A 545,182-nucleotide genomic window follows, 5' to 3' on the forward strand; every position below is an offset into this window, starting at 1 on the left:
TAGGTGGAGATGTGTGCCTCTCTTCCTCCTGACCAGGTTTTTCTAGGCTGCACAGTTCTCTGCCTATACTGTGTTATTCCCAGGTCCCAGCAATCCAGACTGACTCAACAGGCCAGCACCTGTGTTTTGAATTCTCTTCAGAGGCTATAAATAGCATAATTGCCCCCCGTTGTAAGTTACCACATGGCTCTTTCTAAGCAAGTACATTTATTTTTAAGGCGAAAGCATTATAGCAAAAACTATATGCATGCTAATAAACTTATCCTGATCACCACCCCTATCTCCAGCAAGAGCTCTGACAGGTGTCACTCCTTCCAGCCCTTCCACAAGATTGACCACCCATACCTCTTGGACAGAAGGTTCTGTTCATTTACTGGATCAGGAAGAAGGCCCTGAGTCAGTTTAAACTCAAGCTATTTATCCAGAAGTCCTTTCTTTGTCTGTTGATCTCTGGCAAATCCAGTATGAATCACTAAGCGAGCCTCCCCAGGAGGGGGTACCTAATCACTCCCAACCCTGGGGGGCTGTGGTCACCCTCTCCCATGAAATTGGATGCAGCTCCTGGCCCACAATGATACATACTGTATTAAGTTTAAGATCTGCCAAAGATACTGAACATCTGTTACATCACTGAGTTCAGTTAAAGTTCTTTATCCATATTCTCAATGCATGCTAACCACGGGATAAACAATCATGGGTTAATCAGCATGTGATAGCCTAACCCACTACAGCACGACCACATTGTTGATATAAGCTATGGTAGTGTGCTATACATGCCAAAGGTATGGCTCCTTATTTCCTAATAACAGCTGCTACTTTTCATTAAAGCAGCAGCTTACAAGCAGAAGCACAATAGCATGGGACCACATGGAGATGGAGGCATGGACTAGGCAATGCTGTTTTCCATGGCACATTGATAGGATGACCATATGTCCAATTTTGGCTGGGACAGTCCCCTTTTTAAGTCCTGTCCCGCACATCCCAACTTTTTTGGCAGAACTGGGTATTTGTCCCATTGGCAAGAGCAAATGGGACAAATGCCCAGTTTTACCAAAAAAATGGGGTGTGCCTCCCTAACAAGGTGCAGAGGAATGTTTGGGGGACGGGCAATAATGCCAGCCCCTCTTTGCAAGGCTTGGGCAAGCAGCTCGGACCAGCCTCACATGGGAGTAGGGGGGTTCGGGTGAACAGCTGGGGTCAGCCCCACACAGTGTCCCATTTTCACTTTGGGAAATATGGTCACCTTACACACTGGGCTATTGATGTGAAATTAAATGGAGTTTTTAATGCATGTATTAAATGGAAAAAAGATTCCTTTTTCTTTACCTTTATTGAAGTTTATTGACACTAAAAATGTGAGCAGGCCAGCTGCCCTAACATGGTTCAAATGTGTGCAAACATAAGACAAAATATAAACCCTTGTCACAAATAAGGAAAATTTATATCATCACTGTATCCATGGACAGTGGGTGAGCCACTGGCTCAGGGTGGCTAGCCCCCTCAAGTCCTGCTCCTTCCATGCCCCCCCCGGAGCCCAGTCCCTCCCCCCCACTGTGGCCATTGGCCCCTGCCCCAAGCTAGTGCCCACGGACCCTCCCCCTGCCTGTGGCCGCTGGTCTCTGCCCCAGGCTATCACCCCCAGCTCCCCCCTGGCCCCAGAGCACCAGGAGGCCCAGCAGCACAGCCCCAGCCCCGGGAGGCTGCGCAGCGTGGCCTCGGTGCCAGCCCCTGCTGGGGCCATGATGACTTAGGGGAAGAGCTGCCGCAGAGTGCCGGAAGCAGAAGGAGGTCTGAGGGTGCAGTGTGGGCGGGGCCCCTAGCTGTTTGGGGAGACTCATCCTCCCCCAGCCTATGATACCCACAGCCCACGACTGTATTGGTTCTCTTCCCTTGTACTAGAGCAGGTGTAGAGTGCATCAGACACTACTATGGGGGTTCCATGGCTCACTGACTAACTTATCCAGACATTTATGTCCATAGGTTGTAGGACATCGTAAATCGAGGCAAAACCACACAGCTCATCTGCCCCATGGATCACTCCCCAGTTCATCAGCCTGAATAATAATACCTAACTCGTATATTGCACTCTTCACCTGTAGATCTCAAAGCATTTTACAAAGGAGGCCAGTATCATTATCTGTATGTTACAGATGGAGAAATTGAGTCACAGAGGATGACTTGCCCAATGTCACCAGCAGGCCAGTGACACAGCTGGGAATAGAAGCCACATCTTCTGAATCTCAATCCAGTGCTCTGTCTACTAGGCCATAGTGTTCTGAAGAGAATCCAAAATACAGTCTTTCAAACACATAGCTGTTGAACTCCATGTTTCACTCCCTTATCTCATGATCTTGGCAGAGATACTGTCAGCAGCTTCTCCTTGGATCCTTGTCCTCCTTCCTTTGCTTCTCTTTACTCTCCTTATCTTCCTTTCTTCACTTTTTGGGAGTTCCCAGTACTCCCTACAATGTCCTATTCAGCTTACACAGCTGCATCAAAAAGTAGCAACTTTTATCTTAAAAGAACAACAATTCTCTTTGCTGATTCACTTGGCCAGCAAACTTCTGCCTTTTGTGATAGTTTTAGTTTTACTGCAAGGCAAACTAGGTGAGGTCAACCACAGGTGGGGGAAGGGGGAGGATTATAGCGCTAGAGCTATTGCATGTTAGTTATCTTGATGCAAAAAACCAACTCCCTTTGTGAGACAAGATGGGTGAGGTAATATCTTTTATTGGACCAACTTCTGTTGGTGAGAGAGACAAGCTTCCGAGCCCCGCAGAGCTCTTCTTCAGGTCTGGGAAAGGTACTCCCAGTGTCACAGAAAAACGCAAGGTGGAACAGATTGTTTAGCATAAGTAGTTAGCACATATTGTAAGGGACCATTCAAAGTAGACTGACCCATTAACACCTCTGCAGTCATAAGATAAAAAGAGGTTTCAGAGTAACAGCCGTGTTAGTCTGTATTTGCAAAAAGAAAAGGAGTACTTGTGGCACCTTAGAGACTAACCAATTTATTTGAGCATGAGCTTTCGTGAGCTACAGCTCATGCTCAAATAAATTGGTTAGTCTCTAAGGTGCCACAAGATAAAAAGAGTAGGTTAGTGGGTTACAGGTTGTTGTAATAAGCCATAAATCCAGTGTCTGTGTTATGCTAAACAATCTGTTCCACCCCGCATTTTGCTGTTGTGTTGGTAGTACCTTTCCCAGACCTGAAGAAGAGTTCTGTGTATCTCAAAAGCTTCCTTCTCTCACCAACAGAAGTTGGTCCAATAAAAGATATGGCCTCACCCACCTTTTCTATCTAATATTGTGGGACCAACACGGCTATAACTACACTGCATACAGCTCCCTTTGTTTCAGTAAGGACAAAGATACAGGGTCTATCCTATGCAACGGGGGGATGGCTGCTTTGCTGTGTGGTACAGTGTGGATGTGTGAATGTGGAGCGCAGTAAGAGAAAACCTTCAGTGGAACCTGAGTTAAGCGCCAGCAGTTAAGTCAAGGCCTTTATTTCTTCTGTAATTTTGGTAAAATAAGAGAGTTTAGTTGATTTAATATTGTTTCCGGTTCTTCTTGTTGATATGTTTTTATCCCTTTGTTACCATGTTTAAAATACTCCCACTAATTAATCACCTAATTTTATATATTTACTTAAGAAGTTTATAATGTGTTTTTTTCCATGGCATGTCAGTGGCTCACATTTAGTTTAAAACCAAACATTACACTACCTATTTGAAAGGTTACTGCTACACAAAAGATAGAATAATTAGCCTAATTTGGTCCACTCTCTTAACAAGTTTAATTAAAAACAAAGGCACTGACAAGTACTGGCAAACTTCACTCTGCCCTTAAAAATTGTAACAAAAATTAAATCCATCTGTGGATTTGGGGCCTTCTTCCTGGTTTTGATGTATCCTCCTGTATTTGAGTTTCGTATAAAAATGGTGATATTTCTGCTAGCCTATCTGTGGCAAAAATCTTTCACAATATATATGCCTACATTATTAACAATTAACTACTTAATTGGTGGGTAATATATTAGATCAGTGATCCTCAGTGTTGTAGAATCAAGAAAGCCACATTGTCACTGAATGTGTCACTGTTGTAGAAAGTATCAGGGTAGCCATGTTAGTCTGTATCCACAAAAACAACAAGGAGTCCGGTGGCACCTTAAAGACTAACAGATTTACATGGGGATAAGCTTTTGTGGGTAAAAAAGCCATCTGAAGAAGTGGATTTTTACCCATGAAAGCTTATGCCCAAATAAATCTGTTAGTCTTTAAGGTGCCACCAGACCCCTTGCTGTTGTAGAAAGGCACTGGAGTCATCACAGACCTCACAACTTTCCAGTCCAGTTGCAAGGCACATTTCTTTGACCTTGCCCTGCAAATTGAGTGGAAAGTTGTGAGTTTTGTGATGATTCCTATGCCTTTCCTTCTCTAATGTAAATACATAGTAACCAGGGCTGGCCCTAGGCCAAATGGTGTCCCGAGCAAGGAGCATCTTAGGCTCCTCCTCTATTTGTTAAACTTTTGAATACCTCATTTTTTATTGCATTTGTAGCCCATTTCATGACTTTCATGCACGATTTGCATGCATGGTTTATCCCTGTCACATAAGATGATAAATTTGCATGCTAGGATCTGTAAATCTGTATTTATTTATGCCATATATAAGCAAATAAAAATTTTTATTTCCTCTAAGCTTATAGAAACTTTAATTTTAAGAATAACTGAAATGTACTAACATCAAGTAATTGAACTGTGCTCCAACACTGAGTGGACCAGTATTAAATAGTGTAACAGTAGGTAACAGCCTTAGAATGTTAACTCTCGTCTTTTAGTTCAAAAAGTCACTTTTCTTGCCTTTACCCTTGTGAATTGAACCACAGCGTCCGAGAGATCCAAAGACTAGCCAATGACATTTTCAAGCAATAAAATAGCAAGCGATTTCAGTCTTTTATATTGTTGCATAGATAGGGTTCGATAGATATCTCTGGCATCTCACTAAATATGTCCTTTATTAGTCACTACTTACACTCTTCAAGTCTTAAAACATAAGCACGCTTTCAAATTACGCAATAAAACAAGGTTCACAATATTGAAACTGTGAACTCACTTCACTTCAGTTCATTCTTATGTCTCACTGACTGACTGGTGAGTCCCCGCCCCTTGTATACCTGCAAGGGCATGGCTGACAACATTCTAGGAGGTTCGAGGAAAATGTAGTTCTCAGAAAGTCTGGCAGGTTCCACAAGATTCTACAAAGATCTAAAACATTCTAGGAGGTTAGTGAAAAATGAATCCACATATGGAATACCTGAAACATGTTACTTCAAACATTCTATTTTCCCTTTTGTCGCAATAACAAAAACAGCACCCCAAGCCCGGCACCCCTGGTGGTCGCTTGGGCTACCTACTCTAAAACTGGCCCTGTTAGCAACATGTATATTTATTTATTAATAATAAAAAAGCCCTACAAAAACAAGACATTCCACTACAAATGCTGCTCCACCTGGGGAGAGGATGAGAGAACAAACAACATGTGACAGATGCGTATTCATGTTACTTAATGAACTACTGGAAAGTGCTCAGATACTATGTGATGAGTGTGGTATAAAAAACTGTATAGAATATAACAAAATCATCACATATTCTCCCACCAACTTGTATAACGACTTCAAATTGTTTATTGACTTGAGGAGATAACAACTTACTATGAACAAAGTAAGCAATTCTATAATGCAAGATGTAATTCTCATCTGGTAAAGGAAAGTCAGTATGATTGAAGAAGGAGCTGGAGACTTTATTACCCCATCTGTCTGTATGTACCAAACAAGACATGGAAAAGATTTGTTATTAATGTTCGTTTTGTGCAAAATCCAGCTTGTGTGTATGTGTCTTTATGGTTATAAAGTCTTTAGGATCAATTGTTTACTAATCAAAGGAAAACTCCTACCATACTAATGACTAACAGCTCATTTTACCATTAGGTATTCTGGCCAACTGCTCAGTAATTAGCAATGATGAGAAAAAAGATAATGTATGTAAATATCCATTGTTCCCTTCTCTACAGTTTTAAAGCTGGATTAAAGCCACAGATTATGTAGATAGGGAGGATTCTATTTAAAGCTGTGTAAATATTTCCCATGAAAGCCTGAAACCATATGAAACTCAACTAGTTTCAGTTTGAACACAGAAATTAAAGCACCTGAGCTTTGTGCAAAAAATTGTTGGTCCTAAGAACACCTGATTTAAACTCAAAGCAAAACATGTTACGAACTAGGATTAGACTGGAATTTCTCAAGGTTGAGTGTTGTGATTTCCTTTTAGTGTTTTACAGAAACTTGTGACAGCTGCTCATATGATAAATCTTCTGGATCAATAGAAACCTCAAGAACCCACCTGCAGCATAGAATTTAACATTAGATGTTTTTTATAAAGTTTTGCCTTCAGCACTGTGACCTTGAATTAACCTGAATCTTAAGAAAATTGCAAGGTTGGGAAACCACTTGAATCAAAATTTATGTAAAAGTTTCTCTCTGATAATAATGGGTAAAGCCACAAAATTAAAATCCGGAGACAGATTAAACATTGCAGGATTTCAGATCTAGAGGTTTGTTTATATTCATTATATAAAGGACAAAAAGAAAAGGAGGACTTGTGGCACCTTAGAGACTAACAAATATGTTTGAGCATAAGCTTCCGTGAGCTACAGCTCACTTCATCAGATGCATTCAGTGGACAGTTTGCAAAAACTGGATCCAGAAACAGCCCAACATCTGGATGTATTTGGGTCCAAGGTTTTGGGGCAGGCCCAGCATTAGTTTCAACCCATACAAACCAAAAATGGCAGGTTTGCACAGTTCTAGTTGAGCTCTCAAACAACATACAGCAGTGCTTTTGCTGACCACTTACATTCCAATAATTGATCACACAACTGTTACTAGGTGTGATTAAGGTAAAGGTAAATACTGTACATAATCAAACCCTGCTTGTTGTCCTTGACTACAGCAAAGGAACAGGTTGGGTGGATGTCACTATTTTAGATTCCTACATGGTACGTAATGAGTCACACCCAGTGCTGGTCCAAAGGGCAAGTAAGACCTATCAACACACCTTATGTATAGACTGTACATGAAAGGTAAACAAAAAGGTGACTGAGTTGACATGAGCTTTTTCTTTTAATAAAATATATTTTCTCCCTTGTACAATTATTAATGCAGAAATAAACTTACGGAGAGAAAAAGAGAGAAAGCCTGTATATATATGTAAATGTGCTCAAAATTGCCTAGGGTATATATTATAAAAGTGGAGCTTATTTGCAGCAGCTAACAGACATGACTTTCCAGTTCACAACTGTTTCTAACACCATCTTAATAACTGCCTTGGCCCTGGTCTACACTAGGACTTTAGGTCGAATTTAGCAGCGTTAAATCGATGTAAACCTGCACCCGTCCACACGATGAAGCTCTTTTTTTCGACTTAAAGGGCTCTTAAAATCGATTTCCTTACTCCACCCCTGACAAGTGGATTAGCGCTTAAATCGGCCTTCCTGGGTCAAATTTGGGGTACTGTGGACACAATTCAACGGTATTGGCCTCCAGGAGCTATCCCAGAGTGTTCCATTGTGACCGCTCTGGACAGCACTCTCAACTCAGATGCACTGGCCAGGTAGACAGGAAAAGAACCGCGAACTTTTGAATCTCATTTCCTGTTTGGCCAGCGTGGCAAGCTGCAGGTGACCATGCAGAGCTCATCAGCAGAGGTGACCATGCAGAGCTCATCAGCAGAGGTGAGCATGATGGAGTCCCAGAATCGCAAAAGAGCTCCAGCATGGACTGAACGGGAAGTACGGGATCTGATCGCTGTATGGGAAGAGGAATCCGTGCTATCAGAACTCCGTTCCAGTTATGCCAAAACCTTTGTCAAAATCTCCCAGGGCATGAAGGACAGAGGCCATAACAGGGACCCGAAGCAGTGCCACGTGAAACGTAAGGAGCTGAGGCAAGCCTACCAGAAAACCAGAGAGGCGAACAGCCGCTCCGGGTCAGAGCCTCAAACATGCCGCTTCTATGATGAGCTGCATGCCATTTTAGGGGGTTCAGCCACCACTACCCCAGCCATGTTGTTTGACTCCTTCAATGGAGATGGAGGCAACACAGAAGCAGGTTTTGGAGACGAAGAAGAAGATGATGATGATGAGGTTGTAGATAGCTCACAGCAAGCAAGTGGAGAAACCGGTTTTCCCGACAGTCAGGAACTGTTTCTCACTCTGGACCTGGAGCCAGTACCCCTCGAACCCACCCAAGGCTGCCTCCTGGACCCGGCAGGCAGAGAAGGGACCTCCGGTGAGTGTACCTTTTAAAATACTATACATGGTTTAAAAGCAAGCATGTGAAAGGATTAATTTGCCCTGGCATTCGCGGCTCTCCTGGATGTACTCCCAAAGCCTTTGCAAAAGGTTTCTGGGGAGGGCAGCCTTATTGCGTCCTCCATGGTAGGACACTTTACCACTCCAGGCCAGTAGCATGTACTCGGGAATCATTGTACAACAAAGCATTGCAGTGTATGTTTGCTGGCGTTCAAACAACATCCGTTCTTTATCTCTCTGTGTTATCCTCAGGAGAGTGAGATATCATTCATGGTCACCAGGTTGAAATAGGGTGCTTTTCTTCAGGGGACACTCAGAGGTGCCCGTTCCTGCTGGGCTGTTTGCCTGTGACTGAACAGAAATGTTCCCCGCTGTTAGCCACAGGGAGGGGGGAGGGTTGAGGGGGTAGCCACCTGGTGGGGAGAGGCAAAATGCGACCTTGTAACGAAAGCACATGTATTATGTATGTAATGTTAACAGCAAGGTTTACCCTGAAAGAGTGTAGCCATTGTTTTATAAAATGTGTCTTTTTAAATATCGCTATCCCTTTTTTTTTCTCCACCAGCTGCATGTGTTTCAATGATCACAGGATCTTCTCTTTCCCAGAGGCTAGTGAAGATTAGAAAGAAAAAAAAAAGCACTTGTGATGAAATGTTCTCTGAGCTCATGCTGTCCTCCCACACTGACAGAGCACAGACGAATGCGTGGAGGCAAATAATATCAGAGTGCAGGAAAGCACAAAATGACCGGGAGGAGAGGTGGCGGGCTGAAGAGAGTAAGTGGCGGGCTGAAGAGAGTAAGTGGCAGGCTGAAGACAGGGCTGAAGCTCAAATGTGGCGGCAGCGTGATGAGAGGAGGCAGGATTCAATGCTGAGGCTGCTGGAGGATCAAACCAATATGCTCCAGTGTATGGTTGAGGTGCAGCAAAGGCAGCTGGAGCACAGACTGCCACTACAGCCCCTGTGTAACCAACCGCCCTCCTCCCCAAGTTCCATAGCCTCCTCACCCAGACGCCCAAGAACGCGGTGGGGGGGGCCTCCGGCCAACCAGCCACTCCACCACAGAGGATTGCCCAAAAAACAGAAGGCTAGCATTCAATAAATTTTAAAGTTGTAAAATTTTCCTTCCCTCCTCCACCACCCCTCTTGGGCTACCTTGGTAGTCATCCCCCTATTTGTGTGATGAATGAATAAAGAATGCATGAATGTGAAGCAACAATGACTTTATTGCCTCTGCAAGTGGTGATCGAAGGGAGGGGGGGAGGGTGGTTAGCTTACAGGGAAGTAGAGTGAACCAAGGGGCAGGGAGTTTCATCAAGGAGAAACAAACAGAACTTTCACACCGTAGCCTGGCCAGTCATGAAACTGGTTTTCAAAGCTTCTCTGATGCGTACCGCGCCCTCCTGTGCTCTTCTAACCGCCCTGGTGTCTGGCTGCGCGTAACCAGCAGCCAGGCAATTTGCCTCAACCTCCCACCCCACCATAAACGTCTCCCCCTTACTCTCACAGATATTGTGGAGCACACAGCAAGCAGTAATAACAGTGGGAATATTGGTTTCGCTGAGGTCTGAGCGAGTCAGTAAACTGTGCCAGCGCGCCTTTAAATGTCCAAATGCACATTCTACCACCATTCTGCACTTGCTCAGCCTGTAGTTGAACAGCTCCTGACTACTGTCCAGGCTGCCTGTGAATGGCTTCATGAGCCATGGCATTAAGGGGTAGGCTGGGTCCCCAAGGATACATATAGACATTTCAATGTCCCCAACAGTTATTTTCTGGTCTGAGAATAAAGTCCCTTCCTGCAGCTTTTGAAACAGACCAGAGTTCCTGAAGATGCGAGCGTCATGTACCTTTCCCGGCCATCCCACGTTGATGTTGGTGAATTGTCCCTTGTGATCCACCAGAGCTTGCAGCACTATTGAAAAGTACCCCTTGCGGTTTATGTACTCGCTGGCTTGGTGCTCCAATGCCAAGATAGGGATAATGGTTCCGTCTATGGCCCCACCACAGTTAGGGAATCCCATTGCAGCAAAGTCATCCACTATGACCTGCACATTTCCCAGGGTCACTACCCTTGATATCAGCAAATCTTTGATTGCGTTGGCTACTTGCATCCTAGCAGCCCCCGCAGTAGATTTGCCCACTCCAAACTGATTCCCAACTGACCGGTAGCTGTCTGGCGTTGCAAGCTTCCACAGGTCTATCACCACTCGCTTCTCAACTGTGAGGGCTGCTCTCATCTTGGTATTCATGCACTTCAGGGCAGGGGAAAGCAAGTCACAAAGTTCCATGAAAGTGCCCTTATGCATGCGAAAGTTTCGCAGCCACTGGGAACCGTCCCAGACCCGCAACACTATGCGGTCCCACCAGCCTGTGCTTGTTTCCCAAGCCCAGAATCGGCATTCCACTGCATGAACCTGCCCCATTAGTACCATGATGCATGCATTGGCAGGGCCCATGCTTTCAGAGAAATCTGTGTCCATGTCCTGATCACTCACGTGACCGCGCTGACGTCGCCTCCTCGCCCGGTATCGCTCTGCCAGGTTCTGGTGCTGCATATACTGCTGGATAATTTGTGTGGTGTTTAATGTGCTCCTAATTGCCAAAGTGAGCTGAGCGGCCTCCATGCTTGCCTTGGTTTGGTGTCTGCACAGAAAAAAGGCGCGGAACGATTGTCTGCTGCTGCTTTCACGGAGGGAGGGAGGGAACGGGGGCCTGACGATATGTACCCAGAACCACCTGCGACAGTGTTTTAGCCCCATCAGGCACTGGGCTCTCAACCCAGAATTCCAAAGGGCAGCGGAGACTGCGGGAACTGTGGGATAGCTACCCACAGTGCAACACTCCGGAAGTCGATGCTTGCCTCGGTACTGTGGAAGCACTCCGCCGAGTTAATGCACTTAGAGCATTTTCTGTGGGGACACACACACTCGAATATATAAAAATGATTTCTAAAAAACCGACTTCTATAAATTCGACCTAATTTCGTAGTGTAGACATACCGTTACAGAGTAAACCTTCTTCACATGTGAACTAGTCTCTAAGGTGCCACAAGTCCTCCTTTTCTTTTTGCGAATACAGACTAACACGGCTGCTACTCTGAAACCTGAAAAAAGCTGACACCACAACTAATTATTTCCCCCTTCATCTTTTAGTAAAAAAAAGTTTTGGACATTCCTTTTAACCATGTACACTAATTCCTTTAAAACTGTCTGTACAAGTGATTGGATACCTCAGGAGACCAGTAATAGCATCTAGAGCCTTTAACTTATAGCTTGCTGGTTTCAGTTAAACCCAAGCCAAATGAGCCTTTGGAAGGCAATTTGGTGTCTTGTGAAATTAAATTTGGTGGTCTCAGTCCAGTTCTCAGTGGACAGACATCCACATCACAAATTCATACTGATTTCCTTTTGGGGAGTCTCCCCCCAAGTCAAGAACTAAATGGACACTGAAGCTGAACTGGCCCCTTACTCCTAGAAGTTGTCCCTCCAGGTCACGGTTGAGGAATACTGGCAAGCCACAATAGAGACGTTTGTACTGACACTTTCTGTACTGGAGAAGCTCTGTGGATAGAAAGAGGACTTCAGTCTCTAGGGTTGTGAAACTGACACCTTTCACAAACCCTAAATGTATATCTATACAAAATACATTAAAGAGAACTAGCTCTATGATTCAGTACTCTTCAGAAAAACATGAAAGTTTCTGAAAGTGGCTTCTTCTTTGAGCCGATGCGTAGAGGCACCTTTCTTTCACCATGTGAACTCCTTCATTAAAGAACACTGGAATAGACCTAGTCTACAAAAAATACTTTTGGGGCTGACAAAAATTGGTTGCTTAGCTGAAAAGGTCTTCTAATAAAGATGGGGCAGAATTGTTGTCAGTACATTTTAGTGATATCCTGGAGCAGTTTCTTAAGAAAAAGGTTATCTAATAATGGTGGTTTCTTGTACAGGTTACATTTAATATTATAGATGGTTGTGAAGTGAAACTTCTGCCCCAAACTTTGCTGCTCAGGACCATCTGTAGTGTATGCTGGTAAGCCTTCATGGAATAAGGGGTGGGACCAAGTCAATTCACCCATTGCTGTCTTCTATCCTTTGGATAAAAGAGGCAAATGTGAGTGATCACTAATGGTAAAATATCTAGGAATGTTAAGAAAACGTGTGTGCCACTGCTTAAATGTAACTTGTAACAAACCAGAGAGAATCCAGAGGAAACCAACAAAAATGATAAAAGGTTTAGAAAACGTGACCTATGAAGAAAAGATTGAAAGAATTGGGCATGTTTAGTCTAGAGAGGAGAGAGCTGAGGGTACACATAACAGTCTTCAAATATGTAAAAGGTTGTTAGTGGATGGTGATCAGTTGTTCTGCATCTCCATCGATTGCAGTTTGCAGCCAGCAGATTTAGGTTGGATATTAAGAAAATCTCTCTAAGTCAGAGGTGGGCAAACTATGGCCCGCGGGCCACATCTGGCCCGCAGGACCATCCTGCCCAGCCCCTGAGCTCCCGGCCGGGAAGGCTCGCCCCCGGCCCTTCCCCCACTGTCCCTCTTTTCCCGCAGCCATGTGGGCAGCGCAGCTTGTGCCTGCCCACCTCCCAGGCTTTCCTATAAGCCTGTTCTGCTGCTCTGAGCCGCATGGTAAGGGGGTGGGAGGAGGGGGGTTGGATAAGAAGCAGGAGGTCCTCGGGGGCAGTCAGGGGACAGGGGGTGGTTGGATGGGGCGGAGGATCAGGGTGGTGGTGGTCAGGAGACAGGGAGCAGGGTGGTTGGATGTGGGGGGTCAGAGGGTCCAGGGAGCAGGGGGGGTTGAATAGGGGTGGGGTCCTGGGAGGGGGCGGTCAGGGGTCAAGGAGTGGGGGGGGTTGGATGAGTCAGGTGTCCCAGGGAGCCTGTCAGGGGGTGGGGGTTTGGATAGGGGTCACAGCAGTTAGGGGACAGGGAGTGGGGGGTTGAATAGGGGGTGCAGTCCCAGGGGGCCGGTTAGGGGCAGGGGGTCCTGGGAGGGGGTGGTCAAGGGACAAGGAGCTGGGGGGGTTGGATGGGTCGGGAGTTCTGAGGGGGGCAGTCAGGGGGTGAGAAGTGGGAGGGGGCAGATAGGGGGCCGGGGCCAGGCTGTTTGTGGAAGCACAGCCTTCCCTACCTGGCCCTCCATACCGTTTCGCAACCCTGATGTGGCCCTCAGGCCAAAAAGTTTTCCCACCCCTGCTCTAAGTGTAGCTAAGCACTGAAAAAGGTCCTAGGGAGGCTGTGGAATTCCTATCCTTGGAGGTTTTTAAGAACAGTCTAGACCTATCATGAGTGGCTAGACTTTGACTCTTCAGGGTTAAGAGGAAAAAAAAAAGTAGTAAAAGCTTATTTTTGACACTAGTCAGCAGATATGACTCAAGGAAAATAGAGAACAGCTCTGTTAAGTACCATAATGCAGTTTCTGCACAAACATTTTTTGAGTTGAGCAGCACTTTAAATAAACTGGCCCAAATTTGGCTCTGTGAGTTTTATCAGCTGTAAGTCAGTAACATTCATGTTTTCCCCTTTCCACATTGAATACATATCGAGTATGTTTTACACTTTGATTCTGGAAGTGGATTGATTTCATGAAATTGCAGGTGCTATTATCTTTTACTCTTCAATCCTGACAGCAGTAGTCATAGGCGCCGACTCTGGATGCTCCAGGGCTGGAGCACCCATGGGGAAAAATTGGTGGGTGCAGAGCACCCACTGGCAGCTCCCCAACCCGCCCCCCGTGCTCCAGCTCACCTCCGCCTCCTCCCCTGAGTGGGCCGACACGACCTTCTTCTCCCCCCATCCCAGCGCTTGTGCTGCGAAACAGCTGTTTTATGTGGCAAGCCGGGGAGGGAAGGGGGAGGAGGGGGAATGCCACGTGCTTGGGGAAGAGGCGGGGCCAGGGCAGGGATTTGGGGAGGGATCCAATAGGGGCAGGCAGGGGGTGGAGTCGGGGCAGGGGGCGAGGCCGAGGCCGGGGGGGGGCAGCACGAGCACGAGCACCCACCAGCACCTGTGGCTGTAGTGATATGGTACTGTGAACTAGATTCTTTCTATGTCTGTTGTGGGATCATATCTGGGATTTGTTGGCCTTCTTAAATGATTACCATCTTTCTTGTAAGAATCATGCTTAAACATGGTTAACTACAGTGTTTCAGACCAATAATTTGGAACAATGCACTGTGGTGTTTTTTATATGGGTTTCAGAGTGGTAGTCATGTTAGTCTGTATCAGCAAAAACAACGAGGAATCCTTGTGGCACCTTGGAGACTAACAAAGTTATTTGGGCGTAAGCTTTCATGGGCTAGAACCCACTTCATCGGATGTGGGTATGTCTCACACTCCCCTGGTTAAAAGGTCTGTAAAGGCAAAGGTGCTAGCTCCTGGGATCAATAATTTTGCACTTGAGTGACCTCTTTTGGCCAGTAAATGTGGCTGTGAAGAAAGTTGTATCCTGCTTATTCATCCTTATAGAGGAAGTGTTAGTGTTGCTGTGTGATGAAGCTACAGGAAATTAAAGATGAAATCCCAGAGGAACCTGGCTCCACTCCCACACCATTCCAGGACAGGCACAGGATTAGGAAAGGGATCTCAAACACCTGTCCTGTTATTTCCAAGTTCATTGTTATTTTGCTGTCACAGTCCAGCATCCTGCAAACATTCATGAGGTCATAGATGTTAGAAACAGAAAAGGCCTGTTAGGTAATGCAGTCCTACTCCCTCCACAAATACAGGGTTTCTTTCTGCAGTATGTTTTCTACTGAATTGCCACATCTAAATTTAATCTTGTCAGGGACAAGTGTGTACTGGTGGTGGTGGCTTCTGCTTGCTTCTTAACTTGGAAATATCAAGATGTAAAATATGAGCCAATGAATGATACATTTAAAATTATTAGGGTTAGAATTATTATTAGGGTGCCCATCCCTCCCTTATTTCAAGGGACTGTCCCTTATTTAATTGATTTGTCCCATAGGGTGCCCATCCATCCCTTATTTTAAGATGTACTGAAATGTATTGAAACTGATCACAAGTTACATTTTAAACATCACATTGAAAGTTGATGACAATTGCATTGTATGCCTGAGAGTAGCAGAACTATAAACTCGGGAGAATATACGTGGTACTTCACACCGTCCCTCAGCACCCCACAGGCTTGATGGGGGCAGGGGGTCTGAGCTACAGCAGCCCCCTGGGGTTGCGGGCTCTGGGCACCTGAGCGCAGCCCGGGCAGGCGAGAACAGGCCAAGTCCGAGCAGGCCGCAGGTTGTTCTGCTCCGTCCCCACACAGCGATGGCGGCGCCAGCCCAGCGCCCCGCCTCTCTCACGTGACAGCGGCGTGGCCCGGGCGTCGTGGTCAGAAGATGGCGGCGCCGGAGGCCAGCGACAGCGAGGAGGAGGAGCTGGCGGGCTATGGCACCGCGCTGGAGCCCCTGCCGGAGGGTAAGGGAGCTCGGGGGGCACAGCCGCTCCGCTCCCCCGGTTTGTTCGGGGGCATCCCCCTATCTAGCCCGGCTAACGCTGTGGCCGGGCGGCGAGCGAGGGGCCGTGTCTCCCCGGAGCGCTCTGCCCACATGAGGCGGGGGGGAGCCGCCTGGAAGCCAGACCCAGCGGGGCTGCCCCCGTCTCGGCCGCCGCACATCCTGGCTGCTTCGGGCAGCGAGACGAGCCCACTCCTCTCCATGGCCGCCGCCTGGTCTGCGACTTCCCTCTCGTGCTGCGTGCCGCAAGTGCCTGTCCCTGCGAGAGGCGCGCCCCGGTCAGGGCCCAGTAGACACGGGGCCGCCTCCGCCTCGCCCGCGAGGTTCCCTCTCGCCGGGGGGCAGAAGGGGCTGGGTGGGCGAACGCCAATGAACCGACGCCGTTGTGCTGCGGGGCGTTCGTGGGGAGGGCAGGGCTGACGACACCTCTGGGCTCGGCCTGGTGGTTGCGGAGGCTCGATGTCGTAGTGCACGCTGCACAGCCAACACAGTCGTAGCAGAGCAGGTCTACACTACAGCCTGGAGCCAGGCTCCGAGATCGATCCACCGGAGGTCGATTTAGCGGGTCTAGTGAAGACCCACCAAATTGACAGTAGATCGCTCTCCAGTCGCCCCTGTCCTCTACCCCAGACGAAAAGAGTAAGGAAAGTGGACGGGAGGGTTTTTCCCTTTGACTCTGCAGTAACTCAACCTAAGGTACGTCAACTCCAGCTGTGTTATTCACTGTTGCATACCGTAGGTTGACTTACCGTGGTAGTGTAGATGTAGCCTGAGAGGGGAGTAGGTGGTACAGATGATAGTCTAAAAGCTGGTAAATGTACAAAACAAATAAACTGGAGGGGGTATAGGGGAGTCCCCTCGAATCTTTGAGGGCTTGTCTACACTACCAACCGGATTGGCGTGCAGCAATTGATCCAGCAGGGTCGATTTATTGCATCAAGTATAGACTTGTTTAATCGACCACTGAGCGCTCTCCTGTCGACTCCGGTACTCCACCAGAATGAGAAGTGGAATCGACGGGAGAGCGTCAGCTGTCGACTCACCGCAATGAAGACACTGCAAGTAGATCTAAGTACGTTGACTTCACCTGCTGCTATGCTGTTCACGTAGCTGAAGTTGCGTATCTTAGATCGACCCTGTGTGGTAGTGTAGACAAGCCTTCAGTTACTGAAATCTCAGGTGTTACTTGTAGCAGTAGGAGGTCCTCAGTTTTCAGACACAAGTGTGATTAAGGCCTGGGTCTGCACAAGGATTTTGTACAAATTTGATTACGGTTGTGATTTTATTTACCAAAATAGTTGTACTAGTGCAACTCAAAGTGTGAACACAGTTATGCTGGTATAAAGATACTTTATGTGAGTATAGTTTATTTCCCTTTCTGTACAAGAATAAGCTAGACCACTTGTACTGCTTTAATAATACCAGGGTTGTTAAAGCTGTACAAAATTTGTGTGTAAATAAGGTCTCTTTTAACAAGGTCACTGCTAGGCCAGGTTCTCAAATGAGTGTGCTTAAATGGAACATCAAAAATCCTGGCACCATTGAAGCACTGAGGCTTCAGTTCTCAGTACGTTCAGACTGTTTCAACAACCTGGAAGTTCCATGCATTTCTGTAAGGCCTTGTTGTTGGTGTTCAGATTTTTAAAAATAAAGCTATATTATGTTTATTAAAGTTGACCTTTTTTTCATTTCTATACTCAGATAACCAAAACTACTGTGCATGGCTGATGGAAGACTTTTTCTATAACAGAATTATATTTCTCATAAATGTTGGAATAGAACTGATGGAAGTAAACAACGAAAGCCCTCATTGTTATTTATTTAGAAAGATAAAAGTGGAAAGCAATTAATTGTTGTAGAAGTTAGACTCTATACAATAAAATCCCTCTGTGGTTTGTAGTGCTTCTTACCCAAGGATTAGATACAGTGTTGCTCATTTTAATACTGTTTCCTATTGCCTTATAAGGGTTCAGGGTCAATACTTTTCCTGTTATATCCAGTTTCATAAATAGGCATCCTACCATCAAAAGCACAGAGTGCATGTAACCAGCTGTGGGTGGGTGTGCATGGATGTACGTGCAAAGGTGCACTGGCCACATGAATGTTTAACCTTTATTCTATGTATTATATATGTACAGTATTATATTTCAATGGTAAATATTTGCATAATGTAGGAATCCTGCCCTTTAAAGGCCATGACAAGAGTTTTTGGGGCCTTAGAGGCCTGATCCTGCAAACACTTAATCCTGGGGCTTAGTTCTTACTGCCATGAGTAGTGTTGAAGTCAGTGGGCAGTAAGCACTGGATACAACAATGTTTCAATTGTCTGTCCCTGAGACTATAAATCTCTTGGAGAAATGACAATATTTTACATGTTTTGCCAAGCCAAGCACACTTTTGGTTTTCAGTAAATAATAATGAGTTTACACACAACAATGAGTTTACACAAAAAGGAGATTATATATACACTTTAAAAGTGCTTATTATGCAAATCTCTCTGTTCCCTTGAAGTTGTCTTGTTAAAATGTGATTTCAGCACAGTCAGTTTACCAAATATTTCAAGGTCCATGATCCTGCAATAGATTGCATGTCGGCAAACGTCTGCACCTGCACAGAGCCTCATTGACTTCTCTTAGGGGGATGGTGCTATTGCAAGTGTTATTTTTTTGGCAGTGTCATGCAATTGAGGTTCTGACCACTTAAAGATAGTTTTAAAGGTCCTGTTGCAATGATAATGTTGTTAGTTAACCTCTGTCTCGATTAATTTCAAAGTTGGATAGTTATATTCTGCCTTCCAAATTCCTAAAGCTTCAGTTGGGTATGATATTAATAACACTTAGTACTTTCCATTTTCATTATGCTTTACAAACAGTGCTTAGAACACTCTCTAAAATAGGTAAATAAATATTATTCTGCCAGTTTTACAGATTGGGACATTAAGGAGACAGATGGTTTGTGGTTTGCCCACAGCCATGGAAAAAGTCAGTGTCAGAATTGGGATTAGGATTTAGGAATTCTTCATCACTATTTTTATTTTCTTATTCTCTCAGTTTCTGTTTTAAATAGCAGCATGTAGTGCTGACATGCCTCTTCAGAGGTGGCTGCTGTTCCTGTGGGGAACAAATAGTGACTGAGAAGAGTGGGGATTTGATTCTCTGTTCAGGTTAACTCACTTTCCTGTTTTTTGTATTTTGATAATTGTAGGTGAACGAATTAAGAAGCCAGTTCCTCTTCAAGAGCAGACTGTTAAAGATGAAAAGGGACGATACAAACGTTTTCATGGAGCATTTAGTGGTGGTTTCTCTGCTGGCTACTTCAACACTGTTGGTTCAAAGGAAGGTCAGAGATTGTGTCTGAAACTAGTTCCTCTCATGGAGAAGAACTGAAGTAATACTTTATCAAAATATAACACTACTCAAATTATTTTTGGGAAAACAAATGTAAATTGGCATTATGTATTTTTTTCTACTGATGTTCACTGTAAATAGTTATACTTTTCTATTAAAATGAATATAATTGAAGATGCTACCTTTGGAATGCTCTGCTTATGGATGCATCCGTTGTGTTAGCATGTCCTTAATGTGTTTCTGATTAATAGAATGACAAAATGGCTACGTATAACCTTTCCTTACTGCGTTCATACATTATATTAGAGTTTCTTTTTATACATTTCTTAAAGATTTGCTTTCTTTTAAGGATGGGCCCCTTCAACTTTTGTATCATCACGTCAGAAGAGAGCAGACAAAACAGCCCTTGGACCAGAAGACTTTATGGATGAAGAGGTAAGTTTACAAAAATGATACAAAAAGTAGTGGCATGACAATACTTCACATATTTGGGTATTTTATCACTGTGTATTTTGTTGCATGAATTTATGTAGATACGGATAATAGAATCACTTTTATTATAGATAGTACTAATAAAAAATTTGTAAGAATGATCCATTATTTTAAATTTTCATCAAAGAACTGATTTAATCTTGTCAGGGACAAGTGTGTATTTGGTGGTGGTGGGTTCTGCTTACTTCTTAACTTGGAAATATCAGGATGTAAAATATGAGCATCCCTTCTTTTGCTGGCAGACTAGTTTTGAGGGCTGCTGGGTGGTGTTGGGAGCTGTTTCAGGCCTTAAATGTTTGTAGGCAATTTAGTTAAACAAAATAGGGTTTTAAAGTGTCTAAATAAAAATCATTTCATGTTCTTCTTACTGTGTGTGTGTGTGTGTGTGTGTGCACACACACACACACTCATTCTAACCAGTTTTCTTATGGACCTTAGAGTCTTCTAGGTCGGACCTGTTTAAAACAAACAAAAAGAAAAGCCTTACAGAACAGAAAGCAAACAAAACTTTCTAGGTCTCCATTATAAAGAAGCATATGTAAATAAAGACTGTGATTTTTGAAGGTGCTTAAGGGGAGGTAGGTGCCCAATTCCATTGAAATTTAATTAGAGTTGGACACCTAACTCCCTTAGGTGCCTTTGAAAACCCAGCTAAAATAAAGAGCATAAACTCCAGGTTTCCTTCAACTGTCATCTTTAATATTAGTCTATATTTGAAGAAAAGTTATTTCTAATTAGAATTTTTCCATTGTGTGTGTGTGTGTGTGTGTGTGTGTGTGTGTGTGTTTTTCAGGATCTTAGTGAATATGGGATAGCGCCTAAAGAAATTACGACGACAGATGACTTTGCTTCCAAACCCAAAGATAGAATAAAAGAAAAAGCTAGGCATATTGCAGGGATAACTTCATCCATTCCAGGAACCACTGCACTGGATGATTTAATAGCACCAGCGAAGTAAGTAGATATAGCACCTCACTCCCAAAACCAAAACACCTATGCTGTATTGGCAAGTAAAAGAATATCTGACTACTGCATTCAGTGCAAATTACTGCAAAATATATAAAATTGCATTTTCAAAGGGACCTCCATCTGCCTTCTTGTTTTGCACATGCAAATTTGCGTGCAGTCATTTGCAGTTCTGCATACAAGGTACATATACAAATGATAATACATGAAGAATTGTGCTTACAGAAAACTGCTATGAAAATTTGGCCCGTACTATTACGAATTTATTTATAGCTTTCAGGAGATTCACAATAAATACTTTTAAATTAGGCTGTCAGCATAAATGCTTTGCTCTTAATTTTCTCCTAGAATAACTATTGGTGTTGAATTGTTGCGAAAAATGGGCTGGAAAGAAGGACAAGGAGTTGGACCTCGAGTAAAGAGAAAGCCGCGCAAACAAAAACCTGGTATGTTCAATTAAGTTTTGAGTAATGGAAAATAAAAAGTTTCTAGTCTTCTCTGTGCTATTGAGAAGATCTTTTAAAAACCTTTTATTTACTCTGGTTTTTTTTAAAATGTAACTAAGGCCTGGTCTACACTGGGGGGGAAGGGGGGAAAGCTACGTAGCTGAAGTTGATGTACTTAGATCTACTTACTGCGGTGTCTTCACTATGGTAAGTCGACGGCTGACACTCCCCCGTCGACTCCGCCTGCGCCTCTTGCTCCAGTGGAGTGCTGGAGTCGATGGGAGAGATTTCAGCGATCGATTTATCACGTATAGTCTAGATGCGATAAATCGACTCTCCTCTGGATCGATCGCTGCCTGTCAATCCAGCGAGTAATGTAGACAAGCCGTAAGAGAAACTTACTGAAGAATTGTAACTTTATAGTATGGTGCTGTTATGTCTTTGCAGATCCTGAAGTAAAAGTATATGGCTGTGCGCTACCACCTGAAGGATCTGAGGTATTATGCAGGCAAAAGTTACTGTTATTTATATAAAAATTACTTGTAAATTATATTTAAAGTATAACTTTCTATATATAGATAGATTTTTATATATATATATATATATAATATATCTCTATTATATGACTAAATATTAATATTTGTAGTGTTGGTCCCAGGACATTAGAGAGACAAAGTGGATGATGTAATATCTTTTATTGGACCAAGTTCTGTTGGTGAAAATGACAAGCTTTCAAGCTACGCAGAGCTCTTCTTCCGAATATTAATGGTTGGGTTAAGGTAAACCTAGAAGAGCTCCTTTCCTAATCAGGCATGTGCAGTGATATCCATATGTATTTAGAGAACTCTGAAGCTTTTTCAGAATTGGACTTCATCTTAACTAAATGTTGCTGTGGAACTTACATTTTTATACTGCTGTACAGAGTTTAATGTTTGTTTATTGTAATGTATTTTAACTTTGTAAAAGGATGAAGAGGATGAATATCAGCCAGAGAATGTGACGTTTGCACCTAAAGATGTGATGCCTGTAGACTTGACTCCTAAAGAGAATGTCCGTGGACTTGGTTATCAGGGTCTAGACCCCACCAAAGCATTGTTTGGGGTTTCAGGAGGAGAACACCCCAGTCTTTTTACTGATGGTTCTGAAAAGACAAGTAATCTACTTGGTGATCTGAGACATAGTAAAGGAAGAAAATTGGGTATCTCAGGCCAGGTAAAACATTACTGTTTATACTGTGTTGCAGTGCCAGTTATAGGAAATAGATATGTTTGTCTTAAAATCTCTCTAAAATGGAATTAAAACAAAGTTTTAAAGCAAATTGAAAATACCATTTCTGTTGTTAAAAATAATACTTTGTACTGCTCTGTTCCGTTCTGTCTGAGAATCTGAGAGAGAACATGAATTAAATCTTGTGATGTAGGATTGTAGTAGTATACCAAATTTGAGATGGGAAAACTAAGGCACAGATAGGTAAAATGACCAAACACCAATAAACAGGGTCAGCCTGAATCTTGAATTTAATATATTTTTATTGGTTGAAAGAGGTAAGAATTATTGGTTCCTATTACATTATGCGTGACATTCCAGTATTAATATTGTGATTTAAATAAACTGTGGGAGAGTGGAATAAAACAGACGTATACTCTTCTTTTTTTTTTTTTTTTTTTTTCCCACATTGAAAGTACTCTTAAAATTGTACAGTAGAATCTGTAAGGGCCAAATGCTATGCTTCCTAGTCAGTAATCAGGCAACACTTCTGGTTAAGTCAATGGCAATTTTTGCTGTAAATATAGATATTTCTGTTATTACAGTGTTTCATATTCTCAGAGAGCCAGGAACAGTAGAAAAAAACACTACCTTATCAATGGGAAGCAATGCTTCATTAAATGATCCCTTTCACAAGGTAGTCTCATTTTTTTTTCCTACTGTTCTGGCTTTCTGAGAAATAAAATGTAGATAATTGATTTTTATTTCTCCATGAGGCCTGATAAAGATGGAAAATACTCAGAAATTGTAGAATGATCGCAAGAAACTTTAAGTGTGGTTTGAGAACAGGACTGGGAGGCAGGCTACCTTACTTCTGTTGCTAACACGGACTTGCTATGAAGCCATGGGTGAATCCATGAAGCTTCTATATGGCTTAGTAGTAAGTTAATGGGTGTAATGGAACAATATCATGATGAGTGTGGTGTAAGTAAAAATGAAAGTGAACATTACATTTCTCCAGTTGGCCAAAAATTAAACATCTTTGTTTCACAAAAAGCTCATTTTACTCCATTTCCTTCCAACGCTAGGTTCTGTCAGCCGCATTTAATTTCCCTTTAGCACTATGCCCTGTGATTCATGTTTTCACACAGGAGAAACATTGTCAAAAAAAATATGTGATTTTTGGGAAAAATGAAATATGGTCAAATATGGTTGTATTTATTCCCATTACATTGTTCTTCTCCTCTTCAAAGGCCTCCTGCCAGCGTAACTATTTTCTTCCTTTAGTGCTCAACTAGTGCTGTTCTTATTTAGATGGCAGGATATATTGTTCAGTGTTATATAGCTAATCCTGCTGCTTATAAACCAAACATGCTTCTGATATAGTGGTCCCAGTCCCTCTCTGCTTGAGGAGCTGGAGGACACGTTTGCTGTTTTGATCATTGGTCTCCCATTTGGCAGGGTATAGTACTTGCTACATGAAAGTTATCAAACTAGTCCCAAACATGTAATTTTAATTTCAGAGACAAAATATACATATTCTGACGTGTTACTTTTTCAAGACAGAACTGTTATATTTTGACACTGTAGAAGTCTAACCATTTTTAATTTAAAAAATTTGTCTAGGCTTTTGGTGTAGGAGCTTTGGAAGAAGAAGACGATGATATATATGCTACTGAAACATTGTCAAAATATGATACAGTTCTGAAAGATGAGGAACCTGGAGATATGCTGTATGGTTGGACTGCACCTAAGCAGTATAAAAACAAGAAAGGTAAGAATTATAGATAGATCTGAAGTTTCAGTGTAATTGTACTTAAAATGTATGTAAGAATGCTAACCTCTATTTCCCAAATATGTTCATTAATAAAGGATTGATATTTTCTAGCCCTGAGATCTCAACATTTCACCTAGGCTCCTCCATTACACGCTTCTAGTAGTTCAAAAGCAGATTAAATGAAAACTTCTGTTTTCTTCAGTTTAGTCATGTATTTATCTGAAAACATTTTTTTTCTGCTGCAGGAAAAAATAGTAAGTGAAAAGCAGTACCACTATAAAAATACAGATGATATTAAGAGAGCTTATTCCAAAGTTGTCCATGGCCAAGGTATAAAATATTATATGGAAAATATGTTAAATATCATGGTTACAAAGAAAAGCACTCAAAAGTTAGGAAATGCCAGGATGAAAGTTGCCTATGCAATAGATCTGAAACTACATTAGCATTATACAGCTCAAAATTACTACGAAAGAGGGCAGTTGAAAGAGGAAAATAATTACCAATAATAGTGGTAATAGTTCACCACTAACATTAGTGGTTATGGTAGAAAATCTCAGAAATACTGTGTGCACTAGGTTAGAACTAATACTAGGCTGTGATAACTTACGCAGTAATTTTAATGTCAGAAAAGATGCATGAATATTTAAGAATTCTTCAGTAATTTACTTGCAAATTTAGGGCCTGATTTTGTAGCCCTTAATAATATTGGTAGTCCTTGGAGATTTGAGTGGAGCTGCTCACATGAGTAAGTGCTGTAGGATCATGTGTATAGCCATTTGCTATGTATCGTGCAAAGAAGCACTTGGTAAAGTACTGTCTTTGGATTTAATTTAATGTACATGCATAAACTTCTGAATTTATTTCAAAATGAGTGATTGAATTTGGTTCCATCAACATACATAGTGTATAGCTAGTCACAGCCGTGGAGGCTTCGACGGATTCTGAATGGGATAGGCATGCCTCAGGGATTGTTGTTTAGCAAAAATTATGCAGGATATGAAAGTCAGTGGTAACTTTTGCATATTCTATTTGTATTCTACAATGCATAGTAGTATTAGTTATTGCTGATCATTCACAAGTTGAGGAAAACAGTAAAGGTTTTTAATAAGGAATTAAAAAATATCAGGACATACTAATTAAAGGATGCTGTATCAGAAAATAGAATCTTTTGAAATTATTTCGTTAAAAAATTAAAGTTGAATAGCTTTGTCTATGAAGTTAATTCTATAGTTGTTGGCTTTGAAAGTCCTAATACTGTAATCATTTTATAGGAATGGAGAAAGAAGTTAGATATATTGGCAAAATTCTGGACGGCTTTTCCTTGGCTTCTAAATCATCCGCTCCAAAGAAGGTAAATAAAACATAATGTTTTCTCTTAGCAAAAACAACTATTATAATTTTGCCATCTTTACGTGTTTAAATATAGACAATAAGTAATCACTCATATGTCAATAATAATCAAAAGAGTGATACGCAATTTGACTGAGCTCCTTGGTTATTAGTGTATTCTATTGCATTCATATTGTGTCTTGTAATAGGAATAAAAGTGTTGGTAAGCAACAAAGGTATCCTAAATAGTCAAAACTATAAGTTTTCAGGTTGATAATACAAACCTGAAGTTTGTCCATCCACTAGACATACTAAATGCATTCAGAGCTGCTCACTGCTGTTTGGCAGCAGTTTGGAGAATTGGTTTTAGCAAGAATAACGTATATATTCTACTTGTCGTTCAAACATAACATCGTATTTTCTTAGTGACCAAGACCTCTCAAATTCACTCGTAGTGACAAATTTGTTTTAACCCTATTTTTAGGACTTAATTTTAAGTACAAGATGTATTGGTATAAGTGTAGAGTGGGGTAAAATCCAGGCATATATAAAATTTTGTGACAGTATGCTTTTCCTAAAGAGGAAATAGAAAGAAAAATCCACTTAGTATACTTTACCATAAGGAGGCATTGGGATATCTGTTGTTCGTTGAGAATTATTCCTTTAAGAGATATGAAAACAGAATTTTGGTGGAGGATATTAAGGTATTTTCGAAGCTTAGGGAAACTATTCAACTTTTAAAATTTAACGTTTAAAAGTGCATGTAATTCCCATTGTAAGGAAGGTGAATTCTTAAGCAATATCCAAAGCATTTTCTGAATTTTTTTTTTTTTTTAAAAGTAGTTCTTGATTTGCTATTTGATCTATAGTATAATTTTTATAAACTGACAATTTGGTAATTTATTTTTTTCAAGTTTCAAATGTTCCTGTTTATTACAATGCCATTTATGTATTGACTCAGACTAATTGAGCCTGTCCAGTTTGTTATATAGCTTACTTTTCTATTGTTAATGTTCACAAATTAAATTGACAATAGTTAAAGGAGTATATAGGTTGGGGATGTCCTTTTCTGTAAGTCTGAGCAGTATATACTAGTAGTCTATAGTAAGACTAACTTTTGTGTGCTGCCCAATGATTTTAGTGAAGGACATCTCATCTGTAAATAACAAATATGAAACTACATCTCTCACTGTGTTTTCTGTTTTGTTTTGGAAGACTTATCTACCACCTGACCTGCCAAGGGATTACAGACCTGTCCATTACTTTCGACCAGTGATAACAGCTAGAAATGAAAATCCCCTTTTACTTCAGGCATTAGTTGAGTCAACTGGGAAACTTGAGACTGATGCTCTGCAGCAAAACAGACACACACTGAATGCGTCTCAAAGGAGGGAATTGCTAGGAGAGACTGCTCTAAAAGGTATGTGACATAGTGTGTGACCATACTTCTCCTCCTTATTTCATTATAATTTAGATTCACTTAACACTGACTAAACTACTAGGTTATCCCCATAATATTTTTAGAACAGGGAATGCTTGTTTACAAACTTGAATATTTACAATCTTGAATATATATATATATAATTTTATAATTTAATAAAAATAAAACTAAACTCACCCCTTATGTTAGCCAAAATATTGGCCAATATGATCTCTAAATGTCAGTTACTGGGAATACCTACAGGTGTTTTCAGTTCCTCACACTAATTAAAGGAGAAAAGTGTGTAAAGGTATTTCATTTTTTTGCTTCCATGAAGCCTGAATTTATTTTTTTTTTAATTTTTGCTTGTGGGTTTTTGGTTTGTTTTTTTTAACCTTAGAAATTCAGGTCTTGTGTAGCCTGGAAGATTTTATAGCTCTCTAGTCACTTATGACATTATGAGTCTAGAGAAAATAGCAAATAAGAGGGAAAGGGGATGTTAGACTTCTTAAAACTTTTTTTTTTTGGTTAACACCTGTTTAATGTCAACCAGTAAAGGATACTGGAGAAAGGAACAAATTAATTGCCTTTCCATTCAATTAATTTGTGAGGCTACAATATCATGCTGCGAGACAAGGTGGATTGATTTAAATCACAGATTTTAATCTGCAAGCAGGTAACCTTTAGTAAAATAATCTATTTTAATCTTGCTTTGCATTTGTATATTTGAGTTGTTATTGCTAAAGAAAGGTTGATTCTCATTGGTTGGTAACCATTAAAATATGTTGATTTGCAACTAAATATAGCCGTTGTACTAATTTTGGTCCTTCTTTTTGCTAACCAAGATACTCTATATTTGTACACATTTATTTAAGCAAGGATATCATTTAACTTACATTTATTCAGATTTTTAATTTTTACATTTACATTGTTTAGAAAATAGTGAATGATGCATTTTTTTACTTAATTTGTGTCAAGCTCTGTTTGAATAGAAATGTAATTAAAAATGCACAAAACAGGCATTTTTAGTTTTATTAGACAAAACTATCGAATGTATGAGATACATAAAAAACAAGTCTTAGTTTATCAAAATGTTTTTCATTTAAAACTGACTTATTAAATGAAGTATTATATGTAGTTACTGAACTCATTGTTTCTCATCACCATGTCTTTCAAGATTTTAGAACTAATAGGCCTCATTTGCTCACATAGTTTTATTTGTAGATTAAAATTAACAATTTTTCTTTTCTTTTTTTTTTTTAACTCCCATTGGGTTTTTTAACTTTGAGTGAACTAGTCATTGAACTGAATTAGTTGAATAAACTGAGATGAAGAAAACATTATTTCTTTGAATGTAGAAGCTGATTTTGCACTTGAACAATCTCAGGTTCCAGATGCTTAGCCAGTGACTTCCCATCAGTGCAGTGGTTTGACTTTCTTTAAAACTTGGCAGCAAACGTATTGCTTAATATTTGTTATTTAATTTAAATTATTTTAATAGACTATAATAAGTTTAGGTCTTAACATAGGTTGTCATCATTTCAAATTTAACTTGCAATAGGTATATTTCTTAAAAAACAAACAAACACCCTGCATTTTATTTAAATAAAAAAATCTGATTTTAATAAAAGCCATCTGATTGTTTTGATTTTTTTCTTTAAATAATAGATTTTTATCCACCCTGCTCTGAGACCCCCCCAGAAGAAGGGGCCCCCGCAAAACCTGGAAAGGTCAGACTTCACATTTCTCAGTAAAAACTAAGGAGGACGGTTCCTTTTTGTCTTTAGCCTTTCAAGCCTTTTCCATACATCATAAATAAGCAAAATATGGCACAAACGTAACTTAAAAAAATATCCATTGCAGGTCACCCTTAAATATCTGAGACAGAAATTAAGATTGTATAATAGCTATAATAATGCTATTTTGTCAGCTTTTAAAGCATTCCACCTGGCAAAGCTCCATGGCATGGCCTTTAACTTTCTGGCTCGTGAGAACTGGAGATACTCTCCGAATTAACAGTACTACTCTTTAATCACCAGGAATAGTTTTTGTTGGGTAATATGAATAATTCCCTCACCCTTGCCCCCAACGGCTGAGCATGACACTTCTGAAGCATCCCCAGCCCTTCTTCACTTAGGAAGCAAGTGACTGGGACCAGGAGTTGAACTGCACATGGCAGAGTTTGACACTGAGACCACTGAGCTAACCATTATATTTATAACTGAAAACAGCATAATAGACTAATAGCTAAATTATATGTAATAATATATATGCACATGTTTATATAATAATAATAATAATAAAAGCGTTGTCCAAAACTTTCAAACCACTAATGTAACTACAGTACAAGCTGTGTTATCCAGCACTTGACCAACTGGAAAGCTCTCTAAACCGGCATTTCTGTTCTTCATTGAAAGTCCAGTTTATAGTCCGGTTGGTGCGGGGCCAGCAGGCTCCCCACCTGGCTCCACATGGCTCTCTGGAAGCGGCGACATGTCCCTGTTGCACCTAGGTGGAGGAACAGCCAAGAGGGGTTTGGAGTGCGGGAGGGAGTGTGTGCGGGATGTTGCTTGGGGTAGGGGGTCGGGGTGCAGGGGGGGTTTCGGTGTGCTGGATCCAGGTGGTGCTCACCTCGGGCAGCTCCCCGCAAGTGGTGATATGTCCCTGCTGCTCCTAGGCAGAGATGTGGCTAGGCAGCTCTGCGCGCTGATTCCACCCTGCCCCAAGTGCTGGCCCCACAGCTCCCATTGGCCGGGAACCATGGCCAATGGGAGTTGCAGGGGCGGTGCCTGCCGGCAGGGGCCCCTCTACTTAGGATCCAGCACCCCCTCCTGTGTCCCAACTCCCTGCTCTGAGCCCCCTCCCACACCCAAACTCCCTCACAGAATTCGCGCCCTGCACCCATTCCCATGGCCCAGCCCTGAGCTCCCTCTTAGTTAACCAGAATTTTTGACTTTTTTTGACCTCCCATTTCCCCAACATGCCGGATAACAAAGCTTTTACTGTATTAAATTGTGAGGTTTAAAAATAAAAAAATAAAAAAAAAAATGGAGCATATACATATGCTGCACAAAATTTTACATTCCAGATTTCTGTGAAAGTCTAGATCTTCACACTATCAAATGTAGACATTCCCTGGTTTATACTACGCCAGCTGATTTGTTTTTCATCATATGTATCTATACATATCTATCAGTACAAAGATCTGGTGGGGCACAATATATATGAATGAGTGTGAGGCACTATCCTGCTCCTTTCATAAAAGATGCATCCACTCAAACAGCAGAGGGCCACTTCTGGTAAAAGAAATCTCATCTCTGTAAATGACCATTTAAAAATATTTCCTCAGGATTTCTAGCAAAATTGTGACATTTAAAATTAACCATTACTAGAGTGTTGATTTTTTTGATGATTGCTTGGCTATCTGAATGTATGTACATCCTATATTTAGACACATTTTTGTTTAGATAGGGAAATAATATACATGTAATATGTTTTATTCATGACAGTAGAGATAGTTACAAAGATGTTTTCTTTTCCATTTATCTCCTTATTGCTTTTTTCCATCCTCAGGTCCATCTCCTTCTGTACTGGAGTATCTGTCAGGGAAAGACAAAGAGAGAATCAAAGAAGTAAAACAGGCAGCTGAACAACAAATGAAAACACAAACTTTACCTCAGCAATCCTTGAATATCTCATCCTTCTCATATGGGGTTCATCAGAAGTGGCAAATGGCGTTGGGGGGGCGGTTAGCCACCCCTGGTTCTAGTGACTTCAAACCATTTGCAAAAAATCCAGAAAAACAAAAAAGATATGAAGATTATGTAGAGAGTCTTAAACAAGGACAGAAAGGTAACTAGCCAATGGTCATGGAAACTCTTCTGCATTTTTTTATTTGGAAAAAGTTTTATTTCTGCAGTTTTGATTAAGTGTTTCATTTTAAGCTTCTCATAGGCTTGATTCCAGAATTCCATACATAGCGCTTTTCTTTCTGTTTCCTGAGGGCCTAATCTTGCAAAATTTAGGCATATAAGTAATCCCATTGACTTCAGTAATTTAATTAATTAATTAATTACTTAATTAATTACTGAATTTAATTAATTACTTAATTAATTAATTACATTAATTTAAGTGTTTGTGAGATTCGGAGCTTTGATCATACTCATCTTAGTTTCTCTGATCCCTCATAATGTAGCTCACAACCTCACAGACGAGGGGTTCTCAACCTTTCTTTCTGAGGCCCCCCCCCCAACATGTTATAAGAACTCCACGGCCCACCTGTGCCACAACAACTGGTTTTCTGCATGTAAAAGCTGGGGCTGGTGCTAGGGGGTAGGAAGCAGGGCAACTGCCCACCAAGCTACATTGCTCAGGCTTCAGCTTCCGCCTCAGGTGGCGGGGCTCAGAGCTCCGGCCTTCAGCCCCATGTGGTGTGAGGCTTCAGCTCTCTGCCCTGGGTCACAGCAAGTTTAACACTGGCCTTGCTGGGCGGACCCCCTGAAACCTGCTTGTGGCCCCCTAGTGGGCCCTGGATTTCTGGTTGAGAACTGCTGTCATGGACCATACTGTGATCTTGCAGTCTTTGTTTTTTTGTTTGTTTTTTGTTTCCTTCTTGTTTATCTTCCAGCTCCATACCTTCAACCTGCTTTTAATACTCATCTCTCTTTTTTTTGTAATGAAGACCGTATGTACTCTGGGTACAGTGGGACCATAGTAATGTTAATTTAGTCTGTCACCAGGAAGTATCCTTCATTCCCTACCCCCACACAACAGTTTAATGTTCCAGAATACCCACTGATGTAAAATACGATGATTTTCAATAGTTGTTATTTTCAGGGATGGGTATTTTTGCTATGCTCTCCAGGCTGCCTCGCTCCACTCTTCAGGTCCAGCTTTTAAAACCTTCCTCCCTGCTCCCCAACTATGCCAGGGAAATGGGGAGCTCATAGTTGGCTTTAGCAGTTAATATCCAGGGCTCCCTGTTCTTCAGTGGCTGTGCTGTTCTCCAGGAAAATCAGCTAACCAGCCTGTGCTTCTGGGTTCTCCCCACTTTCCGTCTGCAGACTGGGCTTCAGTTCTGCTGGGCTTCATGGATCAGTGCGGGGAGCAGGTACTCTAATCCAATTGACTTGCATTTGGTAGGAAAATCTGGATGATGAGAGACAGATCTCAGCAAGACAGGGAAACAGAAAACAAATGTCAGATGCCCTGTTGCACCAAAAGGGCAAATTCTATGGCAAAAATGCTGATTTTTGAGGTATTTTCAAAAAAAGCCATATCCCGTATCTACGGAGTCCACTGGGTCTCTTACTAAGATGAAGGAAAGCTCAGAATCAGATGTTGGTCCAATAAAAGATGTTACTTAACCCACCTTGTGTCTCTGAGACAGAGGCATGTTATTACTTCATTTTTTGTTGTTGTTATTGCAGCTGCATTTGGCTGTTCTTTGATGTTGAGCTCTGTCTTTGGGCTTGTAGTTTATCTGCTCAGGACATAGATTGTTGCTTTGTATAAAATGGAACAACTTAAATGTATTTAGTAGTAGATCAGGATGAAAACGCAGGAAATCTTGAAATAATGTGGGAGGTCAAAAAACTCTTATCAGAAGCTCGGCTTGGTGTTGATTTTGTTCCTGTCTCCTCTAGAAGCAAATATGAACCAAAATTTGTTCCTTGTAAACAGGAAAGGATGAGTGTTTTTTTAAAAAAGCTACTTGGCACATCTGAATTTGCACTTATGAGCATGCACATTTTATGCATCCAAAAAGCCAATTTGAATACTCAAATGAAAATCTAAACTTTACTAGCAGGTTCGCATATTGAGCTTTTTACCTTTACATTTCAAGCATTTTGTTGGAGTTGTGTGTGATGTTTTGTTTTCTATGGAGCATTTAATATTTTGTATATTCCAGTGTGCATTACAGAGCGTTGAGTTAGGTGTCAATAGTACAGTAATGGGTTAGGTAAATGAAGTAGCCATTATTCATTTGGCAAAGGTTGTCATTCTGACACTATTTGGGCAATCATCCCTGGCTTCTGAAGAATAGTATATCCAGCAAGACTCATGGGGTTACCCCTATTCTTTATTTCTGAAGTCTTCCGCACCTTTATATTCAACTACATATTCATCAGACCCTTGTGGAGATGAGCTTGGCTTCTGGAATTGTTTAAAAGAATCACAAAATGAGTTAAACCCACATACAAGTTAGTGTATTTTATACTTAAAAGTAACTTTTAATGGCTTCTAAGCATTTCTGTCCTTTAACTTACAATAGATACATCAGAGAGTCATTCAGATCCGGGTATGACAGAATGGGAGCGAGGAAGGGAACGAGAGGAGTTCTTCCATGCAGCAATGCTCTACAAATCCTCCAACTCAGTCCTGTCATCAAGGTTTACTCGGGCCAAGCATGAAGATGACACCGACAAAGTGGAAGTTCCTCGAGACCAAGAGGTTCATGCTGTTAATAATCCTGTATTGTGATTACCTGTGTTAACACTAAGTAGCACAATCCAATGTATTTAAAACATCATGGTAGAAGATAAATGTAATAAAGTTTGTTGCCTTAAGAAACCAAAAGGAAATATACAATACTGCTCGCACAGCAGTAAAGTATTTATCCTTTAAGTTCACTGAATGTTGACACTATTACAATAATAGCAGGCATTTTAAGAAGGTGATTATATTCTGTAGAGTATATAATCAACATCTGAATTTTACAGATGGATATTGATGACAAAGAATCTGCAGTGAAGATGAAGATGTTTGGCAAGCTCACAAGAGATAAGTTTGAGTGGCACCCTGAGAAGCTATTGTGTAAAAGATTTAATGTTCCTGATCCCTACTCTGAGTAAGATGATTAATCAGATATCTTAACATTTTCAAAATAATGTTTTTAATTGTTCTGAAATGTGTGTTTGTGTAATGTTTGGGGAACATGCTAGCTTGATATCTCTGGAGGCTGAAACCCTCTCTTTGTCTTCAGAATAGATGCAACCCAGATAGACCAGCAGGCAAGCTTCCTTCTGATAACTTGCCAATTTGCTTTTTACTTAAACTGGGAGGATCACCTCTACGCATTGTCTCATTAGAGATACTTTGAATGGAAATAGGTGATCCTCCCGCTTCCCCCCCCCCCCCCTCCCCGAACATGCTCCTTTGTTAGGGTTTGTATGTGTTAATAGCTGCTTCATGGACTCTGCTTGCTTTGTGGATAATCTGAGACTTCATTTTCCAGTGTTGTCCATCCATCCCATCATTAAAAACAATGATTGACAAATAATTTCATTTTCCTCTAGTTCATCGATTGTTGGGTTACCCAAAGTGAAACGTGACAAATATTCTGTATTCAACTTCTTAACGCTACCGGAGTCTACCACAGCAACTATAACTCAAACAATAAATGAAAAAATGCAACAGAATATCAGTCCTAACAGTAAGTGAGTCAGCATTTTATTAATGTAATCCCAGTAGTTAATGATTTAAAAAACGTTGATGTACTTGTCATGGAATGTGAAAATACCAAGATGCAATTTCCTTAAAAATAAAAGGAAACTGTGTGAAAACTCAGAGCTACACAGATAAGCTCAGAGCAATTGAAATCAGTGGAGTTATACTGATTTATAGCACTGAGAATCTGGCCAATAGAGATCTTCTAGTTTAGAGAGTTTTTTTTTAAAATATAGGCAGTAATGATAAAGCAAGTATTAGTAAATAATTGACCTGACCATGAAATGCTGTAGTATTTAATATAAAGCTAATTAACCATGATGCTTGGGATCTTGTACCAATTTTTAGAGCCAAAGAAACCATCAAGATGGGATGTATCTGACAAAGAGAAGAAGAAAAAGGATTCTATTAGTGAGTTCATAAGTCTTGCTAGGTCAAAAGTTAATATTCAGCAGCAACAACCAGAATCAGTAATAGAAGAAGACAGAAGCAGAACAAATGAACCCCTTCCCAATAAGGTATAAGATCTCCAGAGGTTTGACGTTTTCAGTAACATTCATGATATTGCACATTGCTCTTCTCCTTGTTGATGGTTTTTTGAAATGCCTTTTCTTGTGCATGGAGAGAGGCAGTAATAGCAACTCATGCTAAGTTAGAAAAGACATGTCTGCACTTGAGGCCAAATTATGCCCTCCACCTGTGGGAAAGAGAGCTGCTTCTTCACAATATGTCTCCTATGGAAGCTCTTCTTCTGGGGCTCTGCAAGCACTGGGTTCCTCAAATGGAGAGGCTGCAGGCCTAGGGCAGATCTAGCTGCTCTGCAGCATCATACATTCACAAATGTACACTAGGGGGAACTTCCTGACTTTGGCTCTAACTTACTTAGATTCCCATTCTGTGAGCTTAAGCTCTCACCCCCATGAAAGATGGGCAGTGGCAGGAGGGGTTCTGGTCACCACAGTTCCTCCGGCAGCATGTTGTCAAGAAGATGTGGAAGCCAGGAGGCAGTGTGAAGGCACCAGTTGACTAAGTGGCACTGCATGGATCTTGGAGTTCCATGGGTTCTTTGGCCTGAATCTCCCTATTGTGTGTGATGGGAGGACAAACACCAATTTTGCCCCCTGCTCAAACAGAAAATGGGGAAAAAACTCTGCAACAGTAAACTATTAAATTTCTAGTCTTCTACATGGGGAAACATATTTATACATTGATGGGGAATTTGGGATATTGCCATGACAGTATTTAGCATTGAAATGCTTTGTACTTTTATTCACATCATTTTGCCCTAGAATTTCCTACCTAAAGCACATAATTTTAATATCCATGGTTCTCAGCCTGTGGTCGTGTGCTGTTGGTGGTACATGAAGAGCTGGCTGATCTCAAGGTGTTGGCAGTCTTTGTTGTTTCAATGAGACAGCTAAAAACAGATCTCATAAGCAAGTTGGTGTAGTTGCCACAGCAATATGTGATAATGAGTGTGAGGAAAGATGGTGTCCATTTCTAGAAGTTGGAGGGGCGGGGGTCCAAATAATGTTGGGGGAGGGAACCCCGAATCCTTGCTTTCTACGGAGAAATGTATAGTTCAGATGAAGGAAAACACTTGTACTTCTAGTTCTTGCTGTTTTACTCAAGAAGCAAAACAGTAATCTGACATACATGAAACTCTGTAGGCATGTAGATCTTTATATTTTGTTTGAGTACTATCTGCTATAGAGAGCAATGTGATTCTACTGCATGTGGGGACGAATTGTGGAGGCCTTCTGTAGCTCCAACCATGAGAAATTACAGGGTTAACAAAAGAGAGCACAAACTGGGTAGTTATCATAAATAACAATTGCCCCTTTTGCATATGCAGTTTTAGCAGATGTGCTGGTGGAGGCCATTTGAAAATTTGACCCTAACAGTGAAATTTGTTAAGGGCTATCGGTTATTTTAGGTTAGCAGGATAGTTCTTTTGTTTGCATTAACTAACATAGGTTGACTCACACATTTGACATTGATTTTATTGTGTATGGACTTGGGGGTTTGAACGAGAAACATTTAATAAAGGGGTGGGGGGAATTTACTCTTTGGAAAGGGTATGCAAGCCTCTCTCTGGTCCATGTAAGGACTGTGGGGGGAGCTAGGTTGCAGACAGAATGACCCTACGGTCTTTGTAATCCCTAATTGTTCTGCATTGTCTAGAAGTTGGTGCAACTCAGGGTGAGCAAAGGGAAACATGGGCTTACAGGAATTGTATGGTTATAGCTCATACATAGGGGACACAAGGATAGCAAGTATAGTCTGGGATTGTGGCTGTAGAGGGGGTGTGATGACTTCCAGCAGATGGGAGGTTTAATTCCATCTACTACACCCACTGATTTTCCTGCACAAAGTCCACTTTTCTCTGCTTTGTACAGGGACGGATGCATATTATTCTGAGGAAGATGATAGATTTGTTTGTTGTGAACTTAAGCTAAAGAAAAAGTATCTAGAATCTATTGACTTAAAAATAAAAAGTGTTAATATTTTATATTCTTTCAAGTGTGCTGTTCTGACCTGCATGAAAAAGGGGCACGATGCAGCGTTCTGTATTGGAAAGTGACTTAATTTAGCAGTGTCTGAGCTCTTCTACTGTGCATCAACAGTTGTCAAGTTTATAGACTTCAGATTTACTGTAAAATTTGCTAATTTTAAAATCCTCAATGAAAATACCATTAAAGGTGTCACAATATTTTATCTTAATGGAGAGACACTTCTTTCCTCCGTTAGTGCTTACATTTTTTTCCTTATGGGCACTGTTATGCAGGCAGTTAGTGAAAGCACTGATCAGAAAGAAGAAGAAGAAAGCAGACCATCTATGGATTTATTTAAAGCCATCTTTGCCAGTTCCTCAGATGAAAAATCATCCTCATCTGAAGAAGATAGTGATGAAGAGGCGCATCAGCCACCTTCTGCTGTGCCAAACTCGGAAAGTACAAATCATGCTAATCTGCCAGATACCTCCTCAGCTGATGTACAAGGTAATAGTTAACAGTTTGTTCAGTTTCATGAAGTTCTATTAATTTTATAAGAAAACATTATTAGCCTAGTAGAAAAATGCTTTATACCAGTCTCACACTGGTGTAACTACACTGTTCTCAGGGGAATAACACCAGTGTAAAACTGGAGTAATGGAATGCTGAATTAAGTGTTCTCTATTTAAATATTATCTACATAGCCATAGGCCATGACAGTTTTTACAGATACACTGTCAAATGCATTTGTTTGCTAAACAGAGTGAGGGATGAGGACAAATCCCATATTACTCTGTAAAGAAAGCCCCAAGATTGGGTGATTTTATACACCTATAATAAGGTGTATGATATATGATAAAGTATATCTATTAATGAAATTTTGACCAGACTGGAAATAAGTAGAATTTGCACTTATTTGAAAAAGGAATTTCCTTTCTATATTTTGATATTCTCATTTAAAATAATATTGAAATGGATTTTTAAATAGTACAGCAATGTAGTTGTATCTCACCAGTTCTCACTATCGGTCTACAAAGCAAATAAATTCACGGGACTGGGGGGAAAAGCAGTCTTGTTCTATTTACCAAGATTTAAAGCAGAGTATTATAGGGAGTTCTCATGCTAGAAAATAAAGTAACACTGTACTAGAATACATTTAATAGTTTACTAGGAAATATTAGTAAGCAAAATAACATTTATTTTGACAGTTAGGGATGATGTATCTTTAATTTTTAAATTGGCTTTTGTTGGCTTACTTACCAACTAGAAAAAAAGGCAATATGCAGTGGATCTCCCAGTAAGTAGTGCCAGTTAATCTAATTCGTGCAGATGGAGTAATAAATTACTAAATAAAAATAAACTAATACCCCCCCATTCAAACTTAAAGTAGCCTTATTTCATAGTACAAATACCGATTTATATATACTTTTTAATGTGGAAACTTTTCAAACTGCTTGGTCTTAAATCACCTTTTAGGCTATTCCCATATCTTCAACACTGGAATTTTGCCTAATTCTTGAAAAATTTGCAGGGGTGAATCTGTTTTTTGCCCTTAAGTTATAGATTGTTTTGTTAATATTTATACTTGTGTTGCCTGCAATTTTTAATTTAAAAATCAGTAGCACTGTGATCAAATATTTGGTGATCCCAGCCAGTACAACCAATCTTTGAAATGCACAGGAAGGTGCAAAGGGAAAAGGCATCAACTTCTCTTTGTTGATAACCTTCTAAACTTTTAAAAATCTTTATGTACAAAAAAAGAAAAGCTTAAGAAATCATACATTTATGTAACTGAGGTCCTTTTTAAAGAAATTGTGTAATTATTGGAAACTTCCGAGGAGCCTTTTAATAAGAAATAAGGGTTAGAATCACCTTCTGCTTCTTTGAAAAACTAGTAAGTGCAAAATCTAAACGAGTGCAAAATTCATTAACTTGTCTTTATTTGATATTTCATTTTTAATGGAATATTTTCTGAGCTGTCTTGGGTATGGGACGTCCTTTTTCCTTTTAAGTTAACCTATATGTTTGTTTTTCTAGAATGTATGGCTGTTCCAAGTGAACCTGACCTTGTGCCACCTCTTTTGAAGGAGGAGCTGGATAAGGTAGAAGAATTTGGACCGAGGTTGCCTCCAGTTTTATTTTCTAGTAAGTATTGAAGACTTTAAATTTTGTACACTGAAAATGTATATATAATGCAGTTATTTTATTTATGCTCCCCATAAACATCTTCAGTAACCTCATTATCTACCTTCAAATCCCCTTCTCAAAACTCTCCTTTGTCATGATGCCTACGAAAATCTGGGGTGTTGGGACCACTGCCTATCGTGCTAACCAATATTGTCTTATTATTTCCTGGTAGTTCCTGGTCTCTCTGCCTTCATCTGTTGTCTCTTGTCTTTTATATTTAGAGCCCTGCAAATCCGTGGATATCTGCTTTATATCTGTGGATATCGGATGCAGATATCTACGGACCATTTTTGCGGATCGCGGATCAGATGCAGACATAGGTGCTGGTACTAGGGGTGCTGTTGCACCCCCTGGCTTGAAGTGGTTTCCATTATATACAGGGTTTACAGTTCGGTTCAATGGCTCTCAGTACCCGCCCCATTAAAAATTGTTCCAGCATGCCTTGATGCGGATACAAATTTTGTATCCATGCAGGGTTCTAAATATAGGATCTTAAAGGTGGGGAAGCAGCTGTCTGCAGCTCATACCCTATGAAGCTGCTTCTCCACCTTCCAGATCCTATATCCCGCCCCACACCCAGTTATTTGCTTTGCAGAAGCAGCTGCCTTCCTCTCCAACTGACTTGACGCAGCAATATGAAGTTGGGAGAGGTTTCCTAAATATCTTGGTTGCTTAAACCATAGCAATAGGAGCATGGGGAATTTTGCTGCCTGTTTTGATCTAACACGTCCCCTTTCTCTGTATACAGGGGAGAAAGGAATATAGGCTGCTTCCCCACCTTCCAGATCCTATATTCCCTCTCCTTAGTATACAGAGAAAGGGGAGGTGATAGATCAGAAGCAGCTGTCTGCAGCTCACTGCCAATGAGGATCTGGAAGGCGGGGAAGCAGCCTCAGAGGCTATGAGCTGCAGACAGATGCTTCCCCACCTTTGAGAGCCTATATACCAGGGGTTGGCAACCTTCGGCACATGGCCCATCAGGGTAATCCGCTGGCAGGCTGCGAGACATTTAGTTTACGTTGACAGTCCGCAGGCACAGCAACCTGCGGCCCGTCGCTTCCCGCAGCTCCCATTGGCTGGGAAGAGCGAACCCCAGCCACTGGGAGCTGCGGAGGGCCGTGCCTGCAGACAGTCAATGTAAACAAAATGTCTCGCAGCCAGCGATTACCCTGATGGGCCACATGCCGAATGTTGCCAACCCCTGCTATATACTGTACACATGCACTCACACAGACGCTCCTCCTGAGAGGCACTGTGAGATAACTTGCTGCTGTAGGTGCGATGCGGGTCGGATACAAGTTGATTCTTGTGGATGCGGATCCAAAATTTTTGTATCCGGGCAGGGCTCTACTTATATTTAGATTGTAAGCCTCTCAGGGCAGGGACCATTTTTCTGTTCCGTGTTTGTACAGTGGCTAGAACAATGAGGTCCTGGTCTTATGACTAGGGTTCCTAGGTGCTACAGTAATGTAGATGAGGATAATTTCATTTTTTTTAAACTGTTTGTATTTCAGAGGGCAATTTATTGACTGGTATTTGATCTACAATTAGGTACTATACAGAGATAGATATACAAGTGAATGTTACACCGGCTTAAAGCCTAGAGTTGTTAAGCAGCTGTCCCCAAGCAAGTAGACGGTATTTTTGGTACAGAGATATTATGCGTCAATAAGTGTGTGTGTGTGTTAATGTAGATATACACATACATAGATTTAATCTGGCTGTAAGTTTGTGTTCAAGTCACTAAAATTCAGAACTCATGTGTAGTTATTGTCTTTTCTCTACCCAGAATCAGACCTTACAGATCTTTGAGTAGGAGAACGTATGCTGCTGCTATTACCTGTTGAATGTTGAACAGACAGGGTTTTTGTTGTTTTAATCCTGTTTAATTAACCACATTCAACAGATTTAGAGTGAATAACAAGTCATTGTTACTTCATCTGTGGAAACTTTGCGCACAGGTTAAAGATATTCTATGTTGTCTTATGTCATATAATTTCAATTCACATCCAGGTCCCTTTCTTGGAAACTATAAGAGCACTGGGCTCCTTCGTTCTTCCCTCCAGCCCTACCTACACCTGTGTACGTTAAAGTGATATTGTCAAGAGCTTTGATCCTACATTGGGATCCACTAGCACAGACTTTTGTGCCTGTGAAGATTCCCACTGATTTAACTGGGGCTCTGCACAGACTCAAGAGTCAATGCTAATAGATCCTGATGCAAAATCGGGGCCAAGGTTGGCATGTTTGGTTTTTTTATATCTGATTGCAAAGGTATGTCTATAGAGTAGAGAAATTAAAATGAATTGGAATTGGGAGTCCGAAATCCCTTATGCAGCTTTGGAAATCTCAGCCCAAATATTAGGGAATTTACATTTTTGTGTAGTTTAATATTGTGTTTGTCTTTTACTTGGTAATGCGTTTATTTCTCTATATTTGATTTTTGCTTTAGAGACTACTCAGGAGCATGAGCCAGTATCACTAGCAAGTTCTGTTGAAGCCAATCAGAAAGAGAAACCTAAAAAGAACAAAGAAAAACACAAAGTTAAGAGAGAGCACAAACACAAAAAGGAAAAGGTGACCAAGTTAAATAAATTGGTTCTTTCTATCTTTCTCTCTATTGATTTCCTCAGTCAAATGAACACTACCATGATATATATGCTGGATTATGGAAAAGAGAAATAGAGTTGGGCTGCATGGACACCTTCCCTTAGACTCTGTTAGCACTTCTAGCTTAGAACAGAAGATGCATTGGCTGAACAGGGTGCTGCTTGTTCTTTATGTGCTTAGGGACCATACACATAGTTTGCTTAGATACTGCATAATGCTGTAGAAAACCTGATAGATTATAATAATAAAATTTCTAAATATATGTTTAGTTTAATTTATTTGGTCCTTGCCTCCTAGAGACCTTGGCTTGTATTATTTAAAGTTTACACAACTGAAGATGTGCGAGTACTGTTGTTACTGCTCTGCTCCAGTAAACTTTGGAATTTATACTGAAATATGTTTCCTGTGATCCCAGTTGCTCTTTTTTAGTGAACTTCTGTTTTAATTTGACCAACTTTTTAAAATAAAAAAAAAAAACAAACATGAATAGCAAACTCACCTATTTCTTTTTTTAACAGAAAAAGAAACATAAGAAACACAGGCACAAAGGCAAACACAAGAATAAAAAATCAGAGAAAAACAGTAACTCAGACACTGTTGATAGCAGTGACAGCCTTAGTGACATAGAGGAGATCACAGATTTGTCATCCCAGGAACTTCTAAGAAGGTAAACAGATAATTTACCGAAATCCTTGTAAATCTGGCAGCAGTAATGGGCCAGATCCTCGCCAGTGTAACTTGATGTAGTTCCGCTGAAGTCAGTGGAACTATGTCAATTTAAACCAGCTATGGATCTGGCACAATATGTTTGTGCCTAGAATATAGCTCATTTTGATAACTTATCCTAGGCTTTTGGATCTAGATGTGCCAGATAAGAACTAGTTTTAAGATAAAGTGCTCCAGGGAAAAGAGCGTTGAGCAGCTAACTCTGCAAGCATTAGATAAATGAAAATTAATTTGGGGGAGATCTTTGTGTCATCGTAAATTACTATAAATGGGAATAAATACTGAATAGGTAAGAGAAATGCAAATGGTGAGAAATGTTGCTACTACATTTTTTTTCAGAAGACGTAGTTAAGGTTAAAAAAAATTTATCCCTCTCCTGGTAACTATGGAGTATTGTCTGATAGATTTTTAGTATCCAAAATAAATGCTGTAATCTGGCTAAAATCCTTCATAGTTGAATGACCCGGCTCCAGCAGACCCAGGGTGTTGGACTTATTTTGGTTCGTAGTCAGGGCTTGTCAATATCACACCCGTCTCTGCTTGCTGGTTCTGTTCTTGTGAGCTGGCAAGTTACTGAAGTTTAAGAGCGTTCTCTGCTTGAATACAAGGTTACTCTAAGTTAGTACCCTACTGGCTCACAAATATGGAGCAGGCAGGCAGAACTGAGTAGAAAATGAGAAACTGCTTGAATCAAGTGTGCATTTGTTCAGGAAGCTGAAGTGAAGTTGGTAGGTCTAATTTTAGATAACGTGCTCTTAAATATTTTATAAACCATCGACTTGAATGAACCAGTATTAAGACCATGGACAGTAGAGAGAACACCGTGACTTCATTCTGCTTTCAAAGTATGTTCCATGCACTTCTAAAAAAACCAACCAAATTAAACATAAGTAACTTCAGCTCCATAATGCTCTGGGTGGAGAAATCACTGCATCACACTCCAGTTAACCCCTTTGGCTGACTGAAGGAGTGGCCTTGCGACATGTTCTGCAGAGTAACCACATTGTCTTCCTTGGTGTAGGAAACTCATTGTGGTATAGGACCTTAGTGGGACAAGGGAATGCAAATAGGAAAACTTGGCATTCCAAAGGACTATTCCCATCCCTCCTTTGTTCATTAAAAAACAAGCAAACAAAAACCCGATGAGTGCAATTTAAAAACCACTTCTAAAAATTAAGCTCTGTTTCTGTAAAAAAACAAAAAAAACAAAAACTTTTTTTTTTTTTAAAGGGTATTTTTTAAAGGGCTTCCAAACAGGTAGCTCAAAATTTGTAGTCAGACCTGTCTTGTTTGTGCAAACTGACATGTTGGAGGCTCTTAAAAGATTTGCCAATCTTTTTTTATTAAAAGGGCAAAACCACATTATGGTTAAATTCAGATTGAGGGTTTGAGAAACCTTTTAATTCTTGTTAAAGTGATTAAATGTTCCTGGTGTTGTTGTGTATAACTATTAAATATGGCCTTTTTTCCCAGACTGAAACATCTTCCTGCAATGAAGCAGTAACTTGCTTTCTTCAATACTATATGACTTTTGATCTGAAACTTTGATCTCCTCCATGATGGAAGATCAGTAATGTATAGATTGCACTGTAAATGTTGTATTTATGCTGAATATACGTTTGAAATCATAAATGTATACATTTGTTTTGTGATATTTTACCATTTTAAACCGTATGAATTGTGGAATGTTGGAAAGTTTTTTTTTTTTTACTGCTGGCATGCATTATCAAAAGTAATAGTTCAGGCTCTACATTTAATTAATGTGAGGGCTATCGGTAGCAAGTGCATGTGTGTATGAGAGTAGGACTTCTCCTTTACACCCCAATGTTTTACTTAAAACATAGGCTCAAAATGGTGAATTCTTGGCTGTTTTGAGGAACCCATTATAGTTTGGTTTGGGCTACCTTTAATTTTAACAAGACTAGATATTTTAATAAACTGTATATTACAAATGGTATTTCTGGTGTGTTAAATCATTGTGTGAAAGTTCTTAAAATATTATAAACAAGAACATAAGTCAATGCTGAAGGAAGTGAAGTTAGGAAGTTAAAAAGGCATAATTTACATGCAAACAAGTCATTCTGTGTCTCTCTTATGTAGATATTCAGAATGCAGAATTTCTCTGTATTTCTAAAGTGTTAATCTGCTTTTCAGACTTTTTCTGTCTTAGAATTTTGTATATTACCCATCACCATAGTATGGCTTTTCAATAAATTAACAAATGGTATGATGCATGTTAAAATAGCATTACAGTACCGGATTATCTTGAACACTACCTACATAAAAAATTTCATCATCAGTATCGGCATTATTCTACATTCATGTTTATATTTAACACAAACTTTATGTTGAAAAACCCCAAAGATTCTTCAAAATTTTCTTGCTTGCTCTGAGTACAAACCTGTGCTGTATTGTATGCTTAAAAGGAGGTTGAAATTTCATTAAAAAGTCGAAATAAGTCTGTAAAGTCCTATTACAATTACAGGGTTGTTTATGATGTGAACTATAAAATAATACTGAACCACATGACTGTCTGACCTCCTTGAATGGAACAAATTGTTAAAACCAGCTCATCATGATTTATTATGAGACTAAGAGAATGTTTTCCATTTGCAATTGCTAACAAAAAAATCAAACAAGCTCAAGGTTGTAGATGATATTGTTGTATTGGGCTAGTTAAAAATAAAGTAAATTTTCAGCATTCACAGTCTTTTTAATAGGCCATTGGATTTAGAGCAAGGTAGCATGGTGTTGATTTTAGGTTTTGTAATTTAAATTTAGCAATTAAGAGGGAACTCTATAGAGAGAGGGGAAAAGTTAGTAACAAATGTGGATTTGGAATGCTGTCTGGATTACAAGAATGGGTAAATGAAACAGCAGAATAAAAAAAAGATTAAAAAGCAACAGGAAACTCTTAATTATAGTAAACAGATATTTTTGGTAGACTACTAGTAGTACAATATTGTTATAAAAATCAGTGTCTCCAAATCTGCTTCTCTCAGGGGGAAATATGGCTCCTATAAAATCAGACACCAATTCTCAATCCTTTTCATTTAGAGTAAAGATTTACCTCTCACTTATTATTTAAAAAAATTAAACATGTATGAAGATAAAAAGTCATTGCTTCTGTCTTTTTAATCCACTAGTGTGAAACACAACTTCTTGGATTAGTATAATTTGACAGGATTAGAGAAAAATATTTTTTAAATTTGTTTACCTATGCACTTGACAGCACTTTGTATAGTCATTTTCTCTGTATAGTCTGTTCCTAGTTTTGTTCATGTGGGTCTCTTCATATAGCAATAAAGGATAAAAATATTTTAAAAGATAGGAATATCTGATTGCCATCCTAGAAAATTGGCAGGAAGATTTAGGAGCAGTTGTGGTATTTGAAACTTTTTAAATGTCTTTAAAAGTAATGAGTTTTCAAATTAACAGTGCCGCTTTAATTTCTTAAATCATTATATAGCCAACCCATTTCTGTAGAAGTACCTTTGTAAATTAAATAAGCTATTTTCAACAGTGCATTAATTGAAAATCCCTGCTCTATCTTTGTTCCCTTGACCCCCAAACCAGCTTGTTTCTTGTCCTGACTCCAATCCTGTAACCTTTTGTGGGCACACATTTCTAATTAGTATATTGTAAAAATTTAACAGGAAATAAATGGTTCTAAATAAGGAGTAATGAGTATGCCCAATGATGAAAGGAGTTGCAAGATATGAAGTGAAGGGAGTCTTGATGCATTTCCTTGTACCTCTTTCCTTATGTTTGCAGAAACTCCCATTTAAAGAAGGCAAAGTAGCTGGTAGGGAGCTGTGAGCAGTGGGTCCAGGCAGACAGCTCCACTCTAAACAGCACTTTTCCAAAGTTGAGAGCACAGTGCAGGTGAGAATGTAAAAGGTGCAGTGGAGGCAGGGCAGAACAGCAATAAGAAGGGATGGAGTGAGCTTCCCTAGTCCTAGAGGAACCCAATTACCAACTAGGCTGAACCCCTTTTAAGTGGGGGGAGAGAGATCCTGGGCAACATCCAGGTGCAGCTTGCATTGAGGTTGTGACCCGTTATTGAGAAATTTGACTAGATGATGGTGTGATGAAATGACGTTATAGGACTGAATGCGGGATGTTACATGCCATACCCAAGAGGTGAAGACAAGTGAACTATGCAGCTGTCCTAGACTTATGCCAACAGAGCCTCTAGGCCCCACTCTCCATGTAATCACGTTTTTGTGTCTCTTCATCTAAATACTCCCCTCTTTAAAATAGATATATTTATTTAGAAATTATTTACAAGGATAGCACCTTTTAGTGCTTGCAGCTGTAAAGCCTGATGCTCTTGACTATGTGAGCGGCTCAAGCCCAGGGCTCCAGGCAGCAAGCACCCGGGAGCCTATGTGGGTCTAAGGGCCCTAAAAGCTAGAGCCGGGCTGGTGAGCTCCTGGCCGTGGGGAGGGCCCCTTTCGAGCTTGGGTTGCCCCGTTCTCCTCCGCTGCCTCTCCTGGGCCCCCAGCCCGTGTCCCGCTGCCCTGACGCCGTCAGGCGCAGGTCACAGCTGGACGGGGGACGCCCGGGCAGCCTGCGGCGCTGCTGTTGGCTGCGTGGGAGAGTCGAAGCCGGTGCCCTGCGGGCTGTGGCCCGCGGCCGCCGGGCGGGGCGGGGAGCGGCCGCTGTGTCCTGGCAGCGGGTGAATTGCTCCCGTGTTGGGGCGGGGGGAAGCGCCGGGATCCCCGCGAGGCGTGGGCGCGCGGTACCCGCTGCCGGCTCTCGGCGGGGCAGCGCGACCGCTAGGGGCTCCTGTGAGCGGCGGTTACCTCAGAGCCGGGGAGATGGCTAGGGCGAGCGGCCGGGGGGACCCGCTGGCGTTGGAGGAGCCTCCGCTGACCAGGCCTTCCCAGCCGGAGAGCCGCTTGGGCGACCAGGACAGGCTCGCGCAGGTGGGGGCGGGGAGCGGACGGCTTCCTGCCCGGGGAAGGCGGTGTCCTGGCTGAGAGACCGGGAGGGACGGGGGCCGGCCGCCTGCCCGGGGTGGGAGGGGGTGAGAGCCGGGGGGAGGGTGTCAGTGTCTGGGGGCGGGGTGGGTGGCAGCTGGGTGTATGTGTGTCAGTGTCTGGGGGCGGGGGGGTTAAAGCTGCGTGTGTGTCAGTGCTCAGGGATGGGGTGGGTGACAGCCAGGGTGTGTGTGTCAGTGCCTGGGGGTAGGGTGGGTGAGAGCCTAGGGTGTGTGTCAGTGCCCCAGGGTGGATGACAGCCAGGGTGTACGTGTCAGTGTCTGGGGGCGGGGTGGGTGACATCCAGGGGTGGGGTGTCTCAGTGTCTGAGGGCAGGGTAGGTGGGTGGGGAAGTCTCAGTACCTGGGAGTGGGGTAAGAGCTGGGTGTGTGTGTCTCAGTGCCTGGGCGCAGGGTGGGTGAGAGCTGGGATGTGTGTCTCAGTGCCTAGAGGGTGGGGTGGGTGAGAGTGTGGGAGGGGGGTCTCAGTGCCTGAGGCAGGGATATGTGAGAGCCAGGAGGAGAGGCGGGTCTCAGTGGGGGTATGTGGGAATTCTTCTGTGTGTGGGTGGAGAGGGTGTCTCAGTGCGGAGTTGGGGGCAATCAATAGGAGCACTACTGGGATGAGCTGCAGACTGCCCTGTTCCTGTAGGGCCAATACATGCCAGAGGCTGCTAGTTGGGGACAGCTGGGACTAGATGTTTTCTTCCACCACCTTCCCCCCATCTGTGGAAAGTGTCGCCAACCTAACTCTTCTATGCAACCAGCAGGCTGACCTCTCCCCAGTGCCCATGTGCTCCTTTAATTCGCACCACAGTGATGTATTTGTGTATTGCAAAACTTGGTTCATCCTCCTACCCATAACACCAGTGCCCTTTGCAAAAAAAATCTCTGCCCTTTGCTAGATTGTGGTAATAGTTCAACTGCATATTTCATTATGGTTTCATTATAATTAATATGCTATGCTGAAAGTGGTGTTAGTAACATGCATACAATTGTCTGTGAAGCCTGGAGGGGAACTTGTCAACCTATCCAGGAAAAGAAAGAAAAGCAAGAACAAGGCAGGTGTAATGTACTAAATTCTTAAAATACACAATTTATATTTTTAAATGGTTAATGTATTCATTGCCCCTAAAAGCAGAGGACTGGAAGCATCCTTTGTTACTTTATATGTATAATGAACCACAATATAATAATCATGACAAATCAGACAAATTTATTTAGCCTTTCTGATTGTCAGTTCTAAAGAGCATACTGACATGTTGATACTGAACAGCAGTCAATGCACTACCGTACATCTGTGGAAGAAGCCGCACAAAAAATGAACACCTGCTCAAGGAGGTTTGCAGTGGCACAGGATGAAGGCATAGTCTAGGACATTAAAGAGTTTGTGGATAATAAGCTAAGGAGTAAACAGATACAGTGGAGTATTTCAAGCAACATGTCACCATTCCTCCATGGATCAAGCTGAGGATGCTAGGTTCAGGAAAAACTGTTGAGAAATAGAGTAGACTCACCCCAAATTGATTATTCTTCCATAAAATATACCAACCGAGTAACAAAAGTTAACTTCTATCTCACCACACTGGTTAACAAGGAGTCCAAACAGTAGTCTCCTTAGGGATCCCAGACCTTGTTTCACCACCCTAGACCTAGACCAGAGGTGGGCAAACTACAGTTCGCAGGCCACATCCAGCCTGCCAGCTGATTTAATCTGACCCTCAAGCTTCCTCTGAGGAGCAGGGTCTGGGGCTTGTCCTGCTCCTGCACTCCAGCTGGGGAGCGGGGTTGGGGGCCACTCCCCAAGTGTGTGCCGTGGCTCCCGGAAGCAGCAGCATGTTCTCTGTCCAGCTTCTACGCATAGGGGCAGCAAGTGGGCTCTGCCCACTGCCCCCACCCCAAGCACCGCCCATGCACCTCCCATTGGCCAGGAACTGTGGCCTGGCCGCGCTTCCCTGTAGGAGCTGAAGGGAAGACCTGCCGCTGCTTCCGGGAGCTGCTTGAGGTAAGCGGCGCCCGGAGCCTGTACCCCTGAGCCCCTCTAATGCCCCAACCCCCTGCCCAAGCTCTGATTCCCCTCCTGCCTTCCAAACCCCTTGATCCCAGCCCAGAGCACCTTCCTGCACCCCAAACCCCTCATCCCCAGCCCCACCCCAGAGCCTGCACTGCCAGCTAGAGCCCTCACTCCCTTCCCGTGCCCCAACTCCTTGCCCTAGCCCTGATCCCCCTCCCACCCTCCGAATCCCTAGGTCCCAGCCTGGAGCACCCTCCTACACCCCAAACCCCTCATCCTCAGCCCCACACCAGCGCCCTCACCTCAACCCCAATTTTGTGAGCATTCATGGCCCACCATACAATTTCCATACCGAGATGTGGCCCTCGGGCCAAAAAGTTTGCGCACCCCTGCACTAGACTATATGATGAGTGGTTATTTAAGACCAATTTAATCAAACAAAGGGTTCTTTTAATCCCAAGAGATCAGCCCACACAACCAGGTCAATATATAATTCAGATTTTACCCATTAATCACACTATTGCCAATCCTATAGTATCTAATATCTAAAGGTTTATTTATAAGAGAGAAGAAAGAGGGGAGAGTTAAAATGGTTAAGGAAAACAAATATATACACTCATTTCAAAGTTTTTATATCAGGTTTGAAGCAGTGATGTTACAGACTGCTGGCTTGTAAAGACTCTGGTAACTTCCAAAAGATTGGAAGGTCCTTAGTCCATTGGTTGGAATGCTCCTTCTAGTGTAAGTCCATAGTCCAAAGATCAGAGCAGGAAAGAGACAAAATTGAGATGCTTCCAGGGGTTTTTATACTTTCTCCCATGTGGAGGAACTTCTCTGTCTTAGTTTATGGAAAATTACAGGCACAAGATGGAGTTCAGAGTCACATGCAGAGGCAGATTAAGGTTTCCTGGGGCCCTGGGCCAGAGCAAATGGGAGACCCCTCCCCACCTCTTCCACTCGTGGGCCTGTCCCTGTTCCACCCCCTCCACATGTGACTCCACCCATGGCTCCACTCCACTTCCACTCCCATTCTGCTCTTCCACCACTGTGGCCCCCAAACCAGAGAAGCTCTCTGAGAGCTCCAATTCCGGGGCTGCAGCAGGAGTCCTGGTGCTGGGACTTTCCCCACCCCCTGTCCCAGCTGCTGATGGGGTCAGGGGGCACTGGGGGGTTCCTTCACTGCCACCCCGGTGCTACTGCCTGGGAGCGGGATCAGGGCAATGGGGCTTTTCCCACCTGCTCGGGGCTCTGGGGCCCTTGAGCATGAGCTCTGTAGGCCCAGTGGCTAATCCGCCACTGGTCACATGCTCTTTCATGCTTTGATGACTCATAGGAGTGGCTGTTACCCATGTTCTGGCTAAAGTGTCCACAGGAAGGCTCACAGGATGTGGACAAGCTTCTTCTGTGGGTCATTCAGAGTTAACTGTTCCTTAATATGCCATCAACTTGAATAGTTCATTCACAATGTGTTGGCCAGACTGGATATAAATTACCTTGTGGGTGTTACCACAGGAGCAAACACATTTGAAATACAGTCAATATTCATACTTTTAGATGCAAAGATGATACATGCATACAAACAGGATAATCATATTTGATAGATTGTAAGTTTTCCATTGATACCTTATATGACATACATGACATGACATACTTTGTATAAGATTTGTTGCAATTAATTAAATAATTAATACATTATATAAATGGTCATATTACAATCATACAGCGCACACAACAGTCTTCAAGAATCAAAATAGATTTTTTGAAACTTAAAGAAGAACAAGATCATTGTCATGTACAAACAGGTGCTTAAAAAAAAAAGTCTTGCTGTGATCTGCCAAATCAACTGCAATCTAATAACAGAGAAAGATGAGTGTGAATGCTTTCAAACAGCAGGAACTAAAATATTCTAAGCAGGTTATTACTTTCAGACTATCTCTTGAGTACTAACTTGTCAACAAGAAAGATTTATTATACAAGATAAAATGTACTCAATCTTTGTTCTGTTCATTTACAGATCCACTTAAAAATTTTGAGAGGGCACTGTGATACTGTGAGCTCCTGTCATTTCTGCTTTGAAGATACAAAAATTCTTTCGTGCTCTTATGACAGAACAGTGAAACTCTGGGTATGTAATGAATCTAAACAATTCAACAGTCACACCATAATAATGTCTAAATGAAGCAAGCAATGGCATATAAGTATGGAGGTTGAGTGAGTCATAAATTAACCTTCTAAACAGCTTTTTATTCTGTTTGTAAAATAACTAAACTGTTTCACAGGTACAATTACAGTGGTAACACTCCTATTCCATACTTTTAACATATTCTTTGACATTTAGCAGTGTTCCATGTAAGCACCTGGAGATGAATGTTCTTACACACTAGTGAGGGAGAGCTCTACTACAATATTACATAATATGTCAACTCTTTCTGGAAAAAATCCCATTCCATTTTGACTTTTTTCAGTGGGAATGTCATCTTGTGCTGCTTTTATAGTGTTAATGAAGTTTTTTTTTCTCTAATTCTCATGTTTTTTCCTCATTAATTACCTGAACCAAGTCTCTGACTCAGCAAAGAACTTAAGTATGTATGTAGACCCTATTGACTTCAGTAGGACTTAGACATGCATTTAAAATGCTTTGCTGAATAGCTGTGGACTTAAGCACATGCTTAAGAGTTTTGATGGATCAGCGCTCTAGCTCTTTGAATTAAATACTTCACAACAATAACTTGGTACACAATTTTTGGTTTCTTTTGATCCGGAGGTTCATTTTGCTCACCATCACAGTGTTTGATGTATACAGTCTTTCTTTGAGAATAGTGTAAGTCAAGGGTTATGCACTATAGGCACCAGATTTAGCTGTCAGCAAGAGCATAATGTTTTTTACACTTTTCATGTGCTGCCTTTTGTTTGCAATGAAGTCAAATCTGTCTGTTCTTTACTTTCTATCTGCTCCGATGCCCTTGGCCAGTTTTATGAAGTTACCTAGGGTTCCCACAAAATTACAACCAGGTTGGTTACAGCAACCAGGGTTACCCGCACTGAGACACACAAGAACCCTGGCTGATGTGATGTGAAGGTTATTTATTTCAGTCTGTTCTAAAAGATGGCCCAGATCCGTATTCTTAAATAAGTACTATACCTGACGTTCATAGGAGCAGTTGACAATTCAGTGGTACTGAATAGGTTGAAGGTACTTATGCCTGGCATATATGAATTGGTTTGTAACTTGATTCAAATATTCCCTGCTGAGGCTGGTATTAAGGAATGGTAATGCCTTAATATTGTGAATACAGGTGTAGAGGCTATGGTGCCATAAAGAGATCTTTAGTGCTGCACTTTTATCCAGATACCATGCTTAGCTTCCATTATGACTTGTTAAGAAATTTTCTAGTGAAAGTTTGGGAATAGATGAAGAACAAAGGTTTACTTGGGGTCAGCTCAAGCATCCACAGCGTTCAACACTTCCAGGGTATCCAAGAGACAGGACTCATTCCATCGTTAGCTCCTCCCGTGAAACAGCTGAAGAGCCGCTCCCTTTTTGATAGGTTTCAAGGCAGATAATCATTATTACAATGGTGATGTTTAAGGAAATATTTGTAGGAGGCAAGACAGTAGATAAATGCGTCCAGCCAAGTGGATCATTAAGATGTCCACAATTTAATGTTGATAATTCCATCACATTGTCAGAACTACATACTCACTCCTCATCCCATCACAGAATTGGAATTTGTAAAGTATAGATTCTTCTATTTTTAGTGAAAACCTATGGCATCGTGGAATCTTCCTTAAGTAAACTAGATGGAGGGGACACATGAAAGCCACTTCATTGAAAAGAGAATATAATGTATTGAATATTTTTTTCTTCAAGTGTGGAAGATTAGTACTGTCTGATGTGACTTGCTTATCTTGGGCATAGTTGTGTAAGAAAAATTTTATCCCGCACTTCCTGAGAAATTATTTTTTGTCAGGAGCTATCTAAGAGAATCTACCTGAATGTTGAGGGCTTCCTTATAAGCAACACATAAGAGAAACAATGGTTCATTTATCCTGATAACTTCCGCTTCGTCAGGACAACTCTGATTTCCTCTTCTGTAGGAGTAGCTGGGCCAGTTAGGATTCATAAAAGACCAGGATAACAAAGAGCTAGGGAAACTGTCAATTCCACTTTGAAGTTTCTTTGTTTCTTTTGAAAGAGTAGGTATCAAATGTATATCTAAGAAAGTATTTGGAATTCCTCTTGTGAATAGAAAGTATTTCACTGGCAATGCACACATCTTTTGGAAAACACAAATTAATAAGGCACAGTACACATGGTCTAGATCAGTGGTTCTCAACCAGAGGCACATGTACCCCTGAAGGTATGCAGAGGACTTCCAGTGGGTACATCAATTCATCTAGATATTTGCCTAGTGTTACAACAGGCTACATAAAAAGCACTAGTGAAGTCACTTGAAGTGAGCTGTAGCTCACGAAAGCTTATGCTCAAATAAATTGGTTAGTCTCTAAGGTGCCACAAGTACTCCTTTTCTTTTTGCGAATACAGACTAACACGGCTGTTACTCTGAAACCTGTCACTACAAACTAACATTTCATACAGACAATGACTTGTTTATATGGCTCTAAATACTATACACTGAAATGTAAGTACAATATTTATATTCCAATTCATTTATTTTATTAATAGATAGTAAAAATGAGAAAGTAAGCAATTTCTCAGTAACAGTGTGCTGTGACACTTTTGTATTTTTATGTCTGATTTTGTAAGCAAGTAATTTTAAAGTGAGATGAAACTCGAGGTATGCAAGCCAAATCAGACCCTTGAAAGGGGTACAGTGGTCTGGAAAGGTTGAGAGTCATTGGTCTAAATAAGACTAGGACGGTTTTGACTGCAAGGCTTTTCTTGACTCACAGAAAAATAAAACAAGATTGTAAGTTTGAGTTTGTTTGTTTCAGCCTCAGAAAAAGACATGATGGCTCTAATGTCTGCTATTGGAGCACTGAAAAATAAGAAAGAAAAATCAGACTTAAAATAAATTTACTTTCATACAAATTCTCTGTATCATTCACAGCTGTTAATTGAACAGAATAACTTCCAGTTGAAGTATCCTGTCAGGGGCAGCTGCTGCCAAGATCCAGACTGTGCACATTTCAAAAAGTGGGAATGAGGGAGAGGTTCAAATGTAGCAAAGCTTAACTGAACAGCACAGCAGCCTTTGAAGGGGCATGTGCAAGTAAGGCAACTTACAGTGCCACACGCAGATCCTGATCCTGAAAACTCTTATTCAGATTCAAAAAATCCCCTTGAAATTAGTGGCACTACTTATATAAAATAAAAGCTTGATCATATGAATAAAGGAATAAAAATATGTTGACCTAGAGTTACCACTGAATGTCAAACTTTCTTTATTGTATTTGAAATGTGTTTAGGTAGCACTTCCCATTGTGTAAAGCTCAATTATTATTATTTTTATTACCCTAGCACCTAGGAGCTCTGATTGTGGACTAGGACCCCATTGTGCTGACTGTACAAACACAGAACCAAAAGATAGACCCTGCCCCAAAAAGCTTACAATCTGAATATAACACAAGACACAAGGGGCAGGGGCAAGGAGGGGAGTAAAAGGAAAGGAGACAGTTTTGGTCAGCATGATAGGCTGTGGTCGCAGTACACTAGTAGCCTAACCTTTGTCGTGTTTGAGGGTTTTAACAGAGGGGGTGATGAGGTAAGCTTTACAGATATTTACAGGGAATGCCTTCAGGCATGAAAGGCAGAAATGTGAGAAAGCACAAAGGTATTTGAAAATGTATCAAGTGGGCAATGGAGGTTGATGTCATGGGGTGACTGAAGGCAGGAGTTTACATCTCGCTTGTGAGAGATATGTAAGGTGGGGATAGGACATGAAGGGCCTTGAAAGTGAAACAAGTAGCTATGTTTGATGCAACACAGCTAGAAAGATGATTGCAGCAGAATTCTGAATGGATATGAGTAGGGCCAGATTGCATTTGTCAAGGACAGAGAAATAAATGTTGCAATAAGAGAGAATGAGATGGTCTGAGAGCCTGGATAAATGTTTTAGCTGTGTGGATGGATAGGAAAAGCTGTATTTCAGAGAAGTTATGCAAAAAGAATATGTAGCTTGGATGTGAGGGCTAGAGAGGACCTGGTGAAATTGGAGGAGAGGAGCTCCAGACTGTGACTGTAACAGTGTGTTTAATGAGGTTAGAGATTAAATGGAGATAGCGTGGTAATTGGAGAGGCAAGTGGGATCAAAGATGGTTTTTTAAGATAGGAGAGAGTAAAGCATGCTTGCATAGTAAGGAGAAAGAGTCAGAGGAGAGTGAGAGGTTATGGAGAAGAGAAGGGAGGGGTTAGTGTGTGCACAAGGGAGAGCAGGGGATGGGATGGCATCACAGGGGCAATGGAGGGATTAGAGGAGGAGAGCAGATGAGAAATGTCTGTGAGGGAGAGAAGGAGGAGAAAATTGTATGAGGGGATAAGAAGGTGAGCCAAGCGGAGAAGGAAAGTCAAGTTGTGTTTTGTCAATTTCCTCTGGGAAGAAATTTGTGATTCATGGCTCTCATTGTGCTAGGCCCTGAACAAAAGTGTTCCCTGACTCAGAGAGCTTACAGTCAAAATATAAGACAAGAGACAACAGGTGGATACAAACAGACAGTGGAGTAAAAGGACATACTGAGACAATATTGGTCAGCATGACAGGCGGTGGTCTCAGGACACTAGTATTGATGACTGATTTGTGGAACAGGTGAAAGGTCATTTTTTTCATGGATAAAGGTAATAATCATTCTATTTCTCAGATCAGATATTACAACTGAGACCAAGTTCACTGATTTCAGATCTTTTATATGTTGCATTTTATCTTTTCAAAATCATTAATCAAGCTCCTTTGGATTTATTTAAGGATGTTGAAAAAGGTGTTCCTGTTCAAGTCTTTGAAGAAGAACACACGGCTCCCATTTCTGAATGCAGCTTGACTCCTGATAACAAAAGGTGACCTTTCATTTGTAGTTCATATGTAAGTATAAATAGAGAGGAGAAAGTGGTCTATTTGACTGCTAGATGTTACATTTTTACAGCAAATGAAAAAAACCAGAATGAAACTCAGAACAAATAAACTGAGTATTGTTCTGATGCTTCCATATATATAGATTTGTTAGAGAGGAAATTGAATTAATCTTTTCTAAATACACAGAGATAGCTGTGTTGAAGGTGATTAAAAATGTGCAGATAGAAAAACTGTTATGCCAGTTAGCTTATCTTTGACCATTTAATATTACTTTTATAATGCAGTAAAATGAATGATTGTTTTGGTGTAAACAGATGTGTTTGAAATTAGACACTAAATTATTGGAACAGTATTCTGTTGTTATATTTAGAGCAGAGGTTCCCAAACTTGGTTCATGGCTTGTTCAGGGTAAGCCCCTTGCAGGCCACGAGATGCTTTGTTTACCTGAGCATCCACAAGTACGGCCGCTCACAGCTCCCAGTGGCCACTGTTCACCGTTCCCAGCCAATGGCAGTTGCGGGAAGCGGACACCACTTTTTACTCTCCCAGAATAAGAATAATGAGCTGATGGTGTCTTCAGAGAATGGAACATTACTTACTTTGTGATTCTGCTTTTCTGAAGAAGGATTCTTCACCCATCCACACGAGGCAGAGAAGGTTATTGTATTTACTATGTAGTGCAAGATTTTGTGGAGCACTTGCTTCCCACTCTTGAAAGTAACTATCTGAAATGTTTTGGGGCCTGTGAAGTGGGAGCAGGCTCAATTGGGGGGAATCCTAGAGCCAGCCTACAGTCATAAATGTTAAGAGCTTGGAGAATTTCCTGAATGACTTGTGCTGGTTGCACAAGACCCGAGAGCGAGGACCCTGCAAGGTGTTATCTTCAGAGAAGCATAATAATAAAGGTAAGTAATTTTTGTTTGCAGTAATATTAACCAAGTGCAGCTTTCCTCACTATTCCCACTGCTAAACCCTTTGTCTTTGTAATTTATTATCTTAAATGCCTTAAACAACTCTTCTCAGGACTTTGTTGCCTCTCCCTATTCAAGTCTACACAAAGTGGATGAACTCATTTTGCTCTCCTACTGTTCCAGTTGTATCATCCCCTCCTTGAGTCTCTTCATTGACTTCCTATCTTTTAGTATAGTGAATTCAAACGTCTTTTCCTTACCTTAAAGGTCCAACATAAACTAGGCCCTGCTATTATGTCTTCTCATTCTCTCTTGTTCTTTATCTTCTTTATCCTCTGCATCTTTCTTTTCCTTCCTCTTCTTTGCACCTTCATTCATGCTAGTCCTACACTTGGAACAGTCTCATCTCTGCAAAGCTCCTTCTCTACTTTCAGATCCTTAAAACTCACTTCTTCCAGGAATTCTTCTGATCTTATTCTCACCAGCAGCTTGTCCAACACTCCTTAAAACTTTCTATTTTAGAACCCAATGCAATGCACATTAAGGAATGGGAATCTTTCATTTGGCTTCAGTGAGTGTTAGAACAAGCTCTTCAGGACACAGAACTTGTCTAGATTAGATTGAAAGCTCTATGTACTTAGAGATATGTAAATGTATACCACTGTATAAATGAATAATAATTTGTGAACTAGCCTAGGATCATGGGTTTCTTCTGATATTGGAATTAATATATTCAAAAAAGTTCTGTCTTGTCTGTATTGTTTATCAGCATTCTACATCTCTGCAGTCAACTGTCATAATTTTGTCAGGCGATGCATCTTATCTAATGTCCTGCCATGGACATTAATCACTACAGCAGCTGTGGCATATACAAACAGTTGAATGTGTAGGTCAAGCAATGTCTCGAAGGGTATTATTCCTGGTATTGCTATCAGTGGAGCATAGTCTAGATCAGGGGTAGGCAACCTATGGCACGTGTGCCGAAGGCAGCACACAAGCTGATTTTCAGTGGCACTCACATTGCCCGGGTCCTGGCCACCAGTCCCGGGGGCTCTGCTTCTGGCCTGGGGTACCGGCCACTGGCCCACTGCCAGCTGGGGTTCTGTCTGCTGGCCCCGCTCAGCCCACTGCCGGCCACAGGTCCTGGCCACCGATCCGGGGGGCTCTGCTGCCCGCCTGGGGTCCTGGCCGTCGGCCCGAGGCTCTGCAGCCGCCCCCAGCTCTGGCCCACTGGCCCCAGCCTGGGGCAGTGAGGGGTGCAGACAGGGGCAAGAGGAGGCACAGCTCAGCACCCCCACCTTAAAAATTGTTCCAGTGCCACTGTACTGGGATATTTTTAAGTCCTGATTTGCTGCTTACATCACTATGACGCCACATGGAACAGCGCACTGTGTTTGATGTTGAGATTAGAAGGTACATGCAAGAACTGGAATCAGAATTTTCTCACAGATTTCAAGATTTCCAGCGATTTGGCCCAATGCTTTCTTTTCTAATTAAACCTGAAAAGTTCAACGAAAGCGACTTGGATTTGTCTGTATTTCAGTGGATGGGTGTTGAAGATTTCAAAATGCAGCTCATTCAGTTAAAAAGCTCAGAATTGTGGGTGTCAAAGTTTGGAGATCTGCGGAGTGCACTTGAAGCTACCGAGAGAGATCATAGGGCTTCTATTCTGACCTGCTGGGTGTCCCTGCCAGTGAAATTTAAATGTTTGAAGAAAATTGCATTTGCAATGCTTTCAGCATTTGGATCCACATACGTGTGTGAACAGGTGTTTTCACACATGAAATCTGTCCTCTGTCCCTCTCGGAGCCGGTTAACACCTGATCACTGAGAAGCCTGTGTGCAGCTTAAAGTATCCAAATACGTGCCAGACATTGGAAAACTCATCAAGGAAAAGCAAGGGCAAGGACCACACTAAACTGATAAGATCTGTATTTTAATTTAATTTTAAATGAAGCTTCTTAAACATTTTAAAAACCTTATTTACTTTACATACATCAATAGTTTAGTTATATATTATAGACTGATAGAAAGATACCTTTTAAAAATATTAAAATGTATTATTGGCACATGAAACCTTAAATTAAAGTGAATAAATGAAGACTCGGCACACCACTTCTGAAAGGTTGCCGACCCCTGGTCTAGATCAATTCCAATCAAGTTGGAGGATTGGCAAAAAAAACTTTAAGTAGTGACAAAACTTTGGTCACCACACTTTAAATATGCTAACAGTGCCTTTTGCTGTTGCCTGAGTTTTTGAAGATTGCTAAACAAACAAGCAGAGTTTCATAGTTTGTTGACCTTTATATCTGTTTCCAGTCAAAAATAGCATTGATATATAAACTAGATATGGACTTTATGTGTTAGATTATGTCTATTGAAGAGCAGAAAATAAATTGTAGATTGTCAGAAGACTAATGTATGAAATTCCTTGCCATCTAGGTTCCTTTTATTCTTTTATTATATTTAAAATCCACGTTCATGTTGAACTTATATAAAATGATATTCAGTGACATTGTAATAAATTGGTCAAAAACTGAACAAGTGAAAAGCCATTATGGTAATAAAGAATAACTATCATGTTTTTTAACATTCAGAATAAATGTATTTAAAATATGTGGGAATGTTTTAAGAAAAGCATAGAAGAAAAAAATTAATGTGAGCTCCCATTTACCAGAAACCTGTCAGTTTCTAGTAAACTTTATTAAATGGCTTTGTTGTGTAATGTGGCTTTGTATTTGTGCATAGCAAGGTCAGTGGTGTTACGCAGCAATATCAACTCCTGAAAATGCAAATAACTACGAAGACATTTCACATTCATAACAGCAAGCCCACCATAATTGCTTTATATTCATTCTAAAGTTAGTGATAATTAAATAACTTGTAATGGGACGAAATGAAAATGAGTAGGGTGTCTGTACTCCAAATTACATAGAAGGCATTCTTTTGTTAATTTCTAGTGCGAAAAATTCCAACTTTCATTTCAAAATTTCCAACTAACTCCTTTTTTTGGCAATAGTTTTTGCAAAAATATAAAAACAAAATATATTTGTCTTAAATTATTGGGAAGTAGAGAGAACAAATAATTTAACAGAATACTAAACGTGTTGTTTGTTTTTCTCCCCACAAAGACAACTTTTTATTGTTTTTACACTAACAGCATTTCAAGTCAGTTCTTTTAATGGAAACGTTGATTGTTGTTTTTGTTAATGTGCTTAATTTTTAGAGTGATAACATCATCATATGATAAAACAGTAAAGGCTTGGGATATGGAAACAGGAAAAATGCTTGTATGTATTGATTTTTTAAATGAGTTTAGCTTTTAGCAGAAATTGGTAATATTATCACATTCATAAAGATTTTTAAGTTGGAGGTACAGTAAAAAATGCAATCCTCACATTACTGACTAGTGTGGTCTAGTTGGAGTCTGTAGGCTCAGCTGTGAGAGCGATTAACTGTGTGACCTAGGGCAAGTGAATTTCTTGATGTGCCTCAGTTACCTCATCTGTAAAATAATATAAAAATGATTACCTCCCCAGAAGGCTACCTTGAGGTTTAATTCATTTAATATTTGTAGCCAATTTTATGACCGCAGCTGGCCGGTGCTATCAAATTTTAAATTTCCTGCTAATGCAAAATATTATGTGGGTTTAAAAATTGAAATACTGTAAACACACATGTATCAGAGTTCATTAAAATATCAAACAGTAGCAAAAACTATTCCTTCTGAGCCTATTTACTGATTACAGAAGAACTGATAAGAAACTGTGTCATAACTAATCCCCAAAAGCATGACTTTCCGTTTATTTTCTTCTTCAGTGGACTGTCGACCAAGAAGGTCTTGTAACTTCATGTAATATTTCGTGTGATGGTAAATATGTGGTATCTGGCTTAGACATGGAAAATGCTATATGTGTTACTGATGCACTAAATGCCACAACGGTGGCATACGTTCAAGGTAAGACTTTAAAACTTCACATTGTTTTGTTCCATTCTTGAATCTTGCATCTGATGAGATAATTTTTGATTGTATAAAGAAAGTCATAAAAACTAGATTAATATTAAATTCAAGATCTGTTGGATTCAAACAATCTTTTGTGAGGTTGGGAAACAAACCAATGGGTAAGGAAGGGGAAACAGAATTTAAGAAGACATATCACAAACATGCTCTCCACATGGCAGTGAATATGGAACATCAGGATTTTATTTCTATAGGATGTTTTTGTCCAGTTACACTTTGTTCAGCTTTGTCAATGTGTATTAAAATGAGCGTGTGCAAGAATCTTAGCCATATGTGTTGGTTAGCATTCTGCAACTCACCCTTCCTTTTCTCCCATCTCTTTCCTCTCCTTCTGAAGTGTTTGTTTTCTGTAATAGACTCCTCACAGGATTTTTAATTCTAGATTTTTCAGGATCAGTAGATTGGTGTTGTCTGGTGTGAGTTCTGCATTTGAGATGCACTGATGATGGAATGTATCCCAGTTCACTAGGTCTGGTTAAGCTTCCTGAATTACTTAAGGCCCACGTAATCCCATGGGTCTGCACAAGCCCTATGCACTCTTTAAGTGGTGTAGAAGGGCTTGGTGGGCTCTGTGCATTCTGGTAAGTTGTATCCCAGGTCCGGTGACATGAGTTAATATTTCCTTCTGTTTTCTTCCCAAAACCTCTGTGATAGTTACTATGCTATCATAAAAGCACCAGGAACTGGAGGAAGATGGGATAAGAGATAGATCAATGATAACATGGTGCATGAGTCCACTTGTGGATTCATAGATAAACATATAAGACTGAATTCTAGTGGTTGCTTTGCAGTAACCAAGAAGGCTTGTGTGTTTTCTCTCCGTATGTACATAAACGTATTGTCTTGTCAAGTTAAACTAACTACAGTTATTTTGTTACAAATATCACTTTAGATTGTTAAAAACTGTATCAATCTAATTTACTTTTCACAATTTATTCAATTTTTCTTTTTTAAACTTTCGTCTCTTTGGCCTGTAAAAAATCGACTATTTAATATCACTTTGGTTTATAGTCATTTTCTGGTTTTCATAAATTGGCACAACAACACATATTTAGGATGCAAACATTGCAAGGGCATGTTTCTTTGATTTAAAAGAATATTTCCGTGACTTTGTTTTTGTTTCTAAAAAGTTTATAGAAAAACTTCTATTTCTATTAGACTTCATAAGAACTTATTTTTATAAAAATGATGTGGTGGAGCAAAATTAGCCTGACAGTGGTTTTGATTTTTAAGCACAATTCCCCTTTGAAAGCAATTTCAGCGCTGAGACTGCGGTCCAGCAAAGCACATCAGCACATGTTTAAGGACTTGATTCTGGGTTATGCTGAGTACCTTCAACTCCCATTGAAGCCTGTGGGAGTTGAAGATGTTACAGAATCAAGCCCTAAACACATGAGCAATCTCATAAATTAAAGGATAAACAAACATGTATTTAAGTGCTTTGCTGAAATTTCTAGTTCTTAAAAGTCAGAAGTACACTACAGCTGAATGTAGTTTCAAGATGGACAACAGCCCCATTATTCTTTAAAGGGACACTTTTTGTGAATACAGACTAACACGGCTGCTACTCTGAAACCTGTCAGAACAGAGTTGGTTTACAATGACTTTCATGGAACTACTTACATCAGGGTGGGCAAACTTTTTGGCCCGAGGGCCACATTGGGGTGCGAAACTGTATGGAGAGCCGGGTAGGGAAGGCTGTGCCTCCCCAAACAGCCTGGCCCCCCGCCCCCTATCCGCCCCCTCCCACTTCCCGCCCCCGACTGCCCCCCTCAAAACCCCTGACCCATCCAACCCCCCCACTCCTTGTCCCCTGACCGCCCTCCCTGGGACCCCACCCCCTATCCAACCCCCACTGCTCCCTGTCTCCTGACTGCCCCCCAGACCCCTATCCACACCGCCACCCCCTATCCAACCCCCCCGCTCCCTGTTCCTGACCCCTATCCACACCCCCACCCCCTGACAGGCCCCCCGGGACTCCCACGCCCTATCCACCCCCCCGTTCCCCATCCCCTGACTGCCCCCCCCGAACCTCCCCCCCATCCAACCGCCCCCTGCTCCCTGACTGCCCCCCACAGCCCCCTGCCCCTTATCCAACTCCCCCCCCCCCTTACTATGCCTCTGAGAGCAGCAGGAGCTCGCAGCCCCACCCCCCGGCTGGAGCCAGGTGCAGTGTCCACGCGGTTGCAGAGGAGGGGGGACAGCAGGGGAGGGGCCGGGGACTAGCCTCCCAGGCCAGGAGCTCAAGAGCTGGGCAGGATAGTCTCGTGGACTGGATGTGGCCCGCGGGCCATAGTTTGCCCACCTCTGACTTACATGCTTAAAGTTTAACCATGTACTTTGCTGAATTAGGGCCTGAAAGCTTAAAAAAATCAATGGAATAGTGAGCTAGTGACTTATTTTTAGATTCATTAGCAAAAAAAGAAAAATCTACAAAACTACTACTCCTTTGAATTTTAAATTTTAATTTAAAGCACAGTATAAGGATATGTTTTAATAAAGTTATTCATCAAAAGACAACATAGCTGAGATTTAGCCATAACTGAGGAAAACTTAACATATCCCATAACTTTTCCAATGCACTGTATTGCTTTTGCTGGTGTTTATTGTATCTTTTTAACTGAACTGTGTGTTGGGGACTTTCATGCTGTTTTAAAAAAAGACCCTTCTATGAGCTTGTTTTGTATACAAACTGGATGATACCATGGCTAAAAAAAAATCCCACATATGATATACTGGATTTTGAGTTGTACCATGTACTTCAAATGTCCTTTAACTTTTTCCAGTTTATTACTTCACATGCAAATTCTAATCCCATTGTTGAGACTACTGCAAATTAATGTTTAGATCAATAGGACTTTAACATCTATTCAATCATATTCAATCTATATATTAATTTGTTGATAGGAAATATTTCCTAAGATAATTGTTTTACTGTGTGCCTTGAAGTTTTATTGTGTGCCATGTTTACATGTTCTCATGGCAGAGTAGCTGACAACTAATATAACAAAGCCAATGAGGAGTCAGTATTTTCATAATAGAATTTCACTTTGGTAATATGTTGATAGTAAATATAATATTTATATTTGCTCATCTACAGTTTCATAGGACTGCTTAATTAATCGATCTATTGTATGATATTTCAATCTAGTGTAATTATCCCTCCAGATCTGTGAGGAATGCAGGTTGTCAAATTTAATCAGATAATGTCTGCAAGATTATTGCTTACCTTTTTACTTCAAAATTTCCTTTTGTCTTAAATATAGGCTCTTAATGTAGTGTAGTGTAGCTTGTAGTGACAGCACCACTACACCCTTTTCCCTGCCTGGAGAATAGGATAAGTGATCTATCCTGTAGCAGCTGCCTACACTATTCCTCAGACTGGCCAAAAATCAGTGTTTAAGGAGCAAAGTGCTGTGCCCTCCTCTAAAGAGCTAGCATATTAACGTCTTGACCTGCCAGGTCAAGATTACTACTTTCACAGGCAGTTAGCGAGAATGGCTTAGCAGAGAGAATTATCTCAAGTCATAAGTGTCTACTTTGACATGCCATTCTTTCTAGGATATTTAAAAGAATTGTTATAAATTACAATTAAAATCAGTTTGGAGTACATTTCATGAAATAATGTATTTTTAAAATATGATGTTTGTGCAGGATTCTCACTCTTGGACTCTAGCTCCCTAGTATAAAATAGGAGGAACTATCTCCCCAAGCTTTTTAAGACTAAAGGTTAGTGGTAACAGGTAGGGAATCCAAGCCACCACCACCACTTTTGTTTTATGCCCAAGGTTTAATTGCTTGTTCACATTACTGTTATTGGACTTGTTCTTGTTGCCTGCTGAAGTTGTTCTTCTGGGGTATTCCTAGAGCTGCTTAATCTCCACGAATTAGAATTTTGGCTAGAAGATATCATTAGAGAAGGGGGAATACTGACCTGCTTCTCTGAAGATATCATTTTATGTGATATTCTTATTCACTCAACCTACTTACCTCCTCTCAGATTTCAGAAGGGAATTTCTGGGGTGAATTTTTTTCAGATGCTTTGATATGTTATTGGCCTACCTTTTGCCAGATTACATTTTCAATTATTTTTTTTTGTTATTGGCTAATTTTTGTTTGTTTTTTCCTTCATTTCCTACTTAATCGGGACTGGATGGTTTGAAGGGCAGTAAGTTAGTTCAGGTGTTTTGTATGACAACAGTTGGGGAGGAAAGGGGGATTGTGCTCCTACTCACTGCCGTTGGTGGGAAAAAAAACCATCAAGAGTTCAGGGAGTTCTGCCTTTTTTGAACTACAGAGCTGAGACCCAGATGTGAGAATCCAGAAAATAGCATCTTCAAGGAAGCAGAATTACAAGATAGGTAATATTTTTGTTTTGGTTTTTATTATAGATCATCACAGAAGCACAATCACAAGATGTTGTTTTGACCCTGACAACGAGAGAGTCTCTTCAGTATCATCTGATAAGACCATAAAGCTTTGGGACATTATAGCACAATCCACCACTATCACAGTTAATGAGTAAGAAAAATAGTATATCTATATTAGGCAAGGTTTATATGTACTTTTAAAAAGTATCAGTGAAATTTGTGTTACAACTTATACTGGGAAAATGAACAGTAATTATGTAACTGAATAGCATAATACATGGAAAGGCTGAACAACATACCATCTAAATACATGTGTAAGCAGGGAATGGTCCCGCTATTATGGGGAACTGTCCTGGCTTATACACTTATACACAGTGAAATGCGTGAGCGAAAGGATCTGAGTCCTCACTCTCACTTCCTTTACCCAGAGGCTTGCCTGACCTCAAGGGCTCCCCTTCCACTCTCCTGTGTGGCAGAGTCCTCATAACCCCAACAAGGCTGGGCCCAGGATTCCTGGGGGGCTCAACCCCCAACCTTGTTGTGGTCACTTAGGGCAGGTGCTAGGGAGTTCCCACTCTGGGGTGCTCTCTCTGCACTGGATGCTTCCCTGATCCACTGATCATTACATGCAGTTCAAAGCAAATACAATTTCTTAAACAGCAATCAATTAAAAAAAATAAGGAAAAAATGGGAAAGGCTAAAGGAAAACACAAACAAAGGGACACCACAACCAGCAGTGTCTGGAATGTAAGGGAAGTTCAGTCTGTTCCTCGCAAGTCCCAGGCCCCTTCTCAAGCCCTGGTTGTGCTGCAGGGATGCTGCGGGTTGGACACTTGCTCTGGCAATGGCCACACACTCTCAGGCTCTAGGTGGCAGGACCCTTCTTCCCAGCGTTGTCTCCGCCCTGTCAGGGTTAGGATCCCCTTCCAAGTCTGACCTGAAAGGCCTCTTAGCTGGGGGTGTCTCCCTACACTGGGCCTCCTGCCCAGGGTCCCTCTCGCTCTCGCCAGCCGCTCACTGCACCTGACTCCGGACTGCTCCAGCACCAGCTCCACTCTGCCTCAGCGCTGCTGCTCTGCCTCCAGCTCCCTGGGCTACTTCTCTGGCCCCTTTGCCTCTGGTTGCTGCAGCTCTCCTCCCAGATCAGGTCTGCTCTGTGAGCTGCTTCTGTGACTCTGCTCCCAGCACTGACCTGCTTCCTGGACTGGTTTTCTGGCCCCTGTGGATCTGGCACAGCTCTGCTCCCCAGCTCAGCTTGGGCTCCTGCTTTCTCCTGAGCTCAGCCCCACTCTGTCTGACCCAGGCAATACCAGCTCACTGGGAAGGCGGGACCCCCCTGGCATCCTGACTTCTTGATTAGCCTGCCTGCCCTGTCAATCAGGTGGACTTGGAGCATTGGCCTCTCCCCATTGTTCCTGGGGACTATCAGTCTCAAGGACCTGATTTCCCATCGACCTTTCCCCTTTCTTTTGGTACTGGGAGCTAGCCAACCAGAACACCCCCAGTGAATTTTAGTAAGGGGACAACAGTCCCTTTACACATGGAAAGGTTAAATAATATGCTATATACAAGCTTATTGATGTGAATGATAGATGAGGTGCATCTGTCCATCTGTAAGCATTAACTAAAGCTAATCATAGTTTCTAGGTACTGAGACGTAGAATTTGATAGTGGAGAAAGCAAACAATAGCATGGGGAATGTGCTGTTGAACTGGAAGCTAGTCGCTGATGTTTCTCAGGACTAGCAACACTGGATAATAACATTAACAAATGTGAAGAAGATGAAACACTATTTAGCATGATACAGGTCTCTTAAAGGACTGCAAAATGGAACATATACATATGCACAGGATATATTTTTGGAGAAGGATAGGTCTTGATCTGAGTGTGGAATCAGACTGAAATTATCTGGAGAGAAAACTCACAGCTGTTAATTCACTATCTAGAGTTGATGGCTTCTGAATCTGAAACTGATGTGTGAAATTTGAACACTCCCTGGAACCAAAAGGTCAAATCTTGAGAGGTTCAAACTGTCCCTTCATCATTCTGAGGTAAATAGATTGACTTCTGTGCATTAACTGGAGGCATTTCAGATGAGAACATAACACCTGAAATCCATTCTGATCATAGGTTTCAGAGTAGCAGCCATGTTAGTCTGTATTCGCAAAAAGAAAAGGATTACTTGTGGCACCTTAGAGACTAACCAATTGGTTAGTCTCTAAGGTGCCACAAGTAATCCTTTTCATTCTGATCATAGTGACTGTAAAGTTCCTATAGCACTATTCTTAATATTAGGGATTTTCCCGATATCCAGGCCACCTTGCTGTTATTGAGTGTGTTGCTGCATTTGATTGGTGTATGTGCATATAGCCTGATCCTGAGAGAAGCCCCCACAACTCCCACTGAAGTCAATACTACATGAAAATACTTATATAAAGATAGAATGCTATAGTCTGTGTAAGAAGGGAGTATGCAACAAATGAAGATATCAGATGAGCTATTGAAAAACATTAACAATGGCAAACAAATTCAGTGGTTCTGGTTTTAAATCATAAAAGCATTAATCATAAATTGTCTGGATAAAAAGGTACTATTAAAGTTGCCCTTAAAAGGATTAGGAATTTACTTAGAATGGGAGACTCAGATCTGGAGCATTTTACTAATCCTTCTTTTAAATTGCAATGGATATAGCACTGTTTCCTGCAGAGATGCTTGTAATCCCTTCCCCATTGTGGACTGCATGAATTACTAAAGTCCTGTCAGGTTCTGGAACTTTGAGATTCTTTCTTGAGGTGCACCCCCTGTTCTCAAAATTGGAGTTCATTGTAGAATTGATTAAACTTTTCCATTGATTATGTTTAGTTAGTTTCAAATCACCATATAGTTTCATTACATGTAGAGAGAGACATACAGTGCTGTTTATTTGAAGGCATCCATAGCTCACCCTTCAATGTTGCCTTTTAATTAAACTGGTGTATAGTGTTACCCTGTGGGTGACAAGAAACAGGTGATAAGCTCTACTTAAAACTCAGTTAGTACTGGATCCTGTGAGATGTTAAACACTATGACTGCATCCAGAAAAGCACTTAATCACATGCTTAATCTTTTGCAAATGAGCAGTTCCAGTGACTTTTACAGAACTACTCAGATGATAAAAGCTAAGAATATGCTTCACTAGATGGGTCAGAGTACTGAGACCTTGCAAGATCAAGCCCTTACAGCATTCTAATGGCTTTAAAAATCACAGTATCCTGTTGCAGTCATTTTCATGTGTATTTCAGGGCACATACCAATGTCATCTCAGACTGCTGCTTTACCATAGATGGTCATTACTTGTGCACGGCATCTTGGGACAAAACCTTAAAAATATGGGATATAAAAACAGGGGAGTTTCGTTATCATGGACCTATTTGCTTGAACCAAGGTCATGAAGGTTCTGTTAGTTCCTGTGTTTTTAGCAAAGATGGTGAGTTATGTTAAATACCATTATACACATCTTCAAGTATATACATGTACTACATTTCAGATAAGTCACAGGGGTCACATGCCAATCACATGACTAATTTATTTCTCAATTTCAAAATTAAATGTTTTTCATTTGGATTAAATGGCTACCCACATAATGTAAGTAAATTGAAATTGATGGTCTGTATTCTGCTTTACTCAGACATCTCAAATGCTGCTTAATTGATATAATCGTCAAAGATTTTCTGTAAAAAGATCATGATTGAGAGAGTAGATTGAGTAGAAACAAACTACTGAGCCACCTCATGGATTGAATGCTTGCTATTATCCACCTGGTATTAGTTAATGGTTGTAAGGCACTCTGAAAATGTAAAACACTATATACAGTATATTGGTATATATTATTATTGTTAAGCATATTGAATGAGAGAGAGAGGTTGTCACTGTGTATCTTTAGTCAGTACCTCCAGGAGTAAAGTTTCTACATGGTTCAATCCACATTTTCCAATAATGTGATATTTCAGAAAAAAATCTTTATGGTATTTTGTGAGATATAGTAGTAGAGCACTATGACTCCTCTCTATAAAATGGCTGATATTTTAATACTTTTGTATCCCAGGTAATAACTGTGTCCTGGACTAAATAATCTCTGAAGCTGAAGCTTAGGTGTTAATTTGCCTGTGATATTGCTATTGCAGAGTTAAAGAAAACACCATCAACTTGTTATATTGAAATGTTGTCTCTCCTCTTTGCTGTGCTTGGCTACTACAAATCTTTATGCCTTGATTGGCTGTTTCTCTCAGAACTTCCCGTCTTTATACCCATAACAAACATGGCCTTTTAAAGTACTGACCCCTCTTCACCTTGTGATCCCATCTAAACCCAGTCTTCTCAGTTCGGTGATTTCAATCCTAAACTACACACTTGGGGGGAAAAAATGCTGGGAATGAAATTATCGAAGGTGGTAGCACCAACTAGTTTGGCAGTAGCATTCATAGGGATAGTAGCTGACTTGCAGATAGGCCTCTGAACAGTGGTATTTGGAAGTATCACCTCTGCTTCAAAAATCTTTATTGTGGTTCATTCTGTTCAAAGCTAATCTGATAGAGAGATCATTACAAGAAAGTTTTCTTGACACTTTCTTGACATTTTCCCACTATTTCTGTCTCATGTTAGAAGAATATGCTCTATTTGGAGTCAAGGAAATAAATTTACCTCAGGAAAGGTTTTGGAGAAGCTTCTAGGGAATGAAGTGTATTTTAGCCACTGGTTCTTAACTGCTGCAAGTACTAAATTTACCAGTAAAAGAAAATCTATAGTAATTAGTAAATGGGATTGTTTCGCTAGCCAAAACTTAGTAATTTTACAAATAACTTTTTGCTATTTTAACTTTTTTTAAATAAAATGTCTCATCAAATTTCATGTCATCAGCATTTTCTTTTACTTTGTATGCTTGGTTGTATTTTTGATAACTTTGAACTTTATGCCTATATATATACTCATTAAAAAAATTCTTGGACTTCCATTACCTTGTTAGAGCATACCTAATACTAGTGCATTATTTAAATTCTGTTAACAGTCTGACCCAAGTCTGGATGGAGCTTGTTCTGTTAGTCTGTATAAAAAAAAACCCAGAGAAATAATATGGCATCTAATTTGTGTTTTAGCATCTCTTGTAGTGTCTGGAGCATATGACAAAACTATAGCTCTGTGGGATGCAGGAGCAGGATATAAAAAGCTAGCGTTAAAGGTACTAAATTCCTATTTGCTCACTAGTTTAGTGAGAAGCTATACAAATCTACAGCTAGTATGAGTATTGTATATCTCTTTACATTAACTGATGTGTATGTCTTTTTCTCTCTCTTTCCCCCACCCTAACCCTCATAAACATAGACAAGAATCTGTTATGTACTGTATGTGACTTTAATTTCTTGGGGACAACATATTCTTTTATAATTACCGGCAAGGCTATGTTCTTTGTCAGATATGTTATTAACATGCTACTAGATTTCTATCTTACTGCATCAGCTGTGATAGTAAATGCATTGTGTAGAACAGCATATTTACCATGGAAGATCATGACTTCCCCCAGTAAGAGACTGGTCAATGTGTGTATGAATTTAAAAATGCTACACACCTTTGTAAGTATGTATGTATCCATATAATATAATGGTCTACATTAAAAAAAAGGTTAAGGTCACAAAGGAGATGCACTCAAAAGTTAGGAAAGGCCATAGTTAAGGTTGTCCATTCAACTTTTACTCTGCTCCCACGTTCATATGTATTATAATACATCTTTCGTTACAGGTTCATGATCAACCACTCTCTTATTCAGTGTTTGGGGTAGATGATGCTTAGTAAATGAGGCAGCTCCCAGCTGTGTGATATTTACTTTATCCTTATCGCTCAGTGCTTATAGCCCTTGTTCCTCATTCACTACATACAGTATGACTGCCTCATACCTGAGGCAACAAGGTGGTACATCTGTGGAGGAAGCACATTATGGTACATAGGAGCTAGTAAGTTTAGGACTTTATGGTACAAATTTTCAAAGGCCCTCCAAAATGTACCATTAAAATTTTATTATTGACTTGAAATGATCAGATATTAACTGTGGACAAGATGGATTTTACCTTTTAAGGGTACAGCTCTTAATTTCATGCTCTGACATGGTGTCCTTAATTCAGTTTTGGTGACCTTAAGATTGGTCTGCTGCCATGTGCTGTACATTGACTACCAAAGAAACACACTCATTGCCTGTAGCAAGTACAGAATACAGTAGCTGCACAGTTACTGTGAGAGGGCAGAGAGATTCAGGGTATCTGTTGCTCTGGTCCCTGCAGTTTGCTGGCTGGCTGGTGCAAGAACTGAGTTTAAGGTTTTATTTTGAATGGTTAGCTGTATCATTTTCAAAAGGACTCAGAGATAGTGACTGAAACTTACAGGTGCCCTCCTTGTACTTGGGTTCCCACTTTGGAACTGTAAATGAGAAAAGATCAATATTATAAATCTGAATAAAATTCTGAAGCCAAAAACATCAGTGAAATACCTTCATTGCTGAAAAAGACATTTAGCTAAAATATTTACCTTCAGAATTTTGTTTCTTCAGTCCCACTCTTTGTTACTCTCACTTAGAACTGACTCTTTGGTTTTAAAGAACTCACTTTGAACCCAGAATCTAAAATAAGAATTATGCTTGTTGCAAGTGACTGGGTGTGGAAGAGATCTTGAGAGCACCGATTATCATCGCCACAAGGACAGACTGCTTTTGATATGGAAGATACTGTTATGCTCTAGAAGAGTATGATTCAATAAGTCAGTCACTTCCAATGTGATTTAGGTATCTGATATTAGTGTCCAATGCATGTAGGTTTTAAAACTTTTCAGTAGATCCTAGCAGTGAATTTAGAATATTAGTGGTGTTGACAATAAGGCTATTTTTTTGTACCTCTGGCATACTTTTAATCCCATCTTTTCAAATTTGTGTGTGTAACGTGCTTGTATTATTTACACATGCAGTTACTTTGACTGTATGCACAATAATAGTAATTTTACATATAATTTTGTAAAGTTCGGCCACAATATGCATAAAGTTGGGCCATAATATTGGTTTGATGGATGTTGGGTAAAAATTCATTGAAGCTGGTGAGTGCGATAGCTGCCATTCATTCAGGATAAATGTAAGGAGCAGTTAAGCTCCTTTTTGGAGTAAGATAGTTGAAACGATAGGAGAACCACCCCAAAACACAGGTCACATGCAAGGCTAGTCAGGAACCGAACTACGTGGGAGGAGGGTATATGGGAGAAGTGTGGGTCTCTGGGTATTGTTTGATGGAGATGTGCACATCTGTGGGCAGAAGCAAGCAGAGAGAAGCAGCCAAAAAGCCAAGCGAACAGCAAGAGAAGCCCTGGAAATGTGGCTGGGAAAGAAAGCAAGAAGAAGAAGTTTATTGGGCAGAGTGCAAGCTGAAAAGAAGCTTTGAACTCTGAGCAAAGAAACTGCCTCCTGTTGTCTGATACCACTGTGTTCAGGGAAACTAGGACTTTGTGGACATGCTTTGTAAATGAAAAGGATTGCATCAAAGAAATACATGACTCTAAAATGGCAAATTTGCCAGATATCCTATTAAATACGTCTTTGCCTTTCTCCCTGTATTTTAGAAAATATTAATGCGTTTCTTTTTGATAAACGTTAATGCATACTTTTCATATGTGAAGTTTGTCTATCAAAATGAAAAACATCATTTTTTGAACTCTAGGAGTTTTCTCATTAATTCTATTAATTTTTTAATAAATTCACTGTGTGGGTTACTTCTTCATTTTTGGTTTTAGCTTGATTCTCTTCTTGTGGTAGGAGACCTAATGGTGCTCTCACAAATCTCCATGCATGCTCAGTGATCAGTTGTGCAGCAGCAAGAAGGCCCAGCCCACCCAATGCAACGACCTGCCTTCTGAATCATCTCCCTTCCCTTGAAGTGGGGAAGGGCTGGTGGCTGCCCTCAAAGCTCTCCCCCTGCTTGTCACCTGACCCACATCTTCAAACTGCTCTACACTGTGTGCACTAGAAAACAACTCTTTCCCTGTCTTCTTCCCTCCCTCTTTCTCTATATATATTTCGCTAAATTATTTAAAAATTTAGACAGGAAAACACACAAACAATCACACACACACAAGGAGGACTGGAACTAAAAATATCTACCACACTGGCTGCCAGCACTGCACCCTCCAGAACTACAATTCTAACTGAGATGCTGCTGTTACACAAACCACAGATAGCAGATCAGGCAGTGTCAAGTATATGCAGAAAAAGATTAACCTGACAGCAGCTGTTCTTCTGACCAGGGATGAGTGAGCATGCACAGAGATTTTGCTTAATGTAAGAAGGGCTGCCCGAATGGATTTGTGGTGAAGACAGCTATTTATTTTATTATAAAAGTAATAAAGTTACAATTTGCTTTGCTCCAGGGCCATGGAGACTGGGTGATGGATGTTGCAATTAGCAACAACAAGAAATGGATCCTTTCTTCCTCAAAGGTAACAACTAATTTACAGATGTGGTATAGGAAGCTAATTTGGAAACAGATTTCACTGTGTGTTTCAATATTTGTTTTAGAAAAATTATAATTTAATGTAACAGTTGACCCAGACAGTCTTTCATTTGTAGTTTTGCGATCAGTTGAAAAGCAATTACAGAAAATATTAAAAGGAACTTTATATGTAGGTGTACATGTTTGGTGTGACCCATAAACTCAGTTTCTAAGATTACTAAATATTTGTGGTGAGTAAAACAATTATTTGTTTTCAAAGTAATGACAGTTTTAAAAATAATGCCCATCTCTTATCCAAGAAATTTTCCTGGTTTATAAGTAGAGTTATTTGTGCTTTGTGCAACTGATGAGGCCTTTATCCATTGGACAAATACTGTAGCTTGCTATGGTGCTTGACCAGTGATAACATATAAATACATGTCCTAATTGTTGTTTCTGACTTTTAGGATGCTACTTTGAGATTATGGAACATTGAAAAGGCTGATCATGTTCCTGCGGCAATAGAAAGCAGAAATACAAGAGGCTCAAAAATAGTTCAAGTAAGCATTATGTGGAGTTACAGCTGATGGGTCTGCCCTTATAGTCTCCAAGTTACACCTCACTCCGTTCAAAACCAAAATATGAATGGCTGAAAGGACATTGTCAACAAGATTGCTGGGTTCAAACATTGATTTACCTTATTTTTGTCTTCTGCTCACAAAATTCATGTAATTATTTATATGTGAGTGCAGGAGGGAGAAGAGTAAGGAATTTTAAAACAGATGCATCAATGCTTTTCTTTGTTTTTTTTAAAAAAGTATTTGGTAAGGATGCAGAAGTCCATGTACAGATGCCATTGTATTTTTAGAAACAATAGTAAACCAAATTAATTTTTTTTTAAATAAAAAAATCCTTTGGCTTCCAAACCTGATGCTTAGTAGTGTGATTGGCTGCATATTTAGCAATACTGCTGGCCTCAGGCAGTGGTATTCATGTACTCATGGACATTTATGACTCCCCAATAAACAAAACAAACACTAAGTTTACAAAAGAAGGAAGAGAAAAGATATGAAATCACTACCAGAGGTTAAGAGGAGGGGGAAAAAGAGAAATTTTGATGACAATTCAGTTTTAATTCCAATTGAACAATTTGTTCTAAGCCGTGTGAGATTGGGAAAGGAACCCCATCTTTATTTGTTTTGTAAAACCCATCACACCTCCAGTGCTGTATAAACTAATAATAATAAATTTGCTAAGGCAATATCACAAACTACAAAAAGATACTAGTAAGTTTAGGAAAGCTTCCTGCACAATGACTGAATGGGCCTGATTTTTCAAGAGTATTGAGCACACACTGCATCATTTGAAGCTAATAAGAGCTACAAGTGCTCAGCACCTCTGAAAATCAGGGCTGCATATTTATAGTTGAGTATCAGTTGTAAGATAATTCATGTCTGGCACATATGATTAACTAACATCCTTTTTGTTGTTTTTTAATGTTACATTTATATCAGTGTGAAGAATGTGAAAAACCTTTCTCACTCCTACAGTGTGATGACTCTGAAGCGGTAACCAAGTGTGTATTCTGTCGACTGGCTTCTCCTTCGAGAAATATTTTGCCATTACCACCCATTGTAGCGCCTGATCTCTAAATTCTTCCCAACAGACTATTTGTGCAAATACATTTGAGTTTTTAAGCATATCCCTATACCTAATTGTGATTATCAGTATATTATATTGCATGTACATACAGAGCCAAGGACTTCCTCCATACTTCTGTGCCATACAGTAACATCTATGTTAAAAAAAAATTTGCTTATTCATTGTACACATGTGCAATATACATACTGAGTTTCACCGTGTAACAGATGACCGGATCAAGTCCTAAGATTTTAAATCTATTCATATTGTACAAGAAAATAAAATTACATCCATCCCCTTTAAGTGAGCACACTTAATAAAGGTGGTTGTAACAAAGAGAATATGTGACTAAGTAATTTGCTGACAGTTGTCCTTAAATTGTGTAGAATAAAACCATCTTTTTTTACTATGCAGTGGAGTATACTGGAAATATGAAAAACATTTGCATCAACTGAAAATGCTAAAGGGTTTTGAAATTTGAATGTGGAGAGGGCATTTGGACCATGAGGTTTGTATTATCTTGCTTCCAACATCCCTTATAAAATGTTTCTAGGAACTTTCAATCACAAGAATATGTTATTATTTGTGTTTGACATGACATATGCCAAACTAGTCCCATATATTCAGGACCCAATCCTGCCAGCACCCTCAACTCCAGCACTGCTCAGGATTTGTCCCTAAAAGTCTATACCTCTTCACCAGCTATGTGAGGATGTCAATTAATATGAGATTAGTGTTTCAAGGTGTGGGGGCCTCATTCATCAAAAACATGTTTCAGCAGATTATATTATTTTAAAAGGGATTTATAAGGAGAAAAAATATATTGTACCTGGATATGTAGTAGTCTGGAATGTAGTTAAGCTATGAAATAAATGGAACTCTATTATGGGTCTTTCTTTCTTTTTTAAGCCATGTGAATTGTGTAGCCTCGGTAGCTACAGTTGCACTTGACTCCAAGGTGAAAAGAAAATGATTTTTTAAGAAATAATATGTTTTATCCAGATTTACTGCTTTGAATAAAACATGAGGTGACAAGTTGTAACATATCCCAAGACACTGTCCTCTTTTTCCTCTTAATTAAATATCATTGGTTTGCAGTAAAAAGTTGAAAAAATGCAGTTTGTATGGTGCTGGAATTATTTTTGCAGAATACATAAAATGTGCCTTTCTTATTGTTGGAATAATTACCCTTAAATATGAATAATAATACTGAACTAATTTCTGCATGTTTGAAAATAATCTCAGTTTAATTAAATAATATTCTTATAATATTTGAATTAGGAATGTCCTTTATTTGCTCTTCCTGTCCCATTTAGCTGAAAAAATCAAAGCGCTAAGATTTTCCATTGAGGGAGCAAAACTAATTACTCTATAGAGGGTTATTTTGTGTATAAATAGTGTGACATTCAGAGATGAATAGGTTGGAAATTTTCTTTTGAAAGGGTCTTTTATTTCCCAAATTAATAAAGACAAGTCAAACTGATACTTTGCTGTCGGAAACATAAGTCTTATTAAATCAGTTTGTATTTTACTGCTTATTTGACAGAATCAATTTGATAGACCAAGACAAAGAAAAGAGAGAACAGGAAATTCTACAACTATATCATAGACCAGTGGTTCTCAACCAGGGTTCCGGGGTCCCCTGGGGGGCCGTGAGCAGGTTTCAGGGGAGTCTGCCAAGCAGGGCCAGCATTAGACTTGTGGGGGCCCAGGGCAGAAAGCCGAAGCCTGAGCAATGTAGCTTCGCAGGGGCCCCAGTGCATGGGACCCCGGGGAATTACTCTGCTTGCTACCCCCTAATGCTGGCCCTGGCTTTTATATGTAGAAAAACAGTTGTTGTAACACAGGTGGGCAGTGAACATAAGACCATAAGAACGGCCACACTGGATCAGACCAAAGGTCCATCTAGCCCAGTATCCTGTCTTCTGATAGTGGCCAATGCCAGGTGCCTCAGTGGAGTTTTTATAGCATGGTCGGTGGGGGGGGGGGGACTTCAGAAAGAAAAAGGTTGAGAACCCCTGTCATAGACCATTTAAACCAGTTAAGTGCTTGGGAATATATAGCTTATTTTGGGCCTGATTTATAAGGTAGGGCATTCAAGAGTTACATAACAAACTTGTTTGATGAATAAAGGCTCAAGAACTCCCCAAAACTATGTGCTGTGTCCCTTTTAAGCTAGTAGCACCATCTGCGCTGCTGCCGGACTTCCTATGTTTTTGCACTTCTCTGCAGGTAATTATGGCTGCTCTTGTGGGTCTGCTATAGAAGAAGGAAAGGCATACTGACATAGCCATGAGTTGGTTCTAAGTATGACCCTTGAATTCCTGGGAAATTGGCAAAGTGATCCCTGGCTTTACTGGTGAGGAAACTGTAATTATACCCAATTCTGTAATCAGATCCATAACAGGAGGATCCCTGTAACCCCTACAGATCTGATTGCAGGACTGGAGCCACAGATTCAATAGCTGTTGTCATAAATATAAAGGGAAGGGTAAACACCTTTAAATCCCTCCTGACCAGAGGAAAAACCCTTTCACCTGTAAAGGGTTAAGAAGCTAAGATAACCTTGCTGGCACCTGACCAAAATGACCAATGAGGAGACAAGATACTTTCAAAGCCGGGGGGAGGAGGGGGGAAACAAAGGGTCCTCTCAGTCTGCGTGTGATGCTTTTGCCGGGACCAAAGCAGGAATGCAGGTCAGAACTCCTGTAAAGAGTTAGTAAGCAATCTAGTTAGATATGCATTAGATTCTGTTTTGTTTCAATGGCTGATAAAATAAGCTGAGCTGAATGGAATGTATATTCCTGTTTTTGTGTCTTTTTACAACTTAAGGTTTTGCCTAGAGGGATTCTCTATGTTTTGAATCTGATTACCCTCCTGATTTTACAGAGGTGATTCTTTTACTTTTTCTTTAATTAAAATTCTTCTTTTAAGAACCTGATTGCTTTTTTCATTGTTCTTAAGATCCAAGCGTTTGGGTCTGTGTTCACCTATGCAAAGTAATGACGATTTTTATCAAGCCTTCCCCAGGAAAGGGGGTGTAGTGCTTGGGGGGATATTTTGGGGGGGAGATGTTTCCAAGTGGGCACTTCCCCTGTTCTTTGTGTAACACTTTGGTGGTGGCAGCTTTTAACCTAAGCTGGTAAGAATAAGCTTAGGGGGTCTTTCATGCAGGTCCCCACATCTGTACCCTAGAGTTCAGAGTGGGGAAGGAACCTTGACAGCTGTTATTTCTATTTTTAAAGTCATCAGTTTGCTTGGCATAGCATGAAACAGAGCATTTGCCCCAAGAAGCTAACAGTGTAAAGGCTCCCTGAGAGAGGAATTCCCACTGATGTCTGTGGACATTCTGCATGTGGAGGGCTTACCAGACCTGGATCTAAATTAGAAAAAAATAATAAAATTGTATGCGTCTTGTCTATCTCAGGGCTTGTCTACACAACCTGGGCAGCTATCGATCCAGCAGGGGTCGATTTATCGTAACTAGTATAGACGCGATAAATCGACCACTGAGCACTCTCCCGTCGACTCTGGTACTCCACCAGAACGAGAAGCGCAAGCAGAGTCGACAGGAGAGCGTCAGCTGTCGATTTACCACAGTGAAGACACCGCGGTAAGTAGATCTAAGTACGTCGACTTCAGCTACGCTATTCATGTAGCTGAAATTGCGTATCTTAGATTGACCCTGCGCGGTAGTGTAGACAAGCCCTCTGTGAGGTGCATGTATGGACAGGTCTACACTACAGCGGGGATTGACGCTCTAAGATTGATCCACGGTGGTCGATTGAGTGGGTCTAGTCGACCCCTGTACTCTACCCCAGATGAGAAAAGTAAAGTAAATCTCCCGTCGACCTCCCGTGTTGTAGACCCTGCGGTAACTCAACCTAAGGTACGTTGACTCCAGCTACGTTATTCACGTAGTTGGAGTTGCATAGTGTAGGTTGATTTATCACGGTAGTGTAGACATAGCCTATGTCTGCAACCTGCCAACCTGCTATTGTGAGACTGGCTCCATAGCTATGCTGTTATATCCGTGTAGCATAGATAGGGTTGCCAACTTTCTAATTGCTGAAAACTGAACACCTTTGCCCCACCCCTTCTCCGAGGCCCTACCTCTGCCCTGCCCCTTTCCGAGGCCCTGTCCCTGCTCACTCCATCCCCCCTCCCTCCGTCACTTGCTCTCCTCCACCCTCACTCACTCACTTTCACTGGTCTGGGGCCAAGGGGTTTGGTGTGCGGGAGGGTTGGGGTTGGGGTGCGGGTTCTGGGAGGGAGTTTGGGTGTGTGAGGGGGCTCGGGGCTGGAGCAGGGAGTTGGGGTGCAGGAGGGGGTGAGGGGTGCGAGCTCTGGGTGGCGCTTACCTCAGGTGGCTGCTAGGAAGTGGCTGGCATGTCCCTCCAGCTCCTAGGCATAGGGTGGGGGCCATGGGGGCTCTGCACACTGCCCCCGTCTCGAGTGCCACCCCTACATGTAGGAGCCAGAGGGACGTGCCAGTACTACACCGGCTGCTTCCTGGGAGTCGTGCAGAACCGGGTAGGGACCCTGCAAGCCCTGCATCAACCGGACTTTTATCGGTGCTGACCGGAGCTGTCAGGGTCCCCTAGCCGACCGGATGTTCCAGTCAAAAACCGGACACCTGGCAACCCTAAGTGTAGATGCAGTCTCCAGTGACAGAAGGGCTTTTCTGTCACTGTTGGAACACCAGTTCTCCAAGCGACAGTCTCGGTCAAGGGAAGCATTCTTCCAGCAACCGTGCTGCATCGATGCCGGGGTTTGGGCTGGCATAGCTATGGGCTCGGCATACCTCCCACCCTCTCCAGTGGCTAAAGTGGTACGCCATGCCCCGCAGGTTTGGCCAGTCTGCCCCGAGAGAGAGAGATGGGGTGCTGCTGGCCAGCCCAGATTTGACTGGCAGGGAGACTTAGCACATGGGGTCGCAACACCGCTCAAATTTGGTCCGGCTGCTGCTCTGGAGATGGGGGGCAGCCAGACCAAGCCGGACTGGCACCGTGACACTGTGCGCCAGGTCCCAGCACCAGTCGGTTTTGTGTGGCGTTGCCACCTGGCACGTGGGGAGGCCCAGGACAACTGCCCCTTTTGTCTCCTCTCCTCAACCGCCTGGCCCCGAAGGTGGGAAATGTTCTGGTTCAGCCAGGCCACGGGCTGGAGGGTGCAGGTCAAAGCCGGACAGCCCCACGGAACCCAGGCCGGCCCGAGGTCTGCGACGCTGCTGGGCGGTGGATTTTTCACCCCCGAATGCCCTAGCTAGGGTGACCTACATGTTAGGTGTACGGCAGCGCTGGGCGGCAAGGGCAAGGTGCACCCCCCCCCCCCGGCTCTTTGAGGGTTGGGGTGGGTGCCTCTGCCAGGCTAGGAGAGGGGTGAGAGCAGCGGGAGGCCCCCACCCCCCGCGCTGTTCGGGGTGCCGCTGAGGCGCGGGGGATGGGAGCGAGCGCAGTATTGTGCAGCGGGTTCGCCGCACCGCTGGGAGTATTGGGGGTGTCGCTTGCACCCCGGCCCCACGCGGTCCCAGCACCCACCTTCCTTTGTGTGCGGAGAGTGGCTGCCGCGCCATGGATAGGGCCGCCTCGGCGCCCAGAAGAATAGCCGGCGCCGTGGCTTAGTTGGTTAAAGCGCCTGTCTAGTAAACAGGAGATCCTGGGTTCGAATCCCAGCGGTGCCTGCGCGGGCCAGGCTCCCGTTTTGCCCCGGGTTATTTTTATCTCCGCTCCCTGCTTGTCCCCCAGGGCAGGAACTCGTAGCGGAGCCGCCGCTGCCAGCAGTTCAGCTTCAGCAGGAGCCGCCGCCGCCAATGGAGCCGGATCTCCCCCTTCCCCTTCCGGAGCCAGCAGCCGCCCTGCCCGCAGCCATGATCCTCTGCACCCCGGCCCCGCCCCGAGAGCCCTCCGCGGCCCCTGCGCCGCTTCCCAGAGCCCTACAGTGCTTGGCCCCTGCCTGCTGCGCTGCGCCCCGCGTAGTGCCCTGCCCCTGCCCCGCCCCCCTGCTGCGCTGCGCCCCCCGTAGTGCCCTGCCCCCCCTGCTGCGCTGCGCCCCCCGTAGTGCCCTGCCCCCCCCCGCTGCGCTGCGCCGCGCCGCGCCCCCCGTAGTGCCCTGCTCCTGCCCCAGCCACCCGCCTGCTGCGCTGCGCCCCGCGTAGTGCCCTGCCCCCCCCCCCCCGCTGCGCTGCGCCCCCCGTAATTCCCTGCTCCTGCCCCGGCCACCCGCCTGCTGCGCTGCGCCCCCCGTAGTGCCCTGCCCCCCCCCCCCCCCGCTGCGCTGCGCCGCGCCCCCCGTAGTTCCCTGCTCCTGCCCCGGCCACCCGCCTGCTGCGCTGCGGCACCCGGTGTCTAGTTCCCTACTTTGTGCCTGCTGCACCCAGACGGCCGGACACACTGCCCTGCCTCCACGCCCAGTGACCTCCGTGTTTCATACCTTCAACTGTACCTGGTGTCGTGTCCTGCAACCCCCCATCCTTCCCTGCGCTCTTTGCCCTGTGCTCTCTTCACTGCTCTGCACCCACAGTGCTGGGCACCCTGACCGATCTGTTGCTTGCCTTACACCCGTAAAGCTTGGCACCCTGTCCTGCAAGCTGCATGGTCAGTTCTTACAGTGCCCTGCCCTGACCGCTGCCTGCCCTGCCCTCCCTTCACACCAGGCAGAAGCAGGTAGCCCAATACACGAGATGAAGTCTTTCCCCACGCTGCTGGGGTTACTGCTTTTCCAGCTTCTCTCCTTGGCGTGGGCTCTACAGAGTCCTCACAAGACTGATTACACTAGAGAGGAGATCCAGCTACTGCTGAACATACACAACTGTAGTCAGAAGATGGATGCTCCAGCTGCCAACGTGCTCAGGCTGGTAGGTAGCTGCTTTCTGGGAAGCTCTTGTCCCACCAATAGCTCCATCCTTTACAGGAGAACGAGCTAATGCATTCACTAGCAGAAAGTCAGTAGTGGAGGTTCTTCAGTATTTACTGGTTTGTACCAGTGGGCTTATTTTAACCATCCTAAGTATCTATAACCAAACTGTACCTTAAGAAGTTGACAAGTTTAGAGAGTATGATATGATCCCTTTTTTTGTCAAATAAAAAAGACATTTTAGCATATTAAATTTAGCTGATGTGTTTTATATGTCCTGAACTCAATACTTCTCTAATTGTTTGAACAAGAGATACTAAGCTTCTCTTTTGATCGGAAGAGCAAGGTTCAGAAAAAAAGGACAGAAAGAAAAGTTACCTCTCTACACTGCTTTCCAGATTGCCTTTAATGAGGCCAGAGGTTGTCTAAATGAGTTAACAGGGTTTTCTTTGTTTATTGCCATTTCAGTAATTTCAAAGCAGCATGTATTATTAAATGCATCAATTTTACATCAAACGGGTAATGGATAGAAAGTGGTTACTTATTATTTATGGTGCATGTTATACATTACTCTGGGTCATTGCCAACCTGAGGATGATTAATAGTCGGGATTTAATAATATTTCAATATGGTGTTTTCTACTAGGCAGTTTAACAACAGACTTACAATGCCTATCACCAATATTCTTGTCCTATAGAATATTGAGTTGACCCATGTTGCTGTAATTGAAGTTATACCAAGTAATTGGTTATTTTTATATTTTGAAAAGTATCTTCTCATAGTAGGTTTAATCAATATTTTAGAATGTTTAAACAAGTGCTTTAGAGATAGCTAAAGTACGTGTTAGTTTGAATCAAATTGAAGGACAATCATACGTATTTACTGTAAAGGCTTAGAGTGTCTAGTCCATGTTTAATGTCAAATAAGTTGTGGTGTTGTATGTTTGCGTTGTTGTTGGCAATTTCAGTTTTCTATAAGAGAATTTTGAGGTGCCTATTCCTTGATGAGCTGAAGACAGGCTGAGGCCCTTGATACTTTCAACAGGTTTTTTAGATTTTCATTCACAAAAAGACAGGGAGATTCCCACCTCAGAACTCTCTGTTCCCTGGCTCTAAATCTTCAATATCTTCTTAGGGAATGAACTTACTCTTTTCTCCTCTCTTTTTTCTATACTTGGCATTTATATTTGCGAAATGTATTACAGAAAGGTATTGACATCACTGAACAGCTTTGGGACTTTTTATTTGGCTTCCCCTACTGAAGGATTTCACAAATAGATCAGTCTATTCCCTGTGTAAAGTGGTAACAAATTCTCTGTGCCGTAGTAATGCTGGGTGCATAGGGGGAAAAACGTAACATTTCAAATCTGAACCTATATATAACATTTACGAGCCATATTCTGCCTTCCATTATGCCATTGCATTGACTTCAGTACTGTTATTCCAGACTTACACCAGGGTAAATGAGAGAAAAAATTGTCCCTAAATCTAATGGCAAAAGGCTGGATCCTGCAAACATTACCAGGTGTAGTGAGTAACCCCAATGAAGTGAAGTTAGAATGACCAGATGTCCCGATTTTATAGGGACAGTCCCAATAGTCAGGGCTTTGTTTTATATAGGTGCCTATTACGCTCTGCCCCCGTCTCGATTTTTCACACTTGCTATCTGGTCACCCTAAGTAAAGTATTAGAGCCTGAAGGGCCGAATCCTGCAGATGCGTACACATGTGAGTAACCTTAGTCATGCGTGAAATGCTATAACCTTTAAGGCTCTTCATGTGAATAAAGTTACAAGAGACTGAAATTGGTTCCTTTCTCCCAGTTCCTTATTCATACTGTCAGCTTCTGATTTGCGGTTGTTTAAGTTATTCATTTGCATGTGTGCAGAACCAGAGCCTATGGCTATCAGATCTGCATGGGCAGAATCCTGTTGTTGGATCATATTAAAGAAGTTCTGTATTAAAATCACAAATGAGTTTGATTCCCCATAGTTTAAATTCCAGGGTATTACTAATTAAGAGGTCTCTTGGTTTTTGGTACTGTTTCTCTCCCTCTATGTGTGAAACTTGCAAGCTGCTAATTGTGTTAGTACATTCTAAGACAGAGTCTGCTCTCAGAGCAATTCTTTGTAACAACAACTACTCACACAGAGAGAGACTCAAAGCAATACTCTGTAACAATAGAAACAGCACCCAGAGACTCCCCACCCTTTTGTTGTATTCATCTCGCTTTGTTAACAATTGTGATTAAAATAGAGATAGAGGATGTATGTGGAAGGATGCTTGGTGTGGATAATAACTGAATGATCAGGGAGGTGCCAGCCTAAGAATCCAGTGTCCATCGGCTGAAGAAGGCATCAAGTGGAAATAACCAGAGGACCCTGGAGCGCAGACTGGAATCCACCCAACAGCCTCAAGAATGGGAGAACCAAAGAACAAGATAACATCTGGCAGCACGGAGCCGTCAGGAATGTGCCATCTGCTGATTGATTCAACAACAGCATGATGAAGCAATTCCCATAGACTGGCATAGGAAGAAATTCCTATAAAAATGGACTCTAGAAAGTGAGAACTTTGGGGCCTGATTCTGCAAACCAACTTCCAGGAACATCAGATGTGCATCTGACAAGGCCCTGCTCCCTCCTCATGTCCAAGCCACCTGGCCAGTGGCTTGGCATGAGCAACTCTAAGGCTGGTAACTATGATAACAACCTTGCAGAACCTGTGTGTGTGTGTGTATGAATGAATGTGTGAATAAATATGAGATTGAATGGAATGTTATAGCTATAACTAGCTGCTTACTATGATTCTTTCTGTATTCACAATAAATGTGGTATTTTGCCTTTTCCCCTTTAATAAGATCCTGCTGGTTTTTATTTTATTGGTATAACACTGTCTACACAGATAGATCCCTTTGGGGCTATGAATGGGCACAGGCAGAATGCATGCGTCTAATTTACAGGATCAGAGCTTCAGATTGTAAAATGCTCAAACAGGGATCTTTCAGTTGTATTTATTTATAAGGTACTATATAAATAATATTTAATAATAGGCAATATAAATAGTAAGCATAATCCAAAAAGAAACTTCAGACATTAAACAAATTTTACATTGAAAACTGAAAAAATGTATTTTGGAGTATCTGGATATCTTGGGAATAAACTCCCTTGTACAGACTTTATATATAAACGTTGTATGGAGGAAAACAAAAGAACTATAATGTGAAAAAATTAAAATGAAAGAATAAATTAAGGCCATATTTATCATATCACACTATGATACTTTTCAGTAGTTCACTGATTAGTATTGTAAAGAAAACTCCAAGAAAAAGAAACCACTAAGGAGCCTGCCCATAATGCTTCCAGCTGACATTAACTACTGGAGTATAGATCCATAGCTGCATAGAAAACGATGATTTACAAAAAGTAAAATCTTGTATAAAGCATTTTTCTACTTCTTTGATCTTATTGTATGATAAGAACAAAATTACACAACTTCTTAGAATCAGTTCTGAGCTAAAACCCTGGTCACAAATCCACATCAGAGGAAATTTTATTACAGATAAGGATATGATTTAGTCACAGAGGTCATGGAAGTCACGGATTCCCTGACTTTACTCCATGACTTTTTCAGCTTCAGCTCTCAGCAGTTGTGGCCAGGGACGGAGCTGGGGCTGTGCGCCCCTCACCCTCTGTGGCTGTGGCCAAAGCTAGGGCTGTGTGGCTGCATCTGGAGCCGGGACTGCATGCCCCTGCCCTGTGGCTTTGGACATGGCTGGAGCTGGGGCTGTGTGGGTGCGGCCAGAACCAGAGCTGTGTGCACCTCTTACCTATGGCTGCGGCCAGGGCTGTGTCCCCCCCGCAGAGGAGGTCGGGCTGTCAGTGCCTCCCCCCTAAGACTCCAGCTGTCATCCCCCCCCGTCCCGTTCCCTCCTGGCTACTTTTTGTAAAAATCACAGACAGGTCATGGGCTCCAGTGAATTTTTGTTTATTGCCCACAACCTGTGCACGATTTTTACTAAAAACAATTGTGACAAAATCTTAACCTTAATTATGGATTATATTAGTGGTGTTACTCCAGATTTTCCAGTAGTCCTTTCATGCACTAGCAAAATGAGCATGAACATCCTGTATCTTGGCAATTCTCTCATACTGTACGAAACTAAACCAACTTGCTCCTAGCTCTTACACACTAGTGGAGGCTAGGGTTGCCAACCCTCCAGGGTTGGTCAGGAGTCTCCCAGAATTGGCACTGATCTCCCGGTGACTGTTGAAAGTAATCCAGGAGATTTTAGTAGGATATTTTAAGAAAATGACATTATGTCATGTTGGGGAAAACAGCCTTCCGCAATAGCTTCAGTGAGAGTTGGCAACCCTAGTGGAGGTTGGTTTTGTGTTGATCTGTTTTGGATAAAGTATTATGTCAGTCTCTGCACTGTTGCTCTTATGGGGACATGTTTATTCAGTATCTTTTTTGCTAAATGTGGTGCAGACAATACACATGTCCTGCAGCTTGAAGAAATGCTGCACACAGGAAGAAATGCTTATGTGAAGTCAGACATTTATGAACACTTTCTACATGAGAGTGAATCTGTTAGATGAGGTACGAGTAATGTACACTTACAACATGTTGTATTTGAACTGTTATATCAAAACCAATAACGAATATTCTTTAATAGTTTATCAACAGGAATGGCATGGTGAGTTAGCCAGCATAGCTCAGGAGTGGGCTGATAAACTCACTTTTGAACATGGGCAGTCTGAAAGACACTTTTACACATTTGAGGAAATGGGGCAAAATCTGAATAGATTCAGCAGCATAGATCCAATTTGTCTTGACTCCATAAGAATGAGTCTGTTGGTTTTTTTTTAATTTGGTTACCCGGAGTAATGAAGCCCAGCCTGCTGTAACAGATATATAGCTATGTATAGATATATAGATATCTGTTTACTTATGTGAGAAATAAATAATATTTTAAAATTATATTTATAAAATGCTGATGCTCCTGGAATGAATCATGGTACTGATTTCTTTCCATAAATAAATTAACATAAAATAAATACATCACATACGTTTCTTTCCGTGTTTTAAATCTAGCCAATCAGGCAAACTGCTCTCTCTGTACATAAACTCCCAGTGACTTCAGGTGGGAGAGGAGTCAAGAGTCTTGTATGGATGAGCCTATTTGTTAAATGTTATAAAGAAATTCCTGAAATAATATGAAAGCTGATCGGATGTATTCAGTCTCCATTCTGCTGTGGTATCAGTCTTTCCATATTCAGTATATTTTCCAAGGTTTGCAACCACTCTGTTTTGAAAGGAAGAGTTAAGCATTTCCAATTTGCAATATTTTAAGAAGACAACCAAGTCAGTCACCATTTCTTATTCACTTGTTTCAAAGTTTTGTGCAACTTTTTGAGAGACAAAGGTGACCTGAAATCCAAAATATCATTCAGGACTCACCCTCTGTCTCTGAGGGATCAAATACGTGGGCACACCCATGTGATGGTATATCCAGACCCTGACTCTGCAGATAGTTCCACATGAATTGTGAGCAGGCCCACTGAAATCCAAGTTAAGCATGTACATAAGTGTTTGCAGGATCAGGGCCAAGGAACAGTGACTCATTGACTTGCATGAGTAGTTCCATTGACTTCAGTGGGGTCACTCACATGCTCAGAATTACTCACATGCATAAGTGTTTGCCGGATTGGTATCCCAGTTCTCTCCTCGTGTTTGTCTCCTATATCTAGGTAATATTTAGCCAGTATCTTGGGACTTAAAGCAAACACTCAAGAAATGAATTAATCACCATGACTCTGAAGAGTTTTAATGCAAACATAAAATTGATATTATCTTTTAAAAAATTTGGAAAATTATACGTGCTAAAATGATTCTTTAAAAATATTATGCCATGTAAAATACCGTGGAAGAATGTTTTGTAAAGCAATTAGAAAATGTGAAACAAATGCTAACATTTAATCGTAATGATTTTTGTGTGCACATGTGTATGAGCATGTTCTCTTTATATTTTTATAGGGTTATTTGACTCCCAAGTCTCTGGGGCTTTTGTTTGTTTTTGGACCCTTCATCCCTAAACCCCTTTCTCTTTGGTTCTTCCTCCCTGCTGCACAGTCTAGAGAGTCTGGAGCAGCAAAAGGGACAGGGAACAAAGAACAGAAAAGGATGAGAAAAGAAAGGTTAATTTAAAAAAGATCTGAATTCTGTGGCAGTGCTAATTAACAGTCTGGGACTGCTGTAGCCTGTTGAAAGCCACTTATATTTAACATAAGAGTGTAGTTACCAGTTTTTAAACAGCCTTAAAGTTTATACATCATCTGCCAAGTAGCAGGTTGGAGCAGCTGTCTCCCTATAAATATTTCCATTTTTGTTTTACAGGGACTTCAGCAAGTGTGTTTTACTTTACTTTGTTTTACAGGGACTTTCCCACCCTCAGCACTTGCAACATCATGTCACTTAAAAAAAATGGTACAATTTATAAAATTATATTGCTCTAGGTTACAGCTAGTAGTGCTCATAGGTAGGGCCCAACCAGATTCATGGCCATGGAAAACGCGTCACAGACTGTGAAATCTGGTCTCCCTCTGTGAAATCTGGTCTTTAGTGTGCTTTTACCCTATACCATACAGATTTCACGGGGGGAGACCAGTGTTTCTGAAATTGAGGGTTCTGACCCAAAAGGGAGTTGCAGGGGGGTCAGAAGGTTATTTTAATAACTATACCATAGCATGCCACCCTTACTTCTGTGCTGCTGCCTTCAGAGCTGGGTGCTGGAGAGTGGCGGCTGCTGACTGAGGGCCCAGCTTTGCAGGCAGCAGTGCAGAAGTAAGGGTGGCAATACTGTACCATGCCATCCTTACTTCTGCACTGCTGCTGGAAGTGGCTCTGCCTTCAGAGCTGGGCTCCCGGCCAGCAGCCGCCACTCTCCAGCTGCCCAGCTCTGAAGACAGCGCAGCCACCAGCAGCAGCGCAGAAGTAAGGGTAGCTGTACTGCAACCCCCCCCAATAACCTTGTGACCCTCCTCCCCACACACAATTCCTTTTTGGGTCAGGACCCTTACAATTACAACACTGCGAAATTTCAGATTTAAATAGCTGAAATAATGAAAATCACAATTTAAAAAATCCTATGACTGTGAAATGGACCAAAATGGACTGTGAATTTGGTAAGGCCCTACCCAGGCATTTAACTTACACTGCCAAGCAGTGTATTTAAAAATGATATAGGCAAGCAAGACCTACTTAATTTTTCAACATACTGCTAGAAAGGTGGTCTTGTATAGTCAGCCCTGGAAGTCAGGAGAGCTGGGTTCTAGTCCCAGGTTTGGTATTCACATGCTGTTTGATCCTGGGCATGTCACTGAACTCTCTGTAGTCCATTTCGTTGCCTGTAAAATGGCGATAATACTACTTACCTACTTCACAGTGATGCTGTGAGAGTTAGTTAATATTCTATGAAGCACTCTGAGCTTCTGGATAAAAGCTCTTTTTTAGTGCAAAGTATTATTCTTATTGATAAACCCAGTACTTGTGTAACAAAGGCCACATTTACAGCAGGTCTCGTCAATGGCATCAGCAAAATCCACCAGTTTATTTGGGCTCTGCATGGGTTCAGGGGTCTGCCCACCTTGATCTGATTGAGGATTGGAGCCTCTGTTTGCCTTGAAAATTTTGCCCTAAAGATTTTTATTCTGTGTAGTTTTCCATACATCACTAGGAGCTGTTCTTTAAGCATTGGGCTCGACTTATATATCACAATGTACATACCACATATTTTACACTTAAATATTTTGCAGGCTGAAATTTTTTCATTTTTGTGTCTCAAAATATTTCAAAGGTTTACATGAAAGTGCTAGTGAAATATATTGGACATTGACAGGGGAGAGAAAAATATAATGGATGTAGCATGTGATGGCATAGTTAGAAGCTGCTTTTAAAATGTCTCAAGTCTTTTGAAAGCCAGCACACTGAAAGATGGCTGTGGACACAGTGGAGGAAAGACAAATGCCCAATTTCTTATGACAGTTTCCTAGATTGGTTGCAATCTTATTTAAATGGAACAAATTAATGCTTGGTTGAGGACAGGTAATTCTTGAAAGTTAACTTAGGGATGGTGAACTGACTAACCTTTCTCCATGATCATCTGTGAGGGCATCATATTGACTACTTGATCCATCTGTTCATGCATACCAAAGTGTAATTGGCCCCTATAATGAGAGCTTTGACCCTCTTACAGCCTATATAGGACACTGTAGAAGCAGAATGGTAAGGACCAGTAAATTCTACAGTGATACTTTTAACTGCACACAATGGTGAATAAAGGCCTATTGAGTAATAGTGAGAAATATTGTTTCTGGCCAAGATGGCTACCTCAGAAAATACAGCATTCACATAAACATTTCTAGAAGGATGCTGAAGCATTAAAGTTATGTACAGATAGAATATCCAAGAAATGTACAGAAATGAAGAAATACACTCTTTTATTGTGTAAACTGGAGGCTTGGATCTATTTATCTTCGAAGGCTTGGTGGGATGAAGCAAGCTGGTATAATTTTGAAAGCAGTGACTGCTGAGGTCCTCTCTGTGGACATTGCACAGAGGTAATGTGACTATGTCCTTCTCTAACATTTGATAAAGTACATAGTATTCTCCTGGTCCTCATCTGTGGATTTTTACTTTAAAAAAAAAATTGTATCTTTCTTGTCTGGGCAAGGATGAAGTATATGGGATGTGGATATGTGAATGGTATGCAAAGCCCTGGATTGTTCAGCTCTGTTGTTTGTAACTATAGCCCTCTGTAAGTAGTACACAGTACATTGTAATAATTAGCCAAGACGCTTTCAGATTAGAAACTTGGATTTTACATAGCTACATGTATTAATTACTATATAATGATTATTATCCTGCCACCTGCATATAATTAGTTTTTGCTCGTTTAGTAGTGAAAGCCTTGCTTAAAGTTACAGCAACTTGGTCAAGCGTCCCTCTGGCAGGCACCTATTTAATCTTTATTCATGAACTCATGGAACCAGAGTTTAAAAGAAAATGTTACAATGTACAACGTAGAGATAAAATGCTTGCCATCTGGAACAGATAGGGGCATACGTTATTGGTTTTATAGCAGTTTTCAAAATGTATGTGGGATGAATAAGTAAAATAGCCTTTTAAAATAATCATGAATAAAATTTGTGTCTGGGCCATTAAATATTCCTGACAGTTTTACAAGACTGCGCAGAGGAATTATTTTTTGCCCCAGCAGTGTCTAGCTCCTGTAGGTGAGACAAGGAGAAGTAAACTGTTTTCATATATAACTTATAATATAGACACTAGGTCAAATTCACCTTTGGTGTAATGGCATTGATTTCAGTAGCATTATGCCAGGGATGATTCTGTCCTAATGATTATATAAAATCACGTATGAGAACTGAGGATCTGGCCCTGCCATAGGTCAGCTGCACCCAGAGTGCTCTCCTGCAGCAGGCCTGCCTCAGTTTCTCTCTGATACCCACAGAGTGTTCCCAAGTATAAATATAACCCTTGTGGGGTTACTGAAGTCCCATGCAGATGAATCATAAGAATCCCACAACCATAATTTAAAATTCCTTAGTACAGTCCCAAAAGTACATGCAACATGCAGCCCTGATGTCTTCACCACACCCCAGCTCTCCAGTGCAGCCCTCTCCTGTCCTTTATCAGCACAGACACCCCAGCCCTTCCAACTCCACTCTTTACAGTAGGAGCCCCCACAGCCTCTCTGCTTGGAGCATCCTTCATTCTCCCTGGTCATCTCACAGTTTCCCCAGGGTCCAAGTCCATCCACAGTACCTTCAGCCCTCTCCAGCCCTAGCGCTCTGGCTTGGGGAGAGCAGCCAGAAAACCCCTCTTGCTGGTCTCATGCTCTCAGCATTCTCCCAGGTCCCAAATATAGTCTCATAGCCAATTCCTCCCTCTTCCCAAATATGGCCTGCCGAGAGCGTTCTGCTCTCAGCAGCTTTCTCCAAAGATGTTGACAACGATGACTGTTACTGCTGCTACGGCTGCACTTGATATGGCACGGGGGGAGCTGGACCTGCATCATTTACAGGGACCAGCCCTCCCTGTGACAGACCTTGTAGCTTTATAAAGTGTAAGGGCCAAATTTTTGGAAGCCTCAACCTGCATTCTAATTTTGCTCCAACGATTAATTGCTGGCACAATCAGTTGTCTACATTTGATCATTTATGCCCATATTTAGCAGGCTGATTTGTGCCTGCAAAAGATATAGTGATCACCATTAAAAAAGCATCATTTACAGTGGCATGGTATTTGACTTTACTACAGCATTTACTACAATTACAAGAAGAAATGATGTAGTACATATAACTTAGCTATTTAAAAATATATTTATAGTGTATCTCTTTACTGAGTGAAATTCAATCATTTTCATCCACCATTGATTTCTGTCAAAATTGTGGGTACAAAATTTATACTTTTTGAGAATTTGGATCCAGGGGTTTCATAAAAGATGCTTTTGAAAGACCAGCAGTGAGGTGAGATCCCATGTTGGATAGCCTTTGCAAAAAAAAAAAAAAAAAAAAAAAAAAATGTGGCCAGAGCTTTTGAAAATGCTCAACCACAGGGATTTGCTCCAAAAGATCTTCAGATCCTAGATTATAATATCTAATACATTTTCTCAGAATATTTTTCAGTACTGAAGCCCATCTTGTACTGCCAAACTTTATCCAAAGCTTATCCCAGTTTCATGGCGACTTCATGCTCCTTGCTCAGTGAAGATGCCTGCAAGTGCATCATCACTTGAACTCCCAAACATGGACCAGATCAAACTTGATTTTTCAGTTCTCTGCTTCTAGGAGTAGCAAAAAAGAGACACAGTTCCTGCCAACAGATCTGTACATTGGGGCCATCTTTGTCATACAGATGGCTGCCTAAAGAAGAAAAGTCTTAGGGGCAGTCTAATGTTTAGTGGCTGTTTATTGTAGGAGTGATTGTAGGCTGTCAGAGTGGATATTTTGTTGCCTAAGAGAGCAAACGTTGCTGCACACTTACTGTTCACAGAGGTTTGGGAAAGAACATTTGATGCAAACGTTGAGTGAAGTCTCTTCCCCTATTAACCCCAGTTTGTAAGACTTCTCTTTCATATTCCCTGGCATGCCATTTTGTGAAGTGTCAGACTGTGACAGGCATGTCCAGTTACACATTGTCATTTTATATAATTTGATGTGATGTACATGTCATGAAAAGATTTGCTGGAATGTAATATGTCAGCTCTGAACTTCGGGTGGGGGCGTGTTTTTTTGTAGCCCACAGTCTGCAGTTGAGAAAACAAGGTCTTTTTGCATTGACTGCTTTGGTGTCAACATACAAAATAAGGTTCTACTGTTTGTGAAAAGATTTTAAATGGTTGTTTGCTACTTGAATGTTGTTAATGGGAATTTTAAAAATTACTTGTGGATGTGTTACAAGGTTTTCAGAGTATTGCCTTACAAAGTAAAACAATAGTATTAAAGTGTGGTTGTGGACAGGAAAGTGACTGTAAAACATGGTTCCTTATCAGTACCGAGTTAACAATGGCACAAATGGTGCCGTGGCACTGGGCCTACACTCAGAAGGGGCCCTGGTACCCAGACAGTGGCCCCACAACCCTGCTCTGTCTGTGCTCCGCCCCAAGGCCCCACCCTTGCTTGGTCTCTTCCCGCAGGCCCTGGCTGCCACTCACTCCACTCCTCTCCTGCCCTTGCCCCCGATTGCTCTTCTCCCTCCTTTGCCCCCTGTGTGAGTGGTAGGCGGGGCCTCAGGGGATGAGGCCAAGTGGAGGTGGAACCTTGGGGTGGAGTGTGGATGGTGCCTCGTGGGGGGAAGAGGCCAAGTGGGGCGGAGTGGGGTGTGGGGCCACTGTTGGGGTGCTGGGTCCCACAAAAACTTAATCCAGCCCTGTTCCTTATTATTCAGAAGATCTGCTTCCTCTGTGCATTCAGTCATTATTGTTATTAATGTTTCATAGACAAAGAGGGTGAGGTAATATCTTTTATTGGACCAACTTCTGTTGATAAAAGAGGCAAGCGTTCAAGTTACACTCAGCTCTTCTTCAAGTCTGGGAAAGGTACTTAGGGCAGGTCTGCACTTAAAATGCTGCATCGGCACAGCTGTACCACTGTAGCCCTTAAGTGAAGATGCTCCTATGCCGATGGGAGCCCTTCTTCTGTCAATGTAGTTAATCCACCTCCCCAAGAGGCGGTAGCTGTGCTGACAGGAGAAGCTCTCCTGTTGACATAGCCCTGTCTACATGGGGGAGGGGGGACTAGGTTGGTATAACTGTGTTGCTCAGGGATGTGGATTTTTCACAGCCCTGAATGACGTGGTTATACTCATATAGGTCTGTAGTGTAGACCTGGCCTTTGAGTGTCAGAGCTAAATACAAGGTGGAACAGCGGAACAGATTGTTTAGCATAAATTCCAGGTGAACAGCTCTGGAGTCATAGGACAAAAAAACGGGGCTAGGGCATTACAGATTGTTGTAATAAGCCATAAATCCAGTGTCTTTATTAAGACCAAGATTTGTAGTGTTTAGCAAAGTTATGAATTTAAGGTCCCAGGAATATCAGGACTCATAGAAACCATCCTCAAACCACTCACCACACAAAGGGCCAGCTTCGTCCAGGACACAACGGACTTTCTCCAGAAACTCCAGAATATTAACAACTTCCCTCAGAACACCATTCTTGCTGCCATGGATGTCATCTCCCTATACATCAACATTTCTCACAAGGATGGCATCACTGCCTGCCTCAGATATCTACATGACAATGGACAACATTCTGATCTCCATCCCAAACACATCACCAAACTCATCCATTTCATCCTCACTCATAACAATTCTACATTCAACAACAAACACTTGGTCCAAACCATGGGAACCACCATGGGTGCTAGGATGATTCCCCAATATGCCAACTTTTTCATGGGCTACCTTGATGAAGAATTTCTGGACAAATGCACCATGAAACCAATGATCAACTTCAACAATGGAACCCTACAGACAACCATATACAAGTTGCCCCCGGATCACCACATTTTCCTTCACAGATCCAGTAACTACCTCAAATGCACTAAGATATCTGTTATCTACAGCCAGGCACTCAGCTATCATAGAATATGCTCCGAGGAGAAAGTCAGGGATACTCACCTTAACGTACTTAAAACCACCTTCTCCAAACAAGGACACTCCACCAGAGAAGTATATCACATCATGGAACAGGTCACCCAAATACCCTGTAGTGAGGCCGAGTGGCCTCCCTCCGGACTTGAGAGTGAGGGACCACTACACTTTCCCTGATGGGTGGAGCCAAACCCACCCCACACCTCTCATCAGAAGTACTGGGGTAGGGCAGGAAGTATAAAGGGAGAGCCCTGCAGCTCAATTGAGCAGGAGCCAGGGAAAAAGACAGATGTCGCCAGCCCGCTGCAGAACTCCGGAGCTGAACCTGTGCTGTGCAGTGCCCTACCCTGGGGGAGACCGACTCCGGAGAGGAGTTGCCAGGACTGCTGTCCACAGTGTACCCTGAGGAGACAGAGGACCCTTGGACTAGGGACTCCCCCCAGATTGTGGTAGAAAGTAGCCCAGGAAAACCAGACTTTAGTCTGGTTTTGTTGCTGGAGCACGAGTCAGCATGTTTCAGCAGGATCCCTGTTGACCCAGTGGTGGAACCATTTGCCACTGTTAGGGCCCTGGGCTGGGACCCAGGGGAGTAGGGTAGGCCTGGGTCCCTCTACCCCCTGCCGCCATCTCCATCCCTGCGTGGTGGGCTATTCACCCCAGGCCAGAGGGCCTGTGTGTTGCTTGTGGCTTGCCCCAGCCAGGAGACTGCAGGCTCCAGACTGTTTGTTTGTGGGCTGCCTTAGCCAGGAGACTTAGACTAACACCTGCTCCCTGCTCTGCCCTGCCCAGAGGGCCAGAGCTTCCCTACTGTGTTTGCTGTCTGCCTTCACCCAGAGGCTTAGGCTAAAGACTGTGCCCTGCTCTGCCCCTCCCCAAGGGCCAGAGCTTCCCTTATGGATTATTAATTACTGTCTGCCCCATTAATTACTGCTTGTGCTCTGCCTCGCCTAGAGGGCCAGAGCCCTAGACTCTTGATTGGTGGTAGCCCTAGCTGGGAGAGTCTGGGCTAAAGACTGCTTACTACTCTGCCCTGCCCAAGGGGGCTAGAGCTCCAGACTGTTAACCATTGTTTGTCCTGCTAGGAAGCTATGAACTATAAACTGCTTACTGCTTGGCCCCGCCAGCAGGACCTGAGTCTGAGTGCTGCTGACTGACGCAGCAAGGCAAAGTGGCCTCCCTCCCCACTTGAAAGCAAGGGACCACTATATACCCCAAGAGAACCTGCTTCAATACAGGAAATAAAAACCCTCAGACCGCACAGCCCTACTGGTCACCTACCACCCCACACTGAAACCCATCAAACAGTATCATTAAACAGTTACAACGGATACTTGTTGGGGACCACAACCACATCCTGACCACCTTTCCTGAATCCCTTCCTCTGGCCTTCAAACAATCCCCCAACCTTGCCACGCTTATCATCAAAAGCAAACTACCCGCAGACCAGGACCCACCAACTCAAAGTGGCACCAGACCCTGCCATAACAACAGACATAAAACCTGCAGACATATCTACACTGCTATGATGATCAATGCTCCATCCCCACTATGCACCTCTCAAGATCTCTGAGTCCTATGCATGCCTCTCCCAGCTTGTGGTGTACCTCATCCAGTGCACCACAAATGCACCAGTAACTGTGTCGTGAAACCAGACAATCACTACACTCTTGAATAAATTTGCACAGAAAAATGATAAAAGACAAAACTGCCATAGCACCCAGGGGAGAACAATTTTCACAAAACAATCACTCCATATCTGACCTCTCAGTCCTTGTCCTCAAAGGAAACCTGCACAATACATTCAAAAGATGAGGCTGGGAACCCTACAAGGGGCAATGTGCAGACTACAATTTATTCGGCAACAACAGAAAAACAAACAGTCCATCTCTGCCTTTACAGAATTCAGAAGATAATGGTTAAAGAATTAGGAAAAAGGAATCCTCTTCCATTTCTTTTTGCAATGGGTACTTCCACTCCTTCAAACTGTACAATGGTAGTTACGTCGTGGTCAAGGTATACATGTATGGGGATGTCTGCAACATTAATTGGGAAGATAAAACAGAATTGACTCCCATTGACGACAATGGCAAAACTCCCATTGACTGTACTGGGGCCAGGATTTTACACAACAAAAATAAGATAATAAAGGATTTGTATAATAATGGAGGGAGTGAAAGCTGAGTCAACAGAAGCTGTGTGCATATATCACAGGGTAGACTTTTGTCCATGTGAGCTGTGTAGTGGTCTCAGGATAGCAACAATTATCCTATCTACTGTAGTGTTCATAATTACCTTTTAGTTATATGGTACCAAGAACAATTAGCTACTGCACAGTGCATAAGAAAATGTTAAGGGACAAATTTTCCCTATTTTCAGATAAAGCTGTTGAGTGCTGAGCTTTTTTGAAAATCTGGCCCTAACATTTTTAATAGAACTAATAGTTCAAACTTTTCTCTTAAATAAATTATAGCTCTTTCTGACACTTCTTGCTTTTTCTTAAACAGAATGTACTTTTTCATATTTAATTTTTCCTCTCTTTTTTTCCCTCATGAAAGTAACGTGTAATAATCAAACCTCTGGTAAGAGCAAATCATTTATGAGCATTTAAATTTTTTAAATTCATTGTAATATTTCCCTCTGAATTTATGTACAGGAAATTCCTAGCACAGAGAATATATTATAAATGAGTGCTGTTAACTAAATATTATTGATTTGGCTGAATATCAGAAAAATACTCATTATATAAATTATTCAATTAACTTTGCTTTTTTATTTGTTGACTAAATCATTTGACAAAGGGTATTCAATTGATATAGAGCTGTTCAAATCCCACAAAAAATTATTTTCAAAAAATTATTTGACTGATAATAATAGCAAAGGTTGTCAAATAATGTATTAAACAAATAATATTCTGCTCATTCTAGTTATTGAGGAGGGTCTTTTGCTATTTCCAGTACTACGTTGTTTTTCATGACTGTTTTAACGTGTATGTCAATCTCAGTCAAAAACTAATTACTCAGTCCAAATGCAAATATTTTCTTTTGCTGGCATGGGTTGTGCTGTTGTACTGAATCCTTCATGGCTGTTTGAATTGCTAAATTTCATGTAATAAAAGATGTACATTAATGGATTACTGTAACTAGGCAAATATTCCCTATCCAATGTACTGGAGTTCCATTATTTCCATAACTTTAAAGCAATAAAATTTCAGTTTAAACAGCAACTTTCATTGCACTAGCTGAGTTCTAACATTTTGTTTTTCTCCCTTCTTTTTAATAGCATGTTCTTTAAAATGTAAGAATTGTGGGATCCTTTTTCCTGATAATTGCACATGTGCCTGTGATGAAGGATATCCCAGACTGTTCAGATACAGCTTTATGGTTTAAGTAAAATAAAGATATAGTCACAACAAATCTTGATTACATAAGATTCTCATTCTACTACCCGGGAAATAAAGGTTATTTAAGCTGTTTCTTACAAACTCTTGCATTAAAGCAGGGGTTCTCAAACTGGAGGTCGTGACCCCTCAGGGGATCGAGAGGTTACTACACGGGGGGTCGCAAGCTGTCAGCCTCCATCCCAAACCCTGCTTCACCTCCAGCATTTATAATAGTGTTAAATATAAAAAGAAGTGTTTTTAATGTACAAGGGGGGTCGCACTCAGAGGCTTGCTTTGCGAAAGGGGTCACCTGTACAAAAGTTTGAGAACCGCTGCATTAAAGCCATAATAAGGTTTGTACCTCTTAGAAGGAAAGTGATGTTCCTTTTCAAAAAGTGAGAATCAGGCTATACTAGCTGATGCAGAATCTCAAGATGTGAAGGTCTCTAGTCATCCAAAATGATCTGTGGCCTTTTGGGGCCATGAAGTGCTATGTATATTGACTACACAAAAGAATAATCTGTCCAGGGGAATAGTTAGCTCAGTGCAGTAGGTCAAAATGAATATTTTTTCCTGGCCGCCATGGGAGAAATCTCCCTCCTGTTTTTGTACATTGAGGACACAGTGAACTCAGCGTGCTCCTCAGTATTATTTCCAGGAGGTCAACTGCCATATATGCTGGCACTCAGGTGGGTCAGAGTTTGTGAAAGCAGCATAGTCTTGGAGGAGGGTAGAGCCTCCGTAGGCCAGAGTTGAAGATATGAATTTGGACTGAATAGTGCCCTAAGCTGTTATATCTTAGCTTGTCTCTTAGTAAGATGCTAGTAAAACTTCTTATGCTTTAGTTAGATGTTGTGGGCCAAATTCTTATTTACACCAGTGGAAATGAGAGCAAATTAGCCATCTCTTTTAGTACCATCTTGTAGACCTTCTGATCTAATAATTTCAGGGTGATTTTTTCATCAGAGACTCAAGCTGATGACATAGTTGCTGTCAGTTTCCATATCTCAGCAACCGTGAACAAGTAGGTCCTGAGAGCATCAAATCTATTTTTCTGCTCTGTCTTGGCACTATTGACCCCATGCCTGATACTGATAATGCCTAATTTGGCTGGAGAGCTATTGGTAGGTACTGTGAGGCTGAAGTTGATATAAATCTGTCCACTCTGTATGTATCTTCTCCACGGCTAGACACGTCAGTGAAAATATTGGTGAGTGACTAATATGGTAAAAATTGTCTGAAAAGGGCAGAGCTTAAGAAAATTATTCTTTGGCTTTGTTAAGAAAACACTAATAAATAGTTAATGTAAAGTTATGTTGTATATTGAAAGCACTGTGAGCTTTTGTGTACCAAGATTTATGTATCACAAATGTTTTATTGCATACCTATTTCGTTTCCAGTGTACTATGGACAAGTTACAGAGGCTTATGGAAACTCTAAGGAGACCTCCTGTATATGCATCAAGTAAACTGTCCACAAATAAAGCCAGAAGGGTGCAGAGCTAAATGTAGGCATGGCAGTAAGTAACTGTGATTGTTTCCAACTGGAATTACCATACTTTACGTAAATCTATATACGTGAAATAAAATATTTAAAATTGTTTGGCAGTTAAATATTTGCCAGAGTCTCATCTTTAAGGAGTAGGAAATCTCTGTGATTTATGTCCCTGATCCTGCACCATTAAAATCAGCAGGAGCTTGGTCACTGACTTCAATGAGTGCAGGCTCAAGCCCTAAATGAACTACTCATGGAATTCAAAAGTTGATGCTGATAAAGGAAATGAGAAGAATTAGCTGTAATAGAGCTACAGAAATGGATCAATATCATGTTGCTTATTGAAACAACAGGACAGTACTAAATGAAATCTCTTTAGACCTGTTTTTTCAAGTTAATATAATGTCCCTGTTATGGAGCTGAAAATTCATTCTGGATTTCTGCCTTTTGAAAAGAGGGTGGAAGACAGTTATTTGATTTAGCTAATAAAGACACCTGTAATTGTCATAATAGTCTCTCTACTTTCTAAAATTAACAAGTATGTCTTAATAGAATAATCTATTAGAATGTGCATACTGTCCTAAATCCATGTATATTACACACAGGCTGCGGCTTCCCCTTTGCATTTCACAATATAAACAGGCATATATGCATACATTTTGGTTCTTACTTTTTTTTGGCTACTGTTTTAAGGGGTCTTTGAGTAATGACAGAAGTTATGAAAGCTAATTATAAAAATTTCCCAAAGCAGATTCTTGGTTGATTTAGCAACTGAAACAGCAAAGTATAGTGAGTATCTAAATATTTTTGACAAAGTAAATACAAACATAAATATTTAATTTTTACTTGACCTATAAATGCTTTAATTTTTACTTGACCTATAAATTTAAATATACTTAATCTTCACAGCACCTGTTAAAAATGTGACAAGTGCAAGAACGTGTTGTTAAGGAAAATATGCTACAACAAAGGATATTTGAGTACTGATCACTGTGAATGCATTAGCCAAGATGGGTACGTGGGGATATCTGTGGTATGTATGTAGTATAAGAAAGAACTACATTACACTAAAACTGTGCCACTCTCAAACCTCCATAAAGAGCAGAGTTCCTTTCAGTTAGTTACTTTTACATGGAATTTTGTCTCTGACGGCTGTTTCCTTCTACAGTCTTATGATGACTTTATAAGAGAATTCTAAAAATATATACTTTTCACTGTACTCACTGTTGTTGGTGTTTGATTTTGTTATTGTTGCTGATTGTTGCAGCTTTTCTCTTGTTTTTCTTTTGGAACATCTGTTGAGTTTTTTAGTTTCCAGGAAGTGAGAATCCTTCATGGATGATGTCTTTTGAGAAGGGAAAATTACCTACCTCTAATTCTGCTTCTCTGCAGGTTTTTGTCTTACAGGACTCTCTCTCTCATATGCCAACCTCCCCACACATTTTCTGAGATATTCCCCACCCCCCCATTATTTTCTCCTTTCCTTCAAGGGGTATTTTTTGATCATTTTAGATTGTCTTTTCTTTCTTGGAGCTTTGCTTCCCACTCAATCTGGGAAATCACTGGAATGTTCTTATACATGGGGAAAGGGTGGCATATAATGACCAATAGTGCATTGTACGACACTACAATTGTACTGAAAGATAAATAAATACATGTAAACCTCAAGGAGTACTGCTAGTCCTGTGCTAAGGAGCTAGTGTACCGGAATGAGGATCCTGCAAGATGTTACCTTCAGAAAAGCGGATGTGCAAGGTCAGTAATCTTCCCATATTGCTTATCATCAATGGCATGCATGGGCGAAGACCCGCCATCCAGTGGCAAAGGCATCTTCCATTTTTGGCAAAATGTTTATTTTATCACCTGTGCTTAGGCTTCCATTCCTCCCATCTGATATCATGTTTACTTGATGATAAGCTTGCTTTGCAGCATTGTAGTATATTTTACAGGCCTCAGAAAGTGATCATAGACACCCCCTAGCTCTCTGCAAACACTTAGGATTGCTCTATTAATATGATGTTGATCCTATAAATCTCTGGACACATGACAACCTTATATCCTCTGTTTGCAGAGAGGGAATATAGTCATTCACCTGACATGAGCTATGTGTGTATTGTACCTGCTAGATACATATTTTGCTCATTCAGAAGCTCTCTCAGATGTTTGTTTCTATGATTTTTTTTCCCACGTTTGTCATATCATTCAATTCACACCATTCTTTATTACTTGGATGTTTTTCTCTGTGTGTATGGCTGGCATCCATTGCTCTGTTCATAGTTAGAAGAGTATATTGGATTGATATGGTTCTCTTTAAGCAGAAAAAAAGCCATCTTTTCATGTTTTTAAGCTTCACTGAAAGATTTCAACCAGTTTGATTGTTTTGTAAATCTCTTTATTAGTTTTGTTCCATGGTTTGTGCTTATCCAATGTTCCCATTTTCTCCAGTTCTTTCAGTGATTTATTTTCATTTATTATACTGGTTTGTTATAACTAGCCTACCGTATATTAATCATTAAACTACTCATTCATCTTTCTCTTTATTATAGTCAGTCTCTCTCTTTCTTCCCCCTCATTTTGATATTAAGACAGTGTCATCTACAAACCTCAAATGGTCCACTCTTACGCTGTTAAGGTCTTTCTCCCTTGCACAACATGCAAAAATAGAGCTCCGCAATGAAGAACTGAAGCAAAATGATAAAGCCTTTCAGGGCAGCTCTCCCTTCTCTATATTTACACAGCACTTAGCATGATGTGGTCCCAATACTCGACTGGGGCCTTTTACTGCTTATTTAATATAAATATTTACTATATTATGTCACAAAAATATTTACATAATAAATGGTACAATTGCTGAAAATGTCTGTTAGTGTGCATCTTTTGTGATGCTTTTATCTATTCAAATAGGAAACATCAGAGGTGGTAGGGTTTTTATATCGCTGCACTCCACCTCATCATGGACATTTTAATGGTGGTTGCTCATAGTGTGCCCTATGTCCCAGTCATTCTTAGTATTGGTATGATGCCTGCAGTGTGATGTGACATTTGGCTTTGACCTATGAAGATACAGAAGATATGTTCTAATACTCTCATGAGAGCCCCTAACTCTTTACCATCATATGCCTTTTTATGGATTACTTTTGATCAATATATAAATTAACAGATTGATTTTCAGGCTGATGGGACACCACGCTAAGTCCTGCTTATGTGCTGGGTGTTATACTGTCTATGCCATGACCCTTTGTGTATTATACGTGTGTGAAAAAAATATCCCAGTAATTTGTGAAGAATTTGTAGGTGCTTGGTAAAAGGCAGGTGGGTCTGTGTATTCCTTGAAGTCCTTTTTTTCTCCCCCGGTGGAGCAGTGACACTGAAGCATTGTTCCAGATTTTTGGGCACTTCTCTATGCATATTAATAGTTTTGCATGAGTTTAGGAAATGAGTTACAATTTTCTCTGTTAAGAATCCAAGAATTAATTTGCTATGAATATGGATTGAAAATGATACAAAAACATGGAGAAACTGCAAAAGGCATGTTAATAGCATATACTTAATGGACTCCTTTCTAGCCACAGAGGGTACTCCTAAGAGTAAAGCACAAGATTCTTTATACAAGAAGAAAAATGGCACAAAGGAGCCTCCCAGCCCAGAACTCATCAATGGAACTTCTAAAAATATAGTATTTTAGTGGAATGTGAAAAAACAAAGGAAACTAAATCATAAAATCTGTGTTATACTATAGCCATTCCAGTGAGTCTAGGCTAAGCTGTATCCTGTCATTAGGACCAAATGCAGCCACAGTGTAAGTAAGTCTCTGGGCCAAATTCAATGAAGAAGTAAATGGCTGTGTAAGTGGTAATGTTAGTTTTACTGATCTGGCATTGAAGGAGTATGCAAAATAACTTTATGTACTTACCAGTGATAGCCTGAGGTAGGTGTGGGTGGGAAGGAAGAACAGATTTAAAATTTTTATTAAGATGATGTTTAAAAAAAGTGAACGATACAGAGTTTAAATGTAGAAGTTTCTGGTTATCAGGGAATAACGTACAGATTATCAAGGGTTGCAAAGTTTGGTTTAAGATCGGTAGGGGTAAGGAATACATAATCTGCAATATCCCCGATTGGGGGTAAAAGGTTAACAGGTCAAAGTACAGACATTGATATATGAGGGTATGTTGTTCATATGATGGCTATGTTCAGGTGTGGAGTATAGTGAGTGGATACGATGATGAAGATGGATTAACCCTCATTTGGTGAGATTTAACATTCAGTGAGTTTATGATTCCAGTTCATATAGTCCAATGGAAAAAGTCTCTTGGTCCCTTTCTCGTAGTTGATACATGATGTCGCTCCGGCTCACGCCTCCTGGTGTTGTCGGTGGCCGGTGATGTGTTCGGTGTAGATGTCCCTGGACCATCGCATGGTGTCTGAGACCGTGAGGTGCCGCATGAGCCATGCGTAGCATCGACCTATCGCGCAGGTCCGCAGCACACGCTCGTTGCAGGGGTCCCAGGCGCCCAGGGCTCCGACGATCAGGGCGTCCACCTGCACCTCATAGCCCTTCGCTCTCAGGGTGTCGGCCACGGGAGCGAACTTTTCCAGCTTACAAGGTCGGGCTTTGCAAAAGGCTGGGGTCCTGTTCTCAAAGGAGACCGGGACGTCGACGAGCATGATCTTTTTCTGGGCCTTGTCGGTGACAACGATATTATTCATCCAGTGTCCTCATTTTCTTTCTGAACTAATGATAGGATGCAAGATAAAGCAACCTCTTCTTCAACTTACATTTGGGAACATAGGACTATAGACTTATTTCAAAATGTAAGTGAGAGACTAAACAGCTCAGGATTTGGAAACAGGACCAAGCTTTTCATCTTCAGGTCACAGGATGAACCCAGCGAATGCACATTAAAATGGTTCCCCTTGGGTCACGGAGTCCAGTTCCCTGCTATTGTAGTCAACTTCATATAATCTAATTAGTAAATTTACCAAGCTCCATCTTAAAACTAGTTAGGTTGTTTGCCCCCACTACTCCTAGGGCAAGGCTGTTCCAGAACCTCACTCCTTTGATGGTTAGAAACCTTCCAATTTCCAGCCTAAACTTATTCTTGGCAGGTTTACTTGAACCATCCTCAGCACTCACAGAGTCAAATTCAGTAGAAGTTGTGCCTACTTGTGCCAGATTAAATTTGGCCCCCACATAGCACCAAATCATTTTTAATTATTGAATTCCAGGTTGGTAAGAGTTACACTGTTGTGCCTCATTTACTGACCAATATGCATCACAGATTTCAACCTTTGCACAGGACTACCAGTGATACATAATGACACAGGGTGGGTGAGGTAATATCTTGTATTGAACCAACTTCTGTTGGTGAGAGAGACAAGTTTTGGAGCTTACTGAGAGCTCTGTGTAAGCTCAAAAACATCTCTCTCTCACCAACAGAAATTGGTTCAACTAAAGATATTGCCTCACCCACCCCATCGCTCTAATATCATTGACCAGCACAGCTACAACAACACTGCATACAGTGATGATAATGGTAGAATATGACTTTAAATATTATTAAAGTCCTTAATGAATGGGTAAAGTTACATATATACTTCAATCCCTTGACTCAATAGGGTTGTTTAAAGATGGCTGTAAGTCTTAATTATATATTTCTTTGCTTTTTTGGGTATATTCAGTTTTATTTATTTCTGTTTGCAAGTAACCTTTTTATTTCTCACTTTTTTTCTTATAAAATTGGAAACTAGAAAGAAACGGCTGAGCAACCTGATGCTGATACTTTCATGTGCTCTGATAGTGATTTACATATTGAGCAAATAAAATATATCCCTCTTTCTTAAGGGACCATTTTAATGTGCATTCACTAGGTTCTTCCTGTGACCTGTGATGAAAAGTTTGGTCTTGTTTCCAAACCCTGAGCTGTTTAGTCTCTGATTTACATTTTAAAATAAGTCTATACAGTAGCAATTCACACAATTAGCGAGTGTTTGGCTATGCTTGTTGATGTGGGTGGTAGTGTCTATGACATCCTCTTCTTAACTTCTTTTCTGAATTAAAAGCAGGAAAACAATAATGTATTCAGTGAGACCTAGGATCTATGAAATAAGTTATCCTTATCTGCTTGAATTTGTATTATGTGTAGGATAATTCTCTTATACACATGCCTCAGACCCATGTTTAAACCATGTTCTTAGGTTGTTTTTTTTCTGATTTACAAGCAGATGAGAATTGCTACTGTGTCATTTCTAACTCTCATTTATTACAGTTTTTATATGTCAAGGACCATAGAAAATCCTTCAATGATTCTAGCTAGTAGAAAGAGTAAACATTTACATAGCTGAAGAATAAAAGGATTTATCATAAACTAAATTAAATTGTCCAAAGTCTGTTCACCATTAGATGTGGGGGAAGAGAGAATTAAAAATCAATATAGCATCTTGATAGATCAGGGTCACTTAATACTGTCATATTATGCTTTTCCAATATGTTGATAATAAAAATTAACACTTAACCATGGTATAAATCAATCCAAATATACAGTTATTAAATGTTAAAGGTTGACAAGGGATCTAGGAGGTTCAGTGGGTAGAACTAGCTTTTCACCACTAGGTCACAAGTAAAATTAATGATGAAGAGCTCATCCTATTTGTACTGCATAATGCAGGACTACTGCATAATTTGGCATGATTGGCACACTGATGAAATGATACCAAGAACTGGAATTGCAGAGTTTATTGCAGGACAGGATTTATATATGTTGGCAGCGCAGTATTTATGGAAGCTTGCAAAGCAATATGCATTATTCCTGGCATAAACCAGTGCTATTAGTCCCTACCTTTTAAATGAATTTAGTGCTTGTAAAATTTAAAGATGGGTAAAGAGAGGAGAGACGAAAGACGTGGCTCCACTTTGCCTGCTATCAGGTGGATTTAAAAAAATTTTACCCAAAATAGCTCCAATATAGCATCTGTTCTTCAGTTGATTTTTTCCCTGTGTAATCTTTTGTAAATCCCTTGATCTGTTTTTGTCAGGATTAGAATCTGAGACCGTCTTGGTTCCTCACCAAACCACGCTGTTGTACACGTTTCAAAACGAGACAATGAGGAAATGGAAAAGATTCTGATCTTCATTCACTGGTATCAATCTGAAGTAACTCCACTGACTTCAGTTGAGTTACTCTGTACTAAAATCAGAATCTAGCATGGTGTACATAAATAGTCGAGCAAGCTAGACAGGCCTTCACATGTATAAAGATTAGGTAAATCATAAGCACTAAAAATTATATTGATTTATGCTCCCTGGGTAACAATTAATAAAGACAATTGAAACCTTTCAAGGGAGAAATTAAACTTTTTCAAGCAGTTGCCCTAAAGTAATTGCTAATTTAAATGTGGCCTGCTTAATGTAAATTCTAGCCTAGATTGAATATCCAGGATATCACACTAGCCTTTTAGTCTAGTTTCTTCACAAAAATACAGATAAATTGCTGACCTTTGTGATAATATTTCTCCATCAATTATGTGTCATCTTGACCGAGTTGTTTGGCATACCTACTTGATCACGTTTACTCTCCACCTGTTTCATACAGTGAGCATGAATTATTAGAGTTTCAATTCATTCTATCATACATGGATAATTCAGTTCTTAAGCTAGGACAAGAGAATAATCTATAGTTTGGTAATGACCTATGCGTGATAGGTGGTGATAGGAATAGTGTGAAACTATTGGTTGCAGAGAGTCATAGACAATTTGCTTTCTTTTTAGGGATGGGTTGGCTGTTACTAAACGTAAATGTTATAAATTACAATAAGATACTGTGGTAAGTGGGGGGCATATAAATGTCTGTAGTAATAAAACAGACAATAACATACTGTGTGAGGTTGAGACAAATAGTGTTTGTTATTTTATAAACTGTATTCTAACCAACTTGTCTTTAATACTTACCAAGTATTTAAAAGAGAGCAATCATGACTAAAACACATTTGGGTTTTCAGACTGTGTCTTATGTTCAGAACATGTGTTATTCCCTTGGATTGATTTAGCAAGAGAGAGAGAGCAGTGTGTTGAAGAAATTTGGGGCAGCCAAAACTATGTACTTAGATTAGAAAAACCTCACGTGAATGAATCCCAAGAAAAAGAATTAAATAACAGAAGTTTAAGCTGCAGTGAACAATAAAAACTAAATATAGAAGGATCTGAAGTGGAAAATCTAATAAAAATATAAAGTAGTCAGACTAAGTGTGATTATTCACATGAACAGGATCAGGCCTGAATTTATTGCTATAACTTTCATAATATATTACTGGTAACCCATAATCTGTTGCTTCAGTTGTGCATTATTTTCTCTGGCACCCTCACTTAAACTAATTTGGTAAGCAAATAACTTGCGCTGTCAACTGTTCACACTCAATAAAGAAGATGTAGTAACTAAAAATATTTTTGCCTTATTATAAATACATGAGTTATTTTTGTGATCATGGTCAGTGAGGGAGTCATAAGCATGAAAGCAAGTGCATGTATGTATCCATAACTCCAGCATTTTCAGTAGATTTATCTTTTCTCAGTAATGGTCGCCAAGACCCTTGTCCATACTACACATTTTAACTGTATTAAAGAGAGTATGATGGTTTAAAAGTAGTTAACATTTTGCAGCCACAATTCAACCTTAGACTACTGTTTTACTGTCATGTTAAAGAATGGTGTTCAAATCATGCTGAAGAGATGACTGAACATGGTTCTGCTGAGCACAGTCCATGCAGTGCAGAGGCAATCTACGTCTGTTTCCAGAGCGTTTGGATGGGTGCTATAACAAGATCACAAAAATGGTTTAAATTCCAATTTTGTCCCTCCACCCCCAAGGTGTTGTTCTTTGAGTAGATGCAAGTAGGTGTGTGCACCCCCTGCACCCCCCCACATTTGGTGCAAACGAATGGAGGGGGGTCAGGGCAGTGCCACCTCATATAGCCAGTGGAGGGGCTACAGGCATTAGGTGCACACACCGCCCATCTAAGGGTACTGCAAAGCAAAATTCTGCAGCTCCAGAGTGCAGGGTGCATGCACACCTATTTGGAATACATGTCAGCATCACATTTTGAAGAACCACAGTTGCAGTAAGTAACTGTTTCTTAATCAGAGCCCTTCTTAAATCTCCCTTCTCTTTTGCTTTACACTTCTCCCTTCTCAAGGTCTTGCATTACAATAACTATCTGGCAACTGTGACTTCAGTAGCTGTTTTTGGCGCATACAGAGCACCTAGATTCTCACTGTAAGCCAGAGACATATGCACTCTAACATCTATCTGCAAAACACGCATCCGTCATTGACTCATTCATGCAAGCCTGCATATATGCATGCAGAAAGGAGATTGCAATATTGTCATGGATACAGAACGTACAAGTACCAATTTGCTTATGTAATTATCTGATTTGTACACAAAAAATTATTTTGTATGCACAAAAAATATGGCTGCAATTTAGGAGACAGGCTTTCAAAACTTAGTCTATTTAAACTCCAAAGTTTGAAAGCAGTTTACAGGATGAGTGTGGTTTTTGTCTCAATAATTTAGTGACATGGATGAATTCTGCTAAAATTAATAAGCAAATGAATATTTTTATTTCTGTTGTGTATGTTTTACTATAACTTCAGAAAAAAGCAAGGAAATTTTTTCTTAAAATGTGAGATGCACTTTACTCACAATTATCATAAAAAGAATTAATGCAGAATGTAGAGGTGACTAGATACATCTTTTTATTAAAATAATAGACTCACTGAGGAACAACTTTTTTATGACACATTCCATTATTGCAGCTACAGACCCATAATTTAAAAATTACTGCCCAAAAACCCTGGCAGAAATGATTTTGCAATCATTGTCCTTTTAAAGTTTAAGAATTGTCTGGTTAGGTTAGGAAGAATGTAGTTGTATAAAATGTGTTGTGATTTGTAGGATAAGTATAGAATTAAAGAATTTAAGTTTGGTTAAGAAAATAACATTTTCACCTTATAGTTTGTGGCCAGTAGGGAAAAGGCTCCAATCAGCAAGTAAATGAAGGCTCTGAGAATAGTAAGTAGTGTTACTTGTAGTATGGGAAGGATGTATGGTTCCAAAAATAACTAATAAAGTAAAAGCTGCAGTAACAAGACAAAGAAAAACAGTCTTAAAGGAAACAAGCCCAAACCTTCCTATTGTCCTGCTGGCAAACAAGGAGGTGGTGGTGGTGGGGAGAGGATAAAGAAAGGAAAGAAGTTGGGAAGAAAGGAGGCTGTGATTCTTATCTGGATTAAGATTGCAAATAAGAGAAAATTGTCTCAAATTGGTTTTTAGGTGAAGTCAGTAACTGGCAATGACATTACTTGTTTGTTAAAGGGTATAAAAAGTAAACTGTTAAAGGGATTCATTGCTAATACCTGCCTGACTACACTGGAGCCGACCAGTATGGGTATAAGCACCCCGGGATTTAGCCTATTTGTAAGTACTGTATACTGATCACATGCTTATAAATATTGTTACTGTATTGGATGTAGTAACTGCTTATTGTTAGGCTGTTAGACATGTTTAGAGCAACTGCATAAAATACTATTTGGCCTTTGGATTTAATAAAGGAATTTATGGATAAATTAGCATTTGGTGGTTTTTCATATCAATATTAATCCAACACGATTTATCATTATTACTATTTTTAAATGCACAGAAATATGTACTTTAAATTTATTATAAATGATTATGAATTGGCAGAGCATCCCAATGCCCTCTGTGCTATGTGTGTGAGGCCTTCTCACTTGTTCATAGGCTTTGTTTTGCATTTTGTTTGGGCCAGGAGTATTATATATTGCAAGTGTGAAGTGCACCCAGGATATGGAGTCACCCAAAACCCAAAGATATCATTATAGCCTCATTTTACAGTGTTGATTAAAAAAAAAAAAGCAGGAATCTTGCTCTAACATGTTTTTCATCTCTCTTACTATTCTCTCATTCAATGCTTCTATTCCCTGTTGTTACCAGATCCCTTCCTCTCCATTAATTCATTTTACCTTTCCCTGCTGTTCCCGGGACTCATCTCTTCTGAAAACTTTGTGCCAAGTGTCCTCATTTTAAACAAAGCTACAGTAGTAGGTTTTATTTCAGTTTATTTCACCAAAATAGTTTTAAGTCAAAAATGCCCATGGAATGATTTTAGTGTAGGCATATGTGAACGTTGTTTGTTTTTTTTCTATAGATGGAATAATGTGTTTAAATTACACTCATGAATTATGGGTAGCTGAAGATCATACTTTTGAGTAATTAATGTTTTTGTACAGCATTTATGTTTTATACATAAAGAAGCATGTCAGCACAGAAAAATTAAATATTCTCCTCTCACAAATTACACTGACTCCTTTTTGACAGTATGGGCCAAACTTCCAGAATTGAGTGTGCATTTTTGCATAACATGTATGATTACCATGTATGTGAAAATCAGGTATCAACATGTGGCCAGCTATCCATCAAACAGGTCATCTGTGAGTAAATGGATAATTTGTGTATGCAGTCATGGTAACTATGCATGCAATTCTGAAAAATTGGCTGGTTCTCCACTTGTCCAATCAGATCCCTCCTTTTCAACATTCCTAAATCTTCCAATTATAGAAGTTTTAGCCTCATCTCTGAACAATTATTTACTTTTGAACCTGCCCTTGAACAGTGCTTCTCCTCAGCTTGGCCTGCAAGGAGATGGCAATTAAAAGTTTGCAGCAGCAGAAAAGTTTCAAAACATCACAAGACAAGAAGGTTGTTGTTTATATTTTCTTTTGCCATTCATAATAATCATACTGCAGTCCTATTGTCTGCATATGCTGCCAATAGATAGTGTTTACAGTTAGCAAACACCTCAGTTTGACTTCAATATCTCATTCCCTGCTTAAACAGTGTATTATCTTGTATATTCCTCCTCATGAACATTATCCTTTATATATATTTACTCTGCCAAATCTAATAGGTCAGTGAGAAGCGCTTACCCTGGTTCCAAGGATAACGATAGAATAATAGAGGCTGAAGCTTTTATATAACAGCTAATGCAACTTAGATTGTAAACTCTTTGGGGGCAGGGATAGAGATCACATGTGTTTGTACAGCACTAGCATGGTTTGTCCTTGATGCTTATTGAGTAACAAATCTTAAATAGCAATAACTGTTCACCCAGAAATTATATCTTCAGTCGGAAACCTAGTACAATTGCGGTCACTTTTCAGTATTACTGGTTGTTCCATGATGTTGATAGTGTAAGTAAACAAGCAGAAAAACAATATGTTATATGGATCAGACTCTAACATAGTGTGGGCCCAGTTTCAGCAGTGTTTTAAATAGGGGTACTACATGCTTTACCAATCTGATAACACTAATGTGAAATAAACAGAGAATGTAAAATGCACCCATTTTTTTTAGCAATTTAAGAAATTTACAAGTTGGGGCTTTCAATGCATAGCTATGATTTATGAGGGATGTCTTCAAGGGAATATGTAGGATCAAATTCTGCCTTGACTTGCATCCTAACAACTTCAGTGTACATCAGAAGTTGCAACAGCATTTTGAGTATTCTGCTGGTGAATAATAGCGCACCTCCCCAAACCTACTGGCTCCAAATCCTAAATTTGTTCAGTTTCCAAATCATAATTAACTTAATCCTAATGGCCATCTTAAATCTTAACTGCTAAGCAGCTCTCAAGAGCAGGCCCAAAATGCCTGCAACCAAGAAACCCTTGAAATAAAGTGGCAAATTGGGTCAGGTGGCCTGGAAGTTTCTTTTAGGTTCTCCTCCATGAAATCAACTAGATGCTAGGAGATGCCATTGCTCGCAGCCTTAGCTGTCCTATACAGTTCTCCTCCAAGCGTGAATCTGCCCTTGGTCACATCTGTCTCTATGGTGCATGTATGTGCAAAAGCCACCCACATGCTGTGGCTAAAGTAGGTGGGGAGCAGCAGGGGAAAAAATCACAGGGGAATGTGACAGACATGGCAATTTCCTGCCATAACCTTACGAGACCTTATTCATTTAAGTTTAAGTATCTTTGGGGTCCATTGTATTAAACGGATAAAACATAAACTATTTTGAGCTGAGATTGTATGTAACCTCTCAAGGGGGAAGATGTGACAGATGTGAGACTGAGGGATTCAAAAGACTATATTGAACGTGTGCCAGACAAGTATGGACTTTTTGGGACAATTGAGTGTGAAGTGGATTTCCTGGGAATTCCCTAGGGAGAGATTAATGCAAATTACTCAATTCCAGTTATTCAAAAACACAGCCTTTTGAAGCTATACTCTGAGGTAAAGTCTTTTTCTGCTGATGACCTGTTACTCAAAGCCAAGATCAGAGGCATGAGCTGTATAAAGAAATGACTGCTCTGCTCTGCGAAGCCTGGGTTCTGGTTCTGAATCTGACACTTATGAACATGAAACCATGGGAAAACCCGTATGTGGGTTTTGAAGGACACCTACCAGAGTCCGAGGTTGGAACAGCGGTGCCTCTGTTAAGCTTTTTAGCATGGGTGTAGTCTCTTCTATTGTCTTTATTGTTTTCTCTATAATGTTTTCACTTTAAGAGTAAATCTGATTGCTTAGAAAGCACTATGTGGTACAGTAATTTAAAACAGTGGGCATAGCCTCTGGAGACAAATCAAAGTGCAGATGCTGGCCTTTTAGCAAGTCTGGCTTACTGGACAATGTAGGTGCAGCCTTTAAAGATCCCCTAGTCAGGAGTGGGAGAAATGTGGGGCTCTGCCCAAGAAAGATGGCAGCCTAGAGTGGAGGCTCTCAAGGGATCACGAAAGGGGAATACAGGTGCAGTTGCTCTTTATTGTGACAGGTAGTTTCCACTCCTCTCTCTAGCCTGGAAGAGAAGCCTTCTGCCTGTAGCTGCTTCTCTTCCTTGGCTGGGTTGGTAAGAGTAGTTTCCATCTACTTTAACTGAAACCTAGAGGGGTCTCTCAAGGGTGTGGGCTCTGGAGTAGAGACCATCTCTTACTCTGCATTTGTACAGGGCCAAACACACTGGGGGCTTGTCTGAGTAAAGTCCCTGGTTGCTACTGCAATACACACACTAAGGCCATATGGATAGGCAGGTTTCCTGGGGGCATCCTGCCTGCAAGTTGACCCCCGTGGTCACTGAAGGGTGGATGGAATAACAAGTACCCTCCTGCCTGGGCAGTAAATCAGTGCAGGAGCCCAGACCCTGTGGGCTCAGCCCCCCATGTCTATGGGGGAAGAGGGATTGGCCCCAGATCCTCTGGGCTCAGCCCCCTATGCCTCTAGGGGTTCCCCAATCTCTGCAGCCTCAGTCCCCTATGCCTCTGGGGGATCCCCCAATCTCTGCAGGCTCAACCCCATGTCTATGGAGGTCCCACAGTCCCTGCACACTCAGTCCCATGTGTCTGGGAGGGGGGCCCAGTCACTGCAGGCTCAGCCCCCTGTGCCTCGGGTGGGGGGGGTGCCCCAGTCCCTGCAGGTTCAGCCCCCAGTCCCTGCAGGCTCAGCCCCCTGTGCCTCAGGGGGGTTCCCCAGTCCCTGCAGGCTCAGCCCCCTGTGCCTCGGGGCGGGGGGCTAGTCCCTGTAGGCTCAGAGTCAGCCCCCCATGTCTGTGGGGGTCCCGCAGCCCCCCCGTGTCTATGGAGGGGTCCCCCAGTCCCTGGAGGCTCAGGCTCGGGGGGAGGTGGGTGTGCCCGCAGCCACCGGGTTTCCTCGCTTGTCGCCCCAGCCGGTCCCTGCTCCGGCTACAGCCCCGGGTGCCCTGAGGTGACTGCGCGGCCGCCGCCACAGAGAGCGAAGGGCGGCCGCGCGCCTCCAGCCCGGCCGCCGCAGCGGCACAGCGAGCGCGTCACGTGGGCGGCGGCGGCGCTGCGCCGTGTCCCTTCCACCTGCCCGGAGCGGCGGCGCGCCGGCCGGCCATGGGGCTGCGCCAGGGGCAGGCAGGGCGGGATGCTCCAGCGCCTCCACCGGCCCCGCGGGCTGCAGGGGCGCCCTGGGGCTGCCGCGCTGCCGGCGCCGCGGGCTCGGCGTAGAGGGGAGGCGGGCGCGGAGAGCCCCGCCGGAGCCGCAGCGAATTTCCCGCCGGCGAAGGGCAGGCGGCGGCGGGGACCCGCCATGGAGAAGGCTGCAGCGGCGGCCGCGGAGCTCCGGCAGGGCGCCCTGGTGCCGCTCACCGCCATCTGCCTGGGTAAGTGCAGCACCCTCCGAGCCGCCGCCGCCGCCGCCGGGAGCCGGACGCTCGTGCGGGCCCGGAGCGGCTGCGGGACAGACAAACGCCGGGTGGATGCGCAGCGGGAGCGTGACGGGCACCCTGGCCACAGACGGGACCGTGGGCACATAGGCACCCTGGCCACAGACGGGCACCTTGGGCAAATGGGCACCCTGACCTCAGATAGGCACCTTGGGCACATGGGCACCCTGGCCATGGAAGGGCACTTTGGTCACTGGCAGGTAGCCCTGTGGAAACCCTGGGCACAGATGGGCACCATGGGCACTGGCAGGGAGCCCTATGGGTGTTCTGGGCATTGATGGTCACGGAGGCACCTGGGGCACTGGCAGAAAGCTATGCCCACAGCTTGGGCATGGGAGCACACTGGCCACCTCTGGGCTCACAGAGCACAGAGGGACATGCAGACGCAGGTGGACACATGGCCATGCATGCTCCCTGGGCATGGGCAGACATGGATGAATACCTTGGGCAGGGACAGACAGACAAGCTGGTCACGAAATATACAGCTGCTGGACACACTGAGCACAGTGCAAGCATATGTACTTTACTTGTGCAAGGAGACTGCAGGCTGAAATGGGATCAGTTCTGTCTGGTGTGGGGAATGACAAAGTCTCCTAAAGCTTGGGCCAGGTATGCCTAGGAGAGTGACTTGTGTGGCTGCATTTGTTCTCAGTTGTGTTCTCTGTTTCTGCATAGATTTCTGTGAACTGTTTTCAGTCTTGCAGTAGCTAGAGGTTGTTTATTGGAAGTTAGCAGCATAGTAACTATATAAGCACGGTGGGCGTTTGGGGCTTGCTTATGGTTTACAAATAAGTCAGCATGGTTTCCCTTAATAGCGTTTCTTATTGTGTGTGTTCTATGCTTCACAAAAATGCCACCCCCAAGAAAAATAGAATATTCTTACAAATGTTACCAGTGCTGCTGCCACCACATAAATATACAACACTTTTTATAACCAGTGTTATGTGTTATTTATTTCAACATACGTGTACGTGTGCAAACTTCTTAACAAAATGCATATTATTTGATGGCTTAAAGGAAAAAGCTCATAAATTATAGTTTAGGATACACAGTGCAAATATCTGTGGATCTATTACAGTTTCTGTTTTAACTCGTTCTTCCCAGTGGTTTGTAACATCTCTGTAAAATAGCTTACTGTGCACTCAAACTTGGTGTATAAGGGCACAGATGTTGGAGCTTGTCAAGATAGATAAATATAAACTGTATATAAAATTTGAGTAGGGTTTTAACTGCGATTCTCCTTGACTTTGAAACCATGACTGTAACCTTACATAATGCTTAGAAAGTTTACCCATATTTGGATAATAGCCCCCTTTTTCATAGTCCATACCCTGGTCTAACTCTTGAGACACATTGAGGGTAGCACTTATTGTGCAGCAGTTATTTGTAGGCCTGTCAGAGGTTCCTGCCCAACCACCACTTGGCCAGAGTTCTCATCTGGTTGATAGTTTAATAGTGGTAGGATGAAAAATCCAGTTTCACTATTCCCCAATCATCTTCTGTTCCCCCTCCCTTCCTCCTGCCTGGAGCAACTGCTCTAATCTCTACTTCACAGTGAGTTTTAATGTATGGGAATTCAAATGCAAAATACATATTGTTACTTGTTTCAGATGCTTTTTTGCATAGTTGGCTGCCAGTTCCCAAGGTGCCTCTGTGTCCATCAATGCCCAGAACGCCAATAGGGCTGCCTGCCCATGCCCCGGCTGCCTGCCTGTGCCCAGGGTGCCCACAGGGCTGCCTTCCCATGCCCAGGTAACTGACCCCACATTCTGAACTGTTATGATACCTAGATATCTTGGCAGATATTTGAACTATGATGGCCTATCAAAATAAAAAGCACTTTGAAAAGGACCTTCTTTGCTTATATAATAAACTAATATTGACTTCCAAGAATCCTTAATAATAAACAATACTAATTGTAAAAATGCATTGTACGATCCCGCCGAACCCCATGCTATGTACTCAGGCAGCTAACTTTTGAGGTATGCTGCCCTGGCTACACTGCTATTTTTAGTGCAGTAGCTGGAGCACAGCTGCCAAATGAATGTCCACCCCAGCTGGGAATCGCACCTCCCAGCTGCTATGGAGACATATAACCATCATGGTTACCACTTATGGATTAACTTTAAGTTAAATGATGATCGACTTCTGTCGAGAATATTTTTGGTTTAATAGAGGTGGAAGAGAGGTGGAAGAGAGGCACAAGAGGTGCAAAGTTTATTGGTGTCAAAGCAGAAGTCGATGAGAGCTGTTTTCCAACCCAAAGGCCTCATCGTGAAAGGCAGAGCTCAGTGGAAGTTGCAGATGTTCAAAACCTCCCAAGACTAAGCTCTAAAGCACCAAAATGGACTATACAATAAACTTATTGCATACAGTACAAGCCACTTACTGTGGACTAGGAAAACTGTGACTCCTTGTTTTTCCCAGCTCTTCTGTTTCATCTCATGATTCCACTGAGCTTTCAATGTGCTATTTTCATTGCAGTTTATCTTCTATACCCATACCTTTAAGGATTCCAGGGTTGTGGGGAGACCAAAGGACCAGTACAGATGTCTGTTTTCTTCTGGGCCTCTAACATTTGTGAGAGCATGGAAGCTTGCACAGCTAGGACCTAACAGAAGGCAGTTTGACTTGCTATAGTCCTGTCAATGAGAAGGGAAAGGACATGGGAAGCCATGGACTGATTCTCCATCTGGGGAAGGTAAAATAAAACTCTGACTACAGTTCAGTCCAAGGCCTTATTTACAATGCTGACTTAATTTGAAATGAAAGGAAAGCAACTCCGAACTCTTGGTCTCAGCCACCAAAGTCCTTTCTAGCATTCAGCAAGCTGGGAAAGTTGAGGGCACACCTTTGCTAGAGACTTGGGCCTTCTGCGAGGTCCTATCCAAGGGACTTCCTTCAAAAATTTATCTTAATCCCCATCTTTGAAGACCAACTAGGTTCATTTTTTTATAGTGTCTCCAGCAGGCAGTCACATGATGCTGAACCATCTCCATCGTGTGCACTGTCTGCAGGTTACAACTCCCAGAAACACCTAGTCTTAAAAGGGTATGGTCTCAAAGGGCATAGGCCCAGACCTCAAACGTACTTAGGTTCCTACCTTCCATTGATTTCAGTGGAAATTAGAAGCCTTAATACCTTTGAGAATCTAAGTCTGCAGCCCAGTAACAGACATGCTTATGTGCCAGTGCTCTGTTATCAGCATCTGGAACATTAGGGAGGGTCAGGATTTCTGTACGGTGACTTACTGTTCTGTCACTAAGTAATTGGAACTAAGTCTCTAAGTCTGTCAGCTTTTTCCTGAAATTGGCAGTCAGTCACTGCCCACTCAGTTGCAGTGTATCTTCAACTTGCCACTAAGTCTGCACCTTTCCCAACCCAGCCTATTAGTTTCTCTGTGCTTTGTAGACTAGGTCCCTTATGAAAACATGTCTAGGAGAGAGACCTGTGAAGACCAGGAAAATCTGAACAAGGTTGTGTGATGTGGGGAGAAGAACTGATCAGTGGATGGCGCTGGCAGATCTGAGTGGATAGGAGTATGACTGAGTGAGAGCTAGCTGGGAAGAGCCAGACCGAGTGGCATATTGGAGCTGAGCATCAGTGAGCTTTAATACAGTATTAGAGTATTGCCCTAAGATATACTTACCAACATATCAAGAGTAAGCTAACACTGTGAAACTAATGAAATAATTACACAGCATTACATACGTTACTGTGTGTCAATTACATAATAAAATTAATGCTATTAAAGTAGTTTGAAGATAGTGTTAATAATGGTTATTAATACAAATCTGCAGCTCTGTTTCTAACACAGAATACACAAACATCATTACTCAATTGCCCTCCTGCTCACATTTTTTACTACAATATGCAATCCTTTTTAGCCATTTAGAAATTACAGAAGATTATTTTACTACTTCAGTTCTTCACTCCCTCTGCCACCAACCTTTTCCTGGTTGTGTTCATCATAATATCACCAATTCAATAATTGCAGTTTTGTGTGATTAGTAGTCTGTCAGGGCCACTTGCTATCTTCAGTTGTTAGGGATCTCTCCATTGAGGTGGTGAGTGGTCAGCTGAGGTCAGTGAGGGTCTATTTAGTTTTTGGACTTTAGATTGCAAGGAAGAAAAGTTTTCCAATTAGTGCCAACTGCAGTGGTCTTTTTGTGTGGATTCCGTTCACAAAAATCTCCACTATTTGACACAGGACACTGAACTGCTATCATACTGGGATAAGTTTCAGTCAGTGGTGACCAGAACTGGATTTGAACTGGCAACTAAGGGTATGTCTAGAGTGCAATTAGACACTTGCAGCTGGCCCAAACCAATTGACTTGGGCTTATGGGGGTTGGGCTGCGGGGCTGTTTTATTGGAGTGTAGACTTCTGGGCTTGGGCTGCAGCCCGAGCCTGGAAGTCTACACTCCAGTGAAACAGTCCCACAGCCCAACCTCTGGTAGCCCGAGTCAGCTGGCACTGGCCAACCGCGGGTTTTTATATGTAGTGTAGACTTACCCTTAGCAGCATATCCCATTCTCTGGACTTTCCACTCCCCTATGATAGGTACTTAATATTTCTGTTATGCTAGTTTTAATTCTGTTGTAAGCTCTTCTGAGCAAGGACCATCTTTTTATTCTGTATTTGTATAGCACCTAGCACCGTGTGGCCCTGCTCCAGGGCTAGGGTCCCTAGGTACTGCTGCAGTACAAATAATAATAATTAGATACAGCATCCCAAGTGACTGTCAGAGGAGAAGGGAGTCAGTCCTGCTCTTCCTGGTGTTGTTTTTACACTTTAGTTTCTGATCATATCTAAGTTATTTTTCAGTGTTTCTAATGCACTTGTCACCATAGTATCTAGGCATTTTACATGGATTATAGAAGACTGTCCAAATGGTTCGTCAGGACTAGTGAAACTCCCCTTATTCATGAGGCAGGTGTCTCATTTACTTCCATGTCAGTCTGTTGCTGTATCCCTTACTACATTGTGGGAGACCTTCTGGTAATGACTGTTCCAGTGAATCACTTTTTCTGATGCTGTATTCTGAAACATTTCCTCATGAAGTGAGACTTTAGACTATGAAGATTGCTTGGGGAGTAATTTGCAATGAGATGGTGGCAGGTATCTCCATATCCCTCCTGATTAGCACTCTTTAAAGAAAAAAACACAAAACCCTCCTTTTAATGGCATTGAATAAGTCGAACTGGGTGCTTTGGCTTTTGAAGCTTCTTCTGCAGAGTGATATTTGTTGATAAGGAATAAACTTTGCTTTACATAGTGGGGCCAAACTTAAAAATAATAATCATAATAATTAATTTCCAACATTGAAACCAGTGAAGTGACCAACTGTTATCGTACATGTTTTAGTGTAATTGCACTTCCTCCTCCCCCAATAAATAACCAGTAGAAGATAACTTAAAGTAGATTGGCAACTGATTCTCTTCATAGCATAGTTGACAGACATTCAACTAACATTCTGTTTTCTGGATAGCAGAAGAATAGCAGATTATGTGAACTCTCACCATAGATAAGCAAAGTTCTTGTTTGTAGAATGCAGAACATATGAATGCAGTATCACTGCAAATGCTTTGAAAGAGTAAATTATTAACTGCCAGCTCAGCCAATGGACTCTGTAATGAATACTATTTTTTGTATCTTACACAGTGAATCTCTTCTTAACTGGGAAAATAGAAAGTGCTGTTACCTCATTAGGTAAGACACATTTATCTTATTTCCTCCAAGCATTTGAGTTTCTTATTATTTTGCTGATGATGCCATTTTCCCCCATGCAGATAAAGCTGTTGCTGAAACTGGATGACTTTATCAGAGACGTTTAACAATGGATTTTTAGAAAGTTCCTCTGTTTTTAAATCTCTACATGAGTGTAATATTTCACCAAAATCAATATCGCTGTCCTAGACAAAACATTTAGCCTGAGGTTATGTTTGCAAATACACATCAATATTTTCGGGGAAAAAAATTCTTAAACAGTGTGTGAGAAAGACAAAAGAGTGAGATACTATATTTTATTGGACCAACTTCTGTTGGTGGAAGGGACAAGCTTTTGAGTTTCACAGCGCTCTTCTTCAGGTATGGGGAAGTTAACCAGAGTGTTCAAGCTAAATATAAGGTTGAACGCTCCAGTATCCCATCTTATATGTAGCCTGAACACTGATCCACCAAGAGAAGTTGGTCCAGTGAAAGACATTACCTCACCCACCTTGTCTCTCTCCTATCCTGGGACAAAAACAGCTACAACAACGCTCCATTGAACAGTGTCATGTTTTTGTAAAAAATGGGAAGCCATGAAATTCAGGTGTGTGTGTATTAGGGCTGTCGATTAATCGCAGTTAACTCATGCGATTAACTAAAAAATATTAATCGTGATTGAAAAAATTAATTGCAATTAATTGCAGTTTTAATTGTACTGTTAAACAATAGAATACAAATTGAAATTTATTAAATATTTTGGATGTTTTTCTACATTTTCCAGTATGTTGATTTCAATTACAACACAGAATACAAAGTGTACAGTGCTCAATTTATATTATATTATTTTATTACAAATATTTGCATTGTAAAAATGATAAAAGAAATAGTATTTTTCAGTTCACCTCATACAAGTATCGTAGTGCACTCTCTTTATCGTGAAAGCGCAACTTACACATGTAGATTTTTTTTTTTTAACATAACTCCACTTAAAAACAAAACAATGTAAAGCTTTAGAGCCTACAAGTCTAGTCAGGCCTACTTCTTGTGCAGCCAATCACTAAAAGAAATAAGTTTGCTTACATTTACAGGAGATAATTGGACTTGTAAAATTTTACATTGTTTTATTTTTGAATGCAGTTATTTTTTGTATATAACTCTACATTTGTAAGTTCAACTTTCATGATAAAGAGATTGCACTACAGCACTTAAGTGAACTGAAAAATACTATGTTTTGTTTTTACAGTGCAAATATTTATAATAAAAATAAATATAAAATGAGCACTGTGTACTTTGTATTCTGTGTTGTAATTGAAATCAATATATTTGAAAATGTGGAAAACATCCAAAAATATTTATATAAATGGTATTCTATTATTGTTTAACAGCACGATTAATCATGTGATTAAGCGTGATTAATTTTTTTTTTAATCGCTTGACAGCCCTAATGTATATATACACTCTCTGTCCTTACTCCAGTACAGGAAGATATAGAAATGCTAAATGGGGGACCCCTAAGCAATCTTAATTCTGCCCCTTTATTCCTGTCATTTTGTGCAAGATGGATATGGGTCTGACCAGCATCACAGCTAGTTGATAAGTTAAGTCCTGTATACCTTGCCTGTTTGCTCAGGGATCTGGGCAGCTGTATACTTGAGTGTTTCACTTGTGCCTTCAGACTTCTTGAAGTAGATCCACGTCTCTTAATTTCCATGGAAGACTCCAGATTTATGACACTTTCTCCTGTCTTCCTGAGCAGCTACCTGAATCTCTTGGGGAACAGGGAGGCTTAATGGAAAGTGAATATGACTGGAACAATCTAACTGAGACCAAAGAGAATAGGAGTTTATGTAGGTGAAACATTTTGCCCGCATTCTGATCATGAGGTGCTTTGAGGGTAGAGAGCCTTCTGGTCACTGTGTGGAACCAAAATGGAAACTGCAACTGTGAAGATGCAACTCCTGTGATCCCATCTGTTAAGCAGATGGGCAGGTCATAACCGCACCCCATAGAAAGCAGGGGCGGCTCTACCAATTTTGCCTCCTCAAGCAGTCGCCACCGAATTGCCGCCGCTGCAACAGCCGTGGAGCTGCCGCCGAATTGCCGCCGCGCCCGGAAGAGTGGCGGAGCTGCCGCCCAAAAGCTGCGACGGCGGGAAGAGCAGTGGAGCTGCCGCCGAATTGCCGCCGCAGGACACGGGCTGTCGCCCCATTCTGAATGCCGCCCCTGGCACCTGCTTGGAAAGCTGGTGCCTGGAGCCAACCCTGATAGAAAGACAGTTTCACCCTGAAGGAGCCAGCAGCCTCAGAGCTCCAGCTGCCCAGGCTTCTATGTGAACCCGGGGCCCGTTCTCCTGAAGGATAGGGACTAGCTAGTCACAGTTACAAACTCCCTCTCCCCCATGACTTTCAGACTTATACAGCTCATTGGAGATTTAACAGGTGATGTAAGTGCTACGTATTTAGTTATTATTGGGGCTGAGAAAAATTATGAGGCCACTTGTGTTCAGAAGCTTAGTCATGAACCACAGGCTCCATTTAGGTATTTTCAGCTTTGTTGTTTTATGCTTGAGATGCAAATAATAATTTCTCATTATTAGTATAATTTTCTAGTCAATAGCAATATTATTATATGTATTATTATGAGCAACACTGAGTCCTCATAAGGGTCAGGGTCCCATTGTTGGAGTCACTTTTAAAATACATAGATACGCATAATCCCAGCTCAAAGACTGTATAATCAAAATTTAAATAAGACATAATAAGTGAGTGTGACAAACAATAGGATGAAAAGAGCAGGAGGGAGGCTGAAGTAACCATAAGATAACATGGTCAGCTAGTTATTGCACAACTTGTTGCTTTCAAAACAGAACTAGGGCTTGGGAGTACAGTTGCAATGGGAGAAGGTAGTTGGTCTTGTGGATTAGTTTACACACCAGTGGAAATGTGGGTGGTTTGTAAAACTATTTTTAAATATTTTTGGAACAAAACTGAGCTCTAGTCAGTATTCTGTCTGAATGATTCTTTAGCTTTTGCCCTGTATCCATTACTCTGTATTGAATGTGAGGTCAGATTACTCCATTCAGAATTGTACTGCTTCTTGTTGATTTAGTTTAATTGAAGAGGTCTTTGCATTACCATTTTAAAAATGGTGTTTCTGGTTAGAAGTTGGCAGAGGTAGATGCGTTTTGTTTCACGAAGAATGTTGAGATACTGTAACTCTTAAAGTTTCTGGGCTTGGTTCTGCCATGGGTTACTCTGTCTTCTGGCAGTGCAACAGGAATGGTGGAAAGTGAATCTAGGGGGGCATTGTAGTGGAGTAAGTCACATGCAACTTCTTCTGTGCCTGGGTTTTGTGGGGAGGGGAGAGTAGGCCAGCGCAGCTGTAAAATTTATGTTCATGGTGAGGGAGGGTCATAACAAGAGAGGGGCATGGGGCATGGCCAGGTTCCCAGAGCATTTGAGGATTCGTTCTCTGCCAGTTTTATGTTAAAACTGCCCTTCCAGGGCTGAACCCCCAATGTAAGTCAGTTTTGCAAACACTCCTGCCTTCCCATTTTGTTGAATCTCTCTTCTGGTTCAGTTGCTTTTGCTGTTCTAGGGGTTGCAGTTTGTGTCTTACCTCTGAGAATATGGGTGGATTGATTCCTCTATCTATAATGGCTATCACAAACACAAGGGAGAAATTGATAGGAACGTGGTACTATGCATTGGAATCTTCCTCATGAACATTTGGTAGCAAGGAAAGCACTCTGTGACGCAGTTTATCTGGCCAGCAGACCTTGTGTCTGTTTACATTCCATTTGATCAGTAATAAGAATCCACTAGGGATTTGATTCAATATTCCATACAGAGGGCATTATTAAGATGCGTTTCTGTTTGAGAGAAGCTCTCCGAGCCCAGATCGCTCATGGCCGGGCTTGTGTAAAGAATTTGTATACAGTTTTTAAAAAAGATATAAAAATATAGAAGATTAAATATTGTTGTCCTAACTATTGATTTTGTTTTTAAATACAGCATTTCTGAAAATAATGTACTGTTATCTAGGGCTTACCATTCTCTGTGATGTACTGTTCTGATCTTAATCAGAACTGGCTAATCTTAAAGGCAGGAAATGTAGGCTGCACTTAGCTTTTTATAAACTCTGTTCTCACTCTTGTTCAGAATTTGCTTAAAACATTGAGGAGAAACAGCTATTGAACAGTCGTTTGAAACAGCTACCAGTAATGTTACTGATAATACCTGCAGAATTGTCCAGGATTTCTTTCTCCTTAGAGCTTTCCCTTTTCACTTAGATGTTTTCATAATTTGAAGATGCTTTAACTTATTTTCTCTTAAGAAATAGTAACACTGTCACGCTAAAGTAAACTTTAAAAACCATAATACTGTATCCAGACTTCAGATGTTATGTTTTGACTTCAGTTATCTTTGTAACAAGCCCTCTAAATATACTCCAGTAATCACCGTGTCTCCATCAATCTGTTCCTGAATTAGAGTCCATTCGTGTAGTACTTAAACATCTGTTATCATCAGTGGATGTTTTGTCTTTGTATGGACTGCATGATTGGGTCTTAATTTATTGACGTCAGAATCCCTTCCAAATCATGGTGTTATAATTATGTAACTGAAGAAGTGGCATATGAGGTGGCTTATTCTACTACTATTCTGTGGCACTCCTTTTCTCTTTACATTGTTATCACTCTCCCTCTCACTCTGTCTGCTTCCACTCTCTGCCCTTGACTCCCCAGTGGCGCCCTTTTAGGTTATCACTCTAACAGAGAAAGCACCGTGACCTTGTTTCGAACTGAACGCAAACTTAAAAACATTTGATGTGACTGTTTTGTTACCAACATTTAAGGCTTTCAGTAAAAAGGTATTGAGATTTTAAAAATATATATGTATTCATTTATTTTAGTTAAAAGATTCTTTATAAAAGGTAAAAGAACAGCAGATTGGAAAGCAGACCTTGAACAGCTCACCATGTATAAATAGTTCCCTACTATTTCACAGCAGAGCCAGTGCATAGTGGATAAGGAAGAAAGAGGAGGCGGCAACTGACTCGGAAGGAGGCAGGGTAATGAGCACTGATGGGAAATGAGATACATCAAAAACACATGCCAGTTAAATGAGATTTGGGTAAACATAATAGTACTTTTTCAGTTTGCCTTAATGTGTCAGTGGTTCTCTGTCTTTGACACACACATATTTTTTATTTTAATAGGAAACAACAAAAGGATAACTTTGATATTTAAGGTTTCAGAGTAGCAGCTATGTTAGTCTGTATCCGCAAAAAGAAAAGGAGGACTTGTGGCACCTTGGAGACTAACAAATTTATTTGAGCATAAGCTTTCGTGAGCTACAGCTCACTTCATCGGATGCTCATGAAAGCTTATGCTCAAATAAATTTGTTAGTCTCTAAGGTGCCACAAGTACTCCTTTTCTTTTTGATATTTAACTGTTGTCCATTCAGATTAGGAATTTCAATAAGAGCAGCAAAGCCCAGACAGAGCGTTTTTGCTCTGTTCGAGGAAGGAAGCCATTATAAGGTAACTAGCACCAGTGGATGTTATCAGATAAATTGCCTAAATTGGCAAAGCTTTGTTTCTCTTACATCCATTTCTGCCCACATACATTTTCAAATGAGTTATTTAGTTAGCTTTGTATATAGTTCTTTTAGGGTGTTGCTGATAGCAGTGATGCAGAATTAACTAGGAGAACACACCTGAAAAACTAAAATCTCATGCCGCATCAAATCTACTGCATGTACTTTCTAATATCGAAAAAGTTTAACTGTTTGAAGCATCTGTTACTCAGGGTCACTCTAGTATGATCACTCTAGATACTGCTCCATCTTAAAATTATGAAAACGGAATATGCTTGAAAATGCAGTTTTTTTTCTTGATCTTAAAAATACTGATTAATGGGTGAGCATTGTGACATCAGCCACTCAGTCACCAGTGTGTCTGTGTGACTTTTTCAAAATCAGGATTGAAATAAGTTTGCATGGCCAACATCTCTGTATCCTATTGTTCCGTAGTCGTAATGTATCCAGTATCAACAACAGGTGCTAATACAAAACCCAATAATTAGTGTAAGGATGATAGTACTGCTGTTGGTGGAAGCCTTAGGACAAGAACGTATAACCAGTGGTTTTGGTTCCCTGCTCAGTGTGCTGAAGAGCCTTTTTCAAAAGGACCTAATGTTATAAAGTTTTAGTTGCAGCAGTTAGGAGAAATGATCTTTGCAGGCTCACCTCATATGGTTTTAGTTCTGCCCATGATGCATTTATACAGTGATGATTGTGGAGGAGGAACACATTTAAAATTCTAAGTACAGTCTGTAGCAATACGTGTAATGAGAGAACTTGAGAGCTTTGGTGGGAAGATCATGTGGATCTTATTTTCAGTACAGTTGCATCCACTTCTCAATTTCTGTCTATCAGCAGCCTCACTGGGAGGGCACTTTGGGATCGCTTTATTTTTAGAAATGTGAGCAGCCAAAGTTTTTTTGTTATAAAATTCATTGTGGAATTTTTATGTTGCAAAAATGTGTAATTGAAAACTATTAATGTAAGCTAGATGTCTTGGTGTGTTTGCTGTTTACAAGTTGACAGTAAAGTTTTTATATCTTATGCGTTAGGTAAGCTATCTGCCTAATGGTTTTTATATTCATGGGGCCTACACTTAAAGTACAATACGTAGCGCTTACTGCATATTAAACTGTAGTGTATGAATTTAAAAGTAACTTTTCTGTGGTGGTAGATTTCAGCAATAACTTGTTAGCCCATGATTTACAGCATGTTGATGGTTTGGTTTGTTTTGAATGTACATATGCACAAGGAAATCCAAGATTTGGGGCATCCTTTTTCTCCTTGTAAACTTCTAGGCTATGAGAAATTAGGCTCCCATCAAAAGGTAAAATATTCTGCTGTTAAGAGCAAATCATAAAATGCTTATTCTTGATTTTAAAATAGCTCTGAAAATATTTCTAAATCTAACGGAGAATGTTCAGACTAAGTATTACATTTCACATAGTTTCCCTCTCATACTATACTGAGTATATTTTCCCATCAGAAAAACTTTGGCTATTTGTTCTTGGACCATTTCACTTTCCTCTGCTATTGAATTGGATATTTGCAAATTAGATGTATTTGTGGTCCCTAATTTAATAATTGGCACTCCCATAATGTCCTCTATATGAGTATCTGAAAGTGCTTTGAAAACATTGGGCTGTATTTAGCATTCCTACTCCTGCACCTCTCTCCAGATACCTCTCCTTGAATCAGTAGTCCTTGCTCAGGATTCCCCAGGAGTTTTGTGGGTGTAAAGATTGCTGAATAGAGCCCTGTAGCCATTTAAATCTCCTAGCACCCTGTTGGAGTAGGTAAGTGTTATCACAGATTTTTACAGAAGAGAAAATTGAAGATGAGTGATTCAGAACCTGATTTTCTAAAAGTTAAGGATACAAAATCTTGTTGTAACTGCATGTCTGATTTGCATGCACACTAACTGTGACTGCATGCAAATAGGTATTTGTATGTGAAAATGGCCATTTAAATGTATGGTTGACCATATTGCAAATGCATTTGTGTTTTCAACTTAGCACACCTTTTCTGTGCCTCATTAGAAAATCCGGTATGAAAGGGTGTTCTTTGAGCTGTCAATCACTCTTACTTCCTCTTGAAGTCGTGAGAACTAAGGGTGCTACACACCTGATAGGATTGAGTCTGGAGTGATTTGCCCAAGGTCATACAGGAACTCTGAGGCAGACTCAGGACTCTTGATTCCTGCTGTAGTGGGTTAACCACCAAATAGCCTTCCCCTCCCCCACTTTACAAAACAACCAAACCTAACCCCAAGTTAGATATCCTCACCCATTTTCTCATTTATGTATGTCTTTCCTTCTGTTTCTTTTTAAATATAGGGATAAAATATTCAAGTAATTTACAAAAACATCTATGCCTTGTTAAATTAACAATCCATGTCAGAGTTCTGAACCCAAACATTGTGCTATTGAATGAAAATTAGAATATGCAATAGGCCAGTGTAGCTCAGTTGTGCAAATGGAGTGAAACAGAACCATATACTTGAAGCATGACTAAAACATTTTCATAAGACCTTGGCTTCCATTTGGGCACCTAACTAAAACTGCCACATTTTCAAAGGTGTTCAGCCCCTGGCAGTTTCCGTTACTCAGGATAAATTAGGAGAATCGTCAGTGGAATCACACTTCTATAAAATTAGAATACTGTAAGTGACTTTAAAATCAGGCCTGGACTGTATAAAAGCGTAGGTTTGTATTACAGACCTGCACTATCGGTATCTGTACTGACTAAGTGGAAAGAAAGAAAGAAAGGCAGGCAGCCAGCTGGAGTATGTTATCCTGCATAACCATTCAAGGAACAGAAAAAATTCCACTGATATTATTCCCAGAAAATGAATAGTCTGAGCAGATGGTTTAACGCAGAGATGTGCTTGAACCAATGCATCGGTTCTGAACACCCCAAACTTTGGGAGTATTTGAAATCAGGATCTAATTTTGTCTCTTTCACTTCTTTTCTGTATCTGAGAACTCTCTTTTAAAAAATTAAAACTCTCGAGGCTTGTGATTTGGTTAGGAGAATAAACAGTTTTCCAGGAACTTACTATTGAAAAGTAAGGCTCTAGATTTTTCATGTTGAATATGGATCACCTCCAGTTGCTGAGTGGCATACCCAGTCTCTGGGAAGCTGGTGAGTAAGTAAGACAGTTTTCTTCATCATTATATTCTCTTGGCAGATCCATGCAGGATTATTGATCGTATCTTTTTGGCAGATTCATGCGGGGTTGTTGATCCTATTTTGTGAGGTGTCTGCTCGCCTACATTTAAAGCCAGGTGATAAAGATCAGGGTAGGAGAGAGAAAAGCAATAAAAGGATATAATTGTTGACTCTTAAGTTATCTGTAATCATTAGAAATTGAGGAAGGTTATTGTAGCTAATGTGTATTTTTGATTAGCTTAAACCTTTAACAAAAGAGCTTTTTTTCTTGGTTGACAGCTGCTTGCAGTGGAAAACTGGAACAGCACACAGAGAGACGTGGAGTCATCTATAGTCCTTCCTGGCCACTAAACTATCCTCCAGCCATAAACTGCAGCTGGTACATCCAAGGAGATCACGGAGATATGATAACAATTAGGTATGATTTGTAGTGTTCTGTTGAGATGACAGATTGCTTTGCTGAAATGAATTATAAGAGCTTGTGTAATATGCTAAAATGAAGTTGTCTAAAAGAACTGTAAAAATTATAGAGCTTTTGTGCTAAGAAATTTGTGATTGATGCTTGGTGAAATATAATTGCAAGTCAGGAGGATCCTCTCATTTAAAAGATATCACGTAGTCTATTTAGGTATCTTAGGTAGTGAGAGAGCCCCATTACTGTAGTATTGAGTCCCTCACAATTTTTTTTAATGCACTTATCCTTACGGTACTGCTGTGAGGTAGGGAAGTACTATGATTCCCATTTGGTAGGTGGGGAGCTAAGGCACAGGGAAACTAGTTTGGTCACATCAGCTGAACAATCATTTTGCCCCTTTCTCTACATTTTAATGGGAATGGGGACATGAGACTTGGATTAGGATAGAGTTTGAGTTTAAGGTTGAATGAATGTTAGGACTCATGTCTGAAGACGACAAAATCTCGAGTTTTTCCTCTGAGATATCTGCTTTAGTTGGTAGAAATCTTATGATGTCAGCGAGATATGATCCATTTTAGGGAAACTGGACAGCTCCCAATTTTGGATTACTGTAGAGGGGTGGTTTAGATTTGGGGACTAGGCTACAAAACTACTTCCCATCTTACATTCATAGTTGGGAGAGTTTGAATTTCAGGTTGTTATTCAGACTCATGTCTGATCTAAGGCCATTCTCAGTAGTCACATAAGGAGAAAAATCCACAGATGGCGGAACTGAACATGGTATACATGATTTTCCTGTTTACTCAGAGGTCTGGTTAATAACCCCTTGCAGATGTCCAGGCTAGCATCCACATTGTTAGCAATAATGTAAATTATATTGGTATATGGCAGTGGGAAACTGACTCCTTTACCAAGCAGTAACTAAAGCATAAACAGTGCTTAACATGGTCTGAAACAAGTTTGAGGGGTCTATTATAATCTGGGAGCAGCAGCTTTGGTAAGTTGGTGCTTAAAGTGAGTTGCTTGGCTCAATTTTATTTTTATTTATATATTTATTTGGTCTGCAACCCCTTGCAAGCGCTCCATTCCCCCCCCCCCCCACGTTATAAATACAGACACACACTTTAAGCACTGGGTATAAATATAGAAGGCCAGTTTTTCAAACAAGTCTTTTTAAATAGTCCGAAAGAATTTGCCAGTAACCTATTTGCATGCTTTCCCACCTACCATTTGCATAGGGAAATACACATTAGTGCAAAAACTATTATGCAATAAGTGATGATAATGCAGGCACGATCACCAATTTTATAGGTTCATTTTCTAAAGCCCATTTGAAAATTAGGCTCACAGAGATGTTTAAGATTCTCACAACAAAACAAAGAAAGGGGGCCTTTTCTGTAATTATGTCACAAAGTCATTTTGTATGTAACTGATGGTTCAACATGTCATCACTGCTCCATTAAATTAACATTCAGCAAAGCAAGTATTTCCTGTTATTTAGCACTTCCGAAAATAAGCAATTACCATTAAAGAGTTAGCATTGATGACATAATTTCAGCCCTTTCTGGGAAAGCACTCTTAATAAAAGAAGCACACACACACACACACACACACACACACACACACGAAAAGGATACTTTGAACTCTAATGTTCACATACTGTGAAAATACTTTAGTTTTCTGTGTTAATCACAGTATCCACTTCAGACGAAGAACTGTTGGTTTTTTTTTTTTAAAGCCATTTTTTTGTTTTTAATACTCCTGTGTTTGACACCATCTGCTGAGTTGTAAGCTCAGCTGCCTAAAAGGACTGCAAACCTCTTCAACTGCAGATGCTCTACAATTAAAAAGAAATCTGCTGTAGACGGAATAATAGGAGGGTTCCTTCTTCCATTGTTTGAAATAGGAACTAATTATAATAAACAAGCAAATGCATACCTGCCAGCATTTGAGATCCACAAGTAGGTATATACTTTCAAACTCCATTAAAATATACTGGACTAGGAGAGTGAGCTTGTAAACAGAGACTGTTGGAAAGTAGGAGGAAATGCACTAATGAAATTAGAACTTTGCTTTAGGTGTACAGATGGCAGAAGAATCTAAGGTAGGTTTACATGGAAGTGTTCATTAAAAAAATACTTGGCCAAATTCAACCCTGATGTAACTATTCACAACTTTGTTGCAGTCCACCTAGGCATTATTTAATGAAAATACTGTTGTTTGTATTTTGATAGCCCTCCCCTAGCAGCTTCCAGGCAGATTTGGGGCCCCCAAATAGTCAGTAACAAAGAATTTGAAGTAACGGGGGAAGGATGACTATGGAAATGGTAGTAATATGTTTCCATAAGTCAGACATGTGCAGAGCTACATGGTTTTGAGTTGTTGTTTTTATGTAAAGAGCTAGCAGTGTTTGGTTTTTGTCACTAGAGTAATCAGATGGGATTTAAACACACAGGGCCAATGTCTGCCCTAAGATTCACATGTACAAGTTTCATTGAGGACAATGGGAGCCTTGTGTGTATGTCCAAGGGAACAGTTTGGTTCACTGGTGACAGATGGGTTAAGATGTTTTGTTTAAATAGCTGCTCTTCTGACTTAAAGTGACTCATATGAATATTACTTTGCATCTTATGCACAACATTTCATTTTAAGATCTCTAAGCACTTTACAACTATTACAGTAAGCTAGAAGGCTTGCAGTATTATCCCCATTGTACATATGAGGAGATTGAGAAATAGGCAGGGTAAGTGACTTGCTCAGAGTCACATAGCATGGCCATAGCAAAGTGGAGAATAGAATCCAGGTGTTCAGATTTCGTTGCTTTAACCACCAGACATGCTCCTTCCCTAACATTCTCATAAAAAGGTGTGGAAGGGGCAAACTGACGTTGTCACTTTTCTTGATTCAATAAGTTTTTTTGGATTTTAGAAAAAAAAATCCTGTGTGCTGTATTAAACTAGCTGTATTTCCTTTTATCTTCAGTTCTGACTGCCAGCAAGAGCAGCATTACAACATAGGATAGTTGGGGTACACCAAGAATCACTAAGGGATGAAATTACAATTGCAAGTAGTTATGGTAAACAAAATCATTGCAATCTGGGCCAGTTTATTCTAAACCTGTTATTCAGCAGCTTCCAATAAAACAGTGCCCTGTTCTACCTATGGATGAAGGAGATTGTCTCCCAAGGGCATTCCCCTTGAACACTTTGTTTTAATATTTTCCTCTCATATGTTTGTATTGATTTTCCTCAGCTGCTTACCTTTTCATGATTTCCCTTTTCCCTTCCATAGTTTATTTTTCAGACTCAGCAGAGACAGGTTCAACAGTCAGAAAATATGTTTGCTTTTTAAGCTGCAGGCAAGAGCAGCTGGCCTTCAAGAATCTCTACAATCTGCATTTAGGATAACAAATTACTACTTGTAACCAGTTTCTTTAGTATTTTAAGCTTAGATTGCATTTTTATTTTATTTGCTGGGTAATCTGCTTTGATCTGTTTGCTATCCCTTAAAATTCATCTTTTGTAGTTCATAAATTTGTTTTTGTCTAAAACCCAGTGTGTGGAATTCATAACTGGGGAGCATAAAGCTATTGCATATCTCTCGCCACATTGAGGGAGGGGATGAATGTCATGAGTTTATGCTGTATAGTTCTCTGTGCAGCGCAAGATGGTATAATTTTGGGTTTATCCTCTAGAGGGGGTGTGCGCTTGAGTACTGGGCAATTCCTTAGCTGAGCCTTCTCATGCAGAGCTGATTTCAGTGTCTCTGTGTTTCTGCAGCCAGGTGTGTCCCTACCTGTGTGCTGGTGAGAGTGTGAGACCGGGAGTGTGTCTGCAGCTTGTCACAGCATTACAGGGTGAAAGGGAGCCCAGGCTGGTGGGTCAGGCAGGCTCAGTGGTACTCCAGTTGCCGGTGGCACCCCGGAAGGAGCGGGGGGGAACCTGTCACACCCTCCTTAACCATTTTGGAGTGCATATCTTTTATCTGGTTTTGCTTTAGTAGTACAAGTCATCTGCCTTGTGAAAATTCAGCAAAGGTTCTCTTGAAATTCCTATTCAGGCCATCACAGTACAGGAAGCAGCTTTTAAAACTAGGGCCTGTTCCTGCAAACCCTTACTAATCTGAGGTTTCAGAGTAGCAGCCGTGTTAGTCTGTATCCACAAAAAGAAAAGGAGGACTTGTGGCACCTTAGAGAATAACAAATTTATTTGAGCATAAGCTTTCGTGAGCTACAGCTCACTTCATCAGATGCATTCAGTGGGAAAATACAGTGGGGAGATTTATATACATAAAGAACATGAAACAATGGGTGTTACCATACACACTGTAACGAGAGTGAACAGGTAAGGTGAGCTATTACCAGCAGGAGAGCGGGGGGGAAAAAACCTTTTATAGTGATAATCAAGGTGGGCCATTTCCAGCAGTTGACAAGAACATCTGAGGAACATTTGGGGGTGGGGGGGAATAAATATGGGGAAATAGTTTTACTTTGTGTAATGACCCATCCACTCCCAATCTTTATTTGAACTCTAGGGTACAGATGTGGGGACCTGCATGAAAAACCCTCTCAGCTTATTTTTACCAGCTTAGGTTAAAACTTCCCCAAGGTACAAACTATTTTACCTTTTGTCCCTGGACTTTATTGCTGCCACCACCAAGCATCTAATAAATATAACAGGGAAAGAGCCCACTTGGAAACGTCATTCCCCCAAAAATCCCCCCAAGCCCTACACCCCCTTTCCTGGGGAAGGCTTGATAAAAATCCTCACCAATTTGCATAGGTGAACACCTTGGATCTTAAGAACAATGAAAAAGCAATCAGGTTCTTAAAAGAAGAATTTTAATTAAAGAAAAAGTAAAAGAATCACCTCTGTAAAATCAGGATGGTAAATACCTTACAGGGTAATCGGATTCAAAACATAGAGAATCCCTCTAGGCAAAACCTTAAGTTACAAAAAGACACAAAAACAGGAATATACATTACGTTACAGTGTATATGGTAACACCCATTGTTTCATGCTCTCTATGTATATAAATCTTCCCACTGTATTTTCCACTGAATGCATCCGATGAAGTGAGCTGTAGCTCACGAAAGCTTATGCTCAAATAAATTTGTTAGTCCATAAGGTGCCACGAGTACTCCTTTTCTTTTTACTAATCTGAGTAATCCATGAAAAGCAATGGGAGTGCTTCCTGTCATCCACGTGAGGCAGGTAAATGTTATCCTCATTTTGTAAGAGGGGAGCAAATTCTAGGAGAGGTTTAAGGCATGATTTTCCAAAGGTGCTGAACACCCACCATTCCCATTGCCTTCAGTTGGAATTGCAGATGTTATCCTCAGCCTTGACAGGCAGGCTGTTTGTGTCTTACTTGAGGTTACACAGCAAGTCGATTGTTGAACTGGGAAGAGACAAGACTTCCTGAGTCCCAGGTCCTTGCTCTAAACAGTTAAACAGAATTTTTTTTAATGAGCCAATTAAGCCATCAGCTGTGTTCACAATCTGCCCTTGCTGAGAGAGTTTGGCAAATAGGAGTGACTTCTCTTGCTTAATTGGCTGTTCTGTTTTATATTGAGCCAGTGCTTTGCTGATCTATCCATAATATTTATTCTGGATTTTTAATGGATTTTCAGGGCCAAGTTAGGTACTTAACTTTTTCTCTCTTCTTTTATCACAATGGTTGGACCTTTTGTGGGTTACCGTCCCATGTTCATTTTTGTGCTGGACCCAGTCTTTGTTTTTCTTTCCAAGTTTTAAGAGTTTGGGTTTTTAATATTTTTATTGTGTAGTTGTTCACACCTAAATCACTTCCAAAGGGGTGTAGAGGATTCTTTATACATAATATTGTATAACTAAATTTTGGCTGTACACTGCTGCTTTAAGTCCAAGCAGTAGAAGAGCTCAGCAGAGCCTTGGCTTCTTAGACAGCATGTCTTTTTTAACTTACAGCAGTTGCAATTAATGTTGATGTTAAGCTGGTTTAATGCAGTTATTCGCAGTGACGTGTGGATATTAGAAAGTCATTGGGAAAATGTCATTATTTGCCATTTCTTCTTTTTTCGAGCAATTTTGCAGACAGTATACATTATACAGTCAATTCTGTAATTTACAGTAAGCTCACTGGATCCTTGCTGTGTATCAGAAGTAGTATTTAGTGATGTGATACATTGGTGAAAAGAAACATGTGCTTTACCTATTTCTTGCAGAATTCTAGGAAAGCAGAGTTACAGCTGTCTTTCCATCAAGTCACATTAGAATTTTTTTGGTCCTCAAAAATTGAATGTCCCCAGTATCTAGTGGGATATTTTTAATAGGTAGAACCTTGTAGTTTATTTAGAATTGATTATAAAAGTTCAGCAATAAAAACAGACATTTCAGAAGGAAAGGCCAAATTTCACACTGTCATGCCCATCCCTCCATGCCTCTCTTGATTTCATTGGGGATGTATCACTGTTAATGAGGAGAGTTGGAGGCCTAAGTCATTTAAAAAAGATAACTTGCTTTGAAATAGAGAGTAACTTTTAACCTTTTTATTAATTAACCAGAAAAAATAAGAAGTGATTTATTGGCTCAGTTGAAGGCTGCAAACCCTCTCAGGGGCTGTAAATTCATCAGCTTCCTTCATGTCCATTTCCTAGGAATGTATGAAATGAATCTGTGTTATGTGTACGCATTGGCGGTGTGAGCCTCTCCTCCCCTCTTCTATTTGTTATCATTAGCCATTCAACTGCCAGGCTGACCCTGCTGATAAAAGGATTGCACTGTAGGTTGAGAGAGTTCAGTTGAATCAAGTCTCTAGAATAGTAAATCTTATGGTTCATAGGTGGCAGGATTTTAAAAAAAAATGGACTGTGGTAGCAGCACAAGATCACATTACCGGTGGTGAAAGATTGGAAATCGTGGAGGTCTGGCAAATTAATGTGGCAGAAACTTCCCATGCAAAGATTCTTGCCTTTGTGATCGGCTTTCTAAGTAGTAAACCGATTATGATCTGTACACAAAATCTAATATTTAGTTGCAAAGTACAACTCAGTACCTACTTCACACACATCAGCTTTGTTGGTCTCAACCCAATCCACAATTAAATTAGGTAGCGCAAAACTTATTTCTATCCCAGCATGCAGACAGTTTAACTTGTCAGGAAGCTTAAGGGGAAACTATTTTTGGAGTGCAAACCCCCCATTCTCAGCAATATTCCTTTAAGGAATGACACATTTTACAGTTTGCAGGAGACTGTTCAAGGCTGAAAATTACTTTCCTTTTACCTCTTTTTATTGCCAGCACAGGTACGAGTTAGACCCTTGTTACTATATCTCTTGTTTATATGATTTAGTAATAAACTAAACCCAAAATTTACATGTCCTGTGGCAGTTTTTTAAACTGTTTATTCCACAATATTTTTTCCAAACTGTAATTTGCTAGATGCTGATATTTGGGATATGAAGGTTTAGAAAGAAATTGCTGAAGGGAAGACTTAATACGTTCTGCATCTGACCTTTCCATATGCTGGAATGGCTGTTTCCAAGAGACATGCTTCTTCATGGCCCCTTTGAAAGGATAGTTGCTCACAAATACAATTCTGCCTCTGCACCAGTATGCTTATCCTATGATTTAAGGGGAGGGATGGTCTTGTGGCTAAGTATGGGGCACGGAGTTGAAAGCCTAGGTTCTATCCTGCGGCTGCCTCTGACTGACTGTGTGGCATTGAGGAAGATCACTTAACCTCTCTGCATCTCATGTTCTGTGTTGAAAAATGGGGATAAAGATACTTCCCTAGCTCACAGAATTGTGATAATTAACTGAAAGACTTGTTGTTAGTAATGCATCTTGAGATCCTCACATGGAAACCATCTTACAAGTATAAGGTGCTGTTAATTACAGGCCCTTGGTATATTGCAGAACTCTATCATCTGCAGAACATAGACTTATGGCAAGAGTAGGATAAGTTGACAGTGTAGGGTAACTCTAGTTCTGACTCTTCTGGGGGTTTTTTTCTTTGTGCATACCTTAAACATAGTGTTGTTGAAATTTCTTCATTTTAAATTACTAGAATTAAATGTAAGGCAGGACTCAAGAACGACAAATTTTGGGGATCATCAAGATTAATCAATCACATTACTGGAGAATTATAATTAATCATAGAAATTAGAAATAGAAAGGACCTAATAAGTGATCTGGTCCATCTCTCTCAGGTTATGCAGGATTGTTCCCTTCAATATATTTTTCTAGTGAGTTTTTATCCATTTATGACTGAGCATCTGCTATTTCACTTGATGGATTGCTTCACAGGCTAACAGATATTCTTGTTGTTCATTCATAATTTTCTCTTTGCTAGTTTCATCCCAGTACTTCTACTTATAGGCAATTTGTATCATTCTAAACAATTTCTTTCTTGCTTTTTCTTGTTTGCATATCCATCTTTCATCATCACTAAGAAAGCTCTGGAAGAACATACAGGACAGAAATCATTTTAATTTACCTTTGGTGAATATTCAGCCTTCCCATCCTGGCATTGAAAATCTCTGGCACTATCTGCTTTACTAAATCCATTGGTTACAAGGATTTAATAGTATCACTGGTATTGGAGAATGATGAGTTTTTGGGATGTATCTTGCAAACTAGAGGGTGACAGAAAACATCCCAGAAGGAAAGGATTTGAAAAAGGTGAATTAAGGCATTTCAGTGCTGATTTGTCCTCTGTCGCCTAAGATAGTTCTGGGACACTGCACATATATTACTAGTTTTCTCTCTGTTTTCACTTCAGTTTCGTGCTTTTAACTCCCCCCTCTCTTTCCATTCTCTTGATGCCATGTCCTCTTTCTTGCTAATCATACATCTTTGTCATAGACCTTTTTTGGATATTGTGTATGCATAAAAAAAGGATGATGATTGCAGTTTGAGATTCCTGGCTGAAGTGAATTCTTTAGTCTTCATGGCAGCTGCAGTTCTCCTTGCCCCAAAGAAAATGATTTGGCTTACTTATAGTTTTCTGATATTGGGGAGTTAGGTTTCTGATATTAATTCCAGAAGGTCATAGTCTACCATTTATCTTTTCATGGAGCTTCCTCTGATATCCATGAAAGTTTCTGTGTAGAATGTGACCCATCTTTTTGGTAAGACTTTCTCCATTTCTAAGAATTCTCAGTCCACAATGTTATGTGGTTGGGGTATTATGCTAACTTTTAACATGCTAGCCTTGGGTAATCCCATTTCAGTATGCAACAGGGAAACAAACCATGGTTTTGGTATCTTGGGTGTGTTTTTTGTGACAGCGACACACACATTTTCTCTCAAGGGGATAGCCCCAGGGTCCTGGCCAACACTTCCTCTCTCAAGGAGGCAAAGTTGTATTGTCTAGGGCTGTTATGATTTTTGTGGAGTACTTACGTGATTCTGGAAAGAATGGATTAGAGGAACTGTTCTGCATTCCCTTTGCCTTTGCACAGGCCAAAGAGTTGGTTGTTTCCCCCTTCCCAATACCTTTGGGGTTCTTTGCACAGCTCCCTATTGTTCTTTGTCCAAGAAGGGTTTTATTTATTCAGAGTTTTTAAGGCCAGAAGGAATCATTATGATCACCTAATCTGTCCTGAATAGCACAGGCTGTAACTTGTGGTTGAATAGAGTATTTCTTTTAGAAAGGCATCCAGTCTTGATTTAAAAACTTCAAGCGACTAAAAATCCATCATTTTACCCTGTCAGGGGGGTTCTTTTAGCCTGGTGTTCATGTAAATTGATTTGACAATAAGCTTTGTATATTATTGTGGGGTTTTTTGTATATGGGCCTTGAGCCTCTGGTGTGGGTGCATTTTCTAAATGGAAAAATGACGACAACCATGGTTGCCTGCACAGTCACTTCACTATGAGTGTGTAACTTATTCCTATGAGATATTTGGGATGTGAAAGGCTGTGTCCTTAAATCCAGATTTTATCCTCTTTCATTTGTGTTTTCTTTGCTCCTGGCAGTTTTAAGAACTTTGACTTGGAGGACTCTCAGAAATGTGCAATAGACTGGCTGATGATTGGCCCCTCTTCCAAGAGGGAAGAGTACAGAGTGTGTGGATCCTCCATACCACCCTCCTTTATCTCTGCACGGGATCATGTCTGGATATTTTTCCACTCAGACACATTGAGTTCGGGACAGGCTCAGGGATTTCGCCTTTCCTACATCAGAGGTAAAATCTCTGTATGGTTTTAATGAATTTTGTTGGACTATTCAGAAATACTTTACCACCCTGACCCCAAATCCTGTGACAAAAGTGGCTTCTGTTGACCAAAGTCTTTTGTAAATGCTGATGAGTCATTGGAAGCTTGTATATTTTCACCATTTGGCTTTATTAGAGAATTCTTCTGGTGAAGAGCTGGACCAAGAGTCAATGGCTGCGCACTGGGATAAAATATTAGAACTAACACATGGCATCAGATGTTTCTAAAAGTTTTAATATTTTTTTTCTCCCCACAGGAAAAATAGGCCAGACTATTTGCCAGTCTGATGAATTCCATTGTGTAAACGGCAAGTGCATTCCCAACACTTGGAAGTGTAATTCCATGGATGAGTGTGGGGATAACTCGGATGAGAGAAACTGCACCATCCCTCCAACAGAGCCTCAGTCTAGCATTTGTCCCTCAGGAACATTCCAATGTAGCATAGCCCATTCCACCAAGTGCTTGATAAATGAGTTGAGATGTAATTCAGTTAAAGACTGTAGTGATGGTTCAGATGAAGCTAACTGCCCTGATCTTTCATGTGGCAAAAGACTGGGTAATTTTTATGGGTCTTTTGCTTCCCCAGACTTATTCCGTGCAGATCACAGCCGGACAGACCTGCGCTGCACTTGGTATGTGGACACACAAGATAATCGGCATGTCCTCTTGCAGCTTGATTTACAGTTAGGGTACAATGACTATGTAAAGGTGTATGATGGCATTGGAGAGAGAGGTGATAAATTAATGCAAACTCTTTCATATCACAACAACAGGCACTTGGTGAGCGTGGAGTCCTCAAAGGGTCAGCTCACCATTTCATATCATGCCAGATCAAAGAGTACTGGCCATGGATTCAATGCAACTTATCAGGTGAAAGGTTACTGCCTTCCGTGGGAACACCCTTGTGGAAGTGATGAGGAGTGTTTCACCGATAAGCAGCATTGTGATGGTTGGTGGCACTGCCCAAATGGCAAAGATGAAGAGAATTGTCCAGCTTGCCAGAAAAATGAATACCCATGCGAAGGAAACAGTGGACTGTGTTATTCAATACTTGACCGATGTAATAACCAAAAGAACTGTCCAGATGGCTCAGATGAAAAGAACTGCTTTACATGCCAGCCGGGAAACTTTCACTGTGGCACAAATCTGTGTATCTTTGAGACTTGGCGCTGTGACGGCCAAGAAGACTGCCAGGATGGAAGCGATGAACATAATTGTCTGGTTATAGTGCCCAGAAAAGTCATCACAGCTGCTCTGATTGGGAGTCTTGTGTGTGGCTTGCTGTTGGTGATAGCACTGGGTTGTGCATTTAAACTCTACTCACTAAGGACCAGGGAATACAGGTGAAAATCTTGTATGTTCATAATGTCCTAACTTTACTAGGTGAGCCTTTCTTTCAGTCACTTTAGGGGAAAGAATAAAATATCCATTCAAGTGAATTTTGAAACACATAGTAAAACTAAGCCAGGGTCCAATGAAACTGATGGGTTTTAAAAAATGGTCACTGTGCTGTTTTTTCGCAGTGAGAGCTAATGGCCTACATTTTGGCAAGTAGCTATTTGACTGTCTCTTCCTCTATATTTACTGAGTAATATGCCGGTATCCTATACAGTTGGTTCTTTTGCATCTCTCAGCATCCTAGTGAAGAGAAGGGTTACAGTGGAGTTACCCTTACTTCTGTTGTTATGAAAACATCTATTTTAATGTAGTACTGCCCTGCTGGCTGATGACACTAGCCCTGGGGGAACTGGGAGAGAAGACTCTGTTTTTAGAAAGGTCTGTCTGTGTAATTTTTGTGGGTTCCTTCCCCATTTTACTCTGGTTCTGTTGGTTTCAGAGCATTTGAAACCCAGATGACTCGTCTTGAGGCAGAGTTTGTACGACGTGAGGCTCCACCTTCCTATGGGCAGCTCATTGCACAAGGACTTATCCCGCCAGTTGAAGATTTCCCTGTTTACAATGCATCGCAAGTAAATGGTTTCATTCTACATTCAAACTATCAAAAATTGGATAGACTGAATGAATCTGAAGCAACAGTAACAATGAAATCACTTTAATTTATGGAAATGCTCTTGTAACAACATGTATTTGACTTCCTCTGTACTGAAGAATTGCAGTTATACATTTTTGTGATCGAGCTAAGTTTTCTAGTTAGATGGGGACTCATCAGTATGTTGAAAGCTAAATGGATAAAAAAAGTTTTACATCAAAATAGCAATAAATAGACAAATATCAAACTAAAACAGAAAGGAGACCAGCATTTCAATCTGAAAGTACAAAGGACTTTCTTTTGTATAGAAAATACAATGAGTGTGGGCATTTGTCTTCTGAAAAATTCTGGAGTTATTTTTAGTAACAAATGCAAAGTTTATTAACAAAAAGTTCTGTTGTATTTTTGTACTCTCCCATATCTGCCTTTCTCTCTCTCTCTCTCTCTCTCTCTCTCTCTCTCTCTGTCAAATGCATTTCACTCCCTATTGTGATAACTTCATGACCTGACACAGCACTTGTAATTATGTAAGCAGAGGGGAGGTTTGAGGCATCAACTGTTATCAAGTTCTCCTGTCATTGCCTGAGAGACAGGATTCAGTGGACCAATAGTGTGGTCCAGTATGGCAAATCCTGCATCTAACCATGCTGAGTTGATTGCTGGTGTCAGAGAGGGGGTTGTTAAATGCAAATGGTGAGAAAAATTTCTGGAGGAAAGAAGTTTGATGCAGACTGAGCAGTCTTTGGCTTGATTTTTAAGCAGGAGTTTAAGCTTAAACTGTAACCTTTCAATCTGAATAGCATTCTTAGGAGTCAGATGGAGAATTTAGTGGGCAGGACAGTCTTAGATATTTGATAGTGTTCTCCAGTGGAAACCTCAAGAAATTACAGTTTCTTGGTTCTGTTTTATAGGCATCTGTGCTGCAGAACATCCGAACAGCAATGAGGAGACAGATGAGACGTCACTCATCGAGACGGAATTCATCTCGGAGGCGCTTGGGCAGACTCTGGAACAGACTGTTCCACAGGCCACGAGTGAGAGGGCAGATCCCACTCTTAACACCTGCGCACACTTCCCAAACAACGTTGGGTGATGGAATTATCAATCACACAGAAGGGAATATCCAGAATCCCTCACCTTCCCCTGAGGGACCTAATTCAGAGGCAGAGACTTATGGCCAGGCTAGAGGGCTCCAAGAAGCTGGAAGTAGCATTTTGCAGCCAGAGACTGAAGCCACAGAGCCATCACCCTCTAGTGTTTTATCTAATACTTGCATGGCTGCACAGGCAGAGCCCGAGACTGGACACAGTGACAAATCTTCAGGGGCTGAGGAGACCTCCAGCACTGAGCTTAAACAAACCAAGAGGGTGGATTCAGGAAAAGCTTTCAGAGACCCTTTGTCTGAAAGTGTTACAGAAACACTCCGTGGAGGATCGGTGTCCAGAAGGACTGTCGCAGAGAACAGTAATTTAAACAGGAGTCATCCGCTGAGTGAAGAGCCATGTAGATTACCCTTAAAAAAGTGGGAGTCCAATTACTCAGACAGCCCTATGAATGTTTGTATTCAGGTGGATGGACAGCAGCGATGTTGCCCTCATTCCTGTCGGGAAGAACCTTTGGGTATTCATGCGGCTTGTTGCCATTCTGTGGAAGTGCCAATGCTAGAGTCCTCTACTCCCCTCTCAGAAATCAATAACAGTGATGATGAATCATTACTAGTTTGCTAATGACATTTTGTTTTGGCCCTGTAGATTTTGTAACTTTAAAATGTACATTGCAGTGCGCACTGATTATAACCGACACATCCGTGCTCTCAGCGTAGTCTGTTAGAACCAATGTGCATTTATCCCAGAGGCAGTAGAATACCTATGACAAGACTGTGGGACAAATTTTGTCTTTGTTGATATGCCTGAAACTCAAGTGGGGTAAAAATGGGCCAATGTATGTATTCAGGGGCCAAGAGTGAGTGAGAATCTATTGTCACAATTTGTGAGTATTTCCATCCTCCTTTGTTTCTTCTGTGCATTTATTCACTTTCACTTTGCAGTCAGGGAATTTGAGTTTGTTTAGTTTAAAGTCACTTACTATTGAATTAATGTGCTAGAGAGAAATCAGTTGGCAGTCTGTGTAGGCGTCAGTCACAGGGAATTACAACTGTCGGTGTTCAGCTAGAAAAATCAAATTGTTGTCTTTTTAGATTATTGGTTTTAATTAAAAAATGTTTACAGAGCCCCAAAATACATTTAGCAGAAAGTCAAATCCCTATGGCTCCTCTTTTTCTTTTGTAAAAATTACCACCTTTTTCTCCATTCCCTTCAGAAGTGTATTGTTGGCCACAGATATCCAAAAGCATCCATTGCAACCAAAGTTTTTGTATTCTGCATACAGAGAAGAATCAGGTTTTTAATCTGCCATAACTTTGTAATAACAAATTAGCCATGTAAACAATAAACTGGAGTGCATTGAGCCCCATTTGCAGCAACACATTTATATTATCATATATTTTATCATATTCACAATGGCTTTTTTAAGTTTGAATTTTTTTTTCTTCTCTTTTTTTTAAGCTCTTAGTATCATGCCATTTTAGGGCATGGTCTAGCGCAGTGGTGGGCAGCCTGCGGGCTGCATGCAACTCTTCAGGGTAATCCACTGGCAGGCCGTGAGACAGTTTGTTTACATTGACTGTCCGCAGGCACTGCCAGCCATAGCTCCCAGTGGCTGCGGTTCGCTGTTCCTGGACAATGAGAGCTGCAGGAAGCAGCACGGGCTGCAGGGACATGCTGGCCGCTGCTTCCCGCAGCTCCCATTGGCCAGGAACGGCGAACTGCGGTCACTGGGAGCTGCAGCCGGCCGTGCCTGCAGATGGTCAATGTAAACAAACTGTCTCGCGGCCTGCCAGTGGATTACCCTGACGGGCCGCAGGTTGCCCACCACTGGTCTAGAGAATTAATCAGTGCTTCCACTCTCTCATTAGCTACAGTGGGAGTTGCAGTTAGTGGATTTTTTTAATGGTATGCTCATTCTTTTGTTGTTCTTTTAGATATATGCTAGTTGAAAAGATCTGTACCATTTTCGAAACTGAAAATGTGCAGACATCTAAGTAGTTTGGGTAGACCCCTGTGCCTTTTGCTTTTTAAAATTTAATTAAAAACAGCAAAGCTATTTAACTAGGAGACGTGGTGATGTTGCCTAGATAGGAGTGACTCACTACAGAACAACAAAAATTATCTGGTGAAATCTTGGCTCTGTTGAAGTGAATGGGAGCTCTGCTATTGACTCCAAAAGAGCCAGGATTTCACCCATGTTTTAATGTACCATTTCTACTTTAGTTTTCCTCTTCTGAAGAAGCACATAATTTTAAAAAATACAGTCAGCAATTTTTTTTAGACTGGAGAAAGTAAGTTCGTTGCCACTCCTTTATAGGGAAGCAGGTGCAGGATGGTGTGTCTCAGTACTCTGAGACCTGTCTACTACTGTAGGACAGCTTCCTGTTAGGAAGTGAATAGGAGCCTTAACTCCAGATTGTGCTGACACAGTTATTAATTGATCTTCTATTAAAACTACGCAAGATTTAACCTGAGCTGCACAATCCAAATTGTCTTTAACTCCTGCAGGTCACTTGAATGTGATGGGAGTTGAGACTGTGCAGTGAAGGGTGAATGAACACCTGAGTGTCAAGATGTTTGTCCTTTTAATGGGCTATATTCTGCCCTGGATCTTTTTACAGAACTCCCAGTGGGAGTTCCAGCCAAGAAATGAGGTCAGGGCTAGGCCCACTGTGCTTTTGGTTGGCTTTGCCAAATCATAATGTGAAAGAACAGCATTGATGTGCTTTATTTTTTCTCTGACACAAATTACTTTTATATTGTGTTTTCCAGAACCAGGAAAGAAACTGAAGATTCAAAATTGTAAGAAGATTAGGAGTAGGCAAGGGTTTTGGTCAAAGTGCATTCCAGTAAAGAATCATAGTTACATGAAGTAAAAAATAAAAATACTGTTTTGGTCAGATATTTCCTTCCACATACTTCTGTGGTCAGAGGTCATTTAGCCAAACAAAAAGGTAGTTTTGAGACTATTTTACTTTCCTAGCCTTTGTAAGCATTTAAGGTTCCACCCCTAAAAGGTCATATACTGTAGTCATGAACCTGCCAGGGAGGTTTGTGTCCAAGGCTCCAGTTTTTAGTGTCTCTTTTTGTCTAAAAGTAATTTTAAGTACATAGAATTGTATTTATAAAATAGTAAACTTAGTTATAATTGGGTGGAAGATTACATTTCAGGGTAAATACTTTACAAACAAAAAGAACCTTATAAATAAATGTATTTAATTCTGTTACAGAAACATATTTCTTTCTATAATAAAATCATTTTGATCCTACTAAGCCTTAAATTATATTATCACTATTGTAATGTTCTTCTGACAATTTAAGTTGAAATATGTACTTCAGAACATAATGATCTTTTGGTACAGCAGTGCACAGCTAGTAACGCCATCCTTTAGCTTAAAATAGATGTAACTTCAAATCATTTTTAGTATCACTTTCATACATATTTTGCTTACGGTTGAAGATGCATTTTGATAACTAAATGGTAATTTAAATGAATCCATTTTTATTTCTAGTATATTTAAGCATCACAACTCCATTTACAAAGATCTAGGAAACTGAAAAATTGAAGCAGTAATGAGGTTTACAGATACCATCATCCAGGACATATTCAGCTTCCTCTTTGTGGAAACATATAGCCCTGCATAACTAAAATATACAGCCCTGTTGCTTTTTGAAAAGCACATAACTTTTTTGTAGTCTGCAATAAACTGTGATTTTTTTTAATCTAGTATATTGCTTAAAGTGAAGAATCCCTAACTTAAACATTTTGCAGGAGAAATGTGTTGTGTTCTGTAAGTACAAACGAGTTGTGCATTACAGTGTCACGGACTGGAGGGACTGGATAGAAGATATGAGATTTGCCTTACTATAGACCTAGTATTTTCCCAGCTTTTAAAGATTTATTTAATTTTATTTAATTTTCCATGAAGAAACCTTTATTTTATTTGTTTTAATATAAATTGCATGTTCATAAAGGCTTAAAAATAGTTGGAAAAACTGTAACTGAGACAAAAATGTAAAGGAAAAATAAATAACCTTTTCTTTGTTCCTTTTGAGATGAGGGAAAATATCACGCTTCAGTGGCTACTTAAGCTCAAGTTACTAAGCCAATAAAATTGTTCAAATTCTTATTTTTATGTTAATCTCCTAGTGCACTTCTTGGGATCTTTGAAGTTTTTGAATGAAAGAGGGAAATATTTTAACATTTTAAAAAAAATCATGTCTGATGTATTTAACTCTCTTTAACCACCTTAACCACCGTTCTTTAGCAAGAATGGTGCAAGCATTAAAGAGAAAACTGAATTCCAAATGCTGTTCGTCTCTCTTGTTTCTGTTAAAACAGTGAGAGTCACAGAGTGTCTGAACTTTCTGACATCTGTCAGTTTATACTACCGTCCTCTAAATGTAATTTTGTTGTGTAACTACCTTCTTGGGTGATTTTTGTTGACATCTCACCCTGCTGCAACATTTCACTTATGTTTGTATTTATTCTATGAAAATTCTAAAACTTTACCATACTTTATCATGCATATGCCTTAATTTGAACATCTAGTGCCAAATTGTCAAAGGTTCTTAAAAATGCACACCCACAATTCCATGTGCTACACACCATTTGCAAATCAAATATGCCTACATTTGCAGTTACCGTCTTTGCTCATCTATGCGCTTATTTTAGTGTACAAATACTACATGCGTTTGCATGTGTGTAGGTATGTAGAAGCCCTCAAATTTTTTATATCCACTCCTTTAGAGGCATATCTGAAAATTTGTCCTTAATTCTTTACCGCAGTGGTGTCAGTCACTCCTTTCAACTGGGTGAAAATGCATCGGTAGTACTATGTACGAACGGTTTTAAAAGGCATACGTTTACCAAAAATAACCAACATTACCTCTGGCATAACTTGTTCTCGATCTTGTTCCATCTGAAAACAGCTTCTTTGGGCTCCTGAGCCTCTTCATTCTTCACAGCTACAGGGGACACTCACAATTGTTTTGGTTCCCTCACTCCAGCTTTTGTTCAGTTTTTCACAGTGGAGTCCTTGGCTCTTCCCTGCCTGATTTTCAGTGGGACTCTCTCAAGCATTCTCGATGCTGGTCGGGACCAACTGCCCAGATTCAAATGCTGTCACTGTTGTGAGGGCAATTGGATGGATTCTGTTGGCATCAAGACTTTTCTACAGTCAGAAAGAGCGGGGTGAGCCGTGAGCATGACTTGTCCCCGAGTAAATCTTACGACTGTACAAATCGTTAAAGTACACGACATGGTTTACGATAAAGTGCTGACACAGCTATAACTATAGTGGCACCGGCAGTGAGATTGCAACTCTAATACTGATGTGAGGCTGAAATTGAATATAGCCCTTACAATGGAAATAGAGTAATAAAAAAACTCCTAAACACCACACACTCATAGTAAAACTCATGGACAGCCTCTGCAGCAGAATGGATGTGTAAAATGGCAAATTAAGGAACCATTGTTGATCCAAGAGTTTTGGTCTCCATGTGAATCAGGATTTTAATCTCTCAAGCAGCAGTTGGTATTTTTAACCTGTGCAAATGCCTGAAATAAAATATTGACTTTGTCCTCATGACCTCAGTTTCACAGGCAGCAAAAGTAATCATATTTGTTTTGTTAGTCTATTGTTAACCTACCAAATTCTATTAAACTGTCCTTCTCCCTCTCCCAGCCCTGGCTTTGGTGGTGTTGGCTGCAAGGATTAATGTCCAAAAGAAATTTGAAGGATGACGTGAATGAGTGGGACAGGCTTATTTTTAACTGCTATGTATTGTTATGCCTTTCATACCTTATTAGCCCTTCTCCTCTAAGTTTCCTTTCCTATTAGAGCTGTTTCCTTTCTTATGAGATTAGAATAAATGGAACTGTGGTAATTTAGCCTTTATTCCCTGTTCCTTCCATTGGCCCTTGAAAGGAGACACCTTCACCTTCCCTTGTCCATGTTACTGGCCAAAGTGCAGAAGGAACAATGCATGAACATTTGCTCTGTTAGCACCAGGAGCTGGTGGAGCTGTGAGATTGGTCACACTGCTGTAGTTGTTGCCTCCTGGTGAGCGTTGGCCTTTTATAAGCCATTCTGAAGAGTTGCGTGGTAGCTGCTCACTCTGTTGCTAGTGAGGAGTCAGCTGGAGCTGGTGGCTTGTTGCTGCTCCAGTGCTGTACCTCCGTGCCCGTGCATGTACTGGGAGCATGGAGTGGAGGATTAACGGGCCTGTCCTTTCCTCTGCTCCATCTCTGCCTCCTTGGGTCACTGGTGCATGTATTCCAGCCTTTGACTTCAAGGGGAGCTAAGCATGCACACTGAAATACCTACATCTACTGCAGTAGCTGCAAAGTATTCGGAGGCTTGTCCTGCCTTATGTACACAACATATTGATAATTGTCATGGCAAGTGACACTATAGGGAGAAACTTCAATCAGGAATTTTTCCTGCAGCTGGAATACAGGGTGGTATGTGGGATTATTAAAGAATGAGGAGAGAACGCAAGGGGCAAACTTGGCCTAATTAGGCCACTGGTTGCCGAGTCCATCAGATCAGTATAATATATATTTCTAACATAACAGCAGTTGAACATCTTTGAACTCACCAGCCAAAACCCTACATTTCTATAAAAGGGCAAAGTCAAAACGGGCAAGCCCAAAATTTGACATGCTGGTTTCTTGTATATCTGTTGAGAAAAGATTCCTAATTACTGTGTTTTTTCTTTTTAAATACTTCAATATTTCATGTTTTAAAAAGAAAAAGTCCTAACAGCTCAACCGTTACAAACAGCCCTACAATAACACACAGGTCTGTGTAGCTAGCAGATGGCACAAAGGAGCTTGAATGCAAACACATTTCATTTTCAAGGTCACAAAGAGCTATAAACAACACTGAGTGAAAAAATATATGAAAAATACCTTGACTGCGTCCTCTGAAAAAATATTTCTGAGTGCAGTCCTTGTTTTTGCTGAGGATAATTTATGGATCATGCTGCTTTGTGAGTTTCAAGGCAGACTTAAAAGAAGCTCCCTCTCCTCCCCCCATTCCAAAAAGGTTTGAGCGGATGGTAGTGCTGTGTAGCTGGTAAACTCTCCCAACATTATCCTCCAGGCAATGGAAAATCTGCTTCCTTTTTAAAATATAATTTTTTGGAAATACCAGAGTGGTAAATATTATTTATAAAGAAAATATCAGTTTCTGTATTCAGCAACATCTAAGAGCTGACATCTTTCCTACAAACTAGTAGCATTTTAGAGTGAGAAGTATTCTGGAGAGCAGCTGGATGGCATGTTATATAGCGTGAATCGTTTGTGCTAAATAATTTTCTCTGGTTAGAACCTCTGCACAGAATGTACGATGGGCCAGTGTTGATCATTCGGGGGCAACTTGTGACACAGCTTTTAAAAAGGGATGGCAAGAGCACCTCAGGGAATGAATTCTCTCCCTTCTCTTCCCACATTCCCCTATTCCAGGGAGGTAGTAATTTTCTGCTGGCCTCTATTTAAACCTTGTCCCCCCTCACCCACTGCCACACATACCTGCTCACAATAGCTGGGTGGGGGAGGAGGGAGGCAAGGCTCAGTCTATTCATTGCCCATTCCCCCCACCCCAACCCATTTCCTGCCCATAACCTGGTAGAGTGGGGAGAAGCACAAAGCATCCCCTAACACTGCAGCTGAACTCAAGGTCCACCTAGCCTGGGCGGTTGCATGGGAGGTGAGGGGGAGTCTCATTGCCCTTTAAGCTGCTTAGCCCTGAATCTATCCCTAAACTATTTGCCAGCTGAAATGTCTATCTGTCCTTGGTGTTGATGAGAATTTTTACTGGCACATCAGGTGTGAAAGAAAAACACAGGGGAAAAGTGCTGGAGAGGCATAGCAGTATGTGGCACACGTTGCCAAGTGATGCTTAGCAACCTAACATGGATAATAGCGCTTTGCAATGCTGAGCATGCAGAGTGAATGACGTTTGCATGTATTACCAGAAAGAGATTAGATAACAAGACTAAAGAGCTGGAGAAAGAGAAGGTAGTTCCAGAGCCAAATGCAGCCCTGAAGTCACTGGGCACAATTCCATTGCCTTCAACAGAGCTATGCTCACAACAGGGCTGGATTTGACCTTGAGTCTTAGCATTGTAAACTACGTCAATCTTCAATGTGGAGGACGAAGTGGGGCACGGGAAGTTTCGTCACCCGCAGTATTGGGATCAGACGTTGGGGTAACAGGCATGGTTTAGTGATATCACCATACTTTGGGACCCTTGTTTCTATTGGAAACAAAAGCCACGTTTACAAAGTGTCCTCAAGTGAGGTGGTAATTTTGTCAGATTTTTACCCTCATAGCAAAATGAGGGCACAGGCACAATCTGTTGCAAACAAAAATGCTAGACTGTATGTATATGCCCTTGATTTATGGGGGCAAATGCTGATTTTCACCTGCAAATTCTGCATTGCGATGTCTATTCAGGAGGAGAGATTGCAGCTTGTGTAGGCACATCCAAATTAACGTTATTTGAGCAAGCTCTTTAAAAATAGCAGTGTGGCTGCAGTGGCACAGGGCTAACCGCCCGAGCACAATCCTCCCCAGGCCCTGGCTATGTGCTGGGATGGCTACTCCAGTTGGGATCACACCTACTGGGATGGTGCCGGGGTAGATACAAATGGATTTTAAAAAATCAATTTTTTCAAAATTTAAATTGGATTGTTTTATTTAAATAAACCTACTTAAAATTAAATTTGAAATTGATAATTATGTTGCGAGCCACATTTATTAAAATCTATAAAAAATTATTTACACTAAATACAAAAAATAGTATTAAGCAGTACATGTTGGCTGCCAAGTTTCAAAGAAAATCAGACCACGGCAGTGGTGGAAGTTACTGGCTATACATCTGGAACAAGAGTTTGCTGAAGTGCTAAACCAGCTTTTGATAGCAGTAGCCTCTACTGCAGGTTCAGAGAAAATATTTTCTTTGTTTCAGTTTAGTAATTTAATTAATTTAGAAACCAATTTGGACCAGAAAAAGCAGGAACGTTTGCTTTCTTCTTCCAGGCTCTGAATAATAAAAATCAAGTATGACAGAATGAGATCTATTGGTTCTAAAATTTGGAAGGGTATGATGACTGGAAACAATCAATTCATTAACTACAGATAATTTCTTTGTTTAATAAATCAGTTTTAAATTTAAAACATATTTTGATACATGTTTTTTCTCATGCATTCAGCACTTTTAAGGTAGTTTTATTTAATGAAAATAAATGCTGTTTTTGCATATTTTAATTGAATTTCCATCCCCATAGTGCTCAACACAAATCACAAATAAAAAAATCAATAAAACATTTAAAAATTAAGGGTCTGGATAAATGTAAGTTAAACTTTGTAATTGCTTAAAGATATGTGTATAGATATAGTGTATCCTCCTAGTGAGCAATAAGAAGTACAAAATTTAGCATAAAGACTATGTATCTAATTACAAAGCAACATGTTTTAAAGGTTACCAACTAATGAGACTCAACCTTTCCTTAGGAAAGTAACTAAAAAGTATAAATGCAAAACATGATTAAAATCAATTTATTTAAATCTAGGTTTCCTGTGTGTTGATTTAAATCATGATTAAAATTGGTGATTTAAATTGCTTTGAGTTAAATCAGTGAATGCTTGGGTGGTACACTGACTTCCAGCCTTGACCTGTTTAGTGCAACTTGACCTGACGTGGTTCAACAGAGACTCTCTCTGGGTTTACCAGGTAAAACTGCTGTCTAGATACCACAAAGGTCTTGCTTTGAGTCTCAGTTTCAGTAAAATGTGGGACGTACACATGGCAAGCCCAATGCACTTGATGAGGGGCCTATGAAGTGATGAATGTCTGCTTACAGACCACCAACTGAGAGACAAAACTTCACAGATTTTATAGCTAGACCCTAAACCCAATACAAGAGAACAAATTAGAGGTACGTCATCTTTGCTGTGTATTGACAGCAGCTCACAAACCTGCAGGATTTTGATTAATCAAAACTCTTCATTAGCTCTGCTTAGCTTTAGTTTCTTGGTACAGGAAGTCAGATTTATTTTTATACCATGAAATTCCTTTGTCACATCCATCTTTTCACTGGCTTCCAAGCTGCTGTAAAGCTAACTTCAAGGTTTCTCTTCTGGTTTATAAAACTTTAAATACTCTTGTAACGTCGTACTTAATTGCCCTTCTCCTCCAGTTGGATTTTTGGGATGCTGGATTGTTGGAAGTGCTAAAAACAGCAACAGAGCATTTTTCAATAGTCATCATGGCCCTATAACGACCAGTCTTAAAGCACAAGAGACTGTAAATCCATTTAAAAACTTCATTTGAAGCCCAATTCTTGACCCAACTTTTTCTACCAGTAATATGCTCAGTTGTTTTTACTGGAGTTTAAGGCATCTGGGTTTTGTTTTGTATGCAGGTGACTGTAATACCACCTGGGCTTTTTTATTAAGTAAATAGAAATGGGTCTATTTCTGAGCTCTAAACAACACCATAACTTTGAGGTAGTTTATCCATCCTTAAAAAATGTTTCTATTGAGGTATAAAGGGTGCATAATTCTCTCTGTGGTCATGGCTTTTCTTTTTGAGAAATGAAAAATTAATATCCAGCTTATATGGATTTATATGTCAAGTAAGGGAAAATTAACACATTGTCAATAAAGAGAATAATAATATGGTAGAGGAGGAGGAATCTAGTAATGTTTCAATTAGGATAGCAAATATCTTGGGATTGCAGTGGTCCTGAACACCACCGGTTTCATATTTCAACCTCTGTTTTGGATGCTATTCATTCACTCTGTTCTATCAAATATCAAGAGATTCCTGACATGACTTTTTGTATCAAATTGGCTCCATTTCCCCACCTTTCCCCTTCTATTTAAAATACTATGGTGGTAAAAACTGGCTGACTGGGCTGGTAGTTTGCTTTAAAATGATAACAAGAACATTACATTTGGACTAATAGGCCATTTTCTACCATCCTTAGGGATACTAGGACAATGATGAACATTCTAAAAATACCTAAGACAGAAAGAGACAGAAGTCTGAGTAATAGAAGTTTTGATGTCATTTCCTTCACTTATTTAAAAAGACATGCAGTCCATCTTAAATCATTAGATCTTTTTCTTTGGTGGAGCATGAAATTATCTTGCTGGTTGGGCCTGTTGATTCTGACAGATATTTTATAAATTAGAAACTAACTTTAATGTAAATTTTTTTAAAATATAATTTTGTTGAGATTATAAATGAAACTGTTTGTGATCACTAAATAGAACATGCTGAAATAGGTTTCAGGTGAGGTGATTTATGGATTAAAGATGGGCCCAAACTAAAACCCTGAATCCAAAACATCTCTAAATTAAGCCTCCTGATTTTAAGCCCAGAGGGTTCTTATTTTTAAAGTATGAAAATGTAGCGGAATCAGGAAAGATTTCAGACAAAAACAATTAACAACTGTGAGGCAATTGGTCCTTTAATTCTGATTTTCATTTCCTTAAACAAATAAACAATCTAAGTGAAACCATGTCAGCAGTTGCAGTATATTCTTATCATTTGTGCCTTTCTCATAACAGCACAGGCTTGTTGCTGAAGAATTCTGCAAAGCCTATACTCCAGCCAACTTTAATATCTTCATTGTTGGGGGAAATAAACTATTGTTGATGCTAAACACTATATAATTTGCTATCTTGTGATATTGGCAGGGGAAGGAATCTTTTCTGAAACTGTCACTGAGCAGGAATTTTAATCTGAAGAACATCAGAATCTTGGTCATGAAAGCCTTGACAGACAAAGGTAAATCATGATAAACCAATATAAATTTGTTTTCTTCAACACAATGATGGGTGTTCATCCTCTGTCAAAAATGTAGCTTTATGTATGTAACTTTCATTTGCAACGCTACATATTCATAAGGTTATTTAAATGTGGAGTCTCTCTAGCATTTATATATGTATATACACAACACACACTTTCTCTCTAACTACATATACACTTTAATAATCTCTTGATTAACCACTTCATACAAAGAGAGGAGGGTATATTTTGCTTCCTTTTAAAATACCTACTGTCTGAAAGATCTGGATATATACCATCTGGAGGTATATATTTAAAATAAAAACATATTCTAAATGCTAAATTCTGTTGGAAGATGCTTTCCTTGAACTTGCCTCATAGTCTGAGTCTCAGGTTCAATGTATTTGTAGAGAGTAGTCCTATGGTACTTGACAAACTAAGAGACCAATTGAATCCTTAATTGTTGTACCAAGGCCTTTAAAATACAGTAAATCATGATACTTGCAAATTAAAATTGATATGGCTATTTTAAAAGTAGTAAATATGATCATCTATATTTCTAAAAGTTACAACAAAGTAGTAGCTATTGGACTATTGCTTAGAGCTATTCTGTGATTTTGCATTTTTCAAAAGATTCTTTGGTATGAAAATGGTCACATTTTTACATTTGCAACCACCATAAATTTACCAAATAAGCCATTACTAGAACTCTAAACATATCAATTTGTTACAGCTACAAACATGCCAAGGCACCTTCTAATGAGCAGCTGGTGGTAAAAAAATTAAGGACAGTTTCTTCATTGAACGTGGATGAAATGTGGAGTTTGTCTTCAAAGGCAAGGTGAATTTTTGTGTGAGCACATTAGAAAAAATAGAAATATACCAGAATTTGTTCCTTTTTTCCCATTGCAATGTATACTAGAAATACAGTAGAGTTCTTTTTCTTCCCATTTGACAGTAGAACTGTACTAAGTTTAGCATAACTGTCCGGTTATTGTAATGTTGTTTGCCATGTTGTTGTAGCCGTGTTGGTCGCAGGATATTAGAGACAAGGTAGATGAGGTAATATCTTTTATTGGACCAACTTCTGTTGGTGAAAGAGAGAAGCTTTTGAACCACACTGAACTCTTAACACCTTGAATAGTCTCTTAGAATATATGTGAACTACTTATGCTAAACACTCTGTTCCACCTTGTATTTAGTTGTGACATTCAGGCTATGTCTACAATGCACTTAAGTCATTCAAACTTTTTCGGTCAGGGGTGTGAAAAAAAATCCCCCTGAACAACAAATGTTTTAATGACGAAAAGCGCCGGTGTGGACAACGCTTTGTTGGCAGGAGATGCTTTTCTGGCGTCGAAGCTATTGTCCCTCGTTGGGAGTGGTTTTATGTGGTCATCTGGAGAGCTCTCTCCTGGCGACAAAGAGGTGCTACACTGCTTAGCTTACAACAGGGCAGCTGCAGTGGCACATGCATGTCATTGTAAGGTGCACAGTAGTGTAGACATCGTCTGAGTACCTTTTCCAGTGCCTTTCTGTGCTGTCTATCCTTCTACTAAGGTCTTGCTTACATGACAGTTTTACCAGTTATATCACTCTGAACTCCCCTGTGTGGCTACTATATGAGTGACTTTGGTTTAGCTTAAATCCTTTTCCAAGTAACAAGCGAAACCAACCCCTCACCCCCAGCTTTCAATACTATAAGTAGGGCCCTACCAAATTCACGGCCATGAAAAACACATCATGGACTGTGAAATCTGGTCTTGTGTGCTTTTACCCTATACTATACAGATTTAATGTGGGAGGCCAGTGTTTCTCAAATTGGGGGTCCTGATCCAAAAGGGAGTTGCAGAGGGGTGGCAAGGTTATTTTAGGGGGAGTCACGGTATTGCCACCCTTACTTCTGCGCTGCCTTCAGAGCTGGGCGGCCACAGACCGGCAGCTGTGGGCCAGGCACCCAGCTGTGAAGGCAGCGTCTTGCCAGCAGCAGCACAGAAGTAAGGGTGGCAATACCGTACCATGCCACCCTCACTTCCGCTCTGCTGCTGGCGGTGGCTCTGCCTTCAGAGCCGGGTTCCCGGCCAGCAGCCGCCGCTCTCCAGCTGCCCAGCTCTGAAGGCAGCACCGCCACCAGCAGCAGCACAGAAGTAAAGGTAGAGGTACCACAATGCCCCCTACAATAACCTTGCGAACCCCCCACAACTCCTTTTTGGGTTAGGATGCCTACAATTACAACACCATGAAATTTCAGATCTAAATAGCTGAAATCTTGAAATTTATGATTTTTGAAATCGTATGACAGTGAATTTGACCAGAATGGACCCTGAATTTGGTAGGGCCCTAACTATAAGTGTCCATAGGGTGCGGAGGAGGTTCTTGTATAACAGTCACTTTTAAATTCACCCCTTAGGTTATACTGAAACTTTCCCATGTAGAGGAGGCCTTAGATAAATAGCCTGTCCTAGAAGCACCAATGATTAGCCAATACTTGCTCTATTGACATTTGTTTCTTAAAGTAGCACATCAGATGTATAGACGTAAATATTGTGGTATTTGAGGCTGGTGTTTTTGGTTTACACAAATATTGCTTGCAATTCCTGTTTGAAGAAAAAGTATATGCTGTAAGAAGTGACTAACCAAGTTTAAAATCAGTGTAAATACATTTTTTTAAATTTGAAAGCTTGTCTCTTCCACAAAAAGAAGTTGGTCAGATAAAAGATATTACCTCACCCACCTTTTTTTCTGGTTATTGTAATAACAGAGCTGTTCAGATTTCATAATACAAACCGCAGCTCCTGGTTTGCAAAACTGCTTGAACACTGAAGTTACTTTAGATCATATCACAATTTCCATGGTTTCTTTACATAATTGAATTATGACAAAAATGATCAAACACAATGTAGAAGTTATACATTCAGCTCTAATGTATTGTATGTAAATACCCTGGATAAGCTCTTTGGGTCTGTCTACAGAGCAAAGAAATACCCGCCAGCTGACTTGGTCCTGCAGGGCTCAGGCTGCGGTATTTCATTGCTGTTTAGACGTCTGGGCTTGGGCTGGAGCCTGAGCTCTGGGACCTTCCCACATGTACGGTGTCAGAGTCCAGACTGCAGCCTGAGCCCGGATGTCTACACAGCAATGAAACAGCCCTACAAGCCAGTGCCTGAGCCGAGCCCCACGAACTGCAGCAGTGGGTTTTTCTTTGCTGTGTAGACATAACCTTACTGTTCACTCTAACAATGGTCACAGTTTTAATACCCAAACTTGCAAATACAGAGGCTTGGGTGTAACTTTGCTCTCAGGGGTAAAGTTATGCACGTGCAGAAGTGTTCACACAATTGATTTTTTTAGATTGTAATTTGAAAACTACCTGGGTTATGTGGGGTCTGATCCTGTGCCAGTTAAATCAATTAGAGTTGTGTCACTGGCTCCAGTGGGAGCATGAGTAGGACCACTGGCTTTCCCTATTCCATTGACTTTCCCCATTTTATTTTCATTATTGGAAGAGGTCCCAATCTTGAAATTTCCAGATTAATCTGCTTTACAGTACAACCCCAAGGCTGCTGGCATTGGTGATGAAGAACTTAGATTACTGTATCCTTGCTGACTGAAATACACTGTCAGAAATAAATAACCAGCTCCTTATTTTATTTTTTTAGGAAAAGCTAAGAGCTAAGGTCTGTTGTAAAGGTGTAGCTCATTTCATGGGCTTCTGTATCTGACTTCTAAAAACTTTTTTTTTTTCCCAAGAAAAACTTTTTGCAAAAATCAACATGTAAACAAAAAGCTACTTCTGTCTCATCGATTGCTTCATTATTTCTCAAGGACTTTTCGCTGTTTCTTCAAGGACTTTTCACTTCGTGGTAGCTGAGAATGAGTGAAAGGCAGATCATCCTCTTCTGGAGCTCCCTCTTGAGGGTGGACGACGAAACACAACTTCTGTCCCCAGTATGTCATGGATTCTATGAAAAACACAAGCTCGCTTTGTTAATGTGATGATTATTTGAATCCTCTCAAAAAATCTTCTACATGAGCACGTATACATCCAAAGCTCTGCTGTTTATGCATGTCCACGTATGGTGAGGTTTACCCCATCATACCATATTATTGCTTTTTTCCAGTGAAAATGATGAATTCATTTTTTTCCTAAAGCATTGAGTCCTGAGAGTCAAAGGACCCTAAGGGAGTTAGGCACACAATTCCCACTGACTTTCATAGGGTGGAAAGTTTCTAGACTCCTTTGGACATCCTAGCCTTAAAGCAAATAGTTTTTTTAAAAAAAACCTTAAAGACCTTGTTCTAGCTAAGATGTACGACTGGTGTGTAATTTATTTTCATGAGAGTGGTAGATCCTGGCTTTCCTATCTTATGCATGTGGGAATTTTGGACATACATTGGGATGGATATCAGTACTGTGCTGGGGGAATGAACATATTCAAAATCGTCAAAAAAGTAGGGTGGGGGTGGGATAGCGCTAAAGTCTGATTTGCCAAAGCACTTAAGTGTTGGTTTATTATTTATTTAACACTTGAGCTCAATGAGACTTACTTGCATGCTTAAAGGTACACGCCTGAACAAGTGCTTCGCTGAACAGGCCAAATAAGCAAGCTGGATGAATGGAGGAATGTGCCATGTCAAAGAGGGGCAGAAAACATGCAAAGGGAGAACTACAGTAACCTAAATGAACAAGTTGCAGCATCATAAAAATAAAACTTGAAATTTCCTGCCTCTTCCCACAGCTGAATACTCATAGTCCAGCTGAATGGAGTATGTCAGACTGGCTCAGCTTACATCTCTGGGACCTGGCAGTAAACCCAGGCTATCCCTATCTGGATACCATTATGAAATAATCATTTCAATAAGGTTACTTTTTGAATATTTCCCCATTGTACAAGCCACTGAAACCTTTGCTAAATTCTAGAAAGTGGTGTATTAATGAGAGCACTTCTGTACATGGGATGTCAGCTTCTTTGCAGAAAAGAACGGGTAAGCTAGTAGTGCTCTTCTGAATTTTACTGTCAGTCACATGCTAGCTACACCTCTTCACCATTCTCTCTCTCGCTCTCTTTTTTTTGTTCTCTCTCTAGTCTGTTTCTGTTTCTCCATTTGCATTTCACAGCCTGACCTTAGCATCCTTATGTCTTATTGAAAAATTAAGCACTGAAATGTCTGCACTTTGAGAGAAACCTAGTTCCTTCTGTGTACAGGTTTAGGGTCTAAAAATTGGCAGGGGTATCTTTATCAATAGGCAGTTTTCCCATGCTCTGTTATAAATCTGATGATTTCTTGTGCCATATGCATCATGTTTTCCTGCTTCTAGCTTTATATTGTATATTGGCATTAAGGCAGTTCTCTTTCATGTGGTCAAGAAGTAAATAATTGGGGTAAAATCTAAACACTTTGATCAGCAAAATCCTGTCCAAAGAGCTCTGCAGAGCTGCATAATTTAATGGTAGTTTTGGTGAATGCCACACAGTCACTGGGACCCTTTGTGGATTGGTGGAAATGTAGACCTGAGAGGTTGAAACAAATTCCTACATGTTCATGAACAAACAGTGAGGCTGCATTAATGAACTATAATGTGTTCTTACCAGCTAGACTATTTACACACTTTGGTTTATTTCTCCAGTACACTCCAAGAAAAAACACGGGCACTCCAGTTAATATGATGATTAGTCCAATTCCACAGACGACTGGCTCAGAATAGAAACTGAAGATCAGTAGAAATGCCCAAAATAGCAGGTAAGTGACTGGAACAAGGAGATTCACCTAAGAGGGGAGGGAAGAGAAGAGACATGTACAGAAATGTAACAGCATTCTGTAAGGTATACAGGGGAGAGGCAGTGAGGGCTAGTGGATCAAGCAATGGACTGGGAGTCACAAGACCTGGCTTCTATTTCTATCTCTGGCAAAACGCAGCTGTGTGAGCTTAGGCTTCACCTCGCTGTGTCTCTGTTTCCTCTCCCATCCTTTGTCTGCCTTGTCTCTTTAGACCAAGGGTGGCCAACCTGGGCCTGAGAAGGAGCCAGAACTTATCAATGTACATTGCCAAAGAGCCACAGTAATACGTCAGCAGCCCCCCACATCAACTTCCCACCCCCGGCTCCCAGTGCCTCCCACCCACCGGCACCACCTCCTCCCTCCCAGTCAGCTGTTTTGTGGCATGCAGGAGACTCTGGAGGGAACAGGGGGGAGGAGTGACGGCATGGCAGGCTCAGGGGAGTGGGCGGGCAGGGGTGGAGTGGGGACAGGGCCTGTGGCAGAGCCAGGGGTTGAGCAGTGAGCACCCCCCGGCCCATTGGAAAGTTGGCGCCTGTCGCTCCAGCCCCGGAGTTGATGCCTATACAAGAAGCCGCATATTAACTTCTGAAGAGCTGCATGCGGCTCCAGAGTCACAGGTTTGCCACCCCTGCTTTAGACTATAACTACTACTAGGCAGAGACATGTCTCTTGCTATGTGTTTGTATGGTACATCCCACCAGAGGGCCTCTAGGCACTACCATAATAAACAACAGAAATAATAATAAACAGTACTTCAAGTTCTGATGAGGGATTTGCTGTGGTTGACACATTCTTTAGATTGTTAATAGGAAGACCATAGAACTAAGAAATTTGGCTTAAATATTTTCACCTTGATAGGTCTGAAGATTTTGGGTTTCTTCCAACGCAACACAATCAGGCCTATGATTGTCACTCCATAGCAGAGGTAGTTAATAAACGACACATAATTAATTAATGTGTACGTGTCTCCAACAAGCATGATGATAACTGTGGTCAAACACTAAACAAGAGAGAAGCACATTCTTGTTTGAGTCATCATCAGAAAGGCTTACTTAAAAACAACAACGAGCAATTACGTTCCTTTTCTTTACATCCCACGCTGGGTGTTGCTACTGATTCCTGTGAGTCTGTTTACTAGATAAAACGTGTGCCACAAAACCCCAGACTTGAATGGAGATTCTGCATTTATTTTGTTTATGTTGAAGTCAGGTGCCTATAGATCTATTTATAAAAATGCATGGAGAATGTTCCCTGAAATGATGCTGCTAATTGTGGTCCTTCAATAACACCTGTGCATACTTGCAGAGCTCTCCTCACTAATGAGATGAATGACTCTGACAAGCACTTGAAGCCCAATTTCAAAGGGGCCTCAAACCAGCCTTTGCATGTGCAGAACTGCGAGTGCCAATTAAGAGGCTGTCTTTGAAAATGATACTGTTGATATTGGCATTGGGTAAATTTGATGACCCTGGTCAAACAATGACTAGAGGACACACCAGAAGTGGAAGGAAGTGGCCTGGATACCCAAAGAGGTAATGTGGAGTAAGAGATAGCCAGGGTGTGTGTAATTCACCCCATTTTCCCTACAAAATGACTATGCACATTTTTAAGACCAAATGCTGGGCTTAATCCCACCATCTTGGTGTGCAGGGTCCTGAATTGAAACTCCAGTGATAGTCTGCTGCATAGGGGTGGGGGACATGGGGCAAGATGAGTCTGCAACCTGTGCATTGTGAACCTCATCCACGGGGACTTCCAGACTAGCACACAAGAAGTTTCAGTGTAGCGATACAGGGAGTATCAGAGGGGTAGCTGTGTTAGTCGGCATCTTTTGCCGCTTTTACAGATCCAATTTGTAAAAGTTGCATGTGATAAAGTGGGTATTCACCCATGAAAGCTTATTCTCCAATACATCCGTTAGTCTATAAGGTGCCACAGGACTCTTTGCTGCTGATACAGGGAGTGTAGCTCATCAACCATGAAGGCACCTGTAGCATACCTGGTGCTGCTATGTGGTTGAGGGGTTTTCCATTCCTTTTCCTCTCTTGATCACAGTGTTGGCTGAACTCCCAGCACAACCCAGATATTAAGGCTGTTCACAACAACCTTGGCTTAAGGCAGAATTTGTGATACTCTGTTCAGAAAGCAGTAGAACATCTGCAATGCACCATAGCTGAAGAATATTCAGCACGAATATTAACTATGTACTATGTCAAAAATGAACACACTTTGAGAAAAGGCCTGATCACCTGACACCCCCCACCCCCCCACCCGCAGTCAGCATATTTCCAGTGTTTGCGCTTCATAATGTATATGATCAGGTTGCACACAAGGGGATGAGGGTGCTAATGAACAGTAAGACCAATGAAGGCGACTGACTTTTAACTGGAGAATGCTATAGGATCTAAACTGCTGTAAGCTTTATTCCCAGGAAGAAGCTTTCTGTAACTCAGTAACTTTAATCACCAAAAATTTCCCCCTAAATTGAAGCTTTTTCTTGCTTCCTAATGAAATCAATGGAATTTTTAATCATGGACATCAAAGGGCACAGGATTGATCCTAAGTGCTGCAGGTGTAACTATATTGGAGAACAGAGTACTTACTGTACTTGCTTTTAATGGCTTCACTCCACCAATTTCTGTTATGTGTGTTTTTAAAAGCTGCTGAACTCTAGGACAGGACTTCTGGCAAAATTAAAGTTGTCTCTTATGGGAAAGGATAGATTTCTTGTAGACAAACATTCTGTGGTTAGTACATTACTTTGTTCTAGGTGACCTGAATATATTATAAAGAATAAAAGCTTTAGCTTTCTTTTTTCCCAGCTAGTGGGACATGCTGAAAATGACCTATATCATTAATCTTTTTTGCATTACTACTGTTTAGATACTGGCAGATGGCTGGTAGAAATTTCCATGCATCCGCTTGCTTATTTGTACTTGCTTTGTTAGTGAATAACACTGTGTAATATTAACAGAGCTGACTTACTGTTTATGGGCCAGATCCTGAGAGGTCTTGAGTGCCTCACTCCCCACTGACATTAGCCAGGAGTTAAGGATGCTCAGAAGATTGCAGAATGGGACCCAATTGAGATAATTATGCCTCACTAAACTTAGGTTTTTCAAACATCTTTTGATCACATTTTTACCTGCATTAATCAAAACCCATATGTATTCTGCAACAGTGCTGTGTTCTAAAACTATAATAGTCATTCATCCATATGCAGTGTTACTGTCATACAAATGACCCAGAACTATAAAGTATCATCCATTAAATTCCAGAATCTGAGCGCCTGTAGATCCCAAGGTGGGATCCCAGAACCAATCAGGATTTGTCTTTCCATTATTGTGAGACTTCTCCCCGCTCAGATTCCTGTTACCTATCCTATGACTATCTGGTTTGTGGCAATACCCCTGAAGGTGGGTGGCTCTCATGTGTCACTGGCACCAGCAAATAATGCTAGAGGTCCAGTGCATCCGATGAAGTGAGCTGTAGCTCACGAAAGCTTATGCTCAAATAAATTTGTTAGTCTCTAAGGTGCCACAAGTACTCCTTTTCTTCTAGAGATCCACGTGTCTCACCACTCCGCAGCTGCTAATGTGAATCCCTAAGGGGATCTCGAGACCTTGAAGACTTTCATCATGAAGCTGGTGACTTGAAAAGGTTTAAAATAGGAGAGCATAATATTTTATATCAATGTCATATAATACCTCCATCTGATTTGCTCTAAGTGCTCTCTTTGCCATGATTAGCTGGTTTTGTGGCAAAGCCCCTTAGGCAGATGAGATCTCAGGTGTAAGTGACACTAAGGTGATCAGCTCTGGTGTTCACTCATATCGGGATATCTATCCAGCATATTCCTGATCAAATGACCCTGTTGCCAAATTGGTTGGCTCCCATTTCCCCTTCAAATACTTTCTTGAGTTTTTAGAGTGGAAAGTGTTGCTTGCGTGCCACACTGTTTCCTCTGATGATTATCCTGGTGGACAACAGTGCCACGGATAATGCTTGGGAAAAGTTTCAAAACATGTGACATAGGATGTCTGTACATCCTGTTTTGGCTGGGACAGTCCCTTTTTTAAGCCCTGTCCCGGCCGTCCCGACTTTGGGCATTTGTCCCATTTGCTCTTGCCAACTTGATCAGCTGGCAAGAGCAAACAGGACAAATGCCCACTTTTGTCAAGACAGTGGGGCACAAAGGAAAATGGGTGGGCGATAGTGGTGGTGAGCAGCAATGCTAGTCCCACACAGCGGGGGAGGCAGGGCTCCGGTGTGGGGCACGCAGGGCTTGAGTGAGCAGCAATGCCCGCTCCAGCCTTTGGGAAATATGGTCACCCTAAAGTGATAGCATCTAGAATCACAGAACTATAGGGTTAGCAGTGACCCCAAGGATCATCTAGTCTAATCTCCTGCCAAGGTGCAGGATTTGTTGTATCTGAACCATCCAGGACAGATGGCTATCCAGCCTCCTTTTGAAAACCTCAGGTGAAGGAGCTTCCACGATCTGAATCTATTGAGCTGTGCACCCCAATAAAACAGACTTTTAAATGATTTGAACCCCATTCACTTTGCATTAATGACCACCTTGTTTAAACACCCAATTTTGGAAAGGAACAGCAAAAACATGGTAATCTTCTGAGACCTTAAGTAGGTCTACCTTAATGCACAGGCTACGATTAATTTAAAAAATCCTGATGCATTAATTAGGTTTGCCTAAAGTCTGATGTAATTTGCTATTGTAACTGCAGACTATAATATTTTTATATTACTATTTATATAGAAATTAATATTTCAGAGCAACACTTAGTACATCCCAAGATGTAAAATAAACCCCTACCGCTGAATGATTCATTAATATCCAGTGTTGGTTCTGTAATTTGCACAGTAATTTAAAGGGAATGTTCTCTACAAACTGGGTAGCTGGCATTTGTTTGATTTGCCAGTTCTGCTCTGTACAGGGAGCTTGCTCACGCTCTGGCTATTTCACAAAGTGATAGTCACTGACACTCAGCACATTTATTTGAGCTGATGTATTTTTATGGACAAAGGGACTTTGCTTCATCTGCATCACCACAGCTCGGCTGCCCAATGAGTCCATATAGGAGCTGGATCTTGGTTTTTTTTATACACCGCACAGATTGCGTAGTGCAGCTCAACCAGAAAAGATTCCAGACACTGAGTTATGTGGGTGTGTATGGGCATTAAAGCCTGTGCAGGAAAGATGCCAGGGCACTGCCACCTTTTGGCTAAATCATGATTTTATATTAACATAGATTATGCAGAACGGTTACTGAGAAAAAGATAGTGCTGGGCTGTGATAGCACGACTGCTATAGCTAGCCACACACTGGGAGAATAACACACTGGGAGAATAATAATATGGGTGTAAATCCTGGATGCACTGAAGTCAGTTGACTACCACTGCAATGCAAAAGCCTCTCATTAACTGCAGTGGGGCCAAGATTTCAGCCAATGTGCCTGTGAGGGAATTTTCATGCTAACAGTTATTGAAGCATGAGGAATGTAAAATAAAATATAACTGAACATTTTAGGCTTACTACAACCCTTTAGAACCCTACTAAACTCTGGAAGGAAGTGGCCTTCATCCCCATGATGTGTTGTGGAGTAAGAGAGAGTTGGGAGTGTGTAATAATTCTCCCTCTTTTTCCTACAAGATGACTATGCACATTTTTAAGACCAAATGCTGGGCTCAACCCCACCATCTTGCTAACAACTCAATCTGAGTAATAACTTGTGGAACTCACTGCTATAAGGTAAGTTTACATTGTGTAAAAAAACAAACCAAGAAACAAATCAAAATCTTTCCTTTCTACATTTTAAAATGTGTCGCCTTTTAATGTAATTGGGTGTCCCCCTTGTTTTACCCAATGTGTTCAGCTGGTATATGCTTCTTTTGAATCTGTTACGCTGATCTTCTCTACTCACTTTCTTTATAGGGCCAAAGTAAAGGGGACACATCCTGATTCTCCAGAAGCTCAAGTTATCACTGCAGAGCATCAATCTATCACTGCACAAAGCATCTAGTTTTTACAGAACAACGAGTAGCATTTAGCCCTGTACCTGGGGCCCACTATGGCTATTAGCTTGGCAGCAAGCTCTGAACTAGCCCTGTGGAGTGGAATTAGCATTGACTGCAGGGAGATTTTTTCCACATTAAATGTTTGCAGTGAGCTGACAGAATCAGTAAAAGAGCTCACAATTTCTTAAATGAAGCATTTCAGTTTTCAAACAAAGATTTTTCTAAATTGCACTTCCGTTTAAGCAGATGAGACGTGACAGAAAAAAGAAAACTTACACACACTAGAAGGGCAGGGATTGGGGTGCAGTGTTTAACGTGAATCATAGCAAGCAAGCTGGGCAAGTGACCTTCACGAGCTCCAGAAAAACATAACCTGGGAAGCAGAATAGGAACATTCAGTATACAAGTTACTCCAACATTTAGCTGCACTGTTTCATCAGCCTCAATCGGCCTGATTCAAAGCCTGGGGGAGTCTTGGAGTGGAAGGAAGTTCTAGTGGTTAGGGGGCTAGTCTGATACTTTGGAGACGGGGGTTCAATTTCCTGTTCCACCACAGACTTCCTGTGTGCCTTGGGCAAGTCACTTAGGCTCAGATCCTCAAAGGTATTTGGAAGTTAGGAGCTCACGTACCTTTGGGCCTTAGTCTCAATCTGGCTCAGCACCCCAGCTGTAAATATAGGGCTTATAGAACTGCCCTCCTTCACAGGGATATTTTGAGGATAAATACATTAAAACTGTGGGCTCCCAGATACTACGGTGATGGGAACCATATAAATATCTACGATAGAGCCTAAATCAACAGTCTGCCCAGTGACTAATGGGCTTTGGATCAGGCCTAGTATCTCTCAAGGTTTTATTTTTTTAAATACATGAATTGTTATGTTTTTAAATGTCCTCAGGTTTGTCAGGTCTCACCACATTTTGAGAGCACTAAGGTATGTGACTTGGCTAAAGCACTAAGGAGCTGTATTGTTACCTCTTTCCTGACAGATGTTTGTACTTTATTTTCTTACGGAACTCATATTTCTATTAAATTTAAAATTTAAATAGACTATGGGCAAGATTCTGGTTCCAGTTCCACTAGTGCAAACTTCCCATCAAATGAATGGGTTTACTTTGGATTTATGTCCATGTCACTGAGAATCGAATTTGGCCCTACAACTCTCATTTCGTCAATCTACTTTTTGAGCTAAGCATAGCTTAGCTTGTAGCTACTGAAATTGTATTGTAAAATTACATTGTCTAAGTATGTAGCCAATGTTTTATTCTTAGTACAAATCATTCCATCAGACATTTCCAGTAGATCATAAGGGCTCTTTTGCAGGAGATCCTGCTATTCAGTATGATATCTGCTGACTGAAATGGCACAATTCATAATTTAATGTGTCCAACGTGCCCAACACTGAGATCAAGGTCTATAACACACAAAATGTCTAGCAAGCTTTGTAGAAAATTAGATAATGTTCATAAAATTGCACTCCAACTAACCTTGATGAGGTAAAAAGGTATCCATTTATTCCTCCAAATGTAGATAAGGCCACTGAGACTGGCATAACCCAGGAAAAATAGCCCAGTAACTTTTCACCAAATGTCTAAGGCAACAGAAGGCAGAGAAACTGAAATATACTGCACAGCACAGAACTGAAATTAAAGTGTATTTTAGACATCCATGGAATGGTTTACTTACTACTGCCACAGCATTGGAGGACAAGAGCTCTTGAGGTGACATGGCAGTGAAATATGCAATATTGGTGAATGTATACACAAATGTCACCAATGGGATGGATATGAATATGGCACGAGGTAGGTTCCTAATTGAAGAATTAGGAGGTTTGATAAGAAATTACATTCACATATAACTGGACCATACCACCCCACCCGTTGTCCCTCCCCCTCATGGCAACTTTGGAGAAGTTTTTATCCAGTTTTGTGCTTTACTGCCCTATTGCTACATAGAACAAAATACAGAACAAAAAACCCCCTCCTTCCTCCTGCCACCCTATATCTGTACTTCTCTCAGTAGCTTGACATATTGCAGTTCTGAGAATACTAAAACCATTACAGGGCTTCAGGATATCACCACGAGCTGAAGACCATCAAACAGAATTTACAACATGGCTGCAATGGAGATACCAGAAAGCTATTTCTTCATAAAGAATTCCTATACGTTTTCTATGTTGTGTAAGCTATTACGGTAATAACTAACAAGACTAATAATGATAGGTTTCAGAGTAACAGCCGTGTTAGTCTGTATTTGCAAAAACAAAAGGAGTACTTGTGGCACCTTAGAGACTAACCAATTTATTTGAGCATAAGCTACAGCTCACGAAAGCTTATGCTCAAATAAATTGGTTAGTCTCTAAGGTGTCACAAATACTCCTTTTCTTTTTAAGACTAATAATGTTCCTGTAAGTTTAATTTAGTTTACATGAGGCTCTGTTTGATAAAAATGATGCCATGGAAAATAACGGACTTGCCTTTTTCTCTCATTTATTCATTGAGAAACTTAGCCAAGTGACAAAAGCATTCTACAGACTGTGAGAGCTGTTTAGTGTGTACACTCCACTCAGGCTAATGTGTTCACTATAGCTCTGATTTTTGACTTTGTCAGATGAGCAAAAAAGATTAATAAACAGTTTTCACCAGTGTAGTTTTGCAAGGTTTTGGTATAGACATGAAGTTGGGTTTTATTTCTTTTCCCTAATGAAAATAGCTTTTTATTTTGTATTTCTCCCTCAAAAACTGTAGAATTGATAAAATTCCGTTGTAAAACTTTCAGAGAGCTGGAATTGGCATCTCTGACACTCAGTTTAACCTGACGGGTTATCAATAATGTGCCAAACTGTTTTTTTTCCTGTAGCTACAGATGCTAGAAAACACAAACTGAATTATTTTTCTTCTTAAACTTGTGCATATGACAGTAGTATCCAATTCCTGCTGGCAAACACTACATTAATTCTTTCCCTTGTTTCTTTTTTGCTCAGTTGAAACCACACTAGGAAATTCTGGATGTTTGTGAAAATGTTTACAGTTGCTTGAGAGAGCACCATACCTGCCTCCTTTCCCCTTAAATTCTTTAAAGATTTATAAATATGCATAACTTTATGTACATGAACATCTCACTACTTACATAGGTAAAGTTAAAGTATGCAGATAAGTTTTTGCAGGATTGAGGCTGTAATTTGTTTCCATCCAGAATGTGTAATACCTGAAATTATACTTTGCTTAACTGGGGATGTTGGGGTACGTGTGCTGAACATTCAGAAGCAACTGAAGACCCAAAAACTGACGTGTGAATTTATTATTCTATTTTTTCATCTCAGAAATTCTGAAACCTTTGCGCTTTTGCTGCTTCTTGGTGGAAATCACTCTCCCCCTGGCTTTTCAAACATGATGGAGGATAACTCATTTCAAAGCCTGCACTATCAGCACCAAACCTGATGCCAATCACCCTGAGAGAACTTTCTTTCTACAGCCAGCAGCCAGTATCCACACTGCACATATCACTGAAGAAGGCAGGTTTCAGAAGTGTTTCATAAATGGAGTGGGGTAGGGGAGGGGGGAGGGAGAATTCTGCCTCTTCTGTAAAAAGACATTTTAATCTCTTCTTTATGTGTTCCCTTTGGGGGAAATGTTGTCTGAAGAACCAAGACCACAGACAATATGTTTTGGTATTATATAGATATAAAATACACACACACATAAAATATAATGCAATTTTGTGAGGCATCCCATCAATGATATAGATTAATATATAAATAATAGCTAGTTATGTTTAGTGCCATTAACATATAAGCAATAGGTAGTTATATTTATGTTTAGTCCCATTAATATAGATTAATATGTAAGCAATAGACAGTTCAATAATGCCATAATGTCAGTGTTACACCTATATGATATCTTCATTCAGTGAAAGCTATGTCTAACTTGATGGGCCAAATACATTCTTAATTTCAGCACCTTCATTTAACTTGCCTCATTTGGGATCTAAAAAGGAAGGTAATAACCTTAATTACCTTTACTTTGGATACGTATAGACATTTAGTGATGTCAGTCCTCCTGCAGAACACACTGTGCATAGTACCAACAGACTGACCCCACTGTCTTTACCTCAAAAGTATCTGGGTCATATGGAAATAAATACTTGCCTGCGGGGATCAACTAATTCTTCTGTGACATAATTCAAGAAGTTCCACCCACTGAATGCAAACGACCCTTGAAGAAAAGCTAATGCTAACTGTCCCACAGATGGAGACATCCAAAAATCAAATGCATTGCTTGGTGTCAGTTCTTCATAGTTTCCTATAGACAGAACAAAAGCAAGAAGTTAAGTCAGAAGTGTAAACTATTTTGATGGTGACTGGTGGAAGTGCCACCTACCCGGGGAACCAAGACATAAGAAAAGTATTATTTTCAGAGAATTGTAAACTTCCTAGAATTGTGTTCATTCAATTTTATATTACGTTTACTAATCTTAGACTGTGCTTCACTGGTTTGCACCCTGAGAACTGGGAAACATTAACATTAAACTACCAGTGCTTCTTTTAGATTCTCAGACAAAACTGTCCTGGGGCACAGCCTTGATGGTGTAAATTGTCATAGCTGTATAGACAGAGCTGCCACAAAACCTGTGTGATCCCCACTGACTTCAATGGAACTATGACAATTTATACCAGCTCAGCATTGGTATCTGATGCCCTAAACTCTCATCTCATCTGAATGGAGTGAGTGTCTCCTCTACAGGAATCCAGGGTTCTTCGATTACATTCACTCTACTTCGAAAAAAAACCCTGCAGGGCAGGTGGAATTTTTCAGGCTGTGGGGCTTTTTTATTTTTAACCTGGAAAGTGGTGCCCTTGCCTCTTCCTGTTGTAAATACTGTATTTCTGTCCTCTCTACATGACCCACTTCACACATGCTGAAAACATCATCATCCCTTGGGTCCTGTGCTTTTCATTAAGGGGCTGAATCAGTAAGATACACAAGCACTTGTCTAATTTTAAGTACGTGAGTAGTCCCATTGCTTCCAGGGGAACTGGAACTACTCACATACTTAAAGTTAGGCAACTGCTTACATTGCTTGTTGATTTAGGGCCTATATTTCTTAGGATTATTTTATACAGAGTTCATCAAAAGCAATTAAAATTTGAGGAACATGTCATTGATAAAATTACATTATAAATCTACCCAGTGAGATATTTCTCAATATTTCAGTTCCACGCTTTACTTTATTGAAAACAACAGTTTTCTTTGAGAGAGAAACTTGTGCAAGGATGCTACATCTTATTTCTGTAGTATGTTGCCTGTTTGATAATTACTTATCATGCTATGTTCTGAAGAATACTTCCTTTGTGATTGCACCCGTACTTGGAAGGAATCCTGTAGCTTTAGTTAACAGCAATTAATATTAATTATTTTCAGTTTAGTCACATATTTATGTGCACCTTACACAGTGGTGTCTTTGCTAGGCCCTGCTTAAAAATTGCCCTCCCACAGATCAAGTAACTTCACCGGCTACCTCCTTCTCCAGTTTCTTTCAAATCCAAATGCTTGCTAATTGTAGCAGAGAACTCTGTCAGCAGGGGAAATAAAATAAGCCCTCAGAATTCTTCCCCTGCCTGCTAAGAACTAGAAAACAAGGGGATGGGTACAACAGGCTTTCTAAAGAGAATTTAATTTTACCAATAGTACAGTACTGATGTTTAGGCTTTCTCAGTGAGTACCTTTAAAGATCTGTATGAAGCCCATAGTAATGATAAGGGCCAAGGCTAACAGTTTTCCTGCTGTAAATATATCCTGGATGCGAGTTGCCCATCGAACGCTGGAGCTGTTCACCCAAGTCAGGAGTACTAGAGAGCAGAAAACCGAATTCAGTGGAACAAAATTTTGTATATTTCAGAATATTCATTAACAAATGCTGAGAAACATAGACTGCTAGTTTCCTATCGGCAGACCAGATGGAAATCTAGCTTGGGTTTGGATTGGTCTGATGAGCAGGATTAACTCCACCCTAGAAAACTGCCTGTTTCAGAAGGACATTTGCCAGAGCTCTATCCCTGATGCCCCCATCAATACTTAGGAAGTCCTAATTGTGGGGAGGGACTTCTGTGAACTGAGGGCATGTGTACACTACAAAATTAAGTCAACCTAACTTACGTCGGCAGACAGCTGCTGCAGTAATTACATTACTTGTGTGTGTCTACACTTTGCTTCCTGTGTTAGCAGTGTGCATCCTCATCAGGAGCACTGATTAAACTGTCAGTGTGGGGCATTGTGGGATGGCTTCTGAAAGCCAGCAACAGTCGATGTTAGTAATGTAATATCTACACTGACACTGCGTTGACCTAACTGCATTGACATTGACTCTATGCTTCTTGTGGAGGTGGATTTATTAAGTCAGTGTAGTGGGCAAGTTATGGCAGCAGGAGTGAACTTTTAGCGTAGACACATACATAGTTAGGTCGATGTAAGCTGCTTTGCATTGACCTAATTCTGTAACGTAGACCAGGCCTGAGCGGAAGTGGTGAGTCTCTCCATCCCTTTTCATTCTGATTTTCTCCCCTCTGGGACCTTAGTAATTAATTAAGAACTGGTGGCATTTGTTTTTTTACACACACATATAAAGGACTTGTGAATTGCTAATCCATTTGTTGAGTTAGCAACAGTGGTTTAAATACAGTGAAAGGTTCTTAGCTACACATACTGAGCCCCAACCCTTACTCATCTTTCAACCTGAACCTCAGACCTCAGTTTATACCTAATCCAGATGTGCACACCTCCTCTTTGGTCCATTTCTTTGTGGAATATATCACCCTATAGTACACAATGAAACTGAAAATAAGACTCAGCTGAGCCAGCATGATATATAGCACCTCCCCTCCTCACATCCAGCCTCCGACCACCATAGTGGAATTGCCTTGGTTGCTGCAAAGGGGACTTCAGTGACCATTAGGGTGGGGTGGGGGATGGATTTGCCCCTTAGAGAATATTAAACCTCTTCGACGTAAAGATGACCTAAACTTCGTAGGAGCATAAAGAACATTAGGAAATACTCACATAAACACACTGTGGAGAGGACCCTGGAGGCATTATAGGGTGGGATGCAATTAGGGAACACCGGTTGTAGAACGTAGTTTGAAAATGTCAATGCGATAACAGCCAGGCTGGTAGGGTACATGATAAGCACTGCACTCCATAGCAGCAAAAACCTGTATTCACAAGAAAACCATTGGTGCTGCTGTTATGCCAGTAAGAATCATTTGACTGTACAACAGTTTCATAATCTGATGACTATCTTTATAGGAGGCTCAGAATTAGGTAGCTATTTTTCTAAACCCCACCAAAACAATCACTTCTCTGATTTCCCCCAACCTTTCTTTACTCCTATTTTCCCAGCTCAATATGTTTTTCATTTAAATTTGATGTGATACAGCGCACAGTTTAAACATGCACACAACAAGGAATAGAGACATACTGTCAGCATATTGAGTTAGCTTTGCATGTCACAGTGAGAGTATCACCAATGGATTAAATGATGCCCCTGGAAAGGAAAAAGATGTGTTCTACCACAACGTGTTGTTAGACCACAACACACTCTTTGTTCTTTAATCTTAAAGTTGTCTTGAGCATTGTCTAATGGCTAGAGCAGAAGTTCTGAGCTATATTCCTGACTGGGCCACGGACGCTGTGACTTGTGTCAAGTTTCTGCCTGCCCTTTATTTATAGGTGCTTCTGTTTTTGTTAGCCCAACCTGAGACACATAGGACCTGAATAAGAGCAACTGAGCACCCGCAACTTCTACTGACTTCAATGGAATCTGAAACGGGTTGCCCAAAATGAGTGAATCTTTTGAAAATGTAGGCCTTTACATTCCTCAGTTGCTCACTCTGTGGAAGGGGATAAAAATACCTGCCTCACAAAGATGTAGGAAACCTAGCTGATGTTTATAAAATGAGATCACTGGATGAAAGGGGTATATAAAGAAAAAGTATTATTTATGGGTTGCTTGTCTCTGACTAAGATACTTTGGTGCCCAGTGAGCTTCCTTCTTGCAGGAACAGAACCCTCAGGCCTCACTTCTGAACACTTCAGAGGCATCTCCTTTGGTCAGACTGAGCCTCACAAACTTTCAACATGTTCAGCGGTTTTTACTTTAAGAGGGAAGCATTCATCTTAACTTAAAATAAAAAAATTCTCTTACGCACTGGATGGGAACTATGTGGTAAGATGTAATCAATACAAGAAGATGATTATTGATTTTATATATATAGTAGTGGCATGCATAACACAGACACAGTTGTTTCCCGGGCACCTAGTCCGGGGTTGTTCTCTTATAAGCTCTTCTTTCCCAGCATGCCTTTCTGTAGCTGGCCCTTTAAATTTGGCAGAGCAAAGCAGCTCCAGCCCTAAAGGAGTCATTTTAAAACTCATTGTTCTTTGCTGCACCCTCCTTTCTTGTCGCTGGTAAGTGCTCTTTGTTCCTGTTATGTTAGTTTTCCCCTTTTTGTTCCAGAGGATTATGGCATGTTCTTGCACTTTCTTTTTCTTATAAACCACTGTATCATTAACTTTGCCAATCAGCTGGCACATGGAAAGAACTGGTTACATTTCAAAATGACAAAATGTACTTTAAAACCCCCACACCATTTCTCTCTTTCTTTACCTTTTTTGAGTAGTTTTCCTACAGTTTTCATCGCTTTAAAGAGGCTAGCTCAGCCAAGTTCTTTCACACTGTTTATTATTATTTGTATTACTGTAGCGCCTAGGAGCGCCAGTCATGGAGCAGGATACCATTGTGTGAGGTACTGTACAGACACTGAATTTTACATAATAATTGCTATCCTGTGGCTGTGTGAAAAAGCATAACACCAGGTGTTTATCTGTGCTGTTAGTAGTTGTTTTTGGGATGTGAATGTTACTTAGTTATAACACATTTTAAAGTTTTTTTGGATTCTCTCTAAAGGAATTTATTTGGATTATAATGTTAGAGCCTGAGGGTTAAATAATCAAAGATTAATAAAACTTAAAGATTGAAATAATCAGTTGTTGACAATGCTGATCTCTGACAATGCTGACTCACCTGATTGCTTTCCTGGTTAAATGAAAGTGCTCCTTTCCCCTCAAACCAGCCTCTGCCTGTGTGTATGCAATTTTGATGGGTGTGGACTGGTGTGAGTGCACTGTAGCACTGACACCTGTGTGTGCAAGGACTGGAGTGTTTGTGGGTAAAACTCATGAGTTTTTCCCATTAATGTTCTACCATCTTCATGTACAGTGATGAATGCAGCAAAGTCCACATAGTGGTGTATACAGGTGAAAATGCATATGCCCACTGGAAGCAAGAATTTGAAAATCAGGTCCTAAAAGCAATATCTCATTCAACATCGGCAGTCACTTGTACAGTGCAATATTAAGCACATTAAAATTGGTATTTGGTACTATGAAATTTACTGGGAATGTGAATAATTCAGTAGAGAGATCTGATAGTCAATTTGTTTCACGTGGAACGAAGTATATGTAGGTTTGATAAAACCAATTAAGTTAAATGCAGATTGTTGCCAGAGGTTTATGAAGCCAAACTGTCAAACAGGGAAATCAAAATAGCGATCAAATGATGATGAAAGGATGATACAATTAACATTTAGGCATATTTTAATCTTAATTTTGCTATTATTCTCAGGTGTTTTAATTAAATCCTGGTCTTGAGTAAAAGATATTAACACTTGAGCCCAAACTGGTATTTGTTAAAAGGGGTTCAATTTGTTCCTATTAAGCTTGGGGGAATTAATGCACAGATGGTTATCCAACATGATGAGTTGCCAAGGTAACGTTTGTGTCTAAACTATGACATGGGTGGGAGAGTATGATTTACAGAACAGAAAAAGAACTGTTTTGAGTAAACTAAGGCCTGGCCTATATTTAAAAGTTAGGTCTACATAGCTACCGTGCTCGGGGCGTGAAACATTCACCCTCCTGAAGTCTTTATTAAGCCGATCTAACCTCCCCACTATAGACATGGCTAGGTTGATGGAAAAATTCTTCTGTAGACAGCTACCTCCACTTGGGGAGGTGGATCACCTACAGCAATGGGAAAACCCCTTCAGCCGCTGTAGGAAGCAGCTACGCGATGGCACTACAGTGGCATAGCTGCAGTTGTAGCTGTGCCACTGCAGCACCCATAGTGGAGACATGGCCTGTGGTTAACTTGGGTTGAAGTGAGACAGGACTTTTTTTAGACACAATTGTGTTTAAATTTCTGTATTGTCAGTGGAATATATAACTGCCAAACTAAACAGCAAGGCAAATGGTTAAAGCTGCGGTGATTTATTTTCTTAGCAGTTCCAGTCATGAAGATCGCATACTAGGGGACTTTAACCAAAGTTGATAATACAAAAAGTTCAGTTTTGAAAAAAGAAAGGGCAGTTATGCCATGTACTCAGTTAACTGCCCCAGGTGTTTGGATGGAAAGTCACTCTCCTGAGACTTGATTTGTGTGTCTGAGAACGTCAGGGCAGCAGAAGCTGAAGACTTATGTGATAAACTTTTGGGATTATCGCTGTAATTCACTACTCCGGTGGAATCTGAGATGTTAAAACCATTCTTGTCTTACCAAAGCTGAGAAGGAGTCAGACATTTTAGAAAAAGAGATTTAGACAGTTTAAAATAAGAACTAGGGGACTTAGGCGCTGACTTTTGTTTTTCTCAGGGGGTGCGCCACCCCGGCTCTGCCCCAAGGCCTCACCCCTATTTCATCCCTTCCCTCAAGGCCTCGCCCTCGCTCCACCTCTTCCTGCCCCCGCTCTGCTCCCTCCCCCGAGCCTCCGCACCTGTCATTCAGTTCTCTCAGCCCCTCCCCCAAAGCCCCCCCACCTTCCTGTTGCTGCTCCTCTCCACCCTCCCCTGGACCCCTCCTACCAGCTGCCTAAGAGCTGATTGGCAGCCAGCCCCGGAGCCCCACGGAAGAGCTGATCGGCGGCTAGCCCTGGGGCCCACCCAACAGCTGTGGCTGGTGTGTGCTGAGCACCCCCTGTTTTTTTCCATGGGTTCCAGGGTCAGCGTCTATGCTAGGGCCCAAATCTTCAAAGATATTTAGGTGCCTAACTCCCACTGAAATCAATAGGTGTAATGTGCCTAAGTACCTTTGAGGATCTGGGCCTAGAGAAAATGTAGTTGTTCTTGTCAGTGATTTAGAGGGATCAGATTAAACGGAGCCGTAGCCCTGTGACACACTGCCTTTTGTTTACTGTGAGAAGATCGGAATGTACGAACTTTCAGTTGGAAATGTCAGTGGTGTGAGTGGCTAGCAGGAGCTGAGGAGCCCGACTAGCTCCTGGATGTTTCTAGGAGCAGCCTACTGTAAAAGTGCCAGTCAGAATGCTTCCTTTATGTAGGCATCATGGGCTGGTGAACAGAGCATGGGTCTGGGTATCAGCAATTCTCAAATCCTAATCCCATCTCTGTTCCTGAGTGTGAGGCCTAGAACAAATTGCAGCCTTGGCGAGCCTCATTTCCCCTGTCTGTGGGATAATACAGGCCTCCCCTTGGTACTCTGAGAAACAACTTGTTAATGTTTGTGAAATGCTTTGGAAGTGGAAAGTGCTGAGTATTATATTTATTGCTCTTAATTCCTCAGCATCCACGATAGTTCTTGCTTGGTTACTCTCTAGAGAGTCCTGGAGGAAGGAGACAAAACTGCAGAGGAACGTCTCATTTCCTCGTGGACTCTTCCTGCATGCCATGCCTCTCCTTCCTTGAGTGAGATGAATGATCTTGTGTTTGAGGAGTGTTCAGACACTCTTACTGCATGTGGTGATGGACAAGACAAGGGTTTTTTTCACCTTACCAAGGACCTAACCCTGCAGGGTGCTGAGTATCTCCTTGAAGGGCTGTGAGCTCTCAACTGGTGTGGCAATCAGTGGGGCTTAAGGGCACTTGGCACTACTCAGGATTGGCCCCTAACTGGCTTGTAGGACCCAGTGTCCTTGAAAAAACAAAACACTGGAGCCATTGTTTGAAACAGGAAGGAGGTCAGACATGGAGAGGAGTTCGGTAACAGCAGAGCTGGAGTCAAGAAGTTCATTTGCATGGTTTATCCACATCCCAAGCAATTTTTCAGTTTGCTAACATGACCCTGAAGGCTCTTTTGAGGCTTCCTCAACATGATCTTAATAGGTAGCTGTCTGTCGCCACTAGGAGCTTTACACAGGCCAGAAGGCCAGGACCACTTTCTTCAGGATAGAGCCCTTAGCTACAAAGCCTGTTGGAGTTGGTGGTAAGACTCCAACTGACTTTAATGGGCACTGGATCAGGCCCTTTCCTGTTTGAGAGACACTCTGGTGTAAATGTAAATCTACTAAGGCTTTTACTGATTTATTATTTTTGGACGGATCTGTAACCTAAGTAAACATATTGTTCATTCTAGGCCAACGCTGTGTATTATGCAAGCATCCCTGGAGAGTAATTCTCCTCATCTACATTTTGGAAACAAATTAAAAAAGTATTGAGATCAAACATTCTCTCTCTTTGCATTTGGGTAATGAGAGCCTCCTGGATTGAATAAAATAGTTATTGAATATATAGATGTACTCCAGGTCAAAAAAGCATCCCAAGCTGAATTAACAGGTCAAATCGATAAAAATGAAAACAGTTCATACAAATATCTATTTTACCTACTGATATTTAAAAATATGCATTAGACATAAATAGAATGATGGAATCAAAGTACATTTCTCTTTAAGATTTGAAACCCATGGAAACTAGTAAATAAATCTCTCTCTCTCTCTCTCTCTCTCCACATCTATAGATATGAATGATATGATACTATGAAACTGGTGCATCTTTAAAACGTGAGGAAAACATCCTTGCTCTGGAAACTATAACAAAGATAGTCCCATAAGGTCAAAAAATCTCTGCAAAATTATCAACCATTCTAATTATTCCTAGCATTGTCTCAAATGCAGGTTGAATTTTTGCTTTCAGAATCTTGAGGCTTTGTAATAAATGAAAACATTTAACTTCTTATAAGTTCATTTAAGGCAAGTTTTGTTTAAAGTTGGAGGTAACATTTATTAAAGCCTTGGCTTAGGTCTCTATGCTGGATGTAATATTTATTGATTTATATTAAGTACTTGATATGGTCAATAATGATCTGATAAAAAAAGCTTACCTTTAGTTACATTGTTCTTACTGAGCATAGAGAAGAAAGATTATATTTATCAGAAATGCATTAGTAAGTTTTATGAACCTGAACTTGTTGGTTAAATGCCACAAGCATACATATGAAGCCTATTATTTACTATTTTGGGTAATGTTCTTTTTATGACCTGTATACACATGAAAATCCGTATGTATGCAAATGCACTGCACCCAGTTATACTGCTTTGGCAATACAGGATGTGACAAAAATACTGCAGTTAGTGTGATCGTATTCAAATGCTATTTAAAAATTATATCATAAAAATAATAGGAAAAAAAGGAAAAATTAGGCTCATTGGCATAAGATTCAAGCTAGTGCTATACCATCCAACTCTTTTTCTTTTTACTTAAAAAATGAGAGAGAGAGAGAGTGAGTGAGCGTAACTCCTCCTTGGAAATGTACATCATGCAAAAATATGACAAAGGGAAAAGCTAATCCAAACTGCATGTGCAAAGGGACACTGCTACACTGTAGGTTTTGTGTGATTACTGAGGAAAAGGACAGCAGGGTTATAGGCAAGATTTTTAAAGATGCCTAAGGGATTTGGAAGCCCAGTTCTCATTAAAATTAATGGGAATTGAGTGCTCCACTCCCTTAGGACATAATTCCCAAAAACATATTTGTAAAGTTCCCCAAAGAGCTGGATCTCAATCAGCTTGGCTTTAGAAATTCATCATTTTGGTTAGTTTGTCCTTGATAATTTGCTGTAGCTAAGAATCACACCTTGGATGCACAGTCCTGCACACCTTTCTCATCTTCCTACCGTACTCCCAGGTTGTGCAGGCACAGGGTCATACCATAAAGGGTAGCACATAGGAGGCTGCTCCCATTTTCTTGTCTATATCCTTTCCTGCAGCTGCTTCTTCCCTTGTCCCATGCAGATGCTCATTCCCTTCACAAAACCAATCTCTCTCTCTTTCTGCCCCCCAGTATCACCCACCATATTCCCAGTACTATCCTACCACTGTTTCTCCATCCCTATCCACCTTCAATGTTCCTTACTCCTATTTGGCCCTTCCCATGCCAGCTTCCTTCTGCTTTTCTATTCCTCCCTGGCTTTTAAGTAGCTCCCACTGCCCTCCACCACTGGCCTGACCAGGATTCCCTGTTGGCACCCCACTTTTCTACTGACTAGGTTGCCCTCTCAGATTAACCACCATCTCAGTGAGCAGATTTCTGTAGTGATAATTGAGGCCTAGTGAGCCTAACATTGGGAAAGTGGATACAAGTTTATAAAGTGTTAAATAACTTATCACAACAAATGTTGATGGGAAAGGTGTAAAAGGGAGACAAAGACCAAATTAGTCTAAACAAAAAGTCCTAGTAAAATAACTCAATGATTGTTAAAATCATGCCTAGTAAAAGAAAGAAAAGTGGGACTAGAAATCAATGGACTAAAATTGGTGTGTAGGAAATTAGGCCTAACTGGTGGACAAAATAATCAGGGGATGGACTATTCCACCCACCACTCCCTCCTGGGGTCCTCAAAAAGAGACTTTTGTGGGAAATTAGCAACCACAATGCTGGATGCCTGAAAGATGGGAGACCACAAAGGGCTTCACCATTATGGCTGCCACCCCGGCAGCTCCTGGGATCCACAGTGACACTACTGGGTCTGATCCTGAGAGATATCCTGACCAGAGTTGGCCAAAGAAAAGGACCCACATGACATCATCACCTCCACCGGCTTCCACTAAATCCCAAACACCATCTGGGGTGTGAGATTTAGTTAGTCCCCTCGTGTGTTCTTTTCCTTCCCCACTTCCTCAACTATCACTTAGCCAGAAAAGGTGCCTGAAGACTCCTCAACCCTATGTCATACTCTTATGACATCCTTTGGTTTTCTCAGGAGCACAAATAAAGTCATTTTGGAGATAGAGAATTGGAGCATTATTTTTCATCAGTAGATAAGATTATACTTCTCTTGATATTGCCAGGCTAGTGCAGACCTAAAGAAGAAAGCTGCTGCCACTTTGATTAGGAACTAAAACAGGTTTTATTCTCCAGTTTTTGATTAGGGTTTTTCTCTTACTCTCTTTTTTCGCTTACTAAAATTCATTGATATTGTGGTGGTGAATACTGACTTTCTGGGTTCCCTTATATGAAACATTCATATCATAGCAAGTGGCATTGTCTGTAATGTTTTACGCTTTCCCCCTCATTTCAAGGAGCAGCCATGATTACAAAAACTGCTGGCAACTTGTCCCTGGCAGCAATATGTCCCCGGCAGCAACATTGCTATCCATGGGAAGCAGGTGGCAATGTGGAAGCAAGTGGTCCTTGTGTGGACATTGCGTTCCTGTAACAGAATCCCTGAGCTCAGCCGGTTTGGCTCTGTGTTCGCTAGAAAAAAGATATGATAGTAACTTGAGCTGGCTAACTCGAGGTGAAATTCTAGTTGAAGACAAAACAGTTTGTAGTTTTCTTTCAGGTAAACCAGAGTCTTTAAATTGCTTGACCTAGTATTTCATGTGAAAACAACAAACTGCTTTGCCTTCACTAGGATTTTGCCATGAGGTAGCGAACGCAAGTGAAGAATACCTTTCCCCCGCTATGGAAAAACAATGCCGCATACATGGAGCCATCTTACTTTCTATTCTCGAATGGAAGAATTCAAAGTAAACTCTGCTGGTTAAAATTTACATTCTCCGTTCCTTATTTTGAATTATTCCCACAAGGGTACAATGAGCCACTTAGTTCTTAAGAGATTAGGTAGCCTGGTTGTTTAATATCTTCAGTTCTGAATTCTTTGGTGCTATATGCAAAGTGTGTCACATAAGTGGCTAATACGTACTGAGGGATGTTAATAAAGTGATGGTTCATCTCAGGAACCTAGGTTCTCACAGAAATTTATTTAGTGGCCTGAACCCTGTGGTCAGTATCTGAAAGTTACCTTTACATTTGCAGTAGCTGTCTGTACAGAGAAAGTATCAGGGGGTAGCAGTGTTAGTCTGTATCCACAAAAACAATGAGGAGTCCGGTGGCACCTTAAAGACTACCAGATTTATTTGGGCAAGAAGTGGGTTTTTTACCCACGAAATCTTATGCCCAAATAAATCTGTCTTTACAGTGCCACCGGACTCCTCGTTGTTTTTGTACACAGAAACAAATTGGTGGAAGTGTGGCAAAACAAGACTGTAATCTGACAAGCATGAGCAAAGCTATAGTCCACAGGGAATGTTTTGCAGTGCCTGCTTGTATTATGGGCATAGGCCTCACTGTCCTGAGCACAACAGTGAGCTAAAATGAGAGAATATTTTTGTTTAATACTAAAAAAAGTCAATACCCACCCCCATTCATTTTGTCATTTAAGTTTGCACAGAGTGTGTTTACTCTTCATATATAAAACAGTAACACATAAAACACCCATTTTGATTATAAAATCGCCAAGGAATCCAGAAGATGTAGAAGCATCTAAAATATAGATGTGAATACAGACCAAGAACAGCTTTTTTTAAACTTACATTTAATATGCAGTATAAACTTATTGTTTCTTCCTCCTCCTCCCTCCCTTTATCACTATATTCCTCTCGCAGTTGTTTAGGGACACACATGGTATGAATTCTCATATCTTCCCTTCTACAAATTTTTCACAATATCATGGTGAAGTGATCTGTACACTTCTATAATATGAACCACAGTGGTGCAAGCTAAGGACCAAAATCCTGAAGTGCTTCTCTAGAAAAATTTTAATTTGGCCTGTAAGTGATTTACCATATCCTATTGTGGGAAGGTGAAATCACATCACAGAAGTAGGAGTATGTTGTCTCTTACTCTGCTAATTAGGGATGGGCTTGAACTATGAAGTCTAGCTCCAGTTCAAATTTCCCCATGTCTGAGGCTGCTCAGATTCAGGGTATTCATTCAGACTTATCTTCAGTGGTTATATCTATATGTATATCTATGAGAGAGAGAGAGAGAGAGAGTGAGTAAATACCAGATGGTATAGTTTGCAACACTGTACTTTCACAACATCAGTTTTATTCAGTTGGCTGAGGTTAGTCAGAGAGTTTCGTTCACCAAGCTGAACTAAAATAACCAAAAGGTAGACATAGGTACAGGATAGTATTCTTTGAAAATGGTCAGAATCACTTAATAAAGTTTCTTATAGACAAACAGACACTTCAATTGCAACTTCAGCACAAGGAAAAATTGACTTTTTCCACTAAATATTTAATATAGATGTTTTCAAAGCACCTCATAAACATAATAAAAGATGAAGGATTAAATGGATGCAATACTTACCCAGCTAACCCACCAAAAATCTCGGTGACATAGGAATAATCCCCTCCTGATTTCGGGATAGCAACTCCTAGCTCAGCATAACATAGAGATCCAAGGACAGCAATCCCTCCTCCAATCACCCAAACAACAAGAGCTAGTCCCACTGACCCAGAGTGTTCCAGAACTCCTTTTGGTGAAATAAAGATTCCAGAACCAATAATGTTACCTGGAATAAACAAAAGATCGGTGGGGTGTTAGAGGAAGGAGATAGATGCAAGGTCTCTCATTGCTCCTCCAAGGTTTGATTGCATTTATGTTTGCGTAAACCTTAAGGAAAATGTTGCAACTTAGCAAAAATCAAGTAAAATGGAGAGCATTAGGTCTGCTGAAGTAGTTTGTGGGAAGCTGGTGAACGTGTTTTTACTAAAGCACTGCAATTATACACATTTAAACAGTTTGTAAAATTGTTCCCCCTCACCTGCACTGTCCCCAACTATTATAATTAAAGGGTTCAGGATTTTATTCACAAAGAAGAGTATTTCATCTCCTTCTAAGAGGAGTCTAAGTAATATAAGGTCCACCTACAATATGGATCAGAGTCTAAATCAGGGGTGGGCAAACTACGGTCTGCGGGCGGGATCCTGCCCGTGAGCCATTTTAAGCTGGCCCTTGAGCTCCACCCAGCTCAGCCCCACTCCGGCTGGGGCATTGGGTCGGGGGGGGCGCACCACCTGGCTTGGCCCCGCTCTGGCTGGGGCGCTGGGTCAGGGACCACACCACCTGGCTCGGCCCAGCTCCGGCTGGGGCGCTGGGTTGGGGGCTGCACCTCTGGCTCGGACCTGCTCTGGTGCTGGGTCGAGGGCTGCATCAGCGGCTTGGCCCTGCTCTGGCTGGGGCACTGGGTCGAGGGCTGCAGCATGTGGCTCGGCCCCACTCCAGTGTCCCGGCTGGGGCGTTGGGTCAGGCCGCACCATACGGCTCACACAGAAGCTAGGCATGGCCCCACTTTGGCTCCCAGGTGCTCCAATGGCCCCCTCCGGCACTCGAATGGGAGCTGCAGGGGTTGTGCCTGTGGACGGGGTAGTGTGCAGAGCTGCCTGGCCACGCCTCTGCGTAGGAGCTGGAGAAGGGACATGCCACTGCTTCCGGGAGCCGCTTGAGGTAAGCGCCACTCAGAGCCTGCACCCTGAGCCTGTGCCCACATCCCGAGCCTCTGCCCCAGCCCTGATCCCCCTCCTGCCCTCCAAACCCCTTGATCCCAGCCCAGAGCACCCTCCTACACCCCAAACTCTTCATCTCCAGCCCCACCCCAGAGCCCGCACCCACAACAAGAGCCCGCACCCCAACCCCAATTTTGTGAGTATTCATGGCCCGCCATACAATTTCTATTCCCCGATGTGGCAAGTTTGCCCACCCCTGGTCTAAATAATACATGGTTTAGCTACAGTGTGGTGACCAATCAGAGGCTGTCATTTGGGGCTCTGGCCAAAGGAACAAATGAAGTTAAACCCATGTTATAGCTTGTACTTGAACAAAAGCCTTAAAAAGGCTGAAGTCCTTGAAGTCCATTAAAGTCTTGATATTTCTAACATGTGCTCAGTGTCCATGGATTCTTAAGGGATAAATAATATTGTGTGAACAATATATAGGACAACGTGAACTTTGTAGTACTAATGATTGATACATGAGCTGAAGTAACGCTAAAATTACAAAGTGAACACTCGATTGTTGCAGCATTTTTCTTTCCCATGGAGCCTGTCTACTCTCACTGAACTCAATGGAAATTCTGCCATTGTCTTCCTCGGGTGCAGGAGCAAGCCCACAGAGATCAGTCTCAGGGGTGAGCCCTAACAGGAGACCCCTATCAGGACACCCCTGTTAGACTTGGGGTTTTCAGTGCAATATCCTTATCCTGGCAGGCTCAAGTACATATTTTTTTCCAATATCAAAACTTCTATGAAGAGAATAGGGAAACTCCTGCAATAATATTCTATAAAGAGACTTTTCTCCTCTGTGTACATGCATACACACACAAAGTTGGCTAACTTTGAGCTACAGTTGTTGAAGTGCATTTCCTATCAATGCAATCACTAAAAATCCTGGATATCAGCAGTTAATCAGCATTGACATCTAGACCAACCACACTTCATATGCCTGTCCACCCACATGTCATCGCATCAGATTCATTCTTTCTCACCTTCTGCACAACAAACATCCTTTCACTTCTAACATATAACCACACCCAATGCATACTTCCCATTCTTCAAATCATGCTAGCATGCATTGCCTTAACTCTTATCTCAAATTTTTTTAGGTAGAATTAACACAGACTTTCTTTGCATCGATCTTCACTGCAGAGGATGTGGGGGAGATATCCACATCAGAGCTAGTCTTTTTGGGTGACAAATTTGAAGTATTATCCTACACTGATGTGTCAATAGAGGAGGTTTTAGAACAAATTGCTTACATTAATACAGTACATTATTGCTTACATTAACAGTAATAAGTCACGAGGACCAGAGGGTATTCAGCCAAGAGTTCTGAAGGAACTCAAATATGAAATTGCAGAACTACTAACTGTAGTATGTACCCTATCGCTGAAACATGCCTCTGTACCAGATGACTGAAAGGTAGCTAATGCAATGCTGATTTTGAAAAAGGGTTCCAGAGTTGATACTGGCAATTACAGGACGGTGAGTCGAACTTCAGTACTGGGCAAATTGGTAGAAACTGTAGTAAGGAACAGAATGATCAGACACATAGATACATATGCTCTGTTGGGTAAGAGTCAACATGACTTTCGTAAAGGGAAGTTATGCCTTACCAATCTATAAAATTCTTTCAGTGCGTCACTGTGGATAGTTCTCTGAAAACTTCAGGTCAATGCGCATCAGCAGTAAAAAAGGCTAACAGAATGTTAGGAACTATTAGGAATAGGATAGAAAGTAAAAGAGAAAATATCATAACACTGCTATATTAATCCACGGTATGCCCATGCCTTGAATACTGTGTCTAGTTCTCAGCACCCCATTTCAAAAAGGATACAGTGGAACTGGACATGGTTCAGAGAAGGGCAACAAAGAAGATTAAGGGTATGGAAAGATGTCCACATGAGGAGAGACTACAAAACTGTTCAGCTTAGGAAAAAAACAGCTAAACAGGGATATAATAGAGGTCTATAAAATCATAAATGGCAAGGAAAAAGTGAAGAGAAAAGTGTTATTTGCTCTTTCCCACAATACAAAAACCAGGGGTCACCCAATGAAATTAATACACAGCAGGCTTAATACAAACAAGAGGAAATACTTTTTCACACAATGCAGAATTAACCTGTGGAACTCATTGCCATGGGATGTTGTGATAACCAAAAGTATAACTGGATCCAAAAAAGAACTGTGTAAGTTCATGGAGGATAGGTCCACCAATGGCTATTAGCCAAGATGTCAGGGATGCAATCCCATGGTAAGGGTGACCCTAGACCTCTGACTGCCAGAAGCCATGGGTGGATCACTCCAACTGCCCTGTTCTGAACATTCCCCCTGAAGCTCTGGTACTGGCAACTGTTAGAAACAGGTTTCAGAGTAGCAGCCGTGTTAGTCTGTATTTGCAAAAAGAAAAGGAGTACTTGTGGCACCTTAGAGACTAACCGATTTATTTGAGCATAAGCTTTCATGAGCTACAGCTCACTTCATCGGATGCATAAAAGTAGAAAAATGCAGTGAGGATGTTTTTATACACATAGATCACGAAAAAATGGGTGTTTATCACTTCAAAAGGTTTTCTCTCCCCCCACCCCACTCTCCTGCTGGTAATAGCTTATCTAAAGTGATCACTCTCCTTACAATGTGTATGATAATCAAGGTGGGCCATTTCCAGCACAAATCCAGGGTTTAACAAGAACGTCTGAGGAGCGGGGGGGTGGGGGGGTGGGGGAAACAAGGGGAAATAGGTTACCTTGCATAATGACTTAGCCACTCCCAGTCTCTATTCAAGCCTAAGTTAATTGTATCCAATTTGCAAATGAATTCCAATTCAGCAGTCTCTCGCTGGAGTCTGGTTTTGAAGTTTTTCTGTTGTAATATCGCAACTTTCATGTCTGTAATCGCGTGATCAGAGAGATTGAAGTGTTCTCTGACTGGTTTATGTTTCTTTGTTTTTTCCTCCCTTCCACCCCTCCCCCCACCCAGTTCCACAGATGTTCTTTTTAAACCCTGGATTTGTGCTGGAAATGGCCCACCTTGATTATCATACACATTGTAAGGAGAGTGATCACTTTAGATAAGCTATTACCAGCAGGAGAGTGGGGTGGGGGGAGATAAAATCTTTTGAAGTGATAAACACCCATTTTTTCATGGTCTCTGTGTATAAAAACATCCTCACTGCATTTTTCCACTTTTATGCATCCGATGAAGTGAGCTGTAGCTTACGAAAGCTTATGCTCAAATAAATTGGTTAGTCTCTAAGGTGCCACAAGTACTCCTTTTCTTTTTGTTAGAAACAGGATACTGGTCTCACCCAGTATAGCAGTTCTTATGCATGGAAGGAAGCAGCTCTCTAATAGGAGGTATGAGAAGGCTGCAAGGTACAGAATGGTCCACTTGGTGGGGAGTGGGGGGGACTGATGACTAGCTTGGTATTTCACAGCAAGACAAAGAGTCACTATTTCTCCAGTGGATGGTCCTGGTGTTCAGAGGCGATGCGTGGGGGCAGCGCTCGGGGTCACATGTCCCCTCCAGAGGTGCTGCTTGGCTTGTATTGAGCACGTTCAGTAACATCTGCTGAAGCCACTGCCCTCACTCTGCGCCCTCCCCTCCCCACTATCGGCCGGTACAGGTCATCTCTGCTAGTATTTGTTGCTGGAGGGGTGTCCCACAGTTGTGGACACAGTTGTGCTGAAGTAGGGCTTTCTGCTGCAGAGTCTAGAAGGTTCCTCGCTCCTCATACATCAAACAGCCTACTCCCCCCCCAGATGTCAGACCACAGATAGAGCTGTTAGCACACAGAGTTGCTATAGTGCGTTGTCATGGTAAATCCGTGAAACAAAACAAAAAACAGTTCCACATCAACATAACAGACAACTCATCAAGATGCATCCTCAGAACAACATACTTTACATAAGGACAATGGAATGAAGGTGGTTTTTATTATTGTTCGGAGCTGAGTGGCTTGGGCATCATAACAATGAATTTAGAAAGTGGGAGTATTTTACCAGCCCTGCTAATGTGTTCACTCACATAGGACAGAGCTTCTGTATTGTTACTTTGTTTAAAGAAGTAAAGCATTTCCAAGCCTGTAGCTCAACCAAGTCAAAAGGCTAAGCCTCAAAACCTTCATTTTGGTGTCATGTTGGTTCAGCTGAGATGACATTTTATATATCCCTGCAATTCACACTGGTGTGTAAAATGCGGGTTGATGTAATATGGACTTTATTATTAGCTGTGTGATACTGGATGGGGAAGGGTCTCTCTCTCTCTCACACCCACACACAAATAAAATAAAAAATGGGCCAACAGGCAGTTCAGAAACTTACTTTTTTCTTTAAAAGAAAGCTGAGATTCCCGAGTAATAACTTTATCTCCAGGAACCATGGCTTTTAGAAAAACGCTAAATATCATGAGATTTTTGATAAAATCATGGGAGTTGGCAACCCAGTTAAAGTAGGGTTAAATCTGCTGTGGAACCAGAATCACACACAAAAGAGCAGATTTTGCTAGTGTATTGGTATAGGAACTCAGTGAGTAACTTCTGCAGTTGCCTGACTTTTATCTTGTAACAACATTGAATCTCTTCTTAAATATTTTCCCATGGGTGACACCATTTTCTGTAGTAAAAACTACTAGGTTGCTTTACATTGGTGATTAATTGCACCTACACATAAGTGACACTATCCCCTGAGGATGCATTAGAATGTACAATATCAGGATGAGGTAATCTCATGGTATCTCATTAAAAAGTGGCAAAATCCAAGGCAGGAGCAGACTCAATTTGATCCTATTTGTATTCAGGAAGGAACTCTGTGTGTATGTGCGTGTGTGCAAAGAAACAGATTAAAGATTGATTACAGAGTGCTGTTTAAGATTTCCCTTTGGATTTACAGCCTAGTACTAATTTCAGTGGATTATAAAACTGAATTACATCTTTTAAAATCAAATGATCCCTCCCCCACCCCCAAAAAGCAAACAAAGTGCTGCTGTATCTTAAAATGATTAATTTAAACTGTTTATAGAGTTAAATAAATATTGATCACACAAAAATATAGAAACATTCAAAATAGAATTTTCATCACCATTTTGAAATGACTGAGTGCTGGATAGAATCACACACAAAAGGAATTCCTATTGGACATAGGCTAGAATGATTGAAAAATATGGTAGAAATCTGGTTAATATTAAGTTTGTGGCAGAGCAGCTTTCTGGCTGACACTTGAGATCAGGACAGTGAAAATCTAATTAACATTCAAAATAACCTTCTCAAGGGAAGACAGTCACCCTGGGTGGAATGCTAAACTAGTCTGAGGGAACCTGATGACTGGACAAGAACTTGTTCAAACTGGAACAAGAACAGCTATGCAAATAAACTGCCTTCTAAACAAGTGATGTGCTGACAGGTCCAGTGCATTCCTTTTGAGTGCTGCAGATTACATAAGAAAAAATTGGAACAATAAGACTGAAAGCATAGAAATGGCTAATTTCAGGAAAATGCCAAAAATACAATGGGTATTGTGCCAGAGAGAAGTGTATGATCAGGTGCAGAAATGGAGTAAACTCCATTATCGCCTGTTTTGACAGGGGAAAAAAGGGTTGTGTGGCTGGTATGGCAAGGCAGGCTATTCACACCTATGTATCAAAGTAACCTGAGAGTATAACAGACATCCAAAGAAAGGAGGGGAAGCTTCACTGACACAGGGGTAGGTGACTGAGGCCAGGTCTACGCTACAAACTTTGGTCAACACAAGTTATGTTGGCATAAAGCCGTCACAGTTAGTGTATTGCTTATGCATGTGCATATCTGGCTCCTTGCACCAGCACTGTGTGTGCTTACTGGGAGTGCTTGTGTTAATGCACGGTGCGGTGCACCATGGGTAGGTATCCCAGTGTACAACTTGTACTGTTCAGTGCACTGTCTTTTGGGAAGTCTTGGCAATGTACCACTGGGCAGAAATGTGTTGTGCAGGGGTGACTGGGAACAAGCGGTCAACTTTCAAGTGTGCAACTCTCTCCATTCCATAATGTCATCTATATCCCATAATTTTTGTACCTTTTTTCAAAATCCCATGAACCTGGGCGACCCTCCTTGCTGTCTGCCATTTCTGACAGAAGCATGTAGCCTGCACAGATCTGCACTATTGCCATAAGTGTTGCATGCACAAGATGCATGATCCTCCAGTATTTGCAGTGGCGTAAGAAAAACCGAATCAGTGGGGAACATGACAATTTCTTGGAGGACAGATAGCTGTGGGACATAATGAGAACCAATTCATGTGGTTTTTAGTCTTTTTCGACTTTATGATCCCTTCTATTCCTCTGCCAATGTGGATGAGAATTTCAGTCTTTGAAAAGTCACAGAAATGCATGCCTCTCCTGGCTGCTCAGATGAAGATGTCACTTTACCCCCTCCTCATTCCTAGATAGGGGAACTCCCTCCATTTCCTATTTCTGTCTTGACCCAGCAGCAAGAATTCTCTACCTCTCACTGCCCTGATGCTTCTCCTCTGACTGGGTCCGAGCAGCACCACTTCTCTGGTTTCCCCCTCTCCTATCTCCTGCTGCCCCAGGACTGTCTCCCTGATATAGGGCCATACATAAAAGCAGGGCAGGTCTATGTTCTTAGTCCCGAGGCTCTTCCATGAAGCTTCACTCACATACTGAGCCATGAAAACTGGGGAATTGGTAATGCTTCTCTCATCGTGACAGCTCATCCTGCAGGCACCAAAATCACATGACTTGCAATTAATTTGTGTAAGTTTGGCAACACTGTCTTCCGCAGGTTGCCTGGAGGGGACTACCCCTACCCACCACTACCCGCAGGCTATGGTGCTGCCATCCAATCTCCTCCATCTCCCGTTCAATCACTATCCTGTGTACCCCCCTCAGCCTCCTTCCTGCCCCGACATTCCCTGCAACCCTAAATCTGCCTCCTGCTCCCCCTCACTCTTCCCCTTCACCTTTCACAGTGTCTCCGCACAGTCCCTGTGTCCGGTCTACCCCACTGAACTAGGACAGCAGCCATTCTGCCTGGGGGCTTGGCTTCAATGTAATTGAAAAGAGTGGGAGACAGCAGCTGACTTTATTAAAGGCAGCCTCACTTCCACATTCAGATAGACTAATGGCAGCCATCTTGCCGACTTTAGCCCCAGTGACAGTAATAGCAGATGGTGGCCACTTTGAATAAAGGAGAATTCATGAGTTGGTACCTTTCATCATGTTTTAATGAGACAGGTTAAAAAAACACACAAATTGCTAAAGTCATGATACAGTCATGAGAGTTGACAATACTGAGATTTGGTAATTGAGCAGAGCCTTTATCTACACATCACTGTTCAAAACCAGCCTTAAGTCAGCAGGGAGTGTAAATAGCTTAAAATCTGCCTGTTCTGTGAACTCCTCTACAGATGTGGCCCTTCCATAGCAAGAGGTACATTGGCAGGGCAGTATGGGGAGATCTGTATTGCCATTCTCATTAATGTACCTATATTATGGATACTTTGCTTCAGTTCTACCAGCTCATGTGCACTAAATTCACTTTTTGCTTTCATGTTCTCTATGGTATTCTCTCCTGTGAACATATGAGTTCCATCTTTCTTCTTGCAATGTCTTGCTGCAGATCAGAGGCCTGCTGCGAGAGCTTTCTGTTCTTTCATTGCCATGGCTGGAGTTCTGTTCTAAGGAGCTGCCACTCTGATCCTGGCAGAAGACATCACTTGACTCTGAAGTGTGTTGAGGCATTGATCATAGTTTATAAAGAAACTGCAGAAGCAAGGGTGCAGAATGATGTGTGGTACTGTAGTGGGGCGGTGCTGCTCCCTGCTGTCCCAGAGAGGGTCGAGCACCAGCTAGCCGCATTACACGTGGTGGAGAAAGTGGGCACAATCCCTCAGCCCCTGTGAGAAGGGGTCTGACGGGGAGAGCCACCCCGAGAGAGCCATGGAGATGGATCAACTAATTAAGCTCCTGACGGAGACCCAGGAGTGACAGCAGGCCGCCACACAGCTCCAGCAGCAGCAGCATACGGCTCAGCTCCAGCAGCAGCAGGACATTCAGCAGCTAGGAGCCCAGCTGCAGCAGTTAGTGACAGCATTACCGCGCCCCACGGAGCTGCAGCCGGGAGACGCGGCCGGGTCATCGCGCACCACTGCGCCGGTCCAGCTAACCAAGATGGGACCTGACGATGACCCCGAGGCTTTCTTGGTGACTTTTGAACTGGTGACAGCTGGTTGCTGGGTGGGCCCCTGACCAATGGGCCACTCTTTTGGCCCCATACTTGACTGGGACGGCCCACATGGCATACCAGGGGCTGGCTACGGATGAGGCAAGAGATTATAACCAGGTAAAAGCAGCGATCCTGGATGCCTTGGATGTCAGCCCAGACACCTTTTGGCAGCGGTTCCGAAGTCAGACATACCCCACAGGCACCCGACCCCGGCTGGTGGCCCAGGCCCTGAAGGAAACGTGTAAACGGTGGCTACAGCTAGAGAGCAGGACGGCAGAGGAGGTCACGGAACAAGTCATTCTAGAACAGTTCGTGCACATCCTCCCAGCCTGAGGACGGGCCTGGGTGCTCCGCCATCGGCCAGCGTCGCTAGCAGCCGCCGTCACACTGATGGAAGACTTCCTCACGGCCGAAGTGCCGGTGGGGCCTGCCATCTGAGCCCACCCCCCTGGGCCAGAGTGTCCTAATGCTGAAAGGAAAGGGGGCACCCCGACCGAGTGGCAGAACCACCGCCGGGGGCAAGAGGCTCGCTCAGGGCCTCAGGCCAGACGCCCCGAACTCCCCACTCGACAAGGGTCTGCAACCACCATGCTGAATGTTCCGGGGGCCAGTCGGAGTGCACCCAGGAGCCCACCGGGAGCCCCCATCAGGGGCGGTCGCCCTGAACTCGGGCCCTGCTTTCTATGTGGGAAATATGGACATTTGCAGTGGGCCTGCACAGAAATGGACTGCAGCTTCGGTCATGTCTGTGCGGGGGAAACCAGGGCCCGGCTACCACAGGCTTCCAAGATCACGGTTCCGGTAGTTGTCGGGGACCATCCCACCCAGGCCCTGATAGACTCTGGCTGCAGGCAGACACTGATTCTCCAGGCTTTGGGACCCCGGGCTGACCCCAACTTGGGAACAATTCGGCTGCAATGCATCCATGGTGATGTGCAGTCCTACTCCAGTGCCTGGATCCCGTTGACAGTGGCTGGGGTCACCCAACAAATTGTTGTCGGCCTGGCCCCTCGACTTGCATACCTGGTGATCCTGGGGCGGGATTGGCCCGCATTTGAGGAGATCCTCCACTCTGCCCTGGCGGTGGAAGGAGAGTGTCCCGAGGCCCTACCGGAGGAGGAGGATGGAACCCCAGAACCCGAGGGAGGGACCAAGGAAACAGACGGCCTCCTGCTGGGGCCCTTTGTTGAACCCCAACTTCATACTGATTTTTGCCGGCACCAAAAAGCCGACCCCTCCCTGAGCCGGGCCTTTGAACAGCTAGCGGTGGTCGATGGGACCATGGTTGACCCCCAGCATGCAATCCAGTGGCCCCACTTCGAGCTATGCTGGGACCATCTTTACTGGATTGACAGCAACCCCCGCATGAAGGAACCATGAACGCAGCTGCTAGTACCGCGGTGTCACCGATGGGCCGTGATGAAGCTCACGTATGACATCCCCGCTGCCGAGCACTCAGGCCATGAAAAGACGCTCGCCCGGATTTTGACATGGTTCTTCTGGCCCGGTGTTCACCAGGAGGTGAGGAACTATTGTAGCTCCTGCCCGGAATGCCAGTTAGCCGCTCCCCCACGAGTACCCAGGGCCCCTCTAGTTCCCATGCCCATAGTGGAGATGCCATTCAAGCGAGTGGCCATGGACCTGGTGGGCCCGCTCCGAAAAGTGCTTCAGGGTTCCAGTATGTCTTAGTCATCGTTGACTATGCCACCTGGTTCCCGGAGGCTGTGCCGTTGCGGAGCACCACCACCCGTCCCATCGCCGGTGAACCATCCACGGGGTCCCCACGACGTTCCAGCAACTGATGGATCGCCTGTTGCGACCACATCAAGCCTATGTGGCGGCCTATTTGGATGATGTCGTGATATACAGCTGCCACTGGGAGGACCACCTGGAATGCGTAGCAGCGGTCCTGAGATCCCTGCGACAGGCGGGACTGACAGCCAACCCAAAAAAGTGTTGCATCAGGTACCAGGAGGCCACGTACCTCAGCTACACCATAGGGGGAGGATGAATGAAACCTCTCATGGGGAAAGTTCAAGCCCTGGCAGCCTGCCCACCACCCACTACAAAATGCCAAGTATGACAGTTCCTGGGGCTCGCCGGCTACTATCAGCGGTTCATTCCAGGGTTTGCTTCCATTGCAGCCCCCTTAACAGGACTTTTGAGAAGGACAGTCCCCAGCGGGTGCAATGGTCCCAAGACTGTGAAAACGCCTTCTGGACACTCCAGACGTGTCTCTGCCAGGAGCCAGTCCTATACAGTCTGGACTTTGACCGGGGGTTTATCCTCCACACGGATGCCACGGAGGTGGGGCTCGGGGCCGTCCTGTCCCAGGACATTGATGGAAACGACCACCCGGTCCTTTACCTTAGCCGAAAATTATTCCCCTGCAAGAACTACACCGTACTCGAGAAGGAAGCACTCGCCGTGAAGTGGGCCTGTGATGCCTTACGGTTCTACCTCCTGGGGGCGCTGTTTACGCTAGTCACGGATCATGCTCCCCTCCAGTGGTTAACGAGGATGAAAAATAACAACGATAGATTAGTGCGGTGGTATCTGGCCTTACAGCCCTATGCTTTCACTATCCGGCATCGAGCTGGCAAAGACCATGCAAATGCAGACTTCCTGTCGCCTAGGAGGGATGGAAGTGCCTGGCCCCAACGAGCAGGAGCCAGACTTGGGGGGTGTGTGTGTGTGTGTAGTGAGGCGGTGTGGCTCCCCGCCACCCCGGAGAGGGATGAGCCCATCCGGGTGCCGGAATGGGCGGAGACAGGGAGCTCTGAGCCCACTCCTCAGAGGGTCAGGCGGCGACCCGGAAGTATAAAAGCTCGCCCTCAGAGCTCACTGAGGGCCCAGCCGCTGCGGAGACCAGACGCCTCCAGCCTGGCCCGCGACTGGGAAACCCCCACGGTGCATGCCAGGAGTTGCCGGACCTGCCCTGCGTCTGCTACCTGGAGGAACCCATGGTGCTGGATGCCCCGGAGGACATTGCCTGGACCCAGGTACCCCAAGAGGGGGGATTAGGAAGTAGCCCGGGGACAGCCGACCCTAGTCTGGCTGTAACGCTGCCAGAGCCCATGTCAGTGTGTTGCGGCCAGGATCCCCACTGACCCCGCAGCGGGTCTTCTGCCGCTGCTAGGGCCCTGGGCTGGGACGCAGTGGAGTGGGAGGGCCTGCGTCCCCCCTGCCACCCGACTCATGGGTGGCAATCTCCCCCTCTCCCAGGTCCTTTAGAGGCCTGGGCTTGCTAACATAGAACTATTTGCTTAGCCCCTGCCTGAGGGCCTGAGCTATTGACTTGGTTGCCCCGCCCTGATCCAGGGCCTGGGCCTGCTACTATTGAACTGTTTGCTCAGCCCCTGCCTGAGGGCCGGAGCTACTGACTTACTTGCCCTGCCCTGACCCAGGGCCTGGGCCTATTTCTATATACTGTTTGCTCCTGCTCAGCCCCTGCCGGAGGGCCTGAGCACCTGATTTATTGTTGCCCCGCCCTGACCTAGGGCCCGGGCTTATGGTGCTTGTTTCAGTTGCCGCAAGGGCTGCTGAGGGAGACTCCCGCAGCCGGACTAATTTCCCCAAGCATTATCTGTGTGTAGTGAGCCGGTGTGGCTCTCCGCCGCCCCGGAGAGGGTCGAGCCCTGGCTAGCCGCATTACAGGTACATACACAAATGCTTGAAAACCTTTTCATGACTATCCAGGCTCAATTTGCTGGGAAAGATGGTGAGAATGGTTTCTGAGTAGGCTAGTGAAGGAGGCTGTATGATCAATTCCAACAAATCAGTGATTGGTGGCCACAGAAAACTGGACCTGAAGTAAAAGGATCCAATCTTACACTTCCTGTGCAGCCAAAATTCCCATGGATAGAGCCCAGTACATAGTGATGTATTTCCACAAGATGGGTATTTGGGCAGGATTGGTGTTACGCATTTTCATTGTAATAAGGTATATCCTACACAAACTTGTGATTTCAGATACTCTGTGAACACAATCATCCATCTACAAAGAGCCGAGGACAGATAAAGGCCAATCTAAATTGTTCCAGTAGCAGCAATGGAAAAAACCGGGCAGGTGAAGTGTGTCAAGAAGAGAGTGTGAGCCAGTCAAATAAATTAGATTTAGTCTCCACCTACTGGCACAAGAGTGTAACCCAACAGTCCAGATCTAGTACAGTAGAATCTCAGACTCATGAGCTGACCGGTTAACCTAGTGTGACCAGATACCCCGATTTTATAGGGACAGTCCCGATATCTGGGGCTTTGTCTTATATAGAATCATAGAAGATTAGGATTGGAAGAGACCTCAGGAGGTCATCTAGTCCAACTGCCTGCTCAAAGCAGGACCAACCCCAACTAAATCATCCCAACCAGGGCTTTGTCAAGCTGGGCCTTAAAAACCTCTAAGGATGGAGATTCCACCACCTCCTTAGGTAACCCATTTGCGTGCTTCATCACCCTCCCAGTGAAATAGTCTTTCCTAATATCCAGCCTAGACCTCCCCCACTACAACTTAAGACCCACTGCTTTTTGTTCTGTTTCAGAGTAGCAGCCGTGTTAGTCTGTATCCGCAAAAAGAAAAGGAGTACTTGTGGCACCTTAGAGACTAACAAATTTATTTAAGCATAAGCTTTCGTGAGCTACAGCTCACTTCATCGTGTCACCTGCCACCACTGAGAACAGCCTACTCCATCCTCTTTGGAACCCCCTTTCAGGTAGTTGAAGGCCGCCATCAAATCCCCCCTCACTCTTCTCTTCTGCAGACTAAATAAGCCCATTTTCCTCAGCCTCTCTTCGTAAGTCATGTATCCCAGCCCCTTAATCATTTTTGTTGCCCTCCGCTGGACTGTCTCCAATTTGTCCACATCCTTTCTGTAGTGGGAGGCCCAAAACTGGACACAATACTCCAGATATGGCCTCACCAGTGCCGAACAGAGGGGAATAATCACTTCCCTCAATCTGCTGGCAATGTTCCTACTAATGCAGCCCGATATGCTGTTAGCCTTCTTGGCAACAAGGACACACTGTTGACTCATACCCAGCTTCTCTTCTACTGTTATCCCCAGGTCCTTTTCTGCAGAACTGCCGCTTAGCTAGTCGGTCCCCAGCCAGTAGCAGTGCATGGGATACTTCCATCCTAAGTGCAGGACTCTGTACTTGTCCTTGTTGAACCTCATCAGATTTCTTTTGGCCCAATCCTCTAATTTGTCTAGGTCTATATTTGTCTTTTTCCAATCATCCGGGACCTCTCCCGATCGCAACAAGTTTTCAAAGAGAATAGGCGCCTATTACCCCCCACCCTATGTCCCGATTTTTCACACTTGCTGCCTGGTCACCCTAGGTCAACCACACATCTCCTTTGGAACCATAAGTATGCAGTCAGGCAGCAGCAGAGACAAAAAAAAGTAAATACAGTACAGTACTGTGTTAAATGCAAATTACTAAAAAATAAAGGGAAAGTTTAAAAAAAAAGATTTGACAAGGTATGGAAACTGTTTCTGAGCTTATTTCATTTAAAGAAAGATGTTTAAAAGCAGCATTTTTCTTCTGCACAGTAAAGTTTCAAAGCTGTATTAAGTCAATGTTTAGTTGTAAACAAGCATAATGTCTTGTTCAGAGTTATGAACATTTCAGAGTTATGAACAACCTCCATTCCTGAGGTGTTTGTAACTCTGAGATTCTACTGTACAGCAAAGAAAAATAAATATTTTTATAATAATGTTTATCTGGCCTAAGGCCAAATTCTGCTGTTACATTGCAGCAAATCTGGAGCAACATATGTAAGATATTGGAATGACCTTGGATATACACCAGTGTTCCTGAGAGCAAAATGTTACCCATTGTTTTGTTTGCATATGTGAAATACATGAATGAAAATGTGTACATTCAAAGAAGTGAAATTTGTAAGTGAAGCATGCAATGGCAAAGGGACTTTTTGTGTTATCTGGCTGATATTATGGGAAGACATATGTACACTCTGTAAGGAACAGACTAGCATCCCAGAGAGAAAATTATGATAGTAGAACTACAATACATTATTTTTGTATAATTATTCTGTATAGGCTAATACACACACTCTAGTACTGTAGCATCCATGGCAAAGAAAGTATGTCTAACCACTTGTAATATTTAGTATTATGCATAATGTGAGAACACAAATGACAATTTCAATGAGTGCAGTGTGCGAGTCTGATCCTGCTACCATTGACATTTGCCAGAGACTGCAGTGGAAGCAGGATTAGGCCCTGTGCTTTTAATTTAGTTTTTCTAAAATGAATATTGCTTTTATAGTTTGCGTGAAAATTTATATGCTCTTTAATAAATGTATAAAAACAAGATGTTCTCCTAATTAACTTAGAAGTATCTGACATATATCTGTCTTGGCCCCAATTATAGCAGAATCTAAGCATCTCATGCATTTATCCTCACAATACCCCTTGTGAGGTAAGGAAGTGCTATTATTCCCATCTTGCACATGTTAGGGCCTTGTCTTCACTATAAAAAAGTGTACTCTTGAGTTACCTAACTTGAGTTAAGAACACACCTTTTTTGTAGTGATGACTGACTTGCACAAAGTCACACACAATGTCTGTGATGGAAGATGGAATTGAACCCAGGTCTCCTGAGTCCCTAGTACCCTAATCACTAGATTCCTTTTATCTTAGACAAAATATTTAGGACCCAATTCTGCATTCCTTATACTTTCATTAGCTTCAGTAAGAAGTCTTTCTGAACCTCCTCCAAATGATTAAAGCCCTTCTGCATAATGTAAAGAGAGGGAAATATAGGTATTTGTTTCTAGAGGCTTCGGATCCTGCAGTTTGGCTCCCCACTGAAATCATAATCATCACTTTGTGACATGATCAGCATTTCAGCTGCAATCAATGATGAGGTCAAAAACAGGATTATAACTTCACGTGGGAAATAAGCAACAGGAGCAGATGGACTTTTTAAGAAAGAATGATGCTCTTTTTTTGCAACTAGTAAAAATATTATGGAAGAGGAACACAAAGTAAAATGTAGCAATTCTGCAAGTTAAATGTTTATCCAAGTTTTCTACAAGACAGAAGCATCTCTCGAAAAACCACTTATGTGGCACACATGAAACTTGAAAAGGGATCCTGTAACAGTACAGATCTGTTTCTGGTCTACTAATTTGGGAAATTAAGTTCAGAGCTGTCCAAAGTCTCTTTTACAAAGTCTATACTTTTTTTTGCCTTATCCACAATAACTATATTATTTGAAAAGGGGTGGGAGAAAGAAACCTAGTAGCCATATGTGCTTGATGTTAATGAAAAGGCTTGTTGTTCCGAGTAACTTAGAGAAATTGACCCATAAATTGTTCAAGAGCCGTTCAGTCGTGCGAAAATATGACCCCTGTAGCACTGCCAAAGTCCGTGAGACCTTGGGTGATCTACTCAGAATTTCTAGTCACCCAAATTAATTAAACCTCTGGTGTCTTCAAGCTCCTGCACACAATGATTCCAAGATGTGTAACTGTACTGGAAAGGAGAAAAGATGTAACTGTTTTTTTTAGCTATTTCCTCCTTTTTTCACTGTTCTTGGATATGGGAACCACTCCCTTTCATATTCATTACTGCTAAGTTCAATCACTCAAAAATCATGAGTCAGCCCTCCCCCTCCCCCCCATGAGATTTTTAAAATAATACATTTCAGGTTCTTTTTACTTGTCTTTTGGTTTTTGAGCCTTTAGGGTTCATATTTTCAAGATTTTCTCTGAAACCATGAAACATACTTTTATTTTTTAAAATAAAAGCTGAGATTCTTATCTGTAATATTGACTCCAGGAACAGAGACTTTAAGAAAAATATCATATTGCAAGACTCAAGATAAAATTGTGAGAGTTGGCGGCATTGCTACTGTTGCCAGTGATTGACAGAGATGAGCATCAAATGATATGAGAGCGAGAAAATAGCCCATAATGCAGGAAATTGTGTCAGATTTTATTAAGTTTTTTAATAAATGCTTTAACAAATACAGACCTGGAGTAAATGGTGGAGCCTAAGTGAGATGACACTAGGGCTGTTATTATTTAAAATAGTCATTATGAAAGTAGAGAGAGAGAATGGACAGGAAGCATTGAGAGGAACACAACACTTTCAGAACGGGCAGTACTTTGGAATACTTCTGTTATGAATATAGACACTCCAAATACATTAAGAAAACCATTTAAGAACCTGTTGCTCAGAATAAGGGAGGATCTACAGAAGTGTTCTGGAAAGAAAACACAGGAGGACAGCATGTATGCTGCTATTTATGTTGCAGAAGCCTTTAGGATTGGGATCAGCACTGGTCCTGCCACAAAGAGAACACAAAATTGAAATCAGTTGGTACAGAATATAGGACAAAAGTAAGTTTGCTTTTTGCCTGCTGTTTTTCCTGGAGGCCAGGTTGAAGTCAATGGAGCTGTGCTTCCTCACAGCAACGCTGAATTGGGACCAACATCCTGAAAGGTAGTGCATACAGCAATCTTTCCTTACTCTTAAAGAAATAGTCTATGACTGATTTTCCCTTAAACTGCAAAGTATATATACAGATATGTAGGGAGACATAGTGCTGGACTAAGAATAGGTTCTATGATAGAAAATGGATAGTACAGGTAAGAGGAGCTGTAATCAATGGTCAGAGAGTTTTCTATAGAGATCGGAGTTCAGACCTGTCATTAGTAAACCATATAAACAACTTTAAATGGACAGACCAACTGTAAACCACGTAAATTTGCTGATGACACAGAACTCTGAGTGGGCTGATGAAAACAAAGCAACTATTACATACACTGTGGATCTGCCTTGCAACAGGCAGTGAACTGTGTGTTCCACAGTTCAGTGCTCGAGGGACTAATTGAGACGGGACAATTACCTGTTCCTTACAAAAGATCAAATATATTCTTGCTTGATGGATATCATTGATGGACCAAGTAGGGAATGCCCCGAAACTAAGGATAAATTCGTGTTCACATTATGAATGTTCTACTGTAAGTTATGCAGTATTTGTCTAAATAGGTTGAATTTGTTAATTTACACATTTGTTACTGACTAGTTCATTTGTGGACTGTGAAACCTTATTTTTATTATTATTTATTTGTATTACAGTAGCATATAGAGACCCCAACCAAGATCAGGGCCCCAACATGCTAGGCACACACCTGAAGCCCTAGCACACACGTAGGTCTTCCCCTGAAGAGTTTGCCTACCTTTTCTATTGAGAATGTAATGTGGGAGGGGAAACAGGAAAAGAGAGGTGGACTAACTTGCCCAAAAGCACACAGCAAGTTGGTGGCAGCCAGAAACAGAATGCAGATCTCCTGAATCCCAGTGAAGTGCCCAATCCACTGGACTACCAGCCTCTCTAGTTTGATCTTAGATTTCATTAGTAGAAGGAAAATTCTCTTTTTTAACAGGAGTTCTGTTACTACAGAACAAAATAGGGAATAACCTCAAGCAGCTGATCAAAACCATTTTGCATCTGCTGTCTACTTTATATTTCAAATTATGTAAAATACATTTTATTTTAAGTCAGTTGCTGAGCTGAGAAGTTTCAGCCCAATTAAACTGTTTACAGACATGTTGTTTGGATTTCTATAAAAATAAAATAAAAAATGCCTAGGATGAAATAGACTGGGTCAGTGGCAGTATTGACACAACTCAACACAGATGTATAAAAGAAAAGGTCTGCCATTCTCAGCATCCCCCAGTTTGGTTAATTATATCAATTGCTTATTGGTCTTTGGGAGCTCATAAGTGGGAAAATTTGTGACCACATTGCCATCATCTGTTTGTGAATCCAAGACATGATGCACCCACAAAACCAGCCAAGAAGCAACCAAGCCTAGCTTATAATGTTGGTTCTATTCACAATTTCATCCGAGGATAGGATAGTTGAATATGTTGGTAGCACCAAAACCTGTTGTCTTGTTTAAACTTTTATGTGATTTAATCAGTGTTAAGTTTTAAATGTACTAAGATTGTCTCCATGCCTTCTTTTTGAGGAGAACACACAGATGCAGCATCAGAATGTATACTTACAAATATATATGTACTTGACTCAGAGTGAGTGCTGAGCTGTGTTCATTTAAGATCTGATCCTGCATTTAGTTCTCACAGAGTTCACTGGGAATTGAGGGTGCTCATAAACATGAACACTTGCAGGTCAGGGGCTTTACTTGTTGGCTGGTTCATGTATGGGTCATGTCCTGGACTCAGTGCTTCAAGAACATAGACTGGTCTCTTCTTTAACTGTGAACAGCAAAGCTAAAAGGCCATGATTTAGCAAAAAAACGTAATTAGAGGACTTAAGTTCTTCGCTAATAGGGATAGCCTTAACAAACATTTAAAGATAAGGATGAGCTTGAGTGCTTTGTTCAGTGGGGGCCACAGTGAACTATCCTAGATATCTCATGTAATAGTTTAGAACAGAGATATTCAGACTGAGACTCGTGAGCCGCAAGTGGCTCTTTAATGTGTCTCCTGCTGCTCTTTGCAGCACATAGTATTAAAACACTGTGTGATTTAATTATTAACCCGTCTAAGTTAATAACCAATCAGGATGCTTGAGAATATATATATAAATAGTAAATGAAACAATGAATCACAGTGCTGTGGCTCTTTTCGGTAATGTTAATTGCTAATTTTTCTCCTGAACCACTGAGGTCTGAGTATCACTGGTTTAGAATTTCCCTTCAGATTTAAGAAAAGGAGTACTTGTGGCACCTTAGAGACTAACACATTTATTTGAGCATAAGCTTTTGTGAGCTACAGCTCACTTCATCGGATGCATGCAGTGGAAAATACAGTAGGGGAATTTTATATACACAGAGAACATGAAACAATGGTTGTTACCATACACACTGTAATGAGAGAGATCAGGTAAGGTGAGCTATTACCAGCAGGAGAGACACTTTGCGGATACAGACTAACACGGCTGCTACTCTGAAACCTTCAAATTTAAGTTCCTTTGCCTTCAAATAGGGTACCTAAAACACAGCATGAAGAATTGACTGACAGAAATAAATCTATACAAAATAAAGGTAGAAAAAATTAAATAATCAACCAGTTATTTTCATGTGACTCAAAAGTATAAGTATTGCATGGGTGGAAAATGAAGTATGGCTCTCCTATTAATGAGATTATAAAAAAATTATGATACAAAATGATTTACAAGTAATAGAATGATACTTTAATGTCCACTGGAGATTGGCATTTAAAGAATGAAATGATCTTAGAATCTGACTTCAGTTCAAATATTTATGTTAAAATTCTTAACAAGTAACAACATGACCAGTCATTATGAATTGTAATTCCAGCATTCCAACTGGATTTTACTAGGTTAAGCATTTATAATCTGATTAGGCTATGCCCAACTTTAAAGATTTTTAAAATTAGGCTACTTGAAATACTGACATGTTCATTCTTTAAGGCTTTACAGGTTTATGAAGAAGATATTTGGCTTTTGAGTACAAAAATAAAGGATTTCAGAAACCTGATTTTTTGCTAATGGTGGATGGTGATCAAAACAAATAATTAAATCAAAAGTTTGGAAAAGCAGATAAAGATTTCAGCCATACTTATAATAATATTGCATGATGCAGCAATACAAGACAATTTTAAATTATTTGTTTAGATATTTTAATCAGATTATTACCTTGTTTATGCCAAGTATTGTATTTTAGTTTTTAGAAATCTTTCATAATTGTGGACCTTTGAAGAAGCTCAGGATTTATAGTACAGTATTTATCACACCATCCCTTTGTCAATGCAACAAACAGATTATTTTTAAAAGAATATAAATTAAGCCTCAGTTTTCCTGGTAAATAATTTTGCTTAGTAAAAAGAACTTTTTGAAAATGTAAAAATAACTAATAGCACAAAGTTAAAATGATCAAAGTTAAAGACAAATCCTGTTTGAGAGTTTTTCAGCAAGAAGAGATGCTTAGGTTCAAAGTTGCACAAATTTAAAATAGCTGGCGCAATGCTGCTGTCATTGAAATTAATGGCAAAACTCCCATTGACCTCAGTGGGGAGGATAAAAGACTATGCCCATTTCCTTCAACAATGTCCATTATTCTTTCTAACATACTGGTAGGTCACGCCCGAAGACTATTTCCTCTGAAACATGTACAGGTTAATTTAGAAAATAATAAATTTCAGAAACAGGAAAATGCCATCCAAGCCCAAGTCCTTTCCTTCTGAAAGTATCTTAAAATTTGGGAAGGTGGAATGAGATGATTTTTTGACCTATAACAATAAAAAGGTGATAAAATAAGATTGGTGGGTGTTAAATATAAAACAATTTAATACAAACCTTGTGTACGAGCCAAATTATGTCTGCCTTCACTTCAGTCCTAAAAACGACCACCAGATACTGCCGCTATCCTCTCCCCACACCCACAACCTCCTCACCCACCACTTCCCTTCCCTCTGTGCTGTCTTCCTCCTACTCTAACCAGCTGAAAACCTGGATGAGTCTGCAAAAATTACATTCCTCTTCCCAGCTTCTCTTCCTGGCCCCATTCCTCCACTTCTCCTATTCTCTGCCCCAGTCTAGCTATGGGACAGTCATGCAGCATACTGCTGCCAGCACAGGCAGTAAGGGAGGAAGAAGCTCTCATCTGCAGGGGGGAGCTATGAAGACAGGCCAAAGGTCTTGCTTTCAGCAGGGTCCTCTCATCCCCGCCACACTGCAGCCACGCTGGGAGCAGGAGAAAGAGAGTGTGAGTGAAAAGACGAATGAGGGACAGAGTTATTGAGTGAAGGTGAAGGCCAGTGAGTGGAAAGGGGGAAAACGCAACAAGTGTGAAGGAAGGCAGAGCTGGGGGGGAGGGGCAGGGGAAACAGTGACTGTGAGGGAAAGTGGGTCTGGGGAAATGTGCCATACTTAGTGTGAAGGAAGGTGGGGCCAGGAAAATGCAGTGAGTGTGAGGGAAGTTGGGGCTGGGGGTGGATCTAAATTACTTAGATTGTAAACTCTGGGACAGGTATTGTCTCTCTCTTATATGTTTGTATGGTGCCTGGCACTATTGCAATATTACTTTTACATCTAATAGCCAATGAGTGTGAGACAAGGAGGAAGGGAACGAGTAAAGTGGTGGAACCAGTCAATGTGAGTTGTGAAAAAATGTAGAGAGAAAGAGAGAGAGAGAGAGAGGTTTTAGAGGGAAAAGTAATGGAAAAGTTTGCAACAATTTGAAATGTATACAGAATTTAATGTGAGGGAAAACACGGACAATAAAAAGGCTGAAGAACAGACACACCAAACCTTGGAAGAAAAAATGGAGGATGGGAGGAGGAAAGGATTAGGGTTAGGGAAGAAAACAGCACAGAAAGTTGATAAAATATTGTTTACTTTCTATAAGGTCTGCTTCATTCTCTAGGATTTAATGTCTTACACTGTTTACAGTAAAACTGTTATGGGCTGGGTAAACCTTATTGTTACTGGTCAAGCATAAGTGCTGACTTGCATTCAGGATAAATATAAAGAATTCATTGAAACAAGTGGCTGAAATAGCAACCAAAACACAGACATGAAAAATCTTGGTTTCTCTTCAGATCATATAAATCTTTGAGTAGAAGCTAAACCATGTGACCTAAGGGGTTTCAAATACAGGGGAGCTGTGTTTCCTTCAGTTTGGACTGGTGGAACTGTTTTTGTGTCTGAGGAATACAGCACAAGGAGAGAGAGACAGAAGCAGCCAGAAAGCCAAGCAGACAGTAATAAAAATGATGGTAATGTGGCCCTGAGAGAAAGCTAAGAGAGAGCTTTTTGGGCACAGAGTGCTGGCTGGAAAGGCAGCTGGGAACAGTGAGCAAAGGAATTGTCTTCTGCTGTTTGATTCCTATTGTGTTCAGGAAACAGGACGTCACATATCTTTGTTAAAGAAACAAGATTGAATAAAAGAAACAGAATCATAGACAACGTCAGAAGGAACTATCATGATCATCTAGTCTGACATCCTACACATTGCAGGCCACAGAACCTTGCCCACCCACTCCTGTAATAGATCCCCAACCTCTAGCTGAGTTACTGAAGTCCTCAAATCATTATTTAAAGACTTCAAGTTACAAAGCATCTGCCATTTACACTAGCTTAAGTCTAAATAACTGACTCTCATCAGTTTCTACTCCGAAGTGGAACAACCCACAATACCCCAAACTTTTATCTAGTAACTTGGGTCAAAAGGGGTAACGCAACCGACGACCCTTGTTGAAATATAACTTTGGGTTATGCACTAGAAGGATTTGACCGTTCAGACCTGAACCTTTGGAAGTGATCTACCACTCTCATTTTCATTCTGAAATGTTGACTGGTTTGGCGATCTGGCTAGTAGTTACATGGTATATAGGGGGACTACTCTCCTCTAGCACCCTTCAGAGGTGCCTGCCACCCAAAGGGGGCAGGGAGGAGGTGAGGCCATGGCTAGCAGACCCGGTTGGGCACAGAGAAAAGGGAATGTTCTGAAACACACTCTGTGCACCTTGGAACACTGAGAGAGATTATCCAGTTCTGCACCATCCCAAATGTAAGTTTGTAAGTGTCAGGCATACTTGAGACCGCTATATTTTTTTTCTTTGCTCCTGCAAATAATTGTCTAGAAAGCTGGTACAAAATCAGAGGTTGGGTTGAAAACCCTTTGAAGACCCCTCAAGTCTTTTGACATCCTCTTCTTGCTAAATGTCTCACAACCACCTCTATTAAAGTTAAATGAGAAGACTAACAATCTTCCATCACCCAGCACGTCATCTTTTCCTCATTCAAAGCTGCCCTCTTCAGGCTCTAGAATGAATAACCTTAATTTTTACACAAATGTATAGATGGGAATCTGCTAAGTTAGTTACTTGGCATCAAATATAAGAAACTATAAACTAATAACATTTTCACGTTTTTACAAATCTATGGAAAATACATTAAAATAATGTTAATTATGACACCAATAGACAGAAGTTGTGGCATTAAAAGTTAAGGCAACAGCCTACCTTAAGGGGTCACAGAAGTGTGAGCAGAAGGTCAGCGTTAACTTTGCATTTTTATGGGTCTTACTCGGTTGGTGTCCATTGTCAAATTTTTGTTTCTAATATTCTTAAGTGTGTTAAAATTAACCTTTCATGGAAGATACCTTTATGTATCCTTTCCCAGAGAAACTAGTAGCTTTCTGTTTCCTCTTTATCTTTATTTGATATTTTAAATGCATACAAGAAAATACAGTAAACAGATTAACTGTGAGGCAACAATTTGATAGAAATAATAACAAACTAATGCTTCTCACAGGTGAAGACCCTTATTTATGGCAATTTTGGTATTGGTGTGTCTCAGACAATTCTCAGTTGATTAAACACAGGGAATGGTGACCAGTTGAAATTGTGAAAATTCATGGCCAGAATTTCTGGAACAGCTTGGCTCCTATTTAAGCAACAAAGAGTCCAACTGCAAAAGAATTCAGCACATTGGGTCCTGAGCTCCTTTGAAAATGTGGTCCAAAAGTGTTACAATGAAACTGCTGGGGGCTGAGCATGCCTGAAAGTCTGGCTCTTAATTTAGGTGCCTAAACTGGAGCTGAGCTCTTTGCCTAAATTTGACCCCAAATGTGGTTGCTGAGCACTTGAATACTTGACTCTGAGCTATTTTGAAAATCTAGTTCTATGTCGTTGTTTAATACGACTGGGCCATTTGGAGAATTGTGCTTGTTTAAATTTGAGTTCAGAAATGGATAAATGTATGTTTAGACACAATTTCTTGACTAAAGCTGGCGTTTGGTAGGTGTGTTTTCACATACTATGGGCTTCATGTTTATACAATACAGAGTAGTAGTTTGGAATTATATTCTACTAACAGTGGAAATATGCTTCTTAAAGAAGTATAGCATCTGCAAAAATGGAGGGCTATTCGTTGCCACATTGCAAGCCCAAGCAGTGGCCAGATTCAGTCTGGCCCAAAATGCTCCTTCCCCTGATAAAATGCTTGGTAACAGAAATAATATGATTGGTGAAAATGTCTGGTCCTCTGAAAGTAGTTGTCCTAGAGCCTTTCCTTTGACTAAGTAATTAGTGATAATTGCTGATAACCTTTCTTTTACAGAAGAAGGCTAGATTTAAGCTTCCCTGGTAAAGTCTGTCTTATGTTGTTACTTGCAGATTTATTTCATGTGGATCATGCTACCATGGATCAGTTTATATAATTATAGAAGGGAGGAGCATATATGTAGAGTGAAACTGACCTTGTTAAAGAAGCACACAAGTCTAGCATCAACACTGTAACAACTCCATCTGCAAAGCTGAGACCTTTGAGTGTAATTAGTATAGTATTTGGAGCCAAATGATAAAGGCCCTATTTTTGAAAAACATAATTTAAAGTTGTTTCTAACTACCTGCTTTGCACCTGCAAGTGTCATTTCAGGGCGCACCCATCGGAATATTTGGGTGAGCAAAACATGGATGTGAAAAATGAATGTACAAAAATGTGCATGTTCAACATTGCAGGCACAATTTTAGAATCTGGAATCAGGCACTTTCAAGAATTGTCTTTAATGAATTGGTGCACATCAGCACCCTTGAACATTTACTGCACAGGAGACCAAACATTTAGATGACTAGTGTAGAGGACAGTCCTGCACTAGTGAGATGAATGACTTGGATGACCCAGGAAGTCCTATCTTCTATGATTCTGTGCAATAGTAAGGGAGAAAAGCACATTGCTAGGGCATAGTTCTGTTCAGTTCAGTTTTACTAAGTTAATAGCACTACAAAGGGTTTGTTAAGGCTTTATGTTGTGTTTTATTTTAAATTCAGAGCTCCTTTTATTTAGCAAATCTCTTTGTCAGCTGCACTCACAATCTGCTCCTTTCAAGTTTTACAGTCCACTGCTGTATTTCCTGCACCTGTGTTCTGACTCATGTACTTGGTCTAACTTCTCTGTTTCCTGTACTTCTGACTTCGTCTTCTTCTCCCCTTGCCAATGTTTGGTTACGCAGGTTGCATTTCATTATAACAGCGTTTATGGACATTTTCTGTATGCTACAGTGAGTGGTGCCATATGAATACCTAAGATAGACATATCGGGATGATCTTTTTGTTATGTTTCATAGTATGCTTTCCTTTATATTTTTTCAAAGGGATACAGCTAAATAACCCTATATCTACAGCATGCCATTAAACTGAGCGTTGTGTGTGCAGTGCTAAAGCTGTGTACCCATGTGGTGCCCTCTGCCATCTTTCTTTACTGGGGGAAATCATGCCACCTTCTCTTCCCCATCCTCTGGGTTGTGCAGGGAGGACTAGGATTTGGAGGTAGGAATCCTGATAGGATACTGCTGCACAGGTGAAGAGTAGAATTGTGAGAACCTGTTTGAAGGGCCCACAACTCATGGATAGTATGGAGCTGTGCTCTGTGGTATCATCTCCTACGCTGCCACAGATGGAGGTTTTGGGGGCTCACTGGGTGGATCAGGGTTTCTGTGATTTCTCTGACTGTTCCCTCATATACTTTGGAAGTATCGCACATAGAGGGGATACTGCAATACTGAAGCCACAGTAGCTCTGTGGTTGAGGGGAAGGATTCCTTCCCTCTCCCCAACCTTCATGGAGAAGCAGAATGCCAAGCCCATCAGGCTTTGGATGGGGAACAAGAAGTTCCCTCTTGTGTTTATACAATATTTTAATTATATTGAGAAGATATATTATATCTTTTATCTGAGCTCCTCCATGCAAGGCAATCTCAGAGTGGAAATTTAATGTGCCCTCTTCTCCTGTATATAGTAGAGATTTGGAAATGCTCTTCATACAGGACACCTAGGCTGGCTGAATCTAAGAAGTCTAGGAGGAAAGCATGCCTGTGCCTGTGTGCTGCTTCGTGAGGTACTACAGTAAAATGGACTTAATCCTCTATTAACCCCAGCTCTCTGTCCTACATCAGCTTTCTAAATCATTCTGTACCTCAGTACCTTGATTTGAAATTTTCCCTGTGAATAGCATAATCACATTGTTTAAAATCACTGGGAGATAAAAGTTTAGAATGCCAAAAGCTGTCAGTGGAAGAGGTGCTGCAGTTGGTTGGTGTCTTGTATAGAACATTGCTTCACTGATGATTAGGCTAAGAAAAGTAAATAAAAAGCAGAGATGTATCCCCTCAGGAGGGGGCAGAAGCCAGCCCATACAGTAGATGTGGTCTGCCCCCTTAGCTGAGATAACACATAACAGTGATAGCTTGCCCTCCAGGGATGGCAACAGCAGAACCTGCTACACCTGCTTTTAATTTGTTGAGCTACAGGATTTTCAATATTTGTAGAAAAGAAAAGAAAAAATAAAATGCTGCTCTAAAATGCACCACATTCAAGTTTTTAATGTAGTAAAAAATTAATTTAGTGGCAATGGGCAATGGACAAAACAAAGACAACACCTGAGACAAATTATGTGCCCCCATGTTTCAGTCCTACAAACCCAACTAGTAGGGCCTACTGCAACATTACTGACATATAATTTTATGTCTTGCCATGTAAAATACTGATTTTGTATCCATAGTCTTCTGTCACTCAATGAAAATTAGCATGTTAAACAGACTAACTGGATATTAGTAATGACTGATTGTTCTGTATGAAAGCCTGTTCCTGCACATTGTTTATGTGCTCATCCCCCATGGAAGTACCATGATTTGTCCTAGTTAAAAAAAATACAGTCAATGAAATGAAATTATATAGCTTCATGAGTTAAAAGCCATACACTGATAAGAATACATTGAATGAACTGTTCGCAGGCACCCATGTGAATCCATGATCCATCAAAGGAACCTGGGCTGGAAGCCTCCCAGGCCTTGTTCCTGCCCCCATCTTTCCTAAAAGTGCAATTACTGCTGCCTTAGTATACTATGAACAGCAGGCCCCACAACAGCTGAACCTATAAGAATGATTCATCCAGAAGAGCCAGTCCATTGAATGAACTGAATTTGAATGTATTTACTCCGATTTCATTTTCTCAGAAATATCAGTATGTATTATTCTCCGCCCTAGCTACACACAGATTTTTCCTGCTAATGGATATTGTGCATTCCAGATTTGGGAGTCAGTAAGTGAATTCTGAAATTTGGTACACATGTTATAACACTGAAAACTCTGGTACGACATACTAACCTGGGTCCTATTCAGAAAAGCACTTAAACACGTGCTTAAAGTCCCACTGAAATCAATGGAATTTAAGCATAAGCATGGGTTTGAGTGCTGTCTAGAATAGTGATGGATTTAAGCAGGTGCTTAAGAGCTTTCCTGAATCAGGGTTCTGAACACTAAATATTTAAGACAGCAATCTGAAAAGAAAACAACAACAAAGACACGTAAGCTGATTTTGTTGCTGCATGTGAGTGGGGAATTATTGCAACAGGTCTGAAATTAGACTGTCAGGGATTTGGGGGCAGAAATTATCCTGTAAAGCTCCTAGCACTCTTTCAGGTGCAGTAAAAATAGTAGTAATAATCTTAACTTTTGAGTACTTGATTTCACATTTTAACATTGGGAACAAACTAGTTTTATTCCATTTAATATCTCTAAGTTATTTTAAAAGGAAAAATAAAGGAAAAATCTGAAACTATTTGGCTCGCACATCTTACAGGCTCTGCAGAGATTGCATATTCCTTAACTGTAGCTTACTTGGGTTGTGCATTTTACAAGCACTACATACCTGTGTATGTTATGAATACCTCGCTCTGTAGGTACATGCTATGCACCTGCCTCAACAAGTGGGAGAACTTGATGAGGCCAGCAGTGAAAGGGGGACAGCCCGAGCAGGGAGGGAAGGAGACAATGACTGAGGGACATCAGATAGGTCCTCCCCCTCGGAATCTCTGGCACCTATTGGCCAGCTGAGGGGGAGGAGTGTGGATTGGCTAGCATTACCTAGCTTCTAGGCTTTAACCAGAGCAGGGGCCATTTGCAGCCTCTTTCAGCTCTGTTCCAGCAGTCCCACCCTACCCACCTGAACTAGTAAGAGGAACTGGCCTGACAGATGCTGAGAGTCTAGCTGATCACCCATTTAGGGGTCAGGAAGGAGTTTTGTCTCCTATGGGCCAACTGGCAGAGGACCGGGGAGTTTTTTGCTTTGCTTGCAGCAAGTACCTTCAAGCCACAGTAAACTGCATAGGAACGTTATTAATACCTAAACAAGGTACTTGGTTGAATTATTAATCTGTTGCAATTTGTGGCCAGTTTCTAGTGAGGTTAAAAAGATAAAATGAATGGTTCCCAGGGATAAAAGACCTGGGATTTTGCTGAGGAGCCTTGGGCTCTTGAGATCGGTTGAGACCATGTGGCCTTCGTGGGCCAAGCCCAGCCTTGTCGCTGAGGTCACCAGCCTTCTGGAGCCTATCCTGAGTTAGGGGTTATGTGGTAGGGGCCTTGTAACCCCCCGCACTGGAACCAGTTAAATGCCTGGAAGAGAAGAGTATGGGTGATGGGGGTAGTGCTCCTCCTTTGAATTCAAATTTAACAAAAATTGCAGCCTGCTGTTTAAAATCCATCCATGTGTCTGTCCTCATTTTGCTGCTGTGTCCCCATCAGTGGCCTTGTGGAGCTGCAAAGGGGATGTAAATTCAGAGCTAAGTGTTTTGCTGCACTTGCAAGATCCACCACTTCTTGATATGAAACTATTAAGACCCTCAGGTCTGTAATTTCATCCTGCTTTAGTGGCTAAGTGTAAATTTCTGTTAATAAACAGTGCTCCAGTTAACTATCTGTACCAGCATGTGTGCCACTATACTTTTAAAGGTGCTGGCCCTGATTGAGCAAAGAATTTAAATATGCTTAAGTGCCATTGTCTTAAAGGAGCCTTAATCTCATTCTTAAAGTAAACTATGTGCTTAAGTGCTTTTGTAAACGAAATATGCTTTCAGGAATCAGGGTCTTGATCCTAACTTTGTGCCTGATTCAGCAAGTTACTTAAGCATATACTTGACTTTAAGCGTGTGTTTTAGTAACTTGCTGAACTGGGACTTTAAATGGGATATGTGAGTGCTCATGACTTCACAGGATCAACCCCCTGAATGCCTTATTTAGAACTGCGGTATTGCTACACCCAAATGTTCAAAAATTGAATCAGGCTTCCAAAAGTCATGAGTTTGGCTTAAAAAGTGCAATACATTAACATTAAATAGTGGGTTAATTTGCCTTTTTGTTCTTGAGCTATTAGGGTTCATATTTGTAAGCTTTCTCAACAAGTACGAGGACTAGAATTTTTTTTTTAAAAGCTGAGATTCTTATGTAATCACATGACTCAAGAAGTTGGGGCTTTGAGAAAAATTTCAAATATTGTAAGACTTGCTATAAAATCATGAGTTGGCTTTCTCTGGGCAACTACTAAATGTAAATAGACGACTACGTAATTTTTCATTTTGCCTGCTCAGTTCTGTATTTTCAAATATTCTCTTAAAATCAGTGTTTGCAAACTTAGCACAGTACATGCTGCTCACTGAGGTCCACTTGCACAGCAGGTTTGCAGTTCCCCAGTTCAGCTTTTCTTAAGTCATTTTTTGCCACAAACTGGCAATGCTTGATTTAATTTATTTTACTCTCTACTAGTCCTCTGTTACAATAAAACTATCACTTGAAAATGATTCTTCAGAAATATGACACTTTAAAATTAGGGGTTATTTTTCTTAGATGCTTTTGAGCAGTGAAATCTTTTAACAGTGAAGTGCTCTTTTTTTAAGTGAAAACTTGTTACAAGTACGCTGACCCATAAAGAGAAACATCCACATACTAGTATAGCATGTCTTTTCAGAGTCCTAGATCTCTCAAGGTGGGTACTCAAAGTTGGTGACTGTTTTTGGAAATGCTTGATTTTTGCCCTTGTACTTCATTTTCCTCGTCTATAAAATAGAGAGAATTATCTTTACGGACCTTAAAAGAAACCTATGCAGATTAAAAAGTTAATGTTTGCTAAATACCCTGAAAATGGAAGTGCTAGATCAAAGCTAAGTATTATTATGTTTGTTTAAATGTCCACATGTGACAAGGGGAGACTGGACCCCTATAATTGTTACAATCTGTTCTAGTTATTATTTATCCCTCTGGTTCTCAACTATACTGTGCAACCTAAATACAGTACAGCTCATTCACAAGTAACTTCAGTGAAATGTGACGGCTAAACTGATTTCCGTTATGTGGGTAATAAAGGATTAACTCTCTTCATACGCAGTTGTTTTAATTTAATTTAGGGCCTGATCCTGTGAGGCGCTGACAACCCCAATTCTCATTGACTTCAATGGGATTTGAGAGAGCTCAGAACCTTTTAAGACCTGGCCCCTAATCTTTTGTTGGGAACGTAAGAACTATAGCAGGCGACATTCCATCTGTATGTTCTTACAGTATGTACAGGATTTTGATACCTTTGTATTATTCAGTTTAAATCTTAATGTGTTGCTAAGTAACTAGCCATGTCCACAATGAAAAAACATCTAGACATTTTGTCCTCCTGGTCTTTGGCAGAGTTGTACCTATCAGTAACAAATTGTTTTATTATAACAGCATTTGCCAGCACTTTTGTTATAAGAGATTGGTCAGATTTTTCTCCGCTATTTTAATTATACCATCAAAATAAAAAATTAATTCCAAGCTGAAATCTTGGCATTTGAGGACACAGCTCAGAACCAGATATTTCTTTAATCTATTTTCAAAAATATCAGTCTGGTTATTTTAATTTACTTTAATCCAAACAAAATATTTATAAATTATGCAAATTTGACTGCTTTCTGCTCTTTTGTAGAGGATAACTTCTGTTTTAGAAAGGTTTTTTTGGGTAAATAATTAGTTTTCTTTTTGAGCTAACTGCTTTTTAATTTTCAACAGAAATATTAAGGTGACTGAGATTTTGAAGTTTAAAAACACATACTAGAGTTCAGGTTCAGCGACTATGTTCTAAAAGGATCTTACTACACTCAGTATTGTGCGTCTGTTATTGGTGGTGATAGTATTTTTTATTTTCATTCTTTCATTTTGCTGTTTACTGTTTATACCTAATAGGTATTTATGGCACTTAATACATGTGCATTGTCATTTCTCTCTCAAAGTTCATATCAAGTCAAGGCAGCAGTTAAGAAATAGACATTCTTTGCATTATTCTTTACGTACTTTCAGAGCACAAATCCTGAAATGTCTTTGATTTCTTTTTCATAGACATCTGAGATGCCTATACAATTTAAAAAGAGCAGTAAAACAAGACTGGGCCCCAGATGCCCAGGAAATAAGCCACTCTGTCAAAACAAACAATATGGGCTGGAAAAACAAAACAACCTGAGAGGAAGAGCTGCTGAATTGGGAGGAAAAACTAGTCCAAGATAAGATGGCCTATACTGAAAGGTTTTCCAACCAAGCTCTCAAGAGAGCTATAAAGGAATTCTAGAGTCATATTCAGAAAGTTAGTTCCACTCCCGCAATTTCATTCTTCCTGTTCCATTCCTTGCTTATCCCTAACAAAATGTGATTATTTGAGCTTTGTGCGGAAAGGGAAGAATTTTACAGTATAAATGTATATAATTAAAAACAGTAAAGCCTTTGTTCACTCCTTGCAAACTCTGCAAGACTTATCCAGACAAAAGATACTTTGGGTAAAATCCTAGCTCCATTTAAGTCAATGGTAAAAATCTCATTGATTTCAGTAGGGCCAAGATTTCACCCATGATCTTTTGGGCCACACAAGCTCTGTGGAACGCAGGATGCCCACAGAGCCACTGCACAATAGCACCAACTAGACAGCCGTTAAATGCTTACAGTAGAAAGATGGGATACCTGTAAGATTTCGGATTAAAAGAAAAAGGGTTGTTACACAGATCAGAAGGTGATATCCTACTGAATCACACAGATACAGGAACAATTCCTTTCTGGACCTCACAGGGGAAAAAACTGACATAACCTTAGAACAAACAGCCCAATATGGAACTTGATAATATATCACTGTTTTAAAAACCCACTGCACGTGGCAGATTACAAATAATTAGAAATAAAATAACTGTTGTTCTCAAAATTGTTGGACAAAATAACAGCAAAAAGAGGTAAGGCATTTTAGGAGCAGAAAAAGGCCCTTCAGCCCAGTGTAAAACAAATTGCCTGTTGAGACAACAAAAGTTCTGCCCATGTATCCAAGGGAGAAAAGTAAATTTACAAAAATTCCTAACCTACAAACACAAGAAATTGAGTTTTCTGTCCTCCTATCAGGTCAGTATGTCTAAATATTGACTGAAGATGTCTAGAAAGAGGGCCAACTCTTTCTTAACTTACTCACACAAGGATGAGTGGTTTTGGGCCCAGAGAAAATGTGGCATTATTAACATATCTTTGTTAGACTTAACTTTTTCAGTAACCCAGAACAATTAGTGGTCTCATTTAATGTGCATTTTCATGATATTTTGTATTTCAACACTATGAACCAATGTGGTGCATTAAAGAGGGAGTTCCAGCCTTAACTCAGTTTCCTGGAATTTGTGCGTTTCAATAAGATCCTTACGTTATTTAAACATAGTTTTTTGTAGTTTATTATATTAAGATGTTTGGCCTGATCTAGATTATGTTACTTCACATAAGTGATGAAAGGGCCATTGTACTTTGCAGCAGAACGACTGTTACTCATCCAGATCATTGACCTATTTCTTTGAATCATAAGTGCACTTTCTGAAGTTCTGTTGCCTTCAATAATACTTTACAATGCTGTGTTTTACACCACTATTTTTAAACAGCTTTGTTTGACATATAATTTTTAAAAGATTATACGGACCGATTGAAAAATAAGTGAAAGTTTTTTTTAAAAAAGTGTCTATGAACTCAGTTTTCAGATGTCTAGGAGCTTCTTTTTCAGTAATACTTTCCTTAGGATTGTACACAAGCTTAAATTAATAAGGACTAATTCAGCCCTAGTGTAACTCCATTCTGACACAAAAGTAGCAGGGGACTGCCAACACTTGGGAGGCTGGAACTAAAATTCAAAGAGAGCTTGATAAATTGGAGAACTGGACTACAGATGACAAAATGAAATTCAACAAAGGCAAACATAAGGTGATGGAAAGAAAAACCAAATGCACAAATTCAGAATGGGGGATAACTGGCATACCAGCAGCATTGCTGAGAAGGATCTGGGAGTTGTGGTGGATTGCAGCCTTAACATGAGTCAACAATGCAATGCTGTTGCCAAAAAAAAAAAAAAAAAAAAAAGCAGCAAATGCAATTTTGGGTTCCATTAACAAGTCATGGGAGATGACAGTACCATTCTACTCTGCACTCTACTCTGGCCTTAGCTGGAGTACTGTGTCCAATTTTGGTCATCGCTGTATAGAAAGGATGTAGAGAAACTGGAAAGGATCCAGAGGTGAGTGACAAAAATTATCAAAGGGCTGGAATGCAAGCCATAGGAGCAAAGGCTGAAGGAACTGGGTATGTTTAGTTTGGAAAAGAGGAGATTTTGGGGCCTATGTACAGATCCTGCAACTCTCAGTACTACTAGGCTATACTTGCTGCAGAACTGTGCAGAACTGTGCAGAACTAGGCTGTGATGGCATTGATATTTATGATGGACTCATGGGGCTCCTTTGACATGGCTGTGTAGCAGCTCAACGGATATTCTGGAGATTCTATTCTGCTAAAGAGGAAAACATTTTTTGAAGGTCACCAGCGGCCCAATGAAACCATATGTGAATCTGCATGTCATTTGCAAGGCCAGGACTGTGAATTTGGGAACGTTAACATGATCATGCTCAGGGATATTATTGTGATTGGTGTAGCCAATGACCACCTGGGCGAACAGTTACTGGATGAAGATGCTAGAACTCTAATTTTGATGCCATTGTTGGTGAGTGAGTGAGGCATTTGAGAGGGCTCAGGCTGGAAGGGGTTCTATGTCTCAGACTGCTGTTACTTATGTGTCTACATTTAAACTGTCAGCTGCTCTTCCTGCTTCCATCGCCCAGAGTTTTATCATGCAACTGACTCCCACTCTACAGCTTTGGCTGCAAAAGTTGCCAGCTCCTCATTGTTTCCGCTGTGGTGTATAGGTTACTTGGCCGATTTGCCTGCCTAGCTGGCTAGAACTGCTACGTGCTGGGGTTGCTGGAAGGAAGGACATTTTAAGTCAGTGTGCTGCTGGTTCACAGTGATGGGAGGCCTGAAATGCACACTGTAAATGTGAAGCTGCATGAGTCCACCTTTACAGGGGATGCTGATGTTTCCTTTAGCAGGCATGTGGCAAGGTACTGAAGCTGGTATCCCATATCACAGAAATTAATGGTACACCACTGAAGTGCATGGTAGATATGGGTGCTGAAGTTAACATTCTTCCCTCTGGGTTAGTTCATAATCTGGACATTTGCCCAACTATAGTGGTTATAAAGTTATATAGTGGGATTTGTTTGCTTTGCAGACAGTGCGTGGAGATGTATACTCTGCTCTACAAAGGCATAGCCTTGACTGCAAAGTTTTACATTAAGGGCATGTCCTATGAGCTGTGCTTACAGCTTGGTATTATGCATGAACTCACACAGTACTCCTCTGGTGTAGTTATGCTGGCTAGAATAGAAGGGGATACCCAACATATTGTTTAGTGACATCGTGATTTATTTAACGGTGATGGTGTTCTGTCCACAGGATATGTTTACTCTCTGCAGTTGGATTCAGACATCGAGCCTTTGCATCACCTGCACGTTGCGTACCTCTTTGCCCTTGTGGACAAGATTCGTTTAGAACTGCATCACATGAAAGATAATGGTATCATTTGGGAGGTGGAAGGATCTATGGATTGGCGCTCACCCAGGGTGACTGTAAACAAGAAGAATGGTGGTATTCAACTGTACACAGATTTTAAGGCACTTAATGAACATGTGAAACATGAGCAGTTTCAATACCCAACCTTCAAAGAGGTGATATGCTGGGGAAGTGGATCCTGGATTTTTTCTTTGGTGGCTTACCAATCTGGTTATTAGAAAATACCTGTGGCTGAAAGATTGCAGTTGTTATTGACTTTCAGCAGATGATTTGGGAGGGACTGCTATCAATGACTCCCTTTTTGTTTAGTTTCTGTTCCTGAGGGATTTCCAAGTGGTCTCCCAGCTCCTTGATAATATCCAGGGTGCATGTTACCATTGGGATGACAGTATCATCTTTGCTGAGACCCTTGTTGAGTGTAATGCTATTCTGGACAGGTGCTAACTTGACTCTAACAAGCTGGCAAAAAGTACAGGTTTTGCAAAAGAGGCAGTAGTTCTTCTAAAGCATTCTTTGTCAGTCAGTGGTGTGAAACTGATACCTGAATGGCTACATGCTGTTCCTTTGCTACTGTTACCCACTGGTCGTAGCAGTTTATGTTCATTCCTTGGCCTACCCCAGTTCATAGGTGGCCATGCTCTGCTCCATTTTAGTACTCTTGCCAAAGCACTGTGGGATTTAACCCAGGGCCAGGGGCCATGCCCATGCTTATTTTGATCCAAGGAACCCTGTAGTGATTTAGGCTGATGCATGCAATTGGGGTCTAGGTGCAGTTCTGCTCCAGGAGGGATGGGCCAGTTATATTTGCATCCCATACTCTCACCTCAGTGGAAGGAAAGTATTCCCAGATTGAGCCAGAATTCTTGCTGTTGTATACTTCAAAGTCTATTTAGTGGGAAGACATTTTACATTAGAAACTAATAATTTGCCTATTTCTGGGCCTCCATCAGAAAGCCACTGACCTGCTAAGTGTGAGGCTGTAGCAGTGGATTATTCAGTTGCAGCACTTTAACTTTAATTTGGTACATATCAAAGGAAGACATAATTTACTTGCCGATGCTCTTTTGAGAAATTCTGCTGGGTTGGCACGCTTGTATGCAGAAACGGCAGAGTACTTTGTCTACATCTACAAAATCCATACCAAGCTCATGGTGAATACATGTGCTACATGACATTTTTTATGCATTGGAGCCCAGGTGGTCATCCCAGCAGTGTTGCAACAGTCCTGGATGTGTTTCATGAAGGACATTTGGGAGTTAAGAAGATAAAGGAACTTCTGTATGATTATGCTTGCTGGCCAGGGCTGTACTCAGACATTGAGCAATGTATGAAGGCATGTTCAGCCTGCACAATGCATAGAATTACTGCTCCTCTGGCCCCTTTGAAATTGGTAGTCATAGACGGACCATGGCAGAGCATTGCAGAGAATATTACTGGCCCCTCAACTGCACTGCATGATGGCTACACACTGGTTTTTGACTGTTGTAGACTATTATTGACGTTACCCATTTTCATTCATAATTTCACAAGGCACCTCAAAGGAGCTCATTTCTTGCCTAAACACTTTATTCGCAATGTTTGGGGCCTACCAGACAGCCTTGTTTCAGATGATGGGACACCTTTTGTATCAAGAGGGTTTGAAGGCTTTCTGATGAGCATTGGTATAGTACATTATAAATCTGCTGTGTACCATCTCTAAGGAAATGGGACAGTGGAGAGATTGCATGGGACTCTGAAGAAGCGTTTAGCCTGCATACGTCGAGGTACGCCCTTCCCTATTGCATTGAGTCATGATTTATATATTTGGTGTACTTCATGAAAGTACTGGAGAAACCCCTTTCTGCTGACTCTTCAGCCAACCTGTGAGGACCAAGTTGTCTATGCTGATGGAAGAAGGTTCATTCCACCCCTTCCCCTGTAAAAGTTGGATCTCCTACTTTGAAGGGTTCGAAATGCTGGTAACTTGATGTAAATACGAAAACTGCTCAGGCAATGCTTGTAGCTTGCTAAAATTAAACTTTAATCACTAGAAAGCGTGTTTTGTTTTGTTTGTAACCATATCTGTCTCTTTTTCTCTTATTTAATATCACTTACATTTCTGTTCTTTATTCATAAACTTACTCTTGTTTTATTACAAAACCAACTCAGTGCTATGTATTAAAGTGAAGTGAGTTTTCTGCTAACTTAGACTCGTGCACACACTGTCTCTTTGGAGGCAGCAAACTTAATAATTTCTGTGAGTGTCACAGTAACAAGCACTGGACACTGTAGAGAGATGTCTCAGGGGGAACTCAGGAATTGGGTGTATGCTACCTGCAAGGCAAGGTTTAGCCTGGAGAGTCTTGAGGACTTTGTTGGTGGAGCAGACAGGCTAGTGTGCCAGGGAGCTGACCCACAGTCTAATTGCCAGCAAAGCTCACTCTAGCTGAGGCAGTGAGGTAACACAGTGACTTACGGCTCTGGATGTCCTGAGCAGAACATCACAATAACACACATAAGGGAACAATGGAGGGAACTATTAATTGGGGAATTATGGGAAAATGTTCCTGCCTGACTCCAACCAGGCTGGCAAGGTTTCTCTTCCCAGGGCTGTGATGCTAAGAGGATGCCAAAACCTTAAAGATGTTGACACAGAAAAGGCGGGGGTTGAGTGGGTTGTCAGCAGCTGCCCGGGGGCAACCTCTGATAAAGAGACCCACAGAGCGCATGATGTAGCATGCCCATCTGCTTCTTTCAGCCAGAGGTAACTGGGCTGAATGGAACTTACCAAAGATTGCAATGACAGGCAAAGTATTATTGGTTTTACCCTTTGCTCTACATGCTATGTATCTTTGGGTGAATTAATAAAGCTTTGTTTTGAAGAAGCTGTTTTTTTAAGTCCCTTTAAAGAGCCACAGTCACAGGCTCCTGGAGGAAAGGGCCTACATGTGCCAAATACAGTTGGGCCTGTCATATTTACAGTTGGGAAATGGAGGCTACCCCCCAGAGATCCATTTCCAGAGTGATTGAATAAAACAGTTCCACTCTTGAGAGAGTGAAGGAAGCCAGGAATGTCATCTGAGAGGTGCACCTGAGATGAGCAAAAAGGGGTCTAAGATGAGTCTTGCTCTGTAACTACAACACAGTGAAACACCCATCTCCAGCAGCCGATATCTACACAAAATAGATATGAAAGACTAATGGATCTGTTTATTAAACTGAGTGATTAGCATGTGGATTCAATAATAGTGAATGATCTCTAGTGACAGAAAAAGTTCCATAATGAATGTAAGTTTCCAGATCTTCTTGGAATACGAAAGCGAGCTGATTACTTTGATAGTCTAGATTTGTTTGGCTCCTGTCCCTTATTAGCAGGACTTTGCCCTCCCTAACCTTGCACTGATATTCTGATGAACTGTATGGTCAAATCAGTGTTGTTTGTATAACTTTGGCGTATATTTGATTTTCTTCTTTTCATTTTCCTATTTCCTTCATATTGTGAATCTCAATATTTATTTTATTTAGGAACTTATTCATCTCTTTCTTTAACTCCTGTGATGATGATGATGATGATTTCATCAATTGAGTCCACTGCTTTATTATCATATGTTCAAATTAATTTAAACTAAATTTTTGGTTTTGGGTCTCAATTTAGCAATTGTTTTGATCGTATCTTCCTAAGTTAATGTTTTCATCAACTTTGCTATTGCGTGACTTTAACCACTACCTGCTAGCCTAAAACCAATCCAGAATAAAAGGGAATAAAGTTTTTACCATCCAATGTTTATTTTTGTGTCTGTACATTGTCTAGGCCCTTAATCACATGCTTAAATATATGCCTATTCAGGACAGCACTTAAGTATGTGCTTAAAGTTAACTGTGTGTTTACATGCTGTCCTGAAGGGAAATGCTTTCCTGAGTCACAGCCTGGACACGTGTCCATATCACATAGCAGTTATCACAGTTGGTATTAAGTGGAAATCTCAGCAGAGTGGGAGCAAGAACTGAATGAGTAAGAGCTTCTTACCCCTAGAAGTATCTCCTTCAGTTTAGAGGTGAAGCATATGGGCAGGTCAGTGTTGGAAAGTTTTAGTTTCTTTTGTCTTTACAGTACCTTTCTGTGGGTGGCCAAAGGCCATGAGTCTCTTGGACCTTTCATAAGCACTAAATTCATTTTAAAAATGAACAAAGCCACCTCAAAACTAAAACAGAACTTTGCCCTTGCACAAATTCATCTGATCGCTCCTTTTTTAGAACTGTAAATGATTCAATCTGGTCTCTGCAATCTCACCTCTCTTTGCCACTGCAAATAATTCTACTTCCTTTATTTTCACAGTGGTTTAAATAGTTGAGGTGTTTTGTCATCTGGTTGATTCAGTCCATATCCTCTCTCAGTGTTCAAAAATGAAACTTGCCAAGGTACTCCTTGGAAACTTTACAAGGTACTCCTGATCAGTGACCTACAGAGCAGTGATGATGACCCCATGAATTTCTACATTCATCTAAATATAGAACTCTCCACTCCATTTACCTTTTTTACTTTTATACTTTATTTTCAATCTTGTTCATCATATATCTGTAGTAATCTTGAATAACTTGCTTTTGATGTTCATCAACAATAATAAAGGGAAAATTTTCAAAGCCACAAAGGGCAGTAAGGTACCCAGTTGTCATTGAAAGTCAGTGGGAATGGGGGGCTTTACTCCTATTTATGTCTTTGACAATCTTCCCAAAATGTTTTGCTCTAATCTTTGAAACACTGTGAGAATTTTTTACTGGTGGAATTTTTTTAAATGAATGAATCTAGGAATCAGAACACTGGATATTAGCCCTAAAGTGGAACTTTGTGACCTATAGATTTTTTTTAAAGTGTGGGTCAAATTCAGGTCCTATTCCCTGAGGCATACACTTATTAATTCTAAGTAATGTTAAAGTGGTCCCAAATTCTGGTCTAAGTTTAGCCTCACTGCAGTCCACCATGCAAATTATTCTTTCCTTGTGCAGAAATAATCAACAGAAGATGGGGAATGGCCAAGTCAGTCACCACATGCAATAAAATGGGGGTATCCATGCCCTGTGCTTCTTTGGATATGGAGAACCTAAACTGGAACACAAGTATATGCAGTGATATTCCTGACTATTTTTATGTATACAGCATTAATACTGTATAATACATCAAACCACGCAGAAAATCTGTGTCTGGGTGAACCTGGAGGCATTTTGACTTCTAGTCCAGTGGATGCTGAGTAAATTATCATGCTGATGTGTTTGGCCTTTGATGGAAGGAAGAGAGGGTCCTCACTCTGTGACTGTAAATGTCCTGCCAGCCAGAGTAACAAGTTGCACTGGGAACAATTTTGTAGATAATCACTTGCCTAATTTAAGTACAAGGTTCAGTCCTGTAATACTTTCAGGCAAAACTCCAATGGAGGTCAATGCCAGGGGCACTTGTGGACTGAGTCAATAATGAATACAGAGAGAGACTGGTAAGCCAAAAACATATTTACTAGTTTCCTTCAGATTTGCAGGAGAGCAAGATTTGTGTATTTTCAATATTCTGACATATACAATAATGAAAGAGGCAGGCAGGCATGGAAGAGGGATGTTGAGATGTGCACTTTACTCTGTGTTCTTGGTGGTGGGGAATGCAGTAGAGAAGCTGCAACTCTTTCTTTGGAGGACTGATGGAATTTTTTCGGAAACAGACAGAAAAATAATATTGTTAGGATAGGTTAAATTTTGGGCATTTCAGCTTTGACAAATACTCTGTAATTTTACGATGCCTGCCACCAGGGTAGGAAAGAAAGCATAGCAGCTAGGAGAAAAAAGCAAAACAAAACAAAAATAATGGAGGCTTCAAATGAAATGTTTGGGGAGGGAAATTAAAATAAAAGGCCGCCTCTACCAAACCAGCTCCGCAGGTCGTGAGAATGTGTAGTGGGGCGGTCACCCCGCTCCAGCCCTGAGGAGGGCTGTGGCTGGGGGAGCCAATCAGCTAGGCTGATTGGAGAATCAGCCACAGGTGGGCCACAGCTGGCCCTATAAAAGGCCAGTGAAGCCAGGAGCTGAGAGAACTCTCCTGCTAGCTCTTGAGGGAGGAGGACCTAGCTGCCTAGGAGCTGAAGGTGCAGGCAACCAAGAAGGGCTGGAGAAAGGTGAGAGGAGCTGGGGTGCTCCCTTCTGGCAACTTCTCAGGCTGCAGGCCTTGGTAAAGGCCTACAAACCAGGTACTGGGGTTGCAGAGGCTGCAGCCCAGGGTAGGCAAAGGCAGCAGGTCCAAACCCCCTTTGCTGATGATGAATGGCTTATATACTGCAGTCTGCCCCAGTGAGTGAGGGCTAAATGGTGATTGGCAGTAGCCATATACTAAGGTGAGGTGGGGATAGTGGGTTGGGGGTTCCCTTGGGAGGGGAGACCCAGAGACTGTGGGGGTACTGCCAGGGGGCAGAACCCAAGGGAAAGGGGCACTGGGATCCAGGAGGGACACAGGGGCCAGCGACAGGTGAGACACCAGCCAGCAGGGGGTGCTCTGGAGGCTGGTGAGCTAATTCCCTGGATGACCAGCAGGAGGTGCCGCGGAGGTGATTCTCACATCGCTACAGGCTGCCAAAGCAAAAAAAATTATGTTAGAAGGAAATGAATAGAAAGATGCATGAAAAGGCGACTTATGGAATTGCTGAAAGGTGGCACTGTACTGCCAGACCAGTAGTAACACATTACCAAAGGATGCTACCTTTGTTTTCTTGTCTAGCCATGAAGAGGCAAAAGCCATTGTTCTAAAGTATCCAAGTTTCTGATAATACATGCAAGACACCTTATGTATGGAGATTTCCAGTAGATTTTGGGACACCCATAATAGAAAACCCATCATTTTAGCTCTCTCATCCTCATGGTTGCATTCTGCACAGCCAGAAGTTGTCACTTGTAGGGAAGGATAGGAAAAAAGTCATTCTGTACATAACTTCTGCCAACAAATAAACTGGAAACAGAGTTGAGGTAGAAATGCTGAAGGCTTTCCCTTAAGCATCAAGAATAGTACAAACAACTCTTTGAATCTCTAAAAAGTTCATAATTAAGATTGCAAGATTGAATTCCATTGTATCCTGTTCCTCTCCCACAAAAGCATATGAAAATGACCTGGTCATGTCAACATTGTTATTTTTATTGTTTTTTGTTCTTGCTCTTTGTACGGTACAGGGGTCACTTTGCATGCCACATTCTCCTGGATGGAAATCAACTGTGGCAGGAAGGCAGAAGGATAGACAAACAAAATTGTTTCTGTGTACTGCAAGATGCAATTAGGAAAACTGAATGTTAAATTGTTTTGTCTTTTCCCTTCTTGCTGCCAGGAATCTCTAATTAGAACTTTTTTCGTCTTCTCTCTCTATGTAACGCACTTTAGATTGCAGAGGTGAGCTTTAAGCTCAGAGAACTTGTAGGATTTCCATGGCACATTATTGCACTTATGTTGAACTGTGCTATGTTTTAACTTGCTGGTGGAGTTGAAATGTATTTTCCATTCCCCAGATATCTGCCTTGAATGATCCTAATAGATAACTGCATGCTGGTATGGCCATAAATATCTCTACAGCAAGATTTCACCACCACAGTTTATTCAGCAGAGTGGTGGTACACAAATTCAAATAATTCAGAATCGCTCCAAACTTTGGGTGGGCACCTCTAAGTTTCTTTTTCTCCCTCAGAGTAACCTCCAATTTTCCCCATCGACAACATCAAACTCTTCCTTTTATTCTTGGTTATAAGACAGAAACTCACCATGTTGGATATTGTATAATTCCAAATCATGTCTGCTTCCAAGCTATTCTTCTAGTAAGTCTGGATAATTAGTGTTCAGTAATTATGAATCTTGAGTCTGGGCTAGGACTCAGGATTTCACTGAAATATATATAATTTTTTTTTTGCAAAAACCTGATAAATCAGTAGCAGTCTGTAGATATTTTCTAGCAAGAAAGAAGTATCATGAATCAGAAATTTCACTGCTGCCCTTAAAAGTGATACTTCTGGGAGTGAAGTGACAGCATTCAGACAGTGGGTTGCCATTTGGGAGGGCAAAGTTAGGTAAACAATACTTTATTTTATTTAAAAAAAGTTTTCAGATGAATGTATGTGTAGATTAATAGGCTCTTTTGAACCTATCTAGAGGTATCCAATGTCTCTTGAACTGGGTAAACTGATAAACCATGATTATCAGTAAAACAGGAAATGTGTTGACTTTTAGCTAGATATGACTTCATGGTCCAATTTCTTGCTTTTCTAAAGAGTGTAACATAAAGAGACTGATTTACAAAATTAGCTACATGCAACTGCCAGTGCAAAAATGTGCATGCAGCTCTGCACCAAATTTGTTTATGTAAGTAACACAATTAGGTTAACTACATGAGAGTATGGAACATTAGATGCTTGCTACCTTTTGTACATAATTACTCAATTTACATTGCAAATATAATGGATAATGGTGAATTTTAGGCTGAAAGGTTGTGTCTATGCTGCAATCACGAGATGTAATTACAATTTGTGTAGACATACTCATTCTAACTTTTATCTAGCTAGCTCAGGTACCAGAACCACAGCAGTCTGGGCTTCAGTGTGAGCTAATCACCCAAGCAATTATCCAGGATTCCTGGCATGCTTGTGCTGCTGTGGTGTGACTGCTCCCTTACCTGAGCTAGTATATTAAAGCTAGCTCAGGTATGTCTATGCAAGTGGAATCACACACTGAGATTCCTATGTAGACATATCCTGTGTCATATTAATTATGTTGTTTCTAATTGTTCTCAATTCCTGTGATTTTTCTAACAATGGCATATGGTAGAAATTACATAGGGTCAAGTCCTGAAGCTCCTTACTTTGTGTGCTTTTACTCAATCTGTGCTCAAGCAAAAGTCCCATTGAAGTCAAATATGGGGAAACGTGGTCTAGATGAAATTACTGTAATGTGGGAGCACCACTGGTTGAAAAAACATACTCAGAGTTGTTACCGATGGTTTGCTGTCAAACTTGGCGGATATATGTAGTGAGGTCCCACAGTGATCTGTCCTGGATCTGGTACTGTTTTTAGAATTTTTATTGATGACCTGGATGATAAAATGGAGAGTACACTTATAAAATTTGCAGATGACTCTAAGCTGGGAGGGGTTGCAAGTACTTTGGAGGACAGGATTAGACTTAAAAAGACCTTGATAAATTGGAGAATTGGTCTGAAATCAACAAGATGACATTTAATAAAGACAAGGGCAAAGTATGACACTTAGGAGGGAAAATCAAACACCCAAGTACAAAATGGGAAATAACTGGCTAGAGAGTAGAACTACAGAAAAGGATATGTGGGTTATACTGGATCACAAATCGAATATAAGGAAACAATGTATTATGAAAAAGGCACATATGCTGGAGTGCATTAACAGGAGTTTTGGGACATGAGAGGTAAGTCACAGGAGGTAACCGTTTCACTCTACTTGGCACTGGCCTCAGCTGGAGTACTGAGTCCAGTTTTGGTCACCACACTTTAAGAAATATGTGGAGAAAAGGTCCAGATGAGAGCAAAAAAAAAAAAATTTAGAAAACCTATGAGGAAAAAATTAAAAAACTAAGCATGTTTAGGCTTCAGAAAAGAAGACAAAGGAAGACCTGATAAGTTTTCAAATATTTTAAGTGCTTTTATATATAAAGAGGAAGGTGGATCAATTGCTCTCCATGTCCACTGAAAGTAGGACAAGAAGTAATGGGCTTAATTTGCAGCAAGGGATATTTAGGTTAGATATTAGGAAAAACTTTCTAATTATATGGATAGTTAAGTACTGAAATAGGTTACTGAGGGAGGCTGTGGAAATCCCATCATTGGAGGTTTTTAAAAATAGGTTAAACACCTGCCAGGGATGGTCTAGGTATACTTGGTCCTGTGAACATGGAGGGATGACTTCTTGAGGTCCTTTCCAGCCTTACATTTCTATGGTTCTGTGTAAAGCATGCATAAAATATCACTGAATTAACACTTTTGGATGTTGATGTCTGTTTGCAAACTTGGTGTTTGAACAATTATGCAATAGTTATAAAAATTATTTAATAAATGATAGGTTTCAGAGTAACAGCCGTGTTAGTCTGTATTCGCAAAAAGAAAAGGAGTACTTGTGGCACCTTAGACTAACCAATTTATCTGAGCATGAGCTTTCATGAGCTACAGCATCCGATGAAGTGAGCTGTAGCTCACGAAAGCTCATGCTCAAATAAATTGGTTAGTCTCTAAGGTGCCACAAGTACTCCTTTTCTTTTTAATAAATGATAGCACATGACAATTACTTTTAAAATTGCATTAATTTAATCTAGGTGAGTTGCTGAACCTTCATTTACAGTATTGCTGAATATGTTAACAGGCAATTAATAGCTGAAACCCAGAATAGGTCGTCTTTTCTTGTATGTGACTGTATTTAAAACAGAGACCAGGTAGGGTGCTCCTACAGAAGCTCTCAGGCACATTCCAAAATTCTGCAGTAGAGAAGAATCGCCAGAGAGGTTTGTTACCACTACCAAACACAGTGGTCACTCTGTAGACATTAAGAAATGGTCTCTTTTTGGACTGGAACAGAAAGTTTTTTGTATTTAGTTTTGTATTTACAACAGGATATCCCAAAAATGTGTTCTTTACCACAACCTTTTGGGCTGTCTTCTTCAAGTATTAATTCATCTGAATACAACTGTTTTTAAAAAATTACAAATGTTACAAAGACTATTTCTGCTTCACATCAGAAAGTTATGCTGATGAGGGAAAACAAGTCTGTCCACTGGGATGGAGCAGTGGGGGTGTAGGCCTTTATATTCTTGCCTGAACACTGTACATTATTATTCATATGAGCAACTGTTTGGGGTTTCTTCATATTTATTTATGCTACACTGAAATAGCATTTCTTTCTTCTCACCCCCTCCTACTCCTCAGAACAGAGGTTCTCAACTGGGAGGCAGGCACCCTTGGGGAGGCATTGGACTTCAAGGGGGGGATTCATTGAGCCTTCTGATGTCTCTGTGGTTACGGTAGAAATGTATGTGGGCAAACGCCACTCAGTCAGGTTTGGCCTAGCTGTCCCTCTGTCATGACAGAGGGCTGGCCATGCCAAATTTGAATGAGCGGTGTTGCGACCTGCCACACCGGATTGCAGTGCCACTCAGGTTTGGTCCTGCTGCCCTAGGCAGAATCTGTTGCCCTAGGAAGCTGCCAAGTTTGCCTATAGCTAGAGTGGGCCCTGTGAAGAGGCAAAAACTTCTGACTAGAGTATATACATATCACTGCCTTCTATGGGATGGAATTGGAATTGATCAACTGTAGGGCATAGACCTTCTATTAATAGCAGCAAATAGAGATTCTCCTTTAGCTCAAGTGGCAGAACCCTGTACTTTTGGAGCAGGAGGAAATGTGTTCTCGCTCTGCTGCAGCTGTGAAGTTTCAAGTGGCCATGCTGTTACATAATGACAAATGCAAAATTTTGAGGCCATGGATTTGCTACAATATCCTCCAGTACACCAGATAATGACACTTAGACATGAAAGAAAGATCATCCAACAGGACAAAGTACTGTCACCAAATTGGCACTCCACATTACCATCAATTCACTATGCTAAGGAACACTTGGAAAGCAAAAGGAAGACTAAAACTATTTTTATTTCCAATTACAAATATAGTAGTCATGCTTTATTTGAAACAGAAGTAGCAACCGCAGAATTGTCCATCACACATGTATATTGTCTTGTTCATGATACTTTTAAAATAACACCCATTCATCTTCACCCCCTTATTGTAAATTTTCAGTCTGAATTATTGGAAAGACATGCTCTTTTAGGGTAGTGATCTGTAATTAAGTGTTTGTAAAATTTCCCACAGAAAGCCAGACTTTATAAGGACTTCTAATTTATCAGTTTTAAATTTTATTGGCTTATATTTTGGTGTAATGTGTACAAGTTAACAGTATACATTAAATTACTTTAATAAATTTAGGGCAAAATTCTTTTCTGCTGCATTTAAAACATACTTTTATTAGTTAAATATTGTATATTTACTCTAATACAATATAGAGGCAACAACCAAGAATGTTGTATGCAAAATAAGAAGTATACTTACCCCTTGACTCAGACACAGACTGAGTAGAGATATGCTCCTGCTGTGAAATCCTGCCCTATTGAAATCAATAAGATTTTGACTTCAAAGGGGGTGGGATTTCACTGTTGACATTTAAACACTTGAAAAATGTTACAGAGGCTCACTTTTTCAGATGGTGCAAATCCAAGATAATGGCCAGAATGGGGTGTGCCATCACTTCAAAACTTTGCTGCTATGGTTGCAGTTAGTTGTTCCCAGCATTCACTGATTTGGAAAAGGTTGTCCCCATCATTAATGTGAGTTAGGTTCTGTTTCACAGCAAATTTGCAGGAGAGGTTGATAATCACAGAAGCATAGAATATCAGAGTTGGAAGGGACCTCAATGCCACTTCAGGGCTATGGACAAATTGGCTGTTCTGTTCAAAGAGTCTTAAATAGATATTCTACTGAGGTGCTTAAGTCACTCAGTAACACTTTTGGAGATGTGTTTTGGAGATGACTTTGGAAAGTTTTATGATTTCAAGTGCCATTAGATTGTGGAACTGAAAGGACTGATTGTAATGTTATATGCATAGGCATACATTGCCACATACAATGTACAAAGCTACTACTGTTGTTACTCAGAGTTGTGCATTAGTAGAGATTTCACGATATGTGGCAATGCATACCCATATGTATGATATTAAAATCAAGTCTAGCACACGTGATTCTAGGATTTTGAGTGTTTTTACCAAAGCATGGAATAAAATTCAGAGAATTCTCAGGATCTTTCTGGTGGTAAAGGCCATCTAACCCAGGATGGATACAAATTTATGATTAAAAAAATTGAATTAAAAAAATTAAATTGGATTTGTATTTAATTTAAATTTATTTAAAATTAAATTTGAAATTGATAACATATGTTAAGGCCTAAACTTATTATAGTCAATTCAAATCATAGTATTAAGCAGTACATGTTTACTGCCAAGCTTCAAAGAAAGTCAGACCGCTGAACTGGTGAAAGTCACTGGCTAAGCACCTGGAACCAGAGTTTGTTAAAGTGCTTAAACCTGTTTTTGACAGTAGTAGCCTCTTCTGCAGGTGCAGAGAGAATATTTTCTTCATTGCAGTTAATGTAAAGCTGGATTGCTACCTGCCAAGGTTTGTGTGAAGATGTCACTTTTTTTCCATGTGGAAGTAGGGGTGTCACCTTCCTGGCTCTGTCTCCCTCCCATCATCCTACAATCATCCCATAATGCTGAGACCTCCCTGAGAGATCCAGAGGGAGTAGAAGGAGGCTGGTGGGCTAAGACCACCTTACCACACTGTGGCAATCAGTAGGCAATCTACTGTAAAAACCAGGAAAGCGTTAGGGTGTGGAGCTGCCCAATGCAGTGGAAACCTCTTTAAGGGGGGCAGGGGTGAGGGATGGTGGGGAGCCAGGGCATAGGGGATCAGGAGAGACCACAGAAATGCTAGCAAATCTCTTGAAACCCAGGAAGATTTCAGGGGATCTGTGGGTATTGGGAGCTGTTCATTTCCCCTGCCCATTACTGAATTAAGTTACATCAATGTTAGTCCTACTCTGCACCAGTGCAGCATGTCAGCATTAGGGGTTGCACTGGTGTAATTACACTGATGTAGTTATATTAGTGCAATTTTTTTAATGTACAAAAGCCCATACTCTCCCCAGTAATTATGCCATTGCATGCAGAACTCTTTGCAACATGACAACTCTCCTGTCTTTTAAACAATTTTCTTAATTGTATTGACAGCAGTTCCATCAATCAGTTATATAACCGTTATTATCTCAAGTGATTTAAACAAACTAGAGTCCCAGTCTTGCCAAAGAGCAGAACCTGCCTGTGCTCTGTGACCCACCCAGGTTGTGCAGCCATGGTGACTACTTTGTATCCTCATGGGGGGGGACTCCTTCCCTCCCAGAGGCTGTGTTTGACTGACTTCAACTGCCAGTCTGACAGTTGGGTGCTTGTGGATGAGGTTGGAGAAGGTACAGAGCATGTACAGCACCTCCATGGCCCCTTAGCATGGGGCAGATCCCTCCCCTGTTGCAGATGGGGTGGCACAGCTCTGAAACACAAGTCAAACAAGGTGACGTGAAGGGATTGGGAACCCATTAGAATCGCCGCACCCCCACGGTAATTAACTGGGGAGAGGACACGAAGAGGAGGGAGCCAACACACCCAGTTACAGAATTGCTCACTCTGTCAACCTTATTGTGAGTTTCCCAGTATTTGGTAGTTTTCTTAAAGCCACAACTACCAGATCCATGTGATTATTTGAGAATCCCAGCTTTCAGTTATCAAAGGAATGTTTCTAGCCCTCATGGTTACAGAGAAAAGCCTGGAAATGTTAGCCAAGTGAATGCTGAAGTGAAAACCCTCCACATGTATTATTTTGTCTTAGAAATCATTTGATTTTTTTTTTTAAAATCTCGTGATTTTTTGAACACTTAAGTTTGGCAATTTGGAAATTGCATCACCCTACAGAAAGTAGTTAAACACTACCTTAGTCCCCCTCTCACCTCTCTGCTGGATTTGCTGCAGCCCAAAGACTCTAGTTACTGTACATATCTCCAGCCCAGAGGCATGGGGGTGGGAGACCTCACTTACAACAGTTCTCTGTCCTTGTGCAACTCCACAGCTCATGCTTGTGGCCTAGTTTATCTTCCTCCTCACTTATACACCGGACCAATTGCCCCCAGCACAGTTTGAGCTGGTGAGCAGGTAATTCATGTAGCTTTCAGGGAGCTACATTCCCTGTACAGCTGGCGCAATAATAACTTGCACGTATATATCACCTTTCATCTGAAAGGGGCCCCAAAGACTTTACCAAGGTTAACAGAGGGATGTACAAAAGGACAAAATTGTAACCTTACAATCTGCCCTGAGTAAGGATGGTGTGTGGCTGCATCACTCCAGGAGCAGACTGGAGAATGAGCTGTGACTCTGTCACAATTCATCCCATACTTCACCTTGGTTCTGGGGGGAGTCTATGCACCTGGATGTCTACTCTCTTTGACAAATTGGGGATGGATCCAGGGCTCCTCTCACTCGTCCCTCCAACCCCCTTCCATCCATTTGCTCCTAGTGAAAAATATGGGTAATTAGCCTGTGCACTGCCAAATGCCCCCCTCTGACATGACCAAGTCAAAATTTGAGCAAGACCAAACAAGGGATCAAGGTTGAGGGTAGAGCTTACGCCTGTGTGGGTAATTAGACTAGATAGTTACAGCCCTTATTGAGACTCCTTGTTGAGTATGGCCCATAGTGATCACGTCACTCAGCGCTGACATACAACCACCTATGAAGTGAACATAGCAGTGGTTTAACACTGCATAGAAACACTACACAACAGTTTAAGGCATGAAGTGAATAAGAATAGCATATCCAAATGAAAATGAATCGAGACTTTAACTAAGCAGACTATAATTACCCAAACTGGCATTTGGCCAGCACACTAGGTCAAATGGCCCAGCTCTTGCACAAAGATCTCTAATACCCTTTAAGATCTTGCCACAAGGCCTTTAATGACTATAAGAAAAGGAGTACTTGTGGCACCTTAGAGACTAACCAATTTATTTGAGCATAAGCTCTGTAGCTATTATGAGCATAAGATCTGTAGCTCACGAAAGCTTATGCTCAAATAAATTGGTTAGTCTCTAAGGTGCCACAAGTACTCCTTTTCTTTTTGCGAATACAGACTAACACGGCTGTTACTCTGAAACCTTTAATGACTATAGATAGTTAATACATAAATTTTACATCTGATCCAATGTAACATCTGTTATAAATTCATTTCCATTTGTTGGCATTGGTACTTTGATGCTGCGTCTGAAGAGACTTTGAACTGGATTGTTAAAAGTTTTGGGATACTTTGGGCACTATAGTTAAAACAGGTAAAATAACAGGTGGTCTTAGTGTGTTCCTTAAGTCACTCCTGAGTAAAGCTGGTTAGTTTAATGTAACACTGCACAGATTATGTTCTGAAAGGGCAAAATTTTAAAGCCATAACATAAGCAGTCTAAGGGTATGTCTTCACTACCTGCTGGATCGGCGGGCAGCGATCGATTCAGCGGGGCTTGATTTATCGCATCTAGTCTATACATGATAAATCGACCCCCGAGCACTCTCCCATCGACTCCTGTATTCCAGCTCTGTGAGAGGCGCAGGCGGAGTCGACGGGGGAGCAGCAGCAGTCGACTCACCATGGTGAAGACACCACAGTAAGTCGATCTAATACATCGACTTCAGCTACATTATTCATGTAGCTGAAGTTGCATAACTTAGATCGATTTCTCCCCCCCCCCCCCCCGTGTAGACCAGGCCTCAGTGACTTACTGATGTAAGTAAGGGTTATAGGACCAGGTGCTAGGATTCTATGGAATTTTGCATTGATATGAGCAAGCAATATCAACTGGGATTACACACACTTAGAAAGGTGTAAGAATGGATGATTGTGTGTTGTACAGATACTCAAGAAATCACTATAGTCAGCTCAAATTTCTAAAATGTGTAATCAAGATAATACAAAATTCATATAACGATAATGAGCTACTGAAAAAGTAGCAGATGATATATTCTTAATCTTAGTACAACTATAATACCCCTTGTGTTCAGCAAGATGATGAGATCATTGGGATACGAAAGGCAATGCAAATAGTTCAGGTTCAGACCGGACTGGTTTTGAGAGTTTATAATTCAAAAGGAAATGTTAATACAGTACTTATTTAACTTTTAGCTACATTGTTAATAATTCTAATAGTTGGTTTTGCCTGTAGAAATTAAAAATATGCACAAGGGTACAGGACAGTGAGCCTGCTCCAAATGTCAAAAGTCTACAATCCATTCCAGTCCACCTTTCTTTATAATTAAGACTATGCTTGAAATGAAATCCATTCATTTTTTATCTCCTAATTGTAAAATGTAAGATGCCAGAGCTCTGGAAACAGGTACCGTTAGCACTTTTCATAAATACATTGTAAGAAATCATCTCTGTAATGAAATAGAATGTTTCTTTGTGGACAGTTAACTGGTATTGGAAAAAATCCGATTTTTGTCTCATCACTTAATATAGTTTATATTAAATGGAAGACAACTAGAGTACAATAGATGACTGTTAATATGTTGAGGTTCTTATCTATTGACTTAGTCTTGTGAAGTCTTAGTTTTATTTGTAAACCAATTGTATTTTGGCATTTCAGATTTAGACAATTTGTAATAGGCTTTAAATCAAAAGTGGTTAAAATCTGTTTTGGATTACAATGCTGGATGTTTTGGCTGACAACTTTAGGTCTTTATGTGGACTTCTACTGTTGCCTTTCTTTAAGATAACAGAGAACTTGTTTGATATATACTGTAAAATGCAGTGTGGAAGGTTATGAATCTCCTGTAGTTAAGCAACTTATATCTGCGACTCCCCTTGATTATGGTGACACTTTCTATACTGGCTTTTCAATCAGAATTTTCAGGAATCGTAGACTTTGGCATCAGACTCTGGCATATTAATCAATGCTATAGGTTATTGCACCACTCCCAAGAGCACCTTGTAAATGAAATGACATAATTCTAGGAGTTTTATCTATTGGTTTGAAATACAGGCAGCACATAATAAAGTTGTTGTACTTAGGGATTTTCATTGCATGGGAAGGAAAAGTAAGTGTTTCATATTAACAAATGAATGCCTATGAAATGCATTTTACTTGCTAATCTTTCTTCTGTCTCTATATACTAAATAGTGCTCACTAAATATTGATTCCCTCATCCAAATATGCCAGAGAGCCAAATTCGTTAATCTGCCTCTCTAGGGTACAACGGGGAAGAAATGAAATACAAAAACTTGGTGGTTGTTGCATGCACTCTGCAGGGAGCTTATCAAAGGCACTCACAGCCCAGATATCTGCTCACCACCAGCCTGCGTGTTACCCTTGACCACCCCACGGAATAACGCTTGCACAAGCAACAGAGATGGACCGAGTGTAATGATTTACCCCCCCCCCCTTCTCCCAAGGCGCGCACGCTGGCTCGGGGTCACAGCCGGGGCCGCACCAGCCAGTGCTGCTGCACCTCGCTTTGGCCGAGACTGGCTGGCGCGGTGGCCGGACCCCGGCCGGGGCAGAGCGCTCTTACCGATAATGATGGCACAGGCGCTGACCAGCCCGATCTCCTTCTTCAGAGTCACTCGCTCGGAGCTGCTGCCGCTCCTGGGGGCGCGGGGCGGCGCTGCGGGCGGCTGGGCTGCGATGCTCTTCCGGAGGGTCTGGTGCTGAGTCTCCCCAGCCATCGCTCCCCGGCTCCTGGAACCGTCCCCCAGCGACTCCCGCGCCCTCTGCCCCGCTCAGCCGGAGAGCCGCCGGAGAGCTCGCCCGCGGCCGGCGCATGCGCCGCCGCCCGCTGCGGCCGGCGCTGAAGTCCTGAGGAGCTGGGCAGCGGCTGCTGGGGGCGCCGCTCCGGCTCGCGGGGCCACTGCGGGGGCTGCCCCCCACGCCGCAGCGCGGCCGGGGCAGCCCAGTGGGACAGCCCGCCCCTTTCGCTTCTGCCCATGCTCCACAAACCTCAGGCCGCCCCGGGGGCACGCGGAGAGGGGTTTGCACGTGCCCGCTAGGAGAGCGAAGCTGCTGCCTCCGCTCGCCCGTTGCGCCGAGCTGGGTCGATTTCTGCCTCGGAGCGGTCGGGGAGCCGCACCCCGGGGGGGGGGGGGGGGAGATCGGGAAGCCGAGCAGGGGTGCGACAGCCAGTGGCAGGGCTGCACAGATGACAGGTGGCTTTACAGTTCTGATCCGGATTTAAACTAGTGCACCAGAAAACACCCGGACTGTCAAAACCACCCCGAACTGTCCGTGCGCGCTGGCGGAGCTTCCCCAGTACTGTGATGAACTGTCATGGAGCTAGGCAACCTGGGTGGTGCTGGATCTGCAAGGAACCTCCCTCCCTGTGGGATTTGTCATGGTCCTGATGCTGGTGATATCCTGGTGCGTTCCCAGGAAGGCTTCATAGCGCAGGGCCTTTTTATTCTATCAACAGATTGCCCAAGACATGTAATACCTCTCTCACTTCTGAGTGTCTTTCAAATCAGGTTTTGATTCAAAATTTTCTTTAAACCATTTTTGTTTGTTGGCTGGTTGTTTTAGGCTTATTTTTTCTCTCTGACAGAACTTACTAATGTCAACAATTTTCTTATTAATGTTTCAGAGTGGTAGCTGTATTAGTCTGTATCAGCAAAAACAACGAGGAGTCCTTGCGGCACCTTAGAGACTAACAAATTTATTTGGGCATAACTTTCGTGGGCTAAAACCCACTTCATCAGATGCATAGAGTGGAAAATACAGTAGAGAGGTATAAATACACAGCATATGAAAAGATGAGAGTTGCCTTACCAAGTGTGTGTGTGGGGGGGTGAGTCTGTGAGTATCAGCAGGGGGAAAATTATTCCCTGGGTCACTACAAAAACTAATTTCCCCCTGTTGATACTCACACCTTCTTTTCAACTGTTTGAAATAGGCCTCCTTGATTACATTGAACGCATTAACACCACAAAAGTGATTTTTCTTCCCTTCTTGTCAACTGTTGAAAATAGCCCACTTCCATCTTAATTGAATTGGCTCCTGTTAGCACTGACCCCCCCCCCCACACTTGGTAAGGCAACTCTCATCTTTTCATATGCTGTGTATTTATACCTCTCTACTGTATTTTCCACTCTATGCATCTGATGAAGTGGGTTTTAGCCCACGAAAGTTATGCCCAAATAAATTTGTTAGTCTCTAAGGTGCCACAAGGACTCCTCTTATTAATGTTAATAGCTATAGAAATGCTTTGCCAGTTCCTTCAAAGTTTTTGCAAAAAACAATAAACATATTGCACATTAGAAGAATAAACTAACATGATTTTAGGTTTATTTCTGAATAATTGTCTTTGGCCACAATCTTACCTTAATAAATGATGTAAGTATAAATGAGTAGTCTGGAGCAATTTTCCATCAGCATTTTCTGGGGCTGTCTTTAAAGGGAGCTTTGAAGAAGTGGTGCTTTTCTGTTAACTTCAGCTACTTGTTTGATGCAAGAGATTAGTAAACTATGGTAGATGATGTTAAATCCCAGGAGACATCTAGTAGTATGATGATGGGTGACCTTCCTCCCCCATTCTTGGCCAGGAGGAGGTTATCCATCACACGGACCAATGCCATGTCCTGACATGAAGCCTGACTGGGAGGGGGTCTGGTATGTTAGCAGGGTATAGTTTGAAACGCTGCTTTCTTTGTGTTTAGATTATCTTGTTTAAGAATGGGAAGTTAGTTGGCAAGGTTCATAGGGCTTGTTAGCCAGAGACCATTAAGATTAGGTTTTACTTCACAGAAGATGGGCTATCTGCAGTATCCTACCCCCCCTCCACACCTATAAATGGTGTTTTAGTGTGGCTAAGACACAGGCAGGTTAAGGTTGCAAACAACAAAATGGTGTTTATTGAGATGGACTCTCTCTGCGACTAAGATAACACAAAGAATAACTGCTCAGTTGTTAACACAGATGATGGAAATGGGGATGAACCCCGGAGCCCAAACCCTTACACAGTGGGGTTTTACAGAAATAACAGAGAAGGACTATACCATGTCTTGCAGACATTGGACAGGAGAACAGGAACACAGATGGGAACCAGGACCTCAGGGACAGGTGTCAGGAATGGGAACACAACAGGAATTGGACCTCAGGATCTTTGGTGCCAGGTAAGTAGATCTTCAGTATGGTGCCTTCTGTCTTCTATTCTTGATTTCATCATCCTGTGTGCTGAATGCGGACAATATATCCGTGATGATGGAACAGGTGAGTGGAGGTAAGTCAAGGGAATCTTGGTAGGTGTTGCTGGTTCACCTCAAGTTCTATTCCCTCAGGGCCCTAGCTAATAGCAAGGCTGGTACTCTGTGGGAGGGCTTCTATGCCTCACTGGGATGACCTGCTTTCACAGCATCCAGACACACCAAGCGCCCCTCAGAGGGTGAACACTCCTTTATATGCGTTGTCCATTGCTAGGCAGATTTTACTGCCATGAGACACTACCATTCCTGCCTTTTCCTTGCTTTGGTACCAAACTCGAAAAGAGGGCCAAAAAGCTGAAGGAGAAGGGGTGCCAAGATGGAGGACAGGTTGTCCTTTTACCAATCCAAAATGGCAACTATGTACACTTAATAAATTGAACCTTTCCTACCCAACAGGCCCAGAGATTGCTTCTTTAGTATTGGTTGGCCTATTGTGTGCTTTAAGGTGATGGTACATATCCTTCCTCAAATGTGGTCTTGACAATCTCAGGCAATAAGGGCCCAAATTTTAATATTGAGCACTTTTCACTAAACTGAAAGAGTGATGTATGAAGAAAGATGGCTTTGACACAAGAGGCCTGGATTCAGTTTTTACTTCTGCCACAGACATCCTATGTGACCTTGGTCAAGTTACTTAATTCTCTTTGCCTCAATTTCCCAACTGTAAAATGGTCATCATAGTATTTTTACCTCCCAAAGGATGTTAAATACATTAATGCTCAGTACTGGGGTCTGGTGCTACTCAGTTAGATATGGTGACTCAAATTTCCTATAATACTTCAAGTATCTCTTGCTGTGTGAATGGACTGAATTCACTGAACATTAGTGGGCTCGCTGGTGAGTGTGTATTACAGGTCTCCCTCTGTGCCTGATCCACAGAGGATATGAGTCTGTAACAACCCAGCTATGGAAGCTTGGCTCTCTAGCTCAAGCTGGTTTTAGTTCTGAGGTTCCTCAATTCAGTCCTAGGTTTGCTGGCCAAGATAGTGGCCATCATATTAACAGTTCTGAGCTTGGTGCATGGATGCTGTTGGCCTGAGATGAGTGATCTACTCTGTGAAGTAGGTGGACAGTTCTTTACAATAAGCCATGCTGGCTTCTTGGATTTAGGTATGAAAGGGACTTGGACTATGCCATTTTGATTGATGCCAAAAATTCCAGATGGGCATCAGTGGCAGAAGAAACAAAGATCTCAGAATGTATCAGCTGTGGAGTGTGACAGGAACTTTTTGTGTTCAACTTGATCTGATTTTTCTTGAAATTTGCACTGTAAGGTTGGTCTGACAAATGAGAAATCATTTCGGGCAGTCAGTGGACTATTCCCACTGAAGGCAATAGAGTAACTGTAAACGATTTTACTTTTTAAAGAAGTTTTATTCTGCTGCTGTCATACATGGAAGACATCATATTGGTTTTCAAAGGTCATGTTTTATTCTCAAATTGATCTATCACTCTGTAGAGGTGTAGTTTCTGAATGAATTGCTAAAGAAAAGACTGTTAAAATGTACCTTGAGTATCTCTGTTTACTGAATTATTAGGGTGTATTATAATAACTAAGATTTTTACAAACACAATTTCCCAGTGAAGTATGTAGGTAAGTAGTACTATCCTTATTTTACAGATGAGACAACTGAAGAATAGCGATGAAGATCTGAAATATTCAAAAATAGCCTCTTATTTTGGTTGCCTAACCTATGATATAGTATTCAGAGATTCTGAATACCTGCACCTCCCACTGATTGCAGTTGAAGAGGTGAGTGCTCAGCACTCTGAATATCAGGCCTTAAGTATCTACAGTTGGGCACCCAACATTAAAGGGCACTTTTTGACTATTTTGGCTTAAGTGACTTGCTCAAGGCCCAAGGAAGTCAGCAGCCAAGGTGGAACTAGAATTAAGAAGTTCCTGGCTCTCAGTCCTATGCACAGATGACTAGACTAAGCCTTAGTGACAAATTTTATCCTCTTTTCCACCACAGTCTGTCCCTTCCCAAGTGAGGAGAGTGTTTAAAAAAGACTGAACTTCATAGAGCTAAGAAGGAAAAAAAAATGTCTAAACTCACTGGAACCAAGTTGAACAGAGTAAAGGGATGGCACTGAGTTATGGAAGGTATTTCACAGAACAGCAAGGACAAACAGTCCTCTGAAGTCGAGGGACACTCATTGTTTGAAGAGAATAAAAAAAACAAATTTAAGGCTAGTGAATTACTGAACCTTCTTTGTTTTAAAAGTATTTTCAATATAATTGTATTTTAAAGCATATTTCAGTGCCTATTTCAAGTCAATCACATTAGACCAATATTGATTGTTAAATAGACCACTGTTAAATGACTTTCAAAGGGACGTGGGCTCCTAACTCACTTTGCGTGTGTGTGTGCATTGCAAAAAAGGGCCCCTGGCAGCAAGTCTCAGAGCCTGGGTGAACTGACTTGGGCTTGTGCTCCGTGGCTAAAATTACTCATGTAGACATTTTGGGTTTGGATGTAGCCTGGGCTCTGAGACCCATCTGTCTCACTGGCGTTCAGAGCCTGGGCTCTAGCCTGAGCCCAAATGTCTACACTGCTATTTTTAGCCCTTTAGCATGAGCCCCACAAGCCCATGTCAGTTGACCCGGGCTCTGAGACTTGCTGCCATGGTTCTTTTTCTGCAGTGTCGACATACCCTTAGGCTCTTTTGAAAAATTTACTCTTTACCCTAACATTTCCAGGGTATTTGGAATAGTTCGTGTTACAGTGCATCACACAAAGCAATAAGAGATTTACATGATTTTCTACCATCTGTATATTGACTGAAATAAATGAAGCTGTCCTGGCACCATGGAAATTGATAGATATGACAGTTTGTTAATTACAAAACTAATTTTGAGTAATTGGATATATTTCCAGCAAAGAATAAAAATAATGTAGGGTGATATTTTCAAAAGTTTCTAAACGACTTTTTGAAATGTTGCCCATAATTCTTTTTGTGTTCAATGATCTGCTCATCTGACCAATAGCTCTCTCTAATAAAACATTTTTCATGGAGTTAAGGTATTCCAAGAACCTAATGAAATGTAAGATCAATTAACCTTGAACAACCAAAAAGTCCACTAAATGCATAGTTGTTTAGAAAGATATTTTGCTCAGTCTATAGGATGATAAATTTTTTTTTTAAGATACTGTTTTAATGATACTGTACATCAGTCAGCTTGATAGATTGCTTGGGGATACATATTGGAGAAATTGTGGTGAAAGAGGAGATTTTTTTTATATATGTGGTGGACATCTCAAGTCATTATAGAATATTGTAATGCAATTTGTAGCCGAATATAATAAATTGTTGGGTATTTATTATCAAATTATCCTTTGGTCATCCTTCTGGGGCTTTCCTTTTGTGTGACCAAAAGGAAATTAAGAATTAATCTATCATCTGCTAGTACTATAGCTGCTAGGGTACCGATAGCCTGTCACTGAAAAAGCAAAAATAGTCCAACTATGGGAGGTTGTTATGGAAAAATTTAACACCCGTTATTTAACACACCCGTTTAGCCAGCAAAAGAGGAGGACAAATAGATACTTAGATATGTGGTTCAGTATTTTATTCAATACTCAGACAAAGAGCATTCACCTGCAAAAAAACAAAACAAAATAACTGAAAACCCCAAACCGGCACAACAGTCTGTTTTTTAAATATTAACATTTGATAGACATAACTGGTCTGTTAAATATGTGTAATCAGAGATTTCACTCAATTTAATAAAATCAATAGAAATAACATGCCATGAGATGTTGTAATGATTCTCACTCTGTAATATAACACCGTGCTAAAAAGAGAGATCTAACGAGTATTTTATTGTATAAGGTTTCCTTACATAAAGGTTCACTGTTGTAATGATTATTGTTTTGTTTCTCATATTTATATAGTCCGTATTTGTAAACCTGTTCAAACTTCCTAAACAAAGAAGTGTGTGTGTGTGTGTATGCACACAAACACACACACATAAATAAATTAACAAAACAACAAAAAAAGGAAAAAATACATTGCGTTGAGTTTCTGCTTTTGCTGTGGTAGAATTTTGGGTTTACTTTGTGGTTTTGTATAGTGGATAAAAATCTTGTTCAGCACTCTTGTGCTGATTACTGTAGAATACAGTGCACTGCTAGGTTAAAAAGTGAATATTTTAAACTCTATGGAATCAGCTAAACTTCTCCAGAGCTGGTTTGCGAAAGCAGCATGAATGTGTTCTGTATTCTGGCCAGTTCAGGCCAGTCTTTATCAGATGTATATTGATAAGTGTGTGGACCTCACTCTCTGATCTATAGGACCTGCCCCAGAATCCTCTTGATGGCCTTCATGATGCTGCATGGATTTTTTTATTTTTTGTGCTCAGGTATTTTATTAGTAATAAGAAACCAAAGTAATGAAAAAATAACACTGCACCAGGAGGACTTGTTAGGCGATCAATAAGCAACTAACAACTGGAACAGGAGGAGGACCCGAACAGCAGTCTAAACTTCCTTACTAGCTCCCCTAGCATTTCAGTATGTACCATAAGTGAATCCAGAAGGATGACAGAATGGAACCGTGCATGAGAGAGCCCTTAGGTCAGAGTATCCATTGAAGCACTGGGATGGGCTGCCCATTACTAAAGGCTGCCACTGTGATGGAATGCCCATTGCACTCCAGACTTGAAGGGGTTAAGGTAGCCAGGTGGGCCAATTAACTCTCCATTCTACACCTGGGGGAGGAGCCAGGGAGCAGGGACTGATTAAATGAGACTCAGCTGGTCAGGAACAGGAGGGGCCTATGTAAAGCCCAGGAGCTGAGAGCATCTGAGGTCTGTAGGGAAGTAGTCTGCAGTTACTCCCAGGGTGCAGGAAGGCATGTTTGGGCCTACAGTTACTCCCTGGGAGGAGGGAGTTTGGGCTTGCAAACCCAGAGAAGGAGGAGAGCTAGAAAGGTAGCCTTTCGCTCAAGGTAAAGGTAGCAAGGGATGGAGGTAGGACAGACCTGCTGATGGGAGGGCCCCTGAACTGGAACTGGAGTAGAAGGTGAGCCTGGGTTCCCCTACCAGCCACTGGGGAATTGGTGCAGACCCCAAAGCAGAGAGCAGACTACCTGGGACAGTTGGCCTTGGAAGACCTTGATACGCTGGAAGGGGGAGAATAGCGACCTGGCTGGAGGACTAAGCCACGAATAGAAAGCTGCAGCTCCTCGAGCGAGAGGGGCCACAGAGTGAGAGAAGATGACGGATGGGGAGATCACTGGAGGAGGGTGCAACACCTGGAGGAAGCTAATCCCCAAAGCCACCAGGAAGAGGCACCCGAGCAGTGAGTGAACCCCGTGACCCTCCCTCAGTTTAAGGGGAAGAGCCACCAGATCCAGGCATTAACTAATTTGGGGGGACAACAAATAAAAAAACAGGGATGGGAGTGAAGGTCACATGGATAGAATCAGGGATCCACAGGGGAACACTGAACAAAGAACCCCGGACAGCTCTCACTGCTCCTCAAAGGCATCCAGGGAGGCAGTTGTCACAGCCCAGAGGACCTCTGCCCAGAGAGGTGACTTCAAGAGGGATCAGAAGTAGGCCCCATAGTCGGAGTTCTCCCCCATGCCCTGTCCAGTTTCCTCCTACTTGTATGTGAATGGCCACCTTGGAGGAGGAGGTTGATGAAGAGGTTTCACAACTTTGCGGGGCCACAGGGGTGTGTGTGTGGATCAGGAGGTGTGGTTAAAGGTACAGCCAGAGCCTCAGGAGCAGGTTCTGGAGGAGCCACAAGAGGGGCTGTAATCTGGCATACCCAGAATATGGGCCATTGTCTCCATCTTGCTACAGAAGGGACAGGTGTCAGGGGAGTTCATGGACCGCATCATGTGCATGCCTGTGCTCACAGCTCCATGAAGGAACCACCAACTCATATCCCTGGTGGGCTGTGAGACCAGAGTGGAATGCAGATTGGCCCATCAGAGTACTTTGCCCTCCGTGGGTGGTAATACCACTAAGCACAAGGGTATAAACACATGGTTTATACACCAGGTATATCAACAAAGCCTCATAATCAGTGGTATTAAAGGCTGCTAAAATCTACAAGAATCAGCGTGGACACCTGGTCTCTCACCATGAGAAGATCTCGTACCAATGACATCTGCAGAGTTTCCATATTATACCCAATCTGAAAACCAGACTGACAGGGATCAGAGATCCCAGATGGACCTGCTTTGCTCAGACCACCTCAATCCCTTTTCCCTAAAAGGGAAAGCTAGATACAGGACAGTAATTGTGAAGACTGGCTGCACCGAGAGAGAGGTTTTTGAGGAAGGGCCCAACAACTGCTCCTTTGAGAGAAGCTGGCACCCTGCTTTGGGGAATCACAATAGGGATATTCTGCTCTCCTGCTGCTGGGCACAAAGCTTTCTGGTGGGCACTTATGTGCAGTACAGGACAGAACTTAGTCCATGATTGTAGGCAATAAACTTCTAAGTTTAGCTTAATTACTAAGTAGTGTCAGTATTATAATAGGGCAGTCAACTCTATCGGAGCTAAAGTGGACTATCACACGCTTGTTTTAGAAGGCTGAGCTAAGAGTTACTATTACCTCTATGAAAAGGCTAGTTTTAGAACTTAAACTTGTATTTTGAAACTATTTTATTCTGCCAACTACAATAGGAAACAATGTTTTTTGTCTAAATCCATTTTAGGACATTCATTAAGTGTGTCTTTTGACCTGTGTATTCATAAACAGTGATTTCCCTTTCTAAATTTTAGGAACATTTTCATCAGCTCTGAAGGAGCAGGCAGGTGGGAGATCATGCCATGAGCTTTTGATATGTACAGATCCATAGTGAAACATAAGAGTTGAAACAGTAGTGAGCCAGAAAACCTGTTGTAAAAGGCAGCAGTGACAAAGGACTACCCACACTAGCTGCCAAAAAAATGTTCTTTTTTTTAGGCTGAGTGCCTGTCTGTTTCACTGCGTTTTCTGCATTAGGATGAAGTGCCTTTTGGTTGCTTTTTTTATTTAGGTTGAATGTTAACATAATTATGAAAAATGTGTAATTCAGAGACACGTATATTTCTAATTAATAGTTCTCTAAGACAATTCTCAAGAGCAAAGACTTCTTTTAAACTGCCTTGGTTCTGAACATACTGTATCTACTTGAATGACGAAACGTTAGTAAGCAAAAAAGCCAAAGTTCTTTGTATGAAGGCAATTGCTGCATAGCAACTGCACAGAGAGGATGCAATCAAGCTTGCATGTGTTCTCTTTTCTTGCTATTTTTGTCCTGATTTTATCAATGCTTTGAAATGTACAGAAAATATTAAAGATGTTGGTAACAGTTATTTCATTATTACATTCATTGGTACTTCTCATATTAAAAGCAAACAAATCAGTTTATTGTACTTTAAGAAGAATATTTGGATAGAATTAAGCATGTCACGTGATGGAATTGTGCTATAAAGTTTTAACATAGATATGAACACAAAATGTAAAAAATATATTTGAGATGTCTGTAAGGGCAGAGTTAAGATATGTAGAGGGATATTTGTCAAGGTCAATAGGCCCCAAATTTGATGTGTTCCCCCTCCCCCAATATTTATTTTCAAACTCCCTGTAGTTCTTTCTCTTTTTTTTTTTTCCCTCTCAAAACAAATGCTTCACTGCTGTTTTCTTAATATTTTGTTTTGATCCCAGTATCCATGAGCAATCCTACAAAAACAGATGAGAATATACATATTGGAGGAAAAATATTTGGTAAGGAAACATAATTCAGTTTCAGACTTCAAGGGACATTATACGCAAAAGTGAGGAAATAACTTTTTAAGCTTTTAAGTACTTTTAAGCAAAACAAGCAGGCATGTTCACTTAGCAGTAGATCATTTGAGAGCCAGTGTGATTCATGTCATGAAGTCATTCTTAACTGATAATGTTGTTGTTTTATCTTGACTACTTATTGAGAGTGAAATTTACCCTGGCAAGGAGGATGTGTGTAAGGATTGTCACACAGGTAAGCCACATGGATGGGCACGGCTAGAACTGGCTGTGCAGGCATGCCCTCTGCAAACCCTTCACAACATGTAAGTTGGATTGTCTGGCACCAGAGTGTGTCTACTGCAGTTAGACACCCTTGTCTGGCCCGTTCCAGCAGGCTGGGGCTTGGGCTAAGGGGCTGTTTAATTGCTATGTAGACGGTTGGGCTCTGCCTGCAGCCCGAGCTCTGGGACCCTCCCATCTTGCAGGGTCCTAAAACCCATGCTCCAGCACAAGCCTGAACGTGTTCAACACAATTAAACAGCCCCATAGCCTGAGCCCTGCAAACTGGAGTCAGCTCAGTTGCAGATGTCTAATGGCCATATAGGCATACCCAGAGAGGCCAACACATAGAGGACGTTTGGAGGTGAGCCACAGGAGGGGCTGTGGGATTCCCTGACTGTACAAATCCCAGTGGCCTTATCTTGTGTAATCAGTGCATAGTAGAAGCAGCTACAGCTGAGAAGGCTTGTCTAAAGCTCTTAGACTGAGAGGTGAATTTCAGCATCCAGTAGAGGGACAACATGAAGCCTTTTCCCTTAAAATAAAATTCACGTAGACTTAGAGTAAATAGCATTAGCAACTTTCACAATTTACTTACAAGTATCACAATACTTTTCTGTCGATCCTCAGCTCCTGGAGTCATGAGAATCTCAGCAATCATTTAAAAAAAAATAAGCTTTTGTGGTTGCGGAGAAAAGATTGAACACATGAACCCAATGGCTCAAAATAGCAGAAAGCAAATAAAAAGGACTCAACATTTTATTTTAAAGTGTCATGATTTTTAAGCCAAAACTCATTTTTGAATGCTTGATGTTGATAATACTGAGTAAAAGTAGATTGAAAAAAATTGATTTGCAATCACAGCTTCCTTAGAGTAGATGAATTTCTTCTAATGTTTGGAAAAACAACATATTTACACTTGGACCATGCAGTGATGCCACTAAAATGTCAGCATTTACCAACAGTTATCACACATGGTATTGGAGCACGCTCTAGTTTTCCTCTATGTTTAGGAAATAATTGTGTGGTGTCGGCTGGCAAATGTTCAGATGCTGATGTTCATAATTAACCCTCCCGTCCCCCGTCTCAATACCTACCATAATATTTCTAAAACTGTAAGGGGAAAATCCTGCTCCACCACTGGCCAGTCAGTGTAGTGAAATTGTGTGAAAAGTTGGTATGTCTCCTTAAGGATCTTCACTGCTCATGGCAGTCCACTGCAGTTTGCTGGTTACATACTATTTATAGTTAAATGACTTGCCCTGGTTCATATGGGGTTAAATTCAATCCACTACAGAAGGCCAGCACAGTGCCTAAAATTAAGGGCTTTTGTGGCTTTGATATTTAATGCCCCATGGCTAGTGCTCAGGATTCTTTTTATAATTTCAAGTTTAGCTCCTCAGTTATCAAATACTTGCTATAAACATCCAATTTTTAGCCAAATGTGCAAGGGAGTTTCAAATTACTAAACCATCTTTTCTCTCTGTCTTTAACCCTTTTCTTAAATGATGGAAATATTCATTGGGTTTCAACAAAATACTTCCACACAAAACTGATAGTTTGTCTAGTCACTTTCCCCACCAAACACAGACAAAGCACCCCAAAAAAGGGAAAAGAATAGGTGCGTCTATATTTCAGTCAAGTTTTGGTGAGTGATGGTGGTTTTCAGCTTTAGGCTGAAACAATAGCTGTTTTCTTGGTCTGGCAGGGTCCCTGGTCCATCTGCAGTGAGTTTGGAAGGATGAGTTGGAGGCAAAATGCAGTTATAGGATAAAGTTTCCTTTTCCTTCCTGGTGGCAGCAACCAATGGAGACAGCATCAAATATACAAAGATCAAAATTCAGGACCAGCTCGGGGGCATTAAAGATAGTGGGTAGCATTTCTAAACAATAGATCTTAAAGAGGAAATGTGAAGTTTACAATTTAAGCTCTTATATTGTTAACAGAAGTGAATGCAAAAGGCTGCACTAATGCAAATACAGGCCAAGCAGCTGTCATTAAAGCACACATGAACATGTACACATGTCCTGCTTAAATATGCAAATAGCTGAATGCACATGTGCAAACTGAGGTTACATATTTCATGTATGATTCTCGCCTATCTGCCCCTCTTCTCACTCTGCTTTTGTATTCCTAATGTGCCTATAATTATATTTTCTAGGCACTGCAGTTATATGCACATGCAAACACCTACTTGTGTGAATCCTCTTGCAAACAAGTTACAATAATGCACCTGTGGATATGTTATTTGTATATGCAAGTTTAGAGATGGCTAAGGAAATTTGTATTTTGGATTTAAAAAAGTTGTAGCTCTGAAACCCATACCAGATGACTTCAAGGGCTAGATCCACACATTAAAATAGATTTTGGTACCCAGAAAGCTGATTTTATAACTGAATGCAACTGAAAGATGTTTTGGAATAGAGTCTGGAAATGAACCTCTAAGATATCTCCTAGTACTAATCTTGATACTCAATATCAAACACTTCATTGCTCTTAATTACTACTCCAAAAAACTATATAAAATGGGAAATATTAAAACTAATGAATGCTGGAGGAGGAGGAGCTCTATAGCTGACATTTTAAAAAATGTAGGGTGGAACTTTGTTGGGAGCTATTAATGAAACTAACTGGGCTGAGTTTGGGTATCCCTGTGTGAATTCATAGAAATGTAGGGCTCGACAAAGGGACTTTGAGAGGTCATCAAGTCCAGCCCCCTGCACTGAGGCAGGACCAAGTAAACCGAGACCATCCCTGACAAGTATTTGTCCAACCTGTTGTTAAAATCCTCCAGTGATGGGGATTCCACAACCTTCCTTGGTAACCTATTCCAGTACTTAACTATCCTTTAAAATTAGAAAGTTTTTCCTAATATCTAACCTAAATCTCCCTTGCAGCAGATTAAGCGTATTACTTCTTGTCCTATCTTCAGTGGACATGGAAAACAATTGATCACCATCCTCTTTATAACAACCCTTAACATATTTGAAAATTATCAGGTTGTTGTTCTTCTCTGAAGACTAAATGTGCCCAGGTTTTTTAATCTTTCCTCATAAGTTATGTTTTCTCCTTTGTTTTTATTGCTGTCCTGTGGATTCTGTCCAATTTGTTCACATCTTTCCTAAAATGTGGTGCCCAGAATTGGACACAGTATTCCTGCTGAGGCCTCACCAGTGCTGAGCAGAGTGAGACAGTTACCTCCCTTATCTTACACACAACACTCCTGTTAATAATCCAGAATTTTATTAGCCTTTTTTTTTTTTTTTTTTTTTTTTTTTTGCAACTGCATCAAATTGTTGACTCATTCAACTTGTGATCCACTGTAACCCCCTAAGTGCATGGTGTCGTCTGCAAGTTTTATTAACATACTGTCTACTCTGTCATCCAGGTCATTAATGAAAATATTGACTAGATTAGCATCTGTTGCTTTCATTGTGCTAGACAGCAAAATGGACTCTTTGGAACGGTGGTGGATTAATGATTTTGCCACCACTAGGTCCAGAAATAATTGCCACCCCCTGCACAGCTCACCTCCGCCTCCTCCCCTGAGTGCGCTGCCGGGTCCTGCTTCTCTCCGCTCCCTGCCAGTGCATGTGCGCAAAACAGCTGCGCAAAGGAGGGGGGAAAGGGGGGAACGCGGCACGCTCAGGAGAGGAGGCGGGGTTAGGGCGGGGATTTGGGGAAGGGGACCAATGGGGCGGGGAAGGGGTGGCGTTGGGGCAGGGCCGGGGCAGAGGGCGCGAACTGGCACTGGGGGAAGCAGCCTCTGGCTGCTATTATAAATTTGCTGTCCCTGCAAATTTGCTGCCCTAGGCCTAGGCCTTGGCCTTGGCCTTATCGGCCTAGGCATTAATATGCCGCTGCTTTGGAATGTTTTAGGCCTGATCCTACAAGTTGCTGTAGGATTTGTGGTCTCTCTGAGTATTCCAGGAGCCACCAGCCCTTCGCAAGTTCAGAGTCAGGCCACCTTAGTCAGACTCCTTATCAGAGACTAGTGGTGGAACTTCACTACCCATCATTTGAGTACCTGGTGTGGCAAAGTGTGGGATACTTTTGTTATGTAAAAACTGACTGATTTGAATCCTAGAATCTGTTCTGCTATTTGGCTCCCTTTTAAAAAATGTGCTATTTAAATATACAGTAGTTAAACTGCCCTGTTTGTTTTTCTGTGTAACACCAAGTAGCTTCAAACCTGTTTGTTGTGTATTCTTGCTTTAGTTGTAATGAATGTTTTATTATATGTCACTTATAACCAATGGCTCGTGCATTCTTTGACTGGAATTGCATGGGGTGTAGTTGCAATTTTATTATGACTGCATAATGCGGACCAGAATTTAGGCAAAATATGTTTGGTAACACTACCAGCTGAGTACCTCAGTCTGCAAATTACAGAGTCAGGGAGCTAGAGCGTCTGTGTGTGTGTATCTAGCATCAAGAATCCCCTTTCTGTTTACCACATCTGAGTCCTGTTCTTCTAATTGTGAAGGTTCTGTGAGATTTACTCTATACCATCTTCTGCTTTGTTTTGTATCTTTATTGTGATTAAAAAAAAATATTTATCTTTCCTCCCAACTTTCCAAGCCCTCCCCCTACCTTCTTTATCAATGAGGACAACACCACAATCCTGCCTGTCATTCACACATGTCACCTGGGCATCCTCTTCAACTTGGACCCCTTTTGGTCCTCACATCCAGGCTATGTGTAAATTTTGCAGATTGCCTCCTGTCCATCCATACAGCTAAAATTCTCATCCAGGCTCTTATAATCTCCCATCTCAATTACTGCAACCTCTTTTTCTCTGGCCTTGACAAATCTAATATTGCCTCACTCATGTCCATTCAGAATGCTGCTGGAAAGATCATTTTCCTAGCCTGTTGCTTTGACCATGTCACACCTCTCTTTACATCCCTCCACCGGCTCCTCCTTTACTGTATCAAATATAAGATACTTATTTCCATTTTCAAGGCCCTTCATGACGCTGATTCCTGTCTCCATTTGAAAACTGTTAAATTTTCAAACACGGCACCTTCATATTTTCTCCCATACTATCCCTCATGCTTGGGAGGAGTTTCCAGTAAATATCTGCCAAACTACCTCATTATCCTCCTTAAAACTTTATTTTGCTGCAATGCCTACAGAAAACTTGATGATGGTTAGGCCACTGATGTGCTGAGACCACAGCCTGCCATGCTGACTGGTATTGTCTTTTTTCTTTCCTTATGCTCCCCCACTCTGTCTGTCTGGGACCATCCTTTTGTTCTGTGTTTGTAGAGTGCCTAGTGCTATGCCTATGGATCATAGTCACTATAGTAATATAAATAATACAGAAAGGAGAGGAAAAATGTTTCTACAGGCTTTAAATAAGTTGTTGGGAACAATCTCCCACTAGCGTGGAGTTGGGCTACATGACCTAATAGGAAACAGAGATTGGAAAAAAGCTGTGATTTATATGAAGATTAAAGTTGACAAACTAAAATGGAAAGTCAAGAAACATTAAAGTTCTCCCTCAAAGCATAACTCACTGTTATTTATCATTAATGTGATCTTAGTGTACTAAAGAAATCTCATTTTTGGGGGATTCATTTAGATAATGTGAAACTGAATAACTTTCATATTAATCTGTGTTCAAGTGCATTTAGGTAAATGGGAAGCCTTAATGATTCACAAGGACTGTGATTCGTAGAAGCCTTATTGGCACTGTATTTTGTGTTCTCATTTCACTGTAATTGCAACTCTTTGTTTTTTCTTCCGAGAATACAAACATTTAAGAAAGGCGATCAATTGTGTGTGTGAAATATCTAGTTTTTTTTTTTTTTTTTAAATCAAGGCAAAAATGTTGCATGTCAAGTTGTATCTTAACATCGTCTATTTGCAGTTTAAACAGCCTCATACAGTTTTTCCCTCCCCTAATCCAGGCTAGCAATGGCTTTTGAAGCCACCATTAAAATTAGACTGCAATCCAGTTTTATTTGGGTGTAATCCTACCCTTCTAATCAACCAAGATTCCTATTGGCTTAAGAGGGAGTTTTACCTGAGTTGGATTGGACCAATGATACAGATATAGACATTTTAATTTCATTAAATATAATCTGTGGGACCAAATATAAGCCTCGATCTCTGAAGAACGAGGAGATGAAAAGTCTGGATACATGTCACCTCAGACAGGATGCAGAGATAAAGTTTCTTGACACCTTAAATGACTGCTTCTTGGAGCAGCTAGTCCTGAAACCCACAAAAGGAGAGGCAGTTCTTGGGTTAGTCCTAAGTAGAACACAGGATCTGGTCCAAGAGGTGAATATAGCTGGACCGCTTGGTGATACTGACCATAATGTAATTAAATTTAACATCCCTGTGGCGGGGAAAACACCACAGCAGTCCAACACTGTAGCATTTAATTTCAGAAAGGGGAACTACACAAAATGAGGAAGTTAGTGAAACAGAAATTAAAAGGTAAAGTGCCAAAAGTGAAATCCCTGAATGGAATGGAAACTTTTTAAAAACATCACAATAGAGGCTCAACTTAAATGTATACCCCAAATTAAAAAACAGTAAGAGAACAAAAAAAAGTGCCACTGTGGCTAAACAGCAAAGTAAAATAAGCAGTCAGAGACAAAAAGGCATCCTTTAAAAAGTGGAAGTTAAATCCTAGTGAGGAAAATACAAAGGAGCACAAATTCTGGCAAATGAAGTGTAAAAATATAATTAGGAAGGCCAAAAAAAGAATTTGATGAACAACTAGCTAAAGACTCAAAAAGTAATAGCAATTTTTTTTTAAAGTACATCAGAAGCAGGAAGCCTGCTAAACAACCAGTGGGGCCACTGGACAATCGAGATGCTAAAGGAGCACTCAAGGATGATAAGGCCATTGTGGAGAAACTAAATGAATTCTTTGCATCAGTCTTAACAGCTGAGGATGTGAGGGAAATTTCCAAACCCAAGTCATTCTTGTTACATGACAAAGCTGAGGAACTGTCCCAGATTGAGGTGTCATTAGAAGAGGAGGTTTTGGAACAACTTGATAAACTAAACAGTAATAGGTCACCAGGACTAGATGGTATTCACCCAAGAGTTCTGAAGGAACTCAAAGGTGAAATTGCAGAACTAACTGTAGTTTGTAACCTATTATTTAAATCAGCTGCTGTACCAAATGAGTGGAGGATAGCTTATGTGATGCCAATTTTTAAACAGGGCTCCAGAGGTGAGCCTGGCAATTACAGGCTGGTAAGTCCGACTTCAGTACCAGGCAAACTGGTTGAAACTATAGTAAAGAACAAAATTGTCAGACACATAGATGAACATAATTTGTTGGGGAAAAGTCAACATGGTTTTTGTAAAGGGAAACCATGCCTCACTCATCTACTAGAATTCTTTGAGGGGATCAATAAGCATGTGGACAAGGGGGATCCAGTGGATATAGTGTTCTTAGATTTTCAGAAAACCTTTGACAAGGTCTTCACCAAAGGCTCTTAAGCAAAGTAAGCTGTCATGGGATAAGAGGGAAGGTCCTCTCATGGATTAACAACTGGTTAAAAGATAGGAAACAAAGGGTAGGAATAAATGGTCAGTTTTCAGAATGGAGAGAGGTAAATAATAGTGTCCCCCAGGGATCTGTACTGGGACCAGTCCTATTCAACATATTCATAAATGATCTGGAAAAATGGGGTAAACAGTGAGGTGGGACAATTTGCAGATGATATGGAAGGGAAAATCACTCATTTGTTCTCTTCTCATTCTAACTTTCATTTTCTACTATTCATCCTTCTCCATCTCCTCTTGGGCCTGATTATTTTCACTATGAGGATAGTGTGAAATAAGCATATAAATGTGAGAGAGTGTCACCAAATATCAGTAAGAAATATGGATCCTAAGATGTTCATGTGTTATACTAAGTGACTCAGTGCTGTGAGGCCCTACACTCAACCTGATAGAATTCCTCTGTTTGTAATACAATAACTTTTGACTGCCACATCTGATCAATTCCAAAATTTCAGGGACTGTTGTAGGAGTCAAGGGGCAGATCCTACTGATTTTCATGAAAATAGAAAAATGGAAGGGGCAAATGAGGGACACACGTAGCCCCTTGCATCTGCTTAGCAGAGCCATCCACTTCAACCACCTCTGCAACTGTATATAGGTCAAAGAACCAGTTGATGGCAACCATTCATACCTTCCAGCATAACAACACCCAATCTCAGCCCATCCTCCCATTGCAGTTTAAACTTGTGACACCCTGACTGACTTATCTCCCAGACAAAACAAAGAGATATCAGAATGGTGGGGGAATGGGGATGCATGCACACAAAGGCTCTGGCTATGTAGGAGCATGGGGGGTCCTAGTGTGGAAGGAGGGTGGAATGAGGGGCATCCAGAGCCCCAAGCATAGGGGGAGAACGGGGATGGCAGGGAATGGCGGGGGGTAGGGGTGGGGTGGTGCACAGTGAACCCCCGGTGGAGGTGGTGGGAAGAATGTGGCTTGAGGGAATGGGGGATACAAAGTGCTTCTGTCGTGATGGCAACAGGGGACCATACAGATCCCCTGCCGTTGAAGTGGGAGAATGGGGGACAATGATACTGGGGAGGGGGACATGGTTATAGTGAAGGGGGGAATGGGAGCCACACAAAGACCCTGTCATGGGGAAAATGGGGAAATAGAGGGGCACAGAGAGCCACTGGCATGGGGTGAGGGGGAATGCATAGAGCTTCTGACATGGAGGAGGTGGGGGGGCTGCAGGGAGTTCTTGAAATGGAGCTGGCTAGGGAGGATGGCACACAGGAAGTAAGGGGAATGGAGGCATGCAAGAAGCCACTGGTGTGTTCAGTGAGCTTAGCCTACAGAAGCAACCCTTTACTAGTAAGGAAAATCAAATTCTGTTTTCACTGTTAGAAGCGAATGGAATGTGACTGAATCTATTTGCTAACCACCACTGGCACAACACCTGTGACCTAGCTAAGGAACCTTGGGAGGAACTTTTCCTCCCGCTATGGTCCCTGTATGCTGCTGTGGCAGAATAAGGGGGCTAGAAAAGTCCCAAATCCCGTGGGGGAGAATTCCCTTGGTGCAAGAACTGAGTAATACAGCCACAGGATATCATGTGAGGCCCCATCTAATGCCTGACTGCAGGGCACCCAGGCTGGAAGGGACCTCCTGAGTCACTGAGTTCACTCCTCTGCTGTCACAGGCAATCCTGTCATATAATCCCATTCATAAATTAATCAAGCTCTAGCTTAAAACTATTATTTTTATTGGCCCCCACTACACCTACCGAAAGGCTGTTCCAGAACCTCGCTCCTCTGATAGTTAGAAACTTTATAATTTCCTGCCCCAATGCATTTGTTGCCAGTTTTATACACATTTGTGCTTGTGCCAATGTTATCCTTTGTCTTAAATAGCTCTTTTCCTTTTCTGGTGTTTACCACACCCCTTCCCCCCCGGCCCTTCCCCCAAGTTTTTATAGAGAGCAACCATATTCCCTCTCAGCCTTTCTTTTGTTAAGCTAAATAAGTAAAGCTCCTTTAGTTTTTCTTTAGTAAGACATAATCATCTGAGTAGCCCTCTCTGTAGCAGTATGAGATCATTTTTCTTGAGCATGGGTAACCAGAATTATACACAGTATTCCAGATTAGGTTTTACTAGTGCCTTGTACAAAGGTATTAATACTTCCCTATCTCTACTGGAAATACCTTGCCTGACACATGCTACGACCACATTTACCTTTTTCACAACAGCTTCACAATGGTGGCTCAGACATCCTATGATCAACTAATACACGAAGGACTTTCTCTTCCTCTGTCGTAGCCAACTGTTCATTTCCCATATTATAGCAGAAATTCTTATTAGTCCCTGTGTGTATGACTTTGCACTTTGTACTATTAAATTTCCTCCCATCCTCGACACCATCCAAGGATATATGCTAGCACAGGGAGGGGACAGGGCTGTAGTGAATGGCAATTCTGGGTGGCACTGGTGACAGAAACAGCTCATCTTGAGCAATCATAATTGTGGATCCCCAGGGCTGCCTAGATGAATCAGTGTTAGTTTTTGGAACCCAGAACTGGGTGGGCACAAAAGAGGGATAAACCCATGTTAACTGTTATTTGACCCCCCTGGCTGCATCTATAAAGAAGGCTAATATGCACCAGGAAATTGACCACAACGAATATTACTGAATGAGCTATTCTGCAGTAGATATTCCACTATAGCTCCCTGTAGCTATTCCTGTGGACTCTATTTGGAATAAAAGTCACTTTATTCCAGAACAATTAGTGCACTATGTGAATTTTAAAATGTTCAGTTTACATTTTTAAAATTATTAACAGAGCTAATAAATTGTTATGGACATATTTTTGCGGTGCTAACTTTACAATTCTACCATGAGTAGGTTTGGTGTATGTGCAAGTTTTGATATGAAGGCTGGTCTTCTGGAATCTGCAAAACTAGGGTGGTGCCTGCCTAGGAACAACTTCTCCCGTCCTCGGTTTTAAAAAAAAAAGTCCCCCATTTCTCAGGTTTTCTATACCAGTTAATTCCAGGAAATTCCAACAGCTTCCCTCCCCCTCCCCCCCTTCTTCCCTACAGAATTCTGACTTGATGGGTCAGCTTTTCTAATTCAAGCATTTCCAAAAGTTTTGGGACTCAGTCAATTGATTTAGGTGAGTCACATCACTTCCAACAGCTGGTGACTGTGATTCTTGCTGCAGATAACAACTGGATAATCAGTTCTTTTTAACCCTTCTACAGCACAGATTTTGGGATAAAATTCAACAGAAACACTAACCCAAGAACACTGGTTTCTATGACAACTGGCAACCCGCTATCTCCTGAACAGAGTCCCCAAAATCTTTCCAAAATGTCTTAGTTTTTGGATGAGTCCAGCTTCTGTGAAGACATTCCTCCATTTCATTACTCTCTCCAGCATTTCCCTGTCCCTGCACCATAGATACATTTAACTAAAATTTTCATTTTTAATTAAAATTATGTCAAAAGATTTTTTTCAAATTAGGTGCTCACTCTAGCTCATAAAATAAATATTTCTTTGTTTAGCAAACTCCAAACAAATGTTGGCCATTGCAACCTATATCTCTATTTATGTATAAATGGTATAGATCTGTTTAAAAATAAAAAAATGTGAAAACCAAATCAATGTGAACCAAATCACCATCTCTATAGGTACTTATTCTTTGGGAAGACCAGTAGATGGCACTCTCATTCTATAACTGAGCTGCATTTTTGAGTTGAAATGGTCACAGTTGTACTCTGATCATTTTAAATAATAATTTCTTGGAGTTCAGATTCTTAGATGGAAACAAAATTTATTATAGCAGTAAAAAGTTTTCATTGTGAAGACAGTGGAGCCTTTTTGAATTCAATGTAACATTTAGGTAAAGAAAACTGAATTGCAGGACTTATATTCTTCTTATGGCTTTTAAAAAATCTAAAAATCCTTCTATGTGTTTCTGTGAAGACGGTATACATGTACTCTGTGATGTGGGAAAGAGGATCTTATTTTGTGATAATGACTGGAATCAGTGCTACAGATATAGCTACATAATGTTGGCTATGCTATATCCCTGCTTTACAATACTTGAAGAAACAAGTTGAGAATAAGCAGGATGACACTGTTGCTATTTGGGGAGAGCCTGTCCTGTGTTTTACCAATTCAAATATTGGTTGAAATATATTTTATGCGTAGGTTGTTCTCAGATCTTGTGAGACAGTATCAGGCTCATGTGTAAAAATTCTTTAGGTTGTTTATAAAGCATTCTCATAATATTAATCTAGCTAATTATATTAGCTGTGGAATGCTGTTTTCTGCACTGTTTCCATTTGTGGTTAGGCTGCTGATGGTACTAAGTCCATATGATTTCATTTTGATGGTGCAAAAAAACTTTGGATCATGGCTGCACTTAAAATCTGTTGGCCGTGCTCTCAATGACTGCTCCAGGGGATACACTTCAGCGACTGGTGGTAAGAGGCTCACCTCTCTGGAAACTGATTTTTCCATTAGAGCCTGCATTGGGTTCGAACATCAGGGCATAATGAAACAAATTTTTGTGGCCAACTTCTTGAATAACCTTTGCAATACAAAAGACTTTTTTTTTTCCTTACTAAGAAGACAGGGTTTCTGTTATATTTTGGATCTGTAATTAATTAGTGCACATCAGCTTTTTCCTTTGTAGCTTTTCAAAGTGCATTAAAAAGGTGGGATATACATTATTATTCCCACATTTTCAGGTGGGAAAACTGAGGCATACAGTGATTAAATGACTAGTCGTACATGTCGCAGAGTTTCAGTGGCAGAGTCAGAAGTAAAACTTAGATCACCTGACTCCCAGCCTGGTAACCCCAAATATAATTTTCTAAATAAACAAACATGATCTTCTTTTGTACATCATTCACAGATTTCACTTACAGCTCTTTATGTGGTATGCCTATTAAAAGAACCCTATCAAATTTGACAAAAACTAAACTGAAAAGCCCATTTAAAATGGTTTTTGTAAACAACATATTCCTGATAAACAGAAAAACTCTCAGACTTCTACAGCAAGGGATGAAACATGGCTAAAATTCTGGTGTGGCATCCCACCAATGACAATCCCAGGGCACGGAGTTTGTTGGAATTGCAAGCTCTTGCAAGCACCTCAGGTCATTCCTCCACTTCCTCTTTCTCACTGCTCCAGGGTACACTAGTCCTGATCCCTGGAACACCCGGCAGCATTTTGTTACTTTCAGTACTCAGCCTACTCACAAGACAGAGATGGAGTATAGTAATACATGCACAGCCACACGTGTGTGTATATGCCCAGCTTCACAGAGCACTTCCTCATCCTCAGTTGGCTAAGGACCTGGTCACCTGGAATTTTAAAAGTCCTGAAGCCCCTTTTATAGAGCTGCTAGTTTTCTTTCAGAATCAGATGGACATTTAAAATGTGCTAACCTTGATTGATCCTTTAACAATCCAGTTTTTGTTTAGGAAGAAGTTGCATGGGAACATGGTCACTATAGAGGGGCAACGTGGTCCAGTGGATAGTGCACTGGCCTGGGAGTCAGTGGCAGATGCTCACGCTTTGACCTTTGTGACCTCAGGCAACTCATATTACGTCTTTGTGCCTCAGGATAATGATACTTGCTTTCCTTTTTAAAGTGCCTTGAGATCTGTGGGTGAAAGCTCTATATAAGCGCTAGATATTATTGTTAGTATTATTACTGGTGGGCTTTTCTAGTTGCATCTCTTTGCAAACATAAGTGAGAACCTGCCTATTTATATCATGCGGTCACCTACTGGCAGACAGCAGACACCTTGGCAGGGAGTTTGTTGTTTGCTGCATCATCCCAAGCTTCTGCTTTCATATTGCCTTTTTAGTAGAAAGGGTTGGGTTCTTAAGGTGTTTTCTGACTAAATTCAGGATGTAGATGGGCATGCTTAGGTTTTCTGGGTGCATCTATCTATGGGGTTAACAAGAGTGCAAGAGCGTAGAAGGCCAAAATGCAGCAAGAGAGCAACTTACACAAATACAAGTGCAAGGAGGAGATTCTGTAAACCAGCTTGATTCCTGTGGAGTTTCTGGAACAACTTACAAATATACAATGTGAATGTGTTGGAAAGTATAAACACAGCAAGATGAATGAGCTCCCTTCCATTTGGGCTAATCTTCATCTGTTTGGAAGCATCACTCAAAAAGTCTCAAAAAGATGCAGTTGGAAGCCAGGTACTAGCATTTGTTTGCTACCTGTGCTTCGTGATTAAGGAAATGCAAAAAGAATTGTAAGCTAAATGAATCTCCACTGCTATAAGTGACACAAGGACTAATTTTTAGAGCTAACCTTCACTAAACTTCATTGACATCCTCAGCCTCTTCTCTCTATCTCACCTGCCTTCCTGTAGTACTCTGGGATCCTCCCATCTTGCAGGGTTCTAGAGCCTGGGCTCCAGCCCAAGCCCGAACGTCTCCATCACAATTAAACCAGCCCCCTGAGCCCAAACCAGCAGGCACAGGCCAGTTGCGGGTTTTTAATTGCCATGTAGATATACCCCAAGTCTCCACACAAGACACAGCCTGTTTCAAGATGTCTTAGCCTCCTACGTGTCCCTGAAAATGCCTCTTCCTAGATACCCTCTCCCTAGTGCTTGTTTCTGATTTCTGCCTCTGATGTGAGCAGTGTCTGCTGCCACTCCACTGTAGATGAATTGTCTTTGTCTTTGTACATACGCTTCAACCCAACTCAACTAGTGTTTGGTAGCTCCTGTTCTGACACTAAAGTTGGAAGGTGGGTTATTGAGGAAAGAAACTCATATTTAGGGGATCAGGGTGTATTTCCAGCAGGACAGGAGAGCGGCTGGAAGAGGAGCAGACTGGCTTTCACTCCAGACAAGAGCCTCAGCCTGTCATTTTGCCCCAACTGCTGGAAATCTTTCCTTACCCTGGGTTAATGCTCCCGTGTTCCATACCTGCCAGACAGCAGGTCTGCCAGACCTGCCAGTGTTATACAGCCAGTTACACAATGTTCTAAGGGGTAAACTGCCCATAAATGTCAGAACTAAAGCAATATTTGACAAGGAAGACTATATGTTGGGGAAACAAGCTAATGATAAGAACTGCAGTTTCGTTTAACCCTGTGAAAATACAGAAGATTGCAAAGGGTGTTTTCCTAAACAAAGCAAGTGCATGTAGTGCTTCCTCCTCTCTTGTCCTGCACTCTGAAAGAGTTTCCTCTTGGACTCGGAGTGCAAAAGAGAAGAACAAAATGAGCTAAGACACATACACTGGGAGCAAAGCAGAGCAGCACAGTGTGTACATGGAGTCGAACAGAGTGACAACTTGGGGCTTGTATCATCTCCATACGCTGGAGCAGCCTTATCCTCACTACTTATGTGCCTTAAGTTAAGCATGTTCTTTAGTGTTTTGCTGGCTTGGGCCCACAGTCAGTCTGTTTTCTTGTAAGAATGTTTTCATGTTGAAAAGTCTCTAGGTACCAAATAAGATCCTGTATTGTATCAGGAACAGCAAAGTGTTGGCAGCTCAGACAAACTGTTATTTTTTCTGCCTGAGTTGTGCACCATTCAAACCAGATGCAAAGTAAATCTTCAGGGCTAATCAAAGAACCCTGCTTAGTTTGGCCACTGCTGAGGGCCTCACTTCCTTGGGAGAATCAGAATGACTCCACTGATTTACAGACAGCATCTGCTCCTCTAACGTATACGTTGATGGATGAGTCTAAATGGGAAAGGTAGCAAAGATAATTGAGTTAAAAATTGGGTACTCTCTCACTAGAACAACTGTGTGTATGTACAGGGAAAGAGGGACTTTAAAAAGTGTGCTGGCCAAGCACAGAATCAAAGAGTTGCATGCTGGATACGTATCTTTGCCACTGCTGAGTCCACCTTCAATACCTGCCTATCCCACTTAGATCCTGTCACTCGTTGCTGATAGGACCCTATGATACATGAACCAATCACAGCCTATCCTCTTCAGGAAATCCAGCCTCCTAGCACCCAACCCCCACTCTGTGGGCTGAGAAATATTTATTGTGGCTGCTTATGGCTACTAAGTAGTAGGCGTTTCTCTCCAGCTTGCCTGTAGTTACAGTACTTTGTTTCCTTCTACATATAAATGTGCATTGCCTATTCCTTGCCAGTGGACCAAATCCTGAAGTCCTTACTCACTTTCTGCTTTGTCCTTACTTGCACAAAATTCTCATTGACATCAATGGCAGTTTTGCTTGATTAAGGGGTTAGTAAAATCTGAGAAAAGACATTAGGATCTGGCCCATTCCAGTGACTCAAACTTATTTACTGTAAAAGTCTCATTATTCTTATGACTCAGACCTTTGAATCCACACCCTGAGTTACATTAAAATGAAACTGTGGGATATAATAAAACTCAATTATATGGATGTGATATTTTATTAGGAGTGTTCTTAAAGACTTGATTTATTACAGCTTGCAGACCAAGTCATCAACACTTGTTCGTTAATTTAAAAAAAAAAAAACTTTTTTTTTTTTTTTTTTGGTTTTGTCCCAACTGCCTTTAATGTAAAGTGAAAGGAATCCTCCCCGGTTAGCTCACATTACACATCTTCATGGAGGCTAGACAGAACTATCTATGGAACTTATATCACTCCCATTAAGTAGTACCAGAGAGTATCACACTCTTTAATGTATTTGTCCTTGCAACAGCCCTGTGAGATAGGGCAGTATCATTACCCCATTGTACAGATGGGGGAACTGAGGCACAGATCCTCAAAAGTATTTAGGCACCTAAATACCTGAGGTTCTGGGCCAGAGAGGCAAAGCAGCTCCCCAAGTTCATATAGGAAGCTTGGCAGAGTAGGGAATTGAACCAGTGTCCTAAGATACTGCCCTGACCACTGGGCCATCCTTCCTCTCCAGTAATCCAGGAGTAAGAACACCAGAGAGCTTTCTTTATACAAACTTGTAAATAATGTGTATATTGTATATCTTCCATATATATGCCTCCTCTAAAGGAAGAATAGTCATGTAATTCCGAGTTACTACAGAGATTTCTTTCCCAGGTGTCTGGCTGATGGGTCTTGCCCACATGCTCAGGGTCTAACTGATCGCCATATTTGGGGTCAGGAAGGAATTTCCACCAGACAGATGGCAGAGACCCTGGGGTGTTTTTTTTGCCTTCCTCTGCAGCTGGGGGAAGGGGGGGGTCACTTGCAGGTTTAAACTGGTGTAAATGGTGGATTCTCTGTAACTTGAAGTCTTTAAACTATGATTTTGAGGACTTCAGTAACTCAGCCAGAGGCTAGGGGTCTATTACAGGAGTGGGTGGGTGAGGTTCTGTGGCCTGCAATGTGCAGGAGGTCAGACTACATGATCAGGGTGGCCCTTCTGGCCTTAAAATCTATGAGTCTATGTTAAAAGTAAAAAGTGTGTGAAAATGAGAGAGAGCTAGAAAACAAGAGCTGATTTTTTTAAAGACACAGATTGATGCACTCTAAAAGATGAATTTGCCTATCGGCCACGATGACAAAATGATCTGCAAGCCCATAGGCTAACATTGCTTTTCACTGGAAGTCCGTGAAGTAAAGGTTTTGCACGTAGGCTCATGTTTGGTAAATGCCCTTTTTTCTTTAAAGTGCTTGTGAAAAGTGAAAAGGCAGCTCCAGTGCCTGAACTTGTCTACTGAACAAGCTAGCAGCTGTGCAAACTTTGCCACACAGCTCCACCATACACCACAAACCTTAACGAGAGGTGTAAATTTGTTGGCCAGCTCGCCACCAAGGAAGGACTGATGCCATAGCAGAGTTTGTTTCAGATCCTGGACTCAGATCTACTCTCTCTGTCCAGCTCACACTGAACTCATGCTGGCCTTTATAATGACCAGCTGCTTGTCAGGCTGTCACCTGAGCCCTAGCCCCACAGCCTCAGCTGGGAGGAAGTTGATGGCAGAGGAGTCTGCACTTGGCTGCCTGTGCTGCTTTGGTTGTACCTCCTGCTCTGCAGGTAAGGACTGTGTGTTGGCATGGCCCAGGTGCTTCCCACAGAAAGCTGAGAAAATCCAGTGAGAACTGGGGCTGGAGGAAGCCCAAGAGAATTGGAGGAGGAGGATGGAGGGGCTTGCTGCTTTTGGGATCTTACTGTGGTTTGGAGCAGGAGGGTATAGTTGGGGCCCTGGAGTGTCTGGTGATTTGGGGGGACTGCTGAACCCCTATAGGGGATGCAGCTGGTGGGGAATGGTCTGACGAGTGGAAAAGAGGAGGCTGCTAGAGCAGGGGTGACTGGAGTTGAGCACAGCAGAGGGCAGGGGATTTAGAATGCCCCCAGGGTAGAACTCGAGGAGGGTGCTGAACTGCCAAAGAGAGCTCCAGTAGTGACTGCGAGTGGGAGAGAAATGGGAGCAGCTGGGTGAAGCGGGTCAGCGGCAGCCACAGGGGCTGCAGCTCTGCAGGGAGCCATGTAGGACTAGTGTCTGCAAGTAATCCAGACGTTAGGTTGCCACGCGGAAGACAAGTGGGGAAGTAGCGCACAAGGCTAGAGTGTGCACGGGTGGCTGTGGCATGTGCAGCTGGGAAGGTGATTCTCCTCCTGGTGCTGGATGTGGCTGTGGGGTGGGAGGTGGGCAGCTATATCTACTAGTTGGACATATCCCCAGGAGGAGGAGAGATGAGTGCCACAACTGGTCCAGCAGACACACCAGTAGTATGTACTGCTCACAGCAACAGAGAGACAGTTAAACAGAGAGAGGTGATACAGCATCAGCCCCTTGGGGTAGCAGAGCCCCTGTCCCAAGCACGAGGTGGGGAGGTGTTAATAAGGGGAGGGTGCCTCTGCTTCTGATGTGGGCCAGGCGAAACAAGCTCTCTTGGAGGGGAATAGTAGGGTAGTCTCTCCTTTGGGACTCCCACTCCATGTTCCTGAAGCTAGAGGGATGTGTGGCAGTGCAGCAATAAGAAGGGAGAGGCTGGTGTGGTCTCACCCTGGTGCTTTGGTGGGCCAAAGGAGCAAGGGAGGGCTCTAGCGGCCTCTCCTTTACAAGCTCTGGTGCTGGAGAGACCAAAAGAGAGATTGGTGTGTGTGAGTGAGGGCGTCTATGGGTTGAGGGTAGGAACTGCACCTCAGGGTGGTATTGCTTTGTCTTCTTTCTCTCTCTTTGCCCCTAAGGGGAGATAGTTATGGTAGAGACTGCGGCAGGTGACTTGAGGGGCCCACAGGGAGAATCAGATGACAATTGTTTCATGTTCTCTGTGTATATAAATCTCCCCACTGTATTTTCCACTGAATGCATCCGATGAAGTGAGCTGTAGCTCACAAAAGCTTAAGCTCAAATAAATTCGTTAGTCTCTAAGGTGCCACAAATACTCCTTTTCTTTTTAAAGAAGAGGAAAGTGGACTTTGAGGGAGTGGGGATCACAGTCTCCATTCCATGCCAGTCCTTCGTCTCCCTGCTGAAACTGCAAGTAAAGGTGCCAATTATGATGATGATTGTGACAAGGACCTCCTTCTAGAACTCTGCAACCACCACATTCATTTGCTTACACCATCCATAAACATTTTGATCATAGTGACTTTCAGTCATTAGGCACCTGGAGTAGATTTGAAGTGGTGACCTAGAGATGACAGGCTCCACCTTAGGCCACTGGCAACCTCCAGAGACACCACCCTTTTTGCCATAAATCCTTTTGATAAGGAAGAGATCCTGTATCTGTTTCTGCAGCATGTGTTCAATAATTCTTCTGCATCAGAAATAAGCTAAATGTTCCCTGCCTGTTCCTTCACAAATCATTTAAATTGCATTCTCATGGTTTATGGAATGTCCTGTATGACATGTATTATTCTCTGTTTAATAAAGCATATAGGTTCAAAAATATGGCCAGTCCATTTGATCTCTGACGATGGCTCATATTTTTAAATGATTTTTACCTGTAGAGTCATTAAATCATCATCCATTTTCTGCATCACTGCTAGGAAATAAATAGGAGCTCCTGTCAGTGTAATGAAAAGACCCACAGACCAAAAAACTGGCTCTTGAAAGATACAATAGATCAACAGGATAGCCCGGTGTGGAGCAAATGACTGGAAATTCAAGACTTTTCTGAAAAACAATATATGCAATGGCAGATACCTCTGAGCCCAGCTGTGCCATTTCCTGCAGGCATTTTACTCACTATTTCCTGGAATGCACACTACCTTCCAAGCCTAATGCCCACAGAATTCCCATGGAAATGAAAAGCAGTCGTAAGTGCAGATGGGGAGGAGGTGGGAGGAAGAACATGCCTGTACATGTTATAAAGCTTTAAACAGTTTCCCACTCCACCATATTTAGCATATATTCTGAGGGTTCTTGAACAATGGATTTGCAGTGTACCAGCACAAAGTTATTTTGTTTCAGGTACACTGAACTAACTATGAGGCACTGAAAGAAAGGGACCCCTTTCAGTAGCCCATTATTCTCACTTCCACCTTCCTGGTAATAAAGTATTAATGTACTGAGATGTGAAATTAAGACCAAGACGCTGCCTGCAAGCTTGAGACAGGCTCTTATGCTCTTTGTTTCTGTGGTTTGCTGCTTCTGCATTTCTGAAAAGAAACATATTTTGAAGGGAACTTTGAATCATTGTTTGCCCACAGTGTGGCTGCTGCGTGGTTCTTGGTTTTGCAGGTACTTAGTCTTGGTCCTGAGCACCCAGCTGCTAACCTTTTGCACGCTCTGGGTGAGTGAATTACTTGTGGAGGGTTCGGTAGAACAAGTAGGAATTTCTGTTTCTTTAAATCTATAAAAATAGCTGAGAGGTGTAATGCACAATAAAGCTGCCACATTAACACGCACTGTGCTGTCTTCTCATTGTTTTGATATGCAGCAGTGGTTTCATAGCTGTCTCGGAAGGTGTTATGAGCTTTGTTTCAACAGGCATAATAGTCCAAATCCAAATTTTGCTTAATTTTTATATGGTTTCAGAAAACTAAAATTAAGAAGGGCATTTGCATTTACCCTACTCTTCACAATTACGAGGAAGGTGCAGGAATGAGAGTTGGTTCCATTTAAAATGAAAGATTCAGAAATGCTTATCCTCTATTATTCCCCCTGTGAGTGAACTGAGAACCAGAGCTCGAGTTTAAGGTGCTTGAGCACAGACTCCTTCCCTCCTATTCCTTTCCCCTCTTACTCTATTCCCTCCTCCTCCAATCCACTCTGTATTTCTTTCCTCTCCATTCACTAACTCTCCTCATTCATTTTGTACCCTACTTTCACTATGATCTCCTCTTTACCACTCACCTTCTCTTCTCTCTTTCCTACTCCATCCCATATTCCCTTTCCCTGGCTGTTGCTGTGTCTGCACAAAAGTGGGAGGAGGAGAGAGAGGGACAGGAGGAAGGATGAGTCTTTGGAGCCCCTTCCCCGCCCCTGTCCTGAGGACCAGAAGCACCTTCCCCTGGCCAGACTGGTAACACTGGAAGTGGCCAAAAGAAGCGGAGCCCTGGCTGCCTTTCTCTCCTTCTTCCCCTGAAACTGGTGGCGGCAGCAACAGTGACTGTGGGAAAGGGGAGCATCAGAGCCCAGTAGAAAAAAGCCCTCCTGTGTAGCAGGCTCTGATCGGGGCATGATGCTTGTCTGCAGGGTCCACTCTGCCTTGGGTACTAGGAAAAATATTGCTGAGCATTGCTAGGAGGAGACAGCAAATTGAATGGCAGATAGAAACGTAGTGGCCTTATACAATTTTGCAGTGTTTGCAGTCTGAATGACAAATGCTTTTGTACAGTACTAAATTCTTTGGGTAAATGCTGGAGCCCCCTTTTAGAGAGAGTTTCATGTTTGGCATTTCAAAGGAACCTCGGTTCCTCCTGTGTGTTCATTAATGGCTTATACAAAATTGTATTGTATTATTCTGTTCTGCTAAACAGTAACAGTGGAGTTGCATAGTATTCACTGACTACTTGGGACTTCTGCATGATTCACTAGCTCCAAGTGAGACTGCTCAGCATGGATTTGTAACTTGCAAACCTGTTCAGCTGGCTCATGGCAGCTTGTTGTAACTTTACTGTGGGATCTCCAGAGATCCTCTGCTAGGTGGTGGAATTTCTATGATAATGCCTCAGGCTTTAGCATCCCAGTGGAGAGTTTTAGAATGGGGTCTCTCCTCCCCTTCACATTAGTTTGCTCAGTTCAAAATATCAAAGAAGCTTTTTATTTATTTATTTTATTTTATTTTATTTTAAGTTTCTCTAGTTCAGTGTGGTAGATCCCTTTTTCAATAGGCGTAGAGGAGGATAGTTATTGGCATGTTCCTGGCTAGAATTCCTACTAACGACTCCCACGCTACTTGTTGCAAATGCACCTTCCTTTGCCAGTCTGGACTCTCATGTTGGTCATTGTAGGACTCTTATTGTAGGGCTCAATCTGATCAACCTTAGAATCGAGTGCCTATAACATAGAGGTGAAGCAAACATAAGTTCCAACGGGCAGTCGGCATAACACTGTAAGTATGTAAACTCTGGTTTCCTTGGGAGAAGGATTGTATCTTCCTCTGTTTTGTATATGTTATATATCACCAAACACACTGCTGGCACTTCACAAATAAGAAATAATATTAAGTTCTGTCCCTTAGGCAGTAAGTCCCTTCTGGGATATGCACTTTGTATGATTGACCTGACTGTTTGAAGGAGAGTAAATACTTTCCAGTTTATTAATGATATAATAAATATAAAGGGGACTTGGTACTGCACTGATGGGAGTTTTACCAGGAACTCTGTTACTATGATGATGGGCTGTATAAGAACCTGAACGGATAGACAGATTGGGCTAAAAGGGCCAGATTATGACCCTGGCTATGCTCCTGGGCAGAGGAATAAGGATGTATGAGGGTGAATCCTTCCTTCCCTGTGCTGGCTACCTGTATCATGGTCATGAGTAGCAGCAGCGGGGAAGAACAGATGTTTGGTGCAGGTAAGGGGACACTTCATTCTCCCTTATTACACTGCATAGGAGTGTAGCCAGGGTCACAATCTGGTCCTGTGAATTCAGTTGCTCTATCTCTCTAGCTCTCGTTAAAGGATTCTTTAAAACAAACCAACAAAAAATTCTATCTCAGAAAACGGGGCCCATTCCAATATTCTTTGCTCATTGACTTCACTGGGATATGTGGGCATAGTGGGTATGTAGAATTGGGCCCAATAGTTCATTTTTTTTCCTTCAAACTTCCTGTCTCAAATCTGTAATTTGACCCTTTCTGGTTCAGACCATAATTCTGCAAACGTGTTTTAAAAAGTTGTGACGTTGCACTCTGTATGATTTTGTAAAAATAAGCTAATAAGTGTGAATATAACGTAACTGGAATATGCTTCATGCAAAAGGTCTCTTGTAAGGCATCATTACAAAGCTTATAATCTACTGAGTGTGGTCATCCTATTTGTATAAATGTATCACTCTTGTATCTGAAACTAGAAATATGAAATATAACTCTGAGGACCTATTGTAGTTATGCAAAGTGTGGGCCATTAATGGTGGTTTGGAATCTTAATGGCTCCCATTAACCAGGAAAATTACCTGTAGATGGCTCTGTTTTACTTGTAAGTCTTCCTGTATACCTGTGGGCTGGCAAGTGGGTAAATAAGTCTTACAGTGACATGTGATCATGTCACCTGAACTGGAATCCATCTTTAACCTGGCGCTTTTCCATTGAGAAGAGGGGTGGGAACCCAGAGGGACAAAGGATTCCCACCTTATGCAAAAGACATATAAGTGGGTGGAACAGAACAAAGGGGCGGCCATCATGAGAAATCCCCTTGCTACCATCTGAGCTGGAACAAGGGCTGTACCAGGAGAAAGGATTGTGCCCAGACTAGGAAGGTGCCCAGTCTGTGAAAGAAACTTATTGAAACATCTCTGATGGTGAGATTTTATCTGTATTCAGTTTCTTACTGTATTAGACATAGACTTGAGTGTTCTATTTTATTTTACTTGGTAATTCACTTTTTCTGTCTGCTATTACTTGGAACCACTTAAATCCTACTTTCTGTATTTAATAAAATCACTTTTTACTTATTAATTAACCCAGAGTATGTATTAATACCGGGGGTGGGAAACAGCTGTATATATCTCTCTATCAGTGTTATAGAGGGCAAACAACTTATGAGTTTACCCTGTATAAGCTTTATACAGGTAAAACGGATTTATTTGGGGTTTCGACCCCATTGGGAGTTGGGTATCTGAGTGTCAAAGACAGGAACACTTAAGTTGCTTTCAGTTAGTCTGCAGCTTTGGGGCACGTGGTTCAGACCCTGGGTCTGTGCTGGAGCAGACTGGCATGTTGGCTCAGCAAGACAGGGTGCTGGAGTCCCAAGCTGGCAGGGAAAATGGGGACAGAAGTAGTCTTGGCACATCAGTTGGCAGTCCCAAGGGGGTTTCTGTGATCCAACCCGTCACAAAAGTAATTTCTATTTGTTTATCTCTGTCAAGCACGACATTATTTGGCAAGTGTACATTAGCACACTGTAGTGGGAAAGCCTGTCTTTTATATGCACCCAGTTGCCTCACATAAGCAGATAAAGCTGCTTATAGGAAAGCTATTTTTGCACTTTCAGTGCTGCTGTGACTTGAGGGTTTCTGAAGAAATGTAACACTGCGGAGTTTCCGCAACCTATGTTCAAAAATATTTCAAAGTTATTCATGCTGTAAAATGTTCTAAAGATTGTAAACTCATCAAGTTTGTTTGAATTCACTATTTTAATGTCTGGGCTGTTTCACCCCTTGTGGACCACATCTATTCATAATAGGGAATGATTCTTTTTTGCATGGCAGCAACACTTCAAATGGAGTATTATGTGTATAAAGTTTTTAAATGCTCAAAAACATTCCATTAGAACACAATAATTGTCTGGGATTTTAGAATTTGATTTGGCTAAAAGTATTTTGAAATTTTTTTAACTTTACACAATGATTAACTTGAAACTGCTTGAAGAAAAATAAATGCTGTTTAAGAGCCTGGTTCTCCAAACATAGTGCTTACTGTTATGGAAAGTCAGAGGGATGAAGCACTAACCTTGGTAGTAAGCATTTGCAAAATCAGGCCCCAAGTAGCATTCTTTGGTTTCAGCATGAGCTGTGTGTGAATAGGTGTATGCTGTGTGACAGCAAAGTTGCTGTAGTAATTATTCATTAGTTCTAAATAATAGGATAATTATGAAGGTAAAATTACACACACCCTTATACACCCTCTTTTTCTTAGTTTTTCCATTTTTAAGGATGTCTATAGCACCTGTTGTAAAACAGGGCACTACCCCAGTATGTGCTCAATTGTGTCGTTGCTGCTTGCCCGCTCCTTGCAAGAGCGACTGTGTAGACAGAGGTGAAAAGGTTACATAAATCTTGGAGGCATGCACTTACAAAACATTCAAACTCCACTTTCTTTCACCTGCTGGGATAATGAAAGTAACCATGGTTCTTTTAAATGTATGCATGGTAGAATGGTGATTGTGCTCTCCTTGAATGTTCTTGAATTCTCCTATACTCCAATCCTACCTGTGGCTCTCCTGTATAGAAGGCACCCAAAACAGCAGAACTGAATTGGATTGGGGGCATGTTTCAGGAAGCCAGAAGCTCAGTCAAGGGATCCATTCCCCCTAGATATACTACTTAGTGAGGTCTCTTGGCTCAGCTGCACAAAGTAGCTTTTTGGGAACAAGACCTGGACAATAGGCTTGCTTTAGAGATTAGGTAAAGAGTATTTCTGGCAGATAACTGAAGGTGCAGTAAGGCCCAGATCATGCAGTCAAAGTCCCATGGGCAGAGTGGGATCTAAATATTGGAATTTTATTGGCAACCACTGTATATTACTTAATTCCTATACCCCCTACTGTTGGAGCATATTAAATAAGTTCTGTATTAAAATCACAAATGAGTTTGATTCCCCATAGTTTAAGTTCCAGGGTATTACTAATTAAGAGGTCTCTTGGTTTTTGGTACTGTTTCTCTCCCTCTGTGTGTGAAACTTGCAAGCTGCTACAGAGTCTGCTCTCAAAGCAATTCTTTGTAACAACAACTACTCACACAGAGAGAAACTCAAAGCAATATTCTGTAACAACAGAAACAGCACCCAGAGACTCCCCGCCCTTTTGTTGTATTCATCTCGCTTTGTTAACAATTGTGATTAAAATAGAGATAGAGGATGTATGTGGATGGATGCTTGGTGTGGATAATAACTGAATGATCAGGGAGGTGCCAGCCTAAGAATCCAGCGTCAATCAGTTGAAGAAGGCGTCAAGTGGAAATAACCAGAGGACCCCCTCGGGGGCAGCCTGGAATCCACCCAACAGCCTCACAATGGGAGAACCGAAGAACAAGATAACATCTGGCAGCACGGAGCCGTCAAGAATGTGCCATCTGCTGATTGATTCAGCAACAGCATGATGAAGCAATTCCCATAGACTGGCATAGGAAGAAATTCCTATAAAAATGGACTCTAGAAAGTGAGAACTTTGGGGTCTGATTCTGCAAACCAACTTCCAGGAGCATCAGATGAGCATCTGACAAGGCCCTGCTCCCTCCTCATGTCCAGGCCACCTGGCCAGTGGCTTGGCATGAGCAACTCTAAGGCTGGTAACTATGATAGCAACCTTGCAGAACCTCTGTGTGTGTGTGTGTGTGTGTGTGTGTGTGTGTATGAATTAATGTGTGAATAAATATGAAATTGAATGGAATGTTATAGCTATAACTAACTGCTTACTATAATTCTTTCTGTATTCACAATAAATGTGGCATTTTGCCTTTTCCCCTTTAATAAGATCCTGCTGGTTTTTATTTTATTGGTATAACACTCCAGCTCTATAGGTGTTGGAGGAGTTTGCAAGGATGCAAGTGCAGGATTAGGTCTAAAAAGACTTGTGTAGTCAAGTTATGCTTCTGGGGCTGACTTCTTTTGAAAGCACAAAATCTTTTGGGAGTTGCAAGACAGAGCAATTTTCACCATCAGGTAAAATAAAGTGGTTAGTAAAATTGAGGGAGATTGTGTGAAAGGCAGAAAATAATAGGAAGATTGAAATAATTTGGAGTGTTCAAAAGAAAGGTCTAAGTGGTTTGGGGAGATTACTGGCAAAAGTCTACCCGCCAAAGAGCCTGCAGTCATTTGAAAGCTATAAACTGGTTGGAAAGCTAATGCTTCCTGACCTTGTTGGTGGGATTTATTATTATTATTTATTAATATTACCATAATGCCTAAGAGCTGTAGTCATGGACCAGGACCCCATTGTGCTAGGTGCTGTACAAACAACAGAATGGATTTTGGTGATGCAGTATTAACAATTTCACTGATCACTATAATCTGTTATGCTGTAAAACTTATTGATATATGTTTACAGGCAAAGTTCAAAAATGTTTTGTATATGCTACAATCTTCAAAATAAACAGTGGATAACTGTATGGGTGACAGTGTAGTCATATAAATAAGGCATACTACATTTGTTGCAAAAAAGAGTCTTCCGCATACTCACTGGATTTTTTAAAAAGATAGAATCATGACTGTATAACGGAAAAGAAGTGCTACAGTGCAAGTATCCAAGCAGTTTGGACTGTGGAGCTCTTCACTTCCAAAGCACTCTTCAAGTGTGCTGCTGCTTACGTCTTCGCCCTCATCTCCTCCTACACACCCTCATGTTCCTTATCCTCCATCCAAGCTTTTCTCCTGGCTGCTCCCTTTGTCTCTTTTGCCCACACCCAAGTTTATGCCTTTTTTCACACTACCCCCCTAATCTTGGAGCAACTTCCCTATTAACGTTTGCCAGACACCCTTCCATCCTCCCTCTTCTCCTTCAGAAAAATCCTAAAGGTCCAAATATTCCATGAAACGTTTCAGTAATAGTGGCCTCATGTCATGCTATATTTGTTCTGTCTTGTATTGTAACCTTTCGCACATTTAGATTGTAAGTGCTGCAGAGCAGAGACTTGTTGCTTGACACAGCTTGCCTTTTGTCCAATGCCAAATGGAACTGCAGCACGTTGGCCCCGATTCAGCGATGTACATAAGCACTCGAGTAAATTTGAAGTCAAAGGGACTAATTTAGAGTTCAAAGTTATGAACGTACTTGAGTACCTTGTTGAATCAGGTAGGAATCTGGAACCTATATAAGTAAGAAATAACCACAGAAATGTTCCATTATGCTCAATGGAACAAAATGAAAAACTGTTATGGAAATAATAAACAATAGACAATGTTACGTGGTATAATCATTTGCAGATCAAGTATGGATGTTCAGCTGTGCAAAAAAGTTAGAACACTAGGAAAAGGAAGAGAGACAGAAAAAATACACACTACTTTACTGTGTGTGTTCTGCAGAATACAATAAGCTCCATTAATGTTTAGTATGTTTATAGTAAATACATTAATGCCCATTTAAATAAATATCCCTATGTCTGTGCTGTTGTATCCTTTCATAACTAGTGTCCACAAGGTTACTGTGTGAAGCTTTTGACAAATTTCATTTAATAAAACTGTTTGCTTTTCAATAGGACAATTAGTCTGAGGATTTTCTCAGGTTTTAAGCTTTTTCCTGCAGAGACTGTGTCTACTTCTGTTTACACAGTACCTATCACAGTGAGGCCCCAGTCCTGATCAGAGCCTGTGGCAGCTACCATAATACAATATTAAATAATTTAAAATGAATTAGGCCCCACAACAGCCCTGTGAGCTATGTAACAGTTTTAACCCTGATTTACAGGTGGAACAACTGAATCACAGAGGTTGAGGCCTATGTTTCCAGAAGTATCCACCAAGTTTGGGAGCCCAGCTTTAGATACCTAGGTCTGATTTTCATAAGTGTTGGGCACCCAGAACTCCAGTTGGAGTTGATGGCAGCTGTTGATGCTTAGTGCCTCTGAAAATCAGACCCTAGATGTCTCAAACTGGATACTCAAAACTAGCAAACACTTGAAAATGGAGGCCTATGTCACACTGGTCAAAAGTTTGAACCATTTCTTACAGGACATCAACATGAGAGCCAGGAATACAACCAAAGTATTCTGAATCTCAGTTCTGTGTCTTAACCACAAGGCCATACTTCCCTCATGTCAATTGATTGAAAGGGTGAAATGTCATGCCATTACTTCAGAGGTGAGTAGCTATATTGAAAGCAATACCATGGGGCGAAGCAGCAACTCTATAACAGTGGTTCTCAACCAGGAGTATGCATATCCCTGAGAGTACACAGAGGTCTGCCAGTGGGTACATCAACTCATCTAAATATTTGCCTAGTTTTATAACAGGATACGTAAAAAGCACTAGTGAAGTCAGTACAAACTAAAATTTTATACAGACAGCGACTTGTTTATACTGCTCTGAATACTATACACTGTATTGTAAGTACAATATTTATATTCAATTGATTTATTTTATAATTATATGATAAAAATGAGAAAGTAAGCATTTTTTCAGTAACTGTGTGCTGTGATACTTTTGTATTTTATGTTTGATTTTGTAAGCAAGTAATTTTTAAGGGATATGGAACTTGAGATACACAAGACAAATCAGACGCCTGAAAGGGGTAGAGTAGTCTGGAAAGGTTGAGAGCCACCCCTCTATAACGGACAGGTTTCAGAGTAGCAGCTGTGTTAGTCTGTATCTGCAAAAAGAAAAGGAGTACCTGTGGCACCTTAGAGACTAACACATTTATTTGAGCATAAGCTTTTGTGAATTACAGCTCACTTGAAGCTGTAGCTCACAAAAGCTTATGCTCATATAAATTTGTTAGTCTCTAAGGTGCCACAAGTACTCCTTTCCTCTATAACTCTTCACCTATTTCATGTCCATTCCCTCCAATTTTGAAAACTGTTGTGCATAAAGAAAACACTCTATAGTTTTTGATTTCACTGAGCTGCATTTGTCAGAGAAACTGAGATTGTTTAAATGAAGTGAAAAGGAAGATTTTCCATTTACAGAAGGGAGCTTGAAAGTTAATGTTTCCTGCGATGTTAATGTGGGTGATTAAGAAGACTGTTCTCTTCTTTTCTTTTAGTGGCATCAGTGCACAGAAATTGAAGTTATTTTGTCAGTTTTTAGAAGGAAATGAATAAAACCTAAAATTAGAGACTCTTTGAGAAATCAAAGATTATAAAAGAAGGACTCTAATAAAATGTGTCTGCTTATTGTGCAGGATTATCTCTGTCATACAAATTGTTCACGTGTTACAAGCTCAGACAGCAAGCAAGTATTCTTTCTCATCTTTAGAGAGTGGTATCTTATCCTTTTCACTTTGGTTTTCTACAGTAGCATAATATTATACTTTCAGATAAAGCTATTCATTTTCAACAGTATCCCTATATGGAAACTAGACAAAATTGCAAAACATTTTAAACAGGAAAACTGGTGCTAGAATAAAAAAGGAGGAAGGTTTTATTGCTAAATTAGGAACTGGGAGGTCATATGAAAGACAGTTTTCCTGAGGAAGAAGACTGGTAAATATGAAGCAAGAAGTTTTGCTAGAAATGCTATTGCAATATATCAGTATACAGTACATGTTATGTAAAATGCAACATTATTTCAGCGATCACATTTATCTATATAGGGAATGTACTCTATAACCAAATGATAAATGCATAGAGTTGAGATTATGGACTCTAGTCTGGGCATTGTGTGGGTTTTCCACATCAGCAGTGTATTTGGTATAGTTGCTTTTAAAGCCTACCAGCTATTTTAGGTCTGTTTGTTCTCTAGGGCACTGAGAGGAATATACATGAATCTGAATCACATTTTGTGCCTATGTTGTGTTCAGTGTAGATAATAATGATTCATTTTTAACCATATGAGATGAATGAAGCAAGGGTTATTATAAATGCCTTAATGTTTATTCATAAAGCATTTAGGGGAGCTACCTGAGGTATGAAAGGCACTTTTATCAATTCAGATTCTATGCTGCTCTAATTCGTTAACATTTCCCAAAATATAGTAGACTTTTTAAAAACACAGTGAAAACCAACACTTGTACATTTACCCCCAAATCTGACAGCCTAATGTCCTGTTAATTTTTGTTCTACTTTTTGTACATGTTGAACTGTTATTGTGTATGTTTATGTTTAGACTCTCTTCTGAATAATTCAAATGACCTACTTTTAACTAAAAAGTCCATAAACCCATATTGAAGAGCTGATAATGGCAGAGGGATAGCTCAGTGGTTTGAGCATTAGCCTGCTAAAGCTAGCGTTGTGAGTTCAATCCTTGAGGGCCATTTAGGGATCTGGGAAAAAAATTGGGGATTGGTCCTGCTTTGAGTAGGGGGTTGGACTAGCTGAGGTCCCTTCCAACCCTGATATTCTATATACAGTCCCAAAGAGATTTTTCTTTGAAACAACAAAACAAACCTTCTATTGCTTATGTAGTGTATTTGAGAGATGCATCAGTTCAGACAGTGACATTCAAAATGAAAGTTACTCAATGGAAAAGAGAAGTCAACATGGATTCCAATACCTTTGCATACTTAGGCATTGGACTAAGGACCATATTTCAAATTTACTGAGACAGTTTTGCTCATTAGTACAATATGAAAATTAGAGATGCATTATTTAATTACTAAGTCATCTCCCCAGCCAAAAATGGGTATGTTCAGCAAAAATAAATTACAATAGAAATGTATGAATTCTACTAAGGACTCAATCCTGCACTTTTTACATGTTGCAATTCCCTTCTTTAAGCACTATTGGTTATCATGCGTGGGGACCATTGACTGATCTTGCCTGTGTATGGATAATCACATTTTTATTCTGGTTACATCACGGTTTAATTCTCTCCATATAGGCAGGTCCAAACTGTGTTAAGCAACTGAGTTTAAACACTATCAGTTTCATAGTGTCAGCCGACTTAACAGGAATTTTGTATACAAAGGACTGCAGAAATTTGACTTTTCTTTGTAATTAGTAATATTCTAGCAAATATACAACTGTCCTACCCAGAGGTGAAAGTAACTTAAGGGACTTACTGATGCACAGGGCAGCCCAGGTCCTGAGCCAACTGGAAGGGGTGGGGCCTTGGGCGGAAGGGGCGAGGCTGGGGCCAGACTCCCCCAGCCAGCCCTTCAGTGCAGCCCGGCAGTGATTAAAAGGGCCAGGGGTCCAGCTGCAGTAGCATTGGCTGGGAGCCCTGGCCCTTTAAATCACTGCCGGAACCCCATGGGAGTGGTAGCAGCGGCAGCAGCTGGGAGCCCTGGGCTCTGGTGGCAATTTAAAGGGAGCCCTGGGCCCTTTTAAATTCTTGGGCCCCAGGGAAGCTGCCCCTTTTGGCTCCCCACATCAGCGGCCCTGCCAGTACGGTACTGGACTGTACCAGCTTACTTTCACCTCTTGTCCCACCCCAAAACATATACTTGCCTCTACATTGCCTATATGTAGACGAGACTGAGTTCACAGATCAAATCCAGTACCTTAATGCAAATTTAGGGACAATGACATTTTGAATAATCTTTTCCATAAATTTGAAGAGGAGCTGAAATCTGGCTTTTCTTACACTTAGAATGTCCAGCGTATATACACAATGCATTACTCTTCATGTATAGCAAATAATTGCAGTAAAATTATGTTTCTTAATTATTTTAGAAAACATAGATTTGAGTAACTTTTAATAAGTGTCACCAGCTGGGGGAAAAAAAAGACTTTTGGATATAAGAATGCTTTAACAAACTAAAAAAAAGAAGAAGAGTTTTTTCTCTCTTGCAGTTTTTTAAAGGAAAGCTTGTCTTCAGCCTCTGCAGTTACCTGGTCTGTACCTTCCCTCTTTTTCACCCTCCATTAGTGCCCTTTTTCTTCTCTGGTTCTTCTTTCAGCCCTTCGTGCTAAGTTTTAAAAACTAAACAATTTACCTTATTTGTATTAAAATCTAGTTATTTAAAATGTACATAAATTAACAATTAATGATTTCTGTTGGAAAAAATCTATTTTTTTGGTGTGACAGATATCTTTAAATCATTACTGGTTTAACATAACCTCTCTGTGCCTCAGTTTACTCCTTTGTAAAATGGATATAACAGCAGAGGTTGTTGTGAGGAAATTAAATTAAGTCTTTAAAGCACTCTGAGATTCTCAGATAAAAGGTGCTATACAAGTGCAAAGTATAATTATTATACTTGATCTGTATTCTTTTGATGCATTCTTCTTTTATTAACATGTTTTAAAAACAAATATTTATTGGTTTTGAATTGTTTGCATGAAATAAAGTCAATCCTCTGAGAATATAGTAGGTAATTATGCTAATATGGTAGTTGCTGATAGTTACTAGATTATTGCCAATGTCTGGTTATTTTTTCTACTTTATATAGTACATCTGGAATCATCCTCTTAATGATGGGATGAATTAGATGAGGGCCGGGAGGGGATGGATTCTCGTTGCTTCCCTTTAGCTTTAGAAAAGTTACCAACCAATAATAGGTTGCAATGCCATTGTTGGTAGCTCCTAATTAGGTAGACAGAGGTGACCCAGATAACATTACAAAGCAATTATTTCAACAAATTGCCCTTGGAATCAGTGCTTTATGCATTCTTAGCATGTTGCATTGTCCACTGTTTGCCAGCCTCATCAGGAGATGTTTTGTTTATACCGAGTGCTTTGGTCAGTAGGCCACAGTCAGTGTCTCCATCTCTGTCTGAAATCTTACAGTCCTGGTGAAACGTCAGTAGATAACACATAGTGCTTTGAAACATATCATTTCATTGGATCAAAAATTCTGTTGCTTCCAGATGGAATAACCAGTACATAGGAAATAAAAATAGGTGATTGTAGCAGGAAACTCTGTGTTCCAAGGACATAATCATTCAGAAAATGTTGAGTTCTAAACTGTTCTTGTACTTTAACATAGATTTTAGCATGTGATTGGGCTTTTCCTGTAGCTGAGCATTCATAAGCCTTAAACAGAAAGGCACTATTAATAAATAAGATCGGCTAACTCTAGGATAATGAACTTCTTTCAATAAGTTTACTGTTTTATAGGCAGGTGGGGGACAGTCCTTGCGCTTGTCCTCACTTGGCATATACTATAAAGTGTGTCCATGCAAATCTTTTAAGACACAAGCTTGTTGTGTTAATTTTGATGGACTAGGTAGGCCCACAGAGGCAGTCTTCTGAAATCAAGGCCACATAATGTGACAAAGCAGACTTGTCTTTCTGGCTAACTTTTTTTGGAAACTTACCTGAACAGGTATCTTCCTATTCTGAGGCACCCTAACAAGACTATGCCGCTGGTGGGTGGTGCTCGGGGGAGGTGGAGAGGAGTGAGTGGCGGATGCATTAGGGGGGCCTTAGGGAGGGGGTAGACAGGGGCAGGAAGAGGTTGAGTGAGGGTGGGCCCTTAGGGAGGGGGGTGGAGCAAGGGCAGGGCCTCAGGGGAAGAGGCGGAGTGGAAGTGGGGCCTTGGGTTGGAATGGGGGTGGAGCAGCCACGACGGGGGAGGGGGAACATGCCTGTGAGCCTATCACATAGAAACAAAATAGAGTGTGTGTGAGTAATTTTAGTAAGCTTTTCCACCTTCATGCTGTAGTTGTCTTGACTAGAATAGGCCACATATTAACCCCATACATCTATAAAAAAGCATGTATTTGTTAAAAGTTAATCCAGCTCTGATTTAGATTAATTAATAGCATGGAAACTCAGGGTGAATAGCCAAATGAAAACTTCTAGCTGGATGTTACCTAGCATGTATCTTGTCTTCGACTTATCCAGAAGTCTATGAACTTGAAGGATAAGGTGCCCAGGGAGAAGTACATGGGTGTCTATAAGGCTTGGTTGGCTCAAGAAACATTGTCAGACAGACCTGAGAGGTCACGGAAAAGGTTGACATCTATAGTGTTCTCCCAGAAGAGAAAGGGCAGGAATACATTGTGATGCATGCCACAGTTCTTTATGAAGGCATTTCCTCCTAGCTGCCTAGCTTCCAGACTGCCTAATACAGTCTGTGGTGCCTAGCATTACTGCCCGGGGACTCAGTCTAAAATAAACAGTCATAGAATGGACTGATCACTACGTGGACAAAGTCTAAATAAAGACCACTGGAGTCTAAATAACAATTCTGCCACCACACTGACCAGACAGAAATCTTCTGTCCTGTACTTCTCTCCTGCCTTGTAAGAAATCAGAAATCATTGATATAAATCTAGCTGAGCCCGTGACAAACAGAATTCCAGGTCCATGAAGAGACTGATAACTACAAGAGTCTATAGGTACTACACATTTACAAATGTTTATGATTTAAAGTCAGTCAGTGGGAGATATATGAAATGAAAAGATTAGAGAAAGACAGTATCCTTTGCTGGCTTTGCCTTTCAGATTTTAGAATCAAAAGGGGAAAAGGAGGAATATGTCACTTTACAGGTAATTAAGGAATGATCAGAAAGTACGGACCAGGTGGTCACACTAATGGCTTTGAGGATGATAAGTTAAGTGCACCTGATATAATTCTGGATAACCTTCCATATATGGCATGCGAGAGACTTACCTTGATGCTAGTTAGAGTGATAGGGAAGAGGTGCAGCTGTGCTGCTGCAGTGCTGTAAGTGTAGACAAGAGCTCTGTGTAAGCTCGAAAGCTTCTCTCTCTCACCAACAGAAGTTGGTCCAATAAAATATATTACCTCATCCACTTTGTTTCTCTAATGTCTTGGACCAACATGACTGCAGCAAAAAAAATTTTTTTTTTTTGCTTGTGATGTATTTGTAGGGTAAGGGTAGAAAAATTCCTTCTCTAAACTCCCTGTTACTTTGTTCTAAAAGTTCAGAAACTTCTCTGTGAAGAAATATATTTTCCCTTCCTCACATGTGTGAGATTTGTATTATCATTTAAATGTATTAAACAGTGCTATTGACTTCAGTCCAAGTCTTTCAAGTCTTTGCGCACACACGCAAAAGTGTATAAATGAATCAAAGGTGAATCCTGGGCTTACTGCAATCAGGTGAAGCGCTGAGTTTGTGGAGAAAAAAATCTCCACCCTTACAATTTTGGTGCAAGACCTGTGGAACTGGCCAAAAAACGTTACTGCTGCCCAGATAATTTGCTGAGTGGGTGAAGCTTTCTCCCGCTAATATACAAGTATGTCAGAGAGAGAGAGAATCAGAGTGTACATTTTTATCTGGTAAGAGCAATAAAGTAGTAGAGAACTCCAATAACAAAATTACTGATTGTTACCACTAGATGGCAATTAAAACACATCAGATAAAGCAAGCTGGTAAAACAGCCCAAACCTCTTTTAAATCATGCAGTTTTCTTCAAAGAGCTTAAAAACTGGCCTTTCTGAGTGCAGCTTTGGCTTATCTATGTTTTCCTTAGAGCAAAACAAACCATAATTTCCTATGACAGGGAAAATATTGTTATAACTAAGCTGAATTGTGGACTGCACACTTGGATTCGGGCATGTCGTAGTAATTTTGGATTTGGAAAGGGCTGCATCTTCTTTCTTGTAGAGTTGCCTCTGTGCTGTGAAAGCCTCCCCCCTCCTTGGGCAGGAGGAATAATAAGGTCAGCAGCAAGTAGGAGAGTTCTTGGCAGGGTGGCATATTGGAGCCTTGCTGCCAGGAAGTCAGAAGGGGCCCCAAGCATGTAGGGTCTGATCCAAAGCCCATTCGCGTTGATGGGAGACTTTCACTTTTGTGCATTTTTTCTTGCTTCCAGGTAAATCTACCAGAATAGATCGTCCTTTTAGGTACATTACTTTACATATCTTACACTATCTATTGCAATCAGTAGTATTCTATGTTTGTGTATGTATATGTGTGTGTTTATATTACTCACAGTGAAGATATGCTCTAGACTATACATAGTGCATACTGAAATACAGAAAGGCTGTGTGATGCAATTGAATTGAAATTTCCCCACTTTGTTTTTTAAACAATGTATTCTTCATGCATATGCTATGGAGTGTACTTAAATTTGAATACAGTAAAAGGGGGGGGCACATTTTGTGCTGACTTATACCCCATGCAGTTCCATTAGAGTCCTAATTAAGTGCAGAATGTCATTCGTTGTGCTCTCTTAATGCGTACACAAGTCCCTTAATCACAGCAAATTTTGGACTTGTGAGATTTACAGCTAGCGAAATTCAGGAAACAGCTAAAACGGAGTTAATTCTTTTTCTCTTCTTAAAATTGCTGTAGTATAAGCCAGCATCTTCTCAGAGTTTGACTAGTCTAAAACATATACCAGTCAAATATAGGATCTCTCCATTCAGGCAGAAATTCCCAGTAGTTTCAAAAAAGAATGTTGCCTTTGTGAGGACCACTGCGTTGAAATCATTGGGAGTGTGCATGTAAGAAAAACACTAGTCCCTATAAAGTCTCTCTATAAATGTTTAGCCTGATTTAAGAATAAATAAAATAAATAAATTCAAGAAAGATTAATGGAAACAGCTTCTCTGATGACACCATTACTTTATGCTTATTTGAGCAGCTTTAAAAAGATAAGGAAGTACGAGTTTCACTCTGTGCCTGGTGCCACTGACAAATTGAAACTCCCTTTTGTTACAGCGGTACCTGCTAGAACCACTGTAAATTAGCAGTTAGCATCAAAGAGCTTTTTTTTTAAAAACAGATCTGATACTTTTGTTTTAAATAACCATTTTTTAAAATTGCAAAATGGCCAGGTAAAATTAATGAACAGGTAATTTAATGCTGTAAAGTGACCATTATATATTACATACAGACTAATTTTTTCATAATGTTTTTCAGTTTGAGAATCTGAACTAACATCCTATCCTATCCTATCACTAAAAGTCTTGATTTACATTTGCAGGACAGTCAGCTGCAGCGCTGAAGGAGCAATTAAATTCCTTTTAGTGTTGGGTAGCATAACTGTCAGGGTCTGGTTTCATTTTTAATTTGGCTAGTCCCACCTCCTTCTAGCCAATGTCTTAATATGTTCTAGAGGCAGACACTTTCTTTCTAGAATTGGGTTCCCCCATTTCACTTTTCAGTTCTCTCATCCCATAACTGACACTCCTGCTGTGCCATCTTTTTTTCAGTTTACTGGGCAGTATGAAGGATTAGATTTGTCAAAGTATTTGATTTGATTTGTTTGTAATGGGTATGGAAGACCCCTGTTGATGAGTTAAGGAGGAGTTGTGGGTTTGTGTCCTTGGACCAGTTTTCAGACTGGGGTATCTAAAGTTAGGCAATTAAATTCATATTGGTGCACGTATATACACATTGTTTGGTTTTTGGAGGCGTGACTTCAGTAGTAGTTATGGTTGTTCTCCACACTTTTATTCAGATGCTGAAATACAGATTTCAGGTATCTAACTTAAGGCACCCAAGTTTGAAAAGTTTGGCCAAAGGAGACTGTTAATGGGGGCAAAATGATAGCAAAGAAAACATGCCTAATGCTAAAATGGTTTTACATCGTAGGTAAAAGGCAGGGAAATCTTTGCTTCCAGAATATTTTCAGGTTGCTCCTTATGTACATAGGCTACACAATTAAATTGCTTCAACTGTAGTAGAATGTGCACCAGGCTCAGAATAGCCTGCAATTAGCTTGGTTGTGAGAATGGTGATTTTTGCTAGGCCTTGGGTAGCATGGTAGGACAATGGTAGATCCCAGAATAGAGCTTCAGGGTTGTCCAACTTATCTAAGATGTCATATGAAAATATACATATATATGACTGGCAGTACTTCTAAAGAAGCATACATTTGATTGCCACATTATAGCATGTTCATGTTGCTCCAGCAGCGATTAAGAATAAATCATAAAGAATTTCTGGGAGAGTATGAACTGATTAAAATGCTGGGATACAGAAATGCAGTGTGCAAATAACTTAGTACATGTTGTCTTCAACCTGAATGAGGTGCTACAAATAAAATGGGAAAGATTTCATTTTGCTGGCAAAGGGAGACTTGACTACAGCGAAGGCCTTGCAGGACGGCATGAGAAAAGCTAGAGGATGCTTGGTCAGTGATAGACAGTATGCTGACTCAGGCTCTGGCTCTCTGAGTGATTTTGCTGCATTTGTTGGGAATCACTTCATTGCTATCAGTGGAACTGAGGTGGAAGAATTTAGGACGGCATTCTGGTTCTTCACTAGACTTTGAGTTCTGGCTCTATTCTGCATTAGAGGGTCCCTCTGCTGCCAGAAGGGGTTGTAAAAACCATACACCAATGTTCCCTCTCACGAGTGATCATGATGCCAGTTTGCTGGTGGGTGCCTACCCTATCTCCTCACATAAACAACCCACAGTTCCCCTTTCTTCAGCAATTCCAGTTATTGACTGATGGAAGGAACGTGGTCCAGCAAATGAGTTATGGAAATGGGAGTATGAAAAGATCTGAGCTTGACTGCCAGCTCTGCCACTGACTTGCTGCGTGTCTATTTCCTCATCTGTAAAATAAAGCTGATTATTCTTTACCATTTCTTTGAAGCCCTGAGATCTATGGCTAAAAAGGTGCTATATAACTGTTCGGCAGTTCTTCAGAATTCAGGGCACTCAGACTGTCCAATGGATCTGAAGCTCACTTGGGGTGAGAAATAGGGTTTCTGAAGAAGCAGTGTCACAACAGTATAGCAGAGCTATAACATTTCAATACTGAAATGATAATGTGAGAAGTTGGCTTAATTTTGAGAATTGCCATGGGTTATCAGACATCCAAAATATTAAAATTAATGAACACAACATTTTGTTGTGCAGCTGATACTTACTTAACTTGAACTGTATGTGTTTTTGCTCAGGGGTAGTAAGGGACAGTATCCTCAGCCAAGACTTGGTCAGAAAATTTCCTCTCTGATCACTTTTGTGTTGTACTGGAAACTGAACCCACTTATAGAGTGTACTTTATGTAAAGTGCAGTAGAAGGGAAGTGCCAGCCTGATTCAATGCATTGCAATGTTCATATTGCAATACAGTGTGACAGGGTTGGGCCAGATGGCGACAGGAGAGTGATAGAAGGCAGATATATTAGCCCCAGGTTAAGTAGGTCCCTTTTCCCTGGGTAAGATAACAGGGAAGGTTCCAGAACAATCAGGAACCTTCTGGAAACAATTAAGACAGACAGGCTGATTAGAACACCTGCAGCCAATCAAGAAGCTGCTAGAATCAATTAAGGCAGGCTAATCAGGGCACCTGGGTTTAAAAAGGAGCTCACTTCAGTTTGTGGTGCGTGTGTGAGGAGCTGGGAGCAAGAGGCACTAGGAGCTGAGAGTGAGAAGGCGTACTGTTGGAGGACTGAGGAGTACAAGCATCATCAGACACCAGGAGGAAGGTCCTGTGGTGAGGATAAAGAAGGTGTTGGGAGGAGGCCATGGGGAAGTAGCCCAGGGAGTTGTAGCTGTTGCACAGCTGTTCCAGGAGGCACTCTAGACAGCTGCATTCCACAGGGCCCTGGGCTGGAACCCGGAGTAGAGGGCGGGCCCGGGTTCCCCCCAAACTTCCCAACTCCTGGTCAGACACAGGAGGAGTCAACCTGGACTGTGGGTTCACGAAAACGGCCAAACTGAGGGCTGCCGTGAAGCGCCGAGGCGAGCAAATCCACCAATAAGCGCAAGACCCACCAAGGTAGAGGAGGAACTTGTCACAACGGGTTTTAGTGAAGTTACTCTGTTTAAAAAAACAACAACCCTCAAACAATGCCTTTACTGTAAAAGGGTTCCACTTTAATTTAAAATAGAATAGCATGAAGATGTGAACGACTAACCTCATCTTCTGCTTATTTAACCACAAATATATGAGTTGTTTTTGTTGACTGTCAGCTGTTTGTTGCGCTTCCTGACATGGGCTATCCCAAATGTCCACACATTCTAGACATGTTTTTAGTGTTTGGTTAGTTTAATTTTAAATCATTTATGTTCATGTTAATTTAAGGAAAGCCACAAGGCAGCCAGTAAATAAACACAAGCAGTGTGAGCGCTTATCATTATATAAATTTTTAAAACCCAGAGAAGAATGTGTCAAAACAAAAGGGTTCATTCATGCGTGTTTGGAGATGAGCAATTTAAAAAAATGTAGTGTAAGCACCTCTCCCATTCAGCCTTGTTGTGCTACATATACTCCTTTTTTCTTGTCCTCCCCCCATAAGGATGGTTTATTTAACGAGAAAAAGGGGAACAAAAGACATTTTTCTTTACTTGGGAGCAAAAGAAAATGGTAAGTCCATGCATTTCCATTTACTATGAACAGTCGAAAGAAACTAGACCCTGTTTAATATCTTGAGACTGTGTATTTAATGGCTACTCTAGCAATTTTCAAAAAATCTTCTACTAGGTCATTACCATTAGTTTTCCTGCACCGGTGACAGCAACAGAGGGAGATCCAGCAGAGACACAAAACCACCTGAACCCTAGATGATGATGATAAGCTGATGCCTGAGCCCAGTCTACATTAACACTATCAGAGGTGGAGCTGAACTGCTGGTAGTGAAACTGTAGGAGATTTCCTGATAATTGCTAGAGTAGACACAGCCCATTGGGCTCTTTGACAGCCTCTGTACCTTTGAAGGATCATGTTAGATCAGTCTTATAAGTCCTGATATTAGTGAAACACACTATAATACACACACACTCTTGAAAAACACTATAATATTAGCACTCATCACTACCTCCTGATCAGTACTCCCTTCCCCTTTCCATGAAGCATCTCTGTTACATCTGGCATAGCACAAGCCTCTAGGCACGAAGCACCAAGTGGTAACATTGGATAACATTCCCCTTCCAAACCAGACTAATGAATCCCAGCTGATCTCACTTACTATTATAGCTGATCCTCTTTTGCCCACAGTATGGTTTCAAGGAGAATCTACACATTCAGTCAGGCTGTATTTCTTGAAGAGTCCCACAGTTCTACTTGTCACTTATTTTGAACCCTACTTGCCTCAAATTTAGCAACCCCCTTATCCCTGCCAGCTGTGACACTGACAATGGAAGCATCAAGCTCCTTTTAACTTATCCACCAGTGGCAATGCCACTGGATACATTGTGATAGCCTCTTCATTCATTTTACTGCCTTCTTAGTCCTTTAACGTAGTTCAGTCTTTTCCACTAAGTTCACAAACAGCAACCAAAATCTTTATCGTAACTGGGTCTCCATAATGTAGCTGGAATTCAGTGTTATTTCTTCTTGGCATCCAGCACTAGTAACTTGAGAAAAGGAAGTGTGTCAGCAATTTGGTTTTTACCTTTGGAGAACTGGCTAGGTTTAAAGGTGATACTAACTGAGTGTTATTAAGGCATTTTTCATATTTTAAAATACCCATCTTCCCCTTTCATGATAAATTTCTGGAAGTTTGATTGGATTTTCCATTGAGGAAACACATTTTTTAAAAGTAGTGGATAATGAGTACATGGGGGGGGGGAAGAATGTTTCTGCATCTGGATTACTTATACGAATCTGGTGCTACCATAGCAAATCAGGTAACTGTACATACCAGGGAGTACTTGTTCATGCAAGTAGCCCTTTGATTTTGCAAATACCCTGTTTGCCTAGCTCAGTGTATTTTTTGCTTGCACCAGACAGTCTCCATGGTTTGAAGGTTTTGCCCAAAGTTTTGTACTGTAAGTTTTAAAAGGTTTTGTTTATTTGTTTTTTTGGAGATGGTAGAAGAATGAAAAGAAATGAGTTGCTCCAGGGAAAGTAATTTATATGCAAAAGACAAATTTTAAGTCATGTGGCAAAATATGAGAATTCATGGATATGTGACAGGAAAATCATGGGCATCCTCCTTCCCCATCCCTGGAATCTGCCTCCACCCAAGACAAGTAGAATACAAGCCTCCTGTGGAGGAGACAAACCCTGCCAGATGCAGAATCTGCCTGTGGCCTGTGCCCTTAGTGTACAGACCTGGCGGGAGTCCCTCAGCTGGTGTAAATTGTCATAGCTCCGTTGACTTCACTGTCTCCCAGAAGCTCAGCTCATGTGTGTCTCCTTCACCCTAGCCCCTGACTCCTTTCTTACCTGTACTATCTCCTCCAGACTCTTCCCCACTAGATATACAACCTGACTGTACTGCCCCATAGGCTGCATAACTCATTTGCAAAGTGATCTCTGATTTTGAAAAGCAGAAAGTCATCGCAAATTTACAACAATTGCAGTGTTAAGGAAAAAGGGAGAACAAATCTGGCTTTCCATGACTTCTGTGACAATGTGACTCATGTAAGGCCTTATTTACAAATTGCTAGTGATGAAATCACAAAGAGAAGGATTGTAAGAGGTCAAATGACTGATATTTTTAGAAACATTAATTAGTTAGTATCTGATCTGGCAAATTCTTACTCATATATGATCAATCCTCACTCATGCCAGTAGTATAATTGATTTCAGTGGTACATCTTATATGAGTAGGCATTAAGGATGAAATTCATTCCAGTGCAGAGGAGTGGCACTTAAGTCCGACGCAAACCCCGTTTGGAGAGCTGAAATGGGACTTCAGTGGTGCACAGGAATTGTCTGGACCTTCTGTACAGGAGGACTAAGGGTTGGAGGAACTGGGCCCAACATGTTAAGTGCTATTTATTATATTATTATTGCTTTGTGAATTTCCAGCAGAGAGAGACTGGAGCTGCGAAGTTCACATCCAAACTTCCTTTAAGTTATAGGATGTCAGATCCAGGGTTTTGATCTGGGTCTGTTTCAAATGTCCAATTATTGACAGTCATACTCAGTATTCTGTTTGCAAGCTACATTGCAAACTGTCAGAAGAATTTGTATTATGGTCCTTTCATGAGCAGGCTAAAGAGATGTAGTTTTCAATAATAAAAAGAACATAATCACTCTTTATAGGTAAGATATGTTATTTCCACTATGGAGATTCATGTCAATACATTTTAAAGTAGGTTGTTTGGCTGAATTTATTATTTAGCCACCAAGAATAGAAGTGAGAGAGAAGATCCAGTGAGAATTATTAGACTCTGTGCTTCAAACTTACATCATATACACATTTATAAGATGACTTTTATTTTCAGTTGACCCCTTAGGCAGTGTTTTCTTTGCTGCTTTTTAGCTGGCAGATGCTGTTTGAGGCCACTTTCTTGGCGTTCCTGTGAAGGCGCAGTGGGCCAAAAGACCCAGAGAATGCAACCCTTAACTGCATCATATCTGGAACACATGCACAAAGAGTGCGCATTGTAGTCTTGTCCTAGGTCTCCTTCGGAGGCTCCCAATAACAGCCAGCTACCTGATTTTAAAGATGTCCTTCTGTCCCTACTATCACTGCTTACTTGCACTGACCAGTGGTCCCACCCTACTTCTCAGCATGTAATGATGAATCAATAATAATGCACAAGTGAGCTAGACATAGGCTGATCTTTCCACTTCTACTGTGAGTCTCACAGGAAAGATGAGGCCTAGTGGAAGAAAGATGTACTTTAAAATTATGTCTTCATTTATCAAAAAGGATCTCAGTTATAAGTATAAAATCTTCCACTGAAGAATGATCATGCATATTTTCCCATCTGTTAACTTGGGACGGGAAGCAATGTCTCTGTGTAAAAACCCACCTTCCAGGCTGAAATAGGGTCATACAAATTGCTTTGCTTCCACGGTATGAGGGAGCGTTGGAGAAAGTCTTTTAAACTTAAGTTAAGAATCAAACTCTTCCTAAATCAGACAATTATTTATTGGTTGTTAATGCACACTTTAACAAGAAAAGAAACTTGAATTGGGGAGGAGGAGGAGAAGAATGTGAGCTCTTTGTACCGTTTGCAGAATGCTGATAATGCTAGTTATCTGACCTACCACACTGAGTGAGTTCCATGTGCTTTGCTCAACATATTCTGTGGTTCATACGTATGCAACTTTTTAGGCTGTAGTCATAGCTTACAATATGTGTCCCCGCCCGCCGCTCCCCCCCCAGAAACCTTTAGTTAATGCTCACTGACCCTTTTATAATCTATAACTTTTGCTCACACCCCATTAGTAAGGGAGGCTTCACTGAAAGTACCTATCAAAAAAAGAAATCTGGGAGAATTTCCAAGATAAGGCATGTATAACAGAGAATTCTGGCAGTTTTTCATCTGGCACAAATTTTTTATTTCAAGTTGGCTTGGTCTTTGGACTATAATAAACAGTGATTTGCATCTAACAAATCACTTTTAATACCCTTGACCCTGACAATGTGCATCTACTTTGGGCTTTATAGAAAAATCCCTAACCAAAAAGACAGTGGGTCACACACTGATGTAATACTGTGTGACTGTGCTTCCCTTTTAGGTTTAGTATTTCTACTAAAACATGAAAGATAAGGCCTATGTTTAAAACAGACATCTAGTACCTTCAATTGCTCCATATATTTTAAATTTTTTATAGGACATTCTTTACGTTCAGATCCACACTAATTTATGTGGGCAGAAAGGCTTCTGTTTCTCTGAACCTTTAAGAATTGAAATAATATAGTACCACAAAACTCAGATTGCATTTAAATAGAGGTTGTATGCCACTCTCAAGGACTCATTTTAATTATAAAGAAAAAGGGTCGTGTGTGTGTGTGTGTGTGTGTGTGTGTGTGTGTGTGTGTGTGTCAAATAAATAAATAATAAACTCTCCTATTCTTACCTGCTGTCTTTCTCTTTAGGAGAAAGGCAGTTTGGGGAGTGATGACAGTGATCAGGGCCTTGTAAAGTAACAATGAAACTCTGAGGTCTGCATAGAGCTTGATTAAGAAGCTCTAGAAGGTTGCCTGCTTCACAAGTCCAAATAATAGTGTTTGTTTCTCTCCCTTCCAAAGGATTGCACAGAGAACATTTCAGAATAATCAGGCTGTGATGTTGGTTTTGGTTTTGGTTTTTAATCTTGTTCTAGCTGCAGTAAGATTGCCTCATTTATATTTTAAGTACAAAGCCAGTTCAGTTAAGCATGTGAATTCTCCCGAGATCATTTAAATTCCTTTTCACAGTTTAAAACTAGTCTTTGTCAGGTTTTAAGTTTTTTATATATATGTTTGTTTCCCTTTATACTTGCCTGTAAATCAACTTATTCCAGGATTTGAGTTACCTAATCAATATTGGGCAGACACAGCTTTAAGCTCTAGTTTATTATAATCACTGGGTTTGTAAAGAAATCTAGCTATTGCTGTGATTATTTGTGTTACAAAGATGCATCTGATGAAGTGGGTTTTAGCCCACGAAAGTTTATGCTCAAATAAATTTGTTGGTCTCTAAGGTACCACAAGTACTCCTGTTCTTTTTAAAAAGAACTAGATTCATCTATTAAAAAAAGAAATGGATTCTGATTTGTGAAATGTTTTCTTTAGCAGACTTGCACTTTCACGTAAGTTAAACCCACAATTTCTCCTAATACATAGTACTTGTACTGACTTTCAGCACTCAATGAAATTAAGGTTCTTAGCTTCTGTTGTTGTCACCATGCAGAACATCTGTTGCTCAATGACAATTTGTTGAGTCTGATATTTTTGGCTTCTCCAGCTTTTTAAAAATGAGACACTGATCCCACTGAGGAATTTGCTTTTTCATTTCAGAAGTTTGGGAGACTTAGCACCATTTCTGTCTAAATTTTAAAGTACAATATGCTAAGTCCTGGTTCCATTACTCAAGCAAGCACTCCTCTTGAAACTAAAAACACTGCTCATGTCAATAAGGTGAGCAGGATTTGGCCCAAAGTTTATAAATTTTATGTGAATTTACAGTGATTTATATATATATATATATATATATATATATGATTTTTAATAATCCTAATATACACAGGCATCTGGTCATTTTGGGTACTTTCAGGTTAATCATACACAGAAAAGAAATGTATGTTTCAGCTGTTGAGGTGAAGTCAGTGAAACATTTTGCTGTGCAAAAATTAGCTTCTTTTGAACACTTAGCAAAAAATCTGCCAGATGTTCAGACTAAAACACCAGTTATCCAATTTTCTCGTGTAAAGTTAATCTCTTCTTAAATTTCAACCATGCTGTGTTATGTGAGGTTACACTGGAGCGTAACATGAAGGGATGTGGCATGCCATATTGTCAGTAATGCAATGGGACGGTTTATAATTGAATGCGGAAACACATTTTCAGTTCTGTTGCCAGGACAATATATACATTTTATGTTTCAATGGTAAAATCCACCAGATTTCAGAAGCAATGATGTTCAAGAACAAATTAACACTGGCTGGGGCCAATGCCATGTCTTTCCTAAAAATACTGCCTATGTATTAATTCGTATTTTGTGAAGTGCTCTGAGGTCCTGCAGTGAAAGGCAGCAGAGTACGAAGTTGTTATGATGAATTAGTGCTTCTGCAGCACTTTTAATGTGTAAAGTGCTATAGAAGAGTGATGCAGAATATTATTTATTACTTGCTGCTTTTGCCCCATCCTTCCTTACTCGATCCCCTCCCAATTATTTGCTGCCCTTACTAGTCACAAAAATTCAAAGATTTTAAGGCCAGAAGGGACCATTGTGCTCATCTGATTTGGTCTGCATCGCAAAGGCCATAGACTTGCACCAAATGGTCCCTGCATAACTTTTAGATTAGCTGGAACATATCGTTTAAAAAAAAAGACATCCAATATTGATTTAAAGACTTCAAGAGACAGCAAGTCTACCACATCCCTAGGTAATTTGTTCCAGTAGCTAATTACATACACTTAAAATTTTTCTCCTTATTTTTTGTCTGAATTTGTCTAACTTTGGCTTTCTGCCACTGAATCTTATTATGCCTTTGCCTGCTAAATTAAAGAGACTTTTACTATCAGAAATCTTCTCCCTATATAGGTACTTATCGCCTGTGTTCAAGTCACCTCTTAGTCTTCATTGGATAAACTAAATATATGGAGCCTCTTTAGTCTCTGATTGCAAGGCAGGTTCAAATCATTTTGGTGTAGCTCTTTTCTGAACCTCCTCCAATTTTTAAAGCATGGACACCGGAACTGGACACAATATTCCAATAATGGTCTCACTAATGCTGCCTATAGTGGTAATGTCACCTCTCTACTCCAATTTACTGTGCTGGTGTTCGGGAAGAACGGTAGTTGGCTTGGGGACAGGGCATGTGTGCGTGTTGGGACAGAGCCAGAGCCAATGTAGTGAGGAGTGCTTCTCCTCCGGAAGAACTGTTGGAGTTATAGGGGGAGGGGTGGAGAGAGGCCATGGCATTATTAATAAACTCCATGTGAAATATTAAAGATAGAAATATTTTGCTTAGATTCACTCATCACTTAATGCAGTTATCGGATTCAAATTCTGCTACTGGTCTCAATGGCCCCCCAAATGAGAACAACTGGGTAATGCAAAAGTGTCAGCTCATTCCTACCAGAAGCAGGGATAATATACATTGTGTGTGTGAGATTAGGTCCTGTTGCTGAGAATAGGGTGTGTGTGTGCTGTCCTATGGACCGTGCCCCCAAACCCTGTTCATATTCCCATTGGCCTGCAGTTTTTCTGGCATGTACATAGGCCAAACTATCAAACAGAATTTGGCTTGGAGTTTTCAAGCTGTAAAATGAATGATATTATAAAATGATTCTTCCATTGTCCTTTGAAACTGTGCTGTTATTTGTGAATGGACAGCTGCTTCTCTCTTTCTCTCTCTCGCTTGTTTCTACAGTTTGAACTATGAAAGAGGATACTTGTGCTGCTCTGCAAAACAATAATTCATGATATTATGCAGCAGTAAATGTTTCTTTGAAATGACAGTTTTTGTTTTCTAATTCTTTGTCTAAAACAAATGAACTCACGAAAGCTTATGGTCAAATAAATTTGTTAGTCTCTAAGGTGCCACAAGTACTCCTTTTCTTTTTGCAGATATAGACAAACACGGCTGCTACTCTGGGACGTATGTACATTAACTTTTCCTGTATTGTAGTGAGCATTCACTTTAAACATCTGTATTTGCGTCATGTTTTTTGTGTAAAATGGTTTGTCGCTGCTAATTTAGATCATTTGATTTCAACTGGTATTTACAGTAAAAAAGAAAAATTTTAACACGGACATTCACTTAAAATGTGAATCAGAAACTAGATTTACTATAAAAATAGACATTTTACTGCATTTGACTGTATATCTGTTGCCGGTAATTTGACAATAAATGTACAGGTTTTTTTTCATTGACTGAGATTAGTATTACCAATTTGTTGAGGGTTTACTACAAATACATGTTCTCGGTAAGTAGAGATGAATGAATAGTTCAGGGCCGGCTCCAGGTTTTTTGCCCTCCCAAGCAAAACATTTGCTGCCCCACGCTCTGAGAGCGCAACTGCCCAAGCCAGAAAAAAAAAGGGATGGCAGGAATTGTGCCTCCCCAAGCACGTGCTTGCTTTGCGGGTGCCTAAAGCCGGTCCTGGAATAGTTATTCCTAAATTCAATCACTGAAATATTGTACTACAGGTATACGTTCAAATTAATAAAAGTTCATTCAAATTTTCAAAATTGCTTTAATGCCAAATAATTAATATGGTGCATTGTGGGTGTAGCAAACTCCATCTCAGGGAAAAACAAGATTTAGGCCAGTTACAGATCTTGGGAGACAGGCCAGTCCTTGCTTACAGACAGCCCCCCAACCTGAAGCAAATACTCACCAGCAACTACACACCACACAACAGAACCACTAACCCAGGAACCTATCCTTGCAACAAAGCCCGTTGCCAACTGTGTCCACATATCTATTCAGGGGACACCATCATAGGCCCTAATCACATCAGCCACACTATCAGAGGCTCGTTCTACCAACGTGATATATGCCATCATGTGCCAGCAATGCCCTTCCGCAATGTACATTGGCCAAACCGGACAGTATCTATGTAATAGAATAAATGGACACAAATCAGATGTCAAGAATTATAACATTCAAAAACCAGTCGGAGAACACTTCAATCTCTTTGGTCACTCGATTACAGACCTAAAAGTGGCAATTCTTCAACAAAAAAACTTCAAAACCAGACTCCAGCGAGAGACTGCTGAATTGGAATTAATTTGCAAACTGGATACAAGATGTGTCATTACACAAAGTAAAACTATTTCCCCTTGTTTATTCCCCCCCCCCCCCACACACACACTGTTCCTCACACGTTCTTGTCAACTGCTGGAAATGGCCCACCTTGATTATCACTACAAAAGGTCCTCCCCCCCCGCCCCCCGGCCGCTCTCCTGCTGGTAATAGCTCACTTTACCTGTCACAGTGTGTATGGTAACACCCATTGTTTCATGTTCTCTGTGTATATAAAATCTCCCCACTGTATTTTCCACTGCATGCATCTGATGAGGTGAGCAGTAGCTCACAAAAGCTTATGCGCAAATAAATTTGTTAGTCTCTAACGTGCCACAAGTACTCCTTTTCTTTTTGGTAATAATCATAAGTAACTAAACTAGAACTGGCTGAAAAATGAAACTAGTTTAATGAAAAATTTAGAAATGTTGAAGTTTTTTTTTCTTTTGAAGTACTTCAAATTAACCTATTTTACATTTTTAAAAAATCATGAATTTTTTAGAAATTTTTATTAAAAACATCAAAAATATGATGTTTTTGATACAAATGTTTAAAAGTAATAAAAGTTACTATTTTTCACAAAAAATCTCAATAATTTGTGGTGAAAACAGTTTATTGAAAAAGGCTGTTTTTCAATGAAAAAACTTTGCTTAAAAAATTCCAATAATAAATGAAAGAAATCCTCTCTTTGCTAATGAACTGTACTAAAGACACACCTTTTACATCTAGCACACCTTTTTCTTTTGTGCTTAGGCTGGATGATAATTTCATTTTTAGTTGGCAAGACATTTGAATTATACGAATAAATCTTAACAGTCTGTTTGGGCTGTTTCTCAGTCTGCTTGAACTCTCTTCTGGTACACAAAAAACAGTGAATTCTGTTCCACTGAACAATTATTCTGTTCTAACTACGAACTCCTCTAGTACACAAAAAAGCAGGTTAAAGTAGATACATGAGGATTTTAGCAGCAGTGTTAACTTGCACACATTGTGCACCTTGTTTATGTGATGGTATATGTTTGTTAACCTAAACAATAACATATTCAGTCACACCTTTCACTATAAAACCAGTAGATAATACTTCTTATGTGTGGTGTGACCTAGATAACACAAAGTGCATTAGGGTTCTGTATCCACCGGAGGGAAGACTGTAGTATCCCTGTAAGTGATGATTACCTTGTTAGTGAGTATCTCACACTACAGCTATAGCAACCATTGTGTCAAGGGAGAAGGGAGCAGCTGCAATTCTGCCTGGCCTTTATGCTGATCATATAAGGAGCAGGGAGCCATGTAACCCCTTCCTCTCTACCGCTTCCCCCCATTAGGACCAAGCAGTTATTCAGTACCAGGACTCTTGCAGTTCTGCATGCAGAAAGACTGCAGGATTAGCCTCTCAGGGTCGACTTTTGGCTAACTTCTTTTATCACCAAATACCCCTACACTGCATGTAGAATCTGCAGTGGTTTAAATTGGGAAAGGTCATTATCCAGTAATGGTTTTGGTAGTGTCTAGCTGAAGGTTCCCAGCCCAAGCTGAGTAGCTGAACTCATCTGTTGTACCTAGTCATACTCAATAATGAATCAACTTCAAGTGAAAACTGAAAACCAAGAGCAGGAAATGTGTTTTTATCCCTAATGTTTTCTCCGATATAAAGTTCCATTATTGAAGACAAGGGAGGAATCTGGATTCTTTCATCTCATGGACAACTGGTTGATGGATGAGTGTGACTTAAATAGAACAACCTGGAGCTAGGCCACCTTTGATTTTTTTTTTTAAAAATAGTTTATAGCAGGAAAAAGGAAGCTCTCTATGTTTTTAAGACCTGTTATAAGTAATGGTCATTTAATACAAAACAAAACAAAATGACATTTTTTTCTCTGACAACAACCCTAATAGATCAGCTTAGCATATTTTAAAACTGACTCAGTACATGGAAAATAACTTGCCATAGTTGTGAGAGTCCAGTTTCAAGCAGATTATAAGTGTACGGTTTCAGCACAACACGTATGACGTTTGGGAAGCTGTCTGTTCCTCTAAAATCCAGCTACATTCAGAATCCTGTAAATCTTTATCTCTAATACTCGGGTGGCCAACCTGTGGCTCCGGAGCTGCATGCGGCTCTTCAGAAGTTAATATGCAGCTCCTTGCATAGGTGCTGACTCTGGGGCTGGAGCTTCAGGTGCCAGCTTTCCACTGCTCAACTCCAGGCCCTGCCCCCACTCCACCCGTTACCCCAAGACCCCCACCCCATTCCGCTCCCTCCCCTGAGCCTGCTGCACCCTTGTGCCTCCCCCCTCCATCCCAGAGCTTCCTGTACACTGTGAAACAGCTGATTGTGGCGGGCAGGAGGCATGGGGAGGGAGGGGGAGATGCTGATCAGCAATGCTGCTGGTGGGCAGGAGGTGGTGGGGGTGGCTGATGATGTATTACTGTGGCTCTTTGACAATGTACAGTGGTAAATTCTGGCTCCTTCTCAGGCTCAGGCTGGCCACCCCTGCTCTAATACAATAAAACTATAAATGCAATAGTAACAGAGACTACAGTGTTGCCTGCTCACAAAGTATCAAAGCCAGATTTCAAGTTTCAATTAAAAGAAACAATATGCCTAGAGGGGCTTTCCTTACTGTCATTATTGCAATGCCAACCATTAAACATGGGGGCTCTGAAGTGATAGTTACATCGGAATATGATTCCCAATTCCTAGTCCCAGCGCACTCAACTCTCCAGTGTACTGAAGCTGAGATTAATGTCATCTGGTTACCACATTATTTGTCCCCTGTTAGTCAGCCAAATAAACCTAAATTGATTTCATTGAGAAACCAGAAAGGCATCTGTAGGTGCTTATGTCCTTTGGCAATCATATCTTTTGTGTGCCAGCATACAGTTCTCTTCTTCCCTTAACACTTAAAATAATGACATTTTCAAGACTTCCGGACGTATAAAATTGTAGGGTGGCATCTGTGTGTGTATTATAGTCAAAGAGTTAAAGTAGAATATACCAGCTCCCAACATGTCTTTTAGTTAAGGCGAGAATGCAACACTATTAACATAATATACTATATGTTCTAGAAACGATAATATTTACCAGATACAAAGGTTTGACTGGTATTCACTTGGGACTACGTGTATAACTCACGCTTGGCTTCACCAGTCATGAAAATATGTGGCTTTCCCAAAGTCATCCTGATAAAATCCTTAGCACCTCATGCTATTCAATAACGACTCTATATACTGTGTAATATATATATGTACAGACAGAGAGGGAAAGAGAAAACAATGCATTGAAAAAGATTAAGAAATGACATAATTAATTTATTGTAACTGATTAGTCTGATTATGCCTTTGAACACCTTTAATTCACTGAAAGTTCTTATGTGGACATATGTAAAATTTCAACCTTTAGAAATGAAGAAAATTCTTGGATTGCCTTCACCCTTTTAATACATCTTCAAAAGATATTTTTAATCGTATATAGGCTGTTAATGTGGATATAGTGAAAATTATGAAACCTGGGCCAGACTCCAGATACATTGTATAAAAGTGTAGAATGAAAAGGAAATGAGTTAATAGTTACTAGTACGCCTCATGGACATTTATGCCAACATTGTCCACTATGGTCTGGATTAATCAAAGGGATAACAGCTTTTTTTCATTAGTAGTAAGCTAACAAATAAACAACATTCTTATTTGTTAGCTACTTTAATATTTTCAGCAGCTACACCCAGTGATAAGTTTGGATTTTCTCTGTTTATAGAAACCTGGTTCCTCCACAGATAACAGTACAATTCAATATTTATGGAGTGCTGGTTTTCTGCAAATATGAAAAACTGGCGGTTATTTCTAGAATGGTTCATTAAAATGTACACATGAATAAGGAGACATCACTTAAAATATTAAATCTGTTCTACTATCATCTTGATTTTTATATATAAAATTTATGCGTGTAGTGTGAAAAAGGGACTTCAGTGGTGCACAGACTGTGTGTTGGCCCTCTGAATAAAAGTGAATGCCTCCTGTATGTTGTACCATTGAATTCAATAGGACTATTCATATGCAAAATGTTACATGTGTAAGTGTAAAATCAGAACCTGTTTTGCATTAAGTTACTCACATAAATTAGTCTTTAGAGGCTCAGGATGTTAGTTCATAGCAGGAAAACCTTCCATGTTTGTTAAAAATGGCAAATATGGAATTATATTTTTTATGATTTGTTATATAGTGATGGAGGGCTGGAAAAGAGTTTTTGTAGGTGGCTGAGTTCCTGTTGAACTGATCATGTTAATGCTGCTGAGATTTGTGGTGTTAAAGATGTGCTAGGGCACCCTGAGCCTTGGTTAGGTGTCTTTTTAGTTATCTAAATCTAAATAAATACATTAAGTGATGACAGAGTGCTTGGACTTTTATAGTACAAAGAAAATGACACACTACCTGTTCTACAGTCTGGACAGGTGATACAGATCAGACACACAATTAACCAGTGGGCCATACATGTTTTGGCTTTTGTTTTTAAATATAACATCCTCTTTTGGTGGATTGATTTTGAAAACTTTGTGGATCAAGTGAATTCTGAGGAAGGATTTGAACGAATGGCAGATTAACACATAAGGACTGGGGAGACTGTTCCATGCTTAAAGGGGCAGCACAGAAAAGCCAAGGAGATGTATAAAAACAGTTGGGTTGACTGGGAAGTTTGTATATTATATCATAAGAATCAAGTATGAATATTTTCTGGAGCCATTTGTTGAAATGTTTGCAGGGTCATTTCAGCATTTCATTCCTCCATGTTAGACAAATGCTAGAGTTCCATTAAGTAACGGGTGGGTCAGGCTCCTGTCTGCTTTATGTGGATTTCAAAGATTCTGTGGCACTTTCCATTATTATAGGGGGTTGCCCCCGTATTGTTGACCTTAAGTTCCATTCCCAGCTACTGAGTAGTGTTCTCTGAGACAGCTGATTGCTGCTTTTGCACGCTAGAGTGAAAGCATTTCACACATTGCAGTATGTAGGTTTTAAAGTACTTTGGGATGAAAGGCACCATGTAAATACAGAAGATTAAGAATTAAGATTAAGAATGAAGGTTACTATTTATGTGTTAATTTACAGTAACTGTATGTATTACTGAGCACCACAGGTGTACTAATATTGGGCCGTCTGTCTGACGAATTTATCCTTTTTTAAAGATATAGGTTAATTATGAGTTTCACAAACATAACACAGGGCAATTATCACAATATAATGCAATGCTATTAACATGTTTAAAGCAAGTTCTTAGGCTTCTGGCTCATTTAACCCGCCATGAAAACTCAACATAAGAGTATATTTTGGTGCGTGTGTGTATGGAGATCCTGTTGTCTCTCTCCTCACAGACAGGACAGGAGACATTTCTGTGTGTCTTATACACGGGTACATAAACGTTTTTTATATCTCAAATGAAAAACTGCTAATGATTTGAGAATAAATGTTTTATTAGAGAGCACAATGCCACTAGATTTGATACATTATACAAAACTTTACTTCTCTAAAGAATCCATTGGGCTAAAAGACATAAAACAAATATATAAATAAACTGGAAAACAGATTTTGGATTTGTCTGCTTCTCTGCAAAAATATTTTGTGCTCCTTACATCTTTCAGATGCACACTCCATAAATCATTGATCTCTCTTAAACAGGATGGTCAAAGGAAAAAGTAGAGATTTAAAACACCAAAACAAAAACACATATAGAAGGATCTGCTCTAGACTCCATATGCTGTCTCTGATGATAAAGGAAATTATTTAGCAGCATGTGATTATTGCAAAGAATGAAAGGGATGGATTATCTACTTGCCTCTTCAATGTATTGTGAATGTTATGCAGAGGACTCCTCTGAAGTCAACATCTGTTACCCTAAGAAGCCTTCTGAAAGCTGCTAGGTGCTGTAAGAAAGCATTTCCACTCTAATCTACAGAATTCTATTAAAAATTAAATGGTTTTATGTCAGATTAAAAACAATCTTCACCAAGATTCATGATCAGCTAAACAGTTTTTAATTTAATGGCACCATAAAAACGTGGAAGTAGATTATATGATTTTATAGAAACTCCATAAATCAGGCTCAAATCCTCCCTTTCCACAGAAAAAAAAAGCCCATAACAAGAGAAAAATATCCTAGTGACTCTGCAGGTGTGAACTCAGACTTATCACTACATTCTCCTATCAGGGGAAAGGAGTTTGCATTGTAGACAAGGTAACAGAGCCAAAAGATCTCTGGGTTTTGGGGTATCAGTGAGGAAAGGAAACCTGCCTGCACTGATTCCTAAGCCCACCTTCCCAGCAGCATAGTTCAGGGACCGATCAACAACCATGCTGACATCAGCTCCCTCCGTCCCCCATGACTGTGTACCACCTTCCTCTCCAATGGAGCAGAAGTCATGATGAGGGAATTAAAGCTGCAAGCTGAACTATCTCAGTTCCTCTGCTTGTGTGTTCATGTAAGGAAGTAGGATTTACCCCTTAATTCTAAAATAAATCAATCAATAAATTGAATCTTAAGTAATCTGTGTAATTTTCTCATTAGTAGCTTTAATATAACAGAGAAGTGTAATTTGAATAAGCCTGATCTTGCTAGCTTCCTTGGGCCTGATCCTGAGGGGAGCTGAGTACCTCTCTCTTCCACTGACTATAATGGGAGCCTTAGGTGCTCCGTACCTCTCAGGATCAAGCCCCACATGGAGGACTCCTCATGGATATGAGACGGTGCATGGCTCAATTGCAAGATCAGGCACAATATGTACAGTACAGGAGGCAGACACTGGCTAAGCATCTGCTCATTTCTTTTCCTATTGCTTAAACTTTATCAACATCTGTGATCTCCTGCATGATAAATGAAAAGTGAAAAAAGGATTAGACATGGCGTTGTACTCTTCACAATGAGGAGAGACAGATTCTTGGAAGGATATTCTCCTAAACCAAGTGCTGCAGTAGGCCCTCTGATAATACTCCTCCAGATTTGTTCCATTTCTTAGTAAAAGAAAATAGGTTTTTATATAACTATTGACACCTACATAAAGCAGATTTTAATTGACTAAGGTGCTGAGCACTTGCAACCTCCACTGCAGTCAATGGCGGTGTCAAAGTTTCAGCTGCTGCTTTTGTGGCCTTTGTGCAATAGGAGTGCAGACGCATGCAGCATGGAAATATTCTAGATCTGGAGGTGTGGTCCAGGGAAAGGTGGGGGGCACTTTTTCAGCCACCTTTGCAGCACCCAGATTCTGATGTAACCCTCGGTATAAATAAATGTATGGCGACCTCCCAAAGAAGTCTGGGATGTGATGCAACCAATAGACTCTCCATAGAGGCATGTGCTATGCAGATGTCCTCATCTACCCCCTAAACTGGGCTTGCAAGGAGAGCAGCATAGGGCTGCTAATGATAGACCTACACTGCTTGTGCCAGGGGAATTCCCCCTGGCCAATTTGTGGTGTCTTTGACTGTATATACTACTGAGTTGAGAACAGAGGACAACACCTTTCTCTTTGAGCTAAGAGAGAGAAATTCCTGTCTCTATTACAGTTCAACCTTTGAAATAAAATGATTTTGTGTTTAATTTTGATTATTTTTTTACGAAGAGGAATAAATAAGAGAAATCTCTTCCTGAAGTTTAGCTATCCCAAGAGTACCACTATCTAAAAACTGCAGTCATGGTGATATCTGTGATTTTTATATTGTTTAACTCTTTTGTTGCAATGAGGCATGTCATCAAAGTTTGGCCCTGGTGTCAATTCTTCCAATAGATATCTAAATCTATTTGCTTAGGTTGCTCCATTTTTGTTTCTTATTGCTGGTGGAATCAAAGGGCTCATCTTGGTTCTATTCAGGGAGTGGTTTAGCTTGTGTGTCTGAAGAATAATCACAAGACAAATGTCTAAAAACAATAAAACTTGAAAGAGGAAGTTTAAACCACTTCCCAGTTGAGACTACACAATTCTGCTGATTCACATCTGTGCAGAATGATAGTTTTTCACCCTGTAGTTCTTGGATCTCCAAGATTATATTAACAGAGGAATGCAACAGGACCCTCCTGGACATACAGCACAGTAATCAAAGATAAATTCGTTAATTTAATTCTTTTCAAGTTTCATCTTAAATTTTAGCCATTAGCTTCCTTTCTTGCCATACTCTATAGAAATATCCTCAAGATGCTTGGGCAGAAAAACCACAGTTGCTGATGCACGACAGTTTTTGGAAGGACGTATTGGCACTCACACAGATACTGAGCATAACTTAGAAATTCACCTCGTACAGCATATGAATGTTTAACTGAAATAATCAATTAGCCAAATAGAATAAATGCCAGCATGAAGATATATAAGAACATTTAATTTAGAGTTTGGCATTTGACTGGTCCAAAAGTAATTGCTCAATTGACTGTTCAACTATTGTCAAGTGATGTAAAAGTGGTCAAATATTTTAAATCACTAATTTATTAACAGAAATAACAGTAACGAAAAAGAGTAAGTCTCCAATAGGCTTAGCCTTAGATAGATACTTGTGCCTCATTACAAAAAAACATGTTATTTAATTGAGTTATTTTAATGAAAAACAATTAAAGGAAGTTCTAAAAAAAAAGAAATAAAAAAGATAGGTCACTGCCTATAAGAGAAAAGAACGAGGAGTACTTGTGGCACCTTACAGACTAATACGGCTACCACTCTGATGCCTTTAAGAGGGCATTCTTCCTGGAATATTTGACAATATTTGACTGTGTTCAAACAGCAGGCGGTCAACTGACATTATTTCATGGGTCAATTTATCAGGTTGCCAAACCTAATTTTATTTACAAAGTCTCAAATCCAAGGCCTGCATAAAGGCAGCTGCTGGACACCTTTGCCCTTTTAACCTAAGGAAAAAGGCCACAAAGAGAACATTCAGAATGTAGTTATCTAACGAAAATAGCCCTTGGTGGGACAAGATATAACCTACATAAAAAAGGAACTTCCGACATTCTCACTGTCCAATTCCATAACACTGAAGAAAAGCAGAAAACAGCAATTACAAATTCACCATCATCTTTGAGCACATGATATTATGTATGTTTTTATAACATTTACTGGTTGACTAAAGTGTGATAATTTGGATGGAGATGCAGTCTATACAGCCTGATCTTGCTTCCATTGAAATCAATGAAAAAAAATCCAATGACTTCAGGGGGAACCGTTATTGGGCTTATGCTGAAACCTATGTGGCGAAATCCTTCCCTGGCTGGTGCAGTGCGTGGTAAGGAAACACTGTCCAATGCACCCTCTAGGTATGGGAGGAGGTCATGGTGGCAGCTTAAAGTGGAAGTTGAGTTGTGAAGAGCTATTTGGTGCCATGGGTGCTGGAATAATATTTTTATAGTGGGGGTGCTGAGAGCCATTCAACCAAACTGTAAGCTCTGTATATGATGGAAACCACTTCAAGCCAGGGAGTGCGGCAGCACTCCTAGTTCCAGCACCTATGTTTGGTGCTTCTCTGAGCAGAATGAAGTGCATCCCCAGTCAAGCCTTCTGCTGAGTGAAGCATAGGTGTTAATTACCTAGAAGACTAGAATTTTTGCATGGGAGAGGAGGCTTCCTATATCATCTTCCATCCCTTGAACACTCATGTAAGGGAAGGCAGGATTTAGGGCTCCATCCTCCATTCCTTACTCAGAGACAGATTCTTAACTCCCATATAAGCTAAGGAAACTTCGAATGAAGAACCAACAAATGTGTTACCGGCAAGGGAACAGAATTCACCCTCCTTCAATCTTAGGTCATCAACAACTGTGTTATTCCATAGTTACCAGTACAGCTCATAGGTGTAGTAATAGCCATAACTTGGCACACACGCCTTAAGCAGGGTTTGTAGTGTGTGCCCCCCCACCCCCACACCAGGACATTACCTTGACATCCCCACAATCTTCTTGTGAGTTCAAGCAGAGTGGATTGCCACAGAGCTCAGTTCCCTGACAGATGGAACTGTGATGTCTCTGTGCATGATCCTGCTTTCTGGCCTCCTTATACAGCAAGACCAGAATGGTTCTGCTGTTGTTGGGGCCTTCCAAGTACATGGAGGGGACCTGGGGATTTCACCCTATGTGAATACAACTGTGTTAGTTTTAACCCAACAAGCAAACAGCATAAAGCTTCAAGGCAGATTGCACGGCCTAACATGAGAATTTTTGCTTTAGTTTAATAATTCATTGGCTTTTGGCAGAAATTCAGGGATAATTTTACCAAGGGATGTGTAAAATAATCATCAGTTTGAATTCAGATAGTTGGGTCTTTCCTGACGTGCATGGTTATATCATTTGTCATCATCTGGGAATTATAACTGCTGTTTTTGAGAACTTTTCTGAGAACAAGGCCTTAACTGTTTTTTCATCTGCACTCTTTATGTCCAAGTTTAATTCTTCTAAATGCTGCTGTACTTCTACAGTAACATTTATGGGCCAGATTTTCAAATAGTTACTTATTCAACTGTGTGCACATTTTTTGGTGAGAACAGAGGCAGGGCTTTCAGATTCTCAGATGAATGGCACTGTTTAACTCTTACAAAATTATTAATAATTATTATTATCAATACACATGATCTATTCTGTTCTCTATAGGTTCTTACACCACACTCATCACTGTAGTATCTGAGTGTCTTCCAGTAGTGCATTAAGCAACATGACTAACATCTATCACAGGGGTTCTCAAACTGGGGGGTCGGGACTCCTCAGGGGGTCGTGAGGTTATTACATGGGGGTTGCGAGCTGTCAGCCTCCACCCCAAACCCCGCTTTGCCTCCAGCATTTATAATGGTGTTAAATATATTAAAAAGTATTTTTAATTTATAACGGTGGGGGGTCGCACTCAGAGGCTTGCTATGTGAAAGGGGTCACCAGTACAAAAGTTTGAGAACCACCACTCTATCACATATTTGCAGCTTTCTCTGTGTGTATGTATTTTGAAACAAGAGGAAAGACTCACAATATTATAAAACTTGCATTCAATTTTACTAGCTCTCCTTCAAAACTAGTATCTGTAAAGGAATCACTGAAATAGCAGAAGTAAAAGAATTAGGAGTGCAGAACCTCTCCCAGGACTCAAGCTAATTCCATCACTTCTGTGTCAGGACTAATTTAAGCTGCCAGAAATTTTGTTGACTCTCTTCACTCCTGCTAAACTTTTATACAATTAATATTCTCAAATCTCAGTTTTGAAAAAAGTTGTACCTTACAGTTGGCTCTGTGTATGCCATATTATTATATAAACTGACAGTTAGTACTGTATGCTCAAAAAAAACTAACAATATTACTGATTTTTCACTCCTGATACTAGGTACTTTTGCAAGAGTTTGCAAGATTGCATAATGTTCCAGGATTGTAATATTACACATCTGGAGATTTACAATAATTTCTTATTGATACAGAACAATAAGTTCTTTCTGAATGAAATGATGCAATTTTGTGAAGATTGTTGATCTCTACTACATAATCCTCAATAATCTGATTCATGTTTACCCGCTGTAGTATATTAGTCATGATGATGGTATTACAGAAACTTCTACAGAAAAGTAGCAGAAGCACAAATTCTCAAGTTCCTTTAGTAACTGTTGAACTGTTTCTAGTCAAATAACTTGACCAAACTTAAAATAAGGAAAAAAATGGTTGCTTTTTTTCAGTCATAAAATGTGTATTTTTATACTTGGCTTTTGGAATAGCTAGAAAAGAAAAAAAGTCATGCCCATTATATTGAGTTCTTCCCGTAAACTCCCTCAGTAGTTTCATTGCCAATATTTTTGTTGCTAGTCCCCATGGAAACTGATACAATGGTTTAAAAAAAAAATTTTTTAAGAAAGGACTGTGCAAAGTCCCATTTCTGCCATTAGAGGTTTTAAATAATTGGAGAGATATACTATTGCTGTGCAAGTAGGAGTCAGACTTGACTACAGAGCTATATTTAAACAATTTTGTTAAAGCATTTGAGCCACACAGATTAGATTAGATCTGGTCAAAAATGTTTTAATGAAAAATTGAAAAATGTTGCAAAACAAAAATATTTTAAATCTTGGGACAAAACAATGGCAATGATAGTTTGTCGCTGTTGTTTTCTTTACCCTCTCTCTCTCTCTCTCTACATTTTCCGGTGGAAAAATGGGAAGATGGGGGACAAAGCAAAAAATGAAAAAATTTCTAGGGATTTTTTAGTTGAAAAATCAGAAAATTTTGAAATAAAATTCTCCACAAAAATTTTCATTTTGAAAAAGGCCATTTTTCATCAAAAACAAGTTTTGAGTTAAACATGAAGACTGATGGCAATGTTAATAGGGAATAGAATTGGTTGGTTAGTGGAAAGGAGGAAGGATACTTGAAGGTGGAGGTAGGTTACGGCTTGGCAGCCTGATTTCAAGGCTCTAGTCAAAAGTATTATATGGCCCTACTCCTGACTCTCCTGCTGTAAGCATCAGCCAACTAATTACTAAAGCTTCTCCGCCTTTATAAAGTGCTTTTTGATCCTCAAATTAGATGTTCTATGTGCACACTGATTAAAGAATTCTGCATTTCACATGTTCATTGGCAAATACTGCTGCTCTTCAGTGCGTGATGTTTTGTCATTTTATATAGACTACTTTTCTTATAACATGTCCTGCCTAATGCTAGCATTAGTTGACTAACTTTAGCCAGTAACTTGTGCTGCATTAGAACACAATACCCCGTTTTATGAGATTCTTTATATATGGTATCCTGGAAATAATATCTGGAATGCATTGTAGATTTTATTGTTAGTGAAGTTTTATGTTGGGATCTTTATTACTAGAGAAGTAATTTTTTTATTAAATAGCAAGGTATAATTTTGTCCATAAAATACTTCAGGTAGATGCAGTGGTATAAAATAGATTTTTTTATTGTTTACATTTCTTATAAGTGTTTGAGTGCGTCTTAAGCACGCATAAAAGCTACCAGAGTGACAGCACGGGAGACTGATGTGCTCTTTTTATCTATAGAGCAGGGCAGACCGTATAGACAGCAACACCAGAACCACACATATCCCTTCAGAGCCTCATCCTTAATTCAGAGGGACCATATCTAAAAGCCAAAAAGTCATACAGTTTACATACCCAGTCAGTCCTTGGTGTGTCTGTTGAAACAGCCAGAAAGCGTGTGAAGTGATGGTGGTAGATACCTGTCCACTAGGAACTGGACTGAGACCAGCAACAAACAGGTTAACAACTTGTATTAATGAACTTAGCTGGATTTGAGCTAGTGGCCAAGAGGAACCTTGCCTTCTTAAGTGTTTATACAGCACCACTCCCCCCACCCCCAATTCTCTGCAGGCGTGTAAATGTATAAATGTGATAATAGGAATGTAAAGACCATTGCTCTGGAATTTGGAGGGACAGAGAGTGTTTCTCTCACCAATAACACATATTCCAAATTTCGAAAAGGCCTCTTAAGATGCTCCTGCAATGCTGTTACAGTAAGTGCATCCTTTTGGGGAAGGATTTTTTGCAGTTAAGCCACAGAGCTGGGAATCAGGAAAGCTATGTTCTATTCCTAGCAGTTCCTATGTGATCTCAGAGAAGTCACTTAACCTCTGTGGACCTCCTTGCACTTAACTGCTCTGTGCCCCAGTTGTAAAACAGGGATAACAGGACCCACACATGTGCTGTGAAACTCAGTTCACTGATGTTTGTAAAGATGTTTTAGATCCTCAGACAGAAGGTACCATAGAATTGTTTTTCAAAAAGACCAAAATCTGCAGTTAATAAAGGCTGCAGTTAGGCATGTGAAGTATTGTGTGCATTTTCATAGTGCGAAGGTAAAACACTAGAGATCGCATAGTACTTTTGCTGTTTAATTCAGATTGAGCAGGATCAGGCCCACAGTGATGGATAAACCACAGATGTCTGGTTCAGATGAGCACACAGACATTTCTATGTGCTTATCTCAAATGTATTTGAATATTCTGAACTTCTGTGGTCTGCAAAATTGAGCTCAAGTTCTCTGAAGAATAGTGTCTCTGGTGAGATTTCTGGTGCTTCCTGTTTCCATGTGGTCTGGAGATTCTGTGAGAACAAACTTGCAATATTACAGCTTTTATGCAAAGAAGGTTAAGTAAACATGTTGGAACCCTTAGAAAGGCTACTACTGACTACCCTGTATGCCCAGAAAAACCTGGATTCACAACTTAGACAATGAGGACTCAGTCCTGCTGTCCTTACAATTTCCTATTCAGGCCAAATTCCTATAGGCCGGGGTGGCCAAACTTTCTGACCCTCTGAGCCACATATGACAGTCTTCAGAAGTTTGAGAGTTGGGGCACACTTGCCAGGGCTTAGGGCTTCTGCCCTGCGGGAGGCGCCTGACTGGGCTCAGGGCTTCAGCTCCACTCCTGCTGAAGCCCCGAGTGCCAGCAGGCGCACCCCGCAGGGCTGAAGCCCCGAGGCCCTCTCCCCACTGTGCAGAAGCCCCTACCCACCACCGCGCTGCAAGACAGAGGTCCCAAGCTTCCCCCTCCCCCAGTCTGGTAGGTGGGGAGTGGGGGGGCTCTGTTAGCTGCACTTTAACAGTAAAAGAGCTGCATGTGGTTCACGATCCAGTTTGGCCACTCCTGCTATAGACTACACTAGGATTTTTGCTTGCATGAGGACTGACGGGCAAACCTTTGACCATTAGAGGGTCCTGTGTGCAGTGACACTGGTATGGATAGTGAGACTTTGTCCAGGAGGTCCACACTCCCTGTGCCTCATAGATTTGTGTTCAGTGGGGACTTTCTGCATCCAGGCTGTAGAGTGTTTTAGCTGCTGTTTCATTACTTTTGGAAGTGAGGATTTTTTTCATTCCTAGGCACCGAGTCGATGAACCTTCCCAGCATATACAGCCCAGTTACTCAGGCTGCGTGCAGGGACCATGATTTGCCCTTGGCTATAGTACCTTCCATCTGACACCTCCAGGATTGTGGTAGAAAAAAGAAAAGCATAAGAGGCATTGATACATTCTTACAATCTATCCAAGGTACATGTCGATAAACACATTATTTTATTTGTCTTTACTGACCAAGTCCAGAAGAGGGAGCTAACTTTCTAGCCATCATTCCATGCCACGGCTAGGGTGCTGCTCTGGAGGAGTTCTCTTCCCAGCTATAACGATACCCCAGGCCTCACCTGACTGGTCAGGCTGATTATTCATGTGTTGTCCCTGAAGGAGAGTCATCCTGGAGCACCAGACCACCCTTTCTAAACATTGGTTACCTCTGTTCAGCACAGTGACTATAATGACATGGCATACTTGTCTGAGTGAGACAGTGATATGGATTTTAGTTTTGATGGCAGCACAAAGTAAATGTTCAGATTTCCACAATCTCCTCCCCTGTGCAAGCTTCCATAGACCTTCCCACAAGGATTTCACTCTTGTCAGCTATCACCACAAAATTCCAATTGAGGCTGGACATAGAAGTCCCCTGTGTTGAAATAAATTAAGAAGGTGGGTGCAGCATATATGAAAGGAGCACAAAAAGAAAGGAACGTATTTGGGCTTTGTATGGCTGCACAATGGAGGAGAGTGCAAGGATCCTTTCCCCCACCCTCTTGTGCTGGGGACAGGTCCAGTGGGGCTGAGGGCCGGGGCCTGCCTTCTCCTGTCTGAAAAGAGGCTGGGAAGTTTGGAGATGGGACACTGCTCTCTCCTCCACAGAAGAGAGCATGCTGCAATGGCGGGGTAGCTGCTACATGGCTATGCATTGCTAGGGAAGAAGCCCCTAGAACCAATTACAGCTGAGTCAGCAGTACTGCCGATTCTTGCAATTTTGTTGCGAGCCTCATGTTTTTTGGTGAATTTCTTAAGGTCCCAGTTTCTGGGGAAAAATAGCAAGAGGATCTCAGCTACCATTTAAAAAGAAGTGAGTTTCTAGCCTTCCTTGTTGCAAAGAAAAGCTTGAAAATGAGATGCAAGTTCAACTTCAAGGCTCCGAAACCAACTAAATGAACCCAGAATGTATTACTTTAAAAAACACCATGATTTTAAACCAATCTCATGATTTTTGGTGGGCCTGACTCATAATTTTTGCATGCTTGAGGTTGGCAATACTGAGTCAGACAGAATTCTCCCTGTGACCTCTGCCTGCAGCATGTCCCCTTTACTCCATCCAGAAATCTCCAAGGGCACAATCTAGACCTAAACATTAACAGTTGGAGTCCAGGATGGAAATGCATTTTCACTGTATTATTAATACAAAGGAGCAGCAGACAATCAATACATACAAAATAAAAAATATCGAGCCTTCCAATATATCATATATTAAAAATGAGCAGAACAGGAAGCTCCAAGTGATGGGGAAAGTATCTTTTAGCCCACAAAAGTTTTTTTAAACATTAGTTTCCTAATACAGCATTCCTGAAGTTCATAAATGAGAGGAACCAAAGATGAGAGAGATTCTCCATGTCAGTTAGAGAGAAATAAGGAGACAGCAAACACTGCGGGTTTGGTGATATCTGGAGGGTCTGGGGTGCTACTTTAACTCAGTGGTATGTGTGTGTTAAAACACACAGCCTTGCATTCTTTTAATAATGGGGGAGGGGCATGAAGTTTTCGACTGCCTGAGATAGTCTGCGACGAGGGGACCGTGTCTTGGGCATGAAATACAACCCAAATTCTCAGCTAATACCTTGGATTATTTTTAACATTCCCCTTGACAATTACTCACTTGCAGAATGCCCCTTAAAGCTTAGAGGAAACTAGTTTAGCAAGCAATTTATTGGACAAATTAGGCCTCTCTCCCTGTTAATTATCCATGTGGAGACTTAGCTTTTTACTGATTTATTTATTTGACATTATTTGATGAATAGTTTGTGCAAACATATTTCAACCTCAAGAACTATTTGTCTTGAGTATTACTTTGAATATTTGCTATTTATAATTCACTATTCACATTGTCTGATCAGTCAACTAAGTCATGCTGCGTTGTTTTGTTCCCTGATTGGATGTCCCCCAAACCTACAGCTTTCAAGATGGCTAGGCAAACAAATATGGATGTGGATGCATATTTGCACAAATGTTCATTTGACTTCAGTGGAGTTACACCATCTTAAACTAGTGTGACAGAGTGAAGAAACAGGCTGATGATGAATATAACGTGCACAATTACTGGTATTATATATGCAGTGGGAGCTGTTGCATGTGCATTTTATGTATACCCATTATTTTACATGGCATAACATTTAGGCCCTGAATTTGAATGTCTTACATTACTGTTGTTTTATCATACAAGTCTGGTTTTGGGTTTTGTAACTTCTGTATTATGATCTGTTTAAATATATGTTAAGGTCTTCTAGAGCTTTGGACAGGTGCCCTTTGGTATGTCGTTCCTTTTCAAATAATAAATAAAAATATTTCCAATATACTGACTATAAACAACTCTTTAATACTAGGAAGACCTGAGTGCCAGAGTTACTGGCACTTAATACTACTCATTTGAGGAAGGGTAGCAGACTCTATCCCAGAGCCTCTCCCTCTCTCTTTGACCAGAAATTCCATCCTGAACCTAAAAAAAACTTCCTGATGTAAATTTAGTCGAAATTGATTCATTTTCGTGAAAAGTTTCGGTTCTAACAAACTGGCATTTTCAATGAAAAAATGTTGTTATTTTTTAAAATTCCTGACTAGTGCTACTCACCACACACTGAGGCACTTATTTTGCAAATGTGTCCTTAGTGCTGTAACATACTGGTGGAGAGTTAACAAGATTTTTGTTCCAAACCTTTCTGGCTCTGTCCCTGAACACAAATTACTTTCACTTCAGGTAGTTTGCCCAGTGTCATATAACACGAAGCTGAGCTGACGTTTTCTCAATGATTCAAAGATTGATACTGCTGGCCCTTTAAATTAGGCAATAAGATTCCAAACACCAGTTATGATAAAAATGCATGATTTTCATCCTTATTATCTTTGTTATTTAAGGCTTTCAGAAAACCACTAACCTTAACTCCTACACTCAAACAAGCACACACTAGCACATAGAATTAAGCCAACTTTTTAACTCCTAGTCATTAAGGATGTCAAAACATTCTGATATATGATATAAACTCATAATGACTGGATTTTGTTTTTATTAATGTATGGGTTAGGTGGTGGAGAATGGGAGATTTTTTTAAGGCTGTTAGTCCTTGGACACAGTTTGATTTGGTGGCTTAACACTAACATTTTAAAGGGCTTGTTAAACCCCAATCAGAGCACATTAAGCACTAGCATTTTAAAGTGCATAATAAGACTTAAACATTGTAATGGCATATTAAGCTGTAACTGAAAACAAATGGACTTTTGTCTTATTTGCCTATGATTTTTATAAACAAGTTCTAAAAAGTAATTGATTATTTCTAGAGCTGTGCAAAACTGTTTATTTGGGTCTTTTCGTCTTGTGAAACACTTCCATGGAAAATTTTTTGTTTTAAATTTTTCATTTTTTTCAGAACAAAGTTTTAAAGAAATTGAAAATTTTTGTTTTGAAATTTCCCATTAAAATATAATAAAATGACATTTTCCATGAAAAAATATTTTAATTGAAACATCATTTTTCCTGGGGGGGAAATCTTTTGGTTAAAAAATTTCATGCTGTGCTAATCATTTCATAGGCAGCTGCAAATTGGGTTATGATGGGATTTGTGTTATATGTAAAGATTCATGAAAAGTATGTAGGTTATTGGCCGTGGGATTTTTCTTTTTTACAACGCATTATATCTTCTAAGTACTTTACAAACACTAATGCTTGTAGCATCTTGTTTGCTAGTGATCCTATCCCCACGTTACAGGTGGAAAACCAAGACAGAGTGGTGCAGTGACTGGCATAAACCCATACTGTGAGTCACAGAGATCCTGGCTGCTACTCCTATGCTCATTTCAATAGACAATACTGCCTCTAAAGACCAGGAGCCTTCCCAGAACGTACTGTTTCCTGGAATTAATATAATATTTCTGTTTGTATAGTGCCTAGCACAATAAGGCTCTGATCTTGAGGTAAAATTCTAATGAAGACAAGGCAGGTCGGGTTCCTGTGAAAACTACTAACTGCCCACGAAAGTTTATGCTCAAATAAATTTGTTAGTCTCTAAGGTGCCACAGGTACTCCTGTTCTTTTTGAGGATAGAGACTAACGTGGCTGCTACTCTGATACCTGCTTTGTCTTCACTAGGGTTTTACCTTAAACTGGCTAAATTATCTTAGTTCAAACTAAGAGCACGTTCTCCCCTGCAGTGAAGACAAGGCCTTAATGTTCAATAAGATGCTGCATGTATGTATTTGATTAATATTATCCAAATTTATATATGTGATTATTCCCATTGACTTCAATGGGATTACTCACAGGAGTAAGGACTATTTGTGTGAGTAAGGTTTTGCATGATCAGCACTAGTCGAAGCTATTTTATTTTAAATATCTTGAGATTTTGCCTTGGGTAATTTTCTTTCTTTTCTTTCATTACAAAGTGATCAATGTGTTTTGTTCAGTGATCTTTTATCCACTTAAACTGATCCTGGGGAAAGTGTGTGTTGCTGATGCTCCCTGACAGATTGGGCCAAATTGACCACTGTTGTAAGCAGTCACAACTGTATGGAATTGCACGTAAGGGGTTGCTTCATTAGCTAATCCATCCTTGCATCATCTCTGTATAACTATCGTCATATTACAGAGGGGGAATGGAGGCCTCTGCAGTGACACAGTATTTCAAAGCCATGAATTTCTACCCCTATTTCCCTGCCCCCCCCCCAAAAAAAACCCCAAGCCAAACCAAACCAAAACAACCCCACAAACTTTCCCTGCAAATCCCCATATAATAGAATCAGGTGCTCATCCTTTATTCTCCTTTGCTTAACAGCCAGCGAGTTGACTGCAGGGAACCTCTTTAATTATAATCTGCTAAAAGTCACAGCCAATGGTGATGAACACAGGTCATCTGCAGAATGAGGGTATTATACCAGTGACAAAACCCTTAAAGGTTATGGTATACTTTGAAGAGAAAAAAAGCCGTTTTAACTTTCTTTTGACTGCTGGTATATATTTCCTCCTTCTTTACTACAAAATATAGTCTTTCCCATTGATGGGACTGCTTGCAGAGTAAGGTACTGCTCAGTGTGAGTAAGGGTGGTGGGAGAATTGGCAGGCCCTGGGAACCCAGCACTTCACAACTAGTTGCATGTATGAAGCACTGCATTTCTACAGGCATATTACCACCCCTTGCAGAGAAATCCTTTCAATCTGCTGTGGCCCACATGTGGGACGTAGTGTGTGGCAAAGGGTTTGTCTACATAGGACAGTTATACAATGTAACTAAACTAAGGTTCATTTTGTGTTGTTTTGTAAGGGGTTTAAGCTACACCTCTAAGAGGCACTCCTATTCTGGAATAAGAGTGGCCATACTGGAAGTTATATGCTGTAACTATCGGGGGTTAACTATAGTGGTGTAATTATACTGGTATAACTGATAAAACTTTGCCATGTAGACAAGCCCAAATACTGAAGTCCAGAGACACATAAATGGAAGATGCTGTGGGATGCATCCTATTTAACGTAAATAATTCTCTGTGACCATAGGTTCACAACTCTTTATTTCTAATGTAAAAACTTTTCAGCAATAAAAATAAGAGAATTCTAAATCTGTATGGATCATAGGTAACTTTGGGACTAAAATGAGTGACATCCCATGACAGGAGGGACATACGAGGGAGATGAGTAGAGAGAGGAGGAGCATAGCTGCTCAGTGGTGCTGTGCTGCTGCTGTGGTAGCCAGAACGAGGCTGTAGGTGTTGCTCCCTGGCTGGGGAGAACAAAGAAGATAATGCTGGTTCTGCTCCCCAAGGTGAGGGAGTGTAGCAAAGCTGATTGGTCTTGCTGGCAAGTGATAGCAGCTCTAACTGGCACTGAAGCTGAAGCCAACCCTCAGAATATGGGAGCTAGGACTGGCCTGTATTTTAAGGAATTGACATACCGCTGAGCAATGGGCTGGCTGATGGGATGGCGACTTTCTAGGTGCCACTTATTCTTTAAATATGTGACAAAACCTGTGCTTTATTAGACATCAGTCCCCTGTCACTCTACTTTCCAAAGCAGGTGTAAATGGGTAAGAATATTTCCTTTGCTATCTACAGGTATAGCTGATGTTCCAGTATCTCTAATGAAAAGCATATTGTGGTACCGTGTTTTCTGATACAAGGTAACAGTGAATAATAGTGAATAATTGACTTTCGCAATTATGATTCACAAAGATGAATTAGCTATGAACCGACTGCTGGAGGTGCTCTGCTCTTGACATATTCTCCGGCTTTTCTTTTCCCTCGTCAGTAGTTGGTAGCTGCAGGGGTTGGGTTGCAGCTGCAGGACTTTCCTCACAGTGTCATGGTTGATAGGAGAGGCTTTCCTGTGCCTGAAGTTCTCTGAGTGGCTTTTTTCCTCATCATGTTTTGTTTTCAAGAATCAGATATAAATTGTGGCATGTATCTGCTGTGCACTGAAATTGGGATGGCATCAGTAGACTTGCCCTTTGGATCATCTCCTTCTTGTAGTCTGTCTCTGTGTGACTTTCTACCCACTGGGGCAACTTACTCAAACTGAACCAAGGCCTAAACTGGACCAACAGTTGAAAAATTATACAGTGTTGCCTTGGGGGTACTGTCCTTAAAGTGGAAGAGAGTTTATGTTCTGACTCCTCCAGCATACCCTTTTAGCATGCATCTGCTTCCTGGCAGTGCATGCAAGCAAGGTGAAACTCAGTATACTTAGCTGTGTGATATCCATTATAATAAAGGAGGCGGTGCTGTTTGGGGTACAATTTAGTAGAACACTTTGGATCACTGTATTTAGTATGACTTAAAGACAGGATATGTATTAATCTTCTGGGGGAGGCTTACCTCTAGTTATTAAGGAGGATTTGTTAGCCCTGGGGGAGAAAAGGAACTAGGAAGAGAATAAAGAGGGTTAAACAGAACTTGACTAACCCATTCTAGATTAATAGCATTTCTAAATTACAAAACAGCCATTAAAATGAGGGAATACAAAGAACATCTATACCTAAAAGTCCACAAAAGGCATGTAGAATATCAAAGAAGGTGCTATAAATTAACTCAGTGAGGACAGTATGCTTGGAAGGATTAGAAATTTTATCAGTAAATGTTGGTAAATACCAATTTCACTGCACATATACAAACCAAAGCTTTTTTTAATTAAACTGTCTGCTGCCCTTAATTTTCCACACCTGTGAAAATTTAAATAAATAAAAATAGAAATATGCTTAAAATCCATAATTCTGTGCAACTGTGAAATTTTAAGTCAATAAAAAGTTTTAAAATGAACCAATCTTACCAAATAAAATTATTTTTAAAAATTAAAAATTAATTCTGCCAAGCCTACTCATAAGTAAAAATGGGAGTGATAGGAAGCACATACTTGGATTAGAAGCATTCTTGAAGATGAGCCAGTCTCTTATGTTCTGTCATGGCCTTGTTTATTTCAGTAGGAATGTTTTTGGGCACAGAATACTAGGTGCTAAATGTCCAATCTGTGTTTTGACAGGTACCTTTTTCTATCAAGTTACACAGTTGCCTGCTGGTGATATTTACTTTTTTTTTTTTAAGAGTACTATGAGATCTAAGGATGAAAAACACTATAAAGGGCTGGATATTATTATGATTTAGACAATAATTAGAAAGGTTTGGCATTTAAGTAATATGAATTTGTGTATTAAAACTGGAAATAAATATTAGGGCATCTTATCAGCTTATGAATGAACTGATCAGATATAAATATAAAAAGCAAATGGAAAAAGAGGAAGATGGCTGTAAAGAGACATTTGTTGTATATTTATAGCTTTTACAGCCAGAAGGGTCCATTTGTGATCATATAGTCTGACCTTCTGTAGGTCCCAGATTTTAACCCCATAATTCCTGCACTGAGCCCAATAATTGTATCTAGTTTGGCAGAGGCTTGAAGACTTTCAGTGGGGAAATAAAGTTTGATATGATTGTTTTGTTTTTAAAAATGCAGAGTCCCTATTTAACTTAATGGGTCAATTAATCCCTGGTGTAACTACTGAAGTCAGGTGATTAATCGGGCCCATTGTGCATCACTGAGTAAGATAGGGTAATAGTCAGTATTTGGCCCAAGATAAAAGTAGGGGAGAGTTTGGCATCATATTAAACATAGGCTGCTAGAATCCAACTTAAAAATACATTTGAGAATAGGTTAAAACATTGTATGTAAAACCTTTCCAGTACATTTACATATATAAAAAACTTGCCACAGTGAGAAGAGGCATAAAGGTAGAAGAGTGTTGTAGTCTTTAATTTGAGTCAGTTGGTTGTTTCTTGTATAAAATTAGAGGAATCTAGGTAAAATAAGCTCCTCTTAAGACAGTGTATATAACTGCAACAGCTTTTAAATAAAGTACAAGTTCTCTTTTTTTCTTAGAACAAAAAAGTTGATGTGAAATTGAAAACTCCTTTCAGATGCCTGCTGGGCTGGCAGAGTGTCAAAAGGTTTGGCTTGCCTGTCTCCCTCCTTCACTCTCTTTATATTGTTTACAGACAACAGACTGAACTGGAACTTGACTATTTAAATATCAGCCAATTAGGTGTGAGGGGAGTTTGAAAAGGGAATCATGCTAAAGTGCCTCTCTGCCTTATTGGTTAGTTGTAGACCTCCCTGCAGGGCAAATCGCACAATAGAATCCTAAGCAAAGTGTGTGGGTTGGAAAGAGAGCGAAGAGGTAGGAAAAGACAAAAGTGCTTTCAGAGTTGGCTTCTGATAAGAGTCGAGAAAGAGGGTGACTCCCTACTCTTGCCTGAGGTTTTATGTGCTGATGGAGAAAGTCTACTCAAGGCACCAGGTTTGCCAAACTTTGGAGGCCACCTTCTGCAAACTGAATTCAGTCAGAGTTGATGGTACTCAGGACCTTCTAAAAGGTGCTGAGCCACATACAGGGTTTAGAATCCTAACCCAGGAGGACACACCAATTTTTCTGTCACACACAGAAGCCTTTATACACTTGTATTGTATTTTAAACCTTTATTTTATTTATGAGAGTACAATAATTTTTATCTGCCTTTCCTAGTAAAATATGGTGTTATTGTGAACACAAACACAAGGAAAGTTACTTCAGGCAGTTGTCCTCAGTGCATTATCCAACACTAACCCCTGGTACACAAAGATTAATAAAATACCAAAGTGAACTGTGTTTTAATACATTATCCAACAAATCATTCAACCCTGCCGTGGATCATTTTCTGCCCCCTTAATAATTTAAAAAACTGTTATAAAATCTCTGTCTAGCTGTTCATCTGTTTCAAATAGTTATGTGATAAGAGAAGGATTCAAAAGTTGGATGCTGGTATGACTAAAGGGATTGACAAATCCCTATTCTCAAGAAAGACAGAAAGAAAAAAAATTTTCTTTGGAAGCCTCAATTACAAAATGTGCATGTCTGTTTTGAAGAATTACAATGTGGTTTGTTTGCAGCCTATTATTCAAAGCTGCATGCAATATGTTTATGATATTGGTAATTCAGGAACAATGTTTGTTTTCCACTAATTAGTAGGGCTGAATATCATTTTGCTCATTCTGGATCACTTTCAAGGCTATTACAAAATTTTTTATTTCTCCTTATTATAGCATGTATGAACAAGCCAACATACCTTGTGAACTTTGGAAAGAAACTCAAAGCCCCCACTATTTTATTGTCTGTCATATTTAGCAAGAAAACAAACTGATGGTTTGATAAAGAATTTATTGTGGAAGAAGAGCTTATATGCCTTAGTGAATAGAACTAATTGGAATCTGATTCCATCACGTCTGTTTAAATGTGGGGGAGAAGACAATGCTATCTGTTGGAAGTATGGCAAAGGAGGTATTCAGGCACAAGATCTTATTATGTCTAACAACTAAACATTTGGTCTGAGGTAGATAAAATCTGGGATTACATATCACCCCATCATTGCTACAATTATTCCTGCTAAATATTTTTTCAGTATTGCAGGATACAACTAATTTTAAAAAATAAAGGATGGCTTTCTGTTAATCTCCCATGAGTAATGAGAGTGACTCTGAGAAGATGGAGGAGTGTCAGCATTCCAGTAAGAAGAGACTGCTACTTGGAAATGGCTGAGGTGGTCTCATATGAGTATTAGATATACAGCACAATGTTTAATTTGCTAGGCGAAGAGTTTTGTAAAGAACACTGTGCCCATGTGTGGATTTCCTGTAGGGATGTGAACTATAGATGAGTGATTATGTAAAGAGCTTTTGGAGTCTTTCTTCTGCCTTGGTTTACCAATTTGTAACCCCCTCCTACCTCAGAAAGAACAGAACTCAGAAGTCCTGATGCCTGTTCCACCACTCTGAACATTAAACCATACTCCCTCTGTAAACTTTGGCCTCAATTGTGTGTCAGGCACAGGCCCATATTAGGGCTGATGCTAAATGAGACCACTGTGGGGAGGGTTTCTTCGTGAGGCATTGTGCCTAAGGAAAGCAAGTCCCATCTACAGCTCCAGTATGCACAGGGACAGAATTCCCAATGCGCACCATCTTTTAAGATGGCAGATCCTTCTGTACTTAGACACATCTTCTGCCTGGTGGAGGCATGGCCATCCCTCCCTGCCCACATGGAATGGCTGAGACACTTCAGGTATGCTAGTGGGAATGCTATTGTGTCCAGCCAATGCACAGGAGGATCAATGAGGGGTGACAGGTCCTTGGGCCATCTCCTTGCACACATACATGTGGTAAGTCCACTCTGGTCCCTTATCTTCACTTGTATATGCGTATATATTATATATGTGTATTATATTTTATAATAACCTAAAACTGATACCAGTGTCTTCCCATTTCCTATGTCAGGAAGCCAGGTTCAGTAATTCTGTGAAACAGAGGCAAAACTTATGTGTAACAGGCTGGCAGCATTTGCCGGAAACCTCCATCTGGTGAAGAAAGTTCAGTGTGTTTCTGCTGAGTCCCTTAGGCAGGTGACTTGTACCCCACCCAGTTATAAGGGAGGTGTGAGTAGCCCAGTCTCGAGCAGAGGTTCTCACAGGAAAATTTTTGGGTGGCCTCAGAGTGCAGCCACCAACTATTGCTCTGACAATTTTTCCTAAAATACTCAATTAACTTTGGGAAAAACAAATACATATGCAAATATACGTGTCCAAATCATTGCAATTTATTTATGTGGGGTTTTTTTGCAGACTCAATAATAAAAATAATGTACAGTTTTATCTGTTCTTTACTGGACCTAGACAGCATAGAAACAAATAATGTGTTTTGCATGTTCTTGTCCCTTTTTGTTGTTGTTTCTTTTGCTTTTTTTGGTTGCTTATTTTTTAAAGCCTTGCTAGCTAATAAGTCTGTTTGTGTGAAAAGTGATATTTGTATTTTGTTAATATCACTTTTCACAGCAGCAGACTTGCTGGCTAGCAGGGAGGCAGTGAAAAGTGACATTAACAAACATACAATTATCATTTTTCACAACAGACTTTCTCAGCCCTGGCTAGCTGGGGGACAAATTAAGCCCTGGCTGCGGAGGTGGGTAGGGATGCAGCTCGGGGCCAGGGGTGGGGGTGGGGGGGATGAGTTCGGGGACCGGAGCCCTGCAGCTGCACAGCCTGGTGAGTCCAGGGCCGGAGAATGCAGGGTGGGCCAGGGGCGATGTGTGTATGGGGAGGGTGGTGAGCTTGGGGCTGGCAGTCACTGCCACATGGCTGGGGGCTGGGGCTGGATCACGTGGCCCCATGGGTGGAGTCCAAAATCCTGCAGCTGGGGGTCAAAGCACATGGCCAGAGCCCGGGGTCAGAAGTGGGGGGAAGTAAGCCTGGGGCCAGGGCCAGGGTCAGGGCTCAAAGCCCGCAGCCAGGGGATGGAGTCTGCCACCACATGGCTGGAGCCTGCCACCCCAGATCTGAACCCCGAGCCCCACCGCCAGCCTGCTCCTCCAGCATTTGTGGCTTCAGAGGAGGAGAGGGCCCAACCCCTACTGGCAGCCCTGGAAAGGGTCACTGATTTGCTCCCCTGCCCCACCATCACCACCCAGGAGGCTGTGGCCACATGAAAAGCCCCTGGCGGCCGCATGTGGCCACGGTGGCTGCATTTGAGAAACACTGGTCTAGAGCATGTAGTATGGGACGAACAGTCCTGAAGAAGGAATCCTAGCTGCTGGGAGAAGGTTTGGTTAAATTCTGTTAACAAACCAAACTTGACCACACTGTGACTTTGGAAACATCTTTTTTTTTTTTTAAACATCTGGGGCCCAATCCTCAGGTGGTATAAATTGGCATAACTTCATTGACTTAAGTGAAGCTACACCAAGTTGCACCAGCTTTGGCCCCAGTTCTTTGTTCTTCAGCCAACTAAAAGTACACTGCTGGTTAGGCAGTTTGATAAGATTGTACAGATATGTAAACTATTTAAATGCAAATAAAAACTCCTTAAATGAAATCCGGTAGAAAAGCAGCACCTTTGTTCCCATGATCCAGACAACAATCTTTGCAGCTATCTTAAAAGTAAATCGTGTTTATTTGTTGGTAGTAGAGATGGTTTGACTAGATATGCATTTTATAATTTTCAAGGACAAACAACAGGCAGCAGTTTAATTGATTATTTTATTTCATCACATGCTAGTAGGAAGTCTGTCTGACCATCACAAGCCAATCTGCTGTCTGGGAGTGGTGTCCTTTTCAGATATTGAGCAATAGGCTTGTTTGTATTCAGGAACGTTTATGACATTCCAAATACTAGGAATACACCAGAGAGAGAAATAATGTCCACTTCTGAGTTTCCTAAAATATCCTTGTATTAAAAAATTATCTAGATCCTCTTTCTTAGTATTGCCAACTCTCAGGATTTTATCATAACTCCAGCAATTTCGGGGTGGCTTGTTACCTATTTACTGTGAAAACATGATGTAAGGTACCAACTCAAAACATTTTCCTTTTTCAAAATGGCCACCGCCTGCTATTACTGTTACTGGGGCTGAAGTCAGCAAGCTGGCTGCCAGTTCCCTACAGTCTATCTGCATGTGGAAGTGAGGCTGCCCTTAATAAAGTTGGCTGCTACCTCCCACTATTTTCAATAAGATTGCAGCCACACCCACAAGCAAAATGGTTGCCACTCTATGGTTCAGGGGGTTACCCAGGGACTGAGGAGCAGCAGAGACACTGTGAGAAGTGAATGTGGAAAGTGAGAGGGAGCAGGCAGTGGGGGGAACAGGAGGCAGTTTTAGGGGTTTCAGGGAAATGGAGTGCAGGTCGATGTAGGGCCAAAAAGGAGGCTGGGGAGCAGAGGACAGTGATGGGGTTGGAGATGGAGGGGATTGGATAGCAGGTCCCCAGACTGGGGTAGTGGTGGGTAGGGTGAGTCCCTGCCAAACAGCCAGAGAAACTGATCTCAAGTCACAGAAGTTTGGTGCCTGCAGGAGGAGCTGTCGTGATGATGCAAGAAGCTCATCCAGCCCTGTGGACACATGGCTAAGGGCCTCCCACTGCTCTGGAACTTCTCCTCTACTTGAAATCTGGGCAGAGAAGCCTGGGGGGCGGGAGACGGGAAATGTGTCAGGAGAGGGGGGAGTCAGTGAGGAGCTGTTGGTGGGAAGGGGAGAAGCCCAGGGGGCAGCAAGCCAGAGGAGATATGGGTGGGTGGGTGGGGGAGGGGGGAGTCAAGACAATCATAGGAAATGGATGGTAGGTCCCCTATCATAGGGATGAGGAGAGGTTAAATGGAGTCTCTATCTGAACAGCCAGGGAGAGAAATACATTTTTGTGTGCATTACAGGTTGACTTTTCAATCTGAAATAATCAAACATAGCCAAAAGTATAGAGGGGAGTTAAAAAGTAAAGAGACAAACTAAAAAACCCGGTTTAAAAATTTCATGATTTTTGGGCCATCTCATGGGTTTTGGGATCCGACTCATGATTTTTGATCTCTTGTGGTTGGCAATACTCCTTTCTACAGAAACTTCTCTCTGTTATATAAACTCATCAATAAACCAATAATATTTGTTCATTTCCATCATGCTAAAACACAGCCGGTGTCTTGAAAGATTTGTCTAAGACAAGATCTTTTGTCTTGCTTATTCCTTTGGTTCCTTTATCTTCTATTACATCTATTACTTCAAGATACTGCATCATTTTCCAGTTTGCTTGGAAAGACATTAACATTTGGGATGAGACCCATAGAAAATTATTAGTATTGTAATACTCGCTTATGGAAATAAAAGGATTTATTGGGACACTGCAAATAACAACTCCAGCACACACAGACAGGTATGAAACTTCCTACCAATCCCTTCCCAACCATGAGATACAACATAACATGAAAACAAGACAGCTTAGCATTAAGCTAAAGATACAACACCCCCTCTTGGTGGAGTGCTGTCTACAGTAATCATTACACTATTATATTGCTGTACTTTCTCTAGTCCCCTCTGACATCGAAGGAACTGCTTTTCCTCCATCTAGAAACAAATAGGAATTTTGCCATTGAATTCAGTACTACCAGGATCTGATTATAAATCCAGTAGATCCAGGGGAAGTGGAGCCTATATCCAGTGATCCTTTAGACTGACCATTAATACAATGGATGAGTGAAAACTGAAAATCTAACTAATAAAAATTACTTATGGCAAATGGGAATCCAGCATGAAACAATGCCACAGGAAATGACCATTGCTAGTTAATGGCCCAAGGTTACACAGTCATTTAATTTTATCTTGTATAATAAGTTACCAGATAACAGTTAATTATTGAAGAGAATCCCATATTTCATAGCAAAAGGCTTCTAATTTTTTTAAAGTAGAAATCACTTCTGAGAAAATTAGTATGTCTTTTTCTTTGGCTACTGACTGCATAAAATAATGAGCTTTTGATTCCATATATATTAAATATGTGGAGCAATTAAGAGACCCAGAAGGAAAGGGAAATAATGAAATGAGGGCATAGTGTGCAACAGAAAGACTGGGTTTTTTTTGGGCAAAGCAGTTTCAAGAATGACTTTACAGAATGGAGACCCAATCTTACTCCCAATGAAGTCAAATGGCAGTTTATCTGTTTTTTTTCCCAAACAAATCAATGTATTTCTATTATATTGCAAAATAGTCTAATATAGTAATGGGAGCAGTTGGATGCCTCCTCATGCACTAGCCCTTTGCACAGCAGCCTTGTCATTTCATTTCCTGATATCCAGTAAAGGGAGAAAATGAAGAGACTGGAAGTTAGGACAGAGGGATAATGGTACTTGTCTGTCACCCTGGGGCGTTATGAGGCTGAACTAATTAGCATTTTAAGTGCTTTGAGTCCTTTGAGCCAAAGTGCTAGAAAAGGTCCAAATCCACTTCCCTTGGCCCAACAAGCTGAGTGCTGTTCCAGAACCTGCCACAAAAGGGGGGAAAGGATGTGTGCATTGTTGAAGCCTCTGGCTCCAAATCTTCCTTTGCTCCACCCTCAACTCTCTTTCCTTCTTTTGCTGCTCAGTCCTCCCAGCAGAGAGCTCTGCCATATGCAAAGGATATACCACCCCGTGCATTTCTTTACAAATCCTATTCCCTTCTTTCATAATAGACCCACCCTGTAATTTCTGCTGGGAGTCCTTCCCACTGGTGGGCAGCATTTGACCCTAAGGTCAAGATTTTCAAAAATGGGTGTCTATGTCCATATTCAGGCATGTTGATAAGTGCCTGGTTTTCAAAGTTTCTGAGCACATTAATGGAAGCTAAGGGTGATACCTGGCTCATATTGATTTTCATTTCCATATTTATCCTCCATCTGCAATTTTCATAACAAATTTGCGCCAAAGTCAAAAGTTGTTTTTCTAGATGCCAGTACAGTTGGTCGAAACATTTTCAATTTAACTTTTTTCTGTCTAAAAATAACACATTGATAAAAGAAATGGTTCAGAGAAACAGGTTGATTTTGACAATATATTTCATAGGGAAGTTTCTCAGGTCTTGGAAGGGGATGGGAGAATGAACCATCCCCTAATCTGGAGCAGTGACTTGAACCTGGGTCTCCTTCATCAGATGAGTACCCTAACCACCAAGCTCTTGCCTATTCTGGGGTGGGTGGGTCTCTCTCTCTCTCTCCCTCCCTGCCCCAAAATCAAGAGGTCTCATTTTCATTCTGCACTGAAACAAAATCAAATTTCAAAACTTAGACACTTTTTGTGAAATGAAACTATTGTTTTCTGTCCAGCCCTAAGTGCCAGCACTGCAAATTCAGCCCATGGATCTGAAAAACAGGCATTTTCCATGGCTTCAGTAGTGAACATCTGAAGGCAAATTCATGACTGAGCATTTTTATATTTGAAGAATGTGTTTTATGTGTATGTGCGTGCATGCACAGGCAAAACTGTCTACTGCTTATCTACTCTGTGTAGTCATTGCATTGAACCAAACCTCAGACATTACGGGCCAATAAACATAAGACTTTGGGGGACTTTTTTTTAGCCTTAAATAATGTCTAGAAATTATTTTTGATTTTGCACTTCTTTTTTAATTAGTTGAATTCACTTGTGTAAATGGAAGCTATTTGCACTATTTTGAAACTCAGGCCTAGTCTCCATTAGGAAATCACTAGTGTGAAAAAAACCACAGCCCTGTTAAACAAAGCTAACCCACAGTATAGACAGTGCTAGGTCGACCGAAGAATTCTCTCACACAGCTACCACCTCTTGTACGGTGACCACAGTTTCCATAGAAAAAATGGGACATTTCCTCCTCTCCCCTCCCCCACGCGAGGCTGTTGCCTGTCCTTGGAACCCTGTGCCACCCCCACCGCCCCGCCGCAAGGCTGTCACCTGTAGCTGAAACCCTGCCCCCTCCCATGCTGGAATGCTGCCTTCCCACACCCCAGCTCTGCCTTCTCCCTGAGGGGGGCTGGTATCTCTGCTCGTCCCCCTCCACACGTTCCTCTGCACCGCACCCCACTTTTTTGACAAAAGTGGGCATTTGTCCTGTTTGTGTAACCCACACATCTCCTGTGTGTGGTATTCTGTCCAATCTAGTGGCACTGAGACCATTGAGAGAGAGAGAGAGATTAATGAGTTTGCTCTACAGATTTAGCGAGTTGGCTTTTAGTGGCGAGTTGGCTTTTAGCTCATGCAGTAGAGGCTCGTAAGCTCCTGAAGTCCCAGGTTCAATCCCACCCGCTGACGATTGGGGTCTGTCAGTGTTACGTTTGCTTTTGCCAACCGATCAAGTCAGTCAGAGCAAATGAGACAAATGTTTCATTGGGGGGGGGTAGCCTGGATGGCCGGGACAGGGCTTAAAAAAGGGACTGTCCCAGTCAAAATGGGACGTATGGTCACCCTACCTTTCGGGGAGGTAGGCCAGTCTACAGTACAAATTTACGTCAGTATAACTACGTTATACCAACCTAACCCTCGGTGTAGACAGTGCTATGTCAACGGGAGGGCTTCTCCCATCAACATAGCTATCGCCTCTTGTGGAGATGGATTAATTGCGCTGATGGGAGACGCTCTCCCATCGTCATAGTAGCATCTTCACTGAAGCGCTACAGCAATGTAGCTGCAACGTTTTAAATGTAGACAAGCCCATAGACATACTTTCTTGTCATTAAGTAGCTTTGTTTGAAGCTTTCAGGCTATCGAGCAAATAATGTAAGGACTTAACTGAGAATTCAGTAATGTACGGAAGCTAAAAGCCACAGCCTGAAGAAATACAGATATTGCCATCAATATGAAAAGCACGTTTTTTAATAAATCAGTGTAATAACATACAGAGTGGTTGTTCCTTAAAAATATAATTTTTCTTTTGTGTGTCTGTTCATTTTGGGGCAAAATATGACGGTTTTTAGACAAAGCCTCTTTAAAACAAATCAATGCTGAATTTTTGTCATGCCACAACACAATTTCAGCATTATCTGTTGCTAGAAAACAAATTTCTGTGAGTTTGTAATTGTGCCTGGAGATTTTAATACTTTTTTTCTAAAGCAAAAGCCCTAGTTTTGGAATTAGTTAGAGATTACACAGAGCAAATACTCCAAAATTTAAAGTATGTATTTATAGTGCTTTGCTAATATTTAACAAGACAGAGTATTTTGATATTTTTAGAAATGGTAAGAGATTCCCAGTGAAAAGAGAAGAAATTATAACATGATGAGAGGCATTAAGAAGGCACATACAATAGCTTAGGGTTTGCAAGACTGAACTGTAGAATCTCAGAATGACTACTCACATAATAGACCCACTCTCAGCTGAGGAATGGTAATCTGTGCTTGTTTGTCTTGAAGATCTAGCAGTTTTAATGAAGGCTAATGGCATTCACAACAGCCATGTACATGCCTGGAAAAAAAAACATGTGCGTAGGTGAAAAAATTTGCAATGCCTCAGGCAAATGCACTTGAAAAATTGAACAATATGGTTCTAATTTGAAACATGGGGCTAGGGGGTGGGGGTAGGGGAATTAAAGAAGCAAACCATATAAAGCATCTTGTCAATTACAGTGCTCTATTTCTCCTTAACCCTTTGTTTCTGCTTTACCAAATATAAAAAAGTAGTGCATATAAAAATTTTCACAGCAATGGGTCAAAATTAGACTCATTAGTAATGAACAAATAAAACCCTGTACAAATATCAATGTTTCTTTATCCTGAGGAGATTTAACCCACACTTGTATATATTATTATTTTATTCTTTCCATTACTGTAGCATCTAGAGGCCCAAACAAGACTGAGGCCCTATTGTGCTAGGTGTTGCACATTCACATTGCAAGTGACAGTTCTGGCTCCAAACTGATGACAATCAAAACAGACACGACAGAAAAAGGGTAGGAGAAAGGAAGTATAATTGTCCTCATTTTACAGATAGGAAAACAAAGCACAGAAAGGTTAAATAACTTCCCCCAGGATTCACAGGAATGTGTGGCAGAGCTGGGAATTTAACTCAGATTTCTCATTTTTATAACCACAAGACCATCTGTCTCTCTTCCTCATGTGTGACACACGTATGTGCAGACCACCATTAAACATTGTGACAGAACAAATGTCAGGAAAGAAAAAGGGTGACACTTATTTGTCAGCAGCAGTTGCGCTGAGGAGACAATCAATAGAAGCTTGTTAAGAGTGGCATTGAGTGTGCCTGTCAGTGTGAGATGTTGGAGGATAAGTGCAGGAATCTGACGGTGAGAGAGTAGCTGTCTGCAGTGTGCCTTTCCCCCTGAAATGTCCACCAGAAACTGCATTTTTCTGAGACCCAGAGAGTTAGGGTTCCAAAGGGTACAGCTGGACAATTTTCCCCAACACAATTGTCTCCACTAGTTGTAATTAAACAAGGGAAATGAATTTAAACTCTTACACCTTGATCATGCAAAGAGAACCATGTGAACAGACCTTGGTATTGACTTCAGTGGAGGTCCCTCTATGTGGTTCTCTTTGCAGGATTGGGGCATCAGTTTCTAATGGCATGAACAGCTGTTAAAAGTGGTCCTAATTATTGACTCCAAGATTTCAAAGTGATTATTTTTCATATAATAACATAAGAGATAGCTGCTTCCACTCTTCTCTATGGCTCAGGCTTCCCAGCTGGGCTACATCTCCTCTGATGCAGCATAACTAAGGGCGCCCGTGATGTAATTATCTTCCCTAATCATTAGGGCAAACCTTGGTGCACCATGGGAGATGTGGTCTGACCAGAGAGCCTGGCCTATAGAGGAGAACCTAATGAGGTAACCGAACTACCTCTACCATGAGCCAATATGGAAACATTTCTGAATCACAAAATTTCAGTTTTTGGCTGTTTATTTGCAAAAACCAAACAACAAAAAACCAAAACCAATTTTTGATAGAAAATTTAGATACACTGTTTTTGCTGAAATTTTTTTAATAGCAAAAAACCCATTTTGCTTTCCAGCTCTAGAGGGTTCCCTTGTGCGCTGCAGGGCAAATTGCTGGAAGGCAAGATGCCTACACACCTTCCATTCTGATATCCAGATCTTAGATGACAACCAGCCCAAATTACTTATTGTGACAACGCTGGTTCAGAAATTCTGAAGGAAAGCTTTATTCTTTGTTTACTCATTTGCATATCTGTACTTAGAATGCTCTATCAGCTCATCATTGTTTCAGAGCAATGCTAGTATCTGGGTTATGGGAACAAAGTAAAACATTTGTGAGTATGTGGTTTAGAAGCAAGAATTTCTTTTGTGTGTGCCTGCTCTATAAGCCAGAGCTGTAGAAAGCTTTTCCACATTGTGGTTAAGAATCTTTTGTTTTTTAAAAAGTGGCCAATTATTTTTTATGAAGAAAACATAAGCAATTTAATTGGTTTATTTAAAATCCAGTAGTTTAAACTATAATAAATATTCAGTTCTTTGCCATTTAAAATGTGATTGTCAAAATTGTTAACTGCCTTTTTGTGGCAAAAGCTAAATCTAATATAAATTAGATTTAAAATGGTTTTAAAATTAGACTTTCAAAGTATAATTTGAAAAACATGTTACATTTATTCAGGCTAACAAGTCAGATCTATTTGTTGGACAAACTGAATAAATATTTGTTATACTATTTTATATCTCACTGTCAATAACTCAGTAAAAGCAGAGAAAATGGGGAGGAAAACAAAACAAAACAAAACAGAAAATACTCCCATAAGGTGGAGAATATCATAGCAGTCTGAGCAGTGTGTAGTATGGTAGCTAATGTTTACTAAGTATGGAAACAATTAAGGGCTGGATTCTGCATTACTTATGCACCCAAAACTACCATGGTGTTCACAAAGTTATTCAAAGAATGGATGCTCAAACAGTGGAAGATATGGCCCTATATGGGTAGTTTTCTTCAGTACAATACAGTCTAATTGAAGAAGCAAAGATTTATTAATTAGAATGGCAGCTTAAAATGCATAGATAAGTTCTGTAATGTATAGAATCATGGTCTGTGCTAAAATTCAGGCATTCAGGACTGTTTACAAAAATGGGCTAATAAGAAAAAACAGCTTTATCATTGTGGCATTTATTGTGGTCAGCATCTGCATGGGAGAAGGAAGGGTATGAAAAGTAGTCACATTTCAAAAATACATGACAATAGGCCAAATCCTGCCCTGCTGTAAATCCACAGTTAACTCTGTTGATTTCAGTGGAATTGTTGCAGATTCATTTTGTTGTAGTGCACCTGAGCTCAGGTTTGGCCTAGTGTCTTTAAAATTATTCAAAGGAGGTGCAAAAGCAGGTTGTATAGCATTTGTGCTTGCAAATTTACTTTGACATGAATGTTCTGAAAAACGCAGTATTGCAGATAAATCTTAGTCTATAACCTACTAAATCCTACAGGAGCCAGATTTAAGCGCTGTTGTGGGTTCAAGGTGGTGGTGTTCCAGCTGCCAAACGCTGAACAGGCTCCTCGGTTGTTCTCCACTGTGAATTTACGCATAATTTGCCATAACTTGGACTAACATTTTCTGAAGTGTATTTCTTTTGTGCTGGAAGACCAATGTGTCAGCAGATATACTGAATTATCCCAGACAGTACTTGTCAATAACATTGCATCTCTCTCAAAGACCCAGGATAACAGAATCACTGTGCTGGACCCTCCCCAAGTTATGTTTAGTGTGAGTAAGAGGTTAGGGTCCAAATGTGAGGAGTAGGCTACACTAGCACTTCTGTTGGCACAACTTTTGTCCGTTAGGAGTGTGAAAAAACACACCCCTGACTGACATAAGTTTCACCCATGAAAGTGTAGGTGTCGACAGCGCTTTGTTGGCAGGAGACGCTCACCCTCTGATGTAGCTAGCACCATTCATTGGGATGGTTTAATTATGCTGGAAGGAGAACTCTCTCCTGCCACCATAGAGCGACAACACAGGACACCTTACAGCAGCACAGGTGTATCGCTGTAAAGTCCATAGTGTAGACATAGCCTTAGGCACCATTACATAACAGATATATCCGTGGATATGCATTTAGCATCTGATTCTGCCACCCTTACTCACAGCAACAGTACTTCAGTGAAACTTTTCACTGAGTGCAGAACTACTCACTGTGAGTAACGGTGGCTGAATTGGTGGCAGAGGGTGAAAGGTGCAATAGGTAACCTGAGATAGATATTATTACTTAGGCTGTGGTAGCGCCTTGGCGCCCCATCCTGGACCAGGACCCCATTGTGCTAGGTGCTATGCAAACACAAAACAAAAAGACAGTCCCAGTTTACAGTTGAGATATTTCTTTCCATCAGCTTAATGACTCCACATCTGAGGTGGCCAAGGCATATCAGTTATTTCACCGCAGTGTTTGAACTGGCTTTTATTTCAGCCAGTGTTAGGACGCGGCGCCTCCAGAATAGAGGTGTGTTGAGCTAAAATTGATCCCTTTTTGGAGACCTTTTTTCCCTAATATAGAAGTGGTGTCAAGCCTGCATAAATCCACAAATGGAGCATGAAAGCAGCCAGAGATCAACATCTCTAAATTTCAACCAAGATAATAACTATTTCAGCCACTTCTCTGAAGTATAGCTTGTGGATCTGCTGCCAAAATATAACCCATAATATTCTCCCAAAGTAGAAAAATTGATCCCCACTTTGTACAGTTCAGAACTGTTGAGAAGCTTTATCAGACTGAATGTTGGGGGTATGTTGGTTTCTAATGAACTTCAACAGCCTTTTGATATTTCAGGTAATATCCTTTATGTATTAGTTTAAACAGGCCAAATGCTGATCTTGGTTACACCAGGGTAAATTTGGAGTAATTCCATTTAAGTCAGTTGACTCCTAATGAGAGCAGATTTGGCTAGTCTGCTCATGAATGCTCTTTTCCAGAGGGTCTCAGCCTACTTGCCAGAGACCCTTCCAATTAGCTCCCCCTAAATTTCTTCCCCCATTGAGGCTGCTATGCACCTGGTGCCACACATCTTGTTGCCTGCTTTGGGCTCAGTTCTGCTCTCACTGAAGTCAATCTGAATTTTGTTATTGATTTCAATGGGAGCAGGACAAGGACCCCACTGTGGGCTATTTGAATACTGCTCCTTAATCAGCCACATGGGTTGCTGCTGAGGTATGTGGTATTCCTAATCTTCATTCCAGGCTCAGGGCAGGTCTCTACTACTGCTTAAATCCATCTAACTTGTGTTGCTCAGGGGTGTGAAAAAGATCTAAGTGCTGTCCACACCAGCACTATTTTGCTCTCCCGCCAACATAGCTTCCGCCTCTCACGGAGGTGGAGTAATTATGCTGACGGGAGAACGCCCTACACTTCTGAGGTGAGAGAAAGAGACCAGGACTATGTATCAAGACTAGGCCTCCCACATGGCAAGGGGTGTTGTGACGTATCTGTCTGCAATGTTAACTTAAATTCTTATAGCATTTAGCCATATTGCAAGGAAAACATTTCTTAGTGTGTTTAGTTCTTTTATAAATGCTAATCTAATTGCAAAACTATGATAATGCACTTCACTGAGTATTGCAAAGTTTCCGGGATCATTTGCAGCTGCAAACTTTCACTTCATGCCAATGTATCACATGCTGACGGTTGAATTTTTAAGTAAATTTTCTAAAAATACAGAAGTCTTTTGAAATAAAAGCCCGACGAGCAGAAAAAAGGAGAAAGTTAGGAATTCCTCCATCAGTCTTCCCATTGATTACCCTATTCTCCTAGGCTCTCAGGAGTAAAGGGCCAGATTTGGATAGTGGGTCTATTTGGATAGCAGTTAAATTGGTTTCAGAGGGAATAACTCATGGAGTAAGGTGCATTTCGGCTTTAGAAAGGTTATCAGAATCCAGACCTGAATAGGGAAACCCTCAATTCAAGTCTCTGTCCAAGAGATATAGAGTAAATCAAAGAGACATGAAAAAAATATAGTAATGACAGGATGAATACAAAAGAGGTATATCAGTTGCATTGATGCTAAGCCATTTAGAGATGTCATATACAGATGATCAATGGTCAAGAAAGTGCTTTTATATTGTTATAATTTCTCACTTAAAACTGAAGAACAATCACTCAGCCCTCAGACGTGGGTACCAACCTGCATCTTTGCTTGCTGTACTAGTTCTCACCAGCTACATGTCATAGGAATTCTTAGGAAAAGTTGCAAAATACATATTAGAAGTGTATTCATAGATTCATTGCTCACTTGTTGACTACAAGGCAACCGTACCCAGTCCCAGCCACCCCAGAACCATGAACTCTGTTGTTTCTATCAATAGAATTACAGTTTAATTACAATTAACACCCTCAACCCGCTCCCCCACAACCGCAAAGAAGTCCTTGCCAGGTCTTACCTAATCCTGCAATCCTTAGTAACACTGAATTCAGTGGGATTACTCACATGGGCAAGGGCTCCAAGATCAAGCTCACAATGTAGCCAATTTTCTGGCATCAGTGAGGCACCAAAATAAATAAAACCCCACTGAGCCCAAATCTTCAGTCCCTACTTAGTTTTCACTGGGGGAAAATTCACATTACTTAATGTGCAAATGAACCCCAAATCTTATGGCAAAACTTGAGGCTTAGTTTTATGGACATACAATCAACAATGGGCCCAAATGATACATGGCTACCTACCAGGTTTGTCTAGTAAATCTAAAATTTTCATTTTCACCCACAGTTTATCATGTACCTATAAAATTGAGGCTGCAGCTGTTTGCTGGTGCAAACTCAGAGGCTGTTTTGAAAATGTTTCTTGGTGCTGTGATACAGGGTTTGTATATGTTTGTGTTTAAAAGTATTATGTAGGATGTTAAGGATTATATTCTAGGGTTCACTCCAACAAATCATTGACTTAATAGGACTGTATGCATGAATAACAATTTGAAAGATCAGACCCTTAATTTGTATGTATTTGCTAACTGATCATTGAATCTCAGAAAGCTATTCAGAGAAGTATCCAAAAGTTTAGCTGCTCATCTGAATCTCATGAGCTAGAACCTGGACCAGGGAATCTCATGAGAATTGGATTTCTTGTGAGATATCCAATTACTGCTTTATCCTAGGTGACACTTCAATTTCCTATGTATTTCCTGAAGTATTTTGTTCCTTCAATTTCCTATGCCACATGAAACCAGGAGGGTGAAGATGATGAGAACTTTTAAAAAAAAGTCAGTTGATCTTTTGCGTTTCTCGGGAAGTTTCAGGTTGGCCTTATTTTCTCTGCTGGTTTGCCAGTCCCTAGTATTTACACCATTGTCTTCTTCCAGATAGGTCCTCTGTTTGGCAATAAATTAAATTCATACAACTGTGATGCTGGATAAGTTTGTTTGTTCTTCTAGTTATGCCTGTGGTGAAAGCCAATACCTGATGTTTCAGAGTGACACAACATTAAAGGTCAGCATTTGCCAGATACCACACAATAACCACATTTATTTCCTATTCTAAGCCTAGGAAAAAAGATGGCATCACAGAGGTATCTGATTGGTAAATGATGACAAATGCTGGCTTTTTAATGACAACCACCATCAGAAGCCTTGGGTGCTCAGTTTGCATTAATTATATCACTGAGGATCATTTATTCTTTGCATGGAGTTGCAACTGGATTTTTGTTACCGTTGAATCAAGTCTAAATGTGTCCTTGGTAGTCAACCAGCAAGCTACTGGAACTTTAATAAACTACTATGGAGAGCTCTTCTCACTGATAGAGGCTGAGGGTCTGTAGCAGAAATAGAATATATTTTCAGTGTCAAAATGTAAACTGGAGCATGAATCAGCCTTCTGGCTGGGTGTAAAGGGAGGGAAGCCTCTAGCACATTACCTCTTCCCTCACCATCTGTGGCAACGTGTACAGGCTGCAGGTGCCAAGGATTGTGGGAATATATTTGGATAGCTGTGGAATATGGGCAAGAGGAGAAAAACAGCTATCTTGAGGCAAACATGTCCTGATTTCTAAGGGAACTATATTTATGTTAGTCATAACCACATTATCCAATATAATTGGGGTAAAAAAATGAATGAGCTTAAAAGAATGTAAAATAAAAAACTTTCACAATTCCCATAATAAATAAAGACCTGGACCTGGTTTAGAGGGTTTGTGAGAACTTCAGAAGTTGAAAAGGGTAGCAAACCCCAATGTTTTCCAAAAGACAATACCAGAAAAACCACAGACTGCCCTTTTTTTTTTTTTTTGGCTAGATGGTGTAAATCTTATCTGTCATAGCTCCTTCTATGTTGCTTTATTTAATGTTTCCTAATTCTGTGCTCATATATTGTATCAAGAGCTAGTGGATCACATTCTTGATCTCTTTACGCTCTGTGTGAGCACATCTGAGGGCAGGATTTGGACATATAGTTATGAACACTTGCCCTGTATTTTCCATCTCCGTGCTTCTCTGAACATTCTCTTGTTTTCTCCAGGCCTGATTTTGGGAAGTGCTGACCACACACAGTTCCCATTGAAGTCAGTGCCCTCTTAGGACCTTGTTGTTTGGAAATTCATTTAGCTCCCTCCTGACTGCATTCTTACAGTTACTTTTAGGTGACTCATATTCTGTATGTTGGATGTCATTTGCCCTGTGAGGTTTGTATACATTTCCAGAATGTATCTCTTCTCTTCACTGTTTTTACATTAGCAAGAAGTTTCTTCTCTCTCTCTGTCCCATTTCTGTTTCCATCTACTTCTGTCCCTCCAGTTTGAGGAATGCCTGATAAATAATTTTAGACAATGGACTTTTCTGTGACTCTGTTATTACTGTTAAATAGTTTTGTCTTCATTTTGACTAAAGGTATAGAATATGGCTTTTAAGCTATAGTCATGTGAACCTTTACTATTACAGTTAACCTTTGCTCTTCAATTGTATCTAAAAGAACTGAACTAAGGGTCATAGATAAAACATCCCCTAGGGTTTTTTTTTAAAACTGAGTCTCATCAGTGAATCATTAACCTGGTAGATTATTTACTATTACTTACTAGAAGAAATATATAATGTAGTTTTACTGCCCTGTTCAGATTTGACTTATGTATCGTCTTGATTCCATAGATTCTTCACTGAGGCAGTGCCTGTTGTAGCTATGTAAACATGTAGCTAAAATTTGCCTAAACAGCAAAGAAATCACAATAATTCAGAGCTCTCCCCAGCTCTTTTCTACTTAACATGGAACACTGGAAGTCTTGTTTTGCATGAGGGAAAACTCATTATACCTATGTTAGAGTCCAAGAAATGTTAGCTTCAAGTTAAAATAGATAGCCAGGTTCTCAATTGTCCCCAGATTCTGTTGGAAGCCAAAGCAAATTAATTGCAGTTCCTGGATCCTACATCAGGTTTTACGCTGGCCCCAACACAGATGAGAGTAATATAAGAGTACAGATTACAGATCATGGAGGCTGTTCAAATGGAAACCAATTCCCTATAGCTACCAAAGGCCCGCCAGAGCAGTGTGTTCTGTCCCCATCCCCTCTGTGCCTTTGATACACTTCTGTACTGGGGCTGCATGAACTGGTTACACCAGCTCTATAGCAAAGTAAAGTATCCATAATGAAAACAAATCAGTCCTTTCAGAAAATACAGCATAGGGAAGGAGGGGAGGGAGCGGGCTGACTAACTTTAATCTTAGTTTTGGGCAGCTCAACAGGAAGAGATAAATAAATCAGAGCCATCCTTTGTTAGTAATGAGCACTTGCACCTTCTGTTCTCTATCATATGCAGTCTTACAGAGAGGATGATCTCCTTCTCCTTTCCCAATCTTGCCAGTATATCTTTGTGAAGCAGGATTTACAGTAATTTTTGGGAACAAGATTTCCCCATTTCTCCTCTAGTATACGCCTCTCTTATTTTATCTCCTTCCCCAGCAGACTGATGCACCCCAAAGCTAAGGGAGTGGAGTGTGAGTAAATCAAAGGATTTGTCTGAGTCAGCTTCCGTTTTTTTTTTTTCTCTTTTCTGTCAACTGAGAAACAAGTGTGATACCCTCCCGTCTGCCCTTGCCACAGGGCCAGTAACTATAGGTCAATCATTTGGAGTTTGCAGTGGTTGGGGATCAATGTGTTAGAATCCCCTTTGAGAAGATACGTTGGGAGATGTGGTCTTTTGGGTACAGAAGAAGATAAAGGGCCTCTCACTTGTACTGGGGTAAATCAGGAGGAATGCCATTCACTTAGCTGTACCAATAATCATTATGTCATCTGACTGCTCGAAGTGCTACCTAGGCCCCTGGAGAAGGGCAGCACAAGGCAATGATGAATGCCTTCACATTGCTTACATGAACTTCAGCTGATTGCTTAACAACAAAGGGTTTAATGTTGCTTGCATTATGGATCATGCAGCATGATGAGCTTAATCTGTGTTGACAAGCAGGTTTAATTGCACATCATGTCTTTGCTTTGCTAATGGGAATGTTTGGCTATATTATGATGTTTACATCTCCAGGACAAAATCTTGACCCTGCTGCACTGAGGGTGTACAGTCAACCGTAGTTCTGAGTCCTTGCCATGCTTTCTCCCCATGGGTCAAGAAGGTCTCCTGAGAAGTGGCTGTGGAATCACTTGGTCTGCCCAGCCCCGATTACTTGAAGAGGCAGTGTCTGTATGGCAGTGGAGTCACTACGAAGTGATACGCAGTGGCAGTAGTGCCAGGTGTCCACAACACCAACATCAGAGCAAGCTGGCAGCCCCAAAACCAGCCAGCTGGGGGCCTATCATACTGAAGAGAGAGACACTTTCTCAAGAGAGAGGTAGTGGGGGGCAGCAGCAGGGAACATCATGGTCTCCTCCGAACAAGCAGTTTCCTACGAGCATGGTTGCCAAGTATCATGTATTTGGCAGCCATCATGCCTGCTTGTGGCTCATCCTGAATCTCATGCTTCCAGCTGAGCTGTGGGCAAATGTAGTTTCACCTGCAGCTGCAAAAAGCTTCTGGTAGCCAGGCGGACTTGCTTCTTCTCCTTAGACTGCTCCCCTTGCTAGATCCAAGCAGGAAAGAAGCAGCTAGCAGCAGCTTCCAAATCCCAGAAGAGACCCCATGTCCCCTAACCAGACCCCGATCTCCTGCTTTTCAGACAGACTGCAGCCTCTAGCTCCTCTCCCAGACAGCACTGCCTCAGTACCTCCAGACATCCCAGAACACACCCACCTACCTACCCACCAGTGCCAAGCTACCCTTAAGCAGCACCTAAATGCTCTCTGGTACCCACTGATCCAAGACCCCCAGAATTCATCAACCTCACCTAGCAATTCCAGGCATGTCCCAGCTCCCCTCATCAAACCCAGCATTCCTAGACAACCTCCCACATCCTTAGCTGTGCCAGCCTCAGAGCTGCCAAATTTTGTGCAACTCCATGTGCTATCCCTGCACTACTTGGGAAGGAGATATTGACCATTTACAGATGGTCCCAGGAAAATTATTCGAAAATATGTAAACTGGGTCATTAAATAATGTGGATGAAATGTCGCACATAGCACTTCAAAAAACGTGGCAGCTACGTGAGAGATTACACTTAGCTCTCTAATCCTCAGGGCTCTGCTTCTCAGCATATCACAAGTGGTGGCATGGAGGCTACTGCTGCTCTCTGGCAAACCCCCATGTGGATACTTTTCATTCAGTTTAAGAATGGCCTGTATCAATTTAGCTTAATTCAGTAGGAAACCAAAGTAAGCTAAATCTTAAATCAGTTTAAGACCATCCATACAAGGGTTTTGCCATTTTAACCAAATCGGTTCTTAAATTGATTTTAGTTAAACCAGTGCAAACTTTGTCTATAGATGAGGCTTTGGATCCTGACTGTGAAGCAGCTGGGCAGCCATTCTGTGTCCCTTTCCCTGGTAGATTATAGATATAAGTAAACTGGAAATAATAATTTCAAGTTTCTCCTTAGAATGAGTGGAGTATTCTATAATACTTTATAATTTATAGTGATATAGTGAAAACACTGAGGTACCATATCAATGATTGTAGCATTGTACACAGTCAGTGTCAAGATAATCTTCTAGTGCAGCGGTTCTCAAACTGTGGGTTGGGACCCCAAAGTGGTTCCCCAATGTTGCCTCTAATTTTTTTATATCCATGGGTGGAATGAATTTTGTATGTGCTTCAGTACGGAGATCATGTATGGCGGGGGTAGAGCAGAGGGGGCTCAGGGCTGGGGCAGAGGGTCGGGGTGTGTGGGGGGGTGAGGGCTCTGGCTGGGGCCGGGGATGATGGGTTTGGGGTGTGGGAAGGGGCTCAGGGCTTTGGCAAAGGGCTGGGGCATGTGGGGAAGTGAGGGTTCTGGCTGAGGGTGTGGGCTCTGGGGTGGGACCGTGGATGAGGGATTCAGGGTGCAGGAGGGGGATCAGGGCTGGGGCAGAGGATTGGTGTGTGTGGGGAGGGGGTGATGGCTCCAGCTGGGGGTGCGGGCTCTGGGGTGGGACCGGGGATGAGGGGCTTGGGGTGCAGGCTTCTCCGGGGCTGCAGTGGGAAGATAGCTAGTTCTAAGCATATTTAGTGGAGAATATTTATTAGCTTTATGACCTTCCCTGGAGTCAACATAGAAGCCTCCTCATCTCTTTCCATTCCCTGGGTCATCCATGCACCCTCACTATCCATTTCCTCCCTAACTCTTTCCACCAAACCTCACCACCTGTCTTCCCTTCTGTACTCTCCCCCAATTTGTGTATTATGTTTGTCTGCTAGGTGTTGGCCTCCCTTGATATGTTCTGTGGCATCCAATGGCACAAAAGAGGCCTCAGCTCTAGAATGGGTTTCAGGAGGCCTCAAAACCCAATAGAAACCTGAGTTAACCAGATAATATTTACACTATTAATGTATCCTTTATGGTAATTGCAGAGATATTATCCTCTGAGAGAATCAAATCCTGATGGTTTTACTCTGCATATGTGCTTCTGTGAGGAGTAAGGCAAAATGAATTTGGCCCATTAGTACACTCCAAGATCCAAGCACTAGTCCAGAATTTTCTCCTGGGACTCTGCTAATGGGAATATTTTCTCCTGGGACTTCTGAAGGGAGAATTTTTGTTTCGATGGGGTAAATAGAGAATGATGATCTCTGATGAACACAGTGATTTCTTGAGGAATAGTGGACTGAGGTATTTCTTCCTCAGATTCTGCAGGAAGTTCAGTTTGGATGGATGCCACACACAGGTCAACAATCCCTGTTTAATAAGCTGCTCCACATATTTATTCCATTCTCTCTGGCATTTCAAAGTTTCAGCATTTAAATCAAGGCTATAACTATGTAGACTCTGAAATTCTAATTTGTGTCTCTTTTTGCTTTTTCTCTTTGGGATTTAAATTCTAACCTCATTTACAACCATGATGTCAGTGGGGTTTCATGATCGTATGTGAGGGTAGAATTTAGCCCAAGGAGAAAAAGCAATTGAAAATAGAATTTGGTGCCTTCTCTAGAAATTGGAGAATCCTCACAATGATGGTATGTGGAAGGCTCATTATCATTAGGTTTTGCTGAAGGGGGCAGAGTAATCTTGCTCAAGTTCAAAGATAGCAGCTTCCACTTCACATTTTAAAATACCATTTAAATATTTGCTGCACAAAAAGAGATGGCATTTCAATTTTTTCCTTTGGAATATCAATGATTCTGATGTCTGATCTGCTGTGATATATGGGATCTTCAGTTTTGTCCTCTATGAAAGCCACGCTGTTTCTAAGTTCAGACTTTTTTTTCACAGTCACTGTCTATCTTTAAAAATAGTTTCACTTAAATATTGCCCAATCAACTCTATTCTTGCATTCTTCTTCTTCTTCTTCTTCTTTTTTTTTTTTTGGGGGGTGGGGGTGGGGAGTCTTTAAATTCTAGACCTATACAGATGGCTACGTACTGTGGTCGCCAGTGAGAACTGGCCAGGTCAAGATTTTCAAGAGTGACTAATGAGTTTAGGTTTCAGAGTAGCAGCCGTGTTAGTCTGTATTCGTAAAAAGAAAAGCAGTACTTGTGGCACCTTAGAGACTAACGAATTTATTTGAGCATAAGCTTTCGTGAGCTACAGCTCACTTCATCGGATGCATTCACTGAATCCGATGAAGTGAGCTGTAGCTCACAACAGCTTATGCTCAAATAAATTTGTTAGTCTCTAAGGTGCCACAAGTGCTGCTTTTCTTTTTAATGATTTTAGGTGGCTCAATTTTTGGGTGCTCAATGTAAGACAGATTAAAAGTGTTTGATTTCCAATGGAGAGTGCTCAGTGTTTTCTTAAAATCAGACCCCTTTTGTGTGTCTCAAATTGGGCACCTGAAAATAGAGCCACCCAAAATCACAAGTCACTTTTGACAATAATGGCCTGGAGTTTTACTACACCACAGTATTTACATTTACCTCAATAATTGCATTCTTTCCTATACTTAATATTGGAAATATTCTAAAGAGTGTGGGAAATGTAAATGATGTGGAGTTAAATCTACAGACCCATTTTTAAGTGTACATGGCATTTTATTTGTATAATATCAGATACATGCATGTAAATTGAGGTTTTCTACATAAACATCTCTTTGTGTGTTTGCGGTCCCAATTTAGGGTGTTTTGTGTGTACAGATGAGGCAGATGCACTTTTTAAAAATATGGGGCCTGGTTTTTAATGGTCCTTGCAGTGTCTGTGGGGACCATAATTTAAAGCGTAAAATGGTTAATGATGTTTTGTATTTTATTTTAGTATAAATAAGGAAGTACAAAGTAGCCATCTTTACAGTCAGCCATTTTCAGTTCTTCTTTTTTCCGCTCCACCCTTGGACACAAGCACTCCAAGGAGTGCATGTAACTAAGAAGTAGTCCATAGTCACTTCAGATGTCAGATGAGTCATTTGGTTGACCAGATTTTACTGGAAGACACTTTTTGAATGTCAGTAAGAGAAGTATACAAATAATGGAAGTCATATAGGTTTGTTATGTTCCTTTTTTTATTTTACTTCAATTAACTGCAGAAACCATTTTTTTCACTATTACTTTCACACAATACTTTCAAGTAATTATTTGCAGTTCCTTAAATTTCACACTGCATTGCAAATAGATTGATTGTGATAGCTGTAATGTGGGAATGCATATCTGTAAGACAATGATAGTATTTCATCAGTTATATTGGAGATAGTCATATTATATGCAACAGGAGATAATGCTGGTTGATAAACATTAACAGGATTTGTAAGGTTTAGTAAGACAATAGCTCTATCACAAAATCATAGAAAACAGTGATTTTAATCCCTCTCTGCACCCATGCAAGTGCTGATACTGCAGGCCTTTATTTGCATATGGAACATAATTGCAGGGTGCGTGTGTCCCTTTCTATCATCTTCATAGAATCATAGAATATCAGGGTTGAAAGGGACCTCAGGAGGTCATATAGTCCAACCCCCTGCTCAAAGCAGGACCAATCCCCAACTAAATCATCCCAGCCAGGGCTTTGTCAAGCCTGACCTTAAAAACCTCTAAGGAAGGAGATTCCACCACCTCCCTAGGTAACCCATTCCAGTGCTTCACCACCCTCCTAGTGAAAAAGTTTTTCCTAACATCCAACCTAAACCTCCCCCACTGCAACTTGAGACCATTACTCCTTGTTCTGTCATCTGCTACCACTGAGAACAGTCTAGATTAATCTTCTTTGGAACCCCCTTTCAGGTAGTTGAAAGCAGCTATCAAATCCCCCCTCATTCTTCTCTTCTGCACACTCAACAATCCCAGTTCCCTCAGCCTCTCCTCATAGGTCATGTGCTCCAGCCCCCTAATAATTTTTGTTGCCCTCCGCTGGACGCTTTCCAATTTTTTCACATCCTTCTTGTAGTGTGGGGCCCAAAACTGGCACAGTACTACAGATGAGGCCTCACCAATGTCGAATAGAGGGGAATGATCACATCCCTCGATCTGCTGGCAATGCCCCTACTTATACAGCCCAAAATGTCATTAGCCTTCTTGGCAACAAGGGCACACTCTTGACTCATATCCAGCTTCCGTAACCCCTAGGTCCTTTTCTGCAGAACTGCTGCCTAGCCATTCGGTCCCTAGTCTGTAGCAGTGGATGGGATTCTTCCGTCCTAAGTGCAGGACTCTGCACTTGTTGAACCTCATCAGATTTCTTTTGGCACAATCCTCTAATTTGTCTAGGTCCCTCTGTATCCTATCCCTACCCTCCAGCTTATCTACACTCCTCCCAGTTTAGTGTCATCTGCAAACTTGCTGAGGATGCAGTCCATGCCATCCTCCAGATCATTAATGAAGATACTGAACAAAACTGGCCGGAGGATTGCCCCTTGGGGCACTCTGCTTGATACCGGCTGCCAACTAGACATGGAGCCATTGATCACTACCCGTTGAGCCCGATGATCTAGCCAGCTTTCTACCCACCTTATAGTCCATTCATCCAGCCCATACTTCATTAACTTGCTGGCAAGGATACTGCGGGAGACCGTATCAAAAGCTTTGCTAAAGTCAAGGAATAACACATCCACTGCTTTCCCCTCATCCACAGAGCCAGTTATCTCGTCATAGAAGGCAATTAGGTTAGTCAGGCATGACTTGCCCTTGGTGAATTCATGCTGACTGTTCCTGATCACTTTCCTCTCCTCTAAGTGCTTCAGAATTGATTCCTTGAGGACCTGCTCCATGATTTTTCCAGGGACTGACTGGTCTGTAGTTCCCCAGATCCTCCTCCTTCCTTTTTTAAAGATGGGCACTACGTTAGCCTTTTTCCAGTCATCCGGGATTTCCCCCAATCACCATGAGTTTTCAAAGATAATGGCCAATTGCTCTGCAATCACATCCACCAACTACTTTAGCATCCTCGGATGCAGCACATCCGGTCCCATGGACTTGTGCTCGTCCAGCTTTTCTAAATAGTCCCGAACCACTTCTTTCTCCACAGAGGGCTGGTCACCTCCTCCCCACACTGTGCTGCCCAGTGCAGCAGTCTGGGAGCTGATCTTGTTCGTGAAGACAGAGGCAAAAAAAGCATTGAGCACATTAGCTTTTTTCACATCCTCTGTCATTACGTTGCCTCCCTCATTCAGTAAGGGGCCCACACTTTCCTTGACTTTCTTCTTGTTGCTAACATACCTGAAGAAACCCTTCTTGTTACTCCTAACATCTCTTGCTAGCTGCAACTCCAAGTGTGATTTGGCCTTCCTCATTTCACTCGTGCACGCCTGAGCAATATTTTTATACTCCTCCCTGGTCATTTGTCCAATCTTCCACTTCTTGTAAGCTTCTTTTTTGTGTTTAAGATCAGCAAGGATTTCACTGTTAAGCCAAGCTGGTCGCCTGCCATATTTACTATTCTTTCTACATCGGGATGGTTTGTTCCTGCAACCTCAATAAGGATTCTTTAAAATACAGCCAGCTCTCCTGGACTCCTTTCCTCCTCATGTTATTCTCCCAGGGGATCCTGCCCATCAGTTCCCTGAGGGAGTCAAAGTCTGCTTTTCTGAAGTCCAGGGTCTGTATTCTGCTGCTCTCCTTTCTTCCTTGTGTCAGGATCCTGAACTCGACCATCTCATGGTCACTGCCTCCCAGGTTCCCATCCACTTTTGCTTCCCCTACTAATTCTTCCCGGTTTGTGAGCAGCAGGTCAAGAAGAGCTTTGCCCCCAGTTGGTTCCTCCAGCACTTGCACCAGGAAATTGTCCCCTACACTTTCCAAAATCTTCCTGGATTGTCTGTGCACCACTGTATTGCTCTCCCAGAAGATATCAGGGTGATTGAAGTCTCCCATGAGATCCAGGGCCTGTGATCTAGTAACTTCTGTTAGTTGCTGGAAGAAAGTCCACCTCATCCCCCTGGTCTGGTGGTCTATAGCAGATTCCCACCACAACATCACTCTTGTTTCTCACACTTCTAAACTTAATCCAGAGACACTCAGGTTTTTCTGCAGTTTCATACCGGAACTCTGAGCAGTCATACTGCTCTCTTACATACAATGCAACTCCCCCACCTTTTCTGCCCTGCCTGTCCTTCCTGAACAGTTTATATCCATCCATGACAGTACTCCAGTCATGTGAATTATCCTATCAAGTCTCTGTTACTCCAAACATATCATAATTCCTTGACTGTGCCAGGACTTCCAGTTCTCCCTGTTTGTTTCCCAAGCTTCTTGCATCTGAGCAATATGGTAGGCTGCAATCATTTACTGCATTCATTGGCAGTCTTTCTTTAGCTCACGTGGTAGCAGTCCATACTTTTATTGTTGAAGGTCCCAGGTTCAAACCATGGTTAGGGAAGTCATTGCAAAACTGGCCCCTAAATGGTGACTTGAATTCCTGTGAACGTCAGATATTTAGGTAGGAGGGAGGGAGAAATATGTAACATGCTTACAGTATGTGCTGTGGCCTCCTTTGGTGTCTGGTCCACATTGAAGATAAAAGTCTACTACTGGACAAGCTAATAGAGTTAATCTTTTAGCTCAGTTGATAGAGGACCACATTTTTAGTGCTGAAATTCTGGATTAAAAGCAAATTGATGACTCATGCTGGGGGAGTTACATATAATACTTACTCATGAATTCAGGTGAATAGTAAAGTCAGTAGGTATCCTCCCGTGCGTAAGTCTTTGAAGGATTAGCCTCTTGTTTTCTACAGCTTTATTAAGTAAGATTCCTTATGGAAAAAGCAAAATTGTATTATGCTTTATATATTTGAAGTTCACTCAAGTATTCCTCAGGCGCACTGTGAAAATACTTGTTCTCAAGGGATTATCTCAGTACTGTATCTTTCTATTCAAATGATGGAATGGGATTAATTTAAAATTCCATCTGGCCTTTTGCTGGTCGAAACTCCCAGAAGCCATTCCTGCTGTTCTTGCCCCTGCGCTGATGTACAGAATCCAACATAATGTGACTATATCTTTATTGGGAGTTGTATTGCAAGGGGCCTACAATAAACTAGGACTGTAGGATAAAGGAATTTTTTTTTAAGCACAGAAGCTTTCTTACTATCCTCTTATATTCAGGTATATGGGCAATGGGCCAGATTCTGATCTTCATCACATCATTGTAGAGCTGGACTAATTTCACTGCAAGGTGACATAAGTGAGAATCTGGCCCTGTTTCTCTAATTATCGGTTGTAATAATCTCTGCCTAGATCTCTGTTGCTGTTTGTGTGTCTCTGTGCCCCTCTTACTTTTGATATCACAGCTATGACATCCATTTATTTACCTATAATGTCACAATTCCATTGCTCACCAATGAGCTGCTTATGGAGCTGTAGCAACAGACTGAGAAAATGAGAGAAGAGAAAGAGAAGAGGAAAATAAGAGACCAATAATTATTTATTAAGGTTCGTCATCGAATAGTTTCAAAGAATAAAGATGACTAAGAAAATCAGAAGCAGCTGATGTATAATTCATGAAGAAGAAAATTTTGTCACAAAAATCATTTGCCAGCTATAATTACCACTGAGAAGCTGGCCACTTCACATAGTTACTGACTGAACTGGTAGTAACATTCAAATGGGTACAAATGATGAAAGCATCCACATTCTCAGCCTTGTGCTTGCTAGGAATGAAAATATTGTCTTTGTTGTTTGGAAAATTTCCTCATTACCAAGCATGTAGTAAATTTAGGGCATTCTGCTTTTGTTTCTAAATAACTGCACATTTTTGTTCTTTCCTGAACCTTGGTCAAGAGTTTTCTGTTCATGGCTGAATGAGCGGCAAATCTGAAAAATATATCCGTTATCTTTCCCACAGTTTTAATGATGAGGCTGTCATTCAGGTAACCATTGATGAGCAAGACCTGCACTTGTGTTCAGCAACAATAGGAGCCTGAAGTCAAACCACAGTAGCCAGATGCCAAGGGCCAAACCACAGTCAGAATCTTGAGAACAGAAAGTAGAATACATAGAGATGGATTTTGAAACACCGTTTTAAGTGAACTTTTCATAGCAGTCAAAATGATGTAACCATTTAATAAATTGGACATGCAGGATATCAGTTGCTCAAATGCTCAAGAATAAACCACAGAAACACTTATTTTCACAGTCGGGGAAACTGAAGCATGGAAGAGTTACAACTTGCCCAAGGTGATACAGCCAGCCACTACCAGGGTCAGATCTCCAACATCCCAGTCCTGAATGCTGACCACTTGGTCACGCCACTAGTATAATAATGATAATCTACTGTATTTTTCTGTTAAACAAGTATGTGATGTCCTTGTTCCTGAATGTAAACAATATCTATTAAAAAGCACTGTCTCTCAAGTCTCAGGTGACCATTTTCCTTATTTCTTGCTAGAAGAGAGGAGTTACCAGAAGTAGCCCACAGTAGGAAGAGTACTTGCTGCTGTGAAATTACACATTCAAGTGTCCAAGCCCAAAACCACAATGTACTATTTGCTTTAGATAGTCATGTGATAATGTGTTTCTGTTGCAAGCTGTTAAAAATATAACAGCAATGCAGAAAATAAATGTTCGAACAAAGAGGAGCTTCCTTCTTAGTTTCTTCAGGGTGACAACTTTCTGAGAAGAACGAGAGCACATTTCAGGATTTGACCTCCTTTACCCAGATTTACAAGGACAAGTCACAGTATGCCTAAGTTTTTGGGAAATTAGTGGCATATTACAGTGTGCTAAAGGTCCTGGCAGGGTTATGACGTTTGACCAACAAGAAGCAATTATGCAAACCCCTCTATGCCTTGCTTGTCTGTTTCTCCCACAATCATCAATGCACTTTCTTCCCTACCTCTCCATGGAATGTCCTTCCTGAGCTAGTCTCGCCTGTACCCCAATGGCTACCACATATTAACCACATTTGTTTGTTTCATTAACTAAAACAACAAAGAATCAAAACACAAGCTTCCTTTCCTCATGCTGTGCACTAGACTTCAGGGAGTAAATTCTTAGCACCTATCCTTCTTCACCAGACTCCTGTTCTACCTGATGTGACCATGCAAACAGACCCTGAAGTCTTTACAAGATTGGGGCCTTAGTTTGTAAGCTCCTTGGGGCAAGATTGTGAGTACATTGTAATTAGTAGCTCTAAGATGATTAATACTGGGGAGGACACCCCACATCTTTGTCTGTATTGTGTAGTGTGATGGCTGGCACTGAGACTGAACCAGAATTAAAAGCATGAGCTGCTATAATTTGAGCTAAAGAGCTCTGTAAGTAGTGGCTTCAACAGACTCACATCTGGTGTGGGTCAGGCAGAGAGGGGGACATATTTTGCAGTGACCAGTGGGTTACACTTGCTCACCTTTGGGTGCTATAAAATAATAGTATCTAGAGCTGAGTAAAATATTTCCCAGTAAAAATCGAATGAAGCTAAATACATTAAATAACTTCTTCATGAACCAAGATCCATTTTAGACAATTAAAAAGAAAAACAATTAATTCTGGATTCTTAATAATAAAATGAATAGAGGCAATAATTATCTATAAATAACTCCTGCAGGGTGCATTGTAAATACTTTTGTCTATAGAAAATATATTCTGAGAAACTTTTAGTATTCATGGGCTTTATATGATTTTTTTTTGTCATGTCAATTGATTTCTAAATAAGTCTAACTCGAAATAAGCTCTTAAAAGCTTTTCATTTTGGTTGATCAGATCGAAACCGCCACTGCTACCACTTCTGCTCTGTGGGACAGAGTGTGTTGATTTGTACAGGGACAAAAATGACTATCTCTTATCACCATAAGATACATGTGACCACCAGGACGGATACTGCAGCCAAGCAGGTGCAGCAGATTCCACGATGCGTTATCAGTAGCCACGTACTGTCCTGTTTCCAGGAACACTCTTGTGATTAAGGAGATAAGAGCCCGCCAGTAACTTCTCTTATGTGAAGGAGTCAGCAAAAGTGTCTTCATCAAAATAGCTCTGTAATTGCATTAGTTTCAAAGAAGCACAGCAGCAAATATAGATATAACTGTACATTATGTATTCTTTTCATCTGTGTGTCTGGTAATTATATGGATTACAAAATGAATGTTAATAAATTAAGGCCACAATCCAGAACGCACACACGTGAGCAGTACCATTGAACTTGATGAACCTGCTTACGTGCATAAAGCTACTCACAGGAGCATTAAAATTGAGCTAATACTGCACAAACATCACACTAGTGCACATAATTTGAACTCTCTTAACCTATGATGTGTCCAAAGCAGTGTTACAAGGCTTTGCATTTAAAATGGTTTAATATACATACTATCAGCACTGTTCTTTTTCACATACTCCCAGCGCTTTATCTTGTCCAATTTGAAACGACCAAATCAGTTTTAAAAAAATAATAATCTCTCTATCAAATACAAACAACCCCCCCAAACCAAAAACAATAAAAACCCTCACCCACTATCTTTCCTCAGCCAAATTTCAGTCTGAAGAAAATGAAAAATGACAATCTGATGAATGGAAGTTCAATTTGGAAGCTGAACAAAATAATTATCACAGATATACAGTGATAATCTAAAGCAATGGTGATGGTGACACAGCACTCATAGGGGCTTCCTTGTTGTTGATACTAATGTTGTTGTTATTGTCTTTTCTTTTTCCAGTATATATTTGAGGTGAACACTTTTGTTCTCTGTATGGCACTCCTGCTTTCTTTACCACCTCTTTTTTCTTTCCCAGTTTGAGTGCTGGAAATTATACTTAAAACTTCATATGGATGGCTCTACTACATTTTTAACTGCAAATAAATTATGTAACAAATTTAGCCCTTTTTTCTGTTTGTCATTTTAAAAACCAATCCTGATTTCTGCAGATGTAATTGTTATTTGTAAATATTCTCCAGAAAGACCAGATGGATAGTCGTCAGCCTGTAGATTGTTGGCGAACTGTTCATTTTTCCTATTAAGTATTTGCCACCTAAATTTCATGGTGTCATTTCTGCTCCCTGATTGCGTAAGAAACAATTTCAACAGGACAATGTTGACTGACCAATGATAAATAGAGACTACTTTAGCTGGCTGTACAAACAAACTTGTTAGCAAGTCAATGCTGCTATAGGTGCAAAGAATAGCTATTCCCTCAAAATACCTGAAAAGACTCTTTTGTGCAGGTGTTTTCAGATAGCAAATATAAGGGGTTTGAACCTGAGCAAACTGAGAACTGTTCAGAATTTGCAAAAACATTCAGACACTGGTTTTTGCAGCATTCAAATAGCTCAATTTCAGATATTAGGTGATGCACATTTTGCAACTTTGAATTTGTTTTACCTGCAGAAAAAGTCTCATTTAAGGCTTGGAAATATTCAGGTCGGGAGATAGCAGTGTAATTATAAAAGTCTGTATAATTTCATAAATAAATTCATGCTACTATAGTGTGACATCAACTAACAGATATTTTTGCTTAACTACGTGGCTAAAACAGTACTAGGGACAAATTCTGACCTCATTTAACCTCAAGAAACTCCAGTGAAATCATGGTAACTGAGGGCAGAATTTAACCGTTAGATTTTACAGTTAACTTTTACCCATACACATGAAATACTGCATTTGACAAGTCTATAATTAGTTTAAACTAAAACAAAGTACATTTCTATTATTAACAATATTGCAAAAAAGTCTCAATACCATGGCTGGAAAATCAGAGCCAAGTAACAATTTAGAGACAGTCAGTGCTATAAAGCTTATGACCTAGTTACCAAATGTACATACAAACAAACAAACTAGCCAGACAGAGATATTCCCCTAGGAAAAATCATGATTTGCAAAAAATTTTGGGCCTCCCGCCAGCCAATAAAGATCATGGAATTAAAAATGTGTCTCTCCATGCCAGCTCATTATTCAGTGCCCTTTCTTTGCTAGCATACCAGGAGGCATCTATTTTGCACCCTTTCCAATAAATATAGCTGACTCTAAGGCTCTTGCTGTAAGGGAAGAATTTTGCTGAAACATCATTGCCAGAACTGAATATTTTGACATAACTTGTTTGACAACTCTTCAAAATGCCAAAGTTCTACCCATTCTTTTGTAACATTTGGGTGCAGTAGTTGTTCATCTCTGTCTGATCCCTATCATCTGTGATAATCTAGAAATGATTTCTAAGCTATAGTAATACATCTATGACCCTTTTGATAATCAATTCCAAATAGATTTTTTTCAGTAGTGTTTGAGGCCACTGATGATAAGTGTTGCTTGTTTTGAAGGACTTTGAACATGCAAAATTAATTATGGCCATTTATATTTCCTTTCTCCTGTTTGTTTTTCCCCCTGGGGCATGACACATACCTCAGTACGTCCTTGTATTTGTTGCATTCTTCTGCAGTTCTCCAGTCTCCTGATTTGTCTGTAGTCAGCCACCATGAAGACCAGCAATGAAATTCCTAATTGTGTGTCCTGGTACTTAAGTGAGCAGGCTGTCTCAACAGTTCCTACTCTCAGCTCTGGCTAGCGTAAGGTCGGCTCCAAAGCCCAAAGAATTTCAGTTTTGTATATAAATATACATTATAATCATCCTCATTTTACAGACAGATGAACTGAACCAGAGAGATTAAGGGCAAATTTTTTCAGTAGTGACCATTGACTTTGCATGCCTCCATTTTTGGGTTCCCAACTTGACAAATTTTGGGCTTCATTTTCAGAGGTGCCATCCATTTTCAGCTGGAGCTATAAATTCTCAGCACCTCTGAAAATCAGGGCCTGTGTGTCTTCAATCTGTGCATACAAAATTAGCAGACACTTTTGAAAAAGTGAGCCTCAGTGACTTGCCACACAGCAATTAAACGGTACGACAGATTAGAGCTCAGGAGTTCCAGGCTTCCAAATCAATCCACCAGCCCATGCTGCCTCTCAAACAAATGTATTTGAACATCTAGGTAAAGCACTACAGAGAGGACTTTTTTTTTGTTTTATCCCTCATTTCAATCCACACTTACTCAAAGTGCACTACAATTGATTTACATGAAAACTAATCAGCAAGATAAATAATCGCCAATTAACTGTTGCTGTTTATTCAAGGAGTGACAGAGAGATTTTTATTCACCATTTTGTTTCAGACACAATGTCATGATGAGGCAGACAGACAATGAGACAGATGTGATACCAAGAAAGTAGCTAGCAATAACCATGTGAAAGTTCTCAGACAGTTTTGACTTATGCATGTGATGCCCTAGCAGCGCAGAGAGTGGAATGAGTGATACTAAATACAGAACAGCAGCTGATTCAAATCTGAATTCTGCTTAGCCAGAAATGGGGGGGAGTAGACTAGTTACAAACTGGTGGATATCTTCACTTGTTAGGTACACTTGTACGCGCTAGGATGTAAAAGGGATGGGGATGGTATAAGACTGTAGATGTGGTAGATGGATCGAGAGTGTAGTATGCAGTGGCATGCTATAAACACAGCAGGATTTTTTTAAATATAATAGCGATGTTTCAGTGTACTTAGCTCAGATCCTCCCTCACTATTGAAAGTCATGTGTAAGAGCAAAGTAGTGCTGGAAATGTATGTGATCTAGGCCATCCTGCCTAGGCACAGCAAGACGGTCCAGGGTGGGCATGGGAAGGCATGTTGTGCGCATTTTGTGCTTCATTAGAAAAGAGCAGCTCTTGCTCTTGAATATGCCCTGTAGCATGGCTGAGGCTCTGACTGGGGTCCCTTGTGGGCAGACAATGGGGTTGTGGTGCATGGGCATACTTGGAAGCTGGCCTGCTTTCCTGAGTGCTTTCTTGGGTGCTACATCGGAGTCCTTTCCTGATGCTGGCCAGCTGGGTTGGGAGTGAGTAGAGAGAGGGGTTCTCTGCTTTCTTCTCCTGAGGGTTTAACCTGCTAGTCAGTATGTTACGTCCTGCTCCGTGCCCGAGCTACTGAGACTGACTCTTCCACAGCTCCTAGTTACGGGACTTAGTCTTTTAGGTCAGGCTGTAGAGACTCAAGCTCTTAATAGTTCCGGAGCTATGACACAGGGCAGTAGATGGCCGCATAACACTACATGGTGTTTTTTCTATGCATTTAAGTAAAGCTGTTAATCTTAATTAAAACTTTCCACTAATTAGCCTGCTGGAGCATTGTTTGGCTAGCCTTGTTTAGGGGAGTCCAATGAACCTGTCGAGTCCATGCACCTACAAGGACGGGTTAAGTTCTCATGACAGAGGATGTGTCGGATATTACATTGACACTTTAGCTTGGTGAAAAGGCCCAGAGGATGCAATCGTAGTTTTCACACAGCCTAACACAGAAACAGCCAAAGTTTGCCCAGCTAGCAAGATGTATATACAACTTACAATATTAAGCCTTCAACTGCATGTTTTTGTTCACTGTGTTGTGTCTTACTTGGACTGTGTAAAAGCTTCAGGTTCCTGTCTTCTTATATTTGTGTAAAATGTCTTGCATAGCTACTTTGCTATATAAAAATATTAATCATCATCCCCATCAATAATCAAAGAGGACAGCAGCTGCAGGTTGTACGTTGGCTGACCCTAGCCTAAGAGAACTGAAGTAAGGGAAATCAAATACTGATTCACTGCACTGCCCAGCAGCAGTATCTCAGCTCCTGTCTGAAATAACTTGCATACCTGCATATGCCAGAAAGGTCTCAGTAAATGTGTTTTCTGGCTCTGCACTTTCCTGTGGCTTGCATGCCATGGTATGTTGATGGTATGGCAAGATATGTACCCAGTGAAGGACCAGAAAGAAAAGTGAGACTAAAAGAACATGAAAGGAAAAGGCATTTGGGGCCAGGTGCTGGCCAAGGGTGGAGTCAGGGGATGGTGGGGGGAAATGGGATTGAATATTTTAAGAGATTTTCAGCAGACATTCTGGCCATATAGCATGAGCACATCCCCTTTCTCATGTGCCCAAGTAGTGCGGGACGCACTAACTTTTACAGAATCAGAGCAACCCGAAGAATCTTTTAACCATGCTGCGCCATGTGATGCTGAAGTTTTCAGGATGACGCATTATGTGCTCTGGTTTCTTTGCTTGCTTCTAATATCCAGCTTTCTTTCCAGTTGTCATAGGGATCGTGGATATGCACATTTTCACATGTTCTTCCCCAGCTGAATTTTCCATACAAATCCCAATTTTACAGCTCTCTTGTGTTCTCCAATATGAAAAATTATGTTCCTGCCAGTTTGATCCATGTGAACATAAGCATAATCTGAGCCTGGAAGAGAATTAATAAATCCCTGTGCATGTTTCTTGGGAAGGAATTCTGGTGTGTTTTCAAGACTATGATGCAATTTCATTGATGGGATGAAAATAATTTTTCCCTTCGTCTACACCTTGGGTTACACATTAGCTACATTAGAACACATGAAGTATTACTAAGCACACCTAGAAAACAACAGTACTTTCCTTCTTCCTTTTCCCACCATTTCTAAATCCTTTGTGTTTTTTCCTTTCAGCTTTAAACAACATTTACAGGTTGCTTTATTTTAAGCCTAAATCAATCCATCATAGCTCTTTTATTGGCTACAAGCCTTCTTTCCTTCCTCTTGCTGCACTAAAAATAATATTTCTAGAAGCAGCCTTCCCTGTGATCATGTCAGCAGCAGCAGACTGAGCACCAACTGACTCAGCATAGTGGGATGAGTGCAGAATAGCACCTTTGCATTATTACCTGATAAGAATGCAGTAGCTCCATTAGAAACACTGTTAATTAATTACTTGTTAAAATCCACATTATATTTTGACAACTGTGCAAGTAACACCTGCTCCACTACAAGTCCTGTTTAGCAATGAGTAAGCACCCTAGCAAATGCTTTCAAAGTTTATCAAGTTTTCTCTTCTTCCCCCTTCGCCATAGGTGCTGGAACTAGGGGAGCTGCCACACTCCCTGACTTGAAGTGGTTTCCATCATATACAGGGTTTACAGTTTGGTTCAATGGCTCTCAGCACCCCCACTATACAAATAGTTCCAGCACCCTTGTCCTCTACTGTTTTCACTTCCTCAGTACACCTTTGGTTTTCAATTCTTTAATAATAGAATCTAGATGTTCACTTTCCTGTTCAATTTCCATATTTGTTTTTATGATTCAGGTGCTCAATGGAACGTTTAATCTGGTATTTTATTTTATTTTGCATCTATCTTCACAACAGATAGCTCAGACTGCTGCCATAGGTTTCTTAAGGTCACTTCCCAAACGCTCTGGGGCTTTCAAGATCCAACATTCCATCTGCTTCTTAAAAGGGCAGCACGCAGAATGGTTTTTTCTCTCAGCATTGATTTTTCTACAGTTTTGACTACTCCATAAAGATTTACGTAGAGAGGAAAGTGGCTATGTATGTTTGTTGTGGCTCATCACAATGTACAAAGAAAGAGCAGAACAGCAAGTCATGCTGAAGAAGCACGTAGTACAGTAGTAGTATTTTGGAATATTCTGGAGATCCAAGAGGATGAACATGTTTATTGAACTCTGTATTGGTTACATTAGTATTAGAATGCAGTATTCAAACTGGAAAAATATGCCACTGCATAAAAACTGTGACATCCATTCCAGTGTGCAGCATTTTGTTGTTCCTTTCTTTGTTGTGTCCAGCTTTTGTTCTCTTTAATGTTCTTTTACTCTGGTCTGTGGAAGTAAGTCTCAATTAGAGGTGAGTCTGAGGGCTTGACTACACCTGGAGCCATATAGGAACAGCTAGTCCTGAATAATGCCATGTGTGGCTGCTGTTATTTTGGAACCCACAGGGTTAAGATAAATAGGAACGAGGCACTCTTATGCAATAAAAGTGTCCACAAATGGAGTTATTCAGGAATAGCTGTTCCTGAATAACTCCATGTGTAGATAAGCTGTTAGTTGCACAGTTAGTGTTTGGAATTGGATCTTGAACCTGGACTTTCCAAGTTTGGGGCCATTTGGATTATTTCTATATTTTGATTTGTTTTGCACCTCTCCCAGGCTCGAGGATCTTTACCCAATTTAAAATCTACATTAATCAATACACTGTTTAAAACCTTCAATACAATGATTCAATTAATGGACTGCCCACAATAACAGCAACACTAAATTACCCTATGCAAACCAGAATCATACCAGGACTTATCTATTCAGCTGTTGACTCCTTTTCTGGATATAATATTTTGGGGAGAGAGGTGGTCTGATCACAGGGCTGGAACCAGGAACCCGAGTGCTAATTCCAAGGAAAGACTTCTGTGGCACTGGGCAAGTCACTAAAGGCTGTGTTACTTATTTGTTATCATTTATTGTTTGTAGTGAGGTAATGCCCAAATGAACCAATCAGGATCAGGGAGCTCCCCCTAGCAGTAAAATGCAGGGGTTTTGTGATGTTAAGATACATATAAACAATTTTTACATTTGAACAGTGCTTTGAAAGTGAAATGAGCTGTAAAAAGGACTGTTTACATGCAAAGTTCCACCTGTTTAACTTAAAGTGTATTATTAAACTGATTTAGTTAAACTGGTGCAAACAGTTGTGTGAATTCTCTTATTTAGGTTTAAAGCAGGCTTATTTGGGTTTAGCTTAAATCAGTCAGGAACAGGTTAAAGGTAAACCATTTGAATAAGTCACTCAAACTGAACTAAGTGTGTCCACTAGGGGTTTGCGCTGATTTAATTAACTTAATGAAAGTTTGTGTGTAGATCAGGGTTAAGTATTATGTTAATGTTATTATAAGGGCCCAATTCTACAATGCCTATTCATGTGCTGTCAATGGGAGATTTATTTGCATAAGGAAAGATAGAAAAGATAACTTCTAATGAGAACAAACTTTCATTATTTACACAGCTTTTTTTATCCACAAGGCTGGAGTTAAAATGGAAACTAAAAACCATAAAAGGAAAAGAAAAAGGCCTGTGCATGATGCAACAAATCTCAGCAGCTTGCATACCTCAGAGAAGTTACCTGGCCATACCTCAGAGGTCATTTGAGTTAAAATATGCAGACGAGAATTCAAATGGAGATAACACTCCTAAAAACTGAGAAACAAAGAATCCTCTCTATTGGATTCCCTATACAGCTTTATATGCTGGGTGAACACTGCATTTAAAAATGTTCACAATATTTGTTTTTATTTTAAAACAAATTTTCTGTTGACAATGTTCATGCTCTTTTTGTATTTACGTTCCATCAATATTCTAGTGAATTAGGGTTTTTTTTGGCATGGCTACTCATGGAAAAACATGGTTGAATGTTTGATTATTGCCAGAAAGCAAATTTCAAGTCATGTAAGTAACCAGTGATAGTGTGAATTTTGAATCTGAGATTGTGAATTTTCTTTAGTTACATAAATCATCCAGCATAAGCTTTTGTGAGCTACAGCTCACTTCATCGGATGCATTTGGGGAAAATATAGTGGGGAGATTTTATGTACACGGAGAACATGAAACACCCATTGTTTCATGTTCTCCGTGTACATAAAATCTCCCCACTATATTTTCCCCTGAATGCATCCAATGAAGTGAGCTGTAGCTCACGGAAGCTTATACTCTAATAAATTTGTTAGTCTCTAAGGTGCCACAAGTACTCCTTTTCTTTTTACGGATACAGACTAACACGGCTGCTACTCTGAAATAAATCATCCAATGAGGCAACAGAAACAACACCTCATGACTGAGGTTAATCATCACCACAGCATGACTGATAACTGTAGAATATTTTCAGTGAATTCTTTATGAGAAATCTACAGAGCAAGAATTATTTGCTGAAGAAATTCACAAATAATCTGAATAATGAGTAAATCTGAATAATGCCTAAATTAGAGAAAATAATGCCTAAATTAGAGAAATTTGCAATTGGTTTATGAACAGAGATGAGCCTGTGACAAATGATTTAAGCCTATTTAACAGTTCCAACAGTTTCTATTCATAATGGGCCAGATTCAGACTTCATTTAAATAGCAATAAAGGTAGTCAAGTTTTACCCACTTAAATCAAGTTTGAATTTAGTGTAACTGTTTTAAGGGTCTGATCCAAAGTCTACTGAAATCAATGGGAACTTGTCCACTGATTTCAATAGGCATTGGATCAAGCCCTAACTGCATTTTGAATGTAGAAATGAAGAATTTGTCAGGTAAAGATTAGTACTAAATCATAAAGTTAATTTGCCCAGCTGTCTCAAAGCTGAAATCAGCAAATCTAATTCCCTGTGAAGGCTTTCACTATTGTTTACAGATGTACCGTAAAGCACATATAGATGTACAACTGGAGAGTTATCCGGCCTCAAAACACTGTTGATTGTTTGGCTCAGGAGCATAATAAAAGTGTCAGCCAAACTCTACCGCTGGACAAAAAATCATCTGTACTCTATGACAGGGGCTTGTCAGTGATTTGCAGTGTGAACTCCTGGGGGCCTAATAATCATAAAATAGCTGGATTTTTTTTCACAGCTATTAGGAGACAAAAATGGGATGTATTTTAGTGCTGGTAATCACAATAATATTATACATGTTTAAGACATCTCCTGACTCCATTGCTGTCTGGACGCACAGCCCAACCACAGCTCTCCAGCCCAGCCCTGCCTCTGTGCTCATAGAACCTGGAGCGAATCCCACAGAGACTGGTCCTCCTCTCCCACCATCATCATCACCACCACCACCATTGTCCCTCCCGCCCTGCCCCCAGCATGTAAGGCTGTCGATTCTCTGAGCTAGGGCTGAGATTCCCCTGCTTGTGTCCACATATCACATTAGATCTCATAGAGCCTGTGCGAGCATAATAGCCGTGGTAACACAGGTAGCAGCAACAGAGGTGTGGCTGAGCCATGCCGAGTACAAACCTGCCTGAAACTGGTGGGTCTGTACCTGGCATGGCCCAGCTATTCCTCTGCTGCTGCTACTATGCTACACTAGCTCCATGACTATGTGTACCCAAGCAGGGGAGCTAGCACACCCCTAGCTAGCTCATAGTGTAGACACAGCACATAACAGAGGGGCGTGGGGGGAAGGATGTCAAGAGGAGGTAGAGTCCCCCAGTGTCCATATTTAGGGGGCAAGCTCTCCCGAGCTGACTGATGGAGCCATGTGAATAACCAATCTTTTACTTCCGTGGCAGTTCTGGAAAATAAAAAAAACACCCCATTGTTTGGGGTCAAACAATATGTTTTGTGTGAGCCTGAAACAAAATGCTCTGTTTCAGTTTCATGCTTTTTTTAACCATTTAAAATAAAATTGAAGGAAGTTTTGAAAGAAAAAGTTGTTTTGAACTGAAAAATTGAACGATTTCAGTTCAAAAATGTCAAATTGAACCATTTTGATTTTTTTTCACAATTTTTTTAGTTTATTTTAAACTGAAATAATTCAGTGAAATCAACGTGGATTTGCAAAATGTTTCAGTCAACCTAAATCTACATTTTTAATCATCATCATCATAAAAAAAAAGTTTCAACCCAAATATTTCACCCAATCCTACTGATAAGAAAACCATGATTGAGGTCAGTGTCCTCCTAATCTACTCGGCACTGGAGTTGTCAGGAAGGTTGGGGACCCACTGGGCCAAAGACTCCCCTCTCTAAGGAAAAGGTACTGGAGGAGAGGTCAGCCTACACCTACAATTATTGGGAATGGACTACATCCACCCTGACTAAACTGGCCTTCAACATCGGTTCTCCACTTGTAAGGTAACTCCCTTCTCTTCATGTACCAATATATATTTATGCCTGTATCTGTAATTTTCACTCCATGCATCTGAAGAAGTGGTTTTCTTACCCACGAAAGCTTATGCCCAAATAAATCTGTCAGTGCCACTGGACTCCTTGTTGTTTTTGTGGATACAGACTAACATGGCTACCACTCTGATACCTATTGATTCACTCCATCTCCTGCACAATCATCGTGCTCAGGACTGGTCAGACTGGAGTGGAGCCCCCAGCCACTTGGATATTATGATACTGGGCACCAATATAAGAACCTACCTAAACACACTGAGAGCCAGGGGCCTCTGCACTCCTGCAGATTGGGCCTCTTTGAATGTTATCAGATTTCTGATAGTTTAAAACAACAAATGCGTCTCATTGTTTCAATATGCCCTTAGATTCCTATCTGCTGTGTTTGAGTCCCTAAATCTAGAGCACTAGAAGAATCTCGTAAATCTAACCCCTCAGTATTTGTTTACATGAACTCAGCAGTTCATTGGTAATATCAAAGAAAGCACTGTGTGGTCGAATGCTTGCATTCTTAGTGGCCAGAGTACGTGGGGTCTATGTAGTGCTTTAATTTTTGTCTTTATTATTATTTAGATTGCAGTAGCCACCTACATTACTTTAAAGGTCAAATTTTCAAAAGCAACCAAGTGACTTAGAAGCCTACAATTCCATTTTCAAAAATGACTTAGGGGCACTCATGAGCTCAAGTGTTTTTCAAACACACATGAAGGTTGGTTGACACCAGGAACTTATGTTGGTATAATTCCATGGCTCAGGGGTGTGGGAAATCCATGCTCCTGAGTGACGTAGATACACTGACCTAACGCCTGGTATAGACAGCGCTGTCAACGGGGAGCTTCTGGGGGAAGTGGATTACCTACACCAATGGGAGAAGCCTGCCCGTCAGCTTCACTGATGCACTACAGCAGCACAGCTGCACCGCTGTGAGTGTAGAAAAGCCCGAAGACTTTGCTGCCCTGAGCAGTGTAAACACATATAATGAATATTCATCAATAATGTACCTGCTACAGTATAAGATACAAAATACAGAAAGTTTCTGGCCTGCAGAATGTAACCCAAGCAAGACAGACACACAGTGTAGACAGGAGGCGTTAGGAAGCCCAAAGGAAGGAATCCCTAGGATGGCTTATTTATTATAGCCTGCTGTGTATTTATTTTCTCCCTCTTTATGCCTCTGAGCACTGTGGCATCTCAGCACTGCTCAAAAGCAAAACACCCCCCATCCCCCCCAAAAGTGACAATGACATCAATGATAACAATAACACTACTTAGATTATAGTTATCTTCAGTTACACACATTAACTAATGATGCCTCGCAATATCCGTGTGTGTTGGAGCCCTTTAAATCCTCATTTTTTCCTTTGACCAGGCAGCTTAGGGGGTGAGACAAATACCTTCAAAGAGGCAGAGCCCCAGAGATGTCAGCTGTGATTCATTAATGTTGTATGTACAGAGGCATAATCAAGCTGAGGAGAGTGGGGTGAGTTTCCACAAGAGCAACCGCACTAAAATGAGACTCCTTGTTGAAATAGCCAAACTCCCTGTGCAGATTGCTGCTATATTTTAGAATATCAGCAGTGCCTGGGGCATCCAGGCAAGCCCCATCCGCCACCTCTTTCGCTTCAATTTAGCCACAGCTCTGGAGGTTTAACTGCGCATTCTTTTCAAATGACAAGTTTACCTTTCCTTTGCCAATGCTGCACATACTATAGGTACATTGCTCCCTACAAAGAGGGGTCTCAGTTAAGGAGAGATGTTAATGGGGAAAGATATATTCCCTTTTAAAGAACTAATCTGGATGGCTTTCAGGTGCTTAGAAATAAATCAGACACTTTGGTGCAGGGGAAATTTAGGCTCAGTAATAAGTAAATTTAAATTTAGTTGCTTCTTTAAAAAAAAATTACGGATGGATTTCTAAACACAGCAGGAAAGACACAGCCTGCATGACTTGCTTTGGCTGAAGGAATGAGGCACAAAGTTTATTAGTAGACTGATAATGTGCCCATTTCTTTATCTGCAAATGTTGAACTTATTTGGTATGCATTGCTGGATCTGTTGGGAGTCTAGTCAAAGATTCCCATCTAGTGCTAATTGCACACGCTATTCTTGATGATGTTCCCAGTGAATAAATGGCTGGGAAGTCCATCCTGGATAGGGCACAAAGTCCATGATAGAGCAAAAAATATAGCAATAGGAACCTGCGTATAGGTTAATGTACAGAGCCATGCCAATGCCATTGCTTGGTTTACACCCAGCTCTAGGGCTGTGCTTCGCCCAATTTTTGTTTTGCACAAGTTTCATTACATTCAAACTGGCAGGCTCATTTTGTGTGGGTTTGAGGTTCATACCTATTGGCCTTTGCTTGGGGTTCAGATTAATGTGAACTCAAAAGCTCGCAGCTAATCTCAGAGTGAACCCAGAAGCAGCTCACTTGGGGTTGGATCCAAAGGTCATTGAAGTCAATGGAAAGACTCCATTGACTTCAGTGGCCTTGAGATCGGGCCCTTCTGTAAATAACACCAGTGACATTTGCCTAGGGTGACCAGATGTCCCATTTTTAAAGGGACAGTCCCTTTTTGGGGGGACTTTTTCTTATATAGGCGCCTATTATCCCCTCCCTCCCCCGTCCTGTTTTTTTACAGTTTCTATCTGATCACCCTACTTTTGCCTCACTTGTGCCCTCTAAATAGATTCCCCATTTAGTTGAAGACAGGTGTCAAGGTTCTTCCTTCACATACTTTAGGGTAACTTCATGGGTCCCGAAGGCTTGCAACACTGAGCCTCCCTCTCCTATTAACTTTGCAGTGACCAGCAGGCCAGGCTTTGCCATCTTTCATCCTGGGTGCAGCCATGTAAGAAACAACCATATTGAAACACAGCAGGCAAACTGAGCACTCGCCCTGCCAGACGGGCAGCAGGGGAAAGGATTTAGGCTCCTGAGGTACAATCCCTCCAGTATTAAACATCTGACGTACAGGAGTGCTGGTAAGAGATTGCACTTCATTTACTGGCCCCATTACCTTAGGGTCATAGAGGTTAGTAACCCTGTTATGTGACACTGACTCCAGTGGCTATTGTCACGCCTCCCCTGGGATGTGCAGCTCTGCACCAGCACAGTGCGGGCCTGTGGTTAAATGCTGCAATCTGGCCGTATGTATGTAATACTCTGCACTTTAGGTATGTGGTACAGTAACTTGAGCAATCTAAATAATGGGCATTTAGTCATATAGCCTTGCAAATTAGGATCACACTTTAATGCAGTTATTCATTGTCTCCTGTGTCTTAAAAATATACTAAATCTATCACTGGAGTGCAGTGTTTCCAAACTCCCAGAGTTGAGGGAAATTTTGCATTGGGTAAGAAAAGTTACTTTGCACCCAGGGACATTTCAAAAGAGTGTTTTGTGTGTAGAATTTTTATTTAATGTAAGGATAGACTGTGAAATATGCATGCTACATTAAATGCATGGTGCCAGGATCATTTTAGTGAAAAATCTCACATTTGCAAATAACTAATTTAGTTCTTTGTCTCTTATAACAAACTTTTTTTTTCCCCCCCTGCATGCATTCTTATCTTTGAGTGAGTATACTGATCGTATTTCATTGCTTTGGGCTGATAGGAAACTGAAGGAAACTGTGCTTACAGATTTGCTGCTAGATGTTTTTTAAAATTACAGTTGTATTTAACCAAATATTCAAAAAGCAGAGTAAATATTTCTGAGGAATCATTGTCAGTTGAATATGAGGCGTTAATGTTTGTTGGCTTGCTCCTCTGTGATCTGCAAAGAAGGTTAGGAAATATCTTAGGTCTCATCTTTCCTGTTATGATAAATAACTGATCTGTGGTCAGAGCCGTAAAGTTCATAACCTACCCAGAAAAACTTAGGAACAAACCACTTCTTACCACTGCTGCTGCAACATTATGTAAAGTGGAAAACCTATTTTCCTGGGGAGGGGTGCTGCTGAAAGATGATTTCACAAAAAGAGGAAGCTCCTGCTGTTTATCCTGCTTGATCCAAAAGTGCAACATTTCCTGTGGCCAGATCTGCAGTAAAATCAAAGGGGGTAGCCATTTTCTGTGGTCTATTGCTTCCTACAACATATGCATGTGAGAGAGGAAGAAAATTACCATTTATTATAAAACCACCCCTAGTCCTCCTTATCTGATTAATCAATTAAAAACAATGATGCATTGATAATAACACCACAATGTCCAACTCATTATCTGCTTTTCACATCTGTCTAGATGAAATGTATCAGTAAAACTCCTGCAAACATAGGGAATAGTTTGTTGACAAAATCTATGCTTGCAGGAGGTCATTCAAATGTTCGATTGTGCAAAGCAGATAAATCTTGGGTTTTAGAGAATCAGCATGATTGTTTCAGAGCAATCTAAAAATTAAGACCCTGTTAATAATCAACACTTAAAGCCCAATCCTGCCATCCTCCTGGCACAAGCAAAACTTCTACTGAACTCATTGGGAATTTTGCATACACAAAGACTGTGTTAACTTCTTTTTGTGTGTGTTTAATTTTCATGGAAAGCGATGGGCAACCTTATAAAAATATAGATAGATCAACTTTAGGATCAGGACTTATGGTAAATGCAAACAGACACAAATGAAAACAGATTGACTTTTCACTGAGTGATAGATAGCCTATTAGCTTTTATTAAGTATTCACAAGCAATTTAAGCAAGCAAGGTGTGTGCCTGACAGTAGTTGCATTGTTTGAGATCAAGGGTCAGTGCACTGATTAATGCACACAACACTCACCAGCCCGGGAGTGCACAAATTCCTCATCCAAAATACTTGAGGGACTTCATTTAGCTGTATAAAAATATTTTCCAGTTACTTAGGCACATCCAGACTGTGGTAGGTGAGTAAGAAGGGCATTTTGGTTTCAGTAGTGTATATATAATGTTACATAAAACTGCATTGAATTAACATTATTAAAGTTGCAAAATCAAGCTCTTAAGAGCTAGGAAATGCCAGAATTAAGGTTCTCTGTGCAACTCTTAATTCAGCATTCCTTGCGTGTACGCATTACGATAGTCTTTAGTTACAAGATCACATACTGTTTTTCCACAGGGCCCTCATTCAGGGCACAGGATGGACAGTGCTTACTTAACGAGCAGCTAGTCAGTATTTTGTCTTATCCTCATTATTCAATGTATGGTTCTAGGCCTTATTTACTGCACACTAGTCAAACCGTGCTCTGAAGACGGAATTATTAATTTCCCCATGGGTGTTTATATGGCACACATCTCTACAGCAGCTGAGAGGTTCATAAATGTGAATGAATTTATTTTTGCAACATCCCTGTGAGATGAGAGTTTGGCACTGCCCCCATTTTGCTTTTGGGGTGCTGAGGCACAGAGAAACTAAGATCCAAACCATCCACTAATTTTGGGTGCCCATCTGAGACACTGAAGACCTGATTTTTCAGAGTACTTGGCATCACATAGTACTCTATATATTAAAGCACAGCTCCTAGTGATGTCAGCTGCAGCTGCAAGTTGTCAGCACCTGAGTTTTAAGTCAGGTACCCCAAAAATGAAGAATAAACTGTTAGTGACCAACTATGCCAAGCTGGGTTTAAGTGACTTGCTTGGCATCACATAGGAACTCTGTGGACGAGGCAGGGATAGAATCATATCTTCCAGGGCAGCATTCAACTGCCTTAATTCTGAGTCCATCCTTTATCTTTCTGCATTCCCTTGCCTCATTCACAACACACCTTCCCACTTTTGCAACAAATGGGACAGGAGTCCTACAGACAGCACTCTTCTACACTACTCAATCCTGATTCAGCCCCAGAGTAGATCCATCCTGTGCACTGTATGAGACAGAAATAGTACATAATTAAAGGCTGTACCATAATGCATATGCACAAAGGGGCCAAATAACCTTAATCCTGGCATTTCCTAATTTTTGCATGCTTGACTTTGCAACTTTAATAATATTATTTTAATGTTGGGTTTTTGGGTGTAATTTTGTAGGTTATTAAAAAAGCAAAATGAAAAACAGAAATTCTATCATATGGGATCATAGTGACATCCATGTGGTTCACCAGCAGGGTTGCAACCTTTAGATCATTAGCACACACCTCTGCCACTTGAGCTAACGGAGTAACTGATATATGGATAAGCATGACCTCCAACCTATTCCTGTCCTGGTCATCTCTCTTTTCCACCCCTAGCGCCTCATCTCAGTCCAATTCCGCTCACCTAGTCAGTCCCCATATCCACTCCTCAGACTTCTCATCCCAGTCCCAGTCTCTTTACCCAGCCATTCCTAATTCCTTCCTCCTAGCTCTTTGTCCCCCATCTCTTTACCCAGCCAGTCACAGTTCCCCCATCCGGCTCCTTATCCAATCTCTGTCAATCTCCCACCCTTGCTTTCATTCACCCCCACCCTCCATTTCCTATTCCCACACTGGTTCCCAATCCCAGTCTCTCTCCCAGACTCCTCATCCAATCTCAGTATCAACCCCCTGACTCCTGATCCCAATTTCTGTGTTCAGCCAGTCCCAGTTCTTCCCCTGTCTCCCAGATCCTCATCAGATCTGTCTCCCTGCTTCCTCCCCTCCTTCCTCTCCCCCACAAGTTCTCAGTCCCAAGCTCCTCCCCTTCCAGCTCCTCCTCCGATCTCAGTCCTCCCACACCTACTGGCTTCCACTCTTTCCTCCCCAGCTGCCATTCCCAATCTCCTTGCCCAGTCAGTCACAGTTTCGCCCCATGTGTTATATTTGTGACAATTCCCACCTGTACTAAGCATTTTTTTCAAGATACAAAAATAGAAAGTGCTGTCTAATCTATTTCAAAACTATATCAGTAGATCCCTACAATGCCCTATGCTGCTCACCAATAGAACAAGCCATACATAATGAAATATATGGGAGCAGAGTTGTCTTTCTTCTTTGTTTAATACTGTGAGTTGGAATCAAGTCTGGCATGAATTAATAGTTATCATAAAAAGTTTATATTTGCCCACAGTTACATGCCTGGGGTAGTACAGTTTGCTGCCCTATTCTGAAAGCAGAGAAATAACTTGGATATTGTGTGACTGGCCCTTGCTGTACAGCCAAATTATATACAAAATCAGGTGCCAACCAACATCCTTGATAACAAAAAAATGCTCCTATTTGGCTGTGAAAACTTTTCAAGAAAAGAGGAGTGCGGTCTAATGGTTAGTGCAGGAGGCTTGGGAATGAGGACTCCTGGGTTCTGTTTCTGCCCCTGATTTGCTGTGCGACATTGAGCAAATGCCTTAGTAAAATAGGGGTAGAGATCCTGCCTGTAATCCAGGGACATGTGAGACTTAACGAATCAGGGCTAGTCTACACTAGAGGTGCTACCTTAGTGCAGCTGCACCACTGTAGCGTGTCTGGTGAAGCTATGATGGTGGCAGAAGCTCTCCTACCAACATAGCGCTGTCCACATTGGCTCTTATGTCGGTGTAAGTTATGTCACTCAGGGAGGTGGCTTATTCTACACTCCACCAAAGTAAGTGGTAGTGTAGACCCGGCCCTAGGGTTTGTCAAAGCTGGTTCAGTCAGTGCCACAGAACATGCAGCCACAGGAGCTCTTAAAGGCTGGGGGCTTGATCCAAGGCAGACAGGTTGAAAGGCTAGGGAGATGTAATATCTATGCCAGTGCCATGTGATGTACAACATGATGTATATAGTGATTATAATAATGTTAGCCCACTGAGAATGGATCTTCTTGTTAAATTCAGGGAGAGAGGCACATCACCATTTTTTACTCTCTTCTTTCTGTTTAACAGGAAACCTCTGTCCGTTGCCGGAACTCCTTCCATAGACACATACTCAGCAGTTCTGGAAACATCCCCTTGAACGATCCCGTGGTCTGACTCTCCAACCACTCACTGCCACCTGGCACAGTAAAGGAATTTGACTCAGGTAGGTAGGGAAAAAGGTTGCATAACCAGGGTTTGATTGTCAGTATCCAAATACGTATGGAAATGCCTACTTCTTTTGCACACACACAGCTAGTTGCCTGCTTGCAAATGAAAAGTGCATCCCAGTCTAGGCACAAATCCATGACCACTGTGATTATATGAATACTTTTCATGCCTATCTGGTCATTCCTTTGCCAGAGCAGCAGTTTCTCTATCTGATGCTTTATCTAGCATTGCTCCCTGGCTGTTATGGGAGGATAATCCAGAAAAATTGCTTGAAGATGAAATTAGTGTGCAAATCATTCCTTAAGAGCAGGTTTCAGAGTAACAGCCGTGTTAGTCTGTATTCGCAAAAAGAAAAGGAGTACTTGTGGCACCTTAGAGACTAACCAATTTATTTGAGCGTGAGCTCAAATTTCCACAGTGTGCATCCAATGAAGTGAGCTGTAGTTCACGAAAGCTCATGCTCAAATAAATTGGTTAGTCTCTAAGGTGCCACAAGTACTCCTTTTCTTATTCCTTAAGAGCAAACAGTGCATACAATTTTGTTTATTTGTAAGTTACATAGTATGAAAAATTATGTAATATGTTTTTATAATCTACACTAGCCATTATGCCAATCGATCCAATCCAAATCCAAATAATCTGTGAAGGAATCTAAGGTCTGATTATTTCTACTCTCTTTTGCTCTCGATGTTCTTGCTGCAGAAAAATGCTTATAATGGCAATTTTGTGTTACCTATTTTACACTACTTAGATTATCAGTTGGAAATTAGTCAGAGATTAGGAAACATTACGAGGTTATCAAAAAACTGGCATGTTAAGACAAAATCAGTTAATCTTTAGCCTCACTTAGAGAGAGGAAATGTAATTGCACCATTGGACTGTGTTTTACAGTCATTATCACTTAAAAAGCCCTTCAGATAATTCTATAATTAGCAAGGGACATGTAACAGAGGAAAAAATCTGACACTGAAGGAGCTCTCTCAATGGTTTCATCCAAGAATGGGATTTAGTAGATACACCAGTGCAATCTAGTGAAACAAAACTCCACTGAGAGACACAAACCAGAGTTTATTGATATCTTAGAGCAAGAGACACCTGGGCCTTGACTGATTGGCAAGACTCACACAGCTGCTTGTGTTCATCTCTAAATATCTGAAACCCGAGCACACTGTAGTCACAAAACGGTAAACAAGTGTTCATGCTAATCAGACAACAGAACGCAGTTGCTAAGAATAGCTTTCATCCCAATTATTTTTTCAGTCAGGTTCACTTATGCAAAAAAGTGTATAGGTTTTAATTATGTTTATGTTTACACCCTACCTGTCACCACTCACTTAGGATGATAAGAATATGAATAGAGATTAATTCCTTTTCTCTTTTTGTTTTGAAATAAAAACAGCTACTATTTCCCAGTGCATGGCACTTAAATCTTGGGACTATTCACTGGCACTTTGTATTGGTATGGTTGCAGATTTGCTCCAGGGTTTGTAGAATTAATGGGATGTTCTAATGATCTTGTCCTTTTCGAGGAAACTCAAGTAGGTTTCCACATGACCAAAATCAAATCTCAGGCTTTGGTTTGATAAAACTTGTCTAAAGAAATTATCAGGGTTGTGTTCTAGCATGGTAAGAGGATAGCATGGGATCTCCCCTATCACGTTACCAGAGATGACTGAAAATTGTCCACCCACATTTTTTCACTGGAATATGGTGGTTTGGAGTAAGAGAAATTTTGGCAGAAAAAAAAATCTGGTTTTGTTAAAAATTTGCAGTTTTCATTGAAGTATGGGAACCCATACTTTATTCATATATATGTACACCGAGAGAGAGAGAGAGAGAGAGAATCCTCATCTAAATTTTTCTTGCAAAAAAGTCATTTTCCAACCAGCTCTACTTGTAACATTTAAACCTAGACTAGACAAAGCACTATAGAATGTACAATAAGGAACAACACTGCACTCGAAGGGAAATGATTTAGCAGCACTTATGCAACCAGTGAGGTGCCAAGGTAGATGTGACCACTACATTTTATGGGATAGGCTTATGGCTTTCCCTTTCCCCTCATACACGTATGGAAGCCCATACTTCCAAAGATAAGAACCTAAATAGGGCATTCACACCTTTTAGCCAATGCTTAAATTGACATGAAGTTGCATAAATGCCCATTTCAGGTGCCTGTTTGCCAATTTAAAGATCCGGATTTGGGATGGGGAGTGGATGTCCTAATTAGGAAGCTATGTTGGAGAAATTGAGCCATCCCTCCAACACACACACCTGATAAATCCCTGATGTCTCACAGGACCTTATTTTAAACAGACCATTCCCTCCACACACACTCATCAACACCAAGCATCAGCAATTCTCCGACACACTCTCATTTTGCTAAATGTGCCATCTCCAGCTGCTCTCAGAATGCTGGGGAATCCAGGTTGGCTGGAAAGAAGTTATTTTGTGTTCGTGAAACATTCCATTACAGGGAGGGTGCATTCTCTCCTTTAGTAAATTATGTCCATAAACCCATGCAAAGAATCCCAATCGCATAATAACACCAACACAGTCACTTAGGATTGAATGCTGCATGTGCAGAGGTATCTCTGAGGGAATGTGAATCCTTCCCTTTGTAGCTTGGCTTCCAGAACTGCTCAGCTGCATGGCTCTCTCACTCAAATGCTCCTGAGACATGTTTATACCATAACAGAAACCAGATGTTGTGAATTAATTTTATAATTGCACTGCTGAAAAGAGAATACAAAGTGGCCAAATATCACTGGGCAGCAACCACAGGAAAGTGTCCCGTTAAAGATATGTAACCCAAATGGAGCATAACAGTTTGACTATACTAAACATTTGGGATAAATGCTGAAATTTAATATTAAGCTCACCTTTGTATTCACCTGTGCTGTCTCTGAGGGGTGTTTGGAACCCTTATTGAACTTACTCGGGGCCTGATTTTCAAATTTAGAGGTATGTAAATTCCACATATCTTACATGCACAATTGATCGTATCCATGGCAAATGGCCAGTTAGATATACAACTGTCCATCTGCATGCATAAATACTTGAAATACAATCACACACTACTTATAGACACAAGCTAAGGGCATCGCTAGCTTTGAAAATAAATCCCTCAGAATGTTCTGAGATGGTTACGGTTCACATCTGACTTTTGTATTTGTGTTTTATTTAATTAATTAAATCGGCCAAATTTCAACATTTGTAAGCCATTGCAGCTGCTTAAATCAGGTCTGGATTTGGACCAATATGATCTGTCTGCTAGAATAATAGTTTGTCATAATCAGAAATGGGTAAAAGTATCATTAGCATAGGTGCTGAGTTTCTAATCTGCTGGAGGGTGCTCCCCCCAGCTCTGTCTAGGCCCCGCCCCCACTCCACCCCTTCCCCCAAGGCCCCACCCTGCTTCTTCCCACCCTCACTGCCCCCACTCCATCTCTTCCCACCCCTTTCCCATCCAGTTCCGCCCCTCCCCCAAATGCACTGCGCCCTTGCTCCTCCTCCTTACCCCCAATGCCTCCTGACGCCACGAAACAGCTGATCCGTGGCAGGCAGTAGGTGCTGGGAAGGAGTGGGAGATGCTGATCGTGGGGCATGCGGGTGGGCAGGAGGCGCTGGGGGGAGGGGGAGGTTCTAGTAGGGGGGCTGACAGTATGTGCTGAGCACCCACCATTTTTTTCCCGTGGGTGCTCCAGCCCCAGAGCACCCATGGAGTCAGCGCGTATGATTATTAGTAGTCTAGCATGATTTGGTAAACAGGATTTTAGATTGCAAGATTTTTTTCAAATATTAGAACTTCAAGAATAGAAACAGTTATTCAGCATTTGCTATACAGCCAGACCGGTTGAGTTTTCTAATAAAGTAAATAAATAAATAAATAAATAAAACAAGGATATGTTGCAATCTTAGCCAGATAACTCAAGATCTTGATCATTCTCTAACTGCAGTTAATTTTGACTTTGAAATCCCAGGCTAGTCCCACAGGACCTAAGCAACTTCAAGGGTTACAATACTTCTTTAGTCAATTCAAAACAATATAAAATTTCCTTCTCTGCTGAGGACATTCCGATGTTTTGCTTAAACTTGTTGACAAAGTCACCTCAGTATCTTGGTATAAAAGTAATTGGACAAAGTCAGAGCTTATACTACTGAATGGTCTTTGTTCACCGCTAGTAATTAATTATCTACCTCTTAATTGGATGCTTCAGGGTTTAACACCCCTTATGGTAGAATATTTATATATCTTTGTTCAACAGCTACATTAAACCAGGATAGCATGGCCCAAATTATTTTGGGAAAAGGATTGGCAATGAATAAGATGATGATTGTTCCAAAAAACAATTAGAGATTGAGTGTACTGCCAGTTGGTATAAATCTTAGAACTCTTCGCGAAATGTCTTCATTATTAGTAACATTTCTCTAAAAGAAGAATATTACAGAATTGGCATTAAGAAAGCCCTGGAAAATGAATAAATGCCAGGTTTTGTTTGGAGGCCAAGTACCATTTTGGTTCTCACCTCCTGAAACTGAAGGAGACACTCTGTGATTTTAAGCAGAGGAGCTCAAGTAACCAGGTGTATTTAAAGCTCTGTCTATAGTGTATCTCCCCCAAAGAATCAAGGTTCATGTTGGCGTGATTCACCTGTTCATGTAAAAGGGACTTGCTGCTGGCCTAAACAGGTGTATCTCCCTTGACATTAATGACATTGGCCAGTAGTGAATTTGGCCTCATGTTCCGAGGCTTCACATACCATAGATGATGTATGTGTGTAGGCCTGTCTGCTGACAAAAGATAACTTGCATTTTGGTTGCTCAAAGCAGGTAAAAAAAAGATTCAGCAATCAGACTGGGATTCGCTGGATGTGAAGAACTAATGTCATCCCCAGGCTCCATTGTTGGGCTGCTGCTGTGCTCCAACAGTCCCCAGCTGTGGAACAGTCCTGTGACTGTCATTACAACTGAGTGTAATTCAGAGCAGCCCTGTGGATGCTCTAGATTATGTCAGGAACCAAAATGGTTCCCAGTGAGGCCCAGGATAATGAAGAACTAAGGGGGCATGGACCGATCTTTGCCACTACCCTCAGCGGCACTAAGCAGGGTGCTGGAGCAGCTGAGGATCTAGCTCAATCTCATTTCCAAAATGCATCTTTTCCATACTCCTCAGGAACGGTTAATATGGGTCATTCACAAACTTCTGAGGGAAAGGAGAATAGTGATGTGGAGGAGAAGATAAACCACATTGAACAACGCCACTATCATTTTACATTTATCTTCCATTGAACAGCTCCTGTACAGTGAAGCATGTTTTTCAGATGACTCTTATGGAGAAATGCAGTAAACAGAGATTGCTACCAAAAGCCAAATGCTAAACGAATCAGGTTCTTTGCTCTCTAGTTTCTTAGGAAGTAGAAGTAGCACAGATAAGAGATTAAGATCTTTACAGAGCAGCAGGGAAGCACTGTCCATTACTGAAAGGAAGTCATTTTAACTGTTGGTAATTTGGATGGCGCAACTGTAAGGTGGACAATTTCTCCTGTTGCATCACAATCAAACCTCCATATCTCACCATCGTATGGACAGATCACTAGGTTGCTATCAGAAAACACTTCTGATGCTTTTGACTTCTGTAATTATGTTCCTTCAAAGGTGTTTGGTGGCAGATAAGATAAATGTAATGAGAGACTTTGGGTCACTAAAACAGTGTCTATTTTGACAGCTGTTTCTGAGGACACACATATTTCATGAAACCCTGAAGGTGCAGTAGGACAACTCATGATCTTTGGAACTAACCATCTAATTATAGTAATTTTCACTGCACTGCAGTTTCCTTATAAACAATACTTTGTGTATGCATAGCGACTGGTTCTGAGGTCTTTACGCAGACAAAATTGTCATTGGCTTCAGTGGGAGTGAGTAGGGGCCCCTATACATGAGAATGTACAGAATCTAGTACACTCCTGTTTAGCCAAATGGCCTGGGGGACATCTGAAACTTTCAAATAACCAGGCGTTCAGATAAACAGAAGTGCCATTTTGAGTTGCTGTTTCATTGATATAGAAATCATAGTTATCCAAATCCACAATGCATCCCCCATGTAGTCCTACTTTAGCACTAATAACTTCTCAATTAGCCTCTTAGCGTCCATTGACACTGATCAACAGCTTTGTATCGATTAGCACTAAGAGGCTCACTGAGAAATTATTCAAAGTAATTAACATAGGGCTACATGGGGTATGTGGATTCGGATAACTAGGATTTTCAGGTAAAGGGAATTCAGATAAATGGGAATGTATTGTACATGAAAATAAAAAGTACCAATAAACATGTTTAGAACCATCCCTAGCCCTTCTAAAATGCCTGTAGTTATTCTGTAAAATACGTAGTATAATGGTTTTATTAGCACTTACTTGGGAAGGCCTGCATATGTAACATAGGGCTTTGTTACTCAGGAGTAATGTGGTCTTTTCAAATTAATCTCCATAAAGACCTTGGGGTCAATGGGCATTTTGCTGTTCACTTCTGTGAGGCCAGGATTTCATTCCAAGATTTTCAAAACTCGGGAGCCTAAAATTAGACTCCCAAATCCATATTTAAATTTCTAAATAAGTGGGGGTCAATTTTTCAAAAGTGCTGAGCCCTCATTGACTTCAATGGGAGCCTGCTGGGTACTCATCCGTTTTGAAAAACAGGCTTCTTATTTGGCAGCCTAAATATGGATGTTATTGTCTAAAAGTTAGGCTCCAAGTTTTGAAAATCTTGGCTAAAACCTTTACTGAACATAACATCACCATGTGTCCTAACAAAAGGCCTATAGTTTCCATAACTATACACCCACACCTGCATCTGCTGTTTTCTCCAAATGCATTGAACAAAAGCATTCTAATCAGATTCAAATTAAGAGATCTTGAAGAACTAATGTTATCTAGCTATGAATGATAGAGCACATCTCAGAATTTACCATTAGTTAACTCCCCTCCCCCTTCAACCAAATGGATAGGAGGGACAGTGATATGTATTGCTCCCAACGAGAACAATTCATAATTGGGAGTAATTTCAGCAATTTCCCAATTTTAAGGAAAATAATGTTCCAAAGTCGCTAACTAAAGTAATTCTTTTTTGATAGTGTTAGAGGCTTGAAGTATTTTACCACAAAATAGCTGTGCAATTAGACATGTATTTGTCATTTCTGTGTTTATATTACTAAGATGATGGGGTAAAACCATATTGTATTCTATTATTTAAGAATTTAAGATGATCTTCCTTCAGTCTCCCTCCAAAAAGGGATGAAAGACAAAATCTCTTGATAATCTTTCAAAGATTTGGCTTGCAGTCATATCTTCTTCTTGCATGGTCTTACCAGATTTCACTAACTAAGCAGGTCTGGCTCAGCACTTGAACAGCAAAGCTCTCAGATGACCTAGGTACTGAAGGAAGGTGGTGTTGGTAATTCAGTAAGTAGCATTCTCCCCTTTGACTTACTACAGAGCCATTGCCCTGGCATGATGTGATGGGGTATTGTGATGCTGGAGGTGCTGTTTTTCAAAGGAGCTGTAAAACTGAGGTGCTCGTCACTTATGCTGCTCATTAGAGATCATGTGGAGCCTTTTGTAAGAGTGTTAGCCCTGTTATCCTTGCTGAATTTGGCTGATTGTGTTCTGCTTATCTATCAAAAAACTGCTATCGTTAGGGTTGCAAAACATTACAACCCTAGGTTTTCACATGTGCCTAACCTTCTAAACCAGGCATCTTTGGGAACTGGCATTTTTCATGTTTGGTTTCTGCTCCAAAGTGGAGTGTGTGTGAGAATCACGGATGAGAAAGATTTCTTCAAATATTTTTGAGTTATGGGAGATTGGGGGAAAAAAAACTATACTTTTCCTATTGTAGAAAACTCTGACTACACTGTTATGAACTGCTCTGGCACAGAATGACTGAAGGGTGAAGTTTAAAACCTGGCATGAATGCTGGCATCTACGTGACCATTTGTGTGACCACATGATCAGAGTCTCATACCCTTACTCACTTTGAATAACACTACTCCACAAAAAGAAAAGGAGTACTTGTGGCACCTTAGAGACTAACCAATTTATTTGAGCATAAGCCTTCGTGAGCTACAGCTCACTTCATCGGATGCATACTGTGGAAAGTGTAGAAGATCTTTTTATACACACAAAGCATGAAAACATACCTCCCCCCACCCCACTCTCCTGCTGGTAATAGCTTATCTAAAGCGATCCTTCTCCTTACAATGTGTATGATAATCAAGTTGGGCCATTTCCAGCACAAATCCAGGTTTTCTCCCTGCCCCTCCCCAAACCCACTCTCCTGCTGGTAATAGCTTATCTAAAGTGACCACTCTCCTTACAATGTGTATGATAATCAAGTTGGGCCATTTCCAGCACAAATCCAATTTGCAAATGAATTCCAATTCAGCAGTCTCTCGCTGGAGTCTGGATTTGAAGTTTTTCTATTGTAATATCGCAACTTTCATGTCTGTATCGTGTGACCAGAGAGATTGAAGTGTTCTCCGACTGGTTTATGAATGTTATAATTCTGTTGTAATATCGCAACTTTCATGTCTGTAATCGCGTGACCAATACAGACTAACACGGCTGTTACTCTGAAACTACTCCACAGGTAGTGCCACTGACATGACAGACCTTTTGTGGCATATGGTACTGTCAGAATCTGATTGTACATGGACAAATTAGACATGCAGTTGGACCCGACCTAGTCTCCTGCTCTTCTGAAAATAAGACCCCTGATGCTAATATTTTAAAGTACTGAATCTTCTCTCTCTCTCCACTTAGAAGTTAAACATGGGGGTGCGGAGGAGAAAACGACCCCCCTATCAATATAACAGCTTTTTTGCATTTGATTATTGGAGTCTCTTTGTCGGTGTTTGTTCAGTGCCCAGCCCAGTGGCACCCCAGTCCTGATTGGATCTTTAGCTGTTAACACAATAGACACGATTATTAATAATAATAGCTACACTGGGAGTGAAATCCTGCCCCTAATGAAGTCAGTGGCAAAATTCCCATTGCCTTTGTGGAGCCAGGATTTTACCCCTCAGTGTAGACAAGGGCTCAGGTATACTCCCTTGTTGGAAAAGACAAAATGCAAAATATTCTTGAAGGGCTGAGTGGTTTGTTTTGTGGAATAAGGCAGGATCAAACTGATTAATCAACCAGGGTATGTTCCCACCTTCTGCCAGCAGGCTTGCGTGGGTGGGGTCCCCACGTCTTTCAGGAATGCAAATCCCATGAACCCTTAAGCCTTAGTTTGTTATATGTTGCTCTGTTCATTTCCCTTCTCTCTTTTTCTCCTAATCTAGGGGTCTATTCTGACATCAAAACACAAGTCTTTTGCAGGAAACTTGTAATACTAATGGCATCTCTGTGTAAATAATTCATATGCTTGAATGAGAACAGACCATTACATTTCTCTGATGTGTTTTTTTTGTGTGTGGTGGGCAAAGATAGCGGGGCTGAGCCTTAAAATGCCTTATCTGCGCCCTCAATTCCTCTCATGCTTTTTGGGTGAAATGCATTTAAAAGAGTAGTTTGAAGCATCTTGATGACTAATGTGAATTTTTCCCTTCCAATATTCAGGCTTTCAGATTTTCAGGGGTGGGGGGTGGGAATTCTTCAAGATCCTATTTGAGGACTCAGTTTATAATGTGCCTCCTGTCCTCTGCTTTTGGAGAGATGCCTTTACAGAAATCACACTGAAAACATGACACTAGGATCTGGTTCTGAATGTTCCCACTCATCCCCTCAGTGGCTTAGTCTGAGTTCCCTGCCAGTGAGGGTTTTCTGCTGTTTTCAAGGGTCTCGCTTCATTGTGAGCCCCATGGTGCTGTTCAGGCTCACAGCAAAGGCCATCGTCCACACCAGTCATACGACAAGAAGCTCCTGAGCTTAGACAGGCTTCTTATGTGACAGTTTGCTATTCTGGCACTGTGCTCACCTGAGCCACAAATGACCTCAATGGAAACAAGGGTTAGTGGTTGAAGGACACTGGACAGGTTTTCCATTGCAACAGAACAATGGCCAGCAACAAGTCGCCTCAGAAATTGTGACAGCATTGGGAAGGATTTTAAATGTGCAAAACTGAAAGCCAGAGACCACACCTTTAATGCCAACTCAGAACTATGTTTAAAGCATCTGGTTATGCCAGTCTGGGAAGCTAATCCCTGGAGATTTGAAGGTGTCTGGCAAAGAAACTCATTTTGCTTCAGGCTTCATTTGAGAAAAAAAAAGTAATATTTCCAGTTTTGTAATTCGTCTTTGGCAGCCACAGTGCATTGGTTTACAGATTTACTCTGATTATAGTCTACAGTATGCATTGCAAATGAGGATTTTTGTGAACCTTTTCAATAGGATTTTGAAGAGATGTGGGGCTTAATTCAGACCAGGTACAATTGGCTGAAATGCCCCTAAATTGATGGAGTTGCCCCCTTTACATCAGATTTGAATTGGGCCCTTAAGGATAATATAGGGCCAAAGGCAGCCCTCATTTACATGCGTGCGAAGGGGTGTAGCCAGTGGGGTATGGCACAGAGCTCTGCCTGGATAAGGCCAAACTGAGGGTCAAGTTTGGCTCCTAGTTTATTCAGCTGTAAGACTACATTCTAGCCTTGATCTTTACCCAGACTTTTCCACTGATAGCAGGAGCTGTATGAGCAAATTGAGGGTTAATAACTCTAAGGCTAGATAAACATGGTACTATGTGGACTGAGTTGAATCGTTATTTGATTTTGTTCCTGCATTGTTCATGCTGATCAGGGCTTTTCCTCATAGTGATTGACTCTGTTACTATCGGGCATACTCTGTGCCCATAAAATACCACCAGCACATTATGGCAATCTAAGGACAGTTCCATTGCAACTTAATTGCTGATGGTCAATCTCGTGTTGTTTTTACTTTTAAAAAAAAAACGAATTATTTCATTTTGAAACATATATAGTTTTTAGGGCTGTCAGTGAACCAAAACAACACCCCTTCGTTCAGATACAGGCTTTTTTGTTACATCCCAGCCCCTCTCATCCTTCTGTAAGCTGGCTGCTTTGTAAGCAACTTGGGCAGGGATCTCGTTTGTGAAACACCTGTGAGGAGATTTGCAAAGGTACAAAGGGCATTTATCAGAGTAACAGCCGTGTTAGTCTGTATTCGCAAAAAGAAAAGGAGTACTTGTGGCACCTTAGAGACTAACACATTTATTTGAGCATAAGCTTTCGTGAGCTACAGCTCACTTCATCGGATGCATCCGATGAAATGAGCTGTAGCTGACGAAAGCTTATGCTCAAATAAATTGGTTAGTCTCTAAGGTGCCACAAGTACTCCTTTTCTTAAAGGGCATTTAGGCACCCAATTCCCACTGATTTTCAATCTGAAATCCATGGGAACGGGATGTCTCTAACTCCATATGTGCCTTTGAAAATCTCCTCCTTAGTGCACAATGGCCACTATATATAAATCATAAGCAAACAAATAATTAAAATGAAGGATCTATTTCTTTGTGCTGCCCATGCTGGGAACTCCCACCATGGGAGCCAGGCATGGAAGGTTTGCAGGATCAGGCCATAAATGAGTAAAATCAGCTTTACCTGTAAAAAGTCAGATAACTGTATGAAACATGGTTTGGCGCTTCTGAAATTTGTAGCCACAAAAGGGACACCAGCACTGTAATGTAATCATAACAGTTGCACTGGCTATAAACCATAAGATACTTGCTGTTGCAATACATATTTTTCTGCTGTTGAAACATGCCACGATAGGTTTTAAACGAGGAAGCACTGGCATACCCACTGTGCAGCAGCTGACCTCTGCCAACGTCCTTCCTGTATTGAAATGTGGGGAGAGAACTGCTTCTCCCCGACCTTGCCTTCCCTTTTCTTTCCTATTAGCTGATCCCTGCCTAAGTAACCTACCCCCCCTCAAAAATTAGTACAACCACCATGACATTTGCTGCCATCACATAGTTCACTCTGCTTGTGTGTTCTACCCTTTCCAACACCCTGCGTCTTGCTTGTCTATTTAGACTGTGAGCATTCTGGGCAGAGATCATCTACTGCTCTGTGTTTTTACAGCACCCAGCACAATGGGGCCTTACTTTTGGTTGGCCCTTAGGCATGACCATAATAATAAAGAATAGCAGGGGAAAGGATTGCAACACTGCGATAATGCCACAAAATCTAGAAGAATTGAGGAGAATGATAAGGTATGATCATAAAGCCTCTTTGATGCTGAGAATTACATTAGATTATGAGCGAGAATACCCTTTTAGACCTGCCAAGCAGATCTCTGCTTTGATATTCTGCTCTTTTTAGATGTCCAGAATGTGCGGCCCCATATTGGGCACTCATTGTGACCTATCAAAGGTTAAAGTGTCATGGGTCTAATTAGTCACTATTTCAAAGTTGTTTCATGATTGTTTCTATTGAAGTCATGTGTAATAAGCCTAGATGAGAATTGCACATGGCACATATTCCCTTAAAATGGAAGATGAATGATCACCAAAAGAACAGCAAGAAATTCTAGTAACATCATAAGGGACAATACCAGATCCAGATGAGATGGAGGGAAATGTGGACTCCTCTGGCCATTGCTAAGAACTGCATTGATGGGAAGCCATGTCCAATCTTCTTTGGTTGCTAGGATGGTTGCTGTGGTGATAGGAGCTTTGAAGAGGAAATAAAAATGAGGGCCAGAGTAAAAGTGCCAATGGATTGTTAATGGGGTGGATAGCATTTCACCTAGGTCATCAAATTCTGCCCATGTGTTTAGTGATCAGGAATTATCATCTGAAAGGTGTTTGGAGGCCTAGTCACAGTGTATTGGAGGTTGCATCCAATTCTTAGCAGAGAAGTGGCTGCTTAGAAACATGTCAAAAACCCACCACAATTAGTACTAATTGGCACCTGTCGTGATATCAGGAAAGAGGCCAAGGGGTTCAGACTTAGATTTACAGCCTGACCTTAGCCAGACCTTCATTTTGTGGGTGACCTAACTAGTGGGTGCAAATAACTGCATTGCTAAAATGGAGGCCAGTGTCTGAAAATTTGGCTCTAAATGTACTTGGTAACTGGATAATCCTCTAATGTCTAGAAGTAAAAGTTTAGGCATATTCAATGACAATGTCTCTGTTGGCACTGAACCTATTTGATGAAAAGTGGACTACGGGAATGCAAATCCAGCGCCTTTGTGCAGCAATACATTTACTTAAAACATACTGCCACTTATGCAATGAGAAGCTGTGGTAAGGCATGCTCTGTTTTCCAGAGATGCTGAGCTGTCTACAGCTTCAATGAAATCAGAGAGAGTTGCAGGAACTCAGGAGCTTTGAAAATAAACCTCTCGTTTTCACCATAAAAACGTATTTCTTCTTCTTTTACATTCTTTCTCAGTCTCATCTATAGTGTTGTCTCTGAACTGGGTATATTTAATGCTGTAAATTAATCATCCTATAGTTTACTTTTTCATTAGCTTCTGTACTTTATAGTCTGACATTCCAGCAGGCAATGTAATGTTTAGTTTTTCTGAAATACTGTATGTTAATTTTTATTTTTGTACTATAAGAGAAGCTCATTCTGAACAAAACTAATCCTCCTCAATATACAAGTGTTCGGGTGACTGTATGGAATGTATCACAGAATAACTAAAGTCAATCTGAAAGTACACTTACTATTATGGGCACAATTACTGTCCAGTTCTAATTCCAGGAATGAATACAACCCTAACTGAATAAGTGATTACTTTGTATCAGCATAAAAAGAAAAATGGCATCACTTCCTCAGCTCAGAAAATTTCCTTTACTTTTCATCTAAAATATTATTAGTAAAACAGATAAAGACAATTTTTTTAACATATGATTTTCAGGCTGACAGTAAAGACACCATCACTCCCACTCATAAATAAGAAGCTTGAGGTGACCAAGGCTCTCATACTGTATATGGAGGGGGGGATTTCACTAAGTACAACTTCAGTTTATAAAGTGAGATATTAATACCAGCTATTGCAGGATCAGGAAATCTGCCCATACAGGTCATATACAGGATGATTTTCCATGCCCACCTCTGTAATACTGAATTAATTTGTGTCCTTGAGGTAATGATATTAGCATAATTTGGTGCAAAGCGTTAATCATGTATGGCATCACTGTTATAGTTGGGTGTCTTAATTCACCACCTTAAGCAGTATACAAGGCTGTCTGGTTCAAGTCCTCGACTCCTGTGTATTTGAATTTCTGTGTGTGTTGTAAGCTTGCTCCCCAAACTCCCTGTTAGCTTTGAGTAGCCCTTTGCCATTGTTCTTTGTCAAATTTATGGAATTATCTAGGAGCACAGCCTGAAAGTGAGAACAGCCATATTTCTGAAAGAACTCTTCAGACATGCCATTTTGTGCCTGATTTTCAAAAGGGTGCTGGAAGTTAAATATGCTTTTGCACATGCACCTCTGCTCCTGCAAATGCTTTCATACTTATTGCAAGGGTACACATGCAAAATGAACTTGCGCTCGGGCAAGCCATTGTTCCATGGCTACTGCATGGGTACCCATGTGCATGCACACTTGTGGGGATGTGCATGCAAAAGCAGATATGCAGAGCTGTGCACAAAATTCATACTGGCCATGGCCTCTTGTTTTTAAAATCAGGCCCTTATCAGCTAAGGAAACTTCGGATATAATATTTAGAATGGGGGGCTGGGAGTTCAGGGTTCCTGAGTTCTGTCCTTGCCTCAGTCACTGACTCACCCGTGACTCTGGGCAAGTCACTTCATCTCTTTATTCCTCAGTTTCCCCACCTGAAAAACAGGGACAATGACACTTATCTCACAGCATGGTGTTGGGCTCTGTTAATGTTTGTTGTGCACTTTGGGATCCTCCAGAGAAATGTTCTGTGTAAATGCAAAGTATTATTAAAATGAGTTTTCAATGCATAAAGGCTACAGGGACATTAGTGGCCATTTTAAAGTGATTTTAGCTAACAGCACAGCTGTAAAATGGATTTTATACCAATGCATTTCCAGGCACTTGGGATACCATTAGCATTAACAGATTTCCAATAACCGCTTTAGTGGTTGATAAATAGTGTTAATTTTTATTTCCCTCATAGAGAAAAGAAACCCAGCAATGAGTTAAGTGCCATTTTTGCTGAGTCAGTAATCCAAGTAGTTTAAATGTATATTTATTCTATGTCTGAAATAATGCAAACTATTCAGAATGCTATGAGAGCTATGAAAAACACAGGGCTTGGAAAACTGGCAGTTTTTGTGGTTTTGGGGTTTAGAGTAAAGTTTCACAACCAATCAGCCCAGAATAATGTCCGGTTAAGGCATTTCTGCTAGTTAGTCTATTTATTTATTTACTTTGGCACAGTGAGACAGGGCTGGAGATTTGGGGGAAGGTCAGTGAAAATACTCCAGTTCTGTCAAAGGGCCTGATCCTTTTAGCTTCCAATGGAAGCTGAAAGGTGCTCAGCAACTTGCTGGAGGCGCTAGTCACTTGCTCAGGACTGAGGCTGAGGTCTGGGAATTATGACTTGCTTTTGAAGGCAGCACTAAGAGCCCAGTCGGCACATAGAGAGTTCCAGAAGAATTGTGTAATGCCGACAGACTCCGGTCATTGGTGGGTGAGATCGAACCTGGGGCCTCTGGAGCTGAGTGCATGAGCCTCTCTCTCTCTCTCTAAGTGGTCTTGGGGCCACTAGATGGGACAGAACACCACACCCCAGAGGTGTGTGGGTTACAATTGCACAGAAGTAAAGAAACAGTCAGTATTGGATCCCTTGGACATTTTACTTTGGCATCCTCTGAGTTGTGTGTGTCTCCTTCTCTGCTAGTGTCTCCGATCTCTTCTGCTTTGGTTGAGATCCACTCCTGCCTTGATTATTATGCGGTTTTCCAACAGTCTTTCCAGTCTCCGTTCCCAGTCTGTCCCAATGGGAATTTTTGAACCATTAACCCCTTTGTATTGCTTCCAGACAAATACTTGAAAGCAAGTATTGACCATTTTGTGCCCTGGTTCCCCCCAAACATGCTAATATAATCGAGAACATTGTGGATAAGAGTGTCCTTTTGGACCCAGGTCCCAATACAAGAGCTGCATGTGTAGGAGGGACTGAGTAGTGGATCTGAGAAGAGAATTTTGCTTTTCGTGATGATCAACATGTTGTATGAATCATTAGGGGGTGCAGTCTCCCTTTGTGCCATCTGAATAACTTCAGCTGATTTTCAGGGGACATCTGCCCAGGGATGGGGTGGAGAATAGACCCTAACGACATCTCTTCTCTTCCACTGATGCAAATAGGAATTTAAACTATGCCCGGCCAAATCTTGGTCTGTGAGCACTGCCTGCCTGCAGCTCTAGGCTGGGTTTGTCCAGTGCATCCCTGGCTGTCTGCTGCAGAGCCTGCGAAGGAGCTGTATTCGTGTGCAGAGTCCTTTTGTGTGGCCTGACTGTATTCTGCCCCATTGCATAGAGCAGGAACCAGACCTGTTCAGCCGCTTCCTGGGCCTATTGTGGGCCTTACATGGGCCAGAGAATTTGGCCCATATGAAGAGGAGAACAGGGCCCCCTAGGGCTGATGACAGAGTTCATGGCAATATGCAAACACTTGTGCTCCAACAAAGCGTTCTGCTGCACAGTGATGCTTTGCCGAAGGAATAAGGTTGTTCTCTCTAATAAATATAGACTGTGCTAAGGTTCCTTTTATTTCAATTACTGGCTATAGATACCCAAAGTATCAAGCTAAACTACTCTGTTTTGCTTCACAGGATTCTCGTCTGCTCTCCAAATTGCTGGTGATGTGGTGAGGTCCCTGTTCAATCAACAGTAACCTCTGGGAAATGTATAACTCTCTAACCTACATAGTGCAGCGTAATCACACTAGCTCAAGGGATAGTTCTGGGAGTCTGCTGTGGTTAAGGCGACCTTCATACAGGTTTTAATCAGGTCCACGAAGCTCTAGGGTTTTGCTTCATTCGTTTTTTGTAACGTTTTGCAAACAAGTCTGCGAAGAAGGCATCAACAAGTTTGAACAACTCTGACAAGACAATATGTTCCCTTCCCCTCTTCGAGTTACTTTGTCCCTGGGCATGGGTCTGTTTAACCACGCAACAAAAATGTTTAGGGAGTGGTGTGGGACTCCTACCTGATTGTCCTGCTGCCGATCCTTTGTGGGTTAGTGGTGCATCCTGCGTGACTGCATCCAGCTAGTAGCTGGAATCACGTCCCAGTACTGACACACGCATTCCAGCCGCACAGGCACTATGGGATTATGTATGCCCCCATAAGGATTTTGTTTTCAGGCTCCATCAGGAAACAAAGTCTCAAGCCTTTCAATTCTAGAGAAGGGCTGGGCCTTGGAGTGCGGTAAGCAGGCACTGGGAGCAAGGGTCAGCAGGTGACAGGCAAGCAGGGCAGCCAGGGCCAAGAAGCACCATCCCATAGCCCATCCTGGGTCAGAAAGACGCTGAGGAAAGAAGAGCTGGAAAGGAGTGGCAATATTCTGAAAATGCTGCCACCTTGTGTCTGCTTTGGAGATCTGAAAACCTACACTCCAAACTCCCACACCGAAATAGTAACTGGAGTTTGCACCGTGGTCCAGTGCCTTGCTATGAAACAACCATTAGAAAGTGAGAGTTAATTGTATGGCTTGAGGTGGCTTGTGTATCAATTTGCAATCTAGTTAGCTAGCTACAGTAGTTACTTGTGTGGCCCCATTGCTGTAGTGTCTGAGCTTATCTATATAGTAGTATGGCAATGTGCATAATACTCCAATAAATTAACCAGTCACAACTAGGTAAAATGAATAATTTATCTTTGTATCTTTAGCATCCATAGCAGGGCTGGATGCAACTATGAGAAGAAACTGGAACTGGATGGATTCCACTGATAGCCAAGCCAAAAAACTCATTGCTGTATATTCTTCAGAGGAGAGGCCAAGGGAGTTTGGTTTGGTTTGCTGAATTATTTTTTAACCTAAAAGGTCAGTTTTAACCTAGAAGGTCATACTCATCATTTTTTTTACTCAGTGCCTAAACAGATTGTTCAGATCTGTATGTTTCCGTTGCAAACATTCTGTACTACATTAGTTTAATGGCACAGTCACTATGAATTACAAACTTCCTCTGCTCCCCCCCTGTGCTGATGAAACATGGCAACATAAGGAACATCTGTTCTGTTACCCTTTGCTGGAAATGGGAAACATCATATTGCATTTTTGTTATTAGACTTATTTGGATGCCACTGGGTTTTTTCTAAACACATCAAAGCAGCTGAATAACCTTAATTGAGTACCACAGAAAAAGCATGGTTTCATGCAAATACAGCTGCCAACATAATTATTAGGACAATACTGAGCTTCTATTCCTGAGATCTGTTCCATTTCTATGGTTTTTCTATTGCTCCCTTGCTGCTGAATCTCATTATAAACATCTCCACACAAACCAATCTACAGCTCTGCCAACATACTTAAACAGTAAACAAGTTAAGTCCTTAATTGTTGACATTAAGAATCCGAATAAACCTAAGGATTAGTATGTGTGCTGAACCTTTTATTTATGTAGGAAATTAATCACCTCCTCCTCTCTAGCAACACAAGTGCACTGAAAGTAGCACCAGGAACTACCTCCGATAGCTAAATTGTTGTTTTATCAACAAATTTAAACAGCCCCCAAGATTTCTATTACAGTTTAGTTAAAGGCAACTTATTTCTCTTGTTCCTTTGGATGGTTGCTTGAGCCAGGTCTTCCTGCATCTGTAAACAGAGGCAATGTTCCCAGAATTAATTACCTTGGATTCATTCCTATTATGTGACCAAGCACACCACACGCAGCAGTTAATCAGAGTACATCCATGCAACCTCTAGCCTACCCAGCACATAGAATCATTTCATTATTTAAACTCATAGAGAGTTGAAATTTATGGTGCTACTCAAGGAGCAAGGTAAGGGAGTATGGGTGACAGAATCTGTCCCTTAGATTTTTTCCAGTGCCTTTTTAGAATGCTAAGTACTTTGTGTATCATAAAACTAACTGTACATTCATTAGTAACCACAAAACCACTAATACTGTACCTCACTCTTAATCTTAATGAACCCTAATGAAATTGTAATGTCCCCCGCTTGAAATTCCTTGCATGATGTGCCCTAAACATTCCAGAAAATGTTTACCCTGGGATGGCATGTAACATTTCTCCTTTATTTGTTTGCTTTGCAGAAGTTAGGTGAAGACTGAAAATCAAGCTCCTAATATAATCTAGCTTCAACCTTAACTATAGAGGGATTGTTGTACCTCCCTGATTCATTAGCTTTTTATTTCTAGACACTTGCCAAGGTTCAAATCTACCTTAGGTCACTCATGAAATACGTTCGGTCTCAGTCTAATTGCTAGAAGACATCTGTTCATATCACAAAACAAATGGATATAAAGTCTCATGAGTAACAGTTTCTCTTTAAGAAAATCAGACTGCAAGAATAGCAGAGGTTTTGGAGGTCAGGATTGTGTTGTATCAGCAGACCTTCTGTAGGGAAGTTTACATAGCACGTGCCTGCACTGTCTGGCTCTCTCCATCTTCTTCATAACATTTACTCCAAATTTAAAAAGAAACAAAGGTCAATGGAACAAATTTATTCCTGGCTCCACTAAAGTCAATAGAGTAGAAAAGTTTGGCCCTATATCTGCATTGGGAAGAGAAAAGAGAACAGTAATTTAGAAGGTGTTTTAAGGTTATTTTAATACCATTGGATGGAGCGATTTGTAGTGAATGATTGCATGCAACTCTGATCTGAGAATGTCAGAGACAAGGTGCATGAGGTAATATTCACAGAGCTCTTCTTCAGGTCTGGGAAAGGTCTGTGGAGCTCAAAAACGTGTCACTCACCAACAGAAGTTGGTCCGATAAACCGTATTACCTCACCCACTTTGTCTCTCTCATAGCCTAGGACCAACACTGCAAATAATTTAGCAGGCTAGTCACAAAGAACACCGTTTTTGCTGTTACTGAAACTTCTCTCAGGTCTGTATGTCTGTTTCTCTTTTTCTCTCTGTTTCTTGTAAATTTCACAAAATTTTATCAGCCTAGATTACTCATTACAGAATGGAGATTTATCTAGCACATTTTAAAATGGTGTGTGTGTGTGCATGTGTGTGTGTGTGTGAATTTGAAGTAGTGTTTCATTTGTATATAAATGTACCTAACATTTGCTTTATCTTTCTCCTGAACCTTTATCACATGTCCTTATGTTGCTGCACTGGTCACCTGATTAGCACGATATAATCCTCTACTAATCTCTCAGATATATTTATATGTCTGGATGGGGCCCATACCACACTCCTCACAATTAAAACTAAGACAGAACCTTCATCAAACTGAAGCCATGACTGAGTTTTCAGATGAGTTGATATAAGCAGTGTTAAAAGAACAGCACACTTAACCAAAAGGAGCCTGAAAATAAAATAAAGAATGAGAACTATCATGTTGAAGAAAGTTTATGAATGAACAGTTTATTCAGAGTTTTGTTTGCTGTATTATATTTTATTTTAGTAAGATAATTTTTAGTAATTTTTCAGAGATTTGCAGATGTTTGACTGTTTTGTGCTTTGCTAAGTTTGCTGAGACTCTGATTTATTATTAGTAAATATGCATAGTATTCAGAGTGTGGTACTCCCAGAATCCTAGCCCAGTGTTTATTCTACGTGCAGGCAAAAGCAGCACTTTTCCATTCGATACCGTATTTTCCTCACAACAACATTTGGCTCTATCGTGAAATGCACATGGACCTAAGCCCCGCTGGTTTTTAAAACCATGATAAAATGTTTTACGGATCAGAAAGGAAAGTGCCAACCTAGGCAAAGCACCCCCTCATGTGCCTAGACACTAAACTGGTGGACGATCACCAAGTCTGACATCTTTCCATGATGATTCATGTCTTAAGGACAAATATGAGGCCCTTACACTGTTTTAACCCAGACAAACTCCAAGTAATTTCAATGTGAGTTTATCTGAATGACGACTGAATAAGGGGCTTCAGGGTTTATTTCTTAAGACAAGATCATCACTTGCTTTACTTGCAAATGCAGGGCACCTCCTTACTTCCCTGTTCCAACTACTTGTCCTAGGGCTCAGTGCACCAGTGCCACCAGTCTCCTCTGGGCTGCTTCTCTCTCTCCCAGGCATGAGAGTGGGTAGGACTCTGCCCCCACACAATGGACCAGTCGCAACAGCTGAGATGATTCATAGGGGGAAGTAACCCATTGCATATGTAGACCAGTAAGAGATTACTCTTCCCTTCCCCTCCCCCACAAATTGGGAGGGAACAGGAAATGAATTACAATTCTCAGAGTCAGAGTTCCCATCCTGGTTTGCTTCTGGGACAGCAAAGAGCTACACATTGCCCCTTACACAGGGCAGAATGTTAAACCACAGCCTAGCGCATAGTTAAGTATATTATGTCTGTTGCTTTTTGTTCCCCTTGAATTTCTATCTAGTGTTCCTGTTAGAACCTAATGCCAGTTTCAGCTGAGTTCTGTTATTAGTTTATTGTAGAGAGACAGTGTTGTCTATTGGTTAGGGCAAGTGACTGCCTCAGATCTTTTGGATTCTTCTAGTTCATCCCCATGGGATCTCCAGGCAAGGCCCCTAATCTGTCTCCCCTTACGTTTTCTCCACAATGGGTACAATCATAATAATAAATAACATCAGGGGTTTGGAGAGACTTCAGCAATGACTGTGAAATGGATTGTGAAAAGTGCTACAGAAATTGGGGAAAAATCAATAAAAACATTTTTTTTAAAAAAAAATCATGCATCCATAGTGCAAGTGAGAAGCCTGTCTTTTCTTCTCATTCATTTTCTCCCTTCTTTAGTTTCTGTTTTCTCTTAATTCACTTATTTCCCCCCCTTTCTTAATTTCGCCACTTAGTTAATTAAGCTTTCTCTAGGCTTGCAAACTTTTGGTTTCATAAGGTGAACTTGTTTACTAGGCAGGTTTTCCCAAACTCTCCCACTGCCAGTAATTAAGGGATTAGCATCATTACATCACTGGTGGAGATATTGAATGTTATTGCTCAGGCTGAACATACCCACGTTGCTTTCTATTCATTGACGCTCGGTAGGCTGGGGCTGAGCTCTGCTCTAAATCAGTACAATGCCATGAATGTCAGCTTTCTTACAATGGGCGCTTTTGTATTCCAGAAGCTTTTCGCACCTTAATCCAACCCGAAGCAAGCAATACATGCAACACGGTGCAGGTACAACTTAAGCAGCTGCATTAAAAAAACAAAACATAAAATGAAGTGAACATGGCAGTTTAAATTGTTTAATAAGCTGTGGGCCAGATCATCAGGCATGGTCAAATGGCACAGAATGCAAGTTAGTGCTTAATGTTCTCCTTTTCACTGTCCTGCCTGTTCTTCCCATGCTGTATTAGAGCAGTCTAAGGGCTGTTCTAACTTACGCTGGCTTGCAATGGACACAGGAGGCCAAAACATATGCCAGGATCATCAGGCTGTCCTGACCAAACCCCCTTTTCTCTACTAAGCTCGTAGCAGAGAATTGTGTGGTGAGGGTGGGTAAATCAGCTCTACAAAAGGGTTCCCTTTTGGTTATGTTAATCCACTCTGTGCCAGGGAGGCTGGGTTACAGCCAAAGTACTCCAGCTGTGCAGCACACAGCAGCCGTACCACACTTGAGGATGAGTACTTGTGGCACCTTAGAGACTAACAAATTTATTTGAGCATAAGCTTTCGTATGCTCAAATAAATTTGTTAGTCTCTAAGGTGTCACAAGTACTCCTTTTCTTTTTGCGAATACAGACTAACACGGCTGCTACTCTGAGACTTGAGGGTGCGGTCGCGGAAATCCAGGACAACCTTCCACCTCTGTCTCAGAGAGCTTACTTGAAGAGAATGAAGCAGCTGTGCAGGTCTCTGATTTTATTGCCACAGGGCACGAGTCACACAGCCCCCGGGACTGCGCTCAGGAGCTGTGCCCCTCCTTCCCACCTGTGTTCTCTCACAGTTCACCTTAAATGTCACTTCACTAAAGTACCCTTTTCATTATTTGCAAAATCCTAAAGTGACGATGACATTGTCTCTCCATTCCAATCCTGTGTGTGAGTGGTGAGAAGCGGTGTCTTTTCTCAGCTTGGTTTGCCCCACTTCACCTGATACAATTACACTGGCCTGACCTTACCCACTGAAGTCAATGGAAAGCTCCACTGGACTGCTGTAGGAGCAGGATCCAACCTTCAGTCTTCCTTGGGTTTTAAATTGTTGAGCTAATCTATGGAAAAGACAGACTCACTTTTATTCTTCAGAGAGGGCCTGACCTGCTTCCATTGCAGACAGTTACAAATCCCCGCTTGACTTCAGTAACGTGGAGGGAAGAAGAGTTCTTTGCTAAATGTGCACTGCTCAAGCTCTGTATAAGCACCTAAGGACCCACATGAAAAACACTGTGTTCATGGGATGTCAAAAGACTTAGGCATTTGGTTAAAGTCAATGGAGCTATATAGTTCACACCATCTGAGAATCTGGCCTGCAGTTTACATAGTGAAATAACCCACGAGAACTATGTATTATGTATATATACATAATCTATGGCCTACCAGGAATGGGTATTACATACATACATATAATCTCTAGCATTTCCACCAGGCTCTGTGTTTTGTTTCTGCCTTTTTGCCATAGCTGGCTCATGCTTTCTATGCCATGTTTCCACTTGCTTCCTGTTTCAAGGCCAGCTGTGAATTGATGATAGCATCTTCAAGCTGCTGGACTTCCTCTTCTTGTCTTTAATCTCTTTATGGTTTCAAAATGGCCACACAGGTTTACAGTTGCCAACCACAGCAGTCAGATAGTAGCAGCTGGTAACCAAGTATACTACGTGCAGTTCTTTATGTTCCTTGAAAATGCAGCACAAAGATTTAGTGAGGTTGCAAAAGTAAGAACAACCTCTGAAATGTCTGGCATCAAATATCTTAGATGATCTAATCTCAGACATTTGTAGATGATACATCAGTTTCAGCTTGTCTCAACAGGAGCTGCTGGGAAGTTGATAACTGATAACTAGCTATTTAACCTTAAAAGATTTCCATACTTCATGGCCCCATTTGATTGGACTGTTAATAGATTTCAAAGCATGAACAAATTTCCCTAAATATTTAGAATATCATCTATCTGAGAAGGAAAATGCATTCTTTAGACAACTCTTTTGCTCAAAGCCAGTGTGAACTCAAAGGTAATATGAGCCAATTTTTCAGAGACAAAGCCACAAGTAAGTTTCTGCCTCTTCCTTTTCTTTTTCATGAAAACTTGGTTTCACAGGGGACAGAGCTGCAGACCAGATGTGTTGCAGGAGTTCCTGGCTGTGAGCAACTTTGTTTCTGTATTGTTGGTTTTGTTAAAAGATGTAGTGAGAAATGCACATTCTTGTATACAGGAGCTTCTTCGAAGAAGCACAGAAGCTAAGAACAAGCCAGGAAATGCAGAAATTTTCAAGTCATATGCTACACACCTAACCAAGTGGGAATACAGCCAACATTTTGAATAGATGAAACATCAGCTTCATGTCAAGATCTTTAAGATTAGAGGAATCTATCAGAAGCCAGTGCAGTGATTATTAGCTAAGACAGGCTGTTTATAAACATCCATGGGTTTGCCTGAGAAGAGATTTAAGGCTTTAGAATATAAAAAAGTATCTAAATTTGCATGACCAAATCATCAGCACCACAGATAGGAGAAACTCCACCTTTAAATTGATCATATATTTTTCCAGGAATTGTAGGACTGATTACTACACAACTCCAACAGGATTCAATGGGAACCTAACAGGGAAAAAAGGCAGGTGGTTTCCCCAAAATCTCCATTCCTGACCATTGAGTTCTGCAGTAAATTTTTCAGGCAGCCTGGATCTCCTGGTAGAGGAGCCAGGATTTTGAGTGAAAAATTATTTTATTCTACCCAAATCTGAACCACACACATGAAGGGAGCAGGTCATGAACTTTTTGGGGAAAGAAGTATGGTGTTTCTCCTGCCTGTCACTAAACTATGGTTTAAGCAGGGAAAAGTTTTGTTGTGGAAGATCCATCTTCAGCCTTCTCAATTACAGATGCAATTAAGTTTGAAACCTGCTCTGCCAGCTCTGGGCTCAGTTGTGTCTTAAGGCGGCCCCGCATTAAGGGCAGAGGGGAGTCATACCGCTCCAGGGAGAGCTGAGGGAGGAATTCTGTCTTTGGAGGGCAAAATGCATTCCTGAATTCCTAATTTACACAGGGAATGAGGGATGCAGCATACTGCCCCCATCTCAAAGCACCAATTAGCACTGCTGGCTAGCATGTAAGGAGGGGAGGCCATTGTTCCACCTCATTCTTAGTCCCAGAGGGTCAATAAATAAAGCAGGCCCTGCACTCCAGAGAATGCAATTGTGCCATAGTGCAGCACAGGGGTGGATGGAGGAGTTCTTTGCACCTTTTCTTTCCCTATGACGCTGCAGAGTCCAGTCTGAGGCCAATGAGAAAGAGAACGAGCTTTTTAAGAACAAATGGACTGGTTAAAAGATAATGATCACAGAAATACAGAAATGTAGGGCTGGAAGAGACCTCGAGAAGTCATCAAGTTCTGCCCCCTGCGCTAAGACAGGACCAAGTAAACCCGGACAATCCCTGTTTGTCCAACCTGGTCTTAAAAGCCTCCAGTGATGGGATTCCACAACCTCCCTTGGAAGTCTATTCCAGAACTTAACCACCCTTATAGTTAGAAAGATTTTCCTAATATCTAACTGAAATCTCCCTTGCTGCAGATGAAGCCCATTATTTCTTGTCCTACCTTCAGTGGACATGGAAAACAATTGATCATAGTCCTCTTTATAACAGCCCTTAGCACATTTTGTAGAGTGTTATAGAGTTTCCCCTCAGTTTTCTTTTCTCAGGATTAAACATGGCCAGTATATTTAACCTTTCCTCAGAGGTCAAGTTTTCTGAATCTTTTTATCATTTTTGTTGCTCTCCTCTTGACTCTCTCCAATATGTCCAGATATTTCCTAAAGTGTGGTGCCCAGAACGGGACACAGCTACTCCATCTGAGGCCTCACCAGTGCCAGGTGGGACAGTTATCATCTGTGATTGTCTTAATTATTAATTATTATTATATTTATAACATTTATTATTACTACTAGTTATCACAGTTCTGGTTGTCAAATGTAAATTAGGCTAACTTTATATGTTACAATTGTGCTTTTCCCAACTCATAATTTTACATTGCTTGGCACCATTTTTTAAGTCCCTGTATGGTTTTTATTTTGATAAAATATGACTACAGATTTGCTTCTGTAGCATGGTCTAATAAAACATATGGAACATTAGACATTTTTGAACCATTAGCTGTTGGCTTGCTCTTTCCAGGGACCACAAGCTCCCCCTTTCCTCTCTTCTGTCTTCATGCTTTCATTTGTTATTCAGGAGACGCTGTTTCTCCAGGAATCTCTGTTGGTAACTCTGTCCTGTATCATTGGCTCCTCAGTCTATTAGCTCATGTTTAAAGATTCCATGTTATGTTAACATTACTCTGCAGTGTATATTGCTGTCATTATTATATGGCCACTTCATAGCTTGATGGCTCATTGGTAGGAAAGATGGTCTTGTAGTTGAGGCATAGCAGTTTAAGCCAGGAGACCTGGATTCTATTCTTAGCTGTACCACAGACGTCTTCTGCTGAACTTAGGGCTCGGTCCTGCAGTGTGCTGAGCACCCTGAGCAAAAGCCAATGGGAATTCAGTACCTCACCGAATCAAGCTCTTAATCAATGCGCAATCCTGCATCAGGAAAACAGGAGGGTTGTCATCTCTGTTCTTCTGTTTCCTCATCTGTAAAATGGGCATAGCTATGTGTCACAGAGCTGCATGGGCAAAACTGGCATTTAGAGGGGGTCAGGCACCTAGCTAACTATGACAGACTCTGCAAAGAATGAGCAACCCAGATCCACCCGTGAGTAGTTAATTACCTCAGTGGCTGGGCAATAGTTAATTAGTTGAGGAACACCTGGGCCTAATAATGGGTTATGATGGCTTAGTCAGAGGGGAAGCTCCCGTGGAGAGGGACTCACCAGGAAAGGGAAACTAGGAAAGGTGTTCCTAGAGGAAAGAGGTTCCAAAAGGAGAGAGCTGGTCCTAGTGAAAGGACCTTATCAGACAGCAGCAGGTGGTCCAGTTCACAGAGGAACTACATGCTGCTCCGCAGAAAAGCTCAGTGGTTTGACTTCTCCAGGGGTCCTGAGTCCAGAGATGGAATGCTTCCCATGTGATGGCAAGAGACTCCAGAGGGAGTCCTGGGTTGAGAAGGCCTTACTGGAAAGGAGCCTGAATGCAGGAGACTGGACTCAACTGGGGCAGATAGACTAAGATGAACTTGCTGTCTTTCCTCTCCTGACCCCCTACCCCTTCCAGATAGGAGCTGGACTGGAGAATTGCTTGTGTACCATGATTTTGCCTTTGGTTAAAGAAATTACAGTGCAAGAAAGGGCACTGTTCACTGCATAAAAGTGTCATTGCACTAACTGAAAGTCCATTGGGGAAACTGAAGCAGGAACACAATGGCATTTCTGCAGCAGGACATCAGGGGGTACTCTAGAGGTGAATGCCCACCATAACACTGTTTTTTGTAATGTAATAAAAACGTATGCACAATTCAGATGGAACCATATTCTGTCTGAATGTGTGGTTCTGCCAAAATCTAAAGTATTCACAAAATTGGGTTGATTTTTGCCAGAATTTCATTTCAGAAGAAAACAGGGGTGGGGGGAGAGGAATTTGTTCTGACAATGTTGAAACATCCCAGTTCCACCTTTTCTCCATGAAACATTCTAATTTTCCATTTTGAAATACAAAATAAAAAAGGACAAAATCAATTAAATGTTTCAGTTTTGTTCAAACTACACATTTCAATCAACCTAAAATGGAAAAAAAATTTTTTTTCTTTGGGGAGAATTTTAAATTTTTCAGGTTTTGCTCGGATTTGGAACAAAGACAAATTTCAAAATCCTTTGCAAAACAGAACTTCTGTTCTCTTCTGAACTCTGGTTGACATCACCAGGAAAGATGGAACACAAAATGGGGAAGACTAAACCCAGCTGGAAATCCTCGTCATTACTGATCCTCCAGTTAGCAATTGCTTTGCCATGTCCTGAACAGAAGAGACAGCAGCTGGACTACACTTACCAGGAAATGAGTGGAGAGCATGGGACATGCTACATGGCTGGCTAGAAATGCCACAAAAGAAATGAAGAGATGAACTGGTAATACCTGGAAGACGTTCACTGGATCAGCACAGAGATAGGGTCCAGCAGGGGCTAAGAGGAGGGGAGATCTACAAGCCTCCACAAACATGCTTATTGCACTTTGGGCCTGATCCAAAACCCAATGGGATTCAGTCCAAACCTTCAGGGAGAGCTCAGGGAAAGCTGGGAGAGGGTCACAATGGCCAAATCCAGGCCCCTTGCCACGTAGGGGTGGTGCAGTGGTAGTGGCTGCCATTTTAGCTTATGCACTACAGTGTCTGTATTGCAACACCATAGCCTGCTTCCAGAGTGAGGGTATGAAATTTCATCCCATTAGCACCCAGCAAATAGCTTCATTATTTGGGCTGGGGGGGAGGGCAAGGGGGGAATTTCACCTTATATGCTGCTTTTTGTGTAGATAATTGCTTCTCTGTGACACTGCTTTCTGACAAATCATCTGCTCTGTCCAAACACAGAGCATTTCAGTTTAATGCCCAGCCCAGACCAGCTTGCAGTTCAGTACCTGGGGAATGATTTCCTCCAGGTGGGTATGGTGAGCACACACCACTTATTCATGGTCACGTCACTGCTGAGGCCAATCAGCGTATGTAATGCCATACTCCATGTCACACATGCTCAATAGAATGATAAGTGACCATTTTCTCATGGTGACTGACTTCTTCTTTCTAGTCTTTGCACCTCTCACAGAGTTGGTTTGTTTGGTCTGCCAGCTGTTTAGAATCATCACAGAACTACTGTCCCAAACAGTGGCAGCGAAATAATTGGTAAGGGATTGTTAGCACAGATGATATGATTATCAACTATCCCATCCTGTAGCAAATGGCATCTAGTCTGAAGTAAATACTCTGTATGTTAAACAGTAATTTCACCTCCACAGAACCAGATAAAGAAGAAATCACACCAATTGCAACAAGTCAACTTTTAAAACACTTGTTTTTCTTTTTTAAAGGGCTAGTGCTAACGCTTCAAAGAGCTGGGCCTGGAGGGACACCAACAAAACAACAATGCAGTGATGTAGGGAAAGACATTTTAAGATCCTCATCTTTTTATTGGTTTCAGAGTAGCAGCCATGTTAGCCTGTATCCGCAAAAAATTTGTTAGTCTCTAAGGTGCCACATCTTTTTATTGGGTTTGTTAAGACACTGCCCCTGTTCCTATAAAATCTCTGTGACCTGTGGATACAATAATCAAATTTTCATAGGCAACAAAATACACTACGCCCCCCCCCTGAGTTTTGTACCACAGTGGAGCAGGGGCGCCATTTCAGATTTTGGTAGGGGTACCCCCTCCGCTCTCCCTAAATGGCACTCCTGCAGGCCAGCTCCATGGTGCAGCATATCGGGCTTGCACTGCCAGACCCTGTGCCCTGTCTCTGGGAAGCAGCACCGAGAGGGGCTGCATTTCACAGTGGGGGAGCTGATCACTGTGCGGCAGGTGCCAGACAGCAGCTGATGGGAAGGGCAGAAGGAGGATGGGCTTTCAAGCTGGTTCCTGGTGAGCTACGTGCAGCTGCTAGAGGTAGGAGACCTGCTGCACCAAGTGCCTTGGGACTAGGGGTGTGTGGGGAGGGGGCACAGGGGACTAGGGCCACGAGGGAGTGCAGGGATTAGGGGAGAAAGGGGCGCAGGAGGGGTTAGGGGTCAAGGGGGCACAGGAGGGGAGTGCAGGGGCTAGGGCAGAAGGGTGCACAGGAGGGGAGTGTAGGGGGCGCAGGAAGGGAGTGCAGGGGTTGGGGGCAAAGGGGGCACAGGAGGGGAGGGCAGGAGTTAGGGGAGAAGGGGGCGCAGGAGGGGAGTGCAGAGGTACGGGAGAAGGGGGTGCAGGAGGGGAGTGCAGGGGTAGGGGAGAAGGGGCACAGGATGGGTTGGGGCGAAGGAGGCGCAGGAGGGGTTGGGGCGAAGGAGGCGCAGGGGGGTTGGGGCTAAGGGGCACAGGAGGGGAGGGCAGGGGTAGGGAGAAGGGGGTGCAGGAGGGAGGGCAGGGGTTGGGGCAAAGGGGACACAGGAGGGGAAGGCAGGGGCTAGGGCAGAAGGGGGCGCAGGAGGGGATGGCAGGGTTGGGGTGAAGGGCATACATGAGCGTCAGCATAGGTGCTAGGAGGGTAAGGGGTGCACAAGTGGGGCCACGTGATAAAGCATATATGGAATGTGCCAGATGCTGTGTGGATCCGTGCCATAAGGGACTGTGTGGGTGGATAGAGCTATTGTCTTACCCAGACCCATGCTCTGCTCATGCTCCCAAACTTTGTAAAGGGCTAAGCCCTGGCTGAGCCTGGTCACCAGCCTGGGGCCTGCCCTTCCCAGTGTTAGGGGAGAGAGGGCACCTGGGGTTAAGACTCTCGTTAAAGTTGCTAATCACCAGATGTACCCACTAGAGGGTGTTTGGAATTTAGACAGACTCATCCCTGGCCAGGGAGCCAGCATGTTGAGCTGCACGGCCGTGGCTCTCCAGGAGGCCTGGCTGAATGTGGCACTGACACACCCCTGGGGCACTGCTCAGGCCACTCAGGGTTGGTGCCGTCCTGGGGCCTTTGTTGCACATGGGCCTGACCTCTGCCCCTTGGCTGTTGACAAACCTTTCACCCTGACACAACTGCATGGCGATGGCAGGAGGAAAGATCTCCTAGAGCGCCCCCTCCCTGCCCGCACAGCAGCGAGCCCCCCGGCACTCACGTGCGCTCAGCTCCAGGGAACTGGGGAGTCTCCTTGCAATTCCAGCTGAGGGGTCTGGAGACTCAAGTTTTTCACAGCTGCTGAGGAAATGATGGCTCCTGGGTTTCAAATGACAATGGCCAGCTTCTATTTGATCCAGTTCTGGTCTGTAACAACCTTTTCACTGCCCTGAACAGCTCACTGGGATGGCAAAGGAGTAACTCAGGGAGGAACCGGCATGTGCCACTGTGCTGCACACAAAAAGCCTTTTAGAGCTTCACCGCTGCAGGTGGGGCAGAACCTCTCTGTCGCCTGCACCGTAGCACAAGGCCCTGATGCCTGAGCTAACAGAGAATCTCTGCTCTCTGTTAGCAGTGTAGGGCCCATGACAGCCAGGGGAACCTCCAGAGGTACATGGTGCATATACACACCAGCCTGCTCATTACACACTTGCCTAGATAGACAAAACTTGCCCTCAGAACCAGCTGTTCAGATCTTACTTCTGATACTAGCATAAGAAATCGCTATGCACCGAGTGCTTCCACTCATAACTTCCACAGTCTTTGCTCGGGCTTGTCTGAGATGGGATCTTGGGACCTGTCATTCCCAAGTGCAGAATTTCCCCCTGAGAGCAACAGGCTCCTCAGTGACTACAGCACTCCTCCTCATATGGGACTTTATCCTGGCCATGGGGATTGAAATGGACTCCTCCCATTCGCAAAGCACAGGCTCCCCCCCCCAACTGAGATGGACAAGGGTCTTAGTGGTTAAATGGTAGCTGAACAGTTCTGACTCTACCTCAAGGCTTGGGCAGAATCATAGGATTGGAAGGGATCTCAAGAGGTCATCTAATCCAGTCCCCTGCACACATGGCAGGACTAAGTATTGAGTAGACCATCCCTGACAGGTGTTTGTCTAACCTGCTCTTAAAAATCTCCAGTGATGGAGATTTCACAGCCTCCCTAAGCAATTTATTCCAGTGCTTAACCACCCTGATAGGAAGTTTTTCCTAATATCCAATCTAAACTGCCCTTGCTGCAATTTAAGCCCATTGCTTCTTGTCCTATCCTCAGAGGTTAAGGAGAACAATTTTTCTCCCGCGTCTTCCTTGTAACAACTTTTCATGCCCCTCGAAATTTATCATGTTCCCCCTCAGTCTTTTCTTCTCCAGACTAAACAAACCCAATTTTTTCAATCTTCCTTCATAGGTCATGTTTTCTAGACCTTTAATCATTTTTGTTGGTTTTTCTGGACTTTCTCCAATTTTTCCACATCTTTCCTGAAATGTGGTGCCCAGAACTGGACACAGTACTTCAATTGAGGCCTTATCAGCACAGGGTAGAACGGAAGAATTACTTCTCGTGTCTTGCTTACAACACTCTGGTTAATACATTCCAGAATGATGTTTGCTTTTTTTTGCAACAGTGTTACACTGTTGACTCATATTTAGCTTGTGATCCACTATGACCCCCCGATCCTTTTCTGCAGTACTCCTTCCTAGGCAGTCATTTCCCATTTTGTACTTGTGCAACTGATTGTTCCTTCCTAACTGGAGTACTTTGCATTTATCCTTATTGAATTTCATCCTGTTTACTTCAGGCCATTCTCCAGTTTGTCCAGATCATTTTGAATTTTAATCCTATCCTCCAAAGCATTTGCAAACCCTCCCAGCTTGGTATAGCTGGCAAACTTTATAAGTGTACTCTCTCTGTTATTACCTACATCATTGATGAAGATATTGAACAGATCCGGACCCAGAACTAACCCCTGTTGCACCCCACTTGATATGCTCTTCCAACTTGACTGAACCACTGATAACTACTCTCTGGGAATGGTTTTCCAACCAGTTATGCACCCACCAGATAAGAGCTTGCTGTATTATCTCCTGATTGTTCTAAACTTAAATATAAACTTAAAGTATGGCTTTAATTGGTGTTTGTATATATTTTTTTCTTTCTTTATATAGGAATTAGATACAGTGCTCCTGTTAGATAATTTCTAAATTATTATCTGCAAAAAAGACTAAGTTTTCAGGTGCTTACGTAGCCCCTCGAATTATGGTTCAAGTTGTCCCACCCACCAAAATCTGAAATGGCACCCCTGAATATCAACAAAATGTCAGATGAAATTCAATGTCGATAAATGCAAAATAATGAACATTGGAAAACATAATCCCAACTATACATACAAAATGATGGGATCTAAAGTATCTGTTACCACTCAAGAAAGAGATCTTGGAGTCATTGTGGATAGTTCTCTGAAAACATCTGCTCAATGTCCAGCAGCAGTCAAAAAAGCTAACAGAATGTTAGGAACCATTAGGAAAGGGATAGGTAATAAGACAGAAAATATCATAATGCCACTATGTAAATCCAATGGATGCCCACACCTTGAATACTACATGAAGTTCTGGTTGCCCCAGCTCAAAAAAGATATTTTAGAATTGGAAATGGTACAGAGAAGGGCAACAAAAATTTTTAAGGGTAGGGAACAGCTTCCATATAAGGAGAGATTAAAAAGACTGGGACTTTTCAGCTTGGAAAAGAGATGACTAAGGGGGGGATATGATAGAGGTCTATAAAATCATGAACGGTGTGGAGAAAGGGAATAAGGAAGTGTTATTTACTCCTTCACAAAACACAAGAACCAGGGGTCACCAAGGAAATTTATAGACAGGAGGTTTAAAATAGTCAAAAGGAAGTACCTCTTCACACAACGTACAGTCAGTCTGTGGAACTCATTGGGGATGTTGTGAAGGCCAAAACTATAATGGGCTTCCAAAAAGAATTTAAAAAGTTCATGAGGGATAGGTCCATCAATGGCTATGAGCTAAGATAGCCAGGGATGCAACTCCATGCTCAGGGTGTCCTAAGCTTCTGTTTGCCAGAAGCTGGGAGAGGACAACAGGGGATGGAACACTTGATTGCCTGTTCTGTTCATTCCCTCTGAAGCACCTGGCATTGGCCATGGTTGGAAGACAGGATACTGGGCAAATGGACCATTGATCTGACCCAGTGCGGCCATTCTTATATTCTTATGTTGTTGTACAAGCATTCCATAAAGTCTAAACTAAGGTTATTTTTATAACTCTAATACCTGTTTGAACAGTACTAAGACACAGGTGAGTCAGACTGGTTCCAGTGATGTATTTGTCAGTGTTCACCTGAGATCTAGGGGCTAGGCATGAGCTGGCACCTGATCTGCCACCAGCACAAACAGTGTTGTCTTGGTTTTCAGAGATCTGAGTCAATGGGAACTGTGGATGCTCAGCCTGAAACTCAGACCACATATACTTTGGTTGGCATTGAACACTACTAAATGTGTTGCATCAGAATAATAACAACACTTAAAGAATTTTCCTTTCTCTGATATGAGGGATCTATTCTCATGCACCCAAATCTGCTGACTTTGCTCAGCCTAGACAGTAATATTTTTACTATGTTATTATGGGATAAATTCTGCTGTCCACTATTCTTGTGTAAATCCAGCTTTTCTCCACTGACATTAACAAATCTAATCTGGATTTAACCCAGTGTGTATCAAAGTGAACATAGCTTGACACTTGCAAAACCATTACATATTTTCCAAAAATATGTCCAGCTCTCCTCCTAAAGCAAGGCTTGGGGCTTACTTCTAATGCTGACTTTGGTAGTTCGTTAATATTTCTTTATGCAGAAGTTCTGCCTAAATTGTAACATGCTTTCAAATGAGTTACCATCTGTGACCTTAAGCGCATCCCAGTGCCAGAGAGCAAGGGGCTCACTGGTATCAGGTAGTGAGTTTCAGCTAGTCTGACCAGTTCAACCTACCCCAATTCACTTACATCATAATCTTTATCTAACCGGTGTTGTGTAAGGTATCATTGGAAAACCACCAACACACTCATCATTAATATTCTTACATGGTTTATGTACAGTAAACACCCACAGAAATGTGAAGAAAATATGGAACTAAAATATATTTGAACCAGACAAGTCTGGGGAGTGGGTAAACAGGTTTTTTCCAGAAAAAGGAAAAGCTGGCGCTTTCATCCAGGTGCACTCACAGTTAAGTGGCCATTTATTGGCATATTGGAGACTGCAGGAACAGATCAATTTACATTATAGAAAGTACCAGCAGGGAAGAAACCAGCCTGGAACCCTCTCCATCAGAGTCCATGGTACCTTTCCTCACAGCAGGGGCACTGGACTTTAAAGGTACATGTCAAAAGTTCACTGGACTACAAAAGAGAGGGGCAAAGAGCCCAAGTGATCTTTCACCTAAAAAGACAAAGGAATCAAGCAGTTTGGACTTTGTGGGAGATCCTGACAAACGGGGTGGTCAGCTGTCTTGCTGGAAGAAGGTGTGGTCAGATGTTTATATTGAACCAAGACTGTTAAATCTTAGTCACTGGGAAGGGATTTTCACTTATATTTGTTTGTAATCATTTCTGACTTCATCCCATATACTTGAACTCACTTAAAACTTCTCTCTTTTTGCTTAAATAAACTTGTTTTACTTTCATTCTAAACCAACCCAGTGCTGTGTTTGACGTGAAGTGGTTATTAACTGCAGTTAAAGCACCCAGCTGCTGTGCTTTTGTCTCTTTAATGGAGCAATGGACCTTGTTACTCCTTTGGATGTGCCAGGAGAGGGGTGGACATTTCAGGGCAGGTGGTTTGGGGGAAACTTGGGACTGGGGGCAAGTAGTAACCAAGACTGGTGTAGACCATAGTGTGGCTCTGATGTAACAAGCAGGCTGCTGGAGTCAGAAGTGCTGAACCAGAACTGGTCAACACACAGGCACTCAGTGCATGCTTGTATATCTGGCTGGGAGAGTCCAGACAGGGAACTACAGCAGCAGAACATTGTAAGGCACTCACAGTTCCAGGACAAGCCGTCATACAATCTCTCACTGGTCTGGGTTGAACCCCAAAATGTGACGCCATCTCAAACAGCTGATTGGCACACATGGGTCCCTTTGCTTTCTAGATTTTATCTGCCTTTATGTGACGAATTCTGGCTGCTTACTAAATTATACCTCTCTGTTACTTTCCTTCCATATGCACATACAAGCCACATTAGAACCCACTTTACACATCCTGTGAGAGTGGAGATGAGACCCTATTTGAATGTTTTCTAAGCTTGCTCCTTATCAGTGTAGCAGCGATGTTAGTCTGTCTTCACAAAAAGAAAAGGAGTACTTGTGGCACCTTAGAGACTAACCAATTTATTTGAGCATAAGCATAAGCTTTCGTGAGCTACAGCATCCGATGAAGTGAGCTGTAGCTCACGAAAGCTTATGCTCAAATAAATTGGTTAGTCTCTAAGGTGCCACAAGTACTCCTTTTCTTTATGCTGAAAAAGCAGTCAAGCTGCAGGTCTGTAGTTCTCTAGATCCATTTTTTCTTTTCCTAATTCTAGATTATCCTTCTGCAGTGTCTTGGCCATTACTCCTCAATACCAAAACACCTACAGAGTGCAACATTAACAACTCCTAGCTATATGGCACAGAACAATTTTCCCTCAGTGTTTATTGCACTGTAGTCACTGCAGTGTCTCCTACTGTACATGATGATTACCATAGATGCTGTAGTGATAAATGCTGTACTTTAAATGACAAATATACATATGCCAATACAATAGGATGTACAGAATTTCAGGGCCCCACATGGCCTGTGGCTATGCAGATGTGTAAGTGGTTTGATAATTTACTGCTTTTCCAGAAGATGCACAAATCTCCATTTCTGCTGCAAAAATGGCCATTTTGCTGCCATCTTCCGTTTGCCAGACATTGTCTGCTTGAAGGTTGGTAGGGACTTTTGGAGTTGGGAAGAACAATCATGGGGAGGGGAGCATGGTGGAAAATATAGTCTTAGCAAAGATCATAGGGTGTGTGCAGAGTCATATCATTATCATAGAGTGTTTGTATTGCTGTAGATGCCCCACTGTCCAGGATCTCATTGTGTTAGGTGCTGTACAAATGCAGAACAAAAAGACTGTCCCTGCCTCAAAGAGCTTACAATCTAAATAAACTGACTATTACGTAGACTATGAATATTGTGTATACAAAGACAATGAAGGAGGTTTTTCAAGAACTGAATCATAGAATATCAGGGTTGGAAGGGACCTCAGGAGGTCATCTAGTCCAACCCCCTGCTCAAAGCAGGGCCAATCCCCAATTTTTGCCCCAGATCTCTAAATGGCCCCCTCAAGGATTGAACTCACAACCCTGGGTTTAGCAGGCCAATGCTCAAACCACTGAGCTATCCCTCCCCCCAAAAGGGAATGTGGTACATTGTAAGTGACCAAGGGATGGTGGAATATTAAAATCTTTACCCTGGATTGGACGCTAACAAATACTGTTCATTAAATTATGGCCATTGTTTGATGCATACCCCATTAGCTAGCACTCAATGATATAATTACACATATTAGGCCCACTCCTTACTCAGGATAAACTCTTGCTGCAGGATCAGGCCCATTTGTTTGTATTTTAGACAATTATGTTTAATACGAATGCTTTAAAATACAGGAGACAGACAGAGAGACCCAGCATTCCGCTCTGACAATGATTTTCCTTTTTCCTGACTGCAATGGGCTATGACAGCATCTACTTCTGCTTTGGTAGTCCCAAAGACGTATGCTTTTGAAACTCACAATACTGCTATTTTCAGACTATGACTTCACACCAGCCAATGTGGGTAACTCCAAGCAAAGCCAAAATAAGACCTTGCATTGTGCCAGTAATTCATCCCTTCCATGCTCTTGTACACATCTTGAAAGAGAGGAGATAATTAAAGCTTTGGAATGTTTCACTGTCTTGGATAATCTCTGCTGGAGCTGGAGGGAGGAGAGGAGGTTTCAAGCCAAGCTCTGCTGCAGAGTTAGAATACAGCCAAGTGCCTCTTGCAGAGGTGAGCTGTCTAGCTGTGCAGCAGCCTTGAATTCTGAAAGTGCAAGGACTAGCTTTGTACCCTGTCCCTGTGACGGGTGGGGGTGGGGGGGAAAATTCCTTAACTCATCTCTTTCGCTTGTGCACCTACTGAGGAACCAAGCAGTGGCTCTCACTGTTCATTCCTCTTCATTGTCTCTTCAGTTATCTTCTGCAAGGGGAGCCAACAGGTGTTCACATCACCAGAAACGTCAACACAAATGACACCAAGGTTGCCGTAAAGCTGCCTATGTTGCACCTGTTCTGTGGACAGAGGACTTTAATCTCCAGGTTTACCAGTCAGGCACTGAATTAACCTGACATCAAATGGGGATGGGATGGGAGTGGCTGGATGTAGGGGAAGGAAGCTGTGACCAGAATCCATATGGCTCAGACTCTGGTCAGTTGGGTAGTACTTGAGCAGAGAAAGTAAGAGAAATCCAGTAATCTTCCCTGACCTCCTCCCCTTCCTCCTGGAGTATGAAACAAGTGGAACATATGGCTTCAGAGCAATCTGACTCACCAGATGAGTTAATTTTTCATACAGGGAGGATGAAAAAGCCACCTCACTGTGGACAGCACTTTGATAAAGCAGCTCCAGGGTGTTAGTTCCTCAGTTATGTCAACAATAAACTCAGATTTTCCATTTCTATGACAGTTAAAAAGGCGAGAGAGACCCATGACTTGAGTTACAGGTCTAGGCACAGGGCCTGCTGGTCCAGACAGGGGATTGCCACTGGAGAAATACAGGCCACAACATGACCACCCCTGTCCCTTGGGGCTTCTACCAAAGGGAAAGAGCTCTAATCTTTTGACAAGGCTCCATTGGATCCCCACTGACTGAGGCTGTCTGGGGTGAACTGAATTAATGAGGCTCTTGGGTGCCTTGGCTTTATCCACTTTCTGTGCTGAGTTGATCACATCTGGCCCCACGTTGGATTGAGAGCCCCGGGCAGCTCTCCTGTAAATGGACTTCTCACCACTGGAGGCCTGGCGCACAAGTGAATCTGGCCCCAAGAGTCAAATCTTACTCCCTTTCTCCCACCCTTAGTCTGTCTTGTCTATTTCAGCCCTGATCCTGCACATACTTAACTTTACATGTTGTGAGTAGTCCTATTATTCGCAGTTTGTAAAGTTAAGCACACGCATAAGTCTTTGCAGTCTTTAGACTAGATGCTCTTTGAGGCTTGAAGTGTCACACTCACTTCTCTTCCTTGTTCCCTAGTAGGACAGTAAAAAAGCTTTTCTTTCATTTTCTCATCTTTGTCCCCATGGTCAGCTCTGTGCACAAACTTAATTCCTCTTTCCAGTTAGCCCAAGTTTTTGTCTGGAAATCCAGCATTCCCAGTGATGTGAGTCCCTGCCTATTTGCTCTGTTTCTAGGTGATGCTTTGTTTTCTCTTAATCACACTTTCTTCCCTGCTGTGAATTTCACTAGACTGATCACTGCCACTATCTTTCATATATTGCATGTTGGGCAATCACAGGAGGACTCCATGTTTCTAAAAGTGAAGTGGCTCTTTATTAAGAGGTCTAGTTACAGAAGTGTAGCAACTTCAACTAGCATTCCACCCATGTGCACACAGACTGGCTTTCTGGTGCCTCCTCCAAACTCTTCTCTCTGGCAACCTTACTCCAAGTGCTATACCAGTTGCTACACTCATAGTTCCCCTCTCTCTCCCTAACTGTGTAATGTAGACCAGGCCTGAATAATGTGTATTGCCAATGGTTGGATCCAATTTAGAAGGAGCTAGGAGCAAATAATAGGGCAGAAATGAGATAAATAATCTTCTGATGAAACAGGTAATGATTAGTTGTGAAACAATCTCACAAAAGCAATCCAAGACTCAGAGGGAGACCAAAAGAGCCCCATTCACTGCCAGATTATGCTATAATACAAAGCCAAGTCGCCTCATGTTTCTATTCGTATATAGAGGACACTATATACCAGAGACTCAGTGGTAGCTTTTCTTACTAGTTTTCTCATTTACACACACACTGTTCCCATCATTTTGAATCTGAAAGAGAAATGAACCAAAGAATTCCAGTTAGTCATATTGTGTGTAAAATGAGTCTGATCCTACATCCACTAAAGGCAAGGGGCCAGATCCTCAATTATGTAAACTGTTGTAGCTCCATTAAAGTCGATGGAGCTGTGACAATTTTCACCAGCTTAGGACTTGCCCAGAGGGCCTAATATATTTTTTCTGCATGTGTAGACCAAATCTGTTCCTCACTTGGGAGATTATCTGTGCTTATTGCAAACATTAAACACTGTTGCCATATGCCCTGTCCTGAAATTAAGGCAGGATAATGTCCAGGCTCAATGGCCAGGTCTGGAGCCATGATGTAGCCAAACATTAGGGCAAACTCTGTTTATAGGGTGATTACATACAGTTCCACACAGAAAGGGAAGGAAGGAGAGACAGACAGAAGAAGGCATGACAGGAGAGCATGAGGTCCACATGTGATCACTTTCAGAGTTCTTGATCTCAGCTTGTGGCAGGCAATGCTGGCAGCAGAATCATTTTCATTCTGAATGATTTATGGCTAGGGTGACCAGATGTCCTGATTTTATTGGGACAGTCCCGATATTTGGGGCTTTTTTCTTATATAGGCGCCTATTACCCCCAACCCTCTGTCCCGATTTTTCACACTTGCTATCTGGTCACCCTATTTATGGCTGTGTTTAAAAGCCTCTCCTTTACCGTTCAATAATCAAGAGCTCAATTTTTTCCTTCCAATGCTGTTTCTCTAAAGGGCAGTTTTATTTGTAAAACAATTAGATACCTTAGCTTCCTCCTTAATAATAGTAATGATTAGCAAATTTCATCTTCAAAGGGCTTTACAAATATTAACTGGCCAATCCTTATGACACCCCTTTGAAGCAGATATTACTGCCCCCATTTTCCACATGTGAGTGATCTCCCCAAAAATGGTGTTGCCAGCCCTTAGGATTTTAGTGCAAGTCTCATACTATTTGGTGTTTTTCTTAAAGCCCCAGCTCCTGGAGGCATGTGATCATCAAAGAATCTCAGCTTTCATTTTAAAAACATATGTTTCTAGTTCTCCTGTTTGTGGAGAAAAGCCTGACAGTAACCCAAGTGCACTGTAAGGCCCAGAAACCAGAAGACAAATAAAAAGAATTCCAATTTTACTATTTTAAAAAAAAAAACCCTCATGATTTTTAAGCCAATCTCAAAATTTCTGGCACCTGACTCATGATTTTTGAATGCTCAGGAAGACCTGGCTCCCAGAAATATAGTGTACCCCGTAGATTATGTTTCCTAATATTAGCTGGAAATGCTTACAAAAGTAATGCTCACCTCTGTGCTTTAACATAAGAACATCTGAGCTACCATACTTGACCATGGTTCATCTTGCCCAGTATCTTGTCTCTGACAGTGGCCCATACCAAAACTTCACAGGGAGTGTGCAAAACAGGGCAGTTATGGAGTGACCCACCCCTATGTTCCACTCCCAACTTCTGGTAGTCAAAGGTTTAGGGTTGCCCTGAGCATGGGATTGTGTCCCTGACCATTTTGGCTAATAGCCTTTGATGGACCTATCCTCCATGAACTTATCCAGAGACTTTTGGCCATCACAACATCCCATGGCAATCAGTTACACAGGATAGTTGTGCATTGTGTGAAAAAAGTACTACTTGTTTGTATTAAACCTGCTGCCTATTCATTTCATTGGGTGGCTCCTGGTTTTTGTATTGTGTGAAAGGGTGATTAGCACTTCTCATATTCACTGTCTCCGCACCATTCTTGACTGTGTAGACCTCTATCATGTTTCCTCTTAGTTGTCTCTTTTCTAAGCTGAACTGCCTTTTTTCCCCAAAGTCTCTCTTGGTAGGGAAGCCGTTCCATAGCCCCGATCACCTGTGTTGTCCTTTGCAGAACATTTTCCAGTTTCACTATATCCTATTTGAGATGGGAAGGATCAGATCCAGGCCCAATATTCAAGGTGTGGGCACACCATGGATTTATATAGAGGTATTATGAGATTTTCTGTTATTTCTATCCCTTTCTTAGTAATTCCTAACATACTGTTAGTCTTTTTGATCACTGCTGTGCATTGAGTGGAAGTTTGCAGAGAGCTATCATGATGACTCCAAGATCTCATTCTTGGAGGGTGGGGTGGTTAACAGTTAATTTAGAACCCATCATTGTATATGTATAGTTGGGATCATTTTTTTCAATGTTGAATTTCATCTGCCATTTTGTTGGTCAGTCACCCAGTTTTGTGAGATCCCTTTGTAGCTCCTCGTAGTCTGCTTTGGGCTTTACTATTTTGAATAATTTTGTATCATCTGCCACGTTTGCCACTTCACTGTTTATCCCCTTTTCCAAATCATGAATAAATATGTTGAACTGCACAGGGCCCAGTACAGATCCTTGGGGGACACTGCTGTTCATCTCTCTCCGTTATGAAAACTGACCATTGATTCCTACAGTTTGTTTCCTGTTTCAACCAGTCACTGATCCATGATAGATCCATCCCTCTTATTCCATGGCTACTTGATTTCTTTAAGAGCCTTTGGCGAGAGACCTTGTCAAAGGCTTTATGACAATCCAAGTACACAATGTTGATTGGATCACTTTGATCCACATGCTTGTTGACTCTCTCAGAAGAATTCTAATAGACCAATGAGGCATGACTTCCTTTACAAAAGCCATGTTGACTCTTCCACAGCAATTAGTATTTATCTATGTCTGATAATATTGTTCTTTACTATAGTTCAATACTATACTACAGATAAAATTAAATGATGTTGCATTAGAAAAGTGGGAAGAGCAAGTAAGCAGTCAGGGATAATAAAACTCCCTTTTTTCTTTCCTTTGTCTCTTGTATCTTAGGCCCTGATCATACCCATGCTTAACTTTACACATTGTGAGTAGTCCCATTACTCACAGAATCTCAGCTTTTTTTAATGTGTTTGGATGGTGCTAGCACAATGGGCAATGATCTCAGTTGGTGTCTCTTGGTGCTACTATAACACAAATAATTCAAAATGAGTGCTCAAATTTGCAACTGTAATAAGATGCGGAAAAATATTTAAGGAAACTTGAAAAGGTTAAAATGGGAGCTTCTTTCTTGTGAACCAATTATTTCGAGCCCGGAAATGCATAAGCACACTGAAAAGCAATCTTCTTCTCATTCTTTTTGTTTCTTTCTTCATTTTTTTTTATACGACCCATTTAATTTCTCCATTCGTTTCCCCCTGCCTGGATGTTGGGTAGGAAACTGAAATGGCCTAACAGAAAGGAAAATGTTTAAATACTTCCTCTTAGATTTTCTTTTGTTGCATGTGTATGCTAGCTGAAAAGTGCTTTTTTTGTTTGATGTGCTATTTCTGCAAGGAAAGCAAATAATATTTTAAACCAAATTCTTGAGTTATTTTAATGATTAGAAAATCACTTTTAGTGTTTAAATCACAGAAGCCGAGAAATTAGAGGTGGGCAAGGCTTGTTATTTCAGCTGTTTCATCTCTCTGTCAGTGCAGGATGGCTAGATTGGCTAGATTTACTAGCTATTATTATCATTTGTTTAATGCTGGCAGAAAGCTTAGCACTGTACAGTATCCAAAAACAAAGACAGTTCCCACATACAGCCTAAGGACTTGATCCTAAGACTCTTTCTCTAGCAAATTCCCATTAAAGTCAGTGGGAAGTTTCCTGCATAAAAACTGAATAAGCATCTCAGGTTTGGGCCTTAAAAGATGAAGTTGCAGCAAAGCACTTAAGTACATGGATAGTCCTATTCACCTAACTGATTTGTGGTCTCTCCAGTCTAGTTTTATGCCCCACCAGTTCCCTGGGGACAGCATTCTCCAGGCTGCTAGATCTCACTGATTGGAAGCTTTTCTTGATATTTGCCCTATAGTTTGTTTTTCTTAATTTTGTTCTGTGGTTCCTGGTTAAATGCTCTTGTAACCCCCTGAACAATTCCTCACTTGTCCAAGAGGGACAGTTATGTCACCATCCTTGTTAAGCTAAGCAATACACACTTACCCGTTTTATCCTTTCCCTCCCATCCTGCAGTCATGCTTGTTGTTTTGTCAGCATTCCCTCCCATTTCTTTGCATCTTTCTGCACTGAGCTGCCCAGCATGGACCACACCATTGAAAGTGGAGTTATAAGAAAACAGCTGTAAAGACAGAGTGGTTCTGTACTGAGGTGTGCAGTTGTACACTACTATACCTTTTCAGTTTGAATTACCAGCAAAATCCTTTCATAAGTTTTCTGTGGGAGTCTTATATGGTTTGTGAAGGGTGGGGTAGTTTTGTTTTTGTTTATTTTTGTTTATTTTTTTGCCCAAACCAGTCTATTGTAATGGCTGATGAGAAAGCCATTTGCTTGTTACAAGCGTTGACCACCAACTTGCTCAGATGAGTGTTGTCTGAAACTCAGACTTCATATACCATGATCTTCCTGGAACCAAAGGCAGTCAAATGTGTAGATGTACCTTGTCCACTCCCATTGGAATGTAGCCACATGAGCAAGTTGCGTTAGTTTTGTGAGATAATGATTTATATTTTAAGGGTGAGATTTTCAAAAACACTCGACGTTAACTTAACTTTGCTCCCATTGAATAATTGGGATTAATTCAGTCAAAGGGGCTAAAGGGAGTGTTTACAAATACAAGTGGAGGCAAATAAATACTGGAGAGAAAGAAGAGCCATTAACAAGTGAGAGGAAATCAAAATTTATTCAAAAATAGCTGAGCTTAAATGTTATGGTCATCAATAAAGTTACCAACATCTGGGTCAATATAGTTGTTGGTAATAAAACTAGGGAATCACTTGAGTCATTTGAATCTATAATGGACAAAGTACTCGAGAATGTACTTTAGGGAACAATCCTGCTTGGGCAGAGAGTGGATTAATAGACTCTTACTTCTCCAGCTTCTATAATAATAATATTTTTTCCATCCATTTTCAATAGTAGGCCAGTTCTTGTTGACCTGAAAAAAAAAGGTAAGAAGGCAATATATAGAATTTTTTTAAAATAGAAAGTGTTTAATATGATCAGATGGAGGGTTTTTGTACTGAGCTTTCTAGTTTGGAAGGAAGAACTATTAAATCAAAGGATCATGTTTTCAAAGAGTGTTGCAGCAGGTTGTCCATGCAAAATGTATGAACAAATGGATATTTGCATATGCACATCATTGCATATGACTGATTGCTTATCTGCTTATATGTGCAATTACCTGTGTAAAAATGCCAGAGTTTGCAAGAGAAATGGATGAGAAAGGGTTTGCTCCAATTCCAGTGGTTCTTTTGACCCTTCAGGAGCACAGTTGCCAACTTTCATGTGGTAAATAAGCATCCCGACTTTCACAATAAACCAAAAATCAAGCTAATCCCATTTCAAAATAAGGCCGAAACAAGCCAATCCCTAAGAACCCCAACACTCTATGTGACTAGATCCCCCTGGCGTGCAGTCTGGGACTGTGGTGGGCCCGCTGTGCACTCCTGACTCTCCCCTCCTTGCCCCTGCTTGCCCCGCCCCTTCCCCCTGCTTGCCACGAGCTGATCAAAACAAAGAAGCAACAAGCTACAACAAGCCAAACAAGCTACAAGCCCAAAACTAGCCAATAAGCAACTCACGAGCCAATTAAGCCAAAACCAAGCCCAATTTCTGCGTTTTTTTCACGGGCGTGGCATGTCTGTTCTTGAGCCTTTTGAAGGGTAGCGCTCATCTAGAGATGAAGTGTGATCCCGTCGTTCATGTGCTAGCTTGGGGCTTGGAAGAGGTTCAATTTCCTGTGAGGTGGGTGCTCAGATCGTACAGTATCGAGGGGCCACATAAATACCTAAAATAGAGAACTAACTCCCAAGGGTAAAATGCTTAGAGAATATTAGGTTAAAATGCTTTGCTGAACTAGGGTCAGAGAGGAACGGAAATTGCAGTGGCTCAGCCAGCTGTCCCCTTTATGTTGACACTTAATGGGTTAATCATAAGGTTTCAGTTTGTTTCCTGTCTCCATCTTCTGCCATGTTAAAGGAAGATGGTTGTGACATGCACCTTACGATGTATGAACACAAAACAATGAATTTATAAAGATTCATGCTGTTGATTCTGCAACAAACATGTCAATGCAAAAAAGCAAAATTGTAATTTACTGTATTATATTCCGGCACTGAGCCAAAATCACCCTCGTGGAAGGCAATGGCAGCCAACTGAGTAACACCCAGACAAGAATGAGGTCCAGAGAGTCACATGTGTTTTCATTTGCTACAGAAGCAATTTGTTTTGCTTAAGGCTTTATTCCTTTAACAGTTTTCATGAAACTTAAATAAGCTTCACTCCAGTGTTTGGACATTGACCTGCTTTCTACTTGTTTGTTTAGTGAAACGGCTGCATAACTGACTGAACAGTGTCAGAAGTTATAAACAAACTTTGATTGCAGATGTGTGTTTAGTTTCGCCTTGACACAAACCCTTTTCTTTCTAGAGTACAGAGATACTCCCCAGATTACATGAACCACAGCACACGGTAATTCTTCTGCAATTAAGAAATTAAATAAAAAACCATGGCATACAATGTTCTTCTAATAAGTACAATACACAGCCAGCTAGTTTAGTTGAAATTAAATTCATGTATATATTGAATACTTTGTAGAGTTATCATTTATAAAATTGTTGTTCCTGGGATGGATTCTGACCTCAGTTACATCTGTGTAAATCCAGAGTAATTCCTTTGACATGGAGAGTTATCCTATATTTTTTTCACCATTGTTACTAATGATCAGAGTCTGCCACACAGTGTGTTTGCACGTTTGTGTATGTGTCTGCATTATATATAATTGTTTTTTCTAGGTAGCAAGGTTTATCTAGTGTTCTAAGATTTTTAATCCAGTCAATAGTTTTAGAAAACAAATTCTGTTTTCTTAATCTGTAAACTCACCATCAGCTCCAAAATGTAATGTAGTATCCCATCAGTTGTACAATCTAGGTGAAGACCTTTGGGATAGGGGATGGCTCCAGAGATTGGTAACACTATAAAGCCTGTAAATGTTGTCTCATTCATTCAAGCACAGTCTGAGTCAGAAGAGAACAGAAAGTATCTGATGTACATTCAGTGCCCTATGTGAAATTAATTAGTGACTTTAGATCAGCTCCTAAAATCTGCCTCAAAAAGCCAAGACCACTATTGGGAATACATTTAGTGCTGTGTTCTAAGTAGGTCTTCTAGAAAAGAGTTGAGGCCATCAGCGTAAAGGTTTGAGGAAGCTTTCACTGATGCTGCTCCACACATCCTGTGAGCAAATAGAGGATGTCAGAGAGTGGGAATTCCATTCCATAGAGGATTTTGAAATTTGCTTTCATTGCAATTTGGAGCTCCACCCCCAAATTTTGAAATTTTCTGGAAAGGGAATTCACTGTTGCCTACAATTGTTTGCATCGTGGTCTGCTGTTGGTGGTAGAGACTTGTGATGAGTTCGATGCTTTGGAGTCCCCATGTCTAGCAGTATCCTCCAAAGATACTGGTTGGTATCGGACCCTTCTGAGTAGAGAAAGAAACACCTGCTCAATGGGTGATTGTATTCTCTGCATTTTTCAATTACGTGACAGGTTTTGAGATTTGGTTGTTAGTTCTGCTTTAATCCTTCATTTCATGCCATCCTGGATTATGAGGAGCCGAACTTTGCTTCTGTGCAATATCAGGGAGATGGTACAATAGTTACTACTCTCTGGTATGTCTCCCTTCTTTGGGAAGGGCAGAACAATTCTCTTCATCCAGTCCTCTGGCCAATTTCTAGTTGTCCATACATCATTTCAAATTTTCCACATAAAATTAGTACCACGTTTGCCAATCGCTTTTAACAATTCTGCAGGCATGTTATCTACTCCTGCTGCTCTCCCAGGCTTCATTTTCATAATATCACACACCACTTACTCTTGCAGGATTGATGGCTCTGGCACCAAACTCTTTTTTCTGTCATGCTGTCTTATGAATGGCTCTGGTGAGGCATACAGATTGGCACAGTAAAATCTCCCCCTGTTTTTAATATCATCACTCTCAGTGAGGATACTGCCATCATGACTTTTTATTATGTTTGACCATGGGGCAAACCTTTTGGTAAGAAATCTGACCACTGTGAACATACTTGTATATGTGTAGTTGTATTTTTAATGATGAAAAATTGTACAGGTACTTTTGCCTTTTTTCTTCTGTTAAGAGAAATGTATTTGGCCTGTATTACTGACACTTAACGACAGCAGGTGGGCAGGTTTATTAGATGACAGACCTGGTTACACAGGTCTGATAGGATTCTTTATACGGGGTGATGAGCACTCCATAAGGAAAGGTGTTTGTGTCTCTATTCTGTGCGCCCAAAGCCAGCAGAAAGTATGCTGTCTAAAAGCAGGACACATAGGCTTGGGATATCATTCTGGAATACTTTTGTATTCTTAGGAGATACTTGGGATATTTCATGGACTCTGGTCATTTTACTCTCAATCCAAAAATGACATCTGAGAACGACCCCGTCCTCGTTGTCTGGAATGTCTGTACAATGCGATAGGTATCAAAAATGCCTTAAAGTAAATGACTACCTATGTACTGAGATTGTAAAGTCTTTGGGGAAGGGGTTTTCTTTTTGTTTTGTGTTTGTACAGTGCTAGTACAATGGGATCCTGATCCATGACTGGGACTCCTAGCCACTAGTTGTGAAAGGGAACAAATGCACTCTGCAGACCAGTCAGAGATCTGTGGAAAGGATCGACGGATTAATAAGAAGGTGAGACAAAATTATAGCCTTTGGGCCAAATTTAGCTTTAGTAAAACCTAGAGCAATTCTCTGGACTTTAGTGGAGCTGCTCCTGCCTACACCAAGGTTGTAGTTGGCCTTTTGTGTCTCTCATGAGATGAGGGAAGATGAACCCTGATAAGACTATGCACTTGACAGCCATCTCAATGTCCTTGTTGAAGGGTCTGAGTTCATACCCCAGAACTCTGTATAATTTGGTCTTACTCAGTGCAGTCAAATAAATATATGAGGTTAAAATGTTTTAATTCCTCTGGAAAGTTAACTCTCTCTCGGGACATTTATAAAATCAGTGTCCCAAACAATTGTCAAAAATTCCCTAACATCATCCCGAAAGAGGAAACAATCTCTCTAGCAATATTCCCACCTCTCTTCTCTCAACTACCTGAAACATGAGGTTTGTTGCTTAGTGCGGAGTAGTTGCCACCTTTTAGTGCCTGACCCTCAGTATCTCCACTTAAGGCCAGGAATTCACAGTTGTGCAACAAGCATACCTTACAATGCTCATTCTAAAACCAAGAGCATCCTTGGAGTTCATGGCTAATCAGTGGGTGTTGAGTGCTCAGCACGTGGCAGAACTGGACCGCTAGAAGTTCCCTGAGATGTGCCAATGCTATACAACTACTACTGCAAATATCATGTAGGGAACAGAAAACAGTTTAGGAATCAGTTTCAAAAATAGATTTGGCAGAATGATGTTGGCATCTCTGTGTCTGTATAATACGTAAACATGTTTAGAAGCCCAAAAATGTGACAGCCTCATTTTACAACTCGGGTTGTTTTGTAATCTGGTGCTATGGGGGGTTTCCCCTTTTTTTCTTGTCTTTTGCCACAAAACGTAGTACAATCAAACAGCCTTATTTATCATTTAAATCCAGTATTATTTCAATCTTATCTAAGCCTGAAACAAATGAGGCAAGAAAGCAAGGAATGTTACACTGTAGAACATGAATAAACATAACTCAGTAACAATTCTGCATCTGTGTAGAACTAATTGGCTCATTATGGATGTTCACAGTGAAACCCTTTCCATGTACAGATGTATAGAAACTGTCCACACTGCAATGCGGGTTCGATGCAGTCAATATTATATAGCGCATCTAAAAAACTGTACAAAACTAGATCTGGGCTACAGTGGTTGTATGATATAGCTTATTACATAGCAAGCACAACATGCTGTCATTGGGGAGACTCCAGCTGAAGGACTAACTCCCAGACTTGGGTTCCATGAGCTGGTACTTGCGATGCTCTCCACCTTGGAAAGCCATGGGAGAAGACACACTAAAGTTTTAACTAAACTTCAGCTATCTTTCTCCCCACAGGTGACAAAAGTGGAGGAAAACCAGTTACAACATAGCTTGTTACACATTGTTATCCTAGTGGGACAGTAGTAGTGTAGCAGGGAATTAAGGCTAAGACTAATTTATTGTTTAATAGACTTAAAGGGTGATCATGCAAACACTTACTACTGGGCACAGTGCTTACTACCATGAGTAATCCCATTGACTTCTCTATGCTCTAAGTACAGAAGCACTAAGCTCAGTAGTGTTTGCAGAATTGGACCCTATATTAGTTGGTTTTGGAGCCAGATTCTGCTCCCATTCAAGTTAGTGGAAGTTTTGACCAGGGGAACAGGATCAGACCCTTGGAATCAGTAAACTTGTGTCCTGGCACAGTAACATTTCAGGAGACTTCATAAAAATGTTTTGCAGGTGTTGGCGGCCCTGCGGGGGGCGGAGGGTTGAGGGGGGGCCTAAGTGCAGTAAACTCAGCCTTTTGATGCCGGTGATAAGGATTGCCTCACATCAGTGGTCAGTGTCACCTAGTGCCAAGCAGCAGTTGCATCAAACAAACCGCACAAGGGAGCTTACTTAATTTAGCTCTCTCCTAGCGAGAGAAGCCAGACGTGTAAAAAAGTGAGAGCAAGGTGAGAAGCAAGATCTTGCCAAAAGTCCAAATTTGATCTGCACCTTCTCTAATTGGGCCCCAGATTTCATGACCCTTTCCTAGCTGTTCCCATCCATGAGGTACCCAGCCAGTGGAAGGCTGCTGCACCTGGAGCTGAACCCTTTAGAACATTGACAGGTTTCAGAGTAGCAGCCGTGTTAGTCTGTATTTGCAAAAAGAAAAGGAGTACTTGTGGCACCTTAGAGACTAACAAATTTATTTAAGCATAAGCTTTCGTGAGCTACAGCTCACTTCATCGGATGCATTCAGTGGAAAATACAGTGGGGAGATTTATATACATAGAGAACATGAAACAATGGGTGTTACCATACACCCTGTAACCAGAGTGATCACTTAAGGTGAGCTATTACCAGCAGGAGAGCGGGGGCAGGGAAAAAACCTTTTGTAGTGATAATCAAGGTGGGCCATTTCCAGCAGTTGACAAGAACATCTGAGGAACAGTGGGGGTGGGGGTGGGGGAAATAAACATGGGGAAATAGTTTTACTTTGTGTAATGACACATCCACTCCAGCCTCTATTCAAGCCTTAGTTAATTGTATCCAGTTTGCAAATTAATTCCAATTCAGCAGTCTCTCGTTGAGTCTGTTTTTGAAGTTTTTTTGTTGAAGAATTGCCACTTTTAGGTCTGTAATCAAGTGATCAAAGAGATTGAAGGGTTTTCCAACTGGTTTTTCAATGTTATAATTCTTGATGTCTGATTTGAGTCCATTTATTCTTTTACGTAGAGACTGTCCAGTTTGATCAATGTACATGGCAGAGGGGCATTGCTGGCACATGATGGCATATATCACATTGGTACATGTGCAGGTAAATGAACCTCTGACAGTGTGGCTGATGTGATTAGGCCCTATGATGGTGTCCCCTGAATAGATATGTGGACACAGTTGGCAACGGGCTTTGTTGCAAGGATAGGTTGCTGGGTTAGTGGTTCTGTTGTGTGGTGTGTGGTTGCTGGTGAGTATTTGTTTCAGGTTGGGGGGCTGTCTGTAGGCAAGGACTGGCCTGTCTCCCAAGATTTGTGAGAGTGTTGGGTCATCCTTCAGGATAGGTTGTAGATCCTTGATGATGCGTTGGAGGGGTTTTAGTTGGGGGCTTAAGGTGATGGCTAGTGGCGTTCTGTTATTTTCTTTGTTGGGCCTGTCCTGTAGTAGGTGACTTCTGGGTAGTCTTCTGGCTCTGTCAGTCTGTTTCTTCACTTCGGCAGGTGGGTACTGTATTTGTAAGAACGCTTGATAGAGATCTTGTAGGTGTTTGTCTCTGTCTGAGGGGTTGGAGCAAATGCGGTTGTATCGTAGAGCTTGGCTGTAGACAATGGATCGTGTGGTGTGGTCTGGATGAAAGCTGGAGGCGTGTAGGTAGGAATAGCGGTCTGTAGGTTTCCGGTATAGGGTGGTGTTTATGTGACCATCGCTTATTAGCACCATAGTGTCCAGGAAGTGGATCTCTTGTGTAGACTGGTCCAGGCTGAGCTTGATGGTGGGATGGAAATTGTTGAAATCATGGTGGAATTCCTCAAGGGCTTCTTTTCCATGGGTCCAGATGATGAAGATGTCATCAATGTAGCGCAAGTAGAGTAGGGGCATTAGGGGACGAGAGCTGAGGAAGCGTTGTTCTAAGTCAGCCATAAAAATGTTGGCATACTGTGGGGCCATGTGGGTACCCATAGTAGTGCTGCTGATTTGAAGGTATACATTGTCCCCAAAGGTGAAACAGTTGTGGGTGAGGACAAAGTCACAAAGTTCAGCCACCAGGTTTGCCGTGACATTATCGGGGATACTGTTCCTGACAGCTTGTAGTCCATCTTTGTGTGGAATGTTGGTGTAGAGGGCTTCTTCATCCATAGTGGCCAGGATGGTGTTTTCAGGAAGATCACCGATGGATTGTAGTTTCCTCAGGAAGTCAGTGGTATCTCGGAGATAGCTGGGAGTGCTGGTAGCGTAGGACCTGAGGAGGGAGTCTACATAGCCAGACAATCCTGCTGTGAGGGTGCCAATGCCTGAGATGACGGGGTGTCCAGGATTTCCAGGTTTATGGATCTTGGGTAGCAGATAGAATACCCCAGGTTGGGGTTCCAGGGATGTGTCTGTGCGGATTTGTTCTTGTGCTTTTTCAGGGAGTTTCTTGAGCAAAGGGTGTAAGTAAAAGAATAAATGGACACAAATCAGATGTCAAGAATTATAACATTGAAAAACCAGTTGGAGAACACTTCAATCTCTTTGGTCACAGGATTACAGACCTAAAAGTTGCAATTCTTCAACAAAAAAACTTCAAAAACAGACTCCAACGAGAGACTGCTGAATTGGAATTAATTTGCAAACTGAATACAATTAACTTAGGCTTGAATAGAGACTGGAGTGGATGTGTCATTACACAAAGTAAAACTATTTCCCCATGTTTATTCCCCCCACCACCCCCAACTGTTCTTCAGACGTTCTTGTCAACTGCTGGAAATTGCCCACCTTGATTATCACTACAAAAGGTTTTTTCCCCACCCCCGCTCTCCTGCTGGTAATAGCTCACCTTAAGTGATCACTCTGGTTACAGGGTGTATGGTAACACCCATTGTTTCATGTTCTCTATGTATATAAATCTCCCCACTGTATTTTCCACTGAATGCATCCGATAAAGTGAGCTGTAGCTCACGAAAGCTTATGCTCAAATAAATTTGTTAGTCTCTAAGGTGCCACAAGTACTCCTTTCCTTTAGAACATTGTTTCCCTAATGGATTCATAATGAATTCTCCTCTCCTATTACATACACAAGGAACTCCTGAGATATGTCTAAACATAAACCCTGTAAAAATCATAGACTCTACAACAAATTAGACCAAACTGAGCCTCCCCGCTGGTGGGATTCCAGAGCCCAGGCTCCTGCTCAAGTCCAAACATCTACATGGCTATTTTACAGCCCCACAGCCAGCCCCACAAGCCTGAGTCAGCTGACACAGACCGGTCACCGGTTTTATTGCAGTGTAGTCATATCCTGGGAGTCTTTCAATTGATTCCAATGGGCTTTGGTCCAGGTTCTTAAGCACAAACAGAATTCACAAACGAGGTCTCAATGAAAGCACTGCACACAGCTACAGAAGCTTATTTTGAAGCCTTTTACTTCCTCAAACAACAACTTGTACTTAGACACCTGTAAAAGGTTTTGCTTGCTTGACACTTTCCTGTTTGAAGCAGATCATTAAGAACCTGCCCAGACTCTCTGTCAAGGCTAGGGCTGCCGCTGAACACTCAAGAACAGCCTCTTTAGGTTTGATGTTGTTTACTTTATCATCATTGCGGAGCAACCCATTGCAAAGCAGCCCTCAGAAGGGCTTCGTATTCTAAACACCAAACACTCCAGGGTGTGAAGTGGTGACGGTCACGCCATCTTATTTTCCCTCTTTAAAAAAGTTCCGTTAAATAGTCAGTTTGGCTGTGACCTCTGCTTGTGACTTTCAGTCAGGTTTGCCTTATCTAAGTAGATATGAGAGACTAGTGCCCCATTGTGAAGGGCTAAGTGGTGAAAAGGAGGACCATTATCAACACAGGTGGTAAATTATAGTTAACCCTTTCAGTTCATTAGCTCTTTCTATAATACTCGTCTGGAATGTGCAAGAAAGAAAGAGAGTTCAAAGTGGCTTCAGACATTTGCTAGCAAGGAATGTGTTGTGTGAAATTGAGGTTCAAGGCTGCACTTTCAAATGGGCTTCTCAACTTGCACGCTCAAATCCATGTAGACCCCCTATTAGGATGCAAAGATGGGTAACTGCACACAAAAGTCAGGCAGTCAGGCATGTTCTGTTGCAAGAAATGAGAGTGAAATAGGACAAGGGGAGCCTGTTTATTTTTAACATTACCAAGGAGTAAATACTGGCCCTTTCCCACTGTGAGTATGGGGGGCCCAGGTGGCAGAGGTTCACAAGAGCCAGACTGTAGAGAGCCCAAGAAGGGGTACTCAAAACCCATACGAGTGAGCTACTTCGTACTCTGGAGGTTAGGGGCATGGGTAGTGGAGCCACTCACCACAGAGAGCCTCTGGACCTACTAGCACAGGAAGAGGGAATAGGAGGGGGGCAGGGGCACCACATCAGTGACTAGTAGCAGCTGCAAAGTGGGTCCGGTGACGTCTGCCACAGAGCTCCCTGCAGCATGCCTTTACTGGAACTTGACACAAGCCCCAGGCTTCCACCCTAAGGAAGGAGCTTAACCACTGCAGAGATTTTCAGCTGTCCTTGTGCTGCTTTCTGGTTAGTAAAGGGGTTGGAATCTCTGAGCAGGAGCTCTACCTTCATCTCTTGTCTTCAGAGGGACTTTTCCTGCTTCTGTGATTTGCAAGGGTTTTAAGAGGGCAGTTTGATCTGGAGCACTGAAACCAGGGGAGCATTGCTACAATTGCTCTGCCTTCTAATTCAGTGCATGCTTTCACACAGCATATTGAAAGTAACTATCTTCATCATAAAATGGTATCACAAATAGAAGTTGTTTAATGAACCCTGCACATGAACTATGAACTACTGCAAATCACAGTTAGGCTAAGGGAAAATACTGACTAACAGAATAATCCAAAGGAAGCAGCCTTTACACCTTTACTAGCTGATTCCCTTATATGTTTTTTTAAAAAAAGCAGGGCTGAATCCTTGCTGCTGTGTTTATGGAATCTGCCTATTAATCCTAGTTCTAAAGGGCCAGTAGGTTAGAGAACTGGTATGTTAGAAAAAATGTCTCTGTGGAGTTTAAACACCCAGTATTATAGGCAGGGCTTGGTGGGTTCCTGCACAAACAACTAGAATGTAAGAGTCTGGGCTGGGGAACACTTTAACTGTTTGGAAAAACTTGTTTTGTGCAGCTTCAGAGTGTCCCTGGAGGCTGTGGCCCTGTGCCATGGCTCCTGGTAAAGGCTGTCCTGCAGTAACAATGGAGCTTTTATGGGGAAGCTGGAGCGCAATCAGAAAAGTCTCTGTCCTGAGGGATTATGGGGAGGGTAGTTCCTGGATTCGAGATGGCTGGCACATTATACACATTTCCACCAGCCTTAGATAGCATGTTAGTTATGTGAACTACTAAATGTGTTTTCATTTGTACGGTGTAGTTTTGCCTTTGTCGGGTGATCATTCCTCTTCAGTCTAGCCAAAGAGAGAGAAATCTGGGGATGGGTTCATGCAATGAGCGGGGGGAGTGCGAGATTCAGAAGTAGTTTGATCTAGCTCAGTGCCTGGAAGCATTTTCAAAGGGCTTGTATTTTCGATTCCTTGGTATGGGACTTAAAACCAGCTGAGTGACTAGAGTCATCAGTCACTCTGAATTTTGTTCGCTGTTAATGATAAGAGTCCTAGCCGTGGTAAGAGGAGTCCTGTGGAAACTGGAAGCCATCTTCATATGCTCAGCCATTCCTCATCCGGTAATTGGAAATCTGTCTACAGAGATGCTGTAAATCTCAATGTGCTTTACAGACATTAACTGATGGATCTGCACAATTCACCTATGGCCTGTTCCAGTGAATTACAGAGTCACCAGGTCTCCCACTGTTGAGGTGTTGATTATATTTCTGCACAAGGTGTCAGATTGCTACTAGTGAAAGTTAAATAACATAACTGTTGTGTTTATTTATAATAGCACAGAATCCATTTATTTGCAGCAAATGTCCATGTCACAAAACTACCTCTACAAGTGGCCTTAATTGGCAGAGGCACAAAAACTCTCACCACACTCCAAACGCCAGAACTGTTAATCCAGCACAATACGAACACTGAGTCTCTACACAGTTTTTAATGTAATATAAATAGAGCCAAAGGAACCAGTTCACATTAGAGGCTGTTATACTGTCCTCCACTTGGGCGTGCAACAGCCACTAATATTCGTGGGCATTCTGCTGGGTCTAAAGGGCTGTTAATGACCATAAGAACTTTGGGATCTATTCTTCTTTCCAGTGGCAGTTGGACTTACTTGCATGGATTGAGGAAAGAATGGGCTCCAAGTCGCTGAAAATTTAAGCCTTCCTTTTTTTAGATAAAACTGTTACAAAACAGAAGTCACCCAAAGATTCCTTTTTACAAAAAATACTTGCAGAATCTCAAAAAATGAACAAAAATTGAGTTTCTTCTGCGGGGTCCTCTCTCCTTGGGTCCCCTCTATTTCTCTTCTTTGTGTGATCTTCCCCTTCATTTGCTGTGGCTTTGCCTCAGGGCTCAACCCTGCTTCAAAACTGTGGTTTACCTCATGGAAACAATGACTAGCCCTTAACGACAGCACCACAAACAAATGCCTATAAAGACAGGATTTGTGATTTACATGGGGTTAATTACCACAACAATCATGTTTATTCACTTCTCTAATAAATCCTTAAGGCAGGAACAAGTAATAGCTTGACCAGCTTCATCCGGTGAATGTATCTCCCTTGTTACATTATTTGCAGATCTGGTCGTGAAGAATAGAGAGAGAGAGAGAGAGAGAGAGAGAGAGAATGTCCCATCAGCTAGGCAATGATCTATAACTCATGAGCAATCATGTTTTCCTGAACGCCTGATCTCATCAACATGTAGTTCAGTGCTTCTGGTACATAACAGATTCTACCATGACTTTGACTAAGCTTAAAAAAGGGAACATAGTGTCTATTAAATAAATGTAAGCTACAGATCTGAGCAATCTAATGCACTGACCAGAAGAAGAAAGCTAAGTCAACACTAGTGTCTGCTAAGTTATTAGGGCCTGATCCTGTGCCTAGTGAAGTCAATGGCAAAGCTCCAACTGACTTCTGTGATGCAGGGCCAAAACCCTTGAGAGGTCTGGGGCTTTGCTTTTGCTTGTGTATTATGTGGGCCATTTCATCCTCCTAAGCACTTTTCAAGGACCACAAATTGCTTTACAAACATTTATTAATTATAGTCTCACAACACCCTAAGGAAGTAGCTAAATATTGTCACCCCCATTTTACAGCTGGGACAACTGATGCTAAGAGATTAGTGACTAACCCAGGCAGCCGTCAGTGGCAGAGCTAGAAATAGAACCAAGAAGGTCTGGGCCCAGATTTTCACAAGTGACGAGTGTTTTTGAGTGGTGCCATTTTTGGGTGGCCAAAAGGAGAGGCCTTAAACGGACCAGTGCAATTATCACTATTATACAGAATCTCCCAACCTACTGTTCTCGCTATAATGTGTCCTGATCGATTTTCCATGAGGGGAGACAAAACGATTTTGCTTCAGCTGTTGACATTTACTTTGGCCCTGATCCAAAGCTTTGGAAATCAATGGAAGCCCTTTAGACTCTCTGGGCCCAATCCTGTATAGTGCTGAGCACTTTGGCCCCCATTGACAACAATTGCATTTGAGGTTGCTTAGTCCTTTTCAGGCTTGGGTCCTCTAGGACTACATCTAGGGCAGAACATTTCATATGCCTTTGGAAGAGTTTGACACCTTGTTGTGAAGGAAGTTGTTTGTGTGAATGCAAGAGCAAGGTGAGACAAGGCAAACTCTTTACTTTGGCACGCGCACTGTAGTTAGTACCATCGATGCATAAGATACAGTACAGTAAATACAACAAACAAAGGGCTCACTGTGGTATTTACACCCGCCACAAGTCAGTTTACAAACTAGGATTATTGAGAGTCCAATAAAATAGTTGTGCTTTTAGACAGAAATGTCGTGTTTGGGAGGGTGTGTAGTTCAACATTCCTTGTTTTTTACCAGCCTGACACATTCCTACAGCAGAGGTTTTATAAAATTGATCTTTTATTTTCATGCTTCCCATTAATAGTTAAGAAAAACCTAGGGAAAAATAAACACTCTGTCCCTGATTGTTTATTCACCAGTCTCTTAGGAACCATAATTAAGTCTCCCAGGAATTGTGTGTTTTATCATATTGTATATCTTAAAGAGCCACTTTAGGTAACATAACAAGGAGTGCCTTATGAAGGAAAATTGGATTCATTTTAAGACTCTTTTTTAACCCCCACAAAGAATGGCTCTGTGTTTACTACTTTCGTGCATGTGGCAACTTGCCCAAGTAAATAGTATGCTACATAAATACCAGAGATTGGTATTTATGATATTACATAAACATACTCTGAATAATGACTCATTGTTGAAGTGAAGAAGAACACAAGCAATATAAATTGCAGTAAATGTGTTGTTTCCCATCATACTAGTAATGAAATGTGAATGTTTTAAGCAAAATTCTGTTGATGTTGGAGAAAAACAATAAAATCTCATTTAAAATACTTAGGTCCAATTTTTAAAGTTATTTAGGCATTGCTGTGCTCAGTGTTGGAATGCTTATTGATTTAGGATCCTAAATCTCATTTTCAAAAGTGATTTAGCCATTTAGTAACCTAAGGATTTTTAGTTCCCAAGTGCCTAAGTCACGTTTGAAAATAAGTAGGCTCCCAAATCACTTAGATATTGCAACACTGAACAAAGAAATGCCTAAATACCTTTAAAAATCTGGGCCTTAATCTAAAAAACAACTACATAAACCAAAACCAGAGATTGGTGCTGCTAGAAATAATGCAAATTACTGGGGTAATCAATAGTTTATTTGGTCAGTAGTTAGATTTTTTTTGTGTTAATATATAACAGGCTTATCGCTCTTTAAATTAAAAATTCATTCTCCATTCACCGCCAATGAAAATCTTTGCTGTTCATGTACCTAGAGATCTGAGCTGCTAGAATCCCTCTGTTCTAATTCCTGTATCAGGAGAAATCCTGGCCCATTGAAGTCAATGGAAATTTGCCATTGACTTTAGTGGAGCCAGGATTTCACCCACAGCCATTAATTTGCTCCATGACCTTGTAAAAGTCACATTAACCTCTCGGAGCCTCAGTTTATCCATCTGAAAAGTTAACAAAATATTTATCTCCCTCCCAAAAATGCAGAGTGCATGAAGGTTCTATACAGGTACAAAATTATCATCATTATGATTATTCTTTTAATTATTATTATGGATTGATAGCTCCCATGCGCCGGGCTTCTAAACTAAATAGAGGTTAATACCCCAACTATCAAATGCTCACAAGTGAGTCTTTTCTTTTTAACTCAATTAAGAGGTTACCAAACCCCCATTTTTCAAATCAAAAATTGTGTGTTGCATTGGTAGTCCATCGCTGCTGCTGCCGCTGTTGCTGCCAGTGTCATGATTCTCATCCTTGGCTGTGCATATGGCTCCGAACCCTGATGCACAGTTGGCCACACTGAGGGCATGGGAAGTCCATATCTACGAGGTTTGATGGTGCAACTCTGTGACGTGCAGCCTGGAGACAATTCACCTGCAGCCTGGAGACAATTTCGTCAATCCTGCTCTCACCTCTTACATACTGATCTTGTCAGAGACCGCCAGTGAGTCCTGTTCTGAGCTATTTGCTTAAGCTCTTTAAGATTGATGCCAGTCCACTGGAGATGGTTCTTGACGTTATCTTTGAAGTGCTTATATGGACGACTCTTCTTTCTTTTGCCCTGACTCAGCTCCCCATACAAGATCTGTTTTGAGTGATGATGGTCTTCCATTCCGATGACATGTCCGGCCACCTAAGTTATGCTCTCAATTGCATTTTCTCAATGCTGGTTGTGTTTACCTCTCAAGGACCTTAATATTGGTCACTCTGTCTGTCCTGCCAGCGAATGCTCATTGTTGAGCAGAGGGAGTGCATATGAAGCTGCTCAAGCTGTTTAATGTGTCTTCTATAAAGAGTCCAAAATTGCCATGTCACTTACAGTCTATGTTTAGTCTAAATTGCAAAAGCATGATAAAGATGAATGAACAGCATTTTTATCTCCCATTTAAAAAGGGTAATAAAATTTCTCTCCCAAAATGATACAGCATTTATACTGTGCTTTGACTGATACCTTCCCTTTCCCTACAAGCACCACAAGTAAAATATATTAATAGAAATGAAGACTTGGGGTGGACATGTGCTTGCAAAAGAGATACTTTTTCTTCCTGAAAAGTAGAAAGTTGCTCGGTATCCTATTCTGGCATTTGCATTTCATGATGGTTTTCAGGATTGCAAGCTCTGGTAAAACATTTCCAGGGGACTGCAAACTCAGAATTGAGCTTCACCAGTTCCATGCTGCTGGTATGTGACTGGGGGCAGGTTTAGGGTTTTTTTTAGTATATCCTCAACAGAAGACTTTTCAGCTCTGGCTCTGAACAAAGGACACCCCCTATTTTCCTACTGAAGGCCACACACGGCTCCTGCTGTCGTTGGCTGAGGAAGAAGACTGGATTGGACATTCCCATCAAACTCATCAGCACTGCTCTCTGGTCAGCCACTGGGGGCACTGCAAAGTTCCTATTCTTGTGAACATCCGTGCACTATTGCATGGTCAAGCGCTGTTCATTGTGGGTGTTAAACTGTAGACTATTTCTTTGTTTCTTTCTAGTTCCTGCTTTGATTTTGTTGCTACATAAAACTTAAAGAGCTCCACAGTGTTTCAAAAGAATTGCATTTTGAGTTCATACACGTTCCTGTGAGCTGTTCTGTTTAATAAATGGAATTTTACTGATGGAATAGATGTATTTACACAGTTTCATTTATTTTTTCTTCCTTCTCAGATTTTCTGTACAGATTAGAAGGGGCTGTGAGTCTGAAAGATTAGAGACAAAAATAGAAGAGACTTCTGTGGTTTGCAAAGCAGTGCTTGATCCAGTGATGCATACTGGTTCAGTACTCTGAGTATATCATGGGAGCTTGTCAAGATCTTGATAGCAAGACTGATGGTGATCTTGCAACCAAGTGTGACATTCTATGCAGCGTTCAGGAGAGTGGAAAGTTGATGAATGATACGTTTACAGAGTCAATTGTGCCAAGCGCTGGAGATCCAGGCTAAGGTAAAGTGTCATCTTAGAGCTGGGTTTCTATCAGCAGACAAGAAAAAAAAGTAGAAATATGAGAGAGGACAAACCACATGGTAAACATCAAACAGAATCACAATGCTGTGTGAACCAGGAGATTTAGTAGTAGTATTTTAGCACTGATGTTGCAGTAGGGCCTGAGGCTCCAATTGGGATCAGGATCCGTTACGTTAGGTGCTGTACATAAGAAGTTATGGTCCCAAGCTGTAACTCCTTATTTATTTGGAGTGCCTATCCCATTTACCCTGGGTGAACGTATTCTGAAAAGTATTAACATTACCAAATAAACCAATTACAAATCCCCTATCATGCAGGACTCGATAACCCTCTTAGAGCCATCTCTTCTCAAAAGCCTGGGAGAACAGATGGCAAGTTAACCCCATTGCAAAAGTCCAATAACAAGAGGGCTCAGGCCAAACCTCATTGACTTAGGCCATGTCTACAATACAGTGGCACAGCTACAGCATCAACAAAAGGGGCTTTTCCGCCCAATGCAGGTAATCCACTTCTCCAAGAGGTGGCAGCTAGGTCAACAGTAGAATTCTTCTGTAGACCTAGCTGTGTCTACAGTGGGGGTTAGGTTGACCTCACTACGCCACACAGGGTATGAAATTTTTCACAGTCCTGAGCAAGGTAACTAGGTCAATCTAATTTTTAGGTATAGACCAGACTTTTGTGTGTTTTGAATCAGGCCTAGAGACCCCAAACATTGCAAAAGACACAGAAGAAAATAAGATGGTCAGTTTTCGGATGTGTTATATATGTCTTGTTTTAATACAACAAATGCTTCAATTCAGGACTTTTCATAAAAATAGCCTTGTACTCATGTTTAAGGCTACGTTTTAGCCACGGGTATTTTTAATAAAAGTCATGTACAGGTCACGGGCAGTAAACAAAAATTCACAGCCTGTGACCTGCCCATGACTTGTACTATATACCCCTGACTAATTCTTGGGGGAGGGGCCAGCCCCGGGGTGCCACGGGTGCTGGGGGGACCAGGACCCCTGCTGGTGCTGGGGTGTGTGTGGCAGGGTTGGCACATTCCTTACCTGGCTCCACGCCTCCCTGGAAGCAGCAACATCCCCCTCTGTCTGCTCCTAGGTGGAGGCATGGCCAGGCAGCTCTGCACACTGCCTCCGCCCCAAGTGCCGGCTCCGCAGCTCCCATTGTCTGGGAACCACAGCCAATGGGAGCTGTGGGGGCGGCACCTGCAGGCAGGAGACGCATGCAGAGATCCCCCGCCGTGCTGCACCTCTGCCTAGGAGCAGAGGAATGTCACTGCTTCTGGGGAGCCCCTGAGGTAAGTGCCACCGAGAGCCCTCACCCCCTGCTGCAGCCCCAGGCCCCAAACCAAACTCCTGCTGCTGCTGGGGGCGGTGGCCCAAGACTGCCCCAGCAACAGTCAGTGTGGCTGAAGTGTGCAGTCAGTGTGCAGAAGTCAGTGACCTCTGTGACAAACTCGCTGCCTTACTCATGATCAACCCTACTCTAACAGTGTGCTCATGTGATGGAGGAAAAAGAATTCTAAGTTGCCAGCTGCCACCAGTTTTAAGCATTCTTTTTCAGCCCAGTTCTTAGCAAAGTAATTCAGTCCTTACCATTCTGATCCCCTTTCTCACAAGCAGCTTTGGTACTCTGTGCAGAAAGGTGATCATATATGCCACAGAAACACAATGACTAAAGTAATGCAGAAACACAGTATTCCTTAACTACTTAATTTCCTTATTGCTTCAGCTATTTAAAATGTTGAAAAGTAACTAAGGCTGCAACTTCACATTGAAACAGAAGTTTCTCTGATGTCCGAAGCCTCAGAGCAGTTTGTAACTTGCCTCTCTATCTCATGATCTTTATTGCCATGTACCAATAAAATCATTGTCTTACACAAAAGGAGGCAGATGCTACTTCGCTAATGATTGTTTTGAAAACAAGCAGCACCCTTATGGCACCTTCCAAGGGGGAAATGGAAGAGAGCTTGAATTTCCCTACCTATGAGTAAGTAAACTATACACCCCTGTCATCAATCACAGCACTCAATGTACTTGAAGAAGATTTGATATGGAATGCATTTGTGTACAAGCACAACACACACATACACATAGAGGGCCAAAATTCCATGTATATCACTTACAAATCAGATAAATTTTTGTGCATTTAAGAAGTTCAATCATCTAACTAAGGCAATCAGGCTTTGGCTCATTCAACTAAATGCATTACCGTACGTGTACAACAGGCATTCAGAGAAGATGTATAATAGACAATATAATAGACCTAAAAGTTTGGGTGTCGGGTTTATTTGCATGAGTTTAAAAAGGATCTGATCTTATAACTCAAAGATGATCTCACAAGCCATCTGTGGCACTGCTTCCTTCTGTAACTCCTAACATATGCAAATAAAGACTACCTCCAGACTTTACCCACTGTGTACTGTTTGTACAACGTTTTGTTTGTTTATTTTTAACAAACTATTTTCTTTGCTGTTCTCACAGTTAAAAAAGCATATTCTGTAATGGTCCTCAGTAAACCTTGTATGACCATCTGTTCATTTTAGAGAGGGACTGATGTCTTGGTATTAGAGCAAGACACCTAGGACTCTGGGGTTCCTTGCCTGCTTCTATGTGACTTTTGGAAAATTTTGGAAAGTTACCTCAATGCTTTGTGTCTCAGTTATACCCAGCTGTAAAATGGTTCACATAAAACTTTCCTGCCTCACAGGGTTGTGAGGCTTAATTAATTAAACGTCTGTAAAGTGTTTTCAGATCCTCAAATGAAAGGAATAAACACACCCACCGGTGTATATATTAGAACACCCCCACATCCACCATTACACAGCACATATATAAGAACACAGAAGTATTCCATTGTTCCTCAGTACTGTTCTACACAAGGTAAGTATCAATGTTAGGATTCAAAATGGCACGCTGATTTTTACAGGTGAGTAATTTAGCAGCAGGGAGCAATTTGTCAGTATTGCCAGGGCATCAGGGAATAACACAAGATCCAAGAGGGCCTGATGGAGATGTAGCTAATGATGTCACAAGCAGTGAGAACAGAAAACAAGTTTGTACCTAGAGGTGCTGGGATAACCTCCTCACCTGAGAAGGGCTGGCGCTGGACCAACCTCTGCTTACCTCCCTCCTGAGGAGTCAGGGGATGGGAGAGTCACCTTATGCTGCCTGAGGAGAGAGGGAGGGGCAGAAACAACGTGCGGGAAACATTCCAGCCACCATAGTGTCTTCACCCATTTAGCACCCATTCATTCCAGCTGAGGCTGACACCATTGAACTTCAAAGCCCTTTCATGGGCTCCCATGCTATGGGAGGACCCTGTTCACAAGCCACCATTAACCACCTACTCAATTATCACTGATCTTTAACTATTAACTATCTATTTATGGGGGAGGGCTTATTGGGAAGATGGTGTTGGAGCAGCTCCAGTGGCATTTCCGTCTTGCAGGTGACCTTTGCTTCTAATTGTCAGGGTTTTGGGGATGGCTGTTTGAGGGTGGATCCCAATAGTGTCCACACTGGTTTTGTTTAGATCTAGCACCAGCCGTCTGATGCCATTAATCACAAATATTGTTGCCTTGTCTACAGACAGGACAGTCCTTCAGTGTATCCATGCCTTCCCCTCTGAGATGTGCGAAAGGGTGGTGCTCAGTACTTGGTCATCTTCCTAAAAGGTGCTTTCCTGGGGAATACTACAGAGCTCCATCTCATCACCCCTTTTGGTCAATGTCAATGCACCAATACTAAGGGAGGTAGTGAATTTTTTTGGCCTGGCGTGTTGTCTGTATTGTGACACTCAGATTTAATCTCTGCAATATGACAACACTCAGATCTACCTCTCCTTTGTGTCTAATCATGAGACAGAAAGCTCCTAGCTTCCCCAATATTTGATAGAGGTAGGGATGAGGATGGGAGTAAAATGCCTTAGACTGAGCCTGGATAAGACGAAGATGGCAAAGGATCTGGAGGACAGGGCCAGACCTATTACTGTGTCTATTGGAAGCATACATCCTACCTTGGCTTGTATGACTTGTAGCCTCTGGGTCATAGAGCTGTAGCTGCTCTTGGATTCCCCAGTGACAGGGCAGGCAACAGAATGCCTTTTTCATCATTTGAAGTCTGTGTGACCTTTCCTCTTTGATGCGGATCTCAGCACAGTAATTTATTTCTGTTTCACTTCAGCTAAGGCTAAATTATTACATTATAGTGTAGCTTCAATTTCCTTTGATTTCTCTGGGCATTGCAGTTGCTCAGTATCTCTCATGATTTAGTCCATATGTATTATACAGCTGAGCATTCAACCATGAATCTTTGCTACTCAATGAACTGAAAATTTAGTTTTAAGTGTAAGTCAGAAAGTGTAGGTCAGAAAGATATTAGCTAGTTCTACAAAAGATGTTGCTTCAGGGCCAGCATTCATGGTCAGATACTAAAAGGCACAAGATGACTTTGTTCCACATTGTAATATAAGATTCTCATAGCTTGAAATACCATAAACCAGATACTTTTAGTAGGATTTATTCTGAGGTTAGAGCAAAGTACAATATTATAATGTCACCAATATAAGTGGAGCTAAGGATATCATTATTGGGGTGTGTGTGTGTGTGTGTGTTATTTAGAGAGATATTTTGTAACACTGATGATGTCGAAGAGGTTATAATCTTAGAAGTGACTCTGTGCAAAGGACATCCTGGGGTTCTGTATTTGTTCTCTCTGAATGCTTTCCCAATCAATCCGGGTCACTTAAGTCAAAAGATGATTTTTCTAACTGCAAGTGCTGTAAATTCAGCCTGGTTCTGAAAATCAGGTGGTACTCTTTCCGGCACTTATATCATCATGCTGTAATAAAGATTCTACAATTAGATCTTATTTGGAAATGTAATTAATTGCATTAATACATGAGGGCAAGTAAAATCCAGATCATTCTTCCAAAGTGACACTGAATTCCTACACAATAAAGTTAAAATAATCCCCTTGCTTTTGAAACTAAAATAATCCCTTTGCTTTTGAAACTAAAGGGACAAAACTGTTGAATGAGAGAGTGTCATTTTACCAGTGCACACTTAACCACACTTTAAAATGGGAAAACTGAGATCAGCCTCATTGATGCTGAAAGGAGTGAGTCAGAGACCTGTAAGAGACTCGGGAAAGTGTGATAGCAATTCTTCTACACCACAGGAATCTACCTAGCATTATTTGTGTACCATTAACAATGGGACATGCTCAGACTTGAAGAACTAGTACTGACCTTCCCTTGATAATCATTTATACACTCCTTGTTTTGAGTACTCCACCTTAAAGTTTCTCATGAGTCACTCTATCTTTGGAGAAAAAAAGTATACCCTGATTAATCCTGCAAATTTTCAAGTTCATAATATATCCCTTCAAAAGGGCATTATCTGCAGCTACAACAGCACTGCACACATTACCAGTGATTTTTTTTTTTGTATAGTCTGACCGCAATACAGTGTGCTTTAAACATTACAGAATATCTGAGAGGACAGGGACATTAGGCTTGGTTTGGTGCCCATCCTTCTGTTGAAGTCCAAAGCCAGAACACTCATTGAGTTCTGTGAGATCAGGATAAGACCTTCCCACACCTTCTCTCTCACTGCGATAGGTTTATAGAATCACAGAACATAAGAGATGGAAGAGAGCTATGGTACGAGGTCCTTCAGTCCATGCCCCTCAAAAAAGTCCCCCAAAAGAGGGCACAGTGGGTGTTCAAATTGATATTGTGACCATAGCCAAAATGCTTACGGAAAGTAAAACCAGATTGTAGCTCAGTGGAGAGACTTTTGTTTATTGGAAGCTCTTTTGAAAGCCGTTGTGGATGGAGCATGGAACTGGGAGACCTGCATTTTCATTCCAGCTCTTCCACTGACTCATTATATGGCTCTGGGCAAGTTACAGGCAGTCAGTTTTTCAAAAGAGGCAACTAATTTTGGATGTCTGTCTTTTCGAAGGTGAAGGTAGGAACCCCTCAAGCTGGGCACTCAAATTCAGAGGGCACCTCTAATAATTTTCGCCTTAACCTCTCTATATAGTTTTTCCCCATCTGGGATGATGCTACTGTCTTCCCTACCTGCCTTGCAGCCTTGTTGGGAGGGTTAAAGAGTAAATGTTTGTAAAATATTTTGAACACATGGAGAAATGTAGAAGTGAGAAGTATTAATACTATTGTCACTATTTCATTACAGAATCTCATTTTGCAAAGAATGCTATTTAGTCATCCTAGTCCAAAGCCTGCTGAGCTGTTGAGGGTTATGCTGTAGAACACCGTGCTAGGGCACTGATTAATACACATAAAATGGGTGCAGCTTCAACACAGGGTTTCAAAGAGAAAGATACCCACCTACAAGCACGCATGCAGGGGGCATGCAGGAAAGTTGTGAGTTGGTTCAATGTGAGGGGGAAGCCTGAAATGTCGTGATGCAGAGAACCCTAATGAGTAAAGGTTCTGTTTCTTTTCTTCCTTCCCATTGACCCCCCTACTTTCCTTTCAGATGCTCACACTCTTCTTCCTCGCCTCTCTTTTTTCCCCCCTCTGTTCACTTTGAGCCAAATCTTGCATATCCAAAATTTCTCACCAAAGATGGTGGGGATTTTAATGCATTGAGATGACAGAATTGAGCCCTTTTGAGTTAAACTTACCTCCTGACTACTTCTCTTTAGCAGGTGTGTTCATGTCGAAAGGGGCTAGAGCCAAAAGGTAACTGGTTAGCTGCTTCTTTAGCTGTCTAAATGCAACATTTAGGTGCCACTGATATTTTCAAAACCACTGCTCAACTGCAGCCTAATTCCACAGGCCCTAGGTCCCCTAGTTTCCACCAGTAGGCATTAGCAAAGCCATGTAAGTTCTGGTGCTACCCCACAGCTAACGGGCTGTACAGAGCATTAGCCCCAGCAGCCCCAAAGCGACGTTCTCAAACTAAGCATTCCCCTGCCTATCTTGCCTGCGGGGCCTGATCTTGTGGGCATTTTTTTAGCATGTCCACAATATCAGGCCCTGCACAAAAGGCAGATGAGGAATTTTGGGGCGGCGGGGTGTCCCCCCAGAATACTCAACAGCACAGTGATTAGGGTATCACCAGAGATATCAGAGACCCATATTCAAATCACTACTCTGCCTGATTTAGAGGAGAGTCTTGAGCCTGATTCTCCTGTATCCCAGATGAGTGTTATAGGTGACTGGGCTATAGAGTCTCTCTCTCTGGTTTTTTAAAATAGATTGGCCTGGCTTAGGCACCTAACAACATGAGAGGGTTTGTGGCTGAGAAGCCTGAGCAGAGATAGGTGCCACAGAACGATGGGATCTTCTGAGTGGGGACTCCCTCACAGTCTCTTCTGCTAAAGCTGTTCCACTGGGTATAAATAATTAGAGTCACTGAAGCAGGGGGACCAGACCTGGGGCGTCTCCCACCTCCCACGTGAGTGCCCTAATCACTGGGCTACAGAGCCTTCTTGCGCTCTGGCCCAATGACTAAGTATTCATACCCGGTGGAACAGCTTCAACAGGAGAGACTGAGGGAGCCTTACAACAGAATATCCCACAGCTCTGTGGTTAGAGTACCTCTCCTGAGACCCCTCCTCAAATCCTTTCTCCTCTCAGGCAGAGTGGGGACTTGAACTTAGGCTTCCCACATCCCAGGTGAGTGCTCTGAACACTGAGCTAAATGTTATAAGGTAGTAGCAGTGGCCCCACCACCAGATTTTGAATGAGACCCAATCCAGTAGAAGGAAAAGGAGGACTTGTGGCACCTTAGAGACTAACAAATTTATTGGCGCATAAGCTTTCGTGAGCTACAGCTCACTTCGTCGGATGCAGCTCTGAGCATGTGTACCAGATCAGGCCCTGCCTATGAGATAGGCTGGCTGATGCCTGTCTGCCTCTGGTTTGTGAATCACACTGGGGCTTAGGCAGGAGATAAGCATCCAGATACCTAGAGTGAGGCAGCAGTGCGCATGCCCAGAGGCAGAAATTTAGACACTGGGGGAACTTTCCACTGAGAATTCAGGCACCAAGTGAATTTAGGTGCCTACAGAGTTAGGCAGTTTTGTGGATACCAGTGCAGACTAAAACTGGGACTTAGGCACCTAAGTACTGTTATAGATCTAGGCGTTAGATCTTGCAGTGCTGAGCATAGCAATGCCTAAATACCTTTAAAAATCTGGGCCCCGGTTCCTTTGCCCAGGCTGGGTTTTGCCAGCTGGGCCCTATAGAGAAATCTTAGAGTCTGATGACAGTTAGACAGTGTAAACTCTGAGCCATTGAAGAGACCTATTCTGCTTTCTTTGTTTCCCAAGGCTGGCGCTATTGTCCTTTCTAACTAAATTATCATTTTGCTGTTTTTGCTGTTCATTGCTTTGGTGACACTCTTTAGCCATGTTTTAAAAAGATACCACACAAGCAATGTCACACCACAAAAGCCTGGAAACTGCATGTTATTTAGGACTCTCTCTTCCCCTTCATACAAGACAGTATAATCTAGGATTGTTAGTCTGTCTTCCCCACGCCGGATGTCATATCCTGTCCATGACCTGTAAAGAGATGGCATACCCTGTGATCAGTTTTTAAATGCCAAACTCCCACTGACGTCAATGGGAGGTTTTTATCAATGAACTGCAGCAGGAATATAGCTATCATCCGAGTCTGATTGAGCACTTGAGGTCTGACAGATATAAGTAGTCATAAATATTTCCTAAAGTAAGTGAAACATGCTGAGGCAATAGCCATGTGCATTTGAACAGAAAGAATAATGCAAAAGCTGGAGAGATGAACTATACCAAACAAACAGGAAAAGCTCAGAGGAGTTCTGTCTGATAAATTAACATTTTTGTGTTTAACATAGACAGACTCCAGAAAATATTGTTTGTATGCAAAAGATGCCACCTTTGACATTAAGGAGTATACTGTAGTACAGCTGCTTCTGCTAATGGAAGCTCACAGGCTACATGCCAGTGCTTTGCAAACAGACAAATGTATGATCTTTCAGGTACACGGGAGTGACTTGTTTGTAAGATCTGTGCTTCCATTTCAGCTCCAAAGATGTGATCCAAAGAAGATTCCTTTTTTTAATTATTTCTGATTTTTGCAAAAAGTCCCCACAGGAACTGGATATTATTAAAGTCTCCTTTTTTTTTAAATAATGGGACAGAATCACTCCATTGATTTTAAGGGACATATTTCAAATTTATGCTGCTGGAACTAAGATCAGTGTTATGCCTTAGATTTTTATGTCACTTGCTGCAGTTTTTACTTTTTTACCTACAGCACTTTGTAAACTATTAAAAACTCCTCTACCTACATTTGTTACACTGTACTTTGTATTGACATTGCACAAAATGTTATTGTGTTCTTAATCAAGAACGGCCCATTTCTACCTGGACTCAATGACATGGAAGCCTAATTTTCTCATCCTATGTGGCAAAACAGAATTCTCTCATTTAACTTGGTATTCTCTTATTTAACCTTTCCAGCCAAGGCTAGCTGGCTGGCTTTCCCTTTCATCCTTTCTAAAATCTTTTTTCTAACCTAATAGCTTCCAAAATGCAGAAAATTGCACTGGGGCTTGAAAACATTTCCAGACGAAATCTCCCCTCACCCCAGCATTTTTATTTGTTTCGTTTCTATGTCAGTAGAGGTTCTCCATCCTGTTCAGACCTAATTAATGGCATCTATTAGGAATGGGTGCAAGTAATATCAGTGCTGATGCTATTTTCACCTTCATGCATTGCATAGGCACATATTTTGCTTGACTTGCTAGGACCGGCTGATGCTTAGAAAGAGAAAGTCCTTTTTCTCTCCACTGTGAAGCATCCCTTCGCTACAGGGTGATCCAGCAGCCCATCACCACATGACCTTGAAACCATCAAAAGTGTGTGTGTGTTCAGGGTGGGGGGGATTCTCTTCCTATATTGATCTACTTTAACCACTGATTCAGCATACATGCTTGGTAAAATACTCACTTGGGAGATGCTCATACCCAGACAGGAATTGCAAACATAGGAAAAAGTTGGACAGACTATTGGTATAACTTCACAAAAGCAAAAGTTACATGTTTCAGAAAAATGCACATGGACAAATTAGCAGGATTACAGGATAATTGTACATTGTCTGAACAGAATTTAGGGAACGGATGTTAAGAGGTGATTCTACTTCTAACTCCAATGAGAGGATCTTGGAGGAGGTCAGGCTCTGTGCAATGGTACTCTTACTGACTGATAGTTTTGTGGCTAATGATAGGTGAACAGGTTTGGAGAAAATTCAAAGAAGTCCAAATATTCACTCAAAATTCAGCCTGATCCTCGAACGTTTCCGTTGTGTGAAAATAGTGATCAGACTGTTATGTTTTAAAAGAATGTCTAAGTGCTTCCTGGTTACAAGAAGCAGAAGCATCAGACCACCACCACAAGAAAGGCATCATCACCTTACCTTTTACAGCTTATAACTTAGCTGGAAATAGAAAGCACAAGAAATCCCTGGACAGAACCATAAGATTTCCAGATCCCTGAAGTTAAGGTAAACTTTAGACAATCCAAATGGCCAATGATTTCTGCCAGATCACATAGTATTAGCTGGTGAGTGCACTGAAGAGGGCAGCTGTACAAACCTCTTTGGGTTTGACAATGCAGAGTATGATTGTTCTGTGGCATTTTGGTGCATGTGACAATAGGACCATACTCACGTGTGCAAAGTCAGCTTTCAGACATGTTGCAATCTCAGAAAATTAAAAGCACATTATGTCCAACAACTAGCCCTAGGTGTGGTGAAACAGGTGTGTCAAATACAAGTGATTTAAAATCAACAGGGCTTTATGGCCTTGTTGCCTTGACAGCATTTTGTGCCACTAGTTCAGAGAGGAGCATTCACGGCATCCCATTTAGTCTCATAATATTCCACCTGTCCTCTGTAATAATGATTCAGTGCACTTTATATTGATATAGTGTCTTTAATTCAAGGATCTCAAAGTACTCTGTAAACGTTCATTTATTCTCACAGTATGGTTGTAAGGCAGATGGTACAATATTTATTGTTACAGGTGGGCATACCAAAACCCAGAGAGGTTAAGTAACTTTCCCCAATGTCATTCACCACCATAGTGGCACAGTTGGAAAGATATTCTTAATCCAGGACTCCCTGCTCACAGTGCATTGATCAACCCGCAAGACCACATTTTCTCCTTATATAGCCAGTATCCTCTCTGTAGTCATCTGGGCCACACCTTCTGTTTCAGATACAATCCCTTTTCTGGTTTGTTATTGTGATGTGTTGACTTTTTCCATTATACTTTTCCTAAAACTCAAAATACTGTGAAAAAGAGTAAAATAAATAAGAAAATTTTAATACCATTTGGAAGAGCCATTATTTGCAAAGTTCATCCTTCCAAATGAATATTTTGCAACCCCAAATACAGCAGCATATCTGTATAGCCCCTCCCCCCCCAACCTAGTTCTAAACCAGGCCAGCTTTTATCCTTAGGTATTAAAGTGGTTTGGGTTAGTTAGTGTGCGATTAAGAAATCTAAAAGAATAAAACTTCATTCTAAAATGTGTTGATTGAAAGTGAGGCTATAGCTATATTTAGCTAGTATTAATAACAATATTTATACAGTACTGTGGATGTTCACAAATCTGGTCTTGGTTTAGATGGAACACGATAGTTTAACCACAAAATTGCAAGATGAACTGACTACCAACATGGTGGTTCCTTGCAGTTAAGCCCTTTAACAATTTGGTGTAATATTGTACTCCCGCTATATCCCAAGGTATGAGAATTATTAGCCCAAAGATGACTATATTCTACCCTTTAAATGAGTCACAAACTTTAGTAATCCTAAAATTGTGTTAATTGCAGTAAAATTACAGTTTTTCATACATCTATCAACGGGGATGACATTTGGGCTTCACCATGGGTTGCTGCTTGTCAGGGATTGTAAACCACGACTCAAAACAAGCAGAGTTTGGAATTCTTGCCTTAGCTCTTAGGATTAGGCTGTTGTGTTCGTGGCATGTGCATATAGTCTATGGCAGAAAGCTGTGGAAGAGCAGCCAAACGGTAATGCACATATGCTCTCCTGCTATATAGACCCACAGCATGTCAGCTATGAGCATGGACAATTGGATAACATGGACATGTCAAGAAAGCACTCATCAATGTCATACAAATAAGTGCGCTGGCAACAGCAGCACATTATGGGTCCAATTCTGCATTCCTTGCATAGCTAACATGTGGCTGACCTCAACATCCATGGGACTCAATGGGAGTTGAGGGCACTCAGATCCTGGAAAGATGTGGCTTCATGACAGCAGATACATTTTAGAAATATTGGGATCAAATTACTACTTTTTCCAATCTTGAATCCCACTACAAACAATCCCAAAGAACAACCAGAGCCATTCCTATCACTGCTCACTATAAATACCCAAACCATAACACTGGCAGCAGCAAGCAAGAATAAATCATGGTTTAAAGGAATGCATGCCACTTGCACTGTTAAAAAAGAAGCACTTTGAAGACTTGCCCAATCTGCTGGGAAAGGCTGAATAACGTGCCACCCTTGCCCCGTCCCAATGCAATGCTCCTGTGTCCTGAACTCAGACTGAAATGCATGGAACAGAACAAGTCAAAATGAGTTCACTCCCACAGGAACCTTTTCATTTCTAAAGCATCTGCCCTTTAGCGGTGAAAGCTCCTATTCTGGAGGCCAAGTTGGTAGAGTATGTTAAGGGAGAGGCACACACGACATGCTCTCTTATGGAAGTTGTACTTTAGTTCCTTGTGGTGGTGTTTTTTCTTAAGCTAGAACCAGGTCATTCAGAATGACAGTTACTGTATATAGTTTCCCTTTGTGTATGGAAAAACATAAAATGGACACAACTGTTATGTTTCCCTACAGGCCTGGATGATAATGTTGCCCGAATTGGAACAATACTGTCTTAATGGTGCCTTCTGTGCCTCTTGTACAGCACTAAAGCTGCTGCCTAGGGCATGCTACCAGCTTAGACTAGTTCAGTGCCCACAGTCCTTTGTGCCGGTGCTAACTCCATCTGGCAAGGCTTTTCCAAAGTCCAGTCAGGTGTTGTGGTGTAGGCTCTTTTGTCACAACATAGTAGCCCTCTCAGTTAGCTAGGCTTGAATGTACCTGTGTGGCCACTAATATTCACCGACCCACGACCCTCTGAACTCCATTATTGGTTGTGGTTTTGTAAGCATTACCAGAGAAACCCAGTGACCCCTGGATATATACGTCCAGCTAAACAATCCCTGAAGCTTCCCTACTCCTTCTTCCTGGTTCTCCTTTTCTCCAGGGTCCTAGCTCCCAACCTCGTTGCTCTATAAACATAACAACAATATTTATCTTCTTTGTTTGCCATCTTAGCTAAATATCATTCCAATCATAGAGACAGATTCATGAATCAAACTGATGGCAGTACTCCAGAACCTGCATACCCATGGATTTGTGTGGTGTGAGAGCAAGCGAGCGAGATAGCAAGAGAGATTCACTAAGCTAAGAGTGGGAAATTGGAAGCCAAGTGAATTGAATGTAAAGCAGATAATTATGTATAATTAATTTACTGACTAATGATTGCACCTGGTACAACCTCACTGAAGCATGAGATTAAAAAATAGGTTTGACATTTCTTAATAGGCTGGTTTTACATTAGGGTTACTGTCTTTTTGACTGAGCCTGCATTTTTATCGCTGTGTTTAATTTTGTGTTGTTTCGTACAGAGAATCTATTAAAATGCAGTTGCTTAGTGCTGGTGAAAGGATTAACATCACTGGAGAATGAAGCTCGCTGTCTACTCACATAATATGTGCAGCACAAGCACAAAAACTTTACATATTCCTGCTACACACTAATTAGCCTGAAGGCTGACATGGAGGCATCACCTTTAGGGCAAGTCTACACTACAAAAGTAAGTTGACCTAAGTTATGTCGCTGTACAGCCACTGCAGTAATTAAATGAGTTTTACACATGCAGACTACGCTCCTTGTGTCAGCAGTGTGTATCCTCATCAGGAGCTTTTGCACCGATTTAACTGCCAGTATGGGGCATTGTGGGAGGGTTTCTGAAAGGCAGCAATGGGCGATGTAAGCTACATAGTGTCTACACTGACACGGCATCAACCTAACTACATTGACTTAAGCGCTACACCTCTCGTGGAGGTGGAGTTATTAAGTCGGTGTCATGGGTGAGTTACATTGGTAGGAGTTATGTTTTAGTGTAGACACTTACAGAGTTAGGTCTACTAACTCTGTAGTGTATACCTGGCCTTAGCTGGGCTAAGAACAGTTCACCCTCTGCCCTTTCAGTCCATGGCCTATCTGCCAACAATGATACCAAGTAGTAATGTGTATGGTGGTAATTTTGTGAGGTGGTTATCTCTCTGGTCAAAGCTTTCCACACAGTCCATCAAATAGCTCCCAGAGATTAACAATGTTCAGATACTACCAACCTGGGCTGGAGTCAGACTGATGAAGGTGATCCAGAGGTAAAAGTTTCCAGAGATATGGAGTGCAATCCTGGCCTAATGAAGTCAATGGCAAAATTTCTATCGCCTTCAATGGGGCTGTATTTCACCGATGGCACTGACCATTTCCCAAACCATTCAGACCCCTTTGGTAAGACGTTTGGAAAGAGTTTTTCAACTTTTATTTTTATTGTCTGATTCCTGATTGCCAGTGTAACCAATGGATTAATGCAGATGCGGGTGACACAGAGCATGAGGCTCCTTTCCACACGGACGAGTTGGAATGTTATTCTCTGTACTATAAAATGCGACTGCCTCTCAGCTTGAAAAGGAGAAAGATTGAAAAAAAGAAATTTCTCCCAAGCGTAAGACTCTGAATGATAACTGAAAACACTAAAGGCAGCTGTCAGACATGACCCAAGAAAGTAAATGTACTTGATTTTATGTACAATGTAAGTCAGTTTCCAATTCATTATTATCATTGTTGAATAGATTTTGATATGGACTTCAGCTGGTAGGGCAGAGTTGAAATCTTCTGATGGAGAAAAAATAGATTGGACTATCACAGTGAAACCCAACAGGCCCCCTGTTATTGTAGTATGAGAACACCTCACAATTTTTTAATGTATTTATCCTCACAACACTCCTGACAACACTCCTGGGAGGTCAGGCAGTGCTATTATCCCCATTTTACAGACGGGGAATTGAGGCACAGAGAGACTAAGTGATTTGCCAAAGGTCACACAGAAAGTTGTGGCAAAGCAGGGAATTCTCAGGTCTTGGGCGTCCTTCCTCTCTGGATAGTTCCTTTCTTGATGGTTTTAAACAAATCAACATTGTTTTCTGGATTGCTGGTAACAGGCCACATTTACAGGGCCTCATTCTATAATCCCATTAATTGCAGTGCATGCTGGAGAAGGCCCACAGTCACCTTTTTCAAACGTGTGCAAACAGTCTTTTGTTTATGTCCTTTACAGTTTTTCAGTAAATCCCCCAAAACTGGAAATATTTCCTGAATGTGCCATGGCCCACTGCAGTACAACTAGAATTTATATTTTCACAAGACACCTTAAGTACTTTGTGAGTGGGATGTAAAAATATACATGTTGGGCCAGATCTTCAGCTGGTGTAAATGGATGGCGCTCCAAGGGATTTAAACCTGCTGAAAGGCTCTCCTTTAGTGTCATTTTTTGCAAACTATTAGTTGGCTGCTTGTTCAGAGATGATTTCATAATCTCCTTTAAATGATCATGCTGATTGATTCCAGTAACTAGCTGTAACACAATGCTTTGCTGTCAAAAGTTCTACCAGAGTACTGTGAAGACTGAGTTAAGGGCCAATTGCTAAACTGGGTCACTTGCCCTAACAACCATAATTATGCCTCCATAACAGCAAGAAAAATAGCAGTCCCTTTGGTGGCTTTAAGCGCTTTCAGCAGGGCTGACCTTACCAAGGAGACAAACTGAGATGGCCACCTCAGGTGCCAGACTGTGGGGAGGCGCCACTAGGACCCAGAGTGTAGAAAATTGTGTCTGCTGCTGGTGCACGTGTATTCTCTCTGCTCTAGATGCACAGAGGTGGTGGAGTGCTGTGCTGGAGGAAGGAGGGCACAAGAGACATAACAGGCAGGCAGGAGGAAAGGTGAGAGGGAATAACAGAAAGCAGCAGGAGCTGCAGGGAGAGAGAGGAGGAGGAGCCTCTTGTGACCTCTCTAGCACCCCCAGGAGCCTGGACTGACTAACACCAGCTTCTCAGGGAGCTTCCTGTTTCCTGCTGCTTCCCTGAACCCACTTGAGGAGAACAGGCAGTCAACTGAAGTAGTAGGAGCCAGTTAGGCCCTTAAGACGCTGATATCTTCCCTCACTCAGGCCCTGCTACCAGCCTGCTTATTTGTCGCCTTCATTTGAGTGTTGAGAGCCACTATAGCTGGCACAGAACAGCAGTCATGAGTGAAAGAAGAAAACACCCCCCTGGGGCAGCATTCAGAAAAAGAAAGAAAGCAAAGGAAACTTTTCTATCTTAGCAGGAAGGAGCTCTCCTGAGATACATAGACACAAATGTTCACGGTGAGCCTTCCAGCCCCAGTGAGGATGTGAGTGGTCAGGAGATGCCTGATCTTCCAGTTAGTCAGAGTGCAGGTGACCTGGAGCTACTGCAGCATCCATATCTCCATCTCAAATGGATGTAACCATGCACATTCCTGAAGAAAAGTGCAGATCAGAGAAGAGTGGGGTGGAGGTGCAAGAAACAGCTGCTGCTGAGTTCAGTTCCTTAAGTCTAGATGATCCAGGACAGTGGACCCACTTGAGCAGGAGCCTGAGGGACTTCCTTGTACTGCGTGGGCCACAGCAAGTGAAAAACTTTGTGTTCCCCAAAGACAATGAAAATAGAAATTTCCATCCAACACATTACTGGCATGAAATCTGCAATGGTGACAAAGTGGAGAGGCCATGGCTTATGTACTCAGAAACCCAGAATGCTGAATACCGGTTTTGTTGCAAACTCTTCCAGTCTAATGTTCCAGCCACATTGGGTTCTACAGGAATGAAGGACTGGAAAAATCTGACTAAAAATATGGCATGTCATGAGAAGACAGCAAATCACCAGAGAGCATTCCATAGGTGGAAAGAGCTAGAGATGAGACTAAGGTTAAAGGCCACCATAGATGATCAGCATCAAGAGAAGATTGCATCAGAGTCTCTTTACTGGCAAAATGTTCTGAAAAGGCTCATTGCTTGCTATCCAAAACCTAGCACTGCATGGCACTTCAGATCAGCTGTATGTGCCAAACAATGGAAACGTCCTTAAAATTGTGGAGCTGATGGCTGAGTTTGATGCTGTACTCCAGGAGCATCTAAGAAGAGTCACCACCCAAGAAATGGACACACACCACTACCTTGGAAAAACAATTCAAAATGAGATCATACGTTTACTGGCAACAAAAATCAAACAGAAGATTGTGGCAGATCTGAAGTCAGCAAGATATTACTCTGTTATTCTGACCTCAGCCGTACGGAACAAATGACTTTAATGGTGCCTTTTGTAACAACAACAGAACCTAGTGAAAATGTCCTGCAATGGTGACTGTCAGAGAGCATTTTCTAGAATTTATTGACATTGATGATACTACAGGAGCTGGTATGACAAATGTGCTTCTTAAAAAGCTGGAAGATACGGAAACTGTGATAGCTGACATGAGAGGTCAGGGCTATGATAATGGCACCAATATGAGAGGAAAGAACAGAGGAGTGCAGACACAGATCCGAGAGTTAAACCCTCGAGTTTTTTTTGTCCCCTGCAGTTCTCATTCATTGAACTTGATGGTCAGTGATGCAGCATCAGCTTCTAGTGAGACTGCTGAATGTTTTAATGTAATTCAAAGCATCTATGTATTTTTCTCTGCATCACTCATCGATGACAAATTTTGAAGCAACATCTGGGAACATCCTCTCTGACACTGAAACCACTGAGTGCCACACGATGGGAAAGTTGCGTGGAGGCGATAAAGCCTATCAAACACCACATTGGGAAGATAGATGATGCCATAGTTGCCCATTATGGAGGATAATAATAACAGCTCTGACAGGAACTGTTCGTGGGAGAACAGTGGCAGAGGGAAATGGAATCACCAGAAACATACATAACTTCAAATTTCTGTGTGGCTTAGTGTTGTGGCATGACATACTGTTTGAAATAAATGTTGTAAGCAAGAGACTTCAAGGTGTTGACCTTGATATATCTGGAACAATGGAACAACTGCACAAAGCAAAGTCATACCGACAGTCTTACCGGTCAGATGAGGGATTTCAAAATGTTCTGAAGAGTGCACAGACGTGCAGAGGAACTTCACACTGAAGCTATTTTCCCACAAGAATACAAGAGTCACTGAAGAAGACGACATTTTGATTACGAGGCATGGGATAATCCCATAAGAGACCCCAAACAACAATTCAGAGTTGAATTCTTTAACCAGGTGCTAGATTCTGCAATACAGTCAGTTGAAGAACGTTTCATGCAGCTCAAGGAACACAGCGGTATATTTGGGATGTTGTATGATATTCCAAAACTCCTCACTGTACCTGAAGAAGACCTGCACCAGCAATGCAGGGCACTAGAGACAATGTTGACATATGATGACATGCGTGATATTGATGTGAGTGATTTAGGTGATGAACTGAAAGCCCTTTCAAGATACATTTCAGCAGGATCAACTACAAAGGCTGTTCTGGAATATATGTGCACAAATAAGATGACCACCCTCTTTCCAAATGCTTTTGTTGCTCTGCGCATACTTTTAACACTTCCTGTAATAGTTGCCAGTGGAGAACACAGCTTCTCCAAGCTGAAATTAATAAAAACACATCTACGCTCCACAATGACACAGGAGAGGCTGGTCGGCCTTGCAACCATCTCAATAGAGCATGAGCTGGCCCAGACTGTGGACCTTCAGGAAGCAGGTCAAATCTTTGCAACCAAGGAGGCACAGAAAGCACCACTTTGATTATTGAAACAGATAAAAATGCCAGTGTTTACTATGCAGACAAGAAAAGTTACATTTGCTGATCAGGCATTTGAAAGTTAAGTGTTACTTAAAATTTTTGAACAAGGCATTTTAAGTTGTTAGTTCTCCTTTATTGGGGTAGGTAGCAGAGCAGTACCATGAGAGGAGTAGAACAGGAAGAAGGCAGAACTGAGACCTTTCAAAGTTTTGGCCCAAGCGAGGAGGCATGGGGGGGGCGGTCATTTGAGCTCCCCACCTCAGGTGCCAAAATGTTGTGGGCTGGCCCCGGCTTTCAGAGAATACAGATGACAGCATATGTAGTTAAAGTAGGTGTACTCCTAAAACACATCTACAGTTTCTCCATGCAATACAAAAATTGCTGTGTTTTGCCTCCCACTCTCCCCTCATTGTAAATGCAAAGATAATTTGGCCTGTGTCCCATTTGCCCAGGGCATGCTTTGCATTTGGCTAGTGACAACAGAGGAAAGAGAACCCACTACATCTGTGCTGCAGCAAGAGGTAACAAAAATGTGAGCAATAAAAAGTATAACTGTTTGTCCTGATTTTGTATGTCGTAACTGTTATCAACAGCAATTTGTCTAACTCTATGAGACCAAAGCCCAGCTCACTTTACTGACACAAGTAGTCCCACTGACTAAAATGACAGTCAGCCTATCTGAATTCTGGAGCCATTCTGTCCTTTTGTGCTGAAGATCTGAGAAGCCAGAACAGATCATAGTACATGAAATATTTGCAAAACAACAGCATTTGATATGTGGTATTATACCTGTTTTAGGTAATGAATTATAGAGTCAATGAGTCTGATTCGCTGCTATGCTACTCCAGATGGACATTGATATAGCTCCATTGAAATCATCAGCCAAGCAGGAATAGCACAAAGGTGGTGAATCAGGACTTTTCTTTCTGATTTTGCAAAATGTGTATAGAAATTAAAAGCTCTGTCTTGCAGAACATTTACTTTAATGTATGTAGCTTTTCCCTGCGGTACTTACAAAATGTAGAAGCAACAAGAATGAGTCTAGTTTGCAGTTTTACTACTCAGAAATGTCCAGAAATGTAAAAGTCTCCATAATGTTTTGTGCAAAATTCATTCAGCATCCTCACTGGGGTGTTGATTAACTCTTCACTGGATTCAAGGGAAGGCGCAAATGAGGCAGGAATTGAAGTAGCTGTGAAGGAAGCATGCATTGTGAGTGAAAGTCACTCCAGTGCAGAATGCTAGCACAAGGTCTATGCACCACTTGGGCCCTCAAAATACTATCAATTCATAAAAAAGCCATCGGTTCTAATTTACATATGAAAATATTCAAAAAATGGAGAATAGTGGAAACGTTCAGAGAAACCATGAACTATTTGTGGATAATTCACAGATGGAAAAAACAGCTAAATGCAGCAAGTGAATTATTTTCAACAAATAATTCTAATGACGAAGCATGTACATAAAAATGGGCTGCAGTATAAACAAAGGGCCAAACTCAGCACAGAGCGGGAGCTGGAACTACAACCACTTACATCATATCTGAATTGGACCCAAAGCGTAAAATGTTCCAGCCGCTCACGGCAGCCATATAGAAAGACAAACCACACACAGAGACAAGCCACGCTTCCTTTTTTCATGAGCCACATTTCTTTCACCAAAAAAAAAAGGAGGACTTGTGGCACCTTAGCCCTGGTCTACACGAGGAGTTGAGGTCGAATTTAGCAGCGTTAAATCGATTTAACCCTGCACCCGTCCACACGATGAAGCCCTTTTTTTCGACTTAAAGGGCTCTTAAAATCGATTTCCTTACTCCACCCCCAACAAGGGGATTAGCGCTGAAATCGGCCTTGCCAGGTCGAATTTGGGGTACTGTGAACGCAATTAGACGGTATTGGCCTCTGGGAGCTATCCCAGAGTGCTCCATTGTGACCGCTCTGGACAGCACTCTCAACTCAGATGCACTGGCCAGGAAGACAGGAAAAGGCCCGTGAACTTTTGAATTTCAGTTTCCTGTTTGGGCAGCGCAGCAAGCTGCAGGTGACTGCAGAGCTCATCAGCAGAGGTGACCATGCAGAGCTCATCAGCAGAGGTGACCGTGATGGAGTCCCAGAATCGCAGAATCTCCACCAGCTGCATGTGTTTCAAGGATCACAGGATCTTCTCCTTCCCAGAGGCTAGTGAAGACTAGAAGGTGAAAAAAACGCACTCATGATTAAATGTTCTCTGAGCTCATGCTGTCCTCCCACACTGACAGAGCACAGGCGAATGCGTGGAGGCAGACAATGTCAGAGTGCAGGAAAGCACAAAATGACCGGGAGGAGAGGTGGCGGGCTGAGGAGAGTAAGTGGCGGGCTGAAGAGAGGGCTGAAGCTGAAAGGTGGTGGCAGCGTGATGAGAGGAGGCAGGATTCAATGCTGAGGCTGCTGGAGGATCAAACTAATACGCTGCAGCATATGGTTGAGCTGCAGGAAAGGCAGCTGGAGCACAGACCACCACTACAGCCCCTGTGTAACCAACCGCCCTCCTCCCCAAGTTCCATAGCCTCCTCAGCCAGACACCCAAGAACGCGGTGGGGGGGCCTCCGGCCACACAGCCACTCCACCCCAGAGGATTGCCCAAGCAACAGAAGGCTGGCATTCAATAAGTTTTAAAGTTGTAAACTTTTAAAGTGCTGTGTGGCCTTGTCCTTCCCTCCTCCACCACCCCTCCTGGTGCTTCTCTCCTCCACCGTCCCTCCTGGGCTACCTTGGCAGTTATCCCCCTATTTGTGTGATGAATTAATAAAGAATGCATGAATGTGAAGCAACAATGACTTTATTGCCTCTGCAAGTGGTGATCGATGGGAGGAGGGGAGGGTGGTTAGCTTACAGGGAAGTAGAGTGAACTAAGGGGTGGGGGGTTTCATCAACAAACAGAACTTTCACACTGTAGCCTGGCCAGTCATGAAACTGGTTTTCAAAGCTTCTCTGATGCGCACCACACCCTCCTGTGCTCTTCTAACCGCCCTGGTGTCTGGCTGTGCGTAACCAGTGGCCAGGCGATTTGCCTCAACCTCCCACCACCTCCCATAAACGTCTCCCCCTTACTCTCACAGATATTGTGGAGCGCACAGCAAGCAGTAATAACAGTGAGAATACTGGTTTTGCTGAGGTCTAATCAAGTCAGTAAATTGTGCCAGCGCACTTTTAAACGTCAAAATGCACATTTTACCACCATTTTGCACTTGCTCAGCCTGTAGTTGAACAGCTCCTGACTACTGTCCAGGCTGCCTGTGTACGGCTTCATGAGCCATGGCATTAAGGGGTAGGCTGAGTCCCCAAGGATAACTATAGGCATTTCAACATCCCCAACGGTTATTTTCTGGTCTGGGAATAAAGTCCCTTCCTGCAGCTTTTGGAACAGACCAGAGTTCCTGAAGATGCGAGCGTCATGTACCTTTCCCGGCCATCCCACGTTGATGTTGGTGAAATGTCCCTTGTGATCCACCAGTGCTTGCAGCACTATTGAAAAGTACCCCTTGAGGTTTATGTACTCGCTGGCTTGGTGCTCCGGTGTCAAGATAGGGATATGGGTTCCGTCTGTCGCCCCACCACAGTTAGGGAATCCCATTGCAGCAAAGCCATCCACTATGACCTGCACATTTCCCAGGGTCACTACCCTTGATATCAGCAGATCTTTGATTGCGTTGGCTACTTGCATCACAGCAGCCCCCACAGTAGATTTGCCCACTCCAAATTGATTCCCAACTGACCGGTAGCTGTCTGGCGTTGCAAGCTTCCACAGGGCTATTGCCACTCTCTTCTCAATTGTGAGGGCTGCTCTCATCTTGGTATTCCAGCACTTCAGGGAAGGGGAAAGCAAGTCACAACGTTCCATGAAAGTGCCCTTACGCATGTGAAAGTTTCGCAGCCACTGGGAATTGTCCCAGACCTGCAACACTATGCGGTCCCACCAGTCTGTGCTTGTTTCCCGGGCCCAGAATCGGCATTCCACGGCATGAACCTGCCCCATTAGCACCATGATGCCCACATTGCCAGGGCCCGTGCTTTGAGAGAAGTCTGTGTCCATGTCCTCATCACTCTTGTTACCATGCTGCCATCGCCTACTCGCCCGGTTTCGCTTTGCCAGGTTCTGGGGCTGCATATACTGCTGGATAATGCGCGTGGTGTTTAATGTGCTCCTAATTGCCAAAGTGATCTGAGCGGGCTCCATGCTTGCTGTGGTATGGCATTTGCACAGAAAAAAGGCGCGGAACGATTGTCTGCCGTTGCTCTGACGGAGGGAGGGGCGACTGACGACATGGCTTACAGGGTTGGCTTACAGGGAATTAAAATCAACAAAGGGGGTGGCTTTACATCAAGGAGAAACAAAAACAACTGTCACACAGAATGGCCCCCTCAAGGATTGAACTCAAAACCCTGGGTTTAGCAGGCCAATGCTCAACCCACTAATCTATCCCTCCCTCTAGTATTGCAGGCTGGACTTCATGGAGGGAGGGAGGAGCAAATGAATACAAAACAAATCTGTTCTATTTCTTGTTTTGATCCACTCCATCTATCTTTTACATCTTTGGCTGGCAGCAGACGGTGCAGAAGGACTGCTAGCATCCACATCTCCTGCCTGCTCACCGTAAGATGGTACAATAGGACTGCCTGCAGGACTAAAGAGAATGACCTGGTCGAGTCACTCCTAATTTAGTCCTTGCACCCATATCTGCCTAGGCGCTCCTGACCGACCTTACCGAGGCAGCCGGGAGCACCTCGGACATGATGAGGGTGGTTTTCAGGCCTATTGCACCATCTGCTGCCACAAGGCAATGGTTGCTGTAGCAATGCAGTACCACATCTGCCAGCACCCAGGAGACATACGGTGACAGTGAGCTGAGCGGGCTCCATGCTTGCTGTGGTATGGCGTCTGCACAGGTAAAAAAGGCACGAAACGATTGTCTGCCGTTGCTTTCACAGAGGGAGGGAGGGAGGGCCTGATGACATGTACCCAGAACCACCCGCCCATCAGGCATTGGGATCTCAACCCAGAATTCCAATGGGCAGCGGAGACTGCGGGAACTATGGGATAGCTACCCACAGTGCAACACTCCGGAAGTTGACGCTAGCCTCGGTACTGTGGAAGCACTCCGCCGAGTTAATGCACTTAATGCACTTAGAGCGTTTTGTGTGGGGACACACACAATGAACTATATAAAAATGATTTCTAAAAAACTGACTTCTATAAATTCGACCTAATTTCGTAGTGTAGACATACCCTTAGAGACTAACAAATTTATTTGAGCATAAGCTTTTCTGAGCTACAGCTCCACTGAATGCATCCGATGAAGTGAGCTGTAGCTCACGAAAGCTTATGCTCAAATAAATTTGTTAGTCTCTAAGGTGCCACAAGTCCTCCTTTTCTTTTTGCGGATACAGACTAACATGGCTGCTACTCTGAAACATTTCTTTCGCTGTATTACATGTTGCTAGAAGGTAAAATAACAACAGCTTCTTGCCGTTGGGAGATGAGTTTTGTGCTGGAGATTTCTCAATGGTGTTTAATGCAATCATTTTTGTAGCTCTGCAGGAGTGAAACAAAAGGATGGAGTCTATAATTCAGGGTGCAATTCACTTCACTGCATAAAACCTGATGATCAGGCACTGTGCAAGTAAAACATGGGGAGGAGGTGGAAGCCAAATCCACCCTCCTACTCAGGGTCTACAGGTCTAACAGTGAGTTCAGCCTTTCTAAGCTACTTGCATAATCAAGGATCCTGTTTATGGCCCGGTCCAATGACCACCCTTAAAGACAAATATAGACACCCCTCTGTGACGTTATTGGCATAATCGGGGACGGTATTGATCATTGTTGCAACCAAGGTCCTGTAGTGGCACCAAATCTTGTATAAAGGGAGTCAAATAAGGTGTCTAAGACAAGGTTATGGTTTGCTGCTTATGATTATGCTGTCTGTATGTGTGTATCATTTTTGTAGTTGAATTTATTAATATTGGCTCTATACTGTCTCTATTTCAAATTTATGCTATGCTTCTGGGTGACACCCCAGACAAGTTGGTGTCAGCTCTGCCTAGCCTGCTTGGTGGCCCATTAAGGACTATCAGATATACCATTGACCCATTGAGAGAAGGCAGACACACCTTGTGACTCAGCAAGGTATGCAGGGACCTGCCTATGGACAGAACTCTGAGGTTTTTCCAGGCCATGTAATGGACTGCTTATCTTTGGGACAAAGAAAGAAAGACCACATGGCGAGAAAATGTAAAAAGCTGCTGCAGCTCCTCCATCTGGTCTTCAATCCTGCTTCATACCTCTGGAGGGACTTTGCTACACTGAAGCTTTGAACCAAGGACTGAAAGACCCATCCCAGCTTGTGGATGTACTCCAGAGACTTGATTTGAACCTGCAGTTTATTCTATCACTGCTGCAAGCCTGAACCAAGAACTTTGGCATTATTGTGCGTAATTGATTCCATTTAACCAATTCTAGCTCTCACCTATATCTTTTTCCTTTTACGAATAAACCTTTAGATTTTAGATTCTAAAGGATTGGCAACACCGTGATTTTTGGGTAAGATCTGATTTGTATATTGACCTGGGTCTGAGGCTTGGTCCTTTGGGATCAGGAGAACCTTTTTTTCTTTTACTGGGGTATTGGTTTTCATAACCATTTATCCCCATAACAAGTGGCACTGGTGGTGATACTGGGAAACTGGAGTGTCTAAGGGAATTGCTTGTGTGACTTGTGGTTAGCCAGTGGGGTAAAATCAAAGGCCTCTCTGTCTGGCTGGTTTGTTTTGCCTTGGTGTGCACAGAAACCCCAGCCTTGGGCTGTAAATGCCCTACTTTAAGCAGTTTGTCCTGAATTGGCACTCTCCGTTGGGTCCCACCAGAACCAGCATCATTACACCCTCCCAGACAGCCCACTCAGCTGTTCTGCCCTATGGTGGAGCTTAAGTGACTAGAAGGTTCTTGCATCCTCGAGCCACACTAGGGAAAATTTTACTCTTCCTAATCAAATACCTGCATATAATAAATGGGAAACCACAGGATTGTTTTTCCAGGGACACATGGACTCTCTGAGACTCAGATCCACAAAAGGTATTTAGGATCCTAACTCCCACTGAAATGAAAGACTCTGCAAAGTGGCTGAGGAACGAAGTAGGGAATGGTGATAGAGGAGCAACATCATGTGCCAAGCTTCTTTCCAGTTGTTCCAATGAGCTTCATCACTCATTTTAATAGACAATAAGACTCACAAGTCCAGAGTCTCTTCTTGCTTACTCCACTATAAATCAGGAATAATTCTCACAAAGTCCAACTCCAGTTAAGTATAAAATGCCTCTGAGTGAAGAATCAAGCCATTATGTACTTAACTTTCTGCACCTAAGTGCATTGCACATTCTTAAAAATTAAGCTTCTGAGTAGTCCAGTTCAATAGGACTATTAATCTGCTTAAGTGTTTTGCTGGATCAGATCTTATTACAACATATATTCTAAGCATGATGGTGTTGTACACATGAAGATTTATTTAGAAATGTTATTTAGCAACATCTTTTAAAAATATATAATGGTTTCATACTGGAAAGGCATTTGGTAAGATAGGGTCTCATCCCAGCTCCTAACTGAAGTCAGTAGTCAAACTTCCCTTGATGCCAGTGTGAACTGGATGGTGCTAATAGAAAATACAATTGATTACAAAAGTAGGAATTGATTGAAAATATAATTATCAAGCTTTAAAAAAAGCTGTTGATAAAATCATCTTATATAAATATTTCTAAATGTTTTTATACGATACAAAATTCTTTAAACATGTGGTTTCAGGGATTTTCCCCCCCAATAATGCAAATACACATACACATTAGCAGGACAATGCTTCATCATAAAGTGATACCATCTCAGCAATTGTATAGTATTACCTGCATTTTTTGCTACCGAATGGATCATGTCACACTACACATGCCCTTAGATTGCCACATACACAACCAACTGAAATTCAAACAACTCATTTTAATCCATTTTCTACTGAGCATAAAAGCAGCAGCCAAAGCTTCCCCTGGACACAGAGCATTGAGCGCACCGGCGATACACAATAGGCTATTTAGCCATAAACCTCTAATTATGAAGGGTCCCAATTCTGCTCCCATTGCAGTCAACGTGGCTTTTGCCACTGATTTCAAGAGGGGCAGAATCAGGCCCAAAGGGTTTTGTGACAGGACTCTAAGGGGGCTAAACCACTGTAAGTGTAAATCGGTGTAGCTCCATCTGGCCCAGAAACAGTCTTCCCTGTCCCTTGCCCAGCTGCAGTGTGAGACACTTCCCCTAGCCTGCTTTTGCTCTGCCCAAGCCAATGAGGGGTCGGCCCCTTGTATGTGTCATTAACCAATACGCTAGCACACTAGTAGAGTTCATGTGCATTTTTGTTCAAACTATGACCAATATTGCAGGAGAAAGAGTGTGCTGAAATAATGTGGCTTAATTGTGCAATGCACTGGTTGTATAAGAATAAAAGCGTTTTCACAACACCGTAGTAAAACTAAAGGGGATATAGCTGGAAATGAATGACACAGGAGGTACTCACATGAACAGTTCCAGCTGGACTGCCAAAGCAGAAGCAGAATGTGTGGAAATATACACATTGTACTCTGTACAGGATATGCCCGCATTCATTTTTGTTTATCACATACATCACTGTGACGCCCACATTTGTGTAGGGAAATTTGACACAAGACCTGCAGATATACGAATCCTTTCCTACTACCCTCTCAATCATTTGTTTTAAAGCCTGGAACTCCAGAACCTTACTGCTTTCTATTTACTGTACATGGTGCCTTTGATCCAAAGAGTTCACGGTGGTTCCAAATACGAACTTGTTATAGCTCTATGGGGTCTGTATATGATGCCCATTTGATACATAGATTTATAGGAAAAAGCTTTCTGGCTCAGATCCTCAAAGGTACTTAGGTGCCAAACTCCCACTGACTTCATTGAAATCAGTGCGAGTTAGGTGCCTAAATATCATACCAGCAAGAGAGTGAGTTTGTGTGTGTGTGTTTTTGGGGGGGGGGAAGGGGGGGGTGAGAACCTGTATTTGTGCTGGAAATGGCCCATCTTGATTTTCATGCACATTGTAAGGAGAGTGGTCACTTTGGATAGGCTATTACCAGCAGGAGAGTGAGTTTGTGTGTGTGGTTTTTGGAGGGGGGGTGAGGAGGTAAGAGAACCTGGATTTCTGCAGGAAATGGCCCACCTTGATTATCATACACATTGTGAAGAGAGTGGTCACTTTGGATGGGCTATTACCAGCAAGAGAGTGAGTTTGTGTGGGGGGGGGCGGAGGGTGAGAAAACCTGGATTTGTGCTGGAAATGGCCCAACTTGATGATCACTTTAGATAAGCTATTACCAGCAGGAGAGTGGGGTGGGCGGAGGTATTGTTTCATGGTGTCTGTGTATATAATGTCTTCTGCAATTTCCACAGTATGCATCCGATGAAGTGAGCTGTAGCTCACGAAAGCTCATGCTCAAATAAATTGGTTAGTCTCTAAGGTGCCACAAGTACTCCTTTTCTTTTTGCGAATACAGACTAACACGGCTGTTACTCTGAAACCTAAATACCATTGAGGCTCTGGGCCTGGAGGCCAAAATGTACCTTTCTCATACAAGTACTTCCAGTGACTCCAATGGGACTGTCCATGGGGGAATTCACCCCTATGCAGAGGGCCCACACAAGGCTCATACAGCCCTTAAATCCTTAAACTAGGGTTTAAGCAGACCCCAAGTGCTATACAGCTCTTGCTCTGGACATCAGAACAGGGTAAATTTCACCCCCAGAGAAGAAGGGGGCGAGAAATATAGTGATCACAAAGTCAGACAATGTGAGAGTCAAGAATAGAAATCACGAGTCGTGGTTTACAGCCCCCTTTTCTAGCAACTTGCTGTGAGGAGGATCTGTGTGTTACATTAATCCCCCTTCCTGTAAATAATCCCCCTAAATTATTTGTAAAATATGTATTATTTTGTGTAGGCACTCAGAAATTCTGATGATGGACACTTTTAAAATGCAGGTAGTAAATATGGCGAAGGAAGGTGCTGAAATCATATTGAATTTCAGTGCGAACTAAACACCTCACTTCCTTAGATGCCTTTGAAATCACAGTCTAATATTTTGAGTCGATTATAGATGCTAAATGCTTGTTAACGTGTAAATGATTTACACTATACAGGGAGAAATCTTTATCCAGCAACCATGGGAGGCAAATTGCAATAATTTTCCTGTTTCCCTTTCACCAGGTGCACACTATGTGATATTCAAGATTAATGCCTTCAAAAAGGGAAACTAGGCCCTAGAACACCAGTATAGATGTAAAAGAGGGGCAGTTCCAGTAACTGAGTCAGTACACGGAGATCCTCAAAGATCAGGGAGATGACAATATACTTTAAACAAGTGATTTGTTGTTATTATCTCTTGTTCCTTTCACAAACACGGCATTGTCTGACATGGCTGTCACTAACCTTGTCAGAATACCTTTCAGGCAACTTCATCACAATTAATTGGTATTTTGCTTCTCCCAAATGGATACCGTTGATGTTAAAGGCAATGAAGTTACTATGTTAAAGAGTAACACTGATTGAATATTTCTGTATTGATTTTCCCTTTCTACAATGCTGTATCTGCTCTATTCACTCTGTTAATCCAGAAAGTACAACACATTTGTTCACTTATTTACACTCCATGTCAACTTTACTTTTTTAAAGGTTACTGTGTGCCAGCCACAGCTACAGCAAGATGAATTCACTTTTTTTATACATAGTTGCTCCTTCACTGCTTTCTTCTTTACTAGCTAGAGTGATGTACTCCAGGCCTGATCCTAACATAGGCAGAAGACCCACTGATGAGTATATGAAAATGGAATTTACACTCTTAGATAGATAATGGGATTGACTGCGCAACTGATTTTATAACAATAGTTTGATACATCATCTAATCATAGAATCATAGAATCATAGAATATCAGGGTTGGAAGGGACCTCAGGAGGTCATCTAGTCCAACCCCCTGCTCAAAGCAGGACCAATCCCCAATTAAATCATCCCAGCCAGGGCTTTGTCAAGCCTGACCTTAAAAACTTCTAAGGAAGGAGATTCTACCACCTCCCTAGGTAACGCATTCTAGTGTTTCACCACCCTCCTAGTGAAAAAGTTTTTCCTAATATCCAACCTAAACCTCCCCCACTGCAACTTGAGACCATTACTCCTTGTCCTGTCATCTTCTACCACTGAGAATAGTCTAGAACCATCCTCTTTGGAACCACCTCTCAGGTAGTTGAAAGCAGCTATCAAATCCCCCCTCATTCTTCTCTTCTGCAGACTAAACAATCCCAGTTCCCTCAGCCTCTCCTCATAAGTCATGTGTTCCAGACCCCTAATCATTTTTGTTGCCCTTCGCTGGACTCTCTCCAATTTATCCACATCCTTCTATCCATAAGTAAAAGCCCATTGATCTCAGTGGTAGCTTTGGCTAAATAAGGACTTCAGGCTTTAGCTAACTTCAGCGTGATTTCTTTAATGGCATTTGCTTTTTCAGAGAAGGAGCCCAAGCTACAAAACTCCCTTACAGCTCTCACTGAGCTGAACTTGCCCATGGTTTGGGGAGGATTTGAAGCTGGGTGGTTGATTCTAGGCTCATGTCTAGGTTTTTTTCTAGAGGGAAAGGGAGATGGGGACGCTCACACTATTAGAAGGACAGCTGAGCACTCAGACCATATGTAAAAAGATGCTCTGGTGGAAACTTTATTTTGAATGCTCTGAATCAACCTCTTTTATCCATTTTATTCTCTTTCCAATATGAAAAAAATGTACTTACGAAGGATAGGGGAGAGTTCAGAACTGCTAAGATTTCTTGGCGTAGTGAGATCTTTATTGTAAAAGGAAACAATTGTACCTTGAAGTTAAGAGAGGCTAAAAATGATCCGTTGTGATCAGCCCACAAGCGGTTTTGGAAACCCTCTTAATAGGACCCTATATATCACAACAAGGAAGGTTGTGTATTCAACAAACTGACTAACCCAGGAAGAGAGGTAAAGACAGAAATAAACACTGGTTACTGGTTGTGAATCACCTTAACATCAGAGCTGCCAAATGTCACTGTTCTACCTTTTAGCTAGAGTGAATGCAAGGAATAGCAGCTGAGAGATAGGAGCAAAGAGGTATAAAGACAATCTGAGGCACGATAGTTAAAAACTAATTGTAACAAAAAGATCAACAGACTAATCATAAAATGAGTTAAGTAAATAGCACTATGGTGAGCCTAAAAGAGAGAGGCATCAAGAAAAGGTGCATTTACCTTGCAATTATTCTCAAAAATAAGTTGCATGTTTAGTGCTATAATGGCAAACACTGGAACCTCCAATGCATAATTACCAATGAATGGAGGTGATTCAGCAGCTTTCAGACATGACACCAATGAGAGACCCTAATAGATACAATGAAGATGAACAGGTGAGTGTTTTACTTTCTTGACAGATTCCAAACTGGGCACCAAGCCTCTTGACAGTAGGTGCATAATAAGCAAATAACAAAATGAGTTGTGTAGTTGTCGAGAAAACAGGAGTGTGACTCAGTACGTCACACTTCAGTAATGCCTCAGTGACCAGGTGTAGAGCTGTGCACGTACTAGCACTATGGACCCTACAAGTATGAACTAGTGAAGCTCCAGCTAACGTTAAATATGGAGAGACACGTGGTTGGCTGGGTATATGGCAAATTTGCCATGATTAGATGGCTCTCCCTATGAGCCCAAATGTTGCCTCAGAACAAATTAAACAACAATCAGTGGCACAGTAGCCCCTGATTTGGTAAAGCACTTAAGCATGTGCTTAAAATTAAGCCCATGAGTAGTCCCATTAAAATGCTTTGCTTAGCTTCCAACCAAAAGTCTACAAAATTAACTTCTGGCACTGCTGGAAGATAGCATTCTGCCCTGGTAATCTGTCAGATACATACAAGAGAATCTTATGTTTTAACACTTTCAGAAGCTAAAATTGGTACAAGCACAGAACTTTCCTCCACAGAAAATGTATGGTTTTCAAGATATGGTAGAATATGAGAAGGGGATCATTTCATTTTGCTAAACTGGGAAATCAAAAACCCCGAAGATCAGAAATGGGACACTGACTAAGTTTTGTGAGTCACTGGGTTCATGAGACAATTTAGAAGCAATTTCTTGGTCTCCTTTTGCTGGCCTGTGTGGGAATGGTATAAAAGGAATCTGTGTAGCTGGACTGCTCTCTATCTCAATAAGGTGGCTGAAAAGTCTTAAAGGTGGTCCTACATGTACGAGATCATTTTGGCCTTTACATAAAGAGCATGTGAAAACGCCTTGTTGGAAAACGTAAATGAAATGAGGAGTGTTGGTAATAAATTAACCACCTTTCGTCCCCTTCCATTTCATTGTATCACCAATAAATGCCTTTTTGATACTTTGCTAACTAGAACTATAAACCATAACAAAACTATGTCTGCTGAATCACAGGAACATGGTTACATTGAAAGATGACTAGATAATGTAGGCTTCCTCTAGTTAGTAGGACTTGCCAAATACCGTCTGCACAAGTATTCAAGTAGCAAGTACAGTTGTTAACGTGCTCCTTGGAACCATCTCGCCTTCCCGCTCATTTGCAATTACAAGGTCCAACTACAGTTACAGGGGACATACCTCATCTGCCAAGCCTTATCCCAGCTCAGCAAGCCCCTATAAATCCCCCCATGGAGTCTGTCCATCATTGCGCTGAACAAGCATTTCCAGAGTCCTGCCTTCCATGGAAAGGGAGTGATTTATAGGGCTTGCAGGAACTTTCTTGGCTGGGAATGGGCCCAGTGGATGAAGCAAGGCCCCTGCAATTGGAGCAGAGTTCAGGTGGGCAGGGGAGTGTGCCAGTTTGGAGCAGTGGGTGAAAAGCAGACTCCTTTGCCCTTACGCTGGACCCTGACACATACCGGCTGGCTCTCAAACCATACTATGACTGTAGTGTCTAGAGCCTCTTGATGTTATAGTTAGACTCTCTGGGCCAAATTTATCCCTAGGGAAACTCAATTGACTATTATAGTCCATTGTGTAAACGTGTATTTTGGCAAATGTTTAAGCACTTATATTGACTTAACCATCCACCAACTCTACAGACAAGTGCTCTTCACTGAGGAGCGGGCCCTTTCTGTCTTTCCTCAGCCACTAGCAGGAGCCCCAGCTCCTTCTCTACCCCCCCTCCTCTCAAATTAATGAAATACCATCCAAGTCCCTAGCCTTTAGCCCCACTCCCAGTGCCAGAGTTTGTCCCTTCTTAGTCGGCTGGCAACAATGCACTCTACTGCCCTGTACTCTTGGCCACTGGCCCCCAAGTCCCTACTGGCCAACTGACCCCTGCTGGTTGCTGGCTTGAGTCCAGGGTCATGAACTGGCAACAATGGGAGGCTAGAAGGCTAGGCTTGGGAAGCAGGGACCTCCAACCTGGGAGGGCACAGACGTGTTCTGGTTATACTGTTTCTGACCTGCTTAGCCTACCGTCTGTCAGAAATCACCTACCCCAGCACAGGATCCATTGCTAGGAGCCTCACATAAACCCCTCACAAGTGGTCTGTCTCCTGCTGAGATGGCTTAGCCAGAGCATTAACAGAGAGGCAACACAGCCTAATGTGGAAATAGCTATTTTGTAAAGCAGCTGTCCACATGGCAGCTATTGATCAAAGTGGGATACCTGGCTGGATTTAATTTTTATTGGAAAATAATGGAAGCAATTATCCAGATGCTATCGCCAGCCAATGACTTCCCACTTCCTACTTTTTTTTCAACGTGAGAGAATTTGGTGCAATACAAGTGCAGGCTAGTAAAGAGGGTGTTTTTTTTTTCTCTTCAAGGTTTTATTTTTCTTGGTCAGAGTTGCAGCTGACCTCCTTTCATACACCCACAAAATAGGCTGCCATTTTTGTGCACAGAAAAATGCCCCTCGAAAGGACTGTGGGCATTTCTGATATGACTCCTCGGATCCAAACCCTCCCCTTTGGGTCAGATCCACTATTGGAAAGGTCCAGTTTTATGGTTCCAGTTTGGCTATGCTCAAAGTCTCACAAGACCAGTCATACTTGTGAGATTTCAGACTAAAATGGTAGAAATTGAGTGCGTTTAGATGCTCTCTAATGAATCTACCACTTTGGCCTAAAATCTTGTGAAAATAGCTCATGAGCTTTGGAATGGTTGGCATCTAAACCCAAACCCTAATTCAGTCTTTACGTCACACGCTGGCCTCTGGTCTGCTACTTTACATCCAGGGCCAAACAGGAGCCTATGGCCCATCTCTAGGCACAAAGCTGCATTTGTATACGTATCTCAGGGAGTTAGCTTGTGTGCTCACATACCCATGTGCATTGCACAGGCAGTTTTCACTGTGTACAAAGGGATACTATGGCTCAGTACTCACCCGTGATGAGCTAAGGGGTAAGGAGCCTTCACACCACCTTTACTGCCCTCCAACGCTTGGGAGAGCAGGAGCCAATTCAAGTCCTGGTTCAAGTTGGAGCCCCAAGTGGCCTGCTAAACTGGCTTTCTGCTTGCGTCGTGCTGCCAGAACAGCACAAAGCAGGCAGAATGAGGCCGGCATCAGGCCTTACATCTGCAAGAGTTGTGTTTGTGTTAATGGAGCCAAAAAGTTGGCCCTGAATGGCCAAAGTGATTGTAAGTTTTAAATTTTAAAACACCCCCCCCAGCAGTCCAAAGTTAACGTCTGGGTGAACTCACGTCTGTTCAGTTTTAGCCCAGCATCTTATTTTGCGTACAGATGCCTCTGTAGCCTTAGCAGAGCACTAGCAGCCTGTGCAGGTGCTACAAGAAAAACCTCCTTTTAATGCAGTTGTGCATCTAGCAATTTATAGCACACCCAGCAAACACACCCATCTAGGAGCTATGTTCAACTAACCAGCCTACTGCTCCTCCAACGCTCCCCACCCAAAGCTATCCTACTAAGCACCTCCAAATTACCAGCATAGCTGCTTCCTACTTGGGCTCTGGGGTAAAGTTCAGAGCTCCAGGCCTCTCACTAGAGAATGCGTCTCTATTTGTCTCCATTTGCTCAGACCTAGGAACAGATGGCAATAAGCGCCTAGTTCACCAAAACTACTATGTTAAACCATAGGAGAAAGGACAACCTTAGAGCTACCTGGGTCAAGGCAATACAGTGCTTTGTAGGTAATTACCTGTATCTGGAATTGCCCCTAGATACAAATCGGGACCCACTGCAGAGTACAGAGCTCTGTTGCTTAGTGATTATGTGGGGATGCCCTTCTGAATAGGCTTTTGGCTAAATCCTGCACTAGCTGATTCCCTTGGAAAAACCTCCCTGAAGCTTCAATCTACTAATTATAATGCGTGGGAGGAGGTGCACAGCATGTCTCAGAATAGGTAATGGGTGGTACTGTCAGATGGAGAAGAGGAAATGCCCTGACTTAAAACAGAGAACACATCTCATTTAAAAAAAAAAAAAAAAGGGCGGCAGGGAAATTGGCAAAAAAATTGGCTTGGTGAGGTTGCTGGGATCGCCAGGGGCAATCTGAAATTAGTTTACATTAGAACAGGTTGCACTTGATTTTTTGACAGTAGTTGTCATGCTTGGTAAGAATAACAAGACGTTAACTCATCCAGCATTGTAGAGCACACCTCACTCATACTGAGGCTGCCTAGAAAAACATCCTTATAAATACATTGCCTGGACAGGGAAATTTTTTAAAACTCTTGAAGCGATGTTAGGGTATGTCTACACAGTGAGGTGATGTGTTCAATGTGGGTGTGATTTCTAAAGTGCACTAACATACCACATATTAATTGATCTGTGTAGACTGCTGGTGCATACTAACAGTTCCCTCGTGCACACCAGCAGGGTCTATAACAACCAATTAATGTGCAACATGTTTGTGTTCTTTAGGAAATCACACCCCTGTAGCGTGCATTATTCCACCAAAGCCCTCAGTATCCATTTTAGGTGTCTTTGAGGAGGATTATTTCAGTTAGTGTCAATTTTTCAAAGAAGCACCAAATGGTAGCCAAGTTTGCTCTCAAAGAGGCATTTGCAGGCACAAAATTTGTTATTTCACCCACAAGTAATCACATTTTTAGAGCCCTGGGCAGATACAAAATTTGTATCTGCATCAGAGTCACAAGCTGCAAACATGGTCCACAGATATCTGCAGATATAAAGCAGATAACTCCAGATTTGCAGGGTGCTATACCTATTCAGTTACCCAACTTGTGCACATATCTCTTTGAGCATAAAAATGTGGAATTTTTAATGCACCGCTTAATATATGTTCTAAACTAGGGAAGGGGTCATTTAAGAAGCAACTGTGAAAAATGTATATTGTTAATTTTTCTGTAGAAAACAGAGAACCCCTAAAACCACATTAATTTCCCCTGAGTCCCCTCTCTAACACTCATCAGGACATATGTACCCTCTGAAACTACCCAAAGAAAAATCTTGGTCCTTGTAAAAGTGGTGAAAAATCATCCTGGAGAATCTCAGGAAACCAAAATATTTCACATTCTTAATTTGTATTTTCTCAGGAAAATGAAAGACAGTTTCAGAAAAAGAAAACTCTTATTTTGCCACAAAAAGTGCACAAATTGGGCCATTTCTCTGAGGAAATGTCAAACTTCCAACAGGTGCAAAGTCATAAAAGTTCACAAAGTTTGTCTCAGAGGCTGACCATTTGCCATCTTTGCTGCACAAAGTTGTTTTTCCTATCACAGAAATAGATAATTCTGCTCTGGATCAAATGTACGAAATACCTCTTTTTGCTTTTCAGCATTTGGTACAAAATTTGTTCCTAACTTTCATTCAGCTGCTAGTGTCTTCAGTAACCTTTCCAAGTTACATTTCAACTTCTACTACAGCGATATGCACACCTTATGCGTTCCTTCAGAACCCACTTGGCACTCTCAGTTCTGAAGGAACGCTAACATACAGCAAACACTATCAGGCAGAAATCACAGGCCAAGTCACTCACCATAAATGTCTCAAGGGTTCCTTCTCTTCTCGCCCTCAGATGCAGGGAGTAGAGGGAAGAACAGACATTTACACACTCACCACCCTGTGGAGAGGAGTTGATGACTCTTTCTTCCCTCTTTCCCTTGACTAGCTCAAAAATGAAACGAGAATGAGAAAGAACAAGGTGAAAAATGAGCAAACCCCCCAGAATTTGGCACTTAGACAAACCTGAGTCCATATTTCTTATCTTCTGCTCTGCAACAAGGTCACACTTGGGCTCTTGTGATAGCTTCCATCTTGAACAATACACATGGGGCTTCCTGAGCTCAAGTGTGTTTGTTGGTGCTGCAGAAGAGCCATATACTCTGCTGCGGCTTGGCACAGCGGTAACTCACTCTCACCAGAATACTATATACCCAGTTCCTCTTATCCTCAGACACTAATCATTGCACCCTGCTGGGGCGCATGCACAATATCTATGGTCAAAACAAGCATAAACTTGTTTATCAAATGACATATCGGCTGTTTCAGAGTTGTAACTTCTGTCTATTCTGTAGCCAAGGCCTGAAGGCACGGGGAACTACAGCTGATCAACACTTCCAGTTTTGGCCTCCAAATAGGGAGGTCCCCATATACACTGAACTTGAGATAAGCCTGAATCACAGCCAGGGATCCGAAGGCCTCTAAATCTTGGGGCTGTGCTCCATCTGAATGTTGCAGTTCAGGCCCATGTCTGTTGAAATGTGATCCTGTAGATGCTTGCAGCTCAACTGAGGCTATGAAGCTGATGGATGAGGAAGTCAACTGCCGAGGATTTCATAAAACTCAAGCAATAGCCAAGTCTGAATTCATACACTAGTAAATGCTAAGATGCAGCAAAGCACAATAATTATGGAAAAACACATGCACAGAATTCTCTGTCATTTTCTGAGTCATCCCTCGTACATCAACATACATGCCAGGGGCAAAGTTTCAGCTTTCGGCGCAGTGACATTGCTAACTCGTGTGATGTAGGAGGTTGCAGATTTCAGCAATGTGACGGCAGTGTTCTGATCCATGGTGATGTGTGCACGGTATCAGTTGTGCCATCCAGTGAAAACCAATGATGACTTTAGGGGAAAATTGACAGACGGTTGTGGGAGAGTTCAGGCATAGCCTTTCCTCCAGCAGGCCTTGGGTGGCACAGAGGTGGGGCTGGAGGCTGACTATCTGTGAGGGTCAGTAATGAGCATGTGCATTCACATGTGGGGTTATGTTCAGCAAAGGCTGCCAGCGGGGCACACTCACCACTCAGCTTGTCATCCAGGTAACCCTGACATGTCCCACTACACACCAAACCCAGGCACCAGAGATGTGGGAATGCATTTCACCTCTCCTCTCAGTGATGTTTAAACCAGCACGCGCTGGCCCAGCTCCTCAGCACAGCTCACTTTGGTGCAAGGAGAGGACTGTGCAAAGGTGGGCATCGGTCTCCTTGGCAATCCCTTAGCTCTGCATAAGCAGTGCTGGGCCAATTCTCCAGCACAAATACTCCAGCCTGGGGGCCATTTTAATTTGCAGTGGCTGCCAATGGTCCTAAGGGGCCAATAGTGCAGCTGGAGGTGACAGGAACGCACCAGCCACTCTTGCTTTCCCCTGACCATGGTCCTACCCTCATGTCAATGACACCAGCATGTCGCCAGTTAGGCAGACAGTAAGTTAGTGATGGATTCCGAATCCCTCCTCTTCTGGAGTCCAGGAGAAATTGGGAGAGAAGCCACTTTCTGAGGTTTGTGAAAGTCCAGCTACATGGGCTTTCTTCCCTTCTTAGCCTGGCCTGGTGTGATGAGCCCTCAATGGCCCTTGCACACTTTCTTCATGGTGTATTATTTTTAAAGGGACGCCAGACGCCTTCTATCTCCCCACCTTCAGCTTTGGGGTGGCCTCATCAGGGACAACTGGAAGGCCAACGTTGGCTCTTCCACGTCCATTTGTGGACAACTGGATGGCCCACATGTACACTCCAGTACAGCAGGGCCCAGTGAGTCCTTGTCCTTGGCCTCTTTGAAATTTAAAGGGCACTCTGGAGCTCAGACCCCAAAGTGAGCAAGTCATGCCTGACTAATCTAATTGCCTTCTATGACAAGATAACTGGCTCTGTGGATGAAGGGAAAGCAGTGGACGTGTTGTTCCTTGACTTTAGCAAAGCTTTTGACACGGTCTCCCACAGTATTCTTGCCAGCAAGTTAAAGAAGTATGGGCTGGATGAATGGACTATAAGGTGGATAGAAAGCTGGCTAGATTGTCGGGCTCAATGGGTAGTGATCAATGGCTCCATGTCTAGTTGGCAGCTGGTATTAAGTGGAGTGCCCCAGAGGTCGGTCCTGGGGCCGGTTTTGTTCAATATCTTCATAAATGATCTGGAGGATGGTGTGGATTGCACCCTCAGCAAGTTTGCAGATGACACTAAACTGGGAGGAGTGGTAGATATGCTGGAGGGCAGGGATAGGATACAGAGGGACCTAGACAAATTGGAGGATTGGGCCAAAAGAAATCTGATGAGGTTCAACAAGGACAAGTGCAGAGTCCTGCACTTAGGATGGAAGAATCCAATGCACCGCTACAGACTAGGGACCGAATGGCTCGGCAGCAGTTCTGCAGAAAAGGACCTAGGGGTTACAGTGGACGAGAAGTTGGATATGAGTCAACAGTGTGCCCTTGTTGCCAAGAAGGCCAATGGCATTTTGGGATGTATAAGCAGGGGCATTGCCAGCAGATCGAGGGACGTGATCGTGCCCCTCTATTCGACATTGGTGATGCCTCATCTGGAGTACTGTGTCCAGTTTTGGGCCCCACACTACAAGAAGGATGTGGAAAAATTGGAAAGAGTCCAGCGAAGGGCAACAAAAATGATTAGGGGACTGGAATACATGACTTATGAGGAGAGGCTGAGGGAACTGGGGATGTTTAGTCTTCAGAAGAGAAGAACAAGGGGGGATTTGATAGCTGCTTTCAACTACCTGAAAGGGGGTTCCAAAGAGCATGGCTCTAGACTGTTCTCAGTGGTAGCAGATGACAGAAGAAGGAGTAATGGTCTCAAGTTGCAGTGGGGGAGGTTTAGGTTGGATATTAGGAAAAACTTTTTCACTATGAGGGTGGTGAAACACTGGAATGCGTTACCTAGGGAGGTGGTGGAATCTCCTTCCCTAGAAGTTTTTAAGGTCAGGCTTGACAAAGTCCTGGCTGGGATGAGTTAGTCGGGGATCAGTCCTGCTTTGAGCAGGGGGTTGGACTAGATGACCTCCTGAGGTCCCTTCCAACCCTGATATTCTATGATTCTATGATTCTATGTGAGCTGCCATATAGTGAAATCCTTGCCTCCATTCACCAGCAAGCCCTTAACCTACCTTGAGGCTAGGAAGAAGCTGGAGCAGCTTGGGAAGGGCGATGGAACTGGAGGCTTATGAGGGAGAGTTGCAGAGCTTGGGGTCGGGGGAGGAGCGCAAATATTTAAGTTATTCTGACCAGTTTCAGGTCTATATCCCAAATGTAGGGCACTTATTGGGACTGACCCTAAGCTCACCGGTGCTGATCATGAATTGTTAGCCTCCTTCCTTCCCCATCACTGCTTTCTTCTGCGTGCTCCACCACTGGCTCTGGTGAGTGTTTTCCTGGGAAAGGTAAAACCTGTAGTTTGGTAACCTCTATGGCTTCTGATTCAAAAGTGACTACATGAATGGATCTGTGTTGTGTACTGATGTATTTGCAAACGTTTGTGTATGTAACTTCCGCCTTCTATGCCTTATGTCAATGAGAGAAACAGGCCACCTACTCACAATCAGCCAGAGGTGCATACTGGAGGAGATGGACCCTTGTAATATATCTGCTTTTTGGCTCTCTGTTGTCTCTGTTATCACACTGTTGTCTGATACGTCACATCCCTCACTTGCTTTCAGTGTAAATTCTGAGGACTAGTTGTGTGGGCTGCAATACTTTAGATGCCAGTGTAATTGAAGTGTGCAGTGTCGTTGTAGCTGTGTTGGTCCCAGGACATTAGAGCGACAAGGTGGGTGAGGTTAAATCTTTTTGTGGACCAGCTTCTGTTGGTGAGAGAGACAAGCTTTAGAGCTAGACAAAAGCTTGTCTCTCTCACCAGCAGAAGTTGGTCCAATAAAAGATATTACCTCACCCACCTTGTCTCTCTAACGTAGTTGAAGGACATGAACATTAGCGTTGCAAATGACAGGCAGTGACTAGCTGGACCTCTGGCGCAAGCATTTCTTTTTTTGTTAACAGGTTTGGGTGTATCATTAACTGGAAAACCTTTCCCAGTGAATACTAACTGCAGCTTGCACAGAGGCCACAATGTGAGCATTCCAGCTCCTTTCTGAAGTACTGCTTGGGAACCAAAGACAATCATTGGCAGAAGACAATTAAGAAACACATATTTCCCGGGGGGGGGGAGCGCCCTCCACCCCCCCACATCTAATAATGTGAAAGAAGGGTGCTCGCTAATGCTCACATTTGAATTTTAACTGCCAACCAGGGTCCCGACCTATGGACCAGGTTCAGAGGTGGTGTAGATGGCTTTGTAAGTTACACATCAATAAGTTAGTGGGAGGGGGCTGTACATTGGCCAGATTCAGAACTGCTGTGCCTTCAGACAATGCGGTTGTGGAGCGGACTCCACTCTCACTGCGTCTGAATTTGATTTCAAAAGAGAATTTCCCATGAAAGAAACACTGTCCTATGTTATATTTTATTCTTTGGTCGGCTAAGTTAAACAATGACAGAGAAAAATAAAGGTTCTTCCCCCTGCCCCCCCCCAACTTCCAGCTGTGTTTCACCCTCTCCAGCCCTTTAACTGGGCTTTGGAGAGGGTGAAACTACCAATACCTGAGAATACGGATTTTTTAAAAAATTGTTACTTTAGTCTGGAATCCCCAGTTTGAAATGATGGCAGCGGTGTGGAAGGTGACTGGCTTGGTTTGTTACAGTAAAGCTGTGTTGTACTTTAGATTACTGATTAACCAACAGCAATGGGGCTCTGCCTTGACCTTTTTTTCATTTGAGCAAATATACTCTTCCCTGCCACTTGTAAACAGCAGGTTCTGGTAACTGAGTCACGTACTCTTCACACCATCCAGGTTCGTTTTCTGTTCATCTCTGTCGAGGGTTTTAGGCACGTTGACTCAGTAAAGCCATTATTTAAGATTAGTAGTAGCAGTAGTAGCAATAACACCACCACTCCTAGGGCACTAGCGATCTGAGGGCCTCCAAGTGCTTTGCAAGCATTAATTAAAGAAACCTCACAGTACTCCATGAAGTAGGTAGTGACTGTTATCCCCATTTTAGAGCAGGAGAAGAGAGGTGTTAGTTCAGAAAAATTCCAGGAGCATGGAAGGGGGCGGACAAAGTTGTGCCAGCTTCCCCACTTCTGCCTCTCTGCTGAGACCATGACTGCTCATGAGGGGTTAGCTTGCCAGTCCCAGCCTAGAGGGGGACAAGGAGGTGGCAGACCAGTCCTATCCCATGGAGTAGTGAGGACAGTGGGCCTGGGGGAAGGCATTGAACTAGTGGCTGGCCTTAGCAGGGATTGGGGCCTGGCTCACTCTGTGCTCATCTCTGGCCCAGGCTCTCATTGCTGCTGTTTCCTGGCTGGTTGGCAGGTGGGGACAGAGGTGCCAGAGGCTGCTCAATACAATCTGCCACCCCTCCTCCTCATAGACCTAGAGTGGCATATTTGGTCTGGCTGCCCTTCCATCAAGAGCAAGTGGTGTTGCAATCTGGCACATGGAGTGGCAATGCTAGTCCCTCAAATTTGGCCTGGCTGCCCCCTATCACAAAGGCAGGGTGGCCAGGCCAAATGTGCCACCCAAGGCTGCTTCCTAAAAGTTGCGGGGGCAGGTCTGGGGGGAGTCAGCTTGCCCCCCAACTATAGTAAATGACACCCCTTGTGGACAACAGAAAGGTTAAGGTCATTTGCAGAAGTGGCCTTTGGGTTTTGTGTTCCTTAGTTGCTGGGCACTGGTTTGGGGTCTGATTTGCAGAGTTGCTGAGCTCATACAGCTCCAGCAGAAGTCAATGGGAGTGATGGGTGCTTAGCACCTCGAAAAAAAACAAAAACAGGCCCAAAGTCTGGGCACCCAGCCTGGCCATGTTAGAAAACTGTGGCCTGAGGACAAAATTGCGCAAGAGGTCAATGGGAGAGATGGGAACTGCACCACAGAGTTTTAGGAGCCTAGCCAAAGCCACTAGAGGCAAAGGGAGTTTTTCCAGTGACTTCAGTGAGTTTTGGATTAGACTTGTAATGGGATTTTCAAATGTGCCTAGGCACCTAGCTCCCATTGAAATTGGTGGACAGGAGGCCCCTCGTCACTTTTGAAAACCCCACAGTTACTGATTCTCAGTACAGCCGAAGAACTGACGGTCTGTCAAGAAGCTGTGTACACCTTGATTGTGGTCCTATGGACACCAACCCCTCAGTCAGGTTTTATGGTAAATCACACTGCATGGGGGAGTCAGACTACTGCAAACACAAAATAAGGAACCTCTTTGCAGCTGACTGCACTAAGGTACATTTCCTACCTGCTCCTTCATTGTCTCTGCCTTCATTCTCCTCACTTTAAAGCTTCGCAGCTGTCAGCTGTTTGTGGTGGCTGAATCTGTCAGGGCGGTTGTAGCATACATCTTAGCTGAAGGTTGGTTTATCCTGCAGTTAACTATTCCCTAATTATCATTCTGACGCATCAGCCACTCAGTAAACAAGGTGAAAGTTTCACATAGATTATTAACCAGTCAATATCATCTGAGATTCTTCATGGTGAAGGGTAATTATTTGCATTAATTACAGATTCCTTGCGGGTAGATTATGTCACTGTATATTCTGGGTTGGATGTACTATAATGGGTGAACGACTTGTTTTTCTTGTTTCTTTGATTTATTCAAAAGATCTTTCCTCTTGTAGACACACACTTCTCCCCCAAACCAAACCTGATGTTGTATTTAGAGGAAGGATGTCCAGTGGTTAGAAAACTAGTCTGCGAATTGGGAGACTTGAGTTGAATTCCTCAAGTTGCCACACTCTTCTGTAGGAATGTCGACACTGCGCACTAAGCCTGGGTGTGTGGGGCCTGGGTTTGTAGCCTTGATGTTTCCAAGCCCATGTCTGAGTGTCCACAATGCAATGTAAACCTGGGTTTACAATTGCTGGACCCAAGTCTCACAACTGTGCTAATGTGTCCACACTGCACTACAAAGACCTTTGGACTTGGGTCTATTGTTTGACTTGTGCCCACACTGCAAAATGACAGGGTTTGGACCAGAGTCACAGCAGGGACTGCCCCTCGCCCCTTACAGAGTCCTAGGAGCTGCATACTTACAGACCCACGTCAGATGAATGTGTGTGTGGATGGAAGGAGCTTTGGGCTCAAACCTGAGATAGAGCCTGGGCTTAGTGTGCACTGTCCTCATACCCAGTCACCTTGGGCAAGTCCCATGGCCTCTCTGTGCCTCAATTCCCCCTCTATAACATCAGGATAATAGTACCCTATACACAAAGATGTGAGGATAAATACATTAAAGATTGTGAGGCTCTCCCATACTAGTGTGATGGGGGGGGTGTTCATCGATCAATATGGTGAGAACTTTGAAACCAAAGTAGAAACACTTTCTCCCCTCACTGACCCCCCCCAAACTCGCCCACCCCAAAAAGTTCTCATTGTAATACCTTGCAGTTGAATATAGCCACTTTCATCCAAGTGGATTAGTGAAGATATTTGTAGTTTTTAAAAGACTCGGCTTAACTAAGTAGCTGTGAACTATCTGAGTTAGTGAAATTTCTGAGCGGCATGCTATGATTTTCAGAAACTGCTGCTTGGTTGAGAGTCCTCCTCCCCTTCTGCTGAGTGTGGCTGGGGATCCAATGTGTAACCCAAATCGCCAACTTTATTTAAATGGTAATTTATGCTGTTCTATGAAATAGGTTCTCAAACACTGGAGGACATAAAACTAACTTCTCTCCTGCAGTTTCAGATTCTCTGTGGTATCCTGTACCCTGAGCCCCTTCTCGACAAGAGGCCAGCCCCAGGTTGGTAGTCAGGTGTTGCTTTCAGAGGGATGGCAGGATCCAGCTCTCTTTAACTTCCTGAAGCTTCAAGGAGTGGTTGGCTCTAAATCCCAAACTCCAGCTATTTCTGTGAAGAAACGTCTCAGTGTCACAAAGTTTTTAGTTGTGCGATTCCCATTAAGTCTTAATGGTTCCCTGCTGCTAATGGCCCATGCACCCATCTGAAAAATCCAGCCTAGTGTCTCACCCCATATATGTCACTTCTGAAAACATCCCAAACACTGTATACACATTCTGGGGTTCAGCTCCTTATTTCCTTTCACTTCCATGTTCTACAGCAGAGGTATCCTTGGGGCCTAAACCCAGGCAGCAGTAGGAGCAAAACCCTTTGCTTGTGAGATCCTGATGGGTGTATAACATGGTCCAGCAACATGGTATCCTGGGGCTCTGTAGACAATGAGGCCAGATTCTCAGCTGGTGTAAATCACTGTTGAAGCTACTGGCCATTCACATCAACAGTGGCCTAGGGAAAAGCCATGTGGCTATGCGCATAGGTCATGAGTTACACGATGCCAGTGCATAAGAGACAATGACTAAGCTGCAAATAACGTCAGTTTCACATGATGGCAGACCAGCAGCAGTGTTTATTTATCCCCTCGGAAGCATGCAAAACCACTCTGTCACAGCTGCCCACGGCCAGGGTTGCGAAAAGGCCCATTCATCCCTTAAGCAAGTGGTCTAGCCGTGGGAGCCAGTGCGTATAAAGCAGCACATCCAGCCTGGCTGCTGATGGGACAGTGCTCAGGTCTCCGTGGAGACAGGCAGGTTGGTGGGTGATAATCAGCCAACCAACCAGTCATGCCTACAGGGCTATGCAGCAGCACGGCGGAAGTCAATGCTGTACGTAGAGAGACCCTCGCACAGAGCGGGACTGAGGCCTAGGCTCTCCCAGAGGCGTGAGCTTTCACTGCAAGAGCAGTTCTATTTTTTTCAGAGTAAGCTTCTAGCAAAGAGACATTCAAAAATGTGAACAGAGGGCCCTTGATGCCCTCGGGCCTCCCTGAGCCTGAAGTAACAGCTCTGCAAGGGATGAATGACCCAATGCACCTCCATGCAGCACTAACTGCAACTAAAGTGGGGGGGGGGGGAGGGCTGTGAACACCATCCCACGAGAGGGCCCTGTGTGTGTGGCAGAAGAACAGTGTAGTAGGCCTGGATCCAAACAGAAACACCCCAGCTGCTGAGCTAGGTACGAGGACTCCTTTGACTGCCACCCCTGCCTTGCCCCCTGCTGTCACCCTCCGCTGCAGATTCACAGGGAACCCTCACACCATGGCATGTCTGAAGCTCCAGACTGCCTTGTTCCAGCGCTGGCTGCCCATGAATACAACTAACAAGGCACAGACCACACAGTAGATCTCCATCATCAGGCTTCTCTGGCATCCCATCTCCGCTCTTTTGGCTATACATGGTATGCTTGGTTGTAGGTCCTGTGGACAAGAGCACTGCCTTCTTGCCGTAACTCTGTGGGACAGGCTGTACTATACTCACTGTCCCAGAGCACACGCTCACAACATAGGGGAACATTGCAGCAGCTTTGCCTCAGTTTCCCCTCCATCTTCTATGACTTCATCCAGCCTCCAAAACCTTCTGGGCTGCTTCAGTGACTAAGCCCTCCAGCAAAGTCACATTTGGTCCCGTCTCTTCCAGGGTGCCAACACCCACAAGCTTTGCACTCAGGGTTCTTCCACCCCTGTATCCAGGCACACGACAGTCCTTCTCCCCTTTGGCCACAGCAGCCCTCTCACTAGAGCACAGGAGCAGGCCTTTTCACTGCCGATTAGCTCCAGGGGACTACAATATTTCCAGGCAAATCCTGGCCTTCTCGCAGCCCACTGGCCATGGGCTTGCGCAGGCTCCTTCCCCAGGCGTTTGCTAAAAGAGAACTAGCAGCCACACAGGTCTGTAATAGACAGACACCCTGCCCTGCCCTGCCCTGCCCCGCCCCCCCGGGGTCTCCTCCTCAGCTAGGTCTCTGCAGAGAGCTCTGACCAGTCACACTAACTTCCTGCCCTCAGCCAGGCTTGCCCCCAGGGGAACCAGTCACTCCACACTCTTTCCCTGACACCCCCAACTGCTGGGCTTTCTTCCTTTTAAGTCCCACACACTGGCCAGGTGTGGCAGGGTGAAGCTAACTGAACGGGGCTGGCCAGCCCCAGGCCCTAAAGGGGCAAACCCCCTCGTAGCACAGGCCCACTGCCTTCTTTCTTGTCCAGCACCCCTGCGCCTACTGCTGCGTCTAGACAAATAACACACTGGTGCCACAACATCAATAACAATAAAAATCATTTAAAATAATAATGGTTGCCCCGTCCATTGGCTCCACTAAACTTTCAACAATGCACGCTGCCGCCTGAGGCCAGGTTACTGCTGCCCCGGGAAGCCCGAACGCACCTTGGTTTGGGACTATTTTGTGCCGTGGGATGATGGTGTCATTGCACAGAAATGGCTCCTGCCCTGACTCTATCCATTTTTTTGGAACAAGCCGATGACAGAAACCGAAGGAAAGCAATAGAACAACAGTCTCTGCTTTTGCCATTCGCAGTCTATTTTATTACCCAAACCCCTCTGTGAGCTGGCAGATTCACTGCGCTCTATCCTGTGACATCACGTGGAGGCTAGGCCCCTTCTATGGTTCTGACTCGTGTCTGGTGGTTGTGGGGCTCGCCATATTGTGAGCTACATGGGAGCATGCAGCCCTACCACGCAATTAGTTTGATCAAGATGGGAAGGAGAGTCGCCTTTTTAAGGACTACATTATCTCTACCCCTCGCGCAGCTGTGAAGCCAGGGAGGAGGGCCCAAGGAGCTCCGAGGGCCCCACACAAAGCACCAGGACAGTCGCAGTCCCTGCTCTCAGGGAAGTTCAAGGACTGCTGCCTGCGTCCCTGCAGCTCGGGGGTAGAAGGAATGGGGAGGGTCACAGCAAAGGAGCAGTTTTACTCCATGCTGCACTCACTGCAGGTCAGGAGCTAAAAGCTACAGTCTGGCCCAAGCAGTTCTCAGTTTGAGCCCAGTGGGAGGAGTCCCATGAGCATTGTGTACACAATGGCGCCTAGGAGGGACCCCTCAGCAATGCTAAGGGAGCAGCCTGGCTCTGTTCAGCTTCATGTTTGTTTACAGACATTTTTCTCTGAATGGGCAGAGGACTGTGGAACCGCTGATTCATCAGCATCTTTGCTGTCTGTGGCCACTCCACGTGACCCAAGGATAATTTACTTTTCTTGGCTGCTCAGCTTGGTCCGCTGCTGTCTCCATTCCCTCTGACTTCAGGGGATTTGGGTAAGAGCAAATAGCGCTGGGTATCTGGTGAAGCCGTTGAGTTAACTCTATGAGGGAAAACAGAGTGACAAATGAGTGAGCTGACTCCGATGTCGCACCCAGGGGAGGGGCTGTCCCTAAATGAACTTCAGACAGGAGAAGTTTTCTGAAATATGGCCTCATTCTCCTCTGGTCTTTCAACAAATCTCCAGGGCCCTGATCCCCAAACCCACTGCAGTCAAGGGGAGTCTTTCCCATTCAGTGCGGCTTCTGTGGACTTTGCATCAGGCCCCTGTACTGTACTGCATACCCATAAAGGAAACAGAGGGTAAATTGTTGACTACCACACAGGCTAGTCCCAGACAGGATACAATTGTCTCCTGTGCACGTCTCCTGTCATATAACTCCTGCTGCCTCCACCAAAAGTTGGTGCTTTGATGCTTCATTTCCTCTCTCCTCTCCCACTTTGTCATTATCAGCTCCTGTTTTCTGCAACTGACGATAAAAGCAAGAGGAGGATTAAAGCAGGAACGCATTTCCACATTTTACTACGTTTGGTTTCATTCTAGAGCTCTGTTGCTGCCCACCCACATTCCTGTTTATGGTCAGCAGTCCCAACAAGCATGGGAATGCTAATGGCATTGAGATGTCTGACCAGTGCAGGAACTTGGGAGTCTGCCCAGGAAGAATGGCAGAGGACTATCGTCTGTTTGCTGTCACTGTCCCAATTGAATAGAACAGTAAAGACACTGACGGCAACAAAACCAGCAGTCTGGCTTTGTCATCAGCAGGCACACTGACAGCAGAACTGCTACACTGGCGGTGCCCTTGTCCCCCGACAGCACTATAGGCCAGGTCAGAGCCTGTTCTCATGGAAGTTGAGGGCACTCAGCACCTCGCCGTATTGAGCCCTATAAAAATTGCTCTATAAAGGTTACACAATAAAGGTCTGGTCACTGTGCTATATGTTACACATATGGATCAGATTCTGCCACCTGCACACCAAGCTGTACCTTATCCTGTGAATTCACTGAAATCAGTGGAGCTGCTTATGGAACAAAGTACATTCAACCTGAGTGAGGCTAGCAGAAGCTGACCCTAAATTGGCAGTGCTAATATTGGAGATTGGTATGGAACCCCTGAGACGTTCTGAGCACCTGCAACTCCCACTGCAGTTGGGTCAGTTGCAGTTGCTTGGCATCCCTTAGCATCAAGCCCAGGGTTCTCAAAGGAGTAATCCTAAAATCTTGCAAATTGCAATAACTTAATTTTAATCAATAGAGGGAAAAAACTTGCCAAATTGGATAGCAATGCTCATGAGCTCTCACACGATACCTGTGAAGGGCCTGTCTCCCCGGCAGTACATCACACAGGGCTTTTTATCAAACCTGAAAATGTGTATCAGAGCTGCTTTGGAGATTCTGGCTGATCTTCCACCACGTGCAGGCATGGAGGGCAGCAACACACAGAGCCAGGCAGGTGGTTTGGGCCTTCAGCTGACTAAAGGCATCACTTAGTAGTGCCACATCTGATACTATGCTGTAATTTTCACTAGTAGTACAAGAGTCTTTCATTTCACTGACACTCTTTTGTGTAAGAAGCTGTTGCTTGGCTGAAGATTTACAGATCTTTTTGGCTAGTGAGTGAGCAAGCTCCAGGGGAAGCTGTTGTCACTCCTTTTTATCTTCTGATTGGAATGGGCATTTTTAAAAGTTGCTTTTTTTCCTCCCTGCAATGAAGGGGAGAAAAATTGACTTGACATTTTTCACTCTGTAGTAAAACATCCGTTAAGAGCACTGAATAAATTCTGTTCCTTCATTCTGAAGACGCATTGCTCTTTATGGCCTTAGATGCTGCCTTACAACAATAATAACAGGAAAATAAACTATCAACAAAGCAATAAAAGTGCAAGTTTCAGACGAATGGCCAGGAGAGCCACGTAGTATATTTTCAGTGAATGCTTGTCTCAGGGAAGCACGCAGTGCAATACAATTGCTGCAAGCTCCTCCTGTTGGCAGCTGACATTTCCATTCTCAGGCTTTGTGGGTCTCAAAAGGCTAAAGTTAAATCCTTGCTGTTGGTGCCACGCAGCCACTGCAGAGATCTGCTTTCACATGGCTGCTAGTGCAGGGGAGTTTCGGAAGGTTTTTGGATTGGTCTGGACATGGCAGTCTAGCAACTTGCTACAAATAGAAATAGCAGAAGATGGTAGCCGTGTAAAAATATGCCTTGTGTTAATCGTTTGTAGAGAAGTAGCATAGGCAGGAAGTTGGTGAAAAGGATAGACATGCTATTGTTCTCTGCTCTTTGTTATGGGATCCCTCGTGCTCCCTTTCCAAGTCAATGGCAAAACTTCCACTTTGGTACAGTGGCAGCAGAATCTGGCCCAATCACCTTGTTCTCATACATTTGGGGCCATTCTTTACGAGGACAGCCACGTTAGAAAAGCCAGCACTAACCTGTAAGACCAGCTTTATAAAGCTGCCACAATGCCAGGACTGTGGCCCTGCTCCAAGCTCTGCCCTGAGGCCCCGCCCGCACTTGGCCTCTTCCCCCTGAGGCCCCGCCCACCACTTGCACAGGGGGTAGGGGGCGGAGAGGCGCGAGTGGCCGGCGGGGCCTCAGGGGGAAGAGGCTGAGCGGGGACGGGGCTACGATCCGGGCCCCAGGGCTCCTTCTGACTGTGGGCCCGGCCCCACAATGCCATTGGTGCTATTGTAAATCCAGTAGCAAGCTGCCCTGTATACTAAATAACAGTTCAGCTCATTTTGACCTCATTACAACATGGTAAAGTATCATCTCACACCAGATACAAATGGGTCTGGGTTGGAATCCCACCTCTGCTCTGAACCTCCCTCACTTGAAAAAACATGGTTCTCAATCTGGCTTTGTGGCTTGGAGCAACCTATAAATAAAAGGTTTGCAAAACTTGCAAACCTCGGTGCCTAAAGTTAAGCACCTAAATCCATATTTAGGCCTCTAAACAAAAGTGGCTTAATTGTCAGAGGTGCCGAGCACATGTAGCTCCCATTGGCTTCAGTGAGATTTGTGGGTGTTCAGCCACTGACATTTGGGAGTCTGAAAATGGATTTAGGAACGTAACTTTTGGCACTCAGATTTGAACGTTCTGGTCAATGAGATAGGGTGATTTGACTAAAATGACATTTGGGGAGTTTGAAGACTCAGCAATTTGAAGTAAGGCGACACTTTCAAAATGGATTAAATGGAAAACAAACCTAATGTTCTGAAGTACCCAGGACAAGCATCTGCTGTCTGGAACTCCTTGTAGCTAGTGAATTAGACACTGGATGGAAATGCCCATGCTTGTCTCTCAACAGAATTTTTTTCAGCGACACTTTCAGATCATGAAAAGTATTTAGCCCCTTAACTCCCATTGGATCAATGATTTCAATGGGAGTTAGGCACCTAAATACCTTTATCTGGGTCTTTGTTTTTTGCTATTGCTGTGTTAGACTCAGCAGCTCCAGCCTACAGGGGATCCATGCAAACCTCCTGATTCTTTTGGTTCCCATGGGTTTCTCAGCCACTGAATTTCACTTTTGGGTTCACAAATCCCCAAAAGCAGCCCAAACTGCTGAGCTTTGCCTGGTTTGGGCTCAGAACTGTAGAAAATGGTTGCTTTTCCCCTCTTCTCAACCCCAGCTAATAAAACCATAAGAAAATATGTTGCCCAGTTGTAACAGAAGCAAAAAATACGATCAACATGCAGGACCAAATTCAGAGCTGCTGTTGTGGGTGCAAGGCCGCTGAAGGCACTGATTTCCTGGACTCCTTGCAAGCTAGCTTTCAGCCTGAGTGCACCATGAAGACTGAGCTTGCTCCACTGGCTGAGGGTTGATTCTCTTTGATCTATCAGCTTCTGGTCCCAACACAGGCCATGGAGATTTGTGGGCCCTGGCTTAGATGGAGGTGGTTGAATTTCAGTGGCTTAGTTTCTTTCCTCTCAGAGAGCACCCAGAGGGCAGCGCTGCTTTCATGCCTGATCTGTGCTCTTATTTTGTATCATATCTTGCTTTGGCACTAACTTCATAAAAGCCAAAAAAACAAACCCCCCACATCCAAATAACAAAGAAAGCCGTGTAGCGGCTGTCACCATCAGAAATAAATTACTGCTTCCTTAGTTGACATTGAGTCAAGAGAAGCAATGTCCTTGCCTGCTCTACAATAGCAATCTGTTACAGAGTGGTTATTGGTTACTAAACTTACCAGCATGACTTATTCAGATTTAGGCTCTTCTCCGGTCAAATGGTGTGGTGAGGCGCCTGATACTCCAGCAAAGGACTTTGCTGCTTCAGCATTTGTGGCATAGCACAGTTCTCACAACAGAGAAAAACACTGAACTTCAGTGTCGTGTTTGTCTGTGTAAATGTAACACAAAACACAACTCTGGCTTGTTCATTTCCTTAAGAGCCTAATCCTTCTTTGGATTTCCATGGCTGATTCAGAGCAAAATGAATTTTTTGCTCTGATCTGGAATAGTCAAAGACTACAATATGGATTATACTCTTGCATAAAGGACTGACAAATTAACTGTGCATTTGCACAAAGCAGGTTGTATGTGTTAGCAAGCAGTAGCAGTAGCTCTGTGCACTGAAATATTGCAAGCACACACCAGACAATCTCATCTTCAACTGGATACAATAACTCACTGAATATTGCATTGTGTCCGACAGGTGAGGAAACCACTATATTTGATTAGATTACATTCTCTGTGAGTCTTTCTGCACCCATTTCTACATCAGGATTGTTTTGTAAACCTTACACTGAGAGCTGTAAGAAAGGAGCACTACATGCTATGTATGTGAATGAATAAAATAGTTCCACAATAAAAACAATGTCAACTGCTTTGGGGGGATTTCAGTGCGATTACAGTATATCCTTGCAGTAGACAGGTGGACACAGTGCAGTATTGAGTGGCCTTCACTGTAATGAAAAAAAGATGTGACGACAGCTTAGAATAACCCTGCGCCCCATCCTCAAAATGGGATTTTCAAATCCTCCTGACAAGCACAGATCAGACTTGTGGGGGCCCCACATGCAACTTTTCGCAAACAACATTTACACCACCCATTAAAATCGAAACTCTTGAAATATCTCATTGTGGCACACAGCCACGTTTACAATACGTGGGTGGGAAAAGCTGTCAGCATAGCGGAAAAACATATTCTGCTGAAACTGAAATCTATGCAGAAACAGCAGAGTCATTCTTTAGCAGTTAAGGTAGCCCAGGCTTATTACCGGCTCATGGTACAGTGGATCATGTCTGACACATATACACTGTCACTTGCTGCCATGAAATAATATAAAATGCTAAAAAAGAAAAGAATTAGAAGCCCACTGCTGACTTTCCTAAAGAAGATTTATTGTATATTGTATTGGGGTGAATTCAGGTCTGACAAATGGCACCAGATTGATCCTACTGGAGACTGAAGACCTCTAGTTATCCACAACGTGGGCATCAGGAGGGCAAGTGGCTTTATGCTACCCAGATCATATACATCAGCCCTGACCTGGAGGGGCAGCCTATAGGAATGAGATAACAGTTGAGCCTTCAGCAGTGTCACCAACTCTTACTGTTAGGATTTACTATTTGTTCTGTGGTAGCGCCTAAGCACCCTAGTCATGGCCCAGGACCCCATTGTGCTAGATGCTGTACAAACACAGATGTGATTTGATCAAGATTCTTGCAATATCTGATATTTTACTTAAAACCCCAGCTCCTGAAAACTAATACTTATGTGAGAATTTCAACTTCTTTTAAAAAAGGAAGTTTGTAGCCCTCATGGTGCTAGAGAAAAGCTTGACAATGTTACTCATGTACACCTGTGGAAGTGTGGACTCACTGGTGGCATACCCCTTCCTGGCTGGTCATGGCATAGCAGCTCTTTCCTCTTCTATCACCCCTGCTGACAGACACGCCGGCTCTGCAGTGGTCTCTCTTCTTGTGACTCAGCCCTCTGGCCAGGTCACTGTAAAGTCTTTTCCTTTACAGGATATAAACATCCCACGTGGATAGTGTCCCATTTGACACTGGTCATTGACACAGCTTCTTACCCTCCTGGGGTCCTCTTCCATTCCACTCTTCTGTCAGGCTAGTCAGGGCTTCTCCCTGGAGTCTTTCAACGTAACTCAAAAGCAGAATACAATCCACGACAAAAGCTCCCTTGGGTTTAACTTTTAATTTGTAATGGGTCCTCCCCCAAGTCTCTGTTCTCTTGCAGAACTCTGACTCTCAAGAATTCCCGGGAGTCTGGCCTCTATTCTGGATCCTCTACCCCATTTACCCCTACAGCCATCTGCCTGTTGGCTGGCCCTCTCTCAAGCCTACTTCAGGAGTAGCCTTCACTGCTACTGCCCTCTCCCCTCAGGGCCCTTCCCCAGGTATAAACTCCCTTCTGTCGTCCCTTTTTGATTGAATGCCTTCTTGGATTTCTTCCCTAGAGGGCCAGATCCTGCTCTTTTGTCCAGGCGCAGCACCAGGGCATCCTCCACCCCAGAGGCTTCTCTGTATTTCTCCATGTTCCACTACCTACTGCCAGGGATGCTGGAACAATTTTTATAGCGCAGGTGCTGAGAGCCGTTGAACCAATCTGTAAACCCAGCATATTATGGAAACCACTTCAAGGCAGGGGGACCCAACACCGCTAGTGCCAGCACCTAATCCTACTACTCAGGGCTGGTCTACACTGGGAACTTACATGGCATAGCTGTGTCTCTCAGGGGTGTGAAAAGTCCACACCCCTAAGAGAAGTAGCTATACTGACCTAAGCCCTAGTGTAGACCGTGCTAGGTCAATAGAAGAATACTTCTGTCGACCTAGCTACTGCTTCTTGATGAGAGAATCCCTCCCGTCGGCGTAGGTGGTATCTTCACTGAAGCCCTGCAGCTGTGCTGCTGTAGTGGTTTAAATGTAGCCATACCCTTAGAGAGGGACTGCAGAGTTCTTTCCCTCCCTCTTCTGCTCTGGGTTTCCTCTCTTTACAAAAGCTATCCAGCTTCTCCCCAGCTGGGCTTCATCTTTAATTTGGCCTGGCCACCCTTCAGGTGACACCAGGTATCACATTAACACTTTCAGCAATTGTGTGGGGTAAACACCCCATCACAGCACCCTAAGGCTCAAATACAAGAAGGCAAAGAAAAAGAACCTAACATTTATTGTGTGTTTTTTAAAAAAATCTCTAGATCTTTAATCCAATCTGATTTTGGGGGTGGGGTGGGGGGATCCTGTCTCAACATTTGGCAATATGGCTTCATGTACCTGTCTCAACAGTGTTTCAGTCTCTCCCCTGAGATTGTTTTAATAACGGTGCCAATTAGTGTCAAGTATGATAGTGGTTTTGGTTATGTGGATACTTTTCCACTGAGAAGTGGACTGAGAATACCATTTCACATAAGACAACACCCAGGTACTGTGCTGACTGGTATTATAACACTAATAACAGCTACAATAATTAGACAGGCCATTCAGCAACCACCAGACAGTGACATCTTTCAGTTACTAGTGACCTGGGCTAGATTTGAATCCATGTCCCAGAAGGGAAAGGTTCTACATTCCATTTCCAATCTCTGGACTCACCCACATCCTCAAATATACTGAAGTAACTTCTTAAAGAAAACTGAAGTGCACATTTAATATAAAGTACAAGGTTCTTCTAAAAAGCTGACAGATTTGGAAATGTGACATTTAGTCTTTCCAGCCATTTTTTACAGTCTATATACATAAAATAAGTTTGGGAAATATAACTGCCAGCTGGTTATGCACTAACAGAGTTTGAGAAAGAGTTCAGATAGTGACATATAAAATCTGTAGATTAAATTTTTAATGGATCTTTGGTTCAGCCTTTCCATTTGGTCTCCAAAATTGTGGGTATAAAAATCAGAGTTTTGGTTTGAGACTCTTATGAAAATTTGGCCCTAGAATCAAATTTGTAGTCTGATCTATAGATTATGTATTAATTTTATTAAGAATTCCCAGTTATCACTTTGAGGGTAGACAGGTTCTTGTCCCAGGCCACTATACCTAATATAGGGGTTTTCCCCCTTTCCCTTATTTTTATTTCCTCATCCTACTAATATTGAGGTGCCCTTCTTCTACAGGTGAGTATATTAATATGTGTAACTACCATTTCAGCTCATGATCATACCCGTCACCCCTTGCTTAAGCATATTAGCAGTTATTACTTCCATGTCCCTTGTGGTAGCACTTACTGGAACAGTCTAACTCCAACCATTGAGCAAACTCTTCTTAGTTCTCAAAATCTAAAGGTAACTGTTAATCTATGCCAAGGGTCACGGCCTACTTAACCACACTTATGTTAATTTATGCTTCAGCTAATATATTACCGGATACAGGCCTGCAGGTTTCATGCGTTGCAGCTGCATATAATGAAAGCAGGCCAGTGAATATAATATGCAAGCTTGCCCTATGAGCTACAAATTACAATGCATGATTTAGCGAGAAAACATTGTTTGTATGTACAAATCATAGGGAATGTTTAAGACCTGTGCATGTGCAAATTTGCATTCAAAACTGCAGGTGCAACTAAGTGCTTAATTTGCATGCACAATAAATGCAACTGACTATGCAAAGACCTGGGTTTTTTGCCTGCAAAAACCATTTTCATATGAAATGATATGTCCTAATTAGCCACACAAATGCAGCTACAAGAATTCTATCATATGACCTCACAAATGTTTACAGGCACAAATCTGCAGTTGTGAGACTGCAAAATTAGAGGTTGTTTTTGAAACTTCAACCCCATGGGTTCTTCATGGCAATCAGGTTGTAACTAACAGGATTTTTGTCAAAATTTATTTCCCAGTTTTGCATTAAGTCCTAGTGCAACAGCTACTGACTGGTCCAACATTTAATAATGCTATTTCCTCATCCTATGGGACTTTATATGTATTCTTATAAATCATGTGACAGTGCCCAATATGTATCAGCAGCCCAAGCTTTAATTGTTTCCTTTCACAGTTCCTCACCATATGCATTGGGAATTAGAGCCCCTTGGGATGGGAGAAATGTGGGGGGAAAGGTCTCCTGTGCTCAAAAATATTCTGAAACTTTTCAGATTGTTCTCCTATTTCACAAACCCCAGCAATTCTCCAACAAGAGCACTTTGCTTTTCATGGGAAATGACTCAGACTTCAGCAAAAATGTGCTTTTCCAAATAAATTCATGATATCATATAGCATAAAATAGAAAAAATAAAGCTCATTTCCCGGATTTGGCTGGACAGCTCTCCTAGCGTTGGACCCTCCAGCAGTAGTCTTTGGCATCTCTCTCTCCCGCTGATCATGCCCCATTCTCTCTCTACCTAGTGTGCTCTTTCTCTAAAGAGTTGGTCCTGATCCCATTAAAGTCAATGGGAGTTTTACCACTGGCTTCAATGGGAGCAGGATCAAGCCCTAAATGCCTCACTTGTCTCTCTTTGCCCCAGAGTCCTCCCTCTGTCCCCATTCACCTTCTCTTTTCCCTTGCTCTCTCTCACTCTCTGTCTCACTGTCCTCCAAACACAAATATTCTCTCACATTCTTATTTAGGATGCTACAAATTTGGGTTTCACCGTATGTCTAAATTGGCACACATGATGTGGCAGCACTGGACATGCCAATTCTGGAATAAGATGGGATTCTTGGTGTGCTCATTTGCTCAGCATTTCAGTGCTGTTGTTTTAACTATTTCTGTGTACTGTGCTTTTAGCCTGCCTGGGATCAAGCAAGAACTTCTGCTAAATCATGACAGATTGGAGACACTGATTTAGATTACATCATGGAAACTGTATGATGTATCAAAGGGAAAGTAGACTTGCTGAAAGACAGCATCCATACTTTCACTTTCTATATGAAAGCAGCACAGCTGAGGGGGAAAGATGAAATACAAGTTAATGTCCTTCTAGGGCAGAGGTGGGCAAACTACGAGCCACGAGCCACATCCAGCCCACGGGACCGTCCTGCCCAGCCCTTGAGCTCCTGGCCGGGTAGGCTAGCCCCCAGCCCCTCCCTTGCTGTCCTGCCTCCCCCAGAGCCTCAGCTCGCCTTGCCACCAGCGCTCTGGGCGGCGGGGCTGCGAGAGCCACCAGCCTGCACCGGTGCTCTAGGCTGCGTGGTGGCGTGGCTGGCTCTGGCCAGGCAACGCGGCTGCCAGTCCTGGTGCTCTGAGTGGCATGGTAAGAGGGCGGGGAGCAGGGGGGTTGGATAGGCATGGGAGTCCTGGGGGGCCTGTCAGGGAGCGAGGGTGTGGATAGGAGGCAGGGCAGTCAGGGGACAGGGAGCGGGGGGATTTGATAGGGGGTGGGGGGCCCCGGGAGGGGGCGGTCAGGGGACAAGGAGCAGGGGGGGTTGGATGGGTCAGAGGTTCTGAGGGAGCAGTGATGGGGCAGGAAGTGGGTGGGGGCGGATAGGGGGTGGGGGCCAGGCTGTTTGGGGAGGCCTTCCCTCCATACAGTTTCAGAAACCCGATGTGGCCCTCAGGCCACCCCTGTTCTAGGGCCACTATCTTGGAATTACCAACATTCTAATTCAAAGCCCAGTGAAGGATTCCCATTAACCCCAATAATTTTAGGGCAGGCCCTTAGGGCATTAAATATGTCATTTTAAAAAGCTGTTATCCAGTTATTAACAAATAAATAGAACTTCCAATATGCATCCAGGTAAGACCTATAATATTTTCATTATTTGAATCCTTATTCCATTGAATACTGAAATGTTTAAAATAAATTTAATCCAGTGGATGGATACAGTAAACAATGTATGTGTGTATAAGTCAATGATGTACATTGGAGAATACGGTGAGACATTGATCAAATATGTAGGTATCAGCTATTACAGAAAATATTTGTCACCATTTAAAACACTAAGGAAAACAGCTAGGGACAAATAATTAATCTGAAAAAGAGTAAATTAATCTGATTGATAAGAGAAAAAAATTATAAATCAACTTTTTTCAAATGCTATCAGAATAAATTACATAAAGTAGATTAAAAAGGTAACATATACAGTACCATACATACCATAGTCCAGGACACATAAAAGACACACAGAAGATTTGCCTTAACAATGGCTTTATCTATTTTTTTTTTTAAATCCTGGGTTTACTAACGCAGAGAATTTTTACTTTCATATTTGCAAGTAGCATTGTCCACAATGCAAACATAAAATATACTTAAAGCTTTTTTTTTTTAAATTTACATTACCTGCATGTTAATTTAAAGTCAGAGCTCCGCGTTATTATGTGGTCATCACATACTGACTTTTTATAATAAATGTTGCCACTGGATTTATTTCAGTCTTTCATGTATTCTAACAGAAATGTTGTAAACATTTTTCACATACCTAATAATACAATGAGATTTGAGAATCACTGTATATGGGGGTCATGTCATGGTCCTATTGTAGTCAGTGGCACAATCTCAATAGGCATGGGACTGGGCCCATTCAGTATCCAATAGTAAAATAAGTCAAGGAACTGTTGGTATAAAAACCAGTCCTGGTCTCCTTATGCAGACATGAGTTCCAATGAAGTCCGTGGAATTACGTAGGACAATAAAGCATGAAGGATTTGCCCACAGAATTCTGCTAATACCACTTCATGGAATGTACAGAGGCTGATTTCCAGCTCTGAATTTGTGACCTATAAAAATATTAGTTTCAGACAGGAATCTGTTGCTAACGGTTTAACTGGCCTGGTGAATCAACGTAAGTGTGAAAACAACTAAAAAAAGCCACTAGATCACATTTCCTATCTACAAACAGCTGGATTCTGTTCCTGTTCTAAACCCCAGTATAACAGCTATTGGTTAGTCCAACATTTATCAGTGCCATTTCCTCTTCCTGGGGGACGTCATATACCTTGCTGTAAATCATGAAAAAGGCCCAATACATAATGGTAGCCCAAGCTTTAACTGTTTTCTTACACCGCCACATGCACTAAGAAGTATGGATAGGAGAACTGGGTGGGAGAAGCTATAAAAATATTCTGAAACTTTTCTGTGGTCATTATTCGGCAAAACGCCCACGGTCTTGTGTGGGAGTTTTGACTAAGTAGGAGTGCAGGTTTAGCTTCCATCTTAACTATGTCACATGAATGATTAGAAAATGCAGAGTCCCTGAGCAGAGAATGGGAAGGACTAATCTGTGTTTTACAGTCACTCGTAAATTGCTGTCAGAAAAGGTTCCTTTGCCATGCTGTCTGCACCCAAGATCCTAACTATTTCAATAAGAAATTAATCCAATAAAACTAATCAAGTGACTAGAAGTAGTGGATAAAGCTAAAACTAGGGAAAGCCATGTCGTGTCAGTCTCTGTAGATTGGTAAAATGAAAAATAACCTCTGCTGCCCAGAAAATACAGACAGTGCAGGCATCAAGGGCCAGCTTTTTGATACTGTGAGACCAGTTCTGCTCCCACTGATGTCAGTGGCAAGACTCCAATCCACTTCCATGGGAACAACTCCAAGCTTTCTAGCTACTCAATCAATGCAAAGGAAGATACACATCTACTTTTTGACATGTTTTGGGCGCAAAGCCATTGTTCGATACTTGTTTGCTTCTCAGCATGTACATGACTCCTGGGATGATACGGTGCCCGATTTCCATCCGCCATAGCTAACCACTGAGAAGGACAGGTATTACATTTGAGAAGCTAGATGAAATAACTCCATGAAACTGCTTGATCCGACTAGGTAAATTCCACTGAAATTTTTAGGTTGAATTAATTAGATCTGTCATGTGGGATCCCAATTTCCTCTTCTTGAGTCCCTCCCTCCAGCTCTCAGAGCATTACAGTGTGAGGATTCCCTTCCAGCTGAGGAGATGCACACAACTCCCTATAGGACTTTGAGTGCAGCTCCTGCATATTCGCTAGAGGGGTTGCTCCTGAGCACCACCTGGCTCTCCATCCTGCCATGTGGCAGTGACGTGTTGCCACTGCACCACCAGGCTAGCTTGACGAGATTTTCTAAGCAGAAAAACTAATGGAATTAACAACATTTTACACTTACAGCTGGCTAATGATTTCTTTAGTTACTCACACAGAACTATGCATTACTGAATGTACAGATCATGCACAAGTGCTCAAATAAAAAGGCACATGATGAACTTTCAGTGAGACTGTAAACTCTTTGGGGTGAGGATTGTCTGATTTTACTGTGTTTGCACAGCACCTAGCACAATGGGATCCTGGTCCAAGATTGGAGCTCCTAGTCCCTACCACAATACAAATAAATAATAATATATCATAAAATAAATATAATAACATAATAAAAATAATAATAACAATTTGGGCCAGTACGCTGTAGACTGCAAAGCATTGTTTGCATAGAGTTAATCTTTTGTTATATGATTAATGTTATATAATACTGGATTTGATTCATAATAGAATACATCAGATATTGCAAGTCACATTCAAACCACATGCATCTAATTTAAAGTTTATTGCTTATGCATGATATATACAGAGATTTCATGACTGTGGAAAGAAATGGAGGCCCAGAATCAGAGATGCCAAGTTACACATCCTATTAGGTTCGATAATATTCTCCATGCTAAGAAACAGGACTAGTGGTCCTGATACTGCACTATTGAAGTCAATGGGAGTTTTGCCATTGATTTAAAGAGGTGCTGGATCAGATCCAGTGTGAGCAATGGCCTAATATGCATATGTTTCTCCTGACTCCAAACAGCCTGTCAAAGATCACATGCCCTCTTTGCATTGTGGAACTCAAGGTGCGCTGCATGGGAACAAACAAACCGGCTAAAGTGGATGGACAGGGCCAGCTCCTTGACATTAATTCATCTGTTGGAGAGAAGAAAATCCATGAGAAACCTGCACATTCTTTCCCCCCACGCTCTCTGCTGAATGATTTTGTTACACTTTACCTTGAATGGTCCCTAGAAATATAACAACTACTTATGCGAAACCATCTGTTCTATCTTGTATTTAGCTATGACAAGAGGGTGTGTCTACACCGCAGCTAAAAACCCATGGCTGGGCCAGCTGGCTCAGGCTCACAGGGCTTGCGCTAAGGGGCTCTGTAATTGCAGTGTAGACTCAGAAAGTTTCACTCTCAGTCACACAGCATCCTGTCCTGCATAGTCCTGCATTCTAGCCTATTAGCCCTTGTGTAACAGTGGTAACAACGGTGATATAAATGATCACCTTTCTTATACACAACATCACAGTGACTTCTGGGTGTTTTGCTTCTCTTGAGAAGGCATGGGCTGGATTCCACCTTGTGCTAATTATTTGGAGGTAGAAGGAAGGAATCTTTCAATGTATCTATTTCTCACCCACTACTAAGTGTTCATGAATCTTGTATAGTCCTACAGTGAAAAAGCTCAGGTCACCCAAGGCATTCCTCCATTACAGGAAATAACTCTGACAAAGATTCTTTTATTACTTTCCAGGTCACCTTTAAAATAGGAATAGGACTTTTATTTTAAAGGCATCAAACCTGGATTAATGAAGTTCTATGTGTCCTCCCCTTTAGCCATGCTTTGCTTACCCTTCCATCAAAAAAATAATTTAAGACGCTTACCAAGCTCCAGCGCATGAGGCACAAGAACACAGCGACCACCTGTCTTGGGTAGTCATTATGCTAGAGCTGATATGTGTGTCTCTTTTCCCTTCTGAGCCACCTATGCGGTTAAACAATTCTCTCTACTAGAGGGGTTAAGAGCCTGACAGAGGAGTTTCGAACTGAGCTGACTTTGGAACTGCTACTGCTGTAACTTCTTCTGTGTTTCAGGCACGTCTCTCTAAACACTTTCCAGTTATTAATCAGTTAAGCCTTACAACACTCCTGGGTGGGGTGTGTGTAAGTACTATTATACCCATTTTGTGGATTGGTGATTTGAGTTGTGGAACATTTAAGGACTCATTCTTGTCCGCAGTGATGTCAATGGCATTGGCTCTGATAAGAGGGAGATTAGGCTACAGGGGCTTGATATTCAGCCACTGGAGTCAATGGAAAAACCAAGCTTTGAATCAGGCTCTAATTGTTTTGCTCAAGCCATACAGTGAGTCACAGTTTAGAACTGAACCCGAGTGCTCAGATTTGCATTGCCCTGCTCTAACCACTAGTTTACTGTCCCTCACACATATACCCTGCAACAATCTGCACTAAAATGATGGCAGAATTTCTTTACTTTGCATGGTTGACAGTGTTGCTAAGTAATGAATAACATATCCTATAGGATGAGCGTTTTTGAAAGTGGGAGAGGGAATTAGAGTAAAAGTGATGATTTTTGCCTGACATCATTAGGACTTGAGCCCTCAATTTATTCCAGTTGGGAAAAAATAATTGTCCCCATCCCCAGGTTTACATTTTACTTAAGAACATGCTTCTTTAGTTCTGATCCACATTCATCCCAAGTTACTGTGTACTCAGACCGACTGCCTTAAAAATGTAAGTGAGGCTCAATGACACTATCACTAGTATGTGGTTTTTAAATTTCAGCCAGATCAAAGAACATAATTTGTAACTGATTATTATATTAAGGGCCTAAGCCTGCAGAACATTTCCAACAAGAGTTGAGGGCATTCAGCACCTCACAAGTTCAAGAGCTAATTAATTATTTGTAACAATGAGGATAATTAACCACTGGAACAATTTATCAAGGGTTGTGGGGGATTCTCCATGACAGGGAATTTTAAAAATCAAGACTGGGCTGTTTTCTAAGGGGTAAGTCAACACTGCAATGGGAGGCATGCTTCCCAGCTAGGGTAGAGGGAGGTGCTAGCTCCTCCTCTAAAAAGTGTAATCAGAGGTAGTACAGGACTAGCCTGGGGGTCTAGGCAGATGGAGGGTGGGACATGTTGCCCCAACACTGGCATGTTTCTTCAGATGAGATATTAAGATATTAAGAGATATCCTCTGCAATGGATTTGGATGACAAAAGCTGGGTGTAAATTATTGCTGACTGAGGAATGACTGCCATATTAGCCTACCTGGGTCTGGAACCCTCAGTGCAGTGTACAGCTCCTCCTTTCCTGAAGCACTTTGAAATAGCTTGGGTCTGAAAGCTGCTCTGCGAACCCAAATTCCGTTCTATTTTGTACCCCTGACTGTAGTTCTCAAATGATAACAGATACAATAATCTACAGACCTTTCCTGCCCATTCTTCACAAGTGAAAACATAATGGCAGCCAAACTATTTAGAACCATCCTTTAAATACTCCACCAGACATGGATTGTTTTGAGATCTAATGCCATTTTAAGTGTCCCATCTGGTCATCTAAATGCTCTGCATTACTGCAGGGATATTATGATGATGAACAAGTGTCTACCTCAGCTAGAGGCACATAGTCATAATGAAAACCACTCCCACCGGAAAGAAAACCCCATACAGGACAAGATGAAACTCTCCTTATTTCCAGAATTTTGAGTTCACGAAAGTTTCTTGAATTTTAGGTATTTCAATTTATAGCCTTGCCCAGCATTAGCGTTGCGGGTTCGCTTAGCTTTGGGGGTATTTTACTCTGATTTTTTTTAACCTTATTTTCTGAGTAAGGCGGGTAGTTTTTGTTTTGTTTTGTTTTGTAATTTTCTGGGAGCGGGTTACTTTCTGCATGCCCAGTTTGATTTTTGCACGAGGCTACATGCCTCCCAACGGCAGGAGAGCTCCAAACACGCGTCCATTTCTTTGGTCCCCTTCTTTGATTCAAACCTCCTCACTTGTCTCCTTTGCCATCATGCCTGACTCGCCTACTCCTCTTCCGATGCGACCAACAAACACCAACCGCGCATTTTTGTGGTGTCCCGCTCCCAGCTCCGCGGACCTGGCTGCCGGGGGTGCGCGAGAGCAGAGAAGGGGGCATCACGTGCAGCTGGGCGGGCGGCTGCTGCTGCCTTCTCCCCGTGCCCGCAGCAGGGCAAACGCCGGGCCCTTTGCACGGCGGAGGCTTGTGCCAGCGGCTGAGGCGGGAGGGGAGATCGCCCTCACCTCGGCTGCTTTTCAAACGACAGCAACGGTGCAAATGCAGGGGCAGGGGAAACCCGGCGCGGCATTCGTGCATGGGCAGCTGTGCTGCACGCGAGCGGACACCCAGCACGGACCCGCCGTCCTGCGGGGAGGGTCCCTGCTCTGCCCCCCGGAACGACTCGGCGAGCCGCCTTGGGGAGGACGGGAGGACCACGCCCCAGCCCCTGCACCTGTCTGGGGCGCGGTGGGGCTGAGCGCTCCCTCTTCTCTCCTGCCGCAGCGAGCGCCAAGGGAAACTTCCCCCGTGCTGCCCGGAGCTGCAGCGCGGCTCCCCGCACTGGGGATGTTGCCCTGGGCGGGGCCGATGCGCCCCTATCACCGAAACGCCTCTGGCCATCACCCCGGTCCCGGGTCCGGGCCCGATCCTGCGCCACACGCCCGGCGGACGAGGGAGGCCGGGGCAGCGGGACTCGGAGGCCTGCGAAGCGGGAGAAAAGCTGGACCCCGCGCTGCGCCGCGCGCGCCTCGGGGGTTGACTGACTGGTTGGGGGCGGTTTGTTTTTAATAAAGTGCAGCAAGCTGGGACCCGCCGGAGCATCCAGCAGCCCGTGAACTGGGCGGTTTGCTCCAGGCGAGCTCCCGCTCCGCTGGTGGCAGGCGGCCCTGCTGCATCAGCACCTCCCCAACGTCGTGAGCTCGCGTGGGCCGCCCGGGGGTGGGGGTGGGGGTGCGCCCTGGGGGCTGGGGCGGGAACCCCTACGTCTGGCTGGTCCCACTGCGCCCCCCAAGACCGTGCTCAGCTCCCAACCGCCCCTGGCCCAGAAGCCCTCGGAAGACACTCGCAGGGCTGGACTGTCCGCCAGTGAAATGGGATTTCGTCCAAACTAGCAAGTCCCACCAGTGCGAGACACGGGGCTGCCAAGGCACAGGTGCGCAGCACGCGTTCACACCAGGCGCGGGGCTCATCCACCCAGCGGCTGTGATGCTAACTGTGCCCGATGGGCTCCCGCTAATCTCCCTTGTGAAAACACAGACACAGCTGCCGGGAGCCAGGAACTCAAATCCGAGCAATGCCTGGGACGGGAACACAAACTTCCTGCAGAACAACGGGGCCGGGAGACCCAGGCTGGGCTAAAACCAACGACTTCGAGGCCGAGCAGTGCATGGTATAAAATGTGTGTGTGTGTGAGTGTGTGTATACACCTTCCTGTGGGTTTCATAATAAAAATGGGAGAGGGGACTCAAAGCCAGGAGCCCCAAATCCTTCCCGGAGTGACCCGAGAAGAGCTAGACGCAGGGAGCTCTGGAGTTTAGCTTTCAGACAGTAGGAAGTCTGTGAGCGGCTTGTGACGGCCTTTTCCTAATCCACTCGCAACGGGTGCAAATGTCGACTCACATCTCACTGCCGGGCAGCGCTGCGGTGACCCCGCTCGATGCCATGACTGGGGCTGGGGCGCTCGGCCCCTAAAGCACTGACGAGCAACGTGTCCTGTGGGTCACACGCACACACACACACACACACACACACCCTGCTCAGGCAAAACTCCCTTTGGCAACAAGATCGGGCCCTCAATGTGCACATGAATGGAGAGGCCGTAAGGAATGTTCAGATCCATTTGCACCATCCCTCTCCCTTTCCCTGGACTATTCATCTCCAAATGGCCACTATTAATTATATAGCGAGTTAACACTAGATCACCTGATCAGTTCCCTCCACCCCTTTGGGCTCAAGGATTGCCTCTGCTTTGTAATCACAGGCCAGCGCTGTCCTCATTCTGCAGCTTCTCCAGACTGTCAGTATCTCACCCACAGGTTTCCAGATTATTTTTAGCTAATTTACAGAGGTCAAAGGGCACAGGCACTAGGAATTACCCGCTCTGTGTATTTTGGAAGAGCACTCAATCCTGTATCTTTTTGCATTGCTTAAATGCAACATTATAACCTTTGAGCCTAAGAGATGCAACTAGCTATGATCAGAGCCCAGGCCTGCCCTCCTAGCAACCCCAATCTCTCCAGTGAAGAGAAGTATGGGGGGTGGGGCACAACCAGGATAGAAGTGCTTTTAAAATGGTTTTTCAATCCCAGAAGTTCTAGGATTCTCCCTCTCATGCTCCAAACATACCAGTTTTCTCCAGGCCGGGAAAGCAGCACATTACAGGTCGCTGTCAACATGGTTGTTCTGAACTAAACAAGATAACTGCCCCTAGATCCTCCGGTGTTACCAACCCACAAGAGCCAGTCAGTTCACTGTCAACGCATCCCAAGGGACTGGTCATCTTCCTTTGCTAGGGAAGAGATAATCAAGGGTAGCATTGCTCTTACAGCAATGACAATTGACTTTCTTCTCATCATTTTGTTCTTCTTCAGCACAGTTATTTGTTAAGCATTTGGGAAGGGGTGACCCCCGTGGCCATTCCAGTTTGGACAGCCTCAGAAAACCCTGTGTCACTCATTGCACACGATTAAACCGGTCAGATTTGGGAGTGATTAACTAATGCACATTTTAAAATCATAAACAGTAATAATACTGCCAGGCTCTGAAAGATCAAAAAGGTAATTATTTCTCTGGGGCTAAATGATTCTTTTAAGCTCAAGGTGTACATTCAAATTCCCATTCATAGCAGGGTGCATGTGGATGGGGAGGAAGAGAAAGATTCATGTTTCAGCGAAAGGGAAACATTTTGCTTCATGTACAGCCCAAGAGAAAAAGCGGAAAAGACACAAGGAGATGATTATGGTAGAATATATACTGTTTATTTATGAATGTAACCAGGATTTCGACAAACTTTATATGCAGTTTTTTTCCGGTTCATCATTCACCATTGTGTGTGTGTGTATAGATAGATGATTAGCTAGAGAGATATCGATATAGATATCTACACACACACACACACACACACACACACACACAGACGCAGGCAACATAGCTTTCCAGATATCACGCTTGCAAACAACATTGACTCTCCTTCACCTTGCACGTTTCTCCAATTACCCATATTTGAAATGGACTCCTTGTTTTTTCTCTCTCTCCCTCATGTTATAAGGAAAAGCACTGGCTGGTTAAAAGTGCTCGCTAGCAGGGGGTGTGTTTGTTGTTTCCCTCTCCCTTGGGAGGATCCAGAGTCCAGGGGGCTGCAGTTAACTAGCAGCACCGTCTTTCCCCCGACCCCAAAGGGAATGAAATCCCAGAGACACTGGATGTGTCCTAGCCCCCACTCCCAAGGTAATCAAATCCCAGACACCCCGGAGAGGGAGACTTTGGGTTATTAGGAGGCATCCTGCCCCCTAAAGAAGCCATAACCAAAAATGCTGCAGCACAAGGGCATGATCTCTCTGCCACCAGAGAAGACAGTGGTGATGGCAAGGATCTAAGCAATACAATAAAATAAAGTGTGGCTAGTATACACAGAAGGGTATCACCTTACATGAGGCACAGCTTGGACAGAAGAGACAGACTTTGAGAGGGGCTTAATATCCTCGAACAAAGCAAAATACATGGAAAGTTCGTAGTAAATACCCGCATCGATAGGTATTTATTGTTTTGTGCTTCGCCGTGTCACGACATACAGTACAGGCATTGCTGCTCTTCGTTTTGGTTAAAGGAGAATATTCAAGACTCCTTCGCTAGGTGCTTTTCCCTTTCAGTCCTGGATTCCTGTCCAACAGGTCTCCTCTAACAAGGGGGGGGGGGGACGGGACACGACAATCTGCTTGCACGGCCCCCAGCGTCCACCAAACCTTCCCCCACATACAAAAGAATGGGAGAGATTCACCCGAAAGGCGGCAGCACTGACAGGGACAGGTTTCAGAGTGGCAGCCCTGTTAGTCTGTATCCGCAAAAAGAACAGGAGGACTTGTGGCACCTGAGAGACTAACACCTTCTTGTCAACCGTCTAAATGGGTCATCTTGATTATCACTACACAAGTTTTTTTCTCCCGCTGAAAACAGCTCATCTTAATTCGCCTCTTACAGTTTGTATGGCAACTTCCACCTTCTCTGTATGTATCTCTATATCTTACTCTATATTCCATTCTATGCATCCCATGAAGTGGCCTGTAGCCCAGGAAAGCTTATGCTCTAATAAATGTGCTAGTCTCTAAGGTGTCACAAGTCCTCCTGTTCTTTTTACTGACAGGGACAGAGTCTGGATTGCACTCAGCTTTCACTCACCTACTGATCAACGAGCTAAACAACAGGCAGATACATTCTCCCCATGTTGCTTGTCATGTCTCACCCACTTTTCTTTCTGTCAGAGCTTCCTGCGACCCCCACCACTCAGACCCCCCTAGGGAGGAAGACACACACGTTTCCCCAGCCAGTACCAATTATGCCCCAACCCCACCCAGAGCACAGGACCCCTACCCGTTTGCTCAGCTGTCAGGCTGATGTGAACAGAAAGCCCACAGAGCTTTTGCAACCAACTTTTAAGGCACAGCGTGGGTTGTCTTTACCCCGTAGACACGTGGGCGTTTTCTTTTTCTTTTCAAAGCACACTCTTTTCAGCTTATTCGTGTCGTTCCTAAGGCACGGACCGTTTAATACTACAGCTGCCTGGATTCTTTTATCTGTCAATAATTAAAAATCAAACCCACCCCATGAGACAAGCTGAACCGCAGCTCTCGACCCCGGCGGGGATCTGAATATGGCACCAAGAGTTTGCAAAAGTCCGAGTTTGTTTGGAGCGGGGCGGGAGGTGGGGCCGGGGTGCCTCACGCGCAGTTGCCCATGGCCTTGACCAAGGAGCTCTCAGGCAGCTGTCTGAAGATGCCCCTGAGTGTCTCCAGCTCCCTGGTGAGCTGCTCCACCCGCTTGCGCAGCCGGTCATTGTCACTGGTGAGCTCCATCACCTTCTGCTGCGTCTCCGCGTTGCGCTGCTTGGCCTTGTCCCGGCTCTTGCGCACCGCGATGTTGTTGCGCTCCCGGCGCACCCGGTACTCGCTGCTGCTCTTGTCCACGGACTTTTTCGTCTTGCCCCGATGATCCGCGGACATCATCTTGAGGGCGCCGGCGGCGGGCAGGCTGCTCGGGTGGTGCGGGTGGTGCGGGCTGGGCACGGGGGTGGGAGGCGGAGTGGGGTGCCCCGGCTGGAGGTGCATGGTGGTCTGCGCGCAGTGGGCGATCTGGTACTGGAGATGGGACGGGGGCTGCTGCTGCTGGGGGTAGAGGGCAGCCAGAGCCGCCTGCTTGCCCTCCGCCTCCTCCCTGGGCTCCTGTTTAATCACCAGGGGCCGCAAGCCGGGGGCGGCGATGCGCTCGTACAGGGGGTCCAGCTTGCTGTCCGTGTAGCCGGCCATGCAGCCGAAGAGCTGCTGGGGGTGGTGCGGCGGCGGCGGCGGCGGGTGCCCCTGCCCCAAGGCGGCGGCGCTGGCCCCGTGCATGCTGTGGAAGTCGAAATCCCCGGCCAGGATGGCCTTGGCTTTCTCCTGCTGCTTGCTGTGCTGGAAGAGGTCGGCCAGGAACTCGTCGTTGAAGGCGGCCGGGTCGATGTAGGCGCTGATGTCGATGGAGTTCTCGTTCTCGCAGATGTCGCTCAGCTCCGCGCCTCCCGCAGCAGGTGCAGCCGCCGGGGGAGCCTCTCTGTAGCTGTAGACGCTGCCGGGCTGCGGAGTCTGGAGGTGGCTGCTGCTCATCGGCGGCCGGGAATCGACCTCGTAGAAGTTGGCTTGCTCCATGGAGTATCTAAACTCTGCCAGGCATGGTGAAGGGCTCCTGGAATCCAGGATTCGCGCTGGCGAAGGGGACCCAGGCGGCTGAGTGAAGCTCTCCGAGCCCGGGGACTGAACACCCCCCTGCGCCTCTGCCGGCGGATCTTGAGCGTCAGCCGCCCCGACTTCCCCTCTCACTTTAACCAACTTGTGCCACTGCTTACCCTGCTCTCGGCGATCCCCTCCCACCAGCGTGTCCGAATTGCTCTTCCTTGCTCTTAACTTTCAATTACTAATGGCTTGACTTGGTCTTATGCCTGCTGTATATATACACTCCCACAAGGGCTGGGGATCGCCCTCTAGTGTCCAACCTCCTGCTGGGAACCTTTGACCACAAGGCAGCTGCCAACGCTGCTGGGTCTTAGTGCCTGTGTTACACGTCCCAGACTGCCTCAGTTATATTACAAGCCACCCCTAGCAAGAAGATAAGCAAAGCTCAGGGTCCAGCAGCTAGCGCGTATCTGCACCTCCCTGGGGAACGACTCGTAAAGAATCCCTCCTTTAAATACCCTTTTCAGGGGCAAGGGGTTGTTGTCTCCCCTGGCACTGCGAGGCTAGAGAACTTGGAGTTTGCAATTTGCAGAATGTACCATTGTAACGTCCCCCCGCCCCCACCCCATAGCTTCAAAGGCTTGAACCAGATAGAAGAACTCTGGGTTTAAACTTGCTGGAAAAGTTACGCACCTGGGGACACTGATAAGCCCCGTGAAACGTGTGTGGCAGCCCAAGGTGCTTTAAGTCCTGCCTTTCACGTGCCTCAGCACAGGAGTGAAAGGAGAAATTTGGCTAAAATAAATCAGCACATTTCCATCATCCACTTAAATCGTGGGTCCTTGCTAACAAATTCGACCTGTTAAGTCCAGGGGCGCTACAGAGGAAAGCCTCCACTTCTACGATCCCCCCGTTTTACAAACATGAGCTGGGAATATTAGCGGGATCGTGTTTGCCGAAAGTATCAAAGGCTGGTTTAAACACCACGTTGTTCCGGTCCCGCGCTGGCAGTTCCAGGAGCCAGCAGCCGAGTTTGAAGAAGTTCTCGGCACTATGGTTTCCAGGTGAGAAACCCGCCTTAGTATTCGTTCAGCTGCGGATTCCGGATTCAAACCCGGCCCTGTCAATACCTAATCCGCACACAGGCACTTCTCACAGAGCCTAGTGGGAGTCAGACAAGTGAGACCGCCTGACGTTAAGCCCAAAGCCAGCCGCGCAGGCACTAGGACCCAGCCGTAAAGCCCCAGCAGTCGCCTCTTATCGGGCTGGATAGAGGCGGAGCCCTCAGGGATGGGGGTGAAATTCCACTTCTCTCTGCAGACTGCAGCTGGCAAAGGGGAGTCCGCTCGGAACGGATTTATTTTAATACAGTGCACATAAAAAGCTCCCCTGGTAGACCTCGGGGTAAGGAGACCCCTCGGGATACCTGTAGGCAAAGGTTTATGAGGGATTAAAGCGGCTGAGTTTTCCAGGTGGGTTGCAATGAGGCCTCTGTGGTCAATGTTATCTTTACAACGTACAAAGTTCTGTGTGTGACATAGCTGCGTCTCACGCCTGATAACATCGCCAAAGCCAGACAGCAGCCATTCCTCGGCTTCAGTGCACGGGGACATTGATTAGCTGTCACATTTATACTGGGCCGGGAGACTTTGGGTGGAAAAGCAGAAAGGCCACAAACCAACCAGACAGGCCCCGCTCCAAAGCCAGCGGCAGTTTATGCAGTACTCCCTGCGCCTCTGCCTCTAGTTTCTTTTAGTAACTGTTCGGATCATTTCCCGGCACTTACACCCAGGGTCGCCCCAGCAGTGATATGATGGGTGGTCTCTCCAACACATTCCTGTCTTGCTAGTGTAACCAGCGGCTCCATCAGCCTCTGGCTAAACGAAATGGGAATGTCTCTGCTCCTTAACTTTGCCAACCCTGCGAGCGATCGCTGCCCCGTGCCGGGGGGCGAAGGGGCGGGGGTGGCACGGCCCGGATTACTTTCGCAATAGAAAGTCGGCGATAAACGCACGGGCCCTATTTGTAACAATCTGGACCCCAGAGATAACTGGACTGACCGAGTTCCGAAATGCAAACACACCAATCTAGCTGCGCACCGCGCGTGACCCAGCTGTCAGCGTTCGCCTCCGATAAACCCGCAGCCCAGCTGGGCTGCACCTCGCGCCCTAGGGGGCTCTGGGGCGGCCAGTAACCGTGGAGCGTGGCTGGGCCCGGCTGTGTGCTTGTCCCTTGGCTGTATTTCCTTGAGACTGTCCCGACCGGGGGCTTTGAGAGAGGACAGGCATTTCCCAGCCAGCGTGACTTCTCTTCGTGCCCGGAACAGTATGTCCTTACAATAGCTCCTCCCTGGCAAAGCCATAATAGGAGAGTCAGACCTCGGCTTGGGAGAAGCGAAGATGTACATTATTTCCTTCTGGTGCAAGACAGCGTGTGTACACATAGGGTTCCCCTGGGGCTGTGTGGTTCTGCTATCTATCCTGTATAGATCCCGCACTTCCAGCAGACACCTTGGAAATGTGCCTTGATGAAACAAACCTAAGGGCCATTGGAGTCGATGGGAGCAGGTCTAGGTCTAAAAGGGCTAAGGGATGCTGCCGAGACAGATGTGAAAATCGAAGGGGGTTGAAAAAGTTTGTTTTCCTGTTCCATAAATATGTGTAAAGTACTTGTACTATAAGGACTAGTTTGTATTCCCCCTGCTTAATTCCCTGGTCCCAACTAAGAAACCAGAAACTCCTTGCCAAACTATCTAGGAGAAAAAAATGTGACTTTTTTTTTTAAGTCTTCAGTAAGAATCGGGTTTTGCAAACTCTTATTCACTATAATAGGCCTTGCTCCCTTAGTAATTCTGTTAACTTCACTGGGATTCCTCTCATGAGTAAGAGGGGATGTAGGATAAAGCCCTAAAATAGTGGGTAGTTGCTGGCTCAAAAAGGAGCTGAATTTTATGCCACTAATACTATCTGACAGTGACTGTTTTGAAGGGAAAATAAAGTTGGAATGTGAGATTCACACTGTTCTTATATGGGATATGTTATATATTGTGAATCTAAATAAATATTCTATCTTGTGTGATTAGAAAGAGTAAGAACACTGTGTTCTAAGGGCTCAGTTGTACTAGAGTCTCCGACTGGAGAATGGATTCCGTAATTACAGCAGGGGAAGAGGCTCATGTGCAGATTTAGAAATGTACATCTCCATTTTCAATATAAAATTTAAAAAAATAATGGAAAGTTAATCTTGGATTTTTCTGGATACACAAATAATTCTTCCTAAAGATTACCAGGATTGATATAAATGTTGCCATGAGTGGAATGAGCCAGTGATCCATGTGGAATGCTATCTAGCAGTTCTTGCACAACCAAAAGTCTACGGGCTTTTAATGGGAATTCTGAAAGGCAAATGCAGAATGAGTCCTCTAGTCTCTCACAGAAACCAGGTCTGGATACCTCAGATGAAATTATAAAACCTCCATACTGCACCTAATTATTCATTACTATAATGTGTGTCCAATTCCTGCTTGCTTTATACAAGTAACCCCATTCACAACAAAGAGACTATTTGTCTGAGTCCAGGATTTTGCCCCTTGGGAGGAAATCTCTCTCTGACTACCAGTTGATGATTAATTTATACCTCAAGGTTTTTAAGGGCCTTATCCTTCATTGAAGTCAACAGCAATAGGCTCTAATTATTTAAAATGAATGGTCATTGTTGTACTGTGCATCACACACATGTAACCAAAATGTTTGCAATCCAACAACAGTTGGATTTACTAGTGCCCTTAAAACATATTAATATTTTATAACAATTCTGAAGTTTTGATCTGAACCCACAACTTAAAAGAAATTCAAAGTAAAGGCTGAAAGTTTGGGATCATATTCTATTCTATTCTTAACTACCATCATTATCACCCAAACAAGCAACCAAGCAAGTCCCTACAATTAGGCATGTTGACTGGTTTGCCTAGCATGTTTCTCCTTAGATCTAGTTACATTTTAAATGGACTTTAATATAAGGCAAACTCGGTCACCAGCCTTACACAAATGAGATTGTTCTTATTGTGTTCTGCTTTTTTGTCCCTCACGTTTCTAAGAAATTGAAAACTAATAAACTAGAAAACCTAGCAACTGATAACCTCGCTAGATGATATAAATACATATTTTCACTTCCAAACTTGTGGACGGATAGCAGCGCATTTGGAAGAGCGGATTTCAGTCCCCAGACCTATTGGTCTCAGCTAAATGTGTTAAGGAGTTAATGAATTCAGCCCAAAAGAGGAAGGATGCCTACTGCATCACTAAAAGAAAAGGAGTACCTGTGGCACCTTAGAGACTAACAAATTTATTTGAGCATAAGCTTTCATGAGCTACAGCTCACTTCATCTCTGGAACAGCACTGCTGTCAACTCTTGAGGGTGCTATTCTTCCATCTCATAGTAAGATCCTGCTCTCTGATAACTGTAAGGCTAAGGAACTATTAGGAAAAAGGCCCTAGAATTGTAAACAATATTATCAGTTACTAGACAAAATCAGTTGTGATTGCTGCTAGTAAGGAGAGGAGTCTGAGAAAATGAAAAGAAAGAGCAGATTGTAATAATTAAAGAATACAAATGCATTGTTTTTTGGGTTTAAAATTAATTTAGTGGCCCTTAAACATGCCAGCTTGATAGCAAAGCAAACCAAAGTCTTTTCTTTTCCCACACCTACCCTTGCAGTCATTTCATACTCCAGACTCTCATTGACTTCAAAGCAATTTACTTGTGCATATAGCTGCAGGAGCCATTTGGCTTTACATATTGCATGACCAGTACAATATTCCTCATTCTGCTCCACTAGTATGAAAGTGCACACAAAGTGTAAAGCTTATTCTTAGTCTATATTTTGTATTGTGGTAGCACCCAGGAGCGCCAACCATGGACCAGGATCCCATTTTACTAGATACATTTATTTTATTACTTTGTTAAGTAAGGACATTTCACCATCACTAACAGGGCTCCAGAATGTCCTATGTTTGCACGCACAACTACTGTTGACATTAATGATAATTTTGTGCATGAACTGGGGGGAGTGGGTAGTTCTGAATAATGAGGCAGTAGATATAAGCAATACTGGCCCATATCTTGATGCTTCTGCAAATACTTAGTCAATCTGTGTTTCATATTTGAATGGAGTGTGCCCACATTTCGTTAATATAATTGTATTTAACATTTGACAGAAACCTTTAGATGAACTAACCAGAAATCCTGCCCACATGTAAATACAAAATTATATTTTTAAGCTATGACATTCAATATTTAATTATTCTGATCAGACCTAAGATTTTTTTTTAAATTGAGTAAATTGTAAAAAAAAAAAAAAAAAAAAAGAAGCAAATCACTATTTGATGTCCTCCAAAGTATATAACATCTAATTTTTTATTAACTGGGTAAACTTTAGCTGTGATCAGTAATATTGGTTTTAGATACTCTGACATTTTACTTTGGAAGTGGTAACAGGGCCCAACAGAAGAAGTCCATAGGAAGGGCTATTAATCTGACACTCCTTTCTTAAGGTATTGTAAATATACTGGCTTAGACCTATGCTCTGAGGGCACAGATCTTCCACCCCCTGCTGCAGAAGCAAAATAGGAGTCAGCCAGTATTGCACCACAGTCTAACCTCTCCTTTCCCCTTTCCCCTGCCTATGCAGGGTTACGAGACTAGATGGGTAGGGAAGAGGGGAATTGGCCTTCCAAGGGCAGGGCTAAGGGACAGAGACATGCAGAAAAGAGTACAGCTTGATGGACAGCCCTTCCCTGGTGATCCCAGTGGCTGCCCCAGCCAGAGATGGTGCCTGTTAATGTGACTCAATTGAAGCCACACTTCCAGTGAGCCAGGGAGCAGCCAGAAGCACAAGGTTTTCATGTTAATGAAGACCTGGGGATCCACCAGGTTGGTGGCAGGCCATGTAGCCTACCTACTTCATATAGCCTGACCCCATAGTAAAAGAGAAGTTTCCTTGTGGAAACCCCCTTTCCCAGATTTCAGAGTAGCAGCCATGTTAGTCTGCCTTCTGGCGGGTTTCGGGGGTGGGATGATCTGGATCACCATTCCATAACATAGTAGACAGGAATCCCCTCACTCCCACACACAGATGTGGAGCTCCTCAGAGGAATGGTCTCTACAGACCCATTCCCATTCCCATGGAAGCCAGCGAACCGGGAGTATCTGAGCACTCGGTTATCCCAACAGTAAAAAAAAATCACTTATAACATGCTACGTTTGGTCCAGTGAGAGAAAAATTACTTATCATTAGGGGGTTATTTTCTTTGGTGCTTACATCACATGGGTGAAAGGCGTCAAACTTCCACTATCTTTCCCCATCCAAGTTCAGAATCAATTCTCTCCCTATGTTCTACTCACTCCTTATGCTTTGCCAGTTCTGGCCTCTTCTCAGACCTCCCTCTGCTGTTTTTGTTTTTCTTTGCTGCTGCTGTATCAGTTACCAGGAAACATCTACCCAGTTCCCTCTCCCCTGATTACTACTCATCTCTTCAAAACTGTAGCTCAAAACCCACCGTGTCTGTAATATGTTACCTGCAGTCCTGCAAAATCTGGCCCTAAAACCATAAGCTGTTGACCAGTTAATCGAACCACTTTTTATCATTAGCAATCCTTTACTTACACAACACCTCTTTTATTAAAATCTTATTTGATTTATCATTTAAATAGTGCCCAAGATGTGCGGAGGGCTTTACAGACATAGAGTAAGACAAGTCCCTGCTCCAAAGAAATTAGTGTAAACAAACAACACACAAAGGTGTGTGAGAAAGTATGTGACAGTTTTTTCTCACCCCCCACCCCCTTGTTTCCTTCCCCAGCTACCTCTATTACATTCTCATGGGTCTCAGACTTCACCCTATAATTCTTTAAAATTCTATTATCAGTCTGTATCCATTATCAATTTTCTTCCATAGTTCCCCCATCTCCACCCATTCATTCATTGTTTTTCATCCTTTACTACAATTTACCCACTACCTCCCCCATCTCCTGTCTGCACTTACTTTTCAACCATCTATCTTGGCTACTTATGTAGTTCCCATTACCATAGTACCTGACTGCCTTACAAGCATTAATGGATTTATCTTCACAGCAGCCCTCTGAGGCACAAAAGTGCTATTATCCCCCATTTTACACGTGGGGAGCTGAAGCACAGAAAGATGGAGTGACTTACCCAAGGTCACATAGGAAGTCAGTGACAGTGCAGAGAATTGAGCCCAGATGTCCCAAGTCCTAAGCTAGCGTGCTAACCACAGCACCGTCTAACAATTGCACTGGTGCAACTTCTTAAAACCTCTTCTCTTCCGCTTTCCCCACAGTCATAGCATCTGTTTATTTCCCCCAAAGATTTGCCTTAACCATGCAAATAAGCCAAAGGAAAAGTTAAACTGATGTATCTTAAAAGACATTTCCTTTAAAATAAATGATCACAGAAAACTGCATTCCTTTCTTTTTTTGTTTAATGGCACTTTATGGATTAACAGAATATATAGGAAAATATATGTTGTTCTTCTATATCCCAATCCAACCCCCATTGAAGTCAGTGGGAAGACTCTCATTGACTTTAGTAGGTGCTGAATTAGGATCCTAAATAGCATCACAACATGCTAGCAATTATAATACAACAGAACAGCAACAGACAGGAGAACATACACTCCTCACTGAGTCTTACTCTGCTCTCCAAAGCATTCCATCCCCCACAGTCCAAAGGCTAGAACGCTTTATATCTGATTGGCTATATTGTTGGTGCCACCTGAAATTTAGTCCATCAGACATTTATTTGGCCTACAAATAAATCCAGCAAGCAAGTAGCCTAGAATGTTACTCACTGACAATGTTACATGTTTGACTGACACTGTCATGGATAAAATCAGTCTGGACTCTAAATCTATCTGATGGGACTATCAGTTTGCTGCCCATTACCCCAGTTCATAGGTGCTGGAACTAGCGGTGTTGGGAGTGTGGCTTGACCCCCTGTCTTGAAGTGGTTTCCATCATATGCAGAGTTTATAGTTTGGATCAATGGCTCTAAGCACCCCACCATACAAACTGTTCCCACACCACTGCCCCAGTTCTGTTTTAGAAATTCTCGTTAGTTGAAGGAATAGTGTCCCCCGAAGTATACATATAATTCACCTTGATACCATGAGAATCTTATGATTACCAGCTCCCCTCATAAATTCTAATTTCTAATAAACAGGGGAAATAGCGCTACACTTGTTACAAATAGCTCATAATACAGAATGTGTGAACATTCCAACATAAAATTAAATTGCATTAAAAAAATTGGGAAAAAAACTGCCTCTTTTCCTTTTATTTGCTTTAGTTTATTTAGGTATACAAAAATATTCTTGCAGTAAGCCTGCAGCAGAGATATTTGAATTTGCTGTCTTAATACAATATTTGGACTACTGGGCTAACCATAAAATTGATGTTAGATTACCAGCAGGACACTGGGATTGAATAAATCTAACCCAAAACAATTCTGTACTTTTTAAAAAGCATATTTACAAAAAATGGGTTAATGTTGTACATTTTGGGAAGGCCCGTTAAGTAACCAGGAGCCTATTACTGGTTTAGGTACAACTTCTTATTGATGTCATTAGGGACTTTAAAAAAAAAAAAAAAAGACAATACAACAGGGCCTTGGATTATCTCAACATCCACCATGGACCTGATCTTTCAGCATTTTGCAAAAACAAATTATGATTGTTATTATTTATACACTCAAATGTGCTAGGCACTGTACAGAGAATTAGGAAGGCACAGTCTTTGTCCCGAGGGGCTGGCCAGGGGCCTGGCATGAGCGGCCCTCCTCTGCCCAGCCCAGTGCGAGGGCACTATTTACAAACTGGCAGTTGCCAGACGCACAGTGGCCTGCCCAGCCCTGTGCTGCTAGCATGCCACTTCTCCTCTGGGGTGGGTCTATGCAGCGCCACACAGCTCCCCCACCCAACGCTGGAACACCCCGCTGATTCCCTATGGCCAGAGCCCTGCTGGACCCACTATGCCCAGTGCCCCCACCAGACCCTGTCACAAATGCACAGTGCCCTGCACAACACCACCCCTGCCCAGGGTCTCCCTGCCCACAGCCCCACCACAACTGCCCAGGAGCCCACACAGAACCCCCACTCCCTAGTGCCCCAACACACAGATCTTCCCTGCCCCCTCACAGCCCAGCACCATCCCCCATCCAGACAGCCCCTCCCCCATGCCCTCCCTCCCAGCTGCAGTCACCGGCCCTGTTAGGAGGTGACTGTCTGCCAAGCTTAGCTGCCTGGGCTGGTCCTGGGGTGGGGAATTGCTCCGGCCCCTCGGGGGTGGTGCAATCACCCAGGCCAGGGCCTGCCGCAGCCAGGCTCCCTCAGGACCCACTTGCCTGGAAGGGCCCAGCCAAGCCCCTGACACTGTCCTGCCTAGCTGTCCGAGACTGGCCAGGCTTCTGCACCAGTCCCAGGTGGCTCAGTTCCAGGGAGACAGGTGGGGCCCCACAGGTGGTGGGAAGCAGAGACTGCCCGGAGCCGGAGGTGCGCTGGGGTCCGATCAGGGGGCAGAGAGAAGCTGGCGGGTGGGGTCAGGGGTGAAGAGGAGCCCTCAGCGGGCAGGCCGAGAGGAGCAAGTGGTGGGCGGGGTTGCGGGAGCCAGCGGGCTGGCGGGGTCTCAGGACACAGGGCAAGAAGAGCAGGCTGGGGCCCCTTCTGAGCATAGGCCCGGCTCCAGGGCGCCACTGTAAACCCGGCACTGTTTACAATCCAATAGTGGGCATGACACAATAAGTCAGAGCTATAACAATAGATAGGGAAATGGATAGATGGACAGACAAGGGTTACAGAAATAAGGTCATGCAATCAGGGCCATCCCTAGGGGGGTGCAGGGCCTGGGACAACCCCCCCTCTACCCCCACTCCACCCCTTCCCCCAGGCTCCACCTCTTCCCGCCCCTGCTCCACCCCCATTTCCACTCCTTCCCCAAGCCCCCGCCCTTTCGGGCTTCTACCCCCTCCCACGAGCAACAACCAGGAGCTAACCCGCTAATCCCCCAGGCTGCCCTGGACCCTGCGTCCCCCAAAAGCGCTGGGCCCGGGGTGGTTGCCCCATCTGTCCTATGGATGGGATAGCTCTGAGTGCAATTACTTATTTACGCACATGTCCTTTCACAAAATATATTCCCTAACATGTAGCCCAAACTTTCCTCTCTATACCCACTAAAATCCCTTTCCAGGGAGGAGGTTGTTACAGGAGACCAAATGTCAGATTCCAGTTTACTGGAAAGTGACTGGAAAGTTCCCGATCAGAATGCCTTTCCCATTCCTCAGGTGCAGTGGGTCTGGCTGCTAACTTCAGTGGGAGTTTGTCTGAATGAGGACTGTAGGATCGGGCCCATGATATAGTCAGGTCAAGAATCTGATTGCATTGCATTTTTTTACATTGTGTTTTCTATTTATTTTACATGCTTTTTTGAATTACTGTAGCATGTTAGCACTCTCCCAGAGCTGATATTTTTAGGTCCTGATCCTGCAAACACTGCATGTAAGAATGCTTCTGGGATCTGACTTTTAGTCACAAGAAGATAAAGACAACACATCCATGGTCTAATCCTGCTTCTGTTAAAGTCATAAAGAGTATGCCATTGACTTTAGTGGCAGCAAGATCAGGCCCTGACTTGTCTCATGTTAAAAAAAAAAAAAATCAGGTTTTAACCAGTCTAGATACTAACCACTATAGAATAAATTATTGTTAAAGTCAGACAACATTTTGAATCTGAAAGCTTAACCTCAATGCTGTACCAAATTCTGCTTACTTTACCTTAGGCAAATTATCCCATTGACTTCAAAGGGATTACCAACAACAATAAACTAAACAGGATTTGATCCACTAAGGGTAATGAAAAGTTTGAAGGAATCAGAAGAAGTAGGAGCCAACAGGGTGTTTTCTGAAATTCCTAGGTGTGTGTATGCATGAAATAATACAAACATCCCAAATGTTAATGATCAAAGTAATGGTATGTTGTAATATATTTAGCAAGTGTAAGGGAAAACAGAAAAATACATAAACAGAAAAGAAGAGGTACATTCTCTGGCTTGAAAGCCATTGAAGATTTGGAGCTAAGCAACAGATACTGGTACTTTTGAGAAAGGAATTTCCTTGACTCTCTCCTACAAATAATTCACTACACTTACATTGATGAGACTGCTGAAACACACTTCTTACATAAAGCATCGTGCTGAAATTTCCATCTACAATACGTTAATGTAGCAACAGCATGACTGCACTCAAGACTGACCAGGGAACTAGACAGCAAGCCGATGAGATAGCATCCCCTCGCACAGAAACATTTTCTAGTCACACAGAAAAGTCCCCTTCATTTTCAATTTAAATTCCAAAGGTCAGAAAACATAAAACAAACCAACCTGACACTCCCAAGCAGCAGAGATAACATCTCCTCCCCTTCCTCCAAGTCTTCAAAGGAATATTAAATATGCACAGTAAAGCTCAGCATTGACCCTTGCTAATACAAATACAGAGAAGTTACAAACCAAGCAGTGAGTCCATAAGATCTTTACATTTACATTTTTTATTTGAACTGGAATATTATGCTCTAACTACACCAAATCTTTATCTTATTTTTGGTGCAGTAACAGTTAATCACAAACCAGGCTGAGTCAGATGACCATTAATTTCTCCTGAATGAATCATGGTCCCATAAAAGTGCAGAAACTAAAGCAGAGATACAAAGAAGAAATTCCAAAATGTTGTTGTAAAATATAAATTAACATATCAAGTGGAGTAACTTAGACCAACAGACAATTTCCATTACTTTTTACATTTTATTAGTAGTCATTAGTAGAATTGAGTGAATGCTCCAAAAAAGTATTTTCCATCACACATTAGATAAAAATGGAGAACTCATTTAGAGGGAATTCACAACCTTTTTTGTTTGTTTTCCAGGAGCATTCATGAGTGGGTTTTTTGCTTGCAAGAATGTTTCAGAAAGTAAAAATCTAATGAATTGTTGTACTAGTGTATTTATATGAAGTCTCATGTTGGAAGGGCTCACCAAGCAATGTTGAAATTTCCCTGATAAAACATTCAATTGTCCAACCAAGAAGTAGAAACAATAACATGTGACTTAGGTGACCAATTAACATGCCAAATAGCGAACAACCAGATACAAAACCAACCAAATACAAAGCCGAAGCAAATAATTTATGGAGAGCCCATGAGCTGAAATATGTTCTTAATTTTAAACAAATAAACATTTTAAAAAATTAGTCTGTTTATAAGTCAAAAAGGCTACATTCACAGAATAAGGTCCCCATCCTGCAAAAAATGTACACACATGCGTAACTTCAACTCAGTTAAGTAATGCATGTGCATAAGTTTTTGCAGGATCAGGTCCTAAATTATTCACTCTGAATAGTTTTATCTAGTCAATAAGTAAATCAGGCACAAATATTTATTCATGTAAACTATTTATAGTTATTAATATCAGCATAAAATCCTTCATTCTTTGCTCACCCAAAACATCCATTGAATTCATGGGGAATTTGAGAGGTGTAAACAATTTCCGACATTAGTAAAGTTAACTTTTAATCTTAGACAAATAAGTAGGGTTTGATCCTGTATTCTTTATGCAGGCAAAATTCCTAATCAGACATAGATATAATAATATCAGTGTTTGAGCTGCACTGTTATAAAAAGAATTAATGTAACATGTTTTGTGTGCTGTATCTTAAAATACTGCATTATATTTATGTCGATAATAAGAGGGCCTATGAACCATTTAAGTCCCACTTAAATAGTTAAGATAGGGCTTAACTATGACTTAAATGGTGCATAGACCTTTTCTGGAGCCACTGCATAAGAATGAATTTAATCATTTATGAATGGATACAAATAAATACACAGATGTTTGGTTAGCCAAGCTTGGAATTTCTATAATAATGTAGTCTGAGGCCAAGATTCTGGTCTTAGTTAAGCAGGTGCACATCATTGTGCATTTCATAACAATGGATGCCACACATGCAAGCCTGTACAAGCTCAGCAGATGATTCTACTAGATAAGCAACATGTGCCCATGCATCCTGGAAAAGAATCAAGCCGTAAAGTTCTTTGGGTGCCCAGGGTGTTAACACAAGTATTAAAATGGTTTACAATGTAACTAGATAATTATAGTATTATCCTAAAAGAAAACAATGTATTACAGATTTTGACCCACACTTAGGAATGACCTGGAGGGCAAAAGTTATTGCAGCCTACCCCAAATCTGGCTTGCAAAGAACACATAAGAACATGTGACTTTTTTTAAAATGTAGTTCAATTTTATTATTTTTTAAAAAATATTAAAAATGCTCAAAATTGAAATATAACAGGGGTGGAAATTAAACATTTTAACTTTTTGGTTCACCAAAAATTAAAAAAATTTTTAGGTCAACACAAAATGATAATTTCTTAACTTCCAGAAACCAAAAATATCCAGTTATTTGCATGGATCTTGAGGGGTATCTTTTGAAGTTTCTATGTTGAGGACCTGGTATCCATTTGAAACTTCTAGTGTGTGGAATTCAGTGCATCTAAAAGCACAAACACAAATGCTGTAGCTTTTTCCAGAGCTCAGATACCAATACTGCTAGAGTATGGATTATCTGAGAGCTTTCTGGCTATTTCCATACTATTGAGAATATCATGCCTAGAAATAAAGCCATTGCTAATGGATGGCCATAGTGAATGTACTGATGACTCTGATCAACTGTCCTTTAATATGATTAAGCAACATAAATCAAGACACACATGTGGATGGCAGCTTGGCCCAACCTGTAAGATAATCAAGCTTTCCCGCAAAGAGTTTGCCAATCATCTAAGGAAGACAGATGATCCTTGTTGGACAGTCAATACTCAGAAGAATCAAAAGAACATTCTTCAAGGGACAGGAGGACAATAGAAGGGTATGCTGTCTTCTGCAACCAAGACACAAGATGCCACTCTAAGATTGGATAGGCTTCTAAAGCTGATGCACAAGGACTTTGGTAGTTGTTCATATTGTCACTAATGACACTACATCACAGATCTGAGATAACTTCAGGGAACTTGGAAGTGTGCTAAAGAAGAAGAATGTCCAAGCGGTCTTCTCTGAGATCTTTCCTGTCCCACAAGTGAAGGAGGACAAAAAGCAGAAGATTCTAGAAATGAACCCACTGGCTAGGTGAGCGGTCTAAAATGAAGGGATTTGGTTTAGTGAAACATTGGGCCACTTTCCATGGGGAGATGGAAGTGTATAGGTTGGATGGCCTCCGCTTCAGTAGAAGGGGTGGGACTGATCTCCTCAGGAACACTTTGGCTAGAATAGTCAGGAGGGAGTTAAATTAATAGAAAATGGGGTAGAAAAAAGAGGGAAGATAGAAGCACTCAGCACAAAATTGAGATGCTGAGAACAAAATTAATCAAGGAACCAAAGGACATGAAGAGAAGAAATTCTTGAATTGCCTATACTCCAACACTAGGAGTCTGGATAACAAACAAGAGGAACTGAAATTGCTCATTTATGACCATAAATTCAATCTACTTGGTATTATTGAAACTTGGTGGGATGATGTGTATGATTAAAATGTTAAAATCAATGGTCATAACCTATTTACGAAGGACTGAGTAGGCAAAAGAGAAGGGGGAGTGGCACTATGTCAAAAACGGCATTACCTGTTTCTGAGTCACTGATAACTTGGAAGAAAATTATCTTGAATGCTTATGGATCAACATCCTCCAGATAAAGCACAAGATGGGATATTAGTTAGTGTCTGTTACAGACCAGAAAATCAGACTAGAGACCATCTGCCTCCTTATGCACCCATCTATAACGTGTAGGAAAAGCAGGTGAGTACTCATGGGAACACTTACTTGTGTGACAGAGACATTCAGATGGCTGCACGTGCTAGTGAACTAGCCTCGTTTTACTGAGGAAAACCATGGCATGACAGAAAGCACATAAAATCAAAAGAGCCACACGTAGTTGCATTCTGCAATCATTTTAGAACTTGTTTCCATTTCAAAAAGCTCAAAAAGGGGGGCCTGGCTCCTAATTAAATCAATGAGTTTTGATATTTACTTCAGTTGGAATGGGACTGAACTCTTGCGCTCTCTCTAATTTTTACATAAAGATATGGAGTTACTTACATTTTCTTCAATGGAGAGGAAACGTACCATATGTGGTTAACAAAAGTCCTGATCTTGCTCCCACTGAAATCAAAAGCAAAATTCCGGTTGACATTAGCAGCAGCAGGACTGAAGCCGATCACAGATTTTCTGTTATTCACAATATGCTTTCTCAAATTTCCCTCCTGTATAATTTGTATCATTCAAGTATAAATCATTCAAGCATAAATAACTCAGTTTCTACTAATTTTCCTGTCCAGGGGGGCTAAACAATCAGGCAGGCTACACCTGGGAGTGACTAGATTGTGATTTCTTTTTCCCCTCTTTCAAGCAGCTGCATATTGGGTTTGAGTATTATTTTAAAGACCATTGCAGGGGTACAATAAAACCATTGATGCTATGGAGAATAGTAATCAAGAATTAAGGAGTATTTGCCCTCCTCCTTCCCACAGCAAGGGACTAAACGAGAATAAACAGATCTAGGCCTCTCATATTTCATTACTGTTTTTATAGCTACCTTGTTCAAGTTGTTGTTCTGATCCACCAAGAAGCTTTTCAACTGACTGAAGATTTATCCCTAAACCATTAACACTGTTTAATATCAGGTGTATATGAATCAGACAAAATTCTTCATTAAAATACTCCCCATGACAAATACTATGAATGTCCTAGTAATTATGGGTGGGGATTTTCGTGCAGTGGCTGATCAAGCCTTGGAAAAGAGCCATGGCCTTATGCATTCAAATACTAAGCTATCTCAATCCTTGCATCCCTCATTTGTGCTTTTGGGAATATAGGACAGGTGTGGCAGTTACTAAGCCTGGGTACTTGAGAATTCACCTTTTATTACTTGGTGCATGCCACTTATTCTCGTTCAGACTTGTTTTGGGTCTAATGAGTCCCATTTAAATCAAGTGTACCTGTGATACATAGTATTTTTCTTTCAGGCCATGTACCTACTTCATTTTTTCCCCCTGTGTAGCTCTTCAGCCTCGCCCCTCCTGTCACATTGTAGGAATGGGAGCATAACAGGTGGCAGTGAGAAACCTATTATTTATCCTTGGCCACTTAAAAAAAACAGCCCTTTTCATTTGCCTTAGATAACTAAAAAACCTTATATTAAGCATAGTGCTATAAATACTGAGGTAAGATTGGCTAGGGCTTTGACCCCGGTCCTACTGAAGTCAACAGCAAAACCGCCAATGATTTTAATAGGAGCAGAATTGCGCCCCTAGTTATCTAAGGCAAAACTGGAAAGAGTTTAAAGGCAACCACAGTTTGATATTCAATTTACTACCTTGCCAGAACATGGCAATCTTCTCCCCTTTAGATAAGGCAGTCTCAGAATGGCCTAGAAATTTAGGCACCTATGAGCAATGTGATGCACAAATATCTTTCTTCCAGATCAAGCTGTTCTCCTTAGAGAATATGGAAGAAGGGGATACAGAGGAACTTGATTAAAACTTTTCAAAGCTGAGTGCTCCAAATTAGACTCCGGTATCAATATTCAGCTGTTTAAATATAAGTTCCCTGATATTCATAGGTGTTGAGCATCTATATCCTCTGTTGACATCAGTGGGATTTATGGTTGCTCCACACTCCTGAAAAATCAGGCCATATATTAGGTACCTAAGTTTAGGCACCCAGGTTTGAACATATTGACTCTTATATAATAAATGTCACAAGAATATGAAAATCACAGGTGTCCTACCTGCATTCTTGTCTGATCTCAAGAAAGTGTGTGTGAGACTAGAGAAAAAAATACACATCTTGTCACCTGGCATTAGCATTCTATTTATGAAAAAGCCAGCATGAAAGTAAAATGTCAACGGAAATATGCAAGACTAAAGTCAAATTGCTAAATGCAAACTCATTAAATCTGAAAATGTAAGGGACAATGAAGGCCCATACTGTTTTTCTTTATGAACAAAAACATTTGCAGAAGAAAGTACAAATAATGAGCATAAAACTGGGATCACACAGAAAACCTCAAAAATATTAAAACAAGGACAAAATAGTTTCCGCACTCTAGGTGATAGGTGGTGAACCTTCTTAAAAGTGTTCATAAGGCTTAAGAGAAAGTATGGTCTTTAGGTAATGGTACCTTCACTTTAATATAACTGTATATATTATTACAATATGCACAATATTAATACTGGAACATTGCTATGGGAGCCCACCTAGCACCAAACAAATTGGAAAGGATTCTATCCTAGCAGGGATTTGGTAGTTCTGGTGACACTTGAATTCAAGAACTACTGTACATGGGCCAGTTACCTGGCAATAATTTGTTAAGGTGTGTACATCAGTGGCATATCTAGACAGCATTAATCAATTTTCTTTCTCTACTAGTTGGTAGGTTTCTTCAGTTTTCTCTCTTTCCTGAAGGCCCAGTCTGGTTCTCACTGAAATGAGGAGTTTACCTTGCAAACAATTAAGCATGCATGTAACTTTATTCATGAGTAGTTCCACTGAGTTTTTAGCATTGTACACTATTCGTATGAATAAGGTTACGTATGTGGTTAAATATGTGCAGGATCAGGTCCTAAAATGATGAGTTTAGTCTAAATTTTTCCTTACATCAGATTTCCCTTATGAGGATTAATGAATGTAAGGCACAATTTGAGGTCCCAGGAAGGCATATTAGAAGTACATATTATTCAAGTATTATTAGGGCCTGGCTAATGTTTCATATTTACCTCAAATTTTTGTTTATACGGTTGGTGTAACATGAATTAAATCACTAGTGAAAAGCTGCTGGCTGCAGATACCATCAGAGAAAACATCAAACAGTTTCAACTGGAGAAAGAACAAAATTAAAGTTGAAGATGTTAAAACAAATGTTTGGCGATTGGTGAGGAAATAGTCCCAGGTAGCAGTGAATTGAGTAATTTGTCCAGACTAATCCTCAGAATTCTTCCTTAAGATATGTTTTATTTCTACAAGGCTTAAAAAAACACACATAAGACCAGAAGCCCAAAATCTTTTATGTATCTGGCAAAACCATATTATTATATTTGTGCCAATGAATATTGCAGTTGTGCATACAAATGCTATTACTAGCACATTTCCTTTGTGTACACCAAAACACTGTGCAGGTAGGTAGAGGGTCAATAAATTGTATTACAGTCTTGGCTTACACATGAACTTGAACACCTAAATTTGGTCAAAAATCAATGTTTCACACATGCAAGCAACATAAAAAATTTATCATATAGCCCTAAGTTTTCAGAACTGCTGCATGCATTTCCTACGACTGCTGATACAAATAGCCAGAATTACAATAATGCATATGCAAATTAGATATGCAAATAAGCACATATTTTTACACGTGTATCTGTGCTTGCAGAATTCAGGATATCTGGGCTGTATCTTGTGGGTATTAAAGTTGTTACCCCTATAGCCCACACACACACTTCCTGAGGCTTTGGAGGTATGTGTGAGAAAATCTGTTAATCCAATAGCCCTGTGCACTCAGTCTGGCACTGAGTGTGTGTGTGTGTGCGCGCGCACGCATGTGGGGGGCTAAAAGCTATTACGCTAATAGTCTCCTTCCATCCACCCACACTGCTTGGAATTGGAGGAGAGGGTAAAAGTGTTTACCCTGATAGATCCCCTGCCTCTGAGATTGGGGTTGTGGTTAAACAGAAATCTTACAGTTTGGTCATGGGGTTTTGATAGGAACATACCTAACATGGGTAAGAACTCCTTTCTTTGACACAAGAGGCTGTGTTAGCAGGAATGACATTTCCAGAGAGGCGCTGGGTGACCTTTTTCCACTTTCAGCCCAAGAAGTTGAATCTACATTTGAGACGTAACCAAGTTCCTCTTATACAATGCTAAAAGGGAGCTCACCTGTTGCCTAGTTCAGAAGAGCAATAATGTTAGCTTGGTTTCCTCTCATTGTTGTCACTAAAATTTCTTCTGACTGAGGCCAGGCTAGTTTGCTTTCAGGAAAGCAGTGTGGCAGACATGAATTACTCCTGGGGGAAATCTGCGCTACTGCGCAATGCAGAATTTTGCAGAAATTAACATGCATGCAGAATTTCCTTTCCTCCACAGAAATGGGCTGCAGTGCTGCTAGCAGCCACTAGGGGCCATTGGATTCTGCAGAGCCCAGCTTGCACATGGAAGACACTGCTGGGGGAAGGGGGAGGGAGCTAGAGCAGGGGTTCTGAAACTGGGGGTCGGGACCCCTCAGGGGGTCATGAGGTCATTACATGGGGGGTCGCGAGCTGTCAACCTCCACCCCCAAATCCCGCTTGCCTCCAGCATTTATAATGGTGTTAAATATATTAAAAAGTGTGTTTCATTTATTAGGTGGATCTCACTCAGAGGCTTCCTATGTGAAAGGGGTCACCAGTAAAAAAGTTTGAGACCCACTGAGCTAGAGGGTTCCTGGCAGCTGCAGTTCCCATTACACCCTGAGGGAAGGGGAGGGCGGTGCACAGGAAACTGACTCCATGCAAGCCTGTGACGGAGCATCAAGCTGTTTCTCCCTCTGATCCCTGGGCTCTAGGGGGGATGGGTGTTTGGCAATGGGGGGGCCCTGCGGTTGGGCTCTGAGGAGGAGGGGATGCGGATGTATTGGCTGGGGGGGGCGCAGGTGGGCTCTGGGGGGGGGAGCGGTTTTGGGTGTCTCCCCTCCCTCCCTGCCCCCAGCTGGGCTTAAGGCGGTGTGGGGGGGTGGGGGGGGAGGAGGCAGAGAAACAGGAACTGGGTTGGCATAGTGGTTTCTCTAATCCTGGAGAAATTTTTGTGTCTGTATTGTTACAGACATACTTGCTGACACGTATTTTGAAATAAATTACCAAAATAATTGAAACTGGCATGCTTACGTAGTGTTATTTTGATAAATAAAATTTGCAGAATTTTAAAATATTGTGAGCAGAATTTTTAATTTTTTTGGCACAGAATGCCCCCAGGAGTAATGAACGTAGGCAGACATGGCATGTACACCAAAACATACAATTTGTGTGTGTGTGGGGGGGTAATGGTTTTTGTTTTATGTTGATTCGAATGTTCTCCAGGCCTTTAATTAACATCTTACAAGGCATCTATCTAACTGCAGCTGCTGAGTGGGAAATGACATGTAGCCCTGAGAGATCATGGAGATACTGCAGGAAGGATGCAACAAAGAAACTGGGATTTAATATCCAATAGATTGTCCAATATCTACTTATACTGTTGGTTGATAAAAATTACTACAAATTCCTGGATTTCGAAGATTACTAATAAGAGTTCTCGGTCATCGATTTCACCAGAATAGAAAGACAAAGGTGAATTAGAACAGAACCTACAAACAGCCATAGAAGGATCTTCAAGAAATGGGGGGTGTTGGCTTGCCCATTTTCCCTGGTCCATGGCTTCTTTAGGCCAGTTTATTATACAAACATAGCTCATGTTTGTAAAGATAGAGTTTTCTGCTTGGCGCACCTTCTAGAAACCCCTTCCTTCCCCGTCTCATCAGTGTGTGTGGGGGAGGGCTATTGCAGTAGCAAGTTCTCCCCTCAAGCAGTGCGGGGGACTATTGAGGTAACAGGTTTTACCCCCCACCCAGTCTCAAGCAGTGCGGGTGACTATTGGGATAACAGGTTTTACCCCTCCTCCCAGTCTCAGGCAGTGGGGGAGGCTATTGGGGTAACAGGTTTTTACCCCCCACCCAATCTCAGGCAGTGGGGGGGTATTGGGGTAACAGGTTTTACCCCCCCGCCCCCGTGTCAGGCAGTGTGTGGGTGAGGGGCTATTGGGATAACAGGTTTTACTCCCCACCCAGTCTCAGACGGGGGGGGGGGGTGTACTAGGGTAAAAAGGTTCCCTCCCAGTCTTAGGCAGTGTGTGGGTGAGGGGCTATTGGGATAACAGGTTCCCCCCAATCTCAGGCAGTGGGGGGTATTGGGGTAACAGGTTTTACCCCCCCGCCCTCGTGTCAGGCAGGGTGTGGGTGAGGGGCTCTTGCGATAACAGGTTTTACCCCCCGGTGTCGGGGGGGGGGCTATTGGGGTAACAGCTCTCCCCCACCCGAGGGAAAAGCGCTCCCTGGGGTATGGGCGGGATGGGAGCGTGGAGGGAGAGGGCAGTGCCCAGCCCCAGGGGGATTTACCAACCCCACAAAAACAGCACCTCTCTCTTTAAGAGAGAAGTGGGGTGTCTGATTGGCTCTGGGGACTGCCAATCGGGGCGGCTATTGCATCATCCCTGTGGCAGGCCGGCCTCTGATTGGCTAGGACGCTGGGCCGAAGGAGAAGGGTTTCGCAATCGCCGCTCGCCTTCACTCACCAGTTTAAAGAAAGAGACTCGGGCCCAGCCCGCGCCCCCCTCCCTGATCGATACCGGTCTCGATCCCCGGGCCAGGTGAGGCGCGGGGCCGCTCCGCCGCGCGCAGCGAGACCCTCCTCCCGTCCCCGGTGAGGGGGAGCCGGCCAGGCGCGGTACCCCCGGGGTGGGTGGGGGAATTACACCGGGCACAGGCCGAAGCGGGGCGGCGCGGGAGGAGGAAGCTGTGGGGCTGCTGAAGAGGAAGGATGAGGGGTGCGGGGGGGGCGATCGGGGAGTTGTGGGAGCTTACGGGGGTCTAGGGCGAGTTGTCGGGTGGGGGTGGGGTCTGTTGGAGATGTGGGGTGGGTAGGTGGGGGTCTGGTCGATGGGGCGGGGTCTGAAGGGGTGGTCTGGGGTGGGCATGTGGGGGGGGCGGGGTCCGTAGGGGTGGTCTGGGGTGGGGCTGGGAGTTCTGGTCGGTGGAGGCGTCTGGGGGGGGGGTGTCTCCCAATGGGGCGGGGTCAGTAGAGGTAGGGCGGGGTGGGGCTGGAAGTTCTGGTCTGTGCGGTCTAGGGGGTCGTGGAGAGGGCGAGTGAGGGGTGTCGGGGGCCGGGACTTTCCTCACGGTTACGCGGTGGTGTTTCGCGTGGAGAGCGTATGATGCAATCTCCAGGCAACTCTCCTCCCCGCTGGGATGAAGTCATGCTTGGCACGGAGAGGGGAGCCCGGAGAGAGGGAGGCAGGCCTCTGGTCCCCGAGTCCCCAACCACACCCTGCTTCCTGATGGGGGAGGGACAGACACACACAGAGCGCCCCTCTCCCTCCCAACCCCCCGTGGGGCAGCCGTAAGAGAAGGGCCGGGGGGGGGGGGGAAAGAGCGAGGGGAAACCACAGACACACCCTCAAGCTAGGAGAAGTGCAAATACTGACATAGAGATCAACAGTAAGAGGATGATTGAGGCCTAGGGCACAAAGGTGAATAACCTCTCCAGAAAGCGTATTTGTTTGAAAAATGTGTAGTTGCTGTACACAAGCTTTTATTGCACCTTTTGGAAATGGAAGATCCAGTCACTCAAAGACATCAGCAAGGTGGGCTAGGAGCACAGCATGTTAATAAAAATATTTACTATCCATATTTATGCATAGCTGGATGTATTAGCTACAGTGTTAAGTGATTCCTTCAGCTTTCCTTTAATATTTTAGAGATCAAAATAGTTTGTGAATAAAAATATAATCCTCGGGGTTCAGAATGAAGCCCTCCTTTCCTGTTGGGTGCTCTACTAGTCTAACTTCCTGGTGGGAACCACTGTCGTAAACAGCACTATGCAGGTCAAAAGTGAAGTCAAACATAACCTTAAAAACAAAAAGGAATTTTTTAAAAAAGTATCTTTTATGTGTGTGGGAAAAAAAGGTACTTTTAAAATTCCTTTATGTTTTTAAGATTTTCATAGTTTACAATGGTAGTAGAGACTTGGGAATTAAAGGTGAAGAGCAATGGTTTTGTCAAAAGGTTACAACTTTTCTGTGGGATTCCCAAAGGGGGAAACTGTATATGGCTGTCTGGAAACGTATGTACTACTGTATTCAGCAAAATTACCTCCTTAAGATCCTGAGAATTCTGAGCTGCAGACTTCTGATTTTTCTTCATCGACATCAGAAGTAATATGAATAAAAGGGATGCAACTATGGTGTTAGAATAGTAGTTCTTTTGAGGGACACTTTTACAGGGGCATGATTCATGTAGTTAGAAATTTAGATCATTGGAAGCTTTTCAGACGTTTTTGTAAGTTGAAAAACATTTCAAAGTGGAAACTAAAGAGTTAATTTTATAAAAAAGTCCCCTGTATTGGTTACAACTGGCATGTTGGGAACTTGAAAATGAAACTGACTATAAATGAAAATGAAATTGACTAAGCCAGAGGAAAATATATAAATATTGAAAAGTAAACTGAATTTTAAAAGTTTATTTCAATAATCTTATGATGGTGTTGGTAAGTATGTACACACCTTCATTTGACATTGTCCTTTGTTTATGGTACTTGTGATGTCCTTCTCTTTGCCACCCCCCCTCCCCCCAGGAAATCTGCAGTTCAGATTTTTCGAGATTTCAGGGAGCTAATGATCTTGAATTAAACTGGGCATATACACTTTTTCTCTTTTGGACTCTTCAAGGGAGTTTTGAGTATTTTCATAAAACCTTTGTTTTCCCAGACAAATCTTCATATCCCTACATAAATATTTTAAAAAATAAATTATTTGCACTGAATATATCTGACTTTGCTTTAGGTATTCAGTTCTGAAAACTGTCAGGAAATGCCTTATCAAAGTTCCTTAAAATTTTTAAATGCAAAATTATTCCATGTTGGTTGGAGCAAATATTAGACACAATTTTTAAAAAAAGGGTCAAAGATGAAGTAAAAGATTTGTTTTAAAAATTGGTTAACTATTAAAGTAATCAACATATTTTAAAACCAGAGTTGAAATTACTCTTCAAGTTTGAAATTCTGTGCCTTTTCCATGACATCTGAGAATCAGGCTGATTCCTGTATCTTGTCCTACACCACGAAACTGATGACAGCTCCTGTATGATTTTTATTTTATTATATTTAAGACATTTAAAGTACTTAGTTACATTTCTTCATAATTAGATGTTGTGATTATATTTTTGTTACACAGTTTTCCCATGACACGTAGAAAAACAGTTGAGATATCTAGGAAAGCATGGAAGAGGAATATTTTCTTTTGATCTTCTTTGTGACAGCAGTTAGTGGGTAGTGGATTTAGGGCCCTGTTCTGAGCAGTATTGGTCCTGTGAGTTGAGAGTGCTCAGCACCTTGCAGGATTGAGCCTTTAACCGAGGTGTACAGCAAATGTAGGTTTGGAGCTTTTATTCTGTTGTCATTTATATACCATTATCTGGACTGAATACAGTCCTGAGGTTTTAGCTCAAGTGAACAGGCCCACTGAAGTCAGAAGGAAATTAGAAATACTCAGCACCTTTCAGGTTCAGTTTCTATTTAGGTAGTATAAACAAGACAGTTGACTTAAAATTATACACTTAAGGCATTCTACCTAGATGATCATAATCAACTCTGTCTCACCTCTCAGAAAATAGGCAAGGAGCAAAATGAATGTCTGAAGCGCTGAAGAAGTGGTAAGAATTGTTACTCAAAAAATGAGCCAAATTAACATTTTGTTTATCATAAAATCTAAACAGCCCATAACAGAAGCTTCCAAATAGTATATTGACTTATAAAGAGACATTCTTAAGGACTTCAAAAGGGTTAATGTTTTACCCTCCACTATTTATAACAGTATCTTAGAAGCTTAGGCAAAAGGAGGAGTATTTGTTCTTCAGTGTGACAAATATAATTTACCCCTTTTCCTCTGCTTCTAAGGAAATTAATATGACTAGGATCATTGAAGTCAGATCTTCGTATTCTAGCTGAATGTTCATTGGGAGTTAGAAGAGCAAGCACTTGTTTTATTATTTTTAAAGTCTCTGTTCAAAATCTGGAAAACATTCTTTATCTGATTTAAGTAATTCATATTTAGAGCCTAAACTGTTTACAATCTGTACTTAATGTACTCCTTAGCATCACTGAGTGTAGTTGCATCCTCACAAACACCAAACAATCTCTTACGATTAAAGCAATATACACATTCACGTACCCTGCAGGTAGCTGGAAAAATGATTACAGTTTGCTATGGGATTTGCTTAAACTGCAGGCATTTACATTTTGGCCTCCACTGGATAATGTTCAGGGTTCTACTGAAATTGGGTGCTCACTAGCTGATGCCTGTGGGCCTACAACAATGCTCACTGAGCTATTACTACATATCTACTACGCAGTTGTTCGAATTGCTTATTAAAGTGTTATTTCCTGGGAAATTATTGCTTGTGGAAAATGGTAGACTGACAGCCTGGGAGATCAAAGTCCTCTGTTTCAGAATAGGTACAGCACAGGCAGCAGCAGTGCAGACTTCCCAGCACTGCCTGCCAACAGTCCTGCACTCTGACCTGGACAGATCTTTTGGGACAAAATAGTTGGTTTGATAGTCTTGACAGAGAAGTAAAGGGCTGAAAGGACCACCAACTAAGGTGGAGGATTTTTGTGACGTGGACATCTCTCTAGCAAGAGTTGCACTTAACCCACTAAACAGCTATCAGATGGTGGTAACCTACGATTACGATCTGAAGTTGGAGGTGGAAAGTGCCACACTCAGTGAACATTCCCTTGATCCTTCAGTTGTCACATTAAAGCTTTTAAAAAACCATTTGAATAGGGAGGAGAAATTGGTCTTTTCCTCCTTCCCCCAAGCTAATGCTAAAATCACATTAAATACTTACAGTAGGAAAACAAAAACATGACATTTGGCAACATGAAGAGACTTGTCAAGATCTGGGTGGGGTGCTTGTTGGGCATGGGCTGTCGAGATCCAACCTCCTCTTCAGAATCCTGAAAAGTACAAAAAGCAATTACATGTTACTGTCACTAACATGTTATCTAACTGGACTTGTCCACACATAGTTAATGAGGGCCCTGGGAGTAATGGACTGGGGGGTAGGATAGCATATGTCCAAAACCAGCAATATGACAAAAGTTACATAAATTGAGTGTAATTAGAAGGTTCACATGGGGTCTATTTGAGAGGTATACAATTTTGCATGTGTTAGAGATTCAGAGTATTATTTGGGAAGGTAACAAGTGCAAGTCAAAAATTAAGAAACAAGCAAATGCTAGGACCCTGACTTTAATAAACATTCATGTGCAATTCGTGCAAATCTAGTACTTGCACATGGAGCTGGCTTGCTGAGAGTCTGTCCATGTGCATTTGCAAATTAGCTGCATAGTTAGGGGAATCCGGACCTAAGAGCTCAGTGTAGCATGAATTACCAAAGGTTGCTTTAAGAGCTGCAGTCAAGAACTTATTAAAGACAAGGCCTAGACAGGCACATACAGCTGGATAGACATTATCCGGGCTACATGGGCTCCTTCTGCCCTGAAATACTATTTTCACTACGAAGATTTTTTTGGTAGCAGATAAATGTGCCACACTTCTCAGTGCACTTCTCAGTCATTTTAAGGAAATTGCTTTTTAGTGTGTAAGGGTTTTGACTGTGCAAGGGCACATTTATTGTGGAAGAAGTTTTGAGCAGAAACACTGAAATGATCAGGTAATGCTGATTTATTCAGCTTTTCTCTGAATTTTACTTGCGTGTAAATTGCAACCACAGTCTCTTTTATACACTCAAGTTGTGAAAGAAAATATAGCTGCTTGTCCAGAAAATGTTCCAAACTTAACAGTGTAAATAGAAATTTATATTAAAATGTTAGTTTTGTAGCTAATGGCTGACATGCACTGAAATGGTTTGTATAGCCCTTAATGAGGGTATTTTTCATCATTAAAACAGTCCTTTAATGACCCCCTGAAAAACTTGAAACTGAAATTGATTTTTTTTATTGACATTTCCCTGCTTCAGTCATATGTATGCATTGATTTATTATTATAGGGTTGCTGTGCTGGTAGCATTTTATTTGAGCTTGTAACATTAAACAAATATTAAACATCTGCTAAACAAATACATAGAGTAGGCTAACATTTGGCCCTATCAACTTCTACAATATAATTGTACATTTAACATGGCCTAGTGAATAGAGCATTGGACTGAGTCTTAGGAGACCTGGGTTCTATTACTAGCTCTGCCACTGTGCTGCTGGGTGACCTTAGGCAAGTCACTTCCCTTTTCTGTGCCTCAGTTTCCCCACCTTTAAAATAGGAATACTACTACTGACATCCTTTTATAAAGTGCTTTGAGATCTATGGATGAAAAGTGCTGTACAAGAGCTAAATATTATAATTATCAGAGTCAGTAAAAGACAGGAATTCTCAAATGAATCCTTCCTTTATATTGGTGTGAAGTTGCACATCACCTTCATTGCCTTATGTGAAAATTGACATATATGAATTGCTAGCGACTGAACGAAGCCAGCTAAGAAAAAACAGGGACCCCACAATAAGGGAATAGATCCTCTGTATAGACTGACGATAACCCTGAAGATACCCATTTGTCTTTGCTCTTACAGCAGACATTAATAAGCTCAGTGTCTCATTTACAACCATCTGTGTTGATCTGTTATCTGTGTGCAGGAGTCAGATAGTCCGTCTATTGTGCTATGCCCTAAACAATCAGGTCTTGTTAGTGCAGGGTCATTTTATGCAAATAAGGTATTTTCTCTTAACCCAACATGAAGAGAAATCAATCCTCCTGTTTTTGACTGGTCAGTTAGTACTTGTGGGTCCCACCTGTTTTTTAAATACACAACTTGTGTTTGCACGCTCAGTTGCCTCAGCTTGTTTGTGATTGAGGTGGTTCTCTTAATGTGACTATCTGTCACAGCCTTCACGTGGAATGTGTGCGGCTTGTACATGCCTGGCACTTGGACACAATCTGGTTTGCCTGGATTTCTCACACACCGGCTATCCATCCCACCTCTTTGCTGGGCACAACCGATTGTGACACTTATCTCTTACTTGCTTTCACTTTTCATTTCCTGGGTTGTTTTATGAAGGGTCTAGAGGATACAGGAGAGAAATTATGCAACTTTTTGTGAATACAGTTTTGATTAAATCATTTGGAAACAGAATTTATACAGAGCTGCTGAGTACATTTAAAAAACAATGCTTGAAAATGTAGTGTAGTTGCAACCCTGTCCATCCCAGGATATTAGAGAGACAAGGTGAGTGAGGTGTCTCTAATGTTGGTAAATGATGTGTGAGATTGTATATGCGGTGACTTACAGATTTTTCAGGCATCTGTGCTGTTGTTCTCTCTCTCTAAAGTGGAAGTCAGAGAACAGGAAGTAGGAGAGAATTTTCTTAATGAATCCATGTAATAAAAGAAGACAGTATCGATTAGGAAACCAGTACTTTAATACTGTCTAAGTTTCTGGTGACATCACAGTCCTCAAGCTCTGGCCTCACTGTGCAGACTATTACCTTAACGCTACTTGCATTTATTTGAATGCATAAATCATTCAACTAAATACAGCTGTGTATTTCAATGTGCAATGCTTCAACTACACACACTGCGTTATTATAAAGTTGGATTTTCAAAAAGTGCTCTTTTAGCCTAACTTTGCTCCGATTGAAGTTAATGGTGTATACACTTAAGCACCTTGTTAACTATTTGCAGAATCAGGGCCTTAAGTTATTGACAAGCTTGAAAGTTTTTTCATCTTTATTTAGAGAGTCACTTGATTCATTGCTAAAAGACCATCTTACACACACACACGTATATATATATATACACACTTTTGGTCTGAGGTCAAGTAGAGAAGTTCTAGCTCAAAGGGTAATTTGTTTGGAAAGTTATGAGTGTCTGAAAATAGGGACTCTGGACCTTCTCAGCCATTACTAGTATAAATACGATATCCTTCATGATGACAGTTTCTGATCAAGTTTATATTGTAAGTATTTCTTTGCAGGGCTACTTAGTCTCCTTAAAAAGAACAATTAGCATGTTAAGCTAGCACTTTCTCATTAATCATGTTGGTTGCTACTTCATTTTGTCATAGTATTGTGAACTGAAATGGGAACACTTTACATTGGAAAGCATACATTCAGACAGAACAAACACGAATTAACTTTGTAGTTTAAACACATAGAAAATATTTTTCATTTACCTTAAATGAAGTAGTTATTCCACTCTGTTTAGCATTGTTAGGCCTTAATTGGAGCACTGAGTTCAGTTTGGGGCATCATATCTTCAAAAAACAGACCCAAGTGAAACAAATTCAAAAGAGGGCAGATAAAAGGTTTGGAAAATACTGTAAGATTTATTCAGCCTAGAGAAAAGGAGATTAATTCGAAACTTGTCTACGTGTGTGTACAGGGAGGGATAGTCTAAAGAGGTCAAGGATCAACGATTACTGTTGGATCAAGAGTCAGACTATTAATAGGTTTAATCTGCAGCAGTGAAAATTCAGTCTGAAAATTAAGAGAAACTATATAATTGGAGGAAAAGTTAGACAGTAAAATGCGTTGCCAAGATTGGGGTTATGAAACTGGAGCTATTCAAGGGTGGCTAGACATCAGGGATGGTTTTGGAATAACTGAATTAATCCAAGCATAATAATGGGAGGTTTTCTAGATGACCCACTAACAATCCCTTCCAACCCAAATGATTTGATGAGACTTCTGAAATATCTCAATAATGGCAGTTTCTCTGTTTCCAGCATAATAAACAGTTACTGCCAGACGTACCAGCAGCAGTGTATGCTAATGCTAGTGAGGCGTAAGATCATAGCTGAACATGGCATTTTAAATGTTTCATAGAATTTATTTTTCTGTTAGGTTCAACTTGCCCGTAATCCATGTGAAGATTTGCTGGCAACATATTATAGAAGTTATTAACAGTTTTTCACCATCTCTAACAAATCGTATTGTGGTGTTAAAGAAGAGTCTGTCCAAATGAGCAAAACATCACAGCAGAACACCACTACAGAAGCAAATGGTATAAGTGTGATTCACACACAAGCACACACAAGTGGTTTGCAACAGGTTCCTCAGCTGGTGCCAGTTAGTCCTGGTGGTGGAGGCAAAGCTGTGGCTCCAAGCAAACAGGGCAAAAAGAATTCCTCCGTGGATAGAAACAGTGATGAATATCGCCAACGCAGAGAGCGCAACAACATGGCAGTGAAAAAGAGCCGGTTAAAAAGCAAGCAGAAAGCACAAGATACGCTGCAGAGGGTCAACCAGCTTAAAGAAGAAAATGAACGTTTGGAGGCAAAAATTAAGCTTTTGACAAAGGAGCTTAGTGTACTTAAAGACTTGTTTCTTGAGCATGCACACAATCTCGCAGACAATGTGCAACCTATTGGCACTGAAAACACCACCACAAACCCAGATAACACCGGACAGTAGACACAATCTCCAAACTTCACAACCTCATGGACTAAACATCAGAGGTGCAGCCCTCTCTGCACTACTCATTCAGTACAGGGACGGAATGCTGTTCTACCTTTTTATAGATCATCTTGTGGGTATTTTTTCTCCTTTTAGGTTTAACACTGAAGATTTGATACAAATAAAATATAAACTGTTTTGAGTATGTTTTAAAGTGTTAAATATTTTCTGCTCTGAAAGGTTTGGTTAAACAAGTAAAAATGATCTAAATGGACAAAACCAGGAGCCTGTTAGTGAAATTGAATTTCTACAGCAATGTACATTCACCACCTTATATTTTGCATATTTTAAGGAGTACAGCTGGGAAGTTTTACTGTAATACTGATTGATAATTGGATGAACTGTCTGTTCAATACCCTTTAAAATGTATTTCTTAAGCAGTCTGTTTTCTACATTGTGTATTACAAAACTTCAAAGGCCAGGGCAGAAGTTTGTTTTCTAATTTGGTGGGCTACTTCAAATGTGCAGCACAAGCCCTATCCAAGATAATGTAGATCTCTCTTAGTCATAGTTAACAGGGAATGCCTACTAACAGTGCCTAGTAATGGTGAGCCAGGGTGCTTACTAATGTTTTCTAAAGACTACTACATTCTTTGTGAGAAATTGTAATGTATTATGACTGACATACCCAGAAAATTGGCTCACAACCTGTAAATGGCTATCCAGAAGCATCATGTCTAGGAGGTAAAGTAGAACAACATTTTATTTGTATAACCCCTTTAAGCCTGTGTTCAACATGCTAGCATTATTCATATGGTGACTTTGGGTCCTTAATAGCATCATGTTTTGGTCTCCTGAAAATGTTTAAGTTCTGTAAAATAATTGCTTATTAGAATCACGCTGCTGCCAAGGTGCAGGTATCAGGATGAGACTAACATACACACATTGACTAAAGCAATGAAAGGGCTAATGCAGAACATCTGTTCAATCACAATGTAGACTACTTGATCCTTACTACCATACAAGGCCAGTTATATGGCTGTTTAGTTTAGCAACTGATATCCTGCAGAAATCCAAAGTAATTTAAAAAAGAAATGCCCCTAGTTTGAATAACTGATACAGCAGACTTCCTATAGACACCATTGCCATGCGAAGGAGTATCTCAAATATTGATTTATTCTGATGAAACAGTTTCTATCTAACAATGTTTTTTTTCTTAAATTTGATAAGTCCCTTACTGTGACCCATAACGCAGAAGTATGTATTATACTGAGGAATTAAACTAGAAAAGTGAAGCAGGAACTTTGATGTAACCTTAATTTATTTTCATTTTTAAATGTTCCATTTATGGTATGTGTGTTACATATAACCCGTGTGTCTGGCTAGTGAACTATTACCTTATTTTTATTTCCCTCCTACACTACTTGTTTCCATACTTGACTTTGTAGTATGATTGTGTGTATTACATATGTATTTTGGAGGAGAACTTGGGTAAGATCTTGGTTAGATGCTAAGTTAGAAAATAAAACTTTCAAAAAATCCATTTTGAGTTTAAACTTTTACTGCAAAGGTCATCAACCAAGGAAGACTTTTACAGCTTGTCCTAGTTCATGGAAGTCTTTTTACAGAGAGATATTTTCTGGTTCTAGTCACAGCTTAAGTAGGTAGGGTTGAAATATCAGAAGCTAATAAAAATGTTTTGCCTCAGAGCCTAAATCGTGCTGCCTCTTCTTTGCCCTCATACTTAAAAGAAGCAACAGCATATTGGGGCCCAGGTGGAGCCTCTGCCGTATACCCATGACTTCCTTGGGACCCTTTCCTGGCGTATTCTAATGAGAATCACTGCCTGCAGCGCCTGGCTAGGCCACAAATGGTATGAGTAGAATCCTTTTCAGCTAACTTATTTGTACAGTAGTAGTTCATTATGGTGATGTTGGAACAGTTTAGCCACATTTTCAGCTTTTGTCTTTTCCTGAATATATTAAAGAAACTGGCCAGCTTATTTTCATATCATCTAAATGTAAAGACAACATCCATAGTTGGAAGGAGTCTGTAATGGAGCTTTTAAGGGAATTCAAAGCTTTTTACAAATGTGGATAGGTATCCCTTGGTTATAAATTAGGAAAGTGAGGGAGAGAGATTCAGGGCCTGGTTTTTTTGTAGGTGTTGATCACCTCCATTCCTATTGGCTTCCACCACACGTACTTCATGTGACCCACAGATGCTCAGTACTTCTGGAGAGAACGCTAGGATTATTAGCCTGTTGTCCTGCAGCAAGTCAGTGTCCGAGCTAGGAATAGAATGGTAACGATTTACATAAAATAGGGTTGTTCAAGTCAAACTGCTACAACTTGGCAAGAAGGCAATTGGAGATCTCTGCTGTATTGGGGGCTGGACTTATTTCTGGTATATATTCAGATCAGCAGCTCTCCACTGGTGATTAGCAGTGATTTTCTGAAGAGCCACAGGGAGCCTGTCCCCATTCCTCATCTATCTTCTATTAAAACCCTTTTATTCAGTCAGTTACAACATGTCCAGCAACGGTCCAAAAACCAGCTTGGTCTGAAGTCTCACTCAGAAAAGCTTCGAGAATTAAGATCACCATCCACGTTCCCTGAAACTGCACTGCAGCCAGCATATTAATGCTATTATGAAAACAAATCAGTGGGAAAAGGTGCCTTGGGCATATTTCCTGGTTATTTGTGCAATGGAAAAGCCACAAATGCTGAAGTTATTCACTTTAGTGATATTTTCTGAGAAATGGTTCAGGCAGCAAAGCCTCCCCCCCCCGCCCACATTGATATGGCTGACCTGTGCAACATCTCATTAAACATCAATGCAATAGTCCAAAGCATTGGACTTGTTTGGGCTCTGTACTGGCCCAAATTTCCCTACAGGGAATTGGTGGCATTCTCTTTCCAGCTTCTAACTACCTGAGGCCTGATTCTCAATTACAGTAAGTCCATTTTATGTTGCTCTGGCAGTGTAAGGGGGTATTAAAGTGGGCTTACGTTACATTTACACTTTCAGACCCTTGGATATGCCCAGTACCACTACAGTATAAGGAAAAGAAACCTAAGAGCCTGGTATATTTTCTTTGTAAAATGCATCCCCAGGGATCTTTGAGTACTACTCTGCTATAAATGATAATCTATAAAAACGTGTAAATTCTTGTATTCTTCTGAATGAAATCTAGCCTTTTATTTCAGAACTGAACATTCAATACTTTTGGACAACCCGGAATTCAGTCCAATTGCACATTAAGTTTAAGAAAGATATACAGTATGATTCTTTAAAGCTATATTTGCTATTTTTACTTCAGTGAATATGTAACTTATTTTCCATTTCTTTAGTATGGAATAACCAGGTTAAAAAAAAAGTTGAGTTTTGCCAAGGCAAGTGTTAAGTAATCCACTGGGCATTACGTTTTTCGGGAGTGGAATGTCTTATATTTAAGTTGACTATTGTAGCAAGCACCAAAAGCTGTTTAAAATTAAATTTGGTTCTGTTGCTATAGACATGCCTCCTCTTACTTTGTTAATCAAGGCAACCTTGCAATAATTACCCGAATGTCCATTGTATTGCATTGAATGAGCTGACATCAAATTTCTTTTTTACTACAGAATTTTTTAAAGGTCTCAAAGGTCCATGTGTTTTGAGGACTATTGTGTGGGTGTATGCCTTCAAAATTGCTGAGCCCGTAAAACAGAAAACAATCTTAAGTATGCCACTCTTCCTCTGCTTATACTAATGATGAAATTTCCATCATTTTTTAACATTAATGCTCATTACAGTAATGTTGACATAACTCTTCTCAAGATGTGGGTGGCATAGAATAACCATTGTACGATGTATCCTGTATAATTGCAGCAAACAGGTAAGACACAGAGCCAGGTATCTGAGGCAAGGATACTACAGCTCTTACTACACATTTTCATAGTTGTTGTTGGCCTCAGTAAGTTTTGGAAACCCGTTCCATATCACAAGTAAAGCTATAGCCAAATCATGAAAGGGAAGTTTCCCCTGCAGAATGCCATGATTTGTGCAAAGATTCCGGACTCTTCGCGTTTACTGGAAAATTATGGAGTCTGTTTCCAAAAATTTCCTTTTAACGCTACACTCCCTGGGTCTGATTCTGAGCCAGGGTAAATCAGTACTAACACTATTGAAGTCAACTGAATTACACTGATGTAAAATGGGAAATAGGCCCTTTATAGTCATGTTGGTTGTGCCACGCACTATGAACCTCATTACTCTAATTCTGAAGACAATTGCAAGGCAAAGTTCCTTCCTCTTCCCACCGTGTCATTTAAAAAGCAGTATTATGATATTGTTAGGAGCTCCAGTCGTGGACCAGGAATGATCACATATTTAATCTATGTAGAATCCTTGTTCGGTGATTCCCATCATTACTGAAGAGAAGCGCTGTCTCTGTGCGTTACATACAGAGACAAAGGAATACTCCATTCTTTTTGCCTGAGGTTCTTATATCGTATTCCCATCCAAGCTGATGATCTAACGTGACTCAGAAAGGAATTAAGCACAAGACCTGGCAGTCTAGCTATAATTACTCCCCACACCCAAAAATCTTTATTTTTGTCCTTTTCCTTTTCTACCATCTGCCACTGTTCTTTGTATCACAAAAACTGGAGCCTAAGCATCTGAGTGGTCTCTTACTTGTGCATTGCCAGCCAACTCTCCTCCAGTAAACAAGGCTGGACAGAGTTTCATTAATTCAGTGCGCTGTTCATCACAGGCATTGGTACTTCGAGATACTCACCCTCTTTCCTGGCAGCTGAAGATTCTGTCTCTAGGACACAGCACTTCAAGGTTACTGAGCTGGCCACTCATCTAGCTATTTAAATTACAGTGCAAAAAAGTTAGTATTGCAGACTTAAAAAAACCCCAGCCACACACTCCAGACTCAGGCAAGACAATATCATGAGATGTGCACTCTGTGCGCTAACAGTGTGGACTCCAATTTCTTCTAGTTTAAAATTATTAAAACCACTACTAAAGGGTTGAAAAGTAAGTTGTTTGCATAGTGACCTTTCTAACAGCAGTTTGTGCGCTTGCTTTACTTGACTAGAGAAGTGCCCAGACAGCAGCGTGTCCCTTTAAATACACAAACCCATTGATGCAAGAGACTATAAAGGTTCATTATTTTAAATTACATGTAATTGGGGGATCAGTTCCAAGAGAGATTGTGCTGAATCTATTGTTAGTTAAATAATACACAACTATTGTCAAAGGAATAGGAGCATTGACCTTAAATCCACCAAAGGATAGTCAGAGACAGGGCTTTACTTACCTTGCTCCCAGCTGGTACAGCACAGACTGTCTATTTAACATAATACATCAATCTTACTTCTCTTCCTTGGATACCTGTAGTCCCATGGGGTAATGAAAGGGCACAGTAGATTACTTCTATTGTTAACTGTACAACTCAGACACATACTGGGACTGTTTCTCTTCTTCCTCAGTAATTGATGAGATAAATACGCTTCTAAATTGGAAACTTCAGTGTGTACATATTTCAATGTAGTTTTTCAAGTTCATTTTGCATTTTATGCGATAGTTATTCATGCTGATTATACAGGACAAGCATCTCCCACCTGCATATATAGAGACCTCTAAGAAAGGTTCCATGTGCTCTGCAGCAAGCTTGACGTACATTTTGTAGCAAAATCCTCTGTTTGTACAGCACCGAGCCCAGTGGGGCGTCAAGGTAATACTGCAGCACAAGAGAGTTCAACATTTACGCCCCACTAATACAGTGGGGGGGGGAGGGGGGAGGCAATGCACTCCTCCCTTTAGGTGCTTTTTTTCAGCCTGGTTGCAGACTGAGGTTTGTTACCAAGTTAAGACCTGCTAATGTAAGGTCTGATCTGCACACAGCTTTTGTAGCAGTATAACTCTGTCCCGTGAGAGGTGAGATCTTTTACCATAATAGTTATACTGGCAACCCCTAATGTGGATGCAGTTACACCAGGATAAAGATGCCTTACACTGATGTATCTTATTCCCCTTCCTGCATGGGAATAGCTATACTGGCATAATTATGCACATTAGAGGGGCTTGTACCATTTTAACTATCCCAGGAAAGCTAGCATGGTACAATCCGTATGTGTAGGTGAGGTGTAATGTCCACACAAGTGCATTGCACCAATTTAACTAAATCAGTTCAGGCCTTGGCTACACAAACTTGCACCAAAGTAACTAATTAATTCACTCCTTTAATTATTTCAGTGTAAGTCTGTGTGGACTTGTCCATCCTAGGGGGCAAAATGTGTTTGTAACACACTTGAAAACCCTAGAAGAAATGAGAAAGCTGTAGTTATAACCTATTCCCCTTGACCAGCTAACAAATTTAACATGTTACCTCTCACATCCAACAAACCAAACAAACCTTTTATACCCCTAGTGTGAAGACTTTTTAGAAACAAATGTGCCCTATTTCCATAGTTTTTAAGTTGGAAAAAAATTACTTTAGGCTAAATCAAAATAGGAAACTTACTCCAACAGAAGTGTCTCCACACACTAACTAGCACCAAAATAACAAAAGGTGTGAGTTAGTGCAGGAGTGAGATCTTTTGGTGGCAGTTTGCGTGTATAGCCGCCCTTTGTTAAATCAGTACAGCGTGTGTAGACCAGGCCTTGGGCAGACATCTTTGCATGGGTTATATTTCAGTCATCCTTGGAAGGGCTTTTTCCCCACAATCACAAGGGGTTCAAACTTAGTTTTTTATAAACAAACGCTGAGATTCTAGAGCAGAGTTCTGCAGAAAGAGGCAGATTTTATGGTGACAAAATTAATGGGGCACTGACTAAAAGTGAGAAAACAAAACTAGATTTAAAGGAACATCTGGGACACGTTTAATGAAAGAGAGATAAATGTCAGTTGTGTGACATCTATTTTGTTCTTTCTCCTTTCAGAACATTTGTTCTTTGGTACATGTTGAAGCACAACCAGCTCTGCCTTCTACAGTACTATTTGCTCAACCAGTTCTACAGCAACAGGGAACAATGTCTGCCAAGATTAATCACGGAGGAAGGGGGAAGCCTATTAACTAGACAAAGGTTATATTCTAGTTGAAACAAATCCAAAACTGTATTTTCTAAAAACTGTAAAAAGTTACTTTCAAATAATCAAAGCTATCCAACCAAAACAAATGGAGGTTTCAAAGTGCCAAGAGCAGCAGATGAGTGAGCTAATGGGTGTGTTCAGAGTATGATTACAGAAATGTACTCTGACTTATTCAGGAATACAGATCCTGACCAAGGCCAGGAAGTGGTGACACGAGCACAGTCTTGCACTGGGTAAACCGGTAGGGTTTTTGGATGGAGGAGAGTCTAGAATGTTGTTAGACTCTCTCTCTCTCTGTTCTTGTAGCTGCAAAATTATTGCAGTAAAAACTGGAGTCCTTTTCATTAGTACGTTTCAATAGCCAGAAGCTTTTTAGGAGGCACAAAAAGTAGAAGGATTAATGCAGTTACAGACAAGCCTGCCAGTTGTCACAAGAAGCCCCATCACCTCACCCCACTTCTCAGTGACGACTGAAAAGAGCAGAGACCTCATTCTAGAGCTCACGAGACTTACCTTTTACAAGCCATATTATAGTGGAGTTACCATTACAAGATGAATCAGTCCCCACATTTGTAAAACAAATTTATATCAGACTAACTGAGCCAAGTATTCTAGACTAGACTATTTAAATGTATGTGTTTGGTTAATCACTATTTAGCACAATTTTGTATTTGTCAATGGGTCACCCATTGACTAACCACAATGAGTGTGTTCGTGGTGCATAGAGGAACCCAATTAACATTTTCAGAAGAAATTATTCCAGCCAAGACCCAGTTCCAGCTGCTGATGAGGAGAGCAAAATGCAACCCAGTTGGCAGGGGATCAAAAGTGGTTTGAAGTTGTATTCTGTGATCCTGCAGATTGCTGCGCTGCACAAAGGGCTCCCTGTCCCCTACGCCAGTCACAGGGAGTTTGGCAACGATGACAAGAGCTGTCATTCTGGCTCCATGCCACCTGCTGATCTGTCCACTTTGGGATCACCCTCTTGTGACAATAGTCTGGCGCACAGTGGCTGTAACACAGGGGTGGGCAAACTATGGGCTGTGGGCCCGTCAGGGCTTTGGATCTGGCCCATAGGATTGCCAGCCCCGTGGCGCAGCGGGGCTAAGGCAGGCTCCCTGCCTGCCCTGGCCCCATGCCGCTGCTGGAAGCGGCTGGCACCATGTCCCTTTGGCCCCTGGGTGTGTGTGGGGGGGGAGAGGGCTTTGTGCACTGCCCTCGCTTGCAGTCACCGCCCCCCGCAGCTCCTATTGGCCAGGAACGGGGAACCGCAGCCAATGGGAGCTTTGGGGAAGGTACCCAAAGGTGAGGGCAGCACGCAGAGCCCTCTGCACCACCCCTTCCCCAGGGGCCGTAGGGACGTGGTGCTGGCCACTTCCGGGAACAAACCCCTCCTGAACACCCCAACCCCCTGCCCTGAGCCTCCAACCCCATGGCCTGAGCCCCCTGCCGCACCCCACACCCCTCCTGCACCCCAACCCCCTGCCCTGAGCCCCCTCCCACACTCCGCAGCCTTCCCTGTACCCCAACCCCCTGCCCTGAGCCCCCTCCCGCACTCTGCACCCCCCTTACACTCCAACCTCCTGCCCTGAGCCCCCTCCTGTACCCTAACCCTTTGCCCTGAGCCCCTTCCTGCACACTGCACCTCCTCCCACGCCCCACCCCCCTGCCCCAGCCCTACATTCATGACCCTGCATGCAATTTCCCCACCCAGATGTGGTCCTCGGGCCAAAAAGTTTGCCCACCCCTGCTCTAACACAAGGAATAATCTGGGCCCTGAAGTCTGGAAGTGGTATCAGTGAAACTGAGCACTTGATGATTATATGATGATGCTGGGAAAGTTCTGAAGTGTATCAACATAGGTGCTACCATTACTGGAGGTAACATCTGTACAAATTGAGTTTCTGAACAGATTGAGGTTATTGGGATTAATGATTTTGTTTTTAAGATTTTACAATATACTTTGGACCTAACCCCCTTTTTTGGGCTAAAATAAATATTTAATGTGTTGTTTATACAACAGAAGAATTGTTTTGGTGGTGCTTTGTAGTCAGACTACATGCCAGGCCACCACTACCCAGATAAGCTGACAGTCTAAACTGTGTTTTAGTGTATTCACAAAACAAGGAAATATGACCTGGATTTATTTGTTATTTTGTAAGTAATGCCATTCTGTCATTGCGAGAAATGTACTTATTCCTTACAGGCAATCTCATAAATATTCATGTACTGTATGGTAAGGAAATGTTCCTCTGGAAAATGCATATCTTGCATGCAGGAAAACTCAGTTTATAATCATTATTATTACACATTTATAGAGCATCATAGCAAATTTTAAATGGATCCTTTGCTATTATCAGATAGCTTTGAAAATCCCACCTGTTCTATAGGGTGTATTCCATTGCATAACACTGAATTCCTGTAACAT

The 545,182-nt window shown here is 41.8% G+C and overlaps 6 protein-coding genes, 2 long non-coding RNA genes and 1 other non-coding gene across 14 annotated transcripts; 6 read left to right on the forward strand and 3 right to left on the reverse strand.

Moving 5' to 3' along the window:
• The first annotated feature begins 15,708 nt into the window (after nucleotides 1-15,708).
• On the forward strand, nucleotides 15,709-44,707 carry GPATCH1 (G-patch domain containing 1). Its single transcript, XM_074968735.1, has 20 exons — nucleotides 15,709-15,819; nucleotides 19,062-19,196; nucleotides 19,554-19,639; nucleotides 20,490-20,650; nucleotides 21,011-21,108; nucleotides 21,556-21,605; nucleotides 22,075-22,320; nucleotides 23,941-24,088; nucleotides 25,366-25,445; nucleotides 26,639-26,843; nucleotides 30,417-30,695; nucleotides 33,118-33,296; nucleotides 33,566-33,693; nucleotides 34,142-34,278; nucleotides 34,641-34,810; nucleotides 37,081-37,294; nucleotides 38,825-38,932; nucleotides 41,427-41,551; nucleotides 42,103-42,251; nucleotides 43,784-44,707. Exons 1-20 carry the CDS (start codon nucleotides 15,741-15,743, stop codon nucleotides 43,812-43,814), a joined length of 2,808 nt encoding a protein of 935 aa, XP_074824836.1. The 5' UTR covers nucleotides 15,709-15,740; the 3' UTR covers nucleotides 43,815-44,707.
• Nucleotides 44,708-47,127: 2,420 nt separating this feature from the next.
• On the forward strand, nucleotides 47,128-76,818 carry WDR88 (WD repeat domain 88). Its single transcript, XM_074968736.1, has 11 exons — nucleotides 47,128-47,241; nucleotides 51,323-51,433; nucleotides 56,232-56,320; nucleotides 60,474-60,537; nucleotides 61,067-61,205; nucleotides 65,660-65,789; nucleotides 68,920-69,104; nucleotides 70,771-70,853; nucleotides 74,069-74,137; nucleotides 74,598-74,690; nucleotides 75,645-76,818. Exons 1-11 carry the CDS (start codon nucleotides 47,134-47,136, stop codon nucleotides 75,780-75,782), a joined length of 1,209 nt encoding a protein of 402 aa, XP_074824837.1. The 5' UTR covers nucleotides 47,128-47,133; the 3' UTR covers nucleotides 75,783-76,818.
• A 4,562-nt stretch (nucleotides 76,819-81,380) lies between these two features.
• On the forward strand, nucleotides 81,381-81,454 carry TRNAT-AGU (transfer RNA threonine (anticodon AGU)). The gene has a single exon. It is a non-coding gene; the product is annotated as a tRNA-Thr (tRNA).
• A 601-nt stretch (nucleotides 81,455-82,055) lies between these two features.
• LRP3 (LDL receptor related protein 3) lies at nucleotides 82,056-145,661 on the forward strand. 4 transcript variants are annotated; one of them, XM_074968741.1, is made up of 7 exons: nucleotides 82,056-82,627; nucleotides 121,595-121,642; nucleotides 130,676-130,814; nucleotides 140,774-140,982; nucleotides 141,270-142,356; nucleotides 142,851-142,983; nucleotides 143,915-145,661. In XM_074968741.1, exons 3-7 carry the CDS (start codon nucleotides 130,801-130,803, stop codon nucleotides 144,728-144,730), a joined length of 2,259 nt encoding a protein of 752 aa, XP_074824842.1. In that variant the 5' UTR covers nucleotides 82,056-82,627; nucleotides 121,595-121,642; nucleotides 130,676-130,800; the 3' UTR covers nucleotides 144,731-145,661. The 4 variants fall into 4 exon arrangements, with proteins under 4 accessions (XP_074824842.1, XP_074824838.1, XP_074824839.1 ...); XM_074968737.1 differs by lacking the exon at nucleotides 82,056-82,627 and adding an exon at nucleotides 115,629-115,866; XM_074968738.1 differs by lacking the exon at nucleotides 82,056-82,627 and adding an exon at nucleotides 117,579-117,681.
• A 7,718-nt stretch (nucleotides 145,662-153,379) lies between these two features.
• On the reverse strand, nucleotides 153,380-239,773 carry SLC7A10 (solute carrier family 7 member 10). Its single transcript, XM_074968742.1, has 11 exons — nucleotides 239,524-239,773; nucleotides 185,175-185,379; nucleotides 174,791-174,942; nucleotides 173,458-173,583; nucleotides 171,883-172,036; nucleotides 169,422-169,545; nucleotides 169,223-169,326; nucleotides 168,011-168,107; nucleotides 162,549-162,698; nucleotides 161,509-161,686; nucleotides 153,380-159,879 (listed from the first exon to the last, which is right to left on the reverse strand). The coding sequence occupies exons 1-11, from the start codon at nucleotides 239,675-239,677 to the stop codon at nucleotides 159,731-159,733; spliced, it is 1,593 nt and encodes a 530-aa protein (XP_074824843.1). The 5' UTR covers nucleotides 239,678-239,773; the 3' UTR covers nucleotides 153,380-159,730.
• A 507-nt stretch (nucleotides 239,774-240,280) lies between these two features.
• LOC141996590 (uncharacterized) lies at nucleotides 240,281-389,791 on the forward strand. Its single transcript, XR_012641572.1, has 4 exons — nucleotides 240,281-240,365; nucleotides 242,009-242,113; nucleotides 372,700-372,835; nucleotides 389,627-389,791. It is a non-coding gene; the product is annotated as an uncharacterized LOC141996590 (long non-coding RNA).
• A 27,653-nt stretch (nucleotides 389,792-417,444) lies between these two features.
• Nucleotides 417,445-477,976, reverse strand: LOC141996589 (uncharacterized). Of its 2 annotated transcripts, none has more exons than XR_012641571.1 (3): nucleotides 477,871-477,976; nucleotides 474,866-474,953; nucleotides 417,445-417,681 (listed from the first exon to the last, which is right to left on the reverse strand). It is a non-coding gene; the product is annotated as an uncharacterized LOC141996589 (long non-coding RNA). The 2 variants fall into 2 exon arrangements; XR_012641570.1 differs by lacking the exon at nucleotides 417,445-417,681 and adding an exon at nucleotides 445,268-445,605 and having other exon boundaries at nucleotides 474,855-474,953.
• A 24,387-nt stretch (nucleotides 477,977-502,363) lies between these two features.
• Nucleotides 502,364-505,904, reverse strand: CEBPA (CCAAT enhancer binding protein alpha). The gene has a single exon (XM_074968743.1). It carries the CDS (start codon nucleotides 505,287-505,289, stop codon nucleotides 504,327-504,329), a length of 963 nt encoding a protein of 320 aa, XP_074824844.1. The 5' UTR covers nucleotides 505,290-505,904; the 3' UTR covers nucleotides 502,364-504,326.
• A 20,816-nt stretch (nucleotides 505,905-526,720) lies between these two features.
• CEBPG (CCAAT enhancer binding protein gamma) lies at nucleotides 526,721-537,366 on the forward strand. 2 transcript variants are annotated; one of them, XM_074969163.1, is made up of 2 exons: nucleotides 526,721-526,853; nucleotides 535,116-537,366. In XM_074969163.1, exon 2 carries the CDS (start codon nucleotides 535,233-535,235, stop codon nucleotides 535,683-535,685), a length of 453 nt encoding a protein of 150 aa, XP_074825264.1. In that variant the 5' UTR covers nucleotides 526,721-526,853; nucleotides 535,116-535,232; the 3' UTR covers nucleotides 535,686-537,366. The 2 variants fall into 2 exon arrangements, with proteins under 2 accessions (XP_074825264.1, XP_074825265.1); XM_074969164.1 differs by lacking the exon at nucleotides 526,721-526,853 and adding an exon at nucleotides 526,884-526,906.
• The last annotated feature ends 7,816 nt before the right edge of the window (nucleotides 537,367-545,182 follow it).

The sequence above is a fragment of the Natator depressus genome, chromosome 12, assembly GCF_965152275.1.
Source record: "Natator depressus isolate rNatDep1 chromosome 12, rNatDep2.hap1, whole genome shotgun sequence".
Lineage (NCBI taxonomy): Eukaryota > Metazoa > Chordata > Testudines > Cheloniidae > Natator > Natator depressus.

What these genes read in the sequence shown, in the direction of transcription:
- GPATCH1 (XM_074968735.1), top strand. Translation starts at nt 15,741, where the DNA reads ATGGCGGCGCCGGAGGCCAGCGACAGCGAGGAGGAGGAGCTGGCGGGC. An exon ending in GCAGTATAAAAACAAGAAAG is followed by an intron (nt 24,089 to 25,365) that starts GTAAGAATTATA and finishes ATCATTTTATAG; the next exon opens with GAATGGAGAAAGAAGTTAGA. An exon ending in GCCTCCAGTTTTATTTTCTA is followed by an intron (nt 38,933 to 41,426) that starts GTAAGTATTGAA and finishes TTTTTGCTTTAG; the next exon opens with AGACTACTCAGGAGCATGAG.
- WDR88 (XM_074968736.1), top strand. Translation starts at nt 47,134, where the DNA reads ATGGCTAGGGCGAGCGGCCGGGGGGACCCGCTGGCGTTGGAGGAGCCT. An exon ending in TGGAAACAGGAAAAATGCTT is followed by an intron (nt 60,538 to 61,066) that starts GTATGTATTGAT and finishes TTTCTTCTTCAG; the next exon opens with TGGACTGTCGACCAAGAAGG. An exon ending in ATAAAAAGCTAGCGTTAAAG is followed by an intron (nt 70,854 to 74,068) that starts GTACTAAATTCC and finishes GCTTTGCTCCAG; the next exon opens with GGCCATGGAGACTGGGTGAT.
- LRP3 (XM_074968737.1), top strand. Translation starts at nt 115,629, where the DNA reads ATGCTCCAGCGCCTCCACCGGCCCCGCGGGCTGCAGGGGCGCCCTGGG. An exon ending in TCGCCTTTCCTACATCAGAG is followed by an intron (nt 140,983 to 141,269) that starts GTAAAATCTCTG and finishes TTCTCCCCACAG; the next exon opens with GAAAAATAGGCCAGACTATT. An exon ending in CTGTTTACAATGCATCGCAA is followed by an intron (nt 142,984 to 143,914) that starts GTAAATGGTTTC and finishes TCTGTTTTATAG; the next exon opens with GCATCTGTGCTGCAGAACAT.
- SLC7A10 (XM_074968742.1), bottom strand. Translation starts at nt 239,677, where the DNA reads ATGGCTGGGGAGACTCAGCACCAGACCCTCCGGAAGAGCATCGCAGCC. An exon ending in CGCCTGTGCCATCATTATCG is followed by an intron (nt 185,380 to 239,523) that starts GTAAGAGCGCTC and finishes TGTTTATTCCAG; the next exon opens with GTAACATTATTGGTTCTGGA. An exon ending in TCCCTGCCCTTCTAGTGTGT is followed by an intron (nt 162,699 to 168,010) that starts GTAAGTTTTCTT and finishes TCTCTTGTTTAG; the next exon opens with TGTTTGACCACAGTTATCAT.
- CEBPA (XM_074968743.1), bottom strand. Translation starts at nt 505,289, where the DNA reads ATGGAGCAAGCCAACTTCTACGAGGTCGATTCCCGGCCGCCGATGAGC.
- CEBPG (XM_074969163.1), top strand. Translation starts at nt 535,233, where the DNA reads ATGAGCAAAACATCACAGCAGAACACCACTACAGAAGCAAATGGTATA.